The 481,731-nt window shown below is 47.3% G+C and overlaps 12 protein-coding genes, 2 long non-coding RNA genes and 1 pseudogene across 22 annotated transcripts; 8 read left to right on the plus strand and 7 right to left on the minus strand.

Moving 5' to 3' along the window:
* The first annotated feature begins 6 nt into the window (after positions 1-6).
* Positions 7-57,682, plus strand: LHFPL4 (LHFPL tetraspan subfamily member 4). 2 transcript variants are annotated; one of them, XM_080993350.1, is made up of 4 exons: positions 7-996; positions 47,692-47,928; positions 52,562-52,578; positions 54,273-57,682. In XM_080993350.1, the coding sequence occupies exons 1-4, from the start codon at positions 591-593 to the stop codon at positions 54,279-54,281; spliced, it is 669 nt and encodes a 222-aa protein (XP_080849476.1). In that variant the 5' UTR covers positions 7-590; the 3' UTR covers positions 54,282-57,682. The 2 variants fall into 2 exon arrangements, with proteins under 2 accessions (XP_080849476.1, XP_080849477.1); XM_080993351.1 differs by lacking the exon at positions 52,562-52,578.
* Positions 57,683-72,875: 15,193 nt separating this feature from the next.
* On the minus strand, positions 72,876-135,649 carry SETD5 (SET domain containing 5). Its single transcript, XM_080993437.1, has 24 exons — positions 135,475-135,649; positions 108,279-108,453; positions 105,566-105,671; positions 103,658-103,869; positions 102,802-102,860; positions 102,301-102,488; positions 101,043-101,081; positions 100,302-100,544; positions 99,735-99,883; positions 99,428-99,545; positions 98,848-98,957; positions 98,355-98,595; positions 98,085-98,165; positions 96,080-96,343; positions 94,770-95,090; positions 92,872-93,114; positions 90,096-90,225; positions 86,447-86,700; positions 82,802-82,858; positions 80,013-80,468; positions 79,231-79,508; positions 76,438-76,571; positions 75,302-75,387; positions 72,876-75,161 (listed from the first exon to the last, which is right to left on the minus strand). The coding sequence occupies exons 2-24, from the start codon at positions 108,347-108,349 to the stop codon at positions 74,532-74,534; spliced, it is 4,470 nt and encodes a 1,489-aa protein (XP_080849563.1). The 5' UTR covers positions 108,350-108,453; positions 135,475-135,649; the 3' UTR covers positions 72,876-74,531.
* On the plus strand, positions 86,708-436,813 carry LOC308470279. The gene is made up of 2 exons (XR_013982333.1): positions 86,708-88,023; positions 435,319-436,813. It is a non-coding gene; the product is annotated as an uncharacterized lncRNA (long non-coding RNA).
* Positions 144,850-157,281, minus strand: LOC308471743 (putative peptidyl-tRNA hydrolase 2; the record flags this gene model as incomplete). Its single annotated transcript, XM_080995999.1, has 7 exons — positions 144,850-147,161; positions 149,839-149,953; positions 151,010-151,107; positions 152,527-152,607; positions 155,355-155,429; positions 155,572-155,918; positions 157,158-157,281. 7 exons carry the CDS (start codon positions 157,279-157,281, stop codon positions 147,072-147,074), a joined length of 930 nt encoding a protein of 309 aa, XP_080852125.1. The 3' UTR covers positions 144,850-147,071.
* On the minus strand, positions 158,105-179,724 carry LOC308469933 (SRSF protein kinase 3-like). 2 transcript variants are annotated; one of them, XM_080993051.1, is made up of 12 exons: positions 179,105-179,724; positions 175,035-175,141; positions 173,353-173,461; positions 172,926-173,013; positions 172,217-172,306; positions 170,625-170,729; positions 168,205-168,367; positions 167,034-167,119; positions 164,482-164,589; positions 163,223-163,292; positions 163,033-163,125; positions 158,105-160,506 (listed from the first exon to the last, which is right to left on the minus strand). In XM_080993051.1, the coding sequence occupies exons 2-12, from the start codon at positions 175,078-175,080 to the stop codon at positions 160,322-160,324; spliced, it is 1,143 nt and encodes a 380-aa protein (XP_080849177.1). In that variant the 5' UTR covers positions 175,081-175,141; positions 179,105-179,724; the 3' UTR covers positions 158,105-160,321. The 2 variants fall into 2 exon arrangements, with proteins under 2 accessions (XP_080849177.1, XP_080849178.1); XM_080993052.1 differs by having other exon boundaries at positions 168,205-168,358; positions 179,105-179,686.
* Positions 183,883-199,365, minus strand: LOC308470115 (ankyrin repeat and SOCS box protein 5-like). Its single transcript, XM_080993401.1, has 5 exons — positions 199,041-199,365; positions 196,886-197,109; positions 195,677-195,870; positions 194,137-194,265; positions 183,883-185,437 (listed from the first exon to the last, which is right to left on the minus strand). Exons 2-5 carry the CDS (start codon positions 197,094-197,096, stop codon positions 185,216-185,218), a joined length of 756 nt encoding a protein of 251 aa, XP_080849527.1. The 5' UTR covers positions 197,097-197,109; positions 199,041-199,365; the 3' UTR covers positions 183,883-185,215.
* PLXNB1 (plexin B1) lies at positions 201,947-341,318 on the minus strand. 3 transcript variants are annotated; one of them, XM_080991547.1, is made up of 39 exons: positions 340,794-341,318; positions 310,406-310,455; positions 309,039-309,163; positions 280,958-282,086; positions 269,079-269,261; positions 266,310-266,438; positions 261,765-261,865; positions 258,606-258,738; positions 257,547-257,703; positions 255,852-255,960; positions 255,659-255,767; positions 252,773-253,636; positions 251,696-251,821; positions 250,138-250,260; positions 247,443-247,536; positions 246,496-246,662; positions 244,366-244,517; positions 241,823-241,928; positions 239,683-239,819; positions 238,018-238,194; positions 236,452-236,620; positions 234,748-234,990; positions 232,213-232,389; positions 229,394-229,542; positions 228,274-228,374; positions 226,687-226,904; positions 222,782-222,960; positions 221,523-221,589; positions 219,841-219,987; positions 218,862-219,039; positions 218,151-218,254; positions 217,655-217,739; positions 215,264-215,430; positions 213,630-213,790; positions 212,514-212,661; positions 211,603-211,667; positions 211,428-211,503; positions 208,955-209,029; positions 201,947-207,877 (listed from the first exon to the last, which is right to left on the minus strand). In XM_080991547.1, exons 4-39 carry the CDS (start codon positions 282,083-282,085, stop codon positions 207,773-207,775), a joined length of 6,609 nt encoding a protein of 2,202 aa, XP_080847673.1. In that variant the 5' UTR covers position 282,086; positions 309,039-309,163; positions 310,406-310,455; positions 340,794-341,318; the 3' UTR covers positions 201,947-207,772. The 3 variants fall into 3 exon arrangements, with proteins under 3 accessions (XP_080847673.1, XP_080847674.1, XP_080847672.1); XM_080991548.1 differs by lacking the exon at positions 340,794-341,318 and adding an exon at positions 315,034-315,252; XM_080991546.1 differs by lacking the exons at positions 309,039-309,163; positions 310,406-310,455; positions 340,794-341,318 and adding an exon at positions 307,588-307,648.
* On the plus strand, positions 225,899-226,145 carry LOC308470145 (guanine nucleotide-binding protein G(I)/G(S)/G(O) subunit gamma-5 pseudogene; annotated as a pseudogene). The gene has a single exon. The product of its transcript is annotated as a guanine nucleotide-binding protein G(I)/G(S)/G(O) subunit gamma-5 pseudogene (transcript).
* Positions 388,550-403,899, minus strand: CCDC51 (coiled-coil domain containing 51). 3 transcript variants are annotated; one of them, XM_080993008.1, is made up of 4 exons: positions 403,653-403,899; positions 401,478-401,829; positions 398,269-398,433; positions 388,550-389,376 (listed from the first exon to the last, which is right to left on the minus strand). In XM_080993008.1, exons 2-4 carry the CDS (start codon positions 401,745-401,747, stop codon positions 388,606-388,608), a joined length of 1,206 nt encoding a protein of 401 aa, XP_080849134.1. In that variant the 5' UTR covers positions 401,748-401,829; positions 403,653-403,899; the 3' UTR covers positions 388,550-388,605. The 3 variants fall into 3 exon arrangements, with proteins under 3 accessions (XP_080849134.1, XP_080849133.1, XP_080849135.1); XM_080993007.1 differs by having other exon boundaries at positions 403,646-403,895; XM_080993009.1 differs by lacking the exon at positions 403,653-403,899 and adding an exon at positions 403,393-403,520.
* On the plus strand, positions 404,336-408,653 carry TMA7 (translation machinery associated 7 homolog). Its single transcript, XM_080993435.1, has 4 exons — positions 404,336-404,490; positions 405,922-405,977; positions 406,333-406,420; positions 408,457-408,653. Exons 1-4 carry the CDS (start codon positions 404,475-404,477, stop codon positions 408,489-408,491), a joined length of 195 nt encoding a protein of 64 aa, XP_080849561.1. The 5' UTR covers positions 404,336-404,474; the 3' UTR covers positions 408,492-408,653.
* Positions 413,160-419,301, plus strand: LOC308469992 (uncharacterized protein). The gene is made up of 2 exons (XM_080993180.1): positions 413,160-413,440; positions 416,606-419,301. Exon 2 carries the CDS (start codon positions 416,685-416,687, stop codon positions 417,639-417,641), a length of 957 nt encoding a protein of 318 aa, XP_080849306.1. The 5' UTR covers positions 413,160-413,440; positions 416,606-416,684; the 3' UTR covers positions 417,642-419,301.
* LOC308469874 (uncharacterized protein) lies at positions 428,223-433,606 on the plus strand. 2 transcript variants are annotated; one of them, XM_080992933.1, is made up of 2 exons: positions 428,223-428,711; positions 430,201-433,606. In XM_080992933.1, exons 1-2 carry the CDS (start codon positions 428,454-428,456, stop codon positions 431,236-431,238), a joined length of 1,296 nt encoding a protein of 431 aa, XP_080849059.1. In that variant the 5' UTR covers positions 428,223-428,453; the 3' UTR covers positions 431,239-433,606. The 2 variants fall into 2 exon arrangements, with proteins under 2 accessions (XP_080849059.1, XP_080849060.1); XM_080992934.1 differs by having other exon boundaries at positions 428,231-428,480.
* On the minus strand, positions 433,638-435,325 carry LOC308470216. The gene is made up of 2 exons (XR_013982269.1): positions 434,043-435,325; positions 433,638-433,990 (listed from the first exon to the last, which is right to left on the minus strand). It is a non-coding gene; the product is annotated as an uncharacterized lncRNA (long non-coding RNA).
* A 4,973-nt stretch (positions 436,814-441,786) lies between the features above and the next one.
* LOC308471789 (uncharacterized protein) lies at positions 441,787-445,735 on the plus strand. Its single transcript, XM_080996066.1, has 2 exons — positions 441,787-442,254; positions 444,198-445,735. The coding sequence occupies exon 2, from the start codon at positions 444,254-444,256 to the stop codon at positions 445,274-445,276; it is 1,023 nt and encodes a 340-aa protein (XP_080852192.1). The 5' UTR covers positions 441,787-442,254; positions 444,198-444,253; the 3' UTR covers positions 445,277-445,735.
* Positions 445,736-446,409: 674 nt separating this feature from the next.
* Positions 446,410-468,844, plus strand: LOC308470084 (kyphoscoliosis peptidase-like). The gene is made up of 8 exons (XM_080993352.1): positions 446,410-446,433; positions 458,069-458,256; positions 460,959-461,013; positions 462,061-462,179; positions 464,100-464,208; positions 464,725-464,842; positions 466,052-466,186; positions 468,185-468,844. The coding sequence occupies exons 3-8, from the start codon at positions 460,968-460,970 to the stop codon at positions 468,324-468,326; spliced, it is 669 nt and encodes a 222-aa protein (XP_080849478.1). The 5' UTR covers positions 446,410-446,433; positions 458,069-458,256; positions 460,959-460,967; the 3' UTR covers positions 468,327-468,844.
* Positions 468,845-481,731: the final 12,887 nt, after the last annotated feature.

Raw genomic sequence — 481,731 nt, forward strand, 5'->3', positions numbered from 1 at the left:
GCCTGGGCGCTTCCTTCTCTCTACCTGATTTCCTCCCGCTCTGCCCTCCCTCGCGCTCGCGCCACCGGGCTCGTGCGCGCGCGCGCGGGCAAGCTCCGGCCGGGCAAGTAAGCAAGCAAGCAAGCAGGCGGGCGGGCAGGCAGGCAAGGCAAGGCAGGCAGGCGAGGAGGGAGGGAGGGAGGGAGGCGAGCAGGCAGGCGGGCGACCGAGCAGGAGCAACGACCCAGCCGGCGCCGCCGCCGCCGCAGCCAAGATGGAGTAGCGGCTGGCGCGGCTGGCGCTGCAGGGAGCGAGCGGGCGCGCCTAGGGCTCCCTCCCTGCCTGCCTGCCTGCCGCAGCCTCGCGAGCCCTTCCTGCCGCCCCATGGCCTGGCCTCCCTCCGGCGCCCCCTCGGGTCTCCCCTCGGCGGGGCTCCCGGGGCCACTCCGCCTCGGCCAGTGAGGTGGTGCTGCTGCTGCTGGTGCCGCCGTCCGCGCGCGCGCGCCGGTGCGCCCCTCTCCTCCTCCTCCTCCTCCTCTTCCTCCTCGTCGTCCCCGCGTGTCGCCGCCGCCGCCGCCGGGGCCCCGCGCTCTGAGCCTCCCGGCCGCAGGATGCTGCCGTCGCAGGAGGCCTCGAAGCTGTACCATGACAACTACATGCGGAACTCGCGGGCCATCGGCGTGCTGTGGGCCATCTTCACCATCTGCTTCGCCATCATCAACGTGGTGGTCTTCATCCAGCCCTACTGGATCGGCGACAGCGTCAGCACGCCCAAGCCGGGCTACTTCGGCCTCTTCCACTACTGCGTGGGCAACGAGGGCAACAACCGCGAGCTCACCTGCCACGGCTCCTTCGCCGACTTCCGCAGCATCCCCTCGCGCGCCTTCAAGGCCGCCTCCTTCTTCGTGCTGCTCTCCATGGTGCTGATCCTGGGCTGCATCACCTGCTTCTCGCTCTTCTTCTTCTGCAACACGGCCACGGTCTACAAGATCTGCGCCTGGATGCAGCTGCTGGCAGGTAAGGGGGGAAGCGGGGCCTCGGGGGACCCCTCCCCACCCATACACAACTCTCTCTGCCCCCACTACACCCCCCCTCCCCAAAGGACCTTCCTCACCCCCCACACAAGCCAACCCAAATTCCAAAGGAGGGAGGGGAAGGTGTCGAGATGGGGAAGAGTGGGGCGCTTGCCCCCCAACTAGGATGGAACAGTGGGCAGAATTGGGATAACCAGAAGTTTCTGTGTCCGGGTCGTTTGGCTAAATGGTGATGAACCTGCTTTTAAGTGGGCTGCATGGGAGGAAGACACACAGCGAGTTAGGCTATTTTGGAACATTTAGTTGTTGCAGTCTTGTGCCGTAAAGGGATACCCGTTTTCCTGGGGCAGGAGGAGGCTAACAGAACCAGGCTTGAAAGCTCCTTTCCACTGGTTTGATGAGACTGAAGGTTTGATGAGACCCACTTTAAGCCAATGTGGTGACCTCCACACATTTTGGGACTCCCATCAGCCCCAGTCGGCATGGCGGTTGGGTCAGGCATGAGTGAGAGTTGTAGTCCAACAACATTTGCAGGGTGCCATATTGGAATGGAAACTCTAGGGCCTAGAAAGACTTGCTAGCCTAGGCTCCAGAGTGCCCTGGTAAGTACTGGAAGATAAGTGTTTCACTAAGCTTGTGGGATGTCTCTGGCTCTTGTGAGGTTGGGTGTATGTGTATGTGTGTGTGTGTATACACACCACAGTATGTATAGTAATCTGCCTGTCGGTGCTTCTCAACGAAGTGTGATATGTGAATCTTGATGTAATTTCCTCTGGGGTTAGGCTGAAATAAAGGACAACGCTCTGACATGCCTTTCCCTTTTCTCAGCGTTCAGATAAATTATTGGGAGCTCTTTTAAAGCTTAAACAGGAAATTCCTTCATCTTTAATTTTAAATGTATCCAAAGATGTATTGATTTAAAACCAGCTCAGAGACTAAATCCTCACCACAGGGAGCTGGAGAAATAATCCTGAGGATTGGTCAAGCATCTTGCTGCCTCCGTGGCCCTGTCCAGGGTGCTGAAGGCATCAAGAGGCACTGACTGCACTGTGCAGGATGTTGTTCGTTTGGTTGCAATGGCTAGGAAAGCTAGGAGACAAGGATCATAACCAAAAGGCATGGGCCCAGATTTCTGGACTTTAGGTCAGATAATGCAGACCTGGAGACAGGTGTAAATGACCATGTAAGGGCTGCTCAAGTAGGATCTGAAAGTCACTATCCCGAATTAAGGGGGGATCTTGGCAGGTGTATAACAAAAAGGGTCAAGAAGGGTGCACATCTCTTTTACAAATAGGTGCAAGAAGGCTGCCCCCTCCATTGTAAAAGCATTTTAAAGTTTAAGCTCTGGACTAAGTCGCAGGGACCAGCCTAAGGCTGGAAGACCTGAATTTTAAATGAGCCAAGATGCCTAGCTCAGCACTGAAGGAAGAGGTGATGAGTGAATGTCTGATTAGCAGGAAGGATGTCTGTCTAAAAAGTGCAACTAGGCCTGGTTGGGTCAGTAATAAGGTTTTTGTTGTTGTTGTTGTTGTTAAGGATGGGAATGGGGGGCAAAGGTGTTCAGGGTGCCTCTTCCTCGTGATAGACCACATTTTAAATGATGGGGGTCAGGATATGCTGTAGCCTCCCCAGCAAAGCACAGAGATCCCAGCAAAGTTTCAATTGCACTGCTATGAAGGAGGTGTGGGTCGGCAGAGAAGCAAAGGTGGTTTTGGGTCAATCAGGTGGGCTACTAGAGACCCATAGAAGTCTATACAATCCACCCTCTGCTCTGCTTCAGGCTTTCCCAACCCAATGCCACCCCCTCCGGATGTTGCTGGACTACAACTCCCATCATCCCTAACCACTTGCCTTTCTGGCTGGGGCTGATGGGAGATGTAGTCCACAACATCTGGAGGGCACCAGGTTGGAGAAGGCTCCTCAATTTGTACACATGCGGGGAAGCAATTGACTAGCTGCCTTTGCCTCTGCACTAGATATGGCCGGGGGGGGGGGGGGACAACATTTGAAGATATGGCATTATTATGTTTAGATGTTTTTAACGTATTTATCTTGATATTTTATTTAATGAGCTGGTGGTTCATAAATATTCTTATAAATATAAATAAAAAAAAGTATCTAAGGGTATTGATGGAACATATCCACCACTTCCATGGATATCAAAGGCTCTAGAACATTGTCCCTCCCTGTCTCCTCCCTTGGCTGCTGTTTTGTACAGCTCAGATATGGGGGAAGCTCTGTGGCCCTCCAGATGTTTTCGGACTACAACTCCCATCAGGCCTGACCACTGGCTGTGCTGTCTGGGGCTAACAGGGGATTGGAAGTCAGCAGCATCTGGAGGGCTGTCCACGTTCTCCATCCCTGATGTAGCGAAAAGCCCACAATGCAGTTCCTGCAAACCCTTCTTAAGGCAATATCACCATTGTCCTGCACTGTCGTGGGTCGGACTAGATGACCCTTGGGGGACCCTTCCAACTCTGCTATTCTGTGATCATGCAATGAGAGGCTTGGTCTGGCAATGAGACTGGAGGCCCCGAGAAGAGAGGTGAGCCCAGGTTGGTGCTCTCAACATGGCAAACTTAGATGCCTTGTCCTTGGTGGGCGGGAAAGGGTTACAGCACGGCCAAGTTTCCAGATAAGGGCATTCCACTCCCAAGCAGCACTTGGCATAGCAGATCGTATGTAACCCTTCCCCACCTCCATGGATCCTTGCCAGATTCCTTCAGTAGATTCTACCCACAAACCAACAGCACCGTTCCCTAGCCATTGTAGTGGAGAGTCAAGAATAAGACACTGCTTAATAAGCAGTGGAAACTGCTTGATTCAGCTGCCAAAGAATTAGCAGAGCACAGAAGGAGCAGAAGAGGCTGCAGCTTGGAGAGCCACGGAGGTGGTGTAAGGATGGCAGTGGCAGGAGTGGAATTTTCAGCAGATAAAAGCTGTTTTCGGCCCATTAACAGTCTTGTTCTAGCTAATTGATGGATTAATGAGCCAGTGGTGGTTCATAAAACAGTTTTACAATGGAGGCTTTATTTATCAAAGGTAGCATTTTATCTTGGCTAGGTAACACAGTCGATTTATTTATTTATTTGTGTATTGAAAGGTGACGAGATGTTCTTCGCTTGAGCGCGTTACCTGACCCGAGTGCCTTAATCTGAACTGGGAAACGCTGGAGCCCAGATTGTTCGCAATAATGCCAGAGGCTCCAAACAACCGTTTCACAAAGCCCTGTTCTGTTTACAATGAATTAGTCAACTAAACAGGGCTGATTTAATTGATTTATCAGTTCATCATCTAGCTAAATCAGCAAGCATGCACAACCTGAGCATGGTGGTGGTTGAGAATTTGTGTAGCCCATTCAAGCGGATGCATAAATGAAGACACGGCCGGGGCAGGGTAATCTGGCTGTGGAAATGACCACACAAAGCACAAACATCAGCGCACATTAGGTTAAGGAATGGGGCAGATCAAGTTGGTGGACGGCGGAGACAAAATGTTGATCCTTTTCGAATTCTGCACCAATTATATGCATTCCAGTATAAGGCTGCCCAGGTGTCATAAACAAAGTAATATACAGTGGTACCTTGGGTTAAGTACTTAATTCGTTCCGGAGGTCCGTACTTAACCTGAAGCACCACTTTAGCTAATGGGGCCTCCTGCTGCCGCCGCGCTGCCGGAGTGCAATTTCTGTTCTCATCCTGAAGCAAAGTTCTTAACCTGAAGCACTATTTCTGGGTTAGCGGAGTCTGTAACCTGAAGCATATGTAATCTGAAGCGTATGTAACCTGAGGTACCACTGTATGTGGGTGAACCTGCATGAATAACTGGTTTGTTTGTCAAAAAATAAAGTTTTCCCCAAAATAAAGTTAATGATTCTCCCCCCCAGCCACCCCCTGCCCTCTGGTTACCCAGGGGGAAATGGACAGATGGGGTTGAAAACTTCGCCTGCCCAACCGCTTGCTTTATTCTAAAAGCAGACCTTCAAGAAAAGCGGCTCACCAGAGAGTTGTGTTTATTTTTATTCCGGGATCAGTATTTGAGAAACTACAGAAACTTGAATGATTCCTCCTGCCACTCACCCACCCCATCCAACAAATAATAGGAGGAGAGGTATACAGGCAACTGCCCATTTACACATGTTCAATATGCGCACAACTAGTAAATGTGCATTACACCAAGCCCGGAAGTGAATTTTAAAAATCACCAAAACATCTCCAGAAGAGCACAGAAAAGTCTGAAAAGGCACGAAAACAGCGCCTAGTAATCCCATAGCCCAGGGGTCAGCAATCTTTTTCAGCCGTAGGCTGGACCACCGTCCCTCAGACCATGTGGGGGGCCAGACTGTATTTTTTTTGGTGGGGGGAATGAATGAATTCCTGTGCCCCACAAATAACCCAGAGATGCACTTTAAATGAAAGCACACATTCTATTCATGTGAAAACACCAGGCAGGCCCCACAAATAACCCAGAGATCCATTTTAAATAAAATGACACATTCTACTCATGTAAAAACATGCTGATTCCCGGACCATCCGCTGGGCGGATTGAGAAGGCAATTGGGCCGCATCCGGTCCCCGGGCCTTAGTTTGCCTACCCCTGCCATAGCCTTTGCCATTGCAATCCCAAGAGCCTTTGCACTGACCGTTGAGGCCTGTGGTGTGTTGGAGTTTGAGGAAGGAGGTTGTGCGAGAGAGTTGGGTGTCAGGTAAGTACTGGTGGTTTTTTAAAGGTTTTCCAGAGATTTAAAGGGTATCTGCAGGATTTTCTAATGGGTGCTTCAATGATACACGATTCCACGTATGCGTCTGGTGCCTTGGAACGTAAGCCCTGCATAAATGGGTAGCTGACTGTATTAGTAGGGATGCAGGTGGCACTGTGGGTTAAACCACAGAGCCTAGGACTTGCCGATCAGAAGGTCGGTGGTTCAAATCCCCGTGACGGAGTGAGCTCCCGTTGCTTGGTCCCTGCTCCTGCCAACCTAGCAGTTTGAAAGCACCTCAAAGTGCAAGTAGATAAATAGACACCACTCCGGTGGGAAGGTAAACGGCATTTCTGTGCGCTGCTCTGGTTTCGCCAGAAGCGGCTTAGTCATGCTGGCCACATGACCCGGAAAAACTGTCTGTGGACAAACAGCAGCTCCCTCAGCCTGTAAAGCGAGATGAGCGCCGCAACCCCAGAGTCGTTCACGACTTGACTTAATTGTCAGGCCTGTATTAGTAAATGAGAATTAGCAGACAAATAAAGGAACCAGTCTGGAGGCTAATCAGCTTATGGAGAAAACTCCAACTCTGCCTCCCCCTCATAGTTAGTACCTTTCCTGGGTGTTTCCTAGTTCTACCTTTTCTGCATGTTCCAGGTGTATCATGAGGCCTAGAAACTTCCCCCTCTTCAAATGAAGTAAACTAGGAACTGCGGGAGGTGATGGTCCCTGCCAATTGCATTTGTGGGGGTCACTGTGCTATAGAGAGAAAGAAAGAGGGAATGGCTTGAGGCCAGCCAAGCTGAAGGATCCTCATCCTGCTCCACCAGATTATTTATTTATTATATTTGCTATAGTTATACTCCCCTTGTTGTCCAACATTGGCTCCCAAAGCAGCTTACATTTAAAATCCCGTCACAAGATGCAATTTAAGGAAACATTTGCCTGCGTTCATAGTGAGGGACGGGGAAATGTGAGGTTTGTATCTCACTGTTCTGGCTTTTGGATGTGGGTGGCACTGTGGGTTAAACCACAGAGCCTAGGACTTGCTGATCAGAAGGTTGGCGGTTCGAATCCCTGCGACGGGGTGAGCTCCCGTTGCTCGGTCCTAGCTCCTGCCAACCTAGCAGTTCGAAAGCACGTCAAAGTGTAAGTGGATAAATAGGTACCGCTCCGGCGGGAAGGTAAACGGCGTTTCCGTGCGCTGCTCTGGTTTGCCAGAAGCGGCTTAGCCATGCTGGCCACATGACCCAGAAACAAACTGTCTGCAGACAAACGCCGGCTCCTCGGCCTATAGAGCAAGATGAGCACCACAACCCCAGAGTCGTTCAGGACTGGATCTAACAGTCAGGGGTCCCTTTACCTTTACTATTCTGCCTTTGCGTTCTTTTCCGTTCCATTGTTGTGTTGTTCTTGCCACAGTCTCTCCTGGCTAGTTCCTTCCTGCATTGTAACCAAATCCAACCGCTGAACCTTCACAACACAAAGCTCTGCGGTCAGTATATTGAGAGAGGCAGAGAGATGGTCAGCTCTGTTTTCTTCTCCGCAATGAAAGGACTTCTACCATACAGCTCAGCATCAGTTGGGGCCTGGAAACTGAGGGTGTTGGCTGCATGAGAGATGGTGGGGGGCAAAGGGATTGTCTTAGATGTTAAGTCTCCTATCTCACCCACTCCCCGTCTTCCCAGTCACTAGTGGCTGCTGGGCCCTGCAGTGTCCCAGCCCAGTGAGAAAGGCTTTCTTCAATGAAGCTGAATGTTGGAAAAGTCAAGACAGACTAAGAAAGCACTTCTTCATAGACAGAATCATAGAATTGTGGAGTTGGAAGGAACCACGACAGTCATTTAGTCCAACTCCCTGCAATGCAGGATTCTTTTTGTCCAATGTGGGGCTCAAACCCACAACCCTGAGATCAAGAGTCTCACGCTCTACTGACTGAGCTGTCACGCAGTGCATAGTTGAAGTATGGAATCTGCTTCCTGAAGATATAGTGATGGCCACCAACTTGGATGGCTTAAAAAAAAAACCACAACCAGACAAATTCACAGAGAACAAGGCTATCAGTGATTAGTAGCCACTTTGGCTAGCTGTGCACTGCCAGAGGAGATATGATTTTTGTTGTTTAGTCGTGTCCAACTCTTTGTGACCCCATGGACCAGAGCACGCCAGGCACTCCTGTCTTCCACTGCCTCCTGCAGTTTGGTCAAACTCATGCTGGTAGCTTCGAGAACACCGTCCAACCATCTCGTCCTCTGTCGTCCCCTTCTCCTTGTGCCCTCCATCTTTCCCAACATCAGGGTCTTCTCCAGGGAGTCTTCTCTTCTCATGAGGTGGCCAAAGTATTGGAGCCTCAGCGTCAGGATCTGTCCTTCCAGTGAGCACTCAGGGCTGATTTCCTTCAGAAAGGAGAGGTTTGATCTTCTTGCAGTCCATGGGACTCTCAAGAGTCTCCTCCAGCACCATAATTCAAAAGCATCGATTCTTCGGCGATCGGCCTTCTTTATGGTCCAGCTCTCACTTCCATACATCACTACTGGGAAAACCATAGCTTTAACTATACGGACCTTTGTTGGTAAGGTGATGTCTCTGCTTTTTAGCCATCTTCAAATATCTAAAGGGCTGTTGCATGGAAGGTGGAACAAGCTTGTTTTCACCTGCTCTGGAGGGTAGGACCCGAACCAATGGATTCAAACTGCAGACAGGAGATTCTGACTAAACACCAGGAAGACCTTTTTGATGCTAATTGCTTTTTGGCAGTGGAACGGACTCTCTGGGAAGGTGGTGGACTCTCCTTCATTTTTTAAACAGAGGTTGGATGGCCATCTGTCATGGATGCTTTAGCAGTGACTCCTGCCTTGCAGGCGGTTGGACTAGATGACCCTTGGAGTCCCTTCCAACTCCATGATTCTGTTATTCCCCCAACAAAACAAAACAAATGGGCACCACTCCCTAGGAGAGATATAGGCACTGTGAATATGGAGAGCGCAAAGAGTTGGAGTATTTAGGTTAAAGCAAGGCTTGCATTTCTCCCCTTCCTTTCCTAGGATAGGCAAGAGGGTTTGTGTTGTAAACAATGCCTGCCCTTAGATGGAAACGAGAAATAAAGGAGTATGCTTTGAAGCAAAGGGGAGCTAGAAGCAGTTTCAAGCGAGTTCAAGGCCATTTCACACTAGAGCTGAAGAACAGGCATCCCAGGGTTGAGTGCAGTCTCAACCTGAGAAGACAAAGTCTCTGTTTGGAAACACTTTAAGTCTTCGGCGTCTAATTAGTGGCTAACAAATCAGCGAAGGCTCTAATTAGGGCTTCCCAGAAAACTCCAGCTTAAGAGGCACTGCCTCCCCCCCCGCACCCCCCAGGAAGTGGGATCTAATTAGGAGAAAAGATGCTCCTGTTATTCCAAACAGAAAAAGACCAGCCATCTGCCCTGCTGGAAACCCCAGTAACTCAGAACCACAGAGTGTGGGTTTTTCTCTTCTTCTTCTTCTTCTTCTTCTTCTTCTTCAAATTCTCCCTATTCTAAAACCAGCCACTGTGACGTGTTCCAGGAAGGAGGAAAAATAATCATAATAATCAGGTGGATGGGTGACTGTGCTCAAAGCTCACCCCAAAGTTTTGAGTCCAGTGCTGGCTGGTCCATTAGGGCAAGTGGGGCAGTAAGCTCAGTCTGCCCCTGACTGGCCCTCTTTACAGATGACCAGCTTTGTGGGTGGCATGGGCAGTCAACCTCCTCCTTGGTCTTGCCTTTGTAGAACTCAGCAAGGAGGGAAATGGAGTCAAATGCAGGATTACTTTTTCACCATCACCATTTTTAATTTGTATACCGTCTTTCTATCTTACAACACTCAAGGCAGTTTACAAGCTGAAGAAACAAAAAACGTACATCTTATAACAATCTAATGCAATACAAAAATGTGATAATAAAGCATAACTTTAAAATAGGCAACCTACATAAAAAGTAACATTCAACAATCATTAGAATAATATTAAATAATAATAATAACATATAAAAGTTAAAAGGGAAGCGGGTGGCACTGTGGGTTAAACCACAGAGCCTAGGACTTGCTGATCAGAAGGTCGGTGGTTTGAAACCCCATGACAGGGTGAGCTCCCGTTGCTTGGTCCCTGCTCCTGCCAACCTAGCAGTTCGAAAGCACGTCCAAGTGCAAGTAGATAAATAGGTACCGCTCCGGCGGGAAGGTAAACGGCGTTTCTGTCCGCTGCTCTGATTTGCCAGAAGCGGCTTAGTCATGCTGGCCACATGACCCGGAAGCTGTACGCCGGCTCCCTCGGCCAATAAAGCGAGATGAGTGTCGCAACCCCAGAGTCGTCCGCGACTGGACCTAATGGTCAGGGGTCCCTTTACCTTTACCTATAAAAGTTAAACAGAAATCCACTCAACAGTTACAATAAATAATTTCTAAACTATAGTCAATAAAACAACAGCAAGCCACAGTACATAAAATAATGCAATACAAAATGAGAAGCAGAGACTAGAGAGTGGGGCAAGGCAGGTATAAGGAGGCCTTGCCTGATGAAGTCTCTCCCCTCACAGTTCTTCCTTTAGGACCAGCTCCCTTATGAGGACTCCAGTTTGTATGGGCTGGCCTTCAGTGTTATTCTTTGGAGGCTCACGCCCAGCCTCAGTAGAAGTAATTGGCTATGGCTCCCCCTACTGTTGGCCTCCCGGCCTTCCGCCCTATCAGCCCCAGGAGGAACCAGCCTCCGCTGCCTGAGTCTCCCCGGAGTAATCAGTCAGGGAACCCAAGGCGAGAGTCTTCAAGGAGGCTGTGCACGCTTGAATCTTCTTTCCCCCTGCCTCTTCCTTCGCAGATGGTGCTTGTCATCTTTAATTGTGAGCCATTTGGGACAAATGCATCGGCGTAGCAGGTGTTGGCAGAGGAAGCAGCCAGAGGGGCTGAAGGAGGAGCTGGGTGTAAACCGCAGGCAAATGCACACCATCATCATACACCTTGGCAGGGGAAAATGTGGCCAATGCATTTAGATAGCTGGGAAGCTACTCAGGTGCTGGGGCTCCAGCTTGCTCAGTGTGGTGTATTGGTTAGAGTGTTCGACTAGGACCTGGGAGACCAGGGTTCAAATCCCCGCTCGGCCATGAAGCTTGCTGGGTGACCTGTTATTGCTCATGAGCTCTCTAGGTGACCTTGGGCCAGTCACTGCCTCTCAGCCTAACCTACCTCACAAGGTTGCTGTAGGGGTTGAATGAGGAGGGAGCGAACCATGTATGGCACCTTGAGCTCCTTGGAAGAAAGGTGGGATATAAATGCAATAGATATACCACACCCCTGTCATTTGGGAAGCCCCTTGCCTCTTCTCCTTTGACGATCACTCATAGCCGAGTAAGATTGTCTTCCATGAACAATCTTAACAGTCAGTCTGTGAGTGACTATGCAGGCCAATTCTGGATCCACACGACCTTCCACAGTGGGGCCATAGGTTTCCGGGCAGGAGTTGCTCATAGTGTGGATTTACCAAATGTGCCTTCCTCTTAGCATATTTCTCCCTTTCATCCTAAGTTCGAGCGTCTTCAAAGTCCATGACACCTTTGGTAAAGGTTGTACTCCAGTTGGAGCGCTCGCAGGCCACTGTTTCTCAGCTGTCGGTGTTTATATTACATTTTTTAGATTTGCGTTAAGAGAGTCTTTTTTAAAAGATTTGCCTTGAGACAGTCTTTAAACCTTTTTTGTTGACCACCAGCACTAAGCTTTCCATTTTTAAGTTCGGAATAGAGTAGTTGGTTTGGAAGACAATAATCAGGCATCCGAACAACATGACCAGTCCAACGAAGTTGATGTTGAAGAACCATTGCTTTGACACTGGTGATCTTTCCTTCTTCCAGTATACTGGCATTTGTTTCCCTGTCTTCCCAAGTAATGTGTAACATTTTTCGGAGACACCGTTGATGGAATCTTTCGAGGAGTTGGAGATGGCGTTTATAAGTGGTCCATGTTTCACAAACGTAGAGTAAAGTTGTTAGTACAATAGCTTAGTACAATAGAGTAAAGTTGTTAGTACGAAGCATTTTGGTTCCCCTTCGAATGTCCTGGTTCTCAAACACTCGGCACTTCAATCAGGAGAAAGCTGCACTTGCAGAGCTCAGGCGATTCTGGATGTTGGCCCTTGTGGAAAGAGAACTGCCCAGGTAGGAAAAGTGATCAACACTTTCCAGTGTTACACCATTAAGTTGGATTGGTGGCACCGCAGAGGGGTTGTTTTGTGCTTGTTGGTGCAGCACTTTGGTTTTTCGGATATGGAGCGATAGGCCAAGTTTTCTGTAAGCTTCTGGGAAGATTGTCGAAGGGAAACTCCCCACTGGGTTAGAAATCATATATCGAACAGACGGAAAGCTCTTTCATCTAAGTACTGAAAGCAAAGAGTTTCAGACACGGGCCTTTCCCTGGAAATGCTAGGGCTCAAAGTGGGGGCCTTCTGCATGCCAACCACCTGCCTCCACCTCAGTCCCTTGTTCCCAACACTTGGTAATCAAAGGAGTGTGCTGCTTCAGAGCAGGTTAGGAGCAGCCAGTGAGTCATATCAGCAAAGGGGTTTCCTTTGTTGCATTTTTTCCTAAGAGGACTGCTTCATTGCAGCTATGTAGGGAGGTCAGGCAGCCTCCTCTGCAGCAGAAGCCTGAAAGACTTAGACGAACACAGCCGGCAGGTGGACCTCAGAGGATGGGCGGAAGAGAGAGGGATGAGAGCCTGAGCAAAGCTCTTCTAGCATAGCTTTCTGGTGGTTGGCTTTGGTTTTGCAACGCTGTGCTCAGGCGGGCAGCGTTTCACTGGCCCCTGTGTCAGAGCGCTGCATGCCCAATTTCAGGCAGGTAGACAGGTGGTGGTAGGACGCGGGTGGCGCTGGGGGTTAAACCACAGAGCCTAGGAGTTGCCAATCAGAAGGTCGGCGGTTCGAATCCCCGCAACAGGGTGAGCTCCCATTGCTCAATCCCTGCTCCTGCCAACCTAGTAGTTTGAAAGCACATCAAAAGTGCAAGTAGATAAATGGGTACTGCTCTGGCGGGAAGGTAAATGGCGTTTCCGTGTGCTTTACCTTTAGGCAGGCGGTGGTCGATCATACCTTTTGGAGAAGGGATCTGGGAAGGGGGGTCGGCAGCTTACAGGAACTGGCACCACAGCCCAACGCAGGAACACTGGCTCAGCAAAAAAAGCAAAGCAAAACAAAGCCTCCAGGAGCCCCTTGCCTGTGTTTTCTTCTCAGTAGCAGGCCTGACAAGAAGGTTGGTGGCGGATGTGGGAAGGGGGGGGGGGGAGGCGATAGATGTAGATTCTCCCTGGGGATCCAGCAGGGAAGCTGGCAGAGCAGGGCAGCTGCAGCAAGAACAGGAGGGGAGAGAGGAGGAGGAAGGAGGAGGAGTGTTTGGGGGGGGGAGAGATTATTGCCTGGAATTGCTGTGTTGCAGATTCCGCGGTCCCAACCCCTCCACCTGCCCTGAGTTAAAACCGATACTTTTTCCAGGAAGGTGTCTCAACCAACAAAGAGATATTTAATTCTCCCCCGTAAAGCAAGGAGTGCCAGATTTCTGTTCAGAGCTCAGCTCAGGTTTTGTTGACAGCAAGTGGCTTTCTGGTGGCAGTTATAGCAGTACAGCGGAACCTCGGGTTACAGACCCTTCAGGTTACAGACACTTCAGGTTACAGACTCCGCTAACCCAGAAATAGTACCTCGGGTGAAGAACTTTGCTTCGGGATGAGAACAGAAATCGCGCGGCGACAGCTGGAGGCCCCATTAGCTAAAGTGGTACCTCAGGTTAAGAACGGACCTCCAGAACGAATTAAGTTCTTAACCCAAGGTACCACTGTACTGCTACTAACAATAATTTATATTTATCTGCCTCCCATCTGACTGGGTTGCCTCAGTCACTTTGGGCCACTTCCAACAAATTCATACATCAAACAGTAAAACATCAACCGTTAAAAAATTCCTATACAGGCCTGCCTTCAGATGTCTTCTAAAAGTCAGATAGTTGTTAATTTCCTTGACATCAGATGGGAGGACATTCCACAGGGCGGGCACCACTACCGAGAAGGCCCTTTGCCTGGTTCCCTTGTAAACTCACTTCTCACAATGAGGGAACCGCCAGAAGGTTCTCAGAGGTGGACTTCCGTGTCCGGGCTGAACGATGGGGATGGAGATGCTCCTTCAGATATACAGGGCTGGTATACAACAAATTGCACTGATAATAGCTGCTTTTTTATATAGCATTTTAGATCGTCGTCCCCCGTCCCCCCACCACACACCCATACCCGAAGTGCTTTGCAATGTGCAATGTGCATTGTGCTTTATCCTTGTTGACAGCCGAGCTCACGTCATGGGCCTGTGGCAGAAGATGGTATAAAAACACTTCTTCCCGGTGGTGGATGTTCCTTTGGGTGGAACAGCTCACCACGTCTGCCCTCAGCCAGCCTCTATTTGCTTGCCTTCTTACTTGCATCCAGCCCAGAAGGTGGCACTGGATGTCAGCTTCCTCTTCCTTTGTCATCGTGTTGCCCCTTGTAGAAGCCAGCAGGGACAACAGTAGTTGAATCTGCCTATCTAGTGCCACCTACTGTTGGCCTCCAGGCTTTCCACCCATCACTATTGCTTCCCAATGCCAAACCCCATGCCTTTTTATTTCTGATGTCATTTTTATTGACGATGGCTCTTGTTATGTTAAAAAAACAAAACAGCATTATATAAAAAAGCCAAAGCCAAAATGATCCAAAGACTAAATAAACCATTCATCATAATTACAACAAACCAAGTATTTTCTCAACAGCAGCAGGTGCGTTATTAAGATGCAATACATACTTGCTCCGAATTTTCCATTTAAAAAAATCCAACCCATAAATAAATGCGTTTACTTCCAAAATGACTGCATCTAAGGTATATTAGCTTCCCTTCACATAACTAGATATTTCGTCCATTGCAGCTACATTACTCAAATTTATGCATCCGCTCCGTCACATTAGGTAGATTTGTGTCCTTTCAAATATTTGCCGTGGAGATTTTCGAAGCTACCAGATAAATTGAACCAAGGTCGTGATCTTCCCTCCTAATGAAACCTTGAATACATCCTAAGAATAAAACACCAGGTGCAGCCAGAAAAATGCAAGCGAGGCAACGTCTCTACCCAGTTTTTCATTTGAAACCTGGGCATCTTAGGCTGACGTAGCTGGTGATGCACCGAGTTGAATGCAGCCCCAGCAGCCATGCAGGCTTCCCTGCCAGATGCTTAACAACTCTCCCCTGCCCCTTGGTTTCTTTGGTTTCTTTGGCAGTTCCAGATGGGTGACGAAAACAGGGAGCTCCTCAAGCCCTGGGTGGACCCCCGTTTGTGGCTTGTGAGCTGCAGTTACCTTAGCACAGGCATGGCCAAACTTGGCCCTCCAGCGGTTTTGGGACTACAACTCCCATCACCTCTAGCTTGTCAGTATCATCAGCCCACAGGCAGAGGTACCTGGCCTCCCCCGAGGCAATTGAGCAAGATACTGTTGTTTACCGTCCGTCTGCGACCTCCGGCAGGCTAGGTAAACAAACCGGCGATCCTCCTCAAACGTGAGCAGGACACACCCTCCTCCTTCCTCCGCTTCTCTCCAGGGAGGGGAAATGAGACAGACAGGAGTCCTTTCTACATGTTTTATTCCTGTCATTCAACAGTACATAGAAATGCATCTGTTCCCTTCAGACTCCATCAGAAGAGTCTCACACTCCTCCCCTGTACTTCCAGTACAGGTCATATGACACACTGAGCTAACATCCGGTGCTCAGTACAGAGAATAGGCTCCACCTTTTCTCCAACAGTACATCTGCAAAACCACAACATCCTGTTTTGCATTCCAGCCATCTGGAGCTGGCTTTTGCCTTGGTGCTTTTTCCTGACATCCTCCCCCAAAAGCATCAATTGGCAAAACATTATCCAGAGAAGAAAACAAACAGTTGTTATACATATAACAGTCCCCTGTTGTTTCAGTTCCACCCTAGGAACTCCCCACCACTGGTTTCACCAGTGTACCTCTCTGGTTGTCTGGCTTCCAAGGAATGAGTGCTTCTGCATTACCTTGGCTAGCTACTCTCTGTTGTGTCTTTGTCTCTGACTTTGACACTGCTTCAACCTGCTTTGAGTTGTTAACAATAGCAACACATGCAACAGCTAAGTTAGCAAACTCTTTTGAGTACCTCTTTGGTGGTACACCCTTTGTAACTCTCTCAGACCTGCGTATGAGGTTCTGATCCTCTGTGCTCACTGGTTCAACCTTTGGACTCTGTTGAGAACCAGTAGCAATCAGTGGTTCTTCCTTCATCTGTGAAGGTCTATCCATTGTGTGAGATTTTCTCTCAATGACTGTTACAACTGAACTCTCTGAGCTATCAGTGTCATCATCATCAGTACCACTGTAATCTGTGACATCAGAAAAATCATCATCATCATCTGAATCGTTTCCTGTGGGAAATGTGTGTTCTACAACCCGCTCTTGCTCTGGAGCACTCTCTAGGAACTTTGTGAGAATCACCTGACCAGATTCAGACAAAATTACTCTGTAGAGACCCTTTTCATAACCCACGAAAATGCCTCTGGCATTCTTTACACCACCTGGAGCTTCTGTTCTCACATGAGACCCGAAAACCTTAAAATGGGCAACAGAAGGTTTTCTATTGAACAGCTTCTCAAAAGGAGAACATCCCAACTCTGTTGAGACTTTTCTCAGCCACACATGAAGATAGGACGCTAGCGATTCGGCCCAATATTCATGTGGCAAATGTGAACTCAGCAATTGCGCATTCATTCCCTTTTGCAATTCTTTGTTCACTTTTACACAGACCCCCCTATTCCACGCTTCTTGCGAAACTGCAACTTTGTGGTCTATCCCTTTTCCATCCAGGAACTTCTGAAACTTCTGTAACAGGAAAACTTGTTTGTCATCTGTGAAAAGACAATCAATGTTAGCATCATGCATATTTTTAACCTTGTCACAAAACTCCTGAAACTTTTCTAAAGTTTCTTGCGGTTTCTCCATCATATAAACCCAAGAATAATTAGTGAAACAATCCACACACACAAGGTAAAATCGTGCACCGCCTCTAGATGGTTCTAGAGGACCAATCACATCAGCATACACCCGCTGAAATGCTCTGTCGACCTTCTTGGTGAGCTTTCTGCATCATAGGACAGTTTCAGTCCTTTCTTTGCAATCTGCGACACGCTCAGCAGATTAAATCTCAGTTCTGGAACCAGGTAAACATTACTTATAGTCAAGTTCAGACTCTCAAGATACACAGTCCCAATTCCGGTCGCTTCCAGCTCCTGACCGTTGGCCTGTTTCACAGTGAAGCTTTGCTTCTTCAACGTCGAAAATAGTCCTCTGTGCGGGCACATATGAACCGTGGCGCCCGTGTCAATTATGAACGAGTTCCCAACATCTGGCGTGGTTCCTTTCGCCATCATAGCCTTTGCAGGTTTCACCTGGCACTTGGTACGGCTTTTGCCTGACGCCTCAGGCTTCATAGAGCTGCTCTTTGCTCCTCTTGACTGGCGCGGCTTCTTACAGTTTCGCTGTAGATGCCCAGTCTGTCCACAATTGTAGCATCGGACAGCACTCAATGCTACTCCATGCTTCCCAGTAGCATCATCAGTGGGGAGATTTGAACTCTGTTCTTCCCTCCCCCTGTCAGCAACACCCATTGCACCTTGTTCAGGAACACCAACAGTTCCAATAGCCACAGTTCCTGCACTCTCCCCTCTGGGGTCAAAGCTCTCCTCAGCTTTCGATGAGCTCTTAGGAACTTAGCCAGCATCATCTTGGCTCACCCCTTCTGGGGTAGTTATCCATCCAGACCCTGATGAATAACTGTCTCTGGTCAGGGGAGATGAGTTAGGCAAGTCTCCCCCCTTCTTGGCATCCATTTTGAATCCAAGCCTCCAGCTCACATTGTCAAACAAACTGTAAAATCCAACAGTTGTTTTTTTCCTTTTCTCACGCAGCAAACTGCAAGTTGTTTACGCTCTTTGCACCTGGCAGCTAAACTCAGGCTGCTATTGAAAAGTCCCTTCCAAGTGCACGTAAACTTTGTAGCCAAAACACTCTCTGATTTTGTTTCGCTTTCCCAGGCTCACTGTCCAGCCCCTCTGCCAGTAACTTTCCGTTACTTAGCAACAATGCATTTCAATAGGACTTCTTATCTACCACAAGAATTTGTGGAATGCAGGCCTCTTCTCCCGGAGCTGTATTTTTCCAAGACGCAGCTCCCCGTGAACCAGTAAATTAATCAGACTGCGTTCACACTTTTAGCCCGAAATGCAGCATACCTTGAACTTTGTTGCTCTGGAAAACACCTCTTCTTTCCACCAGCTGTCTGTGGAGCCTCTGGCTTCTTTCAGACGCTTGCCTTGTCCCTTGGAGCAGAGGAGGACAATCCACCAGCCTCTCATGCAGATGTCCGATGAATCGCAACCATCCGAAGGCTGCCATATGTCAGTATCATCAGCCCACAGGCAGAGGTACCTGGCCTCCCCCGAGGCAATTGAGCAAGATACTGTTGTTTACCGTCCGTCTGCGACCTCCGGCAGGCTAGGTAAACAAACCGGCGATCCTCCTCAAACGTGAGCAGGACACACCCTCCTCCTTCCTCCGCTTCTCTCCAGGGAGGGGAAATGAGACAGACAGGAGTCCTTTCTACATGTTTTATTCCTGTCATTCAACAGTACATAGAAATGCATCTGTTCCCTTCAGACTCCATCAGAAGAGTCTCACACTCCTCCCCTGTACTTCCAGTACAGGTCATATGACACACTGAGCTAACATCCGGTGCTCAGTACAGAGAATAGGCTCCACCTTTTCTCCAACAGTACATCTGCAAAACCACAACATCCTGTTTTGCATTCCAGCCATCTGGAGCTGGCTTTTGCCTTGGTGCTTTTTCCTGACATAGCTAACAGGACCAGTTGTCATGGATGATGGGAATTGTAGTCCCAAAACAGCTGGAGGGCCAAGTTTAGCCATGCCTGCCTTAACAGGTCACGGATTGTACAGGCCTGCTCTATCCAGTGCACCAGTGACATAGGCAGGGAGAACTTGGGACCAAACGCATCCCTCCAGGCCTCTCTGTTTGGACCTTGAGGTCTCGCCCCCTGCCACGCACCCCTACCTGGCCACAGCCACTCAGCAGCCTTGCTTCACACCTTCCTAATTTTCCTGGCCTCTGGCCTCGCCCACTGCTGGCATGTGGCCCCTGGAAAGTTGCCCAGAAGGCTCAAAAAGGTTCCCCATCTCTGGGTTACGTTTGTGAACATTAAGTCACTGTTATAATTGTTGACATAGGGATGCGGGTGGCGCTGTGGGTTAAACCACAGAGCCTAGGGCTTGCCGATCAGAAGGTCGGTGGTTCGAATCCCCGTGACGGGGTGAGCTCCCGTTGCTCGGTCCCTGCTCCTGCCAACCTAGCAGTTCGAAAGCACGTCCAAGTGCAAGTAGATAAATAGGTACCACTCTGGCGGGAAGGTAAACGGCGTTTCCATGCACTGCTCTGGCTCGCCAGAAGTGGCTTAGTCATGCTGGCCACATGACCCAGAAGCTGTATGCTGGCTCCCTCGGCCAATAAAGCGAGATGAGTGCTGCAACTCCAGAGTCGTCCGTGACTGGACCTAATGGTCAGGGGTCCCTTTACCTTTACTATAATTGTTGGCATCTGTCTGTCTCAAGAGACAATGGAGTGTGCCTCCGGAGGTGAAGTCAGACCACTGTGTTAGCAGCACTGAAGTGACATCTTGGTGCCACCTGCCCTGCCAGCGGCGGAGCGTATGTCCACCCTGCCCGGGGTGAGCACGCAGAGTGTGCCCCCAAGGGGGGCAGGGCACAGAGGGTTAGGAGAGGGGCAGGGAACAGTTTCAGGTTAAGAACGGACTTCCAGAACGAATTAAGTTCTTAACCCAATGTACCACTGTAAAAACAAAACATGTTAAACCAAGGGTAGGGAATCTGAGGGTCCAAATTGTTTGTAACTAGACTACAAACTCCCATCATCCCTGACTGAGGGGTGATGGAGTTCAGCCAAGTTCCCCACCAATGCATTCAATGTATACATGCATTTATTATATATATGAGACTCTTAATGTCAGGGATCCCCATTGCTGGGCAAAGGATTCCTGCACTGCCTGGGGGTGGACTAGATGACTAGATTCTTAGAGGTTATTTATTTTTTATTTTTTAGCAGTGAGCCACCATGAGTCCCGTTTGGGAAAATGTGGCAAGTAAACAAAAACACCAGTCTCCTAGTTTGGCCCCAGGGGAGGGCATATCTTCATAATAAATGTACTGTTGCTTTCAGTTCCATGTTTAACTTATCATGGCTTGCCCCAAAGAATCCTGGGAATTGTTGTTTGGTGAGAATCCTAAGTATTAAAGGTTCCTAGCATGCGCAAACACACTCACACATAGTCATTGATGCCTGTTGGTTATGGGGAAAGCTGGGCTGAACACAAACAGAGGAAGATTATCAGGTGTGCAGGATGGAGAGTCAGGAACCGATTTAGAGCAGCCTGACTTGGTTGCAAGGCAGCAGTCCCTTGCTTCTAGGTTATTCTACCCTGGAGGGGCTCCAGATCATTACACATTGCTGCTGTATATACTGTGCTCGCCTGCCAGGTAGCTTTGCAGGTGGGTGGATCTATATTCTGTATGCTGGGAAAAGCCGAGGTCTACGCTTGGAATTCCTTCATTTATACTGCCCTACAGTATGTTATTTGGAGGTTTTACTTTCGGGAGAGAAATGTCCTAGCAAGGACGGCCGGACTGGATGACCTGATACAAAAGAGGACAAAGCTCTTTTTCTTCTTGGTTGTGCAAAAGCAGCAGTTTCAACAGGTGCAGCTCATCGTGTATCTCTGGGGAACATTACAGGGCTGCCAGCTTTCCCGGCAGCCTCTGCAGCTGTGCCACCAATAGCCATCAGAGGTGCGTGCAGATTTTAGGAGCCAGTGTGGTGTAGTGGTTAAGAGTGGTGGACTTGTAATCTGGGGAACCGGGTTCGCGTCTCCGCTCCTCCACATGCAGCTGCTGGGTGACCTTGGGCCAGTCACACTTCTCTGAAGTCTCTCAGCCCCACTCACCTCACAGAGTGTTTGTTGTGGGGGAGGAAGGGAAAGGAGAATGTTAGCCGCTTGGAGACTCCTTCGGGTTGTGATAAAGTGAGATATCAAATCCAAACTCCTCCTCCTCCTCCTCCTCTTCTTCTTCTTCTTCTTCTTCTTCTTCTTCTAGGGAGCAGTGGCATTTATCCCCATGTTGCACTACTGCTGTCTGCGCATCAGGCTGAAGCCTCTGGGAGCAGTCTAGGCTGGTCATGCGCCCCCAAATCAGTTGGCACTTTTAGTGAGGAAAACTGTAACCTACAGCGTATTCTCCTCTTCCCCAGGTTCTCTGGCTTCCTTTCCATCTGATCTCATCCTTTTAGTGGGGGAACATAAGACCTGGGGTGGTATTCAGCTAACTTTTACTCACGGCCTAGGACCCTCGTACCTACGGGACCACTTCTCCCAGTATGCCCCACGGAGGACCTTAAGGTCCATAAATAGCAACACCCTAGAGATCCCGGGCCCTAAGGAAGTTAGATTAGCCTCAGCCAGAGCCAGAGCCTTCTCAACACTGGCTCCGGCCTGGTGGAACGCTCTGTCTCATGAGACCAGGGCCCTGCAGGATCTGATTTCTTTCCGCAGGGCCTGTAAGAAAGAGTTGTTCCGCCTGGCCTTTGGCTTGGAGTAAATTTGATTCCCTCCCCCTCTTTCTTTTTCCTTTCTTTTCCTGTGATGAGACTGCATTTTAATTGTTTTAATGTTTTAATGTTGTATTTTAATCTTGTTTTTAAGTTTTATTCATTCAACTCGTTTTTATTATTGGTTGTTAGCCGCCCTGAGCCCGGCCTTGGCTGGGGAAGGCGGGGTATAAATAAAATTTATTATTATTATTATTAGGGTGGGCCCACTAAAATGGCCAAGTTAGTCAGAGCCATTAATTTTAATAGGACTGAGTAAAAGTTTTGACTGCAAGCCCTGGTTCCCACATGCAGCAGAAATGAGCTGGTATAGTCCTGAGGTGTCAGAGTGGACTGTACCACCATAGGATCTGCACAGGATTGTTGGGCCTAATGAGCACAGTAACTCATCTCAGGCAGATCTTGCCCCCATGCTGAGACTGAAGGTCCCCTCCTCCTCCCAGTTGCCTCTCCCCTCCAATCCAGGGTTTCCCCCAAGCAATCTGAGACTGCGCCTGCATGACGTTAGTTTCTCCTCTGCTCTCTTCATGCCTCTCCTGGTTCTGGGAGATGAGGCGGGGAGGGGAGCTTGTTGCAGCAGGATAGGGAGACAGATACCTGTGACTCTTCGCTAGCCAGACTCATCTCTTGCCTCTTGGCAATCTCCCTCCTTGCCTGCTTCTGCCTCTGGTTCTGGACTCCTCTCTGCCACAGACTCCCCCTGCTCACAAAGCCCTGTTATCTCTCATCTTTTGACACCTCCTCCTCCCAGTCTTCACCCCCTGACTCCTCATCACCATCCCCCAACCAGTCTCCACCAGTCTCCTTCTTCCCTTGGTGGTTCCCCAGCTGGACCATTCCTCTGCGTCCAACCAGTCCCTGACATTACAGTGGCCAGCCAGAGGCCAATGGGAAGCTGCCAGAAGGACCAGGGTGCAGCAGCCACTCTCCTTGTTTGTGATTCCCCCAGCAACTGGCGTTCAGAGGCCTCCTTCCTCTGATAGAGGAGGTGGAACATCCTAGGCGATGGGCACTGCTTGGCCTCCAACGGAGCTCCTAATCAGGAAGGTTGAGGAAGCCTGAATGGTGATAACTGCTTTCCCTTCTTGGTATTGCACCAGGGCAGTAGAAGCCAGGCCTTACCTGCTGAACCTCATCCTGTCATGTGGCCACTAACGCCACAGGAGCCTGTTTAGGGGTCAGCAGCTGGGAACAGTAATCAGAAGGCCGCACACGGCTGCCAGCAGCATGGCTGCCTGCCACGTTCTTGCATTCCTCCAGACTGCACTGCTTTTGTGCTTCCCCTCCGCCCCGGCCCTTGTGGCTTATTGCTTGCTTATTCCTCATTTGTTCAGCATTGGCTTTGACGCTTCGTTCTATGACAGCACCTCATCTTTAACACCAGAGGGGGAGAAGAGAAGCAGGGAGAGAATGAAAACAAAAGCACAGCGTTTTGCTCCTGTGTCCTTGGTGGCTCAAGGCAAAGCAATCTTTCTCCAAATAAGTCTGCCTCTCCCCTTAATTGCTTCCTTCATGTCCTGGTGCTGCAGCTGATGCACAGATTCACTTCTAGGAACCGTGCTGCTTGCTTCTCTCTTTGCCTTTAAGCTGCCGGTCCCTGGGTCAATCACACTGCCTTTACTCATCCCCAGTGGGAAATGTGTGCCCCTCCAGATGTGGCTGGACTACAGCTCCCATAATCCCTTGCAGCTGGTGATGCATGCTGGGTCTGACCGGGTCACGCAGAACCCTGGTTTCTTAATCTCCACCATTTCTCCAAGCTGGACTGTCACATATCTCCTTCCTGTTCTATTAAAATGTGAAAGGGGTATTTAAGCTCCCACCTGAGATACTACCTGGCGCCCAGACCATGGCTCTCATTGGTCAGAAAGAGCCATGGGTCTCTCGCTCTAGGAAAGGGGAGACAGCCTTTAAAAGGTGTGATGCTCTTGAAGCTTTAACTCTCTCTGTCATCATGAATGTTGTGTCTGCCCTGAGATCTATGGGTATAGGACGGTATAGGTAAATGTAAAGGGACCCCTGATCATTAGGTCCAGTCGTGGCCGACTCTGGGGTTGCCGCGCTCATCTTGCTTCATTGGCCGAGGGAGCCGGCGTACAGCTTCCGGGTCATGTGGCCAGCATGACTAAGCCGCCTCTGGCGAACCAGAGCAGCGCACGGAAACGCCGTTTACCTTCCCACCAGAGCGGTACCTATTTATCTACTTGCACTTTGATGTGCTTTCAAACTGCTAGGTTGGCAGGAGCAGGGACCAAGCAACGGGAGCTCACCCCATCGTGGGGATTCGAACCACCGACCTTCTGATTGACAAGTCCTAGGCTCTGTGGTTTAACCCACAGCGCCACCCACGTCACGAATAAATAAAATAAAATCATCATTAGGGACCTGGGTCAGATCTTCTAGACCAACTGGACAGAGGCTGGCCACTTTTGCTGCCTACTCACAAGTAGACATAGACCATTGTGTTGCTAGTAAGTAGCCTAGAAGTGAATAGGCTAGAGACTGGGAGGAGATACAATGGCCATTGTCAAGTATCTGAAGGGCCGTCTCATGGAGGATGAAGCAAGCTTGCTTTTTCCTCCAGAAACCCAAAACCAATGGCTTCAAGTTACAAGAAAGGAGGAAGTTCACACTAACCACCAGGAAGATGCTGGACAGTAGAACAGACTCCCACGAGAGGTGGTGGATTATTCTTCTTTGGGGGTTTTTTAGGCAGAGGTTGCGTGGCGAGTTCCCGACCCCCCCCCCAGGTGGAAATAATGACACATGACACAATTATTAAGGTTAATGGGCTAAAAAAGGCCACAACATTATTGGTTACAGGTGATGAGCGGTATTGGCTTAGGCAGTGGTCCTAACCGACTATATCCGACTCCAGCCCATCTGCTTGAAGTCCGGGAAGGGTTAACCACCAGTAGGGGGAGTCCTGCTGATGCACATCAACTAGGAACTCCCCTGGGGTCACCGATAGGGGGCGTGCCTTAGGCCCTAACCTCCTTAGGCTTTGGACAGGGCCACGCCCCCCGGAATCCTTTAATGGACTACCCTTCAATATGTGGGGCAGGTGATGGCGCTACCTCCCCTCTTCCATCTACAGAACAATACCAGTGCCTAACCGCCAATACCCAGAAAGTTGTGACGATTTGCTACGAGGTAGGCGAAAACCAGGAACAGCTGGTGGGCGGCAAAGAGGGCAGGCCACGCCCCCGAGCCAGCCAATTGGCCGGCTAGGGAGTGACGCGGCCGGGAATCCCCCCAATTGCATGGGACTGGCCTCCACCCGCCTCCTTAGGCAGAAGTGGCTTTGTTTGGCCACCTGTCATGGATGATCTAGTTGAGATTCCTGCATTTCCAGGGGTTGGACCAGGTGACCCTCAGCATCCCTACAATTTTATGATTCTAAGTAGTCAGGTTTTGGAGTCACTGGGCTCTTTTTGCTTTGAAAGTTTCCGTTGGACCCAATTGCCCTCTTCCTAACATATCCCTAGTAAAGTTTTCCAATTAGACTTGTGGAGTAGGTGTGTGTGATTGCCACCCTTGGGATTCGAGAATCCCTAGGTGTCCACATCACTTTGGGGGTCTTAAGACCACGGCTACGGTGGGTAAAGCCAGGAATTAGCCTGTCCTTGGGGAGAAGCAGAGGGCTCTGTGTCAATTGCAAAGGGTTGACCGGAAGCAGGAGGTGTGCTCATCTGGGATCCCAGGATTTACCAATTCTTTGGATGTCCCCAGTTTCCCCGCTGCCACATGGTAAGACTCAGCTGGCAGCACTGCAGGGCTGTTGTACAGCAGTTGGGCAACAAAGGGGTGTGAGATATTCTTCTGAATGGTCCCTCTTCCCCACAGATGGGGGTTAGAGTCCAGTGATAAACATCAGGAGAGATTCCAGGCTCCTGTATCCCTGCCGCTTGCCAGGGATTTGTTATCCAGCCCCCATTTGTTGTCTTATTTATTTCTGGGAAAGGGCCATAGGTCAGTGGTAGGGCATATGCTTTGCATGCCAAAGGTTCCAGGTTTAATCCCTGGCATCTCCGGGTAAGCTTGGAAATGCCTCCCCACCTTTCTGAAATCCTGGATAGCCTCTGCCACTCGTGGTCCCTTCCAACTCTATGATTATATGAAATGGATTGGTGGTTTGATTCAGGATAAAGCAGCTTCCTCTGTTAAGAACTTTCCTTTAAGGAATGCAAAGGGATGCCCATGGTTCTCACTCACCCTGCGATTACACTCACAACAACCCTGTGAAGTTGGGGCTGGCTTGGAGGTCGCCCAGTATGCTTCATAGGAATCCTATGCTTCATCAGCCAGATAGCTCAGTTGGTTAGAGCGTGGTGCTGATAACGCCAAGGTTGCAGGATCGATCCCTGTGAGGTACAGCTGCATACATTGGCTCCCAGTATGTTTCCCAGTATGTCCTAAGGGATCTTTACTGGCTCCCAGTATGTTTCCAAGCACAATTCAACGTCTTGGTGCTGACCTTTAAAGCCCTAAACAGCCTCAGCCCAGTATACCTGAAGGAGCTTCTCCACCCCCATCGTTCAGCCCAGACACTGAGGTCCAGCCCTGAGGGCCTTCGGAAGGTTCCTTCACTGTGAGAAGTACAGGGAACCAGGCAGAGGGCCTTCTTGGGAGTGGCGCCCGCCCTGTGGAACTCCCTCCCATCAGATGTCAAGGAAATAAACAACTATCTGACTTTTAGAAGACATCTGAAGGCAGCCCTGTTTAGGGAAGTTTTTAACGTTTGATGTTTTATTGTGTTTTTAATATTGTGTTGGGAGCTGCCCAGAGTGGCTGGGGAAACCCAGCCAGATGGGTGGGGTATAAATTATTACTATTACTATTATTATTATTATTCCTGCAATGCAGACTGTTGGACTAAATGAATCTCAGGGTCCCTTCCAATTGTATAATTCTGTGATTCTAAGATCAACAGCCTGTGCACAAATAAAATGAAAGGGGTGGGGAGAGAAGATACCACTGCTATTAAATAAGCACTGTTTTTGATGGAGTTCATAGAATTGTAGAGTTGGAAGGGACCCTGAGGATCATCTAGTCCAACCCCCCCTGCAATGCAGGAATGTCCCATAGGGGGATCGAACCTGCGGCCTTGGCACGATCAGCACCACGCTCTACCCAGCTGATCTGTGTCCTGCTTGGCAGTGCTGGGCTCAAGCTAGCCAAGACTGAAGGAAGGTCACATCAGGGCACTCTCCAATCCAAGTACCCCCCCAGAGTCTTAGTGAGCTGGGCTCTTCCTCCCCATCACTTCCCATATTGTGTCCCCCCCCCCCCTGCCGCCGCCTTTCCTCTGCCCTTTCTGCCAAACTGGGCTTTTAATCCTCGCCCTATTAGGACGGGGTTAAAATGCGTCACACAGAGGCTTTAGTCCTTTTTAATGACACATCTGTTAATTCGGCAGCCTGGCAACATCTGGAACCTAAAGTCACTTTCTCCCACGGAATGTCATTTCCCTACAGCTTAGTCCCTCTCCCTGAGCTCCTGTCGCCCACACATAGAACTCTCCCTTCCCTTCTTTTACCTCAGGAGATGGCTGGCCCTTTTGCCAGGATTGTAATTCTGGTGAAAAAGAGATTTCTTGGAGGGGGTGGGGTGGGGATGAGAGAGAAGATTGACAGCGCAGGTTCAAAAACCTCTTTGAAATAAATTTTGCAATTAAATGAAAACGTTTCAGGATGCCTAACAAACAGAGACATGGGTTCTCCTGAGGTATAAGGGCATGCGGTCTGAACATACAGGGAAAGGCACATTTGTGCTTGTGTGTGGGGTCGCCCCCCCCCCCCCCCGCAAATGGCACTCATGCCCCCAGGCAAAAAACGGCTGCATCCCTTTGCTGTTTTCTGCTCTCTCTTTTGCCAAGGGAAAGGTGCGTGGAGAGTTCAAGAGAAGGTTTCTTCAGAGAACAAATCTCTGCGGTGTCGTTGTGATAATCTGCCCCTTCACAAATGTTCAGCTGGAGCAGAGATTTTGGAGGTGCAGAAATAAGCACACGTAGCATACTGAACCTGCCTTCAACAACTTCGTGCTCTCTTCAGGTGTTTGTGGACTACAGCTCCCATCACCCTCCAGCTGTCGCAGCTGGGGGCCAGCCGGCTTGGGTTGATGGGACTTGTAGTTCAAAACATTTGGGGAGAGCATGAAGCTGGCGAAAGCTGTACTGGGTTTACATCACAATCCTTATCCAAAACAGTTCTGATCCCAAACAAATACAGGCTACTCTCAAGAAGTTTTAAATTAAATAAAAAAAGTTTTATTACATTTTTATATTTTGCTGGAAGCCACCCAGAGTGGCTGGGGAAACCCAGCCAGATGGGTGGGGCATAAGTAATAAAATTATTAGCATTATTATTCATATATATATATATATATATATATATATATATATACACACACACACACACTCTCTCTCTCTCTCTCTCTCACACACACACATATATATATGATTTTTATTGGTTTTACATATAATCACATTATGTAACATTGTACCCTCTTATTTTATCTCTTTGGCTCCACTGAGCCTAATGACTTCCCTTCCTCCCTTCTGATGGTTTACAAAATTAAACTTTATATCTTTACAATTCGCTTCGTTTCCTATCCTTGTTATATCATTACCTAAAATATTACCTTACTCAACCTAAATAGGTAGCAATTTCATCCTACAAATCTTCAGATAACCCTGCTAATGATGGTAATTATTATTATTCCTAGGAGTTAGCTCTCCTTACACTCCAGACTGAGGCTAGCAGCATGATTCGATGCATGCCTACTCAGAAGTAAATCCTGTCACGTTTTCATGGAATTTACTCCAGTGGTGAATGCGTAAACCGACTCCCAAGTCAGTTTCAGGTATTTCGGTCCCATCTGCGCTAAACATTTTAAAGAGTATCATACCACTTTTAAAGTTGTGGCTCCACCCCCCCCCCAAAAAATTCCTAGGAACTGTAGTTTGTTAAGGGTGTTAAGAATTGTTAGGAGACCCCTAACACCTCAAGGTCTGCTTCTCCCCATATGAACCAATCCGGACTCTGTGCTCATAATCTGAAGCCCTTCTTCATGTGCCTCCTCCACAAGAGGTCTGGAGGCTGGCAATACGAGAGCAGGGCCTTTTCTGTGGTGGCTCCTCGTTTGTGGAATCCTCTGCCCCGGGAGGTTCAGCTGGCATCTTGCTTTTATATGTTTAGGCACCAGGCGAAAAACGTTCTTCTTCCATCAGGCCTTTGTCTGATTAACATTCTATGGCCTTTTAAGTGTGTTTGTGAATGGGGGGGAGAGCTATAGTTTTGTTGTTTTTCTTTTAACTATTTATTTGTGTTTTTTATCTTGTATTTTTTTATCTTGGGAATGACTGCCCTGCGATCTTTTGACGAAATATATAAATCTAATTAATAAAGCAATTAATAAATATTGCCCTCACTGAGCTACAACTCCCGGAGATCCCTGGGAAGAGGGTTTGATTGTTAAACCACTCCAGGGAATTGTAGTTCTTTGAGGGGAATACAGCGGTACCTCAGGTTAAGAACTTAATTCGTTCTGGAGGTCCGTTCTTAACGTGAACTTTGGCTAATGGGGCCTCCCGCTGCCTCCGCGCGATTTCTGTTCTCATCCTGAGGTAAAGTTCTTAACCTGAGGTACTATTTCTGGGTTAGCGGAGTCTGTAACCTGAAGCGTCTGTAACCTGAAGCGTCTGTAACCCGAGGTACCACTGTAGCGAGGTCTCTCAGCAAACCCATAACAAACTGCAGCTCCCTGGATTCTCTGGGGAAAGCCATGATTGTTTTAAAGAGCTATGATACTGCTTTGAGTGCCGATGGGGACTTTGAAGGCAGGTGTGCTACTCTGCGATGGTATCGCAGGATTTCAGGGGATCTTGTGTAGACCATCCTTAGCGCCACATTCAGAGAGGACCAGGCTATCTGGTCCTCGCTGCTAGCCATGATGTCGGCCGGAGCATGTCTCTGCGCACCAGTCATCAGGAATCACAGGTGGAGAGAGTGGCTGTTGCGCCCGGGTCCTCCTGCTTGCGGACTTCCCACGCAGCCACCTTGTCGGCTGCTGTCAGAACAGGATGCTGGACTTCGGCCTGATCCATCAAGGCTTTCCTCATCCCCTTGTGTCCTCTGTCTCAAGGCAGGGAATCTTCTTTCGTTCCCTGCACTCTGTGCAGCTCCTCCTCCTCAGCTCCGGCCTCCTGCTGCGTTGCTCCAAACGCATCTCAGATGCTCCAAATTAGCAAAGTACCCCTTCCATCACGGGGATTGGTGCCTTGTCACGGAGAACCTCCCTGCTTCTAATTTGTGGTCCCCCATTGTTTGCGCCTGACTCATACAACGCAACCCCCTCCTATTAATTTGTTTTTGCCGAGTAAGGAAAAGATAAGCCCTCAGAGGGAGGTGCGCTGGCCTCCTTGTGGAGGGGACTCTGAGAGGGTGGCGGTGGTGTGAGGGGCAGGGAAGACAGCCGAGACTGAGCTTCTTCCCACACCAAAGCAGCCTTGAGAAACTCCGGCAGGAAAAGCCGCAGCCCATGGGGCCTGACACAGATAATCCTGTCCCTGCCTTTGCCTCCCAGGCCTTAAAGCCCACTGCCTCCTTCAAAACCTTTCTGGGACAACCTTTGCCTTTTGCTGGCCACCTCTCTGCTGCTTGGTGTGGGAGCTGGTGGGTGAATCTGCGTGGACGGGGCTACACGACTGCATGACAAGGACGGTCACCTTACGAAGTTGAGCTTGCTTTCTTCCTCCTCCCTCCCCCTCCTTTCTTCCTCCTGCGTGATTGTCAGCCACAGGGTGGAGATGGTCTTACGAGTGATTTCCGCAAGCTTGCTGTGGGAGAGCACCTTTCAGCTCAAGAGCAGGGATGTAGACTCAGGTTTCGGAGATAGGAAAGCCAGGCTCAGATAATAATAATAATTTATTATTTCTACCCCGCCCATCTGGCTGGGTTTCCCCAGCCACTCTGGGCGGCTTCCAACCGAATATTAAAAACAATACAGCGTCAGACATTAAAAACTTCCCTAAACTGCGCCGCCTTCAGTTGTCTTTTAAAAATAAAATAGTTGTTTATTGCCTTCACATCTGCTGGGAAGGCATTCCACAGGGCAGGTGCCACTACCAAGAAGGCCCTCTGCCTGGTTCCCTGTAACCTGGCTTCTCGCAGTGAGGGAAGGCCGTCAGAGCTGTACCTCAGTGTCCAGGCTGGATGATGGGGGTGGAGAGACTCCTTCAGGTATACTGGACCGTATCCTGAAAGTACATTCCCAATATATAGAAGTCAATGCTATAGGAGTGACACGCTTGGTTTTCACTTGCACCGAAAGGGGATTGAAGCGGGGCAAGTGATCAGGGCTGGGGTCAGCGCCCAGCATTCTTGGACAGCTCCAGCAACAACGGAGCAAGGCCCATCATGGATGTCTCACCCGGCCCCACCTGCCCCCCAGCCCTCCATGCAGTGAAAACAAAATGCTTGCTTACAAAGCTATTGTTCTGCCAACTTTACTCTACGTTTGTGAAACATGGACCACTTATAAACACCATCTCCAGCTCCTCAAAAGATTCCATCAACGGTGTCTCTGAAAAACTTTACACATCACTTGGGAAGACAGGCAAACTAATACCAGTGTACTGGAAGAAGCAAAGATCACCAGTGTTGAAGCAATAATTCTTCAACATCAACTTCGTTGGACTGGTCATGTTGTGCGGATGCCTGATTATTCCAAAACAACTACTCTATTCCGAACTTAAAAACGGAAAGCGTAGTGCTGGTGGTCAACAAAAAAGGTTTAAAGACTGTCTCAAGGCAAATCTTTTAAAAAATGTAGTATAAACACCAACAATTGGGAAACACTGGCCTGCGAGCACTCCAATTGGAGAACAGCCTTTACCAAAGTTGTCATGGGCATTGAAGACACTCAAACTCAGGACGCAAGGGAAAAACGTGCTAAGAGGAAGGCACGCTTGGTAAATCCACACCGTGATCAACTCCAGCCCAGAAACCAGTGTCCCCACTGTGGAAGGACGTGTGGATCCAGAATTGGCCTCCACAGTCACTTATGGACTCACTGTTAAAACCGTGTTTATGGAAGAGAATCTTACTCGGCTACGAGTGATCGCCAGAGAAGAAGCGTGTGTTTTTTGCACGCATTGAACACATGACAAACTACACCTGCTGAAATTCTCTCTTGTATATACCTGTTCGAGTTGCAGAAGCCCCTTTCTCTTTCCCCCCTCTGTCCACCCTACCTGTTACCTTTGTGGTGCCGGGTGAAGATCTTTTATCTGCTCTGTCCTTTGAGCTGTTGTTACCACAGGTTCGTTTTTAATTTTGCCGGCTTTGGGTGCATGTCGTTTAAACATAAAAAGTCTGCTTCTTCCTACGCCATCCTTTTCGAGGTTTCTTGTTATTGGCTGTTTTACGTGATTGTAAGCCCCTATTGTTTATTTATTTATTTAATTTGTATGCAAACACACACATCCCTTCATCTGCAGACCTCAGGGCGGTTCACAGCATAAACTATGAGAATGTAAATGTGTGTTCATTTTGTATGTTTATGTTGTGAACCACCCTGTGATCTTTGGATGAAGGGTGGTATACAAATTTAAATAGATCAATAAATAAATATTACACACACAAACATGCAATTGAATAATAATTATTAATAAATGCCATTTATTGGTCGCTTTATACCACTGTTTGGGTCTCCAGCTGTTTTTGGACTACAACTCCCATCATCCCTGACCACTGGTCCTGCCAGCTAGGGATGATGGGAGTTGTAGTCCCAAAACAGCTGGAGACCCGTGTTTGGCAAACCCTGCTTTATACAAAAGGAAAAGTCTCAAAATGGCTTGACAAGAAATAAAAATAATAATACATCTAGTTTTGGGGCTTTTTTTAAAAAAAGGATTCTTGCTGCATGTTCCACACAGTCCAGATTATTATTTTTTGTTTATTTCAAAATGCACATCAAAGCAACACTTTTCTTAGGACCAACTGGGAGGGCAGGGGGAAGCATTGTCAAACCATGAGCAAGCTTTCAGGATTAGCTAAGGCCCTCTTCGTTTTCACGGGGAGAATTTCACATGGCTGCTGTCTCTATGAGGTGGCCAGGTGCAGATGAGGACTCTGCGTTTTCCCAGCCATTGCCCACAGCTGCCCAAAGACAACCGCGTGGTTAGCCCTGCGTTCATTAAGAGGCAGCTGCCGCCCTGTGTCACAGAAGGGACATCGGAGAGATCTGATTGTGGGCTGAGCAATGGTGCATCAAAGAAAAGAACCCTAAAGGGATGAAGGGGGAGGGGGGTTTCAGGCTGCGAATTTTCACCCTGTCATGGCTCCGCTGGCTTCGCTCAATCCTTGGAACAGACAGAGATACCTTGGGTTTGATCTCTCATCCCAGCACAGTCGGATTCTGGCCCCATCTGCATTCAAAGCAAAATCTTATCAGCCCTCCTGTGGCACGATGGATCAGTGCGTCTGGATGATAGCAGGAAGGTTGGTGGTTCAAGCCCACCCAGGGATGGCTTTGGGCATGGTTCCTGCATTGCAGGGGGTTGGACTAGATGACCCTTGTGATCCCTTCCAACTCTATGATTCTGTGATAACCTTGGTTCTCAGTCCGTTCCAAAACCAAAGTGCTCTAAAACCAAGGCGTGCTTTCCCATAGAAAGTACACTGGTACCTCGGGTTACAGACGCTTCAGGTTACAGACTCCGCTAACCCAGAAATAGTACCTTGGGTTAAGAGCTTTGCTTCAGGATGAGAACAGAAATTGTGCTCTGGCAGCACGGCGGCAGCAGGAGGCCCCATTAGCTAAAGTGGTGCTTCAGGTTAAGAACCTTTTCAGGTTAAGAACAGACCTCCAGAACGAATTAAGTACTTAACCCGAGTGTCAGGGAACTGGCATCGGAAGGAAGGGAGGTGGAAGGGCTCACACAGGTTGGGAGAGACTCAGCAGCTGAAGAGGGAACCAGTAGGGGGAGAAGGGCTGAGCTGAGGGAAAGTGAGCAGGAGGGATGGCTCCGAGACACTTCCAGCGAAAACAGTGGGGAGGTTTCAGGACCTCCTGTAGGGACACCCACTCCTCGCCGGAAACTGTCACGCAGGGAGTCCAGAAGACGTGTTTCCGTTAAGGAGCTTTTATGTTGGAAGCGATTCCAAAAGCAACCACTGTCGGAATCTGCAAGCGACTGACGGAGCCATGTTTAAGGGGCTCCGTTACAGACAGAGGTTTGGAAACATGACCAAACTCTGAGGGACTTGGATTTTACGCACAAGCAGCTCATCGTCCCATCACACCGAGGTACCACTGTAATGCGAAATGGATTAATCCATTCCAGACTTTTAAAAACAACCCCTAAAGCAGCAATTTAACAGGAATTTTACTATCTAACGAGACCATTGATCCATAAAATGAAAGCAATAAACAATGTGCTGCAGTCACACAGTCAATCAGTAGCTGAACTGGGTTCCACACAGTCACCAAAACAAAAAAGCTGCAAAAACAAAATAGCAAAATAAATAGCAAAAACAGACAGACTTTAGTATAACTCAAAACTGAAGTGTGGCACTCAAATTGGCAGCATAACATTCAAAATGGAAGTGTGGCACTCAAAACAGAGCATATTTGGCTTCCGAAAAACATTCGCAAACCAGAACACTTACTTCAGGGTTTGCAGTGTTTGGGTTCAAAGTTGTTTGAGTACCAAGGCGTTTGAGAACCAAGGCACCACTGTACTGTGATTCTGTGACCACTTTAAACAGTCATGGCTTCCCCCAAAGAATCCTGAGAATTGCAAGTGTGCTGTGAGTTGTTAGTAGACCCCCTATAACCAGGGGCAGACCTTTGTCATGTGCCCTGTGCAAGGCCAAAATTTGACGCTGCCCCCCTCCCTCCAGCCTTCCCAAAGATGGAAGTGCTAGCTAGGCTTTGGGAAGTAAGCAGGAGGACTCTAGGACCCCGTTGGAGCCTCCACACCTCCTTCCCAATGCCCAGCACTTACTAGGTAGGCACCCCATTGGCCCCTATGCCCACCTCTGCTATTATGATTTCAGGAGCCACAATTCCCAGAGTTCCCTATGAAGAGGATTCCGCTCTGGGAATTGTAACTCTGCAAGGGGAGCCAGAGGGTCTCATCACAACTCTCAGCACCCTTAGGAAGCCGGTTACCTTAGTTATCAGGGTTATTTGGGGGAAGCTATGGCTGTTCAGGAGGGATGCAGGTGGCGCTGTGGGTTAAACCACAGAGCCTAGGACTTGCCGATCAGAAGGTCGGTGGTTCGAATCCCCGCGATAGGGTGAGCTCCCATTGCTCAGTCCCTGCTCCTGCCCCCCCCAGCAGTTTGAAAGCACGTCCAAGTGCAAGTAGATAAATTGGTACCGCTCCGGCGGGAAGCTAAACGGTGTTTCTGTGCGCTGCTCTGGTTCGCCAGAAGCGGCTTAGTCATAGAATCATAGAATCATAGAGTTGGAAGAGACCACAAGGGCCATCGAGTCCAACCCCCTGCCAAGCAGGAAACACCATCAGAGCACTCCTGACATATGGTTGTCAAGCCTCTGCTTAAAGACCTCCAAAGAAGGAGACTCCACCACACTCCTTGGCAGCAAATTCCACTGTCGAACAGCTCTTACTGTCAGGAAGTTCTTCCTAATGTTGAGGTGGAATCTTCTTTCTTGTAGAAAGTCATGCTGGCCACATGAGCCGGAAGCTGTACGCCGGCTCCCTCGACCAATAAAGCGAGATAAGTGCCGCAACCCCAGAGTTGGCCACAACTGGACCAGGGAGTCTTCTCTTCTCATGAGGCGGCCAAAGTATTGGAGCCTCAGCTTCAGGATCTGTCCTTCCAGTGAGCACTCAGGGCTGATTCACACACACACACACACACACACACACACACACACACTTGTAAATCTGTCTGTACTTTGTTACCCAGAGCTCAAATGTACGACATTTCACACATATGCAATACATACAGGCCAGGGCAAAAAATAAATAAATAGGGGGTCTTATTCCTATGAGGGGGGCAAGCTTTATTCCACATCCGGCATTGGCAAACTCTGGCCCTTCAGATGTTTGAGACTACAATTCCCATCATCCCTAGCTAACAGGACCAGTGGTCAGGGATGATGGGAATTGTAGTCCCAAACATCTGCAGGGACGGAGTTTGCCTATGCCTGTTCCACATGTTAGATGTTTGAAAGGTAGAGGAAACAATGGGGTAGGGCAAGCCTTCTCCCCCACCCTCCTCTCTCAAATACCATGTAGATAACTATGTTCAGAACGTCTAGGGGGCTTCTAGGCCACACTGACACAAACCCTCTTGTTCCTAGAGCCCCGAAACTTGTTGCTTTCTGTGGGGCTGAGCCTGGCACTCTGCATCCTGTATTGAATCAATGCAGCGTGCAGCATTCCACACTGAAATACGGGACGATCCCGTATTATACAGGACAGGTGGCAACCGTACCTGTATACCTCTGAATATTTCTGAATGGGAGGGTGCTGTGGCATCTGTTTGCGGGCTTCCCACAGGCATCTGGTTGGCCACTGATATTGGATTCTGGATTTTGAAGGCCCATTAGCCTGATCCAGTAAGACTCTCCTTGTGGCACTGGTGATGAGCCTGTGGCCCTCAAATATGTTTCCGGATTCCCATGCCAGCACTGACCATGAGGCCAGGAGACCGGAGCGCAGTTGCAGGCAGAAACACCTGCTACCGGGGGGGGGGGTTCATGTGAAAGTGGCCGTGCTGCCTGCAGGACATTCAGGTGTTCTCTTCTTCCAACTATACTTTGAACTAGGTGTGCTTTGGAGTCTTACATGTAACCTATGATTTCACTTTCATTCCACCAAGGAGTTCATGTCAGTATTCGTCAATGTTCTTTTTCTAAACAAAAGTTTTAATCATTGATGCATCTTCCGTTTCTGTGACTTCAAATGATATTATACTCATCAGCCAAGGTCTCAAACTATTGCTCTTGCTGAAAGCAAGGTGAAAGAGCAATGTTGTCCATCTTCCGAGGGTTGCAAAATCACCTGCTGAGAACTATTTTTGAAATTTTGGGCATTTAGAACTCATGAATCAGAGAGTTCTGCAGAAGAAGGGATGACCAATGAGGAAAGGTGATCATTCTACATCTGGCATGTGAGAGGTTCATAGACCTTCACTGAACAACCCGGATTATATTTGACTTCACTTTCTTCATGTTTGTATACATGTTGTTGATACATGGCTATCATGACAATCTTTCAGTTCCTGGATTCAACAAGCTGAAGTTTCTGAATTGTGCAGGTTTTGTGCAAGGTTGTATCTTCTAAGTTTTAGATTTTTGTACCTAAGGGAGGAACTCAATATGTTGTCGGTGCAAACAGACCAATCTCCCCTCGTAATTATCGTTAAGGGTTAAGCAGGAGTATTATTAAACCAAGAACTTTATTTAAACAAGCTTTCTTCAACTCCTAACTCTCTCTGATCCTCCTGCTCTTTGTCTATATACCATATTTTTTGCTCTATAAGACTCACTTTTTCTCTCCTAAAAAGTAAGGGGAAATGTGTGTGCATCTTATGGAGCGAATGCAGGCTGTGCAGCTATCCCAGAAGCCAGAACAGCAAGAGGGGTTGCTGCTTTCACTGCGCAGCGATCCCTCTTGCTGTTCTGGCTTCTGGGATTCAGAATATTTTTTTTCTTGTTTTCATCCTCCAAAAACTAGGTGTGTCTTGTGGTCTGGTGCGTCTTATAGAGCGAAAATACGGCACTTTCTGGGCCGAATGACTTCTTGGTAGCTGTTCCCTTAACCTGTGTCTTCCCTCTCTGTGTCATTAAATTGAAACTTGAGATAGACTCCAATATGAAGCTGGCGAGAACTCCCAAAAGAAGGGCACCAATAGCCTGGCAGAACCACTGAAGCTGGAACTGGCTAGTCTAATAATAATAATAATATTATAATAATTTATTATTTATACCCCAGCCACTCTGGGCGGCTTCCAACCAAAGCTCTACAAGCAAAAGGCATAATTGCCCCACGTAGATAATACTACAGCATAGATCAGCAGCCTAGTTATTCTCCTAACCCTCTTGCTTAGTTCCACATACAGTGGTACCTCGGGTTACAAACGCTTCAGGTTACATACGCTTCAAGTTACACACTCCACTAACCCAGAAATTCAGGTTAAGAACTTTGCTTCAGGATGAGAACAGGAATCATGCTCCGGTGGCGTGACGGCAGCAGGAAGCCCCATTAGCTAAAGTGGTGCTTCAGGTTAAGAACAGTTTCAGGTTAAGAACAGACCTCCAGAACAAATTAAGTACTTAACTCGAGGTACCACTGTACATTGATGCGCTCCCCACCATGCACTGTTCTGGGGGTTCTCCTGAACCCCCTCCCCCAAGCCAATGTGATGAGAGAGGAGGGAAAGCTCCATGGTGCTAGCAGAAATCCCCGTGTGGGCTTCTCCTTAGCAGGACCCGTTAGTTGAATTTAGCCTCGTTTTTTAAGTCTTGCGTTTATGATCAATTTAAATTCCGCTCTCGTCACATGCTTATATAAACATTGCAAATACATTTCTTCTTGTTTTGCAATGCAGCTGTTAAGTTGACTTTATAAGATGGTGAAAAATGCAATATATTTTTCATCTAAGCTTCCCCCCCCCCTTTTTTTTTTGTTTACCTTGACCTTTGTGGTCTGTGTTCTTTGTTTCTGGTGCGCAGTCAATTATATTTTATCTCCGTTCTGGTTTGTTTTGGAGAAAGGAATTGTGCCCATCTGCCTGTGTGTGTCTGCCTCTCTCTCTCTCTCTCTCTCTCTCTCTCTCTGTGTGTGTGTGTGTGTGTGAGAGAGAGAGAGAGAGAGAGAATTGGGGAGAGAATGAAAGAGAAGACCTTTCATCTCACGCCCTCCACTCTCCATATCATATCATTAACCATTCCAGACATTCCTGAGCAGAGAGGTCTCCACCTGCAACAGGGACGCCTCAACCTTGGTGTATCAAGCAATTTGAATGCAAATGAATTTGGTCTTTTGGTGGGGAGGGGCAGCTTCAAGAGCGGAACAGAATCCTGAGAGAGACTGATAACGGGTGGAAGAAAGGTGTGTGCCTTTGTAGGGGGTTAGGGATGAGTTAGGAATGACCAGGCAGTGGAGATTAACTAAAGAAGAGGGTTGCATTGTGATCCTTCTCTCTTTCGCCCCTTTTGCTACGGATCTCTTCCTGAAGGCGATCCTGCATCTGTACACGGGGAGAGGAGGTTGACAATATGTTCCAGAATAAGAGCAGCCGTGCAGAGTATCCCAATAGCCTGCCTTTGCTCAGCATCTCTGCTTTATAGAGAGGAGCAGGGGTGTGTGGTTTTTTTGGGGGGGGGGCAGGAAGGGCATAATAGCTCAGTCATGGAGCATGTGGTTTGCATGCATAAAACCTCAGCTGGATTTCAGGTTGTAGCATAGTGCTCAGGAACCATTTCCAGCCTCCCTAAGTCTGAGGAGGGAGAAAGAGACTGCATGATGGTCACCAGCCATGATAGTTACGCTCTGACTCTACAGTTGGGGCAGCAATGCTTCTGAATAGGTAAAAGGTAAAGGACCCCTGGGCGGTTAAGTCCAGTCAAAGGCAACTATGGGGTTGCGGTGCTCATCTCGCTTTGAGGCCGAGGGAGCCAGTGTTTGTCCACAGAGAGTTTTCTGGGTCATGTGGCCAGCAGGACTAAACCACTTCTGGCACAACGGGACACCGTGACAGAAACCAGAGCGCATGGAAACGCCGTTTACCTTCCCGCCACAATGGTACCTATTTATCTACTCACACTGGCATGCCTTCTAACTGCTAGGGCAGGAGTCAAAAAACTTTTTCAGCAGGGGGCCGGTCCACTGTCCCTCAGACCTTGGTGGGGGGTTGGACTATATTTTTGGGGGGGGAAATGAATGAATTCCTGTGCCCCACAAATAACCTAGAGATTCATTTTAAATAAAAGCACACATTCTACTCATGTAAAAACACCAGGCAGGCCCCACAAATAACCCAAAAATGCATTTTAAATAAAAGGACACATTCTACTCATGTAAAAACACGCTGATTCCCAGACCATTTAGAAGGCGATTAGGCCAGATCTGGCCCCCGGGCCTTAGTTTGCCTACCCATGTGCTAGGGTGACAGGAGCTGGGACAGAGCAACGGGAGCTCACCCCGTTGCGTGGATTCGAACCGCCGACCTTCCTACCAGCAAGCCAGCAAGAGACTCAGTGGTTTAGACCACAGTGCCACCCACGTCCCTGCTTCTGAATACCAGTTGCTGGAGGCCACAGGAGGGGAGTGTGCTCTTGCAGCCGAGAATCATGGGAGCTGTAGTTTGTTAAGGGTGCTGAGAGGGGAGACCCCACCCCAATTCCCCTCACAGAGCTACGGTTCTCAAAGCGGCTTAGCAGTCAATCTCAGGAGCTCCAGGAATGATACCTCTGGGAGGGGAGGGAATAAAGACATTTTGGTGCCTGAGGTGACCCAAAATGGTGTCCCCCTCCCCACCAGGGAAGAAGGGGTGAGTGAAGATCTACATCAGGAACACGGGGAGAGGAAGGAATAAAAATCTGCATCAGGATCTGCTGCCCCTAGGAATCCTGCCACCCAAGGCTTTACTTTGCCTCATGTACAGGTCCTTTGCCAATAGTGCAGGGGTGTTCATTGGGGCTAATTCCAAAAGGCAGGGGCCACCACGCTGAAGGCCCTGACCCCTCGGTGGTCTTGAACACAGATACACCATGTCTATCAACACAGAATCCTGCCTCAAGGCCCACATTTTTCATCAAGGAGCCTTTTCACTAGTTTAAATCAATTAATAAATCACCCTTTCATACTGTAATTCTAGATGGGCAAGCACTGGCCCTCCCATATGCCATTGGACTCCCATCATCCCTGACCTTTGGCAATTCTGGCTGGAGCTGATGTGCGTTTCAAACACCTGGGGAGGCAGGGTTCCTAACTCTGTTCTACAACATCTAAAATCTACTTGCTAGTGTACAAAAATAAAACAGAAGACAATTCCTGCCCGCAGGCATATATAACCTAAATAAGGCAGGCAGACAAGGAGAGTTCTGGGAGGGCCAGTACGATTTTGAGCACAATTCAAAGTGTTAGTGCTGACCTTTAAAGCCCTAAACGACTTCGGCCCAGTATACCTGGAGGAGCGTCTCCACCCCCATCATTCAGCCCGGACACTGGGGTCCAGCTCTGAGGGTCTTCTGGCAGTTCCCTCACTGTGAAAAGTTACAGGCAGAGGGCCTTCTCGGTGGTGGCGCCCACCCTGTGGAACGCTCTCCCATCAGATGTCAAGGAAATAAACAACTATCTGACTTTTAGAAGACATCTGAAAGCAGACCTGTTTAGGGAAGTTTTAAATGTTTGAAGTTTTATTGTGTTTTTAATATTCTGTTTAATAAATTAGTAGTAGTAGTAGTAGTAGTAGCAATAATGATGATGATGATGATGATAGGGCAGGGACGGAATAGCATGATGGGACAGGAATAGCTTGTCATTTTACAGGTTGAACATTTTAAATGGCTCTTTACAAGAAAAAGGGAGAGAGAGAGCTTTGCTCTTCTTAACCTGGCAACCTTTCTGCATTAGGATTCAAACCCCAGATCCTCAATTGCTGGATGCTGGTTTGTGTCCATAGTGCCAGGCTCTGTGGATGCTGTTGGTGATTTTTTAGCCACCCATATGCTCATTGAAGGAGTGGAAGGAGGTGAGGGGTGGGGGGGGGGAGCCTTGAGGCCTCCAGGCACAACATCCCTCCATCTCCATGCTCCCCTCCTCTTTGAGCCCAGCTGCTGCCTCCCTCTCTCTGCCACCTAGGCCAAAAGCCAGGCAAGAGTTCCACATCGCTTCTGCTCTGCGTTTGTGTAAATGTCACTCCTTCCTGCAGGGAGCTGGGAGAGTGTTTTCCAGGACACAGCGCTGGCTACAGTCAACCAGAGACCTCAGCGTTCTCTCTCCCTCTCTCCCAGCACATCTCTCTCAATTCTCCCCAGTGAGAAAACCAAGCTTGAGAAAGAAGTGGGGGTGGGTGGAATATAGGGAACCGGAAAGGATGGATGCGGATGGGGAAACGAACCCCCGTGACGCTTGCACACCGCTCTGGATTCTAAATTGGCTGCTGCCGCTGAAGAGAGAGAGAAAGAGGAGGGGGAGATCTATTTAGTCATTTGCACGCAGCGGAATGTGCTGAATCATCAAGAAGTCGAGCCAAAGGTGTCGCTGCATCTCTCACAACACCTCGCAGAGAGGAGGGCTGGTGGAAGGACACCTTTGACAGACGAACAGGCGGGTGCCGTATCTGCTGAGTCCCTTTCTCTTGAAGGGGAGGAGGAGGAGGAGAAGAAGCTTTGCCCGTGAAAGGAACTCACGTTTTTGTTTTGCCCAAATGTTCTCAGTTTGCCCGCTTCGCTTGAAGAGATGCTGATAATATACGACAGGCACCCCTGGTAGCAGGAGAGCAAGAGAAGATCCCTGCTTGCAGTATAGCCGTCAACATCATCATGATTTTATTATTTATACCCCTCCCATCTGGCTGGGTTTCCCCAGTCACTCTGGGCGGCTTACAACATATCTAAAAACATAATAAAAATACCAATCCTTAAAAACTTCCCTAAACAGGGCTACCTTCAGATGTCTTCCAAAAGTCAGTTAGTTGTTTATTTCCTTAACATCTGAAGGGAAGGCGTTCCACAGGGAGGGCGCTTAGTTCCCTGTAACTTCACTTCTCGCAGTGAGGGAACCGCCAGAAGGCCCTTGGAGTTGGACCTCAGTGTCCTGGCTGAACGATGGGGGTGGAGACGCTCCTTCAGGTATTCTGGGCCAAGGCCGTTTAGGGCTTTAAATGTCAGCACCAACACTTTGAATTGTGCTCGGAAACATACTGGGAGCCAGTAAAGATCCTTTAGGATCAGTGTTATATGGTCCCAGCGGCCACTCCTGGTCACCAGTCTAGCTGCCGCATTCTGGATTAATTATAGTTTCTGAGTCACCTTCAAAGGTAGCCCCACGTAGAGCACATTGTAGTGGTCCAAGCGGGAGATAACCAGGGCATGCACCTGTCTGACGAGAAAGTCTATAGGGTCTCAGCCTGCGTACCAGATGGAGCTGGTAAACAGCCGCCCTGGACACAGAATTGACCTGCGCCTCCATGGACAGCTGTGAGTCCAAAATGACTCCCATCTGGTCTTTTAGGGGCATGGTTACCCCGTTCAGGACCAGGAAGTCCCCCACATCCACCCGCCCCCTGTTCCCCAAGAACAGCGATTCACCTGGTGAGCTTCTCCAATCACCACAGGTCACTGGCTGGGTTTCTACATGCCCCACCAATTTTAAAGGTGCAGGATGGGGGCCCGGAAAGGCGACGACAACCCTACACACATATATTGACTAGTGATAAACAGGTGGCTTGTTTTAGTTGTTTCCCTTTCCGTTGTTTGTTTCTTTTTATTTTCAGATCTTGAGCGTTCATAAATCTTGTTGATTTATAAGTCCTGGTGTCACTACAAGGCCAGCATGTAATGTTCAGTTGTAGCAGCACAGGCCTGGAACATACCGTCAGGACGGAATAGGAGGACTCTAAGAGCCTCTCTCCGGATAAGCCCTGAGATTGATATTATGGCTCAGCTGAGCTGCGCATAATACGATTAAGGAGATGAACTCGGGCGGTTGGTCCCAACAAGATCTCGGCACCTGCAGGGATGTGAGAAATGAGAAATGAAAGGGCAGAGGCTGGATTTTTGCAAGGGGGTGGGTGGGTGGCTTGGAGGTCTGGCTGTAGGTTGGGTTGGTTCGCTCTTAGCAGTTGGACTTAGGATAGGCATGTAGTTGTGGCTGGATTTCAGAGTCATCCGCATCTGTAAAATGTAGCAAATCTGTCGGAGAACAGCTAAGTTAACAGAAGAGAAGGAAACGCTCTCTTCCCTTCTCCTAACCAAAATGTCCTTACAAAAATTTGAACGTGCTGTCTCCTGCTTTGAACATACACATTTATTTCACAACAGTGGATGCTGTACAACAGTGGACTTGGATGAAAGGGTATTGCTTCTAGTAGGCAACCTGTTTGTTGAGCATTCATCCCAATGGGTTTGTGGAAAATTCAAGCGGTGTTAAGTCGCGGCAAGTGCCTTTCCACTCTTTTTAGTGTGTTTTCCACTCACTTCCCTTCAAACGTCCAACCTTTGAGAAAGAGGTTTTGTTACACTAGACCTCCCAAGTCAGCTACCATTGCGCAACCTGAATTTGCCAGGATGCAATGGAATCACACCCCAAAATAGCAGCACTCTGGAAGTGCCCTAAAACAATCTAGCATTCATATTGGTTGGCTTGTTTAATTTATTATTATTATTATTATTATTATTATTATTATTATATTGGTTTCTATGGTTTTGTTTGTTTGTTGCCTAAAAAGGATATTCTGTTTCTTAATGTCTGATGTTTTGTTGTGTTTTTATATTCTTCTTCTTTGGCGATCACTCGTAGCCGAGTAAGATTGTCTTCCATGAACATGGTCTTTACAGTGAGTCCATAAGTGACTATGGAGGCCAATTCTGGATCCACACGTCCTTCCACAGTGGGAACATAGGTTTCCAGGTGGAAGTTGATCATGGTGAGGGTTTGCCAAGTGTGGCTTCTTCTTAGCACGTTTCTCCCTTGCGTCCTGAGTTTGAGTGTCTTCAAAACCCATGGAGAGACCTGGTTTGAACAAAGACATTGGATTCTTATCCCATTATACATGACTAAGCCATTTCTCACCTTCTCACCCCTTGCCTTTTCCTGTAAGACCTATTACAGTCGTTAAGAGTCGTCAGCAGGCTCATCTCAGCTATCTGCCAATCTCCCATTCCCACCACCCTTCTGAGTAATACCCCTCCCCACCTTCTCACTATATAGAAGGATCTGGCAACTTCTGTTTCAGTGTATCTGAAGAAGTGTGCTTGCACACGAAAGCTCATACCAAGAACTGACTTAGTTGGTCTTAAAGGTGCTACTGGAAGGATTTTTTTATTTTGACTATGGCAGACCAACACGGCTACCTATCTGTAATTCAAAACCCATGACACCTTTGGTAAAGGCTGTTCTCCAACTGGCGCACTTGCAGGCCACTGTTTCCCAGTTGTCGGTGTTTATACTACAGTTTTTTTAGATTTGCCTTGAGAGAGTCTTCGAACCTCTTTTGTTGACCACCAGCATTACGCTTAGCATTTTTAAGTTCGGAATAGAGTAGCTGTGTTTTTATATATCCTGCAAGCTGCCCAGAGTGGCTGGGGAAACCCAGCCAGGTGGGCGGGATAGAGCCATTTAGGTCGACTTAATTATTTTAAAAGGTGGAAAATACAGTGTCTTCTTTAGTTATAGGTTTTTAAGCCTCTCCCATCCTCTCGCACCCCAGCCTCCGCCCGAACCTCCTTAGCCGAGATTTTAAAAGAATTCCCCTCCTCCCCTTGCTCTGTGTTGTACCTGAGAGTGTGTGTGTGAGTGTGTATGTATATATAAGCATCTTGTCAAGGTAAGAATAGCTAGGATGATGACTCACATTCCTGTCTGGTTCTAGCTAATGAGCATCCTTCCACACACCCAGCGCAGGTTTCAAATGTCTCCAACCAGGCTTGTTCCTCCCTCCACATTCAGCCCAGGCAGAGGTCCCACAACTGACGTTGTGCTGCAAAAGCAGAGGGTGGTCTACAGGGGAAGGTGTAAACACAACACCCCACACTGTATCAGCAGCACACAATCTGGTGAACGAGGCCTGAGCCTCTGGCGGAGTGGGGTGGCGATGGGGGCCTCCTCTCTTCTTTATCCTCAACCCCGTGACGCAGTCTGACCGACTGCTGAAAATGAGTTGGAGTCAATCAAGCACCTCGATATGAATGAACAAAAAGGAACTCTTTGGCTGCTGTCATGCCTCTGGCTGTAGGATCCCACACAGCGGAAACAGGCAAAGCAGATTATGCAGACAAAAGCGTGGTCCGGGAGACAGAATATTCTATACCTGCAGCATCTCTTGACGGATGCCTATGCAAATCACCCCACCTTTTCTCTTGCAATCCACCAAGATCGGGGCTGCTGGTAGCAATCTGCAGAAGTAATTAAAAACTAAGCGCCCCTAAGCACACAGAGAGCACATTTCCTTTGCAAATGAGTAACCGTGGTTCGTCGCCATACAAGAGGGTTTCTATGGGGAAAGTGGGGTCTGCTTCGAGCGTAGGTTCAGCTCCGGCTCCTTGTTCTTCAGAAATGAAGCGGCAATCTAAGGAAGGAGAATCTATCATGTCACCAGCCCCTTTCCCGTGGTGTTTAGTCTAAACATGCATTCCTATAGTTAAAAAGGATTTTCTTCTTGGGCTGGTCTTGGTTGTTAACGGGAAAATCCAAGGGCTCCCTTGGACAAAAACAAAGACACCAACCAGGATAACTTGGAGCAAAACAGCAGCCTGTAAGCTTGGCCTTTGTTGAACTGTTGCAACAGGGTGCTCCCCTCACTTGCAGGAGAGAGGAAAGACCCAGAAAAAATGGTGTGCAAGGTCTTATAAAGACTTTTGAAATTCCCATCCTGTAGATCAAGCCCACCCCCAGAAACATCATGCATACATCACAGAAAGGAGGGGTTGAGGGAGGAGTTGTGGTGGTAACCTGAGTGTCCTGTCACCTGGCTGGGTCCCCCTTTCCCCCCCCCATGAGTACTTTCCAGGTGACAGAGGGGAGTTTGCAGTTTCCTGCCCCCAGAGGGAAGAGCTGATTATTGTCCTTTGTTCCAGTCCATGCCGAATCCACTCCCATATGCAAGTTCTTTGTGATCTTGATGGTCTTTTGTCTAGGACCATCAGGGTTGGCATAGCAACTGGGCAGGGCTCCTGTGTATGTACTGGTATGCTCAAGGATTATGGCTGCCCTGTATCAAACCTTCCCCATTTTGTAGTCCTTCCTTCATGGAGTAAAATAAAAGTGGAACAGTGCAAATCCGATGTATGATTGATTTTCTATGAATTTATAACAGAAGCGTAGCATATGTAGTGTGTGAGTGTGTGTGAAGGTTGTACAAACTGAATGATTGGGGGGGTGTTTCCTGCTACAGGTGGAGAGGGTCAAAGCAACATCTCCTTTCCGGGACCCTTTAAAATATTAGGAGACTGTTGTCCTATCTCCTTTCAATATGTCCTGTTAAATAGCTTAATGCACCTATTTTAGTCTTCTGCCATACATTTTTCCACCAACGCTAAGGCTTTTATGTATATCCTACAGCACAACGACATCCAGAGAAGCTTAGCCTCTGTCTCAAAAAAAAAGGTTTCTAGACCTTATGAATGTAAGGATAGAACCTGAAAACATGTGAGCAGTACCTGAGCCCTTGGATAGCAGCTGAGTAAGGCTTTCAGGGGTCAGAGGGCAGGATGTGAATTCTTTGCCAAGCTCCTGGCACTGCTGCCCCCCTGCCCCTTAGAATTGGGCAGAATAGACGCATGCATGCATGACAAACTGAAAAGTGCATAATATAGTAGTGCAAGCAGTCTCTGTTTGGTGCAGAATTCGGGTTATGTAAGCGAGCTTGAGAATTTGCATAGAATAAAGTATTGTTGTGAGAGTCGGAGGCTGAAGGGCTGGACTAGAGCCTGTCTTAAAAGTCCCTTGGCAAAGCTGCCAGGTCCCTCCTTCGTCGTGAAAACAACAGGCAAATGGTCCAAAAGGCCTCTATCTGTGCAACCCTTAGAACTGAGGAGGGTGACTTCCTTGCACCTGCATAGGAAACCAAGGGCTGATTTTGAGAAAGAGAGGAGCAGAGATCTGCCTCTGGGCTCTGTGAGTATCTTAGGACGCTACGTCGCCCAACTGCTAGAGATCGGATGTGGAAGCTGTGAACTGCGCCTACCTGTTGGGAGTGTTTCAGCTGCACCTCCACCTATGCGCAACCTGTATATTTGCAAACAAACACAAATGTCGCAAAATGCTGAAAAGGCCTCCAGCGACCTCCTTGTATGAAGGGAACCAAACCTGGGTAAGAGCCGAACCCCTTGGAACATGGTTTGTGGGGGAAGCCTACCTGTATATACCTGTTAGACGTCTTGCAGAGGTCCCGGCTCCTTTCCAGACTGCAAAGCAGAGCAATTGATTTCAGCCCTGTTGCGTTAACCACATACCTCCCCCCCCCCCATTTATTTCTTTGTTCCATCCAGCTCTCTGCCTGGTGCTGGGCTGCATGATATTCCCAGATGGCTGGGATTCAGAGACCGTCAGGGACATGTGTGGGGAGAAGACGGGCAAGTACTCGCTGGGCGACTGCTCCGTGCGCTGGGCTTACATCCTAGCCATCATTGGCATCTTGAATGCCCTCATCCTCTCCTTCCTGGCCTTTGTCCTCGGCAACCGGCAGAACGACCTGCTTCACGAGGAGCTCAAAACAGAGAACAAAGGTGAGTGTCGCTGCCCTCCCCGTGCCCCTCTGTGATGCAGTAGAGCTTCCTCAAGCCCTGAAGCAGATATTGGGAGTGCATAAGGTAGAGCTTTGGAAAGGAGGTGTGAGGGCTCTGACAAGGTCCCAGAGTCCTCCTGCCTCCTTCCCAAAGCATAGTTAGTGCTTCCCCAGCTTTTAGGAGGAGGTGGGAGGGTGACAAGCCAAAGTGCGGCCCACGAGTTGTGTGTAGAAGTACTCTTGCGGCCCACTTGCTATGAACAGTTGGGCAGCCCTTAGATAGAGGGAGCCTACCTTTCCTGGCGCTGTGGGTTAAACCATAGAGCTTAGGACTTGCCGATCAGAAGGTCGGCGGTTCGAATCCCTGCGACGGGGTGAGCTCCCGTTGCTCGCTCCCTGCTCCTGCCAACCTAGCAGTTCAAAAGCATGTCAAAGTGTAAGTAGATAAATAGGTACCGCTCCGGCGGGAAGGTAAACGGCGTTTCCGTGCGCTGCTCTGGTTCGCCAGAAGCGCCTTAGTCATGCTGGCCACATGACCTGGAAAAACTGCGGACAAATGCCAGCTCCTTGGCCTATAAAGCGAGATGAGTGCCACAACCCCAGAGTCGTTCAGGGGTCCCTTTACCTTTACCTTTCCTGAGAAATAACTTCTAGGTTCACCTTTATGCTCTAATGAAGCACAGTCCAAAAAGGTGAGGAAGGGCAGAAACCTTCTCCATCCCTGGTCCAAGAAGGGCATCATTCTCACCCTGCCACATGACCAATCTCGCAAAAACCCAGTGCTCGCAAGGGTTCCCTATCCACCTAAACAGGCTGGCAGAAGTTGCCGCGTGTCGTTTTCTTTGCAAGTTTGCAAATTGATATCTAACGTGGAATTCAGCATGCCGAGAATTTTACTAATTTTTTTTTTTGAAAATAATATTTATTACTTTCCCAACAATTTAAACACTACAAAAAAAGAAAAGAAAAAAAAGAAAAAACAAAACAAACAACAACAAAAATACAATACAATACAAGAACAACACATTAAACTAACAAAATAAAACAAAAACAGTTTAAAACACATCAAAGGATTTCAATATTTTATCTTTCATTCACTTATTTCAATGACCTCCTCACACCTCCCTTTTCGTATTCCACTTCTGTTAGTTGTTTCAGCAATTCCTTTCCATCTTCCTCTGCTTTCTATCCTTTAATTATCTTAACAGATTCTAACCTTATTTTTCCCTTTAATACTCTATTAATCTATTTATACTTAATTCCTTATAACATTTCTACTAAAGCCATATAACTTCATTCCAGCATTTTTCTAACATTCATTAATTTTACAGTATTTCTGTAAATAGTCTTTAAACTTTTTCCAGTCTTCTTCCACCGACTCTTCTCCCTGGTCTCGGATTCTGCCAGTCATTTCCGCCAATTCCATGTAGTCCATCAACTTCATCTGCCATTCTTCCCGGGTGGGTAGAATTTTGCTAATTTTCCTGCCTCCCATGGCTATAGATAATTTTAAAGACAGCCAGGGGCAGTTTGCGGAATCTCAAAAGCCAGCGGGGTGTCTGAAGAGAACCCACCCAATACACACTAGCAAGGGGGTGGGCTTCAGGTGTTGCACCCCTCATTATTTGCCCCTCCCCATAAGCAGAAGGAGACCTGCATGGAGGAAACCAGAGGCGTGTTTGTTTAGTATGTGTGATCTGTTCAGATCAGAGAACTGTGTTGCAGGTTTTTACTGGGTGCAGCGTGCACGCATATAGCATATTAAAGCTGTGCCTTCAATAAGTGAAATACGTCTTATACAAAACAGAAGCAGTTCATTATATATACCAAATTTAGGAAACCTTTGGCCCTCCAAATATTGCTGAGCCGCAGCAAATATGGCCAGTGTTCGGGGATGGTGGGAGCTGTAGTTCAGTGACATGTGGAGTATCAAAGGCTCCCCACACCTGATTATATACACCAGGGATAGGCAAACTCGGGCCTCCAGATGGTTTGGGACTACAACTCCCATCACCCCTGACCACTGGTCCTGTTAGCTAGGGATGATGGGAGTTGTAGTCCCAAAACATCTGGAGGGCCAAGTTTGCCTATGCCACACACACACACACACACACACACACACACACACACTCTCCTTCATGATGAAGGCCAGACTAACTTTCATTTTCATCCAATACTGCTCCCACCCAAGGAAGTAGTTGCTGCAAGGGCTGGAAAGGCAAGAGAAGGTGCACCATTACGTTTACAAAAATGTGAAGCATGCATAAAATGCACACATTCCTGAAAATAACCTTTTAGAAATGCATTACGAGGCGAAAGTGCTTTTAAAAAATGTGTTCACGGTTGTAAAATGGTGTACAAATGTCTGTATTAGGAGAAACCCCTGCTAAAATGCTTTTGAGTTTTCGTTGCAGTTGTACCTCGGTTGCCAAATGGGATCCGTTCCGGAAGTCCGTTCAACTTCCGAAAACGGTTCGACAACCAAGGAGTGTGGCTTCCGATCGGCTGCAGGAGCTTCTTGCACTCAATCGGAAGATGCATCGGACGTTCGGTTTCAAAGAACATTTGCAAACCGGAACACTCACTTCCAGGTTTGCAGCGTTCAGGAGCCAAAACGTTCGAGTCGCAAGGCATTCGGGATCCAAGGTATAACTGTATTTGTATCAGTGCCGGATTTACATATATGCTAAACAAGCTATAACTTAGGGGCCTACTCTCTTGGAGGCCCCTCAAAAAATTAAAGGGGGAAAAAACTGGATGTACATTTCCAAAATATAAGATAAAAAGCAAATTAAATAAAACCTACATACAGTGGTACCTCTGGATGCAAACGGGATCCATTCCGGAGCCCCGTTCGCATCCTGAAGCGAATGTAACACTCAACTGCATGTGCGCAGGTCACGCTTTGCCGTTTCCGCGCATGCTCGTGACGTCACTTTGAGCGTCTGTGCATGCGCGAGCGGCGAAACCCGGAAGTAACATGTTCCGTTACTTCCGGGTTGCCGCGGAGCGCAACCCGAAAATGCTCAACCTGAAGCGTATTCATCCCGAGGTATGACTGTACAGCCACAGTGGCAAATGCCTTTAGATACCTATTAGGTCCATAAATTACCATATAGCATATATTCAACTAAAAAAAAACCAGTGACAATTTGTTGTTGACAAAGGACAGCTGGACATATAAAGGGCCCCATTACCTTCAGTAGCTTGGGGCCTCATCAAACCTAAATCCGGCTCTGATTTATATATATAACAAACTGATGTGGAAATGTGAGATCTGAATTAAGACTAGAGAAAATTGAGAAACTGAGAGAAACTGAAATCGACGGACTTTCCCATCCCTATATACAGACTTAGGATCTCTCTCACACACAGAGACCATTTGTGCTCTTTAAATCAGCCTCCCAGCCCTCCACTTTTGGACCAAGGTGCATTCAAACTCCAGGGTTCTGCTGCTGCCACTCTGAGTCCTTTAGGCCATGGAGGGAAAACAGCGGCCACCTTCTGCTTCTGCTTCTGCTTCCCCTGGCCTTGCCGAGGCTTGGGTGGGAGCCAGGGAAACCGAAGGTGCCTAATTGGAAATGTAATTAATCATAATAAATCTCCTGGCCTCCGGGCTTGGTCCATCTGTTCGAATCAAGACAAGGCAGTCTCGCCAGCCAGAACCCAAGTGCTTGAGCAGCAGTCACTGCTGCTGGGAGGGAACCGCGAGCCAAGCAAATCCCTGCTTTTTGTCGATGCACAGAGAGAAAAACAAAATATTCCTTGTGCACACTTGTCCTGAGGTCAGTAGATCCTGCAGCAACCCACTCGTCTGCGGACCCTACAGTGACTGCCTCCGAAAACAATTACCTTCCCCAGGTCTTTTTCAAACAAGGGATGAATAAGTCACATTAACCCTTTCCCAACCCAAATTAAGCAGCCTTGTATCCTTTCCTTTGTTTGCTAGCTTTGCAGCAATTCCTTATTCCCGAGCATTTATCAGCAATAAGTCAGCGATAATTTGCAGAGCTGCTTCTCCTGCAGATCAAGTGGATTTTAAAGGCAGAGCTTGCAAGAGCTGGTTGGAAGAGTTGGCAGACTTTGTCCAACCTCACATGCCATGAGGCAAGGGAGAAAAGAAAAATAAATATTGCTGCTGCAGCAGCAACAGCGGCAGCAGCAGGAAGACAGGTGATGTCCTTTCTGCTGTCCCTCTGCTTTTTTGTGTTTTTTTTAAAGGAATAGCTGCACACGTCCGTGCTGGAGTTGTAGAGCAAAATAAAGTCTCCACCAGAAAAGTATTCCCAAATGAAAAATGAAATTAATCTTAAGTAATAAAACAAAAACAGAAAGCCGCAACACTAAAACACAAACTGCAGAATTGTTTAAAACAGAGTGGTAGTAGTAGTAGTAATAATAATAAACTGAAAATCCCATTGAACTTAATGGTGCCCATTTCTGAACATTTATAGCCCATGATTAGGCTGAAAGTCGCAGAGCATCAAGGGATGCTTCTTGTGACATTTGCACCACCACACCCCACGAGGCAATGAGAGCAGCCAAGGAAGCTTTTGAGTGAGGAAATAAGTCTGCTAGGGAACCCCTGGAAGCCAGAGCTCAACCCTAACCTTCTCTTTTTATATTTTCAACAGATTTTGTTGGCACTGCGGTAAGTTCTTTGTGTCGGTGTGGCCTCGCGGCCTGGTCTGTGCTACACCTGTTAGTGGAGGCCTAGCCTAGTTCTGTCATGTCCCTGTCCACATATCTGTACTGTGTTAGGAGGAGACTACCCCACTTTTTGTCTCAAGAGAGTGAGAGTGAGAGTGCGAGAGTTGAGTGTACGGACGCACATTTATGTTCCATGCTGTCTCACCTGTCTACCCCTCTCCTCTTTGTCTGGGGAAATGGGAGCTACAAGTAGGCAGATTTGCGGGCTCTTTGTGTTGCTGCAAGCCCATGTTCCCCTGACTATCTGTGCACATACAGTGCTCAGGATGTGAACCAGCCCAGGGGGGTCATGGCGCTGCGTCACTGCAGTGTATAGCTCCCAACACTTCAAACTCAGACATCTCCAGTCATTGCAGCACCAACATCTGGTCTCACTATACACAGCTGTGAGATTAGGATCTAGGCACACCCCACATGGGCAGGTGGAAGATCGCGATGCCACTTCAACAACCCTCCCTGCCGTCTCTCACTCAGGGGAAACACCACCAAACCAAACTTCCCTTCTTCCAGGCTATCACCCTGGTCACAGGCCTGTCGCCTACAGTGCAGGGCCGACAATTCTGTATCCTGACTTGGCGGGGTGCCCCATATCTCCCTGAAGGAACAACCTAAAGGGAAAACACCCTTTGGTGTCTATCCTGCCTCACAGAGCAGAGCCCGTCCTTTAACTAAGGCAAGCTCTGGAGCACACACCCGGCAGGCTTATCTGCTACTAATATATAAGGAAGTTGGTGCTATTTTAAAAAAATTGGTCATCAGATCATTTGCCCAGTCTCATACGCGGACAGAAATTAGATTCGGATGCAGATTGAGTGCACACATGCAGTCTTGCACACAAGCAAATGCTTCTTGTTCCTTCAACTGCATCACTTTGTTAGAGAACAGTTCAGAGTGACTTTAATTGAGGAAGTGGGGCTAAATTGACACCTTGATTATCAGGGCCTGGAATGGTCCATCAGCCTGGGGTTAAGACGAAGCATAGCAACTTGAGCTGAGGGCTTGGTGGGGATAAACATAACTCCTTTGTTAGCATTTGTGTACATCACAATTCTGTATAACAATTGAACTGAGTATTGGGGCACAGAACTAAACATTCTCAATTTCATTAAAAAAGAAGAAGATCACCACTAAGATTCTAGCCCAGGCTTCCTCAACCTCGGCCCTCCAGATGTTTTTGGCCTACGACTCCCATGATCCCTAGCTAGCAGGATCAGTGGTTAAGGATAATGGGAATTGTAGTCTCAAAACATCTGGAGGGCTGAGTTTGAGGAAGCCTGCTCTAGCCACTATGGCTGTGAAGATAAGCTTGAAAGTGCCTAGTGAAACTGACATCTTAGAAGCTTTTGGAGTGGGGAGGGCATCCAGGGACAACAGCCAGGGTCGCACAAACCTCCTAACCCCTCCATGCAAATGGCAGGAAATCTAGCAGCTGTCAAATCGCATAAGGTACTATCCACAAAATTCAGCATTCCTCGATGCAGGGTTTGGGCTTATGTTGGATGCAGAATTTTAGCTGTTCTCTCCACCGCTGCCACCACCGCCCGCCCCAAGCAAGAGTACATACAGCACTCCTATTGCCAGCTTTTGTGCAGTCTTGTTTATATTGGTGACGCTCTTGTGTTTTCTCCTCCACAGAGGATATAATGTAGAAGAGGCAGGGGGGCCCTTCTCTCCTTGGTATCTGGATTGAACTCTCTCATCCTTCCTCCTCCCTCCCCGCCTCCCTCACTGCCTTTCCTTCGCTGCTGCCAATGGGGGGGAAACGTCCAACTCGAAGCCTCAGAATCTGCAGACCTCACCTGCGTGCCACTTCCGGAGACACGTCCATCCCTCATGATTTGCCAGCTTTGGCCTCTGCCCCCTCTGCTGATTGGCTGCCGATGGAGGAGAGTGTGACACCGGTACCCCTACCCTTACCCCAAACCTACCACATTGGGGGACGAGGCGATGCGCACACTCCGACCTGGTGTTTCAAGGAAGTGACGCCCCTGGGACTTTTTAACACGTTCTTTTCAAAGGGATCCCAGCCTTTCCGGGAAAAGCTTCCACGGCGTTTCCCAGTACCCTCTTTCCCAAGAACCAACCAAGAACTGGTGCCAAGACGCTACCGCTGCAACAGACTCTGCCAAGGCCACCTCCTTGCCAAGTCTCTCTCCATTTTTAACCTTTCAGCAACTTTGCCCGCCCTCCGGCCCACGGGGGGCCGCCCGGCGCCTGAGACTGGCCCATTTGATACTTTTACATGTAAATTTAAATTGTCTCTGAACAGGGTAAGGTGAGCCCGAATCCCCACCCCCGTTCCCTTTGGGGATTTCAGCCACCAGAAAACTTTTGCATTTTCCACTCGTCCTGCCCAGGTAATGCAGCTGTACCACGAAGGGGGGACTGGGGTGGGGTGGGAGGATCTGGGTTGGCTAACTGGCTTCTCTCTCCAGCCGCTGCCATGGGGTGCGACAACATCTCTGCCTGTAGGGTGACTCCTCTAAACACTGAATGTAACCCTTCGGCCTGGAGAACGAGCGGAGGAAGGGGGTCGCAGCAAAGGTGGGAAGCAAAACTTCCCTCTTGCTTGCCAGCAGGGTGGGCACCTTGCCAGTTGAGTTCCGAGGTCCGTGCCAAATAGCATTTTCCTCGAACCTGGTGTCTGCATGGGGTGGGGTCCATGCTTTACTTCCCTCGCTGGAACCAGTATTACAACACGGGAGGAGGGCGAGGCAAAGCAGGAAGTGGGTCAGAGCAGAATTCCAGCTCCCCTAACTCGGGATATAATCCCATAGGGCAGGAGGAATTTCTGGCTGCAGGAATTTGTGCCCAAACCCCACCCCCCACCCCGCTATGGCATGGTATTCTGCGCTGTAATTGCGAGAGGCAAATGTCAGCAAACAACCTCACAACGCCCTCCCCACCAGAACTGTGATCCTCCATTCACGATGCCCCCTGCTCTTGGTGGCAGCTGAAGACTAGGGCAGAAATGGGTCTTCTTAGACGTTCGGACAACTGTGCCCCCACCCGCCGCCCCAACCATCCAGACAGCAGTGTAGCAGCTATTCCGTCCCCGCGGTTTGAGCTGAATAGAGAGGTAGTTCCACCGGTGCAGCTATTTTTGCCCTGTCCAGTGTAGCCATTGAAGAACTATAAAACAGACGTCCATGCCTCTCGCTAGCTGAAGCGGAAGCAGGCTTCAGGGCAGAGCTAGGCCTCAAACCTACCAGGAAGAGGGACCTGCAGAGAGCAGGGGTGCCCGGGTGGCGACACGGACGGACGTGCCATTTCAGCCTGTGCAAAAGCGCCCCCTTCCTTTCACACAGCCCACCAGCAGCAGCTATTGACATTATAAGGAGCCTGTAGGACCGTGAAGCGAGCTTAGAGCAGCTTCACAAAGAACCAAGGGCCTGAAAAAGCAGAAAGAATCTGCTCTGGGCAGAGCCAGATTGGGTCAAGAGGAAGGCGAGAAGAAAAGGAGTCTGGATTAAAAAAAAAAATCAAAGAAAAAACCTAGAGGGAGGGCCTAAGAAAATCCAAACGGCATCCTGCATAGTAGTAAAAAAGATAAAACAATTGACTATTTGCCTGCCCTGTAACGGTGCTCCCAAGATCTGTTGCTTGGGGAAGGCTGCATCACCTTGCCTAATGGCAGGGCCGGGCCTGAATTAGTGGCATGAAGGACCTGGTTGGAAACAAGCGAAAAGAGCATGTGGGAAAGGAGTGCATGGGCTCAAAAAGCTGGTGGGCCATAAAGGGCCAAGGATTGGGGGTGAGGAAAGAACAGCAGGAGGCCTGTGAATGGATCTCCAGCTATTTATAGCAACCAAGATAGAAACCAGTTGGGACTGTGGCTCTAGTGGACGGCTAACTCTTTTCCCAATACTATTTTCCTGGTGACAATTCCTCCCTCCAAAGGTGTTTTTTGTCCCGCTGAGGGAAATTTACCTTTCCTATAGGTAAATTGCAGCTTTTGTGGGGGGGTGTTGATATTCACCAGAAAAATGTCACCGGAGGAAAGGGTTAATCACCCCAGCACCCATGAGCCCAACTGGATGCGCCCCACCCAGCCGCTAAAAATTAAAATTAAAACAAAGAGTTTTAAACAAATCACTGTGGGAAACACAGTAAGAAACCAAGGGAAGATTCACCAGTGTGGGAGACGTAGCGCACGACGTAGCATGGCCATGTCACTATGTTTGCCAAATAATTAACACTTAAGAGGCCACTCAAACATTGCCAACACGGGAACCAAAAGGGTTGTGTGGTTACATCCTGTTATGCTCAAGTGCAATGATAACCAGCCATCAAGTATCGTGGTTTATGCAGAAGTGCCAAAGGAACTGGCTGGCTCACCCGAGGACATTTGACAAGCCTCTGTGGAGAGCAAACCTCCCTTCCATGACCTCAGAAAAGCCACAGCCAAATTATGAGGGGAGGAATGAGATAAATATATATATATGTGAGTTTAGCCCTTCAGAAGCCACTCTTTAAAGCGAAAGGCCTCAATGTTTTGGGGAGTAAACTTCACCGAGCTCTGTGGAACTAACTTCTGAGTATCCACTGACACGATCGGCCTTTAAATCTCAGCTCTCCGCAACATTAGGGAATCTCAGCAAGAGAAAGGGGCAGAGCTAAACTAGATTAAAGGCTTGCCCAGCCATGTAGGCCCAGGCACATACACCCTTAATATTCTCAGCCCAACTTTCCCATCGGTCGTTATAGGAAAGTCCAAAATATAATCGGTAAAGGTTATCTGGTAGCTTGGACCGAAGGAGCGGCGTTAGCCTGCAACTCCCCAAGCCACTAGGGTTCGTGAGCATACTGTCAGCCACCAGAGGACATTTACCCTACGTTGGGGGGCGGCAGGGAGGGCGAGATGTGCCCTTGCGCCCGTTACGTGACATGCGCGGGAAGAATGGGATCGACGGAAATGGCAAGATTGGTGGAGAAGGGAATACAGTAGCTGTAATATATATCTGTATTTTAGTACAAAAAAAAAGTTTGATACAGTGTTTCACAAAACCTTAACCGGAAAACATAAAAATTCAAGATGGATTGGATCGGATCAGAACCCTGTCACGTCACTGGGGAGCAACTGATTTATTCGTTTTTTTGCCTTGGGATTTGGAGGTGGGGAGGAGGGGGATCTGACCACCCCCAGGCCTTTGCCAGTCGCAGACTACGGATTTGCAAGGAAACACTTAGGAATGTGTAAGAACGGTTTGATCAGAGCTAGTCCTGTAATGTCTTTGAAAGAGGCTAGCTGAGAAAATCTCACCATCACCACTCGGGCACTATACAAGGGTGAAACAATTGGTGCATGGGCAGGTTATATGAGTGTGTATAGCTCCCAGTTCACCATTTTTAATTTACATTTACCAGCTGTCGCCACTCAGCCAGATTTCAGCAGCAACACGCTCAATGGGAATCAATTAGCCACTTAATGAACTGGCTTCGTCACCATGCACAGAATTCTGCATGGATCCACTCAGCCTTTCTTGTCATGGCAGTTAGATTGTATGAATTGGCACTGAGGCAGGAACTGCAAGAAAAAGTATACGTAAGGGTTTTCTTTGCATCTGTAGGTGTTAAGATCCTAACAAAATCATCATGATGAGTGAATAAGGGAAGGCTGTACATTAAAGGGAATCCTGGAGGTGCAGTACATCTGCCCACATGCTACACACTGTAGCTTTTAAAGATAAAATGATCAAGGATATTATGGAAGAATAAGCCTTGCTTATGAAGAATAGGCATGGCTTCTGCAGAGGGAAGTTTCTGCATCATCACCCTATTAGAATTATTTGAGATTGTCTATTGTTACATTGATTATAATAATAATTTGTTTTATTTATTTATTGCTAATACAGAACATCTCTAGGCTGCTTCCACATACAACTAAAAACAGCCATCAAGTTTCACAGTAAAATACGACACACATACATCTGACACAGCAGTAAGCATGGTGATCACATTCACTCAAATGCCTTAGGAGAAAAGGCATGTTTAATCTGGCACTAAAATAGTGTTAATGTGTCCAAACATCTGGGTCGAAGTTAACATTGTATTTTTGGACTCCCAAAATGTTTTTGACAAAGGCCCTCAGCAAAGGTTCTTGGAGCACACTTTGTCATTGTAGAATAAGAGGCCAGGCCCTCTTACGGATCAGTAACTTTAAAACACATCCATGATGGCTTAGTCATGATGGCTGTGTACTATGTCCCATATCAGAGATAGTATATCTCTGAATATCAGTTCATAGCTGTCAACCGTCCCTTATTTGGCGGGAAAGTCCCTTATCCCAGCACCGTGTCCCGCTGCTGTCCCTTATTGATGATGTCCCTTAAATTTCCCAGGTTTCAAAGGAAGCAGCTCCTCTCCCTCCCTCCCTGCTGGTCAGGGAGGAGGGAGGCTCCAACTGTGTTGCTTGGCTGCGTTGCTCACCCAATAAGGAGTCGAAGAACGACTGGGGGGTGGAGCTTGCATGCCTTGTGCTGATCAAATTGGCCGCGTTGCCTGGGGACTCGCCTTTGCTCAGCGCTTCCCAGCGGAGAGGTGACAGTGGTTTTCCTTGCTGCATCCCCTTTGCCGGGTTGCTGCGCTGTGGGAACCACCGCTTGAGGCTTTATTTGGCTGCTGGCTGGGCTTTCTGCCTTTGGCTTGGAGGGGCTCAGAAGTTGAACATACCTATGCTAGGAAAATCCCATATTTTGGCTGCCGATTCCTTATTTTCGAGGCTGCTGGTCCCTTATTTTCAAATCTGTAAATTGACAGCTATGTATCCGTTATAGGAACCATGAGCAAGAGAGGATTATTGTACTCATGCCCTGCTTATGGGCTTTCCATAGACATCTGGTTGCTCCCTGTAAGAACAGGAAGTTGGACTAGATGGGCCTTTGGTCATTTCAAGTAGGCCTCTCTTTATATTCTTGCCAGTAATGTTTGAGGGGTGGGTGGGGAAATACCACATCTCCTGTCAGCCTGTCAATCAAAACCTCCGTCCATACTTTGTACATACTCCCAATGTCAGCAGTAGCCCTGTCGATTTATAAGCAGTGATGAAGTCTCCTCCTTTTCCAATGCAGGCGTAGGCTCCAGCAGCCAGTCTGTAGTAAGAGAGTTGGGCTTAGCTCAGCTTCTGCTGGGAACTCCTCACCCAGCCCAGAGGAGTCAGACCTGCCCCCCCCCCAATGTGTATTGGGGCTTATAATTTATTTACATTGTTCATAAATGATCTGAAGTTACAGGCGAACAGAGAGGCAGCCAAGTTTGCAGGTACTGACAAATTATTCAGGATGGTGAAGGCAACTTGCTAAGAGCTCCCGGAAGATCTGGGTGGCCAGGCAATAAAACAGCACAACATGGGTCAATATAAAGCTCACCCAGAAATTAAAGAAATTCTTTTCGGGTTTAATTCATGGATTTTTGAATTTATTCGGTAAATTAGTTAATCTGAATTAGTTTGTCCCAAGCGCTGAGTATAAGCCACACAGGGTGAGGCAAGGAGATAGGATATGCATGCCACTGATTCGGGGAGGTTGATGGTCTGGATGAGTAGACTTGCTTATAGATTTTTATTTTCCTGAAGGAAGGTAGTAGATAGGTGCATGTGAGAGAGAAATGTCATGGGGAACACAGATCAGCATTGTAGAAGTGCCACTTCAGGTATCACAATTCAGTGTGTTTGTCTCTTACCTTGCCTTGCCCCTTAACAACAACAACAACAAAAGATTGAGCTGCAGGTTGGAGAATTCTTGCCCTCACTCAAGTGTCACTGAGATTAGTCCTTGCTCAAGGGAGACATTACTTACGAGATATTTTGCACCTCTCCTCTCTCTTCCTCTTTGGTTGAAAATAGCTGTTCAAAACCTGAAGGAGAGATTTGTGCCTTGAAAAATACATACCAAATTTCATTCCTGTATCTCAGGCTTTAAGGGAGGCATCACGATGTGACAAAGAACGCCAAACAGGCATGTTAAACCAAAGGGCTCTCATTGCACTGAGCCTTTGACAGAAACTTCAGACTGAAAAATCAGATGAAACCATAAATGTTCGCTTCACTTGGCTTGGAGCAGAATTGGAGCTACACCTTCCACACCCAGGTAGGTGCTTGGTGAATGCCAGCGAATGGCCAGTTATCTGCTGTCTTGGGAGGAAATCTGAAGAGCTCACCACTGTGCAGTTGCAATCCCTCAGGGATTTTTATTTCACATTTATCCATCTGCCATTAAATTCACACAACTGCCATAATGGCATTCCAGTTCTGCTCTTGCAGTTCAATGCAGAAAAGCTAGTTGAGTCTTTGGTTCAAATTGTCCCATCAGCCGTGAAGAAACTAGTTGGACTCAGGCAGACCTCAGCTCCTAACTGCAAAATGGGTATAATACATACTTTATGGAGTTGTCGCAAGAGTGACTGAGAAGGCATTGCAAAGAAGCATGGACGCACAGTTGTAAGCCTTGTCATTGAAACAGCACACATTTATTTATACATCCTCCGCTCTCGTTGACCTGGTTCCATACAACGCAAACCTATCCTGAGATTCCCCCATTTGGTGTTAAGTGAGCAAACGGAAAACGGAAATTTTATTTTTTTAAAAAATACAATCATAAGCAAGCAGCACAAAAGCAAGCAGCAAATCGCTAGTATCCCAAACCACACAATATAACAAACCAAGAATATTATTGAAAGCCCTACTACAGAGACGAGTCTCTTTCAATAACTCCGGGGTCCATCGCAACCTCAAGCGGTGTCACTGTCTTTTTCCAGCTGCATAAATGGACACAGCAAGGCCTCTTCTGATAAACTTTAGTGAGCACACATGGAGAGAACGGTTAATGTGAGTAAGGGAAGAACGGGTGGGGAAGTGGAATCACTGCCACTGCATGCTTTAATAGAGGTCTGGGGGACTTTTGGCCCCTTCCCAGATGTTGCTGATCTAAAGATTCCCACATTGCTGAGGGCTGGACCAGATGGTCATTTGGGTCCCTTCTAACCCTATAATTCTAACCGCCATCATCCTTGGCACCTGGCTGTGCCTGCTGAGACCAATGGGAGAGACTTGGGAGTTTGGCAATGTCAGGGGAGCTAACAGTTCCCCAAACCTCCTTTAGTATAAAATAAGGGCAGAGTAAGGCAGCTGCTTCAAATGGCAAGTGCGGGGGGGGGGGGGCAGGCCCAGAAAGCACCTTGTTGGGGGAAGAACAGAGCACTGCTCCCCTGCTGCCCTCAGGGATAGTTGAAAAAGAAGAGTTTGGATTTGATATCCCGCTTTATCACTACCCTAAGGAGTCTCAAGGGACGCGGGTGGCGCTGTGGGTTAAACCACAGAGCCTAGGACTTGCCGATCAGAAGATCGGCGGTTCGAATCCCCGCAACGGGGTGAGCTCCCGTTGCTCAGTCCCTGCTCCTGCCAACCTAGCAGTTCAAAAGCACGTCAAAGTGCAAGTAGATAAATAGGTACCGCTCCGGCGGGAAGGTAAACGGCGTTTCCGTGCGCTGCTCTGGTTCGCCAGAAGCGGCTTAGTCATGCTGGCCACATGACCTGGAAGTTGTACGCCGGCTCTCTTGGCCAATAAAGCGAGATGAGAGCCGCAACCCCAGAGTCGTTCGCGACTGGACCTAATGGTCAGGGGTCCCTTTACCTTTAAGGAGTCTCAAAGCCGCCAACAATCTCCTTTCTTTTCCTCCTCCACAGCAAACACTCTGCGAGGTGAGTGGGCCTGAGAGACTTCAGAGAAGTGTGACTAGCCCAAGGTCACCCAGCAGCTGCATGTGGAGGAGCAGGAAAGCGAACCCGGTTCACCAGATTACGAGTCCACCGCTCTTAACCACTACACCACACTGGCTGCCGATAGTTAAACTATGGAACTCCCTCCCACAGGAGGCAGTGAGGGCAGCCGAATCGGATGGCTTTAAAAGAGGATTAGACAAAATTCATGGAGGAGGAGGAGGAGGGCTATCAGGGTCTTTTCCAGGGAGTCTTCTCTTCTCATGAGGTGGCCAAAGTATTGGAGCCTCAGCTTCAGAATCTGTCCTTCCAGTGAGCACTCAGGGCTGATTTCCTTCAGAATGGAGAGATTTGATATTCTTGCAGTCCATGGGACTCTCAAGAGTCTCCTCCAGCACCATAATTCAAAAGCATCAATTCTTCGGCGATCAGCCTTCTTTATGGTCCAGCTCTCACTTCCATACATCACTACTGGGAAAACCATGGCTTTAACTATACGGACCTTTGTTGGCAAGGTGATGTCTCTGCTTTTTAAGATACTGTCTAAGTTTGTCATCGCCTTTCTCCCAAGGAGCAGGCGTCTTTTAATTTCGTGACTGCTGTCACCATCTGCAGAGTATGAGGACACTAGAATTAATGGGCGCTGCCTGTCATTGGCTCTAGCTCCATCTACTGTTGGCCTCCTGCCATACGCCCTACCAGTTCCAATGGACATCTGCCTCTACTGGCCTTCAAAATAGCACACACACACCACCCCTTTCTTCAGCTGTAGTCTGAAGTGTTGCAGCTCAGAACCCATTTCTGGAAAATATATTCACTGTGCTTTGGGCTCTTGAACTGGGCCAGCACAGGCAAGCTTTTTTAAAAAAAATATTTTTTTTAATTTTTAATATCTGATACACACAATACAAAAATACACAAAATACAAAGATATAAAAGAGACACTTAACAAAAGACAACCACAAAAAATGATATAGATAAAATTACATTCCCCCCCAATTGGCTCCCCTCCACCACACCCCGATTTCTGTTTTTTATTATGTTAAATCCTTACATTGCATTTCTTATCTGAATTTCATATCTCATTTAAACATCATTCTTCTTATATATTCTACAGTCTTAATCTATACATATCAACATATTATTTTGTGAACAGTGTTTATATAATCTTCAAAGCATTTCCATTGTAATCTTAACTTTTGATTTGACTGTGACCTTATGGCTGCTGTTAATTTTGCCAAATGTATATAGTCACTCATTTTACATATCCACTCCTCTTTGGAGGGAATCAATTCACTTTTCCATTTGCTGGCTAGTACTGTTCTGGCTGCTGCTGTAGCATACAGGAAGATTATTTTCTTTTCTTGTGGAATATCTTTTCCCAAAAGACCCAACAGGTAGGCCTCGGGTTTCTTTTCTGTGGGACTCCTTAACATCTTTTTTATTTCTTCATGTATAGTATCCACAGGCAACACAGCCTTGTCTGCAGTGCCTGGAAGGAAAAGGGCCAGGGCAGAGAGAAAAGGAGAACCCACTTGATTACCAAAAGCTCCCATGAGAGATTTCCCTCTGGTCCTATCTTTACAATGTGATCTGATCACAGAATGCAGTTCCTTGGATATACAGTGGTACCTCAGGTTACATACGCTTCAGGTTACAGACTCTGCTAACCCAGAAATAGTACCTTGGGTTAAGAACTTTGCTTCAGGATGAGAACAGAAATTGTGCTCTGGCGGCGCAGCAGCAGCAGGAGGCCCCATTAGCTAAAGTGGTACCTCAGGTTAAGAACAGTTTCAGGTTAAGAACGGACCTCCGGAACGAATTAAATACTTAACCTGAGGTACCACTGTATCCCCTTCTGCTCTAAGAAGGTGAAGGGGGAAACCCTATGTTTATTTTAGTTTTTTCAAATCAGCATCAATAATTCGCCCGGTTCATCTACCGAACACACGTCCTGTTCTCCTGCCTCTGCTCCCCACAGTGACTCATTGCTACACCTTGAGCTGGTGCCTACCTGCCTTTCTCCAGTCGTCTCCATGGCAACCTGGCCTGTGTAACTATGGAGACTGTTGATCACGATGCTGCCGGTGCCAAGGGCACACTGGTGGCAAGCGCTGGGGCAGCAGGTGTAGGTAGGAGAATATTCCGGGCATAGCTGTGTGATCAGGCTCTTTGCTCCCTCGCTGTGCGGCAAATGGGTAAAAATTAAGGTGTTTATGCGCTCCCGAATCAAGGGAGAGGATCCACTTAAACAGCAGTGGCAGCAAGGACCAAAGGCTGCATGTAGACTAAGCACTGGCAGGTGTGCACATTAAGAGCTCAGCTCCAGGACTGAGCAAGCACGCTCCACCACAAAATGTTGCAGTGCACCGTCCCCTCCTAACAGGAGAGCTCCTGGTTTTGAGTTCCAGCCAGCAGGCCAGAGTATTCTTTAGGAACACTCTGTTCCGTTCCTCACCCAGCTTTTTTTCCTGCAAACCTGAGGCTTACTCCCAAGGATGCCAGTAGCTCCTCCCAGTTTCTCAGCGGCTCAGTTTTGGTTCCAATTCTGTTGGGGCTCGACCACCTGAGTTCACTGTGAGAGGGAGTGGTGGGCTTGTGGATTATTAAACTGCAGCAAAGGCACTCAGCTGAGCAATAGCCGCAAGGTTGGAATGCACTTCTGCAACAGAATGCTAACCATGCAATGATCATACGCAGCTAAGTTTTCTAGATTTATTTCAGGGTATGGTTGCCATGTTATTATATTGTGTATTTTGTGCATTTTGTTGTAAAGCGCCCCATGATCTCTTAATGAAAGGCAGCGTATAACTTTTAATAATAATTCCGCTAGTCCTGCAAGACACGGGGAAAGGTCGTAACTCAGCAGTAGGGCCTGGAGAAAATGATGGGCTTATACCAAATTTTATTGTTCTTATAGCAAGACTGCTGTATCAGTAGGTCTGCACCCCCCCCTTCTGATGTACTAAAAAACCAACTTCTAGCCCCAATGGTTTCGATACTGCGCAATGAAGCTGCCGCGCATTCAATGCAACCCACCACTCTGCACGCAGAGCAAGGAGACCCTGCCTAGAATTAATTATTTCCCCTCTTGTCCTCATCATCCTGGGGGGAAGGAGTCCAAGATGGATGCGAGTTTCGTAAAGGGGAAACACTGAAGGCACAAAAGCAGACAATTCCAACAAGAAAGAAACCTGAAGAAACTGGTGTGGCTGCATAAGGAGCTTGCAGATGCGCTGAGATGTATAAGAAATGGAAAAATGGGGACTCACAAAGAGCATACACAAGCAGCCAACATTTGTAGGGAGGAGGCCAAGTGGACCATATCTCAGAATAAGCTCAGGCTTGCAAGAGGTTAAAAATAATTTTAAAAGGTTTCTTTGGCTATGTTTAAAAGCAAGAGTAGTAGGTCCCTTGCATGTAGAGGATGGAGAAATGCTATTGGGTGGCAGAGAAAAGGCGGAAATACTCAACACCTACTTTGCCTCTGTTTTCATCCAAAGGGAAAGCTATCACCCATCTGGTGATAACAGAATAAATGATGCAAGGATGCTGCAGTCTAAGATGGTGAAAGAGGTGGTAAGGGAACACACAGCTACTTTAAACAAACTCAAATCTCCAGGGGCTGATGAGCTGCACGCAAGGTACCTACCGACCGGTGAGCTTGACATTGATAGCAGGAAAGGTCCTAGAAGAGTCAGTCTGTGAGCACTTAGAAAAAGATGCTGTGATTACTAAGACCCAGTATGAATCAGGATTCAAGATGACCTTAACAGATTGGCCCAAACTAACAAAACGAATTTCAACAGGGACAAATGTCTGGTCCTGCACCTAGGCAGGAAGAACTAGCAGCACAAATATAAGATGGGGGGGGGCACCTGACTTGCAAGTAGTCTGTAGGAAAAGGACCCACAAGCTTAACATGAGACAGCCGTGTGATGCAGCAGTAAAAAAAGGGTAGCCCAGAAAAAGTGATTCCCACCTCTGAGCAATGAGGCAAAGGGGAGGGCTGGATTCCAGGAGGCAACCCATTTTTAACTGGGTCACCCTGCAGCTGCAAAGAGGGTGCCTGCCCATGTGCAGAGAGAATTGGACCTTAGTTATTGGGAATATAGCCCAACCATCATCCACAGCACCTTATTGTTCAGGATAATACTTTAGTTTAAAGACTGTGGATCTACCCATTCATATCATTAGTCCAATCAGCCATTGTCCTGGTAGAACATGTGAAAAAGGGAGCCAGTGTGGTGTAGTAGTTAGAGTACTGCATGAGGACCTGGGAGATCAAATCCCCCACTCAGCCCTGACACTCACTGGGTGCCCTTGGGCCAGCCGCTCACTCTCAGCCTAACCTACCTCATAGAGTTGTTGAGGATAAAAATATGAATGGAGAAAGAGGACCATATACATAACACTGAGCTCATTGGAGGTAAAGTGGGACATATACCATTTCCCTGTGATGGATATTCAGTATACTATATTCCACCATGCTTGGTATTCCATCCCACTGCGAAGGTTATGTGAGACAAACAGCTTTGAAGTCCAATCTTTGGGACCATTAGGTAAAGGGACCCCTGACCGTCTGGTGAACCAGAGGAGCACACGGAAACACCATTTACCTTCCTGCCAGAGTGGTACCTATTTATCTACTTGCACTTTGACGTGCTTTTGAACTGCTAGGTAGGCAGGAGCAGGGACCGAGCAACGGGAGCTCACCCCGTTGCGGGGATTTGAACCACTGACCTTCTGATTGGCAAGCCCTTGGCTCAGTGGTTTAGACCACAGCGCCACTCGCGTACCTTGGGACCATTAGGTGTGGTAAAATTGGCTTCTCGGCTAGAACAAAAAGTTCAGTATAGCCCAGTACATGTAAAGCATTTTGAGTTTTGTGTATTGAATCTTCAGTTTACTTTTATAAATTCATGAGGTCAAGTGGCAACTCTGGGCATTTGAAAAACAAAAACATACTGTTCTGGTATTGTTCCGAGTTCCAATCAAAGCAGCAGCAAACCTAATGTTAATTTTACAAACCTTCTGGCACCTTCTCAGCACTCACAAGTCCCAGAGGATGATGTCAGTTGCTTGTCAATACCACGAAATGTTTCCCCAAGAGATTTCACAGGTTGCCACACTGTCTCCACACCTGTTCATCAGTAAGTTCCGAGACACCCCCTTCTCATTTGGTTTCAGTAAAAAGCTAAAGGTAAAGGACCCCTGGACAGTTAAGTCCAGTCAAAGGTGACTATGGAGTTGTGGTGCTCATCTTGCTCTCAGGCCAAGGGAGCCGGTGTTTGTCCACAGACAGCTTTCCGGGTCATGTGGCCAGCATGACTTCTGGTGCAACGGAACACAGTGATGGAAACCAGAGCACACAGAAACGCCATTTACCTTCCCGCTGCAGCGGTACCTATTTATCTACTCGCACTGGCATGCTTTCCAACTGCTAGGTTAGCAGAAGCTGGGACAGAGCAATGGGAGCTCACTCTGTCGTGGGGATTTGAACCACCGACCTTCTGATTGACAAGAGGCTCAGTGGTTTAGACCACAGCACCACCTGCATCTTAGTAGTGTCTAAGTCAGTGCTCTCCCCGTGTCTAAGCATGGTGGAGGCCATATTTATTTGGATGCAAGTATTTTCATACCACACTTCAACCACAGCCCCAGAAAAAAGAACAAAAATGTGGAAAACATAATGAACTAAAAGCTACAAAATCATAAAAACAACACAGAAGTCAGCAAGATTAAAATGGTTATGTGAAAAAGCTTGAGACAGTTAAGGTAGGCGACAGGTGAATCTCTTGGGGGAGAGCATTCCATAATAAAAATATGCTTATAAAATTGATACACCTCAGCAGACGCAGCCTTTGGACAAGAAGTTATTCACTGGCAGACGACTTTCCCCACCTGATGGGATTTTTAAATAGCTTTAGTTAGTACAACCCACAATGACTGAGGTTCACCTCCTCTAGAGAAGGACCGGTTGGTTCTTACCTGAATACAGTGGTACCTCGGGTTACAGACGCTTCAGGTTACAGACTCTGCTAACCCAAAAATAGTACCTCGGGTTAAGAACTTTGCCTCAGGATGAGAACACAAATCGTGCTCTGGTGGCGCAGCGGCGGCAGCAGGCCCCATTAGCTAAAGTGGTAAAGGTAAAGGTAAAGGTACCCCTGCCAGTACGGGCCAGTCATGTCCGACTCTGGGGTTGTGTGCCCATCTCACTTAAGAGGCTGGGGGCCAGCGCTGTCTGCAGACACTTCCGGGTCACGTGGCCAGCGTGACAAGCTGCATCTGGCGAGCCAGCGCAGCACACGGAAACGCCGCTTACCTTCCCGCTAGTAAGCGGTCCCTATTTATCTACTTGCACTTAAGGGTGCTTTCAAACTGCTAGGTTGGCAGGCGCTGGGACCGAACGATGGGAGCTCACCCTGCCGCGGGGATTCGAACCGCCGACCTGACGATCGGCAAGTCCTAGGCGCTGAGGTTTTACCCACAGTGCCACCCGCGTCCCTAGCTAAAGTGGTACCTCAGGTTAAGAACAGTTTCAGGTTAAGAACGGACCTTCAGAACGAATTAAGTACTTAACCCGAGGTACCACGATAGTTGGTTGGTGGTTCTTACTGTTTTCAAGCATGATGTCCTCACACAAGTTCAGAATTGTATTAGCCTCTTCCCACAGCTTGGCATTCAAGGTGACTGGGTTGATGGGGGCATCCCTGATGTACAAAGACCACTCTGCCTTTCCAGTCTTTGGCAGGATAACTCACCATGACATTGTGTTCAGCATCTTTGGAGAAGTTAACAATGTTAAGCAGTCTCTGGCTGTTCAGGCACAGACTCAGGGCTACTCTTGTATTCATGTCCAAGTCGGGTTGGACAGGTTACACTAGGGATCTGGAGTGTGCTCTTTCAGGCTGTACTTGGAGAGAAGGCTGTGGTTCTTTGTAACAGCAACTGCAGCAGATACGGCAGCATTCATGCATTCTCGTACCCCTTCCAATCTGCGCCCCATCCCGAGAGACGAGAGTAGGGTGAGCAAGGATTACTCACTTCCGTCACTGGTGTTGTGCAATGCCAGGTCTATAGGCAACAAAACCGCCACCCAGCGAGATTTCTTCACCTCGCAGGGGGTCGACCTGGCTTGTGTGACGGAGACGTGCGTGCCGAAGGGGAAACTGTTACCTTACGAGAGATGGCGCCCCCGGGTTTCTCCATCCTCCACCAGTCGCGGACTGTGGGCCGGGGGGGGAGGGGTGGCATTATTAATCCGGGAAGATTGTTCTTTCAGGGCTCTACCATCGCCATCGATCCCCGGCATTGAATGTGTTGGCCTAGTGTGGGGCTCCGAGGTGAGCTTGGCTGTCTGGCTGGTGTACCGGCCACCTAGCGCACAAGCAGCCACCCTGTCAGGCCTGCTGGAGGCGGTGGCTGGCTGGGCCTTGGAGTTCCCTAACCTATTGGTATTGGGGGACTTCAACATCCATGCTGATGCCACTCCCTCCTCACAGGCTCTGGACCTGGTGTCTTCCATGGCGACACTAGGGCTCTTCCAGTTTGTTTCGGGCCCCACACATCAAGCAGGCCACACGCTGGATTTGATCTTTGGCGTCGGTATAGATGTGATCATGTTTCCTTCGATGAAGGTGCCATGGTCTGATCACTACGCTCTGAAAGCCAGGATTGACGTTCCACCCCCACCCTGCTTAGGTGGCGAGCCGATTTGGGCTCGCCCGCAGAGGCTGATGGACCCTGATAGATGCCGTCAGGCCTTGCGGGACCTTGCTCCCCCTGGCGACTCATTGACTGAGCCTGTTGAGGGCTGGAATATCCAGCTCCTGGCAGCCATCAATGAGATCGCACCTAAGCGCCCTCTGCGACCCCGCAGAAACCGGGCTCCCTGGTTTACCGAGGAGCTCCGGAAAATAAAGCGGGACCTCAGACGGCTAGAGCGAGTATGGCGGGGTGCCCGTGACGGAGCTTCAAGAACATCTTATAGGGTTTTTATGAAAACCTACGAGATGGCAGTGAAGGCCGCTAAGAAGTCCTACTTCTCGGCCTCCATTGCATCCACTAGCTCTCGCCCGGCGCAATTATTTAGTATAATTCGGTCTTTAACGTCCCTCGAAGGACAGCCAAATTTAAATAACAATTTGACACACAGCTGTGAGGCATTTGCGAGCTTTTTTGCGGAGAAGGTCCTGTTGCTCCGCCATGACCTCCCTGCCAATTTGGATACAATAAAGGAACTGGAGGCCCCTCGACTGCCCTCGGGTCCAGTATTGGACCACTTCAACCGGATATCCCCAGCCGATGTGGACAGACTCCTCCGAGCTGGAAAGCCCACCACTTGTCCTCTCGACCCGTGCCTGTCTTGGCTGATTAGAGCGTGTCCAGACGAGGTGCGGGCCCCCCTGGGGGATATCATCAATTTGTCCCTTGGCACCGGGACATTCCCAGGGGAACTGAAGGAGGCAGTGGTGCGCCCGCTCTTAAAGAAAACATCATTAGATCCCTTAGATCTATCCAATTACCGCCCGGTTTCGAATCTTCCATTCCTGGGTAAAGTGATTGAGAGAGTGGTTGCTGAACAGCTTGGTAGGTTTCTGGATGAAACATCGGCTCTGGATCCATTCCAGTCCGGCTTCCGCGCTGGTCATGGGACCGAGACGGCTCTGGTCGCCCTAACAGATGATCTCCGCAGGCAGCTGGATCGAGGCGGGTCGGGGCTGCTGATTCTTCTAGACCTGTCAGCAGCCTTCGACATGGTCGATCACGAACCGCCTTGCCGACGCGGGGATCCAGGGCACAGTCCTTCAATGGCTGCGCTTGTTTCTCTCTGGTCGGGGACAGAGGGTGGCGCTTGGGGGGAATTGTCATCGCGCCACTCCTTGGTGTGTGGAGTGCCCCAGGGTGCAATACTCTCCCCGATGCTTTTTAACAGCTTTATGTGCCCCCTCGCCCAGCTTGTCCGGAGTTTTGGGCTGGGCTGCCATCAGTATGCTGATGACACCCAACTCTATCTGTTGATGGATGGCCATCCTGATTCGGCCCCAGACACACTGATCAGATGCTTGGAAGCTGTGGCTGGATGGTTACGTGGGAGCCGGTTGAAGTTAAATCCTTTGAAGACAGAGGTCCTCTGGCTGGGATGGGACAATATGGGATTGAGGGGGCAACTCCCATCTCTTGCGGGGGTGCAATTAGTGCCAGCACCATCCGTTAGGAGTTTGGGTGTAATCTTCGATACCTCCCTCTCCATGGAGGCACAGATTGCAGCTATAACAAAGGCGGCATTTTTTCATCTCCGCCAAGCTAAGCAGTTGGCTCCTTACCTCTCTCACCCTGACCTAGCCACTGTGATCCACGCGACGGTCACCTCCAGACTGGATTATTGTAACTCGCTCTACGTGGGGCTGCCCTTGAGACTGACCCAGAAACTCCAGCGGGTGCAGAATGCCGCGGCGAGACTCCTTACGGGGTCTTCGCTGCGGGATCACATTCAACCGGTGCTATACCAGCTGCACTGGCTCCCGGTGGAGCACAGGATCAGGTTTAAGGTGCTGGTTTTAACCTTCAAAGCCCTATACGGCCTAGGACCCTCGTACCTACGGGACCGCCTCTCCTGCTATGCCCCACAGAGAAACTTACGGTCTTCAAATAAAAACATCTTGAAGGTCCCAGGCCACAGAGAGGTTAGGCTGGCCTCAACTAGAGCCAGGGCTTTTTCAGCTGCAGCTCCAACCTGGTGGAACGCTCTGTCACAAGAGACAAGGGCCCTGCAGGACTTGACATCTTTCCGCAGGGCCTGCAAGACAGAGCTGTTCCACCAGGCCTTTGGTCAGGGCGCAGCCTGACTCCCTCCTTTGGCAATCTTTACAGAACTTTAGTTTATGGTTGCCATCAATTTTGATTTTAATTAATTTTTATAATGTTGCACTATTTTAGTGTTGTTAGCTGCCCTGAGCCCGGCTTCGGCTGGGGAGGGCGGGATATAAATAAAAAATTATTATTATTATTATTATTATTCTGAACGCTGAGCCTTGACTATAATAATGCAGTTCACGCAGGGCTGCCCTTGATAACAGTTCAGATGCGTTAAACTGGTACAAAATGCTGTGGCTTGTCTTGTGCAAGATAATCAGGACCAAATTACACCAGTGCCAGAAATAGCTCCAGATTGCCTTCCAATCTCTGTTTAAGGTCCTGGTCCTACCAAACCTAAGAGCCCGCTTTTACTCATCGCTCCGTTATATCATTTAAGATAGATACGGAATACCATGTACAGCAGCAAACCAGGTCCAACAAGGATGAGAAAAGGGGCACTCTCAGCAACTGCCCCTTAACTTTGGGGTTCTTTTTCCCTGAACGATCTCCAGATCTTGGGGGCTGTATGTTGAAAGGAGGGCTGAAATCTTGGGCTGTGTGCAACAAGGCACCCTGTCCCTTCAGCTTCACCTGGATTTTGCGTAAACAAAACCACACTTCATCGCCCAAGAACCCAGTGAGTGAGCATAACAGGCTGGTTTTCAAGTTAAGTATTTTATTATCAAAATTATTACATCTCTTGTGAAAGTTCAAATGTTACAGCACAGTGTACAACTCCACTTGAGGGCAGCGCTACAGCTCGCCCGCCCGCCTGCCCCCCAAACTTCCTGGTGGCTCCTTCCCAGCGACTGCACATAGAACAGGCGCATCGCCTTTTGCCTGCTGATCTCCAGCATCATCGCTTGCAATGCTCACCCCCACGAGGCATGCTCAGCATGTCGGAAAGGGAGGCTGCAAAGCCCAGTGAAGCTGACACCCTTTTTTTTTTAATATACAGTATATAGGACTTGTCTTGTGGCTGACAAGTTCTATCCCCAACACGCTAACAGCCAGACACTTTTGAAGGAAAGGGTTCGTTTATTTCTTCTGCTCTGCTCTGATCAATTTTAAAAGTTTCCTCTAAGTCGAATGAACACCTGATTTCAGTTGTGGATTAGAGAAACTTGTAACAGTCCTAATTATTATTATTTTTTTAAAAAAAGAAAGAAATGGGGGGGGGGGGGGAAGACTGTGCATCTGAGAAATGAGGGAAGACATGCTCACAGCAATATCTTGTCCGAGAGGAAATGAGAAGGTCCTTGGCAGGACCAGGGTTAGACCTGCCTGATATTTTTGCTAACCTACTATGGTTATAACTGAATATAAAATTAGATAAATAAAAACGCACGCTTGACAGGTAAACAAGTGAGAAAAGCTGGCAACTGTATGGAATTTGACAGAGCATTTGGCGGGCCTGGTGTTGTTGCTCCTGGGCCTCAGGCAGAGGTAGCAGGCGTGTTTCTCATGCACTCCATGATACTCTTGACCACAACAGCAGCAATGCCACCAGACTGGGCATCTCGCTCATCACCCCCACCTAGAATGAGGGCAGGCGCCTAAAGCAAGCCACCGTCCATATTCCCATTGCCACAGCACTGGCCTCTTGGAACGAACTGACCACACCCCTAGGCCACCCCCTCACTGGCAGCGAGATGCCAACTTCAGAGGCATAGTATGGACTTACTAGAGTGACTTTTTGCAGCAATGCCTGCACGCACACCCTGCCCTCTCTCTCTCTCCCTCTCTCTCTCTCTCTCTCTCTCTCTCTCTCACACACACACACACACATGCACTCACACTGCTACCAGCCCCACCCCACGGCTCTTGCTTCTCTCCCACAAATGCTCTTTATTTGCAACTGGAATGATCAGAATGGACTAAGCCCCCAACCCCGACCAGAATACTCTGGGAACCCAACCTTGCAGAGAGCACTTTGGGATTTAGATTAACGCCCCCCTCCCCCCACATATCCCCATCTCCCCTATTTATTTATTTTTCTGATTTGCACTGGTTTCATATTCAAGCTTTCCCTACCTGCCCAGGTGACTACAGCTAAGGGCACCGGTAGGAGACAGAGGCCATGCCACTCAGCACCGTTTGCTTTCTACAACGTACCCGGACACCAGGGAGATGCTTTTCTGCCAATGCTGCCGCCGCCACTGCCTCCTCCTCCTTCCAAAGCCAGGGGGTGGCCGGCAGTGCTCTCTCTTGCCCAGGGCACCCCAGAGCCCCAGCCTCTGGGCCCTTTGCTGTCCCGGCATGGCTCCCCCGTGAGCCACTGCCAGAAGGAACGGTGGGCTCTAGTCTGTCCTGCCCTAAGAAAAGCCGGTCTGAGTCTTTACGCCTGACCCTGCAAGCTGCTGCAGTCTGTATTGATTGATGCTGCCTCCTCCCCCTCGGTGGGAGTAGTGCTGCTGCGAGCTGGAAAGTGCTGCGGCTCTGGAGCTCTGGTACAGAGCAGGCTGCCCAGAGGCGGGAGGGTTGATAGTCCGCAAGTCTGGCTGCGAGGGCCTGGAGGACGACGAGGAAGAAGACGACGAGGAAGTGGTGGTGGAGGAGGAGGAGGAGGAAGGAGGGCAGCCGGCGGTTCCCACGCAGGGATGAGACCCTGTTTCAGAGGGGGGCAAACAGTCTACGGCTGCCGCCGTCTGGGCAGGGCTGGGAGCAGTGGCTACGGGGCAGCTCTTCTTCAAGACGCCACTGCCAGACGGCTGCTGGCTGCTATAATACCCAGAGTTCCCTGCAAACAGAGCCGAGGAGTCTGTGGCGACCGGGGGGGCAGAGGAAAGGGAGGGTTCTGAGGAGCCGAGGGGCGGAAGGTGCCCTGCTCTCTGGGACTGGGACCTGTAGCTGTAGCCAGGGGATGGCATGGGGTGTCCTCGGTACGGGGAGGCGCTCTGGAGGACGGTCTGCGACTCCGCCCGCGGGCTGTCCGACTGCAAGAGCTGCAAGGGAAAGAAGCAGGCATCACAAAACCGCCGTTCGGCATCCGGCTCTGCAACCCCGGCAAGAAAGGCTGGACCGCGCCCGAGTGCCGACTGCACGGGAACCATGAACGGCACGAGGCGGGTATTGCCTCACGTACCTGGTAGCTGTAACGTGAAGGACTATAAACGGCTGGTCCCTTGAGGGAAGGGTTGAGGGGGTCTGTCGAATCTCCTTCCGCAGCATCTGGAAGGCAGAGCAGAGAGGGTCTAGCAGCAGAAATACAGGTTTCTGGATTAGGAGGAACCAGCTACAGGTGAGCCCCTGTAGCAGGGACAGGTGTGAGAGAGACCCCCTGAAGAGCCCCAGCTCTAGAAAAACTGAAATGTAGGAAGGATTAGAATAAAACTAATAAAACCTCAATAGCTAGAGGAGCAACACTGAAGGCAGGGGGGGAGGGGGAGAGAAAGACTCTCTTTCACAGCATCATCATCTAGTGAATCCTCTTTCCTCTCTTCTGCCTTGGTCAGACCACACCTAGAGTACTGTGTCCAGTTCTGGGTGCCCCAATTTGAGAAGGATATTGACAAGCTGGAATGCGTGCAGAGGAGGGCAACCAAGATGATCAAGGGTCTGGAAACCAAGCCTTACGAGGAACAGTTGAGATAAAGAGGAGACTGAGATACGATAGCCACCTTCAAATATCTCAAGGGCTTCCACATGGAGGATAGAGCAAGCTTGTTTTCTTCTGCTCTGGAGGCTAGGACCCAAACCAAGGGATTCAAATTACAAAGAAAGGAGATTCCAACTAAACACTGGGAAGAAATTTCTGATGGTAAGAGCTGTTTGACACTGGATCAACATACTCATCCAGGAGGTGATGGACTCTCCTTCCTTGGAGGTTTTTAAGCAGAGGTCGGATGGGCATCTGTCATGGATGCTTCAGCTGAGATTCCTGCATTGCAGGAGATTGGACTAGAAGACCCTTGGGGTCTCTTTGAACTCTTGAATTCTATGCCCGCCTAACCTCTTCTTGAATACCTCACTGTAGAATTGTAAACACTTGTGTAAGTCAATCAGTAGAGAGAGAGAGAGACTTATACCTGCATCCACAAGACAAAGCTAGCGAATTAATCTTAACTGCTTTGTTTGGAGTGATGTGAGCAGAAGTCCCGTAACTCACAGACGGTCTTGGACTCCGTCATTCCACAAGATCAGAGCCCTGCCTGTAGATTCAGCCCCACCTGCTCGAGCTCCAAAGGCAGCTCCCCCCGCCCCCAGTGCATTCCCATTTACCTGCTTCTCTCTCTCCTAGGCTCTCCCGAGTGGGCGAGGGCTCTCCTCTCTGACACAACTTGGCGCTGCTGCGTAAAACCTTCTCCAGAATCCCACGGCCTTCTCGCAGCCGCTCCACCGAGGTGGGAACCATCCTATAGCAGGGCACAAAAGAGCGAGAATGGGAATGACACCTCAGGACAAAACAAACAAGATGAATTTTAACAGGGAGAAATGTAAAGTATTGCACTTGGGCAAAAAAAATGAGAGGCACAAATACAAGATGGGTGACACCTGGCTTGAGAGCAGTACATGTGAAAAGGATCTAGGAGTCTTGGTTGACCACAAACTTGACATGAGCCAACAGTGTGACGCGGCAGCTAAAAAAGCCAATGCAATTCTGGGCTGCATCAATAGGAGTATAGCATCTAGATCAAGGGAAGTAATAGTGCCACTGTATTCTGCTCTGGTCAGACCTCACCTGGAGTACTGTGTCCAGTTCTGGGCACCACAGTTCAAGAAGGACACTGACAAACTGGAACGTGTCCAGAGGAGGGCAACCAAAATGGTCAAAGGCCTGGAAACGATGCCTTATGAGGAACGGCTAAGGGAGCTGGGCATGTTTAGCCTGGAGAAGAGGTTAAGGGGTGATATGATAGCCATGTTCAAATATATAAAAGGATGTCACCTAGAGGAGAGAGAAAGGTTGTTTTCTGCTGCTCCAGAGAAGCGGACACGGAGCAATGGATCCAAACTACAAGAAAGAAGATTCCACCTAAACATTAGGAAGAACTTCCTGAAAGTAAGAGCTGTTCGACAGTGGAATTTGCTGCCAAGGAGTGTGGTGGAGTCTCCTTCTTTGGAGGTCTTTAAGCAGAGGCTTGACAACCATATGTCAGGAGTGCTCTGATGGTGTTTCCTGCTTGGCAGGGGGTTGGACTCGATGGCCCTTGTGGTCTCTTCCAACTCTATGATTCTATGACCCTTCAAGAGGTCTAAACAATTTCAAGCATCTCGTGGCAATGTTTTGTTGGGTTTTTTAAACAACAACAACTGTAGTTTATTATATTGAAAGGTTCCCCTGCGGTCTGGAGGGGTTTTGTTCATGTGCATTTCTACAAAATGCGCATCCTGCAGCTTAAAGCTTGTGCACCTTAGTTGTTGAGGCAAGTGCTGTTTAATTCTAGGGCAGAGTGGAGCTTGTCTCACAATGATGGCTAGAAAATATTCATTAGAGACAAATAACCCTTTTAATCAAATGGTAACACTGCAGCCTATTTCTACAGTTTCGTTGGGGGAAACAGAAGGCAGTTACCCTGGGATAGGAGTTCGAGGCATACACAGGATATTGTACGAGCAACCCAACCACTGCTGGAATGCTGCCACGGCTGCAGTGTTTATTAGGATGGTTTGCTCTGGGGCAGTAAAAATATAGCCAGAGATTTTACTTTAGAGAGGTCTCCAGTTGATACACAAATGAAATTGTAATGCAGAAAACAAAGCTCTATTTCACCATGCTCTGCTCACCAAGGTAATTTGAAATGTTAAAATGCTCATTTTACACAGCTGGTATGGATTTTCTCTGCTTAGGACCACTTTAGTGAGAATTGGACTCGCTGAAGGGGCTCTGGGTAGGTCATTCGACTCTCAACTTTTTACTATAAGTAAAATCGGAACAATGGTGCCCAGCCTCCTTCACAAGGCAGTTGCAAGGAGTGTGAAAGAAGGCATGTACAGCATGTTCCACGCTGAAGCACGGCAGCCAGAATTTTACCCTTCTGGAAAACCCTTTGTGTAAATATGGCTTGTAATTCGAAGTCACCACCTGTCCCCAGTATAGCTGATGCAGCAGAAAAGGTCAGTTATCTGTACGCAAAGGTAGAGGAAGGTCCTCAGGAGGAAACGTAACAAGCTTGAGTGTACAGGACTCTAACCCCGGCCCCCCCACTCTGAAACAGCTCTGCCCCACCACTGCCTGCTAGTTGCGAAGGGCAGAAAAGTTGGAACTCCGGAGCGCATGTAACACTGCAGATCTAACAAAGACCACAGTCTTTGGAATCACTGAACTCGGATGCTACTACAGTGATACCTCGGGTTACATACACTTCAGGTTACATATGCTTCAGGTTACAGACTCCACTAACCCAGAAATAGTACCTCGGGTTAAGAACTTTGCTTCAGGATGAGAACCGTGCGGCAGCAGCGGGAGGCCCCATTAGCTAAAGTGGTGCTTCAGGTTAAGAACAGTTTCAGGTTAAGAACGGACATCCGGAACGAATTAAGTACGTAACCAGAGGTACCACTGTAGTGCTGCAACTTGCTTATAGAAGCAGTGTCAATATGTGGCAAGGTAAAAACAAAAATTTGGGAAGCCAAATTCTGTAAGTTCACTGACAGCAGAATAATGGCAATTAGCTATGATAACTTAACAGAACCTCTGAGTTCAGAGGCAACTGGACTCTGAATACCAGATGCTTGGTACGAGTAAGAGAAAAGGGCTGTTGTTTTCTGATCTCCTTGTAAGTTTCCTGAAATTACCTGGCAGGCCATTGCTGGAAACAATGCTGGACAGGCCTTTGGTTGAATCCAGCAGGGTGGCTCTTTGCGGACTTCAGCCCACAGTAAGGGAGAGCTGTGGAAAGTGCTCTCTCTGTGCTGAAAGTTCGCTATCGATGTTATCATCCTCCCCTTTAAGACCAAAGTGAGGCAAGACACGGCACAGGGCATAAACATTTTTATCTCTTCTCATCTTGTCAGGGAGGAACTCCTAGAAACAACACGTGTCTCTGCCATAGTTTGCTTCCCGAGACTCACCATCTACTGCTGATGCTGTCCTGGGATTTGCTGTGCGTGGTCCCCCGTGGTTCTGGTGGGCTGACTTCCTCCAGGTGAGACGAAGAAGAATGAGAGGGGGAGAAGCCATGCTGTGGAGAAGACAGGGTGTGGGCCCCCGAGCCCTGCACGAGGCCAGCAGCATCCACATCTGCCCCCGAGCAGCTGACACTCAGCCGGGTAGGTGTCCCTGTGCATCGAGAGGAATCCCCTCCCTCCTTGGCTTCTTGCTTTCGTTTGCGGTACTCCAGAAGGGATACCTAGGAGAGAAAAGGCTATCATCAGCTTCAGGCAGGTGACATGACTCAACACCCGTGCATGTGTGCATACGTGCGCTTAAAAGGCACCTGCTGCAATGCCCTGTGGGCTACATGGGTTTTGTGCTGGTGCAAGGAAGCTGCTCTCCAGCCTATGGCCAGCAGGAAACCTAAAGCCAGACCTCCGGGTCACACAGAATCGAGCACAACATGAAGCGGAGACAAGAACCCCCCTCTAAGAACAGACTCCGCACCCTGTTGCATGGACTTCTCTGAGCCTCCAGGGACCGTGATGTCTGCTTTCATCCTGTTGTCACCAAAGAAAGATGCCTCAGCTGCTAACGCTACCAAGAAATGGAGAGTCTGCATTGTCTCTCAGCAGGGTCCAGGCTGCCTCCTCTTGTACGATTTCCCAGCAAGCGCACACACAGACACACAAACACCCCGGGCAGGCGCTCCTTTCTGCCTCGAGTGACTGTGCTTGTGTTACTCATGTCGGATACTTGCCTTTTTCCTCTGCGGAGGGTTCTGGGGTGTGGATTTAACGCCTTCGCAGGTTTTCTCGCCGCAGGGGGGCAAGGGTCCGTGCGCGGCTTCTTTCAGAAGCGCCTGCTCGTGCCTGCCAAAGTATCCCTCCGCAGGGGAACTGCAGCAGCCCCTGTCTGGATTCAGAAGCTTCCCGTCGGCCATCTGCGGAGACTCTCGTAACAATCCGTCTGCCCGAGGCATAGCATTCAGAGGGGAGAAGGCATACATCAAGTTAAACTCTGTCCGAAAAGCCTGGTCGGAACTTCGTAGCAGCGCCTGGGCTTCTCCACTCTTTCCTGGGAAGCTGGTCTCCAAGGGCTGGGATGCCAGGTCAGAATGCCCCGGAGTGAGCAAGGAGGGTTTCTCTGGACAGCTGTTAGTGCCGGCATCCAGGAATCCTGCCTTCTGTAGGTCAAGGTCCGTCCTAAGGCAGAGCTGGAAGGACCAACAAAGGGGGTGTGGGGGCGGGCGAGGGAGAGGATATCAGACAGGGTAGAGAAGCAGGTGAAAGGGGCAGACAAGAGAAAAACACTTTTAATTCAGGAAAGACCCCCTTTCCCACGGACAGCACATATACGGCTTTCTCACTCTTTGTTCCCAGTCTTTTGCTCTCCGCTCTGCCTGGGTTTTTTCTCCCCCCTAGCTGCATAGTCGCTCTCTTCCTCTGCGGAATTTCTGGAGGCAAATTAAATTTGCAGGGTCCCTCCCCCTCGTGGATGGTGATGTTGGCGGCTCAAATGAGCCTCGGTGTGTTTTCAAGGTCACTATTTAACATATAACGTCACAACCATTTCAATAAAAGGTGAAGAATCAAGGAAAACTTCAAGGCACCACACACCAGGTACTCTTATCCACCAACCTCTTTGTTGTAAAGCTAGTCACAAGCACACTTTGCAAGCACGCTTCACGGCATTCAGAAATCTCTGAAGAAGAGAACTGACAAGCACACGTGACAGAATCTAAGCTTCGCAGGATGGCATGCAAGCCATGGGCAGAATCCTGGGTTAACAGGTTTCCAATTATTACAAGGCCCTTAAAAAAGTGTGGGTGGTGGCTACATCAAAAAGTAATTGGGAGAGGAGCTGCCCATTCAATGGGGATGAATCTTTAGCACCCTGCACTGCTCCCAAACTTTCCTCTGCCCCCAATAACTCCCATCCCTGTCCAAGCTGTCAAGGATTTATAAAAGCCTTGGTACTCTGATCAAAATAAGACCAACGAACATAAACCATACTGCATAGCTCATTCCTGCTCTGCAACTTAGAAAACTGTTGACAGTGCACTGCCTACCTCAAGCTTTGCAGATATGTCCATTATTAGCTTCTATCCCTTTTATGTTATCTTGAATTTTTGCCATGGTGGTGTTTAGATACAGCATCCCAACATTATGCTTGCAGGCTGACCACCTAAACTGAAATGGGGGTATAACCCCACTCTACAAAGTGCTGGTTCTCCATTTGATAGGCTGCAGGTGGGAGGGTTACAAAACAAAGCTCTCTTGTCCCGCTGCCTTGGAGTGAAAGCAGACAAACCGAAGAGCTGTGTCGCACCCCTTTCCTTCACAAAGATCCATTTCTAGGCAAGGAAAAGTGTGCATGTTTGTGTGTACTGTAATGGACAAAATGCTGTGTGGTGCAAATACATACATCAGACAAGATGTGCGTGGCTGATTTAGGGCACTGGGGGGGGGGAGTACAAATGCATAAAGGCATGAAGGCACCCATAAGCCTCTGCCGGAATCCTATGACCTGCAGTCTTCAATCCATTTTGCTCTTCACGATGGAGGACAGACTGTTGTGTCTAATGCTTTGGAAAGTGCAGGCACTTTTTGGCTATCCAGGAGGGCAGCTGTCAGTGAGCAACTCCCCAGTTTGGTACTTGTTTGAGACATTCAGGTTGAGGGCTGTTGGCCTTTTGCAGTTCCAGACTGGCTTTGGCACCCGGCACACTGTTTTAACTAGATTTCTGGGAAACTAGACCTAAGTTTCCAGTCCTCTTTCAGAATCTGTCCCTCCCTTCTCCTCTTGGGCTCTATGTTCTGCTACTCATGCATTTGTTTTATAAAAGTGTTACATTGCTTTTCGGTGGAAGCCATGCATCAAAACAGTTTGTTATAAAACAATCATGGCCTGAAAACAAAAACAGAACAAATCCTGCCAGAAAATGATCTCTAGGTCTGTACAACCACATAGCCATCCTTGCCCTCTTAGGAGCCATATCGCTCCCTGGCCTCAGACTCCAAACTCCACCAGACAAAACAATTAACTTTGCATTATGCTTCTCGAGTTGCACAATTGAATCTGACCACAGAGTTTGTATCTTGAAGAATGTGGACTTTTGGCACAAAGCAGGAGCAGGACTGTCTATGCTGCAATGGATTAAGAAGATGGGTTCAATAAAACATACAGCACAGTGGTTGCAAGGCCCAGGGCCAGCCACCAAAAATTAAAAGAGTCTGATTCATTTTCTCCTCTCCCTTCCCTTCCCTTCCCTCTCTCTCTCTCTCTCTCTCTCTCTCTCCCCCCCCCTCCCCAGGAAATGTACTTCAGAAGAATTAACTGGAAAGTGGTGGGCATTTTCCCTTTGTTCACCACTCAATTCTCAACTTCAACAACAAAGGAATCTGACTTGACTAGCCCCTTCTTCCCCACCCACTGCTTCCCCTATCCCTCCTCCCTCCAAGTGTACACACACACACACACACACACACGCTCACCACGCAAACTACACACTCTCTCCGCCTCCAATTGAGATGGTGTGATAACTACCTCGGGCGACAGGGACTCGGGCCTATGCGCAGGGGAACTCTCAGGGGAGGATACGTTCTAGGAGGGAAAAGCATCTTGTTATTCATCTAATTTTACAAGTCAAGAAGCAAAATAAAATGAAGTATAAAAAAAGAAAAGAAACAAGCATAGAGGTTAGCCACAACTATTTGCGGGGGGTGGGGGGCAGGATAAGAGACTATCAAGGGGGTGGCCTCATCACTTAGGGGGAAGTGAACACATTACATGGATTTTAGAGTAGAAAAAAAAAACAGGATGGAGTTACTGTGTCTCATGCTACAACTTTAGTATCCGGATGAAAGGACAGCGCAGAAACCGGAGATCATTCCATTGCCTCATGTTCCGAGGATGCCTGGCCAACCAGCAACACCTCACGAACCCCATCACTCGGATGAGAGCTGGCGTATCACTCTCTACCCACAATGCCTTGCTTTCAGACTGGACTAAAAGGTGAAGGCATCATGTAGAAAATCCTCAGCTGGCTGCTCCTTGAGATACAGTGGATATGAAATTATGGTACTAGCTCCTTGAGGGAAGGTGGGCATGAAGCATGGGAGATGCTTCCATACCTGGAACTGAAACGTTGCATGAAAGCATCTCTCTCTTCCTCCATAAACCTAGGGTCCTTCCTGAGGTATGCAGTGCTGGAAAGCATGAGCTGCAGGAGGAGACCCGCCCCCCTCAGAATCTGCTGGGTTGTGCTGGCCGGAGAGCCACATTTGGTTGGGGCAAAAAGAGCAGCGACACATGGCAGAACCCCTTTATTAAGCTGATGTCGCCATGCCATAAATCCTTTTACCAAGAAAGTCACTTTGGGTCTCTCTCTCTCTCTCAAAAACCCCCCACGAAAAACTGATTAAATATTGAGCTTCTGAACACTTCAAAGGTAAGACAGCTTCAGATCTCTAAGCGCAGAAGCCCATGAGACACAGACCCACAATAAGTACTTTTACCTAAACTACCCTTCCCCACCCCGGGGCTCCTCAAATGCTTTGGACAATAACTCCTAGGCTGATGGCATATGTAGTTCAAACATCGAGAGCACATGGAATTGAGAAAGACTGGTTTAACTCTAAACCACATAAGCACAGTGAAATATGTTCTTGAGCAGGGGTTCCCAAACTTGGGTCTCCAGCTGTTTTTGGACTACAGTTCCCATCATCCCTGACCAAAGGTCCTGCTAGCTAGGGATGTTGGGAGTTGCAGTTCAACAACAGCTGAATTCCCAAGCTTGGGAAATAATAATAATAATAATAATAATAATAATAATAATAATAATGTTATTATTAATACCCTGCCCATCTGGCTGGGTTTCCCCAGCCACTCTGGGCGGCTCCCAAGCGAATGTTAAAAACACAATACAGCATTAAACATTAAAAACTTCCCTAAACAGGGCTGCCTTCAGATGTCCTTTGAAAGTAAGTTAGTTGCTTATTTCCTCGACATCTGCTGGGAGGGCGTTCCATAGGGCAGGTGCCACTACCGAGAAGGCCCTCTGCCTGGTTCCCTGTAACCTCACTTCTCGCAGTGAGGGAACCTCCAGAAGGCCCTCGGCGCTTTGGGCTATTTTTTATTGTGTTTGTTTTTGTGTGGTTGAGGGTTTTTTTGGTAACTTTTTATAGCTTCACCATTGATTTTATAGGAGGTAGGCTCAACCTGATGGCTGCTCAAACTGCTTTGAACTATTTCTACCGGCTGTTTAACAACGCACTATTATTTAACTTGCTTCTTCCTTTTTTAAAAAGACAATTATGGATCGGGCAGAAATGCAGCAGGAAATAATTTAAAGGAAACATAAATAACGTGTCATGAATGAGTGGAATGGTGTGAAAAGGGGAAGCCTCAACACAGGGGAACTGGGGAGAATGGGTGGTAGAAACTTTTAACACATTGAAAGGCTCCTTCCCTGCAACACACATAAAGAGGGGCAGGTGGGCAGAAAACTCAGTCATACAGCAGCAGAAGCCGCTCACTTTCTTACACGGGGCAGAAACCTTTGAAGTCCGACTGAAGTTTGCTATGACCAACACTCCTTAAGTGCCGCTTCAAATCAGGAGTGCAAATTGGGACCAACGTCCAGTCTCAAGATACAAAGTCCTAGTGACATCCCGTGCCACTGTCTCACTAAGACTGGTGCAGCTAAGGCCACTCAAGTTTCTGTGGCTTCTGGCAACACGACGATTCTGCACTTCCCCCAGCCCAACGAGTCCTGTCTCTGTTTCCGTGCAGAACTGGAAGTGGCCTAACTGTGCAAGAGCCCACGAGACCTGAATCCAAAGGCACTGGGAAAGTGATTGGGGATCTTGCCATTTGGATAGTAAGCAAAATTAATGATCAGGCACTGTATAATGACCAACCTACTTGCGCTCAAGCAGCAGGGCCATAATCGCGGTGGTGGAAATGCTACAATTATGTGGAAGTATAGAAAAGCCACAGGACACCAGCCACAGAATTCAGCTTAAGAATTTTTTTTCTCTTTTTTTTTTTCAAAGGAGCAACTATGGTTGCGAAGCTACACTTGAGAATATGTGGGCAATGCCTGATGGAATCTTAGGAGTCAGGGCTGCTGGTGAGCAGGATTTAAAGCGGCTTAAGAGTTGCCATCCCAGTCAGCAGAATAAATCCTCCTTGTAAACCACTTAGAGGTTATGTTACAATCAAGCGGTACATACATTTCGTTAAATAAAAAATAAACAGAAGTAGAATTCTGCAAAGAAGGAGAAATCATGCAAAGGCTTCCGATTTGCACCGTTTTAGAAGCTGCAGAATCTGGATTCCAACAGTCTAGGTTGTCTCGGTGCAATATCGTTTTCTTATGTGTACAGAAATGCACAGCCCAGACTCAAAGCCCATACAATTAGGCAGAAAGCTGAGAATAGCAGAAGATCGAGAGTCCAGAATCCCAAATTGTGGTCATCTCAACTTTCATAAGAATAGACATTTCCAGGGAGATTTGCTAAGGGGCAGCAGCAGACCTGAAGAGTTTAGTGGCCCAATATTGAAAAAGGGGAATGGGAAGCTTCAACTCCACCCCAAGCACAAATATGGGACACAATAAAAAGTAAGAAAACGGGGTGCTTCAGAATGAAAGCACTGGCATGTGCTTGTCATGAGGGAAACTGCAAAACAGAGGCTACCTGCATGACTCACACCTGCACTGCACTACAAAGGTTTACAGAAGTTTTGAAAGGGGGAGGCAAATGGCTGTAAGAAGAACAGGAAACAACACATCATGCAGATGGGGAATTCTGGGGATGCAAAACAGCTAATGTTCTCCAAAGCTTAGAGTTTGCTAAGAGGTGAATGCAGGAGAGCAGCAGCCCAGAAGTTGACAGCATCTTTGGATGCTACTGGGGTGGGGAAGCTGAGATTAAATGAATCAGAGGGCAGGGAATAGTGTTTCTGGTAACCTGTAACCCTTTGCACACTCTAGTATCCATCTACTGTGCATAACAATAAAGGAGAATAGGGACTTTATAATCTGCAGGTGCCAGATTCTCGGAATACACAGGATTCTTTAAAAAACCTATCTGCTCATTTCTTAGGTCTACCTGTGTCTTTCCAAGGAGTTTTGATGCATACATCCTAGGTCTGCAGGGAAAGCTGCCATCCTGCCCCCCAACTTACCTCAAACTGTAGTGGAGTATTACAACGACTAGCAGCCAAGGAGGGAATTGGTGAGAAGATCACACCGCAGCTACTTCGACATTCCTCCTCTCCTGGCATAGATGAGGAGGACGTGGTGAGGTGTGGGCTCAGCGCATCTGGAACCGAGGGGTCAGGAAGTGGGGGAGTGACTGGAGAAAGCGGTCTCAATAACTTGGTAACACTCTGCTCCATTAGATAGCGAGACTTCCACTTCTTCAGGGGGCTCAGGAAATCTGAAAGGCAACACAGAATCCAGGTAGTGACTCTACCATTACAAAGCCCCAATCTACGCTCATCATCTACTCCCCCTACAGGAATCTTTAAATTTTTGACTGGTTCTTGCCATACTGACAACGCTTCAGCTCTCTCTCTCTCTCTCTCTCTCTCTCTCTCTCTAAAAAAAGAACCCTTCTTTTCCCCAAAGAGGAGCACTATCAAAACAGGGGGAGGTAAGAAAGCGGGGCAATTTCAGGGCTCAAGGGAACTCGCTGAGATTAAAAAAGGGTCCAAACCAAAAGCAATCAACAAGCTAATAAGGTCTAGGTTGTCCAAAATCTAAGCCTCTCTACATCACCTCCATACATCTCCACCAACACAGCAGTATGCACCTTGCCAAAAGACAGGGTCGTGGCCCAGAAAGTGATAACCCAAGCCTCTCCCTCTGCCACTCAGCCGCATCACTTCCTTGGGAAGCTTCCTTTCATTTACCTGCAGTCTTCCTGAGCTAGGAATGGTGCATCTTCCTTGCACTCATTAGGCTGATGGGTAATCTGGCAAGGATTCAAAACAAGTCGGAACAAGAACTAGTCCTTGCAGGAAACATCCAGTAATGCCCACAAGTCCCCCTATTAAGTTTCCTGTTGACAACATCCAGGCCTCCCTCTCTGCACTCTTTACTGTCCCCAATGCTTTCAAATCAATCCTCTAAGTACAGTAAAAGGGTTATTCTGCTCTATTATCTCTATCCTCAGACACCAAGCAATCTTCATCGATGAGTCCTTGTTAATTTTATTTTGTCAAATTCCACTACCCTTGCAGCAGCAAGTCTCTTGCTAGGGTAGAGACCAGCTACTGATGGCAAGACCAAAAGAGAACTTTGAAGCCCCCACTTTCCTTCAACTGGAGTGTTTTGCATCTGCACACACAAGCTAATCTCTCTTTCTCAATAGACCAAGGCTTCTTTCGCCCACTCATACAGTTGGATAACTTGAAACACTTTTCCCAGCTGCAAAGTAGCTGCTCATCAGTAAGCCACCCCTCACACTATCAGTAGAACGTCTAAAGCAGGGCAGGCAGCCTTTTTTCTGCTGGGGGTCACATGCCCTGGAGGGTAATCTGCTGGAGTCACATACAGTGGTACCTCGGGTTACAGACGCTTCAGGTTACAGACTCAGAACTAGTACCTCTGGTTAAGAACTTTACTTCAGGATGAGAACAGAAATCGCGTGGTGGCAGTGGGAGGCACCATTAGCTAGTGTGGTACCTCAGTTTAAGAACAGTTTCAGGTTAAGAATGGACCTCCAGAACGAATTAAGTTCTTAACCCAAGGTACCACTGTATTGGTGGTGGGTGGAGCCTGAGCCAAAAGTGAGAGTGGGGTCAGAGGTCAAGGTGTCCACTCTACTCCTCTTTCTTTCCTTGCCACACAAATGGAATCAGGCCAAATGGAATCTGGCTCAGAGCTGCAGGCTGACCACCTGCATCCCAAAGGGAACCTCTATTAGCCGATATTCCATCGACAGACACCAATCCTGTTGGCCAAAAAACCACAGTTGCATTCTAACCAGTGAGAGCCAATTATTCCAAGGGAAGTAGGGCTGCTCCAGAGTTTCCATCCATCTACTGATAAGATTATGCTCTACCCTTCAGCACACAATGCAAACCTTTGCCTAACAGCAGCCCCGGGATAGTTGTAAGTGGGTAGTGGGAGGTCATTTGCCAAGTTTTTGCTGGTAGGTTAGATCCCCAACCCCACAACTATTGATTTTACTAGCTGCTGCAAGCACTCTTGAGTTGTTCCCCCAAGATGCTGACTTGCGTATGTGAGCTGTCCCTTGCATAAGAATCTTGTACACAGCCCCCCCCTGCCCAATTTCCCTTCCTTCTCAAGCCACAACAGCACCTCTCTTCTCTCCCGCCACCCTATTAACAAGGGAGTTGCATAGGCCTGCCCTTCCCAGCACTTCTTTACGTCCTGTGACAGAACTTAATCTGACTTGCAAGAAACCCTCAAAAGCCAAATGATTTCGTGGTCCTAAGAAATGCCACTGGACAACTTTTAACTCAAAGAATCCAACCCATAGAAGCCTCTTAGAAAGATCACCAAGAGAGCCTTTTCTGCTCCCCCCACCCACCTCTCGCTTAAAATTGCAATTTGCCCATAACTAGTGCTTTTTCTGCTTTCGATGCCTCTAACCTTTGTGTAACACACAGTTATCTGTACACTGCCTAGGGCCTCGTCTCGCGTCCTTGGAAAACTGATCCCTGACTTGGATAGATCGCCACCCTCTTCCTCTGCAAAGACAGATGCAAAGTTACTGTTTTTAAAACTTGTCTTTTTGCTTTGCTCACAGATGTATGCTCCGGTGCTGTAGAGTGGCTGTTCTGCAAGCAGGTGCCTACTCTTTAACCAGTTATTTCCCCAGCAATTGGAGGAAGGTGGTGGCACTGGGTTTGGTGCAGTGCACTTCCTCCCTGGGAATAAGGTCTCTGTTTCTAGACGAAACCCAAAGGGGAATGGGTTCTCTTGATCTTGGAAAAGGAGGATTCCCCTTCTCACACTCCTCCCTGCCCCCCTCTGCAAGGGAAATGTCAGAATGAGTAGTCACCCGGCAAAAGAAACGCCATTCACGTAGCTTGTACGGTTTTTCTGCTTGTTCCCCCTTGCATTCCCCTCAGGAGCAGGCTAACAGGTGGGTTGATATCTGCAGAATGGCAACGGGCCCATGCCACAGTCACAGAATTGTAGAACTGGAAGGGACCCCGAGATTCACAGTCCAACCCCCTGCAATGCAGGAATATGGAGGTGGCCCATATGGGGTTTGAGCCCACAACCTTGGTGTTAGCACCACGCTCTAAACACCTCAGAGCCCTGAGGAGCTGTGACGGACAGGATGTTATACAATGAGGAGGGTGGCGCTTCTGAGCTCTAGTCCATCACAAACCCTGGGCCAAAGACTGTAGCTCCTGAGTTGCTGGGAAATAACAAGAAGGAAAGAAGAAGAAGAAGAAGAAGAAGAAGAAGAAGAAGAAGAAGAAGAAGAAGCCTGTGTCAACAGGTAGCAACACACTATGCAACTCTATGTGCACTGTACCTATTATTGCTCAATAGCTCACTGAGTGGCCTTGGACCAGTCACTGCTTCTCAGCCTAACCTACCTCACAGGGTTGTTCTGAAGACTAAATGAGGAGGGGAATAACTATGCACACCACCTCCAGTTCCTTGGAGAACGAGGTGAGATATAAATGCAGTAAACAAATGAATAAACTGGTTAGTACATGGAGGCCAGTTGTGTAGAGTTATTGACTGCAATTATGCTTGCTTGCTTTCTAACTGGCCCTTCAAGGAGTGGAAAACTGAAACGACATCCATGGTGCACCACTGAAACATGGAGACCTCTCAACCAACCTGCGTTTTCCTTGCAGATGCCAGAAGTGCTACCGCTCTCGTTGCTTTGGTATAGACACTGAGTTCTGTTCTCTTGGGAAGCAGCTGAGGTCTGAGTCATCCCTTCTTCCAGAGCCTGCTTCATCCAACGCTGCAAAAACAAACCTTGCTCAATAATGCACAGGCTCCCACTTAGTGTTTCTCTCCCCCCCCCCGACTTGCAACAGACCACTTTCAGCAATTTCCATCTGTTATCGGTCAATGCCCCAGGGGGTGGGGAGGATCTGTTTTCACCTCAATCGCTTTATGGGCGGGGCCGTTTACACCCTGTACCCCAACTCAAAGTTGTTGTTTTTACTGAAAATAAGTGAGGCCTCTATGCAAATAGTCTTTATTTTCCATGAGGTCACTCAATATAGTGTTTTAGGCTAAGCCCATATTTTTAACTGGCAAATGATGGTGCAGTAGGAGAAGGAAATGGCATAAGGCAGGGAGGGCAGCAGGGGCTTGTGTGTAGCTAGGAGCCTTAAAGGAGAGAGAGGGAGCCAGTGCGGGCCAAAAGTTTCATCCCCTTGAACCCTGAGCCATTCACCTATTATAGCCCATTTTCAAATGCATCTCCACAGCCATGAGAACTAGAACAATATCTTTATATGAAAAGATTTGAATGCCAGCATCCGGCATTTTTGTTTTGCTTTTTTTTTTACTAGGGAGGTACCACTATTTTAGCATATGGAAATGTAAAAACAACAGCTTGCCACTCCTACCTAGTCCAAGACTCTCATATGTTGAACATGCACACGGTAAAACCAGATCTGGAAATTACCGATTCTAATTAAGCACACAGGATTATGTTATTAATGCTCTAAATTGAAATTAGGAAAGCAAAATTGAATTCTTTGCTTTTTCCCCAAAGCACGCTGGGGTTAGCTCGCCAGGACATTCACACAGAGAAGTGAGCCAGATTCAGGACCCAGTTAGCAGAAGATGCATTCTAAATACGGCTTATCCCGCTGTGTCAGAGCAAGATATGGCAGAGATATGCTTACCAGTCTAAAAGGAAATGTCGGGAGCCCATTTCTGGCCTGATTGCAGCATAGAATATACATTCAACAAAAGCAGGCGAAGAAATAGAGACGACCAGTAGTATGGCCATCCTATGCTGCTCTAGACTCACAACGCAAATGTGCCCATAGACCATTCTGCAATTTTGTTGGAAAACAAGTTTCAAAGTCCTTGTGGGTGTTCAAGATAGTTGTGGAAACGCATTAGCCCACTCAAGACTCAAGTAGACAGAAGCCACTTCCTCATAGCCCTGTTGCTGGCCATCCCCTTTCTTGCACCTTGCCCTTGACAGGCAACTTGCCAAAATACAAGCAAGATACCCAAATATTTGCTTTATTAAAAAGCTGTCATGTATTATGAGAACTACTTTCATTACTTAAGCAGCCTAAACCGGAATAGACTCCCAATCTGCTCATCTGCCTGAGGGGTTATGTTGACACAATTTTGTGGGTGGGGGGGATTGTTTTGTTGTTTTATACCAGGTAGCTCGTGAGGCCCAGGAAACTGCATACAGGGCATTCCTGTGTCCATGGACCATTCCTTTGCAGCTTAGAGCCCTCTGGAAACCCAGCTATTAATCCTGCCTTTGTAAGGCATGAAAAACAAGCTGCTTTAGGCAGACTCTGAGTAGGTATTGCCTCTCAAGGCAAAAAATACATTTAAAGAAAGCATTAGACAAACAACATAACTAGTAGCCTAGAAAAATAAAGCAAAAGATTAAAATGAAAGCTTGACTTTGCTAAGGTCTACGGAAAATCTAGAGCTGGCATCACAATGTGTGCTTCATAGTGAATGTCTCACACCCAGTACTGGGCTATGCAAAGCCCTTCTTGAAACAGATACTCTTGATTTTCCTAGTCTCCCTAGTCTACAGCTTGGGGTGCAGAGAGAAAACAGGTGTGAAACGCATTTTCCTTTTTGCTCACCTAACCAAGAATCATCACAGGTTATCTCTATTCAAGAGATCTCATTCAGCAATATCTTGGCAACCACAAAATTCAAGATGTGTACAGTGCACCTAATTTAGAATCTTAGTCCCAGTAGGCAAGGTGCATCAATTACTACTTAGATGTTTCAGCGACTGCAGGTTTTTAAACCCATACAATAAAGCGTTTTAAGAAATCCTGCAAGAGACAGTATTTAAATACAGTGGTACCTCGGGTTACAGATGCTTCAGGTTACAGACTCCGCTAACCCAGAAATAGTACCTCGGGTTAAGAAATTTGCTTCAGGATGAGAACAGAAATCGTGCAGCGGCAGTGGGAGGCCCCATTAGCTAAAGTGGTACTTCAGGTTAAGAACAGTTTCAGGTTAAGAACGGACCTCCAGAACTAATTAAGTGCTTAACCTGAGGTACCACTGTAGAGGAGTTCAAGCACACCACAGTCTTGTCTTTCTAATAATACATGCAGTGCGTAGTCTATTCACATCTAGGAACAGCTAATGAGCCTATGGAAGAAGACCATGCCTTTTCTGTAATTTTTAAAGTGTCATGAGGCAGTGTTGCAAGCAGGGAGAAACTGTACCCTACATCCACTGAAAATACGAGAACCAACTAAAACAATTTTAGCTGTATGTTTCTTTTCCAGGAAGAGTTTCAGTAAACCAAACCTGGGCAAGCATATTTTGGGGTGCTTTAAGGAAAGTCATGCACGTTCATTAGACATTTAAATTTCTTTTTTCAAAGAAATATTGGGCCAAGTGCACGGACCACAACCAAAAGCAAACATACCTTTTTGCATGAGCTGTAGTTCCCATCCAGCTGAACCGGCCGCCTTCGCCTTTCCGGGGTGAAGGGAGAACCAAAACGGATGTAGTGTTTGGGCGTGGTGCAAATGAGTGGGGAGTGGACCAGGCCTGGCAACATATTGAGGGTGGTAGCCAGCACGGTTGGGTCAGTGGTGATACGTAAAGGGCACTCAATGGGGCACTCCTGTTTCTCTGCCTTGTCATTCAGCCATTCTGTAACTAGATACTGAAAGCAGAAATAACAGAAATGTGTCTTACTATGCAAGGAACTCGTAAAGATAAGACAAAATAAAGAGTCAATAGGGAGAGGTGGGAATAGGTGGGCCCAGAACTGTCTACTCTGCCTGGGCCCTGGTTGTCCATGGTTTCAAGCAGGGAACTTCCCCAGAACTGCTGCCAAACATCTCTTTATTAAAGTTGGAAGTAGCAGAGATGAAACCTGAGGCAGAGTATATGCCCTACCATTGGGTTATGGCCCAACAACATGATTATCCCCCCCCCAATGAAAACCCTCAAATGCACTCTTAAATCTGGTGCGTAAGATATACATACAAGTGGCCTGGCAATGACATCCTTGGAAATGTCTCACTGGTGTAATTAATAAGGTCTTACAATGAGAACTGCTGTTCTCAACAATCACCTCCTCCTGGAAGAAATCCCTGTGATCTGGAAGGTGCCAAAACCTGCCCCATTGTTGGGTTGCAAGAGTGCCACTTGTATTATTTTAAAGGTCTAGAAATCATGTTCTGAACCTCTTAATAAAAACTAAGTTGAAGAAGTGTCCATTAAAAAACAGATCTTGGCTTAAGATGGGTTACACCACAGAAAATTAAGTTCAGCTTGATTGCTTTTCCTCAAATGGTTCTAAGTGAATGTAAAGCTTCTACTGCAGCAGTTTTCAATTTTTATTTTATTTATTTTCTTGGCAGACCACTTGTAAATTGCTGGAGGTCTTAGCAGTCCACTTAATAAACCTTTTTGTTGGTTCTGGCACCATTATCAAAATCAGAGCACTATTACGAAAATCACAGGCCCTAGGAAATGACTTGTTTGTCTGTTCGATAAATCTGTCCCTTGGTCAAAATGGCCTCCCATCTCCATTACTCAGAGGAAAAAAAAATAAGACAAGTGCAGGTCCAAGCACAGATATTCTCAAATGTTCTACAACCTTTCCACAGTCAAACCTGCCTGGAGCTCACACAGTTTGAGAATTTCTGTCTCACTGGAATCTCATAAAAAGCCATTTTCCTCCATTTCTTTTCACTGGGCTAAAATTATTTTCACCCTTTTGAAAATGGATAGTAATTCACTGGAGAATGTTGATAGGGTTGGGAAACCAGTGGAGGAGGGTTTGGAAAATCAGGGTTGTCAAAACTTGTCTTCTTGACTCAGATAGCACCACTGAAGTCTCTGTACAGCTCCTGCTGTAATTTATAAACCTGCCACATACTGTGTTTGTTACCCAAACATAAGCATACTGCAGGGTCCTAAGATACATCCTGCAATATGCTTATGTTTGTCTAAACCACAGAGCCTAGGGCTTGCTGATCAGAAGGTCGGTGGTTCGAATCCCCGTGACAAGGTGAGCTCCCGTTGTTCGGTCCCAGCTCCTGCCAACCTAGCAGTTCGAAAGCACATCAAGTCAAGTAGATAAAGAGGTACCGCTCCGGCGGGAAAGTAAACGGCGTTTCCGTGCGCTGCTCTGGTTCGCCAGAAGCGGCTTAGTCATGCTGGCCACATGACCCAGAAGCTGTACTCCGGCTCCCTCAGCCTATAGAGCAAGATGAGTGCCGCAACCCCAGAGTCGTCCGTGACTGGAGCTAATGGTCAGGGGTACCTTTACCTTTAAGATACATCCTGCCCATCCCTCAGTTGATTTACCTTTTTCGTTTTGGGATACTTGAGTGCAGCCCGGCTGGCCTGTGTTCCTGCAACTGCAGCCACAGCTGGGTCAGAACCCATCAACTGCTTCCCTTCTCCTGGACCCTCCACGCTGCTGACTTCCGCCGCCATTACTGTGCTCACAGCATTTCCCTCCTCTGGAGCTGCTTGAGAGAGCTCAGCCTGTTGGGAGCTGGCTTGCTTTTGCCTTCTCAGTCTCTGTGCGGAACTACTCCGATAACGGGAAAACCGGCTTTTGGGTCGCGGCCTAGCTGGTTTTGACGGTGCTGTTTTAGAGACTGGTTTCTCTGCTGCCGTTTCCTGCAGTGCAAAGCCCAGTGTAAGTTATGGAATTATTGAGAACCTGCACCTCTACACATTTGCTTTCAAACAGGAGCAGCCTGGCGAAATATATCTGTAAAGGTTTTAATTCCTGGAGTGTAAAGGGAGAGTCAAGGGAGAATCTGGGACGCTAGTATTCTTTGGGGTGGGGGTGGGGAGTTTTACTTGCATCTTAATGCAATGCTCCCTCTAGAATACTGTTTTCACCCCTTGAAGCATTTGCCAAACAGGTGCCAGCTGGCATATTTTGAGTCCAATAAGAAGTGTCCAAATATGGCCCCCGCCTTCCCTTGTGCTCTCAGCACGCCCAATGAAACGTGACTTCTTTCAAATCCAGCACATGTCTGGTAACACTGAAAATGCTACCAGTCAGGGGCTCACAACCAATTGTCATGTTGGATCAAGCCAATGGTCTAATTACAGTGGTGCCCCGCAAGACGAATGCCTCGCAAGACGGAAAACCCGCTAGACGAAAGGGTTTTCCGTTTTTGAGTTGCTTCGCAGGACGAATTTCCCTATGGGCTTGCTTCGCAAGACGAAAATGTCTTGCGAGTCTTGAGATTTTTTTTTCGCTTCCCCCCCCCCTTTATCTAATCCGCTAAGCCTTTAATAGCCTTTAATAGCCTTTTAGCAGCTAATCCGCTAAGCCTTTAAGCCTTTAATAGCCGCTAAACCGCTAATAGCGCTAATCCGTTAAGCCGCTAATAGGGTTGCTTCGCAAGACGAAAAAACCGCTAGACGAAGACTCTCGCGGAACGGATTAATTTCGTCTTGCGAGGCACCACTGTATATAATATATAATTATATTCCAGTGGACGTTTTAATACAACAGGAAGGTTGAATTACACTTCCAGCATCTGGTAGCTGGAAGTATATCCTTTCTGAACATGGAGTTGCATACAGAAATTCCACTGTAATTCCCAAAGTTACTGGGGCCGAACCCTTGGCAGTTCTACCCTTCTTCTTACCCCGGCCTGTGAAGACCTCCGTGTGTTCACTCCAACGCTGCTGGCACTGGAAGGGGCACTTGGCACAGAAACACTTGAAGCCAAACTGCTCTCCTCAGTTTCATTTGGCTCAGCTTTTATTTCCTCCGGTTCTGGAGTCTCTGCCGTGACCACCACTTCTGCGTCTGTGCTGCTCCGATCCGATGGGAGATCTCGCCTCCTCTTTCTTTTTTCCAGGTTCTCAAACACGTGCATGATGGCTTCTACCTTCCGATCTTCGCGGGTCTAGCCCAACCGAAGCACAAATCAAAGTCAGCAGAACAGGTACAAACGGGTAAAAAAAAACAAAAACGGCAGACCAGACAACAAGGGAAGAAGGGGAAACACAACAGGATCAACAGTGGCAAATGAGTAGACATCCCAATAATGTTCTGCTCTCCATTCCTTGTGGATCAACTTGCCTGAGCACTGACCACACAGAACATGGGGTGCTAGTTCTGTCAACTCAGAATACACTGATCTCAAAGCAATTGCAATTCAGAACAGCATGGTCATGTGAAAATATTAGGTGCCTAGGATTAAAATGCGTGTTACCCCTGTCTCCCCCCCGCCCCCACATTTATACTTAAAGTCATTAAACTGCTTGCTAGGTCATCTCTCACTTGCTTCTTCCTAACCCCCCCCCCCAACTTTAGGTCTTCCTCAACTGTACCTTCCTCTCAGGATATTCTGTGCTTTGGATTATACCTTTTGAATGAAAGTTTGGTTGTTGCTGTTTTCTAATTGATAATGAATATTCCACTTCTCTGTATAAGCATTTAAAGGACACTGTTTTGTTTTTAAAGGCCGTGACAAGAAAGCACCTTGTTTCCAAGGCTACAGAAGCCCAACCGATGAAAGTGTGTGCTGCTCATATCAGTTTCAGCAGGAAATAAGAAAGAAGCAGTAGTAGTAGCCATTAGAATAACATAAAAAGATGGCTGTTCAGACAATATACGCTCCAGGGGATTCAAAACAGCGATACAAGCAACAAGCTAGTGTTGCTGCTAGGGAAAATGCCTGCTCTTCCTCACCTCCCACCCTATTCAATCCTATCCCTCATATACATACACTGGTAAGGCTAACTGGACCAAGGTATATTTTTTTGTTTGGCATGGATAGGCAGTGCTAAGATTCAAGGGGGGGAACTATTGCCATTTACCTTCCATTTCCTATGTCTGTAGGCTTCCTTTGAAGCTTCCTCATGTTGACTAACCTCTCTTCTTTTCTTGTCTGTCTATTCTTATGTTCAAGGATGAGAAGGAACTGCTGTTATCTGAGCTGCTGCCATTTTATTTCACTTTCAACAGCCATGGGGTAGTGCTTGAAAATATCAGGGCGCCAGCCACATTTCACAATAGGCCACCAGCCTTTTGTGAGGAAGTGGAGCTACCTGGTCGCCAGGTTTGCTGAATTAACATCTCCATCTGGCTGGCTGGCACTTGCTTTTGCATCTTTGTTTTGCAGGGCATCCTGCTGTTTCTCAGAAGCTTAACAAAGCTTTCCTTAGTAAGAAGATAGACCTGTAGTGGACAAGCGTCATGGAAGACAGCACACCCACTACTCTTGATCTTCCCTACAAATGCAAAGCATAGGCATAGACTTAGTTCAAACAGGGCACTGGTGAGGCCCAACAGATCTGGCCAGTTTCCTGCTTGAACAGAACATGGACACTATATCCCAGAATCCTCTGCAGTGTCCAGGGTTCTGCTGCAGACAAGCCAACATGGAAAAGATTCCCTGAATGCAGACACTTTGAAAACCACTATTTTAAACCACATAATCAGAATCCATAGCCAACACGGCACATGGGCTAGTGAAAAAAGTAGCAACCCTGAAGAACAGGAGCAGAACAACAATGCTGGCATGAGGGAGGCAGATCAGACTAGTTAACTAGACAACACTGTGTGAGAAGGCAGCATAAAAATTCACTACCTATGGGAGGGACTGTACCCATTACAAAAAAGAGAGAGGAAAAGATACTTGCCCGTCTGTTCTGAGTGAGACCTCCCTGCTCATCCGCAGTGGCTTCTTTCTCCTCTTCTTGCTTCTCTTCTTTGTCTGCAACCTGAAATGTGAGAGAATGGACCTCAGCAGCAGTCACAGCTGCAAAAAGATATGGGACAATTACCGTGAACGTCCAGCATTTCACTGGGGCTGGGGCTGCTCTATGCCCAGGGAAGTCACTCCCTCTGGGAACAAGTTCCTCCAGAGTTAGTGACCAACACTCAATGCTATAGGATGGTGGAGACTTTACCTCATTATCACTGGCTGCAGCAAGTCCCTCAGGGACTTCCTCTGGCTGTGGATTGCTGTTCTCATCTGATGCAGCTTCCCGCTGCTCCAGCTCCTTCCGACGAGCTTTCCGACGCCTGGTCTCTGCTCCAATCAGAGTGTCTAGAACAGGTGGAGGCAGCTGTTCTACAGTGTTTGGGCTCCGTTTCTGCACAGGGCAACTCCGGTTTCCCTTGTGACAGGCACAATCCACTTTATAGTTGCTGCCCCATCACAAAAGACACAGAACGTATTAGTATCGCTTCACAATGTCTTGAGAAACAATATGTAAGTATACCTTTGAGCTAAATGTCTAGGAAAGAGATGGGGGAACTGCTCCCATTATGACCTTTACCACCCGAGAGGCTGAGAATGTAATTTGACAACAAAAACCAAAAAGCAGGGGCACAAATGAAAAGGTCAGTACTGAGGGAAGAAGGGCAAGTCTCCAATAAGCAAGTAACAAGGACGCTCACCAGTTATTGTACTCATAGTCAAAGGCAATGGTGACCTCTGCATCCTTGGCAATGGACGTAACAGCATAAATGCACAGGTGAATCATCCCACCTGCTATCACATGGCGAACCTTCAACACACAAACAGAAACGTTAGAATCCCAAAAATCAAGCATGTGCCACACTGCAAAAGCTGAGTTTCAATGAAGTAGCAGCAAAGCCAGCCTCTTTAAGCAACTGTTGGTTTAGAACAACCAAGTTGTGAAGCATGATGTATACATTTGAGACTAAAAGGATTTGCTTTGCTAGGTAGGGAATTCTGAATTCTGTCAAGGATTGGGATACTTGATGGAGAATGCAGGACAGATGGACCAAAATTCCACCTGCTGAAAATCACAACGTCCAAGTGTTTGTCCTTCTGAGGCTACTGGTAAAATATTCTGCAGGATCAATATTGTATAAAGGGACTTCATCTGAGGATCCAGCACTTTTGGACTGGTGGGGCAATCTTTGTTTGAAGTTGTGGCCGACCATAAACTCAACCAATACGAGCCAAATCTTCACACCTATCAAAATGCCAAACACCACAGCAACCACTTACCTCTGCATTTGGTGTACAGGAGCGCCTGATGAATCTAGCGTCATTACCAAAAGTCCGAGCATCCACACACATCTCAACACTGTTAAACTTGGAGTAGAACAGCACAAAGGGATACGGCCTAAAAAAGAAAGAACAGCACTTGTAACCTTAATGGCAAACACAGCCAAGCCTACAAGGCATCCGTGGAGCGCTGGACGCACCACCGCATAACGCATATTCATTTCTAAAACCAATCGATTGTGGGGAACCTCCCACCCGCACCAGCCCCCAAAACGGTTCCACTTTTCAGACTGCTCAGCATTCTTACTTTTTGAAGAAGTGCCCATTGACCTCAAACTGTTGCCGCAGCATCACTTTCCCACGATACTCAATTATAAGAGTGTCCACAGCCAGATCTCTGGCCGCCCTCAGGATCTTCCGGTGCTTCTGAACCCGCGTCACTCTCCCTAGCTGCAGCTGCCAAGTTAAGAGAGAGAATTTAGGACCCACACCGCAGAGGGAAGGTCCATGTGTATGGCTGCATTTGTTAAAAGCAGCTGAGCAACCAGGGTCTGAGATCACTGGCCATATTTAATTGTCTACCAGAATGCATGAACTGAAGTAGCAGACATGCTCAAGGTAGCATTGCTGGCCAGACCAGGAATATTTTATACCTGAAAAGAATCTTATCTAATGAGCCAGGAAAGGAGGACGGGGAGAGAAGGACTGTCGTTTCATACCTCCCCGAGCTTCACCTTATCTGCTCTCCCCTATGTATAAGCTTGCTTGCATCTAGAGGCAAAAGAGCATCTTTCAAACCTGGGCCTTATCAATGACCCACCACCCTGGCATGCAGCCAACTGGCCTACCGCCACTTTGGGGTCTACTTGTTTACCTGCATCTGAGAGCCAATGACAGTGTTGTTACAGAACAGCTCTGTCTTATTGATTGTGTCCAGCACAGCCGCCTTGCCCACAAACTCTTTATTGGCATTTAGATGGTGCTCCAGGAGGTTCTGTACATCCGCGCTGTATTGGTTAGTGAAGGCTTCTTCATACTGATCGGTCCAGAGCCTTATGCGGTTTTCCCACCCCTCTGCCGTATTCTCATCCAGGGCATGGGCTTCTGAAGGAGAGTTCTGCACCAAAAGGGAGTCAGTTCAATGTCTATACGGCATAAGGGCTCTGTGAAAAGCACCGGGGCTGCTTGTGGTGACAGAGCAGCCTATAACTAGGAAAATAACCACCTAACTCTGTGTGGTCCTTGTTCTCAGCCAGCTTTTTTGTGGCATTTTCAAAGTTCTTCCCATCCTGGTCTCTACTCAAGTAGCCTCAGGTAACCAGCACAACAGTACTTGAGCCCATTCCAACCACATCGCTTAGAAAACTAATGAGCCCTTCAACGTCTCTGCTCTTTAACATCCCTGCCTTGCACACCAAAGTCCTTTAAATGTGCACCTGTCTCAACAATAATGCCACAACCATCTTGGACCGGGTCAAAGGATAACCATGAAGTTTCATACATGCTGATGACCAATAAGCTGGGCTCAGTAGTCCTTGATAACAAAACCAGGAGTCATTAATTGTGTTACAAGAATGAAACTATATTCTGGGATCAGGTATGTGGCTTAACTCACCTTCATCCGCAAAGACTTCCGTGAACCTTCTCTAAAAGCCTGTTGAAAGAGTAAGACAAATGACCATCAGTATTTTTGCCCCATAAATCTGTGCTCATTCATGTTAAATAGGAGGCACAGCTGCAAAACTGCAACAAGGTTTAGAAGAAAAACTGATCCTAGTGTACTTTCAATGGTAGACTCCCCCACCTCCCTAAAGGGTTGGCTGCCTTTTCCAGAACCTCCCTAGGTGACAAGCATGGATTGTTGCAGCTTTGGCCAAATAGCACTTCCACAAAGCAAAGAACAGGCTCTGAAAGAAAAGCAAAGGAACCACAGCAGAATATACACAGTTATGCCACCCTAAAATCTTTCTGTGGGTATCAAACAGCAAAACGAAATTCCCAAATAAAAACTCTTCCAAGTATCCAGAGTCCCTTCTAAGTAAGAAGAGAGCTGCTGCTTAAGAATTACTTTAATATGCATTATTTTTGTTAGCTTATGCAGGAGAGAATCATGTAAAATGTGTAGAATATTAACCAAAAAGTAACTTTTATAAACAAATTTGCTTTGTAGGAACAATTCTTCTGTATATGCACAATATTTATCAGCCAGATTTTGCTGCATCCAAACCCCCAGTTTTCCACCCATGGGTCTCTATATCTGAAGTCTGAACATTGTGTGGTAAAGGAACCAAAGATCATATATGCATTGGGGGGGGGTGTTAATTTGAAATGAAAAAAATTAAATGCAAGTCATTTCTTGATGTTGTATGATTAAAATACTATTGTTGTTCTTATTTAGTGGCAGATGCTTAGCATTCATTTTTTTACTTGATGCTGATTGGCTAGAATGCTGGAATTCAGTTTAGTTCTTACTAATTCAATAATATTAGTTTTGTATCTCCGTAAGTAAGATGCATGTAGAGTCCTTTGGGGTTGTTGGTGTGGTTTTGTTGTTGTTGTTCAAACGACTGCTTAAGCAATCAGAAAAGCCCTCCCTTTTCCCACAGTTGCAGCCCTGCCTGAGCTGTGGGCATGGTGGCACAATTCCACTTCAGGCATCGGTGGAACACATTGTCACTGTTCTTGTTCGTTTTGTCCACGGCATCTGTCCCCCCCACCCCACTCCACAAAAAAACCCAGAAGGAGATCATCATGATGATATGGAAGGCTGCATACCAATAAGGAGGAGATTAGAGGAAAACAGCCAGACATCCTCCCCAACGCTTACTTAGTTAACTGGCTGGAGTCGCCGACAGCCATATCTATTGACATACCTTGATTTTTTTGGCTTTTGGTGCCGTACGAGTTCTCTCTGTATTTCTTTTCCTCTTTTTGGGTTTGGTTCTGCAGACCCGATTGACGGTCAGAGTGATGCTCGTAGGGGTGTGTTGTGTAGCAGTGTACAACACTGTGGAGGGAGAGAGCTCTTCGTCCCAGCTCTCAGTTGCACTGCTGTCCCCGCCTGCCGTGAAAAACGTCTTGTTGGCAACTTCCCCTTTGTTCTGGAAAAACTTGTACCTGCCCCGCCCCGCCCCGGTGAGTTAACATTGCACTCTTCTCCCCAAAAAGGCTGCCAGGAACCTTCATCTTCCACTCACAATGGCAACTTGCTTTGCGCTTGCCCCCTTCAGCTCTTCCAATGTACCTACCCTATACTCTTGAGATCTCAGGTAAACTGGGAAAGATGACAAAGAGAGGCAATGAGACACAGAGCACTCTCACTGCATCAGGGCACCCGCTCATTCAAATCCCGCGAGCCTGGGGCACTAACTCACCTGACACGTTGTCTTGCTTCCTCCGACGAAGTCTGATCACTTTCCCTCGGCTAAGCCCCCTGCAAAAGGGCAACAGAAACCCAAAGTTGGCATTATTAAAAGTTATATTGCTTAAAATAAATTAACCTCAGGTCTTCAGTGGAACACTAGGTCACCTGACATTAAAGTGTTATATAAAGTTAAAATGAATTTAATGGCCACGTCTCAGCTTCACACATTCACGTCCAAGGCCATCGCTCCAGCAAATAATGGGCTGTGCGCCCAGTGCAATACCCATGTTCTCAAGAGCCCCATCTTTCAAGTTTCAGAAAGACCACATTCTTAGCCCTCGTAAGTGTGGAAATAAGCCTACAGTGTGTGAAAGCAGAGCCACTGAAATGCCCTGGACCAGTGATGGCCTGGAAGGACAGGAAAGTGGAAAGACATCAGATCTCATGTTCCTTATGACCCCCAAGCCCCCTTCTGCTGCTTGCCAATCTTTGAAGAAGTTCCACCTCTCCTTCGCTATTACTCTTTCACCATTGCATTAGAAGCACCTAACTTCAGAGAGACTTTCAGACACACTCCACTGAGCATAAGGTATGATTATTTAACCAACTGCATTTGGTCAGCTCAAACAAATCACTTTTAGACAATCTGACATTGGTACTATTTATTTGATCTGATGAACTTGCAGGATTTGGCTCCTGCATTGTGAAAATGTGCGTGTTGATTTTGTGTAAGTCAGCTCCTTTGCTGCAGTGACCAATTGAAGGTAAAGAAAATGGTCCACTGAGCAATCAGGAAGCCTCTTTAAACATTCTCCCCACCCCCCTCGTTTTCCCATGTATGAGGCTGCCTACAGGCAAGAACTTACCTGCACTTCTCACATTTGATGAGGAAACCATCTTGGGAGAGACTACAGTGACACCAGCTAGGAATAGACTCTGCTTCTGAAGAACTCTCTGTGTCCCCAGAATTCTCCTCATCATGAGAGTGTAGGCCATTCAGTTCTGCACGAGGGATGATGGTCTGGACAGGGGGAGAAGCAGGAGGGGTCGGAGGAGGAGGGGCTCCGTAATTATGATCCTGAAAACAAACATTTGCATCAGTTCTATTCTGAATGTGGGGGAGGAGAGCAAGAGGCATGACTTTACACAACATGTGAGCCCTAAGACACTTCCAAAACCTACCCACCACCACATGCACAGATTTGAGGAGCGACAGGAACTCTGGCTAACAGAGCAAGGACCTACAACTTTGGACTCTCTCTAGAACTGGGCGGAGCGATTGTTTTCTCAGTCCAACCACAGATAAAGAAAGCCCTGATATCCAGGCGTCTTAGCAAAATATACTAACACTGATTTGAACTACCTATGCTTGTGCTAATGGAAACAAAACCACACTACCCACACACAAGAAAGAAGTACCAGCAGTCTCAGAGGAAATCAGGGGCTTGCAACAAGTACCAAAAAAAATCTGCAGGGAAAACGCCTCAAACAGCTCTATGCTATCTCTTCAAGGCGCAAAATGTGGAGACTAAGGGGAGAAAATGGCAACCGGGTGGGATGCAGGGGGAGAATGGAGTGTCTGGAACCAGAAGACAGAGAAACATGTATGCATATGTATAGGGTAGAAATAAGCATCTCAATGTCTGGATACGTCATTTTCTGGTTCAAAGAAGTTATTTTAAACTGTCCCCAAGTTTGGAATGAGAGCTGCTCACAGATATTGACAGAGAAATTCAATAATTTAATGCGTTTGGGGTTCAGCATAAGTATACCCACTCCACCTCCTCAAACCCCCAAAATGGAGAAAATGCCCCCAAACCATCCAGTGAGGACTGAGCATTCTCGATGGGCACGAAATACTGGCTGGCTGACAGGTGTAGACAGGGTGGCGGTGATGGAGAATGAAAAACGATGGAATGGGATAGCTGAAAACCTGAGCCAGCACACTCCACACCATAACATTTCCTTGCAGGTCCCTCTTGCTTTTCTTAAGGCAGAGACCTGCATGTGTATGCAAGCATTCTGCACTGTTAAGCACAGAAAAACTGCAAGCTGTCTTTCAAACTGGCTTGATTCTGAAACCTATGCTTTCAACTTTCAAAATACTGGGGCTTATCAATACACTTTTGGGGGAGGGGCGAGGGGAACTTCATTAGAAAAATATACCTGCAATGGGTAGGTCTACCCTAGGTGGTAGTTTCTATGAGCAGTCAGTGCTAAAGACCAAAAAGGGAAAAAGAGATGCCCCCCTCACCTTCTAGTCCAAGCTTGCATTTAACAACTCACTCGGCAGGCAAAGGAGGCCAGGAATTCAATGCAGGTGAACGAACAGGCCCATCACTCTGTCCTCCTCCTCCTCCACCAGCCAGTTTGCCTTCTGTGCTGGTCACAGTGGAAAGGCGGCCCTTCCTCTGTGACTGGCACACGGCGGAAGAGCGGTAGACCACGCCAGCTCCCTCGGCAGAAGGCTTTCTTTTAACACTGTCTTGCTAAGAGGCGGGTAGCCTATGTTCTCATGCCGGCTGATTTTCTGGAAATGCAGTAACTTTGTGGGCTTGTTTACTAGGCTGTTCTAGTCCCATACTTCCCTTTCGCAGTAAGTTGTCTGCAAGCACTAAACAAACACAAACGCGGGGCTAGAAATTCAGTACCCATGTGTCACTTGGCAATGCTGCCGTCCTCAAAGAAGATATACAGCTCAATCATGCACAAGCCAGGGAGAGGGGATGGGTAAAATAGATGAGTCGGCTGCAGATAAGAGAGACGGTACTCACTGCATAAGGCAGCCCTCGGTAGCTGTGCCTCTGGGAGGCCCCGTAGCCATGACTTGCATACACATTTTTCTCACCAACAGCTGGGCTAGCTTCCACAGACTCTGGGCTGCAGAAAGGGCCAAGAGCAGAACCAATCAGTAGAGGAAGTGGTTCTTTGAAAAAAAAAATTAGCCAGGTCTTAGCATTTTCTCTCATGCCACACAGATATCCGGCCGAGAATGGACATACCTTTTCTGAGGGGCAAGTGAGGTATGGAATCCATGAAGGCCGGATTCTGCATAAAGCAGGGGCTAGGGAAGGGCGAGTGACTGGCAGCTGCCTCAAAATGAGGCATCCCGGATAAGCAATACGAGCAACCCTGCTTCAGCAAGAGGCAACAGGAAGGAAAAAGCTGCTGACAATGCTGCTCGCTGGATTATTCTGCTAGCTGTTCATTTCACTTTAAACCCTTCGTGGATTTGCTCCTCCTCCTGATCCCCACTCAACTCTATGCAATTTGAGATCACCTCGCCACAGCCTCAGACTTTAAAGGGGAATACCTTTCAGGCCACAACGTCTACATACTGCTGCTTCAAATGCAATGAGTTACTCAATACAGATAGGAGCCGAGACACAATTTTCTAGTGATGGGAGCTCTTGAGAGTACTCGACAAAAATAGGCCAAGAGCTACAGGAATATCTATGACCTGGATCGGAAGGAACTCCGGACAAACTAAAATATTCAAGATACCCTGCTTTCTTGTAGGATGATGCGGTGAATTCCCAACTAATTACTGACCGAAAATTGCAATTTTCCACCACAAGGTGGCAGAAAAAAATCAACTCAGAATACGGTACTGTACAAAATGGGCAATTAGTGAAAGGCTGTGGGAGTCCTTGTTATAGAAAAGGAAACAGGAAAAGCGTAGGTGATGAAGCCAAAGCCCTGATGCCAGAAGGAGAAATTGCTCTCTTTGGAAGGAGGGGGGAGGACTAAGAGGAGGAGGAGCTGCCGCTGCAAGCACGCATTAGGGATATGGTTCAGGAAATGTCCTTTCTGCAACTGCAGTCAACTTTCAAAAGCTACAGCCAGGAAGAGGACGGGTGGCCACACGGTACTTGCTTATTGGAACTCCTGTCTCTCCAAGATGACCGCAAACTCCTCATTCCTAACTACTGCTCTGTTGTGCTACATTAAATTACAGAGATCTTCAAAACAGTGGGACTGGTAAAACCAGCAACTCCTCTACCTATAGAAGCTTAATCTTGAATCAATGTGTTCCTTTCTTGATACCCTACTAACAAAAGTGGCTTTTCCATGCCCATTTCTACTTTTGCATCCCAAGTCCCTGGAGCTTGCGCTTGAAAATTAATACAATTCAAGCAGAGACCCTTCTTCAAATTGTGGCTACTCTTTGGCCATGAAGGCTTGGTGGCACATGATAGCAGAGCAAACGTTGACTGGCAGACCCTTTACCTACATGCATCTGAAGTCTAGTGCTATGAAACAATCTTAACATAGCTGCTTCTACCTCCATGCTCCCAAGGAGGGCAAGGACAGGACGGGTAACAGCTACAGCCTTTTCAGGGCTCTATATATAAGAAGACAGAACGCAAGGCCACTGCAACCTGACAGTATCATGGAATGTGATCCTAAACATTCCCAGTAAAACAAAACACAAAAAAACTGTCATCAAAACAAGAAGACCTGACAGAAATAGCTATGAAGTGAGACGTATATTCAGAACAGATCTAACATTAGACAGGAAACAAAGTAAAGGACATTTATTTTGTAGTGAGCTTATTTGCTGGGAATACTCCAGATGCAGTATGACTGAAGCTGAGCTGGACAGGTGCTCAACAAAGCCTGATCAGGTCCGTGGTATGAAACAAAACCAGACACGATATACTACACCGTGTATCCAGATACACAAAAAGATGCAGGAAAAAGGAGTGTTTCATGAATGCTAGCGCCTCACAAAAGCCCACCAAACAGAGGCCAGATACACAGAGCTTTCAGTGTCTCCTGAGTACAGTCTGTCAAGCAGGTGGTTCAAACAGTGTGTCTGGCCCTTCACAGTGCTCCATTCTTGGGAGAAACTGCTGAAGACAAGTGCAGGAGCACAGAACAGCATCAGCAAGGCATGACCCTCTTTCCGTGCCTGACTAAGCTCAACGATCAATTCAACTCCTGTAGTGTAGACGCTTCATTCGGGTTTTGGTGCAGGAAGTTTCCCACAAGCTACCTTACAAGCCTCCCTCGGGAAAAGAGCCACACTAAAGGGGTGAAAAATCTACTTAACAGTTTGAGATAGGCAAGAGGCCCGATGCCTGAAAGATCCTCCTTACCCACATCACACAGCCATCTGTATCAGCAGCACCATGCAACTTAGGCTACAGGAGAGGAAAAGAAGAGTACCGTCAGGGCTCATGTCTTGCAAGATACCTATCAACCAAGGTATGATACAACAGGTGTGAATTAAAGATCACTGGGAAAGCAGTATTCTAGACAGTGCCTCTTCTTGGACGCAATTTGAGGGAAAGGGGGAAGTGCTTCTGTTTGGTGTTCCGTCGCGATCAAATGTGTGCACCAGATACCACCTCAGATTTCTGGTTTATCTGTTGCAAAGCTAGCTTACTCCCTGCTATCCCGGGCTCAGCAGGACAGCTCAAGTCTGAACACCGAGGCCTGATTCCATGCCCTTCACACGCTAGCAGGCAAGGCAGAACTTACTCAGATCCAGCAGCCATATCTGAATAAGATGTATCTGGTGTGGTGACTCCCAGAGGGATTGCAATGCTCATGACGTTTGTCAGGGATCACGGAGTCCAAAGGGTAGCGACTGGCGGCTCCAAGGGCGGGGAGCAGCCGCAGAGCCTCGGCCAACACGTCACGGACATGGGGAAACCTGCCAAGGGGAAAAGAAACAATGCACTGCATTTTTGTGTATCATTGCCACAGACATATGGTTCACCCTGCCTGCAAAACCATCCTAAAGTTGAGGACAGTGCGGGCTGAAGGAAGGAATGAGAAACTTCAGAGGGTGCGTGTTGTCTCTTGCCTCTGCATTACTTTTACATAATCTCCTCTCAAATATGGCCACCTGGTTCACATGCAGGTATTTCCTCGTGCCATAAAAGAGAATGCCAAGCACAGGCAAGAGGCCCGCAGGCCTGTCTTGCAAAAGACGGTCACATGGGTAAAACTGCCAGTAGGGGAGGCAGAGCACAACATGTGTGTGTGTGTGTGTTGAGATAGAATCCCAGAGCAGCCAATGAGAAAAGAAAGCAGCACGGAAGGCATTTATTCATTTCTGTAATGATTTATTTCAGAATGATCCTCATGACAACCCTAGTGCCAAAATCCAGTTCCTGAGCTTCACAGATGTGCATGAGATGCAAAGTCATCTCCCAAATCCCTCATGCTCACTTGGGACAAGGTTTAACACAAGAGGAACAGGGGGGAAAGGGGCACATCTGAAATGGTGGTGAAAGGGGGAACAGTCGAAGGCAGATGGCTGCACAATGAAGGAAGTAATGAGCCCAAAGGCCGTGCCTCTCTCTGTTTGTACTCTGGTACTAAAGTACAACATACAGTACATATGCCTCTCTTCAGACCTGAACACAACGTGGACATTTAAACCACTGTGTTACTTGGAAATATACAGAGAAACAGCTACCAGGAAAGGAACGGGCCCTACTCTTTTATTTATTTTGCAGAGACAAGTAACTAAACACACACATCCACCATTCAGATTTGGTATGCTATGTAATCCGGCATCTACACTCAACTGCAACTAAGTACAGAATGAGAAGCAGCCCTGATACAAAGGCCAACTTGGGGGAGGGGGGACTTAAGTAAGGAAGGGAGCATGAAGTGAGAGTTGCAGTGGATGGTTCGGCCTACATGCAACCTGTCTGAACCTGCCTCAACAGAGCTCAAGGCCTTCCAGTAAGTGAGAGGATATCTAGTTTGTCCCTTGCAGGTGTATCTGGGGCTGTGCAGGGGGGCTCTATCCTTTGGGAATAGATTTGTACCTGCAGAACTGATCGCTTGTGGGAGGTGTTTACTCCCAAGCTCTTGGAGGGCAGCAGGAGCTTGTGGATTAAAGCAGGTGGGAAAGCTCACCAGTAGGTGCTGCTGGCTCTAAAGGGTTCAATGGTCGACTATCCACCTTGCCTTGACACAAACTGCTTTTGTGAAACCAATGGTTCTTTGCCCATGGTAGACATATTACTAATTAACAATCTGTTCATTCCTATTACAGAGAACTTGGAACAGCTGCTGCCCACTGTAGCCTTTCAAGAACTTTCCTACCTCCACAAATTACCCATATGCAAGGATGAGGTCTGTGATGTGATCGTGGTGGAATGTGGGAGAAGCAAATAAATGTTGCACTTTCTTTCTGACCTAGTTCCTTTGCACTTTCTTCCCATTCTTCAGGGCTAGCCATGCCATCAGGGCAGCTCTTTGTGTGGGAAACAAGCATTCAAGCTTTGTAATAATTACTAGTACAGGTTGGGCTAAATGCAGAAGGCACAGAACTTAACATGCATCGCTCCCTATGAGCAAGGCACCATCAGGTATCAAATCACTTCACCGATAGGTAAGCCTAGAAAAGGCTATTAATTGTTCCCCTCTGAAAGAAGGTGTAGAAATATGGATCACATCTTGCTAGGACGGGCTGGAAAATTTCTTCAGAATGTTTCTGCAGTTAATAGCATTATCTGCAGCCATAAAAGGAGCTACATCACATGCACATTTCTACAGAGGAAGTATTTACCTGGCACATTAGAACCTGTGTGTGAACGCGTGCCTGAATACACACACATGAGGTAAAAGAATATGCAGTTGCAGATTGTCTTTGGAGTCTTCCATTCTGTCCAGGAATGCTCACTACTGTGTAAAGCCGTGAATGTGGTCTGCACTGGTACTCAAACAAGGTTTTGCCCCACTTATTCACAGGCAAGAGCATGGGAATCCCAGGGGTTCCTTTAAGGTTTGCCAAACAGTCCAAATATGGGTTTGCTTGCACTGAATGACACTTCAGAAGTGCTGCCACACAGAATGGCAAGCACCATTCTGGTTCTTTCTGAGAACTGGCCACGCAATGAAAGAAAGGCCTGCTGTTTCTAGTCCAACAGCCCTAAGCCAGATTCGCAAGGAATTAGGAAGAACATCAAGGCTCATCCTTAATTAAGAAAAAACAACAACAGCTTAATTATGGACAGTATCTCGTAGGAGGAACTTCAGTAATGGAAAAGGACAGGAGAATTTAGTTGCTTTCGCCCACAACACTATCGCTACTTAATAGTGGAGCACCAACAATGTGCTAGACATGGAACCCAATACCAACGCAATATGACCCCTGAACAAAGAGCTCACAAAACTAAGTACAACAGAAATAACAAAGAAAATGGGAGCCAACAAGGCTTGATAAATGGAAGAGCGGGGACATGTTTTGGATCTTACAAGTGAGGATTATGCAGAGACTGGAAGCAGCCACTAGGCTGACTCATGCAGCCCTACAAACATTAAGGAGAAGGTCTCACCCATACAACACAACGAGGTTCTCTAGTAACAACAACAACAACAACACCACCACCAGGGCAGGTGTACAACCAGGCTGTGGTTGTACAGGAATTGAAATTACTTGATGCCTTGATCTGGGGATCTGTTCAAGGGAGAGAGGGCAGTATCAAATTTTTCCTGGTAGTGTTATATGGAAATGGCCCGAACAGACATATATGCCATCTATAAATCAACTCCATGACGATCAAATCTGAAACTGCCTCAACATTCAGGACGCAAGAGCAACAGAATAGTGCAATCTTTGTTTCAACCATCTCCCTTTATCCTTCACTCCCATCTGACCGATGTGGCTGAGACTTTGGAGGCAAAATGAAGAGCCGGCTGGAACGTTTTGTCTATAAAAACAATAAGACAATGAAGCTCAGTGCCCCCTCCTCTGGACTAGGCTGGGTTCAAACCAAAGGGGCTGCTCTGTGGGGGCTTAATCCTTTTCTGCTGAATCTCATGAGCTGTGTCTCTGAATTCTGAAAAAGAAGGGGGCAGGGCTCCCAGTCTAGTTTGAGCCCCAGACAGGGCAGAAGGATGCCCAGTCATTAGAATTCTCTCTGGCCTACATAATGCAGCCAATACAAAGCACCAAACAATCTTAAACATTTCTAACACCCAATAATGGTGATAATGTCCACCTTTCTTCTGAAGACCAAAAAGGGCATGCATCTTTTGAAAACCACATTGTAAATCAAGAGAGGGAGAGCTGGACAGGAATCAGAATTAGAACTCTCCTGAAAGGTTTCATCAATCTATACAAGTCTCCCACACTGATCTTACTTTCTACATGGCATAGGGTAGATTCAGGTGACTTCAAGACTCTCACGACAGTGAAGAAAAAGCTATACCACCAGTGAGATTGAGGAGAGAAACTCTGAGTGATCCATGTGCAACTTTTACTGTCATCCTCAACACACAGTTCTTAAAGGTAAAGTAAAGGGACCCCTGACCATTAGGTCCAGTTGTGACCGACTCTGGGGTTGCAGCGCTCATCTCGCTTTATTGGCCGAGGGAGCCGGCGTACAGCTTCCGGGTCATGTGGCCAGTATGACTAAGCCTCTTCTGGTGAACCAGAGCAGCGCACGGAAATGCCGTTTACCTTCCCACCGGAGCGGTACCTAATAATCTACTTGAACTTTGATGTGCTTTCGAACTGCTAGGTCGGCAGGAGAATAAATAGCCCCTATACAGTGAATATGGTTCCAAACAAACACATAGATTTGCAGCTGTAATCACGTGTTTGATGGTAACTTATGACGCTACAGACAAGTCTGTATTTATTAAGGTATTCATATTCCACCCTATGATGAAATCAAATTCAAAGCAGCCTACAAATAAAATAGTCATTTGATTAATTGCAAGCTTAAAATGTCAATCAACCAAATTTCAATTGCCAATGGCCTCTGAAGATTTAAGGCAGGTTATGATACAGCATTAACTTGTATCCTAAACAGAGGCACATAACATCCAATATCAAAACTGGTGAATATTTGGTGAATATCAAAACTTGGAGTTCTGTGTATCTATCCAAAACAATGATGTGATGTGATCAGCAGTGATCTGCTGGTCACCCTTCAATCTGGGTGTCACATCCTGAAAATTATCAAGGAAGCGTAGTACTGTATTCAGGCCCTGTATACCTGGTTGGGTGTAAAAGTCAAGTGCAATAATGCATAAAATAGGGGTAGTGACAAAGTCTGTGTTAGATGTTGAACCTGAAACATTGCTTTAAGGCCTGTAGCAGTTTGCATTATGCAGGGGTGTGGGTGTAGGTGGGTGTTCCTAGCATATATAATAGCAAAGGTGAAGAAGAAAAAACCTTAATTATATTTTTACAAGTTTCTTCACATTTGGATACAGTTATAAACTGCCACATATTTACAAAATATACTGTCATCTTAACAAAAAAAGTTGGGAGAATTATGCTAGCAAGAAAACTGCAGTCACAGTTTTCACTTTTAACATACTAACACAGTGATCAAGATGGTTGACACATAGCTCAGTTTGGTGTAGAGCATGAGACTCTTAATCTCAGAGTTGTGGGTTTGAGTCCCAAGTTGGTTGAGAGATTTCTGCATTGCAGAGGGTCAAACTAGATGACCCTCATGGTCCCTTCCAACTCTACAAATCTATGATTCTGTGAACTTGCGTTTAACATGTGCAAATTCTTTGCTTCTCTCCAGCTCCTGGATGCACTGTGTGCGGCAGAAACAAAACCATAAACAAGGCACAGTGTGGTGGGGGCCATGTCATGAGGAGCAGGCCCCTGGTTTTGTTTCTCTCCAAACAAACCACAAAGAGGGGCCAAGGTTTGTTCTTGGCCAGCCTATCGTTGTTTAGAGAGAAACAAACCCCGAGCCCACAAAAGCTTGGGTTTGCACATGAGGCCCAACACTAGCTTGTTTCCTCTGACCACAAAGCACAAGAAAGAGATGAGCGAGGAGCTAAACACCTGCATGTGTTAAAACTATGTCTTAATATTGTTTGCAAACTGGGCCACTGCCTCCTTGGCTTCTGGGTCATAGCCTCCATATTTCAAACCTTCCTTATCTGCCCAAGTCTCTAGGCCTTGTGTAACCACTTTTCCCAACACTTCTTCCTCAATTTCTTTCCCCCTCGGATCTGTGCATCCTCCACATATGCTTTCCCTTCATATTCTTGTTTCCAAATGCACTGGGTTCTTCAGCCATGCTGATAGCTCTGTAAAATCAGCAAAGTAGCAACTACACACAATTTTAGAGGATTCTCATTCTTTGTCACGCCAGCCCTGAAAATATCATTCTGAGATGGTCCTGAAAACTGGCTGAAAGCACACAAATATGAACAGAAACTAAGAAAGAGTCAAACAGTGAAAATCAGGAAGAACTAGCATTATTGAGTCAATGATCTAGAGGGGAAACACATGTGCAGCTGATACTAAAGTAGAATTAATGAGAATGAAAATCAGAGGAACAAGCAATTTCAGAAACACCAAACAACAAAAATGCAAGCCAACACTTCTGGATTCATTTTCCCCAGACCACATTCAGAGGGAGGGGAAACAGCTAAGGAGGAGGCCAGCACAAGGCACATTAGATCTTAGTTTGATATCAACTATAGGAACGAAGCAGCTGGGGTGGTTTTGGAACAGCACAAAGACAGGCATTATGTCACAGAAGAGGCCCCTGCATTCACTTATAGCATATGGAATAGTGCATCTGACAAAGCAAGTGAGAGGAAGGGGCCTAGTATCAAATGCTGCAGTTGCATCCCCTGATTTTTTGGTAGCTTCCCTGAACAATTTGGTGGGATGAGTAAACTTGGGACACACACCACTGCTCACTCCTAACACCACATCAAGAAGTTTTTCGAAAGTCCAACTACACATCTACTGGATTCAACTCTATCCATACTGATACTCTCAAAGAACTCTAATAGGTTAGTCAGGCAGCACTTATATTTGCAGGAGCCATGCTGTTTCTTCTTCAGCACCATTTGTTCTTCGATATGCTTGATAATGAGAGCTGAGCTCTCAACTGTGCCTCCTAGAAGCTGCCAGCATGCGACAGTGGCCACACCCCAGATATGGCTTCGACTGGCTGGCTAAACCAGATGAGGGTAGCCAATGGGTCTCAAACTCTCAGTGAGTTAGGGACTTCACCTGAAGGCGAAGACAGGCTTTGGCAGATTGAACAGATGAGACCAACCGTGGGTCCAATGGTCAAGAAAGCGTTTTCTGCATGTGCTGTAGAGGAAAGGATGAGGCTCGTCAACCTGGGATGGTAGCCCATCTAGGAGAAGGAAACCTCTGTCCTAAGAGAAGGAAAACTCTGGTCCTAAACCTCCGCTGCCTTGTGAGATATCTTCAGGAGAAGAAAAAGCTAAGGAGTAAACCCATCACAAATCCAGAGTGGAGTCCCTAAGGCGGTTGGATGGCGTCCTGTACACCTCCTTCTGGCAACTCTTGCAGCCAAGCTGGTGCCAAATGTATTGCTCTGCTGTTCTTTAGACCACACCAGCGAGGCTGAGAGCAGGGTCTTGTTGTCTGGGCAGCCCAGGACCTCCAGACAGACTGCCCAGGCTTGCGTCCTGGCGAGGTTACTTCAGTGCGGCTAACACAGTGGTTTGACTTCACCCCCGGAGGTTCACTCCATTGCCTCTTGAGAAAGACAGGCGCAAACAACAACAACAACAGTGCTTGATGATTTTGTGTTTAATAATGCTTTTCATATTAGTTTTCCCAGAACAGCTAAGTGGTCTGTAATTTCCTGAATCTCTCCCTACTCCCCTGATTTTTTAAAAAAATGGTATTGCAGTGGCCACTTCACAATTCCCAGGTATGGAGACTGTTATTAGGGACAAGTTACATAATTTTATTACAAGAACAGCAATTTCACATTTGGGTGGGTGCCATCTGGATCCAGGGATTTGTTAAGCTTTTGACAAGGCCTAGAATTTGTCTCCAACCACTATTTAAATTGTAAGTTTATTAAATTTATTAGAAAAGCTTTATTAAAAAAACTTGGCATCTTACAGCAATTAAAATATACAAAATATTTTTAAAAAACTGTAACATAAATGTGCATAATAAAATGAGACAACACAACACTCTCTCCCCCCAAGAATGAAAAATGATCAGGAATAGTTAATTAACATTATGCTGATATTTAAAAATCAGCCAATCACATCCCATTAAATGTGTGGGAGTAGAGTAATAGCCTGGAACCACTGTAAAGCAGTATACCCCTCCCCAACTCAGGCAATCTCTCAATAAAGATGCTACAGTAAACACTACTGAAAAGCACCAAGATCTCTCTCCTGGCACAGTTCCTTGCACATGTCACCCAGGAAAGTTTCTATACCTTAGATTCTTCCTTGCACATGTCACCCAGGAAAGAATCTGAACTCCATCTTCTGCATTGAGGATAGATGCAAAGAATTCATTCAGCTTCTCTGCACTCACTCTTTTACTCCAATAGCTCACATTTAACTCCTTTATTATCCAAAAATCCAGCAATCTCCCCAGCTGGTTTGCTGCTTCTAATGTATTTTGAAGAGGGTTCTTAAAAAAGTTGACTAAGTGTTTCTACTGATGCACTGTCTCATTCTTCTTTTGCATCCCTTGTTATCAGCTTGCATTTCTTTTGCTCAAATTACTGCTCATTTTTGTTCTCATTTGGGCATTCAGCTTGTTCTACACTTTTCTTATTAGACAGCCATTCCACAGAGTGTAGCCACTTTAATTTTGTTTTTATGCTAGTTGCCTCGTTGGTGGATAAGGCGGGGTTGTGCTTAATAGCTTTCTATTTGTAAATCATAGGACACAGGGTATAAGGCCTGAATAAAACAGAAGCTGGTAGATGAAGCATATGAAAAAGCAGGAGGGGGGGTGAGCCATTTCAGCACTGAAGGCTGAGCTGGAAATAGATTACAAGCTAGAGGGCTGCAGTTGATTTACATATTTTAGTTGCATGTTGCCAGGCATACTGCATTTACTCTACACTGGATCCTCAGCACTGTGATCGATTGTCTCAGATGTGAAAAACCTGAGTTATCCCTTAAATTATAAATTCAACATCCAGATTGATATTTGTTAGTTGGGCAATCAATTTTTTGCTGCTTTGCTTCCTATTTCTATTATTCAAACGTCGTCACTGCACAATTTTTCAGCCACAGGACAAAAAGCTACATTTACAAAATGAAAACGAGGGTTCTCTAAATTGGGAAAGCCTTCCCCAGTCTTTCTCTGACACAAAAGGATGGTTCAGGGACCAATATGAAATACTTTCATAGTGAGTCAGACTAATGGATCATCTAGTCTAGCAGTCAACCCCAATTAGCATCCGGCCACAATTTATCACTCCAAACTGTCTGGAAGCCTTGATATTAGAATTCTAATTCAGGATATAACAGTGAAAAAAACTGGGATGACCACAAGGAAGGTCCATGCTCTATCATAAACACCACATGAAAAGGTGGTGACACCACGTGTCTTCTGAGATTCACAGTTAAAGGGGGCCAAAGCATCAAGATGAGCACTCATAAATACCTTGCTTTTCAATCCAAAGTGTGTGGGAGGTGGTGTGGTGGGTATGTGAAAGTAAAATACCTTATTGGAAATAGTTAAAGCAGGCCTTTGATTTTAAAAATATGAATCCTTACAAACCTGTCAAGTAAAGTATCACTCCCTAAATTATTTTACGTAGATGGCATTTGGGAGAAAAATAATGCAAACAGCTGAATCATAAGAAAACGGTGCAGTAAACGGACTCAGCTGGACTGGAACTCAAATTCAGATCAACCCCTTCAGAATTCCCAGGACAATCACAGAGGCCACAGCAAATTACCAATTACAATGCTAGCAACTGTAATGTGCACATGATATATAACTGCCACCAAGAGAAGGCAATGCCTGACAAAATTTGCCAGGAACCGGTTGCTAGATTGGAAAGGAGAGAGCTCTGCATCTGCAAATCTGGCGACAGGCTTCTTATATTCAAGGACGTCATGTGACAGGCCTACTCTGCCTGCTTGGCCACTCCCAGAAAAGGCAAACAAAACCACTCCAGAGTGAATTCCAGCAGGGATTTCAAAGGCAGACATTGCATCAGCCAGGTGTACAGGAAGCAGCTGGGATTCAGAGTCCAAAGGGCAGCTGACCTACTGAGAGGCTCTCAGAGCAAGCTCTCTTTCTGGAATCCTGTGGGAAGGATGAGCAGGAAGGAGGAGAAATGCTTCAGAGACAGAACAGGCTGAATCTGCTTCACAAAGTCTTTGTACTAGTGCTCCGGACCTGGCTGCTCTCCCAGAGATGATGCAATCCCAAGGAACAAGGTCTGCGCCAGAGAGAAGTATTCACAGCCTATGCAGATGGCAAGTCAGCCAAGGGATCTCTGATGAAAACACGCCCGAGCCAATCCAAAGGCAGCAGCCTCCCTTCCCCACAGCTACCCCACCCCACCATTTGGTAGAGGAAGGAATCCCACATTTCATGTCATTGCCCCCGTGACTGAGGACCGGCGGAGGGAGGAACTAAGCATTTATGCTGCCTTATAATGTTTCCCACCTCGGTCTGTCTGAGGAGGAAGGGAAGGAATAAAAACGCACGCAATATGGGGTGGGAAATACCCAGATCCTTTCCTAACACCCTAACTATCAGCACAGGGCTCTCTCCAATCACTTCCTTGTCAGTACAAGTCTAAACTCCCCAAACACGTACACAGCAGCTCTGCTGTGACTGGCTGCCTTGGCCCTACTCTCAGAAACCATGCAGAGACACAGCACTGGGAACCATGGCAACACGACACAGTGCAGCAATTATGGAGCCGTGGCAGCTACTCTATACTTAAGGTTCAGCCCCTACCTCCATTATAAACCTGATTTTATTCCTCCCCCCCCTTAAAAGTTACCAGCAAATGATCCTTCAGACCGATCAAACTGATCGTATATGTTTTGCAGGCTGCTGCCATGGGGGTGGGGAGAGGGCAGGGAGGGTGGAACAGTAAACTAGAAACCGTTTGGAAAATTTCAGTACAGAGAAGTGGGATCAGCTACTTAACACAAACTCCCTCTCCCTCCTGCACTCTCTCTCATCATCTTGCAGGGTCTGACATGCTGTTAGAAGCACTCATAACAAAATTTAAGCTTGATGGTGCTGGTATGATTCAGGAGCCACAGAATCAGTCCATAGGTTGCCAAATGGACATTTAACCCTTTTCTGGGCACTCCTAAACAGGTTTACATCATTACTCACATGATTTTGGGGGTCAACGTTCTAAAAACCATCAACGCAGTATAAGTACCATGTAACAGCACAACTGGGAGGTAAATGAGTAGCCATATTCACTACAGACAAGTTAGGACTGCATGTTGGTGAGTTACTCTGCTATAAAGCTATGTTAATTGCTTGTGCACATCTGTATAGGCCTTGCACGCAGCTTGCTGCAATATCTTTGGGAGAAATTACCGTATTTTTCGCTCTATAACACGCACCAGATCATAACACGCACATAGTTTTTAGAGGAGGAAAACAAGAAAAAAAATATTCTAAACGAAACAGTGGATGTATGATTTTTGTGGTTCATGCTGTGGCCACAGACATGTGATCTGACAGTGAGTTTGGAGTAGCCCAATGCAAAATCCATGCTTTGTAACCATGTTTTTGCACCACTGCGGCCCCAGGCAACAGTGGGTACGTGATTTTTTTGGTGCAAGATGTAGCCATGGACATGCTATGTGATCTGATGGTGAATTTGGGGTGACCCAATGCAAAGATCCTGAGGATCCATGCTTTGTAACCACGTTTTAAGTGGGGAGGGAAGGAAAAGCACTCAAGGGACAAGGAGCACGCGTGGGGTGGGTAGAGAAGGATGCTGCTAATAATGCAAAAGAGGGGTTTAAGGGGAGAAGAAGCACGTGTGGGGTGGGTGGAGAAGGATGCTGCTAATAATGAAGAAGAGGGGTATAAGGGGAGAAGGCTCCTCTCCTCTCCCACTTTGCTCCTTTAAAGCAAGCAGGCTCTCTGTCCCTCTCTCCTCCCCACTCAGTGGCTCTTCTCCCGCTTTGCTGTTTCAAAGCGAGCCACGGAGGAGGGAAGGAAGGGGAACCATGGATCCTCTGCTCACGACTACAGCAGATCCCCCCCGCCACCCGTAGGCATTCGCTCCATAACACGCACAGACATTCCCCCTTACTTTCTAGGAGGAAAAAAGTGAGTGTTATGGTGCAAAAAATACGGTAACTGTTCCTGGGGTCAAATTAAGCCTAAATGAGGCTCCATTTTAAAGTTGCTTAGCCCCTCCCACACACGAATGCTAAGAGGCACTGAAGTCCAAGTATTCCAAATCCTCCTTAATTGGAACCCAAGTTTCTCACACAATCTACATACAATGTGAGTGGGCAGAAGATAGATCAGAATCTACCAGCGGATCATAGATTTAAATGACTCCCAATTTTTGTTCTTAAAGAACAAAACAACTGTTCCCACATAAATTAGGCTGCTAAAATGAAGAAAGCTTAGCAGGGCTTTTGTGTGAAAGGACTGTGAACTCAGTTCAGCTCTGGTACTGAAAATCAATTCCTAGACTCAAAATATGCTCACTGGCAGTCTGTTTTCTACTTCTAATTCTATGTCTTTTGCACCCGGCTCTGGCTGGTAGATCTTGGGGTTCTTGTAAAATAACAAGGATAAAATCCACCCACCACTGATCAACAAGGCCATGCATATACAGGTAAGAAGCTCCAGGGAGTGGTACAAGCCATGTGTGGGAATGCAAAAGGCTGGAACTTAAACTGGTTTAATGTAAAGCAGTAACAAGCAGAGACCTGCCCAAAAATTACGTCTCTGGAGTCAGACATAGACCTCCACTGTAGCAGCACTATGCAGACTACTGAACGTTTCCAAGTCCAAAGAAGCACTGAAGTCTTTTTGGCCATTTAGTAGGCTCAAAATCATGCCAACAAAAACTTTACAAGCCAAAGCTGCAGTGAGCACCAAAAGGAGAAGATGTGAAAGCCTCCTTGAAAGTGCAGTGTGTGTTCCACGAGTAACAAACACTCCTATGAGCTGCTGGCCACAAAAGCGATTCCTATGGTGCCAGGTGCCATTGACCTCTTCAGGTGTTTATTAGTGTCAGTTTTTCACAGAGCTGGAGGCTCTATGGTCAAGAAGAGTCACTACCTACAGGCTTCACTAAAATCAGATTTGAAAAGCCAGAACTAGCTTCCCTAAGCTGAACCAGAGAAGCTGAAATAGGCATACAGTGGAACCTCGGGTGACGTACCATCCTCCTTATGAACGTTTTGGGTAACGAGCTCCACTAGCCCAGAAGTAGATGCCCCGGTAGCGAACTTCGCCCCGGGATGCGGAAGTTGTGCACCGGCGGTGCGGTGGCAGCAGGAGGCCCCATTAGCAAAAGTGCGCCTCAAGTTAAGAACGGTTTCGGGTTAAGAACGGAAGTCCGGAACGAATTAAGTTCGTAACCGGAGGTACCACTGTATACACAGTATAAGGGTGGTGCAACTGTTGCAAGTACATAACTGTATAGTGTAAAAAACCATCCCCACACAACACCACTGCCATGGCTAGAACAATTCAGGAACCTTTTTAAAAAAGCTTTGGAGATCATGAAAGGATAAACACCCAGCCAGATATTCACATGAGAAAAAATGTGTCTTAAAAATGCAAAGCTTCCTGCTGCTCTCAGCGGCCCCGTCACCCAAGAAGATACCCTTCCGCCCTGGAATGAAAGTGACTAGGCCAAAAGCTGTATTAAGGGAGTAGCAGTTGGGGGGGGGGGGAGCAGATATTGCTACACAAAAATAATCACCTCTGCCCAGTCTTAGGTTAAAGGGCAACATTCTACACCACTCCCTCTAATCCACACACCCACTTTATACATTTTCCTCCTTGTCAATCATATTTCTGTACATGCATACAACTAAAGACAGGCAAATACAAGAGTTAGTAAACAGTATTATCTACATCCCATGACCCTGGAAATTTCCACTAACACTAGGATCACCAACGTCACTTTTGTTATTTCTCCTAATTTCTAAAAATGTTCCGAGGCTCAGACTTCTATGATAAGAGCAAAGGCTCTGCGATTAGCTATTATATACTTGCAATTGCAAGGCTGGAACTGTAAGCATTTTTAAAAATAGCTATGCCTTCAAAAGAATGTCTGAATTACCTCTTTATTCTGCTTATTAGTACAGGAACTGCACAAAACATATCACTACAGAACAGGAAAAAACACTCAGTGGTTAAAACAGAGAAAAGCAAGGCCCACGAACATGAGATCTGATTACGGTTTTTTAGCATTTGCTGACTTCTGAGGAAGCAGAGAGAAGCTAACCAAAGCAGAATGCCAACTGAGCAGAGACCAATGTCCGAACTACAATGTAAAAAAAGAGGGAGAGGGATAGGCCTGGTTGCATGTGATACTTAATTTGTGAAGTTCCTTAATTGCAACATAGCTTGCTTGAGAATTCTATGACGACTTTGGGGACACAGCAACAACCATTCAAGGGAGGCTAAAGGAACAATGAACAAAAGGACTTTTGGCTTCCATCTATCAACCAAGTGAAGCCAGGTCTATTCTTACATGTCAGGAACTACATTCTTAAGGTCACAGCAGACACTGCATAAACTGGCACGTTTCAAGAAAGGGGATATGTGATCTGGATAGCAAGAGAGAGGCAGGTGATTTGTCTGGAGAGATTTGCCAGCAATGACAGATCACATGCAAGTGTGACCAGTCAATCCTGTGAACAAGGAGAAGGAATACAGAGCAGAGTTGCAGGTCTATCAGAACTATCACTAGATGATGAGAGTAGAAAGCAAAGAAAATGTGTGAGCTGGGAGTTTGTAGGTACCCCCAAAAAGGCTGGTTCTAGCAGACATTGTGGCATGACAAGAAGTGCCTTTCTGCCCATTCTGTGGTGATCTGAGTATGGCTACCTGTTTGTTCACCAGTGGCCTGAGAGAAGTGCAGCAGATTCACATCTACTAGGGATTAAGCTCCACTGACGACCCTGGGACTTGCTTCTGAGTCAACGTGCACAGGACTGTTATGAACAAGTGGCAACAGCCTTAATCCAAACAAATAAGGGAACCCAAGGCAATCATTTTGAATTTAGTACTGCAAAGATAGGGCAGGTTACTATTTCTCTGTCTCAGTTTGCACTCTGGAATAAGGGAACACCTATGACTATTAACTTGCAGTGCGGGAGAAGTGCACAGACAACAACTGCTAAAGGGATTGTTCTTGACTGGTATACTACAACCTCTCACCTCAACAATGGTCTGAGCTTAACTTAAAAGCTCTAAATTTATAGCGCAGAAATATAATGTTGATACTTCCCGCTCTTCAAACTTTTTTAGGAAGCATAATTTTGGGATGTACCCCTTATTCAACATTGAAGATCAAGGCTTTCAGACATCCAGAATCTACATTTTATGCTGCTGCTGATTTCAGCATAATTATCCTATCTTAGAGAGGCTTTCCAAAAATCACAGCAACATTAACAACACTCCCTCGTTAAAATAGCAAGTGCTTCACAGGTCATGGGCACGAGAGACTGCAGTCAGCATTTGAAAATCGCCAGGCATATTTTGCACCCGGCTATCAGCCACTTGCGACCAATTGAAGAAGCCCTGGCACCAGGATGGCAACTGATGTCTCCACCATCTGAGGTACATGCCTGGGGATCCTTGGATCTTGACTGTTCTCACGATTTCCCCAGCCACTCTGGGCAGCTTACAGCATATATAATTTTTTTAAAACATCAGACATTAAAATTTTCCTGATATAGGGCTGCCTTCAGATGTCAACAATGAATTCTATCCACTGTATTTTATCTGCACAACCAGAATGAATTTCAGGAACTAAAAGTTGTATTGAAAAATAGAACTTTCGAGTTGTCTGGCCCCAAAATGGCAACTAGGTTTTCTGTTTTTGTCACTTAACCCTGTTTTAAGGAGCCATTTGGTGCCTAGCTTATATATCTGAGGTTCTGTATACCTGAAGGAGCGTCTCCTCCCCCATCATTCTGCCGGACACTGAGGCCCAGCACCGAGGGCCTTCTGGTGATTCCCTCACTGCGAGAAGTGAGGTTACAGAGAACCAGGCAGAGGGCCTTCTTGGTAGTGGCGCCTGCCCTGTGGAGTGCCCTCCCAGCAGATGTCAAGGAAATAAACAACTATCTTATTTTTAAAAGACATCTGAAGGCAGCCCTGTTTAGGGAAGTTTTTAATGTTTAATGCTGTATTGTGTTTTTAACATTCGCTTGGGAGCCGCCCAGCGTGGCTGGGGAAACCTAGCCAGATGGGCAGGGTATAAACAATTATTATTAATAATAATAATAATAATAATTATTATTATTATAACAACACTGACTGAAGTACTTGTTCTGCATGCTAACCATTGCACTTTGTATTCATCATAGTAATGACCCACTGCTTTTATCATCTTCAACCATAGTGACCATATCATAATGAAGGGCTAGGGCAGTGATGCTGCCCCTTCCTGGAGACTCCCACCAAAAAAGGACAGATTCTTCATTTACACTCCCCAGTTATTGATTTCTGAAGATCTTGACCAAAGGCTTATTCTTCACAACTCTTCATCCTTATGCAAATCATTCCAAAGCAACTCCCAAGTCTGGGAGTTTTCACATACTGCATCTCTGAATTTTACTAGTTTAGTGTCAACGTATTCATTTATATGGTTCAAGGAGCTATATATATATAAATATGGAAACAAATGTACTGAAGAAAAGCTAAGCCAGAGAAAAGGTTTCTGAACTTGCTTCTAATGAAGACCTGCCTGGCTATCCAACATTCATTCTTAACTATATTTGGTATTAGGAAGCTGCTTCCATCGCATCAGGAACTGCTTCCATTCTGCAACTCCTGCAACTGGGGCCCCAAACACACTGCCTCCACTGACATGTTCCATACCTAGCACACACATCCCCAACACAGCAAAATCCCTACATTAAAACAAGAGTCATCTGCTCTGTCAGTTTTTAAAGCTCTGACTCATCTGCTTCCCTCTTTCTCTTTAAGGCTAAAGCAAGCAAGCGAGTAAAGACCTAAGGAGAAAACCTAACTTTCTAGAGTCTCAGGTAAGCAGATTTTACCACAGTTCTTTGCTGTATTCTAAAGGGAGACATTTTGCTGCCTAGAATCAGTGCTCTCTTCCAGGGGAGAAAGGGAGCTGCAACACTGCTAGACAGAGTTCAGCTGCTGCAACGCAGCTGCTACTTGTAGAAAAGGCTACGGATTTCCTCTCATGCCTCCAAAACCAGCAGATTCTACTACTAATCTACTTCCCTACATTCTCAGACATAGTCTCATTAACTGTTTCCTCAGCCAGTCGCAATATGCAAGAGGATCTCCAATCTGCAATAATCAACATCTTTAGCTTACATAGAAGTCAAATGTCCCACTTCAGCTTAGCCGTTGCTGAAAACTGAAGGATTCTTAACACCTAAGCTCACATGATTTTTCCTGGAGCAAGGGTTTACACAACGTTGGGAGAGTCAGACAGGTTTTCAACGATCGTGTCGTGGGAAATTATGAAGCTCTTACAGATATCCCGGTAGTTTTCTGCTACAAACTACCTGCCCTGTCTGGAACTCGCAACAGTTCATTCTAGTGGTCTGCAACATTAACACAATTAGCAGGCTGGTTCACTTACAACCGTATCAGTGCAGAGGCCCTTTCAGAATGCTCAGAAAACTTTAAGAGTGACTTTTGACCAAGAGCAGGATTCCAGCATTTATGGGGTGAAAGGAAACAAACCCAAGAGATATAAACCAAGCTAGTAAATGCAACACTTCAAAATCCCGGTCCTGAAAGTAAATGGACAATAGATGTAGATCAGATTCACCCTAACAAGTCTGTACTGAATGTGCAATAGAAGTCCTCAGGCCTGGTCCTTATGGTTTCTTGCTGCCGACATAAGTGTCAGTGAACCAAGAAAACTAATTTTAAGAAATTAGGAGTTAAGCAGAACAGACACTAATTAAATATAAAGGTAATAGGACTGCAAAATAGGGTTTTACTCCCTCTGAATGTGTGTAGATAAAACTATCCTTCAAATGCCAATGTTCCCAGTGAAATAGACCCCTGTGCCCAAATTCTCATGCTGCAATAAAGGTGCCAGAGGACTATCTTCTTTTCTGTTATGAACTACTATTCTGAAAGATGCAGTCTGGTTAACCGTTCAACTAGCATTTAAAAGGAGGGAAAGCACTTTTAAGATATTACAGGTTATAACTGAAGACTAGGCATGGATTGAATATGGTACAGAGCTGTTAAACGCCTGACTTTACTGGAGAAACCTTCATGCCCCAGCATGCTATAAGCGTTAAGGTGGAGTGCAGCATGTTGGGATTTGTAGTGTATACTAGCCAGCAATGCATACTTAAAACAAGCTACTGCAGATCCGCCTCTGACAAGTTTTCAGTGCAACCACCCCTCTGACTGGACTTTGCTAAAATTTACCAGGCTATAGATATATTACATTATCTTTTTAATGCCTACGTGGGAAGCCTATGGCCCTCCAGCTGTTTTGGGGACCACAGGTCTCATAATTCCTGACCATTAGCCATTCCGGCTCATGTCCAACATGTGGAAGGTTCCCCATTCTTGATATAGGACAGATGTTCTAGCCTCAAGTTCTCTCCAGTTTCACAGATTTCTCCCCACATATAGAGATGTACAGTCAATCACCAATAGCAAGTCACTGAAGAGTGACTTATCTTCAGAATTTGTTAGCAAGCCACTGAAAGAATACACCACAAAAATACTATTATAGTCCATATTTAATTAGAGTAAGGGGCAGTTTTGTGGTAAACAAATTCCAAACAGTATTTTACTTTAACTTTAGTAGTATTGGACACACACAGCATGAGACACTGAGCCCACCCAAAGTAAGGTCTGATACCACAAAATCGCAAAAGGAGGAAAATACTATCCCCATTTCACAGAAATAAGACTTTTCCAGAAAGGTGAAGCTAACACAGCTGGGAAGTGACCCAAATTTACTAAAAGATCAACAGAAAAACCTACCTAAAAAAAAACAACAGAAGTTTTCAGCATACAAGAGAATTCTAGTTTTTAAAACTACTGACTATCAACTGATGTAGTTCAACTAGTACAAATCTGTGCACAAAAGATTATTTCTATTTTATCAAACCTATTTCAGTCATAGGTTAAGTCAATTAAGAACAGATTGAAGCTAATCCGAAATAAGCTACTCTTAACACCAAAGTAAGTGTCCAGTTAAGGTTGGCATCACTTAAAACCAGTACAAGTAATATTGTGAATTTTAGGTTTCAATTCCAACCCAACTTACCTGGGTGGGAATAAGCTCCTTGAACTCAATAGGATTTACTTCTGAGTAGATACAGTTAGAATTGTGCTGCAAGGTACTAAGTACAGTATCAAGAAATGAGGCCCATCACTGCTGCCCCATCTCCAACTGTCCTCTTAACAATCATAATTGCCGCTGAAACACATTTGATGTGAAAATATCAGGAAGGTATATGGCAACTCCCATGACGACACAGTTTACAGACTTTCAACATGCATTCAAGCAGACTTGGGAACACAACTCAAGTTTATCTCCTGATGCAAGCCTGACCTAGGCTGTAACACACAATGACAGACAGGTCAGGGCACCCTAGGAACCCAAAAAAATATATTTTAAAAAATGGAAGATACATTCAAACTACTGGAGGGTTCTCACAACTCTCCACTTCACTCCATGAAAATGTTTCAAAACTAACTACGTAATTTAGCCCACAAGCAATCAGGGGGAGCAGCATTTATGCTACAGCAGGCCTAGGCAAACTCGGCCCTCCAGATGTTTTGGGACTACAACTCCAGTCATCCCTAGCTAACAGGACCAGTGGTCAGGGATGATGGGAATTGTAGTCCCAAAAGATCTGGAGGGCCGAGTTTGCCTAGGCCTGTTCTACAGCATTTATTAAAAGCAAGTGCCTACAGCAATATACATTGCAGTTCAACTGATGCAACAAAGAACTTAGACCCCAGTAACCTTCGGTAAGCCACAACCTCTCTATTTTATATCCCAAACAACACGAGATTCATGAACTATGCCATAGGGTTGAAGGGCTATTTAAAAGAAAGCAATGATGATAGGGATCATTCAAGTACATCAGGCATCTAGGGGAAGAGCAGAAGTAACACAGATGTGACAATTTGTGACAAGGAACAAATTGAAACTAACTGAAATGTGATACCACTCATCCACTTCTGTCTCAAAAAAAAAAAATTTAATACCTGGTGCTGGTACATATATTCTCTTGACTCTGCCCCCTCTCCACAACACATCCCACTTGATTTATACATAGTAAAGGAAGTTACACACTGGTCTATAGCATTAGTATTACTAGTACTAATCAGCAACAGTACTAATAGTATTAGTAAATTAGTCCTGGACTATAGTTCGCAGGAAGTATAAATAAGAATAAAACTGACAATGGAGGTTAAAGGTGTAGTTTCCTCCTCCCGCCCCTCTAAAAACGACCTACTTTCTGGACAATCTTATAGCCTGCCATAGGTCTACAGCATAGGACACAAATCTAGAGAACATATGACTTTTTGAATGTTATCAGATTAGGTAACCTAGAAATGAATTTTGTTTCCCAGTAATGAGGAACTCATGCTATGAAATTTCAGAAACGTTCTTGTGACCTGCATCTCAGGAGTGGTCTACATGGCTAGGAGCACTCTTCATGCCACACTTTCTGTGTTATATGGCTCGAAACATCCATTTTCTAGCCCAGGTTTAGCTGACAATTTTGTCATGGCATAGGATGCAACAGAATCTAACTGATACACCTTGAGGTCCATGGGCCCTGAAGGACTAACAAGAGTAAACTTGTCCGCATCAAACAACAACAGCAACTACAGCTTTAAACATGAGGTGTTGCTTTTAGTCACACTTGCATAATTTCCTAAAGTTGTATTCAACTAGCAACTTGTCAGTGCTCCATTTCACTCTTTCAATCCAGAGTGAGAAAGGCATTAAGATTTTTAAAACATTTCAGAATAAGAAATGCTTGAGCAGCTTTCACATGGCTTTCCATTCTCTTCAGTAAATTTCATATCTGGGGCTATAGTATGAATGCACAAAAGCCTCCACTATATAATACATGCCAAAAGAAACTCTTTTAGTGGTAAACAAGTTAATCTGAGCATTATAAACTGATTGAGCATGCTATAAAAGCACTGACTAAGATTCCTAGCAACGTACTCAAGTCCTATCCCCTAAGCAGAGTCCAGTAGGACAAAAGTAACTGTTGAATACTGTCAGTGTGGAAAAGGGAAGGAATCCTCCATAGTTAGGAAAGTGTCAAACTTCCACCCCTGGTTTTGTTTAGCCAGAAGGTAAAAAAAGAAAGCTGTGGTTTTCAATCCATCTGTATGTACAGAAGTACACTTTTCTCAGTTCTTCCAGATAAAAAGGATCAGGCCTAGTGAAATGTCATTAAAGTTTTTTTTCCAAATTTTCCTCCGCTATGATGGCTTGTAAGCACTCACTAACCGTTTGCAATCCATATGCTAGAAGCAACTGCCAGAGACTGCCATTCCTTTGGGATACTGAAATACCTCAGAAACAGAGAAATCCCTACTCTACTATGATTCTAACGAACAAGCAGTAAAGTAGGAGGAGACGTAGATGGATAGATAGATGAAAAATATTCTTCTTTGAAAATGCACTACCACCACGTAAGTCCCATTTTGTTCTCTGAAAGAGATTTGTTAAACCAGCTGTTAGAATAACTGAAAAGCCTGATATTTGCTAATTATAGTATTCAAGACTGGGTTCTTAATTTTAAAAGATTCAAGCACAACATTTAGGCTACCCCTTATCATTTATCTGGGATAGGACATCAGTGCAGCAAGAACCCTGATAACCCCAGGCTCACAAAGAAGAGTGAAGAACATAGCAAGACTGTAAAAACTTACATTGCCTAACTTTCTATTTTTAAAAGTCACACAAATTAGATGTACAGGAAGTGAGACTATAAGTAACTGTTTTTGTCTTCAGCAGGGATGCCCCCAAAATAAATGAATTCCAGAACTTCTGCTCAAGGAATCCATTCAAGTACCTCTTCTGCACTAGTGTATTCCCACTGTCCACCAGAGAAAACTGCTCCAGAATTGCCCCTAATATGAGTAAAATTTGCCAGGGCAATGACTAACTTTTCAATTTCTCAAACCCTATGTATTTATTTTCAATTGTCAATACTTTGAAAGCCAGTTCCTTATCTGTTAGCCATTATTCAACCTGAGTAGCCAACCTTTATCAATTTCATTCAGTTCCTCCACCTTACAGGATAAGCTCTTTGCTAACACCATTCCAATTAAAGCCATTTGTTCAATACCGGTTTCTATTGCCCTTATGTTTTCTACAAGTCAACATCCCCACAAAACTGCATTGTTGTAGTGTTATTGCAGTCCGGCTTAAGGGACCAAAATGTGTGCTACCTAACGTACAAAGGGCACCAAGCATCTTAATGTAGGCAACCACACCAGTGTGACTTACAAACTGAAATTCCATTTGATAAAAGGTGTGAAATTGGGGACAAAAGTGCAATTCCATGGATCTTGACTGTTTTCACATACTAATACCACATCCTGTAGAATTCTATCAGTTATATTTTAACTGCACAATCATAATGAATTTCAGGAACCAAAATGCTTTTTTTCACCTCCCCCCCCCCGCCCCGTCCCTGCTCACAGTTGTGAAGACTACAGTATTCTTACATCATGAATGGTCCATGTCACCATTAAGAAAAAGAAGTAGAAACTGTTCCTGGATAAAGTTCTCAAAGTTCTTAACCTAGCTTAAGGTTGTAATCTGTACAAGCCAGATATTTAACTAATAATCAATCACGGTCAGTTCATCATTTGAAAAACAAGACTTTAGAGCCATCTTATCCCAAAATAGCAACTAGACATTCCATTTTGGCAACTGCAACATTGGTTTAATGAGCCATTGGCCCCCTAGCTTATAAATCTGAGTTTCTAACAACAATTCTGATGTGACCAAATAATGTTCTGAATGAGAAAAGAAATGGCCCTACGAAAGGGGCATCAAACACAAGTAGGTTGAAAGGCCCAGCGGATACTCAGAAGCCACATGCTCCCTGGCATGTTCCTTAATATACTTAAGCTTCTAATTTAGAGAGAAGGGAGCACAGAGCTGACTGATAACAGGGTATCCCAGCCTTGAAAACAGTTTAATATTTTCTGTGGAATACAGAAGAGGAGCTCCAGGCCATGTTGAAGGCCAATGAAGGATCTCACTACAATTAATTCTGTTTGTGTCCTGAATGGAACATGCAGCCATTAGCTCCATTTCAGTGGTATTCAGAAATGAAATTCAAGTGAATACTAAAGATCTTTGGGCACTGCTCACTGACAAGCTCAAGGGTCTACTGCAGTTGCTTTGGAGCAGGGAACAGGTGGCACACATTTTTGCCTTTATCTGCTGTTCTTTGTATTGCTTTACTTCTGTTTTTACAACCAGTTAGGAAGCTATCATCAAACTGCTTACTCTAAAGTATTATTTCCAAATGAGCTCAACAGAATCACTCTAAAAGCCACTTCAAGGTTTACAGTGGTCTTCAGTATCATAGCTAAAATTAATAGAAAAGCACTGTAAAGTTGTTGTTTTTTAAAAATTGTAGCATCTGAGTCAAGCATTTTCTAGCAAAAACGTTCATTTTCCTAGAGCCAGCTAATACCCTTGACACTCAAGACGCAGAAACATCAAGAATTTTATCAGGATTCCTCCAACTGTGTGAGGGGAGAACACCAGCATGTATGGTTATTAGGGCTCCTAACATTTTGGGTCTCAGGAATATGAGTTATTTTTTCAGTTTTACAAATTCTCATATTTGAAAATGATCCTGAACAGTATGGTATATTTGAAATTAGAAATATTTCAAATATACCATACTGTTCAGGATCATTTTCAATATGAGAATCATTTGTACTCAGTCACTGTAGGATAACACTGCCTAGCACAGCAATACAAATATCTTTCTTCATAACAGAAATCTGCCAAAATGAGTTGCAGCCTAGACTTATGTGTTAAAGCAGCTCTGCAGGTTTAAAAAACCACTTTTTAATATGAAGACCCTGCAGCTTGTTTTTGCATTAATGTCATATTATGAAACCAGGATGCAATTTTAAAGTGTCATCGTTTTCAGTATAAACCATCACAAATGCCACCCTTTAATGTAGGCAAATCATGCCAGATTCTTCTGGTGTTTAAAGAACATTTTCAAGGGTGTTCAACATCTATTCCAGGGGTTCTCAAAACCACAATCTTAACAGCCTCCACCAAAACCAACCAAATCAGAGATTTAGCAAGCATAATCACTTAAGTCCTAGACAAATGGATCAAATCATGGTTGAGGGGCACACATGATGTGTAAACATATAATAGCACTTGCAAGGAAAGCTCCCCTCCTCTTCCATATTGTCAGTTATGGATATTAGGCAACTGCCCATGTCTTACCAACCAGAGGAGGGCACCTCAACACTCTGCTCCCTGACAGATCCAGCACACAAGACAATGTCAAGGAGGAGCTCTGTCTTCCCCTTACAACTGCCAGTGTCTCCTTAAGAAAGCCTGCATCACAGTGTTTAACCATGGGATTAGACTATGGTGACTGTAAGAGTTCAAGAAGCAAGTATGTTAAAGCACCACAATACTTAAGCAGGAGCAGATATTTATAAGCACCAGAAATAGACCACTGTTGTATTATACGGGGAACAGTGTACTTGTTGTAAACCTGCCTCAAGCAGTTTCATGTGTGCTTTGCCCAGGTACCTAGCTGGAAGGGGCCATTCTTTCAAATGGGCTCTGCTGCCACTTGCAAAATGTGTCATATTTTGACTGCACTCTGTGAATGGAAAATCCTCTCAGCGCTAGGAGGCTAGTGTCTGCTGTACACACCCATTGCAGAAAGCAGAAATTCCTGTCAATAAGGCAAATGGGGCCCAGGCAATGTAAGGGGAGGAAAGAGACCTACAAACAATAAGCAAAGCATCTGGCTCTCTGATTTACTGGAAGGGAAGCTAAAGTCAGACAAACTGTAACCACAGTGCTGCATCTCCCACTTCAGAAAGATCAGATCAATTCTTGCAATTGCAAAGGCTATAAAGGAGACAGACATCCCTGGATATTCAGGCCAAATCCTAAAAGCAGTCCCAAAGACTGTGACAGCGATGGGTGAAAACTCAATTTGCATCATCCTAGTTGAAAGCTTGCATGCCCCAGAAAGAAGAGTCCCCTCTCAGTGCATGAACCAGCCATCTCCTAAGTGCAGCACTAATGGAGGTTGTGCTGCTGTCCTTCCCTGGAGACAGCAGCCAACACTACTGAAGCTTCTCACGTAGCAACCAGAGCTCCAGAGCCAACATTAGCTGCTTGTCAACGCTCTGAACGTTCACCCACAGGATCCAAAGCAAAGCAACAACCTCGGTCACCTCTGCGCTGCAAGACATAGCTAGCAAAACCGACTTCCTGGGCCAGCTGGAGGGGGGAGGGGGCAGACTGCCTGATGTCACCTTCATAGGTGAAAAGGGAGAGTCCTGAACGCCATTAAGGAAGTAGTCCGTCTTTGTCTAGTCTGTAACCCATATCCTCAAGTGTCGACAGCTCATTTGGAAAACATTTTTGCAATCAGGCCTATGTCTTCACTGCCAAAAATCATGGGTTTTGAGGCCATGGCCCCATCCCCCTACAATACAAAACCAATTCATTGTGCTGCCCACAGCCTCTGCCTGAGTGAGCCTTAAATACTCCAATTACATAATGGGCCAGGGAGAGAAACTGCAGGAGGCCACACTGCAAGGGCCATTATCTCCTTAAAGTAACACCAACCTCAGCAAAAGGAATCCCAGTAGCATATTTTGTTCCATTCTGCAAAAATCTCCCTGAACATAGGGGCTGCTGCCTGAAGTACAGGAGACCCCACTGGTTAACTGCAGAGACCAAACCCTCTCTCAGCTAGGTAGTTGACAAGGAAGAAGCTCCTGACATTCTCTAACCTCACCAACCACTTCCCAGATTACTAAACAAACCATTCCCCAAAACTGTAAAAAGGATTTTTGTCTCAGTTCGAGGCAGCTCTTTTTCAAGTAGCAGGCCACTGGCACCCCAAGGACAAGCTGCTAAAGACAAGAGTGGGGGGAGACTGTGACGACCTTGCCCACAGCACTATTATTGTGTTTACAAGGGGCTGTGTTACCAATTAAGACGCAGAGATCAATGCAAGAAAACCGAAAAAAGTACCCTGATAGAGCACACACGTCAGACAATGAAAAAGTTGGGGGAGGGGGTCCATACTGCAGCCTCCAGCAGCAGGCAAGGGAAAAGGAGAAGAGGATTATTAAAGTGCACCACCATCGCCACACAAGCACCATGAGAAAGCAGAAAATGCAGGTCAAACACCTCCTCCCCCGTTGCCTGAAGGAGCCAGCAAGTCAGAAGCAGACAGCCGAGGAAAGGGAGGGGGCGGGAAGGGAAGGAGCAGCAGCAGCAGCAGCAGCTCAGGGGAAGCTGCTTCAGCACATGGAGGAGGAGGGGTGGAAGCAGAGGGGAGGCAATGGTGAACTCACAGAGGAGCACAGACGGGCGGTCGCACGCACACACACATACACACACCCTTTCCTGGCAAACAGCTGCTTTGAAGTGGAAGCCATCGTCCCAGAAAGGGATTTTCCCACATTCTCACAGTAGGCTTTCCACAGAAGATTGGACCGGCTACTTCCCCACCTCCAGCACGACCCTGCTCCACACGCGCGCACATACACACTGCACCGAGAGAATCCTGCCCGGGAACCCGAAACAGGAATGAATTCAGAGGTTCCTTCAAACCACCACCCCTCCCCCACCACCCATTCTCTCCCTCTCACAACACACACACACACACACACACACACACACACACACACACAGAGGCCACTCTCCCTCCCACCTCCTCCAGGACCAGACACGCAGGTTCGCCATGACGCCCCCGCTCTCCTCCAGCGCCTGGCACCAGGCAAGCTCACCCGCACCCCCCACGGCGAGGAAGGTGGGGGATGGGTGGGAGCGAAATGGAAAACAGTCCCACCACCTTCCCTCCCTGCGGGAAGACCTCGGCGGGGATTCCCACTCATGGGCGCACCCCCAATCTCATACACACAAAACACACTCACAGACACACAAAAAAGGGAGGTATATAGAAATATATATACACACACCTATGCACCTTTGGAGGTATCTGGATGTAAAGAGAGGAGTGTGAATGTAGGTATAGATATATAGATATAGATATCTATGCACACACGTATATGTATACACATTCTCACGCACCCCTCTCTTCACATCCAGGTGCCTCCAAAGGTGCAGGGAACCCGGGGTGCCCAGCGCAGGCCAGGGAGTGTGACCTCTTTCTTTCCCCTCCGACATGCGGGAGAGGCTCCACTTCTCCTGGAAGAGCCAGGCTGAGGTACTTCTCCCTCTCTCGGCCCTCCCCGCCCCCCACACCCCTAAACCCCCCACAGCAGGGCAGAGAATGCATGGAGAGAGTTCCGGGGCAGCTGGAAAGATGCGGGAGCTTGAAAGGAGGCGGTGAGAGAAGGGGCTGGAGCAGAGGAAGGAGCACCGAGAAACAACCCCTCACCACCACCGCCACCACCACCACAAGTTTCCCGCCCCTCCCCCTCCATGGGTCTCTTTCCCACCCGCCTCCCGCCTTTTGAACGGGTGTCCCCTCTTCACCCCACACGCCCCCTTTTTCCTGCTCTTCATTTGCCTTGGCTGACCTGTCCGGCCCGTTGCCCGGGCCCCCGGCACTAGGCCCTGCTGGGCGCCACGGTGTTTCCTAGGCGGCAGGCGGGACCGAGAGCTCAAGCTCCACAGAGCAGCGGCCGCGGCCCCTCCCCCTCCGCGGCACCAGCGAACAGCCAACAGCTCCTCCTCAGCAGGCCGGGCGGAAACGGCACTGAGCGCACGGGGATTCCCAGCGCTGGCGCCAGGGGCGCCCCAGCCACGCCCACCGGCCCGACTCATTGGCCGGCTTTTCCGCGCGATCTCCACCCCCTCCGCTCTTCCTCCCGCCCCCGCCTCTCCCGACTCCTATTGGGCCCCTTCTCTTAGGGCCGGCGGTCGCCCCCATCCCGTACCCCTGTAAGCCCCAGCGGCCCCAGCCGCCAACTTCGCAGAGGCGCTGCGCTATTGGTTGTTGGAAACGCCACTCTGCTTCGCGTCAGCCTCGGCAAAGGCTATAAAAGCAAGCGCGGCAGGTTTGCTCAGCTCAGAGCAGTGCGGGTGCGGTGGGTGGATGGATGGATGGGGAGAGGATATAACGAGAGGGAGAGAAGCTGTTCAGGGCAGTTCGGCTGCTGCCCGCGCCTCTGCGCACGTGGGTCTGCTGCTCTACGTGCTCAAGGGCGAGGCAATCTTCCGATTGGCTCGTCTTTAGCCAGTCCCACGTGGGGTTAAGTGCTGCTTGGGGACACGTGGCATGGGAGCGGGGTGGGGGGGGAGGGGCCGGGCTCAGCGCTGGCTCCGGAGGGCGCTTCTGTGCATGCGCGCCGAAGAACCGGTCTGGGAGGAAGAGCTGGCTGCAACACGGCGCATGCACCCTCCTCCTGGGTGGCTGGGCTGCAGGCGGGCGGGGGTGACTGCAGGGGAGATTCGCGCCAGGAAAGGGGGTGTGTGCTAGGCTGGAAGCGCTCTCGTTAGTTAGGGCAGGTTAGGGCTCGCACTGCTGCAGGATGTAATGCGGGCTTTGCCAATAAGCCCTATTGTGGCGGCGGCGGCGGCGGCCCTCTCGTCTTTCCACCGTCCGCCTTCTGCCAGGATCGACTGTCTATGCCTGCTCTCCATCGCCTCACGCTCCCTCCCCCTCGTGATCTTGTATCCCAAGCCTATAATGCACGTATTTACTCGGGGCCCTGCCGAATTAGCCGGGATTTGTTCCCAAGTAAGCGTGCACAAGATCCGGCGGCCCTAATAATTTGTAGCTTACCCTGTCCACACACACCCCAAAAAACCCCCCCCCCTTGCACAGGTTGCCTTCCCTGAGAGTAGGAAATCCTCTGAGGGAAGGGCCGGTTTTCTTCTCTATAAACATTGGCGGTGCTGTGCACACAGTAATTTCATCTGCCGCTTTCCTTGCGCAGCCTGAATTCGGGCGTACATCCTTTTCTAACGCCCTTTCTCACAAAGCTTCGTGTTAAAAATGAGGAGCAGCACTTTTTAAAGAAAGGAGGGAACGCGTGTGGGGAGAGATCGAGACCAGTTCTGTACCAACAATGGAGTGAAAAGTGATGGTCGGAGGAGCTTCCTTCAGGTGCTCATTGCAAGTGCTCCATCACGAATAGGCCCTTTTGCCTGTTGACAATATGTTATCGCAGAATTCAGAGAAAGCCCAGTATCAAATTTTGCAGTGCATTAAAGCATATGCTGCAGTCAATGTGTTAATCATTAAGGTGCCACACAAGTCTCCATTGTTTTCGCCGCAATAGGCTAAAAGGGCTACGCCTCTGGAAAGTCAAGATAGCTATGGCAGCTCTAGAGGACTTGCCAGCCACTAAAAACAACATCAGTTAGAGTGATATAGAGGTACAAGGTTTAGAGGCTGGGGTACAAGACCAGGACTCCACATGGGCAGAGATGGAGAATCTGTGGACTTTTCAGGTGCTGTGGGACAACAGCTCACCTGGTCTATGACCTTTGGCTGTGCTGGGTGAGGCTGATGAGAATACTGCCTACAACATCTGCAAGGCCACAGGTGTGTTAATATAAGCAGCACCAATCTCTGTCCGTGAGGAGTCCTGGTCTGGTACCCTAGACTCTCTGTACCTTATGTGGGTCATACTCTGATATCTATTCTTGATCCAAGATGGGCTGCTAGCCTGCTTGCATTTGAAGAGAAGCCAAGTGTGGCCCTCTGGCCATCTGAAGTGTCTTTTAGATACATTTGCAAAATGCAGTTCCCGGAAGTCTTTTCTCAGCCACCGTCTCTCCTGTGTCTGCGTAGATGTCTGCCACCCCTCCCACCTTCCCCCACCTTGGGGGCCAGCTAAACACAGACCTGTGTCTGCTGCAGAGCAGGAAGCTGCACAGCCGAGCTGCGTGCACCTAAGCCTGGCGAAATTAATGAGCATGCCCCTGGCTGCATAGTTATATTTTCATCCCTCTTTTCAGACCGGGATTGCTTCCCCAAAAAGGGTCAGAGCAATTAAAACTCAGTACACAACGCCAGCGAGGGGTGCCAAACAGAAATGGTAGAGGCTCGCAAATTAAAAGGCACGTATGGGGAAGGTGGCAGGGGAGGAGAGAAGATCTGTTTGGCAATGCCGTGTGGCTCTAGCCGAGGCCGGTTCCCTTTTGTTGTAGATTGTGCTGGGACTGGGGTGGTGTAGCTATCTGGCAGCTCTGGGTTGGGTGGGCACTGAGAGAGGGCCTCAACCTTCCCTCTGCAGTTGCTGCCACTAAGGAAAGGAGATCCTGTAACAGTCAAGGACAGGGAGAAAAAAGTGGGAACTGCAGAGATATGTTGCAATGTGGCGAACTCCAGTTTGCCAGTAGGGTGTGTAGATGCACATATATGGTGTTCCATATTGCACACACACGATACAGCAATCCACCTTTTTGTTTTCTAGCAGGGCTGCTGTTTTTCAGAGCTACGTGACTCACAGAAAACCAGCAGATGACTTTCCCCATGACTCTTATCTGCATGTGTGTGTGTGTGTGTGTGTGTGTAACTTTACCTACTAAATATCTGCTTTGTCACTCAGCGGCAAGTCCTGGCTACGTTACCTCTAAACTCAAGATCCACAAATCCAGAATCTTGTATTTTTAGTTCTTAGGCCCTCCAAAACTCCCTTCCCATCTCGGTATTCCCTGTCTGCGTTTGCAGGATGTAGTAACACTTAACATCAGCGCAATGGGACATGAGGCTGCCTTCCGGTAGGCTGAGATTTTGGAAGTCCCATCCCCCACTTTAAAAAGAAAAAAAAGGAGAAGCAGCCGCCACAACCCTGTTTCTATATCAGGCCCCATAATGCAACAGTCCAGCCTCCCTCCTCCGCCAGGATGTGGAGAACAGGAAACTGGCACAGCTGCTCCCCATGTCTGTGGCAAAGCAGGGGACAGACAGCGGCACCTGGTGGCCAAAAAGGCATTGTACACACTGGACGATTAGGTTATTTTGAGAGTGCTGGGCTGACCACTGAAAAATACCCTTGCTCACTGTCATCAGGCATGTTGGGTCTTCCATCAACAACTTAAATTCATATTGGGGGTGGGGAGGTGATAGACAGCAGTCTTCACCGCCTGGTCATATGAACCCAGAAAATTGTCTTACAAAGTATTTGTCTGCCTAGTCCGCTATTGCCAAAGTCTGGGGTGGGGTGGATGGGAACACCGGAGGCCTACGAAATGTTTCTGGACTACAACTGCCTTCATCCCAGACTGCTGGGGGGGTCTGAAGGGGGCTGGGGCCCACCATCCACGTGTTAGAATTCCTGCTCCGTGATTGCTGTCATGGAAGTTGTATGATGGTGTATGTTATGACTCCACAGAGCGGGAAGTGACGGAGACAGGATGTTTGTGTTACTGTGTTCCATGAAGTGGGACTATTGTCCTTTGTTTTTTCCCTCTTTGCTGTCCGATGCTAGAGAGAGAGGCGAGCCATGTTGCAGTGCTCCGTGTGTGTTTCTATGTAAATAAAGTAGATTAGCCAAAATGCTGAGGTCTGTTACACAAGCTGCGAAGACTCTGCGGATCCCGAAGTGTGCATCGGTCGCTGTGGTGTTCGGGCTGAAGAAAGCTTTTGAAGCTCCCGATCGACCAGGAGGGAGAGAACATGCCAATTGGGTATGTGTCTCTGCAAGGGTCCTACTCAAGTGTAGGATGACACCAGGCTCCCCAGGTCCTGCCAAATCAGGCTAAAACTCATCTTCTCCACCATCCTGTATCCAGCAACAGCAAACCCAATGCCACTGGGGAGTCCCAAGTAGGACCCCAATGCTGTATCCCTCTAATGTTATTTCACAAAACGATAAAGGAGCTGGAAGGGGACCCAAGGTCATCTAGTCCAACCCCCTGCAATGCAGGAATCTCAACTAAAGTATCCAAGTCAAACCACAGTCTGCCCTGACTGGCAGTGGTCCTTGAGGGTCTCAGGCTGAGCTCTTCACCATCCAATGTTCCCTGCTCTTTTTTCCGATGCCAGAGACTGGAACCGGAACCTTCTGCATGCAAAGGATGTGCTGTGGCAGAAAGGAAAATAAATATAAATGTATTCAGTAGAATTTTGACCTCCCACATGACAGAGGAACAATCCTTCTCCCTGGGCATCTGTGGTTAAGAGACTATTGGTTCTCATTCCTGCTATGAACCAGACTCGTGTTACTTTTTTGGCTTTGCTTACATCAAGGGTTTCTCTTCTCACAGCCAGCTTCGTGCTCAAAACATGGAACCTTGTGGCAGATTTGTACAGTGGTACCTCGCGTTACAGACGCTTCAGGTTACAGACTCTGCTAACCCAGAAATAGTACCTCGGGTTAAGAACTTTGCTTCAGGATGAGAACAGAAATGATGTGGCGGCAGCAGCGGGAGGCCCCATTAGCTAAAGTGGTACCTCAGGTTAAGAACAGTTTCAGGTTAAGAACGGTCCTCCAGAACGAATTAAGTTCTTAACCTGAGGTACCACTGTATGCTTAGGATCCCAAGTTGGTGTTGGAGCTTGCTGGAAGCTATGCCTCAACTCAGCACTTTTATATTGCTACTAAGGCAGAATTTCCTTTTTTTCATGTTTGTTGATACACAGTACTTATAAATACTGATATTGAGTGGTATTCAAACAAACTTTAGTCAGAGTAGACCTACTGACATTAACAGATTTAACCTAGTCATGCTCATTAATTTCAGTGGGTCTACCATGAGTAAAACTGAGCTGAATAACATCTGCAATCTGATGATGCAAAGTAAGATTTACCCAGACTAGTATATTACTATAATGCAAGTCACTGAAATGCGATGTAGGATGTCAGGTATATGCAAATTTAACGTTTAATTAAAAACACGATACACTTGGAAGCTTGCATACATTTTTAATCATTTATACAGCACTATCATTGTACATGGAACCCTTACGGCGCTGATTTAAGGAGAAAAAAAGGAGGCAGGTCCCTGCCCCCATGAAGCAGCAATCTAAATTTTGACAGTATTAGATAGAAAGGGGGAGAGGAGAGGAATGTGAGCAAATGCCGTTAAATATACTTAGAGGAGTCTTTTAGTCCTCATCCATGTGGCTAGTAATGATAGGACATGGCCAAAGGCTTCGACGAGAAAAAACCCAGCAAATGTCGAGAGAAAACATGGTCGTTTCACATGGGTATTCACACTGATGTATAAACCAGACCAATGGATTGCAGTGCCACCCACCTGCATTGCAGAGAGCTGTGGCCACAGGGTGGTGTCTGCACTGCCACACAAAGCCCTGCTTGCCGTAGCACAGTCTCCCTTAGTCGTAGCGAAGGTGAGAGCAAGGGGCCAAATCTGGAGCCAAGATGGGAAATGGGAGGAACCAGTGGTGGCGGCGGCAGCAGCGCCACAATTTTTACTTACCATACAGGTGTTTTAAAAAAGGCACAGGAGCTACCCTAGAAGGGGGGCGAGGCAAAACTAGCAAGCTGAACACCTCCTGTAGCAACAAGTGCAAAAGCACACAGCCACACGCAACCGGTTAAAGCAACCGCCTGACAAACTCACATACATGGGAACGAGTTCTCTTGCAAGAAGCGGGATTGGCCTTCGAGCCTTGAGAACAGGGATCAGGCTGCGCACTGCTTTAACCCAGCTCCTAAGTGGAACCCGTAGCACAGATGGGAATACCAACGTGACTCCCCCCCCCCCCTTTTGCCTGCCTGCTTTCACTTTTCTAAACCCTCTGTGCTTGCCGCCACAGAGAAGCGAGGAGATGGGAGGCAGCTGGCTCTCTCTGCTCCTGTTCCAACCCTCCAGGCTTGCCAGCGCTAAATACGCCAGGCAATTTGTTTCTTTACTTTGCCGGTACATAAACTTAGCAAATTGCACAGCTACCAGCAGGACCCTGTCTTACGAGTCACTCCAAACCATCGGGGGGTTTATGACTCGGCTGTAAACATCACGTTGTCTTTATTCCAAGAGGCTCTTAACCTAGTTGCAAGCTTTTTTGTCTTCTCCTACCCCCAGCCCCCCCACACCCTCCGCCTGCAACATGGGCTTCTGCCAGCAATTTGTCTCATTGTGTGGCGAAATACTTGACCTAAATGGCAGGGTGAGAGAGGCAGGCTAACAAAATGCTTTTATTGGATGACAAAAAAAAAGGACACCCCCCCACTCAACCCTCCTTACCCAGAAACGCTCCTCGTGACCTGTTAAAACGGGGCCAGGCTATTAAACATGCTGGTTCGTGCCAAACTCTCCTTTTAAGCACGTAAGATGAGCCTGCAGGATCAGGCCAGTATAGCCCGTCTAGTCCAGCATCCTGTTCTCACAGTGTCCAATAGGATGGCCGTGGGAAATCCTCAAGCGAGACCCCAGCACAAGAGCACTTTCCCTCTCCGGTGGAATCCAGCAACTGAGATTCAGAGGCCTCCAAGTGTACACAAGCCTTGCCACCATGGCTGGTAGCACCGGCTAGGCTTATACTTCGTGACTTTGCCTGATCCTCTTTTAAAGCCATCCAAGTTGGTGGCCATTGGAGCGAGTGCCACAGCTTAACTACATAATGTGTGAAGTGCCATTCTTCCATCTGTCCTGAATCTTCCAACATTCAGCTTCATTGGAGGACCAAGAGTTCTAGTGTCGCAAGGGGGGGGGGGCTTCTCTACCCACCTCCTCTAGGCCATGCCATAATCCTCTATCATAGCCTTTCTCAACCTGTGGGTCCCCGGATGGTGTTGAACTACAACTCCCATCACCCCTAGCTAGCAAGGCCAGATCTCAGGGATGATGGGAGTTGTAGTCCAACAACATCTGGGGACCCACAGGTTGAGAACCGCTGCTCTATCAGGGCACCTCTCCTCCAAACTAAAAAGTCTTCAATGCTGCAACTTTTCCTCCATCCCCTTCGGTTGTCCTTCTCTGAACCTTCTCAAACTCTGCAATATCCTTTTTGAGGCGAGGCAACCAGAACTGGACGTTCTAGTATTCCAAATGCAGTCGCACCATAGGTTCGTATAACGGCATGATGAGATTATATTCAGCGCCTTTAATAATGACATTAAAGGCAGGGCATTTGCCTTTTTCACAGCTGCTGCTGCTGCCAACATCTTCATGGAGCTATAGACCATGACCTCAAGGTCTTGGTCCTGGTCAGTCACCACCACTTCATATTCCATGGGGTTATATGTGAAACTTAAGATTTTTCTTGCCCCAACACTTGTTTACATTGAATTGCATTTGCCATTTTGCCACCCACCAGAGAGATCCTTTCGGAGCTCTTTTTGTTTTAACGACACTGAACCATTTAGTATCGTCAGCAAACCTTGGGCCACCTTGTTGCCTACTTCTAACTCTAGATCCTGAATATAACAAGTTGAAAAGTGCAGGTCTCAATACCAATCCTTGGCGGCCCTCCACTTTTTACATCTCTATTCTGAGAATTGACCATTTATTCAGACTCTGGGGCCTCCAACCTAAGCAATCCCTGATCCTTATTCCAGGACTGCTAAGCTTACTCAGGAGTCTGTAGTGGGCTACCTTGTCAAAAGCTTTTTGAAAAGTCACAAGTCCACTATGTCAACTGGATCACCTCTATCTATATGCTTGTTAACACTCTCAAATACCTCAATAGGTCCGTGAGACAAGACTTGCCCTTACAGAAGCCATGCTCGCTTCTGCTCCAGCAAGACTTGTTCTTCTATATGCTTGGTTATTTTATCTTTAACAATACTTTCCACCAGTTTTCCCAGGACAGGCGTTAAGCTAACCGGCCAGTGATTTCCAGGATCCCTTTTTTATGTTACATAGGTTACTTTCCAGTCCTTGGCTATAGAGGCTGATCTGAGTAACTTATTTTTGTGAGAAGTTCTGCAGTTTCACATTTAAGTTCTTTGAGAGCTTTTCAGGTGGACGCCATCCAGACCTGGCAAGTTGTCAGTTTTCATTTTGTCTGTTAGACCTAGACTTTCGTCTCTAAACACCACTAACTGCCTCAGTTCCTCAGGCTCCATCCTGCAAAAAAGTATTTCAGGCACTGCAATCTGCCCTATAACTTCCACTGTGAAGACAGATGCAAATAATTCATTCAGCTTCTCCATCTCCTCATCCTCCTTTGACCTCCTTGTCATAAAGGTCCAACCACATCCCTAGATGGTCTCCTGCTACTAATGTATTTAAATAACTTCTTTGTTGTTAAGGCTTAATGCTTTTAGCAATGTGCACCTCAAATTCCTTTACGCATCCCTTTCTGTGTATATGCACCAAAGCTTTTGCTTCCTTCTTGTCCTTTTCATTTAGATAAGGCTTCCGTATTTTGAAAAGGGCCTCCTTAATAACTTCCTTGACTCTGCTCTTTCATCATGCTGGCATCCTATTGGCCCTCATGACATCGTTCCTGGTCTGCCACAAACATTCCTGCTGAGCTTCCGACATTGCATTTTTAAACAACTCCTAAGCATTTTGGAGTGACTCAATCCTCTGGGCTTCACCTTTCAACTTCCTTTTTTATCAGTCTCCTCACTTGGGGAAAGTTTCCTCTTTTGAAGTCAAATATTGGGCCACACCACAATACTGTGCCACATTTTAAAGGAGGGGAGTTTGACGGCAAATCTTATCTGGACTGCAATATCCCGGGCCTCTGGGTGAATGGCCTATTTGCAACACTCATAAGCTTTTTCTTTTCCAAATTTACTATAACAGAACCATCATAATTCCCATGGACATAGAGCTATGCAACCAACCAGCAGAGAGTTTTTTTATATTAATTGAAGCTACAGCTAGAAAAAGACCATCAACTAGAGTTCCACCTGAAAACAAAATTAGGGGGTGGGGGTGATATTACATCTTCTGTTCCAACTTTTGACATAGAATTGGCAGCCATTTCCACAGCTGTCAATGTGTACTGAAAACTGAACTGGACAAGCAGCAATACAGGTGTTACAGGTGGCATCTAGAGTTACCTATGTATTTTGTTAAAGAAAACAAAAAAACGCTTAAAAAATTAAAGCAGACAGCTTTTCTCATCACGTCATCTGCATGCTGGGATAAACGACACCTAGGGAATATCTGTTTCAACAGGTAGAGAGCCCTGTCGGAAACAGCTGGTAACTTTGGTCAAACAAACCACACACCAGGTTTACCTTCTTTCATCTAGACAAGCTAACAGTTTTGGCCTTCAACTGGCAGGGCCACTGACATGGGTGTAGCCAAGGGGGCAACTCCCCCCCCCCAAATCAATAAAAACACATAGCTAACTGAAGTCCTGCTCCCCCAACAAAAGACCTGCCCCCCACAAAAAATCTTGGCTACGCCCAGAGCCACTGACCCCAATTTTATGACCCAAGACTTGAGTGAACACAACCCTATATAAAAGCTAAGCCAAGCCATGCAATCCCAGGCTCCTCTATAGACTGTACCCCCAAGTTTCTGCTATCATAAAAATTCAAAATGGCCGCCATCCATTCCTTTCACAGCAGAAGACACCAGTGGGAAAGGACGCAAAGTCCAAAAATGGATTGCAGGTTGCAGTTTGGTATAGGGGAGAGTCCTGGAAATATAAATGTCTAGCAGGTAGAAAAACCACTACAACAAGAGACCCACGTTCACAACAAGCCTCCGTCACAGACCTGGTGTGTGGGCCTCTTGTTCTGAATGTGTGAGAATCTGGAACAAACACTAAAACATGCCTTAGGGAGATGTTCTGGGAACGACACCAAGGCGAGCGGACATCTGTTTTGCCACTTGGGAAAATGCCCCACCACGCGACAAGTACCTGCGCAGCAGAGCTCTCAAGTCCCGTCCCGTCCCCCCCGCTTCCCTTCTCATGAATCCCTTCTCAAGAGGCGTGTTTTTCATTTATTCGTTGAATACTGTTGTTCTACTGAAACAGGAACACTCACATTGGGTTTTTAATTGGACAGAAGGGGAAAGAAAGGATCGCACACCGCCGAACACCAGCAAAGCTGCATTCTCTTCTACATTGGACCTTAGCTCTGGGCTAGGTAGGAAACATTAGGCCTTCCAGGTTTTTGCTGAACAGCCAACTCCCAACACACCCCAGATTATTGGTCATGCTGGCTGAGGCCAATGAGAGTTGGGAGTCCGGCAACATCTGGAGGGCACCATGTTGACTACCCCTGCTCTGGCTGCCTCTCTCTGCTGCTATAAAACAAGGGTGGGCAGACAAACGTCACAGCCTAATTTCATGTGGGTGGCTGGGAAAGGAGCAAAATTGGGTGGGGTGGGGAAGATGAGAAGGCAGGGGAGAAAAGGACGGTATCCCACCCACTTTGGACTCGGATCCTACCCACTGCTAGCATGCAGCCCTAATGATTGCCCCCACCCACCCAGGAATACAGCCCCCCAGCAGGAAAAAAAAGTTCTCCATGTCTGATTTAACCCTCCTGTGTCAGCTATGGCCTATTTCTGGATGTGTCCAGCACAGCCATTCCTTATTCCATCCCCCATCCGTTGGCTGGAGACGCGATAGTACGTTGCGAACTCTATTTTCAAAATCCTTTTCTACCCCCCCACCCCCTGAAGTCATCTGAAAAGGGTAACAGGAAGGATGCCGCAAAGATGGGAAAACAGTCCACAAGCAGGAATACAAAGACAAGGGATTTCAACTACTTTTGGCTAAAACAGAGATAACGACAGCTTCCTAAGAGCAGTTCAGCGACACAATAAGCGGTCCAGAGGGGTTGCGGCATCTTCATTCCTTCAGTAATAATAATAATAATGCCCCGAACGAGACTGACAAGAGGCGGCGATGCGTTAGGTACAAGGTCAGCCTTCCCGCTGCCAGGTGACCCCAGCATTCCTTTCATGGTTTCCCTCCGCACAGAAGCTCGGGCCACACCTGTACATCATCACACCTGGTTTGAGGGCAGTATGGGAAATGAAGACCTATATCCATGACAGAGCCACTGGGGAGAGAACCCTAACAATCCAACTGGGGGAGAGAGCTTTAAAGCCTCTGCCGTACTGGAAAGAAAAAGAAAAGGGGGAGGGAGAAAAGGAGCGCTCCTCTTATTGCAAAGGAGAGCCACCCCTCCGTTCGGCATGCTGCCCTGACGGGCCTTCGAGAGCTGCTGTTGGCAGGAGCTTCCTCTTCCCACGAGAAAAGCGTGTGCGTACACACAGGGGCAGCGGCCCCGCGGACTCCACGTGGAGCGGACAGAGCCACGCTCTGAAGCACTTCTCAGTTCAGCAGTTTCAGCTGCCCGGTCACCTGGTTCACCATCTCTTCCTCCCCCATGATGGCGAGGACTGTGTGGGAGCCCGTCGGAACCTGGAACACAGAGAGGACACCCCACAGCTGGGGCAAGCAAAGCCCTGAGGAGAGAGCAGCCAGAGCGCTGGGGCCGCACCTCGATCTACCGTGCTCTCACCCCTGCTGTATACTTTCGATAGCTCTCAATGTGGGATGCAACATCACTGAAGCAGTCAAGTACAGCATTTCCTGTTTGCCCAGAGTGGACACACAGGGGACGTTGCTCCAGCCAGGAGGACTTCCTGTCACACCTGGTCTGGAGCATCCTTCCCCTGCGTGAGACCAGGTAGATGGGCGTGACCCTGGCAGACCCTATAAAGCGGCTAGTCATGCAGCCATCTTTCTCTTAAAGGTAAAGGGACCCCTGACCATTAGGTCCAGTCGTGGCCGACTCTGGGGTTGCGGCGCTCATCTCACTTTATTGGCCGAGGGAGCCGGCGTACAGCTTCCGGGTCATGTGGCCAGCATGACTAAGCCGCTGCTGGCGAACCAGAGCAGCACATGGAAACGCCGTTTACCTTCCCACCGGAGCGGTACCTATTTATCTACTTGCACTTTGACGTGCTTTCAAACTGCTAGGTTGGCAGGAGCAGGGACTGCACAACGGGAGCGCACCCCGTCGCGGGGATTCAAACCGCCAACCTTCTGATCGGCAAGTCCTAGGCTCTGTGGTTTAACCCACAGCACCACCTGCGTCCAATCTTTCCCTTACTCTCTCTTTAAAAAAATAAAATAAAATTATCGCTCAATTTCCACATAACAAATTATCAAACCATATAATCACCTACATAATTCCCCCCTTTTTTTCCCCCCGCCACCAAGGACTTCCCTCAGCTCCTCTCCCTGATTTCGCTGCACATATTTTCTCTGCATATTATAAAATTGTATATATCCTTACATATCTGTCCATCATGTTATCAACAATAAATTTGTGTACGTTTATTCAAAACCTGCCAAGGAGTCCACTTCATTTTGTTGTGTTTTTAAATGATTTGTATAAAGTTCCCATTCCTCCTTGAAGTCACAGTTGTCCTTGTCTCACAATTTGTATGTCAATTTGGCCAGTTCTGCATAGTTCGTCAATTTCTCTTGGCACTGTTCTTTTGTCGGGGTTTCTTCATTCTCATCTTCCTCTTACTCTCTTGATCCCTTCTCTCCATTATGCCTTTTGCTCTCTGCTGGTTCTCAGCCAGCAGCACATGGACTCATCCCTCACAGAGAACGAGCCCACACATTTCTCTGTAACTGTAACCAGAGCTGGATTTAGGTTTGACGAGGCTCTAAGCTACTGAAGGTAATGGGGCCCTTTATATGTCCAGCTGTCCTTTGTCAACAACAAATTGTCAGGTTTTTTTGTGTTGAATATATGCTATATGGTAATTTATGGACCTCATATGTCTCTAAAGCCATTTGCTGTATGTAGGTTTTATTTTATTTGTTTTTATCTTATATTTTGGAAATGTACATCCAGGTTTTTTCCCCTTTAAATTTTTTGGGGGGCCCCAAGAAAGTGGGGCCCTAAGCTATAGCTTCTTTAGTTTATACGTAAATCCGGCACTGATTTACTACAAGCTAAAGCCTGCTTTCAGAACCGTACTGTGAACTAAATGTAAGTAAACCTTACCATTACTTTTAAAAGAAGACTGTTGTGTCATTATCGTTTTTAAGAGGTAACTAAAGGGGATTTACCAGGAACAATCCGATCTGGACAAGCCAGACTGGATTGCTTAACTCAAATGGTTCTAACGAATCTATCAACAAGCTTCCTGTAATGTACAAGGGAATGTGCTCTGCTACTAGCTCATTAGCATGAGTGAGGAAAGATATTATTTAATCAATATATCCTCTCCTGCTATCCTCAACATTCCCACACTCAAGGTATTGGGAGATTATTTTGCTGGGCTACTACAGTAGTTTAAACCAGATCTTTGTAAATAAATGACATTCTTACTGTATGTGCTGTTGAACATAGGTGGGTTTTTTGGGAGGAGTAGGGGTGGGGATTCTAAAGGGGAAACAGTTGAGGTCAGCAAGATAGCCTCATCTAAATTGGCAATGTGTGTGTGTTTTTTTAAGTGGATGTGAATTTTGAATGTCAGGCTGAATTTTTCAGGTTTGTAGCTTGCCCCTTGGCAGCAAAGGATATTTCAAAGTAGCAACTGTACAGCTAGCCACAGAACACAGCTTTTGTTATCACCTGGAAGGAACCTTTCAGAAATAAAAGTTGCGTAAGTTTGCAACTCTGCTCAATATTGTAGGGGGGAAACCTTAATAGACACCAGTTTCAACTACAGGCTTAGAAACAGTATTCCAGTGCTTAAAAGGCAGAAGCTTTGTTTATTTTATTTCTAAGTCTTCCCATAACCAAGGTTCTCCAGTATTCAGTAGAAACTTTCATAATTTCAAAACCTACTGCCCTTAATGATCCTGCCCTATAAAAAGAGAGCCCTAACTAGAAAATAAAAACATCCTTTTGCTCCCCTTCAAGTTCTGAAACCAGAATTAGGTATTTGCAAACATACCCAATCTGCCCAAAAAGGAGTCAACCCCCCCATGTGAAGAAATTAAAGTCCTCTTTTCTTACACACCTACCAGCTAGCATCCCTGCAAAACACAAGAACCAGGTACATTCGCTTTGTTCAAGGCAACATACCTAGGAAGCGCAAACCGACTTTCAGAGTCTTTGGCCAATTACCTGGGTCCTCCCTGCATCTTGCACTAGGTATGTCGGCAGTTCCAGGCTCAGGGCCAAGGCATGCAGCTCCAGCAACTGGTCAGTGTTGGAACCCTGCAGTACGACTTTCTTTGCGCTGAGAGAAAGGCAAAGCAATCTTGAGTGTAACACCAGCTCCCACTCCACCCCGGCGCAGAATCTTGCACCTCCAGCCCAAGAGTCTGCCCTAAGGCAGCTACAGAGACCAGCAGCCCAGGAATTAGGACCTACAAGCCTATTTCAGAGACTACAAACAGCAGCAGCATTGTGTCCTGGGGATTAGGCACATGCTAACTTGCGTACCTGGAAAGTTTTCAGACGTCCGTGCAGGACTGGCACAAAGATAAGGTGTATTTTGTTTAAAGGACTTAAAAACCTTTCCCCAACTGTTGTGGAGGGATCCACAGCCATGCCCCCAGCACTGCCTGTGTGACCACCTCACCCCCCATAAAAAATCAGCGCACATGACACTGGAATATGCTCTGCAGGGTACCAAGCTAGGCGTGCTGGATTCATAAGGTGCTCAGCAAGCCGGTTAAAATATCAAAAAGCCCCTGGGCCATGTCATCTGCTGGACTCAAGAGGAAACCAGAAAGTACTACGATCAAGGCTTCAGGCCTGGATCAAGAGACTATAAGCAACCGCCTTTAAGCTCCTCAAGAGGAGCGCACCTCCATCTCGCCAATGCCAACATGCTAAGTTGGGAATTGACTTTGAACCCAAGCCAGCGTCTTTGATGCACCTTCTCAGTTCATCTGGGAGAGACTTGGGAGGAGTTTGCTCTGGCTCAGCCAGAAGCTGAATAAGCTTCAACACAGACACACGGTGCCCCTTCTGCAAGGTCTTAGGACATGGGTAGGCAAACTAAGGCCGGGGGCCAGATCCGGCCCAATCGCCTTCTAAATCCAGCCCGCGGACGGTCTGGGAATCAGCGTGTTTTTACATGAGTAGAATGTGTCCTTTTATTTAAAATGCATCTCTGGGTTATTTGTAGGGCATAGGAATTCATTCATTTTTTTTTTTTCAAAATATAGTCTGACCCCCCCCAAGGTCTGAGGGACAGTGGACCGACCCCCTGCTGAAAAGGTTTGCTGACCCCTGTCTTAGGAGGATGGTGCCCTCCGCAGGCCTGATTCCCCTTTTGCTTCCTTACCCTTGTTCATCCCATTGGTTGATGATGTCCCTGTGAGACGACTTCTCCTGCAACAACTGGAACAGGCCAATTGCAGCATGCCCCACTTGAGCGGCGATCTGCAACAATAAGCACCAAGAATCAAGAAAGGGAAAGAAGACAAAGGTCCCTACCAGAGAGGAACGGCAAACCAAGCCAAAATGGCAAAACCAACGGGGAAACTCAGAAACCAAGAGGACAAAAACTTCATGAAAGAAAATTATAAGTTATTTAGGAGACCACTGTAATGAGATGGAAACATTGGCAGGATTTTGATTTCACTTGTAGTTTAACAAATACCATGGACAATATGGACTGATAGAGAAGTCAGCAGTATGGAATAATACGCAGTTGTAAATGACCAAACTGCAGGAGGCAGTGGAAGACAGGAGTGCCTGGCATGCTCTGGTCCATGGGGTCACGAAGAGTCGGACATGACTAACAACGACAACAACAAGAGATGGAAACATACCTGAAGGAGCGTCTCCACCCCCACCGTTTTGCCCGAACACTGAGGTCCAGTGCCGAGGGCCTTCTGGTGATTCCCTCACTGTGAGAAGTGAAGTTACAGGGAACCAGGCAGAGGGCCTTCTTGGTGGTGGCGCCCGCCCTGTGGAACACCCTCCCAGCCGATGTCAAAGGAAAAAACCAACTACCAGACTTTTAGAAGACATCTGAAGGCAGCCCTGTTTAGGGAAGCTTTTAGTATCTGAAGGACTATTGTATTTTAATATTTTGTTGGAAGCCGCCCAGAGTGGCTGGGGAAACCCAGCCAGATGGGCGGGATATATAAAAAAAAATATTATTATTATTATTGGCAGGATTTTGATTTCACTTGTAGTCTAACAAATAGCATGGACAATACGGATTTATATAAAAGTTAGCGCATGGAATAATATGCAGTTGTAAATGTTCAAAATGGGACCCCGTGGAGGGGGTGGGGGGAAGTTGTGAGATTTGAAGTAACCTCTGCACATGGATTTGGATTTTTATAACTTTATATTTGTAAAATCAAATAAAAATGAATTCAAAATTGGGGGGGGGGGGAGAGAAACAAGAAACCCACTTCCCTCGCACGGCTTGCGCCAAAGCATCGCTACAAAGACAGAAGAAGACAGCCTGCTTCAGAGATACCTTGCCATCGCCTGCAAGGCGCAGGCTGGCAACGTTAGGCATCATAACCCAAATCATCTTCTAGACAGTGCAAAGCAATAGCAGGTTGACTTATTTCAGTAGCAGCTGCACCAGTATTGTTACTGGGCCTCCATCCACAAATGTATTGCAAAACCAGGAGCCCCTCATTACTCAAGGGCTCTTGCTCGCTTTCACTTTTCAGCCTTGGATAAATGCCCTCGATGGTGTAAGCCAAGGATGGAGAACCTGAGGACATCTAGTCCAGCCCTCTGCACTGCAGGCATCCTGCCCACATGTAAGCAAATCAGCAAGCAAAGCCAAAGGCCACTTAAAAGGGCCGGAACACAACCCACGAGTAGCTTTACCTTTCCGGTCCCCATGGAGAGCTCCATGTTCACCACAAAGACCATCTTATAGTAACCGCTGCCTTGTGCATCCTCTTCTTCCTGGAAAGAGATGGTGATGATCAAGTCCCTTTCGTCACAGCGTAGTCACCTGCCTCTCCTGTTTACAGTTCAGGATCACAGATAGTTGTGTTATACTGAGTTAGGCCACTGGTCCAGCCATCTCCGTATTGTCTACACTTGGCCAGCAATGGTCCTCCAGAGTTTCAGCCAGAGGTCTCTCCTAGGCTTGTCTCTGGAGATTGAATCTGTCCTACAGCCCTTCGCCATTTCCCACAAGCCTGGTCTGACACCCAGGTCCAGCCCACACTCCAATACAGCTGTTTAGAACCTGTGGAATTAGGTCCGTCCTACTTCACCATGGAAAGAGGTGCTAAGGAAGCCTTTATGAGGGTCTAGTGTACTGCAATCACTTCACCAGAATAGCAGAGTGAGACAGTTGCAGGACCACAAATCTCAGCTATGTTATTTACACATGACAGCCCTTTGGCAGGCCCGCTGCAACCTTCCTCCTGCAGCAGAGCTGAATGAACTATATGATTATTCTGAATGCATAGACTAGGACTCCGAAAGACCAAGGTTATGTTTTATGTTGTGAACTGCCCTGTGATCTTCAGATAAAGGGCGATATATTACTAATTTTTTAATTTGATTTTTTTTACTACTATTACTAATAATAATAATTTCCTGCCACTAAGATAAAGGACAGGTTTTTCCTTTTTCCAATATTTTTCATTAAAAGGACAGATTCTTCCCCAAGGAGTTTTAATCAGCACAAGGCTGGGGAAAGAAGAAAGGTATTTTCCTGATGTAACATTGCTTTCAGAGCAGGGCATCTACAGTGGTGCCTCGCAAGACGAAATTAATCCGTTCCGCGAGTCTCTTCGTCTTGCGGTTTTTTCGTCTTGCGAAGCACGGCTATTAGCGGCTTAGTGGCTATTAACGGCTTAGTGGCTATTAACGGCTTAGCGGCTTTAAGAAAAAGGAAACAAACTCGCAAGAACTCGCAAGACGTTTCGTCTTGCGAAGCAAGCCCCTAGGGAAATTCGTCTTGCGGAACGACTCAAAAAACGGAAAACTCTTTCGTCTAGCGAGTTTTTCGTCTTGCGAGGCATTCGTCTTGCGGGGCACCACTGTATAAGCTTTCTGCTTCCCCTTGCCAAGAGAATATCATTGTCTCAGTTGGGGCAACAATTGGCTTAGTTTCTTAAAGCCAGTCGTGCTTCTGGCGCACAGGGAACAGCTAACAGCGTTCCCCCAGGACTGTATGAGTTATTGATTTGGGCAATCCTCAAACAGCCCTGGGCCTAAGTTATTCAGGCCGTTGTGCATAGAAGCATAGAAATGTCGAGTTAGAAGGGAAACCCAGGGTCATCTAGTCCAACCCCCTGCAATGAAGGAATCTCAACTAGATCACGCATGACAGATCCACACACCCAACCTCTGCTTAAAAACTTCATGGAAGTTGTCTCCCACACAGTGTGGGAAAAGGAGATGCTGAAGGCATTACTTAGAGAGAACAACACACAGTCAATGTCCACACCAACTGTAGAAACCCAGAGTACTGGCAGGCAGCTGGAGGTTGAAGCCATGGCAGATTGTGTGGGCTCAGTCCTTTGCACGGATCTGGTACAAAAACCTTGAACTTGGTCCAGTAGCAAATGGGAAGTCTTAGCAACAATGTCATGTGTTGTTGGTAGTCTCTTTCCTGTCTAGCCATAGCATTCTGCACTAACCAAAGCTTCCAGACCCAAGGGCTTTGCACTAATCAAATCTTGAGGTTACCAACACGTAGATTATGCATATTGTAAATCACAAGTGGACTTGCTTTATGTAAAAAGCAGGGCTTCTCATTTTGCAGGAGGGATGTAGGCTTTCTGTAAACACTCTCCCCCTTCTATTGGTTTAATGCAAATCCAGCATTACGGCCTTCAGTGCATATCACAAAAATCTAGGCGCTAAATACTCTCATTGCTGGTCATCCATAACCATTCAGTACGAACCAGTTAATCGGCACTGTACCAAGTTGCATCCTAAAAACCAGATAGGTGCGGTGGATGGGCTCTTTCATTAAGTAGGTTAACAGAGCAAAATGGAGAAAGAGGGGAAGAGCTTCAGTTATAAGTATTGAACATGCTTATACGTAGGTGTTTCAGACACAGTTACTCACAGAGACAGGCTAAAGAATAATGGCTGTGAAACAGGCAGCAGCGATTAGTTTCTATTGTCACAGGTCACCAATGTGGAACCCACAGACATACATATACACGCAAGAGGCCTTCCCCGACACCCACAGGTTCCTATTATTTCCACTAAAATTAGGCTTGGGGAGGTTAATCCTCATCTGCGCTTTCCAGGAAAACCACACGCGCGCAGACAGGCGAGTGGGTGCGGGGGAAAAGCAAAAACCCGTCTTTCAAGGGATGGGGAGTAAGAATGCGTGCACGCGGTTGCTGGGCACGTGTGTACCGTCGCAGCACGGGGTCAAAAAAATCTCAGAGAGCTGCTCAGTCGCCTCGTGAGGATCACCTCGGGGCGACACACCCTCCGACGCGGGAGTCCCCGGTAGACAATTCCGGAGCGTGCCGGGGCTTAAGAGGCGCCCTTCACATGCTCAGAAACCGCGTCAGCAAAAAGAAAGGTTTGCGGGTCAAGGATTGAAAAAAGCGTAGGGCAGGGTCGATGAAACAAAGAGAGAGGAGTGCGCTGGGTTAGGCCGGAAAATGATCCCCGGCGGGATCAGGAGGCAGGAAAACGGGATCGGGCGGGGGAGATCGGGACGGGATTACCTGGGAATCGAGGCCGCTGCTGAAGTAGAGCTGCGCCGCCGCCTCGGCCGAGCGGCCCCCGGTGAGCGCTAGAGCCTGCGGGAAGGGAAAGGGAGACGGCCGTGAGGATCGGCTGCAGGGGGTGGATCCCGGCCCACACCCGGCGCCGCCAGCGCCACAAGGAGCAAGCGGCCCCCATCCCCACCCGCAAGAGAAAGAGATCCACCGGCCGACCCACCCGCCGCGCCGCCACCTCGGGGATGCCGAGCTCCAGCAGCGGCGCGACGAGAGACTCGTCCACGCCCGAGTCCGAGTCCAGCGCTTGCGACTCCATTCTTTTACAGCTGCTGCTGCCGGCGCTCTGCCCTCCGATTGGCCTCCCCTGCCGCCTCCCGGCCAATGGGAGCCGCCGCCGCCGCCTCTCGGCCAATCGCCGCGCCGGCTCCCCGAGGCTGCGGCCAGTGGCCGGCGCCCGCCGAGCGGCGCTTTCCTCCCTCGTGACCGCCGCGGCCCGTCCAGGTTCGTGAACTTGCGCGCGCCTTTGGTCGCTTCTTCCGCACGTGACGCGGCCGCGTTCCAGCCTCCCTGCGAGGCGGGCAGGCGCGGGAGGAGGCGGGCTTTCCCTTGCAGGAGCAGCCGCAAAAGATGGCCTTGCATATTTTTTAATATATATTTATATATATTATGTACTATGTTATTTTATTTATTATTATTTTATAAATAATTGTTCATAAAATATTTCTATTATTTTATTTATAACCACACATACCGTAAATAAGAATAAAAATCTGCGCCCCACCACCAAGTATGATTTCAATGGGTGTTTGAATGAAGAAGGCCACGCAAAAAACAAACAAACAAAACGCCAGTTGGGGCGGGAGGGGGGGAGAGGCCCAAAACCTCGCCTATGAATGTTGGCAGTGCAGGGTGAAGAAGAGAGCGATTTTGTGGAGCAGAGGGTCACCTTGGCCTTGCACACATTCAGGCCACAATCCAATACACATTTAGGGGCCGGATTCAACACAGTGGGACTTACTTCTGGACACTGACAACTGGGAAACACTGGCCTGCGAGCGCTCCAGTTGGAGAACAGCCTTTACCAAAGGTGTCATGGGCTTTGAAGACACTCGAACTCAGGACGCAAGGGAGAAACGTGCTAAGAGGCAGGCACGCTTGGCAAATCCACACCGTGATCAACTCTTGCCCGGAAACCAATGTCCCCACTATGGAAGGATGTGCGGATCCAGAATTGGCCTCCACAGTCACTTACAGACTCACTGTTAAGACCGTGCTTATGGAGGACAATCTTACTTGGCTATGAGTGATCTCCAAAGAGAGAAGACTTGCTTCTGGGTGGGCAAATATAGGATTGCCTGAAAACCCTGAATTAAATTATGACAGACTGTGCTTTTTGCATTACTGTTTAAACCCCACTCTTTACATTACATGCTTCTTTTACACCCATGTGTATAAAAGACGCCTGGACGGTTAAGTCCAGTCAAAGGCGACTGAGGTGCGGCGCTCATCTCGCTTTCAGGCCAAGGAAGCTGGTGTTTGTCCACAGACAGCTTTCTGGGTTGTGTGGCCAGCATGACTAAACCGCTTCTGGCGCAACAGGACACCGTGACAGAAACCAGAGTGCACAGAAACGCCGTTTACCTTCTCGCCACAGCGGTAACTATCTACTAGCACTGGCGTGCTTTCGAACTGCAAGGTTGGCAGGAGCTGGGATGGAGCAACGGGAGCTCATCACCTTGTGCAGATTTGAACCGCCGATCTTGTGATCAGCAAATCCAAGAGGCTCAATGGTTTAGACCACAGTACCACCCGCGTCCCCCGTGTGACAACTGTCCAGGGCTCTGCTCAGCATTATGAGGCAGTAGTGCAGAGCGTTCCAAACTGTGTCCAGACACGTTAGTGTGTCGGCTGCAGTGTAGGCGTGTTGCATTAACGCTCCCTGTGCTCCTCCCGGGGTTGGAAAGCGGTTTGTTTAACCTCGTTTGCTAGTAAAGCTGAATTCCTGTGTCACAAAATGATGCCTGTCTAAAAAGCGTGCCACCAACATGAAAAGTTTGGAAAGCTCTGCAGTCCCTGGCCACCTTTGGTCCTGCTAGCTAGGGATCAAGGGAGTTATAGTCCAATGCCTGGAGACCCAAGGTTGAGAAAGCCTGGTCTAGAATTTCCACTAGCAGTCAAGGGGTGATTGGGGGTGGAGAAGGAGGAAGGCCATGCCATTGAAGGATAGGGAGACACCGTTATGGAGTTTGTGGGCAGAAAGAAGTGCTTATGCTTGGAGCTGTGGTAGCTCAATGGCAGAGCATCTGCCTTTCATGTAGAAGATCTCAGGTTGAATCCCTGGCTTTTCAAGGAAGATACTAAGAAATACTCATGTCTCAGATCCTGGAGAGAGTCTAGTAGCGTAGACCAATGTTCTTCAACCTCATGTCTCCAAATGTTGTAGGACTACAACTCCCATCATTCCCAAACTAACAAGGAATGATGGGAGTTGGAGTCCAACCACATATGGAGACATGAGGCTGAAGAACACTGGTGTCAACAGTCCTGAGCTGGCTGGCAAGATGGTTCTCAGTAGAAGTCAGCTTCCTAGGCTCAATTCCACTTGCTGCTGCAGCAGCAGCAACAAGGAGGACTCTTGACTTTCCACCGTGAGGAGTTTTCTGCATGTAACCGTTCGGTTTAAGAATTTTGGCCAATTTTGCAAAAAGTGAAAGAATGGAACCAGAGTTACATATATTTACACCAATGCATCCTTTGCTACAATTCCATTAAATTTTATTTTGTTTAAACCAGTCATGATCTTTTCTGTATGATTGCATTCTGTTCTTTGCTTGTTTCCTGCACGAAAACACACAGTTCCATCTTCTTCAGATTAGCAGGCCATTCATTGTGGTTGCGGTATTTAAATTTTTTTAAATAAAAAAATCAAGTTATACACGGGCCCCTACGAACACAGGCAAACAATAATTTTGCTGATGAGGTGTGTCAATATCAAAGGTGGCGTAGGGGGACCTTAAGACATCTCTGTGAGATCAAGCGGTACAGATCCCTCAAAAGTCAAAAACCAACAAAGGTGTCTAGTGGCGGGGGTGGGGTGATGAACGGGTGTGCACATGTTCACAAAATTCTTAAAAGTGGGTGAGGGGAAAACAGCTTTGAATTTTGTAACATGGGTAAATGGATGGGCTGAAACATTCATCTAGATAAATAGATGGAACATCATGAAAATGGTTACTACTGCTTGTTCTTATTAGACACTCAATTTCACATTAAGAGGGTGGAATTGGCGCACCAACCAACTCAGGATGAGGTATGAAATGTGCGAGACTCTCAAGATTTCTGCTTAAAATCCTGCAAAATCATCAGGCGCAGAAAGGACTGGGTGAACCCAGACGATGTTTCTAAAGCAGAGAAACCTCTGTTTCCAAAGCACTCCGGTGGCAACTGTGTCTCCTACTTTACAGGGGACAATCCTCTATTTGAAGGAGTCTTCTAAATGAAGGTCTGTCTAGTCCAGGTGTGGCTCAGTGATAAAGAACCGTAAGAAAAGAGAGCAAAGGCCCTGGCGTTTCTCCACCAACTAGGTAACAGACTGAGCAGGTACACAGGTAACCTGGTCACAGTCTTTTTCTCTACCAGGGAGTTGTATTGCAGTTCTATTTAAATGATTATAATTATTTTCTAAATGTGCACCTATACATATGAATTGGCACATGCCAATTTAATGCAAATCTGTGCTGTCTCTTTTTGGGTGATGTATATGCGGCCACCCTAGGAATCATCCTCACAAGCGTCTCCTTCCTCTCTCTGCTGCAGTTCTGCGATATATATATATATATATATATATATATACCTGCAAGTTTGAAGCAGAAGGTCTCCTAACCTGTACCTGACGCTGATTGGCTTGCCCATCCATGATGTCACTCCGAAGCCGGATCCCAGTCCCCAGAGAAAAATCTGCTCTTCTAAAACCACGGCAGCAAAAGTCACGAATGCATAAATGCAAACGTGGAGAAATTAAGGGGAGCAGCTTGCCTGAAATGCGTGTGGCCAATATCCAGGTATAGACACCTGTCATTTCCATTGTGAAGCCAGGAGGCTCACCCCATGGCAGAGGAGGGACCTGCCTTTTGTCTTACGTTACACCGGTCTTCACCCTGTAAAACTGGTTTGCCAAGGTGGATTAAGAGGAGACATATCCAGAGTTAAACCATGACCATTTGCTCTTGTGAGACGGGCTTCAAGAGCCTCATCCATCCAAGACGAAGGGCAGCCACACTAAGCATGATGTTGACTTCATCAATACAATTAAGGTGCATGCGTTTGGTTACATAAGCAGATCTGGCACTCGTGAGGGTGGGAAGAATTAAATTCTCTCTCCCAGCTAAATTTGCCCCTCCAAAGGATCCACTTGCATTCCAAGGGATGCAAATAGCAGCCTTGGAGAGTTGTTTTGTGTTCAATTGGCAGGGAGTGAAATAGTTGAACTACCCCTCTGCACCCTGTATGGTCCCGGGCTACTTAGGCTTCTTTGAGGCCGGGGCTGTTGAAGTTCAGTAGCTCATCGTGACAGTCCCTAGATAGCCACATCCCCAAGGAGTTGTTGTTGTTGTTGTTTTAAGCAGGTGTCAATCTATTATATAAGCTGCTCTCAACTTCTGACTTCCTCTATTCTCTAGTGAAACTTGAAAGCCTCGTTATCACCTCATTCACTTTCCAGAGCAAGGAGAGCCTGTCAATTACCCTGCCTCTCTTGTAGATGAGGTCATCACTCCCACTCCGAGAAAAATCCCAGAGCTGTACTCCCCGGTGTTCCCTTGTCCGCCAGACCCCTGCTTGCTTAACTAACAGAAAAACCCATGCACTTTAATTTAATTCATGCCTAGTCTGCCCCTAAGATTCCTTTGTGAGCATGCCCTACTTCTAAACCATCCTGGCGGAGAGAGCAGCAGGATCAGACCAAGCCTGCGCTAGGTATTGAGCCAAGGATGCTGAAGACATCTGTCAGCTGCTGCCCTCCTTTCTGGGGCATATTCCAGCATAGGTAGGAGAAAACTGGTAAGCGAAGATGCCTGATGCTTGGGCCAGCTGTATTTATCTGTGAGGATATGGTAGAGGTCATAGGGAGACAGCCAGGACATTCTCAGGAGAGCACCTGCCAAAGGAGAGAGGAAAAAAGTAGCCGCAGTCATGTTCCGGAAACCTGTTAGATTCTTCCTGGGGACAAGGGCAGGGTGTGGCGTTTGCCTCCTAGGTGGGTCATAAGGAAAGGGTTAAAATGAGTGTGATGTGATTGGCCAGTGGAAACTGATAGGAGGAGTTAAGAGTTAGTGTTTTTTGGAAGTCAGTTGAGAGTTGGGAGTTGGAGAAGGAAGAGGGAGGATATAAATCTGTGGGTTGGTCGAGTTGTGTGGTGAGAGAGTGAGAGGAATTGTTAGGTGGAGTCAGGTAGATAGTTGGGATAATCAGTTTGAAGTTGTTAGGAACGAATAGGACAGTATAGAAACTAAGATTAAGAAACTGCCAAGAAAAAATAACTGAAACCATAAGCTTGTTCCTGCATTTAAAAATAAACTTGATTATTTGTTAATGTTAACAACTGTCTGGACTCCGTGTGTCCCTGTGAGATACGGGGTGGTGGCAGCGAAGAAAGCAATCACAGTGGTGGCACAGGGATCAATAGACCGTCAAACGTCCGGGGACCCTGTGTGATCGCCACAAAGGGACACTGACTTGGGCCAAGATTATGGCTTCCCATGACGTCATGTTGCATCTGCGGTGCGGCACCGCTTCACGAGAAACTGGAAGTTGCATTGGACTCCCGTGTTGTGAGTGCCCTGGAGCTGGCACCTGTGGATGAGTCTATTGCATTTTTCCTTTACAAATTTATCTTTTGCAATTGCACCAGGCAAGTGCAGAATTTCACACCGGACTTGGGCCTGGCTGTGCAAAGGCAATCCTTTGCATTTGCAGTGCTTCCTATGCAATAGCGTAGGGCCAAATTCAGAAGCGAAAAGTCCCTTCATGACAGCCACAGACACTCCCCCTCACAGCCACAACCCCTTCTAAAATGATACAACCTTCGAGGATAATACAATCATCTTAAAATTAGGCACGCATTGCAAACATCACTGCAGATCGCCATGTGTTGCCTTTCAGCTAGATCTACTATTTTCTGTGCATAATAATGATAATGATAATAATATAATTTTATCATTTCTACCCCACCCACCTGGCTGGGTTTCCCTAGCCCCTTTGGGCAGCTCCCAACAGAACATTAAAAGCAGAATAAAACATCAAACATTAAAAACTTCCCTAAACAGGGCTGCCTTCAGATGTCTTCTAAAAGTCAGATAGTTGTTTATTTCCTTGACATCTGATGGGAGGGTGTTCCACAGGGCGGGCGCCACCACCGAGAAGGCCCTCTGCCTGGTTTCCTGTAACCTCACTTCTCCCAGTGAGGGAACTGCCAGAAGGCCCACAGAGCTGGACCTCAGTGTCCGGGCTGAACGATGGGGGTGGAGATGCTCCTTCAGGTATACAGGGCCGAGGCCGTTTAGGGCTTTAAAGCACCAACACTTTGCCCATCCATGGGCAAATGATATGGAGTGCTGCAGTATATTCTTTTGGAGTTACTTAGGTTGTTTTTTTCCTTGGAAGTTCCACTGTACTTAGCATTAACTTCCACACTTTTTCACTTGAAAATTGAAGCACCTTGTGTTTTGAGTGCTTCTAAATTCCTAGCTTTGGAGGATTAATAACTACTCCTTCGAGACTTTGCGCCTGCCCATTAGAGGAAATAGGAAGCCTCAAACATATATTTTTTATATGTCCTTTTTATGTTGAGATTCGTAGAGACACCATTGATCCTTTGCTGAAGAGGCTTGCTGATCTTTCAGACAAGTCTAAACTTAATTTTCTCCTCTTAGGCAAAGATCATAAGACGACCTGACTAGTAGCCAGATTCTGCGCCCAGATTTGTAGGCACAGATCATCCTCTAGAATAAAATAGCTTACTAGGGAAATGCTTAAGTTGCCCTTTGGGGCGCCTCAGGGGCAATTTTTTATGGTAGCCCAAATCTCAGTTGTACGGGTGTATGTATATATCTCAATTTTAACTCATGAGCTATTGCTGCAATCTGTTCCAATTGTATATTTTATCTTTATGAACGCTGTTTTTATTGTGTTATGTGAGCTGGTCTTTGACCGTAATAAATTACTGTGGTACCACAGGTTACATACGCTTCAGGTTACATACTCTTCAGGTTAAAGACTCCGCTAACCCAGAAATAGTGCTTCAGGTTAAGAACTTTGCTTCAGGATGAGAACAGAAATCGTGCTCTGGCGGCACGGCGGCAGCAGGAGGCCCCATTAGCTAAAGTGGTGCTTCAGGTTAAGAACAGTTTCAGGTTAAGTACGGACCTCCAGAACGAATTAAGTACTTAACCTGAGGTACCACTGTATCTAATTATCTAACTACTCCTTCGCGTTCTTCCAAAACGACTCTAGGAGCCGATCCTCTGTGACTGACTTACCCCTTTTCACTCTGATTGGCTCAACCAGCACTAAAGGTGAGAAGACTTCTGAAAAGCTCGCTGCAGAAATAGTAACAGACCTTCTGACTCCCCACCAACTCCTCCCACTGGACCTCTGCTCTTATCTCCAACTCCCGCAGTCTCACCTTGCCTGTTGAAGAATGTTGTCGCCCGCTTCCAGAACAAAGCAACTTTAGGTGGGATTCTGCCCAGGAGTTCGATAATCCGAACCACGTGATCTGAAATGGGGGGGGGGGGGGAGCAAAGTTAGATGCTTTACTGTACGCTTTCTCCTATCAAATGGAGTTTAAGAAGACAGGCTGGACTCTGACCTACCATCATCTCTGGAAAAATACTGCCCAGCCTGGGGATCAAATAGACGGTCTCCAGTGGCCAGTTCAAAAGCCTGCAGGATGACACACACACACACACACACCCCGAGTAAGTCCACCGCGAGCCAATTCGTATAGTCAATACAGTGGTACCTCGGGTTAAGTACTTAATTCGTTCCGGAGGTCTGTTCTTAACCTGAAACTGTTCTTAACCTGAAGCACCACTTTAGCTAATGGGGCCTCCTGCTGCCGCTGTGCCGCCGGAACACGATTTCTATTCTCATCCTGAAGCAAAGTTCTTAACCCGAGGTACTATTTTTGGGTTAGCGGAGTCTGTAACCTGAAGCGTATGTAACCCGAGGTACCACTGTAAATATTTTTGTTTTTACAATACACTTAGCAGTTTGATCCGAAGGACTATAAATATTAAAATATCCATCTTACGTCTCTGAAACGTTTTCACAAGAAGTAGAGACACGCAGGAGTCTAGGGTGAAATCCAGCTATGCTCAATCCCAAAGGTGCCTCCAGACTATTTTACAGGAGGGATTCCAGCGCATGCCACAAATTTAGGGTTGCACATTTAAAGTGGATTGAAGTGCTCCATCGCCTCAGCACAACAAATCCACAGATAAAGCGCACCTTTTTTGCAGCTTGCGGAGCGATTAAGAAATGCATTGCAAAGTGTGGGGTGAATGAATGGTGAACGGGAAGACATGTAAACACCCCGCAAGCAAATCAGGGTGAAGGCAGGATGACTGCTCATTGTCATAGAACCACTCCAGAAACAAACCGGAACAAATGCTCAATAAAGGGTGGACATAATCGTAAACACTGTTTAAGATTTGTGCAAACAGATTAGGGTGAACGCTGAGCGAAAAGGGCATTGGGAGGAACCCCAAGGCTATCAGTTCATATGAATAGATGGTTGCGATTCTAAAGGCAAGAAGAAGCAGCAGCAGCAGCAGTGCCATTGCTGAAGGAACATTCCTGTTAAGTTGTGGGTGAACATATCAGACGGCACAGCAATTTTTCAGACAGCTCTTGTTTATTCACAGGCCAGAACAGAACTGAACTGAAGGGTTCAGCCAGCCTGCTTATATAGAGCTCCACTACAACGCAACAGTAACCACTTTCTGTAACTATCCAATCACTGAACGTCACTTTCGATCCCTTATTTGCATACGTGGACCTGAGTGAAAACTATCTACAGTATCCCCCTGCTGGCCCAGGATCAGTACTTCAGTACATAACAATTCCTTACCAGGCACGCTGTGCTCCAGATATCCGCTGGGGTGCCGTAATCTAATCCGAGGAGGACCTCCAGGGCTCTGTAGGGCTGGGTCTGGATCTTCTTGGAAAAGGGCTTGTACTGGAACAGAAGGGACAACGGGCTGAGTGAGAGTAGATGGCCCAAATGTACTTTTGGGTAGGCAGGCGGCGTAAAACAGCGGCAGATCCTTAAGGGAATAACACTGGGCAGGATTATTTTATTTGTTGATTCATTTCATAAGATTTAAACACTGCTTGATAGCAAAAAAAGAAAAACAAAACCACCCTTGATTTACAAACAGATAAAACCGTAAGACCAGGAAAGGATTGCAATGTGTTAAAAGACACAAGAGGTTAAAAGACTAAAGCATATTAAAATTCACACCAGCTTTTCTAAGCACCAAAAGAAGAACGTTTTTAGCAGGTGCCGGAAATAATCCAGCGAAGGTGCCTGCTTGATTATCAACAGGCAGGGAGTTCCAAAGGGCCACACTAAACTAATGGGTTATTATAAATGTGGGATGGGTATTCTGCGGCAGTGCCATTTCCACCAATCGAAGCAGTCAAGCGGGCGCATAAGGAAGGCCTGTAAGCATGGCCATGGGAGATTCAAAGGGAGAAACTCCAATTATCAGGGGCTCAAAGAATCTTCCCTGCGAGTGTCGGGGCCTTTTTGGTTTAAGAGAATGTTTATTATATATAAATATAAATATATTATATATAAATATATTATATATAAATATAAATAATATATATAAATAAAATATTTATATATAAATATAAGTAAAAATAATTTTTTTTTATTATCAGCCTGACTCCCTCCTTTGGCAGTCTTCACAGAACTCTAGCCCAATGGTTGCCATTAATTTGATTTGAATTATTTTTATAATGAACTGATTTTAGAATGTTGTATTATTTTATTGTTGTTAACCGCCCTGAGCCCGGCTTCGGATGGGGAGGGCGGGATATAAATAAATTATTATTATTATTATTATTATTATTATTATTATTATTATTATTAATGCAGATCTGGGAGTAAGCCCCACTGCAATCAATAGGACATGGTTAGGTTTGTACTGTTCAGAGGAGGTATACCTCCAAATATAGCAGCTGGGGGGGGGCAACAATAGGTGGAGAGGTCTTTTGCCTTAGAATCAGTGCTTTTTTTCTTAAAAAAAAGATTTTTTATTTATTTAGGGGTACTCTCATTTTCCTACTCAGATTGAAATACAGTGGTACCTTGGGTTAAGAACTTGATTCGTTCTGGAGGTCCGTTCTTAACCTGAAACTGTTCTTAACCTGAGGTACCACTTTAGCCAATGGGGCCTCCCACTGCCGCCTTGTGATTTCTGTTCTCATCCTGAAGCAAAGTTCTTAATCTGAGGTACTATTTCTGGGTTAGCGGAGTCTGTAACCTGAAGCGTCTGTAACCTGAAGCGTCTGTAACCCGAGGCACCACTGTACTGTCCCTCAATGAGGCCAAACTTAGATTCACAAAACGTTTTGGGGGTATGTGTACCCCCCCCCCCCGCATCCCCCAGAAAAAAGCACTGCTTAGAATTATAATAATAGAATTGTGGGGTTGGAAGGGACCATGGGGGTCATCTCGTCCAACCCCCTGTGATGTAGGAATCTTTGGCCCCATGTGGGACTCAAACCCACAGCCCTGAGATTAAGAGTTTTATGCTGTATTGACTGAGCTATGGCGCTGCCTTCCTGCTCAACTTGGTGGCATCTGATAGTCCAGTGGGCGAAAGGGAATGCTGGATTAGAGGGGTATTTAGACAGAGCCAGCAGGGATTTTATTACATATTCACACCTGTCCCTATGTTCACTGCTGCCTTTCCCCCAGCTTAAAAGACCAGGGGAAAACCACCCACAGCACAGCCTAGGGCAGAAAGCTCTTGTATTTTGTTCTTGGCTTGTGGCAAGGGGACAGGTGCCTCTGCCAAATTTTAGTTTCTCATTTTTCCAATTGTAATTGGATTTTTAAAATTGAAGATCGAATAAAAATGTATTATTTTTTTCCAGCTTCCATAGTAGTTTGTGATTTTTTTTTTAAAAAGGAAGCTCCTCATTAAAAAGTCATCAGCATTTTTATACGTGTTTCTCCTACACACACATTCCTGTGAAGGTATTCCCCGATATACATTATTTTTTTGCAAGCAATTTCCTGAAATATAATGCGGTTTTGTACATTATGAACTTTTATGCACGCTTGACACTAATATATGCATTTTTTTGGCGGGGGGTACACATGACTTGGCTGGAAAACTGCACAAGATTTGGAGAAGTGCAAATTTTGAAGCAAGGCTCTGCTTCAGTTTGAGTGTTGTTGTGGAAAGTACAAATTGGGTGTGTTCACCTTTAAGTGCGAACTGACGGATTTCCCCTCCATCCTTACTACCTGTGGCAGTCTTGTCAAAAAGATTAACTAGCCAGCCATGGGGTGATGCCCTCCCTGGCGCACTTCAATGGAGAGCAATGTACTAACAAGCAACGATGGCAGAAAAGGGACGGGTGGGTTTGCTGTCATAGACTCACCGTCCAGCATGCGCTTCCCAGGTCCGCAATTTTCACTCCCAATTTCATGAGGTTGCAGCAATCCAGGACAGCAGCCACGTCCTCCTCTGGATGGAACAAACACAAGGAAATAAGCTCTGGAGGCGATAGAATACCATAGGTTATATATCCCTTATGGCACCTGTATTTCACACCAGCCCTGATCCAACATCAGCAGCGTGACATCTCATCCCGATGGAAACCAATTCCGAAAGAAGACTGTAAATGTATCTTGCAAACTTCATCCCAGCAGGAGTCAGCTGCAAATTATAGCACAGCAGACCCTCCAAGTATCCCTATTTTCCAGAGACAGTCCCGGATTTACAGAAGCTGTCCCGGATTTATGGTTTCTGATTTGATCCCAGAAAGTCTTGCTTTTCCTTAGGACGTCCCTGTTTTCACCAGAGAAACGTTGGAGGGTATGGAGTCATGCGACCCCCCCGAAGCCAAGGAGATAAGTAACTATACAACCTTTAGAAGGCAAGGAAGGTTTTTTTTTAATGTTTAATGTTTTGCTATGTTTCTGTATAGGTTGGAAGCTGCCCAGAGTGGCTAAGGCAACCCACTCAGATGGACAGGGTACAGTGGTACCTCTGATTACATACTTAATTCATTCCGGAGGTCCATTCTTAACCTGAAACTGTTCTTAACCTGAAGCACCACTTTAGCTAATGGGGCCTCCCGCTGCTGCCACGCGATTTCTGTTCTCACCCTGAAGCAAAGTTCTTAACCTGAGGCACTATTTCTGGGTTAGCAGAGTCTGTAACCTGAAGCGTATGTAACCTGAAGCGTATGTAACCCAAGGTACCACTGTATAAATGATATTATTATTATTATTATTATTATTATTATTATTATTATTATTGAATAGGATATCCCTAGTTTCATTAGAGAAATGCTGGAGAGTATGGCATAGGCATTGTCACACTCTCCCAATTAACCTCCGTCTCCTGAGTTGGCAACCCTAGGCCCTGCCCACCACCAGCATGCGGCTCCAGAAGTTAACCCACAAGGGGCTGCAGCCCTTGATCTAAGAAAAATTGTTCCCCACCTCTGGCCTGAAGTGCCCAAAGAGAGATTCCTCCAAGTTCCTGGGTGGAGGTGCTCTCCCCTTCCAAACAAACTCTGCGGCCTTTTCTCCTGCGCGGCCTACCTGGCCTCTTGGGCTCGGCTCCTGCGCCGTGTTCCTGGAAAGCCACCTTGTGGAGAAGCGCCTGCAGGCTCCCTTCCGCCACGGAGAGCAGGATGTTCTCCGGTTTGATGTCTGCATGGATGATGCGACACTCCTTGTGCAAGAAATGCAAGCCCTGGAGAACCTGCCGCGAAGCAGAGGCAATCAGTGGCCCAAAGCTGTTCAATGTGTACTGCGCTTTATATTTTTGCGGTATTGAAGAGCATAAAGGAGAAACTCCAGAGCTGGGAGCGGGGCTCAGAGGCACGGGGGTATGGAGATCGAAGACCCATATCTATTTCTGCAGCAGGGTCCCTGTCTCCAGCACCCTAGAGCCGTCCAATCTGATTGGGGCTCATCAGGGTCAAAGGGAAGGTGAGTCAGCCTAGGAGGATCGGCTTCTGGGGTCACTCTGGAGAAGGCATGTGGAAAGAACATGGAGTGGAGTTGCTTTGTATGCTCCAAAACTGGACCATAAAGAAGGCTGATCGCCGAAGAATTGATGCTTTTGAATTCTGGTGCTGGAGGAGACTCTTGAGAGTCCCATGGACTGCAAGAAGATCAAACCTCTCCATTCTTCAGGAAATCAGCCCTGAGTGCTCACTGGAAGGACAGATCGTGAAGCTGAGGCTCCAATACTTTGGCCACCTCATGAGAAGAGAAGACTCCCTGGAAAAGACCCTGATGTTGGGAAAGATGGAGGGCACAAGGAGAAGGGGACGACAGAGGACGAGATGGTTGGACAGTGTTCTCGAAGCTACCAGCATGAGTTTGACCAAACTGCAGGAGGCAGTGGAAGACAGGAGTGCCTGACATGCTCTGGTCCATGGGGTCACAAAGAGTCAGACACGACTAAATGACAATAAACAACAACAAGGAACACAAGGGGCTTCTGTTTCAAGGGAATGCTGTGCAAACTCCGTAATGTACAAAACGCGAGTCACTCCGAAAGAGTATCTCCAAATCAGTTGCCATGTATGTGCACAGAAAGTAAGCAGAAGTAGCTAAAAGGCAACACCTTGAGATTTGCATTAGTCGCTGCAATGCATCCGTGAGTATTATTATTGTATAATTAAAAGATTACAGCCGTACCTCTGGTTGCAAACGGGATCCGTTCCGGAGCCCGGTTCGCAACATGAGCAGAACGCAACCCGCATCTGTGCGTTTGACAGGTTGCGATTCACCACTTCTGCGCATGCGCGCGACATCATTTTGAGCATCCGTGCATGCGCGAGCAGCGAAACCCAGAAGTAACCCTTTCTGGTACTTCCGGGTCGCCGCGGGACGCAACCTGAAAAGATTTAACCTGAAGCAAACGTAACAAGAGGTACGACTGTATTGTATCATCTTAGAAGGGTGTGTGGCTGTGGCTGTCATGAAGAGGTCCTGCACTTCTGAATTTGCCGCTACAGTACGGGTAGGTCTTAGCCTTAAGAAAAATCTGTCATGGACTGGATGTGCTCACACCTCAGGAAGGAAAAGGAGGGTGTAGCGTTGACCGCCTGTGATTGGCAGGAAGTATGGGAGACCTCCGGATTGGCCTTGTGAAGTCTCTTATTCCGGAAGAAAATTCTGCACATGCGCAGAAACACTTAGGTGCCAGGGTTGCTTACCAATGTTGCACGTGACCCGGGAGGGCGATGTGCCAGGGACTCAAGCAGCCTCTTCTGCAGGCCTCCAGGGTTTTATGCAAAGGGAGAAACTTGCCCAGCATCCGTGGAGGCTGCTCCATGGGGACATTTGGGTCACAGTCCCACCTGTGTCATCCTTCCCTCCGCGCTGCCTGTCACCTTCCTCATTTTCAGTGTTGCCCTTGTATGACTTAGCAGGGAGGATAGCAGTTCGAAAGCACGCCAAATAGTGCAAGTAGATAAATAGGTACCACTCCAACGGGAAGGTAAACGGGATTTCCGTGCACTGCTCTGGTTTTAGTGTTCCGTTGCGCCACAAGCGGCTTAGTCATGCTGGCCACATGACCTGGAAAAACTGTCTGCGGACAAACACTGGCTCCCTCAGCCTGTAAAGCGAGATGAGCACCACAACCCCAGAGTCGTCCGCAACTGGACTTAACTGTCAGGGGTCCTTTACCTTTACCTTTTTATGACTGGAGCTGTTGTTGACTGTGGCGCCACCTGCTGTCAGACTCCCTGCCTTCTGCCCTACCAATCCCAATGAGAACCAGCCAACTCTGCCCATACATCTGAATGGGAAGATGCATGAATTTATATTAAGTGCATGGATTTCGGTGAGGCCAGGGCCACGAAGTGTTCTCCCCTCCACCCACCCAATGCATCCTTTGCTGCAACTACCGCCTGAGAAATATCCCCACAGCAACTGCCTTGGTGCATCTTGGCAAGCCCTGATTCTGCCTGGCTCAGCTCTCCAGGTAATCCTGTACTTACCTGTTGTGTTGCTTTCTTCACAAAGGGTAACGGGAGGCCCTGGACTCCTTGGCTGCTCAGCAGAGACTGCAGAGAAGGCCCCAGCAGCTCAAACACTAAGCACACATGTGGGAGGAGATACTGTCAGGGATTCAGTAACTGGGAAACTGCTGGAATTCGGTTCACTCCAGCGGCAGCTCCTCAAGGTCTCATGTAGAGGGAGTGGAGGATGTGAGAAATAGCTTCCTGAGAACTGTGTCCCACAAGGAAAGTTAACTGGGAGAGATCATCAGGGGGTTTGGGCTGGGAGTTCACCAGTATGCAGATGATACCCAGCTCTACCTCTCCTTTAAATCAGAACCAGTGAAGGCGGTGAAGGTCCTGTGTGAGTGTCTAGAGGCAGTTAGAAGATGGCAGACTGAGGCTGAATCCTGACAAGACATAAGTACTGTTTTGGGGTGGACAGAGGGCAGGCAGGTGTGGGGGATTCCCTGGTCCTGAATGGGGTAACTGTGCCCCTGAAGGACCAGGTGTGCAGCCTGGGAGTCATTTTGGACTCACAGCTGTCCATGGAGGCAAAGGTCAATTCCGTGTCCAGGGCAGCTGTCTACCAGCTCCACCTGGTACGCAGGCTGAGACCCTATCTGCCCACGGACTGTCCTACCAGAGTGGTGCATGCTCTAGTTATCTCCCGCTTGGACTACTGCAATGCGCTCTACGTGGGGCTACCTTTGAAGGTGACTCGGAAACTACAGCTAATTCAGAAGCGGCTGCCAGGAACAATATAACACTAGTCCTAAAAGATCTTCATTGGCTCCCAGTATGTTTCTGAGCACAAATCAAAGTGTTGGTGCTGACCTAGAGCCCTAAACGGTTTCGGCTCAGTATACCAGAAGGAGAGCCTCCACCCCCATCATTCGGCCTGGACACTGAGGTCCAGCTTTGAGGGCCTTCTGGCGGTTCCCTCACTGTGAGAAATGAGGTTACAGGGAACCAGGCAGAGGGCCTTCCTCAGTGGTGGTGCCTTCCCTGTGGAACGCCCTCCCAGCAGATGTCAAGGAAATAAACAACTACCTGACTTTTAGAAGACAACTGAAGGCAGCTCTGTATAGGAAATTTGAATGTTTGATGCTTCACTGTGCTTAATGTTTTTAATTTGTTGGAAGCCACCCAGAGTGGCTGAGGCAACCCCGTCAGATGGGCAGCATATAAAATACAGTCAAACCTCGGTTCTCGAACATAATCTATTCTGGAAGGCTGTTCAGCTTCCGAAATGTTCAACAACCGAGGCACAGCTTCCTATTGGCTGCAGGAGCTTCCTGTACTCAAGCAGAAGCCACACTGGATGTTTGGCTTCCTAAAAATGTTTGAAAACCGGAACACTTCCTTCTGGGTTTTCGGCGTTTGGGAGCCAAAACGTTCCAAAACGGAGGCATTTGGGAACCGAGGTTTGACTGTAATGATGATGGTGATTATAGCGAATTCCGTTAAGGACAGCTGGGTGTGTTAGGCCACAGGTTAGTACAATATCAGTGGAAATGTCCAATATTTAATAGCATTGCCCTGTCCATCTTTTTGTGCCCTCCTGGTGCATTATCTACCAACCAAAGGATATGGAAGCCATTGTCTCCAATCATTTTGAAATCGTCCAGGAAGTGGATGACACGGTCGCTGGCTTGGTCTTTCCTCCTCTTGCTGTTCACCTGCAGAAATATAAATAAATAAAAAACGTGCACAAATTACTTTTATGAGGCCTTCGACAGTCTCCGGATGGCTTGCGATTAGGGGAGGTACCAACTGTGTTTGAAATGGCCCATTAACGTAGGAATGGCATCATTAGTAGTACTAGTATTAATTATACACCTTTTATCTTGAGCTCCCAAGGCTGGTTACCATGATTAAAAACACAGTGTTAAAAACAGTTTAATACAGCTTGCAATATTTTTTTAGGTGTGCCCTAAAAATATGCGTCTCAAGGGTCATAACCTTCAGGGGCTTTCGAACAAAAGAGGTGATTTGCAGTGGAGGCTGGTCCAGGAGGGCGAACAGGGCACTTGTCCCACTAAGCTCAGTCCTCTTCCAGCCTCTACCTATCAGCCTTCTTAGTTTATCAGTCCAGAGGATGGTACCAGCTAACAGCTTCCCTCTCTCTCGTCTCAGTGTTGCCCCTTGTAGCACTCAGCAGGGGAGAGGATGAAACACAGCTGGTTCTGTTGGCTCTGTCTGCCGTCGGCTCTGTCGCCACCTACTGTTGGCCTCCTGCCTTACACCCTACCAGTCCCAATGGGCCACCGGTCCCCCAACTGGCGGTTTGTTACCTACACAGCGAAGGAGCATGACTTCATCCAAGGCTGCCTCAGCAAAATCCTCCCCTCCCTTGGGCACTTTGACAGCCACGCACCTCTTCTTCCTGAAAGAAGATGCATAGATTGAGAGCGAGAACAAATCTCTGGGCTCCGAACTGTTTTGCAGCCCTCTTCCAGCTGTTTCAAAGATGGGTTCAAACCTCTCCACCCGGTCAGCAGAAGATCGTTGACCAGGCACTCCTTTTCCCACCCCCCACGATATAGCAGCCTACTTTGCAAGGTCGTTGTGAGGAATAAATGACAGGAGGGGCCTTGTGTTCTCTGCCCTGAGCTCCCTTGAGGAAAGGCCGGATGAAAACACAGCCCTTCCTCAGCCAACAGAATGTGTTCCTACCACATGACTGGCTTCTGCAGTTAGGAGCAGGCCGTTTTTGTTTACTCACCCCAAGTCTTGGCAAAGCCAGACTGTCGAGAAGTAGCCGCACCCAAGATTCTGTGCTACGTGGTACCTTCCATTGAACACCTCTCCTTTCCTCACGGGATAGTAACCTTCTGCACAAAGGGAGGGAGGATGAACAGGCATTAATGAAAGACACCAAGAGACTTAGGCTTTGCAGGTCATGCCAATAGTATAAATCTTCCAAGGCTGAACAGTGGAAGGTGTGAAGCCTCTGATGGTAAGTATTTGAGAGATTCCCTGCAATTCTGTTCATAGAGGCATAGCGGACTATGCAATCTGGCGAAAACATCCCTATCTTATATATTACACCTATATTCTCCCATTCCAGGGAGCAGGGTATGATTTATGGAAAGACAAAGAAATAGCTATTTCTGTACCTCCCCCCCCCAAAAAAATAGAGAAAATAGGGTGCCGATAGGGCAGCAGCCCAGATATGCATGGTGCCAAAGGAAAATTACTTTTCTGGCAACAGATTAGTTTTTAATTAATAGTTCAACTTGGGGTGGGAAAATTTCAAGAAGAAAACTTGCAACAGCTGTTTGGTGATGCTGGCTCCTTTGCTGGTGGAAAAGCTGGTTTTTATAAAATTGTGACCAGCTTCTTTTTCCTTTGCTAGGAGCAATAGCCATAGCTGTCAACCTTCCCTTTTTTTGCAGGAAGTTCGCTTATTCCAGCGCCGTTTCCCGCTGCTTCCCACTGCTATCCCGGATTGTTAGATATCCCGTAGACTGTCCCCAGGACAGGTGAGGCTGCTGATCCCTTATTTTTGAGGCTGCTGATCCCTTATTTTTGAGGCTGCTGATCCCTTATTTTTGAGGCTGCTGATCCCTTATTTTCAAATCTGAAAGTTGACAGCTATGGCAATAGCTGGTGTGCAGTCATGTGTCTGGGACCGATAGGAGCTGTGTACAGTCTGTCTTGGGGGAAGGCCGATATGGACATTGTGGAGTGGCTCACCTGTGGCCCTCTTGTTATTGCTGGACTTCCTCTCCCGTCAGCCTGGCCAGTGCCAAGGGATGATGGGGTTGGAGTCGAACAACATCTGAGAGCACCACAGGATAGCTACCCTCAAAGGAGACAAACCTGCATTCTTCAGCTGCAATTCACAGGGGGGTGGACTGGATGACCATTGGGGTCCCTTCCACACAGTCTATGTTCCCTGACTTTTCTGGATCCATTTGTCCATCTCACTAGCAGCCAGAAATCTTCCCTCATCTATAAAGCTTTCTGGATAACCTTTTGCTGGATGCTGTGTCTTGAGGGTGAGGACCACAGCCTCCTTTGAGGGTTGCTGAGTGTCACAAAGAAATTTAATATTTATTTATTTATTTATACATACATACATACATACATACCCTGCCCATCTGAGTGGCTTCCAACAAAACACTAAAATACAATAACCTATTAAACATTAAAAGCTTCCCTAAACAGGGCTGCCTTCAGATGTCTTCTTAAAGTTTGGTAGTTATTTTTCTCTTTGACATCTGGTGGGAGGGTGTTCCACAGGGCGGGCGCCACTACCGAGAAGGCCCTCTGCCTGGTTCAATGTAACTTGGCTTCTCGCAGCGAGGGAACAGCCAAAAGGCCCTCGGCACTGGACCTCAGTGTCTGGGCAGAATGAATGAGGCAGCTTGGTGCAAGACGCATGCCTGCCACCCAACTCACCTGCGCAGGAGGCCAAGGCCTCCTCCTGCCACTCACACCCATCCATAGCAGGTGTGCAGCTCTCTCAAGGATGCTCAGAATTCTCTGGGGTTGAAGAGGCTTCACATCTAAGGGCAGAAACATTTTTATTCTGGAGTCAACAGTTACTCCTCAAGCTGCAAGCTAACTGAACAGAACTCTGCCTTAAGCCATCACTGCAAAGACCACTTTTGTCAGGTGATAATTCAGAGGAATTCTGCAGTTCCACAGCACAGAGAGGGGGAATCTGCAGAAGTCGTAGGACTCCAATGCCCAACAAGGCCAGTGATCAGGGATGATGGGAATTGGCGCCCAAGAACATCTGGAGGACCACAGATTCCCTGTCCCTGCTTTAAAGATCTGGACCAATTGCATGAGGAAAACCTGAAGTCAATAGACGTGTTGTCTTGAGAAATGCACGTGCCAGTTTTGATCTGTTTAGGAGAGGCCTGAAAGAACCCACACAATTAACTTGGTCTGTGTTGTTGCTGCAGCTCATCTGATTAAACAGTGCATTTGGGGAAGAGAGCCAGTGTGGTGTAGTGGTTAGGAGCAATGGACTCGTAATCTGGTGAACCGGGTTCGCTTCCCCGCTCCTCCACATGCAGCTGCTGGGTGACCTTGGGCTAGTTACACTTCTCTGAGGTTTCTCAGCCTCACTCAGCTCACAGAGTGTTTGTTGTGGGGGAGGAAGGGAAAGGAGATTGTTAGCTGCTTGGAGACTTCTTAGGTAAAGGTAAAGGGACCCCTGAGCATTAGGTCCAGTTGTGGCCGACTCTGGGGTTACGGCGCTCATCTCGCTTTATTGGCCGAGGGAGCCGGCATACAGCTTCCGGGTCACGTGGCCAGCATGACTAAGCTGATTCTGGCGAACCAGAGCAGCGCACGGAAACGCCATTTACCTTCCCGCCGGAGTGGTACCTATTTATCTACTTGCACTTTGACGTGCTTTCGAACTGCTAGGTTGGCAGGAGCAGGGACCAAGCAACAGGAGCTCACCCCGTCACGGGGATTCGAACCGCGGACCTTCTGATCGGCAAGTCCTAGGCTCTGTGGTTTAACCCACAGCGCCACCCGCGTCCCTTTTCTCTTGTTAATTATGCTGTTTTAAATGTGCATTCTATATTTGACTTCACTTAGCATTTTTGGGGGCAGAAATGTTTAAGATTTTTTTGGGTTAACTTTGTTTATGTTAAATATGTATTCTGTAGTTGACCTTCTTTGTAATGTTTTATTTAGAAATCTTTAAGATGATATTTTAGTTTTCTGTTAATTATGTTGCTTTGACTGTATACACTATATTTTACTTTCTTCAGAAATGTTTGATTCTGGATGGTTTTATTGATGTTTTAATATGCGGTAAACAGATTTGAGTTTTTTCTTTAAAATATACAGCGGTACAGAAATGAAATAAATAATAATAATAATAATGATAGCTGATGCTTAAGGATAATGTTAAAATAACAAAAAAAATGTAATGCAAGGTTTATTATAGGGAATGGAATGCAAATTAGAAATAACTGGGGGGGGGGGGGGCAAATGCAGCAACAAGAGGAAATTATGGGCACATCGAGACCGGATTGCGGGAAGCCGATTTTTGGAAAAATTGTATTAAATTTGTTTCAATTTGCGGTTGATTCATTAACATTTGGAAAAATCAATAAAAATGATTTGGCAGAAATAACACAAGCCTACTGGGTAATCGTAGGGGACGCAGGTGGCGCTGTGGGTTAAACCACAGAGCCTAGGGCTTGCTGATCAGAAGGTTGGCGGTTCAAATCCCCGTGACGGGGTGAGCTCCCGTTGCTCGGTCCCTGCTCCTGCCAACCTAGCAGTTCGAAAGCACGTCAAAGTGCAAGTAGATAAATAGGTACTGCTCTGGCAGGAAGGTAAACGGCGTTTCCGTGCGCTGCTCTGGTTTGCCAGAAGCGGCTTAGTCATGCTGGCCACATGACCCGGAAGCTGTACGCTGGCTCCCTCAGCCAATAAAGCGAGATGAGCGCCGCAACCCCAGAGTCAGCCACGACTGGACCTAATGGTCAGGGGTCCCTTTACCTTTACCTTATTGGGTAATCGTAATAGAAATACTGGTTGTATTGGACAAGAGGAGGATGAATATTTGGTTGGCTCTGAGCAGGAGCTTGCTGGTTCAGAACCTGGAAGTGGAAGGAAGGCAGGAGATGGGAGTACCTGCCGCCTTATATCATTGGCCCATCTAGCCCAGAGCTGCTACCTACACTGACTGGCAGTGGCTCTCCGCAGTCCCTGACTACTGAGCCTCATCCTTCCCTCTCTCTTCCCCAGCTGTTACGACTTCCCAATCCTCCTGGGCTCCTGCCTCCTTGAATTCTGAGAGTTGGCCTGGCAGGAGAATTCCTATCATTTCTGATAGGGTCATGGCGGAGATTATTTCAGGGGGGGCGCACTGGGCCTGGGCTGGGCAGCTATGCCCGTTCTGCTTTCTGCACTCCACTGAGCTGGACCAAGGCCAGGCTGACAGCTCAGCTTCCTGGCTGCCCTTCCTTGGATTTTCAGATGGGATTAGTGAGGATTGGAAGGAAAGGCCCAGAGAGGCTTCCCTGCTGAAAGGCTAGCCTGGCCTTCTGCTGGGAGCTCTCAGATCACCTTCCCCAGGCGAGCAGAAAGGAGAGGCTGTTCTCGCACGTTCACGGTTTCGCACCTTCAAGTTGCACAGTTCAAATGCTTCAAGAGCCTTTGGGAGGATGAAGCCCTGTGCGCCCGTCATGTAGAAAACCCTTTTTAGCAGTTGCAATGTTAGCACAGATCTGGTCCAAGGTGAATGTTATAATTATTCCAGTTCAGCCTGTCTGGTAGCACAGCAATCAAATCAACCTCGTGTTCATGAGGGACAAAACGGACAACACCACCAGCCAGCTTTCTTCCTCCTCTCCCCCCCTTTCCCGCTTTACTTACAGTCTAGCTTGATGAAGAGCTCTGCAGAACTAAAAAGTTTGCCCATTAATAGTCATGTGGGCATTTTCCCCCCTGCAAAAAACCAACCTGTTGGAAGTGTTGACCCTTCCAACACTGCTTGTTTGTGGATGCTCCTTTCTTTCAAGACAAGTACAGTGGTAAAGGTAAAGGTAAAGGGACCCCTGACCATTAGGTCCAGTTGTGGCCGACTCTGGGGTTGTGGCGCTCATCTCACTTTATTGGCCAAGGGAGCCGGCGTCCAGCTTCCAGGTCATGTGGCCAGCATGACTAAGCCGCTTCTGGCGAACCAGAGCAGCGCACGGAAACACTGTTTACCTTCCCGCCGGAGCGGTACCTATTTATCTACTTGCACTTTGACGTGATTTCAAACTGCTAGGTTGGCAGGAGCTGAGACCGAGCAACGGGAGCTCACCCCGTTGCAGGGATTCGAACTGCCGACCTTTTGATCGGCAAGTCCTAGGCTCTGTGGTTTAACCCACAGCGCCACCCATGTCCCTAGTACAGTGGTACCTTGGGTTAAGTACTTAATTCGTTCCAGAGGTCTGTTCTTAACCTGAAACTGTTCTTAACCTGAGGTACCACTTTAGCTAATGGAGCCTCCCACTGCTCCCGCACCGCCGCCGCACGATTTCTGTTCTCATCCTGAAGCCAAGTTCTTAACCCGAGGTACTGTTTCTGGGTTAGCGGAGTCTGTAACCTGAAGCGTCTGTAACCCAAGGTACCACTGTATTCAAACATCAGGAAGAACTTTCTGACAGTAAGAGCTGTTCGACAGTGGGAGGTCTGTGGACTCTCCTTCCTTGGAGGTTTTTATGCAGCGGTTGGATGGCCGTCATGGATGCTTTAGCTGTGATTCCTGCATCCCCAGGGGTTGGACTAGATGACTCTCAGGGTCCCTTCCAACTCTACAATTCAATCTAAAAGTTTCATTGGCTAGTGATATAAGAGTCTGGAGATCAAGAGCAGTGCCCAAGCTGGGAGTTTCTGAACACTCACAGGACTTCCTGCCCCTACTTTCTGTGCCCTTCGCAAAATTACAGAGCCAAACAACAGTGACTTGCATATACAATCCCTCCCTAAAAATGCATGAAACTTACCTTCGTTGCGGTTCAGGACTTAAGCAGCCCAGATCGGTCCGGACTTGCCCGGGGAAAGGCAGCTTGCAGGCTTCTGAGCTCTGGGGAGACTTGACCAACCAGCTCCCACTGCTTCCCTTTTTAGTCCCTGTTGCTGGAAAGGAGGCGGAGGGAGTCCCAAGTCCCCCAGCATAGCTGTGGTGAGGATAGAGGGTCGGGATTGGATCGCACTGAAGTCTGTGGAAACACACGGTGCTTCGAAACAGTTCACGGGCCCCGGGACAGCTGGGAGGGTCTCATTTTACCATCCCTTTTCAACCCTACACCTGTTGGAATAGCTTCCTGCTATGCTCTCTAATACTTTCCTGGCTCCATCTCTGCCCAGCAAAACCCGGAATCTCCAGGGTGTATATTTATAGATCAGCAGTGACCGATTGCAGAGATGGAAATGCAAACTTTTGCATTGTGCAAAACGCAGACCTATACCTACAAGAGTAAGTCCCGCTGAACTCGGAAAGACTTATGCCTGAGCACAGGGCAGGCAGAGGGCTGTGTGTTAATAAGCATACGAATCATTCTCTCTCTCTCTCTCTCTCTCTCTCTCTCTCTCTCTCTCACACACACACACACACACACAGACACACAGTGGTACCTTGGGTTAAGAACTTAATTCATTCTGGAGGTCTGTTCTTAACCTGAAGCACCACTTTGGCTGTGTGTTAATAAGCATACCAATCATTCATACACACACACACACACACACACACACACACACACACACAGTGGTACCTCGGGTTAAGAACTTAATTCTTTCTGGAGGTCTGTTCCTAACCTGAAGCACCACTTTAGCTAATGGGGCCTCCCGCTGCCACCGTGCCGCCAGAGCATGTTTTCTGCTCTCATCCTGAAGCAAAGTTCTTAACCCGAGGTACTATTTTTGGGTTAGCGGAGTCTGTAACCTGAAGCGTATGTAACCCGAGGTACCACTGTATATGAATGAAATTATAGATTACCAATACATGCTACCTTGTTTATTTATAAAAGTATTCATATACTGCTGTCACACACACAAAAAAGGCTTACAGCAACAGAAACCATATAAGAAAAAACCATTTAAAAACAGAAATCAGCTGTTATGGAAAGATGTGTTCTTAATTGTCTGCCTAGACCTGGCAGAATAGAAATGTTTCCAGGAGGCACTTAGAAGTTAGCACAGAAGGAGCCTGCTGAATCTCAATTGGCAGGGTGTTCCACAGGACTGGGCCAATGCCACGAAAGTCTCAGTTTCTTGTTGTTGTTAAATGAGCCTCGCCAACTCGGGGAATGAAAAACAAGGCTCCTGCGGATGATCTCAGCAATTCAGCCAAGATCAACCTTAGGAGTAAGCCCTCATGAACTCAGAAGAACTTGCGCCTGAATTCCTAGGCTTACCAGTGCCATGATACTTGCGCTGTCACCAACACGGCCTCGTCACTTGCCGTTGCTTTTATGCAATTTGCCAGTGTCCTTTTTGCATTTTGTTTCCCTCCAGCCTCACTTTACTCCAGCCCATTCCCAAGCTATGTGTATACATGCCTGCTGCATCTGATGATCGCACAATAATACATTTGCCAGTGTGGTGTAGTGGTTAAGAGCAGTGGACTTGTAATCTGGTGAACCGGGTTCGATTCCCTGCTCCTCCACATGCAGCTGCTGGGTGACCTTGGGCCAGTCACCCTTCTCTGAAGTCTCTCAGCCCCACTCACCTCACAGAGTGTTTGTTGTGGGGGAGGAAGGGAAAGGAGAATGTTAGCCGCTTTGAGACTCCTTCGGGTAGTGATAAAGAGGGATATCAAATCCAAACTCTTCACAAGACTCTCCATTGTTTGAAATATACATACAAACCGTCCTCTAGCAAAGGGTCCTACATTGTGCCAGACCCAGGACTCTTCTGCCTTGAAAATTAAGAACCAAGACAACTATTAACTCTGACGGCAAAACAGTGATGTCAAGGCAGTGTTGTTTTTTAAAGAAACGGCCTCAGCAACTGCACTTGTGAACTCTCGGGGTGCATTCAGACATGCCTACTAAAAGAAGCCGCTCCATGTTTTTCCCTGCTGCAGGGAGAACTCTTGCTTCCTCTTACTTTCATTCTTCTAATGACAACACCCAAAACCTGGCTTAAAATCCAATGCTGATTTTCATTTTTTTAAAATTTAATTTTTTTATTAAAAAAAATTAAAAAATATTTATTTAAAAAATTCAGGTGGTTAGCATGTTCATCACGTTCAGAGGTAGGAATTTGGCCCTGAGACTGAAAATAATTCCCCACCCCAGTCTAGTCAAATGATTACTAATCCCCCCATCAAAAAAAGGCTACTCCACTGTGTTGTTTAATGAAACCTTGCTCCAGACAAGGGGAGCAGCAGCATGCTTGTCTTCTGTGACAGATTATCTAAGCCCACCTAGCATGGAAAAGGCACGATTCAAATGAGAGTCTTCCTGATTTGTAGCACAGTCTCTTAGCCACTAGATTTCATTGTGGTCCCCTGCTTGTAGAATGCCTTCTTGAGAAAGGCTCACCTGCCAATCCATCACATTGTGGCCTTTCTGACCTTTTCATTTTCCCAGGCTACTTTAAAGGTTAATAGCCCCCAAAGCTTTGGTTATTGTAGCTTGATAGTAGTGTAGTAATGCTGGTGGTCAACAAAAGAGGTTTAAAGACTCTCCCGAGGCAAATCTAAAAAAATGTAGCATAAACACCGACAACTGGGAAACACTGGCCTGCGAGCGCTCCAGTTGGAGAACAGCGTTTACCAAAGGTGTCATGGGCTTTGAAGACACTCAAACTCAGGACGCAAGGGAGAAATGTGCTAAGAGGAAGGCACGCTTGGCAAATTCTCACCGTGATCAACTCCCGCCTGGAAACTGATGTCCCCACTGTGGTCTCCACTGTCACTTACAGACTCACTGTTAAGACCGTGTTTATGGGAGACAATCTTACTTGGCTACGGGAAAAAGCAAATACCAACAAAAACAAAAACCTAACAACAGTTGTGGTAAGCCTTTGATATAAAAGTTTTTTAAACTGCATTTTCCATAGGGAACTACAATGTGCATTACATTCTCACCTTCAGCAGCAGATGAGGCTAAGAGAAGATGAAATTAAGGTATTATCATGGAGACAGACACTTAAGTCATGTATCCACAGCAGTGACAAGAAGAGAAATGACCTCTGGGAGGAGCACAGAGAGAAGAAACACCATGGTGCCCCTGTAACAACAGGAAAACTGGACACCTTCATCTGCCCCAGCTGAAACAAAACATGTCTCTCCCGCTTTGGTCTCTACAGCCACAACAGGCGCTACAACTTTCCAACAGCTTGACCTCACCCCCCAAGGCGCATTCCTCCATTGTCTCCCGAAACAGACAGATGCCAACATACAAGCAAAAGGAACAGGTGAAGAGAAAGAGGAGGTCCAAGCTGTTGAGATACAAACTGATTTCTCCAGATACAAGACCGTTTCAATGCTGGCAGGGTCAAGAAAGAAAAAAGAGAGAGGTCATCCCAGTGATGAATTAGCTTTATTAATCTCAACATCAATTAGAACAAGAATCTTGCAGCTTGAGAAAGTGGATAGTTATGCAATATTTGGACAGTTAAGGTATCAAATTATAGCTTTTCTTGTAATCAGGGCGCATATCCAACCTAACTTCATCACCCTTTGCCGACTGGGACATATGGCCGAACGTGGAGAATTTTTTGTAGCAATTGGGGCAAGAAGTTCCTAGAAACCCTAGTGCTTTGCAGAGGATTTTAATGCCAGAATTGGTGGGGAAAGAAGTGAACATTTAAACTGGAGTGATCAGGAATTCCAGGGACTCCCAAATCAAGTTCTGAGAGGTTCTGGTCACTTTATTAGTCAAAGATAAACTTCGTATGTTGAATGGTTGTACAAGAGGGGATGAGAGAATATGTTTAATTCCATAAGGTGAAGATTTAAGGATGTTAATGTTTAAGTTAAATTTCATAAGAATTGGGATTTGGAAAACCGTTAAAAGGACATGCAATGAAATTCAACCAAGGGGAAGTGAGGAAGTCACTTAACAAAGTTAATAAGTGTAATTTTCAATAAGGCTATGATTTATGTTTGTTTGTCTTGTGTGTTTGTTTGTTTATAATATTGTGAAAACCAATAAAATTTTTGAATACAAAAAACAAGAGGAGATGAGAGGGGAGAATTCACTTTTCTTACAAAGGAGCAAATGTAATGGATTATATTGCTGCTTCTCTGGTGGCGTAAGTGGAAGCGTTTCTCAAGTTCTTCCAGAACTGGGACGTGACCACCAACCCTTCTTCCGAAAACTGCACACTGGAGAAGATGAACTGAAGAAAGCCCATCAACTTACACCTTCTCATCTTAGGGGTAATAGAGAAGTAGTGTCTAAATTCAAGTACAGATCAGATGACATTACAGATACCATATGGTATGCCTTCCTCTTGGTATATAAGCTAATCCACCCATGTTAGATTTTAGCTTATTGGATTAAGTTATCCTATGGAAATGGCTGGAAAATTTCCAGGCTAACACTTCTTACTATCCTGGACCAAAGATCTCTGGGTGATTTCTTACAAGAATTTCTTACTCCCCACTGATTAACAGTGGGGGTTGAGGGAGGGGGCAAAGGAGTAGCTTTGCTTTATTGGGTGTGGGTTTTTTTGTATGGAAGAACTATGAGCCCATTTCAGTTCTGTGGTACTTGAAACAAATTCCTAGGCTTGGAATTCTCTAATTCCTAGGCTTGGAATTCTCTAATACTAACAGTGTGTCTTTTCGCACCTGGCTCTGGTTTGTGGATCTGGTTTGTTTTGTTCTTAAAGTAGGTCCTGCATGCTTGAAGCCTGCTTTTCCCTTGATCCAAAATGCACATGGAGTCAGCTAGAGATAACAGGGGCAAGCAGCAGGAGAAGGTAAGGCATCACCTTCAAGCACTGCTTACAAAAGGGGTAAGGAACCTCCACCCCCCTGGACACCCAACCAAGGGTTCAAGTAGCCCCACAAGGCCATTTCACCACAACCATGTCCACCTGTCCATCATCTGATGTCACCGGATGACATCACCTGATAGGCAGGGGAGTAGGGTTGAGTCCTGCTGGGTGCCGCTTCCCTAGAGTGCAGGATTGGACCCTCTGCTCATCAGCTGGTGAGCAGAGAGTTCAATCCTGCTTGATGCTGCTTTGAATCGGACTACTCCATCACCACCGCAGGTAGGTCAACATTTGATAGATAGGGTGGGACCAACCCCCTATCAGTCATCACAATGTCAGATGATTGACAGGCAGCCCACCTCGTCGGGATGTGGAGAGATACTTACTGTGCCAAAAAGGCTCTCCCCTGCCCCTAGTTTACAAGCTCCCCAGCAATATCAGGTTTTGTCAGGAACAAGAGGTCTGATCCAGGAAGGCAATTCGGCCATCGAAATGCCAAGACATCCAGGTGACAAGCAGAAGAGATGAAGGGGTGCCAATAAGGAAGGAAGTGACTCGCAAGACCATAAGACACACACCCCAGATCGAACCCATCTAGGCTAAAAACCGCTTTCAGAAAGTGACCATCTAGTTGCCCCTGGGAATTGCAAGTAGGACATGAACGCAACACACATCCTCCCACTAGTCGGAGGAATCGTGCCTCTGATCCCATGTGATCATTGACAACCTTACCCTCCGCGAAGTGACCTAAACCCCTCTCATAGCCACCCAGTTTGGTGATCGTCGCAGCATCTTCTGGCAGCAAACCCCATCGTTTTAACAATGTGCCGTGCAAAGGAGTCTCCCAGCACTGAACTTCCTTGTACGACCGGGTCCTTGTGCGAGAAAAAACGTCTTTGTTCTCTTTATCTGCGCCACACATCGCTTTATGCGCCTTTCTAGCATGTTCCCTTCACTCGCCTCTCCCTCCTAAACTAAAAAAGTTGTAATCTCGGCCCCTCGTCTCCTTCTTGGAGAGCCCGACTTCCATGTGTGATGGCGACGCCGGCACCCCAGTCGAAAGACAAAGGCGACATACGCCGGGCATGGAAAAGGCGCCGGCAGGCCCTCCCGCGGCAGAGAAACAGCGCCAGCCAGGAGGAGCCGATTCTGCGCCCGCGTGGCTACAACCCGTCGAGCAGAGCCAGGTCTTCAAACATAAGGTATTGCTTCAGCAGCGGAGGGAGGTTGAAGTCCTTGATGGCTTGGAGTCTCCTGTGACCCAGGGCAGTCCGGATGGAGAGGCGGCTGAGGTGCTTGAGGGAAAGGGGCTGCTGGCGGCAGGAATCCATCCAGGACATCAACGCCGGCTGCGAGACGAGGCGCTTGGGAGGGGCTCCTGTTTTCTGCAGCCGGAAAAGAGAGAAAAAACAGCGTTTCGGGTTGCGTTCCTGTCAGGGAACTGCCATCGGAAGGAAGGGAGGTGAAGGGGCTCACACAGGTTGGGAGAGACTCAGCAGCTGAAGAGGGAACCAGTAGGGGGAGAGGAGGTGAGCTGAGGGAAAGTGAGCTGGAGGGATGGCTCAGAGACACTTCCAGCGAAAACAGTGGGGAGGTTTCAGGACCTCCTGTAGGGACACCCACTCCTCGCCGGAAACTGTCACGCAGAGAGTCCAGAAGACGTGTTTCCGTTAAGGAGCTTTTATGTTGGAAGCGATTCCGAAAGCAACCACTGTCGGAATCTGCTAGTGACTAGAGGAGCCATGTCTGAGGGGCTCCGTCACAGACAGAGGTTTGTGGACTTGAACAAACTCTGAGGGGATACGATTTTACGCACAAGCAGCTCATCATCCCATCACAGCATTCCGACAGTCTTTGAAAGCAGCTTGTGCAGGAGAAGGCATCATGAGCAACCCAGCCGGAACCGGAGAAGCAGGAGCTGGAGCGGGTCCAAGCCTGGAAGAAAGGTACCGGGTGTTGGAGGTCCAGCTAGCGCTGCAGACGGCGAGGCTTGAGGAGAGGAGGGCTCAGGATGCAGACAAAAAGGGGAAAGCCACCCAGCTCGCCAGAAAGGTACCAGGATTGGTGCAGAAGTTTGGGGGGGAGCCCAAAGACTATCATGGCTTTCGGACAGAGATGCAATATGCCCTCAATCTGCAGTTTGATGAATTCCCTGACGAGGAATCACGAGTGGCTTTCGTGATTGGGCATCTTGAAAAGGGGGCGAGAGACTGGGTTAGACCCCTGATGGCAGCGAATAGTGACGTCCTAAAGGACACGATGAAGTTCTTTCGCGCCATGGATCTGATGTTTTCCAGCGATATTGAACAGGGAGTGGTGCGCAGACAGTTAATGGCTTGCAAACAGGGGAGCCGATCTGTCCGTGAGTACTGGACTGAGTTCACCATGCTGGTTCACAGATTGGGGTGGGACTTATCGGCGGAACCCATTCAAATGCTATTTGAAGAAGGGCTTTCTTCGGCTGTGAAAGACGAACTTTCCCGGGGCCCCAGGGCGGATTCTATGGACCAGCTGACCAAATCTGCGCTGACCATAGGAGCGCGCCAGGAGGCGAGAGCATTGGAGAGGCGGGAAGGGAAGGGGGAACGTTGGAAGGAGTTCCGCATTCCAGACATTCCAGAGCCAACTTTCCCGCCGGCAGAGCTGATGGAAATCGGAACAGCGCGCGCGCGCGCAGTTTCAAAGCCCAGTGAGGGGGGAAAGAAGGAGGGAAAAGGCGCCCGGAAATGCTATCTCTGCCAACAGCCAGGTCACTTTGCCAGAGTCTGCCCCCAGAAGAAGGAATGGCAAGGGATGGTGGGAGCTGTGGAGGGAAGGGAGGAAGAAATACCGGAGCAAGTAAAAGCCAACGCCTGGCTGCCACCGTCGGGGCACAGCAGCCAGGCCAAAGAGCAGTGAAAGTGCCCACGCCAGAACCTCCTAAACCCGCCCTAGTGATAGAAGTGGCGCTAGAGCTGCCAAACGGACACCCTCTAAAGATAAAGGCGCTGTTGGACTCAGGCAGCTCCTGCAATTTCATGAGCAAAGAGTTTGCAGCTGAACACCAGATACAGACGATCCCTTTAAGCAACCCCCTGCAGGTGACCACGATCGATGGCAGGGAGCTGTTGGGAGGAGAAGTCAGCTTGCAGACCGTCCCAATGATAATGAAGGTGGCAAGGCACACCGAACTGATAGCGTTTAATGTGGCCACCTTGGGAGGAGCTCCCATTATATTGGGGATGAGCTGGCTAGCGTTACATGATCCGCTGGTGGGCTGGCATCAGAGAGTGGTTTCTTTTGGTTCAGCACATTGCTTAGAACACTGCAAAGAGGGAAAGGGTTTGGCAGGGACCCAAGCCACCCTAGCAGGGACTGAAGTAACGGAGAACGTGAAGGTACCACGACAATACGCAGATCTCCGCGACGTCTTCAGCGAAAGGGAAGCTGACCAACTACCCCCGCATAGACCCTTTGACTGTCAAATCAATTTACTCCCTGGGGCACAGCTCCCTGTAGGCAAGCTGTACGCCATGTCAGACAGAGAGATGCAGGAGCTAAGAGAGTTCATTGACAAGAACCTGAAGAGAGGGTTCATCAGAGAGTCCAGGGCGGTGGGGGGCAGCCCAGTGTTTTTTGTGGATAAAAAAAACACGGACAAGCCGAGGCTTGTGTGTGACTTCAGGGCCTTGAACGCAGTGTCAGAACCAGTGGCCTTCCCTATGCCCAGGATTGACGACATTTTGACAAGGGTGCGGAAGGGAAAGATTTTTACAAAGCTGGACCTAAGGGGGGCGTACAACCTGATACGAATAAGGAAGGGGGATGAATGGAAAACCACCATGTTCACCCCTTTAGGGGCATTTGAATATCTCGTTATGCCCTTCGGCCTACAAGCAGGCTCCGCGTGCTTTCAATCGTTTATGAACCACGTCCTGGGGCCTTTGCTTTATAAGAATTGTGTGGCCTTCTTAGACGACGTGTTGGTGTATTCTGAGAATGAGGAGCAGCATGTGAGAGACGTCAGAGAAGTGTTGAGCAGGCTGCAAGCCAACCAGCTGTGGGTGAAACTGGGGAAGTGTCAGTTTCATACCAAGGAGGTGGAATTCCTGGGGTATCGCCTGTCAGACAAGGGATTGGCCATGGATCCCAGCAAGGTCCAGGCGGTGCTGGAATGGAAAACACCCAAAACAAGGAAGGATGTGCAGAGGTTCCTAGGATTTGGGAACTTCTATCGTAAGTTCATCCGAAACTTTGCCCACCTGACGGCGCCCATTACGGACTGTCTCAGCAGTAAGAAGAAGTTCGTTTGGACTGTGGAGGCGGAGCGAGCATTTGAGGAACTAAAAAGGGCCTTCGCCTCGGAACAACAACTCCTGCATGTGGATTTACAAAAACCGATGAGAGTGGAAACTGACGCATCAGACAGAGCTATTGGGGCGGTGCTTCTGCAGCCTGGGAAGGAGGAGTCAGAGTGGAGACCGTGTGCCTTTTTTTCGCGAAAGCTGAACAAATCCGAGAGGAACTACACGGTGTATGACCGAGAACTACTAGCCATTCATGAGGCGTTCCGGAGATGGAGGCACCTGCTAATTGGCGCACAACATAAGGTGCAAGTGTGCACTGACCACAAGAACCTAGAGTATTGGAGGACGGCACGAGTGCTCAACCAACGGCAAGTGAGATGGGCCCAGGAGTTCTCCAAATTTAACTTTGAGATTTGTTACGTGCCAGGCCCAGAGAACATTAGGGCGGACGCTCTCTCACGCAAACCTGAATATTTGGAGGGGGAGGGTGCACCCGAAGAGAGACATGTCATTCCAGAGGACCGCTGGGTGTGTGGGGCGGCATTGGTGGGACAAAGAGAACTGGTAGAGGAAACAGAGAATGATGAATACGCCCAGAATAAGCTCAGAGGTCTTAGGGGTGAGGGAGAGGAACCAGGGGGTTTCGAGGAAAGAAATGGAGCTTTGTATTACAAAGGGGCACTGTATATCCCTGAAGGAGACTTAAGGGGGAGGGTACTCAAGCAGTTGCACGACAGCCCCACGGCGGGGCATTTTGGACAACACAAAACCATGTGGTTGGTCACCAGGGAATTTTGGTGGCCTAAGGTGAGGGAAGATGTACGGGAGTATGTAAGAGGGTGCGAGCAATGCCAGCGAGCCAAAGGGGAGAGGCGGGCGCCGGCGGGGCTATTAGAACCCTTACCAACCCAGAACGACCTTGGGAGGCAGTGTCGATAGATTTTATGACTGATCTGCCGAAGTCCAAGGGGAAAACAGCCATCATGGTGGTGGTAGACCTACTAACAAAGATGTGCCACTTTGTAGCCTGCTCGCATGCAGTCACGGCGGAAGAGACAGCGAAGTTATTTGTAGAACACATTTTTAGGTTGCACGGAGTGCCATTGAGGGTGGTCTCAGACCGAGGAAAACAATTTACTTCCAGGTTCTGGAGGAAGCTCATGAGCTTACTGCAGGTGGAGGTCAACTTTTCGACTGCCCGGCACCCTGAAACCAACGGGCAGGCGGAAAGAGCAAACGGTGTCCTCCAGCAATACCTGAGGTGTTATGTCAATGACAGAGAGAATGACTGGGTAGAAAAGTTGGCGCTGGCGGAATTTGCCTACAACAATGCCGAGAATGTGTCCACAGGGATGAGCCCCTTCTTGGCTAATTATGGGTGTCATCCCAGGGCTTTCCCAGGGGGAGAAGGGGAGAGATGGAGCGTCCCGGCAGCCGAGCATTTTGTAGAAGAAATGGAAGCAATCCATCGTCAGCTCCAACTCAACTTAGAAAGGGCGAAGGAAGAATACAAGAGGCAGGCAGACAAGAACCGAAGGGAAGGTGAAACCATAAGGGTGGGAGATAGGGTGTGGCTGTCAACCCAAGGGTTGCCGTTCAAAGGAGGTTGTAAGAAATTAAGACCCAGGAGATTGGGTCCCTTTGAGGTCATTCAACAGGTCAACCCAGTGGCTTTCAGGCTCCGGTTACCCAACCACATGAAACTGCACCCAGTATTTCACAGGTCGTTACTGTCACCGTATGAGGGGGGACGAGAAGGGATGGCCACTCGGGGACCAGTCATAGAAGAAAGAGAATGCAGCAGCCACGTGGCAGAAATCCTCGACGCCAGGTGGAAGGGGGATCAGGTGGAGTATTTGGTAGCGTGGGAAGGAGAACCGGAGTCAGAAAACACTTGGGTAATGGCAGAAGATATCAATGACGAGGTATTGATAGAAACGTTCCATCAAAGGTTCCCAAGGAAACCTCAGCCCGTGGAGAGGTTCCGGAGGGAATACTTTGGGACCACCGATGAGGAGGAGGAGTTGGAAGGATTCCCGGACTCGGAAGGGGAAGGGGAGATGGACTCTGAGGAGGAGGAGTACTTCGAGACCAGGAACCGCAACAGGTGGAGAGAAGTGTTCGAGACATCGGAAGATGAAGGAAGTTCATTCCGGGGTTTTGCCTCCTCACCGCCCGTAGAGGAGGGGGCGAGAGGGGGTGAAGGGGGCCCTGGAGGGGAGGTGGATGTCAGGGAACTGCCATCGGAAGGAAGGGAGGTGAAGGGGCTCACACAGGTTGGGAGAGACTCAGCAGCTGAAGAGGGAACCAGTAGGGGGAGAGGAGGTGAGCTGAGGGAAAGTGAGCTGGAGGGATGGCTCAGAGACACTTCCAGCGAAAACAGTGGAGAGGTTTCAGGACCTCCTGTAGGGACACCCACTCCTCGCCGGAAACTGTCACGCAGAGAGTCCAGAAGACGTGTTTCCGTTAAGGAGCTTTTATGTTGGAAGCGATTCCGAAAGCAACCACTGTCGGAATCTGCTAGTGACTAGAGGAGCCATGTCTGAGGGGCTCCGTCACAGACAGAGGTTTGTGGACTTGAACAAACTCTGAGGGGATACGATTTTACGCACAAGCAGCTCATCATCCCATCACAGTTCCCAAAGGCCTATTTGGAGGAGGCGCACTGAAATTAGTGAGTTAGCCCTGTTCCTTAACACCAAAGGGTCTACTCTGAGTTGGGCTGGCACACGGGCAATTCTTCGGTTTGGGTGGCGAGAGGTCAGGTGGAAGAATGGCAGTGTAGCAGTGAAGCTAACCTGGGAAACGGAGGATCTTTGCCACTTGGTATTAGATATTATTATTATTATTATTATTATTATTATTATTATTGGATGTGGGTGGCGCTGTAGTCTATCTAAACCACTAAGCCTCTTGGGCTTGCTGATCAGAAGGCCGGCGGTTCAAATCCCCGCGACAGGCTGAACTGCCATTGCCCGGTCCCAGTTCCTGCCAACCTAGGTACCGCTCCGGCGGGAAGGTAAACGGCGCTTCCGTGCACTGCTCTGGTTCGCCAGAAGCGGCTTAGTCATGCTGGCCACATGACCCGGAAGCTGTGCGCTGGCTCCCTCGGCCAATAAAGCAAGATGAGCGCCGCAACCCTAGAGTTGGCCACGACTGGACCTAATGGTCAGGGGTCCCTTTACCTTTACTATTATTATTATTATTATTAGCCATCACCTATACTACTTACTAATAATATTTATTGTTGCTGGGAAAAGTACTGAAGAGGACTTTATTGTGACTCTGTAATCTCTAGGTAGGGTTGGGAGAGAACACTGACAACAACTCTATAGAGCTGCTGCCAGACAGAGTGGGCAATATTGAGTTAGATGAGCCAGCTTGCAGCCCACAGGCCCCATGCAGCCTGAAAGGCCATTTTTCAACAGCCCTCAGCAACATTCAAGAGAAAACATCTTAAAGCCTTAAAAACATACGTTTCTGCCATGCACTGTTAACGAAATGCACACATCTCTTTGTGTATTAAATTTGTTTAATAATTAGATATATTTAATCTATTAATTGTGCATTTAATTCTATACATTTATATTAATTGTATATATCAAATAATACTAATGGATGGCTGACTGTTGTGGATGATTTTGCCGAGATTCCTGCACCGCAGGGGGTTGGGCTAGATGACCCTTGGGTTCCCTTCCAACTCTAAGATTCTATAAAATTGGAAAACAAGCGAGGTCCCAACCAAAGAAGAATAGCAACTTAAACTGATGGAATACGCACGGCTTGAAGACTTAACATATAGAATAAGAGAACAAGAAGAATGCACATTGAAAGAAGACTGGAAAATGTTTACTGACTATATGGGTGAAAATTGTGTACATTTAAAAACCCTGGTAGCATAAAGATAAATTCAACAGTGTAAATAAATTTTGATGGATGTAACAATGGATTACTGAATGGTTTAGTTCATGTAAAAGATGTAGGGATGTAGGGTATGCAAAATGAACTGCGGAAGGAGAAGAAGGGAGGTCATTGATTGAAGACTGTTGAAATGAACATTTTGAAATGTAATTTAGAAAATTTAATTAAAAATATATGTAACTCTAGGATTTTGTGATTCTACAATATGTTGCGATGACTTTAATTTCCAATACAGAAACTGAACTTGGTTAGTGCTCTGCGTCGTAGGACTCTTGCAGCCCACTGGGTATGAAAAGTTGGGCGGCCCTAGCAGGCAGCTCTCTGTGTGTGGGAAGACCAATTTCGGGGACTCCCTACGCTGGTCTTTGCGGGATGTGATACGTACGTAGCAGTCAAGTGCAACATTCCTTGTTTTCCTAGAGTGGACATGCGGGGGAATGTTTGGTCCAGCCAGTTGAAAACTTCCTGTTTCCTCCTGGCTGGGACATACTTCCTTTGCATGTGACTAGAGGTGGGTGTGACCTTACCTGTCCAGGTAACAAAAAGGACAAGGCACGATGGACTACATGGAACTGGCGGAAATGACTGGCAGAATCCGAGACCAGGGAGAAGAGTCGGTGGAAGAAGATTGGAAGAAATTTAAAGTTTATTTACAGAAACATTGTAAAATTAAAGAATGTTAGACGGATGTTGGAATGAAGTAATATGATTTTAGCAGAAATGCTATAAAGGTTTAAGAAAAAATAGATTGTTAAATGGTGAAAGGAGGGAAAGTAAAGCTATAATATATTAAGATAAAATAGAGGATAAAAACTGGAAAAGATGGAAAGGTCTTGCTGAAATAGCTAATTGAACTAGAATACAAAAAGGGGAGGCGTGAGGAGGTCAAAGAAATAAGCAAATGAAAGATAAATTATGGGAAGATTTGTTGTATATATTTTTGTATTTTTTTCTTTTTCTTTTTTCTTTCTTTTCTTTCTTTTTTTTTCTCTTTTTGATATTGTGATATGATGCTTTGTTTTTCTGTTTAACATGTTGTTATCTATCTTTTCTTTTTGTAATCTTTTAAATCTCAATAAATATTATTTTAAAAAAACAAAACAAAAAGGACAAGGCACGTAGCACTCTCTTTTTGACTTCCTCTGCCGTTGGAGCAACTTGTAGCTAGAGATGCTCTGTTGGCTTCCAGCCAATGGAGGACACTGAGATTATCCCCATAGGGGATACCTTCACATGTATATACTTTGTAACTAAGTCTGCCTTCAGGGATCCAACTGTAAACAGAATGTGAGTAAGCTACTTTCATATACTTTACACAAGATTGTGGCGTGTTCATTCTTTTAAGAGGGATATAAGGGAACTTACCAGGAACCCAACAGTGGGAGGCTTACACAAGCCTGCAGCCAGCTACCTGCTGTGCATTTAAAAGGGGAATGTGAAACTCTGCTAAGTAAAGGAACTTGCTAGCGCAAGTTAGGAAGGAAATTAATAAACAATATGTCCTCTTCTGCCTCCCTGGACATTCCCCCAGTCTTTAGCATGGGTAGGCAAACTAAGGCCCGGGGGCCAGATCCGGCCCAATCGCCTTCTCAGTCCGGCCCGCAGATGGTCTGGGAATCAGCGTGTTTTTACATGAGTAGAATGTGTCCTTTTATTTAAAATGCATCTCTGGGTTATTTGTGGGGCCTGCCTGGTGTTTTTACATGAGTAGAATGCGTGCTTTTATTTAAAATGCATCTCTGGGTTATTTGTGGGGCACAGGAATTCAGGTTTTTTTCTTCCAAAATATAGTCTGGCCCCCCACAAGGTCTAAGGAACAGTGGACTGGCCCCCTGCTGAAAAAGTTTGCTGACCCCTGGTCTTTAGTAATGGGCTACCTTGTTTCTGTAGCAGATGCAGGCCCCTGCCTGCACCAGCAACCGGATGCACTCTGTCTGTCCACTGCAAGCAGCCAGGTACATAGGGGTCACTCCCCAGTTGTCCTTCAGATTCACATCTGCGCCGTGCTGAGGAGAAACAACAAGTCATTAGCACCACAGACCTTACCCCCCACCATGTCCTGGCTTGCTGAAGCCATATGGTGTGAGCAAAGTCCAGAAGTCCATCCTGGGCATCTTTAGGGCCAAATCGGATGCAACAGGTACCTGATTCCCCCTCCACCCACCACAGGCCAAACAGAGCAGCTTCTGTGTAAATAATTTCCTGCAGTGATTGAATTTGCCCTCCCTTCCTCCTGCCACTCTCAGGAATGGCAGCTAGGAATGGAGGAAGCTGCCTTAAAATGCCTCGTGGAGCAAAAAATACCAAGGGAGGAAAAAAAATAGCTGTTTATGTACGCAACAACGGCAGCCTGGATACTCTTAGGAAGAGAAGATCCCTATACAAGAGAGGAATGGATAACAAAACTGATGGACTATGCCGAAATGGTTAAAACGACTGGGGAAATCAGAAACCAGGATGATAAAAATGTCAATAAAGACTGAGGGAAATTTGTAGCTTATCTGAGAGAAAACTGTAAACAGTTAAAAATATTAGGAACTGCAGTAACACTTGCAATGTGAAAAAGAACAGTTAATATTGAGTATATTGGAGAGACAGATGACGATATGATACACAGTGGAAAGTGACTATCTGCGGACTCCACGGAGGGGAGGAAGGAAGTCAGAGAATTATTTTTTTATGGTGGTATTTTATGTTTGAATGTAAAATCAAAATGTAAAACTAATAATTTTTTTTAAACAAAATAATGAAATGCCTTGTGCAGAGAAACCTCTGAATAAGTAAATGAAGTCAGACCACAATCAATACACAGATAATTAACTATTTATTTATTATTATTATTATTATTATTATTATTATTATTCCTGTCAACAGGCCACCATGCCCCTCTGGATCCTAGCAGCAGGGATGCGGATTAGGAGCAGAGAAATCTGCCTTACACCATTGGCCCACCTACCTCAGCGTCACCAGCACTGGCTGGCAGCAGCAGCTTTCCAGATAAGGAGGTTCTCTCATCCCACCTTAAGAGATGCCAGGATTGAACCTGGGGCCTTCTGCATGCAAGGCAGGGGCTTAACCCCTGGACGATGGCCCTTGCCCTAAGGCTTCCATGGAGGGAAGAGGAGGAGTTTGGATTTGATATCCCGCCTTTCACTCCCTTTAAGGAGTCTCAAAGCGGCTAACATTCTCCTTTCCCTTCCTCCCCCACAACAAACACTCTGTGAGGTGAGTGGGGCTGAGAGACTTCAGAGAAGTGTGACTAGCCCAAGGTCACCCAGCAGCTGCAGGTGGAGGAGCGGGGAACCGAACCCGGTTCACCAGATTACGAGTCCACCGCTCTTAACCACTACACCACACTGGCGAACACCAATTGCTGCAGGACGGGATGATAAGGAGCGGCACCTCTGACAACATTACCTGGATCAGCAGCAGGGTGCAGTCGGGGAAGAGGCCGACGGCCGCGTGGAGAGGGGTTCCCCCGTGTTTGCAGCAGGTGTTGACATTGGCGCCGTGCTGCAAGAGCAGCTCCACCGAATGCCTCTGCCCCTTGTAGGCCGCCCAGTAGAGGGCCGTCTTGCCGTAATAATCTTTCCTGTCCACCAGCTCCCTGCCTGAAACCAAAGGGGAGATGAGCACCTTCCAAAAAAACAGTGCAACAGGGAAACAAACTGAGGACTTAAGAAAAGCCGGCTGGATCGGGCCAGTGGCCCAACTAGTCCAGCATCTTGTTCTCACAGATGCCCCCCAGCAGGACCCAAGCACAAGAGCATCCCACCACCTGTGGTTTCCAGCAAGTGGTACCCGGAAGCATCACTGGGGAGGTAGAGTCTAGCCCACTGTTTTAGTGTTTTGTTGGAAGCCGTCCAGAGTGGCTGGGGAAACCCAGCCAGATGGGCAGGGCATAAATAAATAAATAAACAAATAAATAAATAAAATAAGGCTCATGGGCTGGATGCGGCCCAATCGCCTTCTCAATCCAGCCCACGGACAGTCCAGGAATCAGCGTGTTTTTACACGAGTAGGATGTGTCCTTTTATTTAAAATGCATCTCTGGGTTATTTGTGGGGCATAGGAATTCGTTCATTTCCCCCCCAAAAAATATAGTCCGGCCCACCACATGGTCTGAGGGATGCTGGACCGGCCCACAGCTGAAAAAGGTTGCTGACCCCTGGTCTAGCCATTGCGGCCAGTTGCCCTCGATAGCCCTCCCCTCCGTGACTTTCATCTAATCCTCTTTTAAAGCCACCCAAGTCGGTGGCCATGCTGCTTCATGGTGCAGTGAGTTCCACAGTATAACTGTGGAAGGGCATTCTTTCGTTCATCCCAAATCTTCCAACATTCAGCTTCACGAGTTCCCAGGGTTAGGAGAGAGGAAGCACAACTTTTCTCTGGCTTTCTCTATGCCATACATAATGGACTATGGATTAGGAGTGGACTACAGCCACCCCTTGCCCACGGTCCCTCTTTTTTGGTATAGTACACCATTTGTATTGCCTGTGCACAATATTTTTATGGAGTTTTGAGTGCGGGGAATAAACACCGCACAGGCCCCTCTCCTTCCCAAAGTCTGGTTTGCTCCATTTTTAGCCCTGTGTGCAACCTGGAAACATTATATAGGACACACACTTGAGGTCAGCAGCAGTTGTTTCAGCTTCTCCACGTTGCCACGGCTGGCCTCGTAGTGCAGCTCCGTCCACCTGTAGTTGTAGCTGGGCGCCGCCTGGTAGCGCTTGGCAGCGGGGCGCGAGGACTCTGGCGGTGCCCCATTGCCGTAGGGCGCTCGGGAGAGGGAGCTGATGTAGAAGCCCATCTCCGTCCGTCCTCCCTCTGTCCACATGCAAAGGCTTCCCCTGTATGGTAAGGTAAAGGTAAAGGACCCCTGGACAGTTAAGTCCAGTCAAAGGTGACTCTGGGGTTGTGGCGCTCATCTCGCTTTCCGGTGTTTGTCCACAGACAGCTTTCCAGGTCACGTGGCCAGCACGACTAAACCGCTTCTGGCGCAATGGGACACCGTGACGAGTGCCAGAGCACACAGAAACGCTGTTTATCTTCCCGTCACAGTGGTACCTATTTATCTACTTGCACTGGTGTGCTTTCGAAGTGCTAGGTTGGCAGAAGCTGGGACAGAGCAACGGGAGCTCACCCCGTTGAGGGGATTCGAACCACCAACCTTCTGATCAGCAGTGGTTTAAACCACAACGCCACCCACGTCCCCTGCATGGACTGGGGGGTGCATTGAGCTTCAGGTTGGTGATAAGCGAACAGGGGGGAGGTTAAGCACCTTTACCTGTCGCATGAGACCCACTGAACCACTGACCAGATTCTCTCTACCACAGTGTTTTCCCAGGACCTCTTTAAAACTGCTGAGGGTCTTGGTGGGCCACTTTATGATTTTTCTGCCAGATGTAGCAATTGGTCAAAGTGCTCCTAGCCATGTACAGAGTTCCTCCCTGCTATGTTCCCCCATCTCTCTCTTTCCCCGCTTCAGCCATACCACGGCTTCTCAGGGACGGAGGGGGTCAGACACAGTCCCTTCATAGAATCATAAGAGTTTGAAGGGACCCCAAGAGTCATCTAGTCCAACCCCCTGCAATGCAGGAATCTCAGCTAAAGCATCCCTGACACATCGCCATCCTTCTTCCCACCCCAATAAAATTTGCCTCCCCCAAGTTGATGGGCATTGCTGTTCAACTAGTGTGGGTGTGCCCCATCATGTGGTTGATTATGCAGGGTGGGGCTTCCCTCCCTCCCCCCCATATTTTATTCAAGTTGGCACCCCTGTGGTCATCTGTCAATCCCACTATTACCAGGGACACGGCCCTGCCCCATACCCAGGAGTGCCACCTTGGTCCCACGACTGTGGGTGCCATGCAGTGTGCATGGACCTGGTGCCGAAATTTGTGGGTGCCTGGCCCCTTGATGGGAAATTTTGTGGGTGCTTGGCAAGGCCGGATTTAGGTTTGATGAGGCCCTAAGCTACTGAAGGTAATGGGGCCCTTTATATGTCCAGCTGTCCTTTGTCAACAACATATTGCCACTGGTTTTTGTGTTGAATATATGCTATATGGAAATTTATGGACCTGATAGGTATCTTAAGCCATTTGCGCATAACAAAATATGTATTTTATCAAAGTAATTGTTGAACTGAAATACAATTAAGAAAAAGTATATTAATAGTAAATTTTTTGGGGGGGGGGGCCAAGAGAGTGGGGCCCTAAGCTATACCTAGTTTAGCTTATACGTAAATCTGGCAGTGGTGCTTGGGCACCAAGGGAGTTGGCACCTATACCTCAAGCCTCCTGAACCAGAAGCACAGGGCTCCAAAGAGTCAGTGAAACAAGCTCAGGGGTGCTGGAGCTCAAGACCCGCGCTCAGCCCTGGGTGTCGAGCGCACTTCTGAACATGTGCAGAGTGCAGCGGCCCTAACCGGCCCATTACTACTACCAGACCACGCACGCACCGGAGCTCAGGGGTAGGACCTTCGAAATGGATTCACCCCAAGCTTTCGCAGGGAGGACAAGGGGGAAGCTGATCTGGGGCCGGGAAGAGACGTCTCTGTCCGCGATGCAGAAGGAGAGGCTCCCGCTGCACCGACGCCTGGACCGATTCGCAGCTGCAACATTCCCTCCCCGCTGCATCCGGCGCGGCGAGCGGATCCGGATTAAAACCCGCTTCGACCCCTCCCCTGCGCCATGCATTGCTCCCTTGAACGCCAAGATGGGTCGTGGCCGCCCGGCATCTCCCCAAATACCCTCCCTCCTTCCCCGTTTGGGCCGCTTACCCGCCCGCGCTACGCCCGGCACCGGCTCGGAGAGAAGCGGCCGGCCATCTCGGAGCGAGAGGCGGGAGTTGCGAGTCCCGTCGGCGGCGCCGCTCCGCCCCGGGGAGGCCGCTTCGCAGGGCTTTCCTCAAGGCCCCGGGGGAAAGGCGGCCGAGCCTCCTTCCTCCGCTCCGCCTCGCCCCGAGGGAGGAGGCGCCGCCTGCAATGGCTGCCGCGCGGCAAGAAGGGAGCCGCCCTCCCGGGCGCCGCTTTCTCTGCAGTGCGAAGCCGCAGCCGGAGCCGAGCGGGGCCTCGAGGAGGCTTTGTAAAACACGCGGGAAACCCCGGGGTGCGTCGGCGCGCGGGAAGCGGACTCTTCAGGCCACACGCCTTCATTTTAAATTCGTTTTTAATACCGTGTAACACCGTGTTAATCAGGGGCGTAGTCATCTACCCCCTCAAATCCTCAAAAATCATTGAAAAGCATTAAAAATAATTACTACTCGGTAGATAAGGTCAAAAAAGAATGGGGATGCTTCCAAAATTATCTGAATAAATACGGTTCCAATAACAACACTTGGCTCTGTTTAGATTAATTTCACAGAAAAGGGGGGTAAATTCTTCCTATTGTTTGGATAAAAACAATAAAACACAGATTATTTAATTGTAATAGTCGAATCGAAACCGCGAAGAGATAGATGGAACTCAACCAACTCATGAGGGACTCAAACCAGTTGGAAGGACTTTGTGTACAGAATATGCAACTATTGGTTTGGTTCCCCCCCCTTCCTATTTCCCCCTTTTTAAATGTTACTCTGTTTATCTTACATCGTCTACCATGTATTTTGTAACACCTGTTTTTACCTTAGAATATGTAGTTGAGGATAAAGTTATTCTTTTTATTTGTTCTTTGTAAATTCTGAAAATGTAAGAAGGTTTATTAAAAAAATAAAAAAATTAATTAACTGAGTGTGACACAAGCTTGCCCCCCATGATGTCCTCTTTTGGGGGGGGGCGGGAATTTGACCCGTGATCTCCCCCCCCAAACCTGAGCTCCACAACTTGCGGGGGGGGGGGGCATCTCCCAGAAAAAGCTATGCCCATGGTGTTCAGGTTGTGTTTCCATTTTCTGGACCCTGCCCTGGGACCTAAGGGACCATCCGCACTTCACTTTGTCCTGTGATTTCTAGTCAGGGGTTGGAGTGGTTTGTTTGGGTTTTTTGGTCCCCCTGCTTTCCTCGGGAAAATCCACGGTTTGCTGCTGAATCGGAACAAACGTCCATTTGCTGAAAACCCTATTGATCTTGGTTCCAATTCAGCAGTAAACAGTGGGTTATCCCAGGGAAAGCATAAAAGAAAAAACCCCTCTCAGACACCTGATTAGAAACCACACAGGACAAACCAAAGTGTGGATGGTAATAATAGATGTAATAATAATAGGTGGTTACATAGGAAGCTGTCTTAATATCAAGTCAGACAACTGGTCCATCTAGCAGAATGGCTTTATAAGAGGATTAAGTCAAATTTGTGGCAATTTGTGGATTTGAACCCTGGCCTCTCCCAGCCCCTTGGCCAACCCACTGACCACGTCACCGCATGTGAGAACATCATAAAAGCCCTGCTGGAGTAGCCCAGTGGCCCTTCTAAAGTCCAGCAGCCTCTTCTCACACAGACCTGCCAGATGCCTAGGAGGATCGCAACACAAAACCACCTTCCCCACTTCCCAGCGGCTGAAGTTCATCTGCTTTCAGCAGTATAGGTAGTTAATTACAGTGGTGCCCCGCAAGACGAATGCCTCGCAAGATGAAAAACCCGCTAGACGAAAGGGTTTTCCGTTTTTCGTTGCGCTTTGCAAGACGAATTTCCCTATGGGCTTGCTTCGCAAAACGAAAAAGTATTGCGAGTCTTGCGATTTTTTTCGCTCCCCCCCCTTTTTCTAAGCCGCTAAGCCGCTAATAGCCTTTTAGCCGCTAAGCCTTTAATAGCCGCTAAACCGCTAATAGCGCTAATCCGCTAAGAGGGTTGCTTCGCAAGACGAAAAAACCGCTAGACGAAGAGACTCGCGGAACAGATTAATTTCGTCTTGCGAGGCACCACTGTACATGGCTAGTAGTCCTTGATAGCCTTATCCTCAATACATGTGTCTAACCCTCTCTTAAAAGCCATCCAAGTTGGCCATGCTGACACTGCCAGGAAATGGTTGTCCTCTCAATACCAATTGCTGGGAATCGCAGGTGGGAAGAGTGGTTGTTGTGAGTTTGGGTCCTGCTTGCTGGCTTCTAACAGGCATCTGGTTAGCTGCTAAGTGGAGTTTGGATTTGATATCCCGCTTTATCACTACCCGAAGGAGTCTCAAAGCGGCTAACATTCTCCTTTCCCTTCCTCCCCCACAACAAACACTCTGTGAGGTGAGTGAGGCTGAGAGACTTCAGAGAAGTGTGACTGGCCCAAGGTCACCCAGCAGCTGCATGTGGAGGAGCAGGGAAGCGAACCCAGTTCACCAGACTACGAGTCTACCGCACTTAACCACTACACCACACTGGCTCTCTTTGCTGAGAGAACAGGAGGCTAAGCAGGGCTTTTCTGTTCTTAATAGGACTAGTTAAGTGAAAGCAAGAGTTTTTCCAGGCCCACAACTTGGCTGGTGACCTCCCACAATATGTTTCTCTCTCTCTCTCTCTCTCTCTCTCTCTCACACACACACACACACACACACACACACCACTAGCTTTGATCCTCTGCTTTTTAACAGCATTGTGGCACAGAAATTAAGCTGGTGAGGTTTTCTACAGCAGAATACACAGGCTAGGAAAATTGCAGTTTCTAAATTTATGTATCCCGTTAAAAGCACAGGAGCAGAGCCAGTTGCTGTCTTTTTTAAAGGCAATCAGACCTCCCACATCATTAAGGAACTGGAAGCTCGAGCCTTCTTCTGTGTTGTATATTAAAGTTTATTGAATTACCGTGTAAGAATTTTGCTCTGTAATAAAGTCATCTGGGATCTAAACTGATTATTTACAGACAAAACTCATTTGATGATAAAACTCCTACTTTGCTCAGAACAGTATCTACAATAACATTATTATACTATGGAACAACAACAAAATCAGGCTGGCTGGTTTGTCCATCAAGCTTTCCAGATTGGAGAATTTATTATTATTATTATTAATCAGTTGAGAGAGTGCATTTACGGAGCTGGGCCAGAATGAAAAAAAAGGGAAAGTGAGATGCTGAGCACCAGGGATGCAAGAAACTAGAAAAGAAACACAGGCAGAGTCCAACCAACCCACCCACCTCAGGCAGCCCTCTCCCCAAAATGAGAAGCTAGCTTACAGTGAGTCAGGCCATTGCTCCATCTGGCTTAGTATTGTCTACAGTGCAGGCAATAGACTCTACACTGACTGGCAGTGGCTGTCCAGGATTTCAGGCAGGCATTTTCTCAGGCCTACCTGGAGATTCTGGGGATCAAACCCCTTCCTGCATGCAAAGCGGGTGCTCCGTCACTGAGCTGTGGCATGAGCTAAGAGCAGTTTCTTCCTACAGAATTTATTCCCCCATTGTAGAAGTTCCTGCCGCCATTTACGCTGCAATGGAACTCTGTTGGGGGACTGAGCTGCCGAGACATATAACCTGAGGAACTGCCCTCTCTCTTTCTGCTTTTCCAAGAAGCTTGGTCACCTACTGGTGCTTGCAGACTGGGCTGGTGTAAAAAACACACCACAACAGAGACACGTTAAAAAAGGAAGAAGTTGTCCTTCTGTTTTCCTTCTGCTTGTTGCAAGAGCACAGGTGACTCTGGTGCGTGGGACAGGAAGGGTGGGCTACAGGACATGAGACGTGTCAAGGAACCAAGGCAGAGGAGCTCCACTTTTCTTAAGGTAGTGCTAATGATAGAAATAGTCCTCTGGGCAAGCCGAATTGTGCAGGGACCACTTTCTACAATGCACAGCTGCCACTTTTCAGTCTCTGAATGACCATTGGCACTAGAGGAGGACCCCTGGGGTTTGAGTAAGCACCAGATGTACCACTGCTGCACCCAAATGCCGTTTTAGCCCCCGCAGAAGGCAGTGGGTGCTGGGACCCCGCCAGAGGGCTCACCACCTCAAACAATGCTCCCCTCTCATTTTGCACAGAGCACCCCCCAGGATCGGAGGCGTCCAGAGGCGAAGAAAGGATTGAGGTACGCAAGAGGGTGCAGGGTGTGGGGAAAAGCATCTCTTAATACTAGAACCTGGAAAGAGAGCGTTGCAGGACTAGAACCCTGGCAATCCGGGACAAAATGAGGTGCTTCTTCACGCTTGGGATACCGTTCATGAAGAATGCTTGTGTATTCATGTCCGTAGGCACTCAGAGAACAGACTAGATGGGACCAGGAGGTTTCTTCTGATGCTTTTAAGAACATATTCCCACAAAGCAAGCTAGAGTCTCAAGCCCTGCATCCCAGAACCAACTCTGCTGCCTTCCTCTCTCAAGAATCACAAGCTCCTAGGCATGATTATAGGGTTGGAAAGGGTCCTTCACTCCAGCCCCCTGCAATGCAGGAATCTCAATTGGGTGGTCGTCCCCTCATTCAATTTGAAACCATACCAGACCCTGCTTAGCTTTGCAGTTTTATTGGGGCACCACTAGGAGGGATTACAATATGCAGCTTACGGATTCAGAGGCGTCTCAGTAGCAACTGCTAGGGAGCAACAACAGGAAATGGATATTGCCCTTTGCGTCTCACTTGTGGTCTTCTAGAGACACCTGGTTGGGGACTTTGGAGCTGGGGGGAGAGAAGTATAAGGGAGTAAACAAACCTTTGGATCTTCCTTACATTCCTATCCTTGGCAGCGGGGCTAAAGAGGTAAGTTGCTGTAGGCCGACGAGAGTCAACTGGAAGGTAATTTGTCTCGTAATGAGGTGACAAGAGGACACCCCATTCTGGGAAAAGAAATGGGTGCCCAATATCTGTCTGTGCACAATATACACTTTTCGTGGTACAAATCTTTACGGGACAAATTCAGAGCTCAAGACTAAGGCTCCGAGTTACAAGTTTTGTCTCACAGCCTGGTTTTAACTATGGAACAGGGGAATAATAAAAGGAGCAAGAGGCTTGCTGAGCATGTACAATGTGCTCCCTACCCCCAAGTAAAACCAGCCCCGCTCTGAGCTACCTGAAATTTGGGGGGAGGTTGTTCCAGGTCAAAGGGCATGGCTTCCAAGCAGGGTTGTGCTCTCACCTGAGGTATTAATGACTAGACTGAGATAACAGGTGGGAATATGTATGGCTGGACAGCCGTGTTGGCTGGATCTGGACGACATCAGACTGGAGAAGGCCGATGCGGCCTTTTCCTGAAGTGTGTGACACACATAATCTCAGTAATCCTTACAACAGCTATGCAAGGCATACCAGTGTAAATATCGGCGTTCCCCATATTGTAAACAGGAGGCGGAGGGCTGGAGTTCAAGTGGCTGGCTTAAGGCACCTGGGGAGTGTTGTGGCTAGGCTGAGATTTGAACCAGAGTTGCCGGAGTTGGCAACAGATGCTCTTCCTAAAATCTGTGCTACCAAGGTGGCACCAGCCTTTGAATCTCTTAAGGCATGATGCAAGGAGATCCGTGAACAGACTCGCCTGCATTTTAAAAATCCAGGGAGGAGAAAAATTCAGACCCTGGTGCTAACAGATGGGAGGGAGCTAGCCCTTTCGTGCTTGTGCCATTTCCTCAATTCAAATCCCCCTCTCCGAGGCTGGTGTTCAATTTGTCCTGCAGTTTAAAATATGCAAGCCACCTGTATGGTACCTGGAAGTCTACCTGCCACAGGGCAAGTAGCAGCTTTGGGGGGGGGGGGGTTAAAATCAGGAAAATGGCACAGTTTAGAAAGGCAAACAAGCTCTGCAACTCTAAGCTGAATCCTCCTCCCACTCTGCGCCTGCTTTTAAATTACAAGGGTTGAAAATATATGCTATTCACGGATGTCCCACAACATGCCTCATATGGCTCTTGTTGACCTATTTTGATGCTGGCACAGGCATTCTTTTAAAATTACACAGAACTCTCCGTAAAAGCTCACTGGAGTGTTCTAGGAAGCCGGACTAAAAAAAGCTGGGCATCTATCTGCAACAGAGCCTAATCCAGGGAAAACATGCCACCTCTTCTGTTTTGTTGCCTGACTGTGCAGCTGTTGAAGGAGCAGGAGGCCTGCCAAAATAAAGAGATAGAAATCCTTACCCCACGGCTTGCAAGGAAGCGGGCCAGAGCCTACGATGCAAAGCGGCAGATTGGAACGGTTTACTGTGGCTGGATCTCGCCTGAAACTGTGGCATTAGTGCTGTTTTACGTGGGCTGCAAACATACAAGGAGAAGCAGAACTAAAACTGCAGAGGCAATAAGGTGCAAGGGGGGGAAAAAAGAAACCAACACAATCCAGGGTTTCTTTCCCCCCTGTGAGGAATGACATGGAATGATTCAACAGCGCTTCAAGTGATAGTTCCTTTTCAGATAACCTAAGTAAGGTAGAGTTGTCAATTGACGGAAAATAACTCCCCAGCTGGGCTTGCACGCGTGTCTGTTAAAACAGATTAAATCAGCAAGGGATAAATATTGCCTCCTGCTGATGCCTGTAGGTTTGGGACGGGTACCTGCGACCTTCCAGATGTTGCTGGAGTTCAAGGGCGCTTCCAGGCTGCTACTATTTGGGGATGGGATCAGCAGTGCAGTGGCAAATTCAGAAGTGTAGGGCCCCTTCACCATAGGCACGCCCCCTTCTAAGAAGGCTGCATAACCTTATAATTGTACAATACTACTAATAATCAGGGATTCATTGCAACAATAAGTGCAGATCTACATGTGCTTCCTGTGAGCTAGATCTACTTTTTACTGTGCTCGTACACGGGCAAATCATTTGGAGTGCTCCAATATCTGGAGCGACTTAAGTTGTATTTGTACGTTACAGAACACGCACACAATTCTCCCGAAACCGAAGCAGCTTGTGTTTTCAGTGCTAAAAGGCTTAGCTTTGGAGCATACAGAACAACTCATCTGAGCTCTTCCAGTGTGCCTTCTGTAGAACGACCCCGGGAGCCAATCCTCCATGGCTGGCTCACTTCCTTTCCCTCTGATTTGCTCCTTTCCCTCTGATCAGCAAAAAGGGTGAGAAGACTTATTCCAAGTAGCTAAAAGGCTTCCCTTTCCTGTGGCTCCAGGACCCTGGAGACAGAGACCCTGCTGCAGAAATCGTCACAGGCCTTTGTCTCCACACACCATCCCAGACTACCAACACCTCTGGGTGAGATTCAATCGCATATGGACAAATTCATGTTGGGTAAATAAATCTGATTTGGAGCTCTTGCTGGAGAACCTCATTCCCACCTCCAAATCTTATTTTTTTATAATAGGGGAAGTGACAGGAAAACACACTGGGAAGTGTGGTATAATATTGCGAATTAGAATAAAAACCAGAATGCTAAATAAACAGCTGAGGTTGTCTAGCTTCCCCACAATTTTTGTGCAAACAAATCCCAAGTAAATAAACAGAACGTCTGGAAGTGACCCAACTCCCATCAGCCTGAGCCAGAGGTCAGGGACAATGACAGGAGTTGTCGTCTAGCAACTTTTGGAGGGGCGAAGGGGTAGCCACTGCTACTGTAGATCAAGCAGCTCTCAAAGACACAGAATGAGAAGCCGGTGAAATATTGGCAACCGAATTGCAGGCAGAGAAGCAGCAAAAGCCGCCACAATGGGCCTTGGAGGAAGCCAGAGGCACGGCCAATTGGTTCCGCAAAAATTCTGAGTTGCCTCTGGCAGACCCAGGAAAGGCCCCCCTGGGGAAGGGGGCGGCGGCGGACAAAGCAAAGCCACAGTGTGAGAGACAGGAACACGAGGAAAGAGGGTGTTTGCTTGAGAAGAAGTGCTAACTCAAAAGAGGAGCGGGAGAGGGGAGGAAAGGCTTCCCCTCTCCGCAGCTCTACAGTGCGATACAGAGGTCCGTTATTTCCCAAACAGCAGCAAACAAGAGGGGGTGAGGCAGTCGGAGGGGAGCAAGGTCTCCTTTGTGCTTTCTGGGGATGGGCTCTGTGCTTGGAGCAGCAGCTGCAGAAAGGCATGCTGGGATTGCGGGGGCAAGGACCTCCGAACCAGGTGTGGGTGAGCAAGGAAGGCGCGGGCTCCTCTGTGCTGTTCCAGGAATCTTGGCGGGGTCCCAGCTAGTGGCAGGCCTTTCCCAGCCCGGCGGTGGCTCCTCTGTCCTCCATCCTCAGCCTCTTCCCTTTCGCTTGGTCCCAGTCTGTTTTGATGCGCCAGGGAAGGGCTCTGCTGAAGAGATGCTCCCCTCGTTCTCTGATTGCTTAGGCAGTGGGATGCTCTCTCTTCTCAGGGCGAAAGGGAGCCCGCCCAAATCCAGAGCTTTGGCTACAGGCGCCGAGGCAAAAAAATCGCCGCCTGCGTGGCTACACTAGTCTCTAACCCTCTTGGCACATTCGTAACTCCCGGCCTCCTGGCTCAAGCTGAAGGGGAGGAGCCCACAGCTTCTGAGGAGGGAGACGCTCCCCTAAAGTCCATTATTATCATCATCATTATTGTTGCAAAAAAAACAAAGGAAAAAAGAAGAATAAAGTTCTCTGGCACCCTCGGCCCTCCACGGCGCTTGGCATTTCCTGGTCTGCTGCTGCTCCTCCCTCCTTCCACGTCGTCGGTGTGGCGTGCTTGGTCCCGGCTGCAGCAGGCGCCCTCTGCCCCCTCCCCCCACCTGGCTGACTGTCCCCTTGTGCACATCACAAGTCCGTGACTTTGTTCTCTACGGCGGCGGCAATCTGCTGCAGGCGGTAGCCCAGCTGCATCTTCTGCGCCGTCGGGTCCTCCTCCAAGGCGGTGATGATCTGCGGGGAGAGGAAACCTGGAGCTGTTATCTGGTAGTCATAGCCTTCGCCTCTAGAGCCAGATTTTTGGTTTTGTTTGGTGGTGGGGCAGCAGCGGATGCTCAGCATCCCAGCGAGGCCTCTGAAGGCTCGGTGCATGGATTTCTAGAGGCCAGAATCTCCATCAATAAGATACAATGCGAACTTACGTTGTATTTTAATATTCTGCTGGAAGCAGCCCAGAGTGGCTGGGGAAACCCAGCCAGATGGGCGGGGTATAAATAATATACAGTAGTACCTCTGGTTACGTACTTAATTCGTTCCGGAGGTCCGTTCTTAACCTCAAACTGTTCTTAACTTGAAGCACCACTTTAGCTAATGGGGCCTCCTGCTGCTGCCGCGCCACTGGAGCACGATTTCTGTTCTCATCCTGAAGCAAAGTTCTTAACCTGAAGCACTATTTCTGGGTTAGCAGAGTCTGTAACTTGAAGCGTATGTAACCTGAAGCGTATGTAACCCAAGGTAGCACTGGATGATGATGATGATGATGATCATCATCATCATCTTTAGGAGGGCCCCTGCTCTGGGTGCCTTCCTTGTTGGCATCCAGGAGGAGCAGGGCCTTTTTGGTAGAGGCACCCTGATTAAGGAATGCTTTCCTCTTTGAGGCCTGGGGTCAGCTTGATTCATTCGCCCTCCTGCTCCGAATTATCTCCCCACTTCCACCTCCTCTCAGCATCCAAGGGACAAGCACCAAAACAAATCCTTTGGTGGAGGGAGCAGTTTTAAGTTCCAAGGGAGCCACAGAGTTTCTGTGGGGGCAGTGGGCTCTTTTACACCCAGTCTGCAATTTTCCTCGTTGCACGTTCGTTGTGCCACTGAGTTAGTAGTAAAAGCAGCAGCAAAACCAACTGAGAAACAGAGTCTTATGAACCATTAACCTCTGTGGGCTAAATGTGGTACAAAGATGAAATTTGCACCCACTTTTGCCTCTGGTCCCACCCACCAGGGACATGTGCCCCCCCCCAGCCTGAAAAAATGTTCCTTTCCCCTACAAGGAAGTTTTTGGGACCCCATTAAAATATGAGCCACATTTACCTGGTCATAGTACTTGTTGATGTACTTGTAGAGCTCATGCAGAGCCACCAAGGAATTGAGGTCACCTGAGTAGTTCTGTAACCGGGAAACGACAGGTTAATAGTCACCAAGAGAGTAACATGCTGTCCCCCTCCCCTACTGAGACACTTTCAATAGTTTTCTGGTGGCCCAAGTTGCAAACAGGACTGGCGATATGGTGAAGTCACTTCATGGCGGAGAACTCTCAATGGATCTATGGAACATGCCTTAAATAGGACTAGGACAAACGACTTGTCCGCCTGGCCCGGTTCTGTCTGCTCTGATGGGAAACGGCTCTCCAAGGCCTCGTGCAGAGATCCTTCCCATCATCACCTGTTATCTTGATATTTTTAACTGGAAGATGCCAGGGTCTGAACCTGGGAACCTTCTGCATCCAAACTTCCGCCTGGCCTTTGGGCTGGACTCAATCTAACCCCCCCCCCTCATTTGTTTCTTTTTTGATGGAACCCCTTATATGGGATTTTGTATATAATTTTTCCCTCGGCTCTTTTTGCTCGCCTAGGTAGGACCAGCCTGGATAGTTGGCCCCGGTGAGTATTTGACATTTTCTCCCCTTATGGCTTTGATCTATAGGCTACCACTAAAACGAGGCTGCATTTTAACCTGTATTCTAACATATATTCTAATCAACTGTTTGTTTGGTTATTTGTGTGTGTGTGTGTTTTGTTTTTAATGTTTTTAATGTATTTATATTTGGTTTTAGCTGCCCTGAGCCCGGTCTTGGCTGGGGAGAGCAGGGTATAAATAAAACATTATTATTATTATTATTATTATTATTATTATTATTATTAAACTTGTGCTCTGTCATTAAGGCACACAGCCACAGTCTACAAGCTAAGACTTATTTTCCTTGCAATTACCTCTGCTCTACCTGAGTTGCTTCAGGGGAGTTGGAAGCCCCAGATGCAAGGAAGTTGGGGTGGAGGGTCATGATGTTATCTCGGCTCCATCTTGTCTGTGAGACCTGCTCCCTGCCTTTGCAGACCTTTCCCACCTGGCCTGGGAGGGCGGGGCCCTGACTGACTCCAGCTGCAAAAGCAGAGGCTGCTGAACAGACTCTTGGTCTGGGGTATTGTTTGGGGTGGGAGAGAGTTTCCTGTTATCAATGTCACTTTTTTTGCATCTTTATTTTGGATCTTATGCATATTTTTTTGATGCTTCTTTTATTGTTTATGACTGCTTTTGTTATGTTGTAATTACGTGTTGTTGTTTTTAGCATTGCCAGCCACCTTGAGCATGGTTTCAACTACAGAAAGGTGGCATACAAGTAGAATTCTGTCAAGTATGCATCTCTGCAATGGAAAACAAGGGCGGCAGAGAGCAACGCCAGTGCCAATGCTGCTTCTGTGCCCATTATGCAACTTGACCTAGTAACTCTAGAGGAGTGGACAATCTCATGGAAGAGAAGGTTATTTTGGGCTACCAGCCACAAGGGCTATGCCAGGCTTCCTCAACCTCGGCCCCTCCAGATGTTTCGAGACTACAATTCCCATCATCCCGGACCGCTGGTCCTGCTAGCTAGGGATCATGGGAGTTGTAGGCCAAAAACATCTGGAGGGCCGAGGCTGAGGAAGCCTGGGCTATGCTCAGAGGCAGAAATGCTTCTGAATACTAGTTGCTGGAAACTGCAGGAAGGGAGAGGCTTCTTGTGCTCAGATCCTACAGGCATCTGGGTGACCACTGTGAGAATAGGATGTTGGATCAGATGGGCCAGCATTCTTTCCCCTGGGATAGCTCAGCTGGTAGGAAAAGCATGAGACTCTTAATATCAGGGTCGCGGGTTTGAGCCCCACATTGGGCACAAGTTTCCTGCATTGCAGGGGGGCTGGACTAGACGGCCCTTGTGGTCGCTTCCAACTCCACAATTCTATGATTGCCTTGATCCAGCACGACTCTTCTTCCATTCCAAAAGAAGGCTCCTACAGTTTTCCCAGTGGTGATGTATGGAAGTGAGAGCTGGACCATAAAGAAGGCTGATCGCCAAAGAATTGATGCTTTTGAATTCTGGTGCTGGAGGAGACTCTGGAGAGTCCCATGGACTGCAAGAAGATCAAACCTATCCCATTCTGAAGGAAATCAGCCCTGGGTGCTCACTGGAAGGACGGATCCTTAAGCTGAGGCTCCAATACTTTGGCCACTTCATGAGAAGAGAAGACTCCCTGGAAAAGACCCTGCTGTTGGGAAAGATGGAGGGCACAAGGAGAAGGGGACGACAGAGGACGAGATGGTGGGACTGTGTTCTCGAAGCTACCAGCATGAGTTTGACCAAACTGCGGGAGGCAGTGGAAGACAGGAGTGCCTGGCGTGCTCTGGTCCATGGGGTCACGAAGAGTCGGACACGACTAAACGACTAAACAACAACAGAGGTCTTGGCTCAGCAGGAGGAAAACAGAGAAAGGAAAAAAGACTGTGATGTAGCTTGCAGCCTACTTACTCGTGAGAGTTCAGCCAGGGCGGAATTCATTTCCTGGTCACTTGCAGAGATGGTTTGGCGGATATCTGCATAGTACCTACAGGAGATAAAGAACGATAACCATTCATTTCTTTACTCTGTTTCCTTCCTTTCCTTTCTAGGCACATCCATCCGGCTCCCTGGCCCTCCTCCTTACCTTTCCACCATCTGCTTGTAACGTGGAATGTCGCGGGCGTAGAGAAGCTTGTTAATCGGAGAATCCTGGAAATGCCACAAAGGGAGCAAGACATTAGGAACGACACCCAGCAAATTTTTTAGGTTTCATGATAACAGTTATCTAAATGGCAGCAGCGATGAATAGGACAAGGAAAGTTTGAAAGAGGAAAATTTGAAAGAGCTGGGTTAAGTTTAGAATGTTGTTAGCACTCCCAACTCCCTTCCGTCTCTGCCAGCATAGCCAAATGATCAGGAATGACAGAAATCATAGCCCAGACGTTCTGGAGTGCACCAGGTTCGGAAGGCCTGCTCTGAGTGTCCTAAGGTGCACACAGTGACTGACAACCGCCCTGCTGGATGGAGAACGGAAAGCAAAAAATTGGCTTGGGCAGCCACTCTGGCTGCAGAAAGGAAGCCTCGTGTTCTATCGTCACCCATTTTTTTAAAACAGGAATTGCGGGCAGGAGCTCTGCAGGCACATTACAATGAATGACAACGGAGACATTGCAGCAGCAGCAACAAAAATGGGCTGGAGTCGTGTCCCTTGGCATCCTTCGCATGGCAAGTACCAGCCAAGAGTCGTGCAACTGAATGGTTCCTGCATTTGCAAGGGAGACGGGCCCCTTTGGGCCCTTTCCCCACGATTCTCCGTCAGGCTGCGTCAGTGCTGGAGAGAAGCTCATTTTCCGAGCGAGAAAGCACTGTGGGTTGCGCTCAGGAGAAAGGCAACACGCCCACAGCAGAGGAATGCCTGGATCCTCTGCAGCAAAAGGCAACAGCCCCGCTTGACTTGCATCAGGAAAAGATGGCGTGGAGAGCATACGGCTACCATATTTTTCCCCAACTGATGTCAAAGCAGAAACTCAAGGCCCATGCCTTCTCTAAGCTCACCCGGCCCAGCTTGTGGTCCGCGAGAGTGCAGGAGTCCATGAAGGTCTGAGCAATGACCAGGAGCACAGCGTCCACATTGTCCGACGTCTGCACATCAAATACGAACTGGGGGTTCTTGATTATGTTGATCCAGAACCTCAGGGGAAGGCTGCAGAGAGAAGAGGAAACGGTCAACCTACTGGCATGCGATGGGAATCCTATGGACTAAGTGCTTCGGGAGCTGAACTAGGGTAGCCTAGGGACCAGGGGCCAAAATGCACAACCCAATTGCAATCCTGGCACATAGCGACAACTCCACGCCCCATTAGGGGCAGCAGAGATGGGTGCTGTCAAAGTTCTGTTAGAGCATGGGTAGGCAAACTAAGGCCCGGGGGGCCAGATCCGGCCCAATCGCCTTCTAAATCTGGCCCACAGATGGTCCGGGAATCAGTGTGTTTTTACATGAGTAGAATGTGTCCTTTTATTCAAAATGCATCTCTGGGTTATTTGTGGGGCATAGGAATTCGTTCAATTTCCCCCCCAAAAAAATATAGTCCAGCCCCCCACAAGGTCTGAGGGACAGTGGACCGGCCCCCTGCTGAAAAAGTTTGATGACCCCTGTGCTAGAGTATTCTCTTTTTTAAAAAAATATTTTTTATTAAGTTTCTTACAGATGTAACATATATCACAACAAAAGAAAAGCAGGAAGAAAAAAAACAAAAAGAAAAAAGACAAGGTCACAAATATAAACAAAAAAGAGAGTAAAAACAAAATACCGGTAAACACCTAAACACCACAAATTAATGAATTATTTAAACTTCTAACCTCATAAACATATTTTGGGCTTCCTCTGACCCCTCCCATCTGAATTTCCTTGTAATTAAAATGTAGCAGTTTTCTGATATCATTTTTTAAAAACACAATATTCCAATTAAAATAAAATTTCTTAACTTTCCTTAAAGTTCTAAATCTTATTTATTTAATTAACTCCTAATTTAATCCTAGGCCTATTTTGGTACTTTCAAGTAATTTCTAATTTTTAACATGTGCTAGAGTATTCTCCGTCACAGGGAAGTGGAGAGCATGGCAATATCCCAGTGGGATATTCCGCTATAGGCAGCGGCTTGGGCTGCACACCTGTTTGTCTTCCAGATGTGGATGGTCTCTGGGTCCGTGATCCCATGGCTCAGCGCTTGATCATCCAACAGGTCAAAGAAGTACTTCACAGCCAGAGGGACGGGGCGGGAGGTACTGAGGATCACCTGGAACAGGTCGTCTACAAACTTCTGCATCGTCCCCTGCAGGTAAACAACCCAGGTAGAAAGAGACAAGCCTTCAAGAAACATCTACAGTGGTGTTTTTCCAGCACGGAGCCAGCGAGGAAGAACTGCCAAGCTACATGGATTTCCATTGTTGTTTGGGGTTGGCGTACTACTTTGGTCTTCCTTTCTTTAAATAAAAGGCTGCTGAGACTACAGTGGAACCTTGGTTCTCAAACTTAATCTGTTCCAGAAGCCCGTTCCAAAAGCAAAGTGTTCCAAAACCAAGGCACACTTTCCCATAGAAAGTAATGCAAAATGGATTACTCCGTTAAGACTTTTAAAAACAGCCTCTAAAACAGCAATTTAACTTGAATTTTACCATCTAACTAGACCATCGATCCATAAAATGAAAACAATAAACAATGTACTGCAGTCACACAATCAATCCATCAGCAGCTGAACTGGGTTCCACACAGTCACAAAAACACAACAAAAAGAGCCACAAAAACACAAAATAAATAGCAAAAACAGACACACCTCAGCGTAACACTCAAAACCGAAGTGTGGCACTTAAACTGGAAGTGTAACGCTCAAAACGGAGCACATTCGGCTTCTGAAAAAGGTTCGCAAACTGGAACCCTTACTTCCGGGTTTGCAGTGTTTGGGTTCCAAGTTGTTTGAGTACCAAGGTGTTTGAGAACCAAGGAACCACTGTAATCAGAAACTGAAGACCACTGGAGTGGGGGTTAAGGGTCTTTCAACCTTTCCCTCTTGCACCCTCTGTGGAAAATGTACCCATCCTCCAAGTCTTTGCTTATGAGAGACAGAGCTTTTACGTACATACCATAAGCAACGACAGCAGCAATTATCAATAAATAATAGCAATTATTGATAAATAATATATATAATACATAAATTATCAACGCATCATGGAAAAACAAATGCTAAATTGTGAAATGCATTAGAACTGACAGATGCAGCCATGTAAGATGTGTATGAAAAGCAGTGCTTTTCATTTCCAGATTACAGTGGTACCTCGGGTTAAGTACTTAATTCGTTCCGGAGGTCCGTTCTTAACCTGAAACTGTTCTTAACCTGAGGTACCACTTTAGCTAATGGGGCCTCCCTCTGCTGCCGCACCGCCGGAGCACAATTTCTGTTCTCATCCTGAAGCAAAGTTCTTAACCTGAGGTAATATTTCTGGGTTAGCGGAGTCTGTAACCTGAAGCACCTGTAAACTAAAGCGTATGTAACCCGAGGCACCACTGTACTGCCTTTCCCTCAGGAAGGTTCAGCAAGGGCATCGTGGGACAAGGTCCCAGGATGCAACAGTGTCAGTGACGCCAAGTCGCAATGCACAGGCCTAGCGCTGCAATTCTGTGCATACTTACTCAGAGGTAAAGTTTGTCTGCTTTTTCACTGAGACTTATGCCCAGGAAAGCGTGCCTAGGGTTGCAGCCTGAAAGGATACCAGGAATGGGAGGAGGTGAGCAGAGAGCTCCTTCTTACCTTCATGGAGAGGAGGCGGGTGAGATAGATCTCAGGAATAGCCTTGGCCCTCTCTCTCTCCCGGACGCTCCCTCGCCGATGTTTAGGCAGCTCGGGCTCCTCTGTCGGCTTCACCAGGTGCCAGAGCTTCATCCCACCCTCATCAGCATCTTCCAGCATTGGGGTCTCTATAATGCACAAAGCGGTAAACACCAACAAATGTTTAGAATTTGGAACTGGGTATTGTCTGTCTTTTTAAATAGTTTCATTCTGCCTTTTCTCCACAGAGACCAAGATGGCATAGATGGCTCCTGCCTGCATGCCCAAGGATTAAGGCTTTCTGGGAAATGATATATAATGAATTGAAAAAGGTATTTAAATATACCTTTCTGAAGAAACCAGAGGCCTTTCTTCTGGGCATGGTCGGCTAAGTGGTGCGAAGGGAGGATAGAACTTTTTTTATGTATGCTACAACAGCAGCAAGATTACTCATCGGAAAGTACTGGAAGACACAAGAATTGCCCACCCGAGAAGAATGGCAGACGAAAGTGATGGATTATATGGAACTGGCTGAGATGACCGGCAGAATTCGAGACCAGGGAGAAGGGTCGATGGAAGAAGATTGGAAAAAAATTCAAAATATACCTTCAAAAATATTGTAATATAAAAGACTGTTAGAAAGAGGTTGGAAAATGAAAATTAGGTCGTTTTGGTAGATATGATATAAAGGATTAAGTAAAATGAGTCAATGAAATTGACGAAACAGAGGAGGTTTAATTACATTATTTTAAATTAAAATATGTAAATGAAAATAAGGTTAGAAGGACTTGCTGGAAATACGATCTGAACTAGAATACAAAACTGGGAGGTGAGAGGAGGTCATGGACATAAGTAAAGGGAAAAGGCTATGTAAAGGTTTAATTTGTTTTTGTTTTATTTTAACTTAATGCATTTTTATACTTTTTGTTAAGTCTTCTTTTTTTATTCTATTTTATTGTTCATTTTTATCTTTTTACTTTTCGCTTTGTTAGGGTTAAATTTTTCTTTGTATTTCATATGGTTTTTCTTTCTCTTTTCTGTAACTTTAAATATGGAATAAATATCATTTAAAAAAAAATAAATAGATGGCTCCTGCCTGCCTGCCATTCATTCTCACAACAGTCCTGTGAGGTAGATCTCTGTGTGTGTGGGTGTGGGTATGTGAGAGAGAGAGAGAGAGAGAGAGAGAGAGAGAGAGAGAGAGAGAGAGAGAGACAGACAAAAACTGATAATAATAATAATAATAATAATAATAATAATAATAATAATAATTTATTTATACCCCACCCATCTGACTAGGTTTCCCCAGGCACTCTGGGCGGCTTCCAACAAAAGATTAAAAATACATTAAAACATCAGACATTAAAAGCTTCCCTGAACAGGGCTGCCTTCAGGTGTCTTCTAAAGGTCAGATAGTTGTTTATTTCTTTGACATCTGATGGGAGGATGTTCCACAGGGCGGGTACCACTACCGAGAAGGCCCTCTGTCTGGTTCCCTGTAATCTCGCTTCTCGCAGTGAGGGAACCACCAGAAGGCCCTTGGAGGTGGACCTCAGGGTCCGGGCTGAATGATGGGGGTGGAGACGCTCCTTCAGGTATACTGGGCCAAGGCCGTTTAGGGCTTTGAAGATCAGCACCAACACTTTGAATTGTGCTTGGAAACGTACTGGGAGCCAATGCAGTTCTTTCAAGACTGGTGTTATATGGTCTCGGTGGCCACTCCCAAAAGCTTCATGGTCAGACAGGGATTTGAATGCAGGTGTGCTCAATGCGCTGACTACCACACCACATACTGTAGATCCTTGCAAGCGAATGACAAACCTTTTCTTCTTTTGCCTCTCTGATCCAGGGGCAGGCAGACTTCCAAGCTTACAGAATTGTGTTGAACCAAAGGTGAACTGTTCAGGAAGCTCTGCAAACGCCATCTTGGTAGTCAAGATAACCCCACAATTAATGGGCAGTTATTGCAGCAGTGAGCTCATATATATTTATTTGGATATTTCCCGCCTATGCCCTCATCTGGTCAGGCGAAGTGATGGGACGTTCTATCCAAAGTGACGTGACGCTGCTTTGTGTATAAATAATATGTAAACACCTTCTGAGGGACTCCACTTATCAGAGCTGAGCTCACAGTCCTGCCTTACAAAAATCCAGTCCTAGTTTCCTCCAGAAACTTTCTTCATTTCATCAGCCTAATTTACAGGGGGAAGGTGGAGGCCTTCTGTTGTTGCTATAGTTAAAACAACCAGCAGTCAGAATATTTTCTGATCTACTGACAAGCATTCAGAGAGTTACCTTCTGCCCACCCAAGCTGGCACTGATTATTTCTCCAGATTTTACTCCAACATTTAAACAAGAGCTAGAGCAACTTACTCTCTCCAGGGATATAGTCCTGATTCTCCCTGGGAAGATGCTTGGTCATACGAGGAACAAGAGCAACAGTGGCTCCATCGGGCACCTGAGAATGAAGGGGGAAATTGAGTTAGGCAGCATCATGCATTCCTCTTTTCTCTCTATATAATAAAAATGTCACCATGTCATCATGCAGCCCCTACTGGAGGATCTTGTAGTGGCTCATCACAATCTTGGATTTGTATAAAGTCAGGATAGGGGAGCAAAAGCAATGGCAGGATGCACAACACAGAATCTTAAGTGGGAAAGGACCAAAAGGCCAGGAAGCCCAACCCCCTGCCGCAGAGTAGGACCTTTTTTTCACCAGATCCCAGAGGTCAAGAAGAGGCTGAATCTGGAGAACAAGGGCACTCCAAAAAAGGTCCTTGGGGAGAAAAACAGCTCAAGGCAACCCATGCACTGAGCCAAGCCACCCACTGTAGAAGAAAGCCAAAGGCCAACAATAATTCTCCCTCACCTTGTAGTGTTGCAGTGTGTTGAGACGCTTCCAGTTGCCCTGGACAACAGAAGTCACGTCCTCATCGGAGAGGATGAGGTGCCCAGCCAGACCTGATCTCCACTCTAGCAGAAACGAAGGGGGAACAAAAATCAATAACCAGGTTGGCAAGCAGCTTAGAGGTGATTTGTGCCCAGATGGGGAGAGAGGAAGGGAGGGAGATCAACAGTAGGTGCAGCCCGATCCAGTTTTGTCCCCAACCTTCTCTTCCCTGCTTAGTTTTACAAGAACAACACTGGGACTGAAGAGGGGGAAGCTGGCAAGCAGAACCACCCTAGTAAGAATGCAGGCAGGTGGAAGCTGGAAGAAGGGAGACTAAGGTTGATCTGACAGTGCCTCCTTTGCCCTAATGGACCAGATTTCACTGCAGCAGCTACAAACCCATAATGAGCACGGGGCGGGAGACACTTCCTCTATGTATCCCACAGCAGGGATGGAAAACCAGTGGCCCTCTAGATTGCTGGACTCCAACTCCCATCAGCCTCAGTCGGCACGGCCAATGGTCAGGGATGATGGGAACTGAAGTGCAACATCAGTTGGGTGGCCACAGGTTCCCTCCATCCCTGTTCCTACAGCCAGATAGTCCATCTCCTTGGTACTTTGGGGTACTGTACCGCAGAGCAGAGTCCCACCATAATCACTCTTTCCTCCACTGCCTGGAATTCTACTCACCCAAGTCAAGCGTGTCTGGGTCTGGCCGGTGGCAGTAAGGTGTCCCTTTGTAGACCTGGTCGAGAATCTTCTCCTTCACTTGGGTGATGGTGTCGCAATCCAGCCCCTTCACCAACACCCCTTGGGAGCCCTCTGGTCCTCCCACCGTGCTTCCAGTTTGCGCCACGGCTGTCAAGGTCTGCAAAAAAACAAGGCGGGCAAAGATGAGATGACTCAGCGGCGCTCCACTCGCCCACCTGTTTCTCAAGTTCCCAAACGCTGACTAAGCACTATAGAGGTGAGTGGCGGTGCTGCTGTGGTGCAAAGGAACACACCGCAAAGAATTCTGGGAGCTGTAGTTTGTTAAGGGTGTTGAGAGCTGTTAGGAGTGTCGGAATCTCCACTCGGCCAAGCCGATAAAGCTCATCTTCCGGCCGAGTCCTTCAGAATCGTCCTCCTGATGAGTAATTAAGGACCTGAGCCTTTGATAAGGGCTCAGGCACATTCCCCCATTCAGCAGAGTTTCCAAAGCAGCAGAAGTGATGAGATTTATGGCTACATGCTATGCTTTATTACTAAGCTATGCAGACAGCAAAGAAATATACATCCTCTCTCTATGAAAGCAGAGAGCAACTGAAACAAAGGAACAGAGAAACCAGGACGTCACATCCGTCTCCCTTCTCCCGTGAGACTTCCAACAGTCTGGAAGGTCTCTGGAATGTAAACAGAGCCTTGCAACTCTAAGCAGCTGCTCAGTGGCAAACAGAAACTAACAAGGAAACCCCCCTATTCTACTCCCAGAGCTACAATTTTCTGATTGATTTAACAGTCCATCCCTCTTCCCAGGAAACTGCTGGAACTGTTAGCTCTGTGAAAGAAAAGGACAGAGGGCCAGAAGATGAGGTATGCATTTGGGTGGCCAGAGAAGCCAGTGTTTAGCTGAATGAGAGACTGGTTCTAGACGGGCCTCTCTCCCCAGCAGGACTTTGGCCGCTCTCACCAGTGTGCGGTATTCCAGGTCTTCTCTGAGAAGGCGGTTGTCATTCAGGGTGTACTTCGCCTTTCCCGTCACCCAGTCCACTGGCCCCTTATCCACCTGGTGTTTTATGCCCCGGAAGAGCATATAGAGAGGCTCTCCAACAGAGTCCTAGTGGAGAAATGGAGAAAAGCCTCATCAGATACAACACAGCAGCTCTGGGAGCTTCTACCTGCCATTCTGGGCCATCTCACTGCAGAAGCAGGTCAGGTGGAAACATCTAACCAAGCCAGGCTGAGTGGGTCAACTGGTGGGCCGAGACCAACCAGTGGGTCCCAGCTTCACCTGAAGTGGGTCGCAGCAGCAGCATTACACTGCTGAAATACAGGGTGAAAAAAATTAAGGAATTAATCCCAAAATGCACGTTTACGCTGAAGGTGGGCGATAGGTCTGAAAAAGTTGATTAGTGTTACCACTGAGCCACTGTTCCTCTTCAAAACATTAAAAATATTCCTCTTTAACCAGGCCTTTGGCTGATGTCCTTTCAATGTCCTTTCAAAATGTGTTGGGGAGGTGGTTTTTGTTCTTATTTATTATGTACCGTATTTTTCGCTCTATAACACGCACCCGACCATAACACGGACATAGTTTTTAGAGGAGGAAAATCCGTAGGCATGCCACCCGTAGGCATTTCCTCCATAACACGCACAGACATTTTCCCTTACTTTCTAGGAGGAAAAAAGTGAGTGTTATGGTGCAAAAAATACGGTATTTTGTGTTTTTTATACAGTGGTGCCTCAGGTTACAGACGCTTCAGGTTACAGACGCTTCAGGTTACAGACCCTACTAACCCAGAAATAGTACCTCGGGTGAAGAACTTTGCTTCAGGATGAGAACAGAAATCGAGCGGCGGTGGCGTGGCGGCAGCAGGAGGCCCCATTAGCTAAAGTGGTACCTCAGGTTAAGAACAGTTTCAGGTTAAGAACAGACCTCCGGAACGAATTAAGTTCTTAACCCGAGGTACCACTGTATTGTGATTTTATGCCATCACTGCCCTGAGACCTGCAGGTATAGGGCATTATACAAATGTAATTAATAATAACAAATAATAATCATGGTGGGCTCGCAGGTCTGAGTAAAAGCCGATTTAGCCAGCAACTGCCTTGAAAGCATCTTGGTTTCAGATTAGATTCTAGTGCCTTCAAAGGAGGGGTTGTGTCGATCCACATTTCCCTGTTCTGAAGGACAAATGTTCCTAGTGTGTCAAGATGGCCCACCTTTACATGGCCTGGGCTTTAGTGTGTTGGGTTCCTGCTCCAGGGTCACCTCTGAATCCTGTTCCCCTGCTCTTGCCAGCTTTATCTCAGGAGAAAGTGACAACGGGTTCTTGGAGCTCTTGCTTCTCCCTGCAGGCCAAGAGATCCTGACAGCTGTCCCCAGCCTCACGGGGATGGGCAAGACTGAGTTACTCAGATGACAACAGCAGGCCAAACGCACAGGAAGTTGGCAGCATAGTGCTCTCCTGACGCAGTTGGCCTCATATTCCCATCATCCCCCAACTGTTGGCCATGCTAGCTAGGGCTGATGGGAACTGTAGTCTGACACCAACTGGAGGGGGCCATTTTGGCTAGCTCTGTTCCAGCAGGACATGCAAGCTCCACCTTGACCTTTTCTCCCCTTGGACGACTAGGAGGATGATGTCTTACCCTCACAAACGCGTATAGGCAGATGGACATCCAGTTTGTCAGCAGCTTCTCCACCACCGTCTCTGTCCTGAAAGAGAACCCAAATTTGTTAGGCTTCTGTCCAGGGTGGATAAAAATCAGTGATTTTTTAAATGGATTTTTAAAATTTAAATTGGATTTTAAAAATTTAAATCAGATGTTTTTTAATTTAAATTGGATTTTTAAAATTTAAATCAGATGTTTTTTTAATTTAAATTGGATTTTTAAAATAAAATGCTTTTGGAGGAAAAATATTTCTAAAGATAGTTTTCAATTTAAGTTACATTATAGTCCAAAGGCTATTCATCAGGAAATAAGGATTTGTTTTAAGTTTTTCATGTGTGCTAAAATTCAGTATAAGTTTTCTTTTTTAAAAACCGTTTAACCACATCAGTTGACAAACATGCATAACAAATGCTACTATGTTACTGTTTAGTTAAATAAATTGCTTAAATTGTTATTGAGGAAATGATTATTTTTCTCCTTCCAATAAAGTACAGAAGAAAAGCTGTCCAAATATAAAGAGTTAACTTATTAAACCTCACCATAATTTCATAATTATCTATGTATTTCTAATAGTACAACCAAATCAGTAACTTTTGATAGAACTGTAAAAACTACTATAAAAATTCATTATTCCAAAAACAAAACCTTTATCTGGTTGTAAATATTAAGATTATACCAGCAAGAATGAGTCTTTCTGTAAAAAAATATTATTTACATCAAGTCTTACTGACTAGTGATTTAAATCGATTTGATTTAAATCAAATCCACCCTGCTTCTATCTCACAGCTCAAAAGAGACAGTAACACAGGGGTGCCCAAACTTTTTTCAAAGAGGGTCAGATTTGATGAAGCGAACATGCGTGAGGGCCAACCAAAGTTGCTGAGCTTCTCTTAGGATTGAAGTTTACCCAAAAGTTGTTCACCTTTTTTTAGGATTTAACCCAGAAGTTGTTGAGCTTTTTTTAGGATTTTACCCTAGGACATACACTACTGCCACGGGGGCCAAATTAAATCGACCAATGGGCCGAATTACGCCCCTGGAACGGACTTTGGACATGTCTGTAGTAACGCTTCTCTACGTCTGCTCCCCACAGAGATATACTGGGCACTCAGCTTTTTTCTAAAACATCATGAAGTTGGGAGGTGGGGATGTCAACACAAGAAAGAGTGGCGGGCTTTCTCTCTCTCTCTCTCTCTCTCTCTCTCTCTCTCTCTCTCTCTCTCTCTCCTGCCCACCTTCGCAGCATCAGTTTGGGGTTCTTGGCGACGTACTGCTCCACCAGGTCATTCAGGAGGGTCTTGAGGATGTCCGTGAAGTACTCGAGCTTCCCGTGCAGCGAGACCGTGAGAAGAGACGCGACGTAGGCCCGGTCCCTCGGGGAGAAAGTGCGCTGGATCTCCAAGGTGTGTATAAACTGGGCACATCGAGGGAGGGGACAAAAACACAGAACTGTCGTTAGGAAACAATTGATTGGTTGGGGACGAGGTATTTTAGCTGGTTGAGGGGTCGTCCTTTAGAGGTCTCTTTCCCATAAAAACAACAACCATGGAGATTAGAAGCTGGAAGGGGTTAAATTCAGAAAGGCCAAGAGGGGCCAGAAATGCACAAGAGCTGAACTGAATCAGAAGCTCCCTACTCCTGTGTCAAGGCTCAGGGAATCCTATCCCTTCCCTGGTGGCAGATAACATGAATCTACATAATCTACCGTATTTTTCGCTCCATAAGACGCACTTTTTTCCTCCTAAAAAGTAAGGGGAAATGTCTGTGTGTCTTATGAAGCAAATGAACTAGACGGCAGAGGGATCCCTTGGCTGCCACTGCAGTCGCTCACTGAGGGATGCTTCCGCAGCCGGAGCCATGGCTCCCGTCCATCGCTCGCTGTGAAGCCAGCAGAGCAAGAGCCGCTGACATGCTCTGCATAGCTCTTGCTTTTCTTGCTTTAAAGTAGAGAGTGTTTCAGTGGCTCTTGCTCTGCTGGCTTTACAGTGAGGCGGGAGGAGGGACAGATGGAAGCCATGGCTCCCATCCGCCCCTCCTCCCAACTTTCTGTAAAGCAAGCAAAGCCCCTGTCCTGGTGTCTCCTCCTCCTCTTTTACAGTGAGGCGGGAGGAGGGATGGGCAAGCAAAGTGAGAGTTGCGCAAAGCGGGACAGACCCATGTGAGCCGCTCTCGCTTTGCTTGCTCTAAAGCAAGCAAAGCGAGAGCCGCTTACACGCTCTGCACAGAATATTGTTTTTATTGTTTTCCTCCTCTAAAAACTAGGTGCATCTTATGATCAGGTGCGTCTTATGGAGCGAAAAATACGTTATTCAGTACAGTGGTACCTCGGGTTACATACGCTTCAGCTTACATACGCTTCAGGTTACAGACTCTGCTAACCCAGAAATAGTGCTTCAGGTTAAGAACTTTGCTTCAGGATAAGAACAGAAATCGGGCTCCGGCGGCGCAGCAGCAGCAGGAAGGCCCCATTTGCCAAAGTGGTGCTTCAGGTTAAGAACGGACCTCTGGAACAAATTAATTACTTAACCCGAGGTACCACTGTATTCACACAGAGACACAAAGGAATGTAGTCTCTATGCCATGGTGGTGTTGCTCTGAGCAAAGCCCAACCCCCTTCGTCCCTCTTATCGTACGCCATCCCTGCGCGGGCTAATCTGTACTTTCTGTCTCTGAGCTTTCTGTTTGGCTACTCTCACAGCACGCCTTAGTCCTTGGGGAGGGGGGCTCAGGAATGCTCTCCAAAGACACAGAGCCTGTCAGCTGTCTCTACCCCAGTGTTTCTTCTTCCAATATTCCCCAGCTTTTACCCTCTGAACTATGTCCTTCCGCAAACCACTGTTCTAAATCTATACTGTCCTCCTGTTCTCGGGGGGGGGGGGGCGCAACCATTCCTCCTCGGTCCAGCCCCTGACATCCTGCAACACCAAGTGATCGTTCAAGGGCTGAAATGAACACTTCCATCACGTGGGCAGTGAACAAAACAGCCTGGAAAAGAGGAGACTGAGAGGAGATATGCGAGCCGCCTTCAAATACAGTGGTACCTCAAGTTAAGAACTTAATTTGTTCTGGAGGTCCGTTCTTAACCTGAAACTGTACTTAGCCTGAGGTACCACTTTAGCTAATGGGGCCTCCCGCTGCCACCACGCCACCGCCGCTTGATTACTGTTCTCATCCTGAAGCAAAGTTCTTAACCCGAGGTACTACTCGCTTCCACGGCGCTGGAAATCGCGTCTGCGCAGACGCGATCCGGCCCACGGAGCGATGTCCACGGGAGTGAGCCCACCCAGGTGAGGTAAACCTTGCCGCTAACAACAAATTTAATCAGGGCAGCCAACAACAAATTTAAAACACTTAACTATAAAAGCAACATAAAATACAGTATAAAAACATGAATAACAATAAAATTCGAAAGTCAATTTAGGGGAAATAAGCATTAGATAATCGCCAGGGCTAGCTGGCTGAATTGGTCCTACTTGGGCAGTGAGGAGACCAGGGGAGAATTAGCTGTGGGGTCTCAGAGCGGGTGATCTTCATAAAAGGGGAGGGGAAGGGAAGGGAAATAAAAGATCAGGCTGAATTCAAATTAAAGGCCAGGAGGATGGGACAGTGGAACGGACTCCCTATGGAGATGGTAGACTCTCCTTCCTTGGAGGTTTTTAAGCAGAGGTTGGGTGGCCACTTGCCATGGAAACTTTAGCTGAGATTCCTGCATTGCAGGGGGTTGGACTAGGCCAGGGGTCTGCAACCCGCGGCTCCGGAGAAGCATGTGGCTCTTCTACACCTTTGCCGCGGCTCCGGGGCGGATACTAGCGAGGGCAGGAGGAGCATTGTGCGCCCCGACACTCCCCACTGTGGCGGGCGCTGTACTGGCTGTGACGTCGCATGGGGGCGGTGCGTGCGTTAGTCACGCACCGTCCCGACGTCACCTTCCCGCCCGCTGTCAGATCGCGGCTCCGGAGATATATTTGTTTTAAATGCCGCAATGGTTTTGCGGCTCCCAGTTTTTTTTTCCTTCGGAAACGGGTCCAAGTGGCTCTTTTTGTCTTAAAGGTTGCAGACCCCTGGACTGGAATGACCCTCAAGGTCCCTTCTAACTCTACAATTCTATGATTCTAACCAGGGCTTGGCGCCTCTGAGCCGCCCACTCACAATGCCCCTCTCTCTGAATGAATGGTCGTCCCACATTCTGATCCCTTTCTAAACCTACAGCAGAAACTGCCAATGAGCTTTCAGATTTACCCCACAATAGTGAGGAGTAGAAGATTGAGGTTGAGCAGCTCTGAAGGACAAGCGCTGTATTCCGCAGCATGGCTTTAGCCTCCTTAGTGCCCCTGAGACCTGCCTTGAAGATTTACAAGAGGCGTGATTTTGGGAACCATGTCCGGCTCCTCCAACATGGCGGCCATGAAGAAGGCCGTGCAGCAGCTGCGCCTCGAGGACAGTGTGAGCCACGTGAAGGTTTCACAAGCTGCAGCTGACTTGAAGCCATTTTGCCTGCAGAATGCACATCATGACCCCCTACTAACAGGAGTTTCTTCAAGTACAAATCCTTTTAGGCCGCAGAAAGTGTGGTGTAGTGGTTAAGAGGGGTAGTCTCGTAATCTGGGGAACCGGGTTCGCGTCTCCGCTCCTCCACATGCAGCTGCTGGGTGACCTTGGGCCAGTCACACTTCTCTGAAGTCTCTCAGCCTCACTCACCTCCCAGAATGTTTGTTGTGGGGGAGGAAGGGAAAGGAGAATGTTAGCCGCTTGGAGACTCCTTTGGGTAGTGATAAAGCGGGATATCAAATCCAAACTATTCTTCTTCTTCTTCATTTCTCTAACTTATGTGACCTACATGGACTCTTTTAGTGATCTAAAAACCTTTCAGTCTGGTGAATATGGAAGCGAAAGTGAGTAACCTGGAACCTGTACAGAAACTTTGTGTTAAATGTGCCAACTTATAACTAGTAATACTGCCACTGTTGTCAAACTTCTTACAACCTACCTCTCTAAACTTGTATGCTAGTTGCAATAACTTCTGTTATCATGATGGAATCAATTTTATATTCAAGCAATAAAGAGTTGATTTAAAAAAAAAAGAAAGAGGCGTGTTGTTTGCTTTACTTCAATACGAAATCATCTGTTCCTGAAAACATACCTTGGTGAGAAAGAGCTTACTGTTGAGGAGGTTGGAGAGTTGCACTAAGCCTTGTTCGACCGTCTGCCTCCGGCATTCTGGCACGTCCAGGTCCCTTTGCAGAGGCGACTCGCGGTGGCCTGGGAAGAAGACACGCTCTGCGTAGGACTTGTAGTCCAAGAAGGGGATCCCGGTGCCAACCAAGTCGCTGGTGAGGTCCATCATCTCCGTCATGAGGTCTGCAACGAAAGGAAAAAAACCCAGGTGATGAGGAAGAGGACGAGAGTGTGGGAATCAGGAAATGAAAGGAAGCTTCCTTATATAATCTCAGACTATTGGTCCGTCCAGCCCAGTATTATCTATTCTGGTTGGCAGCTGCTCTCCAGGGTATCAGACAGGAGTCTTTTCAAGCCCTCCCGGGAGATGCCAGGAAATTCTGCATAGACTCTACCACATGGGTAGGCAAACTAAGGCCCGGGGGCCGGATCCGGCTTAATCGCCTTCTAAATCCGGCCTTTTACATGAGTAGAATCAGCATTTTACATGAGTAGGATGCGTCCTTTTATTTAAAATGCATCTCTGGGTTATTTGTGGGGCATAGGAATTTGTTCATTTCCCCCCCAAAAATATAGTCCGGCCCCCCAAAAGGTCTGAGATACAGTGGACCGGCCCTCTGCTGAAAAAGTTTGCTGACCCCTGCTCTACCACTAAGCCTCCTCTACTACTAAAAATGTCCCTTTGTTTTTATTTTAATGGAGCTCCAGCTATTTTTCTCGCATTGGGAAGGTCCTGTGAGATTCCCCTGCAGCCTTAAAAGTTCAAAAAGGAGAGCAGCCGATGCAGAAGGGATTCTTCCCTATTTCATGGGTTTGGCTGCCTAACATAACAGCATCATAATGAATAGATCAGCAATCCTGATGTGGCAAAAGAGGCAATTCGCAGCATCGGCCTTGAAAGAAACCTGCATTGTGAGACTGAGGGAACGTTCTATCATATGTGGTGGACCTGTAAAAGGTTAAAAGAGCATTGGGAAATAATCCATAATGAATTGAAAAAAATGTTTAAAAGTACTTTTCCAAAAAAAACCCACCCCAGAGTCCTTTTCGTTGGGGATAATTTAGACGGAAATTCCCAGGTGTCAAATAAGGTTATTAATGCATGCCACTGCTGCGGCTTGTGTTTTCTTAGCCCAAAAATGGAAATTGAGTAAAGTCCCAACTAAAGAAGAATGGCAACTTAAACTGATGGAATAAGCGCAGCTTGCGGACCTAACATATAGAATAAGAGAACAAGAAGAACATTGGAAAATGTCTAGTGAAGATATGGAGGAAAATTGTGTTTATCTGAAAATGTGGGCAGCATTAAGATAAATTCAACAGTGTAAACAAGTTTTGATGGATGTAATAATGGAATACTGAATGGCTTGGTTTGTATAAAATATGCAAGGATTGGAAAGAGAAGAAGGGAAGTCATTGATATTTTAAGGTTCTTTAAATGAATGTCCTAAATTGTAAAACAGAAAATTTAATAAAAATTATAGAAAGAAGAAGAAGGGAACTTGCATTCCCAGGGACAGATCAAGGGAGAAGCTCCTTTCTCTCCTCTTACCAGTGAATTCTTTTTTGCACCGGTCCCGGACACTCGTCTCCAGGTTTTCCAGCTGGATCTGAACTTTTTTGTAATCCCTCAGGGCCTGCTTGCTCTTCCTCCTGGAAAGAAAAACCATCACCATCATATGCTAAAGTCGATCCCTTCTAATCACAGTGTAGCTCTTTATTTCTATGCAAGAGAATCACCCCAGGTTTTGCAACCACAAAACCAAATTAACCATGCAAAAAGGAAACAGCTAGCTGTACAGCTAGGCTGATATTTTCATCCAAGCCTTTTTGGGACATTCTCAGACGCAGCAACAAAAAGGCTTTCAAATATCCCCCGTGCTAGGGTTGCTATATCTTGAAGAGCAAAAAAGCAGACAGCCTGAGCTGCTGCCAGCCCGAGCCAGGAAAAAAGGTGCAAAGACCTCTTTCCCTGGCTCAGGCTGGCAGCTGTTGCAGTGTGCAGAGCAGCCCAAGCCCAAAAACCCCAGACATTTCCTTTAAAATGAAAAATCCGCTCGGATGGGTATGTTGGTCCCCCAAAAGAGGACATGTCCGATTTTCCCGGATGTATGGCAACCCTACCCCCATGCTGCACTTTGACGTCCCAACAATCGAGGCTTCAAAGTGCAGCATCACCTGTTGTCATAGTGATGTCAGGTAACTGACCCTGATCACCTGTCTAAATTTGTCTGCCAGGAGTCGGGGAGATAAGGACCTGGCAGACAGAAAAGCTTCCTCGCTCCTGTCTTATAGGGTTGCTGTAAGGGATGCAACGAGATAATGCATGGGATGCACTTTGAAAGCTTCATCACTAGCTTGCCTGAACCTGGTGCCCTTCAGATATTTTGGACCACAACTCCCATCAGCCCCTGCCAAGTATGATCTCTGGTGTGGAAACAGGAAGAAAGAAACCTACAAAGTTCCCACTGCTCTAAGCAACTCTGAGCAGTTCCTGCTTCAGTGCCAATGTACTCTGTTCCCAAAAAGCAAATCTGTGTTGCTGTTTTTCCACAAACGGAACAGGTCACACAACCTAACTGGCTTTTCTCACATGTAGACTGCAGTGCCTGGCTAGGCCTATGGAATATGGTCCTGCAGACAGGCCGGCAAGCTTCCTCCTTCCTCCTCACCTGTAGATGAAGACGATGATGAGGACAATCAGAGCAACAAAGGAGGCGACAACCCCCAAGCCAATCTGGGCCTCCACGGGGAAGGTCAGCTGACTCTCTGTGTCATACTGCACACGGCCCAGGCGGAATTGGTTGTTGCCCATTTGAACCTGCAGGAGGACAAGAGGATGGAAAACTGCTTTCATGTGAAGGCAAGGAGCCTCCATTATTCTTATTACTATTACTACTACTATTTCCATGATGTATGTCCCAATTATTATCTATCTATCTATCTAATTATCTATCTATCGTCTATCATCTATCTACACGAATATATTTACTAAATTTGGGAAGGATTATAATAGTGGGTTGACACGATCTTTCAATATGGCACATAGTTCAGTCTGAACAAGGAAAACAAATGGAAAAAAAACTAAACAAAAGGATTTTTCATCACTGACCATTTTATCTTTTCACGGGGTTCAGCAAACGATGCTGTTGGAGATGCTTAAGATATGGGCTGTGTATTACTGCCATAATAGTTTTTACTTTTTTGTGCTTTACCTAGCTGCAGTTTCTGAAACCTCAGTTCCTTCGTTAATGCATTAAAAAAAAACAAATCATCCCATGACAAATAAAATGCTTGTTGTTATGCCTTCAGATAAGCGTACCTTGTGGGCTAGCTTTTCAGATAGAGTGGAAAAAACAACCCCAGACCCTATTATACCAATACAGTGGTACCTCTAGTTGTGGACACGATCTGTTCCATCCAGGGTGCCATTCGCACCCTGAAAAGTCCGCAACTAGAGCGGCACTTCTGCACAAGTGCAGGGCACAATAGAGAGCTTCTGCGCATGCATGAAGCACGCAGAACGCTTCTGCGCGTGCGCGCGCGCACACACACACACACACACACACAGTGAAACCCGGAAGTATACACTTCCAGGTTTGTCGCATTTGCAAGCCGAAAAGACGAAGCATGAACCTAATGCAACACAAGGTACAACTGTATTATAAAGTGGCAGTTTCTAAGTATTTCCTGCTTTCCCCCACCAGATGGACCCAGTGTCTCAGAAGACCAAATATCTCCAAAACTTAGTGCCGGTGGCAAAGGAGAAACCATGGTGTGGTGTTGCTAGTTTGACCCTATTCTGGCACAGTCTCCGTGCATGTAAGCAAGCATGCAAGGGGACGTGAGGATGCATTGCTGAATCCTGCCCCCTCTGGTATTATCGTTTTTCACCCAGTTCTGATCCCTCCACACAAATTTAAGGGCAAAGGTCCGAAGTGGGGAGCCTCCGTGATTCCTGCGCAATTACAGAAACCTGACTGCGCAGCAGGAATCACAGACTTAGAAGGGACCCTAAGGGTCATGTAGTCCAACCCGCTGCAGTGCAAGAGGAAAGTGGAGAGGCGGCTCCTCACTTCAGACCTTCGACCCTCAAGTTCCTGGAGGGCTGTACACAGAATGAAGTTAAGGGGCCAGAAGAAGATGGGACTGCCAAGATGCTCCCCGCCAGCTCCCTCTCATGTAATTGCTTATGTGCGGCTACAGGAAACAGCTGCATAGGGCTCTGCGCAAATCGTCATGATTAGTGGTGTCAGTGAGGACCTTCTCTTGTGACCATCCCAAGAAGGGACCCATCAGCTCTATTCCTGTTATGGAACCAAGGGGGGCGGTGACCCAAAAATGTTGGGCAACCACTGCTTTATGCAATATCCCTGCAAACCGCTTTTTTACTGACGAGATCCTCAGTCCACCACAGTATATTAGGGGAGTGACTGGCAAAGGGGAGCTGGATAAAAATAGCCGTTCCTGCTCAGAAGCTGTGCTGCTTTTTAACCTCTTGGTATTAAACCTTCATCAAATTTTGCTTCCAACTGCAATTGAAGAAGCAGCCCACAAAGCGATAGAGTACTTGCTGGGGTCTGCCACCATGATTTTATTTTATTTTACAGAATATGTGTATCGCTAATTGTACAGAAGGAGGAGAAGGAGGAGGAGGAGGAGGAGGAAGAAGAAGAAGAAGAAGAAGAAGAAGAAATAGAAGAAGCAGCAGCAGCTCAAAGCGGTTTACATAAAATACACACATTAAAATGATATGGAAAAGCCAGAAACTTGAAAAAAGAACAAGCTGACCTAAAAAAATCCAAAGGCAACATAGAAATAAAACCAACATTTAAAATAAAATGATATACATTTAAAAAATAAAATAACACATTAAGAGGCATGTCAACTTTATCTATCCAAGGGAACAAAAGGTTTTAAACAAATTTGGCTACAAGATGTGAAGCAGGAGAAAAGGGTCTCTGCTGTGGGTTTTTTCCCCCCTTCCAGTTTTGCTAATTGGCGGCTCCACAAGGCCCACTTTGAAGATAAGGGAGCTGTTGTTCTCAGAGGGCCTGTTTCACCCTTCCTTCCCACAGCCAGTGTCAGAAGTAAATCCCACCCACCCACCTCAACTGCTTTTAATCCCATGAGGGAACAAAAGAGCACCATTTATACCCGCTTTCTCCACCCCCAAGAATTCTCCACAATGCCCCAAAATGGACTATTAATAACCACATTAAAAAAAAACAACCCAACTTTTTTCCAATGCACCCTCTTTTAGGCCCAAAAGAGTTCCTTACAGATGGAACTCTGAAGAAAATTATTTTCCCTTCCTTTCGTCAGTCCTGGCCTATTGTGTTCTAATTCCCAGGCAGGCATTCCCTCCTTCGCCCACCGGGTACCATGTGCCCCCCCCCGCCATCTTATCCAACTCTTCGCTTTCCCTCACGGTACACCCCGCTCCCCATCCCGGTTCGAGTTCTTCCCATTGCCAATATCCACCCCTTACTGTGAACTCTGGCAAAGAGTCTGTGCCTTCCCGCTTGGCCCGGTGCAGAGGGGCCGGTTGCTCGGCGGGGGGTTCGCAATAGAGGTGGTTCTTCGTCAGGGTCTTGACCGAGCAGACGCCAACTCCGATCATAGCTTTCACCTCCTCTTTGGAGATGGCCAGGTCCAGGTTCTCCCCCTGGAGGAAAGAGACCGAGGCAGTCAGGTGAAGGCAAGCTGTTTCTGTCGCTCGGTGGCCCAGTCTGCACACAACACTAAGCCAAGCCACGGTTTAGTGTTGATATATATCGCCGTTTAGCTGACAACAGTGGCAGGACTGGAGAAGCGAAGTGATGGTTTGGCTTAGGGTGTTGTCTGAATGCAGACTTGTGGTTTGTCTCACTCCAGATAAACCATAGCCTGTAACAGAGGTTTGTTCTTCATTTATAGCTTGTGGCTGTTTATTATTGATATAAAGGTAAAGGGACCCCTGACCATTAGGTCCAGTCATGACTGACTCTGGGGTTGCGGTGCTCATCTCGCTTTATTGGCTGAGGGAGCCGGCGTACAGCTTCCAGGTCATGTGGCCAACATGACTAAGCTGCTTCTGGCAAACCAGAGCAGCGCACGGAAATGCTGTTTACCTTCCCGCCGGAGTGGTACCTATTTATCTACTTGCACTTTGACGCGCTTTTGAACTGCTAGGTGGGCAGGAGCAGGGACTGAGCAACGGGAGCTCACTCCGTCGCGGGGATTTGAAACACCAACCTTCTGATTGGCAAGTCCTAGGCTCTGTGGTTTAACCCACAGCACCACCCGCGTCCCTATACCCCATTCATAAAAAAATACCAGAGTGGTTTACAACAATTGTACACGAAAGCATACGGTAAAAGCTATACGAAAACGTTGAAGTCAGCTAACTACAAGGGGAGACAAACTATGAGCCCAGGTTAGGACAACATGCTGTGCCAAACCATGGTTTAGCTCGCAGCAGGACTGGAAGAGCCAAGTGTCCACAGTCTCAACCTCAGGAACCCTCACCGTCGCGTTATAACATGTTTTGGCATTGCATGCAAACAGAGCCAATTTATTTTATATCAATGCATCCCATAACACTTTCCAAATTAAATAGTGCTATCGTTAAGGGTCGTTACAGGCACAGATGTAACTTTAAAGGTCTTGTGACTTTCACAGGACTGTGCTTTATATTGCGTGACATGACACTGGTCCATTGGTCACACAGTATTGCCTACACTAACCAGTAGCAGTTCTCCAGGGTTTTAAGCAGGGGGTCTCCCACAATCCTACCTGGATATGCTGGGGATTGAACCTAGAACATTGGCTCCCAGTACGTTTTGGAGCACAATTCAAAGTGTTGGTGTTAACCTTTAAAGCCCTAAACGGTCTTGGCCCAGTATACCTGAAGGAGCGTCTCCACCGGACGCTGAGGTCCAGCGCCGAGGGCCTTCTGGCGGTTCCCTCACTGCGGGAAGCAAAGCTACAGGGAGCCAGGCAGAGGGCCTTCTTGGTAGTGGCACCCGCCCTGTGGAACGCCCTCCGACCAGATGTCAAAGAGAAAAATAACTACCCGGCATTTACAAGACATCTGAAGGCAGCCCTGTTCAGGGAAGTTTTCAATGTGTGACATTTTAATGTATTTTTAATCTTTTGTTGGAAGCTGCCCAGAGTGGCTGGGGAAACCCAGCCAGATGGGCGGGGTATAAATAAATAAATTATTATTATTATTATTAAACCTTCTACATGCCAAGCAACTGCTCTACCACTAGCTATGACCCTTCCCCACCAAAAACAGTCTGGAGATTATGACTTCTGTTGGCATAACTGGGCGGGGCCTTTGGGCAGTGTACATTAGGTAGCACATTACAGAGGAAGGAATTCATACACCACACCTGTTGCTTTCTACCTTGCTGCCTTTGCACAATGCATAATGAACTTATGGAACTCACCGCCACAAGGCACGGAGGCGGCTGCTGTCATGGATAGATTGCACAGGGGGATTAGATGGATGCAGAATTATTCTTATTTTTAAAGTTTTTATTTATACTTTTCAAGTTTATACGTTTCCTTAGTTTTACAATCAATTTAGCATTTCAAAATTTGACTTCCTTCTCCCCTTTTCTGCGGTTCCTTAAACGTTTTATTTTAATATCTTCTGCATATCCAAATTCATTTCACTTGCTCCTTTAATTATCTACTGCAAATATATACTCTTGTATATATACTCAGGTTATTACAATAATCCTGCTAATGATTTTAATCTGTTTACAATTTATCTGTAATTATTCAATAAACCATTTCCATTCTTTTATATTGTTATCTTGATTTCTTATTCTTCCGGCAAGTTTTGCCCATTTCTGCATATTCCATGAGGTTTCGTATAACAACATTTTTTAATAGAGAGACGAATGCAGAATGAGACCTTTCTTAGGAGGGACTGAGCTACCTTGGAAGACAAGTTGTGGTCTATGGAGTACCCAAAATCTACAAGCAACGGACAGGTGTATCTGCTCCCTGCATGGTGGAGCTGCCCCATTACCTCCACAGAGATGACGCTTCCAGGCTTGTGACGATAGGGCTTGGTGTGGTCATCCATATTGAGGGGGTGCAGGATGGGATCCACCTCGTAGGAGAAGCCGCTCGGATGCACGGCGTTGAAGTCGAAGCTGAGGTTATCGAGGACAAACTCCAGCTTCACTTGCACGGAGGGAGAAAGCTGCTTAATGGCAGGCGTTTTGCACAGGATGAGGCTGGAGGAGTTGACCTCGCAGGGCTCTTCAAACTAGGATCGGAAATAAAGGAGAGTGAACGGCTGAGGCCCACTCTCTCCTAGACACCCCCCATAGCTGTCAACTTACAGATTTGAAAATAAGGGACCAGCACCCTCAAAAATAAGGAATCAGCAGCCAAAATAAGGGATTTTACGAACACAGGTATGTTCAACTTCTGAGCCACTCCGAGCCAAAGACAGAAAGCCCAGCCAGCAGCCAAACGAAGCCTCAAGCGGTGGTTCCCACAGCACAGCAACCCGGCAAGGGAAACTACCGTCACCTTTCCGCTGGGAAGCGCTGAGCAAAGGCAAGTACCCAGGCAACACAGTCGATTTGATCAGCACAAGGCATGCAAGCTCCACCCCCCAGGCGTTCTTAGACTCCTTATTGGGTGAGCAACGCAGCCAAGCAACACAGTTGGAGCCTCCCTCCTCCCTGGCCGGCAGGGAGGGAGGGAGAGGAGCTGCTTCCTTTGAAACCTGGGAAATTTAAGGATATTATCAATAAGGGACAGCAGCGGGACACGGCGCTGGGATAAGGGACTTTCCCATTAAATAAGGGACGGTTGACAGCTATGACACCCCCTCCCCCATTCTCCAGGACCCCCCAGAGCACAGGGAATCCCTGGAGTGGAGCTTGCTAAAAAAACCATCTGCAGGACACTCTCTATGGAAGACCTTGGGCGCATCCCTTGTCCAATTCCTCAAGACCAAAGCCAAAAGCCAGTCTACTTTTGAGGAAACCCAAGTGCAAATCCCACTTCTGACTGGTCACTTTCAGAAAAGGATGTGGGATTAGACAGGTCTTTGGCCGGATCCAGCAGAGGGCGTTTTTGTGTGTGTGTTCAGCCTTCAAGTTCACTGGGTGAACTTGGGCCAGTCACGTTCTCTCTCTTCACAGGGCTGTTGTAAGAATAAACAATATTTTTTTTGCTGAGGGCAGGGAGAAAACATGTTCACCACCCCTAGGTCCTTAGAAGAAGGGTAGACTCTAAAGGAAATGAATAAGGCCTGTCCCCAAAACACTTTGGTATTAAAAAGGGGGAAATCCAAAACGCCACTAGGGCCTGTAATGAGAAGAGGATTGTAATACAGTCATACCTCATGTTATGTCCGCTTCATGTTACGTTCTTTCAGGTTACGTCCTGCAGCGACCCAGAAGTACTGGAAAGGGTTACTTCCAGGTTTCGCTGCGTGCGCATGCGCAGAAGTGCAAACTGACACCACGCGCATGCGCAGAAGCAGCGAATCGCAACCTGACGTGTGCAGATGCGCTGCTGCGGGTTGCGTTCTTTTCATGTTGTGAACGGGCCTCCAGAATGGATCCCGTTCACAGCCAGAGGTACCACTGTAATACTAAATGGACCCGTTTTCGCTACCCTTTAGTTTGCAAACTGAGGCAGCCACAGATACCTCACACCGGTAGCTTTGAACAGAACAATACACTGGCAAGCATTGCACTGGTAAACCTACTTGCTGGACGCTGCAGAGGGCATTCTCAGGGCATTCTGTATCCGGAATAATCCTGCGCCACCTGCCCAAGCCCCGGCGCCGGCGCTCCAGCGGAGAAACCGTGACGCGGATTTTGGGCCACTGCACGACATCAAGGTTGTGCCCACGAACTCGGATCTCTCTGCCACCACTGAAATACACACACACACACACACACACACACACGCGTACGTTAGTGACTACAACCAGTGCAGATCTGAGGGCCTGCAGCTTCAGGATTTGCCCTTTGAGGCAAATCCTGAGGCTCAGTGGAAAAGCCCCTGCTTCATTCAGAAGGTCCAAAGTTCAACATTTGGCATCTCCAGGTAGGCAAAGGAAGATTCCTGCCTGAAAAGCTGGAGAGAAGGCAATCCTGAGCTGTATGGCCCATTGGTCTTACCTCTCTCTACAAACCCACCAGCTTTCTGCAGCTGATCGCTTTCCTGATCACAGTGTGCCGTCAGGCAACATTGGGAAGCTGACAGGCTTTGTAAGGTAAAAGGTAAAGGACCCCTGGATGGTTAAGTCCAGTCAAAGGCAACTATGAGGTTGCGGCGCTCATCTCGCTTTCCGGTGTTTGTCCACAGACAGCTTTCCGCGTCATGTGGCCGGCAGGACTAAACCGCTTCTGGTGCAACGGGACACCGTGACGGGAAACCAGAGCACACGGAAACGCCTTTTACCTTCCCACCACAGCGGTACCTATTTATCTACTTGCACTGGTGTGCTTTTGAACTGCTAGGTTGGCAGGAGCTGGGACAGAGCAACGGGAGCTCACCCCCATCGCGTGTATTCGAACCGCCAACCTTCCGATCAGCAAGCCCAAAAGGCTTAGTGGTTTAGACCACAGCACCACCCACGTCCCTTGTAAGTTATCCTGTCTAAATACAGATCTCCAGAGCAGCAGCCATGTTAAGCCTGCACTGCAGCCAAAACAACAGAGTCTTGTGACACCTTTAAGCAGTCGTTCTCAAACCTTTTTCTCTGGGCCACATTTTCTGAATAAGAATTTGCTCTGAATATATGCATTGGTAAGAAACACATTGGAAAACAAAAAGAAACGACTCCTAGCCATGTTTGATTTATAATGTATAACACAACTGCTTTATAATATGATCACGGGGCATCCAGGAAGTATAAAATAACGCAACTACATAAGAACACGAATCATTCCCAAAATATAATCTTGATCACCCTTGAATCTTGCCTCCCTCTCCTGCCTGTGGCACACCACACACTTTGAGAACTGCTTTAGAGGCAAACAAATTTCCAAGCTTGCTGGTTTTTTAAACTGTGATTGCATTGATTAAACTGCTTTTGCATTTATCAGTCCCATTTTCCTCTTCCTCCTCCCCGTTCCCACAAGGTAGGGGTAGCTGCCGAAGGCAAAGGAAGGGTGGTCTGATAATACCGAAGTGATGGAAGACCATTCCAGGTAGGTGGAGCGAGAAACCAAGCGGTCAAAGACTCAATAATTTTTCTAAAAAAATTTTCTTAATCGCCTTACAAACCTGTCTTGGCGGGGACGGGGACGGAGAAGTCATTTACCTCTGGAAACTCTTGGCTGGTTCTGCATACGTGATGTTGGGGTCCAGGGTGTACTTGAAGCGGGGGTACTCCAAACTCCGTTCCTGATCCCCGTACTTGATTGTGACATTGAGTTCCACAGATGCGTTACTGGCGCTAGTCAGGCACTGAAGCTCCTTCTCTTGTACCTCAGAATGACTTGTGGGGGCGAGAGAGAGAAAGAGAAAAGGGGCTGGTTTCAATTTAAATATCGTATAAATATAGTCAGCCACTCGCCTAGAAAATCTATTCTAAACTAGTGCTCTTCAGCCTTGGGTTCCCAGGAACTGTTGGACTACAGTTGCCATTGTTCCTGACCGCCTTGGGCTAAGCTGTGGTTGGGGATGATGGGAGTTGTAGTCCCTTGCTAGTTGTTGTTGTTTTGCCTAGGCCTCAGCCTCCAGACTATCAGGCCCCACCCAAAGGAGGTGAGGAGGGCATCCAATGATCTGACCTGGTGAAAGGCCTCTTCCTTATTTCTCCAGAAATATGTTGCTATCTGGCTAATAACGACAGGGAAATTGCTGCTTTCTTCCTCATTCCTGAGCAGGTAGAAGTACAGTGGTACCTCAGGTTAAGTACTTAATTCATTCCGGAGGTCCGTACTTAACCTGAAACTGTTCTTAACCTGAAGCACCACTTTAGCTAATGGGGCCTCCTCCTGCTGCTGCACCGCTGGAGCATGATTTCTGTTCTCATCCTGAAGCAAAGTTCTTAACCTGAAGCACTATTTCTGGGTTAGCGGAGTCTGTAACTTGAAGCGTATGTAACCTGAAGCATATGTAACCTGAGGTACCACTGTACACCTGTTTTTCCTTGTTAAGAGGACAATGTTACCTTAAAACAGGGATGGAGAACTTGTGACCCTTCCAGAACCTGTTGGATGTCCCAGCAGAAGCGGCCCGTACGGCCAATGGAAACAAACATCTAAGGAGGCCGCAGGTTCCCCAACTCTACTTTGGAACTATTCTGAAAATGCTGACCCAAAGCATACTCTGGCTTATGACAGAGGGTCCCCATGGCTCATAGCTGTCAACTTACAGATTTGAAAATAAGGGACCAGCAGCCTCAAAAATAAGGGATCAGCAGCCAAAATAAGGGATTTTCCAAGCACAGGTATGTTCAACTTCTGAGCCCCTCCGAGCCAAAGGCAGAAAGCCCAGCCAGCAGCCAAACGAAGCCTGAAGCCTCAAGGAAAACCACCGTCACCTCTCCGCTGGGAAGCGCTGAGCAAAGGCGAGTCCCCAGGCAACACAGCCGATTTGATCGGCACAAGGCATGCAAGCACCCCCCCCAGGCGTTCTTAGACTTCTTATTGGGTAAGCAACGCAGCCAAGCAACACAGTTGGAGCCTCCCTCCTCCCTGGCCGGCAGGGAGGGAGGGAGAGGAGCTGCTTCCTTTGAAACCCGGGAAATTTAAGGGACATCATCAATCCGGGACAGCAGCAGGACACAGCCCTAGGATAAGGGACTGTCCCGCCAAATAAGGGACGCTTGACAGCCATGCCATGGCTTACAACGCCCCAACAACCTAGAAAAACTTGTCGGGGGCTATGTCCCAATAATCCAAATCAATGACCACCCTGAGCAAATAGCCTGGGGGGAGGGTGTTGGAGCAGCAGCCTGCTGCCTGGCGCCGTTTCTTACATATAGCAGGGGAAGCGTCCGACCAGAATGCTGATTTTGCTGGGGTTGCCAGTCAGCAGCTTGGATCCCGTCAGTGTGAGGCAGGTTCCTCCAGCCTTGGGGCCTCGTGTTGGGTAAATGGACTTCAGCTCTGGGTTCTGAGCAAAAGGGAGAGGAATGAAAGAAGGAACATTCAGCCAAAGGAATTCAAGAGGCAGCGAACAACACTCCTGGCTTGGGCTGCACATCGCAGGAGAGCTCAAGGAGGAGGCCCAATGGCCCATCTTGTCCAGCGTCCTGTTGGCGCCTCTGAGAAGCCAGCAAGCAAGACCCAATCACAAGAGCAGTTCTCCCCACCAGAGATTCCCAGAAACGGTGTTCAGAGGCCTCTGACAGTGGAGGCAGAACGTAGCCATTGTTTCTAATAGCCACGGAGAGCCAGCGTGGTGTAGTGGTTAGAGCGGTGGACTCGTAATCTGGTGAACTGGGTTCGATTCCCTGCTCCTCCACATGCAGCTGCTGGGTGACCTTGGGCTAGTCACACTTCTCTGAAGTCTCTCAGCCTCACTCACCTCACAGGGTGTTTGTGGTGGGGGAGGAAGGGAAAGGAGATAGTTAACCGCTTTGAGACTCCTTAGGATATTGATAAAGCGGGATATCAAATCCAAACTCTTCTTCATACAAACTCTTCTTCTTCTATAGAAATGTGAAGAGGAGCCCGGCTAGATGAGGCTGTGTCCCCTTCAGACCAGTGGCATTTTTTAACACTGCTGAAAAAGGATGACTTCGGGCATATGCTGTGCTTGCAGCTCCTTAGCTGCTTATGCAACTTGCTGCTGAGGAAACAAAAACTTTTCTGGCAACAATTTCTGGGAAAATACGGAGCAGCAGGTTCTCAGGGGCTGGTGGCAAAGCCGTCCATTTGTAAGGGCCACGGGTGGGAAAAAGAAGCTCTGGGGAACCTCAGGCCATGGGCCTAATGTGGTCCTCCAGGCCTCTCTATCTAGCACTCAGGACTCTCCCCCAGGCCAACTGCCTAGCCAGCCTTTGCTCTGCACCTTCCTCGAGTGTCTCTTGCCTGCCTAAAATATGCCCTTGATGGTCCCTTTACATGGGTAAACTAATATTTACTGATGCACTCACTTTTGCTTCTGGCGCCACCCACCGCTGGCGGTCTGGAAAGGAATGTGGCCCTCAAGCTGAAAAATGCTACCTGCTCCTGATGTGGCTACTCTGCGCAACTAGGGTGTTCTGTGCACAAAAGCGCTCCTATTTACATTCAAAGTGTTGGTGCTGACCTTTAGAGCCCAAGACAGCCTCGGCCCAGTATACCTGAAGGAGCGTCTCCACCCCCATCGTTCAGCCTGGACACTGAGGTCCAGCGCTGAGGGCCTTCTGGAGGTTCCCTCACTGCGAGAAGCGAGGTTACAGGGAACCAGGCAGAGGGCCTTCTCAGTAGTGGCACCTGCCCTGTGGAATGCCCTTCCAGATGTCAAGGAAATAAACAACTATCTGACTTTTAGAAGACATCTGAAGGTGGCCCTGTTTAGGGAAACTTTTAATGTTTGATGTTTTATTGTGTTTTTAATATTCTGTTGGGAGCCGCCCAGAGTGGCTGGGGAAACCCAGCCAGATGGGCGGGGTATAAATAATAATAAATAAATTATTATTATTATTATTATCATTATTATTACATGCCCCACGCAATGTGTTGCTGATGCCAGGGCTAGCAGGGCACGGTCCCTCTCCCTAATCATGTTTACTGTATGTGTGGAGCATGCATGAATAGGACCACAATGTCTCACTGCATTGAGTTTCCCAGTTCCTGCAAGCGGTACGGGGGAAACGTGCAGCATGTCGGCATCACAACATACTGGATTTTCCTGGGTATAAGACTAGGTTTTCCCCCTAAGAAAATAATGTCAAAAATTTGGGTGGCGTCTTATACACGGATACATCTCCCCCCATTTTCTTAAATCGGAGCCCCCCCCCCAAAATGTCTTATACATGGGAGCATCTTATAGGTGGAAAAATACGGTATATATTCCTTCCCTATTATGGGGAGGAGGGACTTCCTCTTTTTATCTGGCAGGCCACGTGAGTTCTTGCAACCAGCCAGCTTTAGCCTGGGAGTTTCTGTCCAGAGAGGGGGACTCCTTACCTGGTAAGTAAACACATGTCCAGAGACTCCCTGTCCTCCTCCGGGAACCTCCACGACCACGTGCCCAGACCTCTCCACGCCGCTTCCGCCCGTGGTGCACACGATACTGCAGGACAAGGGCAGAAGAGAGGATGGAGAAGAATCCCCCACCAAGGTGCACCACATGGGCTGCTCTAAACCTGAGTTAATGAGAGGGGGGGCACTTTTAGCTCTCGGCCTGGCCAAGGAGGAGACGTCACTCGCCTGAACAGTCGCGGCGCCAAACGATTTCCCCCGCTTCCTCTGCCCTATGTGGCTTGGCCCGCTCGCGTGAGCCACGTGGGAGAGAGTGAGCTGTGCAAAGCACTTTTCTGCAGCGCCAACAGACGGTGGTAAGGGACGCGGGTGGCGCTGTGGGTTAAACCACAGAGCCTAGGACTTGCCGATCAGAAGGTCGGCGGTTCAAATCCCCGCGACGGGGTGAGCTCCCGTTGCTCGGTCCCAGCTCCTGCCCACCTAGCAGTTCGAAAGCACGTCAAAGTGCAAGCAGATAAATAGGTACCGCTCCGGCGGGAAGGTAAACGGCGTTTCCGTGAGCTGCTCTGGTTCGCGAGAAGCGGCTTTGTCATGCTGGCCACATGACCTGGAAGCTGTACGCCAGCTCCCTCGGCCAATAAAACGAGATGAGCGCCGCAACCCCAGAGTCAGTCACGACTGGACCTAACGGTCAGGGGTCCCTTTACCTTTACCTAACAGACGGTGGTATGGATCACACAAGGTTGCTGTTTGGTTATGTGGGGTTTTTTGGTGGGGGGGGGGTGATGCACAGCGACTTGTCTCTGGGCACCTACCAGTTCCGTCATTCTATGTACAGCTTTTCATCAACCTCCTTTTCGGTCTAAAGGAAGCACTTCAGGCAAGTTCCTTTATCCCTTTCCTCTTGGGCCCCTCAGACAGACACCAGCTTAGGAGACGGCTCAGAGTCAACACAGAACAGAATCCCTGCACTCTGCATGGCAGATGGGTGTGATCAGAGCTGGTGTCTCCACTGCGTCAAGATCAGAACGGACCAGAACCATGCCACACTGTTAATGTTCGATAAGACGCACCTGCCAACCCTATAAACCAGTGTATCAAATTCCAACAGAAGTACAGTGGTACCTCAGGTTAAGTACTTAATTCATTCTGGAGGTCCGTTCTTAACCTGAAACTGTTCTTAACCTGAAGCACCACTTTATCTAATGGGGCTAAAGGTTGTGAAGGACATGAAAGGTTGTTACAGTCCCGTTAGACTCTGTGAAATGGTTTTGTGGAACTGTAACAACCTTTCATGTGGATTGTTTGGACTTTATGAACAGACAGGTGGAATAGACACCATTACACGGATGGACCTTATGCATGAACTGACTAGAGAATGATCTGATCCACTGGGTCTTCTGCTTTGTTCGTTTGTTGAACTTTATGAGTCATTTCTGTTGAAATTTGATACAATGAATAGTATACCTTATTTATCTAAGAACACAGCCGATTACGTCTCGTGTGTTTATTGAGGATGCTTTACGTGACCATAGGTTTGATTGTTGTTGTTTTGTTAACCCTATAAACCAGGCATGTCCAAAGTCTGTTTGGGGGGCCTAATTCGCCCCCCCGGCAGTTTATTTATTAGGGTAAAATCATAAAATGCTCAACAACTTAAACCCTAAAAAAAGCTGAACATCTTCAATACTAAAAAAAGGTGAACAACTTTGGGGGGAAATCCTTAAAAAAGCTGAACAACTTTTGTCGGCCCTCACGGATGTCCACTTCATCAAATCTGGCCCTGTTTGAGAAAAGTTTGGGCACCACTGCTAAACCTCCCTCCCTCTTTGTCCCTTTAGTAGCTAACAGTGTCAACTATGAAGGCTTCTCCGCTAAGATTTTTTTGCAGATTTCTTTCTCCGAAATGCAACTTCAGGAACAGGAGACTAGGAGGCAGGCAAATTAACGGGGAGTGAATCGCAGGATAATCGGGTGTCAACCTTGCCCAATTAACATGGCGCAAGGCAGCACTACTATTACTCTTATTAATAATAATAATAATTGAATTTGTTACTCGTTTTATCTCGCCCAAGGCAACCCGAAACAATTTACAACAACCCAACCAAGAGTGCTGAGAGTAATTTGGTAGTTCTGCCCCCTTATTGGCCACAAGGCATTAGAAGGCTGCCCGAAAGCTTGCCCTAAGGTGGGGATTGGGGTTTCTTGACGGTATATATCTTACACTTCCTTGAACCTGTCAGTTCCTGTTTCCTTCCCACCCAACACCTGTCCTGCAGTCTTTTAGCCTGCCTTTCCTCTCTGGGACTGATCCTTGGAAGAAGCTGCTTGTGCCAAAGCTACCATTCGATGCTAATGCAGTGGAATTAGAAGGATCTGGCTTGAAGAGAGAGCATTTTCTTTCCCAAAGCACTGCTATCTTTTTTTAAAGAGGGGGGAGAATGGAAATTTCCACCTGTTGCTGCCTAGGTAATGATGGAGAGACAAGTATCAGCTCCCTCCTGTGAACCCCTGGGAAAGCCACTTACCTGCTGGAGATCTCATATACCAGAGCATCGACCTCACAGGGGATTCCGGCCACGGTGACTCTCCCAGCAATGTCTTGGTGCTTCTGACCAAGGTTTGAGCCGGTGATGGTGATTCTGGTACCCCCTTCAACCAGCCCAGTTAAGGGATAAACCTGAGAAGGACAGAGTGAAAACCACCCATGTCAAATTAAAAGCCAGGGAGGATGCAGATGTTTTTGGTGCCAGGTTAAAAAAAAAAATTAACCTCCATAGGGAAGGGAATCTTAAAACTAGGGAGCTTCCAAAGCAAAAGGCCCTGCCTCGTGTTCCCACTAATTAAACCTCTTTTGGTGGTGCGCCGCATAAAAAGACCTTGGGAAATGATACCAGCCTACGGGAAGGCTCACGTGTTAACATTTCTATCGCCAGCTTTTCAGGACTCAAACGTTAATGCTTAAAATTCTCCACTTCTCTGCCCTAGATTGCTCTTCTCATCTCTTGCTATCGGCATGAGCTTATCTCCAGCACAGGCGTCTCTGCCTTTCATCTTCCTCTCCCACGCTCTCAGTGTTTTGTCTCTGCGCTGCTCTCCGGAGCCTTCACCTCCACTCTGCCCTCTATTCATTAAGCCTCTGCCGAAGTTCATCTTCCAAGACCTACTTCCTCTGCAAAGATTGCCCTTCTTTTAAAATTTAAATGGTATTGATTCCTCTCTTCAAGGTTACTTCTGCTATAATCCCTTGCAAACACACAAGGGAGCTGGGGAAACCATTCCCTGATTACGGGGTCTCAGAGATGCTTCTCGTGATAAATCCACATGAGCAGGTCTCTTATCCTGCCCCACATTCATTCTGCAGGCAAAAAATGAAATAAAAATACTTATGTGGCTGCTCTTCATAAATTATATTTTGCACATGTGCTTTGTACACTGGACTCAGCTTCCTGAACTCAAGAGTTAGCACCGCCCTTCATAAAACAGTGCATTGGGCTGAGCTGAAAAGAGGGTGAACTTTTGTGAATTTTTTCCGCAGCTTCCTAAAGCAGCAATTCTTTTGGTGACCAATAAGGCAAGACTTGAAAGTGCTTGCTAATTCAGCCAACACTGCCCCCATTGTAACTTGGCATCCTTTGCCCCTTGCAACATAATCAGGTAGCCAAATTTGACTGGCTATTGTGATGAAATTCCATTCGGCATGTGATCCCTGATTGGCTGGGATCACCCCTCTGAAAGGAAGCATCACCGTCACGTTGCGACGTCGTCTCATTCACTACATGATCCCTGCTTGGTTGGAATCACAAAAGTCACTATTCCCAAAACACTATAAAGCAGGTCAGCAATAACTTGCAAGGTGTCAATGAGGTTTATTCACAGAAACAAAACACCTTAGGCCTAGTGAGCCCAGCAGCTCTTCCCACTATGTCATGCCCCGATGAGGCAGTTGTGAGGATGGAAAGTCCTTGGCTTCCCACAGCTCTCTTAAGTCGCCTCCTCCCCCAGGTCCTTCCCAAGCAATCTGAGACTCTGGTGCCTTATATGTCTCTACTCCACCCTCTTCATACCTCTGTGGGTTCTGGGAGACTGGGTGGAGGGGAGCTGGTCACAGCAGGAGGCGGGGACACCCTGGCTTCTTCACCAGCCTGACTCATCTCTGCCTCTTGGTCCTCCTTATCCAGCCTCCGCTTCTGCCTCTGATCCTGAAGTGCTCTCTACCACAGCCTCTTCCTGCTCACTAAACCCTGTCGCCCCTTCAGCTTCTGACACCTCCTCCTCCCAAGTCTGCTCCCTCTTCTCCCTCTGGCCACTCATCATCGTCGCACCACCAATCCCCTGGCTCTGAGCCTTCCTCTCTTGGGGTTTACCCAGCTCTTGGCTCCCACCCCTCCTCTGCATCCAGCCAGTCCACAACACCTAGGAGGGACAGAGTTTGGCTGAAACGAGGCAGCCGCCTACGCTCCTAAATGCCAGGCTGCACAAAATGGGCAAGGATTCATGCCATTCTTCCTCACATTAAATTTGCCACATCGAAAGTAGCCGCTCCCACTTCAATCGCAACCTTGGCTACCCTAGTGGGGCTATTTGGGAGCATCCTGGATGCTTCCCAGGTTTCTCCGCCGAACGCCTGGCTCCCGCCCCACCGCGCTGTTACTCACGGCGTGAATCAGGGGAGCCGGGCATGTGTCCGCCACATCTTCTTTGCAGGAGTCGCGGAACAGGCAGCTGGGCTGCTCCCCACTGCACCACACGCAGCCGTACTTGGCATCAGCTGTCTGGCAGCGGCTGCAGTCCAAGTGCCCCACAGAACAATTGTACAGGGTCACTGAGGAGAACGAGAGAGAGAGGAAGGCACGGGTGAGTCCCTGCTAGCACAGTCCTCTGGAAGCGGAAATTAGGCAACGCAGACAAAGGGGCATAAGAGGCCCAGGTATAGGGGTATCACATTCCTTCCCTCCCTCTTTGCTCGCCCCAGAAGGTAGGACTCAATGGATTCAAATTACAAGTGATTCTGGCTAAACACCAGGAAGACTCTTCTGACAGTGGAACGGACTCCCTCGGGAGATGGTGGGCTCTCCTTCCTTGGAGATTTTTAAGCAGAGGATGGGTGGCCATCTGCCAGGGATGCTTTAGCTGCGATTCCTGCATTGTAAGGCAGGGGAAACATGTCCCGTTTCACCTTGTCCTGGCTGCCACTCCCACTGCCGTACCTATGACTGCCGGCACAGCTTCTCCACGCTCCTTGCAGCCTTCGCCCTGGTGGAGAAGCAGCACTGGCATGGGTGCCAATTTCGGGCAGGATCACACGAGATACCGGCGCTGCTTCTACACGGGGCTGCCACTAGGGGGTGCTTTCAGCCGCCTGAGAAAGCCGCCCCAGTTTGCCTAACAGCAGAGCACTACGCAACTGGATCTGCAACTAGACTGCAACTCCCATCGGCCACGGCCACGGCTGCTGTGCTAGGTGGAGATGATTGCAGCTGCAGCTCAAAACATCTGGCGGGCACCAGGTTGGGGAAGACTGACCTAAAGCTGCAGTGATTCCCTGCCCCCCTTTACCAGCTCCAGAACCCCCACGATTCTCCCCGTGCCCCTTTTCCTGTACCGTGGAGATCATCGATGCTGTCCACACGGAGGCGCCTCTTCCGCTGCACGAAAATCACAGCACTGAACTCCAGCTGGGGGGCTGAGTAGCTGTACTGAAAGAGAGACCAAAGGTACAGGATTGCATTCATCTTAGCAAAATTAGAGAAGGGGGAATAGTTCAGCTGTGCAATCATAAGTTTGCCTTCAGAAGGTTTTAATAAGAGAATATTATTTTTCTTGGACCTTCAGACGCTGCGGCATTAGCAGGAAATGGAGAGCCTCCTCCTTATAGAGGTCTGGTGGTCCCTCTTCCTGCTTTTGGGTGGGTTTAATAAAATCATCATTTCAACAGGCCTTCAGAGGATGACTTTCTGGGTGGGCTTTTTAAAAACTGCTTTCCTGCTGGCTTTACCACTGCTATTTCAATTGGGGCTTCTAAAAATGTGACTTTAGCCTAATCTTCTGATTTCTTTTTAATATCCCAACCAGCTGCATCAAAGGGAGAGAGGATGGGCACCTCCATCGGCCGGGCTGGGACGCACTGAGAACTGGCTCCTCCTCTCTCCAGAAATCCTTCCTCCATCGGTCATTCCACCCAGTCCCTAAACATTCGTGGTCTTTTATGAAGAATCAGTGCCTGGTTTTGCTTGGTCTCAGGATCCCTCCATGTTCTCTTTGTCTCATGACTCTTGGGCCCTGCCTGCAATGATGCTTCTGGCTGCTGAGAGTAGGTAGGTTATGAACTCTTTATTATGTGAGTGGGCATTGTTATCTTGGAAGAGGTTCAGTAGGGCCAGTGATTTCTAATACTGGTTTAGTTATTTTGCATATTTCTTGTACGACTGATGTCCAGAAGTTGGGTTTTGGGGCATTCCCACCACATGTGGAGAAGAAGAAGAGGAGTTTGGATTTGATATCCCACTTTATCACTACCCGAAGGATTCTCAAAGCGGCTCACATTCTCCTTTCCCTTCCTCCCCCACAACAAACACTCTGTGAGGTGAGTGAGGCTGAGAGACTTCAGAGAAGTGTGACTAGCCCAAGGTCACCCAGCAGCTGCATGTGGAGGAGCGGGGAATCGAACCCAGTTCACCAGATTACGAGTCTACCGCTCTTAACCACTACACCACACTGGAAGTATGTGCCTGTGGAAGTGCAGCCTCCCCAGCATTTTGGTGAGGCTCCTGGGCGAATCAGCGCCAGTTTCCGTGGTGTTAGGTCCTATTTATAAGCGAGTTTCAGGGTGAGTTCTTTTCTTTTTGCTGATATGGATTTAAAAGGTTTAGACCACATTCTAGTACATTGGGTGGGGTTAATTTCATAGCCTATGTTGTCCTCCCATTGTTTTTTTATTACATCAAGAAATATTTTGGAGCAGTATTTTGTATATTATGGATACCATCCCCTTGTCGTGTCCCTTCGCTGTTAGGAGGAGATTAACAAAACAACAAACAAACAAACCTATGGTCACGTGAAGCATCCTTAAGAAGGCATGTAATGGGTGGTGTGTTAGCCGGGGTATTTGGGTGTCCCGTAGTTTGTCTTGTATTTCTTGTGTCGATGTGGGCTTGTTATATTTGTAGAAGTCTGCTAGGCGATATAGGCCTTTGGCTTGCCAGGTTTTTATGTGGAAGTTTTGTGCTGCGTGGTGGAATAATGGGTGGTGAGCCAAGGGGATTAGTGGGGATGGGGATGGGGACAGTCTGCCTACTTCTTCATCTTTCCATAGGTCTGTGTGAACCTGTTAAGTGTTGTGGGGATTTTCCTTAGTTTGTTTTGGAGGAGTGGCTATGCTGTGGTGGGGGTATTTTCGATTATGTCTCTCTCTAGGTGCACAGGTTCAGGTAGGTAGCCGTGTTGGTCTGACACAGTAGAAAAACATAATATATATAAAATGTCCAGTAGCACCTTAGAGACCTACTAAGTTTGTTCTTGGTATGAGCTTTCGTGTGCATGGTATCTGAAGAAGTGTGCATGCATACCAAGAACAAGAACAAACTTAAGTTGGTCTCTAAGGTGCTACTGGACAAATATATATGTATATGTGTGTGTATATATGTGTGTGTGTGTGTGTATACATTGCTTCGTCTCATTTTCTAGAATGTATGGGATTATGTGGCGATGTAGTATAGTTCTATGTTGGGGATTCCCCATCCTCCTTCTGAGGAGGGGAGGTGCAGGTATTTGGGGTTTATTCTTGGTTTTTTTATGTGTAAGTGAGGTGATACCGTATTTTTCGCACCATAGGGCGCACCGGACCATAGGGCGCACCTAGTTTTTAGACGGGGAAATCAATAAAAAAAATCTCCCCCCCCCGCCCCAAAGAGCAGCGTACAGGCTGCGCACCAACCTCTCCCTGCCGGAGGGGTTGTGCGCGCCTATGGCACAAGCCAAGGCAGCGAGCGGGATGGATCGCGCTGGCTGCTTTGGCTTCCTCTTTAGCCCCGCGCAATCCCTCCCTGCCGGGAGAGGCTGCGTGGAGCTAAAGAAGCCATAGCCCCGTGCAGCCTCTCCCTGCTGGAGGGGTTGCGCGCGGCTATGGAACAAGCCTGCATTCGCTCTATAGGACGCACACACATTTCCCCTCAATTTTTGGAGGGGAAAAACTGCGTCTAATGGAGCGAAAAATACGGTAACTACTCCCCTTTTTGAAGATTCTGAGGTCAGCACTCGCGGAAACTCGAGCACAGGCTCCTCTTCCGTGAAGGCCTTACCTGGTGCAGCTGGCATGTGATGTAGCAAAGGGATGGATTGGTTTCGTCCTGTACGATATACGCCTCCACACTCAAGGTCTTCCCTTCCAGGACCAACACACATTCATATTCCCATAGATTATCCTTTTAAAAGATGGAAGAAGCACAGGGGCTGAATCCTACGAACCCTCGCTGCGGTGCTAAGTTCCATACAACATTGTGGATGCCCCCTGTTCACTTTCATCATCTATGGCTAATTCCCCATGTCAGTGTCTCTACGCTCGGTCCTGTGGCAGAGGCAAGCAGCTTCTGGGAGAGAGGCATTCGCAGATCGCGAACTCCTCAGCCCACTTCTAGCATCTTTCAATGAGATGGGTTGTTCCGGCTCATCCACACAGGTGTTCAGGGCACAGGTGGGCTCCCTTTATTACTGCTGAGGATAATTGGTTGGGGGAGGGGTCTGCATGCCAGGAGTGGGTGGGGCCAAAGCCAAAAGCAGGCAGGGCCATGTCTCTCTAGATGACGGAACATATCAAATATCCCTCCATGCAGCAGCTCACAGCTGCATTTAACAAGAGAGATTTGCCGCCATTGTGTCTCTACCTTGGACCCAAGGGTTAAAAATCAGTGCCAGCATTGGATCAGCTCTTAAGGACAGATCAGTGGCAGAGGACATACCCCCGGGTATAGAGTGATATATAAATTAAATAAATAAATAATATTTTGCACACAGAAGGTCCCAAGTTCAATTCCTGGCATCTCCAGGTAAGCCTGGCTGTGTGTCCGCTGCCAGAAACCCTAGAGAGCTGCTGCCAGTCAGTGTTGGCAATATTGAGGGAGTTGGGCCAACAGTCCGACTTGGTGAAAAACAGCTTCCTATTCTTATCCCGGATGTCGCCTTTCTCTTGGCCAGTTCTGATATGGTGTTTCCTATTATTAATATTAATAATATAGTATTATTATTATGGGACATGTGTGGCGCTGTGGGTTAAACCACTGAGCCTAGGACTTGCCAATCAGAAGGTCGGCGGTTTGAATCCCCGCGACGGGGTGAGCTCCCGTTGCTCGGTCCCTGCTCCTGCCCACCTAGCAGTTCGAAAGCACGTCAAAGTGCAAGTAGATAAATAGGTACCGCTCCGGCGGGAAGGTAAACGGCGTTTCCGTGCACTGCTCTGGTTCGCCAGAAGCGGCTTAGTCCTGCTGGCCACATGACCCGGAAGCTGTACACCGGCTCCCTCGGCCAATAAAGTGAGATGAGTGCCGCAACCCAGAGTCGGCCACGACTGGACCTAATGGTCAGGGGTCCCTTTACCTTTACCTATTATTATTATACCTGTGGGTAGAGGGTGGTATAATAATAATAATAATAATGTTTACTGGATTTATATACCACCCTTCATCAAAAGATCTCAGGGCACTTTGCAAGATTAAAAACACAAGAATAAAGCCCAATAGTTATAAGAAAAGCAACGAAACAGCAATCCTTCCCTTTGAAAGCTTTCGCTAAGCATCTTCATAAGCAGGGTTTTGCACCGCCTCCCCAACCCCCCGAGCGCCTGAGCACAGTCTCTAGGCTTACCTGGTAGAGGTGGAAGTTGCTCCCTATCAGTGTGATCTTTCTCTGCACGTTGACGGGCATCAGCGAGGACCCCTGAATGCCCCGCACACAGGGACAGGCTTCCGGTCCCTGGCTCAGCTCCTCGTTCTGAAAGCACACAAGCGAGGCGGAAAGAAGTAAGGAAGAGATTTGCCCGCACAGCTTTGTTGCTGCTGCTCCAAAAAACCTCCGGCCCGAAAAAGAAAGACAGCGGGTCAGAAATGTTACGGTGCCGTTGGAAAATTGAAGGGGCTTCAATGAGATGACCCTTTGGGTCCCTTCCAACTTTACAGTTCCATGACTCTACGAAACGGGAGGCTGACTCTTTCAACCATGCTGGAAAGGCTGTGGATTAGGGAACCATTATAACACCGTATTTTTCGTTCTATAAGACGCACTTTTTCCCTCCTAAAAAGTAAGGGGAAATGTGTGTGCGTCTTATGGAGCGAATGCAGTGACGGGCTGCCCTCCTCGGGGAAAAGCCTGCAAGCGCCGCACACACGCTCCACGCGGCTCGTGAAAGGGAGTTCTGAGCAGAGCCTGGGATGAATACAGGCGCTGCTCAGCGCTCCCTTTAAAGAATACCGTTTTTCTTGCATTCCCTCTCTAAAAACTAGGTGCGTCTTATGGTCAGGTGTGTCTTATGGAGCGAAAAATACGATATGTTTCCATGGCAGACTACAGATGTGTACTGCAGTTGGGTCTGTCGGGCCTTAAATAATCCTTCACCAACATGGGGTCCTCCAAGTGCTCCCATCAGCCAACAGGGAGGGCCAGAGGCTGGCGAAGGCCGCAATAAAAATAGTTTGAACACAGCATACTTTTAAGTCAGGATTGGGCAACCTGTGGCCCTAAGACAATGTGCAGCCCTTGGCCTAATTTCATGCTCCTTTGGTTTTGCCTCCAACCATGCCTGCCCATCATTGTGCATGGGGCCCATGGCAGATGACACCCCCCAGGGGAACACACCCTTCAACATCAACAAAAGGTTGCTCCCTGCCTCGCAAAGTTCCCGTTCTCAAGTTCCTAGTCCTCATGCCTGAGGTTCTCGAGACTCACCAAGTCGAGAAACCCAGGCGCGTCGTACTGGTAGTCCAGGCCCGGGTTGAGGATTCTGGGGATATCAGAGACGTCGCTCTCTGAGGAGTCCCCGTCGCCCGAGAGGAGGATGGAGGCAGAGAAGGAGGACGTGTCGTTCTCGGGCGGCAGAGAATCCACCCATTCAGCACTGTCCTCGAGTTCAGAGCTGTCCCCCGGAGGCCAGTCGGGAAAGCCCGTAGCAGGCGGCGCCTCAGAAGTCGCGAGCTCCGTCTCCAGATCTTCCGGACGCAAGTCAGCCGAAGAGTTGGGGGCGCTTCCTGTCTGGTTGGGGGCGAGGGAAGTTGGGACGGGAGAGGTGAGGGCCTCAGGGGCAGCCGATGGAACCGATGTCGAGTTTTCGGCATCGGGGGAAGGCGTCTGGGCCTCCACATGAGGCCACAGGGTGCCGTCAGCCACAGTGGCAGGAGGGGACGTGGACCAGTCTTTGGGGCCAAGGACCGGCTCCGAGGTAGAGTGTGTCATGGGGGCTTCGGTCTCCGGCTGGGCGCTGGAGACGGCCTGGGAGGTAGGGGTGGCTGTGGCAGGCACGTCGGTCGGAGGCAGCGTCGGAGCGTCCGTCCCCAGCGAAGTGAGGCCGTCCGTGGTCGGGGCTGGCGCATGCGTGGGGCTGGGGGTTTCCGGCGGCAGAGGGGTCGTGGCAGGAGTTGTCGGCGGGGTGGTGAGGGGGATGGAAGGTATGGTGGTGGGACTGGGAGTGGAGGTGGCTGCAGGTGTGGCTGGGACCACGGCGGGTTCGGTGGCCGTGGTCGGAGAAGACGAGGAGGACACTGCTGCGTCTGGGGTGGCCGCAGAAGGCCATGGGGTGAAGGCTGGTATTAGAGCCTGGAGGGGTGGAAAGGGGGAGAGAAGAGACAGCCAGTCAGGGCCAGAGGAAGACAACAATAGGAGGAAACCGTTTTTGGACTCTCGTGGGTGGGAAGAGAACGAAGTGGCTCCTCGCCAAACAGGCATCCCTTCCAACTTTTCCTCAACAGGCCTCACAAGTTTCCTGGTCTGAGTGAAGGCCTCTTGTGCTGAGTCAGACAATTGTTCTACCTACACTGGCTGGCAGAGGCTCCCCAGAGTGTCTCTATAATTGCTGAAAATTGAACCTAGGGCCTTCTGTACACGAAAGCACATGCTCCACCACCGCACTACAGCCCAGTCCTTCCCCCACTGCATATCTGCCTATTTGTTATCCCTATGCTGCAAAGCTCCTCTGGTTTCTCCATTGCGCAAGAGCTTCCAGAGGGACAGCCTCCTGTAGCTCAGTCAGTAGAGCATGAGACTCTTAACCCCAGGGTTGTGGGTTCAAGTCCCATGTTGGGCAAAAGATTCCTGCGCTGCAGGGGGCTTCAACTAGATGACCCTCGTGGTCCCTCCCAAGTCTACCGTTCTATGAGGCACACTGCAGATTTAACAAATACGGTATATTGTGGCGTAAGCTTCCGTGGGTCAGAACACATCTGATTAAATTCAGAGCAGGTCTGCTAACAACAGCTAATTCAGCTGGCTGAATTTTCACAAAGCACTGCTTCCCCTGCTGCAGACACTCACGTTTTCCTCCCAAAGCCCAATCTCTGGCAGATTGCCCTGCTTTCAAAGGAATTCAAAACAGGAGCTAAGGCAAAGGATATGTAGTTGGCACAAGGAACTTGTGGCTCCTCAAGTGTTGCTGAACTCCAGCCATCATGCCTAATGGTTAGGGATTATTATTATTATTAGCCACCCATCTGACTGGGTTGCCCCAGCCACTCGGGCGGCTTCCAGCAAAATATAAAAAACACCATAAAACATTATGAAGCTTTCCTATACAGTGGTACCTCGGGTTACATACGCTTCAGGTTACAGACTCCGCTAACCCAGAAATAGTGCTTCAGGTTAAGAACTTTGCTTCAGGATAAGAACAGAAATCGTGCTCCGGCAGCGCGGCAGCAGCAGGAGGCCCCATTAGCTAAAGTGGTGCTTCAGGTTAAGAACAGTTTCAGGTTAAGAACGGACCTCCGGAAAGAATTAAGTACTTAACCTAAGGTACCACTGTATTCTCAGGCTATGAAGGACTTGCTCACTAATTTATTGACAGCTACACGAGTTACTATATCTAGGAAGTGGAAGGGGCAAGGTGAATATAAAATGAAAGAATGGTATATAGAGGTGTGGGATATAGTTATTAAAGACTATCATGTGCCATTAAGGTAAGACGGGGAATATGCAGGAGAAATGATTTTGAGGAGATACGGAAGCTGTTTGGAGAATTTGTACTGTTAAAATGGAAAGGGGTCAAACCATCGCAATTTTGGGAGGTTGGATAGTTACAATGGAATTGTCTCAGGGGTTGGGGGTTGACGTTTTTATTTCTATTTATTTTTATTATTACTTTGTCAAAATAAAAAATAAAGTAGAAGAAGAAGAAGAAGCTTCCCTATACAGGGCAGGTTTCCCGCCCCTTGTCTACAGGGAATAAATTGTTCACTTGAGCAAAGGGAACTTGGGTTACTCATTTTCATGGTCCTGGGGCAGCTACCTTCATCCTAGATGAGCACCTTCTGTTGGAGCCACCCACATACTCTCCAGAGCACATGTGAGGAACCTCTGGTCCTCCAGATGCCGCTGAACTTCAACTCCCATCAGCCCCAGTCACCACGGTCAATGTCCAGGGACAATGGAAGTCGTAGTTGAGCAACATCTAGAGCACCACAGGTTGCCCAGCACGTTCTCTAGAGCACGGAAAGTTCTAGAAGCCCACTCTCTTGGTACCCTGAATACTAGGGCTTCAAAATGGCCGCCCTCTAGCTACTGGGACGTATATCTGACAGGAACCAGCAGTAGACCAATCAGCAGACGAGAGCTACGAAAGACACACACCCTCTCGTTGTAGATAACGGTTCCTTTTTCACAGGCATCTTTATGTGTACAGAGGTGCTGGTGGACGCACCAATTGCATCCCCAGTGGCTGCTCACGCATCCCTGGCACCTGAAAACGACACAAGAACAAGGTTGAGTAGGCCCCATCAAATCTGATGCCTGCTGGGATAATGGGGAAACAGGCGGGACTCACGGTGCTGATTTCCTCAGAAGAGCCACCGCCCTGCAGTCGTAGAAGGAGAAAGGCGTTGAGGTAATGAAGACGTCGTTGAAGCGCACCGTCAGCTGAATGGTTACGTGGTCTGGAAATGGAAAGAAAAAAGGCATCCGTCAAAACACAGTTCGGCAGCATCCTATTCAGAGAATGGGAAAAGAGAGAGAAATGTGTACAGTGGTACCTCGGGTTACATACGCTTCAGGTTACATACGCTTCAGGTTACAGACTCTGCTAACCCAGAAAAAGTGCTTCAGGTTAAGAACTTTGCTTCAGGATGAGAACAGAACTCGTGCTCCAGCGGCGCGGCAGCATCAGGAGGCCCCATTAGCTAAAGTGGTGCTTCAGGTTAAGAACAGTTTCAGGTTAAGTACAGACCTCCGGAACGAATTAAGTACTTAACCTGAGGTACCACTGCATCTACTCTAATGGAACATAGTCAAAGATTCTAGTTGATAACAGATTTTTTTTTTTAAGCAAGGAAGACACATTCTGCAAATCCACCACTTGAAGAATAAATTTTGCAAGTTTTCTTCTTACTAAAATAAGGACGCGTGATTGATCAGATCACAGGAACAAATGTCTCTCAGCATCATCTGACGCAGGGGGTGTTTATTCACGACTCAGGCTAGGGCAGGCACTCCAGTCGCAAAACAGTGCATTGGAAGAGGAGGAGGAGTGGAGGGGGGGGGAGGTCAAGGCTCATGAGATTTTTTGGCAGGGATCACATGGGATCTTGGCAAGGGAGCCGCGACTGGGGTCAACGGAGAGGGAGAGACGGCTGGGAAGAGAAAAGCAGTCTCTCTCCCGGCGTGGATGAAGGGAAAAGAAAATGGGAAAAGACTAACGAAGCAACAAGTGGCCAGATGGGAAAAGACATTTGAAAAAGCAACAAACTGATAAGAGCACCAAGGTTCAGATCGCTTCACAAATTACTCCCCCTATAAAAATGCTGCGTTTAATCAGATGTTTTAATCTGTTGTGTCAATGTTCTAATCTGTTTTAGAATGCCCGCTATGCCTTTGCTTTAAACGGCACATCTGTGTGTCACCCTGGACTCCTTGGGGAGGAATATAAATTCAGTAATCAACTCCAGGCAGCTTCAGACCCTGAGAAATGGCCCACTTCCCCTTCATGAAACACTCACACCATGCACACACTGTGGCTTTTGTAGAGACATCACCTTGCCGACAAAGATCCGTCTAGTAAAAGCTATGGTTTTCCCAGTAGTTAAGTATGGAAGTGAGAGCTGGACCATAAAAAAGGCTGATCGCCGAAGAATGGATGCTTTTGAATTATGGTGCTGGAGGAGACTCTTGAAAGTCCCATGGACTGCAAGAAGATCAAACCTATCCATTCTTAAGGAAATCAGCCCTGAGTGCTCACTGGAAGGACAAATCCTGAAGCTGAGGCTCCAATACCTTGGCCACCTCATGAGAAGAGAAGACTCCCTGGAAAAGACCCTGATGTTGGGAAAGATGGAGGGCACAAGGAGAAGGGGGAGACAGAGGACGAGATGGCTGGACAGTGTTCTTGAAGCTACCAGCATGAGTTTGATCAAACTGCAGGAGGCAGTGGAAGACAGGAGTGCCTGGCGTGCTCTGGTCCATGGAGTCACGAAGAGGCGGACACGACTAAACGACTAAACAACAACAAATCTATCCTGGCACTCACCTGTCCCTGCTTTCAAAACTGGCGCATGGCTGGGATCTGGGGAAAGACACATGATGCCTGACCCCATTGGCACTGCTGGGCTCTCATATTCTTCAAAGAAACACGTGTAGGACTCTCCGTCCCGCAGGGCTGGCAAATCCGAAAGTGTGAGGAATACCTGCCAAACAAGAGAACGGACAGGGACAGATCAATACCTTGCTGTCTGAAGGAAGATTCTCCTCTAATTAGCATTATCTCACCTACTGAAACTGGAGGAGAATGGGGGGGGGGTGCGTGATGGAAAGAACAAGGGCATGAAAAAGCAGGTGAGTAGTACACATTAAGTACCGGTTCTCCAGAGCTCACAATATCTTTCGACTAACTCTTTTTATCTGCAGATTATTATTTTTGTTTAAAAAAAATCCTCCTCAAAATATGCAAACTTAAAAGTATCACGCAAACACCAAAGGCTTTGTTTCCGAGGTGTGTTTTCTGGAACTGTGAGGACGACATACTTTGTTTAATACAAAACAAAAGGAATGCATTGTTCTCCCAGACGCCAGATTCTGCGCTTGCCTGTGGAACCTCATAAATGCATGAGATGAACATGCTCTTGTACACAAGATGCTACGGTGCATCAGCCACATAGGCTTCCAGACTATTTTTTTTAATAACTATTTTATTCAAAATTAAAACAAAACATATTATCCAGAAACATATCATCCTTATTCCCCCCCCCCCCATTTTTCATCCCTCCCCTCCCTCCCCCCACAGAACCCACCCACCCCCATCCCCCGACTTCCCTCAGTTCCGGTCTTTGATTTCTCTAAAAATGCTGTTTTCTGCATGTTACACAGTTGTATAGATCCTCAAACTATTTAGCTGATGATTATCAATAAAAAGTTTGTGAATGTTTATTCAAAATATTTATTAAACAGCTACTGCACACGTGGCGGCAGTGAAAAGCACAAACAACTTTCCAACCCCAACCCCCTTCACAAATGACTTCACAGCCTTCAAAAATGGGGGCACGGCGGGGCTAGGGCGGAGAGAGACATTTTACTCATCCTAATAGCTCACGTTTTTCTGTTCTTCTCTGCTGATGTTGGCCGGGCTCAGGGACTGGACGGAAAGACATTGCTGGGTGGACTCAAAGCCCCACAGCCACTGCTCACTCACTTTAAACCTGGAGCACTCAGAGCGACGGCTGCACCTGCAGAGATACGTATACAGGAAAACAGAACGGAGATCTTAGACTGCCCTAAAAGGGAGAGGACCTTTTTTCTCTCCAGTCAAGCGCTCGTCCATAAGCAAACAGATAGAGAAGATTATCTGGCACAAAAGTGGATGCGTCCAGAATGTCAGACAAGGTTCTTCCTGCCCAGAAAGCACACAGCTGTTATGAATTTGCTGAGCATGATCCAAATGGCGTCCGCATAATGCTAAGCCATGGTTTGCCTGGCCTAGGCGTAGCTTGCTTGAACGTCCGAGCCCAGTCTAGCAGACTAGCTATGGTTTGGTTCCTTTATTACTATTTTTGGATAAGATTACTTAAAGGTTAGATAAGTATTCAGTCATATCTTGGTTCTCAAACGCCTTCGTACTTGTACATTTTGGCTCCTGAACGCTGAGAATGTGTGTTCCGGTTTCCGAACATTTTTCAGAAGCTGAATGTCCGACGCGGCTTCTGCTTGAGTGCAGGAAGTTCCTGCAGCCAATCGGAAGCTGCGCTTTGGTTTTTGAACGTTTTGGAAGTCGAATGGACTTCTGGAATGGATTACATTCGAGAACCAAGGTACGACTGCATATGGAAACGTAATTATTACCTTTTATAATTATACAACAGGCCTTTTCATTTTCATTTTGTTCAATTAAAATGTTCTTTAAAAACAAAAAAAGCTATGGTTTGGCTCCTGATAACAAACCATGGTGTGATGTCATGGTTTGCTGTTGGCTTGCTTTAACTGTGGTTCTGCCAATGCCCTGTTATGTTGTGGCACTGAGTCGTTCCACAAGCACTGCTTGCAAAATGGAGGGTGGCCTCCACTGTGGCACACTGTGCGCGTGCGTTGCGAGGATGGTCCATGACAATTGTAAAACCTTACAACTGCCACCACTCCCACTAAGCTCTTCTGTCCCAAAACAAGTCACGGAGGACAGTTATCTCCCTCCCCAACTGGCCGGTAGCCCCCCAATCTCCTCTGAGTACAGCCTGGATGGAGTCTCTGTGGCTCTCCAGATGGTGTTGGACTCCAACTCCCATCAGCCCCAGCCAGCATGTCCAGTGGCCAGGGCTGATGGGAACTGTAGGCCAACAGCATCTTGAGGGCCACAGGTTCCCCATCCCTGGCCTAAGGTGTTTGCAGACAGCTCCCAACATAATTCATTTGTTGTTCCTTCGCCATAAACTGCACACCTATGACTGCTCTGTGAGGGTGACTGCACACTTTGCGTGGACATTCTTGCAATTTTCTGTCCAAGTTAGCGGGCAAAATGGAAAGGTATAATCCACCCAACTAGCACGTGTTTAAAAAAATTAAATAATAAATCTCGTTCAATCCCAAGTGTCAATCTCTGCTCCTCCAGTGCCCTCTCTGCCCCCTGGCCAGTTGGCCCAGCCTCAGCCACCAGCTGGCAGAAATCCGAGCCCCCGGCCTGCACTCCCCAGGGTGGCTGCTTCTGCTGTGATCCTCCTCCAGGGGATAGGAAATAATTCCCTTCCTTCCCTGCAGAAGAAATCATTGTGTTCCCCGCCTCCTTTTTAACCCCTGTGGCCAGCCGAAACAACTCCTCTCTCCTTCGCCCCAAGCGTAAAAAACTAGGGTTTCGGAGGCAGGTTTAGCCAGTTTGAAGCAAACAAGGAAACTTTTCACTCCCCAAACAAGCTTGTCTCTCCCTGGAATTTGTGCAAGTTGCAGTCCTCTTTTAGTGACTGCCAGCAACTCTTGATGGTGTGATCAGTTTCGAATTGAGAACGTAAGAGAGCCCAGTTGGGTCAGGTCAAAGGCCCATCTAGTCCAGTATCCTGTTCTCATGAGGACCAGCTAGAGCACTGGTTCTCAATCTGTGGGTTTCCAGATGTTGTTGGACTACAACTCCCATCATCCCTTGCTAGCTAGGGGTGATGGGAGTCGTAGTTCAACAACATCTGGGGACCCACAGCTTGAGAAAGGCTGAACTAGAGGCCTGTGTGAAACCCATCAGCAAGGCCTGAGTATAGCACTGTGTTTCAATGAGGCAGAGGCCAGAACAGAATAGGAATCACGTGTGCTCTCCTGTCTTGGGCCAGACATTTGCTAATGTTACATTTTTTAAAAAATACGTTGGCTTGTATTGTATTGTACTGTATGTTGAAAACTCTTAATAAAATGCATTTCCTAACAAAATTACTGCATACGTGAAAGAGCTCTGTTAACATACATACATACGTGTGTTTGTGTGTCTGTGTGTGTACACATTCGTACCTTGGTTCTGGAACGCCTTGTGACTCAAATATTTTGGCTCCCAAACAAAATGTTTTGGCCGCAAACCCGGAAGTGAGTGTTCCGGTTTGTGAATGTTTTTTGGAAGCCGAACATCCAACGCGGTTTCCAATCGAGTGCAAGAAGCTCCTGCAGCCAATCGGAAGCCGTGCCTTGGTTTTCGAACGTTTTCTGAAATCAAATGGACTTCCAGAACGGATTGTGTTCATATACATTACTGTACTGGGACAATTTAAAGGCAAAGCGGTAGAAAGAGTGGAGAACACATGATTTGCAGGGGGAAACAGTCTTCCAGGAACAGACTGCTTCTAATGAAAGGGCTGGTGCCATACTGTTTTTATTGCAATTACTTGCAAGGTTTTCATCGATTTTATCATAGAATTGTAGAGTTGGAGGGTTCCACCAGGGTCATCTTGCCCACGCCCCTGCAATGCAGGGATCTTAACCCGATGTGCAGCTTGAACCCACAACCCTGGGATTATATATGTCTATAGTTTTAATTCTATCCATGTTTGTTTTATAATGACACCCCACCCCCATGTTTTCAGCAGTTCTTATTTTTATCCGTAAACTGCCTTGAGTCCTATTAAGGAAAATGGGTGATAGTAGTAGTAGTAGTAGTAGTAGTAATAATAATAATAATAATAATAGCTAAATCAGCCATTGCCCTCCCCCTCTGCCACCGCACCAGCCCTCTTGCTGCCGCAGGAAGCATCTTGCCTGCAAGCGGCCACTGCGTTCTAAAACCGGGTCTTACCTTCCTTGGAGGACGCACCAGCCACAATAAGGGTCCCTCAGAGCCAAGCACGACTCGCAGTCAGGGTACTGGGAACACTCAAATATGGGGATCTTGGTCACCTGAAAAGGCAGAGCCACAGAGCGGCCTGTCAACTGGCATCCGCAGATCGGGAAGTCTGCCTCTTTGTTGCAGCTGTGTAAATCTCTGGGGCTGTCCATCCTCCCCACTGTTGGTACTCCCATAGCAGAGAAGACAACAGGTTGGGACTGAGTCAGGGAGGCTTCCCAAACCCTCCCAGATTTGTGGGTGGAGGGGTAAGTACATGAGCTCTTAAACTGGCATACAGATTTCCCTATTTTTTAAAAAAGGGGAAACCCCCCCCCCAAAGGAGAGGGAAGGCAGCCCCCCCTTCCTCGTGTAAATGCAAAAAGGCTTTGGATTTGGAAGTTCGTACACAACCACTAAACCCCACCACCACCACTACTGCCTTGTTAAGAATCATGACACTTTTTTAGCTGCTCCGTGTTTCCATCTCATTGTTTTCCCAGATAAAACTGAGATACAAGAAAGTACATCAAGAACCAAGGAAGAGAGCCACACTCTTTGAAGGAAAGCAAATCAGAACATTACTCCAGCGCTAACAGCATGAAATAGAAGCAGCCTTCCATAAATCGCCATGTGTTCCAGGGGAGCAGTTTTTAAAAATTATTTTTCACTCCCCAAACATTGCAGCTCTGCTTGTCGCCATCTTACATTAAAACCATTGTCCGGTACAATATATTAGAAAGGTTCCTGTGTGCCATGTTTTAGAATGACAGAAAAGCAAAAATGCTATAGGGCCGTATTGCGTCTTGGTACTTAATTGTTCCAAAACTTAACCAATAAAGCCCAACATTCGAAGAACTTACCTGGTGGTTGTTCCCATCTTATGCCGTATGCTAATTTTGTCATTATTACGATACCCCATTATTTTTCTTTATCCCATTAAAGAAAAAAAACCCATACCATTCTTAGCAATGTTGGAACATTATTTTTTGTTTCCCTTTCATTTTGCGAAACATTTTTTTTTTGCTGCGGTAAGGAAAAGTAGCCAACGCTTCTATTTCTGGAACTGGATCCTTTAAAAATAACTCAGAAGCAGCATTTCAGGTTTCATCGGTAATAAATAACCTGAAATTTCATTTACTGCATTTCTGGTTTTAATTATATGGAACATATGCCCCTCTAAGGCTGCCTGCCTCTGATGGCAAAATTACCAAAGGAGTTAACAGACGACAAGCCCGGAAGGGATGATTATGCTGCCTCTGGGGTTGGAGATGGAGGGGAGCGGGCAGCTCTGGCTTGGAACAGCCAAGGGAGCCTCTCAAGGTTTGAAATTCCCAATCGACTTGGACAGGGCACGGTCACGTGAGCGGGAACCTGGTGGAAGGCGCATAAAGAATAAGACAGTGATAAATGACACGCGGCTGGGGGAGATGCATAAGATAGCCTGGGCTGCAGAGCAACCAGCCCAGCCTCTTTGTCTTAACGGACACTTCCCATCTGCTAGGTTTTTCTTCTCCCCGCTGCGCTGTCTGCTTTTTGTCAGGAAGCCCTTCTTATTTGTCCAAACCACTTTTACGATTGGAAAGATGCGGTTGAGTTAAACACACACGAAGGAAAGGAACTGAGACGCTTTGATTTGGTGGCGCTCACCTGCACGCAAATGAGGTGCCCTCTAGGTGTTGCCGGACTACAACTCCTATCATCCCACGCCGGCTGGGGCTGATGGGAGTCACAGTCGGGCAACATCCTGAGGGCACCACGTCGCCTATCCCTGCGCTGCAGGATGCAGCGTTTGGAATGTCGCTGCTTACGCCGGCCTCCTCAAACCTGGTACTGATGGGAGTTGTAGTCCAAAACATCTGGAGAGCACTCAGCACCGTAGCTGGCGGGAAACTCCCTTATCCCAGCGCCGTGACCCACTGCTGTCCCTTATTGATGATGTCCCTTAAATTTCCCAGGTTTCATGTTCGCCCGGCTCGGGAGGGAAGCAGCGGATTGGGGTCCTCCGCTGTGTGAGAGAGCGCGCGCTAGCGCCGTCGTCCTGGCGCAAGGAGTTCCATCGGCCCTTCCCCGCGCAAGGAGTTTCATCGGCCCTTCCCCGCCCAAGGGGGGGGGAGGGAGAGAGACTCTCGCCCACGCGAGCCCGGAGGCAGTAGCGGTGGCTGAGGAGGCGGCCTGAGGGAGGAGGAAGAGGAGGGGATGGGGAGGGACGCAGAAGGGCGCCGCCGCAACTGCCTCATGCCGGATTGACAGCATCTGTCAATCCTACCAATGTATGTAACTCTTTACAGTAGCAAAATCCCTTATTTTGGCTGCTGATCCCTTATTTTCGAGGCTGCTGGTCCCTTATTTTCAAATCTAAGTTGACAGCTATGCTCAGCAGGTTGGGAAAGGCAGGCCTACACCCCGCTCTGTGAGTCACCCTGAGATTGTATGATGAAGGACGGTATATATAAATCCAATTTATTTATAAATAATAAAATAATAAATAAAAACGCACCCCTCTTCTGGGCCTGATTGGGCTTAAGTATTGCTACTGACCTTGCACCCTCAGGATACAATAGGGTAGGGCTCAAACAAGGTAAAATAAATTAAATGAAAGCACGCTTAGGAACTAGGTCCCCTTCTCAAGTCTCATAACCATCTTACAACTGTTAATGAATGAATGAAGGCCTTTCTCTTCCATTACTCAACGGCCTTTAGATGTTCATGATCCCTCTGGGATATTAGCATGACTGCCGGAGCTTTTGTTATCTATAAATAGATATGGATTTTCATCCTCCTCTGCACTGCGAGTTCAAAGGAGGTCACAACATTCTAAGAGTGTCAGAAGGCTCTCCCCAATTGTTCTCTGTGGGGCGCAGGGAGAGAAATCCATCACATGTGCTTGAAAGCCCAACAAGAACCGCTGCGGTATCGTGAGGATCTCAGCAATTCCAAGTTGTACTACATGACTGTATTATTTTGGCAGGATACATTTTTTGACCATTGAATTTTTTACCCAGCCTCTCAAGGAATCCGTTTGGAGATTGATTGATTGATTGATTGATTGACTGAATTTTTTTTTTTATATATTATCAGGTTTCCAAGTGAAAGAATACATCTGTTGGAGGAATAATACAGTGGTACCTCGGGATGCGAATGGGATCCATTCTGGAGCCCCATTCGCATCCTGAACGCAACGTAAGCCATGATGGCGTGTCTGCGCGTGCACGGGTCGCGTTTTGCCGCTTCCGCGCATGCCGTCATTTTGAACGTCTGCATGCGTGAGCAGCAAAACCCAGAAGTAACGCGCTCCGTTACTTCCAGCTTGCAACTCGAATGCGCTCAACCCGAAGCAGATTCAACCCGAGTTATGACTGTACATTGAAAATGGGGGGAAATTGCCCTGGCTTGTTGAAAATTCTTTTTTTTTGGGGGGGGGGTTGTCCAGAGGCTAACAGCTGCAGGTGTTTAACAGGCCGCCTATCAGCTCCCTCACCAGCAATCGCTGAACTTTTGGGGGTGCAGAGTTGTGCTTTTTTTGGTGAGGGGGGAAAGAGTGGTGAAGTAGTTTTTTTTAATTACTCTTGGCACTTTTCGCCTTTCCCGCAGGGCCTCTGTATTCTGCTTGCCTCCTGCAACTCTGCCCGCCCTACAGCTGGGAGGAAGGCTGTAGGCAGTCCATTTTTGCTGTGGGGGCCTTCGCACGGCTCCATTTGTGCACGGGCGGCGCAATGTTAAGCAGGAGGAGCGTGGCGATTGAAGTAATAACCCCCCCCCCCGTGCCTTTAACATCAGTGAAACAACGCGCCTGGCGCTCCTCCTGTGTAACATTGCGCCGCCCGCACACAAATGGAGCCGCGCGAAGACGTTGCGCAGAAAAAACGGATTGCACGCAGCCTCCCCCACAGCTGTAGGGCAGGCAGACTGGGAGGAGGCAAGCAGACTAACCAGTCTTCACCCCCATTGTTCTGCCCGGACACTGAGGTCCAGCGCCGAGGGCTTTCTGGCGATTCCCTCATTGCGAGAAGCAAAGCTACAGGAAACAGGCAAATGGCCTTCTCAGTAGTGGCGCCTGCCCTGTGGAATGCCCTCCCGTCAGGTATCAATGAGATAAACAACTGCCTGACATTTAGAAGACATCTTAAGGCAGCCCTGTTCAGGGAAGTTTTTAATGTGTGACATCTTAGTGTATTTTTGGTCTTTGTGGAAGCCGCCCAGAGTGGCTGGGGAAACCCAACCAGATGGGTGGGGTACAAATAAATTATTATTATTATTACAAGGCCACGTGAGAAAGGCCCAGAGGGGAGAGATATCGTCGATCGCTGCGGCCAACTAGAACGGCAGCGCCTTTCCCGCGGGGCATTCTCAGCATCACAAACATTAGAGGATTTTAAAATTAAAGTATATGTGTCCGCCTCTTGGTTCAGGAAGAGAAAATCGCCAAACAAAATCCCACCCCCCCACCCCCAGGTGTTCTGTGCCTTGTCCACAATGGGTGGACAATACACAGCAGGGACTTTCACTTGCTCTCACCATAGACTGAGTCATGACATACAGGTGCTTCTTGGGCAGGTCGAAGAGAAGGTCTCCACTCACGGCACTGTTTGGCTGGATCACTAGAGAAGCGTACAGGTTGGCGTCTCCCATTGGTCCCAAGTACACCTGAAAGGCGGCAAATGAAAATGGGGAAAGATATCAAATTCAAGGGGAGGGAGAGAAGGACGCCATTGTTGCCAGCCTAAGACTCTTTCAGTAGTACAGTGGTACCTCGGGTTAAGAACTTAATTCGTTCTGGAGGTCTGTTCTTAACCTGAAACTGTTCTTAACCTGAAGCACCACTTTAGCTAATGGGGCCTCCCGCTGCCGCCAGAGCACGATTTCTGTTCTCATCCTGAAGCAAAGTTCTTAACCTGAGGTAATATTTCTGGGTTAGCAGAGTCTGTAACCTGAAGCGTCTGTAACCTGAGGTACCACTGTAAATCTATTCCTCGCATTCAGTGAGCAGAAACCCTCATTTAATGTGTCCAGAATAAACCAGGCAAACTGAGTGCCTTTGCTGTCTCTTAAGGCCTTTCTGCATTGCAAGCCAAACCAAGGACCAAACACCATTTTTACTTCTAAGCAAAGACCACAAGCTCCTAAAGCACAGTATTTTCTCCATGAAGTATTGGGATGAGGGAGAGAGAAAGCTTGACATCTTGCGTGGAGGGAAATGACTGCTGTTTGCCTCCTCCTAATGCTCTAAAGCATTAAGAAGATAAGACTCCCTGGAAAAGACCCTGATGTTGGGTAAGATGGAGGGCACAAGGAGAAGGGGACGACAGAGGACGAGATGGTTGGACAGTGTTCTCGAAGCTACCAGCATGAGTTTGACCAAACTGTGGGAGGCAGTGGAAGACAGGAGTGCCTGGCGTGCTCTGGTCCATGGGGTCACGAAAAGTCGGACACGACTAAACGACTAAACAACAACAATGCTCTAAAAGCATATTCAAGCAGAAGACGAGAGTGCACAGCTTGCAAAGAAAGGCAACAAAAACAGCAGGGTGCTTCTAAAGTATCAGGCCATTGCATCAGAGGAGAGAAGGGAAAAGGGAAGTGATTGCCTTGCTGGCGTTCGCATTAAATCAGGGTTTCACAAACTTGGGTCTCCAGCTGCCTTTGGGCTACAACTTCAATCACCCCTAGATAGCAGGACCAGTGTAGTCCAAAAACAGCTAGATGCCCAATTTTGGGAAGCCGTGCATTATATGAATAAGGCTGAGTGTTCCACAATGGAGTTGGGCAACTGTCTCCAAAATATGATGGCAATGCAAATTGAAAAACCCAGGGAAGTTGCTGGTTGGCAGGGAAGTAAGAGGGGACAGTGTCCCTCAGTTTATCTCGTTCAGTCACACTGGAAGGAACGTTGCCTGGAAAGTTAGCAGCTCCTGGTTGTGGCGACTGCCACAAAACCCAGACAAGGAGCCAAAAGCCAGGACCACCACCCAGCAAAAGTGCAGAAGGCAGCAACTGATTCTGACGGGAGCTGGGGCACATCGCGGGGACAGCTGCCACCTGCGCTGACTTTGGAAGAAGGCCACTAGGTGGCACTGAGGCCCAACAGTTGACAGGGGAAAGTTGTGAGCGACCAACATTGCCTTTTTGGAAGGGCAGCTCCCAAATGCCCATTGGGCTGATAGGTCTGCCTAAGTGGGAAAAGGGGAAGAGACTAGTAGAGTGTTGATTTAAGACATGGGTAGGCAAACTAAGGCCCGGGGGCCGGATCCGGCCCAATCGCCTTCTAAATCCGGCCCACGGATAGTCAGGGAATCAGTATGTTTTTACATGAGTAGAAAGTGTCCTTTTATTTAAAATGCATCTCTGGGTTATTTGTGGGGCATAGGACTGCGGTCATCCCCCCCCCAAAAAAATATATATAGTCCAGCCCCCTACAAGGTCTGGGACAGTGGACCAGCCCCCTGCTGAAAAAGTTTGCTGACCCCTAGTTTAAGAGAATGGCAAGCCAGGACTCACATCAGCCCCAGACAGCCAACGGTCAGGAGTGACGGTGATGGTTGGCTTTATTTCTTAGTTGCTTTTCTTACCACTCAAAGCAGCTTAAATTAAAAACTTTGGGAAACAACAATAAACACCTAAAGGCTAAAGAAAAAGGCAGGGCTACATGTCCCACCCCACAAAAAAGAGGACACCAAAGCCTTCAAATTAAGGACCGAAATCTGTAATATGGGGATTATCTTCCCGCCACAGTGGTACGTATTTATCTACTTGCACTGGTGTGCTTTCGAACTGCTAGGTTGGCAGAAGCTGGGACCAAGCAACGGGAGCTCACCCCGTTGCGGGAATTCAAAAAGTTGACCTTCCGGATTGGCAAGCCCAAGAGGCTCAGTGGTTTAGACCACAGCGCCACCCGCGTCCCTATATAGAACCTGAGTCTGCATCCTTCCTGCTAGGACCCATCCAATCAACAATATAAAAGAACCAAATAATATTCCCACATATTGTTGCGCTTTCCACAATTTGTAGAGGTTGCAAAATTCAGCTCCCCTGCCCCGATCCAATTTGCAGTGCATCTGAGCACACACAGCCCTGCCTGTACCAGCACGTACCACATTACGTAATAAACACTTTTCCTGATCTGCGGATCAATCTTTGTTGAGACAAGATATGTGGTGCAAACCTCGCCTTGCTCGTTTGAAGCACACACCACACGACTCTGCTTAATAATAATGGGGCACCCAGCATTAGTGACGGCCCCATGAGGCGCCACCCCTCCTTCCCATGCCAGGCCCACCTTGCTCCTACCTTGTGCAGGCAGCCTTTGCTGTCTCCCAGGAAGATGACAGTGTGCCCATCTTCAATGCTGACGGCCACAGCGGTCAGGCGGGCGTCCGGCTTTTCCAAGATGGGCTCTGCTTCAAGTGGCACACGGCTGGCCATTGGACTGGGGGTGTGGTCTGAGCCACAAGGGTAGGCATCCAAAGTATCCTTTTTTGGGGAGAGGGAGAGAAAGAAGATAAGAATAAAGCTATTCCAAGCCAGCCAACATTTGGGAGGTTGGTCGCAATAATCTGATATAAACCACAAATATGTAAAGTGTTGGAACAGCAGAACTTGGGAACAGCAGAGGGTCTGCTGGGATCTACTGGTAGATCGACTGAAGATTTGCACTAGAATATGCACAACTTGCAAGGGACGCGGGTGGCGCTGTGGGTTAAACCACAGAGCCTAGGACTTGCCGATCGGTAGGTCGGTGGTTCGAATCCCTGTGACGGGGTGAGCTCCTGTTGCTCGGTCCCTGCTCCTGCCAACCTAACAGTTCGAAAGCACGTCAGAGTGCAAGTAGATAAATAGTACCGCTCCGGCAGGAAGGTAAACGGCGTTTCCGCGCGCTGCTCTGGTTCGCCAGAAGCGGCTTAAGTCATGCTGGCCACATGACCCGGAAGCTGTACGCCAGCTCCCTCAGCCAATAAAGCGAGATGAGTGCCGCAACCCCAGAGTCGGCCATGACTGGACCGTCCCTTTATCTTTACCTTTACCTATGCACAACTTGCAGACTTAATATATAGAATAAGAGAATAAGAACCTACGTTTAGAGAAGATTGGAAAACGTTGATTGAATATGTATGGCAAATAATTGGACATTGGAATATGTCTATTGAAGATATGGAGGAAAATTGTGTTTATTTGAAAACGCTGGCAGCATTAAGATAAATTCAACACTGTAAACAAGTTTTGATGGATGCAATAATGGAATACCGAATGGCATAGTTTTTGTAAAATATGCAGAGATTTATGATATGTAAAATGAACCATGGAAAGAGAAGAAGGGAGGTCATTGATATCTTAAGGATGTAAAATGAGTATTTTAAATTGTAAAACAGAAAATTGAAAAGAGAGAGAGATATTTGCACTAGATCAGCAAACATTAGAATCCCAATGGTTTAACAACAGCAATAACGAAAAGCCCTAGCACAATTCCTGGTGTGCAGTAATTCAGGTGTAGATTTGTCCTTTCATATTCAGCCCAGGTGAGTATAGAGTTGATAAGGTTAAGTGGCTCCAACCCAGAAGGGTCACTGCTTTGACCCTAGCTCAGAGTTGTTTGACCGTGGAGCTCCAGTAAAAAAAAAAGGAAAACCCGATCCCACGAGCCCAGAATCTGCCATTATTGAATATGGTGCTAGGAAAACAGGACTTTATGAAACTCAGAAAGGTGGCGAAACAATTTGCATGGTGGAACGTAAGAACATAGGAAGAGGGCAGCCGGATCTTGTCAATGGCCCCTCTAGTCCAGCATCCTCTTCTCACCGTAGCCAACCAGATGCAGGAACTGAGTGGAAGAGCACTGTATCCTCTTGCCGCTTCTGGGAACATTACTGCAACCACGGAGGCAGAGCATAGCCCTTGTGGCAATAGCCATTGATAGCCTGCTACCCTTCACGAATTTGCCTAATCCTCTTTTAAAGCCATCCATCCAAGTTGATGGCCCACACTGTCTCCAGTGGGAGAGAGTTCCATAGTTTAACCAAGCGCTGCATAAATAAATACTTTATTTTGTCCGTCCTGAATCTTCTAACATTCAGCTTCACCGGGTGTCCATGAGCTCTAGTGTTCTAAGACAGGAGAAACATTTTTCTCCATCCACTCTCACAAGGCACATTTCCTCCTTGCATGCACACACATGCTCTCTCTACCCCAATATTGATGGTGTCAGAATTCAAACCCAGACCGGTTCCTAAATCTAGACCTGGCTTTCCCAACCAGGTACCATCCAGGTGTTTGAGACTACATTTCCCATCATTCCTCATCAGCCCAGTGCTGCTTGCCAAGGCTGATGGGAGTTGACTTCTGGATTGCACTAGGTTTGGGAAGGCAGGTCCAGGGCTTAAGGGCTAGCCTGCAGGAAGGAACCAGCCAATTTGCCATCTCCAAGCTCTGCCCAAGGGAAAGAATGACAAGACAACAAGCTTGGCCAGCAGAGGAACCTCTTCTGGGAGCCAGTGTGGTGCAGTGGTTAAGAGCGGGAGACTCGTCATCTGGGGAACCGGGTTCGCTTCCCCGCTCCTCCACATGCAGCTGCTGGGTGACCTTGGGCTAGTCACACTTCTCTGAAGTCTCTCAGCCTCACTCACCTCACAGAGTGTTTGTTGTGGGGGAGGAAGGGAAAGGAGAATGTTAGCCGCTTTGAGACTCCTTCGGGTAGTGATAAAGCGGGATATCAAGTCCAAACTCCTCCTCTTCTTCATCTCCTTTGACATCAATAGACTGAAGCAGATACAGTGATACCTCTGGATGCGAACGGGATCCGTTCCGGAGCCCCATTCGCATCCTGAAGCGAACGCAACCCGTCACAATTCGCCACTTCCGCGCATGCGTGTGACGTCATTTTGAGCGTCTGCGCAAGCGGCGAAACCTGGAAGTAATGCGCTCCATTACTTCCGGGTCGCCACGGAGCGCAACCCGAAAACGCGCAACCCGAAGCTTCTTCAACCCGAGGTATGACTGTATTGCAAAGAAAAGGAGAGTGTGATCTTTCCAGTTCAGGTTTTTGTTCCTCGGTCTCCGGGCAACAAGGGGACTCTGTTTGTTGCCGCTGCATTGGGTTTCCTCCTGCAACCTGGCAGAAGCTAATTCTTCTGATGAGAAGCCAGCTTGTACCACAATGAACCCAACAACATGATGTCAGAAGTACAGTTTGCGCCCAACATTATGTCCTGCTCTGACAGATATTCTACCTCTGGGCTTCAAGCACTAAGGTTAATAGGAAGCTTCCTAAGACCAGATGGGGCTCTTTGGCAACTAGCTGAGCATTGTAAATTACGACTGGCGGCAGCTCTCTGGGGATCTCAGGCAGAGATCTATCACATCACTTGCTAAGAAAACCTTTAAAAAAAAGGGGGGGGGAGATGCCAGGAATTGAACCTGCAACCTTCTGCTTGCAAAACTACGAGTCACTGAGCTGCAGTCCCTCCCCCCAACAACTTTACACTGTACTAATATACCCTTTAATGCTAACAATACTATTTGGGAAAATGTTTTGCAACTCCTTCCAACCCAACCGTTGCTCTGCTCTTCTCCAATTCGGCCACCTTTAGAACAGGACACGCCTGCCTAATTGCCAATCATTTGCACGTAAGAGAGACCAGTTTTCAAGCTGTGGACCTCCAGATTAAGAACGGGCACATCTGTCAATTTGGACTCTCTCAATCAATTTCTCTTTCCAATCCTAAATTCACTCCTCCACATTTTGCAGCAATTTGCCCCCCCCCCAAAAAAAACCCCAACAGTTTTCTAAAAAGAATCCTCATGAAACTTCATCAGCGTTTGGGTGCAAATTTCTCCTAACGCACACAATTTTATATGCAGCATAACACATTTTGGCAAGCCAATTTTTTCCTTAATACAATAATTAAAAAACCACAAACCAATGTAGTATCTTCATTTTTATGCACAGTTCATTAAGGTATGCATTTTTATGCAAACACTGGTTGCAGAACTGCATTGCAACGTTCAGGCAGGTGTGACTTTTGATGTGTGTGTTTCACTTCATTTAGTGCTTGGGGAAATTGCCATGAAAATTATTCCTTTTAAGCTCTCCCTCCTGGAGGTGCTGTTCGCTGCAAACACAGAGAATTGGGGGGGGGAGGGGCAAATAACAGCTGCAGAGACAACATTTCGGCAGAAAGCAGTGCAGGGAGGACAGGGTTAAATTTTTCTCCACTCCCCAAACACGTATCCAGGGCCCGGCCGACCCATCCATGAGGCAGACTGAGGCAGCTGCCTTAGGCAGCGGAATCCAAGGGGTGCTGCCCCGGGTGCCCCCACCACTGCTGGGGAAGCGAGAACAAGCAGTGGCAGCAGTTACCAGGTTCCAGAAATATTTTTTAAAGCTATGCATGCTTTTTCTTTTTTTTAAAAAAAGGGTGCTTAAAAGTATCGTACAGGCATCATTAAGGAATCCCTGTTGCCCAAATTACACACACACATCTGTCTGCAGAACCTCACACAACAACCCTCCACAGTGAGCCAAGCCAAACGATTTCCAGTGGAAGGGACAGAGCTGAACTTTCTGTCTAGTGTCTGGATTTTCTGGCCCTCCCCACATGTTGAAAATAGACTCAAAAACGAGCTTGCGGAATTCACTGGGGAGACGGTTTCCAGAGCTAACCTGTGCTGGAGGAGAGGCTCGCTTGCAAAGCGAGCACAGAATTAGCATTATACGCCTCAGAAGAATGCAAGCAGAATGGGCCACTGTGAGAAACCAGCCAAGCTCAAACTGCCTCCGGTCCGGAGAGGTATGTGTATGGGGAAACCAACAAGCATTTCATTTTGGGAACTGGCACGACAAAACATGCTCAGCCCAATACGAGCTTTTTAATGGCAAGCCCCTTCCCAGGGCTGAATGGCCAAGGTTGACGTTCACACGCCACAGGATAAACACGCCATTAAACAAGGTCTGTGTTCCACACATGCCACCTTTGCGTTCTAAACTATGCAGCTGAAGCCACAGACGCAGAGCCAGAAAACTCTGGAGATTCATGGTTCGCCCTCCAGTCCCAGAGGCCTTCTTCCCCTCCTTGCTCGGCTATTTATTTTGATATTAAATTCCATTTATAATGGCATTCACCTCCCATCCCTCCTCCCAGTCCGGCATGTTGCACATTTGAGCTGTTTGCACACACAAAAATGAGGAGTTTGTGCTTCTGCTAAGGAAGGTCCAAGGGTCACACAGAAGGGAAAGCTACGAAAAAGGGTTGTTCGAATTATCTGCTGATTTGCATTTTCCCCCCCTTCAGTTTGAGAGGAGGGAACTGGCAACTTGGAGGTATGAATATGCTTTCAATGGGACAAAGTGTGTTGCTACTACAAACCTGCTTTGAATTTGTCTGTGGGGCCAGGAAAACAAGTAAAATTAAAAAGCTGGAAAAGATCCCATCCAACAGGTTGAATAGGACAAAACAGGACTTTTGCCTGAGCTAAAAGGACGGGGCAGCCTTTCAGGAACCTTTCCATGTTCTTCGAAAGGCGCCTGTTTTATGTGCTTCTTGTGAGGGTGCTGAAAGTCATAGAAACATTAGTACAGTGGTACCTCGGGTTACATACACTTCAGGTTACATACGCTTCAGGTTACAGACTCCGCTAACCCAGCAATAGTACCTCGGGTTAAGAACTTTGCTTCAGGATGAGAACAGAAATCGTGCTCCGGCAGCGCGGCGGCAGCAGGAGGCCCCATTAGTTAAGTGGTGCTTTAGGTTAAGAACAGTTTCAGGTTAAGAACGGACCTCTGGAACGAATTAAGTTCTTAACCTGAGGTACCACTGTAAGGGCAATGGTGGAGAGGGAACACATCCTTCTTGCCTCAGCAGCTGGCAGTGGGGTCTCCTTTTAGACTCGGGGCTTCATGGTTTTATCGGCATAATGTGCATTACTTGGCCTGCAAGGGAAGAGCATCTGCCTTGCTCACTGCCTGCTCAGTGGAAGAGCATCTGCCTTGGATATAGAAGGTCACAGGTTCAATCCCCGGTAGGGCTGGGAGAGATTCCTTGCCAAAACTCTTTGGGAGCTTCTGAGCGAGATGGACCAATGATCTGAGTCCATATAGAGCACCTTCCTTTGTCCCCACTTACTTCAAAATGGAGTGACCGTACCCTGCAGTGTTTTGGTGGTGGAGGGGGCGGCCGATTCTCATTCTGCTGAATAGGGACTCCTGACTTCCCAAAGTCCTGCCCTGATGGCAACGGCTCCCTATTTTGTAGTGCTCAGATCATGAAACTGCCGTAGGCTGGATCTAGACACATCAAAAAAGCGTTTCAGGAAAACACATTGTTGAACTTTGTAACGGGAAATCACGTTGGCGAAAGACGGGACTCCACAGCGCCATCTGGTGTCACAGTGTTAATAGCGCATATAAAGCGCTTCTTCTTCTTCTTCTTCTTCTTCTTCTTCTTCTTCTTCTTCTTCAGTGATCACTCGTAGCTGAGTAAGATTGTCTTCCATAAACATGGTTTAACAATGAGTCTGTAAGTGACTGTGGAGGCCAATTCTGGATCCACACGTCCTTCCACAGTGGGGACATTGGTTTCCGGGAGGGAATTGATCACAGTGAGGGTTTGCCAAGCGCGCCTTCCTCTTAGCACGTTTCTCCCTTGCGTCCTGAGTTCAAGTGTCTTCAAAGCCCATGACACCTTTGGTAAAGGCTGTTCTCCAATTGGAGCGCTCGCAGCCAAGTGTTTCCCGGTTGTCGGTGTTTATACTACATGTTTTTATGTAGCAGTGTCAAGCAGGAGAAAAAAACATGCAAGGCTTGTCCCAGGAGTACATCTGGATGCACCTTGGAATATGGATTCGAGCACGTGATGTGGACCAAAGGAAAGCAGAGTAATGCATTATTTGTCAACATTGCAGAGGTCAGCAAACTTTTTCAGCAGGGGGCCGAACCACTGTCCCTCAGATCTTGTGGGGGCTGGACTATTTTGGGGGGGGGGGTAAATGAATGAATTCCTATGCCTCACAAATAACCCAGAGAAGCATTTTAAATAAAAGAACACATTCTACTCATGTAAAAACACGTTGATTCCCGGACTGTCCACTGGCTGGATTTAGAAGGTGATTGGGCCGGCTCCGGCTCCCGGGCCTTAGTTTGTCTACCCATGTGTTACATGCTGGAAGATTCAAATGAAAGTACAGTGGTACCTCAGGTTAAGAACTTAATTCATTCTGGAGGTCTGTTCTTAACCTGAAACTGTTCTTAACCTGAAGCACCACTTTAGCTAATGAGGCCTCCCGCTGCCGCCGCAGCACCATTTCTGTTCTCATCCTGAAGCAAAGTTCTTAACCCGAGGTACTATTTCTGGGTTAGCGGAGTCTGTAACCTGAAGCATATGTAACCCGAGGTACCACTGTACTTCTTCTCACGGTGTATATTTAAATTATGGAATACACTCCCACAAGGAGCAGGGATGGCCACCAACTTGGACGGCTTTAAAGGAGGATTAGACAAAAATCCTTGGAGGATCAGGCTGTATCAGTGGCTACTAAGCCTCGTGGATCTGTTCTACCTCCAATGTCAGAGGCCATAATGGTTCTGAATAGCAGTTTCTGGAATCCTCAGGAGCGGAAAGCGCTGCTGTTCCCTGGCAGTTTTTACAGGCTGCCCACAGACATCTGGCTGGCCGCTCTGAGGATGGTTTGGAAGCTGCCGCTGGTTCTGAATAAGGCTACTAGACTTGTCACAAGCATACAGTGGTACCTCAGGTTAAGTACTTAATTCGTTCCGGAGGTCCGTATTTAACCTGAAACTGTTCTTAACCTGAGGTAACACGTTAGCTAATGGGGCCTCCTGCTGCTGCCGTGCCACCAGAGCACGATTTCTGTTCTCATCCTGAAGCAAAGTTCTTAACCTGAAGCACTATTTCTGGGTTAGCGGAGTCTGTAACCTGAAGCGTATGTAACCTGAGGTACCACTGTATTGCACTTCTGCATTCTCTCTCTTCTGGGGTCCAATTCATAGGAAGCTGCTGTATACCAAACCTCCTAAATAGTAAGGCAGCTTCCTAAGCTCCTGAAAAAGCTTATTAACACACACACCCCAAACCCTGAGAAAACAAGCCATGCTGAAAAGCTCCTCACTTTTACAGGGCTGCCATTCAGGACAAACTTCCCGTTTTATTTTCCCCCAGTAGATGATCTACAAGTCTCCCATAAAAATACATTCTGTGCCTCCTTTGCAATGGAAACCACAAGGTACAGACAGAGGCCTTCTCTCTCCAGTTGCCCTCCAGACAGAGCTGGCCCAAGATTTTGTAGTTCTTGTTACCAATCTTCCTATGCAAATTAAAACTTCCCCGGGGGTTTTTTTTGGGGGGGGAGGGGTCCTTACAGCAATGTCCAAGGTCAACAGGCATGCTAAGTATTTTTTTACTTCCTTCCCTTTACAAGGGTGCCTATCGATGCCTCTGGGCAGCGGAAAGAGATTACAAGGCTCTTGAAAACAAGGGATATAAGGCTTGCCAGCTTTCAAATTGGCCCCTGGAGCTGGGCTTTTAACGCCTCTTTGATCTGAAGCAATTAGCAGGTGACTGGGCTTATCTTGGTGCCCTTATCTCTGTCCCTTTCACCAGGTGTTGGCTGGTAACTCTGCATTCCAAAGCTGCTCTCTGAGTCACAAGAGCAGGTCCACAACAACAAAGAGAGGCTTGTGTCCCCTTAAAGAGTAAGAGCCACAAATAGATTGGTTAAGTTTTTAATGTGCCAGAGGAGTCATGAGTGGGGGTGTTGCGCTGAAACAGGCTCCTGTGTCCCCGTCCCCACCCCACCCACAGGCCCCAGCAATTGACAACCCCAGGGGACAACTATTATAAGAAAAACTTCTAAGAAGTCCTATCGCCGTCCAAAGCAACTACAGTGGTACCTCAGGTTAAGAACTTAATTCGTTCTGGAGGTCCGTTCTTAACCTGAAACTGTTCTTAACCTGAAGCATCACTTTAGCTAATGGGGCCTCCCACTGCCTCAAGATTTCTGTTCTCATCCTGAAGCAAAGTTCTTAACCCGAGGTACTATTTCTGGGTTAGCGGAGTCTGTAACCCAAAGCGTCTGCAACCTGAAGCATCTGTAACCCAAGGTACCACTGTACTCTATTCCAAACTTAGAAATGGAAAGCGTAATGCTGGTGGTCAACAAAAGAGGTTTAAAGACTGTCTCAAGACAAATGTTAAAAAATGTAGTGTAAACACTAACAATTGGAAAACACTTGCCTGCGAGCACACCAGTTAGAGAACAGCCTTTACCAAAGGTCTCATGGGCTTTGAAGACACTTGAACTCAGGACGCAAGGGAGAAACGTGCTAAGAGGAAGGCGCGCTTGGCAAACCCACACCGTGATCAATTCCCTCCCGGAAACCAATGTCCCCACTGTGGAAGGACGTGTGGATCCAGAATTGGCCTCCACAGTCACTTATGGACTCACTGTTAAAACCATGTTTATGGAAGACAATCTTACTCGGCTACGAGTGATCGCCAAAGAGGAGAAGAAGATGTACCCTTTTCTCAAAGGGAAGGTCTCCCTCACTCTCCAAGGAACTAGGCTAGTTCACACATTTCGCTGAATATGGGTGTAAGCTCCCTCAACACATGCAGTGTTAGAAATTTCCCATTTTTTGTGACTGGTGCAGTTCCAGTTGTGCTGCATGGAGATCTCTGGGTGTAAGGTTGGCAACTGATGTCTCCATCTCCATTGTTCTGCCCGGATACAGAGGTCCAGTGCCGAAGGCCTTCTGGTGGTTACCTCACTGCGAGAAGCCAAGTTACAGGGAACCAGGCAGAGGGCCTTCTCGGTAGTGGCACCCGCCCTGTGGAACACCCTCCCACCAGATGTCAAGGAAATAAACAACTGACTTTTAGAAGACACCTGAAGGCAGCCCTGTTTGGGGAAGCTTTTAATGCTTGATGTTTTATTGTGTTTTTAATATTCTGTTGGGAGCCGCCCAGAGTGGCTGGGGAAACCCAGCCAGATGGGCGGGGTATAAATAAATTGTTGTTGTTGTTATCTGGCTGGGCTCTCCAGCTTTCTTAAGCAGGTAAGCAGAGTGAATGGTTCATCTTCCTCCTCCAGTTAATCGCTACAATGACCCAGTGAAGTAAGGTTCAGAGGCTGTGACTGGCCCAAGTTCACCCAGTGGGGGCTGACTGAGTGGGGATTTGAACCCGGATCTCCCAGGTCCTAGTCCGACACTCTGACCGCTACACCATACTGGCTTCCTAGAGTACTTCTGCTATGGGGCTGCTATATAAATTCAGTGGGGAAATATATGTGGGGAAAGCAAAATGTCACCTAGAGAAAGGTCTGAAATATTTTCCTTGAAGCTTGATTTTTGTTCTGGATTATTTTATTTGATGTTTTAATGTGCTGTAAACGGCTTTGAGAGTTTTTTCTTTAAAATATAAAGCTGTATAGAAATGAAAATATCCACCAACAACAACTGGGGGGGGGGGGGGAATGGCACGTAGACATTCCATTGTGGCGACCGTAATATAGGTTTAAGGTGACTAGGTTTAAGGCTGACCACAGTAATTGCAAGCAAGAAGAGCTTTTCAGCTATGGGCGATTAAATCTGCCTCCCTGACCACTCCCTCTCCGACGTCTCCATCTTTTTTCTAAGAGGAAAACAGGACAAACATATATTCAAAAGACTTGCCCTGGAGTTATTATTTCTGAATTATAAATCATCATTTATAGAACTCTAAACAACCAGGTGTAATTTGAAATTCAATGCCGGAGTACAAAAGACAACAGCTCCTGCAGAGATTTTGATTCCTGCAGTGCTCATTATATAACGCACTTAATTGTTATATGCATTACTACTTTTATACTTCATCATATTTCTCCGAGATGCAAAGAGGTGTTGAAGTGAGGCTAATATCTACCCGAGTCAACTGAAAACGTTAATCGGCAATCTTTCCTCCGTCCATGGCCAATGATTTAACAATGTGGTCGATGGCAAGGGTGGGCAGACTTCAGGCTCGCGAGATCGACTTTGGGATTTGTTTTTTTGTTTTTATTAGAACCCCAAGATCCATCAGACAGAGGCAGGTGCAAAAAAAAAAAGGACACACGCAGAAGAATCAAAGGCTGTGGAGCCCAGGAATTTGTACTGAGTACCATGACTGAACACAGCTCATAGGGCTGTTGTAGCCAACGGTAGAGGAGGCCCACTGAAGTTAACAGGCATTACTAACTTAGGTTTCATTAACTTCAATGGGTCTACTCTTGAGTAGAACTCACTTGGCTACAACCCATAGGGTGAGCCCCATCAGCAGAAGCCCTGCACAAGAACTTCCACCTGCACAATGGAGTTTCCTGCCTGTGCTTGAGAACCCCCAGAACAGCATGCGGGGGGAAGGAGATGGGGGATCATTCCATCAGAACTGCCCAACCCGACAAAACCATCAGCCTAGCACCATGTTGAATGCCTCCTGTACATTTTCCACAAACAGGTCCATTCCTAGTACATACCCACCCACAGAGGGAATTTCACTGGGGTAAGGAAATGTGTGTTATTGTTTTTTAACAATTGAGATTCAGAAACTTGTGCTGAAATAGTTCAAACTGTGCAGAAATCAACCAGGAAAGGCACCCACCCATCTTCTACCTACCTCTGATCTGTGGAACTCGCAAAGGTGAGTTCCTTCTGCCTATAGGTAAAAATAAAAAAGTAAAGGACCCCTGGACGATTAAGTCCAGTCAAAGGCGACTATGAGGTTGCGGTGCTCATCTCGCTTTCCGGCGTTTGTCCGCAGACAGCTTTCTGCGTCATGTGGCCAGCAGGACTAAACCACTTCTGGTGCAACAGAACACCATGATGGAAGCCAGAGCACACAGAAACGCCATTTACCTTCCTGCCATAGTGGTACCTATTTATCTACTTGCACTGGTGTACTTTTGAACTGCTAGGTTGGCAGAAGCTGGGACAGAGCAACGGGAGTTCACCCCGTCACGGAGTTTCGAACCGCCGACCTTCCGGATCGGCAAGCCCAAGAGACTCAGTGGTATAGACCACAACGCCACCTGCGTCCCTTTACCTCCTGCCTATAAACCATTCTGGTACAATGAACACCATCTTGCCCTCTTCAAGCTGTGGGTTCCCACATGCACGTCACAGGACACACACCCCCACCCCCACTTACCGCCGACAGCTGGACACAGTTGGAGCTGACGTCGTACTCTATATAAGCCACCTCGACACCTTCCTCCGATTTCCCGTCCTTGGTGTAGCAGAGGTCCCTGGTCCGCGTGGCAAGGCGGTCCACCTCGTCCATCGTATAAATGCAGAGCGCAGATTCCTCGCTCAGCTTCCCGGAAGAAGCCTGCCAGGCGGAGAAGGCAACAAAAAGCACGTCTCCCTGGGCTGTGCCGCCGATGCCGCCATCTCCGCCCGGCTGGGAGACGTAGGCGGCCTGGAGGTGGCTGTACGTCTTCCCTTTACTCCGGCAGAGCAAGGGTAGCTCCACGTAGGAGTAATAGTGCGCGTCGTCCAGGCAGATGCGGGAAATGTAGGTGCGGTACTCGCGGGAGTGCGACTTGAGGTCCCGCCGGTAGAACAGGAAGTAGACACTGGAGCCGTGCGTGAACGACTTGACGAAGTGGTGGTTGTATTCCGAGAGGCGGCCCACGGCCAGCTTGGCCGTTTCCTCGTAGGAGAAGATGGAGTGCGGGTCTTGCCCAGGGTGGGTCCCGAGATTGCGAGTGGTAATGGGGGGGATGCTGCCCCCGACCCCCCGGCTGGTGTACCCCCGGCCCACGAAGAGCAGCGGCATGTTGTCTTTGGCGTATCCGATCAGCCCCACGGTGGAGATGTTGGGGTCGTTGGCTGCCACGTACTGGGTGTCCCCCGGCGTCTGGGGCTGGAAGAGGACGCGGTCGATGAAACCGAGTCTCCTCTTCTCGCAGATACCCTGCCACACGCTGCCGCAAACGATGAGCTCCTCCTTGGGTGAGTTGACCAGCAAGAGCTTGTTGTAGTTGTCCGTCTCCTGCGCTTGGGGGCATTCCTGCCTGGTGACAGGCGGGAGGCAATCCTTGCTGTCTAAAGAGGGCCCGGTAGAGACGGCTTCCTCCAGCGCCAGGCCCGACGTCAGCTGGAAGAGGAAGTTTGTAGCCCCCAGGTAGAGAGTCCCCGAGTTGGGATCCATGATCAGATGGAGGAATTTGGTGGCGTTGTGCGAAAAGGTGGCATACTGGAGTCCCGGCGGAATTACTGCACCCAGGAAACACAGAGCAGGAAGAAGGAGTGCCCCCAGAGGCATCATACTCATTCTACAAGAGAGACAAGGTTGAGGGGAAGACACAGAGAAAGTGTGGTTAATTCATCTCAAAAAGACTAGCCGTTATCAACTCTTTCCCTTACTCTTCATTATAAAGAAATTTCACATAGTATAAAGAGGTTATAGCACTGGAAAGGTCTCACATATATCTAAATTATATTCTGCATTCTTGTAAGCAAAAAAAAAGGGAGATCAGGAAATTTCGGTATATGACTATCTGCCATCTCCTAATAAAGGTAGGCGGATTGGGGAAATGGGTGATCGTGTAATCTGTCTTGAGATCCTTAGAGGAAAGGCAGGATATGGATGTAATAAATAAAAGCTCTCATGTGGCCTTATTCAGTCAGTTTTGCCATTAAGACTAAACTCCATGTCCCCAAAACCCATTTTTTTCAGTGCTGGAGGATTATGACCATACGGTTCCAACACAATTGCCGTTTTTTGCTGCAGTTATTTAAATTCCAAAAAAAATCATCGTGTTCGTAATCGAACCACATCCGCAGATATCTGAGCAACATAATCAACAGATTAAGTGGGAAAGAATAATTGTCAAACCAAATCATTCATATTTCCCCCCACAAAAGCCAAGATCAGCTTAGTTCTTCCAGTGATTCCAAACTCTTCATCTATGCATGTCCAGTATTAAACCAGCACTGAGTCTCAGAAACAAGAGCTGAAACAAATTTGTATGTTATTAACCTCGTTAGCATATCTTCCGCTGAAATTAGAGTTGGTGGGCAAATGTCACTTTCCTCGCAAAAGCTTTGTGCAAAAGAAAATCCTCATCCTACATCAAGGGAATCCAAATTCTTCATTTAAAAAAGCTGAATAATGCAAGTTGCATGTATTTGCATAATTCTCCCTTTGCTTCGGCTGGCAATGTAGAAGGGAAAGGAGCTCCTCGTATCTGAAACATTGGAATGATCTGATAATTCCCTCTCCAGTTTAAAAAATTGTATTACATGTTGCCTACACCTTTTCATAAGGACATAAAAAGTCCTGCTGTATCAAATTAAAAGTTCATCTAATTCAGAATCCTGCTTCTCATAGCAGCCAACTGGCAGGTGGGTTGCAGTCATGTGCTGGGAGGGGCAAGATAGCAGGGAGGTTGGTGTGGTGCAAATGGTCCCCTGCTGGTGCATTTGCACTGCACTGACCTCCTTGCCCTACCTGCTACTGGAAAACAGCAGCAACCCACCTGCCAGAAAGTTAGCACACTGACGTCATCCAGCGAACTGCTTCTGTTCATAGAAAGCCCCCCTGTGAACACAGAACCCCCAAGGTCTGACTGAAGCCATCCAGGACTTTCTCTGATTGTTGGGATAGCTCAGATGGTAGAGCATGAGACTTTTAATCTCAGGGTTGTGGGTTCAAGCCCCACACTGGGCAAAAGATTCCTGCATTGCAGGAGGTTAGATTAGAAGGTGTTCAAACTTTTTTCAAAGAGGGCCAGATTTGATGAAATGAAGGGCCGTGAGGGCCGACCAAAGTTGTTAACCTTTTTTTAGGATTGAAGTTGTTGAGCTTTTTATGATTTTACCCAAGAGTTGTTGAGATATTTTCGGGTTGAAGTTGTTGAGGGTTTTACCCCAGAGAATAAACTGCCACAGGGGCTTAAACCAACCGGCGGGCCAGATTAGGCCCCTGAAACGGACTTTGGACATGCCTGGATTAGATAATGGGTAGGCAAACTAAGGCCAGGGGTCTGCATCCGGCCCAATCGCCTTCTCAATCCAACCTGCGGACAGTCTGGGAATCAGCATTTTTTACATGAGTAGAACGTGTCCTTTTATTTAAAATGCATCTCTGAGTTATTTGTGGGGCCTGCCTGGTGTTTTTACACACAAGTAGACTGTATGCTTTTATTTAAAATGCACCTCTGGGTTATTTGTGGGGCCTGCCTGGTGTTTTTACACACGAGTAGAATGTATGCTTTTATTTAAAATGCATCTCTGGGTTATTTGTGGGGCCTGCCTGGTGTTTTTACACACGAGTAGAATGTATGCTTTTATTTAAAATGCATCTCTGGGTTATTTGTGGGGCCTGCCTGGTGTTTCACATGAGTAGAATGTGTGCTTTTATTTAAAATGCATCTCTGGGTTATTTGTGGGGCATAGGAATTCGTTCATTATTTTTTTCAAAATATAGTCCGCACCCCCCCCCAAGGCCTGAGGGACAGTGGACCGGCCCCCTGCTGAAAAAGTTTGCTGACCCCTGGATTAGATGACTGGCCCTGGGAACTTTCCACAGCCCACACCCCTCACTGGTGCTGATTTGCGCCCCAGGTGTTCTGGTCTGGCTGGAAGAATGCATCCTTGAATTCTAATTAATGGCTCTTTTTTGCCTAAATACAGTGTAGAGTGGATGGAGGAGCAGGTGTGTAGAAAATAGCCTACTTTACAAAAGCTAAAATTTATATTTGTTCCTCTGCCTAGTTTTGCCCCCTGGCCCTGCCCACCTCTGCAAAGTGGCTGTCGGAAGGTTGTCCAGAAGAAAATGTGACCTGCGGACTGAAAAAGAACACCCCCCCCCCCACGGCTTAGCCCAGTACAGTGGTGCCTCAGTTTTCGAGCGTCTCAGAAGCTGAAAGTTTCAGTTTTTGAATGCCAAAAACCTGGAAGTAATTGCTTTCATTTTCAAACATGCCTTGGAATTTGAACAGCTTCCGCTGTGTGTCTTTCAATCTTTCCAACTGAACTTGCAGCCAGCCCTTCGTGTCTTGGTTTTTGAACGTTTCAGAAGTCAAACGGTCTTCTGGAACGGATTATGTTCGAGAACCAAGGTACCACTGTATTACCTCCTCTGATTGGTTGTGGTTCTCCAAAGTTTCACCCAGCTCTGCTACCCAATATCTATTACAATGAAGATACTGGGGACTGAAGCAGGCAAGCGGTTAGGTCTACTATGTAATATGAGGCCGCCCCTATCCCCCGCACTGTGGAAAGACATTCACAATGTTTCATGATGGACATAGTTATCCTCCTTCAGTACTGAGATTGAAGGAACCTGGTTCTATGGTGCTTGGAGCAGGGCTTCCTTGCCCAGCACTGATCAGCTGACAACTGGGTTGCACAGTGTACACAGTGTGAACTCACCAATAGTTGTGGACCTAGAGTCATAGAATTGTAGAAAGTTGGAAGGGACCATAAGGGTCATCTAGTCGCTAAACCCCCTTCTCCAGAGCAGTTTCACAAAAAAGGGTGTGTTTTTTTTTAAGGTGTTGAATTAAAGCAGGCATAGGCAAACTCGGCCCTCCAGATGTTTTGGGACTACAACTCCCATCATCCCTGACCACTGGTCCTGTTAGCTAGGGATGACGGGAGTTGTAGTCCCAAAACATCTAGAGGGCCGAGTTTGCCTAAGTCTGAATTAAAGCATAAATGCACGAGTGTTCGTGTTGCAGCTGGTGCTTTTTCAGAAGCACAATTCCTCTGTAAAAACGTGAACTGCTCCAGGAAGGAAGGCTCACAGCCACCAACTACTTAGTATTGTAGACAGCCAGCCATCAGCCAATCAGCACTGCAAACAGCTAACCCTCCAGTAAAAATAAAAATAAATAAATCTGCAGAACCAGTGAAAAACCGGGAGGGCACCAGATTCATCTCATCAGAAAAATAAACTGCATGGCAACAGCTGTTTACAGATGCATCTACTATGTACATAGCCCAAGGGTGCTGAAAGGGTGTTTACAACCTGGAAGTAGATTCCATAGGGCTAGAGGAGAATTATCTCTTATAATCAGGGCCTTATGTTACGTGTCAAAGGATCATCTCTAAGCAAGGTGCAGCAACAGAGGCAAGAAGTGCAAATACAACGGAGGAAGCAGTTGTAACAACGAGCACAAGATGATTCCCAGAAAGGAGGGAAGTTTGTGGGTGCTAGTCGTCCAACTCTACAAAATCAAAAAAATCAGAGCCCAGCAGACAACAGCGCTAGGCCGGTGGAGGGGTGCAAAACCAGCCGGGTCTTATTGACGAAACCACAGATCCTCCCAGTCCTTAATCCGTTGTTATGGAGACTGCCCATGAAGGCGTGAAAGGTCAAAGTTGCCTTGGTGGTGAGAGCAGAGCCCCAGGCTATACTTTCCCCAGTGAAATCCCGGCGCTGGGAGTGCTCTTTGCACCACCACACTCCAATTCCCTGGCAGGACAAGCGTTATCGAAGTGTGACTGGCCACGACTTTCAGGGCCTGCTGGAGGGAAGGAACAGGCTGTCCTCTGGGCCAAAGTCTCCCTTTGTTGTTGCTGCTGCTGCTGTTGTTTTGCTTGACCTTGTGGAAAGGGAGAAAAGTTAAAGCTTCCAATCCGGAAGCTTTTCAATGCAGTTTCTTGACAGTGGTTGAAAACGAGGCAGGGGGGAAATTATTGACAGGGATGTTACTACTCAACTCTTCTGAGATCTCTGCCAATATCACTTCGAAATCAGTGTCACTTTTGTTGTGATTTAATTCCCCAGCAAAGGGACAAGAATCTTAAGCATCCTAAAAATCATTCCGGGGCAGCTGTTTTGCCCCTTCTCCATGTCTCCTGTATCGGATCAGACGAAGAAGCAAAATGTTCAAAATGCAATATGTCATGGATGCTTTAGCTGAGATTCCTGCATTGCAGAAGGTTGAATTAAATGACCCTTGGTATCCCTTCCAATTCTATATTGTGAAATAGCAGTAAGTGACCTGTTAGGCTGCCATTTCTGCCGTCAAAAAAACTGCCACAGCAATGGCGAAAGCAACAAGAGCTGCTGGGGTTCTATTTAGTGGAAGAGTTCATCTGCAGTTTGAGCAGAAGCCCAAAGGGCTGTCCTTCAGACACAGTTTTCTCAAAGTCTCCGTGTTGTCACAGAACCAGTTCCACCGTCCTTTTGATCCTGGCCAGTGGGAAGACAGGATCCTGCACACCGTATGACGTTAGTTCAGTCTGATAATGCCATTCACAGATTCTTAAAAGAGAGTTTAGGAATTCTATGCCAAACGGGCCAAAACTCTGGAAGATGGGTCTGGAGAGCAGATCGTCCTTCTCTGGGATGTAAAGCCTGTTGCATGTTATCCTCGTGGTACCTTTCTGCCCACATCTCTCAAAATGTAGTGGTTGGAAAGGAAGGATCACCTAGATTTCCTTGTGGGTTGACGTTCCCCTCTCCAGGGTTTGCTCTACCTGGAACATAGGGGTTCGTACACATACAGGCGCCCGTGTGCGTAACCTTCGTGCCAGGGCAATTGAGCACAATGGCTCTTGTGATTATAACAGCCAGCATTTTGTTAAGCTCCAAAGTCCAGCTCTCCATGCTTATTTTAGGTAAGTAAGCAAGACGGCCGGGACACTCGCGCTCACTGATGCTACTTTGGCACGCTGCCCTCGAAGCTCACATACGCCGATTCACATCACACCAGCTCTGGCTGCTGTTTAGGTGGCACAGACAGAGGGGCTTTTGTTCCTGGGGGATAATGGGCACTCAGAATTCCCTCCCTCCTCCCCCCACAAAGCCGCTGGAGACACTCGCTTCTCTTGCATTCCCAAGCAACTCTGCATTGGGCTGCGGAGATCATCCCTTCCCACTCTCCTCTCCCTTTTTCAGGCTTCTAAGGGATGGGAAAGAGAGAGAGATCAAGGTGCATTTAGTATAACTAGGTCTTTTGTGGGGCTTGGGGCAAGGGTTACGGACCCCCTCACACACCTGCCCTCCAAGTCACTACAGGGCAGGGAATAAATGATGTCCACACACAAATAAACTATCAGAAGTTTTTCTGCGGACCTAGAAGAGAGTGATTAAAATTGGGCGCATGTAAGAGGCATTAATAGGGTTAATTTAAGAATGTTAAGCCCTGCTGGATCAAGCCCATGTGGAGTCCGACAGCATCCTGCTTCCCACAGCAGCAGCCAATCAGACGCCCCTGGGAAGCCCTCTGGAAAGGCTATTGGCCACAACGCCTATGCTCTGCCTCCAAGGTCAGAGCTTCTGAAGGCAGAGTCTTCATGCACCCAGGTCCTGGCTTGCAGGTTTCACACAGGTCAGCCTTTGAAAGAGCAGGATGCTGGACTAGATGGGCCACTGGCCTGATTCTGATGTCCTTAGGGTAAGCCTGAAGCACAGCATGGTGGCAATTGTCCCCTCTTTCTGCTGCTCCTCACCAACCAAATTTAGAGGTACACTGAATATGGCAGTTTCATGTAGCTGCCGTGACTAAAAAGCTGTTGGATAGACCCACCCTCATTCAGAAGTGTCTGGAAGCCATACTGAATTCCTGACCATCTGCTACAATGGTTATAGCCATCAATGAAGGCTTAGAAGTATCACAACATGACCTGAAAGCCAAGGCTGGCAAAAAAAATCTTGCTGTAACACCTGAAGCCTGGTTCTGGTCATTTGAGGCCATTTTTTAATGTGACTGGGATCAGTTAACACCCCCCCCCTTCAGTCTCTTAACATCCATACGTGTTCACGGATGTTAATCGCAAGTGGATGTGATCCAGGCGAGACTCAACAACATCTAGAGCAAAAGCAGACACGGCTGACTCAATTTCCTTCCTTCTTAGGAAAAACTACGCTCTAAACCAGGTGTGGGGAGCCTGGTGTGATAATTGCAATAATCCAATCTGGATGTTACCAGAGCATGGAGTACTGTGCATGTATCATGTCTGAAGAGTAGCCTATGTGCATTGATCTTATCACTTATAGGCCCCCATTTGTTCAGAGACAAGAGAACAATTATCCAGATTGCACCTACACATGTGTGCTCCTGTTGGAGCACAGCATACAGTGAGTGTCTGATGGGCGCATGGGCAGAAGCACTAGGAGGAGCCAGTGATAAGACAGGCTAGTGCAATCCCAGTCCTGCTTCAAACATGGGAACTTACATACCTGCAGAAGACTAGAGTGGCCTTTGCAAGACAGCCATTCAACACCTTGAGATGGCGTCAGGAATCCTTTTGGCACAGTGGGTCAGATTCTTATCTCCTGCTCACTGGTCAAGTTTGACCTAAGGTGTCTGACAGGTGAGTGGGACCCCACCTACCTGTCAAAATAAACCTGCATGGAGGGGTCTGCTTTGCTGGTACCTTTCTTGCAGGGAACATGCTGGCATCGGCAAAGAATTTAGGGTGACGTGGGAGATTTCCCCCGCACAGGATGCTGAGCCAAGGGAGGCAAAAAAAGGAGGAAATCGGTAATTGAAAAGATCCATTTGGGGTCGCTCAATTCTGGCGCAATATTATGGAAGATTACCAAAATCTGCCCCTGACGGCATAGCATCATCCAGCTGGATTGAACGCTCCGCTCATCACCTGTTCAGCAGGTGTGGATAAATCCTGCTGCTTTGGAAGGCACAGCCAGTGCAGAACTGAACCCCACCTGTCAGCCGACATCACCTGCCAATCACACCAGCTGATTGACAGGGTGGGCATAGTTTGGGGGAATAGCCTTGTGGGCCACATGGGACCCCCTGGAGGGCCAGGAGTGGCCACCCACCCACCTTTCCCTGACTCCCCACCCTGCCTTCAAATGTCATATAGACTGGGATTATAATCCGAGGATTAACAATCCTGGGGTAACAAATCCGGTTCTGCCTCCAGACAGAGGCAGTAATGTTTCTGAACACCAGTTGCTGGAAACCACAGGAGCTCTTGCACCCAGGTCCTCCTTTGGGGCCTCTACTGGGCACCTAGTTGGCCACAGTGAGAACGGAATTCTGGATGCACCGGGCAACTGGCCTGATCCAGCTGCCTCTTCCAATGTTAAGTTGACTGTACAAATGGAGGGGGAAATCACACGTTACATGAAATGCTTAAAATGGAACCCTGCTGTTGTTTTAATGAAAAGCAGTCACTCCCCGTGCCAGGATTCCAGCTGCATAATTGCCCTTTTAAAACACACACATCTGGAACCTGGGTAGAGGAACAGATTGGGGGTGATTTTTACTTTTAAGATGGCTACCAGGCGCTCTTCCCAGCCCCTCCCCAGCAACACACAGAGCACTCCTTCGCTCAAAATAGCAACCTCTGGAGAGACTACTTTTCATTTGAGAGAAATACCTGCCTGGGTTTTGTTATGTACATTTGTGCATAAAGTGCAGAAACTAAAATTAAAATCTCTGTGTGTGTGTGTACACAGTGGTACCTCGGGTTACATACGCTTCAGGTTACAGACTCCGTTAACCCAGAAATAGTGCTTCAGGTTAAGAACTTTGCTTCAGGATGAGAACAGAAATCGTGCTCCAGCGGTGCGGCAGCAGCAGGAGGCCCCATTAGCTAAAGTGGTGCTTCAGGTTAAGAACAGTTTCAGGTTAAGAACGGACCTCCGGAACGAATTAAGTACTTAACCTGAGGTACCACTGTATACACACACACACACACACACACACACACATACCAGCTATGGACAAAAGTTTGACATCTGTCCCTGAGGTTTTGAAGGTAATTTACAATCTAAACATTCAGTTTAGATTCATCTTCAAAAGTCTTGGTAACAAATGTTAAAGGCAGTAAAGCCAAGCACAGCTTCCCCAACCCATCTTTTTTTTTACTCTGTTTTTCTAAAACCCTTGACTCCACCAGCACCCATAAACGTGGATCACAATATTACAATAGGGTTAATTATTAGCAATTATTTCAAAGTAGCATTAAACAAGCCCAGGCACATGGGGAGTGGGAGCATCGTGCCATACCTTTAAAAAAAGCAATTGCCTTTTATAATTTCGCAGCAGTTAGGGATGCCCGCGAAGGCTGAAAAGAACCACTTTGCAAATGTTTACACAACCAACAGAAGACAAAAGGGAAATAAAAGCTACCACCAGCATTTGGCAGAATGGAAGAAGATCCTTAAAGGTTTTGCTTTGGCAGAGGGCAAAACAGAACAAAATCGAAGGAATGACATGTGGTGCCAAGGGTTGCCAAGAAGGAAATACAAGATGAGAAGACAAACAGACAAAGACCAGGAAGGAAAATGGAGAAAAGAGGATTGGGAAGGGGGGGTCATACAGCCCCAAAGGTCAGAAACGCCAGCGCTCATTCCCACAGGAAGCTGGATTTTTTTCCATGAGCTCTGCAGAATCTATCACAGCAAAAGACACTGGACAAAAAGACAATAGCTGCGCTTAAAGTGAATGAGACCATCTGATGGGTCTAAAAAACAGCGGATCATGTGGAAATACTTTTTCTAGACCAGACCACTTGATACTTCAGGTGAGGGCGATATGATTTCAGTGCTCTCTGTGTACAGAAAACTAGATCTTAGGAGGAGGTCCCTGGCTTTCACCACAATAGACAAGTTTTGTGTGTGGCTCAAGTATTATTATTTTTTATCTTTACAGGAAAGCATTGCAGCATTTAACTCTCTCATCCACCTGTCATCTGAGATGGCAGGAAAGTGTTACCATGTGCTTTGCTATTTAAAAGGCCTTTAGGTCATTTTCAAGGGGAAATCCCTCCAATAAAACTCCCCTATTATGTGACACTTACAATGCAGTCCTTCATGCAGGAAGGCCCACTGAGTTCAATGGGATTTACTCCCAAGTAAGTGCATACAGTATAGGACTGCAGCTTTAGTGGGTTTAGTGCAACTGCATGGCAGGTGAGCAGAACACAGGCTGACTAACTCAAATGATAATGAAATGTAAGAAATAAAAATCAATAAAATACAATTGGAAGTTAATATGAACATTTAATGCAATGTTATGTGCTATCTCCTGTCTTCAGCCACAAATCCACAGACCAGCTGCAGACCAGCTGAATGAAGTTCATGGACTCTGGTGTTCCGGAAACCAGAGTCTGGGTACCCCATGGTACAATCCTTAGTATTTGGATGGAAAACCCATGAAAGGCACATTGTCATCAGCTTTCTGTACATGGGATCTTCTATATCAGGCAAACTCGGCCCTCCAGATGTTTTGGGACTACAACTCCCATCACCCCTGACCACTGGTCCTGTCAGCTAGGGATGATGGGAGTTGTAGTCTCAAAACATCTGGAGGGTCGAGTTTGCCTATGCCTGTTCTATATTTTGGTGACCTCTTTTGCTTCATTCATAGACAGTTGCTTCTACCCCTTGCGGCTTATTATCTGCACAGCTGGACTGGTCTGGTATTGGGCAAGAACTCAACACTGCAGCTCCTACGACAAACTAAGCCGGGCACGTTGATACGCCTAGACAACACCTTCCCACGCCTGCCTTTGGATGATGCAGCGCCATGTTGTTAACGCTTCACTGCTTACAAAAAGCATCAAGTTCAATTTACAGCCGAGGAGATTAAGATCAGGTATCAGGAAGTACCATAAGAATGCAGGGGGAAGTAGCGGGGAGGCATTTAGCTTGCATTCTCCAGGCACGTCCCACAGATTATTAGGAGCACAATGACAAGCATAAGGGTTTTTCATTTTAAATGCTAAGCTTGGGGATCTGGGCAGCTTAAAACCACTGATCTTCAGTTGTCAGGTTGGGCCGGCGCTCGACTGGGTCACGATCTGGTCTAAGATGGGTTGCAACAGCAGCACTTGCACTGTACCCTCCAACATATCTCTGATGAAAACAGGGACGCCCTATTCCATAATAACAATTGTGTTATTTATACCCTGCCCCAGCCACTCTGGGCAGCTTTCATCATATATAGAAAGATAATAAAACATTAAAACACTTCCCTATACAGGGCTGCCTTCAGATGTCTTCTAAAGGTTGTACAGTTACTTATTTCTTAGGCTCGGGGGGGCCGCATAACTCCATACCCTCCAACATTTATCCGATGAAAATAAGGATGTCCTAAGGAAAAGCAGGACTGCTCCTAAGTGTGGACTGTCTATGAGGCTTCTCTCGTGCACTAGAAATTAACATCCGAGGCTGCCTTGTGGCAAGTCAGCCTATAGGCCCGTCTAGCTCTACAGAGACTACTGGCACCGCTCTTCTTCTACCTGGAAATGCCGACTGTTGAATTCGGTCATTTACCCTTGCTAGATTCAACATGCTGCCATCTGCATTATTGTAGGGCAGATTTGAAGGTAAACCATATTTGGAATAAGTCTGCCCCTGCGGCTTGATGGAGGAAGAAACTGTCTCTCATGCCTTGTTACGCTGCCGTTTTTACGGGGATATACGCTCGGTATTTATTACCCCTGCTATGCAAAAAATGAATCCGAACTTCAATGTCTAAAATCCCTGGTAGAGGACAACTATCCTGAGATCATGTTAAGGGTAGCCAAATTCTGTGCGATTGCCATAAAACAGGGAACAAGCTGTGTATCATAATGATTACGGTTTTAAATGATAATTTTAGGTTATATGCTAGTGACTAAGTTTTAATTAATATATTTTTTAACTGTTGCTATATCTGTATTGTGCCTGTTATAAAAGGTAAAGGGACCCCTGACCGTTAGGTCCAGTCGTGGCCGACTCTGAGGTTGCAGCGCTCATCTCGCTTTATTGGCTGAGGGAGCCGGTGTACAGCTTCCGGGTCATGTGGCCAGGATGACTAAGCCGCTTCTGGAGAACCAGAGCAGCGCACGGAAACGCCGTTTACCTTCCCGCCAGAGCGGTACCTATTTATCTACTTGCACTTTGATGTGCTTTCGAACTGCTAGGTTGGCAGGAGCAGGGACCGAGCAATGGGAGCGGGGATTCAAACCACCGACCTTCTGATCGGCAAGTCCTAGGCTCTGTGGTTTAACCCACAGCGCCACCTGTGTCCCATGTCCCTGTTATACCTAATTTCAAATTCAAATGCATCCCTATCATGTTTTTTATGACTTCAACTGCTGAATCGGGAGGTTCTGCTTGCAAAACATGCAGTCTACCTTGTCCCAGCCTGCCTTCTACTGGGATCCCTAGCTTGCCCTCTCCCGACAATGTCTCCCCATGAGCCTCAAGCCCAGGAAGTCAGCTTCTTCTCCACCCACACTCCACCCTAGGTCTACTAGGCTCTTTTCTATGGGGGCCAGGAAGCTGCATCCCATCGCCCTGCATGGCTCCCTGCCCAATTCCAAAACGGGAGCACAAACCTGGAAAATAAGGAAATGCACATGGGCCACCGTGTGGGTTGCAAGAGAAGGAAGCAGGCAAAAACGCCAGGCCCTGCTGGGCCCAACTTGGCTTTTAAGTCTGCTATTTTCGTGTATCTTTTTCTACATTCCATAGGTGCTGTGAGGGCTGCTGTGTGAAAAGTGGTCTACGGGTCATTTCCAAGGCTGCCAGCACATAGCTGTCAACCGTCATTTATTTGGCGGGAAACACCCTTATCCCAGCGCCGTGTCCCGCTGCTGTCCCTTACTGATGATGTCCCTTAAACTTCCCAGGTTTCAAAGGAAGCAGCTCCTCTCCCTCCCTCCCTGCCGGCCAGGGAGGAAGGAGGCTCCAACTGTGTTGCTTGGCTGCGCTGCTCACCCAATAAGGAGTCTAAGAACGACTGGGGGGTGGAGCTTGCATGCCTTGTGCCGATCAAATCAGCCGCATTGCTTGGGGACTCGCCTTTGCTCAGCGCTTCCCAGCGGAGAGGTGACGGTGGTTTTCCTTGCTGCATCCCCTTTGCTGGGTTGCTGCGCTGTGGGAACCACCGCTTGAGGCTTCGTTTGGCTTCTGGCTGGGCTTTCTGCCTTTGGCTCAGAAGTTGAACATACCTGTGCTTGGAAAATCCCTTATTTTGGCTGCTAATCCCTTATTTTTGAGGCTGCTGATCCCTTATTTTCAAATCTGTAAGTTGATAGCTATGCTCCAGCAGTATCACACAGAGGTTGAGGGACACCACCACCCCCGGAGCAGAATTTGGGGTTGCACAGGGAGAAGAAGAGGCAGTTCCACTGCACAAGCGCAACATCGCTCATGCAGCTATAAACCCTAGTAAACGAAGCAAAGAAATAAATTGCGTCATTTGAACACATCAGAAAATCCAGCTTTTCTTGGCAAACCTTTTAAGCACACTGAGTTGCACATCCTTGGCACCTCCCTGCTTCCCTCTGCCCCAACTGCTTCTGAAAAATAGGATATACGCGCGCCATTCCTTCCTTCCTGCTTTCTGTAGCAGCAAAAAAACAGCAACACAAAAAACCTTGCCTGCTCTGCGCTGATGCTCTGCGTAACTTCCTAGTACTGCTTTGAGTAATCCCAGCTTCATAATCCTTAGCAGAAGGGAGAAGGATAATTTGCATATGCATCTGCAGATTTTGTTGGAATTGGCTAAAATATACTAGTACAGCCATGGCACGTCGCTCCCGAGCCTCTCCTCTCCTACCTACTCACAGAGATCCCCTTTTTAGAAAAACACAAATCAGGGTTTCCAGCAGTTTCTCGATTCTCCATCAGGAAGGTGTCACAGTGCTGTATATATTGTTTAATATACCTCCCCAAGGAAATTTCCCACTCCTCGCTGTTGAAATAACACTCCCAGGTCCAGCGTATTTAATCTGGAGTGCAGCAGAAGGCAATACAGGATTAATTGCTTCTGCAAGAGAAGCCTCTGTCTCCTGTTCCATGGGAACTGCGAAAGAAACCTGTGACTTTTTGGGAGTTTTTTGGTTTTTTTAATGAAATGCACGTCAATTGGTATTGAACCGCCCTCCTCTGCTGTGGGTATGGCCTTTGAGCTCCTCCAAAGGCAAAAAGTAAGCAAGATCGCACATTTTTGAATTCTCCACCCACCCAGTGGCAAATTTTAATCTCATATCTGCACTCAAGAGATTGATTTCAATCCTCTTTTATTATCCACCTCAATAACAATTCCTTGCTCCCTCCTGGATACGTCAAGTGATAGAGGATAATGCCTTCTGCTTCCAGGCTAGATTTCACATTATTAGTTAATAATCCCAATGGAGTTTTGTAAACAAATGCGGGGGTTGCCCAGCCACTAATAAATGCTGCTTTCTCTAGTGTGCAGCCAACAAACCTGTTTCAGGAGAACCCCTAAACAGAGATTTTTAAAAAGGATTCATAAAACCGTCTCCATTCCTGAGGCTGAAAGTGTTGAAGAGGTTGTGGGTGTATTTTATCCAGTGCTTCCACAGAGCATGGCATAGCCAAAGGAGACTGAGCCATTCCTAGCCATGGCACGACTTCAGGGCCGGCTCTAACATTAGGCAGGGTGGGGCGACTGCCAATTTTCATTTGGCTGCTGGCTTTTCAACTACCTGCTCTTATTTGTCGTTTTATGATTGTTCTGCATTTCTGCATCTTGCCGTACTGTGCATGTTTACATTAAATAACTAACAGGGACTGCAAATAAAACATTGTCAGGGGCGGAAGAAGCACCGCTCTCTTCGCACACTCCCATCTATCTGACAGGCCCCAGCTGCTGCTTGCTCTGCTCCTAATGCCCAAATGTGCAGCCATCTATTTAAATGGCAGATTTCACCCACTTGGAAAACAACTCATGAGATGAGTAACTATTTCCCATTTATAATCCTGAAGAGCTATTAATAGCAGGCAAATAAAGTGCTTCCTGCCAGTTTGGTGCCTACCCATTATACGTCTGAGAGATGTCGGAGCAGCGAATACCTTTTTAATGCTCAGCGGAGCAAATATTTATTATAATCGCTAATTATAGAAAAGGCAGAAGAAAGCAACAGAGGTATGGCACTGCAGATGCTCCAGTTTGGTTTTAACTAGGAGATAATAAAAGAATCACATAGAGGAATATTGCAGGGGCGGCTTTATTTTTATAAAAAGAAAGACACTTTTTGGATTCGTATGTCATTTGGATACCATGATCCCCCATATGGGCTTTTTAAATATTTGCAGGGACTTTTAACCATCTTAATAACCAGTCCTGAGAAAGACCTCTGTGTGGTTAAACAACCCGATCACACACAACAAAAATTACCTGGAGGGGAGAAAAGCGTTTTTACTGCGTCGATACTTGCTCTGCTATGTATATGTGCATGTTTTTACAGGAATTTGGAATCAAATGTGTTGGTTTCGCAGAGTGAAACAGACGGCTGCTCCAAGCCAAGTGATGTGCTGTGGGGTGTGGGAGCTATGATAATCCAAGGCGATCCATCACTCGCCTACATGAAGGAAGCCGAAATTCTGCAGCCAGGCCCATGATTCTATCATGAACTATGAGCTATATATAATTTATCACGAGTGCCATTGATTGTCGGTAAGAGCAGTTTGACAATGGAACTGAATCACCTAGCAGGGTAGTGGGTACATCCTTACTGGAGGGTCTCTCAAGCAGACGCTGGACAGACCCCTCTTGGAGATGATCTGGCTTTCCTGTGTCAAGATGGCCAACAATGATGTGCAACTTCATACCAAGAGGCCAAATATGGGCCCTCAGGGCTTCTCTGTCTAGCTCTCTTGACCACCCACCCTACCCACAAAGCCATGCCCCCTCACTAGTCCTGCTCCACAGCCTCCTCCAGTTTTTTTGCCTCCTGAGAAGGTGCAGCAGAAAAGGGGCTATGGTTGGTATCCATCTCCCATCCAGAAACAGTCCTGCTACCACTGCCTGTTTCCTAGGTCCCGATTTACCTGCACCATCCATCACCAACGCGATTGTGAAACCATCTATAGTGGCATGCTAAATTAGGAGCAGGCCGGGGCTATGGGCCTCTGGGGCTGTTCTCCAGCTCAGCGGCTTGAGGTGCGGCACTGCAGGAAATGCTCTGTGGAGTAGGCAAAGGCAGAAGGACCAGGTTCCTGGAAGATACACCAGGCCTGGCTGATCCAGAAGCTGCTGACATGGCACAGCCCTTCTGTTCCTTTATGCTCCTCTAATAGGACTGAGACAATACTGTGGACAGTGGCTCACGAGACTAAGGCCACATACACAACACAATTTAAAGCACTATCATAGCTTCCCCCCAAAGAATCATGGGAGCTGTAGTTAGTCATGGGTGCTGAGAGTTGTCCAGACTTCTATTCCCCTCACAAAGCAACTGTTCCCAGGATGGTTTAACCATCAGTCCCTCTTCCCAGGAAACTGTCACTTCTTTTGGCTCCCTCAACAAACTACAGCCCCCAGCATTCTCTGGAGGAAGTCATGACTCTTTTAAAGTCTTGGCCTCAAGTGATGAAGTCCCTGTGGTTCGAGCTCTGGAAACTCCTCCATCCCAGCTTGACGACGGGATGGGTAAGGGGCAGCTGGGAACTGGGAAGGCAAGTCCTTAACTGTGACCCAAACATGCATGTCATGGGGAAGAAGCATAGCTCAGTGGCAGAGCCACATGCTCTTTGTTCAGAAGATCCCTGGTTCAATCCAGTTAAAATAGCCTGGGAAGGTAATGGGAAGGACATCTGCCTGACATCCTGTAGATCTACTGCCAGTCAGAGTAGACCATGGGTAGGCAAACCAAGGCCTGGGGGCCAGATCCGGCCCAATCTAAATCTGGTCCACGGACGGTCTGGGAATCAGAGTGTTTTTACATGAGTAGAATGTGTCCTTTTATTTCAAATGCATCTCTGGGTTATTTGTGGGGCATAGGAATTCGTTCACTTTTCCCTCCAAAATATAGTCCGGCCCCCCACAAGGTCTGAGGGACAGTGGACCGGCCCCCCTGCTGAAAAAGTTTGCTGACCCCTGGAGTCAATACTGGTCTAGACGGACAAAGGTACAAGATGTCTGGTATAACGAATCATCCTACGAAAAAGAGGACTTCTTTTTTTCTCCCCACTTCATCCAGTTTCTCCACTTGCCCAGGTATGGCACTCAAGCTACCACCTGCTTGGTGGTCTCTGAAACAGCCGGTGCTCCTGTATCCCACCACTAACTCTCGGGATAAGTGCTGAAAATAAACAAACACAGCGGGATTGGGCTCCATGATGTGGGAGACTAGTTCATAGCGCAGCAGCTTCGAGTAAGCTGCTCCCGAGATGTGCGTGTAATTTAGCTATTGTTTAAACAGCTTTCATAACAGACAAAGCCTTAAATTATTTCTCCCCACCTCCACACACACACACACACACACACACACCTCAGGCTACTCAGAAGCAGCCAAGTTTTTACAAGATACTTTCCAAAAAGAAAAACAGCCAAGCCCCATTCAGTGGCTAAATATAGAGAAGAGTCTATTTTTTCATTAAGAGTGCAATTCATGACCCAGCGACGCTTAAAGCCCAAACTACGCAAACAGCAGGTCTCAAGGTAGAGAGCTGCTGCTGAACTGACCTACCAGATGGCGGGGGGGGTACATCACATGACAGAGGAAGCCCCTATATTTAAGAAGCAAAATAGCCAGGCCAAAGAAAAAACTATGGTTCACTATGGTGAAGGATTCTAACGCAGACTTCCCCGCAACAAACTGTCCTTTCTCTTTAATCAATATACAGTAGTACCTTGGATCCCGAATGCCTTGCGAGTCTAACGTTTTGGTTCCCAAACACCGCAAACCCAGAAGTGAATGTTCCGTTTTGTGAACTTTTTTGGAACCCGAATGTCCAACATGGCTTCCTATTGGCTGCAGGAGCATCTTGCAGCCAATCGGAAGCCACACCTTGGTTTCCGAACATTTTGGAAGTTGGACGGACTTCCGGAACGGATTCTGTTCAACTTCCGAGGTACGACTATAGACCCAATCAATCACTGTGCTCTGCAGGAGGGGGCCTCCTGAAAATACCATCTTATCAGGCCGTCCTCACCTCACCTCAGTTAAATACTTGGCCAGCACCACCTTTGTTGTCTGAAAATTTTCCACTTTCCACCAGCCTTTCAAAAAGCAGAGATCTTTCACAGTCAGCATCTGTGCTGGAATTGCTTTTAGACACTTTCTGTCTTGTGCGTTTGCTGCACAAGACTCCTTTGGGAGAAAGGTTGGATATAAATTAAATAAACAACAAACAAATCATGCTTAAGATCTGAAACAGTGATGTCCAGAAAGCTGCACAATCTGCTGCTTTTGTTTAGTGGGCCATGGTTCACTCTATGAAGATGATGATGGGGTCAGCATTTAGAATCATGGTCATCTAGTCCAACCCCCTGCAATGCAGGAATCTCAGCTAAAGCATCCAGGACAGATTTATCAAGTGAGAAGGAACTACGGCCAGGTGGGTGATGGCACAGTGTCCACTGAAGTACAAAAACTGAGGTCTTGGATGGCTGCTACAAATTGAAGAGTCAGCCAGGGATTCCCAAATTATTCCCACTATGAATGCTGGGGCAGATTATGCACCATGACAGATGTTGAAGAATGCCTTGAAAAATTAAGCTACTACATTGGCCACACTCACTGCCCCTCAAGAGTGGGCAGGCCACATGCAATGCTAATCCATCCATTCTCCGCCACACTGAGTTACTCACTGCCAGTACAGTGATACCTCGGGTTAAGTACTTAATTCGTTCCGGAGGTCCGTTCGTAACCTGAAACTGTTCTTAACCTGAAGCACCACTATAGCTAATGGGGCCTCCTGATGCTGCCGCGCCGCCGGAGCACGATTTCTGTTCTTATCCCGAAGCAAAGTTCTTAACCTGAAGCACTATTTCTGGGTTAGTGGAGTCTGTAACCTGAAGCATCTGTAACCTGAAGCGTCTGTAACCTGAAGCGTATGTAACCCGAGGTAAAACGGTATATGACCAGTTGCATCATCCTGAGGAACACCCTGCGATTCCCCGATACAGCCTGCGCTATAGCTGACAAGCGTGAGGGAAGTCCCCAAGCATCATCATTGCTCAGAATCTAGTCAGGGTAGCCTATGAGCCAGTTTAGTATAAGGGTTAAGAGACCAGGGTTTAAATCCCCACTCAGCCATGAAGCTCACTGGGTAACTTTAGGCCAACCTCACCCACCGCCCCCACCCAACACTTAGCGCCTAAGCTACCTCAATCGGTTGTTGGGAGGGTAGAAAGAGGTGGGGAGAACCACATACATCAGTGATGGCCAATTCATTTTGGGACTACAATTTGCAATCTGCAAGCGCCATCTTGGTAGTCAAGATAACCCCACAATTAATGGGCAGTTATTGAAGCAGTGAGCTCATATATGTTTATATTCACTTGCTTTGATATTAAGCTAATTGGCTTTCTTTGATGTTGTCCTTATCTGTGGGCTTGGGGTGCTGGGCTCTGAGCCCAGAAAGAGGAGCTGTCTGTAAAATTTGGGTCAGGAATAGGCAAACTCCGGTCCTCCAGATGTCTGGGACTACAATTCCCATCATCCCTGACCACTGGTCCTGTTAGCTAAGGATGATGGGAGTTGTAGTCCCAGAACAGATGGGAGGGCCAAGTTTGGCCATCACTGACATATGTCATCTTGTATGCCTTAGGATAGAAAGGCAACATAAATAAATCAAACCCCAAAGTCTGGGCAAAATCTGGACAAATGGGAACGGATGGAAGGAGGGGGTTGTTGGTTTGTTCCTGTTCTTGTTTTTATTATGTATTTTGTGTTTCTTTTATTTCCTTTTTATTTTGTGAACCACCTTGAGATCTACAGATGAAGGGTAGTACACAAATTTTAACAATAACAACAGGCCTAGCCTTCATTTACAAAGCAGGACGCTTGCCCTTTGTCCTGGGAGCCAACTGAGAACAATGTGAGTGTCTATTTGAGTGGCATGTGTCACAGACAAACTGCGCCACTGATACAGTCGGGAAACTTTGGACAGCAGAGGCCTAGATGAGCCAACAGCCTGGCTTAGGATAAGGCAGCTAATAACCTTTCCCGTGTTCTCTTTCTGGTCTGTAGAAACTCACCGCCAACCAGTACTTTTTGTCAGGCATTTCCATATGTTTCTCCACAGTCTTCCATCACGAGGGAGAGAAATGGATGTAAATCAAGAGTCTGAAGACCTAGGTGCCAATGGTGAAAGGGCAGGATTCGCCTTGCCCATCTCAGTGGCAGCCGCTCAAGACCTCAGGATCCTCAGCTATAACGAGCACACAATAACAGCCATAATGAAACCACAGAAAGCTCCCGGCCAGACAGTGCTGTTATGCGAGAGGGATATAAATTGACAGGAAAACGACAGTGATCAATTGTCTAGTGACATACTGGGAGGAGGCTCTGGCTGGAGCTGGCAGCCGTCCAGTAGTATTCAACATTTTAATTAGATATTTGAAGGGCTGTGTGGTAAATACACTAGCTGGATTCATGAATGGTTTGAAACTGAGGAGGGAGATGGTAAAGACTGTGGACAGGGATCATAAAATAAAAAATAAAAGGAGGCCTGACCTCAATAACATGGAGAAGCAGGCTGAATTTCTGGCCTGGTGCCACACAAAAGCTTATACTCAGCAGGCTTCAGAGAAGCCTTTCTAGTGCATTAAAAAAAACAAAAAACTTTTAATGGATTTGAATTCTACCAGTCTTAAAGGATTTAGGCTAGAAAGCACAGAGCATCTGCTTGTCTCTGGAGCAAATCCCCTGCCAACGTACAAAGTTCAGCTTCAAGCGAGGGGAAACATTATTTCGGGCGGTGCGGGTAGGAGAAATTAGAGAAGTGGAACTTAATTGAACCCGTGGCCATGTACCTTTTTCTTGGCCAATCTTGTAACCAGCCGGCCCTCCCTGCAGAATTTTCACTGCCAGTGAAAAAGACCCTGGAAAGTGAAGGAAGGCAGTCCACCTGCTGCTGTTGCTTGGACTGGAAACTTTTATGCAAGGAAGGAAATCAGGGAGGGGAAGGAAGGCTGGCATTATGAGCCAAGGCTGTACAGTATAAAAATCAAAGGCCTACATCTCAGGCCCAGCAATTGTCAAGCAAAAGGTTACATTGGAGAACAGGTGGCATATAATATCAATCGCATACAATAAACACACACTTTTCTCCCATCTTCCAAGGAACTCGGGGCAGCATACATACTTATTCCCCCTCCTTTATCCCCAAAGCACAGCCTGTGTTCAGACATTACGCTAAGCCATAGCTTAGGTTAGCCTTGTGCTCACACCCTCCTCCCCCTTTCCCAGAGTCCAGAGCATAGCTGTCAAGCGTCCCTTATTTGGCGGGAAACTCCCTTATCCCTGCGAGGTGTCCCGCTGCTGTCCCTTATTGATGATGTCCCTTAAATTTCCCAGGTTTCAAAGGAAGCAGCTCCTCTCCCTCTCTCCCTGCCGGCCAGGGAGGAGGGAGGTTCCAACTGTGTTGCTTGGCTGCGTTGCTCACCCAATAAGGAGTCTAAGATCGACTGGGGGGTGGAGCTTGCATGCCTTGTGCTGATCAAATCGGCCATGTTGCCTGGGAACTCGCCTTTGCTCAGCGCTTCCCAGCAGAGAGGTGACGGTGGTTTTCCTTGCTGCATCCCCTTTGCCAGGTTGCTGCGCTGTGGGAACCACCGCTTGAGGCTTCGTTTGGCTGCTGGTTGGGCTTTCTGCCTTTGGCTCGGAAGGGCTCAGAAGCTGAACATACCTGTGCCCGGAAAATCCCTTTTTTGGCTGCTGATCCCTTATTTTCGAGGCTGCTGGTCCCTTATTTTCAAATCTGTAAGTTGACAGCTAGGGTCCAGAGCAGGCATCCCCAAACTTGGCCCTCCAGCTGTTTTGGGACTACAATGGTCCTGTTAGCTAGGGATGATGGGCGTTGTAGTCCCAAAACAGCTGGAGGGCCAAGTTTGGGGGTGCCTGGTCCAGAGCCATGGTTTCAATGTAGCTTTAAAAAAAAGTGGCTTGAGGGGAGTGGATCAGCCCCCTCCCCATGCACAACAAACGGCGATGTCATTACTTTGGCACACAGTGCTTTAAACTATGGAACTCTCTTCCAAAAGACAGCTACAAAGCTGGACAGCCGCTACAAGGGAACTAGACAAATTCATGGAGGAGAAGGCTCTCAATGGCTGCAAGCCATGGTGGCTTTGCTACACCCTCCTGTGTCAGAGGCAGCAGGCTAGTTGCTAGGAATTGCAAACAGGGAGGGTGCTGCTGAATTTAGGCCCTGCTGGCTGGCTGGCTTCCCATAGGCATCGAGTTGGTTTACTGGGCTAGATGAGCCTTTGGTCCGATCCACCAGGCCTCTACTTATGTTTATTTTTTGCGCAGCAAACTCCTCCAACCACAAAGGTCCCTTCATCTGGACTTGAACTCTCTGCCACCCCACATTTTGCAACCACACATGCCTTGGGGATATAATGACAGTTTGCTGCAATTCTGCCACCGCCACCTCTGCCCTGAATTCTGTGCTAAAACAAGAGTTGCGCGGAGCTCTGGCAGGGCAGGGCAAAAGAAAAGGAAAAACAACAACAAACCGAAATGAAGAACTGCCTAATTTAGCAGGGTTATAGTCCCGCAACCAATGCAAACGTCTGAGCGTTTCTTCTTCTAACCCTCTCATCAAACTGCTTTTTACTGGGGTGTTTTGCTTTTGGTCTCTGGGCTTTTGATGTATTAATTAGCCCACCCAACCTGGGACAGCCCTTCTTCTTCTTCATCTGTTTTTGCTCTGACCATTTTTGGCTTGAAGAGGAGCTGCAAGAGGTCTGGCATTTTTGCCCTCTGCTTCCCCTTCCACCCATGTGGTCCAGAGCAGACATGGCAACATGGCACCGGGGAAAGGATGTAGCTCATTGGTTGAGCATCTGTTTTGCACTCAGAAGGTCCTGGGTTCCATTCCAGATAGGACTGGGAGAAACCTCTGCCTAAAATCCTGGAGAGACGCTACCAGTTTTGCGTACGCATTACTGAGGTGGATGGAGAAAGGCTCAGTAGAAAGGCAGCTTCCTAGGTTCCTAACGCTGACCCAGCCAGAAAGCCTGCAACGCTGGACATGAGCACAACAGCAACCCGCCCACCTGTGAATCCCAGCACCTAGTATTCAGACTCCAAAGAGTGGAGACAGACCTCCACAACACTTGTATAAATCACATTCCAGAAATCGTTCACCATCACCACGGATGCCATTTTCTGGTGGAACAGTAGTTAAGTTCATTCATGGTTCTAAAAACTGGAGTTGGGCAATGCTGGAGTTGAGGGCAGGAGTACGGGTGCTTGTAGTATAAACACCGACAACTGGGAAACGCTGGCCTGTGAGCGCTCCAATTGGGCAACAGCCTTTACCAAACGTGTCATGGGATTTGAAGAGGCTCGAACTCAGGACGAAAGGGAGAAACGTGCTAAGAGGAAGGCACGCTTGGCAAACCCTCACCGTGATCAACTTCCACCAGGAAACCTATGTCCCCACTGTGGAAGGATGTGTTGATCCAGAACTGGCCTCCACAGTCACTTACGGACTCATTGTTAAAACTGTGTTTATGGAAGACAATCTTATTCGGCTACAAGTGATCGCCAAAGAAGAAGTAGTAGTACAGATACTGTCAAAACAACCAAACAACCATAGGAAACCATTGCCTAGAAAGGCCCACAAAGTCCAATTCCTTTCTTGCCTCTATGCTCTGGAATACCCAGTCTGATCATCTGAATAAAGGGGGAACTTAAGGCACGGTTCTACAATGAGTTTGCTGGAAGGCTCTCTTTCATCATGTGAAACGAGAGAGGGCGAACTTCTTGTGGGATCTACTTTGTTGTTGTTTTCTACCAGAATGCCAAGATCCACCAACTGGTGCCAAAGACAACAAGGTAGAATTAAGGAATTCTGAGCCCGAGGAATTGTTTCAAGTACCAAAACCCCAACTGCACTCACAGTCCTTCCACAAAAATAAAAGCACACCCGTTTTCCCACCCCCCAATCACCAGCTTATTTAGGGGGCTCTTTTGTTGCTGTTACTGTTGAACAAATGGGCGTAAGAAATCCTTGCCAATGTACTTAAGATACTGATCTACCTTCTATTCACCCATAAAGCAGGTGGCTAGAGGTGAACAGAAGACTGGGAAAGGTGAGGCTTAAACCCTAGCAGAAGTATGCTCAGAAATTATCACCACCTTCCCCTGAACCTGCAGCTGATCTGTAAATGATACAGGGACACATCCTGTATCCTGCAAAAGTGTGAATAGTCAGACAACAGAAAAAAAATTAAAACAACACTGCTACCTCATCTCATCCTCTTCTGCATTGCAGACTAAACAGTCTTGATGCTTTTACTTCCCCTTTATACAGACACCCACTCAGAAGCTTTTCATCAAAATTTCCAGGCCTCTCTTTTATCTAAGCTCAGCTGTCTGACCAAGAGCCCAGTCATAGCAGAGGGTAATAGCTGGAGGCGGCCTGATTAAGGTGGACACATGGGAACAGGTGCTCCTGCACCTTTAATAGCTGGGTCCTGGCGTTTAATGTATGACAAGCCGAAACTCCCATTTCCACGCAACAAAAAAAAGGTGCAGCAGCCCTCTCCTGTTTTGAACCTGGGCCTCCTAATCTTGTCCTAGACTAAGGAGACAAAGTCATGCACTTCACTTCACTTGACACGTGTGGGCCTTAGGTACGTCCCTCTCCCATTGCTGCCTAAAAACTAACAGCACAAATTACTATTAAATATTATCATTTAATGTATTTGCATCCTGCCTTTTCCCCAAGACGAGGTTCAATGTGGCTCGCAAAAAGAGCATTATAAAATACCATATATATCAGTAGCGGCACCAAATTAAAGTTGAATGACAATAAATTTGTGATATTCAAAAAGAGCGAAACACAAGGCAAAAGGAGTAGACTAAATCGGCATTCAAAGCAATTGCTATCACCTATTAGGGTTCACAGGGAAGTGGGTGGCGCTGTGGGTTAAACCACAGAGCGTAGGACTTGCTGATCAGAAGGTTGCCGGTTCGAATCCCCGTGACGGGGTGAGCTCCCGTTGCTCGGTCCCTGCTCCTGCCAACCTAGCAGTTCGAAAGCACATCAAAGTGCAAGTAGATAAATAGGTACCACTCCAGCGGGAAGGTAAACGGCGTTTCTGTGTGCTGCTCTGGTTCGCCAGAAGCGGCTTAGTCATGCTGGCCACATGACCCAGAAGCTGTACACTGGCTCCCTCGGCCTATAGAGTGAGATGAGCGCTGCAACCCCAGAGTCGTCCGTAACTGGACCTAACAGTCAGGGGTCCCTTTACCTTTACCTATTAGGGTTCACACCCAGCACGATTCAACGCATGTCTACTCAGAAGTAAGCTCCACTGGCTTTAGTGGGACTTAAAGAGTGCAAGCCTATACATGTTTACTCAGAAGTAAGTTCCTGTATGCTCAGCGGGTCTTTGTCCCAGGTAAGTGCTGTGTGGTCCAGAAGCTTTAATCCAAAATGCTGAGGGTCTTGGTAGACCACTTAATGATTTTTCCTCCTGTTGCAGCAACCTTAATTCACTGTGCTAGATGCTGTATGATTTGCAATTGCATTTGTATTGCTTTTTAATTTTTCATATCGCCTTACAATTTGCATTCCACAGATCTGCGATGCAATAAAACCCAAGGTAAAGAAAAGAAGAAGAAATGAAAATACTATTAAAAACCAACATGAGCATTTCATGCAGGCATGCCACAGACCACCTGAATGAAGCTCATGGACCACATCTGGTCCACGGACCACTTTAGGAACTCCCGTTTTAACCTCTGGTAATTGTCTTTATTTCATTTATTGCACTTGCAGCTTTCTTGCATAAAATGCATTCAAGGATGCTTATAATAAAAATACAAAACATAGCATAGCCGACATCGGAACCCAGCAGGTTAAGAAATGAATAGTTCACATAGAGGCAATCAATTTCAGCCACGCTAAGCACTTACTTCCTGCCTTTCTCCCACACTCTCAGCAGCCCACAGGAAGCTCCCAGGTGGCTATCCATCCAGGCTCCTGCCTCAGGTGTCTTTGGCCCATAGCCCTGGGGCGGCTGAGCTCTGCCCTTATTCAGGCTGCCCAGCTGAGGACTCCAGAATGACACTTCCAACAAAAGTGGCAGCCTGCTGTGGGGTACGAGTCACGGCTATTACGAGCCAGCTGCATCCTGCGCAGCTGCCAATCAGCTCTCCTTAAGGAAGTAGGAAGAGGCTGCTGGTCAGCAGTTGCTTCCGCTCCGTGTTCTTGCCTGTTTCTTAAATTGCTCTTTTGTTTATCTTGGTCCGTGTTCATATCATACGTTTTAAGCACGGTGATGCCACTTCAAAGCGTCATGGCGTCCCCCAAGGAATTCTGGGAGCTGTAGTCTGCTAAGGATGCTGAGGGTTGTTAGGAGAGCCCTATTCCCCTTGCAGCAGGCATCCCCAACCTTCGCCCTCCAGATGTTTTGGGACTACAATTCCCATCATCCCTAGCTAACAGGACCAATGGTCAGGGATGATGGGAATTGTAGTCCCAAAACATCTGGAGGGCAGAGTTTGGGGGTGCCTGGTTAAATCACTCTGAGAATGTCTCCTAACAACTCTTAGCAGACTACAGTACTAGAAGGGTAGCCAGTGCAGACCTTTTAACAATGGTGTCACATATTGTCAACCAAATGCCCCCATCAGCAGTCTGGCTATAGCACTGTGCACCAGCTGGAGCTTCCAAAACAGGCCCAAGGCCAGATCTACATAGAGTGAATTGCAGTAATCCAGTTTTGAGGTTACCACCACATGAACTATGGTGGTCAGGCTATGCGCAGCTTCTCTTATTCTGTACATGTACAGAATGGTGGTATTCAAATGATCCTTCACACCATAGTTTAAAAGAATCAGGAGCAATTATCATGGCCCACGTGCCCCCTTCTCCCTCCTTCACATGCACAGCTTAATGTGTTGTTTCCTGTTTAGCTCAAACTACCATGGTTTGATCAAACCAAAGTTTGCAACATTCAAACACCACAGCAAACTATGGTTTGACTCATTCTCAGTCATCCAAACCATGGTTTACAGGACGACCAGGAGGAAGCCACCAGAATTCCTTTTCTTTTGCTACCCAACAGCAGCACAACCATGTTACAAACAGAGTTCCAATACGGATGATGTCACCATCAAGGGGACAGTAGAGTTCAACCAGAAACACCCAATTAGGCTTTGAACACCAGGATCTCTACAGTCAAGGTACAACGAGGAGCGTGGGTGCCCGATTAGTCACCAAGAATTATGAGAGGATAGTGATTTGTTCTCCAGAATGGCAGGAACTTTCTTCACCTGCAAAAACTCGACATGCGGCCTTGCAATTTTTGGTCACCTCTGCACAGTGGGCTGCATGCACGTTATACATCTCAGAGCAAACTTACCTGAGTCCTATAGGCAAGTTCTGGCAGGAGTCCACAATCGATGCAAGGGCAGCAGCTGAAAGTCTGCTGGTAAATAGCTTAGAGCTGCAGCCAGAAACGAGTGGGATACCTGGGGTTCAGGCAACCTTTAGGAAAGAAAACAGGGGGTGGGAGGGTTGGCTGGTAAACTTAATCTCCTACTGGTCAGTATACAACGTGCATAAACCTCCCTCCTACGAAGAAAGCAAAAACCACACGTGTCTAGGTTTGCTAGGTTGCAATCCAGCGATGTAAAAAATTCTGAGCTTGCATCATGCAGTTGTGGCTACTCCTGCCACCCCTAATAATGATAATAATAATAATAATTTTTATTTATACCCTGCCCTCCCCGGCCAGAGCCGGGCTCAGGGCAGCTAACACCATTAAAAGTACAGTAAAAACATATTTATGTTTTTTGTTTTTTGAAAAAAACAATTTAAAATACAGCGGTACCTCGGGTTACATACACTTCAGGTTACAGACTCCGCTAACCCAGAAATAGTACCTCGGGTTAAGAACTTTGCTTCAGGATGAGAACAGAAATCGTGTTCCAGCGGCATGGCGGCAGCAGGAGGCCCCATTAGCTAAAGTGGTGCTTCAGGTTAAGAATAGTTTCAGGTTAAGTACAGACCTCTGGAACGAATTAAGTACCGTAGTTTTTGCTCTATAAGACTCACCTTTTCCCTCCTAAAAAGTAAGGGGAAATGTTTGTGCGTCTTATGGAGCGAATGCAGGCTGCGCAGCTATCCCAGAAGCCAGAACAGCAAGAGGGATCGCTGCTTTCGCTGCTCAGCGATCCCTCTTGTTGTTCTGGCTTCTGAGATTCAGAATATTTTTTTTTTCTTGTTTTCCTCCTCCAAAAACTAGGTGCGTCTTGTGGTCTGGTGCGTCTTATAGAGCGAAAAATACAGTACTTAACCTGAGGTACCACTGTACAGGTTAAAATGCAATTTAAAATGCAGCCTCATTTTAAAAGTAGCCTATAGATCAAAACCATACATTGCCCAACACCAGGGCCAACCCGCCCATGAGGCAGACTGAGGCAGCCGCCTCAGGAAGCAGAATCCAAGGGGCACTTCTGTGTCCCACCTCCCAAAAAGTGAAGAAGAGAAGCGGCTTCAGTGGCTTCCAGTAAGTGAGGCTTCAGTGGGGGGTGGTACCTTCTCATTTCACCTCAGGAGCCCAAACTTAACAAGCCACTCCTGCCCAACACCCACTTTGATTGCCTACAAATGGGGCAATTCTCATTCTGGGCCAAGCGCATCATCCAGAGTCTCGCCCTCCCTGGCCTCTGGTCCACGACTTGCTCCTCAGTAGTACAGCATGGAATCGTGACCCCTTTTACTTACCATCTGGACTGCCTGGGCTTCATTTCTCTTCTCAGTCAATGCACCTCAAGCTGTAAAGAAAACACAACGAGAATGTCTCATCCCAAGCAAAGCAAATGCAAGTAACCTTGGGCCTATATATTTCTTTAGATGCATGGGACATTAAGAGTTTGGACCACTGTAGTCTCCGAACAGTTGACTAGTTGTGTTAAAAAAGCTCAGGGACGGAGAAGCACGGGCTGCTTTATCATTGATTGGTATCCTTTTATTCAACACATGACAACAACTGGTGTCAATAGAAAGCCGCCTCGCTCCCTGCCAAAACAGAAAAAAATGGTCAGCTGGAGCTAGATCTAATACCAGACTGATCCTTCCCTTTACAATAATTCTTTTGTCCTCTATGTCTCATCAGAAGATGCTTGTTTATGATGCAATATTGTCTTCTTCCTGAATTCGTTCTGCACTCTTTGTTTTTTTTTAATACGATGATATTTATTGCCGTTGTCCCATACAGAACGAAATTGAAAAAATCTACATCATATGTTCAAAAACCAACAAGCCTGCTATCCCAGCCTAGTTAACCCCCTAAAAACTCTGATACCCCATAATTAAATACAATATACTCCCACAGAGACTACCTTACACTGCGTTTAAAACCAAAATCGCATTTGGATAGAAACTGTTTCTCAGGTGGCTAGTCCTAGTCTTTATAACCCTGTACCTTCTTCCAGAAGGCAGAAGCTGAAAGAGATCATTTCCAGGGTGCGTACTATCCTGCACTATCTCTGCAGCTTTCTTATGACTCCTGGAAGCATAGATTTGATCCAAAGTGGGAGAGTGCACCCAATTATTCTCTCCACAGTCTTTACAACCTTGGACAGCATTGTTTTTTCCCTGAGCGTGCAGCTCCCAAACCGCACACACAGACCATAAGTTAATACACTCTCAACAGTACAATATTATATGTAATATAATTTAGAATTCGATAAAAAAAATTTAGAAACGTTGGGCCTAAATGTAGGAACTTGTTCTTTCCATATGTGTGCTTAGGGCATGATGGGGCGGTGGCAACACTCATCACAACCTGAGTCCTTGGAAAGGTGGGGGGGGGGGACTGTAATAAATAAATGAAGGACCGCACACCTTCCGTCAATGCAGTACTGCAGCATAATATTGACTCCAAAACAGGAACATAAGCTTTCAGGAGCGATCAACCATATTCACAGAATATGGACCTCTCAATCATCAAGCAAATGAACAGCAGTGGATGGCCGGATGGGGCAGTGGCACTGACCTGACCTCCCTTTGCCTGCATCACTGCAGCCAGGGCAGAGAATGGAAGGTTGGCACAGTGCAAACACACCAGCAGAACCAATCTAATGTTCCCTCTGGTGCATTTGCATTCCACCAACCTCACCCCTTTCCCTCTCTGTTTTGTTACACAGCAGTGACACAGGCAACTAGAGGTCAGGTGAACGCCGCAACGCCACTCCACAGTCCTCTACTGCAAATTCTTAATGGACGCACACTAAGAATTGCTGGATGCTAGGAACGAACAGTAGGGTGATGCGATAATGAATTAATGAATGGCCAACCAAGGACCCCATGCACACACATGCGGGCATACATATACCTTACATCAGAGCAACGTTGTGATCCCAGAACATGAATATTAACCGTAAAACAGAAGAAGAGCACAACATATAACTAACTTATAAAATTTATGGCCGCAGGTTATGGCGATGACTCAGATAGCTTTAAAATGTGCCAGACAAAGTAATGCAGAAGAGGCCTGCTGGTGGCTTGTAAATAAGTTCACCCAAGTTACTAGCCTGCAAAGACATTTACTAGCCTGCATTTCCATGTTAAGAGTAGCAGCCAAAGTAAGAATACAGTCTGCTAGCCCCTTAGCAGACTTGTAAAAGAGGAAAGGGGCAGGGGAGATAAAAAAAATTCCACCCAGGAGAGAAAGAATGATCCACCCCTCCTCCACAAGTTCTGCTGGTCATTATGGGCTCTGTGGCTGGCACAGAGGAGGAGGAGGATAGGCTTTCTGGTCCCCCCACTACCACCCACTCAACTACCTTGAATTCCTGGTTGCCTTGGTTTCCCAGTTGTTAAATACACAGCTGCAAAAAGTAATTCAATTTGTCATCATTGCCAATGGGTCCTCCAAGTTCAGGGACAATATGCCTCTGAGCAGCACATACTAGGGACCAACAGCAGGGGACATGCTGGGTTTGCATTTATAGGGGTGCAGCTGAGGCTCCAATACTTTGGCCACCTCATGAGAAGAGAAGACTCCCTGGAAAAGACCCTGATGTTGGGAAAGATGGAGGGCACAAGGAAAGGGGACGACAGAGGACGAGATGGTGGGACAGTGTTCTTGAAGCTACCAGCATGAGTTTGACCAAACTGCGGGAGGCAGTGGAAGACAGGAGTGCCTGGTATGCTCTGGTCCATGGGGTCACGAAGAGTCGGACACGACTAAACGACTAAACAACAACAGCTCATCGACAGCATACCCTACAAAATCCAGGTGATCCAAATTGGGATGCTCTGCTGACAACACGCCAGAGTGCCAGACCAAAAAAACAGGACATTCTGGGATCCAACCAGAAGCTGGGATGACTTCTGTAATTCTGGGATGTCCTGCTTAAATCGGGATGGCTTGGCAGCATGTGGTACAGCCCCTGCTTTGCAGATGAAAGGTCCCAGGTAGGACTATGAATGTCCCTTGGTTGGAACCCCAGAGAGCCACTGTCAGTCAGTGTCCATAATACTGAGTTGGACTGACCAGTTGGTCTGACTCAGAATAAGCTTCCTATGTTCCTGTGCTTTTCTTCCCATCAGCTTCCCAGAAACATCTGCCTGGCCACTGAAGGAAACAGGATGCTGGCCAGATGGACCTTTGACCTGATCCAGCAGAGCTCTTCTTGCATTCATGTCACCCAGCAAAGGCAATTCTTAGGCTCAAAGCTCATAGCGCAAGAGGATGCTGGTGATCTTACACCAATTCCGGCGCCGGCCAGGAGCAAGTCCTTTGCAGGGAAGCTTGGAGGTCGCACTGTAACGCTGTGTGAGCCTAGCTGGTCTATGCAACAGCTAGACAATCGCTGCATGGAAACCGCCTTCCCTTGCCAGTTTGTCAAGTTTTGGCTTGTCTGCTTCACCTTTCCAAACAAGGATGGAGACAGAAGACACCCATCACCCCCTGGGGGCAGAGGGGGTGGGAGATTCTGTTGGCATGGTGACTGACAGTAGCCCTCGCTTCCTTTTTAACTAACAGGAATAAAAATGTTTTGTTCTCATTAAGGAAAAAGAGAGCTGCATTCCTGATTGGTGAGTAACGTCTCTGCCTGCGAGTTAATCTCCCAGAAAGCTGTGGCAGCCTGGGATGGGGTTTCCAGCCCGACCCACTCAGCCACTTTTCTCCTGAGCCTCTCTAGATACTCGTGAAGATGGAGTTTCACCCAGGTTGGGGCTCACACTGCCCCACCCCACTTTGTGCTAGGGTCCCACAACAGACAGGTGTTTCCTCACAGTGCCCAAGGGAGAATTGAGACACACAACTGGTTGAAGGGGTGCGGTGGAGCAAGCATGTTAATTCTTCAACTCTTATTTGTGATAGGGCTGATCAACCATTAAGGTTCGCAGTTTTCCAGGTCAGGGAAAGCTTTTCACACCATTTTGTCTGATGAAGCATCGACCACACTGACTCCAGCACGTTGCAAAGGATTCTGGGGGCATGTTCTGGGATGCACGGTGCGTTCATGCAGGCCACTGTGGCCAGGCCTATTAAACCACCTGGCAGGAACTGAGAGAGCACTCTAGAATACACACAACAGTCTTCTGCATTGCTATCTGTGTTGGGCTCAGAATTGGCATGGGGTAGGGGAAGCCGGGAGAAGTTAGGGAGGTGGAAAGGGGAATAAAATACTTTTGCAGCAGCAGCTGCAAGCAAAACTGTTCCAGATAGCCACATTGCAGTTACAAATTCTGGCGAAAGTAGCAGCAGCAGCAAGCAATTTTATCATAATCACAATCTTTTTCGTAAACCGCCTTGAGGGGTTTTTCTACGATCAAGCAGCGTATAAATGTTATGAAATAACTAAATAAATCACCAAGCAACTTGCTTTTCAGCGAAACTTATCAACCATTAATAACCTTCGAATTGTGGCATCCTTCCTCCTCCTCAGATAAGTTTCCAAGGAAATTCATGGTTCAAAAGCCAAGTTTTGCAAAAGCTTGTTTAAATTCGCTTCCAGGGAACTGAGCTGTGGGGAACACACACACACACACACACACACACACACACACATATAGTTTTGATCTAGCAAGCTCAGCATTTCGAAAGCTGATCTGGATTGCCAGCATACTTGAATGAAGGGCCAAGCCGAAAGGCTTGATTTCAAAGTGTTAATAAAATAAAATAAAATAAAATAAAATAAGGCATTTGTTAAGGGTGCTGAGAATTCTGTTAGGGATCTCCCAACGGTTCTCCCAGGAGCTTCTGGCAAACGTTATTAAAACCCGTGCTCTTCTGTAGCACAGAAAAGCTGCAAGTATCTTTGGATTGAATTAAAGTGGTTTTCTCGGCACCTTTGCAAAAAAGAAAATCAGACAACAGCCAGGAGAGGATCCGTTACCTGAATTTTCCCCTCTTCTTTTTACGCCCAGAAGAATGTGACTTGCAGTTCTAGCTCGCAAAACGTTCCTCTTACAATGCCGACTCCCTGGCAGGTGGCCGAAGAGCCCTCGAAACCATCTGTGATATGAGCAATTAGCGCAAAATGCCAGCTTCCCAACTGACAACATGGGCAAGTTATTTCCAGCGGAGAAGGAGTTGCGTTCCAATAGGCCCAGGCAGGCATTTCACACCCTGGCATCTAAGCCTGCTCTCCGCCTGCCTGCCTCCGGGTAGGAAGTTCTTCTGCAGCTTATACCCCCCCCCCACACCCCTCCTCCAGAGAGACAAAGGGCCTTCTCACAAAACACCTCAATGAAGGAGGCAGCTGAATGAACAATGATGCAAACCAACCTTGGCTAACAAGCTCTGCCCAGTGTCCATTAGCTCAAATTTCTCCCAGTCCAGTGAGCAAAGCTGAAGAGGCTGCAGCAATGGGCACCTCTGCCCACCCCCATCCACCCACCCGCCTGCAAATTTGGGGATTTGTGGGAATAACTCCACTCCTTACACACACACACACGCACACACACACACACACACACACACGTATACACTAACCAAGCATTGGCTAGAATAGAGCACAACCAGAAACAGCTGATCATAATATTAAGAGATCAGAGCCATTCATTGGGTTTGGCCATACGATTAGGAACAGACATGTCTTCAAACATTGCATCTCTCTACACTATATGTTTAAAGCAGTATTGTACTACTACTACTACTACTACTACTAATAATAATAATAAATTTTTATTTATATCCCACCCTCCCCAGCCGAAGCCAGGCTCAGAGCCGCTAACAACTATAAAAGTAACACAATTTACATAAAATCACAATCAATTGATTGAAATGCATTCTAAAACCAATTCAAAATCAAATTAATTGCAACCATTGGGCTAGAGTTCTGTGAGGATTACCAAAGGAGGGGGGTCAGACTGTGCCTTGGCCAAAGGCCTGGTGGAACAGCTCTGTCTTGCAGGCCCTACGGAAAAATGTCAAGTCCCGCAGGGCCCTAGTTTCTTGTGACAGAGCGTTCCACCAGATCGGGGCCATGGCCGAAAAGGCCCTGGCTCTGGTTGAGGCCAGCCTAACCTCCCTGTGGCCCAGGATCTCCAAGATGTTTTTATTTGAAGACCGTAAGGCTTTCCCCCAGAGACTCCTGTGGTTTGTGAAGGGTGCAGAGAGTTGTTGGGAAGAGTGATGATGATGATAATAATAGGTTGTCCCAGTCACACTGGGCGGCTTCCAGCAAAATATAAAAACACAATAAAGCATCAAACATTAAAAACCTCCATTGCGGTGGGGTGGGGGAAGCCATGCCTGTTTAAAGTGGTATGATCCTGCTTTAAAACTATAGTGTAGATAGGGCCAATATGTAAGGAAATGCCTCCTGTTGCCTCTTCTGAATGTAGCGCCATACCCATTTATTTGATTTACGGAATACACTTCCACAAAGATGTGTTGACAGTCTCTGCCTCGGACAGGTTTAAAAGGAGATAAATTCTTGGGGAAGGTTAAGTGTATCAACCACCACTACTAGCTATTTTTGTTTTATTTATTTGTAAGAGATGCTCTAGCCTGCCCTCTGTCACATGATCCAAAGGCAGTTCATAATAATACCATGCCACCATAAAACCAAAGCAACAGAAAGGAGGTCAAAATAAAGCACGCCTTAAAAAATATCCAGCGAGCCGCAACTTGAGTTCTCCACTTGCAGCACCGATGGGATTTGTAATAACATTAAAATGTCCAGGCAAAGAGGGCAGTTTTCCCCTGGCACAAGCATGACAAACATTTTAAGAACATAAGGAGAGCTCTGCAGGATGAGGCCACAGGCCATCTAGTCCAGCGTTCTCTTCACACAACGGCCAACCAGATTGCTGCTGGTGGTAGTTGTGCCTGCAGGGCAAAGGTAGCCAACATTTATGGCTGAAGGGTTGCATCCAGGCAGGCAGGCAGACGCAGGATGCTGTGGCCAAAGTAAACTGTGTCCTCTCACCCACAAACACACATGCACAAGCAGGTACAGTGGTACCTCGGGCTACAGACGCTTCAGGTTACAGACTCTGCTAACCCAGAAATAGTACCTCAGGTTAAGAACATTACTTCAGGATGAAAAGAGAAATTGTGTGGCAGCAGCGGGAGGCCTGATTAGCTAAAGTGGTACTTCAGGTTAAGAACAGTTTCAAGTTAAGAACGGACCTCCAGAACAAATTAAGTTTTTAACGAACCAAAGGTACCACTGTACTATGCATGCAGACCACACAACATTCAAACACATGCACACACGCATAATGTTTATATGCTCTGCCTCCACAGTTGCTGGAGGAGTGAGAGCTCTTGTGCTCAGGTCCTGAGTGTACATTTCCCACAGACAACTGGTCAGCCCCTGTGAGAACAGGACGCTGGACTAGGTAGGCCACTGGCCTGATCCAGCAGGCTTGTCTTATGTATTCATGCCACTGAACACCAGGCACTTTGTTCTCTCTCAATTTACCCAGCTGTACAAATGGAAGGGAAAGTGCCAGGGAGATAACACTGAGGTAATACATAACCTGAAAAGCGATGACAAACCTAGACAGCATCTTAAAAAGCAGAGCCATCACCTTGCCGACAAAGGTCCGTATAGTTAAAGCTATGGTTTTCCCAGTAGTGATGTATGGAAGTGAGAGCAGGACCATAAAGAAGGCTGATTGTCGAAGAATCTATGCTTTTGAATTATGGTGCTGGAGGAAACTCTTGAAAGTCCCATGGACTGCAAGAAGATCAAACCTATCCATTCTGAAGGAAATCAGCCCTGAGTGCTCACTGGAAGGACAGACCCTGAAGCTGAGGCTCCAATACTTTGGCCACCTCACGAGAAGAGAAGACTCCCTGGAAAAGACCCTGACGTTGGGAAAGATGGAGGGCACAAGGAGAAGGGGACGACAGAGGACGAGATGGTTGGTTAGTGTTCTCGAAGCTACCAGCATGAGTTTGACCAAACTGCGGGAGGCAGTGGAAGACAGGAGTGCCTGGCGTGCTCTGGTCCATGGGGTCAAGAAGATTTGGACACAACTAAACAACAACAAAAATATATAACCTGCTTGACTTTTTTTAAAAAAACAACCACAACTCTTTGAGGAATGAGCACTCCAGTATGTGAGATGGCAGGGCACTAGCAGGAAAATGCTAGTTAGCCATGTCCAGATGACCTGTTCAACAAATATTTGTCCCGATTTATTTTTGCTTAGATGATGATGCCTATTTAATGAGCATCCATCCTTTTTTGTTTGTGGGAGGGTTTAACCCCCTTGCCGTCAAGTGTCATCCCACACTTTTCAATGCATTACCCCCCAACCCACCCACACTCTCCTTATCCCCCAAAGTCCAATCTTTTCAGGGACGAAGGGGTTTGTTTCACGAGAGCTTCAAATCAAGTTCAAATGTGCAGCTGGAATTTGGTGATCTTCTTACTGTTTGAACTGTGCATCTACGATAAAAGGGATAGAGTTCTGGGCCAGTCACTGTCTCTCAGCCTAACCTACTTCACTGAGTTGCTGTTGGTGGGGAAAACTGGATATGAGCTCCTTGGAAGAAGGGATATAAATTGTGCTCATGTCATCCCATGCTCCCAATCGATTCTCCACCATTCTGTCATTTTTTTCCCCTTCCCACATCGCCTGACTTGCACCTGTTATTTTCTGATGCCTATCATCTTATCCACACATACAACGTAACATTTTTCTCCATGGGATATTGTGCATGCTGTTGCCATGTCTGTTTTGTTTGTGCTGCAGTAAACATTCAAAAATCCTAGGGTTCGGGTCAAACTGAGGAAGGCGCTTGGATATAAAAGAGGGCGAAATTGCCTTTCTCATTTTTGCATGTTGGGGGTAAATTTATGGCCGGGGGAGCAGAATTAATTGGCACATGAATGCTCTGAAAGTTCCTATGCTGCTGCTGTTATTTAACACTGACACAAGCGCCTAAAACTTGGTAAGTGCTGCACATACATTAAAAATATATGAGTTGTGGCCTCAAACCTCAAATGTTCCTTCCACCACAACTTTCTTCCTCTTTAAGGTGCCACATGGGTCTTAGTTAAAACATTTTAGGATATTTGAAAAAGAGGAGGATAACTGAGAGACCGGAGGTAATGCTGTGTGCGTTTGAGGCTGGCCAACATCTCTGTTTCTTGTCCTAAAAAGAAAATTATATAACATCTTTTACCAAAAAATATATATATGCATGGATATTAAAGATTCATAGCACTGCTGGAGATGTGTGGCAAGTCAAAGCCCTGGGCTTTGGAGGCAGGAAGGTTTTGTTTGTGCTGGAGAACTTTCACCTTCTCTAGGAAATCCAGGTGACACAGGCAGTTTCCTTTTCCTGGGAGGCAAGCATCGTTGGGTGGTCTTGTGGATCTTTGTAAAAACAGGCCACAAGCTACCCTAATGGACTGCAGGTACTTGCAATGATCTGTCTTATAAAAACTTTTGCCTTGCACTTAAGGTGAGCAAAGAGCCACACAGAATATAAAAACACATGCAAGTTCTTGCAGGAAGTGTTACAAAACATGGTTCGTGTGGTGCCAGTGTGGTGTAGTGGTTAAGAGCGGTAGTCACGTAATCTGGGGAACCGGGTTCGCGTCTCCGCTCCTCCACATGCAGCTGCTGGGTGACCTTGGGCCAGTCACACTTCTCTGAAGTCTCTCAGCCCCACTCACCTCACAGAGTGTTTGTTGTGGGGGAGGAAGGGAAAGGAGATTGTTAGCCGCTTTGAGACTCCTGAAGGGGAGTGAAAGGCGGGATATCAAATCCAAACTCTTCTTCTTCTTCTTCTTCTTCTTCGCCATGCAACAAAATGGGGGGGGGGGACAGAGAGGAGGGAAGCAAGAACCCATCTGAGCAGCTCTGAAGGGAATAAAGGTAAAGGTAAAGGGACCCCTGACCATTAGGTCCAGTCGTGGCCGACTCTGGAGTTGCGGCGCTCCTCTCATTTTACTGGCCCAGGGAGCCGGCGTACAGCTTCCGGGTCATGTGGCCAGCATGACTAAGCCGCTTCTGGCGAACCAGAGCAGCGCACGGAAACGCTGTTTACCTTCCTGCCGGAGTGGTAGCTATTTATCTACTTGCACTTTGATGTGCTTTCGAACTGCTAGGTTGGCAGGAGCAGGGGGGAATAGAGTTCTCTTAACTGCTCTCAGCTCCCTTGAGAAAAAAAACTACATTTCCTAGGATTCTTTGGGGGAGGGGGGGGGAGGAAGAATCCATGACTGTTCAATAGGTATTATAGCGCTGTGGTGGTCATGGGGCCCCAAATTTCATTACAGTATTTGGCTGCCAGTGTAATGCAGAACGCCACATCAGAGACGCATGCCCCTCATTGGCAAACTCCTTAGGCCCAAGGTGCCCCAAACACAGTTCCCAAGGGCCTGGCTGGCCACTTCCTGGCCGGCACCTCATGGGTTAACACGAACATTCCTCTCTCCTTCTGACCTGAGCGGTGCAGCTTGAGTCCAGGCTATTCTTTGCGCTCTTGATAAAAGCATGTGAAAGCTGAAGGCCTCACACATTCCTCCATTCAGGGCTTGGCTGCCTGCCTGTAAACTGTCACTCCCTGGCACCCAGGCCAGAGAGGGAGAGAACTGCAGGGAACGCAAGCCAAACTCCCACCCTGGGCCAGCTGCACTTAAAACGGCACCCTCCCCATCTTTCCCCACCAGGGAGATCAGATCCCTTCTTCCAGCAAGTGGAATAACAATAATAATACCACTCCATTTTGGCTCCAGTCAGCATCTTTCCGCAGAAGCCGCCCCCTGTCCACAAACCTGTGCAAAAGAGAGCACCTTACCCATCCCTCGGGAACAACTCAGAACAAGCCCCGCTAATAGCAGGGTTGTGCCCTGTTTATGTAAAACTTTTGAGAAAGGCGGGAGACAGGACCGTGTAAGAAGGTTCCTTGGGGTGCCGTGACATTTAATTACCCAGGCCCCACCTGTCCCAGGCCCACAGCCTGGCATGGCGGCACAGCAGGCAGTTACGGCAAGAACATGTTTAACAGCACATCGTGCTTATATCGCGAGGGGATCTTTGCACCCCCTGGGAAGCTTTCGTTCATTAAAGAAACAACAACCCAGAACTAAATTAAAACCAGCAACGTCACCAAACCTGGCTCAGCAGTGTCCCAAGTAACACTTTAAAACCACCACCACCATCATTTTTTCAAAAAAACCCACAACCACCCAAAGCACCTTATTTTTCTTTTCTTAACTTTCTATTTAAAAAGACAGCTACGTAAAGGAGCATATTTTTAAAAAATAAAGCAATCCCGTGCTAGTGACAATGAAGGTAGTTTTAGATGTTATAAAAATGAAAAAGCCTCAGCAATCTGGAAATGGGTGATGGACCAGCAAAGGAGGCTCACAGCTGCCAGTCGGATTTGCAGCTGTAAACTTGAGGGCTAGGGCTGTTTGAAATTCTGTGCCCTGAGTTCCTTAACATCAAAATTCTGCATTAAGGAGACAGAGAGGAAGAGGGAGAGAGGGAGGATTGGACAAGTACAGGCACACATTAAAGGCAAAGCCAAGAAAGGAGGAGGGATTAAAAAGAATAGCTACGGGAGCTTTAAGAATCACAAACACAGGACATATGTATATACCCAAGATGATCTGGCACTTGCGATCAGTCACAAATGAGGATTGGTCACATGGGTGGTCATTTTGCTTTGTTCTTAAATTCACTTTCTGCCACTTTTTATGTTTTTGATTGTTCTTTAGCTATTTTTTAAATTATACTCTGTACATTGCCTTAAGCCATATGCTGGACAGATAGCGACAGCAGCTCTGCACTGGCCAGGTGGCCCTTGGAAGATCATCTGCTGTCACAGGTATCCTTCCTGCCCTTAGTTTTTTACACTAAATGCAGCGACAGCATTTTACACTAAATGCAGCACCCAATCAGTGGGTGAGGCAGGTGTTTCCATTCGTGTCGGTCCATTTTATGCATTAAGGCTTCCTTCCAGCCTCGGAAGTGCCTGGCATATACCTCTCAAGTCGCACTCAAGCGAAACCCCACCTGACAGCCCGAGCTGACAAGGCGCCAGCTCCTCCGGTTGGAAATCAAGAGGCGTCAGGAGCTGAAACAATGCAGGGACAATTTTGAGGACGTAAACGCCTTGCATGGTGAAGGGCCCTTAGGAAGCCAAAGGAAATGCCATTTCTGAGGTGAGACATTACAGCTTCGGGCCGCCTCCAGACGTCACAATAAAACATATCTGAAGAAGTGTGCGTGCACACGAAAGCTCATACCAATAACTCACTTAGCTGGTCTCTAAGGTGCTACTGGAATTTTTTTATTTTGTTTCGACTACAACAAACCGACATGGCTACCTACCTGTAACTAGAACAATAAAACATGTTTTCTTCTTCTTGCAGGGTTTGGGGAACCTTTTTCCTGGGGGACCCTTCTGGGGTCTGGATGTAGTGAGGGGTGGGGCCATAGGCAAAAGCAGAAAGAGGGATGGGTGCGACTTTTACCTCGCAGGAGGCTACATTCCAGCCACACCAAAGTCAGAGGTTTCTACATGCACACATTTCCATCAATCCTAGCAAGCAAAAGGGTGTTCGCAACATTCAAGGACATGTCCCGACCCAGGAAAAAGTATGAAAGGAGGGCATGATGCAGGGGTGTGGCCTATGGAGAGTCTGATAAGAGAGGCCTAGACTGGGATGCAGGTCTAAGGTTCCCCACTCTTGGGTTATTGTAGTGGGAATGAGCCTGTGCATGTTTCAGGCTCACACAATCCCCACTGTCCTCACCCTGCATGGCCATGAGTGCAGAAGCTTTCACTACCATTTTCGATAACTACAGTTTAGTTACAGTGGTACCTCGGGTTACACACACTTCAGGTTACAGACGCTTCAGGTTACAGACTCTGCTAACCCAGAAATAGTGCTTCAGGTTAAGAACTTTGCTTCAGGATGAGAACAGAAATCGTGCTCCGGCGGCGCAGCAGCAGCAGGAGGCCCCATTAGCTAAAGTGGTGCTTCAGGTTAAGAACAGTTTCAGGTTAAGAACGGACCTCCAGAACGAATTAAGTACTTAACCCGAGGTACCACTGTAATTAGGGGTGCTAGGGGAGAGGTATTATTATTAATTGAATTTATATACCGCCCTAAACCCGGGGGTCTCAAGGTGGTTCACAGAATAAAATCAAGATATAAAACCACAAAATACAAAATAAAAATACAACTTTTTTTTAAAAAAAAAGGTACAGATCATTTGAGCACATCAACAACAAATCTTTATTACGGTCGTAGACCAGCATAAGGAGGGAAGGGTGCAATCGTTTAAAATCATTTAAAATCTAAACAAAAAAACTACACATTTTGTTTTGTTTTTTTAAAAAAACTAAAAGGAGTTAAAACAGAGTATGTGTGTATATATATATATATATATATATATATATATATCCATAAGAATCCAAAAGAAGCTAAGAAAGTCTAAAAGAAGGGTTAGGAACATCAGACAAGAGTGAAAGAGCACAAAAGGCTAGTACAGTGGTACCTCTGGTTACGTACTTAATTCGTTCCGGAGGTCCGTTCTTAACCTGAAACTGTTCTTAATCTGAAGCACCACTTTAGTTAATGGGGCCTTCCGCTGTCGCCGCGCCGCCGCCGTGCGATTTCTGTTCTCATTCTGAAGCAAAGTTCTTAACCCGAGGTATTATTTCTGGGTTAGCAGAGTCTGTAACCTGAAGTGTATGTAACCTGAAGCGTATGTAACCCGAGGTACCACTGTATATATAAGACCACAGCTATCAGTCTACAGAGCACTCAAATCCGAGAGCTCATTATGGAGCACATCATCATTCCGAACACTACTTTAAGAAATACAGAAGTAGTCAAACATTAGTAAAATGTAACAATGGACCCAAGCGTACATTGATTTTTCACTACTCTATCTAGGCTTCTAATTTTATTGACTCAAGTACCAAACATGCTTCTTTATATTCTTCAGCTTCTTCCAACTCTTTTCCATTTTCTAATAGCTGGGCAAGATCTGCACGTGCAGCTTCTAATCTGCGTTGGCAATCAGGAATCATCATTCTTGCAAGATCTCAATCTGTTTTTTAATTGCATAATTTTCAGAACCTTCAGCTTTCATTTTCTCAAATCTTCTCTTCTTGCTGTTTTGCTTCTTTTTCATACATAACCTTTTCTTTTGCCAAGCGCTTCACTAAGCCTGTTTAGCACCTCTGGTGGGAGACACGTTGTGCTCCTTCTGGGGTAGTTTTCTCACCTTTTGTCCACACCTTGCCCCTCAGCTCTCATCTGTGGCTCATAGAAGCTGTCAGCATGCGACAGCGGCCGCACCCCAGGAATGGCTTCGACCGGTGAGGGTAGCCAATGGGTCTCAAACCCTCAATGAATGGACTTCCCCTGTATGCAAAGACAGGCACCGGTGGATTAAGCGGATGGGACTGTGATAGGAATTTTGAGGTCTAGATATATGGTAATGTTCATAACTGCACGTACATAGGAAAGGGGCATATTTTTATTTACAACAAGACCAATAGTGGGTCCAATGGTCAAGAAGGCGTTTTCTGCATATGCTGCAGAGGGAAGTAAGGGGCAGGTGGGGCTTGCCAACCTGAGAAGGTAGCCCATCTAGAAAAAGGAAAACTCTTATCCTATGCTGCCTTGAGGGAGCTCTTTGGGAGGAGAAAAGGCTAAGGAGTAAACTCTACATGAATCCAGAATGGAGTCTCCAAGATGGTTGGAGGACACTTTAGATGCCTCCTTCCAGCAACTCCTGCAGCTAAGCTGGCGTCAAACACATTGCTCTGCTTGGACCACATTAGCAAGGCCAAGAGAGGTGTGGGTGTCTTGTCGTCTGGGCAGCCCAGGACCTCCAGACACACTGCCCAGGCTTTAGCCCCAGGGAGGTCACTTCAGAGCTGCTAACACAGAGGTCCGACTTCACCTCCAGAGACAAACTCCATTGTCTCTCGAGACAGACGGATGCCTACAGCAGTTTAGTACCCCAAACCACAGTTAATCTTAACTGGAGTTGGTTGAATCAAGCAAATTTTATACAGCGGTACCTCTGGTTGTGAAAGGGATCCGTTCCGGAGGCCCGTTCGCAAAGGAACACAACCCACAGTGGTGCATCTGCGCACACGCGGGTTGCGATTCGCCGCTTCTGCGCATGACGTCATTTTGCACGTCTGCGCATGCGCGAATGGTGAAACCCGGAAGTAACCTTTTCCAGTACTTCCGGGTCGCCGCGGGACGTAACCTGAAAGAACGTAACATGAAGTGGACGTAACATGAGGTATGACTGTACAGTGGTACCTCAGGTTACAGACGCTTCAGGTTACAGACTCCGCTAAACCAGAAATAGTACCTCGGGTTAAGAACTTTGCTTCAGGATGAGAACAGAAATCGCGCAGCGGCAGCGGAAGGCCCCATTAGCTAAAGTGGTACCTCAGGTTAAGAACGGTTTCAGGTTAAGAACGGACCTCCGGAACGAATTAAGTTCTTAACCCGAGGTACCACTGTAACCCATAGTTTGAAGCTGGCTCATGTCCAACAAAGCACACTTCAGATTAACCATAGCGTAGGGTTCAAAGCGGTGATTTATGTGAAAAGGATAGGAAAGCTTCCAGTGTTCCCTTTGCAGTGGAGAGGGGAGTTGCCAGTCAAAGGCTCACATAGGTTTGTTCCCATCACAACCCTGCCCACATGCAGATGACGACCAAACACAGCCAACTGAGGCTAAGCGCAGCTTATAGTCTAGATCAGGGGTCAGCAACCTTTTTCAGCTGTGGGCCGGTCCACCATCCCTCAGACCATGTGGTGGGCCGGCCTATATTTTTTTGGGGGGGGTGAATGAATTCCTATGCCCCACAAATAAACCAGAGATGCATTTTAAATAAAAGGACACATTCTACTCATGTAAAAACACGCTGATTCCTGGACCGTCTGTGGGCCGGATTGAGAAGGCGATTGGGCTGCATCTGGCCCCCAGGCCTTAGGTTGCCTACCCCTGGTCAGGGCTTATACAAGATGCCTAGGGTTCAAAAACCCTGCTCAGCTATCAAGCTAACTAGACATAGCCTATATTGCAGGGTTACCGTGAGGCCAAACAAGGCAGGGAAGAACTATGCATGCTACCACAAACTCCTTGGAGGAAGGGTGGGTAATATATGGCATAAATGTTTTTTTAAAAGGCCAAATTCACCATCTACTAGTGGTTACGAAATTGCACTACTACTACTAGCAGCAGATAACTACGGCTGATTAGAGACTGATTGCCCAATTTCAGAATCTCAGAAATAAGTTTTTTAATCTACTCGGTTACACTTACGTTTTACGGCACTTCAGTAAGCTCACAGAAGCTTACCTGGGGCTCTCCGCTGCCATCTCCCATCCAGGTCGAGCTAAAACTTGCTCAGCTTTAACAAGGTAGCAGCACCAGTACCCTCAAACCATTATTCTGCTTCAGCTTTTCTCCTCCAGGCCCCCAAGGCACCAATTTCCCGCATGATGCATCCTGCGTTATTTTGCTTTCCGCCCCAGCAACCTCTCCTCTCACATTAACATGGGTGCATGTGCCAAAGCGACTAGGCCGTAGCTGCAAATGCCTCCAATTGCCGGAATCAGATGACGAGCCGGTGCTCCTGGCAGGTGGGAAAACTATGTTCTGTGTCCTCTTTCCCTCCTCACGAGCATAATTTCTGCCTGCTATTGAGAGTGGGGCACAGAAGCGATAAGCGTTCCTATTTGGCTTTAAAGGAAAATGAAATGCAGGCACACAAGCGTGCTCCACAAAGACAGTTGGGATTTAGGCCACACTCATGCCATACATTTGAAGCTGCTTTTAAAAAGTCGTGGCTTCAGTTCAGCTGCAGTTTGTTAAGGGTGCTTGGAGTTGTCAGGAGACCCCTCAGAGAGCTACAATTCCGTCAATTCCTCTTCCCAGGGAACTCTGGGAATTGTAGTTCTGCCAGGGGAATAAGAGGCTTCCTATCAACAATCAGCACCCTAAACAAACTACACTTCCCAGAATTCTCTGGAAGAAGCCATGATTGCTTAAAGTGGTATCACAGCACTTTAAATGTTTGGTGTGAATGTGGCCTTAGGGAAGACAGTACTACCAAGGTCTCTTAGTTTAAGTGTGAACAGGGAGGTTCGTCTGACGCCTTCCTTACATATCTTTAGGCACCAGGCAAAAAAACCCCGTTCTTCTGCTACCAGGCCTTTGGCTGATTAATATTCTACAGCTTTTTAAATGTGTTTGTGGCAGAGAGGGTTATTGCTTCGCTGATTCTGTTTTACCTACAGTGGTACCTCGGTTCTCAAACGTAATCCATTCAGGAAGACCGTTCGACTTCCGAAACGTTCAAAAACCAAGGCGCAAAGGGCTGGCTGCAAGTTCAATTGGAAAAAATTGAAATACACGCAGCGGAAGCCGTTCAACTTCTGAGGTGCGTTTGAAAACGGAAGCAATTACTTCCAGGTTTGCGGTGTTCGAAAACCGAAATGCTTCCGAGACACTAAAAAACGAGGCACCACTGTATTTATTTGTGCTTTTATTGGACCAGAGCTCCCATCAACTCCAGCCACTATGGCCAATGGTCAAGGATGATGGGAGTTGTAGTCCAACAACATTTGGAGGACCACAGGTTCCCCATCCCTGGAGCACCAGATGCTGAGAGGAAACTACAGGGGGGTTTTAGGCTGGTTGCTATCAGAGGCAGAGTGCTGGGTTTGATGGCCCAATGCAATAAGTATGAGGGACCTTCCTCAGGAGTCTTTCCAAGGCCCAAGCCTTTCGCAGAAGCAACTTAAAGCACTTCGACGGGCTGCCCTTTGGTGTCGAGGGCAGCTTTTAGCACTGCATTTTAAAATCTGTTTTATTGCATTTTAAGGTGCTGGTTTTACGTCTTTCAAAATATATATTCACCCACCGGAGCCTGAGGAAATGGGCAGGTTTACAAGAAAACACTTGTGAATCACTTGAGCCTCTTTGAAGACTACTTGGAAACTACAACTGCTTCAGAACAGCAGCCAGGTTGTTAACTGGGTCCTGCCATTCTGAACATTTTTCAACAGTGTTAAAAGTTCTTGACTGGCTTCCAGTTTGTTTTCTAGTCACAATTCAAAGAGCTTATTTTGACCTGTTGTATGTATAATGGCACAGGAGGAAGGAATTAGCACGCCTGAGGAACCCCAAGCTTCACAAAAGGATAGGGGCAAAAGCGGGAGAATGGAATGGAGTGTCCTGCAAACGGGCATGGCTGGCTTAAACAGGGGAACTCCATGCTGCATTTTGCTGCAGGTCTCACTGATAAAGCTCTAAATGACCTGGGATCATAATACCCAAATTGCTGCGGTCTTGTGGTAGACCACTTTTGGTGCCCATGAGGTTCAGCTGGCCCTTACCCAGATGCCAAACAAGAGGTGGGAATTACTTTTGAGTAAACACACACAGGGTTGTGCTGTATAAGTACTTGGCTTTAGCTAGGCTAGCTGAAAAATCCATGAGAGCTTTCCCCTCCACAAGACATTTAAAATTGGAATATGAATGCACGTTTTATCTGACCTTGAGTTTGTGTTTTATTCTTTTAATTGTCTCATTAGCAGCACATCTTTCAGCTCTGGCATGAAAGACACCTTGAACTTTTCAAGTCATAGAATTCTAAGTACACAAGCCCATCAAGGAAAGGAGTTGGCAGAACATCTGTAAATCTGTGTCTTGTTACCAAATGTGTGCTGTGGGTTCGGATCACCATCATTATTATTACCGTATTTTTCGCTCTATAAGACGCACCAGACCACAAGACGCACCTAGCTTTGGGAGGAGGAAAACAAGAAAAAAAATATTCTGTATCTCAGAAGCCAGAACAGCAAGAGGGATCGCTGCGCAGTGAAAGCAGCAATCCCTCTTGCTGTTCTGGCTTCTGGGATAGCTGCGCAGCCTGCATTCGCTCCATAAGACGCACACACATTTCCCCTTACTTTTTAGGAGGGAAAAAGTGAGTCTTATAGAGCAAAAAATACGGTATATTTGTTACTCATCCTTGACCATAAGGTACCAGGGTGAATTATATCTATATATATATAAAAATGCAATACAACACAATAAAACAAATAAAATAACCCTACCCCAAAACACCATACAGTATACGGGTCAAATAAGGTCCTTTTTAAAGGCTACATCAACTCCATTACAAGTTGAAGAAAACATAGCTTTTTTGTAGCGCATACTCATGAAAATCGTTGATGAGAGGTATTTGACTTTGCTAACTCCTGAGAGGAACCAGAGCCCCAGGGAAGGCTCCTTGTAACTGTATGTATGGAGCTCTGAAGCAAAATCTGCCATAGTAAAAGGGTGGCTTTTGAAGCGGGAACAGGAAGGTGTCAGAGTCGAGAACAGTTGTCCCAGTATGGGGCCAGCCCTATCATTATGCAGACTGAGGAGGATGCCTCAGGGGGAGAAATTGGGTTGTCATTAAAAGAAGCACAAATTTATTATTGCCGTAAAGAGGTGGAGAGGCACTTGTGGGGTTGTGCCACAAAAAGGGGGGGAAACAACTTGATGGGCCGTTGGCGCTAGGCACCATGACAGGAGCGAAAAGGGGAGGGCACTATGATGGGGGAGCACCATTTGCTCCTCTACCTCAGACAGCAAAATGTCTTGGACCAGCCCTGACACTGTGACTGCGTTGTCTGAAACTTCCGTAATAAAAGATATCACAGTAAATTGGAAATTACTACTTTTGGTTACATTAACAGCCTCACATGAAACACCATCTCTAGTTAAGGAGAAGGGCTGAGGAACAAAGGTCAATAGCTGGGGGGTTATGGGACTTGTAGTCCAACATCATCTCTAGAAGACCAAAGCAGGGCCGTCTTAAGCATATGCAGCGCCGGGGTGCAAAAATCTGCCCGGCACGCCCCCCCCCCGATTGCCCAGAGTTGTCGACATTTTTTAGGGGGGGAACCCCAAAGTTGTTTAGCTTTTTAAAGAAAGGTTCCCCAGAGTTGTCAACCTTTTTTTAGGGAGCTGACACCATGATTATCTCAGCTCAGGAAAAGAAAACAGGAAACATAAGGAGCCTAGCGCAACAAACCAGCCCAAGGCATCAGCGTCGGCGACCGAGTGAAGCCGGGCGCCTCATGGCATAACCAGCGTGCGCTGGGTGGGCCACTCCATGGACCTACGCCAATCCCAGGCACACAGAAGGGCAGAGCCAGCCAGCCGCCTCAGCACCTTGCTGGCTCGCTCACCCCCGAACTCACGGCGCAGAGCTGACCACGGCAGAAGAGCCCACCATGGTGCTCCAACCGACGGGCAGGCTCTTCCCCAGACTCCAACTCTCGGGCCCCGGACTCTCAGCCATGCGCCCCAGAGAGCCCGGCGCCCGGGTGCCCAGCACCCCCAGCGCCTATGGTAAAGACCACCCTGGACCAAAGGTTAGCCGCCCCCAAGGCTCTCAGATAGCAGTACTACTCTGGAAGGCCCAAAGGAAACATCATATGCTCATTGTTGTTCAATGCAGACTTAACATTACAAACTTAAACCACCATTAAAGTCTTATTGTTATTCTTTGCCAAAAGGAAGTTGGGGAAATGTGAGGATTTGTGAGGGACAATACAGTGGTACCTCTGGTAACGAACTTATTTTGTTCCGGAGGTCCATTCTTAACCTGAAACCGTTCTTAACCTGAGGTACCACTTTAGCTAATGGGGCTTCCCACTGCCGCCGCCACGCAATTTCTGTTCTCATCCTGAAGCAAAGTTCTTTACCCGAGGTACTATTTCTGGGTTAGCGGAGTTTGTAACCCAAGGTGTGTGTAACCCGAGGTACCACTGTATGTCTCTCCCATATCAGTCTCTACAACCACAGAATGCGCTGTAACCCTCCAATGGTTTGACTTCCCCATCAAAGGCACACTCATCCATTGTCTTCTGAGACAGACAGATGCCAACAAGTTGGACTAGGTATAAGGTAGCTTCCTAAGATAATAAATAACCTTTACGCCTTCTTCATTTGCCTTTTCAGTCTAGTTCCTACCTGCCCCCACACAGGGGCTAACTAAACCTTCCATCCATCTTTCCAACCTGGAGTTTCTGTGCTCTATCTTTCTCCTAGTCTGGCTCCAGAATATGGCACCCCGGGCATTGTTAGAGAACTAAGAGAGGGAAAGAAGGAGGGACTCTGACCAGAGCCAAAATGAGCAGCAGAAAGGAGCCTGCAAAGATTTCCATGCCAGCACATTCTCCCAGGAGATTAACAGTGTGCTATGGGGAAAAGGGGAGGGCGATCTTTAACAAAGCTGTTTCCCAAATGAGATTTTACAAAACTACAACAGATGTAGAGGGAAGGAAGAGGGGGACTGGTAAATTATTAACCTGTTTGGCTAATTTGCAGATTGAGAGAGAGAGAGAGTGCATACGTTTGTGCAGCAGCGCAGAACAACTTAATACAGATTTCTCGCAAAACACAAAATTAATTTTACTGATCGAGTCCACGCTGGCAACAAGAAATAGCTGCAAATGCAGATAACACACCTTCATCAGGGAGACCCCTTGCGAGCATTCGGTACCTGAGAAAGAGGAAACATTCCCAGATCTCCTGCATGCATTATCTGTACTGGAGATCAAATATAAAGTATTTGGCTTCTTTGACACACTTCCTTCACCTGGAACTAGCAGCTCCCACAAACACCTTACTGTGATTCATTTTGTCACTGGTGCCAGGAGCTTGTGGCTGATGTAGAAAAATGAGAGGGAGCCAGAGCAGAGGCTTAAGGAGATAAAGGATGATAGCTACAGGATAAGAGTGATGAATTTAGCAAGGATATTACAAACTGTGCAACAGAACGCCTCCCATCACATCTCTGGCTACTGTAGACTGGCAGGTGCTTTCCATCTGCTGCCTTCTGTGATTCCTTTCCCTGTCCTGTGATTGGGGCACATCAGAAACTTAGGTAAAGGTAAAGGGACCCCTGACCATTTGGTCCAGTCATGGACGACTCTGGGGTTGCGGCGCTCATCTCGCTTTACTGGCGAGGGAACTGGTGTACAGCTTCCGAGTCATGTGGCCAGCATGACTAAGCCACTTCTGGCGAACCAGAGCAGCACACAGAAACGCTGTTTACCTTCCCGCCGGAGCACTACCTATTTATCTACTTGCACTTTGATGTGCTTTCGAACTGCTAGGTGGGCAGGAGCAGGGACTGAACAACAGGAGCTCACCCAGTCGCGGGGATTCGAACCGCCAACCTTCTGATTGGCAAGCCCTAGGCTCTGTGGTTTAGTGTCCCTATCAGAAACTTAAGCAAGCCTTAATCTCTGCATGTGCAGGTACTTCCTTGCTTGTCACTGGAAATCCTTCACCCTCAGTGTGAGGATTGTTGGCATATTTGAATGTCATACCATTCAATCAGAAACATTGCTGGCTGTCAGAGAGCTATTTCGGCCATAATGAGATCATCTTGTGAGTTTCAGGTGGGAGATGAACAGAAGTCCCATGGTCAGTCTTTCCTAAAAAGCACCAGAATGAACATAGGAACCTGTCAGTGTCAGATGCTTGGTCCGTCTAGGTTGTTTTTGTCCACACTGATTGGCAGTGGCTCTCCAGGCTCTCAGACACTTGTCTTCCCCAGGCAAAGTATGTGAAGCTCCTCCCCAAGATATCACAGTATTGTGGACTTTTCATAGAATTGGAAGAGACCATGAGGGTCATCTAGTCCAACCCCCTGCAATGCAGGAATCTGTTCCCCAACACAGGGCTCGAACTCACAACCCTGAGATTAAGAGTCTCATGCGCTACTGCCTGAGCTATCCCACAGCATCAGTTGGGAGCACACCCTAACTATTTTAATGCTCCCATGAATTAAAGGTAAAGGTAAAGGTACCCCTGACCGTTAGTCGCAGATGACTCTGGGGTTGCGTGCTCATCTTGCTTTATAGGCCGAGGGAGCTGGCGTTTGGCTGCCGGTGTTTGTCTGTTCAGGGAAGTTTTTAATGTATGACATATTAGTGTATTTTTGGTATTTGTGGAAGCCGCCCAGAGTGGCTGGGGAAACCCAGCCAGATGGGCGGGGTACAAATAATAAATTTATTATTATTATTATTATCTGCAGACAGCTTCTGGGTCATGTGGCCAGCATGACTAAGCCACTTCTGGTGAACCACAGCAGCGCACGGAAACGCCGTTTACCTTCCGTCCAGAGCAGTACCTATTTATCTACTTGCACTTTGACGTGCTTTCAAACTGCTAGGTTGGCAGGAGCAGGGACCGAGCAACAGGAGCTCACCCCGTCACGGGGATTCAAACCACCAACCTTCTAATCGGCAAGTCCTAGGCTCTGTGGTTTAGACCACAGCGCCACCTGCATCCCCCTCCCATGAATTAGTCATGGCCAAAATGGCCCATTCATGGGCTGAGGAGGGCTTTTCCTCGCCTCGCCCATTTCAGACAATAAATAAATAAACACCCCCACCTCACTGCCTGCTTTATTATGAGTGAACAAGGCACACGAGTGACCAAAATACAAGTGGGTACCCCATTACATTTGCCTCAACCCTCCATCGAGGTCTAACTTCCTCACTGGTGTTTCTGAACTTCCAGCTTGCCCCTCTATTTAGACCAGTGGTTCTCAAACTTTTTTTCCTCTGGGCCACACTTTCAGAACAAAGCTTTGCTCACTGAATTTGTTATTGATAAGAAATACATTGGAAAACACAAAGAAGCAACTCCTAGCCGTGCTTGATTTACAACACAGAACACAACTACTTTGTATTATTATCATGGGACACCCAGAAAAGTATAAAACAACACAGCTACATGAGAACATGAATCATTCCCAAAATATAATTATAAATGAGCTTCTTAAATATGAAGCATGTATACAAACTCCATGAGAGGTGTGCGCTTGTTCTTGCCGGGTAATCTCATTTATGTGAGGCCTAATTTGAGACAAACTCTCATCTTCTCACACGAAGAAGCCTTTCTCTTTTCTGATCTTTTGTATTTGTTGAAAATTCCTGTTCACAACAATATGCTGTCAAGAACCATAGCAGCATAGCCAATACTGTATTCTTGAAGAGAGGCTTAGATACTGTTTCTGGTTGTATATCCCTCCCCCCAAAAAGTTATTTTGATACTACACTATGCTGTACTCTATTACAATGCACTGACATGTTTAAATGTTTCTTTAATTGTCCATGAATCTTTCTGCGACACTTGCCACACCCTTTGAGAACCACTGCAAACCTTCCCACACAAACTTGCCATGTGCTTTACTTTTCTGCAAGGCCATTTGTACACCTTGAAAGCAACGCAGAACTTTTAACAATACAGATAGCTGCTGCAAGTATGGTACCTGCTGTGTGTTTGGGTAGCCTGCAGCCTATTTTACAAACGTTGAGAGCATCCAATACACATTCAAGGCCACCCAACAATGCAAGGGGAAACTGGACTGGGTTTCCTGCAGAAGGTGAAAGTTCTCCAGGACAAACAAGGCATTGCTGCTTCCAGTGCCAGGGCTCCAGAAGTGCCATGAATCTTTAATGTCCATGCTTTTTTAAAAAAGATGTTATATAATTTTCTTTTTAGGATGACAACCAGAGATGTCGGCCTTGAATGCACACACCAATACCTCCAGTCTCTCAGCTACCCTTTTTCTCCAAGTATCCCAAAATGTTTAAACTAAGACCCCTGCAGCACCTTAAAGAGGAACAAATTTACGGAGGAATAAACCTTTGTGGGTGGTGCTGTGGGTTAAACCACAGAGCCTAGGACTTGCCGATCAGAAGGTCGGCGGTTCGAATCCCCGCGATGGGGTGAGCTCCCGTTGCTCGGTCCCTGCTCCTGCCAACCTAGCAGTTCGAAAGCATGTCAACGTGCAAGTAGATAAATAGGTACCGCTCCGGCGGGAAGGTAAACGGCGTTTCCGTGTGCTACTGTGGTTCACCAGAAGCGGCTTAGTCATGCTGGCCACATGACCCGGAAGCTGTATACCGGCTCCCTCGGCCAATAAAGCCGCAACCCCAGAGTCGGCCACGACTGGACCTAACAGTCAGGGGTCCCTTTACCTTTAAACCTTTGTGGATTCATGCGCTAGTAAACCACCCATGCGGGCTCATCGTGCATGTGTCTTCCGGCTTTCACCTTTTTAACCTCAACTTTGGAAACAATTCTTCTCTCTACCTCTCTACTATGGATGCATTGTATACCCCACACCTCATGACCCTCCTGTTGTCGCTGGACTCCAACTCCCATCAGCCCCAGTCAGCATGGCCAATGGTCAGGCATGATGAGAATTGTAGTCCAGCGACATGCACAGTCTCCCTCTCAATCTGTCAGTAAGAACAGGATGACAATGGAACCAATAGAGGGGAAAGCGTTCTCCCTTGCTGGAAATCTTCAAACGGACGCTGAACCATCATGTGCTCAAAAGTTTGCACTGGCTGCCCATACGTTACTGGGCCAGGTTCAAGGTTCCTGGGTCAATTTACAAAGCTCTTAACAATTTGGGCCCGGGATACCTCAAGGACTGCCTGATCCCTTATATCCCTGCCCTGATCACTGAGGTCTTCAAGGGAGTAACACTGTTAACGGTCCCCCATTGCTTGGATGCACCAGAGTCGTGCTCTCAGTATTGTGGGCCCAATTTTACGGAAGTCTTTCCAGGTTCCCTCCCTACTGAACTTCCAGCGCCTTTATTATTATTATTATTCCAGCAGGCGTTTTAACTGATTGTTTTGTTTTGTTTTTGTACTGTGTCTTTGTAAACTGCTACTATAGTTAAGTGGCGTATAAATTGTTTAAATAAATGAATAAATCGCAAGCACGCATAAGCCAACAACTGGGTGTTCCCTGATCACACTACAGAGTAAAAGGACCCCTGGATGGTTACGTCCAGTCAAAGGCGCTCATCTCGCTTTTCAGGCCGAGGGAGGCGGCGTTTGTCCACAGATAGCTTTCTGGTCATGTGGCCAGCATGACTAAACCGCTCCTAGCGCAACGGGACACCGTGACAGATAATAATAATAATAATATTTTACTATTTATACCCCGCCCATCTGGCTGGGTTTTCCCAGCCACTCTGGGTGGCTCCAAACAGAATTAAAAGTACAATAAAACACCAAACATTAAAAACCTGCCTAAACAGGGCTGCCTTCAGATGTCTTCTAAAAGTCAGATAGTTGTTTATTTCCTTGACATCTGATGGGAGGGGATTCCACAGGGTGGGCACCACTACCGAAAAGGCCCTCAGTGCACAGAAATGCTGTTTACCGTCCCACCATTGCAGTACCTATTTATCTACTTGCACTGGCATGCTTTCGAACTGCTAGGTTGGCAGGAGCTGGGATAGAGCAACAGGAGCTCAGCCCGCCGCAGGGATTCGAACTGCCGACTTTCACCGATCAGCAAGCCCAAGAGGCTCAGTGGTTTAGACCACAGCGTCACAGTGAAGGACTGTTGAGAAGCTGGACAGATGGATGCATGGGGCATCCATAACCTTCAACGTCCATGTTGCACATCAGATTATGAAGGCTCTTGCTTAGAAAAACCTGGTCTTAGTCTTACGGACGCCTTGTTGCTTCCTGCAAGAGACTAACATGGCAACCCTCTGCGACTGCAAACATACGCAGGGAGACCACAGCACCAAATATAGTCTTCCAAAGCATTCATTTGTACACATGGTTATATTGGGGCTCTCTTCTTCTCACACCCACGCACCCGGTGACTTAGCCTCTGCTGAACGAATGAAAGGAGATCTCGGCACCACCCACTTGACCCCAGTAAATCAAAGAGCCGGCAGCCAGCAGCAGAGTTGCCAGATGTCCTTCATTTAAAGGAATGTCCCTTCCTCTCCCCCAAGTCAACCCGGCACAGCGTCCCATGGAAGTGGTCCATTATTTTTGGACTTTTGACCCAGCCGCGTTGTCAGCTTGATTGGAAATGCAGTTAAGTGGCTTGGGGCGCAGATGCCCCCAACAGCCGATGGGGCGACAATAGGATTTGGCCTAAAAGAAAAGGCGGTGGCTTAACAAAGCCCCAAGCCCAGCCTCTGCCTGGAGGAGAGGGAGCGAGGGCCTCCCCCCTCCTCCCCAAATCTTCAGGGACTCTTCCCATTTCTCTCCAGCGCAGGGGGTGACATCTGCTGGCAAATGGTCACACCACAATGTGCTACATTTGCTCCTCTGCAGGCAGCGCAAGGTGATGAAAGTGGCCGTCTGCCACAGCTGTTAGCGGAAGAGAGTCTTGAGGCTCCCCCTCCTCTCTTTTGATTTGCATCTGACACACTTGCAAAGGAAATCTCCTGGCAACCCACCCACAACTGCAGGCTCCGGCTAATAACGCTGTCCTTCGCAAACACGAATTCCCTCTCTCTAGGTCAGCCACAGCAAAGTTTGGCAACTTTTCCAAAGAAACGCAATTATTTTGTACTATGAGTCCACAACTCATAATATTTATTGTCAGGATAGATTCCCAAGTCTACATTGCTACAGGAGGAGGAGTGGTCCTTTTGGGGAAGAATTGGTGTTTTTTTAAAAAGGGGGAGGGTCTCACGTCTCAGGTTTTCTGTAATACAGTGGTACCTCTGGTTATGTACTTAATTCGTTCCGGAGGTCCGTTCTTAACCTGAAACTGTTCTTAACCTGAAACACCACTTTAGCTAATGGGGCCTCACGCTGCCGGAGCACGATTTCTGTTCTCATCCTGAAGCAAAGTTCGTAACCTGAGGCACTATTTCTGGGTTAGCAGAGTCTGTAACCTGAAGCGTATGTAACCTTAAGTGTATGTAACCCGAGGTACCACTGTATTCAGTAGCTAGAGGGCCGGTGGGAAAGGCAAAATACCATTAGCTGTTCTCACTAACTCTCCCAGCAAGGGGATACTTGGTTTTCTTAACCCCCCACGCTGAAAACAAGCCCAGTTATTCCAAACTGAAAGGAAAGCGTTCCCGAACGAAATGTCGTATTGACAGATTACATAGCCACTGGGTGCACTAATGGTAATAATGACTCCTTTACAGGGAAATCCCAACCCCGTCTAGCCCAGAAGTTCTCCTGGATTCAGATGGGAGGAAGGGCTGTTGCTGAGTGGCAGAGCATCTGCCCTGTCAGCAGCAAGTCCCAGGTTCAGCCTCCAGGAACTCACAGGTTCAATCCCCAGAGTGGGATTGTCCAGCGTCCGAAATGCTGGGGAGCTACTGCCATTTGTGTAGTGACAACACTGAGCTAAACTGGCCACTGGACTGACTCAGCAGAAGGCAGCTTCCTATGTTCCAAAGGGGTTTACTCCCAGGTTAAATGGTGCTTGGACTGCAGCCTCAGTTGTGACCCAACCAGGGTCAGGGGAAAGTAGGACCCTGCCTGCTTTTACCATTTTCTTATTTTTTTAAAAATAATATTTTTATTGGGTTTTCTGCAAGCGTAACAAACATCACAAATAAACAAAAGGGAACAAATACTACAACAACAAACTAAAAAAGAAAACGAAAGTCACTTTGTTATTCTGACATCTGATGAATGAGTACAAAGGCTATGCTCTGTCAGAGGCTGCACGACGCAGAATTCCAGTTGTTGGGAATCACAGGTGGGCAGTGCTGCTGTGCTCATGTCCTGCTTGGAGGTTTCCCACAGGCATCTGGCTGACTGGCCACTGTGAGAACAGGATGCTGGACTAGATGGGCCACACTGGCCTGAATCAACAGGGCTCGTCTTGTGATCTTAAGGCTTGAGCTTTGCATGGACCAAACTACACATGATGCTAACACTCAGTTTGGTGCTGCAAGTGTCCTTCCCTTTTTTTAGCCATAAACATCTGCCTCTGGGGGGGCCTGATCCGGACTGGGACCACAGCCTGCAGGAGTCAGGGGTTTAACCCAAGCCACAATCCTGACCCCCCCCCCCCAAAAAAAAAATCCAGAAGGGGAGATCCTCTGTGTGAATTATAAACTCTGTTAATAAATGAATCTGTCTTAAATGAACAACTTCTAACATGCTCACAAAGCACACACAGGCTTGATTCTGAATTAATTGCCATGTAATAACTACCGTTTGCCCAGGAAACTGTACATAAATTTTTTACTACCTCATTAACATGCACAGAGGGGGAGAGAGGGTGAATCATCCCATTCGCCTCTTTGATTGGGGTGAGCACAAAAGGATGGTCAAATGGGGAACTAAACCCAACAATTAAGTGATTTTAAGCAAGTGGTTGTTGGGTTTTTTTTACTCAGAAACCGCCAACTCTGCAGACAAAGTTCTTGCACGCCATCAAATCTGGGAAGGCTTAGCCTAAAAGTTGGGAGGTGAGAATGCAAACTGAGATCTTCACTTGTACTGAACATCTCCGTGAATCTTGTTGCTAGCAGATCACAAGAAGGGTGTGCGTGTGTGTAATAATGTACACAGGGAGGGACACTCCCTGTTCCAAACACAGAGCAAAAATCGCTGGAACCTTTGCAGGGCTATCTTCAGTCTCCCCTTCAACAGGACTTTCCCTCTCTAAAGTCCTTCAGCCTCTCCCCCTAAGCATGCATATGGGCAGAAAAGTACATCAGCTATTCTGTTCCCCCTCCCCATTGCGCGCCCCCCAACTTCCCATAATATAGGCAGGTTTCAGAGAGGAGCATGGGGCTCTCCCCGCATCCACCCCACTTCTCCCTCCTTCTGGTAAGCAGGTTTCATGTTTCTTCCTGAGCTCCCAGTGGGACAAACAAGCACCTCCATCTGAACAAAGGAGGCAGAGGGGGGTGGGACCAAGTCCAGCCCTCCAGTGCTCGGAGGGGAAGGGTCTCTGCTGCTGCTGCTGCTGCTGCCACTGCTGGATGGCTCTCCTCTCCCCCCCCCTCCTCCTCCTCCAGACAAATGGGACAGGGAGATGGGGGCCACTCTAGAGGGCTATGATGGCTGAAACCGAGAGATTCCCAAGGAACACTGCTGGTCTCTTTGGAGGGAAAAGTCCAGCCAAACCCATCTTCCCTTGGCAAGGCTTAAAAGTGGCAGAAATGCGCCCTTATTCCCCCCCCACACACCCCTCTTGCTAGGCTGCCGGGGTGGGGCTGCAAGCGAAATGGGGGAGGCGAGCGGGCAGGCAAGAATAAAAGGGTCATTCTGGAAGGCCGGAGGCTCCCCGTGTAAACACACCTCGCTCTCCCGAGGACGCAGCGGCCGGCCAACTCACACACAGACCCACACAGATGTGTATACAAGCGCTCTTCAGTGCCCGGCGAGGGAGGCGATGCCGGCCTCCCACCCCACCCCCCAAACCAGATCGGAGGCCTCCCAAATAAGTTCCGAGGGACCCGGCCAAAGAAGCCGCCCAAACCCGATGCCCTTTCGCGCGGCGTGGAAAAGTTCCATTCAAAAGCCGCGTGCGCCGCCTCGATTGCGCCGGGGAAGGGAAGGGAGGGTAGGGGGAATGAATGGGCGCCGGAGGGGAAAACTTGGAAAGACGAGGTGCAGAAAATGAGAAAGGGGGGGGAGGGCTCTGCGCGATCTCCCTTTCCACCATTCTCAATGCACAAAATATTAAGCACACATACCACAAAAAGCTCACTTTCCCTTCTTTTCTTTTCTGGTGTTGCTGCTTCTCCCAGCCCGGGCAGAAGCCACCAGGTCTTGGAGGGAGCGTGCAAACAAAAGAGAGAACGCAAATTTAACCGGGCGGGGGTGGGGAAAAAACCAAGCGAGCAACTCACCCAAAATGCCATCTCCGGCGAAACTGCACCGGGAAGGAGGCGGAAGAGAGCAGGGGTGCTGGATCAAGTCGTCTTCTCCCTTCTTGCTCCAGGACAATAATAAGGGACGTGAGAGCAGTTAAGTAGCAGAGCCTCTTCCGCGCACAGCACTCTTACGCACCAGCTGCAGCCGCCAGGGTCCCCCGTCACCTTCGCGCCGAGGTTGTATGTGTGTATGTGGTGTGTGTATGTGGGGGGGAATTCCAACTCCCGGGATCGTGCCTGTGTCAACAAGCCCCCACGGTTATCCCTCCTCTTCCTTGGGCGATCGGGCTGCGCGGAAAAGGCACGGCTCCTCCAGGCACGCTACCGCGGGGCGCCCCAAGCAATCCGTCGAGTTTCCTTGGAAGGAAGCGCGGCGCGCACTCACACGCGCACAAAAACCCGGGAGGGCGACGCGGCTGCTGCTGCTGCTGCTGTGTGCGCAAAAGTAGTTCTGCGGCCGGCCCGCCGCTAAGCAAACAAGGAGGCAAGGCGAGGGAGCCCCTGCTGAGAGCGAGCGGCTACTGCAAAGAAAAAAAGAAGAGAGAGAGAGAGTGAATGAAGGGCGGACAAAAGCCAAGCCAAGCCCCCAGAGCTGCTCCTTCTCTCTAACCCCCACAGCTCCGCCTGGAATGGTACACAGCGCTGAACCCAAGTGGGGAGATCCCTTTGGCAACATAAGGCGGACCCAGGAGACCACCGCGCTGCCTGGGACTTTAGTAATCCCCGGGCCATAGAAAGGGTAAGAAAGGAGCGCATGGGTTCGCCCCGCTCTCCAGCCAAGCCAGGCTTAGGGGTTTTGTTCGTAGGTAAGTTTAAGAGGCCCCTTCATGGATCACTGCCTTGCCGTGGCGAAGAGCCATCACCTTGCCAACAAAGGTCCGTATAGTTAAAGCCATGGTTTTCCCAGTAGTGATGTATGGAAGTGAGAGCTGGACCATAAAGAAGACTTGATCACCGAAGAATTGATGCTTTTGAATTATGGTGCTGGAGGAGACTCTTGAGAGTCCCATGGACTGCAAGAAGATCAAACCAATCCATTCTGAAGGAAATCAGCCCTGAGTGCTCACTGGAAGGACAGATCCTGAAGCTGAGGCTCCAATACTCTGGCCACCTCATGAGAAGAGAAGACTCCCTGGAAAAGACCCTGATGCTGGGAAAGATGGAGGGCACAAGGGGAAGGGGACGACAGAGGACGAGATGGTTGGACAGTGTTCTCGAAGCTACCAGCATGAGTTTGACCAAACTGCGGGAGGCAGTGGCAGACAGGAGTGCCTGGCGTGCTCTGGTCCAGGGGGTCACAAAGAGTTGGACACGACTAAACGACTAAACAACAACAAGTTTAAGAGGAGGCCCATCGCCACCCAAGATGAGGCCCTCGTTCAATGGATAGGATCGGGGCAGGTGCCCCCCCTCCCCAAGTGCTGGATGCAAATGATGCAGACTTAACTGGACGTGCAGGCCATTCTCAATTTACACGGGGTTAAGTTCTGGGGAAAGCACTGACATCGCATATAGTCAAAACACATTGGGTTCAATGGCGGGTGGGATTACCAAAGTCTCCCCCCCCCCCCGATGGACGGCTCCTTTCTGCCCCCTTTAAACAAAATATTGCCAGGCACATAAAGGTGAAGATGTTAAATGTGCATAAGTTGCAAGTTACATCTGTGCCTGTGTATTATTAAACATGCTTTGAAATGTAAGCCAGCCCAGCTGCATTCTGGGGACCTGGATATCTGCGCCCAAAAACTGCCCTGGTGGTGCCCACTGTGTGCCACGCTCCCCTCATCCCTTGAATTCATACTAGGTTAAGTATAGTGGTACCTCAGGTTACAGATGCTTCAGGTTACAGACTCCGCTAACCCAGAAATAGTACCTCAGGTTGAGAACTTTACCTCAGGATGAGAACAGAAATCGCTCGGTGGCGACAGCGGGAGGCCCCATTAGCTAAAGTGGTTGGTACCTCAGGTTAAGAACGGTTTCAGGTTAAGAACAGACGTCCAGAACGAATTAAGTTCTTAACCCGAGGTACCACTGTACATATCAGTGGCCGGCCCAGTCTCCTGTGCAAGGTGCTGTGGAGAAACTGAGCACCTTTAAAAATGCATAATGTTGCATATGAATAAAAAGATATGTAGACTTATTAACCACATTCATCTCAGCAACGCTGAGTAAATTATCACCAATTTGCTATTGTAAAAGGTGTGCCCATTTAGCATAATGCTCTAATGATCCCTGGCTGCAGTTATTTGCACCTCGTTGCCATCCACCCCACATTTTACAATTTTCTCCTTCATACGCTTGCCAATTAAGATTTCACTTAATGCATCTGACGAAGTGGGCTTTGAGTCCACAAAAGTTTAGGCCATAATAAATGGGCTAGTCTTTTAAGGTGCCGCAGGACTCTTTATACTGTTATATTTTTTGCTACCACCACCCCCCCATCCAAAATCCATACCATTATGTTGACAGGTGTTGTCATTTTCCATAAAAAGGAAAGATGAATCGAAAAGGGAAGAGTGGGCTAGCAAATCGGCAATGCGTGGTTTAATATGTCAAGGCGGCATTCAAAGAAAATGTACCGTGAGCTTTCCTGTGGGAAGTGCACAGCTAACATTTCCCACAAAAAGTCTTTGTGTGTGTGTGTTGCAGGGGAGTCATGGGCCCATTCTGCCATGCTAAAGTCTTGGGAGATGGATGAGTGTATGAACTGGCACATGGCCTCAACATGTGTTCAAATGTGGAGCCACCCACACCTGTAATCTGAAGAACTACTGTACTAATCAGACACCTACATCACTTTCTTGCGCAACCATCCCTTATCCCTAAGTTTGAAATGGAGTTTTTTAAAAATAGATTTCATTAAAGCTTAAAAGAAGATACAGTGGTACCTCAGGTTACATACGCTTCAGGTTAAAGACTCCGCTAACCCAGAAATAGTGCTTCAGGTTAAGAACTTTGCTTCAGGATGAGAACAGAAATTGGGCTCCGGCGGCACGGCGCCAACAGGAGGCCCCATTAGCTAAAGTGGTGCTTCAGGTTAAGAACAGTTTCAGGTTAAGAATGGACCTCCGAAATGAATTAAGTACTTAATGTTGTACTATTTTATTGTTGTTAGCCGGCCTGAGCCTGGCTGCGGCCGGGGAGGGCGGGATATAAATAAAATTTATTACTATTATTTATTATTAACCCGAGGTACCACTGTAATGCAAAGATTAATATCAACTACAAAATATATTTTTTATAATACAAAAAGATAAAAAAGGAGTCAGAATACAAACAAAAATTAAGGAAAGAGGAAAAGAAAAAGAGAGTAAAGGAGAGAGAAAAAGGAAGGGTTTCCAATTCTTATGTCAGCGATATATTAAAAAATATTCAAAACATTCGCTCCAAGGGAACACCCAACAATTCTACGTTCTATAAACCAGCATTTTCTCCCATCTTCAAACCCAGATACGCAAAAAGTTCATAAGGATTTTCCCATCATTAATAAAGATCAAGGATTTTTCTCTAATTAAATAGTAATTTCAGCAACCGTTCGTCCATTGTAGGTAATGGTATATATTTCCATCCTTGTGCATGTAAAATATCATATATTGAAAGCCTAAGTTATTTAAGGGATTTATATACTGCTTAACCATGGGCATTTCTAAGTGGGGTGGGGTGTGTGTGTGTGTGTGTGTACATATATATATATGTATATATGTATATATATATGTATGTGTATATATATATATATATATATATATATATATATGAACCTTACCAAAAAAAGAATCACAATAAAATCAAATATGAAATTAAAATGCTTGTTGAAATTTGTCATGCATCTGAAATTCAGTAAGGAGAGTGCCTGTCTACCTGTCTAAGTCAGGAGGCAGAGGGGAGTTGCATGGGCTTGGGGGGGGGCAACTGCCCCCTTAAATCAAGTAAGTAAAGAAAAATACTTAAAAATAAAAATAAATAAAAATACTTAACTAAAAGTATTAATAATCAGAATATTTGAAATGCTCACTGAGGTCACTTTGATGATGTTGTGGCACATTCTAGTGATGCGACTGGCAACCCAACTGAGCGATAGGCCGGGCTTCCATGATGTTATGATCTGAGCTGAATAGGATCCAAAATGCAGCAGTCTGATTGGTCCTAGAACAATGCAGCAGTATGATTGGCCTGCAGGAGCCACCCAATCCAGCTCCAGATGGAAGTGAATCCACAACCTGATTGGCTTACAGGAGAATTCCAGAATTAGCCAATCACTTGCAGCCCATTGTGTAAATAATGTATATATATATATATATATATATATATATATATATATGATATTTATTAAAGTTTCAATAAAAGATTAAACAGAAAAACATAAACGAAAAATACACAATTCAAAAGAACACAGTACATAGTCCAAAAAGAAAAAAGAAAAAAAAGAACAAAGAAAAAATAAAATACAAGACAGAAAGAACAATTAAAAACAATATCACCTTTTTGTTTCCATCTTTAAATTTACTTATTTTCTGGACCTCCTCATACCTCCCTCCTTTGCATTCCAGTTCAAATTGTTTGTCCAGCAATTTCTTTCCCTCTTTTTTAATCCCAATCTTTAATCTTAATATAATATAACATTAAAATTTACCTCTTAAAAGCCAAATTTCCATTTCCTTAAACTTCTTTAATCCTAATCCTTAATCTTAATTTATCTATAACTTTAAGTCTTGTACAGCTGGAAACCACTCATTTTCAATCCAACATCACTCTAACATTCTTTAATTTTACAGTGTTTCTGTAGATAATCTTTGAATTTCTTCCAATCTTCCTCCACCGACTCTTCTCCCTGGTCACGGATTCTACCAGTCATTTCAGCCAGTTCCATATAGTCCATTAGTTTCATCTGCCATTCCTCCAGTGTGGGAAGTTATTGTGTCTTCCAATACTTTGCAATAAGTATTCTTGCTGCTGTTGTTGCATACATGAAGAAAGTTCTATCCTTTTTTATCACCATTTGGCCGACCATGCCCAGGAGAAAGGCCTCTGGTTTCTTAGGGAAGGTATATTTAAATACCTTTTTTAATTCATTATATATCATTTCCCAGAAAGCCTTAATCCTTGGGCACGTCCACCAAAGGTGAAAAAATGTACCTTCAGTTTCTTTACATTTCCAACATTTATTATCGGGCAAATGATAGATTTTTGCGAGCTTGACTGGGGTTATGTACCACCTGTATATCATTTTCATAATATTCTCTCTTAAGGCATTACATGCCGTAAATTTCATACCTGTGTTCCACAACTGTTCCCAGTCAGCGAACATAATGTTATGTCCAACGTCTTGTGCCCATTTAATCATAGCCGATTTTACCGTTTCATCCTGAGTGTTCCATTTCAGCAGCAAGTTATACATTCTTGACAAATTCTTAGTTTTGGGTTCTAACAGTTCAGTTTCTAATTTTGATTTTTCCACCTGGAAGCCAATTTTCTTGTCCGATTTAAATGCCTCCATTATCTGAAAATAATGAAGCCAGTCTCGCACTTTGTTTTTTAATTTTTCAAAGCTCTGCAGTTTCAGTCTATCTCCATCTTGTTCCAAAATTTCCCAATATTTCGGCCATTTGACCTCCATATTGAGCTTTTTCAAGGCTTTCGCTTCCATTGGTGACAGGCACCTTGGGGTTTTGTTTTCTAACAAATCCTTATATCTTATCCAAACATTAAACAGCGCTTTCCTGACAATGTGGTTTTTAAATGCTTTATGTGCTTTGACCTTATCATACCATAGATATGCATGCCATCCAAATACATTGTTAAAACCTTCTAGGTCCAAAATGTCAGTGTTTTCAAGAAGTAGCCATTCTTTCAACCAGCAAAAAGCTGCTGATTCATAGTAAAGTTTGAGGTCTGGCAGGGCAAATCCACCTCTTTCCTTTGCATCCGTTAGTATTTTAAATTTTATTCTGGGCTTCTTGCCCTGCCAGACAAATCTAGAAATATCTTTCTGCCACCTCTTGAAACAATCCATTTTGTCCACAATTTGCAAAGTTTGAAACAAAAACAACATTCTAGGCAATACATTCATTTTTATCGCAGCAATACGGCCCAGCAGTGAAAGCTTCAAATTTGACCAAATTTCTAAATCTTTTTTCACTTCAGCCCAACATTTTTCATAGTTGTCTTTAAATAAATTCCCATTTTTTGCTGTCATGTTAATCCCCAGGTATTTAACTTTCTTAACCACTGTTAAACCTGTCTCATTCTGAAACCTCTCTCTTTCAATCGGTGTTAAATTTTCTCTAAAACCTTAGTTTTTGACTTGTTCAGTTTAAATCCTGCTACTTGACCAAATTCTTGAATCAGTTCTAAAACCCTTTTGGTACTAGATTCTGGCTCCTGTAACGTCAATACTAAGTCATCTGCAAATGCTCTCAATTTGTACTGTTTGGCTCCGACCTGTATAGCTTTTACCAACTGGTCCCTTCTAATCATATTCAGCAAAACCTCCAGGACCGAAATAAAAAGAAGTGGGGAAATTGGGCAACCTTGTCGTGTCCCTTTCTCAATTTTAAGTTCTTCCGTCACAACATTATTTACAATTAATTTAGCCTTTTGTTCTGAATAAATTGCACTTATACCATTCTCAAAACCTTGGCCTACCCCCATACCCTGTAGATTCTTCTTCATAAAATTCCAAGAAATATTGTCAAAGGCTTTTTCCACGTCCACAAATATCAAGACTGCTTTAGTGTTTATGTTCACTTCTAGTTTTTCCAGAATATCAATTATATTCCTCAAATTGTCAGACAGATGTCTTCCTGGGAGAAAGCCCGCTTGGTCTTTATGAATCTCTTCCATCAACACTTTTTTAAATCTCTTGGCCAAAATGTCTGCAAAAATTTTGTAATCCACATTAAGTAATGATATAGGGCGGTAGTTCTTAAGCTGTGTCTTTTCAGTCTCTGTTTTCGGTACAAGTGTAATATATGCTTCTTTCCACGACTCTGGTGCTCTTTTCCCGTCCATTATTTCGTTGCAGACCTCTTTCAAAGGTTGAATTAACCATTCTTTCAAAGATCTGTAATATCTAGAAGTCAAGCCATCTGGTCCTGGAGATTTACCCAATTGCATATTTTGAATGGCACCTTCTATTTCCTGTTCAGTTATTTTATAATTCAAAATTAGTTTATTTTCTTGGGATATTTTTTGTAATCCATTTGTTTTCAAAAATTGATCTAAGTCTGTTTCTTTCAATGGCCCTTGGGTATATAATCGTTTAAAATACCTCTGGAAACAATTTCTAATCTCTGCAGGGTTCTGTATATTTCTTCCTTCCACTTCTAAGTTCGTAATTGTGTTTAGTTTTTGTCTCTTTTTCATTTGCCATGCCAACAATTTACCACATTTATTGGCCGACTCAAAAGTCTTTTGTCTCATTTGTTTAATTTTCCATTCTATTTCCTAATTCATCATTTTCATATATTGTACTTGATGTAACTTTAACTCTCTCAGAATCTCTTGAGATTTTGGATTTGCTCTCAGTCTTTTTTCACTTTCCTATATTTTCTCCATTATCTTGTCCTTTTTCTCATTTTGAATTCTTTTCTTTACTGCATTCTGTTGTATTAAGAACCCTCTCATAACCGCTTTACTTGCATCCCAGATTACTCTTTTCTCCACGTTAGTACTCAAATTTATCTCAAAATAGTCTCTCAAGATTTTTTGGGCCTTCTTTAGTACTTCTTCATCTCTAAATAAGGTGTCATTCATCTTCCATCTGAAGGAGCCAGTTGGTGTTAGTCTCATTTCCATCTTAACAGCATTATGATCGGAGCAAGTTTTCGGGCAGATTTCCACCTTTCCTGTCTTTGGTGCCATTCCTCTAGTTATCCAAATTTGGTCAATTCTTGTCCATGTCATTTTGGCTTCAGAAAAGAAAGTTCCCTCTTTAGCCATGGGGTTTCTTATTCTCCAAATGTCAACTAAGTCCAAGTTGTCTGTCATGTCAAAAAAAGTTTTCGGTAGTCTACCATCCTTAGTGACTACCTGTCTTTGTGCCTTGTCCATATATGTAGATACCACTCCACTCATATCTCCCATCAGAATCATGTTGTAATCCATATGGTCCATCAGGGTCTCATGCAACTTCTTAAAAAATTCAGATTTCCCATCATTTGGTGCGTAGATTCCTACTATCAAAAATTTTTCTCCTTGTGTTTGAATTTCAATTGCCACAAATCTTCCTTGGTCATCTTTGAAAACAAATTTCGGTGATAATCTGTCCTTTGCATAAATCACAACCCCTCTTTTTTTAACTTTGTCCGATGAAATAAACTCCTGACCAAGTCTTTTATTTATCAACAATTTCCTGTGTAATCTTGTTATATGTGTTTCTTGTAAACAAATTAAGTCCAATTGTTCCTTTTTTAATAGATGAAATACTGATTTCCTTTTCTGAGGGGAATTCAAACCATGACAGTTCCAGGTTAATAGTTGCAGGGCCATGATGTTATTATTTTGGTTCTCCTCCTACGGCACTTAGTGCCTGTTCCTCTTCCGACGGTGGTATCACTTTTTTCAGACGGTCTTTTAGTTCCAGAGATAGTCCTGGTATTTCTAAAGCTTCTCTTGCAGTTGTTATTAACTCTCCTGTGGCTTTCTTTTGTAGGTCTTCTCCGTGGTCTCTCCAAAATTTGTCTTTGTCGTCTTCCGATCTTATTTTCCTCTTCTTTCCTTTGTAACTAAAAGATAGGCCTTGAGGAAATTCCCACCGTGTAAATAATGTATATAAAGCAGATACTGTGGGGAAACAATTGATTCCTCCTCACCACTATGAGCTGAATAAAGAGCATGAAATCCACTCTAGACTCTGAGTATATTTCACATGAACTGACCAATTGCATTGCAGGTAGCTCAGTCCTGCCCCGCCCCCAACATAAAAATCTGAGCCATGCATCTGAGTCATGGGGGGCTACCAGTAGAGACTCCTCTTCAGGCTGTCTCTGCTCCAGCCATTTGCACTGGGGGTGGGGGAGCTCTAATTCATTCCACTAAGGGAAAATTGAAGGGGACTGAGGCAGATTGGAGGGGCCTCCGGCAGGAGCAGAAGAAGGGGGTGCGGTGGGGGTGGAGCGCCCCGGGTGTCTTCGCTGAGGGGTGTGGCATTTGGCGCACCGCCCGCCCGTGACTCGCAAGCCTACCCCGAGCCATAAGGGGAAGGGGGAAGAGCTGCGCCCCTTTGCCGGCAACATTCCCCCCTTCCCCCTTCATTTTGACAGCTTGGGGGAGGCTTGGGAGCAGTGGGCGGGTGGTGCACAGAATGTCCGCCATTGGCGGCTCGCTCCGCCCCTGGCCACAGGGCACACGTGCCGTTCCAGGCATCCGAGCGGCTGTCCCACGCCTGAGAGGGCACCTGAAATATACTCGGAGTCGAGAGTGGATTTCATGTTCTTTATTCAGCTCATAGTGGTGAGGAGGAATGGAAGTTCCCCCACAGTATCTGCTTTATATACATTATTTACACAATGGGCTGCACATGATTGGCTAAATCCGGGATTAACCTGTAGGCTAATCAGGTTGTGGATTCCCTTCCATCTGGAGCTGGATTGGGTGGCTCCTGCGGACCAATCATACTGCTGCATTGTTCTAGGACTAATCAGACTGCTGCATTTTGAATCCTATTGTTCTAGGACCAATCAGACTGCTGCATTTTGGATCCTATTCAACTCAGTGCATAACAGCACCCTTCGCGACCCGCCCCCCCTTGGGAACGCAACCCGCCCTGAGCAGCGCGGGCATACGCTCCGAAACTGTGCTGGTCCCATGGGTCACCTGAGAGGCGAGGTCCAAGTCCGGTCCGTAGTCAAGGGTGCAACGTGGAGGCCGTCCGTAGTAGCTGAAGCTGGGTGCAGGGCAGGGAGTTGGGTGAAGTCAGGAACAGGCATGCAAGCAGGGAGCCAAGACAGGTCAGGAGCTCAGGCAGGAAAGCAGGACAGGGTTCAGGCAGGAACTAGCAACCAACAATGTTGCTCCCGCAACTTGGGACTGGGGCTGGCCGGCTTTTATCTGCATAGGGCGGCTCCAATCCTCTGGTGACTCGCCTCTCCTGGCCTGGAGGCAAGCACTCCTCCTGTGGGAACTTAGTTCCCTCCGCCTCTCTGCCCTGAGCCTCTGCAGCTCAGGAGAGGCTGGAGGGTTACCCGGACCCAGAGGCAACCTCAGCTTCCCCTGACGGGCTGAGAGTGGAGCACCTGCAGGCAATGGGTCCTCCATCACCTCAGGAGCCAGAGCAGACTCAGCTGGTGCCTGCACCTGAGGATCCAGCACAGGTGAGGACCCTTCAGGCTCAAGCCCCAGCCCCGGCTCAGCTGGTTCTGGAGGCGGGGAATCCTGTGCAGGCTGGGATTCCTCAGGTTCAGCATCCGAGTCCGAATCCCAGGCCATCACAGCCACTGGCCTCTGGATCAATGTAAGGAAAATGGCCGTGATCCAAGTCAACTTGCCCCCACTCCTGCAGTGCACTCTTAAAAAGGCCTTTCGTACCATCGCTAATTGCAAGGTTGGCATCGAGTCTTGTTTAGCCCCCGCAGCCCCAACAAAGGACAATCTTATCTTTCTTATACTAACTTTAATCCTTCACATTGTACATTGTGCTCTGCCGAGAACCAAACCTCTGATTACCTTAAGCATACTGCTTAAAAACCACTTCAGAACCTGCCACTTTTCTCAAAAAGGGAGGTTAGGAGGAGGAGTGGAAGTAGAGATCCGAAGGTTGTTATTTGACTGGGCAACTTCCCGTCCTACCGGGTTTCGAGTTGCCATGCCAGCTCGCTTGCTCTCGGTTGACTGCAATGCATGCTATTTCATACAGCAGACCATTTCGGATTCTACTGTTAGTGCTCATTTCTTCCCCATTCCCTTAAAAAGGACAAACATCTTATCTATGTGTCCAAGGGGTGGGGAAAGGAGCGACTTAACTGCACTAATATGTGATATTCCTGAACTTTGTTCCTTAGTCAGAACACAAGCTGGGTTGGCGCTGTGCTGGCTGCACAACATCCTAGGCAAGGAGTCATCGCTTTTTCCGAAAACCTCTTGCTATGTTCGGGACATTTATTCACAGCTGCAAAGGTGTTTTTTGTTTTCGTTTTTTGCTCCTGAAATGGAGAAACCACAGGTATCTGTTACACATCCATTGTGTTCTGGGGGTGGTGAGAGGAGAGGTTTATGCCCCTTTCCCAACATTTTTTTTAAAAAAACCAGCTGTGTTCTTCACCACATGGTTGGCACAGTAATAGCGCATTGGTGGTCTATTTATACTCGACCATCCACACACCACGCCACTGTATTAGTTGTTCTGAGATGCTTCCCCAGTGCTGCTATACAGTGGTACCTCAGGTTAAGCACTTAATTCATTCCGGAGGTCCGTTCTTAACCTGAAACTGTTCTTAACCTGAAGCAGCACTTTAGCTAATGGGGCCTCCCGCTGCCGCTGTGCCTCCGGAACACGATTTCTGTTCTCATCCTGAAGCAAAGTTCTTAACCCGAGGTACTATTTCTGGGTTAGCGGAGTCTGTAACCTGAAGCGTATGTAACCTGAAGCATATGTAACCCGAGGTACCACTGTATTATTACCATCCGGAGGGTCACTCTTGCACTATAGAATGCCAAAAGTGCAACAAGAATAAATAAAGAAACAAAAAATTTGATTGGCTTCTGGTTGGCCACTGGGACAACAGGTTGCTGGACTAGATAGGCCACTGGCCTGATTCAGCAACCCCTCTATTATGTCATTTTGGAAATGAAGCAGTTTGACTGCCCCGTAACTTTTGCAAATGCAAACTGTATTGAAGACAGGATTGGGTATAATTGCCCCGATTCCCACATGAATGCACAATGAAATGAATGTATGGAGGAGCCCTAAATGCACATGGCTTCCCTTTTAAACTGCAGACCTGTTTGCTTCCGCACAGGAGGCTGGCGGATACTAACCCTTGTTCCCCATTGCAAACACTAACCAGCCTAGAGGGCGCGATGATATTGCAATGCCCCACCCCAATCTCAGAGCAGCAAAAGGCTCCCAGAGTTCCTGCGCTTATCCAGGTTTGGTTTCCTTGGAACGAAGGCCAGCAAAGATCGTGGTGTCTTTAGGATATATATGGTTTTATTTGTACATATTTACAACCCGAGCATAGGGACGCGGGTGGCGCAGTGGGTTAAACCACAGAGCCTAGGACTTGCCGATCAGAAGGTCGGCGGTTCGAATCCCCGCAACGGGGTGAGCTCCCGTTGCTCGGTCCCAGCTGCTGCATGTCAAAGTGCAAGTAGATAAATAGGTACCGCTCTGGTGGGAAGGTAAACGGCATTTCTGTGCCTTGCTCTGGTTTGCCAGAAGCGGCTTAGTCATGCTGGCCACATGACCTGGAAGCTGTACACCGGCTCCCTCGGCCACTAAAGCGAGATGAACGCCGCAACCCCAGACCTAATGGTCAGGGGTCCCTTTACCTTTACCTTACAACCCAAGCGTAGGGTGGAGGGGCTCACAGTATTAACACCCCAACAGATCTTGCCTCTCCATTAGGTTTCCAGGGGAACCCCAAAGAGGAGCACAGAGCAAGACATGTCTACAGCTTCCGGCTTTCCACATCCCGTTTCCAGCTTATATACACCCAACTCTGGCTATTGTTTTCCTACATACATGGGAGCAGGACAAGGCCAACCCCTTTTGCTTCTATGGCACAGACCAACTTCTTTGGATATGTTAAATTGTGGTGCTTACTAGCCAGCCAAAGCCATCACCTTGACAAAGGAACTGACTGGGCGAGTTTCCCCTGTTACATTCTACCGTCACAGATACAGGATCGCAGGTCTGGAAGAGGACCCAGAGTTTTATCCAGAATGACACACACACCCCTTCATAACATTATTTGTTCAAAACACTGGCTGGTTTGCTGTTGTGCAATGTGCACAATCTTGTGCAAGGCCCCAGTGCTACTTCAGGTTGTTGGGTTCCTTTAACCAGTTCTATGGTAACTTTTCAAAAAACCTGCCACTGTTTTGGGGGCGCTCATTCAGGGCGGCAGATATGAAGAAGAAGAGTTTGGATTTGATATCCCGCTTTATCACTACCCGAAGGAGTCTCAAAGCGGCTAACATTCTCCTTTCCCTTCCTCCCCCACAACAAACACTCTGTGAGGTGAGTGGGGCTGAGAGACTTCAGAGAAGTGTGACTGGCCCAAGGTTACCCAGCAGCTGCATGTGGAGGAGCGGAGACGCGAACCCGGTTCACCAGATTACAAATCTACTGCTCTTAACCACACCACTACACTGGCTCTTTGATCTTCTTGCTTCCCAAACCAAGAAATGATGGAGATTTGTTGCATCCCCTTTTCCCTCCACAGTGAACTGGGCAAGTCCTGTCCAAGGCGAGGGGAAAGTTCTGCATTGCCAGCTGCCCATCTGCTCCCTTGCCTGAGAAATAGACGGCCCAGTTTTATGCACGGCTGCGCGAGACAACTGCATGATTGCCTCTTTCCCCAACCGTGTTGGCAGCAATCTATTCTCTCAATGGGAGGGCGGGAGCAGGAGGCAGACTGGGATGTGACGGAGGGATCCTCCGCAGGAAAGGGGGAGGGAAAAGAGCTTTGCTGATAAGAATTCTGAAAGTTTCTCTCTGCAGCAGCAGCAGCAGCACATACCTGCCCTTCCCACACGCCCCTTGGTCGCGGGCAAACCTTCCTCCAGGTGTTTCAAAGCATTCCTGCCATGCTAGAAAACATTTGTGGGAGCCAAGCACACTTTAGGCAGGTATCGATTTTGAAGGCAGAGACAAAGGCGATCTTTTACATGCCATTTGAGGAAGGAGTTTTTATTTCGCGCACACACAAAAGCAATTAAGCTGGCTGGTAGTCATGCAAGCCCGGAGAGATCCAACCTTTCCTTCATCTCTTCCCCATTGCTGCCACCACACTGATTTTTGATTTTTGCAAGGAGGGAAGATTCTCAGGAGCATGCCAGAGAAGAAAAAAGGCTGACCTGGAAAGTTAACAGCTATGCCAGGGAGAACATCGCTGTCTCCCTGCGGTTGGCAAATCTTGATCTATGTACACATTAATAGCTCCACTTCAGCTTCCACAGTGAGAGAGGCCAAAGGAGGAGCTGGTGGGGATGGGGAGAGAGAAAGAGCAGTCAATCTATCACTGTCAATCAGCCAGCCAGTCACTATGCACAAAGTGCGGTCTGCTCAGTTGGAATGCAAAGCAGCCACACAACCTCTGGACCCTGAGGAGAGCTGAGGCAGTCCTGCGTGTTTCTCTGTGTTTTCCCACAAAAAGGGCAGAGCAGCCCTTCCTTATTTATGCTTTAAAAAAAAAAAAATCTATCACTGCTTCCAAATAACAACAGCAAAACCCAGAGATGCCAGCAGAACACAGAGCTGGAAAGAAACAAAATGGAAACTCTTTGTTAGAAGAAATAAAGTTAACAATGGTGAATAAGTGTCTGCAAACCCAACCTCCTTAGCTGAAACTAACCAATTATGACAGGAGCCTAAAAATAAAAGGACAGTAACTACCTATTAGCAAAAGCTGCCATGTTTTGACCAAGTGATAAAAAAAACCCCCAACTGTGGTGGAGCCTCCTTGGAGGTGCCACCATCCAAAAGGCCCTGCCTAGCCACCTGAAGAATTTCAGCCAGTGGAGAGGCTCAGAGCAGGCCCAGCACCTTATTTTCATTTATGTATTTGCTCCTTATTTGTTCCACCCTTCCTCCAAGGACCACAAGGCACAACACATGAATCTCCTCACATTCTCCTCACTTCTCTCCTCCTTATTCTCACAACCTTGTGAGAGGTAGATCGGGCTGAGAGATGGTGACTGGCCTAAATGAACTTGCAGGAGGTGGGGATTTGAACTCAGGGCTCCCTCCTCCTAGCCTGACACCCAAACAAATGCATCTCACTAGCTCAAATTTTGGTCCTACAAGCAAACCGGTAGCCCATGCAAATCCTATATGTCAGCCACTGACATGGTTTATGGTTTTATGATGTTTTCATTATTTCGCTGGTACTGTTAATGAGTTAAGAGGTTTATAAATACAGCATTAGATAAGAATACAGTGTTTTAATACAAATGTATAAGAACACAGTTATTATTTTTTATTCTTTTCCAAAAAAATTATTGATTTTCCACATTTATCACAAAAATGACATAACAAAACACACAAAGAAAAACACATTACACTACAATAAATTAAACACAAAGAAAAATTGATTCTCAAATACCTAATTCTCATTACATTGATAACTCACTTCATCGAATCCCCTCTGAATTTCACTATATCACCTATATAACAGTTCTCCAAATTCATATTTCTAACAATATTGACTCCTTTCAATTACTAACCTCCTCTCCTTTATTAATATTTTAATCCTTAATATTTACTATCACCTATTCTAATTCTACCCCTAAGCCAAGAACACAGTTTCTAATATTGTAATTTACTTGTTGGAAGGGACCCCAAGGGACATCTAGTCCAACCCCCCCGCAATGCAGGGTAGCGTAACTAGTAGTACTACTATGAGTAGTGATAATGTTTCATTCTTCCAGCTCTGGTGGCAACTTTTCCTCCTTTTTGGGTACCAATTGAGTTTTCTGGAGACTTTTTCAAGCCGGCCCCATGTACAGCGCCTTACAGCAATCCAGTTAATAGTTTATTATTATTGCTGTCATGTTAAGCATTGATCAAGGTAATTAACAGATTTCCTTCTTAGCATAAAAAAGCACACCCTCTCGAACTGTCCTCTTTGAAAGAGTATCTTTTCCTCGCATTTTGATGCTCTCCTATTAATCAAGGATAGATGTCAGTGCAGGGCCAAGTGTTTCCCAAAGGGAGAAGGGGAAGCAGGCGGGTGCGGGGAGGAGGGGGAGGTAATCTGTCAAATTCTGACAGGTCCAGAACTTCAGCGCTAGACTCCGGTACATAACAATTTATTAACCATCTGTGCCATCCAAGGTCACACACCACACTGAACTTTTCTTTAAAGAACGTATCGCACAGCATTAAAACGGCTTTGCAAAAGACTTTCGCTGCCAAGCCTGTGGAAGTCTACTCAGAGGTAAGTCACATTTCAGCAGTCCTGTTCCAAGGAAATACAGTGGTAACTCGGGTTACAGACGCTTCAGGTTACAGACGCTTCAGGTTACAGACTCCGCTAACCCAGAAATAGTACCTCGGGTTAAGAACTTTGCTTCAGCATGAGAACAGAAATTGTGCGGCAGTGGCGCAGGAGGCCCCATTAGCTAAAGTGGTACCTCAGTTTAAGAATTAAGTGGGATTGTAAAGTAATTTTAAAAATTTGGGAAATGATATACAATGAATTGAAGAAAATGTTCCATTTAACATTTGTTAAAAAACCTGAAGCATTTTTGTTAGGGATTGTAGGGAAAGATCTGCCAAAAAGCTGAAAAACATCTTCACGTATGCGACAACGGCCGCAAGAGTTCTAATAGCACAAGGATGGAAGACTGAAGAAACCCCAACTAAAGAATCATGGCAAGAAAAATTGATGGACTATGCAGAACTGGCAAAATTGACATATAAGCTATGGGACAAGGATAACTGTGACTTTAAAGATGAACGGGAACCCTTACGGTCTTCGAATAAAAACATCTTGAAGGTCCCAGGCCACAGAGAAGTTAGGCTGGCCTCAACTAGAGCCAGGGCTTTTTCGGCTGTGGCTCCGATCTGGTGGAACACTCTGTCACAAGAGACCAGGGCCCTGCGGGACTTGACATCTTTCCGCAGGGCCTGCAAGACAGAGCTGTTCCACCAGGCCTTTGGCCAGGGCACAGCCTGACTCCCTCCCTCGGCAATCTTCGCGGAGCTCTGGCCCAATAGTTGCCAGTGGCTTGAATTAATTAATTTTATAACGAATGATTTTAGACTGTTGTTTATGCTGTACTTTTGTACTGTTTTATTGTTGTTAGCCGCTCTGAGCCCGGCTTCGGCTGGGGAGGGCGGGATATAAATAAAATTTATTATTATTATTATTATTATTTCCAAAGTATCTGAAGACGCAACAAAGCGAACTGGACTCCTTGGCTGGCTTTGAATAAACATTCACAGACTTTTCTATTGATGATAATCAGCTAAATAATTTGAGGATCTGTACAACTGTGTAACATGCAGAAAACAGCATTCTTAGAGAAATCAAAGACTGGAACTGAGGGAAGCCGGGGTGGGGGGTGGGGGGTGGCTTTTGTGTGGGAGGGTGGGGGGAGTGAGAAAAAATGGGGAAAAAATAAGGGTGATATGTTTCTGGATAATATGTTTTGTTTTAATTTTGAATAAATTTTTTTAAAAAAGAATAATTAAGTTCTTAACCCGACGTACCACTGTACAGTATTGATATTAATATTAATAATTAGTGTCTGTTACAAACCAGAATAAGAGCTAAAGGCAGGGCAGACCCGGGCGGGGGGTTTCACTGGTTGACCACAAATAAATCTACCATAAAAATAAAATAAATCGAGGTTATTATGGTCATAATTCAAGATTCAGGGACAATGGAGAGAGATAAAGGAGTGATGATGCCTACTCTGCTGAGTTTAAAAATGAAACACTGTGAAATATCAATATGCCCCCTGAAAGGCGAAACCAGGAATCTAATAAAAATGGGTCAAGGAGGAAATTGTCTGTCATGAAGGAAGAACTGTGGGCTCCCTTTTATATCCCATTAAATGGATATGCAACTAAGGATTACATCTGATGGTCTGACTTTAGACTGCAAAAGCTTATGCCCCCTAATAACTTGTTAGTCATTAAAGGTCTCTGTGTCGCCTTTGCTGCAACACAGCTACCCATCCTGGAAATGGGGGAAAGAGGGAATCTAACGAGTTAATTTACTGACCGGACTTCAGCCGCAGAAGAATTATTCTAGTACCTTTAATCGTATTAGTCATTGCTATGTCAATCGCTTTATTAACCTAATTCTCTTCACATGTTTGAGGAAAAGGAAATGGAATCATGTATGATCCCAGCAGGTGGGCTGCTTTTTAATTAAATTCCCACTTTGAGCTAACCGGACGTGTAGTGCAATTCTAGACTGTGTCTAATGGGACTTACTCCCAGGTCTAAGTGTGCGCAGTGGAGGTGGGGAGCATAGCTGTCAACTTTCCCCCTTTCTTGCGAGGAATCCTATTCGGAATAAGGGAATTTCCCTTAAAAAAAGGGAAACGTTGACAGCTATGGTGGGGAGTCAGCCCCCGTCAGCATGGCCAATGGTCAGAGATAATGGGGATTTTAATGTAGCAGCACCAGGAGGCCACAGGTGCCTCCAAACCCTGCTATATAGAATTACGTTGCTACGGTGCAACCTTAAATAGGTCGGCTCAGAATAAGTCCCATTGAGTTCAAGAGGGCTTCCTCCCAAGTAGAAGGGTACAGGTTTGCCGTCACAAACAGCTCTTCCACATCTGGTTGATGCTGAAATCAATGGGTGTTGTTGTTGTTTTTTCGAATCTGAGGGAAATTCGCCCTCAGATTTTCACATTTGAATTTTTGACTGCAGATATCAAAGACTCAAAATACGTCAGCCCCTCATTTTTTATTTTCGATGAGCATTTTGTTTGATAGGGTCCTATGCCCCTCCTGTCATGCCCCATTCATGCCAGTGTGGTGTAGTGGTTAAGAGCAGTAGACTCGTAATCTGGTGAACTGGGTTCGATTCCCTGCTCCTCCACATGCAGCTGCTGGGTGACCTTGGGCCAGTCACCCTTCTCTGAAGTCTCTCAGCCCCACTCACCTCACAGAGTGTTTGTTGTGGGGGAGGAAGGGAAAGGAGAATGTGAGCCGCTTTGAGACTCCTTCGGGTAGTGATAAAGCGGGATATCAAATCCAAACTCTTCTTCCTCTTCTCATATAGCATGAGATAGCCCATACAGAACAGAAAATATTGGCATGGTTTAAATCCAAAGCGGGATTTCTCAAGCCACACTTGTCAATGGCCACATCTCATCGTACGTTTAGAACACTATTATCCCACTTTAAACAATTGTGGTTTCCCCACCCCCAAAAGGACCCTGTGAACTGTAGTTTGTTCAAGGTGATGAGAGTCATTGGGAAGATAACATTAGCCCGTTTGTCTTTGCAAAAGGGACAAATTACTGTTCCCTCTTCTCCAACATCTGTCCTTACATGGATACTTCAAAACAGAGATTGGGGACCTGTAGCCCTCCAGATGCTGGATTCCAGCAACTGCAGCCAACATGGCCAATGGTCAAGTATTTATTTATTAGATTTATTGTAAATTTATATCCCACCCTTTCTCTCAAGTGTGCCCAGGGTGGCAAACACTTTTGTGATTAGAAAAGGCAGATAAAAATAATATAAAAACATGTTGAAAACATTTAAGAACATCAAAAAGCAATTAAAGCACAACATAACATTTAAAACGAATTCGGAAAAACAGAAACAACCAGATTTTGTGTCTGGATAGGCCTGCCTGAAAACTTTTCTTTTTTTCTTTTATACATTTTTATTGGTTTTTTTAACATATCATTTCCAACAGGCATATAACATAACTTTTCATCTTATACAATGTTTTAAACTTCCATCAACACCTCTGATGATTTTTCGTTCTTTATCACTTATTCTGCATTTCTTAATTTCACTCTTAAGCGGCAGAGATAGCACAGGATAGTACGCACCCTGGAAATGATCTCTTTCAGCTTCTGCCTTCTGGAAGAAGGTATAGGGTTATAAAGGCCAGCCTTAGAAACAGTTTCTATGCAAATGCAATTCTGTTTCTAAATGCAGCATAAGGGGTCTCTATAGTATAGTGTATTTTAAAATGGGGTTTTAGAGTTTTTAGGGGTTTTTAAATGTTTTATGTAGTTATGCTGTAATTCTATGTAGTTTTTATGTAGTTTTATGTAGTTTTGTGGTAGTTTTATGTAGTTTTTCAATTTCATTGTTCCGCATGAGACAATGACAATAAAGATATCGTTATCGTTATCGTTAACTAATAATTCTCCTCATAGTCTTCCTTTCGATTAACCCTCCTTACAAAACTTCTTGCAGTCCTACTAGCATAATCTGTTCAGTACAATTACTTTCCAAATAGTTTGTATATGTACTCCAGTCTTCTAAGAATCTCTTATCCCTCAGGTTTCGAATCCTTCCAGTTACAGTAATTTATCAAGTTCTGCATAGTCCATCAATTTCATCCTCCATTCTTCTTTCGTCGGTAATTCTTCTTGCTTACATTTTTGTGCCAATAATATTCTTGCTGCCGAAAACTGAAAAGTGTTCAGCAGGTATCTAGAAAAGTGTAGTGAGGGCACCTGCCTAATGGCAAGAGGGAATGGTGGGAGTTGTAATCCCATGACATCAAAGAGATTCCTATCCGTGGGCATTTCAGATTGCTGATATTTTCAGGCAGAATTTAATCACGTGCCACCAAATTCAGGCTGCATTATCAGACTTGATTTGGAAGTTGTGTGCAACAAATTCACTTCCCTGCATCCTCACCTGCCCGTCCCCCTAACTGGACTTGGGAAATGCCCTGGAAAGTGTGGGATGACGCTTGCTTGACACAATGTCATGTAACCTCCCCACAAGCAAATAATCAACAGCCGGGGTCTAAACTCCCTGCTCGCTTTGCGACTGCTCAGTTAACAGAAGCAACCTGTTAAAAGGATGAGCAAAACTATCTTTGAAAGGAGGCGTGCTTCTCGATGCAGCAAAAAGCGTTCGTGAAATACCAACCCACTTTCAGCTCAGTCCTGTTTGATGTTGAGAAACTGCTAGATCATGGGTAGGCAAACTAAGGCCCGGGGGCTGAATCCGGCCCAATCACCTTCTAAATCCGACCTGTGGACGGTCCAGGAATCAGCGTGTTTTTACATGAGTAGAATGTGTCCTTTTATTTAAAATGCATCTCTGGGTTATTTGTGGGGCCTGCCTGGTGTTTTTACATGTTAAAGGTAAAGGGACCCCTGACCATTAGGTCCAGTCGTGACCGACTCTGGGGTTGCGGCGCTCATCTCACTTTATTGGCTGAGGGAGCCGGTGTACAGCTTCTGGGTCATGTGGCCAGCATGACTAAGCCACTTCTGGCGAACCAGAGCAGCGCACGGAAACGCTGTTTACCTTCCTGCCAGAGCGGTACCTATTTATCTACTTGCACTTTGACATGCTTTCGAACTGCTAGGTTGGCAGGAGTTTTACATGTTAGAGTGTCCTTTTATTTAAAATGCATCTCTGGGTTATTTGTGGGGCATAGGAATTCATTCATCCCCCCCTTCAAAATATAGTCTGGCCCCCCACAAGGTCTGAGGGACAGTGGACTGGCCCCCTGCTGAAAAAGTTTGCTGACCCCTGTGCTAGATAATGCATGGATTGCAGACCATGGAAGTCTTTGCCCAGAAGGCTTCTGCAGTCTGGCACTCGGGTCCTCCTGGCAAGGCAGAGCTGCTCCAAGCGCTATATCTCGGCTCCCCTCCACTGTGAGCCAAGCATCCTTCATCTTCCCGCATTTCAAGCAAATCTCTGGTTGCACTAGTAGACAGCAGGAGCACCTGTTCAAACAGCCTCAGGAGGAGTGCCCTTGCCATGACTTCGCACTGGTAAATCACGCCTTTAAAATGACAGGATGTGCTCATTCCGAATGCGGGCAGGAACATCAGAGCCCAGAGAATAGTCCTTGAACAGCAGCCTCCCTCCCTGCATAAAACATGTGGCTTTTGACTGCAAGATCCAAGGCAGGGCAATCTTCTCCCTCTTTTCGTTTTTAAAAAAAGAAGAAGCAAAAAGCATTGCCTTTTACTATCCACCATATGGTGGGCCAGTTGGGGAACAGACTGGGAAAGTATAGAAGATTTACCCTACCAGATGCATCAATCATTCAATTGCATTTGGAACGCCCTGGCATTTCAATTATTAACGTTCGGGTGGTGGGGGGAAAAGTGCATTAAAAGAAGAGGAGAACACTATGTCCTGGGAAGGGCAAAGGGGGTAGAGGATCTGCTTTGCCCATGGAAAGTCGCAGGTTCAGTACCCAGCCTCTCCAGGTAGAGAGGGGAGAGACCCCTGTCTGGAATGCTGCTGTCAATCAGATTACAGTGGTCCCTTGGTTTGAGAACAGCTTAATTTATGAACAGCTTGGAAACAGAACGCTGCAAACCTGGAAGGAGGTGTGCCGGTTTGTGAACTTTGCCTTGGAAGCTGAACCTGTTCCGCTTCCTGCTGAGTGTGTTCTGTTTGTGAATTGAATTCCACACTGCAAATCAGAGGCGTCCTGTTGAGTCTGTTGGCTGTTGAGTCCTGAGCACCCATGCAACACAAAGGTGATATTTGGAGCTTTTGTTTTTGCTATTTATTTGCATTTTTTGTGTGTGTGCATGTGACTTTTTCATTTTTTTTACTGTGACTGTGGCTTGTGACTTTGTTTTTGTGACTGTGGCTTGTGACTTCCTTTTCGTGACTTGTTTTCATGACTGTGTGGAACCCAGTTCAACTACTGATTGACTGACTGCATGACTGCGGAAATGGATAAAAGCCTCCCATCCAAACAATGACTATTATCGGTGCACGTAAGAGAAAAAAATAATTTTTATTTTTTATCATCTACCATACTGTCTTATTTATTTTATAGCACAGTACATTGATGATTGCTTTCATTTTATGGATCAGTGGTCTCGTTAGATAGTAAAAGTCATGTTAAATTGCTGTTTTAGGGGTTGTTTTTAAAAGTCTGGAATGGATTAATCCATTTTGCATTACTTTCTACGGGAAAGCGTGCCTTGGTTTTGGAACGCTTTGGTTTTGGAACAGACTTCCGGAACGGAGTAAGTTTAGGAACCAAGGTACCACTGTAGATTAATACCGAGTTGGATGGACCAAGGTAGCTTCCTATGGAATTCTGGGAAATGATATACAGTGAATTGAAAAAAAATGTGTAAAATAACTTCTGTTAAAAAACCAGAAGCGTTTTTGTTAGGAATTGTAGGTGCAGAGTTTCTGAAGGAACTGAAAATACTGTTTACATATGCTACAACAGCTGCAAGGATGCTTCTTGCCCAGAGTTGCAAAAATGAGAAGACCCTTACCAGGGTAGACTGGCAAATGAAACTATTGGACTACGCAGAGATGGCAAGACTAACCGGGAAGATCAGAAACCAGGAGGATCGAAACTTCAATAAAGATTGGGACAAATTTATATTATATTTGAAAGACCACTGTAAACACTTGAGCTCTTTGGCAGGTTTTAAATAACTCTTGCAACGATACACAGACTTTGTATATAATGGGGGACTGTAAATTAGGTGAACTTATAATATGCGGATTTTTTAAAAAGAACCCATGGAGAGGAGGAGGGAAGTCTGGAGGTTCGAAAGAATCTTGTGTTATTTTTATTATTTGTGATTATGAATGTGAATGGAGTTGTAAAATCAAATAAAAAAACAAAAACAAAGTAGCTTCCTACGCTGCTGTGCCCTCATCCCCACAAATGACAGGTGAGCTGGCGAATCACTTATTGCTGCATATTATTTTGCAGCAATGATCTGTGAAAGAAGTAGAATGAGCATGCTTTGTTTTACACACACACACACACACACACACACACACACAATATATACAGTGGTACCTTGGGTTACATACGCTTCAGGTTACGTACTCCACTAACCCAGAAATAGTACCTCGGGTTAAGAACTTTGCTTCAGGATGAGAACAGAAATCGTGCTCCGGCAGCGCAGCAGCAGCAGGAGGCCCCATTAGCTAAAGTGGTGTCTCAGGTTAAAACAGTTTCAGGTTAAGAACGGACCTCAGGAACGAATTAAGTTCGTAACCCGAGGAACCACTGTATATGTTTCCACCGATACTCCATTACATAGACCGACAATGGTCATTCCTATCGATCTATTTATTTGTGATTCCAAAGTTTAGTGCAAGTGACAAACATTTCGGGGCAGGCAACAGCTTAGGGCATGTCATGGTCCTTCCAAAAGCCCAAATCTAAGCATCTCTCCAAAACATCCTTTGATGGGGGATGGCATTTGGAGGCTGGAGTTACGCTACTAGGCTTGCAAAATATTTTTACTATCCTGCTGGGGGCCAACAGCTCACTGCATTTTTATGGCCGGAGTCAAGGGGGGAGGTTTCGCACCTTTTCTAACAGCCTGTTTGGTTTCCATGTGAAGAGCAGAGGGGAGCTGCCTTGCGTATTTTTTGCTTAAGCCCTCAGGAAAAAATATTCAGTGAATTTTCGCCAAATGCACATACACTGGTACCTCGGGTTAAGTACTTAATTCGTTCCGGAGGTCCGTTCTTAACCTGAAACTGTTCTTAACCTGAAGCACCACTTTAGCTAATGGGGCCTCCTGTTGGCGCCGCGCCGCCGGAGCCCAATTTCTGTTCTCATCCTGAAGCAAAGTTCTTAACCTGAAGCACTATTTCTGGGTTAGCGGAGTGTGTAACCTGAAGCGTATGTAACCTGAAGCGTATGTAACCCAAGGTACCACTGTACTTGTATGCCATTCTGCTTAACAGTCATGTTTTTGCAACACCCCCTGATATGACACATTTTTAATGTTATTTTTGCTGATGTATGCATTTGTATGCGCAATTTATCCTAGTTGTGCGTTTTTGTACACATGGATTGGCTACAGAAATGCATTGCAATGTTTTGAGATGTGCAAATTTTGAAGGCTGGCTCCTATTTTGGTTTGTGCTTCGTTTCAGAAAGTGCCGCTTAGGTAGGTAGATGAGTTTGAATGGCAATCTGTTCTCGCTTCCATCCCTCCCAAAATACAAGGCTGGGTTCAGCTGCTGTGGGAGGGGCTGTTTGGATTAAAAAAATAAATAAATCTTGACCAATGTTGATGTTATTTCAGGTGCACATCAGTGCTAAAAAGGAGATAGGGCAGCAAGTATTAGAAATCACCCCAGAATTGGCCCTACTAAACATCTTCCAAGACAATAATGCCCACTGTCACATGACAAAGAACTCATAACCCACCTACTTTCCGTAGCCAGAAACATCATAACCAGACACTGGAGAGACCTGTCAGGAGTAAGCATGGACCAATGGTACCAAACATAGCTGTCAACCTTCCCTTTTTTTGCGGGAAATTCCCTTATTTCAGCGCCGTTTCCCGCTGCTATCCCAGATTGTTAGATATCCCGTAGACTGTCTCCAGGACAGGTGAGGCTGCTGATCCCTTATTTTCAAATCCGAAAGTTGACAGCTATGCTGCTGATCCCTTATTTTCAAGGCTGCTGGTCTCTTATTTTCAAATCTGAAAGTTGACAGCTATGGTACCAAATAGTATGGGAAACAGCCCTACTAGAAAAATTAACCAATAAACTGAAACTGACACGGGGACAAATGGAAGAAGACGCCTTCACCCCGGTATGGCTCCCCTTTATCACATACACAGCCCAACAAGACAACAACAAGAATCCACCAACAGCATACGAATCAATATGGCTAACCTGATTCAAAAACACCCATCCACGCCACTCACACATGAAAACAAAGTTCACCACATCCAACCATAACCAAGCAACCACACCCTAGGCCATCCCCAACTTCTCTCACCACCAAAGGAACACAAGCGAATAGCACAAACCACCCTGACACATAACCCCACATGTACATTAAGTAAAATAGAAACTTCGCCACCCGACTCCCTCCATCTCTCCCCCCCTTTTCTTCCTAATGTAACCCTAATGTCTCAACAAATGAAACTGACCTATAGAAAATGTAACTTGAAGAAAGAGACACTGCGCATACCTTTGTAAACCAAGAAATCTTTAATACAGTGGTACCTCAGGTTAAGTACTTAATTCGTTCCGGAGGTCCGTTCTTAACCTGAAACTGTTCTTATCCTGAAGCACCACTTTAGCGAATGGGGCCTCCTGTTGCTGCTGTGCCGCTGGAGCACTATTTTTGTTCTTATCCTGAAGCAAAATACTTAACCTGAGGTAATATTTCTGGGTTAGTGGGTCTGTAACCTGAAGCGTATGTAACCTGAAGCGTATGTAACTTGAGGTGCCACTGTAATAATTTTTTTAAAAGGAGATAGGGCGACAACACTGGCATGCAACGGTCTGGGTGCCGTGTTGTCTGTATCTTCCCCACCTACTACATGTGAAGGAGCCATACAAAAGAAAGAGAGAAAGAAAGAAAGAGAGAGAGAGAGAGAGAGAGAGAGAATTTGAGGCTCAGAGTTAAAGGACTGTATCCAACGTAGTGGGAAGGAGGAGGAACATAAGGAAGACCCTAGTATATGTCCTTAATGTGTTCCTTGTGTGCGCTCCAGGTAGCAAAAAGTCAAAGGTTTTGCCTTTCCTTTGGCCCATTTTATACTGAACACCCATTTTTACGTGAGTACATTACGCCAATGTCTGTGGAGCCATTGCTCCAAAGTTTAAGCTGACTGCTGGCTGCCAGAATTTGGCCATTTCTAGTCAAGCCTGATGTCCTTTTTATTGTACATTGATTGTGAATTTTGCTGGTGATGATATTGGGCTGGCAATCCTGTTTTCAGGAGTTTGCACCTGCAAAAGTTTCCGGACAGAAACACTGGTTCGTTTCCAATCAGTGCGTGTCCCACAGCTTCCTCCCCAAATCCTTTAACTTTTCATTCGAGAAATGTTTCGGGGTACGGTGTGACTCCCACTTTTGTTGCACTAAGGTGCAAGAGTGCATTTTCAGACAGTGATAATGTGGTAACGTTGGCGGTTTCATCACAGAACAACTAATAAAGCAGATTGATGCGTGGACATCCCCCTATAAACCCACCACAAAATGCATTGTCATTGCAACAGGAACATGTTGCAGAATACACCCCCCGCCCCGCCCCCAAAGAAAAAAACCCATCTGTCTGGATTGGCCCAAAGTAGGTATACGTATTCTATTATCGCAAGCTTTATTTGCTTTTTAAACTAGCCCTGGCTTATGATTACAGATGATTTTGCATTTTTACGAGTTAAAAAACCGCCAAAACAGAACACATTAATGACTGTTGAAACAAAATCTACTTAGACATGGGAAGTTGGCGCCAGAATCTAAATGGCTTGCCCTGCATATGACATACTTGATTCTGTCAGAGATATGAATGCGCCATCTCCAGAGGAGGCCTGGCAGCTCCCAAGACAGAAAACAGGCTGCGCCCGATTGCTAAGAATAGGCCCTGCTAAGTTTTTATTGTGCTTATCTTTATTTTCCCTCCCCAACACTGTCCAAAAGCAACCCTGAAATTGAAACTGGCCCTGCCTAGAACATGATTTTTTGTGTTGTTCATCGATTAAGACGCGGGGCCAGATTTGGACCAAAGCCGTCCTGGATTAATAATAATACTAATAATAATAATGACCAAAAAAGGACATAGCACAGTGTGTTATGAATGTCAATGAATGTGGGCAGAGCCACTCATATTGTTCCTAGATATCTCAATTCAGATTTCACAGCATTACAGAGGAGAGGAGAAACGATTCAGACTACAATAGTCTCTGGACTGTATGAACAAAAACATTTTCACTTAGGTGTTAGAAGGACTGCAATCTGCCTGATAACCCACTCTAGAGAGGATGTGGGTGGCGCTGTGGTTTAAACCACAGAGCCTAGAGCTTGCCAATCAGAAGGTTGGCGGTTCGAATCCCCGCAACGGGGTGAGCTCCTGTTGCTCGGTCCTTGCTCCTGCCAACCCAGCAGTTCGAAAGCACGTCAAAGTGCAAGTAGATAAATAGGTACTGCTCCGGCAGGAAGGTAAACGGCGTTTCCGTGCGCTGCTCTGGTTTTGCCAGAAGAGCTTAGTCATGCTGGCCACATGAACTGGAAGCTGTACGCCGGCTCCCTTGGCCAGTAAAGCAAGATGAGCGCCGCAACCCCAGAGTTGTCTGCGACTGGACTTAACGGTCAGGGGTCCCTTTACCTTTACCTTTTACCATGCCTCTGCTTTTAACTGCTTGATGATTTTGGCAATGTCTTACATATAATTTTATCTGCACACCACCTGGAAGTGTATTTATTTTTATCAGAAGAGTTTGTAAGTTTTCTAAGCAAATAAATAAATGATCGGTTTTCCTATCATGCACAGCAGATATGTGTTTTCCGTATAGCTGGGAAATGCAGTTTTAGTCCTAGAATTAATTACTGAAACACGGCTGCTATCAGCCGGACCCTGGCACGCGTGCGATACTGCTTACTGTCAGCCTTGCAGTGAATAATTACAGTTGTATAATCCAAGCGTCCCCGTTTCGTGCTGACAAATGTACGAAGGACTTTCTGAGATGGGGACAGAAACACATACAAGTCGGAGAGGCTGCCTTCTGCCAGAATCTGTGCCTTGCACACCCTCACATTAGTTTGAACCAAACAGCCACCAAAACTTGCCAGTTCTTTCCTTCTTGTACCTGAAGGAGATTGCAAGGATTTAGGCAATCGGCAGCCACCGGCGGCAGTACACAGACTCCCTCCAAACCGAGCCACCGATATAGAATCGCAGCGGTACCAGCTTCCAGTGTGCAATGCAAACGTTTTTGCCGAGGGCTGTGGCCAGAAGGCATTACACACAAAAAAGGGGAATGGTCACCTTCAGCATACCAAGAAGACCCTACCGGCTTTCTGGTAGGAAAGGCCAGCAGCCTCTGCAGTCCTTTTGTATGCATTTTGACACTTCTTATGTAGAATCTTTTCAGTCAGGAAATAACCCCATGACTGTCCCACAGACATTCTCCTCCACCCTGTGAGGCTGCTGCATGCGAGCAGCAGCTGTTACCATGCAACTTAGAGGGGGATGCTGTTATGTACTGAGTTGAATAGGATCCAAAATGAAGCAGTCTGATTGGTCCTAAAACAATAGGATCCAGAATGCAGCAGTCTGATTGGCCCTAGAACAATAGGATCCAAAATGAAGCAGTCTGATTGGCCCTAGAACAATAGGATTCAGAATGCAGCAGTCTGATTGGTCCTAGAACAATAGGATCCAGAATGCAGCAGTATGATTGGTCCGCAGGAGCCACCCAATCCAGCTCCAGATGGAAGGGAATCCACAACCTGATTGGCCTACAGGAGAATCCCAGAATTAGCCAATCACGTGGGGCCCATTGTGTAAATAATGTATATAAAGCAGACATTCTGGGGGAACTTCCATTCCTCCTCACCACTATGAGCTGAATAAAGAGCATGAAATCCACTCTCAACTCTGAGTATATTTCAGGTGCACTGGTACCCAGCCCCCTCTGCTCAATCTCAGCTCCTCCACCTCCACGCCTGTTCAAAGCCTGCACTTGGGGCTCCTTTCCCTCCCTTGGTTGAAGTGCAATGTTGGCTCCTCTCAGAGTATGGAGATCAAAGGCAGCTCCCCCAGCCTTGGCAAATGCAGGCCTAGAATGGAAGGCGGTGGCGGGGGGGGGGGAACGAACGTTGCAGGAGAGTCAGAAATCAGATTACGGTTCCAAGTCAGGGCCGCCAAGCGGTCAGGACACAACTTTTTTCCTGACAGTGGTGGAGAGAGGTCAGGGCTTCAAGATTGGCAAAGGGCCCACCACCCCAACAAATTCTGCCATTTTCGCTTTTATTTATTACATTTCTATCCCATCTCTTTTCCATGGAGCTCATAGTGGTGTATGTAGCTGTCCCCCCCCCAGCACATTTTATCCACACACAGCAATCCCTGTCAGTCTGAGAGGCAGTGACTGGCCCAAGGTCACCCAGCGAGCTTCGGGGCCGAGTGGGGGATTCGAACCCTGGTTTCCCAGGTCCTTGTCCGACACTCTAACCACCGCCCTGCACTTTGCAGACAGTGCCCAAGATCGAAGATTGGATAGCCACACATCATCTTTCAAAAAGGACGGTCCTGTGTTTGACAGAGTCCTCTCTCTGTGAAGGCCTCTCTGGTACAAGTTTGGTTTCAAAGGAGGGAGGGCCTTAAGGCTGCCCATCAACAGGGAGCATCTGGGCAGAGCGCACTGAGGTAGCGCATACAAGCCACCTGATCACAGCTTCCTACACTAGGGTGACAGTAAATATGTGCATATAAAATTATGCAAACATTTAGTATGACCTCTTTTCCAGTCATGCATTTTCCTACTTTCGGCAATGTGTAAGTAGCTACCCTACTGTAAGTAGGCCCTGTCCATAGCCCCATAAAATCCCAGAGCTGGTATTGTATTGGGGCCAGAAAAGCCAGTAAACTTTTTTAAAAATTACCCATAATGCAACACATTCTTCCATCTTTCAACCTGACTTGGCCTCTGCTGTGGTAGCTCCTGCTCCTTGCCAGATTCTTCCATACTCCACCCTAACTCAAAAATTCCACTTCCCGGTTCCATCTGAAAGGAAATATCTTTGAAATAAAATACTGGCAGTCCTTCTTCCAGAGTGGCAGAGTTAGATGCAGATGTACCTGTCATTGGTTCCAAATACATTCTAGGCCTAATTCTTGCAGGTAGCCCACCTGGTGGTGATTCTATTTCCCATCTATTCCACTTCAGATGGAAGGTGGGAGGACAGCTGATTGAGCACTCCTCAAAAGAGAATTCCCTGTACACAGAAAGCTAGCCTATCAGGAACAAGGCATGCCTAGGCATGTCCCAGACATTCTAATTTTCCATGGGTAAAGATTGTTTATTTACCGTATTTTTCGCTCTATAAGACGCACCAGACCACAAGACGCACCTAGTTTTTGGAGGAGGAAAACAAGAAAAAAAATATTCTGAATCTCAGAAGCCAGAACAGCAAGAGGGATCGCTGCGCAGTGAAAGCAGCAATCCCTCTTGCTGTTCTGGCTTCTGGGATAGCTGCGCAGCCTGCATTCGCTCCATAGGACGCGCACAACATTTCCCCTTACTTTTTAGGAGGGAAAAAGGGAGTCTTATAGAGTAAAAAATACGGTATTTTTTTACACAAAAGAAAGTTCACCCATCTGTCATCTGATGTGTTATAGCTCAGGCACACATTTGCCATGTTGGGGGATTTCTCTGGACAGCTAGTTTATTCAACCTTTATTGAGGATTTGTTCTGATCTGTTTAGAGCAGGCATGGCCAAACTTGGCCCTCCAGATGTTTTGGGACTACAATTCCCATCATCCCTGACCACTGGTCCTGTTAGCTAGGGATGATGGGAGTTGTAGTCCCAAAACATCTGGAGGGCCAAGTTTGGCCATGCCTGATTTAGAGGATAGCTAGATGACAATGAGCATTCATCCTGATTTGCTTACACGTCTGTTAATCATTGTTCAACCTACACTTTTCAAAGCATTTCCCCAACACTTTGCAAACCATTAAAAAATGTGTGTTGTGGTTTTGTGTTTTTTTAAAGTTGATTAAGTTGAGATTCCTGCATTGCAGGGGGTTGGACTAGATGACCCTTGGGATCCCTTCCAATTCTATTATTTGTTGTGTTGGGGGCGACAAACCACTTAAATGCACACCAAAGGCACAAACCTTAAGTTCTGGTATGTGCCTGTATCCCTCCCACAAAATACTAACAGTCCGGATGCACCCCAAGGTATTTATGTCAGTAGATCTCAAACAGTTTGCATCAAAACATAGAAATACATAAACCATCTCAGCAACTTAAGAAGAAAAATCCAAGTACAATACAGAACAGTATCCATAAAGCTAGCAATAATCGTAAAGCAAACACGTGTTTTTTTATTAAGATGACAAATCATACAAAGACATAGGGATTACGACAAATGATTCCGGCACTTACATCTTATATGAGCATATTTGCAAGCTGCTGTCACACAGGGACGCAGTAGCAAGACATGTCCCTTCCTGGTCCCAGCTGAGAGTATCCATGGTAACTGTCCTCACTTATCAGCCAGTCCACAGCATAAAAACCATACCAGTCCATACCCCATTCAGGATCCCCTCCTGGCCTCTCTAGGATATTGATGTTATTGCTTTGCCACAGCCTAATTGGTTTCCTTATTTCTTCCCTGTTTACCACACTATCAAGGAAAGGTATGTTCTAGCATCTACACTACGAGAACTCAAGTTTACCTTTTGTGGCATCCAACAAATTTGGGGAGTGGTAAGAATTATCTGTCCTCGAGCCGTAACCCAGCCTTCCCCAATCTGATGACCTCCAGGCACCGGTGGACTACAACTCAAATCATCCCCATCCCATGCTAACTGGTGCTGAGAGGAGTTGTAGTCTAAAAAAATCTGAAAGGCACTTCAATTGGGGAAGACTGCAGACCCTCCAAGTGTCCCTGTTTTCCAGGGACAGTTCCAGATTTAGAGAAAGCCTTCCCGGTTTCTGATTTGATCCTGGAATGTCCCTCATTTCCATAAAGGTAAAGATAAGGGGACCCCTGACCGTTAAGTCGGGTCATGGACAACTCTGGGGTTGCGGCGCTCATCTCGCTTTACTGGCCGAGGGAGCTAGCTTCTGGGTCATGTAGCCAGCATGACTAAGCCACTTCTGGCGAACCAGAGCAGTGCACGGAAATGCTGTTTACCTTCCCGCCAGAGCGGTACCTATTTATCTACTTGCACTTTGACGTGCTTTCAAACTGCTAGGTTGGCAGGAGCAGGGACAGAGCAATGGGAGCTCACCCCGTCACGGGGATTCGAACCGCTGACCTTCTGATCGGCAAGCCCTAGGTTCTGTGGTTTAGACCACAGCGCCACCCGCATCCCTAATTTCCTTAGGATGCCCCTATTTTCATCAGAGAAATGTTGGAGGGTATGGAGTTATGTTACCCTCCGAGCCAAGGAGATATGTAACTATACAACCCTTAGAAGACATCTGAAGGCAGCCCTGTAGAAAGAAGTGTTTCAATGTTTTATTATATTTTTGTATATGTTGGAAGCCACCCAGAGTTGCTGGAGCAACCAAGTCAGATGGGCAAGATATAAATGTTGTTGTTAGAATAGGACATCCCTATTTTCATCAGAGGAATGTTGTAGTGTATGAGAATGCCCAATGTAGGAATATGCAGCTGTCCCATATGGGGATCAAACCTGCAACCTAGTGTCATCAGCACCACGCTCTAACCAACTGAGATCGATAGATAAAAACAGCATGCAGAGGATAGGCCAGTTGCACCCCAGGAGATGTACGCTGCCATCCCTTCTGTGACATGTGATCAAGTGTTGCCTGCTCCTCTACATCACTGCAGAACGGTGCATACCGCTTCATTCACCTTCATTGGAGATTGTGTCCAGGTCCGGATTTAAGTGCCGCTGTCTAAATCCTGGCTCTAGCCTGACACTTCCCAGCGTTCCCTGGAGCCAAGAGGGAATAACAAACCCCTACCGGCATGACAGGTAAGGGGACTTGAAACCTTTCCTTGCCCCCGTGATCCCAATCCGGACTCTCTCCCACCCACTTGCTCCTTCTATTTGCATTGGGGAGAAAAGCCGCCATTGGAGCTAACTGCGTCAGTTGCACCTCATCTGATCTGGCCCCCTGATCTTTTTATTTGAAACGATGTGCTTTCAGGATTAGCTGCTTCTTTGTTAATAGCTTAGTAGATGGGAGTTACCTAGAAACCAGCCCGTCAGGACTCAGCTGCGTGCCTGCTTCGACCGCTATCTATCCAATAAAAGATATGATTTTTACCCTACTTCATACCTCTTTGAAAATGAAACAACATTAAGAGCTTTGAGCCTGACCTTCTGTCTTATGTGAGACATTTGCTATTTCCTCCGTACTCTATCAAACCCATTACATTGTGTTTGGCTAAAATGTCCAACCTTGATTCCAAGGCCGCAAGGCTTTGGAAAATCCATCACTCTCCTGGCAGACTGTCCTGGTTCATCCTCTTTAATAAACTCCTATTTCCAGTTTGAATTTGTCTTGTTTTAACTGGCCCCTTTGTCATATTAAAGGGATGTGGGTGGTGCTGTGGGTTAAACCACAGAGCCGAGGGCTTGCCGATCGGAAGGTCGGCGGTTCGAATCCCCGCGACGGGGTGAGCTCCCATTGCTCAGTCCCTGCTCCTGCCAACCTAGCAGTTTGAAAGCACATCAGAGTGCAAGTAGATAAATAGGTACCGCTCCAACGGGAAGGTAAACAGCGTTTCTGTGCGCTGCTCTGGTTTGCCAGAAGTGGCTTAGTCATGCTGGCCACATGACCCGGAAGCTGTACGCCAGCAAGTTGCGTGAGAGAGACATTCGTACAATGCCCACTGCCATATGCTTCATACTGGTAAAAAAATATGGGTAAATAAAGAAATCATTTTAATAAGGCCTGGTGCACAATGTAGCCTTGGCACCTTATAAACCATGGTTTGCAAAAATGTGTGCTCCTCCCCCCACTTTTTTCATTCTTCCAAAATTTAGTTCTCCACATTTTCACATCGATTTATAACTCTAAAAAGAATAAAGTCCTCATGAAAATTCATCAGCATTTCACTGCAATATTTTCCTCAGATATACACATTTCAAAGAATTGTAGAGTTGGAAGGGACCACAATCGAGTCCACCCCCCTGCAATGTAGGAAACTCAGCTAAAGCATCCATGACAGATGGCCATCCATCCTCTGCTTAAAAACTTCCAAGGGAGTCCACCACCTCCAGAGAGAGTTCCTTCCACTGTCCAACAGTCCTTACCCTTAAGAAGTTATTCCTGATGTTTCGTTGTCATCTCCTTTCTTGTAAGGCTAGGCAGGTCTACTTCCTCTCCTTCTTCTCTGGACCAAGCCAAACGTAATGTGGGAACGTAATGCTGTCTGGCTTCTTCCTCACAGTCTGATGTGACTGACCATGCCCTGCTCACACACAGGAATGCTGGTGGCATGCTGAGGGCATTGTGAGGATAAAATAAAATGTCCCGAGCCAGGAACTCGTTCCCACACACATTGCTGGCATTTTAGAGAGCAAAAACATCCCATTTCGTGGAGTTCCATTCTTCTCTCAGCCCCTTTGTGTGCCAAAGTTCATATCTTAAAGAAATGGGATGCTTAACACTGTGTTCATAGGCAGTGGAATGAGGGCATATTATACACTTGAAGCGCTATGAACAGGCATGGCTCCCCAACCCAAGAATCTTGGGAAAAGTAGTTTGTTAAGGGTGCCAAGGGAACTATAATTCCCAGAGTGGTTTAACAGCCGATCCCTCTTCCCAGGAAGATTTTGAGGGAGATTCGGGTGGAGTGATGCCTGCCAGCTGGCAGCTGCTCAGTGGTGGTGTGAAGGCATGACTTTGGTACAGAAGTCCAGGTTTCCACACCTCAGAACAATAAGTAGGCTTACCCCACATTTTGAAGTAAGAGATGCAATGCATGTTGTTATAGAAAATGGGGAGGGGAGCAAGACAATGCCTAAAATTACCTAACTTGTGGGGTGGGGCCCCTTTGGCCCTCTAGACATTGTTGGACTACAATTCCCATGTGGTCAGTGGTCGGAGATGACTGGAGTTGTAGTCCAGTAACACCTGCAGTTCCCTGTAAACTCAGTGCACCATTTTTGTGGCTGAGAAGATTCCTGGGGCCACTAGCAGTAAATGTGTGTGAAAAGGATTCCCTGAAGGTTTGAAAACTTCAGGCCCAAGACTGTCCTCCTTGAAAATATGAGGGCAGAACAGGAATTTGCAGAATGGCTGTCCCATACACACCATAAATTTACTACACACTCCCACCCCTCAAGAATCCTGGGAACTGTAGTTTGGGTGCTGGGAATTGTAACTACAGTTCCTAGTATTCTTGTGGAGGTGGGATTGGGGCAGAGGTTTGCTTCAAATGTGTTTTGTGTGTGTAGCCTAGACACAGCCGCATCTCATGTTTGCAGTGTGTGTGTCAGAGTGGCTGCTAATTCAGAAGTGTCCAACCTGGGATGCCAGCGAAACAAGGCAGGAGAAAGGCAAGCCCTTTTTCTTCGCTTGCTTTCCATCCTCTCATAAGCCCAAAGGGTTCCAAGTTATACATACTGATCTCACAGCAAAGGCCTTTGGGCCTGCCCGCCGGTCACGCAAACATTTTCTCTGCTCCCCAGACACTCTAAAACTCAAGCAGGGTTTTTATTTATTTTTTCCCCCTTTCCCCTTCCTTCTCCCACCCAAATCCCAAACTGGTAACTAGGAGACGGGAGCCAAAAACACACTTTTGCCTTGCTACGATCCATTCATGACTTTTAAACACTAATCCCCTTTGTACCTCTCCTCCGGAGCCAATCCTTGCCTGCAGCCCATTCAGCTGGGTACAGAGTTTTCTTGCAAGCTTCATTTAAAGGACGGGGAAGGGAAGGGAGGGGCAGGGAAAGGGGGGGGGAGAACACTAAAAAGGAAAGGTTGGAAAAAAGTAGTCTTTTCTTCCTGTCCCGATCTCAGTCTGGAGTGGAGAACTGTGTTTGTATGTTCTGTGTCTTTGGAGCAGCGTAAAGACAGGGCTTTCACTGAGAGTGAGTGCCTGTCTGTCACAGCTCGGGGCATTCATTCCCAAACACTGCATGCCATTCACGGCCTGCCAGGCCCGGGCTCAGAATACAGCTTAACTCAGGAGACGGCCACGAGAGGCTGAGAAAAGGAGCCGAAGTGGGGAAAGGAGTGGAGTAGAGAGAGGCCGAAAATGGAGGATGGGCCATGGGGTGTTGCTTGCGCGTGGGGAAGAACCGCCAAAAGGGGTTCAGACCGGCGTCATGTTCAGACCGGCGTCGTGTTCAGGTCGGCTTCAGATCCGCACTCGGCCCTTCAAGCTCCCTGGGTGGTCTGGCGCCTGTTGCTCCCACTAGGCCTGAGCCTACCTCACGTGGCCGTTGTGAGGGCAAAATGGAGGTGTGGGGGAGCAGCGGCCGACACCGGCCTCCCACATTTCTGGGCATCACTAAAATCCGGCAGCCCCACCTCTCACACTCTGTTCTGCAGCATCGTTGTGGCGCCCCCTCGGCGCAGCGTCCAGTCCCCCTAAAACTGCCTCTGTGGGGAGCCACCTTGCACTCATGAAGGAAAGGTGGAATGCAAATGTAATGTTGTTATTTAGTCGTGTCCGACTCTTTGTGACCCCATGGACCAGAACACGCCAGGCACTCCTGTCTTCCACTGCCCCAAAATAAGGGATTTTCAGAGCACAGGTATGTTCGACTTCTGAGGCCCTCCGAGCCAAAGGCAGAAAGCCCAGCCAGCAGCCAAACGAAGCCTCAAGCGGTGGTTCCCACAGCGCAGCAACCCGGCAAAGGGGATGCAGCAAGGAAAACCACCGTCACCTCTCCGCTGGGAAGCGCTGAGCAAAGGCGAGTCCCCAGACAATGCAGCCGAGGCATGCAAGCTCCACCCCCCAGTCGTTCTTAGCCTCCTTATTGGGTGAGCAACGCAGCCAAGCAACACAGTTGGAGCCTCCCTCCTCCCTGGCCGGCAGGGAGGGAGGGAGAGGAGCTGCTTCCTTTGAAACCCGGGAAATTTAAGGGACATCATCAATAAGGGACAGCAGTGGGACACAGTGCTGGGATAAGGGACTTTCCAGCCAAATAAGGTACGGTTGACAGCTGTGCACCTATTGCCACTCACTGAGCTACAGAGAGGGCTCAATTCTGGATATTGTGAATTGGAGAGTTCAGTGTCTGCTAACAACTCTCAGCACCCGTAACAAACCACAGCTCCCATAATTCTTTGGGGGAAGCCTTGACTGTTTAAAGTGGGCTTAAAACTGCTTTAAAAGGATGGTGCAGATGTGCCCCTGGACTCCTATGTCTATAGCAGCTGGGTTACAGCTTACATACAGTGGTACCTCGGGTTAAGAGCTTAATTCGTTCTGGAGGTGCCTGCCTTCTTAACCTGAAATTGTTCTTAACCTGAGGTACCACTTTAGCTAATGGGGCCTCCCGCTGCTGCCACCCTGCCACCACACAATTTCTGTTCTCATCCTGAAGCAAAGTTCTTAACCCGAGGTACTATTTCTGGGTTAGCAGAGTCTGTAACCTGAAGCGTCTGTAACCTGAAGCATCTGTAACCCGAGGTACCACTGGTATTTTAAAACCCTAGATGACGTAGGTGTAGCCAGGGGGGGAACTACCGCCACAAAAAAATCAGGAAAAATCAACACAAATCTGAGGTTCTGCGCCCCCCGCCCCACAACCTAGCATCCATTCTAAATGATTCCCCCGCCCCCAATCTTGGAAAAAGCTTTGCCTGTTGAGCATCTGCTTGCTCTCGAGATAGATACAGTGGTACCTCGGGTTAAGTACTTAATTCATTCCGGAGGTCCTTTCTTAACCTGAAACTGTTCTTAACCTGAAGCACCACTGTAGCTAATGGGGCCTCCTGCTGCCGCCGCGCCGCCGGAGCACGATTTCTGTTCTCATCTTGAAGCAAAGTTCTTAACCCGAGGTAATATTTCTGGGTTAGCGGAGTCTGTAACCTGAAGCATATGTAACCTGAAGCATATGTAACCTAAGGTACCACTGTATTAGAATTGCAGAACCATTCCTATTGGGGAGTGAGGCTGGGGGAAGGGGAATTAGTACCCTCATTTAAGAACTTGTTTTTTGCGCTGGAGAGTTCTTCCCCCTGCTGGTTTGCAAGATGAATGTGGTCTGGTAGCGGGAACTCTTGGCGAGCCCCGGGAAGATTGGTTTCTATCAGGGGGTAAAGAGGAGGATGGCTGAATATCTTCCAGGCAGCCTTCCAGCAGCCACAAAAACCTCCCCCAGCTTGCCCTCTCCCAAATTAAACATGGAAATTAGTCAGTTCCCTCATTACAGGCACCTGGGAACTAGAGAGGGCTTTCATTGTTTCTATAGTTTCTTTTTTTCCGCAAAGCCGCTGCTGTGCTGAATAAGAGGCGAGTCCGCAGCCCTCTCCCACAGCTCCATGGGGGATTCTTTTCGGGCCTTTGGTTTCTGCTGGAAGGCCAGAATGAGGCCAGAGTGCGACCCGATTGCAGAGCCGAGCGCTAACAAGCAGGGCATTCTTTCGGCTTGGCCAACGCCGGTCTCAGTCACAAGGCAATTATGACCTTTGCTAGCCTAAAAGAAACAGCTCCGTAACCCCCCAAAAAGAGCTGATAAATAAACCCCCACAATTCCGGCCGAGTTTTACAGGGGATTGTTTCCAGCTTCCTCCGAGACCAAAGTGTCGCAAGCGTCGAAAGAAAGCCACCATTAAATTAATAATTAGAGCCCTTGAGGGGGATGTCAAAATTTCTTTCTAGGAAGCGTTCAGGAAATTGGCATACAGAGCGCTAGTAAAGCCAAACCCTTAAAAAACTGTTGTGGGCCTGCCTGCTTTGTAACAGCGGCCTTGGGTTTCTTGGGTCCTTTGTCATCCGAGTTACTCCGTGGTTATGACCGAGCGGTTTCCCGAAAACAACCTTTGGAGAGATAGTTTGAAAGGTTTGTGGGTGACCAAAAAAATAGAATAATTTAAAGGGAACAGCAAGCTGGTCAAGGGATTTAAAAAAAGAAAGAAAGAGATGAAGGTAAATGGCAGGCTGCACATTCACCAGGAGCAGCTTTTCCTGGCATGTCAATGCAAGGCTGGTAGAAAGCATCACTTTGTGAATGTCTGCCTGTCGGATTCAAGCTGCAGGAGATAGAAAAAAAAAAGTATTGACCCTGAAAAGAAAAGAAAATAAATTAAACGTGAGCACAGAAGCAAAAGTCAGTTTGATATACAGTGGTACCTTGGGTTACATACGCTTCAGGTTACATACGCTTCAGGTTACAGACTCCACTAACCCAGAAATAGTGCTTCAGGTTAAGAACTTTGCTTCAGGATGAGAACAGAAATCGCGCGGCAGCAGCGAGAGGCCCCATTAGCTAAAGTGGTGCTTCAGGTTAAGAACAGTTTCAGGTTAAGTACGGACTTCCGGAACGAATTAAGTACTTAACCTGAGGTACCACTGTATATGAACGCTCAGGGTGGCATGAATCTGTCCTCACATAGTCCTGTGCCAAGCAGTTTAGTGCCAACAATTTTAAATTAAACTGAGATTAAAAATATTGTTATTGCACTACACGTAATAAAGATTTATTAAGGGTAAACAATGTAATCAATGTTTTTATTACGCTGCATATTAGTTTACCGATGCCGGGATGCCAGTGCTATCAGTAACTGTTCCTCCTGAATGGCTCCCAGCTCCAGCGTGGATCTTGAACCCACAACCCTGAGTTTAAGAGTCTCATGCTCTACCGACTGAGTTATCCCTTCGTCTATGATCAAGCTTGAAGCGCTGACCAGTGACACGGTCTTCTCGGTAGCTTCCCCGTTTATGGAACACCCTTCCTGGTACGGAGTATATAGAACAGCTGTAGCTCAGAGGCAGAGCACCCGCTTTGCATGCAGAAGGTCGCAGGTTCAATCCTTGGCGTCCTCCCAGTAGGGCTGGGGGCGGGAGGAAGTCTCCTGCTGGTCAGTGTGTAGACCAGCCTTTCTCAACCTGTGGGTCCCCAGATGTTGAACTACAACTCCCATCACCCCTAGCTAGCAAGGCCAGAGCTCAGGGATGATGGGAGTTGTAGTCCAACAACATCTGGGGACCATAGCTGTCAACTTACAGATTTGAAAATAAGGGACCAGTAGCCTCGAAAATAAGGGATCAGCAGCCTCGAAAATAAGGGATCAGCAGCCTCGAAAATAAGGGATCAGCAGCCAAAATAAGGGATTTTGCTTAGCTTATACAGAAATCCACCACTGATGGAGCCATGCTGCTTTTGCTGCAACTGTGTTTTGCAGGGGGTTGGACTAGATGATCCTAAGGGTCTACAACTCCGACCAAAGAAGAGCGGCAGACAAAACTGATGAACGACGTCGAGATGGCAAAGCTTACAGGCAGAATTAGAATCCAGGAAGAGGACCTCTTTAATAAAGAATGGGGAAAGTTTATAATTTAGTTGAAAAGCTATTGTAAGAGTTACATTGGTAGGATTGACAGAAAACTTGTAGTAAAAAATTGAACTATGGATGGACAAATGATTTATAAAAATAGAGTTATGAAAGGGATGCAGAGGGGGAAATCACTACATTAAGGTGCTGCACTGGTTGGAGGGTATGCTAAGCAGCACGTTGGGGCTGCCGTCATCCTGGCGCGAGGAGTTCCATCGGCCCTTCCCCACTCGAGATAGAGGGAGGGAGGGAGGGAGGGAGACTCTCGCCCACGCCGCCCATGAGCCCGGCATGAGGTGGTAGTGGCACTGCGGGGGCCACTGAAGTGCAGCCCTTCTGCGTCCCTCCCCATCCCCTCCTCTTCCTCCTCCCTCAGGCTGCCTCCTCAGCCGCCGCCACTGCCGCCTCCGGCTTCCCCTGGCAGCGCAGCGGAAGTCTCGCAAGAGAGGGGCTGCCTGCCCGCCCGCCGCCACCTCACGACGCGCCCCTGAGGGGGGAAAGGGGGAGACGGAGACGCAGCAGCTTGTGCGCACGCTCTCTCTCGCGGCAGAGGACCCCGAGCCGCTGCTTCCCTCCCAAGCCAGGCGAGCGTGAAACCCGGGAAATTTAAGGGACATCATCAATAAGTGACAGCAGCGGGACACGGCGCTGGGATAAGGGCGTTTCCCGCCAAATAAGGGACGGTTGACAGCTATGCTGGGGACCCACAGGTTGAAAACCACTGGTGTAGACAATAATAAGCTAGATAAACCAGTGGCCTGACTTGGTGTGAGGCCTATGATTTCCTCAAATCATTCGGGAGGAATTTTAAAACACGAAATATACTGGGTTACATCCAGCTTTCCCTGTCTGCTAGCACAAGGGCTCTTGAGTTAATGGGTGGTTGAGATTTAATGCTGGGCAACCAAGAGGAATCTGATGCAACAGCTGCACTAGCAGAAACTCCTTGCACAATCAAAGTGTTTTTAAAAATCCTTCATTGGAGGTTTTTAAACAGAAGTTTGATGGCCAACTGTCGGGGATTCTTTAGGTGTGGTTCCTGCATTGCAGGGGGTAGGAATAGATGACCTTTGGTGTCCCTTCCCATTCCACAATTATTTGAAAGTTACCAGCACTGTCTTGTGAAGCAACGGTCTGCAGCTGGCGCAGAAAATTTCAAGTATCCCACTAAGTGTGTTTAACTTGGCACCACGCTGGATACAAACCCACAGATCCTGGCAACCATTAACTGATTACCTGTAAGAATACTTGGCTGTTTTAAAATGCTTTTAATAGTGTGTGTGTGTGAAATGGGATTATTCTTTGTAGCTCCGCGCTCCTTTGGGAAGAAGGGTAGATGGACAGAAATCTAATACAATAAATAAGTACATTTAAGCTCAGATTAGGAACACAGGAAGCTGAGTCAGGCACATTGCTCCATCTAGATTGGTATCGCCCACACCAACTGGCCCCAGCTCCATAGGGATTGTGGCAGAGAGTATTTCTCAGCCCTACCTGGAACCACCGGGGATTGACCTTCTGCACGGAAGGCAAATGTTCTGCCACTGAGCTACTGCTCTCCCCTCAGCGATCACCAACTGTAACGTTCTGCATCCCATTGCCATTCAACTCCCACCTTGCAATTTACTCCTTTATATGCCTGCCAATTAAGATTTCACTTCATGCATCTGACAAAGTGGACTTGAATTCATGGAAGCTTAAAGGTAAAGGGATCCCTGACCATTAGGTCCAGTCGTGAACGACCCTGGGGTTGCGGCGCTCATCTCGCTTTCTTGGCTGAGGGAGCCGGTGTACAGCTTCCGGGTCATGTGGCCAGCATGACTAAGCCGCTTCTGGCGAACCAGAGCAGCGCACGGAAACGCCGTTTACCTTCCCGCCAGAGCGGTACCTATTTATCTACTTGCACTTTGACATGCTTTCGAACTGCTAGGTTGGCAGGAGCAGGGACCGAGCAATGGGAGCTCACCCCATCGCGGGGATTTGAACCGCCAACCTTCTGATCAGCAAGTCCTAGGCTCTGTGGTTTAACCCACAGCGCCACCCACGTCCCTATTCATGGAAGCTTAGGCCGCAATAAATGTGTTAAAGCCTTTTAAAGTGCCACAGGGCATCCTTGACTGTTGTACATTCTGTTGTGGCTCTTGCCCCATTCCTCCCCTTGGTCTGTCCAGTCACCTTGCCTTCTTGTCTATTGCAGTGGCGGAAGGAAGGAAGGAAGGAAGGAAGGAAGGAAGGAAGGAAGGAAATCCTGCTTACTTTGGATCATAGGCGAAGAGGGAGGATGGCCTTTCAGGACAGAACATAGCCGAAGCTTTTTCTGCTGCTGTGGAGCATTATAGAGACTCCCGTGAAGGACTGGCTCCACCATGAGGCAAAGAGGCTGCCCTTTTCCCCTTGTAATTGCCTCTCAGAACACTTAATTATTACTATTAACTATTATTATCCCACCTCTTCCCCAGATCGTGACTCAAGGCGGCTTACACATATAAAGCAGTACTGTACAGGTAAAATGGATAAAGCTAAAAACGTGTAAACTATAATAGTTAAAAAGCAATTAAACTACAATAGATTTATTTTGCAGAGTTGCAGAAATGAAAACAGTAGTTGTTATAAAGTACCTGGTTCTCAAACTTAATCTGTTCCGGAAGTCTGTTCCAAAACCAAAGCTTTCCAAAACCAAGGCACACTTTCCCATAGAAAGTAATGTAAAATGGATTAATCCATTCCGGGCTTTTAAAAACAACCCCCAAAACAGCAATTTAACATGAAGTTTACTATTTAACGAGGCCACTGATCCATAAAATGAAAGCAATAAACAATGTACTGCAGTCACACAATCAATCAATCAGTCAATCAGTAGCTGAACTGGGTTCCACACAGTCACGAAAACAAAACAAAAAAGCCGCAAAAACAGAAACACAAAAAAAATAGCAAAAACAGACAGACCGCAGCGTAACACTCAAAACGGAAGCGTAACACTCAAACGGAGCAGGTTCGGCTTCCGAAAAAAAGTTTGCAAACCGGAACACTTACTTCCGGGTTTGCAGTGTTTGGGTTCCAAGTTGTTTGAGTACGAAGGCGTTTGAGAACCAAGGTACCACTGTACTTGCATGCAGCCAGACAGAGTCCTGCAAGGGGTATGGCAGGTGCAGACAAGCATAACTCCCCCTGCACCACAGGAAAGGTCGTGCCATGTGAAGTGAAAAATAAATGGGGGGGGGGGAATGCAAGGCAGGGATGGAGGTTTGGCAGCACACGCTCCCCCTGCAAATGTGTATGGACTGGCCTCACTGTGCTAGAGCTGGTCCCAGGCCCCTCCGCCTAACCTAGCCTACAAAATGGTTTTGAAAATAAAAGGGGGGGGCGGAAATAAACCCATCCATGCAACCCGTCATGAAGGGTAAGAAAGCTGAACAGCACAAAGGCAGCTGAAAGGATCAAGGGCTTGAAGAAGGATGGCATATAAGCCCAAGGAATGAACAATACAGGCACAATTATTGACTATTGAGATCCAGCGCCGAGGGCCTTCTGGCAGTTCCCTCATATCGAGGTTACAGGGAACCAGACAGAGGGCCTTCTCGGTAGTGGCACCCGCCCCGCGGAACACCCTCCCTTCAGATGTGAAGGAAATAAGCAGCTATCCTATCTTTAAAAGACATCTGAAGGCAGCCCTGTTTAGGTAAGTTTTTAATATTTAATGCTGTATTGCTTTTAACACTCAATTGGGAGCCGCCCAGAGTGGCTGGGGAAACTCAGCCAGATGGGCAGGGTATAAATAATAAATTATTATTATTATTGAGAGGAAATCAGCAAAAGTCAACAGAGATCAGGTGCAGATGTTTAACCTTTTAGCACACAGCTGTACATATACACAGAGAGCCAAGCTTTGGTTAACCATGAACTGTAGCAGCCGAGTGTGAGTTCGACAAAAGCTAGGGGATAATATTATTAATAATAATAATAATTTATTATTTGTACCCCGCCCATCTGGCTGGGTTTCCCCAGCCACTCTGGGCGGCTTCCACAAAGACCAAAAATACACTAATATGTCATACATTAAAAACTTCCCTGAACAGGGCTGCCTTAAGATGTCTTCTGAATGTCAGGTAGTTGTTTATCTCTTTGACATCTGATGGGAGGGCGTTCCACAAGGCGGGCGCCACTACCAAGAAGGCCCTCTGCCTGGTGGCCTGTAGCTTTGCTTCTCGCAATGCGGGAACTGCCAGAAGGCCCTCGGCGCTGGACCTCAGCGTCCAGGCAGAATGATGGGGGTGGAGACGCTCCTTCAGGTATACTGGGCCGAGGCCGCTTATGTCAGGTGACAGGACATGGGTGAAGGGGCTTTCAATCCTAGCACATCTCTGGGTACCAACAGCGCAAGCTTTTCCTGCCTCCATTCTGAATCTCAGTTGCTCATTCTGACCCAGGCAAACGGCCCTTCCATTCTCTCCATCCTGCCCTCTCTGCACCTCGATGACTCAACCCAGTTTCCTGGAAAAGACACAGGAGGAGCTTAGCATACCCACTGCGAAGGTCTGTTGACCCACAAGAAAAATCGGTTAGCTGCGAGAGCTGATAATGGTCTGAGCAACCCCGTCTCCCTTTGTCTCTGCTATAAGGGGGGGGGGGACGGACTCCAAGCTTCTGCTGCTGTTTGCGGTGGTGGAAGGGAAGCAGGGTGTTAGGCCGCCCTCTGCTCATCGTGGGAAAAAATGGCTGAGCTGCCTAATGAAAGTCCCTGGGGTTTAAGAGCTCATAGCTGCAGGGCCGAACATTGCCCAACCTCACAGCAGTGTCTAGGGCAGGACTACAGCCTAGCACGAGGCTACTTGTTAACGCCCTCTGAAAATCTTTATCCCAGGCAGCAGCAGGATGACTCTTCAGAATAGAATTGTTATTGAGTTTGGGTGTGGAGGGTAAGCTGTATGCTGGATCCTTCTAACCCCAGGATCCAACAAGTGTTAAAATATAAGCCAGGCTAGAGTCCTGTGTTGAGGTGATCACCTGGGCCATTTTGTCTTCCAAAGCAAGCACAGTGGTACCTTGGTTCTCAAACTTAATCCGATCCAGGAGTCTGTTTGATTCCCGAAACGTTTCAGAAACCAAGGCGTGGCTTCTGATTGGCTGCAGGAGCTTCCTGCACTCAATCGGAAGCCGTGTCGGACATTTGGCTTCTGAAAAATGTTCACAAACCTGAACACTCACTTCCAGGTTTGCGGCGTTTGGGAGCTGATTTGTTCGACAACTAAGCCGTTTGAGAACCAATGTACCACTGTACAGTGGTACCTCGGGTTACAAACACCTCGGATTACAAACACTTCAGGTTGCAGACTCCACTAACCCGGAAGTAGTACCTCGGGTTAAGAACTTTACCTCATGATGAGAACAGAAATCGCATGGCGGCAGCAGGAGGCCCCATTAGCTAAAGTGGTACCTCAGGTTAAGAACGGTTTCAGGTTAAGAACGGACCTCCGGAACGAATTAAGTTCGTAACCAGAGGTACCACTGTACTCTTTTCCAAACTTAAAAATGGTAAGCGTAATGCCGGTGGTCAACAAAAGAGATTCAAAGACTCCCTCAAGGCAAATCTTTAAAAATGTAGTATAAACACAGACAACTGGGAAACACTGGCCTGCGAGCGCTCCAATTGGAGGACGGCCTTTACCAAAGGTGTCATGGGTTTTGAAGATGCTCAAACTCAGGATGAAAAGGAGAAACACGCTAAGAGGAAGGCATGCTTGGCAAACTCTCTCTCCTGCCTGGAAACCTATTTCCCCACTGTGGAAGGACGTGCGGATCAAGAATTGGCCTCTACAGTCACTTATGGAGTCACTGCTAAAACCGTGTTAATGGAAGACAATCTTACTCGGCTACGAGTGATTGCCAAAGAAGAAAAGAATGGGCCATTAAGAGAACAGTGGAAAGGGGGCTTTGTGCAAGATTGCAAATGACTCTCCGGTTTCAAAAGATGTGTGATAATAAATCCCACAGGTGCGGTTTTCTTCATCTCTTGCATTCCCATGTCAGGAAAAGGTGCACCTGGAGAATCCTGCTTGTGAAGGGACGGGAGGAAGAAACTTCTTTTTTGAAAGGTGCAGGAGCCCCCAAGGTTGTAATGCCTCCCTCAACTCAGAGAAAGAAGGACAAAGCTTGAGTTGCAGCGATGTGACCTAGAAGTAAAGCAGCAAGCTGGAGAGAGAATGAGTCAGGGCAGTGTTTGAGAACAATGTTTGATTTTTGTTTGAATCTAGGGCTGCGGCTATGGGATAATCTAGACCCTTCTGGGGTGTTAATGCTGTGAACCTCTCCATCATAGGCTCAGGCCGTCTATATGTGTGTAAATAAACCATATATCATAAAGACACCGCAGTTTCCACTGTCCCTCACTTCCAAGAGGAAACATGAACCCTGGGGAAATGCTTGCAACTGGAATCTTGCACCGCTTGGAGATTGGGGTGGTATGCAAAAATATTTTATGGCACAGCTGGCCAGCTAGGAAGCATGTGTGGGCAGGTAACAGAAGATGCCTGCAGAGAAGATTAGAAAGAAAAGAGGCATCATATACCTAGCAAAACCCAAAACATCCGACTAACCAGCTGGCACATTTCATTTTAGAAGATACCCACGTTAGAATTTCAGAAGATACTGCAAGGCAGATTCTAGGAAACTGCAAAATCTGCATCCTTGCTAATTTGTTCTTTAAAAGTACATCAAGTAAGGTTTTGCTAGCAGCCGTTAAAAAGGCTTATCCCGTTAGGATAACATAATATGGAAGCTGTTTTACCCTGCATCTGTCTCCCCACAAAAAGGAACTTGCGAACTTCATAAGCAGTCCGGAAAAGAACACAAGAAAGAGATACAGATTGTATGTTTTACCACAATACATTTGCACGCAGCTCTAGTCTGAGGTACAATTTCGGGAAATTGCCTTCAAAAACAACCACACATTATCAAGAAGAAACCGTCAAGACTGAAGGGTGAATGACTCTTTATTACGCCAACAAATTATTCTTTGCTGGGCTGCAGGCTAATTCCCCTTGAAGAGGACGTAGAGCATGGGGAATGTGATAGCAAAGACAGTACATGTGAAGGCCGTGCTGTAGATCGAGTTCCTCTTCATTTGCGCTTCCAGTCTCCTTTCCGTGTTGCACAGTTCCAGAACCACGTCTTCCGCCTCAAAGGTCTGGCTGCTCCCCTCCGTCAAAGGACCAAGCAGCGCTTTCCTCCCAGGTGTGGGCTGGGGTCCCCTTTTCACGTTCTGGACCTCGGCGGCCATTTGCCCTAAACTTTTTTCCAGGCTGCTAAGCTGCCGCTGCAAACTCTCGAGGAAGGAGCTCATCTGTTTGGAGTAGCTCAGCTGCTCCCTGATGGAAACTAAGAGAGGGTCTGTTTTCAGAGGAGTGCTTTTGGCCGGGGAATCCCCCGTCGCTTCCTGCGAGGTCACGGCCACTGCTTGTAGGATGTCCTTCAGGTTGGCAACGAGGTCACTCAGATCCCTCTGCTGGGAGTTGTAGGTGGAGGCCTGCTCCCTGATCGCTTCCTGAAGATTGATAGGTCCCTTTTGTGCCTCAAAAACTAAGGCTTTCAGCTCCTGCAGCCTAACTCTGTTGACGTACGTAGAACCCAGGACGCCAATAATGGCCCCCAGCACTGAGCCAATGATAGACCAGTTCTTGGTTTTCTCCGCTCTTGTCCGCTCTTTCTCGTGGCTTTCCCTCACGGCAGCAGAGAAGAGGGAGAAGGCTTCCCGTTCAGACTCCTCCGCAGTTTGATAGGTGCTCCGGTACCTCTTCTCTTCCTGCAAGGAAAACGCACAGGCCTTGTTAAAAGAACAGCATGTTAGATGCCACAAGCACCTCGGACGACCGGTATGCGGGGGGAAACCAGTGAAATTTATAAAATATTACTAGAAACGGAGGATCAAGAAGATCAATTTATTTTATTTCTTTAAATTTAATTTATTTAACATAATTATTACAAAATATAAGCAAAGTATTGCAAATACATACATATATATTTCAGATAAGCACACACACATATATAAAAAGAACAAATGAGAAAAAAGGAAGAAAAGAAGAAAGAAAAAGAAAAAATAAAGAGAGGAACAAGAAGGAAAGTTGGAAGAATTTCTTCCAAATTTATTCTACAAATATCTCAATAATAAAATTTCATTGATTGACTTCCATGGCTTACACTGCACTTCCTATATACATTTTAAGCAAGACTGTATCTGTTATTCCGTATTTTTCCCATACAATCTCACGCAAATATTCTAATCAATAAGTTTTCTAAATCTTTCATAAATCCGTTCTAAACACAACCAATACCTTACATTTAATCTTTGTCTAGATCAATTTAAAGAAGTGTGGGAAAAGGAGACAACAGGGCAAATAGATAGTCAAGGCTGCGGGAAAACATGGGAGAAATGTACAAAGAAAATGTTGTCTATAAGAGTAAAAGAAAATTATTATAAATTAATTTAGAGATGGTATTTAACACCGATCAGATTAAACCAAATAAGCAAGGAATATTTGGTGTTATGTTGGAGGGGATGCCAGGAAACAGGGAATTATGTTCACATGTGGTGGGGGAAAAGGAGACAACAGGGCAAATAGATAGTCAAGGCTGCGGGAAAACATGGGAGAAATGTACAAAGAAAATGTTGTCTATAAGAGTAAAAGAAAATTATTATAAATTAATTTAGAGATGGTATTTAACACCGATCAGATTAAACCAAATAAGCAAGGAATATTTGGTGTTATGTTGGAGGGGATGCCAGGAAACAGGGAATTATGTTCACATGTGGTGGGGGTGTAAATATGTACAGTGGTACCTCAGGTTACATACGCTTCAGGTTACAGACTCCACTAACCCAGAAATATTACCTTGGGTTAAGTACTTTGCTTCAGGTTGTGAACAGAAATCGTGCTCCGGCGGTGCGGCAGCAGCAGGAGGCCCCATTAGCTAAAGTGGTGCTTCAGGTTAAGAACAGTTTCAGGTTAAGTACAGACCTCCGGAACGAATTAAGTACTTAACTTGAGGTACCACTGTACAATATTTTTTTTGCAAAGGGTGTTTAAGGAAATAACAGAAATCACTGGGTTAAAGCTGACCGAAAGTCCAGAGCTAGCATTATTATCAATTTATGATGGGGTGGAAGATTTGCAGGCTATGAAGTACTCACTCACAAATTTATTGACAAATTATTATAGCTAGGAAAGAGGTGTGGGGTACAGCTGTTAATGATAAATTAACATGGCCATTAAGGTAAGACGGGGAATATGCAGGAGAAATGATTTTGAGGAGATATGGAAGGTGTTTGCAGAAGTTGTACTGTTAAAACGGAAAGGGGCCAAACCATCGCAAGAGGTGTTGAAATTTTGGAAGTTGGATAGTTACAGTGGAATGGTCTCGGTGGTGGGGTGCACGTTTTTATTCTTATTCATTTATGATTATTACTTTGTCAAAATGTATAAATAAAGGAAGACCGTATGTGGCATAATCTGCCCCAGGATGATACTGGGGTTGCCAGCTTTTCATCATTCCCTGCTTCTGTGCCTTTAACAAGAGCTTGATGTGTGCAAGAACGAACGCCACAGTGTTCTTGGTTTCATGCCAGGAACTGCTTCGCCTGTCAATTTCTCCCAGTCAAGACTGCTGTCAAAGCTGTGGCTACAGGAGGTCAACCGCATGTGCATGTACAGGAAATAGCTGGCTTAAGTCCTTTTTTTTTATCTCTGGCAGAAAAGGGGCTAGCAAGATCCTCCTCTAGTGAATACTGGGGGATTACAAGCGAATATGACATCTTTGCCATCCCAGGCAGGAGCAATATAAAATGCACCATTTGTACTCTGCCTCTTTATCCTCAAGTCCACAAGCTCTGTTTGCACAAGCATTAATATGGCTCAGCATCACCCGTTTCATTCTCGAAGGGAATGTTCTCAAGATAAGGCTAAGCTAGACTGCGCGATGTTAGCGAAAACAGGGTGAAGTGGAGAGTCATCTTCCCTTTATTTCAGTGAAGCTCCAAAATGAAGAAATAAGCAAACGGAAAAACTAAACAAGTATTCCGTTATCAAAAGAATGTGGGATTCACAATATACAAAACACTGCTCCAAAGCCCCACAAACCCACCTGACACAATCAATAAACAATCGGAGGACGACACAGGCTACGAAATTAACCCCACCCAATGGACTAGAATGTGGTCTAAACCTTCCTTTAATCCCATATCAGCAGAAAGAAAAGAAGAAGAAGAAGAGTTTGGTTTTAATATCCCGCTTTATCATTACCCGAAGGAGTCTCAAAGCGGCTAACAATCTCCTTTCCCTTCCTCCCCCACAACAAACACTCTGTGGGGTGAGTGGGGCTGAGAGACTACAGAGAAGTGTGACTAGCCGAAGGTCACCCAGCAGCTGCATGTGGAGGAGCGGAGACGCGAACCCGGTTCCCCAGATTACAAGTCTACCACTCTTAACCACTACACCACACTGGCTCTCAGAACTCACCCTGAAACTCACTTGCAGATGGTACCTAACACCACGGAAACTGGCGCTGATGCGCCCGGAAACCTCACAAAAATGCTGGAAAGGGTGCACCTCCACAGGCACATACCTCCACATGTGGTGAGAATGCCCCAAAACCCAACTCTTCTGGACAACAGTCGTACAAGAAATAAGCAAAACAACTAAATGGGGACTAGAAGTCACCCCAGAATTGGCCCTACTGAACATCTTCCAAGATAACAATGCCCATTCACGCTATAAAGAGCTCATAACCCACCTACTCTCAATATCATAGCCAGAAACTGGAGGGACCTGTCAGGAATAAACATGCGACACGGGTTTCAAGCGGTATGGGAAACTGCCTTACTAGAAAAGCTAACCAACAGATTGAAATTGACATGGGGAGAAATAGAAGAAGACGGCTTTACTCCAGTATGGCTCCCCTTTACCACATACACAGCCCAACAAGACAACAACATGAACCCAATGTTAGAATTCCTGCTCCATGATTGCAGTCATGGGATTTTTGTCTATCACATGACGGTATATGTTTTGACTCTACAGAGTGGGAAGTGACAGAGACAGGATGTTTGTGTTACTGTGTTCTGTGAAGTGGGACTATTGTACTTTGTTTTTTCTCTTTGTTGTCTGATGCTAGAGAGAGAGAGAGGGAGCCATGTTGCGGGGCTCCGTGTATGTTTATATGTAAATAAAGCAGATTAGCCAAAATAATAATTTATTATTATTTATACCCCGCCCATCTGGCTGGGTTTCCCAAAATGCTGAGTTGCTGAGGTCTGTTACCCAACTGTGCAAACTCTGCGGATCCCTGTGTGTGCCAGTGTCGGTTGGCATCAGTCGCTGTGATGTTCGGGCAGAAGAAAGCTTTTGAAACTCCCAAGCGACCAGGAGGGAGAGAATATGCCAGTCAGGCATGTGTCTCTACCAGGGTCCTACTCATGTGTAGGCCGAGCTCCTGACACCCACCAACAGCATACGATTCAATATGGCTAATTTAACCCAACAACCCCACGCACAAACAAATCCCACTGTGGCCAACCAAAGACAATCACCCTTGGCTGCCCCAGCCTCTCTCACCACAAAGGAAACACAACAAGCGAACAGAATGAGAACCTACCCAAGTGACGCAGACACAAAGACCCCATGCATACACTAAGTAAAAGAACATAAGCTTTACCACCCCACCCCTTCTCTCCCGTCCCCCCTCTTTTTCTTTCCAACCCTATACTGCATATACCACCAATGTCTCACGACAAATGTAACTGATCAGTAGAAAACACATCCTGAAGAAAGAGAAAGAGACGATGTGTGTGCTTTTGTAAATGAGGAGAATCTTTAATACAGTGGTACCTCGGGTTACATACACTTCACGTTACATACGCTTCAGGTTACAGACTCTGCTAACCCAGAAATAGTGCTTCAGGTTAAGAACTTTGCTTCAGGATGAGAACAGAAATAGTGCTCCGGCGGCGCGGCAGCAGCAGGAAGCCCCATTAGCTACAGTGGTGCTTCAGGTTAAGAACAGTTTCAGGTTAAGAACGGACCTTCCAGAACGAATTAAGTTCTTAACTAGAGGTACTACTGTAAATAAAAATAAAATAAAAAAGAATGTGGGATTAAAAACAGGAAAGTAATCCCCAGATAAATTATACTCCCTTCCCCCTTTTTTAGACCAGGGGTGTGGATATTTTTGCTGTAGAGAAGCATGTGGTGGTGGGTGGGTGGTCAGGAGACAATGGCAGTGACGTGGCAAAGGTGTTTTTTCCTCGCTCTGTCTCTTTCTGTCGTGTGCTCTCTCTCTCTCTCTCTCTCTCTCTCTCACACACACACACACACACACACACACACACACCCTTGGCTGTGATGGGAAGGCCCAGTGTCATCCCTGTATGCCTTCCTCCTCATTGCAGCCACACTTCTTCCGGCCTGCCGAACGACTGTTCCGACTTGCCATACTAGCGTACAAGGCAGCCTTGAAAATTACAAAGTTGTCCAAGTCTTTAAATAGACTGTGGCTTGTGCTGTTGATTTCGGAGAGCTTGGTCTTTAGTTCTCAAACCGGATCCCCCCTACCTGACAATAATCTCAACGATTATGGGAAAAACGAGAGAACGCGCAGACTGTCCCCAACCTGATGAAGACACGGAGGGCAAGCTCAGGCAGGGAAGGAGGAAGGGCACGGAGCTGAGAAAAATACCCTAAAACTGCTGTGTGTGACAAGTGGCTATTATGAAAGGCAGAGGTAATGGCAGGGCAGAGGAAGGACCTGCCTAGATTTGAGGGAATCCTTGTAATAGTACCTGGAAGAGCGGGGATAGGGCTCCCTCTTACTAGGTCCCAATGGTAGCTTCTTTCCATTGCCCCATAGAGTTCAAAGGGAGCCACTAACAATGAAACCTGCCCCTACCTGCACAGCCCCCACCCTGTAGTCCCATGCCTTGGTCACACATAAGAGTGACCAAGAGACAGGTCCCAGGAACCTGTTTTTCTGCTATAAATTATTACCAAACAATGGGTGCATCCACTCTCCCCCCGTTCCGAGTTTAGCCCGTTATAGCAACGACTGTTTCACAAACCAGCTTCATGTTGATACTTTCAGACCCTGTATTTGGGACTAATGCATAATGCCTGCAAAAAATAGATCTGCACAGCTGGGGTGGAACTCGCATCTGCTTGACTAGAAATGTCAACTAGACTATCGGGATCCTAGCTCTTCCCTCTTTTCTCATGACCACTCTTTTCCCCAGGGAGCATAGCACAGCCCTGGGCTTTTTAAAGAACAACCTCAACGCACAGATGGAAGCGAAGGAGAGGTTGGAACGGCTCCACCACAAACATGAACGACACAGAAGCAAGGCAGGCTGCAGTCCTGGGCGGACCACTGGTCCATGCCCTCTTGCAGTTTCCTCTGTAGTTTTCCCTGGCAACATCAGGACACGAGGGAACCATTTACCGAAACCCGTATAGCCTGGTGGCTCGCTGGCTCAGGCTATGAAAGCCACATTGCCAAGGAGGTGAATGCTGCAAACAATAAGGAGAAAAGCTGCTCTGGGGGAAAACGTTTTTCCTTTCACATTCCAGAAACACTTCTTCTGAACCAGCTTGCGGAACTCATGGCCACATGATGCGGTAATGACCAATGGGCTTACAGGCAGCTTTAACTGTGAGATCCAGTTCACGCTTATTAGAGAGGGGTTAAGTGTTAAGTGTTACTGGATATGCTTTAAAGGCCACAGGTTCACACTTGAGTATTCCCAGACAGGGCTGGAAGAGACATTTGCCCGAAATCCTGCAGGGCCACCGCTAGTCAGTGGACACAGGGCTGAGCTTAGATGGACCAAGAGTTCTGACTTGGCAGGCCATTCCTCCCTAGAAGTTAAGTCACACTGGGCGGCATTCAGAGGAGACCCACAATGGAATTCATTAACATGACTAAGTTGTTGTTGTTTAGTCGTGTCCAACTCTTCATGACCCCATGGACCAGAGCATGCCAGGCACTCCTGTCTTCCACTGCCTCCCGCAGTTTGGTCAAACTCATGCTGGTAGCTTCGAGAACACCGTCCAACCATCTCGTCCTCTGTCGTCCCCTTCTCCTTGTGCCATCCATCTTTCCCAACATCAGGGTCTTTTCCAGGGAGTCTTCTCTTCTCATGAGGTGGCCAAAGTATTGGAGCCTCAGCTTCACGATCTGTCCTTCCAGTGAGCACTCAGGGCTGATTTCCTTCAGAATGGATAGGTTTGATCTTCTTGCAGTCCATGGGACTCTTAAGAGTCTCCTCCAACACCATAATTCAAAAGCATCAATTCTTCGGCGATCAGCCTTCTTTATGGTCCAGCTCTCACTTCCATACATCACTACTGGGAAAACCATAGCTTTTACTATACGGACCTTTGTTGGCAAGGTGATGTCTCTGCTTTTTAAGATGCTGTCTAGGTTTGTCACTGCTTGATAGCTAAGTTAGGTCCGTTAATTTCAGTGGGTTTACTGTGACCAGTCTGCAAAGGGACTCAACACCTTCTGAGGATCGCAGCTTCAGAACGATGACCAATTCGTGGTGGTTAGGGTTCACCAGGATGGCCAAGCGGAATTGCCACATCTATCAGCAACACACCTCTTCACACACCAATCTCTGGGCAGACAGAGGTAAAACTGGGAGAATTCTGGTGCCTTCATGTCTTACTTGTCCCAGAAGTACCCAGCTGGACATGGCAAGAAACAGGATTCTGGTCTCAACGGAGCCCTTAGTCTGATCCAGCAGAGCTTTATTTCAGAAAGAGACATGCTGCTTATCCTCTTTCAGAAGGGAGAGATTAAATTTCCTAATCATTATTATGGCATGTGTGTATTTATAGTGAAAAGGGTTATGTAACCGAACCTGTGTAGCAAGTCCTGGCCAGCCGTCAACTATGATGTAAAGAGAGGCTCATTCTGGAATTATGCAAGCACAAAAAGAAGAAAGGGAATTTTTTAACGGTATTGCATTCTTTTCGCCTTGCTGCAGGGCACGAAGGGATGAAAAGATCTTGTTCAAACTACTCCTCTGCCTGCACATCAGCAGAGCTAAAACAAACAGACTCTGGGAAGGGAAGGAATGTCAGGCCCACTGAAAACGTTTCTTCCAAAAAAAGAAGAGTTTTGTTGTCGAAGGCTGGCAAGCTGGCAGGAAGGCAGGGCACAGGAATCAGGGGAGAGGGGGAACCCACATTTTTAGCATTTTAAGACAAGCCAATAACAAATCATTTTAAATACATCCGAAGCAGGAAACCAGCCAAGGAAACAGGCAGATCATTAGATGACAACAGGTTTGCTGGAGCTGGGATGAGGGATCCTGCCGGTGTTGCTGGACTGCAAGTCCCATCATCCTTGACCAATGGCTAGGCTGGCTGGGTCTAAAGGGAGCTAGAGTCTGCCTGGAGGACTGCAAAAAGTTTCTGCAGAGCTGAATTAAAAGAGAAGCATGCTTTGGCCCCAACCACTGGCCAAGGAAATAAGGGCCACAGAGTGTTGCATCCTCGGCCTCCCATGAAAAAACAACACAGCAAGGGGAAGACCACTGTGGCGCCATCCGCTGGCCAAGCAAGGAGCAGCTGAAGGGAACTTGCTTCCCTACTTCAACACTGGTCCTGGGACTACAAAACGGAAGGGAAGTTTACTGTTGTCTCATCCATGCCCCAGTGGCGCTCTTGGTCAGTGCATCTGGCTGTTAACCAGAAGGTTGGTGGTTCAAGGCCACCCAGGGACAGCTGTGGGCAGGATTTGTGCATTGCAGGGGTTCGGATTAGATCAGTGGTTCCCAATTAGGGGTCCGGGGAACACACCCAGGGGTCCACAGCACCATCTCTTGCTGGGGGACTCACTTGCCTTGTTAATTGTACCACCTCAGATTACAAGTAAGGAATAGCGATAGGCCTATAGGTTTATAAATCACTGAATGTGTTAATACAAATGGATGCCGTTAATACCGCAGTTGTTATATAAGGGATTGTTATTTTGACTGGAGTGCAATTGAGATGAATAAGATTTTGGAATGCAGAAATAAAGGACTGTATTTTTCCATGTATAACAGGCCCCGTGTATAAGACAACTCCTATTTTGGGGTACTCAAAATTAAGAAAATGGGGGGAAGATTGCCCAGAGTAGTTAAGCTCTTTTTGGGGGGAGCACCGCATGACCGACGGTGCCAGTCCTTTTGAATGTGGTTATAAGGAATCCTTTTGAATGTGGTGATCTATCTGCAGAAAAGCGGAATGCCCAGTGTTCAACTGAAACATGCTTCCTTGCAAATGAACAGAGAAAAAGAAAATAACGCCACCGGAACCTATTTCTAAAATCCTATTGTTAGATTCCTGCCATTCTGCATGAAGAGCTTTAATATGCCTGTGGTGGTTTGCTGATCACCGAAACTCTTGACAGGCCTTTCAAAAAACAGTACCATCAGAAAATGGTTTTGGCCCCTTATTGGAAAAAAAACAAAAAAGAAGTTCAACAACCATCAGCATCGTTGCACCTGCTGTTTTAGCAACCTTTAGTGCTTTTACATTTTTAAGTTGCGTTGAGGCGGTTCCAAAAGGAAGGGCAAAAAGTACCTTCGATAAATAAATGAAAGCGAGCAAGCGGAAACCCAACCCTTACACTCCGCTCCCAGACTCTGAAACACTCTTACCTGCAGTAATTTGTGCTCCAGAGTCGCCAGTTCCAGATACTGAATGTCGTCACGCGAGACTCTGTCTAAACGGTCCCGGATTTCCTTCAGTTTGAGCTGCTGGGCCTCCCAGGTTTCCCGAGATTCTCGTACAATCCCACGAGCGACCATGAACCTTTTTTCAGCCTAGAATAGGATGGGTGGGCAAGGGAAAGATGAACTTGCCATCTACAAGTTTGGCAGCCTAACTCACTGAAGCTGGAGCGCTTGTATTAAACAATTGTTATCCACTCTGGGCCAGAGTAAAAGACAGAAAGGAGGGGAGTCGATAGGTAAAAGAAGGACATGCTTTCTTATTTAATTAAAACGTGTTTATTTGAAGCAGCCTTTCTCAACCTGTGGGTCCCCAAATGTTGTTGAACTACAACTCCCATCACCCCTAGCTAGCAAGGCCAGAGCGCAGGGATGATGGGAGTTGTAGTCCAACAACATCTGGGGACCCACAGGTTAAGAACCACTGATTTAAAGTCTCCAAGGTCTCTGATGAAACACAATTTTTTTCTGGCCAGTAGTTTGTTTGTTTTTTTAACTTTATACACTCATACAATGAACTGCCTCATTCCAGCCAAATCTGATTACTCAATTTATTTCGCCCTTTTCCTCCTCCTTGTGCCCTTTGGACTTTTTCATTTCTTTTTTTTTTTTTTTTTTTGCTGTCCAACTAGGATTAGTTGTTGGTACCTTTATAGTAGTCTTTTTCAAATTGATTTTATATTTTATGTTTTGTACAGCTCCCCGCCTCCGGGTTTATCTTCTTGTCCTGATGCCCTTTTTGTATGTACTGCTATAAAATTTATTTATTTAAAACATTATTAGGAATTATAGGTACCGACATCCCAAAAGATCAGAAAAGACTTGTTATGTATGGGAAAACAGCTGCTCGGGTGATATTAGCCAGCGTGGATAAAAATAAATGATTTTTAAAAATAAAAATTAAAATACTGGATTTTTTAAAATTTAAATCAGATTTTTTTTATTTAAATCAGATTTTTAAAATAAAATGCTTTTAGAGGAAAAATCTTTGTAAAGATAGTTTTCTGTCTGTGACATTATAGTCCAACGGCTATTCATCAGGAAATAAGGATTTGTTTAAAGTTTTTCATGTGTGCTAAAACCCAGTCTAAGTTTTTTTAAAAAAATTATTTAACCACATCGGTTAACAAACATGGATACATATGCTATAATGTTATTGTTTTAGTTAAATACATTGCTTAAATTGTTATTAAGGAAATGATTATTTTTCTCCTTCCAATAAAGTACAGCAGAAAAGTTGTCCAAATATAAACATAATTATTTCATAATTATCTGCTTATGTATTTCCGATAGTATAACCAAATCAGTCCTTTTTGATGTAACTGTAAAAAACTACTCTGAAAATTTATTATTCCAAAAATGAAACCTTCCTCTGGTTGTAAATATTAAGAGGATACCAGCAAGGTTGAACCTTTCTGTAAAAAAATGATTTAAATCAAGCCTTACTGACTAGTGATTTAAATCAAGTCTTACTGACTAGTGATTTAAATCGAGATTTAAATTGATTTGATTGAAATCAAATCCACCCTGCTATATTAGCCCAGAGATGGAAATAAGACAAAGTCCCTACCAGGAAGGAATGGCAAACTAAGCTGATGGACTCTGCCAAAATGGCAAATGCAAAGCTGATTGGAAAACTCAGGAACCATGAGGACAAAAACTTTTTAAAAGAATGGGAAAATTTATAATCTATTTAGGAGACCACTGCAAGCAAATGGAAACATTAGCAGGATTTTAATCCCACTTGTAATGTAACAAATACCATGGATAAAATGGATTGATACAAAATATAGATTGTGGAATAATATGCAGTTCTTAACGTTGATAATAAAACCCACGGAGGGGGTGGGGCGAAGTTGTGAGATTCAGAGTAATCTCTATATATGAATAAGTATTTGGCGTGTTATAATTCTACATTTGTAAAATCAATAAAAAATAATTTCCAAAAATCCCCCACAAAAAAACATTATCTTCTCACCTTTCCTCAGAAAGTCTGCTAACAATCCATCAGATCAATTAAAGGTAAAGGTACCCCTGCCCGTACGGGCCAGTCGTGACCGACTCTGGGGTTGCGCGCCCATCTCACTTAAGAGGCCGGGGGGCAGTGCTGTCCGGAGACACTTCTGGGTCACGTGGCCAGAGTGACTAAGCTGCTCTGGCGAGCCGGCACCAGCGCAGCACACGGAAACGCCGTTTACCTTCCCGCTATAAAGCGGTACCTATTTATCTACTTGCACTTGGGGGTGCTTTCGAACTGCTAGGTGGGCAGGAGCTGGGACCGAAAGACGGGAGCTCACCCCACCGCAGGGATTCGAACCGCCGACCATGCGATCGGCAAGTCCTAGGCACTGAGGTTTTACCCACAGCGCCACCCACGTCCCACTATCAGATCAATTAACCCTAGACAAATTAAGAGCAGTAGGCTTAAACAGCAATAAAAAGAGGTACTCACTAAATACTTTAAGTCAACTAACAACAATGAAAGAAATCAGGGATGGGGAAACCTCTCAGGTATTACTGGACTACAACTCCCATCATTCTTAAGCACTGGTCATGCTGGCTGGAGTCAGTGGAAGCTGTAGTCTGACAATATTTGCAAGGACTATGGGTTCCCCATTCCTGAATCAAAACAACAGAAGAGGAGTAAAAATGTAGTTTATAAAAAGCTAGGGGGAAAAACAAGAGCACAGGGTTAACACTGGAATCAAAATGCACCCAATATAACAGGCATAGGCAAACCCGGCCCTCCAGACGTTTTGGGACTACAACTCCCATCATCCCTAGCTAGCAGGACCAGTGGTCAGGAATGATGGGAGTTGTAGTCCCAAAACACCTGGAGGGCCGAGTTTGCCTATGCCTGCAATAAAACAACTGAAATAGCTTCCAGAAGTATTTAAAAACTTAACCAGAAGCTTAAAAAAGGAAGGCAAAAGGCCATTAAGCATGTAGCGAGATGACTATTCTAGAAAAGGAATGCAAAAGCAGGGTAGACGGGTACTGAGAGGGGCCTCTCCTTAGTCCCAGCCAGATGTATTTCAGAGAACCTGCTAAATCTAAATAAGCAGGCAAGTCTGTACAGCAGAAAGCAGACCTTCAGATACATTTTATCCAATATGTACCAATGATGTTGTCATTACCTCCGTCACGTTTCCCTGGGCCTCTCGGACTTCATTAAGTCCGACAAATTCCTCATACTTGTCCCACCAGCTCTGGGAGGTTGCAGAGATTCTCTGAATGGCGTTTCTTCCCAAAACTTTCCCAGCTTCTGATAAGCGATAAAGAACATTTGTAGCCACTTCCACAGCTGTGTTGGCTTCAGGCCTCTTGGAAGCTGGAGAGCAGTAGGCTCTCACTATATGTAGGCGCATTTTGTGATTCCTCAGAGCTATCAAATTGTGATGTTGCATGTTGTTGGCTCATGGGTCACAACAGACACCATATGACACGTCATCAAAACTGACCGTAGATTCCAGTCATGGTGGAAAATATCTGCAAGGATACAGGTGCAAAGAAGAAGGAGAAAAACAATCACTCAGAGCCATAAACAAACCTCTTAAAACTGTGTCCCTTCGATGCAGAATGGGCATTTAGGTAAGTATTTAAATTGACTTTGCAATATTTAATTGTCACTTTCACTTCCAGGATCAGCAAATGCTTTCCTTGAACACAGAGAATTACAGTGGTACCTCGGGTTACATATGCTTCAGGTTATACACACTTCAGGTTACAGACTCTGCTAACCCAGAAATAGTACCTCGGGTTAAGAACTTTGCTTCAGGATGAGAACAGAAATCGCACAGCGGCAGTGGGAGGCCTCATTAGCTAAAGTGGTACCTCAGGTTAAGAAGAGTTTCAGGTTAAGAACGGACCTCCAGAATGAATTGAGTTCTTCACCCGACATACCACTGTACATGGATCCACAGCATGTTTTGAAGGTACCAAAGCAAAAACAGTCTTGCATCATAATTTTTTATTTTGCAATTGTCCAAATGATCACCTAAACAAGGGATGGGGAACCTGCTGTTTTCCAGATGTTTACTGGACTCCCAACACATATCAGTCCCAGCCATCCTGGCCAATCCGATCAGGAATGACCAGATTGTAGTCCAGCAACAGCTGGAGGGTACTAGGTTCCCCATCCCTGCCCTAAATATTTAAACTTCAATTCCTGGTTAATAATGCCAAATAATGCTGAATAAATTGGACGGGGTACAGTTTAGAGGGTTTTGTTGCTGGTAGTGATATTAATTTTTTGTATCTTTATTTTAGATCTTATTTATATGTTCAGTTTGGTTGTGGGGGTTCATGAAACTGCTCTGATAAGGTATGGGCAACCGTGTGGCCCTCAGGGCAGCGGTTTAAAGGAGCTGCTCGCACTTTTGGACAAAGAGGTGTTCCCATCCCCTGCCTGTGAAGGCGGAGGGAGCCCTGCAAACTGAGTCCGTGGCAGGAACAAGCTGCCTTGTCTATGACACCTCGTGGTCCAGGGACGAGGCAGCTTGTTCCTCCCTTTCAACGTTGCGATGTATCACCAGATTGCGACGCTGAAAACCTGACATGGCCCTGCCCTACTGGCAAATCCTGCAGCCAAGCTGTTGCGCAACATATTGCCCTGCTTTCCTTTGGACCACATCAGTAGGGCCAAGTGGTCTTGTCGTCTGGGCAGCTCAGGACCGCCAGACACACTGCCCAGGCTTGTACCCCGGGGAAGTCACTTTGGTGCTGCTAAGTCAGCGGTTTGACTTCACCCTGGAGGTGCACTCCATTGTCAACAACAACAACTGCTGTAAGCCACATTGGAAACCTGAAATTTAATCAAAACAAAACAAATTAAATTAAATAATTAAAAAATTCCTTCCAGTAGCTCCTTAGAGACCAGGTAACTTAGTTATTGGTATGAGCTTTCGTGTGCATGCACACTTCTTCAGATACACTCATGAGCACACGAATGCGCATACCAATAACTTAGTTGGTCTCTAAGGTGCTACTGGAAGGATTTATTTTATTTATTTTATTTTGTTTCAACTACAGCAGACCAACATGGCTACCTACCTGTAACTGAAATTTAATGAAAGCATTTTCTAAAGTGGCCGTCCCTGTTCCCACTTTTGAGGGGACCTTTGGATGCTGGTCGGATTCCCAGCCCACTCGGCACCCCCAGCAGTTCAGTGCTCTGCTCCTGCCCCGCCTTTTCCTTGGGGGCGCTGCTCCCCTCCTCTCCCCCTCCCTCCATTCTCGCCCCACTTTTGCTGTATGGCAACAGCAGCAGCGCAGGATTTTCCTCCCGCTCCCCCACCCCGCGCACCTCTCACTCTCTCTCTTTCTTTCCCTCTTCTTCTTCCAACTCCAGCTCACAGTCTACCATAGGACTTGCAAATGCCGGGCAAACAGAAGCTAGAACACCATGATAAAGTCCGGGCGGATGTAATGTATGGGGGTCGCTGGAAATAGACGTAGAAGATCCGCGTCTGTAGAGATAGGAAAAAGATAGAGTGACACGCATCCCCCCCCCAAGGATGGATAATCGGAAGTCGTCATAGACCGTGATTCGCTAAAAGGACGCAGAGCAGTGCCACTCTACCCCCTTGATATCTCTATGGTGAGAGATAAAGGTATGGAAAGCAAGCGACTGGATCGTGTGGGAGGCCGAAACCTTCTAGAGGTGTTCTCTGTGGGGAATTCCATCTTTCAAACTGAACCAGTTATTCACGCTCAACTCTCCGAACGGACCGTATGATTTTTTTTTTTAGGCGTCGCTCTACGCTTTCCCCTTCTATCTCTATGGTCTCTCGCTAGAGCCTTCTAGACGTCTCTCTAGACCTTTCCCCGTCTATCTCTATGGTCTCGCTAGCATTCGCTCTAGCCCTTTACCCGTCTATCTCTATGGCCTCTCGCTATATCCTTCTTAAACGTCGCTCTAGCCCTTTCCCCGTCTATCTCCATAGTCTCTCTAGCCCTATCTGCCTCTATGGCAGAAGTGGTGTTTCCGGGCCGGGCGGAAGTGATTCCCTGCGTCATACCTGCGACTGCTTGGTGCGGCTCCTTTTCCTTTCCTCCCCGGCGTCAGGGCCTTCGGGTGTCGGAGCGAGCGGAGGGTCGGGGAGCAGCGAGCCAGCAAGCGAGGAGGCAGCATCATGTCGGGACGCGACGGTAATGAATCTCGGTGAAGGGGCAGTGATGGCGGGAAGGCTGCGGGCGGCCGTTGGCAGGGATTTGCTGGTGGGAAGGCAGTGGGTTGTGGGGCTAAGCGGGGAAAAGGTCTCGCTGGGAGGGACCGCGGCTTCGGGTCCCACTGCCAGCTGCGCGCCTTCTTCAACAACCCGGCCTTAAATAACAGCAGCCACATCTCCTGGGAGCAGAGGGACCCACACGGCAAGGGGATGGTGTTGGGGTCTGCTAATCGGGCCCAAGCTGCCTTGGTCACTGAAAAGCCAATAAATGCCATAGACAGAGGAGATTTCCCACCATCACTCGTTTATTCAGCAGCGTAAAACAGAGCGGAAGGTCCGTATAGTTAAATCCATGGTTTTTCCCAGTGGTGATGTATGGAAGTGAGAGCTGGACCATAAAGAAGGCTGATCACCGAAGAATGGATGCTTTTGAATTAAGGTGCTGGAGGAGACTCTTGAGAGTCCCATGAACTGCAAGAAGATCAAACCTATCCATTCTGAAGGAAATCAGGCCTGAGTGCTCACTGGAAGGACAGATCGTGAAGCTGAGGCTCCAATACTTTGGCTGTCTCATGAGAAGAGAATCATAGAATCATAGAGTTGGAAGAGACCACAAGGGCCATCGAGTCCAACCCCCTGCCAAGCAGGAAACAGGAGAAGACTCCCTGGAAAAGACCCTGATGTTGGGAAAGATGGAGGGCACGAGGAGAAGGGGACGGCAGAGGATGAGATGGTTGGACAGTGTTCTCAAAGCTACCAGCATGAGTTTGACCAAACTGCAGGAGGCAGTGGAAGACAGGAGTGCCTGGCGTGCTCTGGTCCATGGAGTCACGAAGAGTCGGACACGACTAAGCGACTAAACAACAACAACAAAACAGATCGGGGAAGCCACACTCACCAGTGTGATTGTGAAGCCGCCCCAAACAGCCTTTGTTCATACTTTTTATAGGCATGCCCCTCCCTTTTCCCCTTTCGAGGTTCCTTGCACTGATCGAAACAGGACACCCTGCCTGGAGAGCTTGAAGGGGAGAGTTGCCCGGCAGAGGGAGATTTTCCTGAAAATCACCTAGCAACGTTATCAGGTCTTGACATATTTGTGGTTCACCCTCCTAAATTCTAAAGCAGGCAGTTTTTTACAGAAGCAAAATGGCATCAGTTAGGCTAACCAACAAAACAGGACAAGAACAGGCCTCTGGCTTTTCCTGAGACCCCACAATGGCACCTGCAATATCCAAAATCCTAATATGAAAACCCCAGGGCCCCTCTCGCCTCAAGCAAAGAACAGTGGGAGCATGGCATAGGTTATGAAACGGGTTGATTTCTTAAGATGCCACAAGACTCTCTCCTAATTGCCTGCCATTGCCCCGGAGTCTGTCTCTTATCACCTCTCTCTCTCTCCCTTCTCCCGCAGGTGGCAAGAAGAAACCTTTGAAACAGCCCAAGAAGCAAGCAAAGGAAATGGATGAGGTGAGAAACGTGTAAGGGGGTGTAGAGTGAAGGAAGGGTGGTGGTACTGTGGAGAAACTGATTTAGGAATACGGGGAGAGGAGATGGTTGGTGAGGCAGCATCTTACTATGAGTATTGTGGGCTCCACATAACTGCTCTTCCAATCCCTAATAGCGTTATCCGTGGTCACTCCAGAATGAGCCGGTTAGACTACTGTGTGTTTTGTGCCGACAGCTGCTTTTTGAAAGGAGTGCCCTTCTCCCCTTTCGGAAGGAAAGAAGTCAGAGTTCATTTTGACATCGTTCGGTTGTCATTGTGGATTTATAATTCCGGTTCGTTGCTTTTTCACGCTGTTACTTACAAATGTCCCAACAGGAAGACAAAGCGTTCAAGCAAAAACAGAAGGAAGAGCAGAAGAAACTTGAAGAGTTGAAGGCAAAAGCAGCTGGCAAGGGCCCACTTAGTAAGTGGCTTTCTCTAAAACTGTATGCAAATGAAGAATTACCTTGAGTGATCTGACTGCTGGGCAGACATAGACGCTGGGAGGAGCTCAAGGTTAGGGAAATAGGGCTAATGTGCCAAGCCTAACAGATCTAACATGGTAGGTTGTTCACTGCTTTTATAAACTTGTGCTTACACTTGCCTGTTTCCTATTTAATTTTATTCTCTTCCGTGCCCTCCTCCCCAAAATGCCTGAAGGCGCCGTTGATAGTAAATAGCAAAACATGTAGCTTTCCTCATAACTCGAGTCTTGGGTATCTCAATTAACAACAGGTCTCATCCAATGCTAGTCCTACTTAGAGTAGAACCATTGAAATTAATGCACACAACTAATTCAAATCCATTAGTTTCAATAGGTCTGTGCTGACTAGGATTAGCATTGGATTCAGTCAGGATTAGACAAATTCATGGAGGTAAATGGTTGCTAGCAATGTTGGTTATACTTTGTCTCCACGACCAGAGGCAGGAATGCTTCTGAATACGACTTGCGGGAAACTGCAGGCTGGGAGAGTGCTGTTGAGCTCAGGCCCTGCTTTTAGGGCTTCGAGAGGCAACTGGTTGGCTACTGTGAAGACAGAATGCTGTGCTGGATAGACCATTGGCCTCATCCAGCAGGCTGCTCTCATGTTCTTAATGCACTTTTTGTGGCAGTGTTCAAACACAAGGACAAGACCACGTGCATATACAGTATGTCTCGCTGCCATTCACCACCTTGTGCCTTACAGTTTGCATCATGCTGACGCTGAATAAAGGTGTGGATTTATCGTAGCCCTGGTGGAACCTAGCTGCTGCTCCCACCCCCACCATAGAATACCTTTCCCTTCGCAATAACTATGCTATTAGCCATCGCTGTCGTGTAATTTAAACACAGGGTTAAAGACAGTTTAAAATAAACTGCAGATGCTGGAGCATTAATTGAAGCACACTCGGTGACCCATCCCAGCAGATGGAGGCAGGCCACTGAACTGTCCAGAGAGACATCAAGGGCTGCCCAATATACTGTGTGTTGGGGTAGTCTATTATTATTAACATTACAGTGGTGCCTCGCAAGACGAAATTGATTCGTTCCGCGAGTTTTGTCGTCTAGCGATTGTTTTCGTCTTGCGAAGCACGGTGTTGGGAAAGTTTTGGAAAAGCTTCAAAAATCACCAAAGTCTTTAAAAACCTCAAAAAAGGCTACCACACCGCGTTCTATGAGTTGCTCCTCGAAGTCAAGTCGCAACTGTATTAACGGTGTTAAGAAAAAGGAAACAAACTTGCAAGACGTTTCCGTCTTGCGAAGCAAGCCCGTAGGGAAAATCGTCTTGCAAAGCAGCTCAAACAACAAAAAACCCTTTCGTCTAGCGAGTTTTTTGTCTTGCGAGGTACCACTGTATTGCTATTTGGTGAATTTATATACTGCCCTATACCTGGAGGTCTCAGGGCGGTTCGCAGAACAAAATATAAAACCACAAAATATATTATCAAAATAAAAACAACAACTCAATTCCCCCCCCCCCCCCCAAAAAAAATCCACATTTTAAAAGGGCACAGAATGTCAATCAAATCAACCAACGGCCTGGTTAAAAAGGGAACTTCCCTGGGGAGAGCATTCCACAGATGGGGAGCCACTGCAGAGAAGGTCTCTTCTTGTGTTGCAACCCTCTGGGCCTCTTGAGGTCTTGCCTTCTGGTTCCAAGTCATGAAGAGTAGTTGGCAAGTCCTGGTTAGGTAGATAGCGCTTCAGTTAAATGTAAATGAGACAAGTGCCTTGCAGAGCTCCTAGAATATTTTCTGGGAGTTCTTGCATACTGGACAGCTACCTGATTTTTCAGAGTTTAGACTGCCTTGTGACAGTTTATTTCTATGTATATGCATTGGATGAGGAGAAAAGCAATTTATCCAATGTGGTCCTTAGTAAGTCCAGGATGAGAGATGGACTTCTGGATTTTGCATCTAGTACCACATGTTAACTCTCTTTCTTTCCTAAGCCTGATAGTAATGTATTTCCTTTTGCAGCTGGAGGTGGGATTAAGAAATCTGGTAAAAAGTAGCAGATTTGATGCGACTTCGTGGCAACAAAAGCATTCACTCTCCCTGGATGCTTGGCACTAGGATGGATTTCCAGGCTGATGTTGTGGGAAACATTAATTTGAGCACCTTTGTACATTTCGTTCAAACAAAATAAATGGCGCTTTTTTTTTTTTTTTGGTTAATGTCCGCTGAGTTTCTTTACTTGTGTCCTTTGGTTCCTGTGGTGGGTGATCAGGAGATAAGGCAGAAGTCCTCCAGATATAAATGGACTACGGCTCTCATCATTCTGCTTCAGAGACCGTGCAGGGTATTTATATTGAGCAGCAGAATAAAGAGATATCTAATGAAGGGGCATGCAAAACAGAAAAAGAGAGGATCTATTAAGGTCCTTAACTGTTTGTTAGAAGGGAGTGAGCTTGCACAAGTCTGGTTGGCTTCTCTGATAACATAAGAACATAGGAAGTTGTGTTATACTCATTGAGACCATTGGCCCATCTACAGTGGTGCCTCGCAAGACGAAATCAATTCGTTCCGCGAGTTTTGTCGTCTTGCGATTTTTTTCGTCTTGCGAAGCACGGTGTCGGGAAAGTTTTGGAAAAGCTTCAAAAATCACCAAAGTCTTTAAAAACCTCAAAAAAGGCTACCACACCGCGTTCTATGAGTTGCTCCTCGAAGTCAAGTCGCAACTGTATTAACGGTGTTAAGAAAAAGGAAACAAACTTGCAAGACGTTTCCGTCTTGCGAAGCAAGCCCATAGGGAAAATCGTCTTGCGAAGCAGCTCAAAAAACAAAAAACCCTTTCGTCTAGCGAGTTTTACGTCTTGCGAGGCATTCGTCTTGCGAGGTACCACTGTACTTCATTACTGTTGACCCTGACTGACGCTGAGCTACGGCCCTTCATATCAAGAGAAGCCGCAGCTCTCTAAAGTCTCTGTGAAGATGACCAAGCGCAGGAGAACCAAAGCTGCAGGCTGCCTGAAAAAGAAAAACTTGGTGACACCGTGGATGTCTTCATCCAGTGAATTTCAGAGAGAAGGCTCTGTCATGGATCAGTGCAAACTGGGCAGGACCACCAACAGGGCCTCCCCCTACCATTTAGAGCAGGCATGGCCAAACTTGGCCCTCTAGCTGTTTTGGGGTTACAGTTCCCATCATACCTGACCACTGGTCCTGTTAGCCAGGGATGGTGGGAGTTGTAGTCCCAAAACAGCTGGAGGGCCAAGTTTGGCCATCACTGATATCGAGGGTCTGAGATGGTTGATATTAGAGGAGACACTGTTTCAGGTCCTCTTCTTCAGCGATCACTCGCAACCGAGGTAAGATTGTCTTCCATGAACACAGTGAGTCCGTAAGTGACTGTGGAGGCCAATTCTGGATCCACATATCCTTCCACACAGGGGATGTAGGATTCCAGGTAGGAGTTGATCATGGTGAGGGTTTGCCAAGCGTGCCTTCCTCTTCGCACGTTTCTCCGCTTACTGTTTCAAGTACTTTAGTCCAAAACCCTTTAGAGTTTTCTCCACTATTACTAGCACCTTGAATTGGGCCTCATAGCTCACTGACCCCATAATTCTGATGGATTCCCTCCACCCCAGCCTGTAGGTCGTATTGCGTTGGTCCCAGCAAATCCCTTCAGGCTGTGAGAGGGCATAACCATCCCAGATCTGTTCAGTGAGACCCCACTCCCCGCTGCATGCCTGTTGTTTGACCTCTGCGTCTTTCCCATCAATGGAGAAGACTACATCAGAGTGGTACAGACGGTGCTAATTTTCCTAGGGAAATGTCTGCAAGTGGTCTTGATGCTTCCGGCCTGCCCAGAAATCCATGCAAACCTCCATAGGGGAGGGCTCAGCCAGGCTAGATGCTCTTTGCCCTTCATCCTACTGTATCTGTACTTTTTATGATGGATGTGCCGTGTTTTAGAAAAACAGGACATACAGCAATCCTACCAGCATGGGCGTAGCCAGTGGCATAGCTACCTGCTCCGGCACCCAGAGCAGCGATCCGCCCACGGGGGCAGGGTGATCCATGCGGGGGGGGCGCCATGGCGATCCACCCAGGGGGCACCACGGCAAGCCACCCACGGAGTCCGCCTAGCGGACGCAAGCCCCATGCTGCCATCCCAGGAGAGACACGTGGCTTGGACACACTGCAGGCCAGCCCCCACGGTAAGTGACGCCCCCCGCAGTGTGCCATTTTGTCACCCCCGCAGGGATGACACCCGAGGCGAGCCGCACCACCTCCCTTCCTACGCCTCTCGGCGTAGCCAGGATTTTTATTAGGGGGCAGGCTTTATGGGGGGGGAGCAGAACCTCAAAATTTGTATTGATTTTGATTGATTGGCTACGCCCATGCCTAACCAAAGCATCACCCACAAGCTAGAGGGAAGCGCAAGTTCCAGGCTCAGGGAGAAGGAGGGGCGGGACTGTGGGTTCGAGGGGGAGGACCAGCAGCGTTGGAGCACGAGAACGGCACAAGTTGGGGGGCGCTGGGCAGGTTCCTCCATTCACACACCCACCCCCCCGGTCAATGCATCTCTGCACTGTGTGGGCCAAAAGAACAGACATACTGTAACAACCAAAAGACTATAGGGGGAGGACTCTGCAGGGGGTTGGACTATGACTCGGGGGGTCCCTTCCAATCTATCATACTTCGATTCTGATCTTTATTTTTCCAAGGGGGAGACAGTCAGTTTCTTTCTAGATGAAGTTCGTCAAGAATAGTACAGTGATACCTAAGGTTAAGAACTTACCGTATTTTTTGCTCTATAAGACTCACCTTTTCCCTCCTAAAAAGTAAGGGGAAATGTGTGTGCGTCTTATGGAGCGAATGCAGGCTGCGCAGCTATCCTAGAAGCCAGAACAGCAAGAGGGATTGCCGCTTTCACTGCGTAGCGATCCCTCTTGCTGTTCTGGCTTCTGAGATTCAGAATATTTTTTTTCTTGTTTTCCTCCTCCAAAAACTAGGTGCGTCTTGTGGTCTGGTGCGTCTTATAGAGCGAAAAATACGGTAATTTGTTCTGGAGGTCCGCTCTTAACCTGAAACAGTTCTTAACCTGAGGTACCACTTTAGCTAATGAGGCCTCCCACTGCCGCTGCGCGATTTCTGTTCTCATCCTGAGGTAAAGTTCTTAACCTGAGGCACTATTTCTGGGTTAGCGGAGTCTGTAACCTGAAGCATCTGTAACCCGAGGTACCACTGTAACATTAAACCTCAAGATAACATTCATTCATTTGTGGCCTCGTTATTTGCCTCCTTTTTTCTGTTTTTCCTTGCTCTCCCAGTACTGGGTAAAATTTGTGTGCGACTGATTTGTATGCTGCGTTTTCAGTTGGGTGAGCAGAGGCAGGAGTGCTCTCATATGTGCTCTTCTTGCTAAAAACACACAGTCCAAATTGAGCCAGAGATGGCTGCAGTGGGTGGATGAGGTTATATTTGGAGCAATGCAAGTCCCTTTTGCCCTTCCGCCTGCCTTTAAGAGGGGATTAGATTCTATTGATGCCACCTTATTTCACTTTAGCTCAGCATTTTAAGAGAAGCCTTCAGAAGAGGTGAAGGAAAAACTTTGGAAATCTGGTTATTCCAAATTCTTCTACTTTTTGTTTTTACTGTCCCCCCACCAGCAACCCGCTGCTTCAAAGGCTGCAAAGTTTCTCAGCTACGTTTTTTGCGATCTGACTTTTGTTTTGTAAAGTACTGTTTTGTTTTCCAGAATAGGGTTGAATTCTCAGGCACAAGCGTTTGAAAGCGGGGATTTCAAAACATTTATGTTTTCGGTTCTGATACCCACATTTACTACTATAAATTAGTAGAAATTTAGAAAACATCTGAAGGCAGCCCTGTTCAGGGAAGTTTTTAATGTGTGACATTTTGATGTATTTTTAATCTTTGTTGGAAGCTGCCCAGAGTGGCTGGGGAAATCCAGTCAGATGGGTGGGGTACAAATAATAAATTATTATTATTATTATTATTATTATTATTATTATTATTATTGAACAATAAAGATTTTTTTTAAAAATGTTTTGTCAAAACTGAGAAAGGACAAAGGGACAGGGTATCCTCCGTTTCTCCAGCATGGTGAGGAGAGAGTACACAAGAGCATATTGGAAGACGCGAATGCATCTGTGAACGTATGTCATGGGAAGAGAATTTTCTGTCATGTCCTTCGAAGGCCAGACTCTCATGAGATTCTGGGCTGAGTGACAGCTCCTGCTTTTTCCTCCAGCCAGGAGCCCGCAGCGTAACAAGCGCGTACCCTCGAACATTTCTCCATGAAAATAGGGACGCCCAGAGGAAAAATGGGACATTCCAGAATCAAATCAGAAAGCAGGATGGCTTCTGTAAATCCGAGACTGTCCCTGGAAAACAGGGACACTTGGAGGGTCTGCGAAACGTTTCCCTTGAGCATGCCAAGAGCGCCTTTCCCGCCCTCGCGTGCCTTAGGCGCCCTCTCCTCTGGGATTAGCAAAGCCCGAGCTCCAGGCTTCTAATTTTAGAAATTAAACCGGGAACGGGCGGAGTGGAGGCGGTGGAGGAAGCGGAGGCGGTGGCGGCCCGACGGGGACGCACAGACGGGCGGAGGTGGCTGCTTGTTCTGCGGCCGCCAGAGGGCTCTTGCGGCGGCTGCTCGGCTCTCCTCGTCGGCTCAGGCCTGGGTTGCGCTTCCTAGGTCAGGGTCTGCAGCTGCTTCCTCCATTGCGAGCCCGGAGAAGTCGGTGCGCCTTTTGGAGAGGGAAGGCGCCTTTTGCGCACGCCGCGCTCCGGAGACGCCACCCGGGGACCCCCAGAGCCGCGCCTGGTGGGTGCTGGGGGGTGACCCCCCCCCACCCGTGCGGTGGAGGGAAGCCGGGGAGCCTCCCTCCGAGGGGGCTCCCGCGCGTGTGACCCCCGAAGGCGACGCGGTTTGTTGCTGCCACTCTGGACCCCCTTTGAGTTGGGCACCCAAGGAGGGAGAATCGCCCACTGGCAGGTTAGCGGCCACGGCAGTGGGTGCGCGGGTGGGTTCAAAAGGGGTGTCAGCGGGGGAGGGGGGAGGCGGGAGAAGGAAGGGGGACAAACGCCGGAGTCGATGCAGCGAGGGGGGCGGCTAGCTTGGAAAGCGGAGTCCACTCCGAAGTCAAGTCTCCGTCCGAGGGCCTCGCGCCCAGGTAACGCTTGCTTGCAACATCGCAGTGCGATTTTGCGCACGTCGTCTGTTAAAAAGAGGAGACTCGACGGCCAGATCAACGTGCCTGGGGTGTAGCCTGAGCGCGATTCTCTGCCTGTCTGCACAGGCTTGGCAAATGTGGCGCAGATAAGCCTAGTGGCCCCTTGGGGCATGCTGTCGAGATGGTTTAATAGAATTGTGGAGTTGGAAGGGACCCCGAGGGTCATTTAATGCAACCCCTTGCCATCCAGGAAACTCGGCTAAAGCATCCACGACAGATGGCTATCCAACCTCTGCTTAAAATCTTCCAAGGAAGGAGAGGGAGGGAGACCGCTTCACTGTCGCGTCAGAAAGTTATTTTTGATGTTTAGTCGGGATCCTAGTACTTGAAGAAGCAACTCTCCCTATACCAGCCTCCCTCTTCACTCCCTCTTCAGGGGTGGTCTTCTAGTCGCATTATGGGAGGAGATGCCTCAGGTGGTCTTCCCTGGAGGAGTGCCCCCCTCCATTTATTGAAGGCCTGCCCCTCTCAGTTACGTTTGGGCTGACTTTGCATCAGTGGCGTAGCGTGGGGGGTGCAGGGGGGGCTGGCCGCACTGGGCGCAACATCTGGGGGGGGGCGCTCGCACTCGCAGCTCTCTGCCCCTACCTGGCTCACTCTCTCTCTCTCACTGCAGTGCTGGCTGTGCGAATCCTATCCGAGCCGCTGGGTCGCCGCCCACTGTGGAGGGGGTGGGTGCCAGGCGTGCGGTGCGGAGAGAGAGCGAGGGACTATTTGGGGAGGGACAGTGCAGTGGCCGCCCAGCGCAGCGCTGAGCGCGGGAGAGAACCACACCAGACCAGACCAGGCAGCAGCAAGAAGAAGCTGGCAGCGGCGGCAGGTTAGGGGTTAGGGGGCGCAAATTACTTGCCTTGCCCCGGGTTAGGGGGCGCAAATTACTTGCCTTGCCCCGGGTGCTGACAACCCACGCTACGCCGCTGCTTTGCATTTTGGTCCCGCCTGAAAACATTACCACTTCACCCATGTTCAGTAAGGGAGTTTACTGAAACAATAAGCTGAATTGTTAAGTTGTGATACTGCCTGCAGGTTTCTTTCAAGGCGGTTTTGGCATCGTGAGTGGCGCGTTTGTGTCAGTTCTGATATTTCCGCCTGCTCTCATTGTTTCGTGATTTGTATTGTTTGGTGGTTTTCTACGCAACTCACCCCCTGGGATTGTTACTGGATGAAAGGAAGGATAGAAAAATTGGTAAATGGATCTGGAGCCGTGTTCAGGCATTATACTCACGGGTAGGTACAGAATAGCCCCCTTGCCGTGGACACTGTGCGCATCAAGGCGTCCCACCTTCTGGTATTCACAGTATGCAAACATCTGCATGTGCCAAAGCCCTGCAGATGTTGTGCTGTGTGCATGGATGCTGGGGAGAGAGGGGTTAATCAGCATGCATGGTGTCAGAACTACAGCTACTCAGGATAACTCCTGCACCTTGCTTGTGTTGTTGACTTATTTGTGAGCATAACTCCTGGAATAGGACTAGGGAGCAGTAGTTATTCTGTCTTAGTTAACCTGGAATAGAAAAGTGTCGTGCATCTGGCTTCATATGAGTGAACTCATGTATGCATTTCATGCTGCAAGTCTGAGTATGTTTAGTTTTATTATTGGAGCATTTATTTTTCCGCCGCTTGAATGTAATAAAACTTCAGCGTGGTTTGCAGAAAGAACAAAACGATAAAATTGCCAGTACGAAACAGTTAGAAACAAACAATTTAAAACATTTAAAATATAATTGACATTAACAATAAGCTAAAAACACATGTCCTTTACTTGGAAATGAAGCTGCGTACACACACGCTACCTGTAAGGAATATTCTTTCCCTCAGTGAATTCTGGGTGCGGTAGTTTACCCCTTGCAGAGTTACAATGCTCAGTGACCCTTAACAAACTACAGTGCCCAGAATTCATTGGCAGGGGAAATGCCATTTGTAATTTAAAGGTATAGTGTATACGCAACCATACTTTGTCCTCATTGTTATAGATGCATCACAGTGTGGGGAATATGTCCTTGTGGTGCTATGGACTCTCTGATCCTCATCTGAAGACCTTCTTTATATGCCTCCTCCACATGAGGTGTGGATGGTGGCAACACACAAGCCTTTTTTGCAACGACTTCCTGTTTGTGAAAGGTTCGGCTGGTGCCTTCATTACAGATATTTAGGTACCTGGCAGAAACATTCCTCTTCAACCAGGCCTTTGGCCGATTCATATTCTACAGCCTTTTAAATGTGTTTTTTAAAAATGAATGAATGGATGTATTTTTATTTTTTTACTGTTTTGTTTTTATTTTATGCTTTTACCCTGTATTTTTATCTTGCGAACCATCCTGAGATCTTTCAAGCGAAGGGCAGTATATAAATTTTATTATTATTATTATTATTATTATTAATAATAATAATAATAATAATTTATTTATACCCCGCCCATCTGGCTGAGTTTTCCCAGCCACTCTGGGCAGCTTCCAATTGAGTGTTAAAAACAATACAGCATTAAATATTAAAAACTTCCCTAAACAGGGCTGCCTTCAGATGCCTTTTAAAGATAAGATAGCTGCTTATTTCCTTCACATCTGAAGGGAGGGTGTTCCACAGGACGGGCGCCACTACCGAGAAGGCCCTCTGCCTGGTCCCCTGTAACCTCACTTCTCGCAATGAGGGAACCGCCAGAAGGCCCTCGGCGCTGGATCTCAGTGTCTGGGCTGAACGATGGGGGTGGAGATGCTCCTTCAGGTATACAGGACTGAGGCTGTTTAGGGAAAACCCACCTGATTTGACTCTTCCTGCATTGCAAAGGCGTGGGCTCACATCTCGGTGGAGCAGCTCCCATACCGATCTGGGCACGAGTAGAGAAGGTCTCTAAATCTATGTCAATATGCATAACATGAGCATTCAACGTAAGTGACTCTGACTGATCTTTTATTATGATGCTTCTGCAGGTACTGGGAGCCACGCAGAGGAGGATACAGTGCCATGGAAGACAGTTTGCAAAGCCCGTTCCTCTGAAAGGCCCGCAAGATGCTGACCCCCAACCCCGAGTGCAGCCAGCCCCGCGAGAGCAACAGCAAGACTAGAGGAGGGGAAGAGGTGATGCCTCGCGCCTGGCCCACCGCGAAAGCCGTCCAAGGCATCCGCAAACGCAAGGACTTTGTGGTGTGCCAGCAGGGCGCTCCGGCGGAGGAGAAGCCCAACATCTGCATCGAGTGCGGGAAGACCTTCAGCCAAAACTCAAGCCTGGTCAACCACCGGCGCACGCACTCCGACGAGAAGCCATACAAATGCCCCGACTGCGGGAAAAGCTTCGGGGTGAGCTCCAGCCTCAACCGGCACCAGCGGATCCACACGGGGGAGAAGCCCTACAAGTGCGGCGAGTGCGGCAAGCGGTTCAACGACAAGTCCAACCTGACGCAGCACCAGCGGATCCACACGGGCGAGAAGCCCTACAAATGCATCGACTGCGGCAAGAGCTTCAGCCGCAGCTCCCACAAGAAGCACCACCTGCGCCACCCGCCGGGGAAGAAGCTGGGCAAGGGGGGCGCCGCCGCCCAGGCGGACGGGGCCTGCGCAGCCAGCGCCAAGCCCAAGCCCCGGAGGAAGGTGGAGGTGCTGAACACCTGCACCGAGTGCTGGCAGAGCTTCAGCCAGAACGCCGACCTCATCAAACACATGCGCATCCACACCGGGGAGAAGCCCTACCAGTGCAGCGTCTGCGAGAAGAGCTTCAGCGTCAGCTCCAACCTCTTCCGGCACCAGCGGATCCACACGGGCGAGAAGCCCTACGTGTGCTCCAGCTGCGGGAAGAGGTTCACCGACAAATCTACCTTGGTGCAGCACCAGAGGATCCACACCGGGGAGAAACCGTACTCCTGCCGGTTTTGCGGCAAGAGCTTCAGCCACAGCTCTCACCACAAGAGACACGAGAAGATCCACAAGGCGGACTACCCCATACTGGCCTACTCGGCCCCACTGAGCTAGCAGGTTGCCGGAGGGCAGAGCGTTCCAAACTGCGTGTCGCGGCACGTTCAGTGTGTCAGCCATGGTGTCCAGGCGTGTCGCCGTGAACGCTCCTCCCGGGGATGGAAATCAGGTCCGTTTAACTTCCGGTTTGCTAGTGGAACTGAATTGCCGTGTTGCAAAATGACGCCCGTCTGGAAAGCGCGTCACCGACGTGGAAAGTTTGGAAAGCTCTGTCGTAGGGGGGGAAAGGGGGTTCCCTGCTGGGGAGTCTTTTCAGAAGCACACAAGCCCCTTTGGAAGCTAGCGGGAGAAAAAGCCTGGTGGGGTGGGAATGGGACGGAAGGGGAGGGGAGCCCGCTGGACATCTCACTAATTGCCAGCTTACCAGCACACCAGCTGGTGATTTTCGGATCAATTCCGCTTCTTGAGATCTAGATACAGTGGTACCTCAGGTTACAGACACTTCAGGTTACAGACACTTCAGGTTACAGACTCCGCTAGCCCAGAAATAGTACCTCGGGTTAAGAACTTTGCTTCAGGATGAGAACAGAAATTGTGCTCCGGCGGCGCGGCAGCAGCGGGAGGCCCCATTAGCTAAAGTGGTTCTTCAAGTTAAGAACAGTTTCAGGTTAAGAACGGACCTCTGGAACGAATTAAGTTCTTAACCCGAGGTACCACTGCCTTCCATCCCAAAGGGGACATATCTGGGCTAAATGGCAAAAGCATATGGCAGTGATTTTTCTTGATGGCTCTGCTCCAGAATGCAGGTGGGAGTGGGGTTTCGTATTTTAAAGACCTCCACATTGATCAAACGCCTTGTTCATTTTTTATTATTAAAAAAAGCACATTAGGAACACAAGGCGAGGTTGCTGGATCAGGCCAATGGCCCATCTAGTCCAGCATCCTGTTCTCACTGTGGTCAGCCAGATGCCTGTGAGCAAACAGGACTTGAGATTAACAGCCACTCTCCCAACCTGGGTTCCCCAGCAGCTATTATTCAGAGGCACAATGCCTCTCTGAGAGTGGAGCCTGGGCATTTTGGCCAGTAGCCAAAGAGTATCAGCGACAACCTTTTCCTCTGATGTGCTAGTTTTCTGCAAACGGAAGGGTTTCAAAGGAATGTGGGAGGGTATGCAAAAATGTGACAAACCCCCACCACCTGCAGTCTGAAGTGGTCCAGTCTGTTTGGCTTGAGTTTGCCGGACATAGATCAACTCTTGGTCTCAGCACTGAGTCTCCCGTTTTCCTCCAGAACCGGTTCTGCGGTGAAACAGCCCCACTTAAAAAACAGAGCCCTTACAGTGAGCATCTCCTGAAGCCTTTGCTGCTTTTGGCTGAGCTCAAAAGCTCCCTGCTATATACATTAAAAAGAACAGCTCTTCTTAGAGTGACACAGAGACTGTGATTCTGCTTTTCAGACTTTGAAACGGCTGCGCCCGTTTTTTCTTGCCACTTTGTGTAGTTTTCAAAGTAGGGAGGGGGCCCTTTGATCCCAACCAATCCAAAACTTACTCACCCGATGAGGAGGACTGAAACCGTAATCTGGAAAGCTTCCCTGAAAAGGCAAGGTTTTGATCTACCTGTTCTTTGGAGAATATCATTAGTTATATCAGGACATTGCGTGCTCTGCATTACCTTTCTGTAAGAGATATTTTATAAATGTTTGTCATTCAAAGGCTATCAGGTGTGGTGAAGCTGACCCTTTTGCTCTCCACAGAATAGAGCGCTACAGTGTACGGGTTAGTTGTATCTTGTCTCCTGGTTCCCATTAGTGTCCTTTCCACAAATATGCACCATACCTCAGTTATTTCGCCACCCCCTTTCTTCAAAAGCGTAGTTGGACAGTTTTTCCAGCTCCAGTGAACATGCCAGCAGGGTATAATAGGGCTGGAGGAACTTTGTCTCTCTGCATATTTAATTTGCATGCAATTAACACAATGTGCATAAAAACAACAAGCAGAGGATGCTCATTAATAGATTTAGCTTCCCTTGTGCTGCTGATTAAGTTTCTGGTGTTGGGCCTCTGAGATTCTTTGCAGACAATCAGTAGTTAGCGGTGGTCTCAGTTTTTACATTGCCACTTGGTTTAGCGTTAGGTTTATTAAATTTTATGTATTGTGGCCCTCTTACAAAAAGTCCCAAAGTGATTTAAGGTAAAGGTAAAGGGACCCCTGACCATTAGGTCCAGTCGTGACCGACTCTGGGGTTGCGGCGCTCATCTTGCTTCATTGGCCGAGGGAGCCAGCGTTTGTCCGCAGACAGCTTCCGGGTCATGTGGCCAGCATGACTAAGCTGCTTCTGGCGAACCAGAGCAGCGCATGGAAACACCGTTTACCTTCATGCTGGAGCGGTACCTATTTATCTACTTGCACTTTGTGCTTTCAAACTGCTAGGTTGGCTGGAGCTGGGACTGAGCAACGGGAGCTCACCCCGTCGCAGGGATTCGAACTGCCGACCTTCCGATCGGCAAGTCCTAGGCTCTGTGGTTTAACCCACTGCGCCACCCGCGTCCCTTTATCACTGTAAAGTGATTTACAACCTAGTAAAAAGTGCCGCGATAAAATCACACGATAAATGTAATTAGAAGCAGATTTAACAAACAGGGCATCATGATATCATCGGCTTGGCCCAAATGTCTGGGAAAACAAAAATCCTCCTACCTGCTGCTGAAACGATGGCAAGGTTGGCACTGAGAGGGCCCGTTCCCTCATCGCCACCCTCTGGACCTCCCTTGGAAATGATGTGCAGAATAACCTCAGATTATGATCTCAGGGTCTGGGCAGGTTCATATAGGAAAGGAGGTCCTTTAGCTATAGGGGACATGAGCTTTAGAGGTCAAAACCAGCACTTTGAACTGAGCCTGGAAACAGTGAGCCTTGATGAAAAGTGAAAATAGGAAGAATGCACGGTGGATAACTTCCCCTGTTTTAGGCTGACTGAAGCTGCAGGGGTCATGGATGGGACACCGAATATTGTTGGGCTCAGACTCCCATCAGCCCCAGCCAACATGGCCAAGTGTCAGGGGTGATGGGAGGTGAGGCCAGCAACATCTGGGGGAGCCACATCTTCCTTATCCCTGCTGGAAGTATTGCAGCAAAGAGGGTTCTTGCAAGCAGAACCCCTACGCTCCATCTGCAGCCGTGCTTTGCAATTCACCATCCCCAAAGGACAAGTGGCCAGTAAGTAATGTTGTCTGTAGGCTTTAAACTTGAAGAATTAAAAAAAAAAAAAAACTATTCTACTGCCCTGTCTACAAATCTTTGTTTCTTAAGACTTGTATTCCACCTTGTGTTTTAATGTACTGAAGTATAGACACTTGGGTGCAAACACTGCCATCAAGTACGAGGGCTGTGAACTAACAGTGGGCGGTGTTAGTGGTATACTCACAGGGACCACAAGGTGGCGCTGTGGAGGGAGGCTTGACCATTTTTGTGTGGGAAACTACAGTTCTGTTGTTTTGCCTCCTCAATGGAGTTGCCACTCGTGGTAAACTCTTTTTTTTTTTTTTTTAAATGATATTTATTGAAAATTTTTAGAATTACAAAAGAGAACAAAGCAGAAAAAAAGAAAGAGAAAACAAAGAAAAAACAAACCACATCAAACAATACAAATTCAAAAAACAAAAATACACCACAAACACTCAAAAACAAATCCATCATTCTCAAATCCTCAACTGTCATTACCTTCTTTCTTTGACCTCCTCCTCCTCCCTTTTTTTTGTATCCTAGTTGTTAATTGTCGCAGCAAATCCTTTCCATATTTCATAATATTCTGTCATTACATTACCTTAATCTATTTTAATCTTCTCTTACTATAAAGAACCTTAAAGCTTAAAACTTAAATCTTATTTTTATCAACTTCTCATAACCATAATATTCTTACATAATTCTTTAAACATTTTTGCTAAAGCCAAGTAATTTCGTTCCAACATTTTTCTAACATTCATCAATTTTATAAAACAATCCTAGTAGTAAAAAAAAGAAATAAAAACAATCCAGTCTTCATCCAGCGTCCCTTCCTCCTGGTCCCGGGTTTTGTCAGTCCTTATTATCCCATCGATCTAGCGCATTAACCTGGTAACCTTGTATCCGAGGCCCTTAAGTCTCTTCCATGTCCCTTCCGCAGCTCTTCTTCATATTTATAACTGTATTTTCCTTTGTCTCCTGCTCCTTTCACTCGTGGGAACTCCAGCTTAACAATGTTTTTGACCCTTCTCAACAAATCAGCCCCTTTTCCATAGTCCACACTAAACTCCATGTGGTATTTAAGAACATGTTTCAAAATCCCTCCAAAATTAAGAGCCCCCACAACCCCAAACATCTCACGGCCCATTGCCAGACTTGAAAGGTCCAAACATTCCTGCATAGGAGGGTCTATCCAACCCCCCATTTCCAAACCAAACCAAACGTTATCTTTCCAAATCTGGCTTTTTCCAAGTTCATTTGTCAAGTCCAAAAGCTCATGTTCCTGCTGGGCCACAGCTCCCTTCATCTCTGGTGCCCAAGATTCAGCAACATCCTCTTCCCTCATCTGTTCTGTCAGGGCACACTCCTGATTTAATTCCTGGGTGGGCTCCGTATAATTTCCCACTGCCTGTTCAAAATTTCTGATCGCATCAGTCATCAAGTCCGTGTTCTCATGTAGCTGTTCCAGTAGGGCATTTGTTTTACAGAAAGCACGCAGCAGAGCTTCTGAATACATTGTCCTGCAAGGTCAGAAGTCTATTCCCACGATTGTAATCTGTAACAGCTGCAAGCTCCCCGGAGTTGGTTACAGTTTCACAGTCTCCCTCTAGGGGGAAAACTTCTATTTGTTCTTTCTTTTAAAGACAAGTCTAACAACAAAGTTTCCTTTTTCAGATATTTTGTCAATATTTGTTCCTTTAAAATGCGAAGGGGAACAATGGAATCAATGTTTCTCTTCTTATAGCTATCTGTCAAAAACGTTTGTCTCTGGTCAATGAGCTTCAAAAAACATCAGTCCTGACATCCCGCTCCAGGATCAGGACGGTGGAAAGTTACTTTACTTTACACTCACTTCTGCAGGTTTAAACAGTCCGAAAAATTCCCCCCTCTTCTCCTGCTTCCGAAGGGGGGTTCAACAATTTTAAATGATGAAAGTTAATCTTTTACAAGCGATTTTCTGAGCTCTAGTTTGGCATGTCTTTGCTTTAATCTATCTACAAAGAAACGGAAGACTGACTTCCTGTTTAGACCTTCCCGTTTCAGTGCCAAATTGAGGTAAACTTTTAAGTCCAATTTTCCTTTCTGCTCGCAAGTCCTTATTTAAAGTCCAATTGTCCGAAATTTAAGTACTCACGGGTGATTATTTTAGAAGCCAAATTGTCCCAGGAAAAAGGCAGCGCTCTCCGGCAACGGCTGTGCGGCTTCGCTCCACGGAAGAAGCAGTTGACTCTCAGCACCGCGCCACTTCCCCCTCTTCGCTCCGGAGCCCGTTAGTGGGTTCTTTTGCGGGTTGGGGGGGCGCTAAAGGTGCCCGCCGAGTCCCATGGTCACAGGCTTCATCCGCCTGTGATTTTTGAAAGGGTCCCCGCTTCGCCGTAGCGGAAAAGACCCGTTTCGCGTGGAGCTAGTCCCTCCAGATGAGAGGGAGTCCGCCATTGCTGATGGCGCCACTCCGGAAGACCACTCGTGGTAAACTCTATGGCAGGCATGTATTTATTTGGGTTTGTTCCATCGGGCCTGATCAATGGTTTTCTTTAACCATTTCTCATTCCTCCATAATTAGCCGGTGCTTATATGTTATACTCAGGCATTCAATAGGAATTTCTGTAAGAAGAGACCGTTCTGTGGCATAAAATTTCCAATAAATTACCTTTGACCTTTTTTGGGTTCATGCCTTGTGCCCATATGTAGCAACAAAGCAGTTGGCATTCTCCATGCAGCATCAGAAATAAAAATAAAAAATGGCTTGATGCATTTTGGGTTTTAGACCAGCTGTCAGAAAATCAACGACAAGACCAACACCCCCCTGCCGCCCTTTGGTGTTTTTAAATTTAGCTGTACATTTTAGATTCAGAGACTGCTATGAATCAGCCGTTTGACACGATGACATACCGTATTTTTTGCTCTATAAGACTCACTTTTTCCCTCCTAAAAAGTAAGGGGAAATGTGTGTGCGTCTTATGGAGCGAATGCAGGCTGCGCAGCTATCCCAGAAGCCAGAACAGCAAGAGGGATTGCTGCTTTCACTGCGCAGCGATCCCTCTTGCTGTTCTGGCTTCTGAGATTCAGAATATTTTTTTTCTTGTTTTCCTCCTCCAAAAATTAGGTGCGTCTTGTGGTCTGGTGCGTCCTATAGAGCGAAAAATACGGTAATTTCTCTAAAATTATTAAGGAAGTATGAAACTGTTTTTTAAAAAGGAGACCCCCCCCCATTCCCCTCACAACTGCAGTTCCCAAGGCTCCCTAGGAAGGGGGATTGGCCCACAAACCTTTGGGAATTGTAGCGCTGTGAGGGGGATGGGGGGTCTCAGCACCCTGGATAAACTAGCACTCCCAGGAACTTTAGGGGAAACAATGACTGCTGCAAATGGTATGACGCTGGTTTAAATGTTTAGTGCAAATGGGCCCTTACTTTTGGTAACCAACACTATGCGTCGGGCAAATTTTCCTCTGAGCTGTTTTCTCCATGAGTATGCTTATTTATTAGAAGGTGGAAACTTAAAAAAAACCACCAAGAACTGTAAAATACATGGAGCTGGTTTATTTTCCAATCTAGCTCAGATTTCTAAGAAACCAAGGTGTGGAGCTTTAGGTTTCATCATAAATCGAATAGGTATTTAAAAAAAAATAAACAATCTTTTGGTCCTTGGAGAATGTCCTTGTCATACTTTTTGCGACTTGTTGAACTCCATTCATCTTTCACTCTGGATATTGACAAGCTAGAGTGTGGTCCAGAAGAGGTTGACCAGAATTAGGAGAGAGGTCTGGAGACCAAGTCTTATGATGAAGGGTCGAAAGAGCTGCGAATATGCAGCTTGGAGAAGATTGAGGGGATACCTGATAGTTGTCTTTAAATATCTGAAGGGGGTGGTATATGCAGAAGACTTGTGCCTTGTTGTGTTGCCAGAGGACAAGACTGGAACCACTTGAGGGGACAATAGAAAGGAACCTGGCAAAGTGTGTGCATTGCTACTTCCTGATAGGAGGCAGGGTGCCAGGAAATCCCAGTTGCAGTTGCTGAAGGAAGTGACTGAATAATGATGTTGACCAAGTCATGAGGCCTAGGCTGGCATACACACCATGGCCTGGATTCAGCTAGCTTGGTGTGCCAGTTGAAACCAATGCAAGGGCACACAATTAGACAATGGGGCTTCCCCCTATGCATCTCTGCACCTCCGCCAAATATGCTCTGGTGGGTCAGGATAACCACTAGACCTGTATGCACGAGGAGATGAGGAGTGCCCCTGTCAGACAAACAGAAATGTGCAGGCGAAAAGATAATCAGAATGTTTAGGGAAGTTTTTAATGACTGATGTTTTAATGTATTTTTAATCTTTTGTTGGAAGCCGCCCAGAGTGGCTGGGGAATAAATAAATTATTATTATTATTATTATTTGTATTGAATTCCTCCCCATACATTGAAAGCACATTCTTGCCTCCAAAGGTTCCTGGGAATGATAGTGTGTTAAGAAGGCTGGGAATTGTAGTTCTGTGAGGTGAAAACTATGGGGATAGTTAAATTCTCCAAGTATCTAACATGGCTTACTGGGGACAGAGTGGGGGACAAAGCTTCTGGGCAGAGGATACTGCATATCAATGTCCTTATTCTAACAAACAAGTGGATTTTGCTTGGCCCAGGGAAAGCAGAAAGCTTCTGGATAAACCTAGAAATTGTAATTTGCTGTTAAGGGTTTTACACTCAAAACCACATCCAGCTGTTTTTCTCCCCACAAGGGAATGAGAGAGGCATGATTTTGAGTGTGTGGAGGGGAAGCCATTATGAGTTTGATTTTCAAAACAAGCTTTATGTAAAAGGTACCTGCAACTACATGTCTTGTGAAATTATCGGCCAGTGAAGAACTCAAAACCTACAGTGGAAGCTGCAGCCCATTGGGACAGTAAACTTGCAGTAAACAGATTCAGTAAACAGTCCTTTGTTTTTGGAATCCTCTTGAGGAATAAAAGGGACCAGGGGCCCTGAGGGAAGGCCATTTTTTAGTGGACAATTGGCCTGTTCCAATATTGCTCTTCCATTCAAAATCTCCCAATGTGGCATTCATTTGTTTCCCCCTTTCTTCACCAGGGTAGGAGAATCTTTGGCCCCTGAAAGTTGTAGGATTCTAGCTCCCATCATCCCTGACCACTGGGCCATATTTGAGGACCACCAGGTTCCCCATCCCAGATCTGTTGTATTCAAGGCAGCTGGCAGCTATACAAAAGGATAAACAACACAAGGAAAATAAATAAATGGCAAAGTCCTTTAAAAGACTTAAATGCACACTGTTCACTGACAAAGCGACCGACCACACCTTTATTGAGATGCTGTTTAGATTTTGAGTGTGCCACTATTGAAAAGGCCCTGTCACAAGTATCCGCCCTCCATACATCTGCTGGTACATGTTTCTGCAAGTAACATAAAGTTTGAATTGAAATTGAAATACTTTATTTTCACTTGTACAACTTGTATACAGTGAGATTACACGAGCACCCCCAGTCAGCTCTCTTAGTTTTAATTCCCCTCATTTACTGACGCACACCCACCAAACCCAAAACAGTTGCCCTGTTGTTATCTTTTCATTCAGCAGCCTAACAGCCCACGGATAGAAGCTGTTTTTTACCCTGTTGGTGTGACTAATCACGCTTCTATATCTTCTGCCCGAGGGCAGGAGATCAAGAAAGTGCCGGCCAGGGTGTGAATCATCCCTGATAATTTTCCTCACTCTCCTGAGGCAATGTTCTTCCACAGTGTCGTCCAGCGGATTCACCGGACAGCCCATAATATCTTGTGCTGTATTCACCACCCTCTGTAGGCACTTCCTATCAGTTGATGTCAAACCAGTGTACCACACCGTGATGCAGTATGAAAGGACACTTTCTATTGTGGACCGATAGAAGGAGATAATCAAATGTTGATTGACATTGTTCTTTCGCAATACTCTGAAGAGATGGAGTCTCTGTTGGGCTTTCTTAACCACCTGGGTTAAGAGAAGTTGACCTCTGGAGAGAATCAATCAACCTCTCGCTAATTTGTCATTTGAGTGGTTGATGCCAAAAATATATAAGAACCCAGTGGCCCATCCAGTTTTCACAGTGGCCAACCAGATGCCTGTGGCAAACCATCAAGCAGGTTCTGAGCACAACAGCACTTTCCCTTCATGTGGTTTTCCAGCAACTGGTATTCAGAACCATTGCTGCCTCTGACCTTTCAAGGCAGAGCATGGACTATTGATAGCCCATTCTTCCTGTTAATTTTTCTAATCCTCTTTTGGAGCCATCCAGATTGGCTGCCCTTGCCACCTCCTGTGGCAATGAGTTCCGCAGTTTAACTATGCGCTGTGTGAAGAAGGACTTTATTTTATCTTCCAGCCATAGACATCACAGACTTGTGGACTTGGAAGGGACCCTGAGGATCATCTTAGTCCAGCCCCCAGCTGTCCCTTACCGGGATCGAACCTGCAACCTGGGAATGATCAGCACCAGGCACTAACTAGCTGAGCTATCCTGCCACTGGACGTTCAAGAGTTCCAGTGTGATGAGAGAGGGAGAGAAACATTTCTCTCTCCACTTTCCCCACGCCACGCGTGCCATCTTATAAGCTTCTATCATGTGTGAGCAGATAGCATCAGGAGTGATGAAAGCAGCCAGAGCTGGAGGCCTCTGGCGTCTTGAACGGAAGGTGGGAAGGAGGAGAGGAGGAATGCAAGGAGATCTTTGGTACTAAGGAGACTAGGTGAAAAAGAAGGCACCCTTAATAGTTGTGTGGGAGGCGCAGGAGTCCTGCTGCCTTTTGCATCTGCACCCTGAGGGACCCCCGGGCTCTTGAGCTCAAGTTCAGCTCCTTGGCTTCCTGCTGGCATCTGGTTTGTGAGGCCAGGGTGCCGGACTATAGATGGACCACTGGCCTGATCCAGACGCCGGCATTTCAGGATGCTCACATCCCAGCCAGCCTTTGACCCTCTTCCTCAAGCCACGCGATGACACCTGAGCGCAAAGAGAGGCTTGCATTCACCTTTCCAAAAAGCAGCCGGGCACTCACGCCCCAGCAGCTACTGCGGGACAATGTCTGCAGGGAGCGCAGAGGCAGGGAAATGAGCGTGGCGCAACAGCCGCCGCCGCCGCGTCCCCTCGGCGGAAAAGCAAACCAAGGCGCCACGGACCATCGCTGCCAAGGCTGCGCCCACTAGGGGGCTCTGGCATCGCCGGCGCCAGGCTCCTTTCTTTGTCTGGTCGGGTCAGCCTTCCAGCATTGAGTTTCCTGGGTCAGAGGTAGCTGCTGGCGGTGCTGCTGCTGCTGCTGCTGGAAGCGGCCTCCTCCTGCTCTTGCTCGCTCCCGCGCCTCCGCCTCTTCCATTGTGGACGCGGAGCCCGCGCTCGGCTGCAGCCGCTCCTGGGGGGGGGGCGCGGGTGGGACCCCCGTCCGCGATGCTCCTGCAGGCGCCTTAGGCGAAGCGGGGAGAGGCGAGGCGCACCCGGCGCGGGCAGGATCTGGAGCAGACCTCTCAGCCATCGCGCCCCGAGCCCAGGAGCCCATTGAATTGGCCGTACAAAAGGCGCCCTCTCCGTTTCTGGCCGACGTGGGACTGGGGGTGGGGGGTCCCGCCGCCGTCGCCGCCACCTTTGCCGATCCCCCACCGCCGCCGCCAGCATGAGCTCTGGCTTCCTTGATCGCAAGGTAGGGATGAGCAAAACCCGCCACCCCACCCCAGAAATTAAAGCAGGGCGACGGGGTGTGTATAGGGGGCCCCCCCGGATCGCTCGGGTCTGCTTCTCGCCTCGCGCCTCCTCGGGCGGCAGCAGCTGCGGGCCGCACAGAGGGGCTGATCCGGACCGCTGGGCTGGAAACCAGCCCCCCACTGCCCGCTCTCCCGCAACCGCCTCCGGCCTGGCTACCGGCGCACGGACGGTGAGCTGCAGCTCGAATTCGCATGGGGTGGGGTGGGGGCTGATCTCTGGGGTGGCGGTGGTAGCGGGGAGTCGAGGGGCGAGAGTAGGCCTGAGCATGTACAGAGTGCGCTTCCGCCACGCATTGCTCGTCGTGTTCCCAGGGACACCCCGGTTCCTGCTCCGCCGCGCGCAAAATACAGGCAAACGGTGGAATTGTTGCGGGTGGCAAGCCTGCCTGCGGCTTGAGTTTGGAAGATGACATGCACGTGCGAGGGGCAGCGTGTGTGTGTTTATAAATGGCTTCAACTTTCACAAACAATGATGCTGTTTGCGTTTATTTAGTGCTGAGGAGTCTCTTCCCCGAGAACAGATGGCAGCATATGGAGGGGCCCCGAGTAACGCATCCTCTCTCTCTCTCTCTCTCTCTCCTTCCTGTGTTTGGGATTAGAGGACTTGGAGAAGGCTGCTGGCATCTCCTGAGACATTAACTGCTTTGGGGGAAGGTTGAGGAATAGTGCAAATGATGGTTGGTAGTGGAAGACCGCTCTGTGGAGCTAAGGGCAGGCTAAGCCTTTTCTCCTATTAAGGGCCACCCAAGATTCCAAAAGCAAAATGTCACAAATAAGGCTGGGCTGGCTCGGGAAGTGTGGCGCCTAGCTTAAAGCCGAATTCAGAAGCTGGCAGCCTGGGAGCTGTGTCCTGTGTCTTTCCCCAAGCTGCCTCCAGGGTCTGCTGCTTCTGCCGGCTGTCTTCCCCCTCTCTCTTCAGAGATCAGCAGGGCAGAGCGTGCAACACCAAAATGCGCCCTGAGTCCTTTGTGCCATTGCAGTCAACTCCACTGTATGGAGTAATCCCGCTAGGCTAGGCAGTTGGGTCAGAAGTGCCGAGTGATGCTGGCATGCAATGGTTTTGGTTTGCACAGCACTCCGATTCATGTGCCATTTCCAGGAGTTTTTTGAGCCTTTTCAATGGCACAAATAACTTGGGGGTTGGAGGCGGAGGGTTCCAATTAAGCGTGCCTCTCCTTCCTGGCCCTAAGCACTGGAAATTTGCTTTCAAAAGGAATTCAGAATTCCAAAGGAAGTGAACAGCGAAGCCAGTGCCACAACCTGCAGCTTTTCTATACTTCTGTGCAATTGTCCTGTAGCTGTACACAAGGAGTTGGCATACGATGAGCTTCAGAACCCGTTTTGGGTCCTATAGTTTATCTCCTTCGCTAAATTCCTGATCTGCCTCCCCCCGTGAAGTCACCAGCAATTGTCCAAAGTAGGTTTTTGCCCACCTGCAGTTGAGAGTCAGTTCCTGCATTACTTTTTGATTATGGCATATTTTAAGAACTGATGGAGGAAACAAGCCTTAATGCAAACGATACATATAACGTATATTGGAACCACCTGCTCTGGGTTTACATTTGGATTACTGGGGGTGGGATTAACAGGGTTGATGCTTTGCTGCTGTGAGCGTTGCCTCCCGTCCTAAAAAGAGCAACACATTTGGTTTTCCGCTAGGTGAGAGGAAGCGACGCTATGAGCCACATGGAGGAGAACTTCAGCCCCGAGGAGGCTCGGTCGCAGCTGGTGACGAAGCGTAAGCTCCTTAAAATGCTGAGTTTAAGCCCCGGGCGCAGCCAAGCGTGTGGAACGGAAGTGCGGGAGAAGAAAATCCCTTCCATGACGTGGCCGGTGAAGCCGGTCCATACCATCAAGAAGCGCAAGGTCTTCCTGGTGCACCGGGGCACCCAGACGGAGGAGATCCCTGACATTTGCATCGAGTGTGGGAAGGTCTTCATCCAGAACTCGAGCCTGATCGACCCCTGGCCGGTCCAGCCCGACGACAAACCCCACAAGTGCTCTGAATGTGGGAAGAGCTTTGCCGTCCGCTCCAGCCTGAACCGGCACCAGCGGATCCACACGGGGGAGAAGCCCTACATCTGCCTCGACTGCGGCAAGCGGTTCAATGACAAGTCCAACCTGACACAGCACCAGAGGATCCACACGGGCGAGAAGCCTTACGAGTGCATCGACTGCGGCAAGAGCTACAGCCGCAGCTCCCACAAGAAAAAGCACTTGCGGGACTCGGCCGAGGAGCAGCAGCAGCAGCAGGAGCCTTGTGCCCTGCAGGCGGACGGCGCGGACTCGGCCGGCGAGAAGCCCAAGGCGAAGCAGAAGCCGGAGGTGCTGAACACCTGCACCGAGTGCCTGCGCAGCTTCAACCACAACGCTGACCTCATCAAGCACATGCGCATCCACACCGGGGAGAAGCCCTACAAGTGCAACATCTGCGAGAAGAGCTTCAACGTCAGCTCCAACCTCTTCCGGCACCAGCGGATCCACACGGGCGAGAAGCCCTACGTGTGCTCCGAGTGCGGGAATTGCTTCACCGACAAGTCCACCCTGGTTCAGCACCACCGCATCCACACCGGCGAGAAGCCCTATGCCTGCCGCTTCTGTGGCAAGTGCTTCAGCCACAGCTCCCACCACAAGAGACACGAGAAGATCCACAACAGAGAGAACCCCTTGTTTGCCTACCCCATCCCGCTGTTTTAACAGGGTCGCTCTCGCAGCTGGAGCGGGTAGATAGGGAACTCTGTGCCTCGGGAAGCTGAACTAGTGGGTTTTTGTTGTCGTTCGAAGAAAGAGCGCAGGAGCCGTCTTAAAAGATTGCGCCAGTCTGGCTTCAAACGCCATCGCAAGGTTTGCCGCTCGTGGCAGGTACTGGATATCAATGCCTTAATCTATAGGATCTTCGGTAAAATCCGTATGTGGTTATAGGCTACAATGAACGCTCAAAATCTGGTTGGCTCTGGTGCGAACATCGATAATCCCAGATAAATTTTGTGCTTTTCTGGAAACATCCCCGCTTTGGGGATATAAGCCGTTGAAGAGCAGGCAGATTTATGTGGCTGTCAGCACTAGCGGCTGTTCTGTCGGGCTGTCAGAAAATGCATTGGGTCATCAACGTTCAGTATCAACAAACAGGAATATTGTGAGTTCTTAGGAATATTGTATGTGACACTCCTGCAGCCCTTGCTAATATGCCTTCAAGATGTTTTGAGCGACTCACGTGGAAGCTGTCCGAAAACATCTGGAGGGCAGCACGTTGGCGAAGTCTGCATTTTAGTTTTATTAAAGGCACTATAGGACTATTTATTGATATCCAGTAACTGCGAGCGAACCTTCAGATGGTTTTGTTGCTTTGGCTCACTGGGCCGAAAGCTTTCGTTTTTGCGGCTCTTTTAACTACCTACACAAACCGGGCCGCAGGTCCTTTTGAAGAGAAGACTCCTAGTCTCTATGCAAAGACTCTTTGAGTGATGGAGAATCTGCCCTTAGGAAGGTAATGCTGGTCGCAAATTAACCTCAGTAGCCTTTTGCTTCAGGGCTTCACTTTCCCAGCCACTGGATCACACTGTATTTTTGTCCACTGAGTCAGGATGGCCCAAAAGTTGGTAGGAATCGCATAGCTTTCTACAGAGGATCCATTTTACAGTTGACTCTTTGGTAAGCTTGAATAGGTTTGAAGCTCTCTTGAGGCCTCTGTAACAAGACACATTTTCCAGGCCTCGGGGGTTTTTCCCTGCCCTTTGCTGCTCATTCTCCACAGTGTGGCTGCGACAAATGGACATCTGGCGGCAGAAGGGCCACATTTTCCCTATAGGAAGACAAATTTGTGCTGTGGCACTTTAAGAGACTAAGCGGTTTGTTGTGGCCTGCTACTAAGGCAGCAGACACCATCGGAGGCTCACACAGTGGGCTGTAAAAGGTGGAGGTGGTGTGTTTATCTGTGTGTGTTTTTTGCGTGTGTATGTATATATTATATTTATATATATATTATATAGGTACACATGTACATGCACACACAAGTTGAAAAACCAAATTAAACAAGGAGAGGACTGAAAGTAGTGCAACGGGCTCGGATTAGTGGACCACTGAAAGGTATGAACGCAACACAGAATGAAAGGGAAGGCCGTCTTGCTTCCTTACAGAGCTAGCCGCCTGTAATCCTTATTCAAGCCCTGAGAAATCTCAAATCAGGTTTGTTGATGGATTCCAGGTCCTATTTGGTTTTAGTGTATCGCAGCCCGACGGACAGAGGTGGAGGGGTCCAGGACGGCTGCAGTGGTCACCCCATTGGTTTTCCTGTATGTTCCCATTTTGTCATGTCCCGAACGGTGTTCCCGCCTGTTCTGATCCAGCCAGTGGTCCCCCGCTCCCCCCTACCCAGGTGGGAGAAGAAATTATTTGAATCTCAGCTCATCCGTGGACCAAGTGGGCAGAGTCGCCACCTCTGTGCCTCTGCTCCTCCTCTGTTTTAAAAGGAAAGAAAAACGAAACACACAAAAGTTGAGAATTTGGGGGATCTCCTTCATCTGGGTAGTTGTGATGGCTAACTATCGAGAAGAAAGGCAAATGTCACGATCCGCCCTGCGCTTTAAAGAGAAAGTGGGGCTGTCAAATCTAGATCTAACAGAGGTAGCCTGATACGAAACTGTAAAAGTAACACAAGGGGGAAAGTTTGGAATTAGCTGTCCATAGAAGACTGTTTGCTATATCCAAGTAATTTTTGTGATTAGCTTTTATCCTTTCTGTAGGTGAACCTTTATGAAAATGTTTGTTATTTAATCGAGTGTCTGATAGGAAACCTAACCTTTGACCTATTGTAGCAGTTGATTCTACAGGTTAATTAAACACTTTGTACAATTGGTGCTTTTTTTTGCCATCCTGAATGAGATGGAGAAGGGACAGTTGTCGATGTGTCCCCAAAATACAGGGAAAAACAAAAACAAGTCAGCATTTCTCAATCACCCGTAAGTGCTGCATTCTGTCTGAATCCATTATTTGTTTCTGCTGTATGAGTTTTTGTATCCCAGAAGGCAAACTCTTGGTTAATATAGAGGCGTTTAGAAAATTCCAACTATTATTTGTAGGGGTTTTTTTGCGGTGTGTGTGTGTGTGTGTGTGTGTATGTCCATTTGTAAGAAGAGCCCTGCTGAATCAGACCAATGGCTTCTCTAGTCCAGCATCCTGTTCTCTGATTGGCCAACCCACACATCCATGAGAAGCCTATGAGAATCAGGGCCTGAGCATAATAACTCTTCACCACCTGGGATTCCCGGCATACTGCCTCTGACAGAGCAGGGAGAAAAAGGTAGGAGCCAGTGACTAGCAGCCTTAGCAATGAATTTGTCCATCAGTTAACTCTGTGCTGTGTCTTTCATCTGACCTGAATCTGACCTGAATCAGCTTCATTTAATGTCCGTAAGTTCTGGCATCATGAGAGAAGGAGAAACTCCATCCACTTTCTCTGCCCCGTGCATCATCTTACAAACTTCTCTCGTGGCTCCGCTTACTCGTCTCTGAAACAGGCTTAGGTTTTGTTAAGTTTCCCTCCATCTTCTTGATCATTTGGGTTTCCGTTTTCTGAACCTTTTCCAACGCTACAAAATCCTTTTTGAGGCGAGGTACCCAGAACTGTACACAGTATTCTAAGTGCAGTTGAATACAGTCATACCTCGTTCTGCTCTTACGGACTTTCAGCTTACGAACGCAGCAAACCCAGAAGTGTTCACTTCTGGTTTCGTCGCCCGCACAAGCACAATCTGTGTGCTTTGTGCTCAATTGCGCCACGCACATGCGCAGAAGACGCCTTCTTGTTGCGGACTTTTCAGGGTGTGAATGGCACCCCAAAACACACTAAGTCTGCAACTAGAGGTACCACTGTAGTCATATCATATTGGCAATTTTCTTTTCTTATTTTTTGCAATGATCCCTAGCATGGAATTCATGTTTTTCACAGCTGTCACACACTGAATTGACATCATCTATGACCGCAAAGTCTCACTCTTGGTCAGTCACTGGCAATTCAGGACCTATGAGGATGTATGTTTAATTTAGACTAGTTGCCCCCAATGTATATCACCTGTTTACATCAAATTGCATTTGTCATTTTCTGCCCATTCATTCAGCTTGGAGCGATCTTTTTGGAGCTCTTCACAATGAATCTGATACTATCAGCCGGCTTGGCTACCACATGCCTAACTAAATTATCAACAAGTTAAAAAGCACAGGTCCCAATACCAATCCTTGAGAGACTTTGTACGTAATGTTTTTTAAATTCTTTTAAAATTATTTGTAGGCCACTCATCTGACTGCATTCCCCAGCCACTCTGGGTGGCTTCCAACAAAATATTGAAAACACAATTTTAAAAAACCTTCCCTGTACAGGGCCGCCTTCAGATGTCTTCTAAAAGTCAGTCAGTCATTTATCTGCTTGACATCTGATGGGAGGGCATTCCACAGGGCAGGCGCCACTACTGAGAAGGCCCTCTGCCTGGTTCCCTATAACTTCACTTCTTTCAATGGTGGAACCTCCAGAAGACCCTCGAAGGAGGACCTCAGTGTCTGGGCTGAACAACGGGGGTGGAGATGCTCCTTCAGGTATACAGGTCCCATTTAGGGCTTTAAAGGTCAGCACCAACACTTTTAATTGTGCTTGGAAACATACATGCTTCAAATCCTTCCAATTCTCCGCTTCCTGTTTTCCAACCTGTTACTGATCTCACCAGGGGCCGTCATCCTCTTTCCCATGGCTGCTAAGCTCACTTGGCGCCAGGAGCCTTAGATGAGGTACTTTGTCAAAAGCTTTTCCAAAGCCTTGAGTGCAAAATGTCAACTAGATCGCCCCTATGCATATGCTTGTTGACTCCATCAAAGAATTCATTTAAGTCCGTGTGGCAGGGCTTGTCCTTGCAGAAGCCATGCTGGTTGTGCTTCAGCAAGACTTGTCCTATATGCTTGGCAGTTTTTTAACAGAACTGTCCGCCAGTTTTCCTGGGTGTATGGTTATAACCAGCCATTGCACAACTCCCCTATTGAAAGTATTTCTCGAAAATAATCCCTGCAGAGTTGTGTTAGTACACGATGCATTTCAGAATCGGGCCACAGCAATCCGTCTATCAAGGTTTTGATCTTGCGTTCACCCAAAAGTTCATTTGCAAGTTACAGCAACTGTGCAAGAGTCCTGATTCATTCACTCCTTCAGGCTGATCATGGCCACTAAAGTGTAGATGGCTTTCTGTTTTTTAAGAGGTTTAGGTAAATTAATGGAGGATAGTTCTGTCAAGGGCTATTAACCACTAACTTCCATATACTGAGGTCCTGTAGACCTTGGAGCACCAAACAAGCAGAAGGATGGCCATAGCTATTGGATGCTATAGTTGTGATCCCTGCATCGCAGGGGGGTTGGACTAGATGACCCTTGGTGTCCTTTCCAACTCTACAATTCTATGATAATGAACTTAATGGGGGCCTCTGGGAGGGCATGATGGCAGAGGAGTGTTGGATTAGATGAGCTTTTCCGTCTGAACCAGCAAGGCAATCCTTTATGCTAGGCTTCCTCAACCTCGGCCCTCCAGATGTTTTGAGACTACAATTCCCATCATCCCTGACCACTGGTCCTGCTAGCTGGGGATCATGGGAGTTGTAGGCCAAAAAATCTGGAGGGCCGAGGGTGAAGAAACCTGTTTTATGCTCAGCCAAGTGAGGATTGTGGACTGGACTCCCACAAAGTGCAGACCTGATCTTTCAGAGCTTTTAGTGATGAATATGGGCCAAATATGTTGCCCAGGCTCCCATTATGTTTCATTGCTATTCTGTGCCTGTGTTCCTGCCCACTTTCATCAAGAGTATATTTACCAATAGACAGAACACCCTCTGCCCTGTTTCTAAATGCAAGGATTTTCCCATTTTTTGATGATAGGCACAGCTCAACACACCAAAAATCTCCCCCTTAATGAATTGGGATGTTGCTCAGACAGGATCTCACAAGTATGCTTTGTGGAGGATCTGGGGCTCTGAATTAGGGTGTGTGCGTGTGAAATTTCACCCCCTCCACCCATCCTGTTACAGCATTTTTAGAGCACAGCAATGTGTATATGTAATTCACAACCCCTCTTTTTTTTAAAAAAAAATAGGTGATGTGGTGTAACGATTTTAAAGCAAGCCTCACTGTTGGAAGTGAGTGGAGAGTTCTAATAACTTAATCAACATAGTATCCAAGCATTTCCCTGGTGAATGAAATTTTCATTAAAAAATAAACAAACTAAGGTTTGCTATTGTGCAATCTGCCTTTTTGTACCCGTTTTATCATTTTTGTGTGCGTGAATCCCTCGGTCAGTTGTGTTGTTAATGGCTCACTTCTCCATTTATTTTAAACATGGTTGAACTAGGAAGTATCAACTCTCCTTTTAAAGAGGAACGTGAAATCCCACTTCTCGCCTGAGTATGTCATTGTCACTTGTCTTCTCCCTGGAGGTCTGGGTTGTTGTGTTTTTTTTAAAGCTTTACATTTAATTTTGCTGCAGTGGGAGATCAGAGATTGGTCTCCATGCCTCCTTTCTTGCTAGGTCCTTCTGTTTGCTTCCTTTCCCTGTCTGCTTTGGGGCATGGTGGAAGCCCTGATGGCTATAGCAGCAGGACGAAGCAAGAAAACAGGCTGTTCTGGTGGCCTCATCTGCTACCCCTGGTGTGGGGAACCTGTGGCCCTCCAGATGTTGCTGGACTACAACTCCCATCATCCCATGCTTGCTGAGGCTGCCGGCGCTTGTCATTCAACTACATCTGAAGGCCAGAGGTCCCACACACCTGTAGTATAGCAACACCTCCACACTTGTAAGCCAACAGTTCTACCAAGGCATCTCTTTCCACCATGATGATGAGATGGATACTTTTGCCGGAGTGTTTGGGGTTATGTTTTCATACAACATGTGAGGTGACGCTTCTGTAAATGAAGCGTACCCTGAACAATATAAAGTAGAAGCACATCTGAATAGCTTTTTGCAGGAGCATCTCTTAATTGTTTGTCTTTGTCCGTGAGGGTGCCATCCATGATAATAGAAGCTAAATGGAAATAAGAGTTATGTGTACATAGCCATAATAATAATAATAATAATAATAATAATAATAATTTTACCCCGCCCAGCTGGCAGCTACTCTGGGTGGCTCCCAGCAGAATATTAAAAGCATGATAAAACATCAAACATTAAAAACTTCCCTAAACAGGGCTGCCTTCAGATATCTCCTAAAAGTCAGATAGTTGTTTATTTCCTTGACATCTGATGGGAGGGCTTTCCAGAGAGCAGGCGCCACTACCGAGAAGGCCCTCTGCCTGGTTCCCTGTCACCTCACTTCTTGCAGTGAGGGAACCGCCAGAAGGCCCTCACAGCTGGACCTTAGTGTCTAGGCTGAACAATGGGGGTGGAGATGCTCCTTCAGGTATACTGATCCCTTTCCTGCCAAGATCCTTAACAAGATAGGCTTCAGCACCCAATGCCTCTGTTGTCAGAAGGACTGACATCTCAAAGACATAATGGTTTGTGCACACGTCTGCATCTGTACAAATGCTCCTTCCTGTGTGTTGTGCGGCTCATATGCTGGAAAAAAATTAATCCTGGGTCCCCTGCAATAGCAAATGGGTTGGCCTTTGTGTATGCAACCCTTTACAAGAGGTGGCTAGTGTTTGGCTAGAACAAGCTCCTGTTCCTCCAAGGCAGATGGGAGCAGCTTGTGTCTCGCATGTCACCAGCCGTGTAGTGTGGCCTGCGGAGTGCTTGGGGCGCTGGCTGGTGGGCTGTGTGGGTCATAGTAAGTTTTGCAAGCTTTCCCAAGGTTGCTGTTTCAGTCTTGAGCAAAGAGAGCTGCCTGAGTTAGGTGAGCCAGAATCTGTCAGGTTTGGCCACGTACTGTAGAGACCAGGGGTGGGGTGGGGTAACCTGTGGTCCTCCAGATGTTGGGACTTCAAATCCCATCAGCTCTATCCAGCACGGCCAATGGTCAGTGGTGATGGGGGGGTCAAAGTCCAGCAATGTATGGAAGGCCACAGGTTCCCTACAGAGCTAAAGTGTGTCAACAAAACTATAGCTTATCTAAGAACTATGACGTATGGATTTTTCGCATGTTTTGAGATGATTTTCAAATCAAGCACATTTCTAATGAAGTGGCAAAGTTGTTACATTTGGGTGGTATCTAGCTAACATGGCCTATCAACTCAAGGATTTAAGGCCCCCCATTTTATCAGAATATCTTATTTATTTTTATACACAAATTTGATTTTCCAGATTAGAATTTACATTCACATAACAGCATAATATATATAAAAGCGAGATTCCAAAGAATCTCCTGGACTTCCCTCTTCCCCTTTGTGGGGTCTTATTGTTAATCCTTTCCTTCTGCATCTTTTATAATAATCCAACTTTTTAATATCTCCATTATGTCCAAAGTTCATCGCTACACCACAAGTGTTATTCCAACTCCATTAATGATTTTAACTGTTTACAGTGGTTTTTAAGATAAACTATAAATTTTCCCCATTCCTTATTAAAGTTTTGGTCCAGTCAGAATATCTTAAGGACTTAAGGAAATAATTGCTGGATCAGGCCAAAGGTTCACCTCAGCCAGAATCCTGTATCTCACAGTGGCCAATCCAGGGCTTCTGTGGAACACACAAACATCCACTTAATCTGTTAATGTTACCTCTGCTAATCTTCAGAGGGCCAGGAAAGTAAACAGGACTAGAGGAGAGGGCCAGAGTCTGAGGATGGAGTCTAGGTGCCTCTGAAGGAAACAAAAATGAGGTGGATGGTATTTATTTTGAGCCAGACAGTGGTTGTGTGTACACACCCCATGTATTTAAAGCACACAGCCACCCCACGAAACCTGGGAGTGGTAGTTCACGCCTCACAGAGCTATAATTCCCAGGGCCCTTAATAAACCATAGTCCCCATTAATATTTTTGGGGTGGGGTGAAATGCTTTAAATGTACGACATGTCTGCAGCCTGAGTTTGAATAACAGGGCAGCTCCTTACAGTTCACAGCTCAGGCCTGCTTTCAGTGCAAACTCCAGCATGGTTTTTTTAAATAAACAAATGAAATAAAAAACCTGTCTTCCTTGCGTTCTCATCAGCACATATGGCTGCACCTCCAGCATAGCGTACTGTCCAAACAGAAAACCAGTGACCCTGTTTAAATGTGATACAAAGCATGTGGATCCCAGAAGAGGTGCCTTAAAACACACAGAGGCCGCGCTTGATGTTGTGTGTTATAAACCAGGCCTCATTTGGGCCTCTTGGTTTGGGCCTGTTAAGCTGCTGTAGCTTCTAGCCTCTGCCACAAATCCCCAGCATTTCCTGGCTCCATCCAGAGCTCAGCTGAGATTCTGCTTCTGTTGTTTTCCCCCAAGGTTGAATTTACTTTGGGGGAGGTGGTCGCAAAAAAAGGGAGGGGAGAGAATAATTCCTTCTTTGCCACCAGAGGGCCTTGGCTATCGCTGAGGGAGGGCTTCGCTCTCTCACTCTCTCCTTAATGTCTTCTCAAAGATTTGAGCTTCCTGCGTCAGAAGAAGCCGCTGCAGCTGCTTCCTTCACGAAATCATAGAATTGTAGAGTTGGAAGGGCAGGATCATCTAGTTCATGGGTAGGCAAACTAAGGCCCAGGGGCTGGATCTGGCCCAATCGCCTTCTAAATCCGGCCTGCGGACGGTCCAGGAATCAATGTGTTTTTACATGTGTAAAATGTGTCCTTTTATTTAAAATGCATCTCTGGGTTATTTGTGGGGCCTGCCTGGTGTTTTTACATGAGTAGAATGTGTGCTTTTCTTTAAAATGCATCTCTGGGTTATTTGTGGGGCATAGGAATTCGTTCATTTTTTCCCCTTCCAAAATATAGTCTGGCCCCCCCACAAGGTCTGAGGGACGGTGGACCGGCCCCCTGCTGAAAAAGTTTGCTGACCCCTGATCTAATCCAATCCAATGCAATGCAGCCACCCCAGATGGGGATCAAACCAGCAACCTTGGCGTTATCAGCACCATGCTCTAACCAACTGAGCTATCTATTTCCTCGGTAGTTTCCTCCTGGGTCAGTGTAGGACCTGGATCAAAGCCACACACAGTGGAGGTGGGGGAGGTGGTTGTGTGCCCTTAGCTGGAACAAGGATCACCTCTCCAGGCAGCCATGAATTCCTGAGCGAGAGAATCTGGGTAATCCACGACCAAACAAATACTTGGGGTTAGGTCAGGGTGCAAGCAGCATTTCCTTAGGGAAGGGGGCCTAGCTCAGCAGTCCTAGCATCATGTAGTGCACCGGTCTTCAACTGGTGAATTGGGACCTGCTAGTGGGTGGCAGTGGCCTTACCCAAGCTGGTTTGCAACAGCAGCACTACCCAGCATGCAGAACATACGCCGAAAGATTGAAGGAAGGGGTCCCCAAATGCATGTTTGGTGGGTCTGAAAGTGCTGAAAAGATGTGCAACAGAACTGCCTCTTCAAGAGAGGGAGACGCTCAGGTATGAATTGCACCACTCTACCTTCTTGGGGGTGCTATGGTTTTCCCAGTAGTGATGTACGGAAGTGAGAGCTGGACCATAAAGAAGGCTGATCCCATGGACTGCAAGAAGATCAAACCGATCCATTTTTAAGGAAATCAGCCCTGAGTGCTCACTGGAAGGACAGATCCTGAAGCTGAGGCTCCAGTACTGTGGCCACCTCATGAGAAGAGAAGACTCCCTGGAAAAGACCCTGATATTGGGAAAGATGGAGGGCACAAGGAGAAGGGGACGACGGAGGACGAGATGGTGGGACAGTGTTCTCAAAGCTACAAACATGAGTCTGACCGAACTGCGGGAGGCAGTGGAAGACAGGAGTGCCTGGCGTGCTCTGGTCTATGGGGTCACGAAGAGTCGGACACGACTAAACGACTAAACAGCAAGTGTTACCTTCTTGGGGGTAAGAAACTGGGCTGTGTGCGGGCACTGTTTGGAAGCATCTGCGGTTGCACACACACGCCATACCTTCAAATCCCATCTCCCCACAAATAAATCCTGTTTACACTACAATTCCCAGTACTATCGTTCCCAGGGTTCTTGAGGAGGCGCGGGGAGCGCGCTTCAGACGTCGCGGCGCGCCCGCAGCAGCTGAATGAATGGGGCGAGGTATCCACGGTTGCGGCCACCAGATGGCTCTCGCTATTGCAGGCGCCCGCCGTCCCGCTCTCCTTCCTTGCTTTCTCCACTCTCGCTTTTGAGGTGGGGCTTCCCAGGTTAGGCGATTATGCTGCTTCCTGTCACCACTCCTCTGCCACACGGCGACCCCCAAACCCGAGCAGCGCAGCCCATCGACGGCTGCGCCTCCGCCTCGGATGGAAGCGATCGTGCGCGCAGGAGAGGAGGAGGAGGAGAAGCCTTGATCTCGCCGCCGCACCTGCGCTGCGCCGAGGCGCTGCTGCGCTCCTGGATGCCCGGGCCAAGGAGCAAGGCGCCGCCCCGATCGCCTGCCTTCTTCCACCCCAGCCCTCTGCGGGATCGATGCCTGGAGGATCGCCGCCTCTGCAGGGCTCTCGCCCGGAGGTTTCCTTCCGCGAGCTCCAGGCACCGATCCGCTGACGGCGCCGGCGAAAGGGACCCGCCCACATCAGGACGGGAGAAAGGGAAAGGCATCGCAGAAAAGCGAAAGCCGCGCCTTGTCCCTTTCGACCGGTTCGAGTCCCTCTCTCCCTTCGCGGAGGCTGTCAGAGTAAGCGCGGCTTCTCTCTCCCCGTCTGGGCTGCGTCTCATTCACAACAGTGTGCTGAATGCAGAGGGAAAGGGCACCTCTCTGCTCTGTCCCCAGGCGCAGCGTCAAGTTCAGGCCCTGAGAGGGTCGCTGTGCCTTTAAGAGTTGCACGGAAGGCAGAATTCCGTCAGGTGCAGCTCTCTCTCCCCCCCCCCCCACCCCGCACGCGGGAGAAGCTGCTGCATCTGGTGGAATTATCCCTTCTGCAGGGCTGTTAAAGGGGCAGGAGCCTTTTCCCGGCCTGGGTACCCTGCACAGAAGTGGCAGCCCTGGCAGTGGCTTGGACCAGATGGCCTGGGGTCAGGGTCTAAGGAGGGGGGAGAGTTGGTTGATCGCGGAGTACAGCTGCCACCAGTTTTATTTGTCCCTTCCAAAAACCCTCTGTCTTTTCACAGTTCCTGTGATGGGCAGATGTCAAAGCAGATGAATGCCAATGGCTAGGGCCATAGCTCAGAGCATATACTTGCATGCAGATGGCCCCAGCTTCAGTCCCCAGGTAGGGCTGGGAAAGACTGGGAGACTCTGGAGAGCTGCCTGCCAGTCAGAGTAGACAATATGGAGCTAGAATGGAGCAATGGAATAATATAATTTCCTACTATGTGGCAGAAAATTGTGCCCATTGGATTCCTGCCTGACATGCAACTGCAGAATGCGCAGTTTTTGTGTGTGTGCTCTTTTAAATAAAAGGGGTAACCTTGCTATAATGTCCAGAAAGGTCAAAGTGGGAAAGGCTTTGCTGAAGAAATGGGCTTGAGAAAAGACAGTTTTAAGGTGCAGATGTGAGATAGAGATGCAGAACCTTGTGGCCCGCTTGATGTTGTGGGACCTCAGCTTTCATCATTCCTTTTCCACCTTCATTTCTTTATACTTTTCAAGTTTATACATTTCACTAATTTTATGCATTTCACTAATTTAATCATCATTTTGACATTTCAAAACTTCACTTCCTTCCCCCTCTTTCTGCGGTTCCCTAAATTTGTTTTTAATATCTTCTGTATATCCAAGTTAACTTAATTCACTCATTTATTCATCTTCCTTAAATATATACTCTTATGAAGCGGCAGGTTATTACAACAATCCTGCCAATGATTTTATCTGTTTATAATTTATCTGAAAATATTCAATAAACCATTTCCATTCTTTTGCAAAAAAAATATTGTTATCTTGATTTCTTATTCTTCCGGTAAGTTTCACCATTTCTGCCTATTGCATAAGTTTCCGTATCCATTCTTCCTTTTGCTGGGACTTCTGCTTCTTTCCATTTTGGGGTGAGTAACATTCTTGCCGCTGTAGCAGCATACATGAATAAGTTTCTATACATTTTAGGTAGTTCTGTTCCTATAGCTCCCATCATCCCTAACACCATTGATAACTGCTGGCTGATGGGAGATGGGGTCCCAGAACACCTAGAGGGGAGCAGGTTCTCCATAATAATAATAATAATAATATTAATAATACAGTGGTGCCTCGGGTTAAGTACTTAATTTGTTCCGGAGGTCCGTACTTAACCTGAAACCATTCTTAAGCTGAAGCACCACTTTAGCTAATGGGGCCTCCTGCTGCTGCCACACCGCCGGAGCACAATTTCTGTTCTCATCCTGAAGCAAAGTTCTTAACCTGAAGCACTATCTCTGGGTTAGCAGAGTCTGTAACCTGAAGCGTCTGTAACCTGAAGTGTATGTAACCCGAGGTACCACTGTAATAATAATAATAATAATAATAATAATAATATTTATGCCCCGCCCATCTGGCTGGGTTTCCCCAGCCACTCTGGGCGGCTTCCAACAAAGTATTAAAATACAGTGGTCTGTTAAACATGAAAAGCTTCCCTAAAGCTCCATCATTGATGCGAGCCATAGGCAACATGCGAATAGCTCTCTCTCTCTCTCTGTTTATCTGAACAGGTGATGGGACTACAAGAGGGACTCTAGGGGGACTGTTCCAGTGAAACCTAAGTGAGATGCCTCCCAAAAGATCAAAAGGGAAAACGCCTCAGACCTCAGGTCAGAATAGGCGTCCGAAGGGTCCTCGGGCCTCGGATGACCAGGAGCATAGCCGCCTCCTGTTGGAGGGAAAGGGGGCTGGCCCCCCTGATAAGAAGGCGAGGAAGCGCAAAGGCCTCGCTGCCCCGCAGAGGACCTGCTCTGGAGAGAACCCCAACATCTGCACCGAGTGCGGGCAGACCTTTGCGCAGAGCTCGGACCTGCTCAACCACCAGAGGATCCACACAGGGGAAAAGCCCTTCCGGTGCCTGGACTGCGGGAAGATGTTCAGTGTCAGCTCCAACCTGAGCCGCCACCAGAGGATCCACACGGGCGAGAAGCCCTACCTGTGCTCCGAGTGCGGGAAGAGCTTCACCGACAAGTCGACCTTGGTCCAGCACGTCCGGACGCACACCGGCGAGAAGCCCTACCAGTGCATCGACTGCGGGAAGACGTTCAGCCGCAGCTCCCACCACAAGCGCCACCTGAAGAGCCCGCCGGGCAAGCAGCCGGGCAAATGCAGCCACCCTGAGAGCTCCTCCGCCGACAACGCCTCACCTCCAGGCAAAGCCAAGAAGGCCAGAGCTTCGAAGAAGCAGAACTCCCCCTTCGAAATCCCCCACACGTGCGCAGAGTGCTGGCAGAGCTTCAACCAGACCTCGGACCTGGTCAAGCACATGCGCATCCACACCGGGGAGAAGCCCTTTGAGTGCAACCACTGCGGGAAGTGCTTCAACGTCAGCTCCAACCTGATCCGGCACAAGAGGATCCACACGGGCGAGAAACCCTACACCTGCTCCGACTGTGGGAAGAGCTTCACCGACAAGTCCACCCTCACGCAGCACAACCGCATTCACACGGGAGAGAAGCCCTACACCTGCTCCGACTGCGGGAAAAGCTTCAGCCGCAGCTCCCATCACAAGAGGCACCAGCGGATTCACGCCGGAGAGAACCCCGTCTCTTTCCTGCCCCTGTGGCCTTACCCTAACCAAATGTACTGACGGTGACTCTTAACCACGCCTGCGTGTCATTTGGCGGACAAGATTTTTTTGGGGGGAATCTCTGGCCCGGCTGCACCCCAAATGGGACCTTGCAGCACCAAACACTTCCCTGTTTTTTGTTATCGCCTTCACTTGCTCCTGCAGTGGCAGATCGCCAGATCCACCCTGGCCGGCCAAGCAGATCCCTGACATTCTGCAACAGAACTGAGAGCAAACTTGAACCGCCAGCTCTCCCAACTCAGAAATCTGTCTCGAGTAATTTGGTGGATGTGATCGGAGCTTGTTCATAAGGGCTTTTCTTTCCTACTTCTGCAAAGGACCACCTGCTATCGGGTCCTTTCTTTAAAGTACCCTCTTTTATTTAATATCATCTAAGATGTGCAGGTTATAGGTTTTTTTAATATAAAAAACTCAGTTAATAGCAATATTATTGCAATGTAATAAACAAGTCACGATGCATGTGGTTTTCGTATTTATAACCAGCGTTACATTTCTGAACAGGAAGCGTCTTGTTGGTGAGCTTGCTAAGAGCGTAGGAAGTAGATGAAGAACTTCTGCAAAGCGATTCACTTACAGTGCCCTCTTACACATGTCTTCCCCTCCCCCAATAGAGCTCAATGGGACTTACTCTGCGCAAAGTGTGCGTTAACATTGCTGCTTTTATGCTTAAGTGGCTTTGAGTTGCTGGGATCCATCTGTCTCCAGAAGCAATGGAGTGCACCTCCGGGGGGTGAAGTCAAACAGCTGTCTTAGCAGCACCAAAGTGGCTGCCTGGAGGCGTAAGCCTGAGCAGTGTGTCTGGAGGTCCTGGACTGCCCAGACAACAAGACTCCCAATTTGTCGGCCTCGCTGATGTGCTCCAAAGGAAAGCAGAGCAATATGTTGGGCAACAGCTTCGCGGCAGGCAGCGGTGGAGCAAACCAATCGGGGGACTGGCCCAGGGGTGGGGCCAGCCGCTTGAGGGGGCGGGGCCAGCTGGGGTAGGACGTTCTGCGGGGCCTCCAAGGAATCTGTCTGCCTCCTCCCACTCGGCCGCCCTACAGCTGAGGAGGCGGCGGCGGGTGGACCATTTGGGGCAGCGCAGAGCCTCCGGGCGCCCAAGTCACTGTGCCACTCCCTGGAGAGACGCGTGGCTCGGGCACGCTGAAGACCCTGCGGTGAGTGCCGCCCGGCATTTTGTCACCCCCCTCAGTGGTGACACCCAGGGTGGCCCGCCCCCACCGCACCCCCCTTCCTCCGCCCTGGGCTGCAGGAGTTGCCGGAAGGAAGGCTCCATCCTGTCTCTCCACTCTGGATTTGTTCAGGGTTTACTCCGGAGCCTTTTCTTCTTCTGAAGATGTCCCACAAGGCAGCGGAGGTTTAGGACCAGAGTTTTCCTTCCCCTAGAAGGGCTACCTTATCGGGCTGACGAGCCCCATGTGCTCCTCGCTTCCCTTTGCAGCGGTTCTCAACCTGTGGGTCCCCAGATGTTGTTGGACTACAACTCCCATCATCCCCGAGCTCTGGCCTTGCTCGCTAGGGGTGATGAGAGTTGTAGTTCAGCATCTGGGGACCCACAGGTTGAGAAAGGCCGCTTTACAGCTTGTGCAGAAACCACCTTGACCGTGGGACTCACTCTTGGTCTCGTCCGCTCAATCTGCCAGAGCCTTGTCTTCGCCTGCAGGGGAAGTCCCTTACTCGCCAGTCTTGGGGATAACCCAGCGCCTCGGCCTGAGGGCTGTCTTGCGGGTGGGGCAGACACAGGGTGCGGCACATGCCAGAGCTGGTGCTCTTGCCTTCCAATATCTGCTGCTGCCTGAGGGAGCTGCCTCCGTCTGCCTACTGTAGGCTTGGCCCTGCTCCGTTCTTATGTGGATAGAGGGGGCAGGGAGAGATGTATTGGGGTGTGTATGTGTAGGAAACTGCTGTTTGCACGGCTGAATTGTGTTTGTTGTGCCACCATCAAACTGCTGAGGAAAGTTTGTTCCTTCTAATCCAGAGTGTTTGCTATTGCTATTGTGGAAATAGCACCGTGTTCCTCAGCTATAGCAACAGCGGATGCCCCACAGCAAGAAGGTGAGCTGACGGGGAGTGGGCGAGGGGGTAGGAAATAGGTTATAAAAAAAAACGTTCCTTGTGCAAAGTTTCATGAGTATGGGAATTCGCCTCGATTGGAGACAAAGGCCTGGCTGAGAGATTCTCCCTCTGAAAGGTTCAGGCAACACATCTTCCCAAGCGAGAATTGCTTTATTAAGATTTCCTGGACAAACATCAGACTGACAAAAAAAAATCACAGATGATTGTGATCTGAATATCTGTTGTCCCCTTGGGATCTGGCATCTCCTTATTTATTTTTACCTCCATTATTGGAGCACAAACTTGCATCATCATTATTATTTTTTAAAGAGTGCAAACCAAAAGCAGATACCACCGCTGGATTTCTCCTCCAGGAGTGTTTCTGGCTTCCTACCCTATCTATAATCCCATTACTGTTTTTAGGGTAGGATTTGCCTGGCCACTGGCCAGTTCTCCATTGGAGCATATTGACTGGTCCATGGTCACCCTGAGAGCTTCATGGCAGAGTAAGGATTTGAACCCCAGTCTCCCAGGTCCTAGTCCGACACACTAACCATTACCCCACACTGGCTTTCATAATCACCTTGTCGGCCATATACATGGTACAAATCTCTGGTTGCCAGAATGCTCTCACCTACACGCAAAGTGTAGAATTCATTACTGCTTGTCTCGTTGAGTAACCCTTGGTAAGCGTCCAGTTAAACACCGTTTAAAAGGGGCTACAAACATCTTTCTTTTTCAAATTAAAACAAATGAACAAAAAGTGAAGACTCTCCAAAAATGGAAAGATGCAGCACACCGGATAGGGTGATTAAACCTGGGTTTAACCTGGGTGTCTCTTGTGTTTATGGAACTACTTAAAAGGTGAAGGGACCCCTGACCGTTAGGTCCAGTCGCGGACGACTCGGGGGTTGCGGCGCTCATCTTGCTTTACTGGCCGAGGGAGCTGGCGTACAGCTTCTGGGTCATGTGGCCAGCATGACTAAGCCACTTCTGGCGAACCAGAGCAGTGCACGAATCCCCGCGACGGGGTGAGCTCCCATTGTTCGGTCCCTGCTCCTGCCAACCTAGCAGTTTGAAAGCACGTCAAAGTGCAAGTAGATAAATAGGTACCACTCCGGCGGGAAGGTAAACGGCGTTTCCGTACGCTGCTCTGGTTTGCCAGAAGCGGCGTAGTCATGCTGGCCACATGACCCGGAAAAACTGTCTGCGGACAAATGCTGGCTCCCTTAGCCAGTAAAGTGAGATGAGCTCTGCAACCCCAGAGTCGGCCACGACTGGACCTAATGGTCAGGGGTCCCTTTACTTTTTTACTCAGACTTGAGCTCCTGCAGAAGCTCTTCCCACTCTCAAGGCATCGACAAGGCTTTTCTCTCTTGCGAGTTCTTTTGTGTTTCGTCAGATCGGAACACTTTGAGAAGCTTTTCCTGCATTCGGTGCTGATGTTGGGCTGCTGTTTGCTGTAGGCCTTCTGAGGGATGGTGGGAACCTTGTGCTTATTTACCCCGTTGCCGTAGGTCTGTGGCTGCACTTCCACTTTATTCTTCAAGGACTTACTCAGCACAGGTGTCTGAGAGATGCTCCTCTGGGCCCTTCTTGGAGACATCTCTGGTGGCTTCCCTCAGTGTCAGGGTGCTTATTGTTTGCAGGCTTCTTCACTGAACTGGAGATGATGGCGCTCACTGCCCATATTTGGAAGATGAACCACAGGAAACGGATACAGCTGGCCCAAGAACAACAGATACAAGTCATTATTTAGCTGTTGTGGGACTCTGGCTCCCATCAGCCATTGGTCAGGGGTGATGGAGACATGGAATGTCCAACTACATTCTAAATTTGACTCCGGCTCCCATGATCCCCGACCACTGGCCATGGTGGCTGGGGCTGATGGGAGCATGGCGTCTAACAACATCTGGATGGCCACTCAGGTCACCCATCCCTGTAATTAACAAAATGGGACCTGCTCAACAACGTAAGAGTTGTGAGGTGTTAAAAACAAACAAACAAACAAACAAACAAACAAACAAACAAACAAACTGTACCACATAGGACTGCAGCCTGAAGATCAAATTTTGGGAAGCTCCCTGTGCAAAAATCTCCCTGTGAGCAGAAATTATCACAACAGGCAGAGGGCCTTCTCAGTGGTGGCCTGTGGAATGTGGAACAACTACAGTGGTACCTCGGGTTAAGTTACAGGGAACCAGCCAGAGGGCCTTCTTGGTGGTGGCGCCTGCCCTGTGGAATGCCCTCCCTTCAGGTGTCAAGGAAATAAACAGCTATCTGACTTTTATAAGACACCTGAAGGCAGCCCTGTTTAGGGAAGTTCTTAATGTTTGATGTTTTAATCTGGTTTTAATCTGTTAGGAGCCGCCCAGAGTGGCTGAGGAAACCCAGCCAGATGGGCAGGGTATGTATGCATGTAATCATCATCATCATCATCATCATCATCATTATCTTTCTCCTTGTGGCTATTTTGACCTGCAGGGCAGCATTCAAGAGCCCCCCCCACCTGCAGCAAGGTGTAGTAGAGTCTGCTCTAGTACTAGTCCCATCTCCTTTTGTTTCATAGGCCGGCCAGCCTGGTTTTGTGGCCACTTTTTGGCTGCTGGTGTCAGGGGACTGCCATCAGAACAGGGAAGGGAGGCAGAGGGGCAGTTGGGATACAGGGAACCTCTGAAAATCTTGAGAAGCAGTTCCTCTTTCTGTGGTGGGGAAAGCCACACCTCCAGTGGGGAAGAAGGGAAGGGACCAGAGGATGCTGCTGGGAGTCCCAGCGCCGCACCTTGTCAGTCTGAGGGTGGGGAAAGCCACGCCTCCTGGGTGAAGGAGGGGAAAGGGTTAGAGGATGCTGCTGGGAGCCTCGGCAACACTCCTTGCCAAGCCGGCCAGGAGGGAAGCACGCCTCCCATCGCCCACCTTGTGCAGAAGTGTAAAACGCAAGGAAGGAAGGAAAAGGCTGGGGGTGACTAAGCTCTCATGGGGAAACGACCCCTCCTGGATTCTGCTAGCGATTGAGGCAGCCATGAACTGATGGCTCTGCACTGTAAATAGTTTTGCACCAAAATAAAACCTGTTAAAGACAGGTCGGAGTCCTGCCTGGTTACTCACGAGCAACCACCACTGACATCTGATAGCTGGCCTGGCGGATGTGACGGATCACAGTTGCGTTCACCTCTCAATATCTGTTTCTATCTGCTACTAGGCACTGCAATCACAGGGTTTGCAAGGCATAAGGGGTTTAGCCTAAGGTTCAGCAGGAGCAGTCTCCCCTTCCTAAGTAAGTTTTTTTTAAAGAGAGCTTCCTTTCCTGTTGCTGTCGCTTCCTTTGAGGACTCATGGAGGAGAAGACTATCGATGGTTACTGTGGCGATCATACAGGGTCCCCGGACATTTGACAGTCGATTGACCCTGTGCCACCACTGCGATTGCTTTTTCCGCTGCCACCACCCCGTATCTCACGGGGACACACGGAGTCCAGTCAGTTGTTAACATTAACAAATAATCAAGTTTATTTTTTAAATGCAGGAACAAGCTTATGGTTACAGTTAATTTTTCTTGGCAGGTTCTTAATCTTGGTTCCTAACAACTTCAAACTGATTATCCCCAACTATCTATCTGACTCCACCCAACAATTCCTCTCACTCTCTCACAATACACTGCCTATTCCTCCCTCTTCCTTCTCCAATTCCCAAACCTCAACTGACTTTCAAAACCTCCCACTCTAACTTTTACTCCCCCCTTGCATTCCCACTGGCCAATCACATTCTCACTCATTTAACCCTTTCTTAATGACCTACCTAGGAGGCTCCGAAAGCATAGCTCCGCATTCCAGTGGCTGGATATCGCAGGAATCATGGAATTGTAAAGTTGGAAAGGACCCGGAACGTCATCCAGCCCAACCCCTGGCAATGCAGGAATCTCAACACGCGGTCCCCCATCCAGTTTGAAACCATACCAGACCCTGCTTAGCGTTGCAAACGCGCTAGTGGTTTTATCGCTGCACCAGGAGAGAGTTCCCTTGCCTTCAGGTCCTGCTTGCAGCATCCCCTCCGGAATCTGGCTGGCCACTGAGAGAGCAGGATGCTGGACTAGACAAGCCACTGGCCTGATCCAGCATTGCTCTTCTTACCTCCTTATTCCCCTTTATCATTTGCTATCTCAGCCACTTCTTCCTCCTCTGCTGTTCCCCAACCTGCAACTGCAGGAAGGGAGACTCTGAGCCTCAGGACCATTTCAGCCGGCAGGGCAAACAGCTGTATGATGGAAGAGGAGATTCATTCGCTGGCTTAGCCCCAGATCCCTTACAGCCTTTCCTACGCAGTTTAGAGCACATTTGAGAGAAACCCTAGTTTTGCAACTTCCCTCCTTCCCTCCTCACACCCACTTCGGGATCTCTCCAGCCAAAGTCACTTCTTGAAGCGGACACAGAAAGGTGGGGGACTTCTTGACTCAGGAAGTTCAATTCTTGATATCCTGGTCAAGGGAAAAGGAGAGAGAGAGGCGGGGGACATAGAGAGTGTTCTCCCCCCTTTTCCCTTCCATCATCAATAACCAGAGACCTCTAGCGGTCACACAGTTTGGGAAAAAGCATTTCTCCCCACCCGACGGCGCCACACGCAACTCTTTCCACCAGCATAGACCAGAGATTGTCTTATACGAAGTTATTTATCTTTATTTTATTTTTACATTGACTGGCAGTGGCCCTCTAAGGTTTATTCCACCTCTACCTGAAGATGCCATTGGGATTTAACCCTGGGATCCAACTACAGTGGTACCTCGGGTTACATACGCTTCAGGTTACAGACTCCGCTAACCCAGAAATATAACCTGGGGTTAAGAACTTTGCTTCAGGATGAGAACAGAAATCGTGTGTCGGCGGTGTGGCGGCAGCAGGAGGCCCCATTAGCTAAAGTGGTGCTTCAGGTTAAGAACAGTTTCAGGTTAAGAACGGACCTCCGGAATGAATTAAGTACTTAACCTGAGGTACTACTGTATCTGACTTTTAGAAGACATCTGAAGGCAGCCCTGTTTAGGGAAGTTTTTAATATTTGATGAATTATTGTATTTTAATATTTTGCTGGAAGCTGCCCAGAGTGGCTGGGGAAACCCAGCCAGGTGGGTGGGGAATGAATGAATGAATAAATAAATAAATAAATATTATTATTCAGCAGGCCAAGCAGATGTGGAATCTGGGGCTTAATCTAGCCCATGTTTCAATGCTCTCCAACTTAACTTTCTATGCCAGTGTTCAGTACAGCAAGTAGCGAAGGAAAAATGTGTGCCTCTGAGCATGTGCAGATCGTTCTTGGGGTATCCACAAATGGGGCTTCAGATGAGAATGGCAGTGCTTCCCAGCAGGCTTAAGTGTGGACACTATTTACCCCCCCCCCCATTAACCATGGGGTGAACCACCTTTATTCGTTGCTCTTGGTGCTGAAGAATTCTGTGTAGCAGGAAAGTGTGCATATTCCGAGAGAAACTGCCCTAGTAAAAGAAATGTATGCATTTGATCCAGTTATGATAATAATAATAAGACAGGGGCAGGAACGTGATTAGGGTCTGAATCCAGGTCACAGGTCACAGGCTCACGCTATTCATATCTTAAATGTGCCCTTAAGACAGGATTTGGAAGCAAAGAGACAATGGGGAGGCTCCCCATTTCCTTAAACCTTGCAGAGAAATATTTGAGGTCATTTGGGAGCGACAAAATGGTTTCAGGACTTTTTCCTGTACAGTGGTACCTCTGGATGCGAACTGGATCCGTTCCAGAGCCCCGTTCGCATCCTGAAGTAAACCCAACTCACGTCTGCGTGTGCGCGGGGCGCGATTCGCCACTTCCGCGCATGCGCGTGACGTCATTTTCATCGTCTGCACATGCGCGAGAAGCGAAACCCAGAAGTAACGTGATCCATTACTCAACCTGAAGCAACTTCAACCTGAGATATGACTGTACTGTTTCAGATACGCGGTTTATATATTTATGTATGTGTTTTCTTGGTGCGTTTATTTTATATCTTAGACCTTATAATTCTCATAACAGGACTGCCCAGTTGTGGCTGACGCACCATCAGTTGTGGCCTCCAAATAAATAGCTTTCCCTGCTGCTGTGTTGTGGATACATATGCCATCAAAACCTGGAAATTCTGTGGACCTCCCAACATTTTACAGCCCATTTGCATTGCCTTAATTCATGCTAGCTAAGGAAAGGCAGGTTATTGTGGGAGAAGGACAGGATCATGGAGTTACAGGGAAGAGAAGCTGACAAGGCCGTCCTTGTGATGCTCATGGTGCCAGCAGATGGCTCGCTATTATCTTCCACGAAATGCTGCAACCTTGGGATTGTTTTCTATCCTCTAGTACAGATTCTCAGAAGATGGCTTAATTGCCATCACAGTTCCCAGAAGGGGCACCCTGTAATTTCTGACACCCTAGTAGAACACCCTCTAATTTTAAAGCACGGCATCATTTGTTCTGCCATCGAGTTATACGCCGTCTTCCACCCCTAATATTCATAGCTACAGCCCCCTTTTCCAATTATCCTGTTTTGTTTAATTAACCTAATGACTTGAACGCTGAGCCGATTAACTGGGCGTTCACCATACAAGTTTGCTGAACGGGCTTTGTTAACTTCTTCAGTAAGGCTCTTTTGCAGACTCAAAACAACAGGTTAACCACACATCCATAAATGAGAATGAAGGTGACCACAAGAACAAGCTCAAGGGTGTAGTCTTGGCTCCAACCCATAATATCTGGAGATAATCTGTAGTAGTCAACTAAGTTTTACTCAGAGTAGACCTGTTGAAATCGGTAAGACCCAATTTAGTCATGCTCATTAATTTCAACGGATCTGCTCTGAGGAAAAGCTGGGCCCCACCTGGACTATACATTTAAAGCAGTGTTATACCACTTTTGGGACGCGAGTGGCGCTGTGGGTTAAACCACAGAGCCTAGGACTTGCCAATTAGAAGGTCGGCGGTTCAAATCCCCGCGACGGGGTGAGCTCCCGTTGCTCAGTCCCTGCTCTTGCCAACCTAGCAGTTCGAAAGCACATCAAAGTGCAAGTAGATAAATAGGTACCGCTCCGGCGGGAAGGTAAACGGCGTTTCCATGTGCTACTCTGGTTTGCCACAAGTGGCTTAGTCATGCTGGCTACATGACCCGGAAGCTGTACGCCGGCTCCCTCAGCCAATAAAGTGAGATGAGCGCCGCAACCCCAGAGTCGGCCACGACTGGACCTAATGGTCAGGGGTCCCTTTACCTTTACCTTTATACCACTTTAAACAGTCATGGTGTCCCCCAAAGTACTGTTGCACGACACCCCAATCTCTGAGCGGCACAGAATTCCAGGGGTTCCAGGTGCTTATCCAGGGTTTGGGTTCCTTGGAATGAGGGACAGTGAAGAGTGCGGTGCCTTAATGATTCATGGCTTATTTTAAGGTTACCAGATTTTTTTCAAAGAATTAAAAAATTATTAAAAAGAAAAGAAGAAGTAATATCTTCTCTTCTGTGGTCTCCTCTGTCGCACAGCCTTCCTCTGGGCCCTGGCCTGCTCTCTTGGAGCGCTAGCCGCCACAGAGTAGCCTCGGGTCGGGCCTGGGTTCGGTCACATGTCCTTGCCCTCCCAGTGCACTCCTACCTCTCCTCCTCAGTGGCGGCGGTAGCGGCGCAACCAGATCGGGGCTCCCTTCTTTTTTCTCCTTCCTCTTTCTCTCTCTTCCTTCTTCTTCTCCTCTCCTCCTTCTCCCTGCATTGGCTCCGGGGTTTTTCCTGGCCCTGGAGCGCTACTGGGCAGTCAGCCGGGTGGCCAGGAGCTCTCGCTCCCGGCTCAATTTGGGTCACGGACGGAAGTCAGCAGTTCCCCCAGTTGACGCGCCAGGCGTCCCCAGTTCCCCCTTGGCCGTGGCAGCGGCAGTCTCAGCAGCCCGGATCCAGCCTAGTAGTGCAGTTGGCCCTGGCTGGCTTCAGGAGCTGCTGGCTGCTGTGGCGCCCGCCATTTTGCCTCACCAGAAGTCCCCATATGATGCGTCTTGTGCTGTTGAACCAATCACGCAACATTCATTCCCTACTAATAAATCTACAACACTTAAAATATTAATCCAGGGAAATTAAATGAAATCCGGGGACATTCCGGGGACGGATTTTGTCCGGGGACAGATTTGTAAATCTGTGGACTGTCTCCGGGAAACGGGGATGTCCGCTAACCATAGTTTATTTACACATATACAGTGGTACCTCAGGTTACATACACTTCAGGTTACATATGCTTCAGGTTACAGACTCCGCTAACCCAGAAATAGTGCTTCAGGTTAAGAACTTTGCTTCAGGAAGAGAACAGAAATTGTGCTTCGGCAGTGCGGCGGCAGCAGGAGGCCCCATTAGCTAAAGTGGTGATTCAGGTTAAGAACAGTTTCAGGTTAAGAACGGACCTCCAGAATGAATTAAGTACTTAACCTGAGGTACCACTGTATACGGGACGCGGGTGGCGTTGTGGGTTAAACCACAGAGACTAGGACTTGCCGATCAGAAGGTTGGCAGTTCGAATACCCGCGACGGGGTGAGCTCCTGTTGCTCGGTCCCTCCTCCTGCCAACCTAGCAGTTCAAAAGCACGTCAAAGTGCAAGTAGATAAATAGGTACCGCTCCGGCGGGAAGGTAAACGGCGTTTCCGTGCGCTGCTCTGGTTCGCCAGAAGCGGCTTAGTCATGCTGGCCACATGACCCGGAAGCCGTACGCCGGCTCCCTTGGCCAGTAAAGCGAGATGAGCGCCACAACCCCAGAGTTGGCCATGACTGGACCTAATGGTCAGCCCTGTGTTGATCTTTCTTCAGTGTTGGAATGACGCTCTCAGGGTGTCATTCCAACACTGAAGAAAGATCAACGCAGGTCAGCACAAGAAGGGCAGACTGGGAAGCTTGGAGGTTCCTCTCTCTTCCTAAGCATTCTCATGCAGATGCAAGAGCCGAGAGTGCTCACTAGAAGGACAGATCCTGAAGTTGAGGCTCCAATACCTTGGCCACCTCATGAGAAGAGAAGACTCCCTGGAAAAGACCCTGGTGTTGGGAAAGATGGAGGGCACAAGGAGAAGGGGATGATAGAGGACAAGATGGTTGGACAGTGTTCTTGAAGCTACGAACATGAGTTTGACCAAACTGCGGGAGGCAGTGGAAGACAGGAGTGCCTGGCGTGCTCTGGTCCATGGGGTCACGAAGAGTCGGACACGACTAAACAACTAAACAACAGCAGCAACATATATAATAAATGTTCATAAATGTACCAATGTCTGGGGTAGCACAGGAAGACCTTCCTGAAATCATTTTGACTCCCTGAAACCATTTTGACTCCCAAACTGACCAAATGTTTTCTCTGTAAGCAGGGAGGGGTGGGGGTAACTTTCCCATTGTCTCAGGAAGTGGGTGATCACCATTTCAGAGGAATGGCCAGACTACCAGGAGAGGCAATCAGATAAGGCATTATCAGAAAACCCTCCAGACAGGAAAAACAACACTCAAATTTCTGTTGTAGACTGCCTTTTCTGTGATGTAGGTATGATGTTTGTGTGGGGTGGTCTTGGGTTACGCCCTTTCTATGATGTATGTATAATGTATGGAGGGGTGGTCTTGAGCTCCAGGGCAGGGAATTTAAAATGTCTGTATAAGGGCAGGCACAACTTTGTTTGGGGTCCTCCTCCTTTCCTGCGTGTGAGGGGAGCACCCTGTTGCAAGAGATCAATAAAGATCTTACTAGCTGCTTTGCTTCTCAATATTCTCTGGTTGGCCTCTGTTATTTTCTCCTACCAATAGGGAACCCACGTAAGGACTCTATATGGGCTCTTGGATACCCCATAAGGGAAGAAGGGCAGATTTTGTTTACAACAAAGCTAAACAAGCTAGAGCTTCAGGCCCCACCATCTTGGGGCCCCCCAAAAAAAATTAAAGGAAAAAAACACCTGGATGTACATTTCCAAAATATAAGATAAAAAACAAATAAAATAAAACCAGAACACAGCAACAGTGTTTTGTGTTGTGCAAGCTCCTATTTGTTATGTGCAAATGGCTTTAGATACCTATTAGGTCCATAAATTACGATATGGCATTTATTCAACACAAAAAATGGTGACAATTTGTTGTTGACAAAGGACAGCTGGACATATAAAGGGCCCCATTACCTTCAGTAGCTTAGGGCCTCATCAAACCTGAATCCTGCCCTGCACCCACACACCCACACCCTTATGTAAAAACAAAACAAGGACACGGGAATGTAGACTATGAATGACAACAATCTATCTGGGAGAAGTTAATAATATTATGCCTGGCAATGCAGAAAAGCGGATGGAGGAAAGTTTTTCTGCCCCTCTCATAACACGACAACTTGTGAACACCAACGAAGCTGGAAGATGGATTCAAAGTTAACAGAAGATTCTGTTGGAAGATTCAGGAGACATAAAAGAAAATACTTATTTATGCACCATACAATTTACTGTGGAACTTGCTCCCACAGGATACAGTGATGGCCCCCAATTTGGATGACTTTAAAAGAGGATGAGACATATTCAGGGAGGAGAGGTATTTTGGGGGCTTTGAGCCACGATGGCTAGGCTTTGCCTTCACATTTGAGACACTTGCTGTATCTGTTGTTCCCCACGCAGGGAACTTGGACGCACTCCAGCGCTGCTCTGCAAAACCTTCTGTTTTGACTTCATGGGTGTATTTGCTGCTAACGCTTATCCTCTAACGCCAAGGTCTCAAGGAGGGATTGGTGGTGATGGTAAGCTGAGATCAAGCCACGCTCCTCCCTCCTCTCTTCACTTTCGCTCTTCATTCCCGGCTGGAAGCACTCCCGGCTGTTCCTCCTGCTGCGTTGGTGCTTTTTCTCCGAAGTTGAGAAACAATCACCTGGACGTCTCCGCTGAGCATCTACTACGAAGAGGTAAGCAGAGCATCTTTAATTCGTTTCTGTTTCTTAGAAAGAGGGTTTGGGAAAAGAAAGAGACAGTTGGGTCCAGGAACTGTCTTATGATTAGTAACTGCTAAGTTTTGCAGGCTGGAATTCTAAGATAGTCAGCAGGCAGGAGTTCGTTCCAGGATCAATCCCTGGAGGTAACTTGGCAGGCCGTAGAGCAACAATTTAGCATACCTCTCTACAGTGGTACCTCGGGTTACATACGCTTCAGGTTACAGACTCCGCTAACCAGAAATAGTGCTTCAGGTTAAGAACTTTGATTCAGGATGAGAACAGAAATCGTTCTCCAGCGGTCCCATTAGCTAAAGTGGTGCTTCAGGTTAAGAACAGTTTCAGGTTAAGAACAGACCTCCGGAACGAATTAAGTACTTAACCCGAGTTACCACTGTATTTCATGAGGTCAATGTGAGCAAGTGAAATGTTGAGGGCTAGTAACTTGCAGGCTTTTTTTTTTGCTAAGCTACAGTAGACACCAGACCAGGGTGGATTTGATTTAAATCACAATTTAAATCACTAGTCAGTAAGACTTGATTTAAATCATATTTTTTTACAGAAAGACTCATTCTTGCTGGTATAATTTTAACATTTACAACCAGATGAAGGTTTCATTTTTGGAATAATACATTTTCACAGTAGTTTTTACAGTTATATCAAAAATTAGTGATTTGGTTATACTATTAGAAATACAAAGACAGGTAATTATGAAATTATTGTTTATATTTGGGCAACTTTTCTGCTGTACTTTATTGGAAGGAGAAAAAAAACCATTTCTTTAATAAGAATTTAAACAAATTATTTAACTAAAACAATAACATTATAGCATATGTATCCATGTTTGTTAACTGATGTGGTTAAACGATTTAAAAAAAACAAAACTTAGACTGAGTTTTAGCACACATGAAAAACTTAAAATAAATCCTTATTTCCTGATGAATAGCCTTTGGACTATACAGTGGTACTTCGGGTTACAGACGCTTCAGGTTACAGACTCTGCTAACCCAGAAATAGTACCTCGGGTTAAGAACTTTGCGTCAGGATGAGAACAGAAATTGTGCAGTTGCGGCGCGGCGGCAGCAGGAGGCACCATAGGCTAAAGTGGTATCTCAGGTTAAGAACAGTTTCAGGTAAAGAACGGACCTCCAGAACAAATTAAGTTCTTAACCCGAGGTACCACTGTAATGTAATTTAAATAGAAAACTATCTTTAGAAAGATTTTTCCTCCAAAAGCATTTTATTTTAAAAATCCGATTTAAATTTTAAAAATCTGATTTAAATAAAAAAAAATCCAATTTAAATAAAAAAGCCTGATTTAATTTTTTTTAAAAAAATCATTGATTTTTATCCACCCTGCACCAGACAGTGGCTGAATGGATCTGAATGCATAGAGAACACACAGACAGACAGGCAAACCACTTTCCTAACTATATAGCAGATACATACATGGGATGTGCTTCAAGAGGCGCTGTTTTCCCCTCAGTGAATGTGGGTGCTGGATGTGAGCCAATGTATATAATCATAGAACTGCAGAGTCCAACCCTCTACAGTGCAAGAATATGCAGCTGTCGCGTATGGGGATCGGGCCTGTGACATTGGTGTCATCAGCACGACACTGTAACCAACTGAGCTGCAAGGTTTCCCTGAAGCATCAGTTAAAATTCTTATGAAATAAATAAAATAAAGAAATTAAGGGCATCTATGAATGTCACACTGGTGTAAGAGCAACATATCGGGGATGGGGAATCTGTGGCTATGTAGAGATCGTTCCCCCGTCAGTCCCAGTCAGCATGGCCAATATATGCTTTAGTGAGGTAAAGGGACCCCTGACCATTAGGTCCAGTTGTGACCGACTCTGGGGTTGTGGCGAGTCAGTGGAAGAAGACTGGAAAACGTTTAAAGACTATTTACAGAAATACTGTAAAATTAATGAATGTTAGAAAAATGTTGGAATGAAGTTATATGGCTTTAGTAGAAATGTTATAAGGAATTAAGTATAAATAGATTAATAGAGAATTAAAGGGAAAAATAAGGTTAGAATGTGTTAAGATAATTATAGGATAGAAAACAGAGGAAGATGGAAAGGAATTGCTGAAACAATTAACAGAAGTGGAATACAAAAAGGGAGGTGTGAGGAGGTCGTGGAAATAAGTGAATGAAAGATAAGATATTGAAATTGTTTGATGTGTTTAATTGTTTTTGTTTTGTTTTGTTAGTTTAATGTGTTAGTGTTATGTAGTGTTTTTGTATTGTATTGTATTTTTTTTGTAGTGTTTAAATTGTTGGAAAAGTAATAAATATTATTTTCAAAAAAAAGACTCTGGGGTTGTGGCGCTCATCTCACTTTATTGGCCGCGGGAGCCAGCGTACAGCTTCCGGGTCACGTGGCCAGCATGACCAAGCCGCTTCTGGTGAAATAGAGCAGCGCACGGAAACGCTGTTTACCTTCCCGCCGGAGCAGTACCTATTTATCTAATTGCACTTTGATGTGCTTTTGAACTGCTAGGTGGGCAGGAGCAGGGCTGAGCAACGGGAGCTCACCCCATCACGGGGATTCGAACCGCCGACCTTCTGATCGGCAAGTCCTAGGCTCTGTGGTTTAGCCCACAGCGCCACCCGTGTCCCTGTTAATATATGCTTTAATGTACATCTATTATCTCATCTCAATTCTGTAGGTTTCCAAGATGGGAGAAGGACAAGGATCAACGCAGCCTCCGGAAAATCTGAATAGTAAATATCAGTTCTTTCGCAGAACCACAGAATTGTAGAATTGGAAGGGGTCCCGAGGGTCATCTAGTCCAACCCCCTGCAATGGCAGGAATCTCAACTAAACCATCCATGACTGATGACCATCCAACCTCTGCTTAAAAACCTCCGAGGAAGGAGGACTTTCTGAGGGAGTCGGTTCCACTGTTGAACAGATGTTGCCATCAGAGTGTTATTCCTGATGTTTAGTCAGAATCCCCTTTGTTATGGTTATATGTGGCCACTGACCTGTATTTCAAATGTAGGGAACTATGGGCCCTCCAGATATTGTTGGGCTGTCAGCTCCAGCAAGCAAAGCCAGCGGCAAAGGATTAAGGGACTTGTGGTTCAGTAGCATCTGGAGGCCCAAAGATCCCACAAACTTGCTGTATATCAAAGTTAGCCTGCTCTCCTCTGGTGTGCTGCAGGTCTCTGTCCTATCACCGGTGTTAGGGGAATGGGGACAGTTTTACCCTCACCTATCAGCCCAGTTCCCATCACTTGTTACGTTGCCATTATAGTTCTCGAAATAAGCCTACAGTTTATGTTCTGAAGAACGGATATTGGAGGTGGGTGCAATGGCCTTTGCTGCTGGGGTGGAGTTTCTCTAAAGAGGTAGCAACTATTGCAGGAGGATGTGAAAACCATGCCACTCCCGTCGCAAGTTCTGTCTACATGTGTCCAGGAAATGGAATACAGTGGTACCTCGGAAGTTGAACGGAATCCATTCCGGAAGTCCGTTTGACTTCCAAAACGTTTGGAAACAAAGGCCCGGCTTCCGATTGGCTGCAGGAAGCTCCTGCAGCCAATCAGAAGTCACAGAAGTCGCCTCAGACGTCCGGGTTCCAAAGAACATTCACAAACCGGAACACTCACTTCCGGGTTTGCGGTGTTCAGCAGCCAAAATGTTCGACTCGCAAGGTGTTTGGGATCCAAGGTACAATTGTATTCTTGTTAGATCAGATCAAAATCCTGTTTGCTCCAGCACTGTCTCCTTCTCTCACTTCTTCTCTTTTTCTGCCGGACTTGTAGGACTTTCTCGACTGAATATTTCATGTTTGTTCATACTTTGTCCATGGGTTGAACGCGATAAGAAATCAATGCCGATAGACTTGGCAGAGTTTAAGGAACTGGATGCCTACGCACAGAAGGTTTGCTTTCTCTTCTTGTGATATGTTCAGTGTAGAATAATAGTCCAGCAAATAATCTGCTAGGATGCTCAGGTTTTCAATGGGCATTTGGAATTTGAGAGTACTTTCAAGTAACCACTCCTGATAGGAGGCAACTTATTCTGTCCACATTGAATAACAAACATCGTAAGTCACAATACGGTGCTCCCATTTTCTGCATGGTTAACATAAAAAGTGCCTATACACGAAGGCTGCAAACACCGCCCCCCCCCCAGAATCCCGCAACTGTTGTTTATCCCTCATAGAGCTAAGATTCGCAGCACCCCTTAACTATGGTTCACAGGATTATTTTAGGGCGGGGCTTGTGCATTAATTGTACAGTATGGTGTGGAGTATGCAGTTATACAGTGGTACCTCAGGTTACATACGCTTCAGGTTACAGACTCCACTAACCCAGAAATAGTACATCAAGTTAAGAAATTTACCTCAGAATGAGAACGGAAATCATCCACGAACACCTTCCTTGTTCTCTTAAAATGACAATGGCACCCACTTAAGAGGTGCTGGAACTGAATTCCTGTGAGTTCTGGCTGAAAAAAGACTCAAAAGTCAGGTGAGAATCAACAACCGTGGTTGTGACTCAGTGCTGATTCCCCAATCCTGCTAGGGCTGACTAAGTAGCCAGGGCAGTGCCGGATTTACATATAAGCTAAACAAGCTATAGCTTAGGGCCCCACTTTCTTAGGGGTCTCCAAAACATTTAAAAGAAAAAAAAAACACACACCTGGATATACATTTCCAAAATATAAGATAAAAAAACAAATAAAATAAATCCTACATACAGCAACAGTGTTTTGTGTTGTGTAGGCTCCTGTGATGCAAGTAATGGGCCCTGACTGCTAGCCTGCTCCCTAAAATATCACTGGTTTGCTCATTTCTATATATAGGGGACAGTGGTACCTCGGGTTACATACGCTTCAGGTTACATACACTTCAGGTTACAGACTCCGCTAACCCAGAATTAGTACCTCGGGTTAAGAACTTTGCTTCAGGATGAGAACAGAAATCGTGCTCTGGCGGTGCGGCGGCAGTGGGAGGCCCCATTAGCTAAAGTGGTCCTTCAGGTTAAGAACGGACCTCCAGAACAAATTAAGTACTTAACCCGAGGTACCACTGTACCTACATTCTGCATGGACTGGTTGCATGACAACATGTGCAAATGGCTTTAGATACCCATTAGGTCCATAAATTACCCTATATTCAACACAAAAAACAGCGACAATTTGTTGTTGACAAAGGACAGCTGGACATATAAAGGGCCCCATTACCTTCAGTAGCTTAGGGCCTCATCAAACCTGAATCCGGCCCTGAGCCAGGTCTGCCTCAGCCCTTCACCCTCCTTGCCCCACAAATGCCCCCCCCCCCACGTATGCCATTGCCCACCCACAGGTAGAATGGGGAGTTGCGTACCAGGGGAGGGATGATGGCACCCCTCCACCAGCGGAAGCTGACAGGGCTGGCTGGCTGAATGCTTCCCCACAATCCAACACATGCACAACCCAGACATCACAAAGGGGATTTGGATCGCAGCTGAAGATTGTGGACACAGTATTAACACTGGAAAATTGAAAGGTTAATCATGCTTCTCCCTTCAGAATTATTTTTACCGAGGGGTAAGTTTTTGGCAAATTTAATAATTGATTGATTGATTGATTGATTGTTCAGCTCAAGCACACACACTTAATCGTCTGTGCAATCCTGCGCATTTTGACTCAGAAGGAAGCTCCACTGAATTCAATAGCACCGAGCGTCTTGTAAGTGCCTGTACAATTGCACCCTAAATTTTCTTTAAACAAGTGGAAGCCTTAGATAGAAGGAAGGAACTGAGTACCGCTCCTCCATATTAACTGCTACCAAATCTATTTCCCTTTTGTGAAACAGGTGGATGTCAAGGATACTGTGGAAAACCTGGTGAGCGTCTTGCTCCAAAAAGCCCACAGTGACCTGGAGAAAGTCCGAGCCTTTTGGGTGTGGATTTGCCATCATATTGGTAGGTGGAGGTGCCACCTTATGCATTCTGGCATTCTTTTGCCTCTGACAACTGCCCACAAGTCCCCATCCCTTACCTAACTGTAGATAAAAGTCAATGCTCTACAACACAAGCAGCAAAGCTGTGTGCTGGTGGCTGCTGCTTCTTTTATTTGGATAATCTGCAGTTAGGCTTGTATACACCATGCCTTTAAAGCACATTCAAAGCACATTCTTTCCCCTCAAAAGAATTACGGGCACTGTGGTTTGTTAAGGGTAGCTGGGAATAGTACCTCTGTGAGGCGTAAACTATAGCGCCCAGAATGCTTTGAGGGAAAGAATGTGCTTCAGATGTGCTTTAAAGGTATTGCGTGCGCATAGATGAAGACACAATGAAATAGCTTTTCAATAACTCCCCGCCTGACTAGGTTGCTTCAGCTGTTTTTTAAAACCTGGTGTCCCTGCCTGTTGCGGCCCCTTTTTCATTGTGCGTTGCAAACTTTGGGGTGACATTTCACAAATGTCTTTATTTCTTCAGAATATGATGAGGAAGGCTGCCGTGACAGAGAGAAGCTGGCTTTAAAGCCAGCCGATGTCCTTCGGTCAGGAAAGACTATTTGTTCTGGATATTCTCTACTCTTTGCAAAGATGTGCAGGTAACTCTTTTGGCCTCAGCCATCATGGCAAACAGCTGTTACTTGGCAGGGACGACGGGAGATCTGCAGAGCCACAGGTTCCCCACCCCAGTACCAAACTATGAATGCTCCTGAAGGAAACTTTTGATATATCACTTGAGAGCTCACTTGGTTAGAGCGTTGTGATGATAACGCCAGGATTGCAGGTTTGATCGCTGTATGGTAGGGCTGCCATATGTTTGCAATTTCCCGGATATTGCCAGCATTCATCCATCGGAAATGGCGTCCGGGTGAATTTTTGGGAAGTCGGTTTAAAATGTCTGGGGAAACCCTGTTGCATGGCAGCCCATAGTGTTGATTATTTGGAGATTTTCCCAAAAAAGCTGAACAACTTTGCCCCCCAACCCTACCATATGGGACAACTGCATATTCCCAGACTAGAAGAAAGCATATATTCACTGGAAATCCTGCTTGGTCCCTCCCCACCAAACACTGCATGTACATTTTAAAACCCCTTCTTGCTGCCTGAAAAGATTCCTCTCTCCTTCTTTTCAAAATATAAGCCGATTCTGCTTATAACATGAATTTATACGCCAGTGCAACATACAAACTACCATGCCTTTATAGCAGGAGTGAGGACCTTGGGCCTTCCAGGTGTTGCTTAGCTACAAGTCCCATCAGCCCTAGCAAGCTTGACCAATGGCAACGTCTGGAGAGCCAAAGATTCCCCCTACCTGTGATTCGCAAATGAACGAGACAGGCTGCAGCCACAATTGGGCCTGTTAGCACTTACTGAGCCATGGCTTTTCTGCAAAGGAAAGTACAGTGGTACCTTGGGTTACATACGCTTCAGGTTACACACTCCGCTAACCCAGAAATAGTACCTCGAGTTAAGAATTTTGCTTCAGGATATGAACAGAAATCGGGCTCCGGCGGCGCGGCAGCAGCAGGAGGCCCCATAAGCTAAAGTGGTTCTTCAGGTTAAGAACAGTTTCAGGTTAAGTACGGACCTCCGGAACGAATTAAGTACTTAACCTGAGGTACCACTGTAGTGGTCTCGTGCGGAACTTCTGTTTTCTCCATAAAAATCCCACTCTCCACATCTCTGTTGTGGAACAAAATGAAGGATGGCCATTCCAGTCCAATAAAACAAAACAAAACAAAAGCAATGAAAGGAGCCAGTCCCCTTGGCAACAAGGGTGTTCCTGAATACCTTTCTTTCCCCCTCAGTCTTGCAGGGATACGGTGTAGGTATTTGGTCGGCAGAACAAGGAACATGAAGAGGCATGCCTGGAATGCTGTTTATCTTGATGGAAAGTGGCATCTTCTGGACTGCACATGGGGAAGATGCGGGGTCCTTGGCAGGTACGTTGCGGGGAAATAGAAAGCCATTCATAGTGTGGGGCACAATGATGTAACCTGGTTGACTTCCTTTGTTTTCATGGGTTTTCTGTTTGGCTTGGTCCACTTCTTGGGGTTTGTGATTGGATGGCCCCAGGGCTGACCATTATAAGTAAAGGTAAAGGGACCCCTGACCATTAGGTCCAGTCGTGTCTGACTCTGGGGTTGCAGCGTTCATCTCACTTTACTGGCCGAGGGAGCCGGCGTACAGCTTCCGGGTTATGTGGCCAGCAGGACTAAGCCGCTTCTGGCGAACCAGAGCAGCGCACGGAAATGCCGTTTACCTTCCCGCCGGAGTGGTACCTATTTATCTACTTGCACTTTGACGTGCTTTCGAACTGCTAGGGACATGGGTGGAGCTGTGGGTTAAACCACAGAGCCTAGGACTTGCTGATCAGAAGGTCGGCGGTTTGAATCCCCGCGACGGGGTGAGCTCCCGTTGCTCGGTCCCTGACCATTATAAGCTGGTGGAATAAGAATTAATGTATTTTTTGCTCTATAAGACGCACCCCGACCATAAGACGCACCTAGTTTTTAGAGGAGGAAAACAAGGGGGAAAAATATTTTGAATCAAATGTTGTTGAAGAGGAAGGAGGAGGGAGGATCAGGCTAAGGATTAGGCCGGTCCGCCTGCCCCTTTGGGGAAGCTGGATCTGCTGGCCTCCTAGCAGCGTTGTCCCTGTTGTGGGGATCGGAGGAGGCAGGCGAGACGAAGCAACACTCTTCAGCAAAGCGGGAGGAGGAAAGGAAGGGAGCCCTTACGGAGCCCCTTCCTTTCCTCCTCCCGCTACGCTGAAGAGGCGCTGCTCTGCTCTGCTGAAGCCAGCAGAGCAAGAGGGAGAGCTGCACAGCGCCTCTTGGTCTGCTGGCTTCCCAGCGAAGCAGGACGAGGGACGGAAGGGGCTCCGTAAAGGCTCCCTTCCGTCCCTCATCGTGCATCGCTGTGAAGGCAGCGCAGCAAGAGGCGTTGCGCAGCTCTCGCTCTTGCTCTGCTGGCTTCAGCGATAGCTGCGCAGCCTGCATTCACCCCATAAGCCGCACATACATTTCCCCTTACTTTTTAGGAGGTAAAAAGTGTGTCTTATAGAGCGAAAAATACGGTAAGCCATTGGCATGGAGCGTCACAGTGGTGGGGGAAACAAGGGAACTCCATCACCACCTATCCTCTCAAATGGTTCATTTGAGTATGTTGGGCTATGCATGCAAGATTTCCTCGACCTAGTGCCCTGCAGCTGTTTTCAACTCCCATCACCCAGTGCCGGATTTATATATGAGCTAAACAAGCTATAGTTTAGGGCCCCACTCTCTTGGGGGCCTCCCAAAAATATAAAGGAAACAAAAACTGGACGTACATTTCCAAGATACAAGATTAAAAAAAAAGAATAAAACCTACATACAGCAACAGTGTTTTGTTTTGTTTTGTGTGGGCGCCTATGATGTAATTAACGGGCACCGCCTGCTAGCCTGCTCCCTAAAATATCACTGGTTCGCTCATTTCTATATACAGCTGGACATATAAAGGGCCCCATTACCTTCAGTAGCTTAGGGCCTCATCAAACCTAAATCTGGCCCTGCCATCACCCCTGACCATTGGACGTGCTAGCTGGGATTGATGGGATACAGAGTTCAGTATCATCTGGAAGGAATCAGAAGGCTAGTTTAGAGTGTCACCCAAAGCCTAAACTGTGGCTAACGTTGACTATGGTTTGTTTAAACCAGCTAGCTTGATACGCCATGGTTTGAATTTGTCAGTCCATCCGATGTGGGCGAGAAGAGAAGTTGTAGGTGCTTGAACCCAGGAGCTAGTTTCCAAACCTTTCATAGCCAAGAGAGGGAGGAGGTGGGGGAAAGTGGGAGCCTGGGGCTCACGTTGGTTCATTCTCAGCATGCTAAACTGTGGTTTCACTTGCCATCTGAACTGGGCCTGTAAGCATTCTAACACTGCTCTTTGTCCTTTTGCAGATGCAACGACTACTACTTCCTTACGCATCCTGTTCTGTTTGTTGAGAATCACCTCCCGGATGACCCCAAGTGGCTGCTTCTCAAACAGATAATGATGTGTGCAGCGGTTGCATTTATTTCCAAAAGAAAGGCGCAAAATTAAGTACAGTGGATGCTTGGGTTGCGAACGTGATCTGTGTTGGACGCACGTTCGCAACCCGCAGCACTCACAACCCGCGTCTGCACATGCGCAGGTTGCGATTTGACACTTCTGCGCATGCGCAAAGCGCAATTTAGCGCATGCGCGACCGCCGAAACCCAGAAGTAACCCATTCCGGTACTTCCAGGTTTCAGCAGTCTGCTACCCAAAAAAACGCAACCTGAAGCGTCTGTAATGACTGAATACAGGTATCCAATATACAGGTATGACTGTATATTGGAAATCCTCATATAAATTTCCGATGCTCTTGAAGAAAAGCCCTGTGCTTCGCTGGATCATAGGTCAACAAATAGGTGACAGAAGCAACATTCTAGGCTTTTGATGGGGATCTTTTTACTCTTTAAAATCAAGGTGTGTTTGTACTGTCCGATTTGCTGCCCTCTTATACTTGTAAATCTTACTGTCTGAAAATATAATCCTTTCATTTTCATTTCATGCAATAAACCAATTTTTCTGTCTTCCTCTTGTGTGTGAACTTATTGAGACATAACATTAAGGATAAGCATGAATTCGTAACAGACACGTGTTTAACTCCAGTAAAAGATCCTAAAACTCTTGGGAGTGTGCACAGAAATATGTGTGCATGGTCGACATGCGTACAGGTCCAGATACACATTTCGTAGCAGTATGTTTTCCTGAAATTATTACGAGCCTTTTAGTATGAAGGTGACATTTTCTGCCTCCCACCCCCTCCCAAACTGCTTTCTGTCGCATGAAGAAAACATGTCATTTTCCGGGCACTATATTGGCTCGCAGTACGTTTCCGAGCACAATTCAAAGTGTTGGTGCTGATCTTTAAAGCCCTAAATGGCCTCAGCACAGTATAACTGATGGAGTGTCTCCACCCCCATCCTTCAACCCAGACACTGAGGTCCAGCTCCGAGGGCCTTCTGGCGGTTCCCTCACTGCGAGAAGTTACAGGGAACAAGGCAGAGGGCCTTCTCGGTAGTGGCGCCCGCCCTGTGGAGCGCCATCCTATCAGATGTCAAGGAAATAAACAACTACCTGACATTTAGAAGACACCTGAAGGCAGCCCTGTTTAAGAAAGTTTTTTAATGTTTGATGTTTTATCGTGTTTTTAATATTCTGTTGGGAGCCGCCCAGAGTGGGGAAACCCAGCCAGATGGGCGGAGTATAAATAATAAATCATGATGATGATGAAGTAGTCAGCAGGGCATATCCACCTCTCCTCATATTTTTTAAACAGCTTCTGTATTTGGCTAATTTTCTTACCTTTGAAAAAATATATATTTCTTTTGCTCTTTCTTACCTTCAGGAGCTTTTCCCCCAAAAGGAAATTGAGCAAGATAAAATTTACCGTAGCTTCTTTTAAGAGATCAAAGGGGCTTATATTTTCCCAAGAAGGTTCATTTTTATGTTAAAGATCCACATTAAAGTTTTTGAATTTTGCTTGAATGGCAAACTCACGTGGAGAGGCCTTGATAGAACACGGTTGTTTACAAAGGCACATTTCAGCAGTATTGGGTGGTTGTTTCCTGCGGCAAGACAAGAAACCTTCAGCTCCTAAGGTCACATTTTGTATCTTTAGAGCAGGGATGGGGAACGTCCGACCCCTGGGAAAATCTTGCCCCCCCTTCAACATTTGGCCCATGAGACCATTCTTGGCAAACCATGGCCAACCCCCTCTACACCTTCTGTCATGCAGGTATGGGTGGGGCTTGACTGAGAGGGTGTGGCTTTCCAAAGCTGCTTTGTGCAGCTCCCAAAACATCTGACAGCCTACTGAAGCCTCTGAAGCAATGCAGAAAGCAGGGACCCATTGCTAAGCAGGATTGCTCCCCCTTCATATCAGCTGATCTAAAGGGAGACCAAGCCTGGTGTGTTCGGCTGAGCCATGGCGCTCCTGGCAGAGAGCTCTCTGGTGTGCCGAAACTCAGCACTAAGCAAGATTGTGCCCCCACCCCTCATTAGGAGAGGGGGAGATCCTTCTTAGTGCTAGTTCAGCAGAGAGATTGGGCATGCCAGGCTCCCTGCAGGGAGCTCACAGGCACTCCTGAACTGAGCCCTAAAAAGGAAGGAGAGAGAAGTTGCTTCTCTTCCCCTTGAAGTCTTGCTGTGCTCTTAAAGAGAGCGGTGGAGACTCCCAAAGGCTTCTCCCGCACTCCTGTTATGCCTGATCTAATTGCAATGATAAAACTGGTCCTTATAGTCCTTTTCCCTTTTCCCTTTTAGGTCTTAAGGAACGCGGGTGGTGCTGTGGTCTAAACCACTGAGCCTATTGGGCTTGCCGATCGAAAGGTCGGCGGTTCGAATCCCCGCGATTTGGTGAGCTCCCGTTGCTCGGTCCCAGCTCCTGCCAACCCAGCAGCTCGAAAGCACGCCAGTGCAAATAGATAAATAGGTACCGCTGCGGCGGGAAGGTAAATGGCATTTCCGTGCACTCTGGTTTCTGTCACGGTGTTCCATTGCGCCAGAAGCGGTTTAGTCTTGCTGGCCACATGACCCATAAAGCTGTCTGTGGACAAATGCTGGCTCCCTCGGCCTGAAAGTGAGATGAGCACCGCAACCGCATAGTTGCCTTTTACTGGACCATCCAGGGGTCCTTTACCTTTACCTTTTACCTTACGGAAGTGAAAGGGATTTTGAACCACAGACAGATGCTGATAAGGATCTAGAACATAGAACCAAAAAGATCCCCCATCCCTGCTGTAATTAATTCAGCTTATAAGGTATCTAATTACTAAATATATCAGCTCATAACTATCGTAAGTGTTATTGGCCTAAGCCATGGGTAGGCAGACTAAGGCTGGGGTCCAATCGCCTTCTAAATCTGGCCCGCAGATGGTCCAGGAATCAGCATGTTTTTACATGAGTAGAATGTGTCCATTTATTTAAAATGCATCTCTGGGTTATTTGTGGGGCGTAGAAATTTGTTCCATTTTTAGGTTCAAAATATAGTCCGGCCCCCGCCACAAGGTCTGAGGGACAGTGGACCAGCTCCCTGATGAAGAAGTTTGCTGACCCCTGGAAGCTCATCTGAGTTTGTTCATAACCTAACCTACCCTAACCTAACCTATTGTGATGGCCTCCAATTTGGATGGTGTTAATAGAGGGTTTGGGGATGTGGGTGTGCTGTGGGTTAAACCACAGAGCCCAGGACTTGCCGATCAGAAGGTCGGCGGTTCGAATCCCCGTGACGGGGCGAGATCCCGTTGTTTGGTCCCTGCTCCTGCCAACCTAGCAGTTCGAAAGCATGTCAAAGTGGAAGTAGATAAATAGGTACCGCTCTGGCGGGAAGGTAAACGGTGTTTCCGTGGGCTGCTCTGGTTCACCAGAAGCGGCTTAGTCATGCTGGGCACATGACCCAGAAGCTATACGCCGGCTCCCTCGGCCAATAAAGCGAGATGAGCGCCACAACCCCAGAGTCGGTCACGACTGGACCTAATGGTCAGGGGTCCCTTTACCTTTAATAGAGGGTTTGACAAATTCATGGAGAAGATTGTTATCCATGGCTATAAGCCAAGGAGGCAGCAAGGCTTCTGAATACCAGCTGCTGGAGATCACAGGAAGGGAGATGGCTATTGTGCACGGATCCTGCTTGCAGTTGCTGCTATCCCACGGGCCACTGTGAGAACAAGAGGCTGTTCTTCTGGAGGAGAGGAAATGAGCAACAGAGACACCTGCCGTATCTTTGTTCCCCCATGCTGGGAGCTTGGACACACTCCAGCTAAAAACATCTTATGATTGCCGTTTGTTTTCACTTTGCAGGTGCCATTCCTGCTACTCCTCTGTCCTAATGCCAAGGTCTCAAGGAGGGGGGTGGTGTTGGCAATCTCAGATCAAACCATGCTCTGCCCTCACCTTCACCCTCACTTTGGCACTTCGTTCCTGGATGAAAGCACTTAATTGTTCGTCCTGCAGCAATACGTTTTCCTCCAAAGAAGAAAAATAATCACTCGGGCGTCTTCTACATCAAATAGGTAACCAAGGCATCTTAATTTGCTTGCGTTTCTTAGGAAGAGGGTTTGGGAAACTCAACAACTGACTGGGGTTGGGAACTATCTAATTACTAGTAACTAGTGAAATTTGAAGGCTGGGATTCTAGGCAGGAGCTGATTTCAGGCACAGTCCCTGGAGCGTAAACAGCCCAGTAACAACCCAGTGGAAAAGGGGTTGATGCTTACACAGTTAAATAAAAAAGCAGACTTTTGACTGTAAAGAAAACAAATCTTTTGTCTTATTAATGTACAAAACTTAATAGGATCATTAAATGATATTTGAGTGTACGGTGTAGAACTTATACTGATATTATCTAGAAAATGGAATTCATGGGAATTAATACAAAATAAAATATTTGAAAATAAGGCACCTTAAAAGGTAAAGGGACCCCTGACCATTAGGTCCGGTTGTGACCGACTCTGGGGTTGCGGCGCTCATCTCGCTTTACTGCCCGAGGGAGCCGGCGTACAGCTTCCGTGTCATGTGGCCAGCATGACTAAGCCGCTTCTGGTGAACCACAGCAGTGCACGGAAACGCCGTTTACCTTCCCACCGGAGCGGTACCTATTTATCTACTTGCACTTGATGTGCTTTTGAACTGCTAGGTTGGCAGGAGCAAGGACCAAGCAACAGAAGCTCACCCCTTCGCGGGGATTCAAACTGCTGACCTTCTGATCGGAAAGTCCTAGGCTCTGTGGTTTAACCCACAGTGCCATCCGCGTCCCTCTAAGGCCCCTTACACATGATTAAATTCAAAGGTGATTTTACATTTCTTCATGACATAGACTAGCAAAACCATCATTTTCAAGACACAAGCCTAGCAGATCTGGAACTAATACCTGATGATCTGATAAAATCGAGAGTCTTTACTTGGACTTTGTTACTTTAACTCACATGCAACTACTCATTCGACATGCCTATTTTATATTTGTGTTTTTCACCTTTTGATTTCCTCCTGTTACAACTGTCCTGTCTGTTTGGGACTGAACCAGGGATCTTCTGCTCTGCCACTAAGCTACAAACCTTTCCCTAAAGGCAGAATCCAGTGCTGTGGCTGAAGCTCAAACGACAACATGATCCTCAGGCAATTGCCTTGCCCTCTGCAACATCCTTTTTTGTGTTTCCACTTCTAGGGATGGTACTGTAAGGTTTCAGACCATCTTCCATTGCCATCTTGTGGCCAATAGGAATTAAAATTGGTGTTTGGGTGTTGTGCAGTAGTACCTTGGTTCTCAAACACCTTAGTACTCAAACAACTTGGAACCCAAACACTGCAAACCCGGAAGTAAGTGTTCCGGTTTGCGAACTTTCTTCAGAAGGTGAATGAGCTCCGTTTTGAGTGTTACGCTTCCCTTTTGAGTGCCACACTTCCGTTTTGAGTGTTACGCTGAGGTCTGTCTGTTTTTGCTATTTATTTTACGTTTTTGTTTTGGGGGCTCTTTTTGTTTTTGTGACTGTGTGGAACCCAGTTCAGCTACTGATGGATTGACTGTGTGACTGCAGTACATTGTTTATTGCTTTCATTTTATGGATTGATGGTCTCTTTAGATAGTAAAATTCATGTTAAATTGCTGTTTTAGGGGTTGTTTTTAGAAGTCTGGAACAGATTAATCCATTCTGTATTACTTTCTATGGGAAAGCATGCCTTGGTTTTGGAACACTTTGGTTTTGTAACCGACTTCCAGAACCAAGGTACCACTGGTTTGAGAACCAAGGTACCACTGTATTCACTCCTTTTTGTAAATGGCTTTGGTATTTACCTTTAAGGTCAAGTGGTATATAAACTTTATAAACCTAATTACAGTGGTACCTCGGGTTACAGACACTTCAGGTTACAGACTCCGCTAACCCAGAAATAGTACCTCAGGTTAAGAACTTTGCTTCAGGATGAGGACAGAAATTGCGCGGCGGCAGCAGGAGGCCCCATTAGCTAAAGTGGTACCTCAGGTTAAGAAAAGTTTCAGGTTAAGAATGAATGAATTAAGTACTTAACCTGAGGTAGAAGATAAAGGTAAAGGTCCAGTCGTGGCCGACTCTGGGGTTGCGGTGCTCATCTCACTTTATTGGCTGAGGGAGCCGGCATACAACTTCCGGGTCATGTGGCCAGCATGACTAAGCCGCTTCTGGCGAACCAGAGCAGCACACGGAAACGCCGTTTACCTTCCGGCCAGAGCAGTATCTATTTATCTACTTGCACTTTGACATGCTTTTGAACTGCTAGGTTGGCAGGAGCTGGGAACGAGCAATGGGAGCTCACCCCGTTGCGGGGATTCAAACCGCCGACCTTCTGATTGGCAAGTCTTAGGCTCTGTGGTTTAACCCTCAGCACCACCCGCGTCCCTCTTAACCCGAGGTACCACTGTAATAAAAATGGATATGCTCCGGGGGGGGGGTTGTCGGGGTGAGGAGATGCCTGGCCGAAACATCAAGCTTGCAGGTTGTCTGGTTAAAAAAATCTCCCTACTGTTAGCATTTGGAGCTAAATGTTGGCAGAAGCTGAATGGAAGCAGAATCCCTTTTGGAGGAAAGCACTTGACCCTGGCTACAATCAGGAAAATAAGAGACCTAATATTTATTATCGGAAATACCTGTATGATAGGGAAGATTCTAGATCTGTTTGGCTAAGGTGGAGGTGCGATAAGCATATGTTTGGCCTTGCAACTCAAACAAAGTGTGCGCCCATTATGTATCGCATCATGGAGGAGGAAGGGAAGGAGGAAGGAGGTGAGATCAGCAACCCTGTGATTGTCAGTGTAACATCGAGGGCTTATCCACACTTCCATTTCCTCTGCTCCTTCCAGGTATGGTCCGTGCTTTATAGCTCTGTGAGCGCTCTTTTTTTGCCCCAGAACATTCCCCTAAAAACCCGCTCTTTGGTGCTAATTCAGAGCAAATGTCAATCTGCAGAAAACCCAAACTGACGTTTGTGCAAGTTTACCCTGGCCAGTCTTTACAATACAGTGGTACCTCGGGTTAAGTAAGGTACTCAATTGGTTCCGGAGGTCCGTTCTTAACCTGAAACTGTTCTTAACCTGAAGCACCACTTTAGCTAATGGGGGCCTCCCGCTGCTGCCGCGCCGCCGGAGCACGATTTCTGTTCTCATCATGAAACAAAGTTCTTAACCTGAAGCACTATTTCTGGGTTAGTGGAGTCTGTAACCTGAAGCGTATGTAACCTGAAGCGTATGTAACCTGAGGTACCACTGTACAATGTCCGAGAAAGCCTTTGCAACTCAATGAAGCATCAGCTGTCTCCCAAGCCAGTGCTCTGTCTCACCTGGGCAAGCACAGCTCCACTGCCAGTATGACGACTCTGTGGGATGATGGAAATTGCGATATATGCTTTCATGTGCATCTTGTCTCATCCCAACAGTAGCGATTTTGTAGGCTTTCCAGGAGAAGGAGGAAGATCAATGGCGCTTGAGAAAAAAGATCTGTACGGTAAATATAACTTCTTTGTTATGGCTATAAAGGACCCCTGACCATTACGTCCAGTCATGGCCGACTCTGGGGTTGTGGCGCTCATCTCGCTTTACTGGCCGAGGGAGCCAGCGTACAGCTTCCGGGTCATGTGGCCAGCATGACTAAGCCGCTTCTGGTGAACCACAGCAGTGCACGGAAACGCCGTTTACCTTCCCGCCGGAGCGGTACCTATTTATCTACTTGCACTTTGACGTGCTTTTGAACTGCTAGTTTGGCAGGAGCAGGGACTGAGCAACGGGAGCTCACCCCGTCGCGGGGATTCGAACCGCGACCTTCTGATCAGCAAGGTTTAACCCACAGCGCCACCTGTGTCCCTTTGTTATGGCTATATATGGCTATATTTTAGTTGTGGGGAACGTTTGGCCCTCCAGATGTTGTTGGACTACAACTGCCAACAGCCTCAGCAAGCATGGTCAGTTGCGAGGAATAATGGGAGTTGTATATCATAGTAGCAGAGAAAGCAGTTTTCATGAGAGCCCGTCCACACCTCTTGAGATGTTCTGGGAACAAGGCTTGCATGGTAAAAATTAGATACACCATACATTTAACGCCAAGGCCAGCCCTAACATTAGGCAGTGAGAGGGCCATTTCGGGCTTCAGATATTCCTGGGTGGGTGGAGGGAAGAGAAGACACATCCCTGCGTACTATTATGTTTGCCCTACGTCCACTAGGTTAGCCTGCTCTCAGGTATGGTAAAGGATTTTGTCCCATCACCACCGTTTGGTTTTTGCAAGTGGAATGGGGTTTCTGTATGTGGCATGTGGGTGGGTACATTTTATCCATCACCTCAAGCAGCCCTGTTTGTGTCACCATTATAGTTCCCGAAATGAACCTACAGTTAACGTCCCGGTGAATAAATACTGTAGATAGCTCTGAGAACAGATCAAAATCCACGTCTTCCATGTTTCTTCCTAGATTATCCTTGGGATGAATGCAATGAGAAATCGATAGAAATAGACTTGACCCAGTTTGAGGAACTTGATGCCTATGCACAGAAGGTACGCTGTCTCTTATTGTGATATATTTACAAGTGGAGTAATAGTCCTGCCTATCAGGGTTTTTTTTAAACGTGGATTTGGATTCTAAGAGTACCTTCAAGTGTGCTCTCCTGAGAAGAGGCAGCTTCTTATGTCCACGTTGAAAGTCACAATGGGAAGCATCATGAGTCACAAGACTCTGTTTTGCGCATGATTAACACAACAAAGGGACTGTTCATGTAGGCTGAAGACTAATAATAATAATAATAATAATAATAATAATAATAATAATAATAAATTTATTATTTATATTCCGCCCATCTGACTGGGTTTCCCCAGCCACTCTGGGCTGCTTCCAACAAAAGATTAAAAATACATTAAAACACAAGTCATTAAAAACCAGGGAACCAGGCAGAGGGCCTTCTCGGTGGTGGCGCCTGCCCTGTGGAACGCCCTCCCATCAGATGTCAAGGAAATAAGCAACTATCTGACTTTTAGAAGACATCTGAAGGCAACCTTGTTTTAATGTTTGATGTTTTATTTTTTTAATTATTATTATTCATATTCTGTTGGGAGCCACCCAGAATGGCTGGGGAAACCCAGCCAGATAGACAGCGTATAAATTTATGATGATGATGATGATGATGATGATGATGATGAATCCAGGAGTACCCCCAACTATTACCTGGCTCCTTCAGGGGGAGTGCAACCACATCCAGAACAGGAAACCTGTCAATTTCTAGAACATGAGAACCACCCACCAAGATACTCCATCGCCCCAGGATTCAAGCACAGTTTATTGTCCTCCATCTAGTCCACCACTGCATCCCGACACTGACCCATTCTAACTGCTACCAAATCTATTTACCTTTTGTGAAACAGGTGAATGTCAAGGATAGCGTGGAAAACCTGGTGAGCGTCTTGCTCCAAAAAGCCCACAGTGACCTGGAGAAAGTCCGAGCCATTTGGATGTGGATTTGCCATCATATAGGTGATTTGTCACATAATAAACTTTTGTTATTTCATTAAGGGAAAAAGACATATGTTCATTGAACTGATTGCTCACTCACATCTTCTGAACGTTTGTAACCCACACGTGACTCTTGCAGACCCTTGTTCACTATGCATTTCATGCTTTGGGGTGATATTTCATAAATGTGTTTATTTCTCTAGAATATGATATGGAAGCCTTCTATGACGAAGCCAAGAGGACTTCAGAGGCAGCAGATGTCCTGCAGTCAGGGAAAGGAATTTGTACAGGATATTGTGGACTCTTTGAAGAAATGTGCAGGTGACTTCTTTCAGCCCCAGTTATCGGGTCAAGCAGTGGTTTCGTGGCAGGGATGATGGGAGCCACAGGTTCCCCAACCCTCCTCAATGGTTTGAATGGTCCTGAAGCAAATTTGCATATATAGGGTTGTGTTGAATTAAGCTTTGAGCAGATCCACTGAAATCAATGGACTGTTTCTTGGGGAGAGGGGGCGGGCAGGTGTGGTGGACACCCTGGTCCTGAATGGGATAACTGGACCAGGTGCAAAGGACCGCCATGCTTATATAGCAGGCATGCAGAACCTTTGGCCCTCCAGACATTGCTCAACTCCCATCAGGCCAAGCAAGCTTAGCCAATGGCCAGAAATGACGGGAGGTATATTTCAGCAACATCTGGATGGCCAAAGATTTCCTACATCTGTAATATGAAACAAAACAAAATAAATAAAATTAAATTAAAAAATAAAGAAATTCCTTCCGGTAGCACCTTAGAGACCAACTAAGTTAGCTATTGGTATGAGCTTTCGTGTGCATGCACACTTCTTCAGATACCACACAAAAGTTCATACCAATAACTAACTTAAAGGGACCCCTGACCATTAGGTCCAGTCGTGACCAACTCTGGGGTTGTGGCACTCATCTCGCTTTATTGGCCGAGGGAGCCGGCGTACAGCTTCCGGGTCATGTGGCCAGCATGACTAAGCCGCTTCTGGCGAACCAGAGCAGTGCACGGAAATGCCATTTACCTTCCCGCCAGAGCGGTACCTATTTATCTACTTGCACTTTGACGTGCTTTCGAACTGCTAGGTTGGCAGGAGCCAGGACTGAGCGACGGGAGCTCACCTCGTCACGGGGATTCGAACCGCCGACCTTCTGATCGGCAAGTCCTAGGCTCTGTGGTTTAACCCACAGCGCCACCCGCGTCCCTAATAACTAACTTAGTTGGTTTCTAGGGTGCTACCGGAAGGAATTTTTAAATTTTTTAATTTAATTTAATTTGTTTTGTTTTGTTTTGACTACGGCAGACCAACACGGCTACCTACCTGTAACTTGTAATATGAAAGAAAGAAATGAGGCAGGCTGTGGTCACAGTCGGGTCTGTTAGCACTACTGAGCCATGGCTTTTCTGAAAAGGAAAGTAGTGGTCCCAGGTAACACTCAAAATAATTCTATTTTCTCCATCACAATCCCACAATGCACACCCCTAATGAGGCAGACCGGACAGGACAAGCACAAATGTGAAATGCAATGAGCTGGGAAGGCTGTTGTTTGGCTTCTGAAAACAGCACAGTGAAGGAGGATCTTGTTCAAAAAGAAAATCAACGAAAGCAGCCGCAGTCCCTTGATCACAATGGTGTTCCTGAATACCTTTCTTCCCTTCTCAGTATTGCAGGGATACAGTGCAAGACGTTATCAGGCTACTGCATAGGGTATGGATACAAAGCAGAACAGGTCATTGAGGAATATAACAGTCATGTCTGGAGCACTGTTCATCTCGATGGAAGGTGGCACCTTTTGGACAGTACGTGGGGAAGTGGCACTGTGGATGACAAGGGCAACTTCACTTTCAGGTATGTTGTTAGGCAGGAAGAAGAAGAAGAAGAGTTTGGATTTGATATCCCACTTTATCACTACCTGAAGGAGTTTCCAAGCGGCTAACATTCTCCTTTCCTTCCTCCCCCACAACAAGCACTCTGTGAGGTGAGTGGGGCTGAGAGACTTCAAAGAAGTATGACTGGCCCAAGGTCACCCAGCAGCTGCATGTGGAGGAGCGGAGACGCGAACCCGGTTCCCAAGATTACAAGTCTATCGCTCTTAACCACTACACCACACTGGCTCTCACCAGTGTGGGACACAACGAAAGCATAGCTCAATTCCGTTGCTTCTAGAGAACTTTCCCCACCCCCCTTAGACTACATCTCAGAGTTGGTGATTTGACAGCCACAGGGCTGACTATTATATTCCAGCTAGAATTATTATGAATTATTATATGCCTCTAGAATTAAGCCATTGGCATGGCGTGCCACGGTGGCAGGGAGATTATGTAAACTCCTCCAACCATCCATTTATCCTCTTGAGTGGTTCTAGAGTGTTACATTTACCCTGGTGATCCTGGAAGCTGGGTTGTTGTTTGTTAACCTAGTGCTGTGTTGGACTACAACTCCCACTGCCCCTAGCTGGGTTTGATGGGATTTAGAGTTCAGCAACATCTAGAGCAGTGGTTCTCAACCTGTGGGTCCCCAGATGTTGTTGGACTGCAACTACCATCATCCCTGAGCTCTGGCCTTGCTAGCTAGGGGTGATGGGAGTTGTAGTTCAACAACATCTGGGGACCCACAGGTTGAGAAAGGATGGTCTAGAGGGAATTAGATCAAGGAAGAGTCATACAGACCTTTAACTGTGGCTAATGTTAGCCATGGTTTGTTTAAACAAGCTAGCTAGCTAGACGATAGTTCGAAGATGGCTTGTCAAGCCATAGTTAACATAAAGCGCTGTTTGTCGGATTTGGGTGAGACAACAAACTTTGGTTAATCTAAACCAGGAGGTCGTTTCCAAACCCTTTGCAGGTGGGCAGGGATGGAGGGGGGTGGGAAGAGTGTGAGCCTGAGGCCCGCTATGGCTCATTCTCAACATGCTAAATTATAGGTAAAGGTAAAGGGACCCCTGACCATTACGTCCAGTTGTGACCGAATCTGGGGTTGCGGCGCTCATCTCGCTTTATTGGCCGAGGGAGCCGGTGTACAGCTTCCGGGTCATGTGGCCAGCATGACTAAGCCGCTTCTGGTGAACCAGAGCAGCGCATGGAAACGCCGTTTACCTTCCCACTGCAGCGGTACCTATTTATCTACTTGCACTTTTTGGCATGCTTTTGAACTGCTAGGTTGGCAGGAGCAGGGACCGAGCAATGGGAACTTACCCCGTCACGGGGATTCAAACAGCCGACGTTCTGATCGGCAAGCCCAAGAGGCTCAGTGGTTTAGACCACAGTGCCACCCGCATCCCTTATGCTAAATTAGAGTTCTACTTGAAATCTGAATGGGGCATGTAAATATTCCACACTCATTCTTCGACCGCTTTGCCTGCTTCACCCTGGTTCTGATTTCAGAAACATTATGAAAGACTGCATGATTCCACGGTCTTCTTTTGCAGATACAGTGAGTTTTACTTCCTTACCCATCCTGCTCTGTTTATTGAGGATCACTTCCCAGATGACCCCAGGTGGCAGCTTCTGAAACAGACGTTAAGGCTGAATATGGACGGATGTGACAGCTAAAATATGCCTGAGTTTTATTCTGTAGGACTGACTGACTGGAAGATCCACCGAAACATCACTCACTGACACATGTAAAATTGATTAGAAGCATCTATCCAGAACACAGTTGCATTGGCAATCAGTCTCTTGTTTTGCAAAAGGGAAGGACTGTGTCGCATAAGCCAATACCCATACAAAGCAGAAGCACTCAGGGAAATCTGCATATTCGGCAAGTTAATGTTTTTAGAGACAATTGCGCTTATGACACACACACAATTTATATACCGTATTTTTCGCTCTATAAGACGCACCAGACCACAAGACGCACCTAGTTTTTGGAGGAGGAAAACAAGAAAAAAAATATTCTGAATCTCAGAAGCCAGAACAGCAAGAGGGATCACTGCAC

This window comes from Podarcis pityusensis (genome assembly GCF_964106645.2).
Source record: "Podarcis pityusensis genome assembly, chromosome: 2".
In the NCBI taxonomy this organism is placed as follows: Eukaryota; Metazoa; Chordata; class Lepidosauria; order Squamata; family Lacertidae; genus Podarcis; species Podarcis pityusensis.

Bases quoted from the DNA above. Each gene is read 5' to 3' on its own strand.
- LOC308469992 (XM_080993180.1), top strand. From the start codon at position 416,685: ATGCTGACCCCCAACCCCGAGTGCAGCCAGCCCCGCGAGAGCAACAGC.
- LOC308469933 (XM_080993051.1), bottom strand. From the start codon at position 175,080: ATGGATGGGTGTGAGTGGCAGGAGGAGGCCTTGGCCTCCTGCGCAG. The intron at 170,730-172,216 runs ATCCTTTGGTTG...CTCCTCCCACAT, and splicing joins TTGGAGACAATGGCTTCCAT to GTGTGCTTAGTGTTTGAGCT. The intron at 167,120-168,204 runs GTAGGCCGCGCA...TGTTCCATCCAG, and splicing joins AGCCGAGCCCAAGAGGCCAG to AGGAGGACGTGGCTGCTGTC.
- SETD5 (XM_080993437.1), bottom strand. From the start codon at position 108,349: ATGAGCATTGCAATCCCTCTGGGAGTCACCACACCAGATACATCTTAT. The intron at 103,870-105,565 runs GTGAGTACCGTC...GTTTGTTTTCAG, and splicing joins ACCGAGGGCTGCCTTATGCA to GATCATAATTACGGAGCCCC. The intron at 101,082-102,300 runs GTATGTCAATAG...CTCTTTCAACAG, and splicing joins CAAAAGCCAAAAAAATCAAG to GCTTTTAGAGAAGGTTCACG.
- LOC308471789 (XM_080996066.1), top strand. From the start codon at position 444,254: ATGCCTCCCAAAAGATCAAAAGGGAAAACGCCTCAGACCTCAGGTCAG.
- LHFPL4 (XM_080993350.1), top strand. From the start codon at position 591: ATGCTGCCGTCGCAGGAGGCCTCGAAGCTGTACCATGACAACTACATG. The intron at 997-47,691 runs GTAAGGGGGGAA...TGTTCCATCCAG, and splicing joins CTGGATGCAGCTGCTGGCAG to CTCTCTGCCTGGTGCTGGGC.
- TMA7 (XM_080993435.1), top strand. The intron at 405,978-406,332 runs GTGAGAAACGTG...ATGTCCCAACAG, and splicing joins AAGCAAAGGAAATGGATGAG to GAAGACAAAGCGTTCAAGCA. The intron at 406,421-408,456 runs GTAAGTGGCTTT...TTCCTTTTGCAG, and splicing joins AGCTGGCAAGGGCCCACTTA to CTGGAGGTGGGATTAAGAAA.
- LOC308469874 (XM_080992933.1), top strand. From the start codon at position 428,454: ATGAGCTCTGGCTTCCTTGATCGCAAGGTAGGGATGAGCAAAACCCGC. The intron at 428,712-430,200 runs GTGAGCTGCAGC...GTTTTCCGCTAG, and splicing joins TGGCTACCGGCGCACGGACG to GTGAGAGGAAGCGACGCTAT.
- LOC308470115 (XM_080993401.1), bottom strand. From the start codon at position 197,096: ATGTGGACAGAGGGAGGACGGACGGAGATGGGCTTCTACATCAGCTCC. The intron at 194,266-195,676 runs GTAATGTTGTCA...GTTTCTCCTCAG, and splicing joins GCACCCTGCTGCTGATCCAG to CACGGCGCAGATGTGAATCT. The intron at 185,438-194,136 runs GTAGCCCATTAC...TTCCGGCTGCAG, and splicing joins GCATCTGCTACAGAAACAAG to AAAACAGGAGCCCCTCCCAA.
- CCDC51 (XM_080993008.1), bottom strand. From the start codon at position 401,747: ATGCAACATCACAATTTGATAGCTCTGAGGAATCACAAAATGCGCCTA. The intron at 398,434-401,477 runs GTAATGACAACA...ATCCTATTCTAG, and splicing joins CCCAGGGAAACGTGACGGAG to GCTGAAAAAAGGTTCATGGT. The intron at 389,377-398,268 runs GTAAGAGTGTTT...TTTTCCTTGCAG, and splicing joins TGGAGCACAAATTACTGCAG to GAAGAGAAGAGGTACCGGAG.
- PLXNB1 (XM_080991546.1), bottom strand. From the start codon at position 307,646: ATGGATAGCCACCTGGGAGCTTCCTGTGGGCTGCTGAGAGTGTGGGAG. The intron at 253,637-255,658 runs GTGTGTGTCTTT...CCACCCCTCCAG, and splicing joins CCGTTATCTACAACGAGAGG to GCTCTAATACCAGCCTTCAC. The intron at 228,375-229,393 runs GTGAGGAGGAAG...TTTTCTTTCCAG, and splicing joins ATCATCGTCTTCATCTACAG to GAGGAAGAGCAAGCAGGCCC.
- LOC308470084 (XM_080993352.1), top strand. From the start codon at position 460,968: ATGGGAGAAGGACAAGGATCAACGCAGCCTCCGGAAAATCTGAATA. The intron at 461,014-462,060 runs GTAAATATCAGT...CCGGACTTGTAG, and splicing joins GCCTCCGGAAAATCTGAATA to GACTTTCTCGACTGAATATT. The intron at 464,209-464,724 runs GTAGGTGGAGGT...TTATTTCTTCAG, and splicing joins GTGGATTTGCCATCATATTG to AATATGATGAGGAAGGCTGC.